The 447,910-nt window shown below is 34.8% G+C and overlaps 1 protein-coding gene across 1 annotated transcript; it reads right to left on the bottom strand.

The window, feature by feature from the left end:
* Window positions 1-9,120: 9,120 nt before the first annotated feature.
* Window positions 9,121-383,262, bottom strand: LOC150094688 (cell adhesion molecule Dscam1-like). The gene is made up of 27 exons (XM_090411632.1): window positions 383,145-383,262; window positions 336,423-336,743; window positions 301,200-301,369; window positions 282,370-282,505; window positions 253,823-254,116; window positions 237,716-237,985; window positions 232,147-232,554; window positions 184,560-184,718; window positions 180,566-180,853; window positions 177,797-177,916; window positions 163,497-163,670; window positions 139,884-140,031; window positions 138,075-138,223; window positions 119,435-119,566; window positions 115,622-115,792; window positions 114,228-114,298; window positions 113,510-113,750; window positions 107,808-107,906; window positions 105,985-106,170; window positions 104,962-105,255; window positions 104,595-104,765; window positions 97,617-97,855; window positions 97,014-97,107; window positions 91,898-91,970; window positions 48,870-48,929; window positions 17,109-17,233; window positions 9,121-10,607 (listed from the first exon to the last, which is right to left on the bottom strand). Exons 1-27 carry the CDS (start codon window positions 383,260-383,262, stop codon window positions 10,561-10,563), a joined length of 4,758 nt encoding a protein of 1,585 aa, XP_090267758.1. The 3' UTR covers window positions 9,121-10,560.
* Window positions 383,263-447,910: the final 64,648 nt, after the last annotated feature.

Genomic DNA, 447,910 nt, shown 5'->3' with positions numbered 1-447,910 from the left:
TACATATTCAACAGAGCTAGCATTCCTTAATTTTTGCCGTTGGGTTGTGCTGGATTTCCAGCCACATTGGAATTGAGGGAAATGAGCCTTCTGATTCATCTTTTAGATCAGCTCATTACTGTTTGTCATATACACACTACGTACGGTTTATAAGATCAAAGCTAAGTACCAAATGACATTCATCATAGTAGGAAACACTGACAAAGATATTATACGAGATTAAGCCTGAAATTAAGCATTGCCACCTATGACCCACCTGTGTCCGAAGCATGCGACATGCGCCTCACAATCCGTCATGTTCTGATGGGGTGCCAGCACACCACTCAAGAAAGGAAAGAAACTCTTAGTAATCTGGCTGAGCCATGTACACTTAGGCAGATCTTATCATACACAGAAAAATGCTTTTTTTCAAAGACGTCATTTATATGAACACATTACTGCATTGCCTATTTTTTAAACTTGCTTTATGCACATAGCATATGGTTTACTAATTTATCCCTTTATTACTAGGTATTATTATCTTGAGTACCACCTTTGTTTGGAAGCAATATGACTTTGCTGTCTATGAGCCAATAAACCCCGAATCAAGCTTTAAAAAAATATTTCTCTTAAAGAGTATATGAATATGGAGATTCCAAATTAGACTTTTGTTTTCTATATTTCAATGGATAATCGTTTATTCTCCTTTAATACGAGGGGATTTATACATTTTTCTATTTCTGATTTAGCGTCAAACAAGCACAACGTTTTTTGCACTGTTATCTGAGGAAGTCCCTCTTATACCATGTAAAGGCAAATGTAAAAGCTGCCACTGCTGCTGCTGAGTTCTGGAATAGCGTTCAGGTAAAGAATACGAGTACTTCATACACTCACGCTGGGTATGGCACAAATTGTATCGTCAGGGTCAAGCATTGGAAGGGATGCAACAAACTATCTTGTACTTCCGGTTTGTCATCGGTTAGGCAGATCGTTATGTGTGCTTTCTAGAGAACACATAACGCTAAGTTATATTAGAGTGAAAAATAGGTTTTTTTTTTGCTTTCCTGTTGTTTACATAGATAATTAAGAAAGATCTATACCTGTTTGCATTTTGTTAATTTTTAAAAGTGTAGTTTTATACGAATGGTGTAAAAATTTGTCCATTCTTCCTAAGCGACATGTTAAGCGATCTGAATGCGCATGAGAAACATAACCTCGAGTCAATAGATTAAAAATTGTTCATGCGATTGTTTTTTTTTTTTCATTTATGATAGCGTCCAGATAGCTAAACCGTGAAGCAAATGTGTTGTTTGTCTAGTACGTCTCATACGACCAATGGTTTATTTTGGGAGCGAAAAACCATCGAGTTTCCTGTACCAAAAACTCAATACTTCCGTGGGAGACCAGCCAACTTATCTTTACTTGAAAAACCCCTCACAAATATACCCGAGTCGGATCCGTATCTTGCTCCCGACTCACTCTCTGCTTCCACAACCCATCATTGATACAATGTGTATTCTGTCCATCTCTTATTAGTCCTGAAATAGGAATGTATTGACAAATATTTCAGAAACATCCTCCATTGTTGCCACAAACCATATATTATTATTATTATTTTATTTACTCATAAGTCGAAGCTCTCTCTCTTCTAATTCTACTCAGTCAGGTTGCTTGATTTCCTTGGGATATGCTTTCCATGATCAAAACATATATTTGAAGAGAACTCATTAAATTTTGATGACATATTTCAGCTATTTCAGTCAGATCAATAAAAATCTAAGGTTCAACAAAATAAAAAGAGTAAAAGTAATAGATGTACACGAACTGCTACTTTCTGAGACAGTGTTTGAGATGCATATATGGAGAACCTTTACAAAAGTATGTGTTTATTCTTGCAATGGTCTACCAAACAGCCAAACCAGCCGTAGAACACATGCTTTTTTAAACAAGATAGGTGTTCAGAGATTGGTTTGTTAATTTTTAAAAGACAAATCCGCATTTGTGAGAGAAAAAATTCAATCCTGTCGCCCGCCATCTGAGACCGTTTAATTGACCTTCGTTAATTTTAAAGCACGAACTGCCTTACACTGTGATTTCTCAACTATGTTAGCTAGAAAATGTTTACTCGCTTAACTAATGTTCACTTAATCGGAAACAAAGTAGCTTTACCTAATTAATTGCATCCAAACAGTTCATTAAAGAATTCTTCATTGAGTAGTTGAGTAGCTTTGTGTGTGTGTGTGTGAGTGTGTACTTGTCAATCTTTTGTACGTTCTAAAATAGGAAAGCTAAACTGTTGATAAATATTTCAGAATCCTTCTCCATTGCATCCATCTCCACAGGTAATGTTGCTTGACATTTGAACGGTTCTCAATGGCGTTGCCCCCCCCCCCCACCTCCATTCGTCGTGACATGTTTAGTGCTTCGAATTCTGACAGTGCATTTACACGTGTCCAATCTTTCTCCGTTTTGATGAAGTCATCAAATTATTCCTCTTAGATAATGACCATTTCGAAATCGAGAAATATTACGTAAAACATAAGCCATTTATATCCTTTGATGACTGTTCAAATATACCAGGATATTGTATTAAAGCAACTGCTTCAATGAATATTACATGGAAATTCCAACGCAATATATTTAACTATTATATTCAAATATAGAATTGTTCTGGAGAAACAGTTTGCAATTTCCTTTAGGGTAATGTGATGCAACATTGATGTGTAAAATATCCACAAGGTGCTTCATTCTAAGTGGGTAGTCGCTAAGAAATGTTTGCTTCATTTCTCTAAACAGTTGTTTGACGTTGGTGACATTCTTCTTTTAATTGAACTAATTATTGAGCATTTAAAGGTGTGTATTTATCATAAAATTATTCATTCTAATCTTTTCTAAGTCTGCGATTAATAATTCCATGAAAATGTAATATTTCTGTAACATGAAGGCCGTTATCTCGTGAGTAGTTGATGAGGAACACTGCACATGATAAATATAATTACTGGAATAACTGTGGTGGAAAGGATTTATTATAACTGTACAGAATAAGTGAGTGTTGGTACTTATGTGGTAGTATAGTAAATTGCACCAAAGTATCTTTTAATTCATTTAATTTATAATAATTTTCAGCACGTTATTTTGTTCAGCAAACTTTCTTTCCATATTTTGAACGCGAAACTGTTGCCAGAGAACAACCAACTCTGAACTAACCAACCAATGTAGATTATCTTCATTATATTCAGGTACGGCTCGTGCATAGGCACTGCGGAACTGCATCCCCCAATTTTTCTCTATTATATAAATATATTTATTAATTTATTTAGATTTGCTCGTAATATTTGAATTTTATCATCAACAATCCTATACAATTCTCTTATTTTCTATAAAAAAATAATAAAAATCCATCTTGTAGCACTTAGGAGGACGAAGGACACTAGCAGCACTGTGTTTACTATAGTGCCATATTGCTACTCGCGCAAGCATATGCACGTCTTAGTGAGATGCGAGCTATTAGCGTAATGCGGCACTGTCCGTCGCGCAGTTCCACTGTTGTTTATATGTAGTTTGCGCCAGTAGTAGAGTGTTCGTAGTACTTATCGTGTTTACTCCGTCTCTTTAAATATTTGGACATTACAATTAAAGACATAACATTTGTTGTAGTTTTTATTTTAGAACATTATTGGGGTCATGATAATGGATTTTATTTTTAAGTAATTTTAAATTATACCAAACTATATAATTTTATCGATAATAAACAATATTTTTTCATGAAATAAAACAAGAAGAAGAAGAATATATTTTATTTTTAAGTAATTTTGTATTATACCAAACTGTATAATACATTTATCGATAATAAACAATATTTTTTCATGTTTAATTTTTTTTACCATAATTTTGATATTTTATGTTAGTATGTTCCATACATTACGGTACGAATCACTAAATGTTGATTTGTACCCTAGTTTGAAAACTTGAATAAGCAAAGAATATGTGAATGTTAATATAGCATTATTATTAAAATTATAAAATTAGAAAAAAATATATTAAAACTCCGTAAATTTTAGAGTATATGTTTAAACACCATTTTCCTATTTTTATAAAGACAATTAATATTTAGAGAGACTGCAATTACTTTCCAGGTGATAATATTTGGAAGCTAATGCATGCTTTTAATCTAGGATCGTCCTGAGATATTTGTGTATTAGTATGAAATAATGCAAATAATAAATCAGCCTATTGTCACTGAAATGATTTGGCTAGATTAAAACAAATGTTATTCGTTGAAGACAATTTTTAAATTTAATATTTTTTCTACACATGAAGGGTTATAAAACCTATCATATGTGTGTGAGATAAGCACTAGATAATCGGGAATTCCTGTTGTACATGGAACTTTTTTTCAATCTTCTAGTAAATAGGTGGGTGGCTAGTGGCTCATAGTAGGCGATGACACTTCTACTACCTAAAAACCGTCACAAAATCAATACCCCTTGTGGGAAGCGCTATCTTCTCAACCAAGCAGGTTACAAACGTGTATCATTTATTTACCCGTAAACAAAAGTTTAGTTATAAAATTAGGCAATTCTGCAGTTAATTAAGATAAAGGATTAGCTAGTAAAACTTTCATTTTCTGCAGAGTGTATTAGATCGAATGGTAATAAAGATTTGGCAGTTAGGAAGCCAGTTCCCCCGTGATCTTTGATCTTTTTCTTGTTTGTTCCCAGGAAATCGTTCGTAGTCGCAGTTCACTAGTACATGTATAGCTACGGACATTTCGAGCACAATACACATCTCACCCAGCCATCAGCTCTCCAGCAATTGCATCTTTATAAACTATTATTAACCGAGGTTTTCCCACTGCACTGCAGGTGCGAGAGGCTTCAAGTGATCTCTCTAAATAGAAAGTAATATACGGATAAGGATTAACAACAAATCCGTTGTCATGTTCGGTACGCTGAGCAAGCGTACTCATTCGCCAGGAATTTTCTCAATTTGACTTGCGCGAGAGGAATTTGCTTTGAAAGTGATGCGTCTACAAAGATGTGTTTGACTTGGATACCAATATGCTGAGATAGAGCATCGTGCATGTACGTCACATTTCGCTGTAGCATTACGGGAATCACGGTGGTAGTCTATATTCATGGTGTTAGTCGCAATGAATATGCAAGTGTCACGTGTTTAATCCTCACGTCAAGAGCCTTGTTGCACCTAGATATTGAAGGAAAATCGGCTTTTCTGTCTTGTAGTTTTCAATTTAAATATAGCAATATTGTTGGTTGTAGCCATCTTCGTTACTCGAAACACGGTACAGTTTATCTGAGAATTATAAACACTTCAAAGTGAAAGAGTGTAACTTGTTGAAATTGTTTACAAGATTTTGGGATTTTAGTGCTTTCAAAAATAAAATAAAATACTCCTCAACAATTGATAAACCCAATTCGATTCATAAAACTATACAAACTATATCACATTCTTATACCTCATATAGTTTTCTAATGTGCAGTTGATGTAACAGCAGTGAAAGAATGATCCATTTGATGCTTTTGCTGGAAATAATTAAAGCTGTTTCTGGTCACCTTTTAACATGCTTTATTTTGAAAATAGTTGGAAAGATCGTTTTCCATGTTCCTTGCAACTTACTTCTACAACCCATACATATGTATAAAAATTGATAAAGAAAACACGGTACCAACTAACCATTTCAACGGCGAAAACTTAAGTTCTTAAAAGAACTGGGCGATGGACTGAGTCCTTGACTCTTTATCCCGTCATCTGAATGAAGAGAATCTGTGTGGATGGAGTGTTATTGAGCTAAAAAGCTCTAGTCATGGCTGGGTAACGGCAATTGCCGAGCCTCAGTTAAACCTTCATTGGCTACAGCATTGCCATTTGTTACCCTGGAAGTCCTAAAAAGGACTTTTAATTCATATGTCGATAACCTAGCTCCCCTCTTATCGGCGAAAAGTATCCATATTACAATAATGTAATTATAAACGTATAATAAAAATTAAAAGGGGTTTACTACATTTACAGAGTTTTAGAAAATATTTTAGTCTAATTTTAAAGAAAAATTTTTTTTCTTTAAGAAAAATATAGCTTAAATCTTATTTCAGAATTAAATAAAAGAACTCTATAAAAGTAATAGGAATAATGCATTTGTATTACAGTCATAAAAATGACGTTATCAAACTATCCTATTGTAATTTTACTGTTTAATATTCGTTGGTTCAGATGGAACCATGTACAGACGAAGGAAAACCCATATTTCGTGAGGTTTTTTTAATTACAATGTGTGTATATTGTAAAATATATGACTCAGTATATTTCTAAAAAAAATTCCTTGAAGTACTGACTGGCGGAAACAGAACTAGTTTTTAAAAGTTGAATTAAAAAGCCCATTAAGCTAAAATTATTGATGCTAACATAATATAAATGTTTATTTATATTATAATATTATTATATTATAATTATAATATAAATAAACATTTATTTATATTATAATCTGTTATATTATAATATAAATAAACACCTTCATTCAAATCTGTTATATTATATCAGTCAAATTAAATCAAAACGAACCTTTGCAACAATTTTTAATTTTATTAGTGTATATACTAGTATATATATATATATATATATATATATATATATATATATATATATATACTAAATATATACTGTATGTGTATATATATATATATATATATATATATATATATACTAAATATATACTGTATGTGTATATATATATATATATATATATATATATATATAGTATATATTTAGTCCTTATAAGGACTGGCTTAAAGGGGAGAAGCAAGAATGCTTTTCATCTTCCCCGTTATCTGTAGAGGTGACAGGGTAGGGATAATGTATTATTATTGAGCTATTAAAGCTCTGATCATGGCAGGAGGGTAACAGCAATAGTTAGAACTCAATTAGAATTTCATTAGCCACAGCATTACCATCCATTACTCTCCAAGGGTATTAATTGATCACCCGCATCTCACCATATTTCGTATATTTATACAATTTTAATAATTTATAATATATGAAATATTAAATGAAAAGGTGTCTCTGTTGTTTCTTAGTTAGAAAACTTACTGTAAAGAAAATTATATTATGTTTTAGATTGTTTTAGTTCATAAATAACTTTACATGAAATTATATATTTTTAATTGTTTTAGACATTATAATTATAATAAAAATCGTCATGGATGACCAGATGGAAAGCATTTTTTTTTACTAGATTATTGTCACAACTCCTCAACTCTTATAATTAATCCACTTTAACAGATGACTAGCTAAAAAGCAAACTAGTTTCTAAAAGAAGAAGAGTTAATTTAAAAGTTACATGTAATTTAGGAAAATTACCATGAATTATGTCTTTCTTTTTCGAGACAGCATCTTCCATGATGGGTGACCGTAACAAAAAATTCAAAATTAGTGAAGCATGTAACAACTGCTTATATGATAAAACATCGTCATGCACGGCAGGGTATTTATTAAGATACGGCTTACTACTTCCTTAATATTAAATTAAAGAGGAGATTGTTAACCCTACAATACACTACAGAATAGCAGACATTACTAGGGATTGCGTTTTGGTCTTTTTGTGTTAATTCCATGTATTGTTCTACGCTTTATTTATAAATTTACTGCACAATATATAGTTTAGATAGTTATTATTGGTAAAAACAGCTCAGTGAAGCTAATTAATATCGACTTGAATTATAGATCGTTTTATGATCCCATATCTTATATAACTTTACATACTTCGGTCTACTATGATCTTTGTAACTATCTAAACTATACTTACATGCTCAGAATATCATCTTTAATTTATTATCTTTAAGTGGTCATAAGTGCAACGTACGTTAATTCTTTAAGAAGTTATAAGAGAATTACTTGATCATCCAAGGCTACAATGACTATGCGCTGGGTTAATGATATCAACCTTGGTCTTTATAGCTTTGCTTAACTTAATAATATCCCTATAGTAACACGTTGCGAGTCAGAATTTCCAAAATCTATTTTCATATTCGACGCTGTTTATTAACATTATACGCATTTGAATAGCATTCTAAATAGATCTGCCGATCAATGAGGTTTTATGATCACAATATCGTTTAGGATATAGAAAGCAAGTAGAAACCCAGTTATCTTCTTCTCCCCCCCCCCTCCTTACAACTTCAAGACGTTGGAAGTTGTAAGCCTCTCTAACAACTTAGTAGGAGCAACTGTTGGTTTAATGCAAGGTAGTCGGCACACTAACAACATTGTAATACGGAGGAAGATCGGAACGAGAAAGAGTAGCTACACATCCCCATTCCACTTAAACCGTGGCTCTGTGTAACTTTACGACAATAAACGTCGGAATTCGCCAGATAAATACGACTACTCTTTCTCCTTATGCACAATTTGGATGGACAGGAACCTAGTTTAGGAACAACTTTATGACTACATGTTGGGTTTATGTGGAGCGTGGCTTATCTACCGTCTCTGTTGCCGCTCTTCCGTGATGCAGTTCTACACACTTGTTTTATGTTCCAGAAACAAAACGTTGAACCAACTTCCGGAAGCCTTGGATTACAACACGATAATTAAGAAACACTAGACTATCGTAAGAATGTTAGCATGATCCTATAATGGACACGACTATTGTGTCGTAAATTGGGTCTCTTTTAGGGCCTCACTCTACAAATTAATGGACATCATAGTCGTTAAAGGAATCTTAGTACTTTGGAAATGGAAATCAACGTTACTCGAATTTCAATAGGATAAATTAATAAGTTTAATTTATTAATACATAAATAAGACTGTTTAGTGTACTAATCTGATTAAATCGTTTAAGTAAAACCTCATCTCGGAATATCTTTATGATATTTTCTTTTCTTTTGCGTAAAACGCAGGAGGGGAGGGAGCGAGTTGTTTTAATCTTGTGGGGGGGGAGTTGTGTAATCTATAACATGTGTGTTTATATTCAATAAAACAACACCTATTGAGCCCATTTTTAATGACAAATTTCTGTAGTATTTTACAGCGAGAATGATTATCAAATTGTAAGGTAGTATGACGTAATTCTTTCCCAAAAAAATTATTGGGAAAAATTTACGTAAAATTCAAAAGACGTTTTACACAATGACTTCGGAGAAAAAATGGTGCCAGTGTGGATCTCTAAGCAGCTAAGACAATAATGCATCTTTATTGATTTATTCTTCGTTTAGCAGGTATCCAAGAACGATTTTTAAATGAATATTTTAATGTCGCTCAAAAAAAATCTTCCACAGATAAAATAGTCAATAAAGTGTAGGAAAGATCTTCGAGAGATCAGGTCGGACTGCGCATGCGCTTACCAAAAAACACTGCCGCGTTATAGTTGACGTTCACGTACGTTAATCTGCTCGTAGCCTATAAAAATAGATTTATTTTACATCTTTCAAAGTTTATTTTATTGCCAGAAATCCGTTATGGAAATAAAAGACGTAGAAAAGCGAATGTTGCTTCCAGTTTTGTGTTATTAAAAAACTAGCATGTTCTGGAGTTACCCTAGCGCGTGTTATATTCGATTGCTAAAGCCTCTGTAAATGGAGGAAATTAGAACAAATATTGGTCTCATGATAACAATTTAAATTCTGAAACGTAACTTTCAGTATTGCTTTTTAATATTTCTTTGTTTCTACTAATCCATAAAACAATACGTTCTTCCTAAGAGTAATTCATTTCAATAATTATTTTCCGAAACGTTAACAGTTAGTACATGAAATTAGGGAAATTGCTAATTGATTTTTGTTTGTAAAACTTCGCGTGTTCATTTCGTTGTTTAATTTAATAATATAGCTTTTGATAATAACTAAAACGATGTAGATTTCTTCTAACATGTGCGTGCTACAATTAGCATTTTTCATTACTGAGTTTAATAATATATTTCAACAACGATGAGACTTCTGTCGGTCTGCAACAATACCTGCACGTGTTCACAATAGCCATTGTTGTAGATTACATTTAAAGACAGACGAATGTTTGTTAATCTCCATACTTCAGAGTACAGAGAAATGAATCTAGATCCTCACTGGCACTTTACAGTTCCTCTGCTTATATAAGGAGTTAGGATGACAGAGAAGTAACACCATTATGAGCTCTCCTATTGTATACAAAGGAATACAAAGTTCACGAATTATCCCTTTTAATTTCCCCACAGTTCTTGAAGCTCGATGAAAATACATCACACGGACATCCAAAGAAACCTAGATGGAGATCTCATAGATTCGTTGGAAGAAGATTCGGAAGAAATGGACGAGGCATGCCGAACTTGAACCACTCCTTAGCGGAAAGGTTTGAAGCGGCCGTTCAAATGTGATTTCACTCCGCATTTCGAAGCTGAAAAAAAAAAAAAAAAAAAAAAAAAAAATTCTGGACCAACTGGCTAACTGACGGAGCTTGCCAATTATCTTCTGGATGTTTTCTGCGCATCACTTTTCTTTTCTTTTGTCGTCGACGACTTTAGCCGGCAGCAGCAGCACGGTTAACGAAGGGAGGGACGCCGTGTAGAAATGACCTTGATGAGAATGGACGCCACCCTCGTCAGCACACAATGACAGATCCTGGGTGACCAAAGCCTCCAGGAAGTGCTACAGGGAAAGAGAGAGAAAAGTCATTGTACCAGACACAATCGATCGATAAGCCACAAGGAAAACCTGGCAGGAGGCAAAGACATATTGATTTTACGTCTCACACACACCCACACACACATACACGTGCGCGTAAAAGAGAGAAAGTGAGAGAGAGAGAAGCTGATAGTGTTCTGACAGAGGTTGCGGTGTCAATCTGGATGACGGGCAGTGAATGGAGATGTTACCAGTCTGTGTGACCCTTCGGAAACATGTCGTCAGCACATGGTCGCTAGTTATGTACAATATCGGAACGTTTTCCTGTCTTTATGGGCATGCGCAGTTCTACTTTCGTTTCTTGTTCTCAGAACAAATCGCGGTCATAAAAAAAAAAAAAAAAATCTTTTGTTGTTCACGAAGCTTAGCGTAGAACTAGTCCCGTAAAAAAAGTCGATGTGAACACAACTGAATTTGAATTTTTAATGTTTATTTAACAACGATTCTGCATTTTATGATATATTTTGAAATCCCTATGTTTACTTGCAGGCAATTTTTATATCGTGCGGTAATCAATTGGATAGTTGAACGAAGAAAGGACAAATTTTGTTTTACTTCATATTTTACTACTTAATTACGCGTTGTTTGAGTATGATCAACTTGCGGCTGCAATCTCATTTTCTTCTCCTAAATTTGAAGGAGTTTGCATCGGTGTAATGAGGTAAAAAATGCGTTTCTTATTAAGAAGTTTACAGGACTTCAGTAATGAGAAATGCAAGTATGTTAATAATGTGTGCTCCTATATAAATTATAGACCGGCCAACAGTTCACTCAAAACTAAGTGTAAAAAAAACTATTCAGAGAGAGACAGAGAGAGAGAGAGAGAGGAGGGTCACGTAGAAAACACCATCTCATTTAAAAGAAACAAACTCTCACTCCGTACAAACACATTTCGAAAAACTAATACCAGCATTTGGCAAACATAAAAATGTAACGCAAAAAATAGCTTTGTTATGCTAGATGGCATTAAAATGACAGCTCGCTGATAAATTACTTAAAACCAATTTAATTAAAATATAAATTAGTACTAATATTTATTTGAATTTCATGAAAAAATAGTCCACTCGCATTGATTCTTGGTGGTAAAACTTCAGTTCAACTTTGTGTAATAAATTCCGTGTAATAACGAAGTTAATGCTGTTGTTTTCGTCGCCTTCTTCTTTCATTTCTTCTTCTCGCGTTCTTATTCTCCATTTCTATCTTCTTCTTTTCTTCTAGTTCTTATTTCCTTTTTTCTTATTTCTTCTATTATGACTTTTTATCATCTAATATTTTTCTTCTTCTTCCTCATCTTCTCCTCTTCCTCTTCCCATACTTTTTTTTTCCATCAATCATAATATCAAACAAATAATTATCATAATTATTTATGCTTTTCTGTCTTCGCATGCACTACCAAAGAAGTTTCTCCAAGGCACCTTTCAGTTTCTTCAAGTTAATCTAATGTTGGGAATAATTCATATGAAACTACTTTAATAGTAATAAATATATTCAAGTATTGCGTCCAGCCTATAGGTTATAGATTGAAATCGTATTGTGTAAGACGATGTCATGGAATAACGCATAACATTGTTACATATTAATACTATTGGGAAGTCATTTTATATGAATGTCTAGGATCATGTTCGCATTATTAATTATAAAGAGTACTGCTTTTCTGTTGTTTTGTTTATGTGAAATTGATTATATCGTTCCATTGTTGGCTGTTAATGTTTTTTTTTTTTTTTTTTGCATTGTTGGAATTTATACTGAAATTCATGCATTAATCTTGTTTGCAACTGGAAATCGATTTCACTGTTTAATTGTTGGCAATTAGTGCATGATTGATTCGTTCATTGTTTGACGTACAAGATTATCATTGTTGCAAGATTAACAATCTGAACTATACCAGAAATGGCAAAGCAACTACTATGTTGTCCAGTACTAACTTCTTTAATTGTTTCAAATTAATAACCTAAGCATGTTAAACACCCAAAGCCATGGAAATAACAACTATATTCCATCACCAACATACTGACATTTTGTAAGAGACAAATATTAGCTCGAGCTTCAACAACGAAAGGTCATTGAATGTGAGAAACAACTGCACGTCCTTTTGAAATTGACAACCGAACACTTCACTAGCGTAAGACACTGGCGAACGTACGGAATATTGCGATAATGCTAATAATGCTGTCGTACACTAATTACAGCAGAAGGCAATCATAGACTGATAGGAGGACAAAAGTTCTCACAGTATCTCTCTCTGTCCTATTATCGTTTATCTTTGAAGTTATAATTCTTTGTGCATACACATCACCCGCTTGCGTTCTCAGTCTAATTACACGATGTCAAGACTAACATGAAGCTTTATCCAGCTAACGGGCAGTGCATGTTCCTCAATCTGTAGATAATGGTGGTGTTATCTTAAATGATAAATGACAAGTCCAAGTTGGCATGTACGCTGTGATAAGGTGACGAATATCTGTCACTTTGGCTTTCTTGGGGTCTTTTAAAGAAAATGTCCGTGATCGGGCACGTGCTTATCAATGCTTTAATCGCTCATTAGTTGCAAAGTGGGGGGGATTGGGGTGGGGGAGAGAGGAATACGATTAATGTCCGTAGTTTATCGGGTCTCAATGTCTGCGGTGAATCACCGAAGAATCTTTCTGTGATTACGAACGCCACTGGTTGGGGGGGGGTAAATTTGTGTGGGGGGAGGGGGAGGGCTATCGTAGTAGTTACGGGAATCACGTACCGTAACCGATAAAAATTCTCGGTTGCAATTGGGGACAATGTTCAAGCCTATCATTGTGTTCCTATTTAGTCTTGATGACCATTTCTGCGCATGCGTGCCTTAATTTTTTTTTTTTTTTTTTTAGGTTATTTAAACGTGATACTGTGAAATTTCTTTCTTTCTCTCTTTGAACACACACACACACACACACACACACACACACACACACACACACACACACACACACACACACACACACGCACAGTGGGTGGCTCCTTGGCTGGAAATGAGTCGCCGTAGTGGAAACAGCACGTGATCTTCTGATCTTAAAGGACATTCCCCGTAAGCTAATGACATCAAATCACCTTTGGAGTTGCCGTTAGTAGCGGTTTCGATTTAACTATGCTCTGAAAAGACCCGTGTAATCGAAGAAAAGGTTGAGAGATGGTTTTCGGATTTATTTGCAAGGGAAGTACTTGGACATTGTTCAGATCTAGGCTTTGTGTGTGTGTGCGTGCGCAAGGAAAGCACTTACAGTAGACTTACAGACAATGCCTAGGACATTAAGAACATTCACGTTGGGTGGAAAGAAAGGCAGTACGGAAGTAAACTAGATTCTGAGCAAAGAATTATGTTCTTAATAAGATACATTCATACATGCCTTGTTAGCATCTAAGGAACATCTATCTTTAAGCATGTCTGGAAAAAGGGTTTGCACCATTAATTGCGTTCATAGTTATTAGTCTAGCTAATTAATTTTTTTCTCGTTATTGATTGAAAATATTTTTTAAAAAAATGTGATATTTTTCACTACAATTATTCCAATATCTACTTCGTGAATGAAAGAAAAAAAAAATAACGTTACCTTTACGATGAAACTACAAGACATCGTTTTTTTTTTCTTGTTTTTTTTTTCTTCAGGTATTAGTGAATATGGCAAAAAGATCGAAGAGCGAGTCTGATATTCGATTTTTCGATTACAATACCGGGCTATCTGTGTTGTGAGATTAAAAAAAAATAAAATAAAAATAAAAAAAAAACTGTGCATTAAAAGTTTTCAAAGGCATCCCAGCCGTAATATCGATTTAAGTTGGTGATATCGCTAACCAATACTCCTTAAAGGCAGATTTTAACTTGGATGTCCACCACCGTGCTCAGTACACTCCAAAAATCGGGAGGAAAAAAAAAAAAAAAAACTTACGTAGCTGACATTTTATGTGTTTACATGAAGGTAAATAATGGCCTTCGTTCCACTATTCACAGTTACGGACATTGAACTTCGCATAATTTTAAAACACTAAACCTCGCTCTGTGTGGTGATTGAATTACAAAGGTCATGCCATCCCGAATCTCAGGAACCATCCCGGACAGCGGAAAATAAAATGAATAAATTATCACATTCGAAGCCCAGAAATTCTAGGGCCAACGAAGAAGAGGTAATTATAAGTTTAGTTATAACAGAGAATAATTATATTAGTTGACTAATTAATTAGAAGTGTGTGTGTGTGTGTGTGTATATATATGGTGGATTTCATAATGGGGTTGTGGGTAAGTTAATTTTCCAGACCGGTGTGAAAGTAGACAGTATAATCGAATTTTGAAGTTTATCTTCGTATGCAATGAGAATGTAATGCGCTAGAAATGAAACTGTATATCTTCCCAGCAATCCATGCTGACAATAATGTCGTCATAATGGCTATTTTGTTACACCTGCGCATGCGTAGCATTAATGTTGATACTTCTTCGTGATTGAAGGTAGCCACACACATACATACACACACACACACACACACGTAATCTCCAAAAGCATTAAGACGGTACATTTGTAATTCATCTATGAATTACAAAGTCACTCTTCTCTGTGTCAAAGAAATACCTCCCAAGTAATACCTTAAGTCAGCATTAAGATAAAACGAAATGATCTTGTTAACTCCTGATTAAAATAGAAGGAAAATAAAATAAAAATAAATAAATATTATAATTAACATAATATTTTAAAAACAGTTTGCAAATAAAAAAAATATATATATATATATATCTGCAACTTATAAATATAGGTATATATTTTCTTATAAATAAATTTCTTAAAACCTTTAGATAAAATTCCTTTGTTTATAATTCATTTTTAAGACATGTCAGCTACAGTACAGTGAAATCATATCGTGATTTGAGATAGTTGTAGAGCTGCGCATGCAGCCTCTTTTCGCAACATTACTATCTTCGGGTATTATAGGCTTAAGAACAATCATTTCGTATTCGACTTAAATATCTGGAGTTATTATATGTATTAATTATATATATTTAATAATATATATTATTATTATATATTTAAATCGGAATTTTATTTCCAAAAAAAATAAAATTCTGATTTAAAGACAACAGAGTTAGTATTGTATCTGAGTAAGATTATTAGCATTTAGTGCATCTATAAATTTATTTTGAAAGTAATTAGCATAATTATATAAAACTCCTTTTCTCCATAGAAATTAGCATCTAGATTGATAGATTCCATTGCCCTCTGTAAAAAGATGGCGTTTTTTTTTTTCGAATTTCATTTATTTCACTTTGATTAAACCTAGCAGCAAATTTACTCAGTAAGTTTTAATTTAGATGAGAGTGTTGACACATTTTCCCAATCGCATCCGACTATTTCATTAACTGTTAAGAATATACTGATCCCGCCCCCCCCCTTTCCAACTAAAATCGGACGAACTATAAAAGTTTTATGCAATTTGTATTCACCTTCGGGATATAGAACTCAAAAGGATTCCGCAGCGAGCCATAGATCGATATTCATTCATTTAACTGGTTACCATAGCAACAGAAATTTACTTTGAATAAACACAGTCAAATCAAAGGCAGAATTGAATGTTATTTCTTGGGCTTCTTTTTCTTTTCTCTTGATAACCACCCGAAAATAAGATGATATCATGAGTGTTACAGGATTGTCTTTTGGCACGCGCGCAACACATGATGTTTTGTTTTTTAACATCTTTCTATAATAGAAGTAAAGATGCTTGTAAAGTCCCGAAAAGGGAAAAAAATCCTTATATATTACTTACCGCATTCAGATGTACTCGGCAAACTAAATGCATGCTCTCTTGGTTTCAAGAACTGCCTTTAGAAGCAAAAGTATAATCGGAGTAGAGCCTTATGGGAGGTCTAACCAATTATAGTAATGTGCATCTGATGTTGTCAAGAGGGAAAAGCGTATGGGATTCCAACAATGCCGAGGTCTGAACAAACAGCTAACTTGTGTTTGTACAGTTGTACATTTCTATAAGCAGCTTACCAAGTTTGCTTTTCGTCTGCCTTCCGGGGGGGGATGCAAGAAGGATATTTTAACAAGATACAAGTGTAATATCAGAAATGCCGTGTATTTTTGAAACTGATGTTTACATAACAGCATTCAAACGTTAAAATAATCACAGGTTACAGTGGGATGTGGAGAACAATGCGAGTGTGTCGAACAAATAACAAAGATGAGAATAAAAGGACAGAAGAGAGGGAGAAAGAGAGATACAATATAAAATGAGAAAAAGCAACTTACGGATGAAAGAAGAAGAAAAAAGAAAGAAAGAGAAAAACCATATAATAAGAAAGATGATGGAAAATAATTGAATAGTAAGAAAGGATAAGAGGAAAGAAAAAATGGCAATATTTTCAGCAAGAGATGGGATAAATTAAAAAAGAAAAAGAAAGAAAATAATAGAACTAGAAGAGAGAGCGAAAGTATTAAAAATTGATCTTACCACAAATATTTCTGCTCCGGTCCCTGTCACATTCTGTTTCCGAAAGTTCCTCCGGATCAAGGGATGGATCATAATTTGGCGAGTGACAGAGTTCTCCTGGATGCCTTTGTATGGCCTCTGGATCACTGCAAGGTATGAGAAATAGAGGCAGAGTATTAGAAAATAGGAAATTAATGACAATTCTGGTGTGTGTGCGTGCGTGTGTGTGTGTGTGTGCGCGTGCTCGCGCAGTTTATTAGTAAACAGTTTTAAAAATAAATCTCTCAAGGTTAAGCCCGATAATTACATTATCCTTACTGAAGCCATGTAAACTGTGGATGAAAAATTCAAATTTTAGCGATCACGTCTTGTCCGTAGGCAAATGGAAATCACTTGATAGGGGTGCATATAAAAGGCTTCATTTCGATAAACGACCGTGAGGGGTTTCCACACAAGATTGCTTTGTGTATTGCCAAAATAATCCATCAGAGTGATTTTGTTGCATATGATCTGAACGACTATACCTAAACGGGAAAATGGCATCAACCATAAATTCCTGGTCGGCATGTTTTCATTAGATCACCCAGACGGATTATGGAATCGATTATGTACGAGACTGCGATATCGATAAAGCACAAACTCCAGTCCTGAAGAATTTCATTAATTCCTTCACGAATTTCATGAAATTGGGTATAGATCTTAGTACACCGCTAGGTTATGCACCTCATGTCAGAAACGAGGATAACAAGGGGTGATTAATATTGCATGGTTGTGTTAAAAATATTTTTGAACCAATTCAAAGCCATTCGTAATACGGCGACGACAGTCCTCCGTGGGTTGTGCATATTGTTTCTTCATATTTGTCCAATTGTATCTGTAGTTAGTTGTAGTATTTATTCATTATATCCATTGTTTAATTGATTGTATTTATTCATGACATCCATTATTTAGTTCATTGAATTTATCCGTTACTTGTGTTTGCTTCGGTATATTTCTTCATTGTATCTATTGTCTGTTTCAGTCAGTTTATCCTCATGCCAATTATCTGCTTTAATTGGCATGAGGATAAACGTTGGATATATCAAGTATTGTATTTTATTTATTAGTTATTCATTATCAAGTGTATGCATCGTTTGCTTCAGTTTGCTTATCCATTATACCTATTGTCCGCTTTAATGTTTGGCCATCACGTCTAGCATTTGCTTCTTATATTTCATCTATAAGCTTGGCTTCATTATATTTATCTACTATCTATTGTTAAGTCAATATATTTATTCACAGCGTTTGTTACTTTCTTAAATATATTTATCCATTGTATTGATTGTTGGCTTCGCTTCATTGTGAGTTTCAGTATTCATCGCATCTATTGTTTGCTTTGATACATTTTTATCCATTTGCATAAATGTAAGAAAGCAACTTCATCTATTCCCTGTTGTTCCATTGTTGGCTTCATATATTTATCCATTGTTGTCGTTAACTGATTGTTAAATTTTTACCTGCCTGCCTGTTTATCAACAAATTCTTTTAGTAATAATTCACCTAGTCAGTCCAATATTTTTAAGTCAGTAAAATATAAAACTACTTTTATTGCTGAAAAATAATAAAAGTTTAACAAAATTTGAGAGTTCCTCTTACCGAAGCGGTTTACGCGGGAGTAAATCAACTTCCGATAAATCAACAGATACCGGAAAGTGGCTCACACTTCTCTCAACACTTTTATGAAGTCTGTTTTTCGTTTTCGTCCGCCACTTTCCAAAAAAAAAAAAAAAAAAAAAAAAAAAACAATCCGCCTTCGTGAACACACACACAACAATGCCATGCGTGGGAAAGGTAGCAGCGAGTTCGTGCTCTTAAAAAGCATCCGTAAGCGTCGTAGGGGTGGTTACAAATGGGTCCTGGGAGAGAAGTTTAGAGAGGAGTGGTGGAGAAAAAAAAATCGATAGTCTTCAAGGTAAGTTGGAGAAGATTGGTGTTTTTGTGAAGCTGTTGATGAGGTGCTTGTACACGTTCTCCTCTTCAGTTTTGTTTGTTTGTGTTCTTCCATGATCGCTTCCCTAAATTGCTGCAATAATTCATCAGAATATTGAAACATCGATACTGGTGGTAGGTGAAAAGGAGAGGTTACTGGAGATGAAAGGATATATTTCTCATTCTAAAGAACTGTTTTCGATTTCACGTCTCTTTCATGCATGCCTATTTCAACTCTTACCCAAGCAATCTTTTAAAATGTTTCGCTTTTAACTCCTCCTCTTCAAAGCCTATTTGACGTAAGCTGGCAAGTACCGGAAATGAAAACTTTTAGATGATGAAAGATTGGGGGGGGGGTGCGGCATACGGTGGATTATTATTATGACAATCTGGTCGTAATGTTACCACAGACGATCGAGTCTATTGATGGATCTTGGTTTACGAACGGATGGCGAAACGTGCTTTAATTAATTAATGGTCCTTTCTGGTGGGGGGGGGGCTAAAGGGTAGCCATTCACATGGAGGCAGTAAACAATGTAAGATCTGTACGATGACAAAACTAATAAGCAAAACTATTCTCGCTTGGTTAAACGTCTATGAATGATACCATGCAAGGATAAATGATAAAAATATGACAGGTGATTAATTCCTTATAAAGCTAAGATCCTTATAAGGTTGGGATTGAAAATATGAAAGTTAGACACCACCTTCAATAGTCATGTCGGAAACACAGGAAGCAGAAGAGCCAAGAACTACAGTAAGTAATGTTGCAACGAAGAAGATTCTCGCATCTAGAGTTCAAGGTACTGTGAAGTGGTTCAATGTTCAAGAATGGCTATGGCTTCATTAATAGGAGTGAATACAAAAGAAGATATCTTTGTTCATCAGACTGCTATAAAAAAGAATAAACAATTATACTTATTTGTTAGGCTAGATAACCTGAATTAATTGAGTACTTTGAAACTATTTAGGTTAGGTTAGGTTAGGTTAGGTTTCATCTTAATATACAGGAGCGGGTTCCACGAAAATTTATCGAAAAACAATTAATTGAAGGACAATTCATCGAATGAACAATTCATCGAACGACAATTCGTCGAAAATGCAATTCATCGAAAGAACAATTCACCGAAATTTTTAACTAAAATTTCATTCAATTGATCCAGCCAAAGCCGAATTGCTAATATCATTTCGAAACTCTTTTTCGAAAACGTTATGATAAAAGTGATCCATTTAGAACAACACCTGAACCGTGCAGACAGCAAGAAGCTGTCTGCACGGTTCAGTTTTTGTAATGGAATTAGTATAAGTTTCGGTACTTCTTGTACTCGCAACTTCTGCTAATTCCGCTAAGTCAGAGAGTTATTGTAACACGTAATCTGGAGATGGTATTTCTTTGTTGCCTCGAATATAGCTGAACTGAAAACGGTTCGACATTTTCTTGTAAAAGTTTCAAATAGCGAATCTGATTCAGATTCGCTATTTGAAACTTTTATTCATCTCATAATAATTGCTGTATTGAAGTCGCATATTACTACTAGTAACAATAATAATGAAGCCTGCGTAGGCTGGGCTTTTCCTCCCGAAAAAGGGAGGAAATTAATGAATTGTTCATTCAATTAACTGTTTTTCGATGAACTCTTCGGATACCACAGGAGCGATGAGGGTAGTTTCATACCAAGCTATGAATACCATCATCATCATCAAATTCCTGATATGTACCCTCAAGGGGGGGGGGTGTACAGGATAAGATAGTAATGAATGAAAACGTACATCATTACTAACTTCCTATCTACAACTTTCCTCTAAATCAATCTTTTACCCGTCAAGATTCCAACATTACCAGATCTTATCTTTCTATCTCCTAAGTTCCTTTTTACTGTATCAATCCACCTGGTCTACCTCTGGGTCTTTATCCTGACAAAGAACACCTGTTTTGCTAATCTTTCCTCTCCCATTTTGTTTAAGTGACCATACCACCTTAGATTAGCTCTGCTAATCTCAGATGGCATGTGCTAATGTGTTTACATTCCTGGATGTTATCTATTTGAATTCGAAGCAACAGTTCGTTAGTTGTAAATTGCAAATTCTATGCACTCTGCCATAGTGAAAAAATCTTGGAATAATAGATGCAACAACCTTATCTGTTGTTTTAGTGTATTTAGCAACGGTTGGTATATTGCTTTTGTATGATGTTTCCACGCCTATAATGTTATTTTTGCATTTTATTGTTGTTCTGTTGACTGCTGGTTCGAAATTCCACGACAGGTATACTTGTAAATATCTTGAGTTCTCTACCGTCAATTATACTGGCGATCTGAAGTTTGTTTCTAACTTTTAGTGCATCTATTGCATTAAATATATATTTTACAACCTTTAGTGGATGGGTTTAATATAAAAATCAGTTTCAGTGTATGTATTGTTGAAATTACTTAGATATTTAGGTATTTTTGAAGGGAAACTGCAGATATTAAAATAATATTAATAAAGAAACACGACTGAATATGTTTACAACCTCTTTGCAAACTAATGCAAAACAGATTATTGCTTTTGTTATATTATTCCAGAGAGAATATTTTCTGATCTTCTCGACGAGTGAAAGGTAGATAGATAAAAGAAAAAAAATAGAAATGAAAGAAATGAAAGAAAGAAAGAAAAAAGAAGCTAGTGAAATGGAAGTATTGTAGAAAGGAAAAGAAATAGATGGAATGAGAAATAAAAAGCCAAACGTGAAGAAACAAATAGAGAATACTGTACTCGCACTCAGAAAGAGAAATGCAAAAATAAAATTCATTCGTACATAGGAATGCATTATCAGGATAAGCAAGGAAGAGATTACAGAATGGTAGTGAAAGGAGATAGCATTTTGACAACGTCAATATCCACAGAAGCGAAAAAAAAAAAACGTTAAATTCCTTCCTCTAGATGCAGATAAATACATACACACCCACGCATACAAACACTATGAAAGAAAGAAAGAGAGAGAGAGAGAGAGAGAGAGAGATAAGCAGATAAAGAGATAATATTTCTTTCATGTCTGTAGATATGCAGTCATCACTCATTATTTTCACTCGGTTCCCTCTTTAAAAGGGGGCCGTAACACAAAACACAAACCTCAAATGTGATACGCGAGGTGGAGATGATGATAATGATGTGTGCACCCGAAGAGGTAGTGCAACTGCATGCCATTCGTGTCCCGCTTCCATTCATAGCGACAAGATCTTCGCACATTTGTCCGGAAATCGGCGCTAACATCCCCACCTATTCCCCCCGCCTCCCCCCATCCTTGTACGGCCTGTGTCGCCGTAAATGACAAAAATTGGAGAGTCTGACAGCCAAGATTTATGAAAGAAAGATTTATGATTTAATAGTGTCTGCATTGGACGTCCTCTCTTGCCGACGCTCACTGTAATCCCGACTGTGGCAATAGCAGAGTCGTGAAAAAGCTTCATTTGAAGGATAAGGGGTCACATCTTTGCCTTGGCTCCGGAGTAATAAATTCTTTCTTTTCCGCTTGGCAACAAGTGAGATAGCTGGAAAGAGGGAAAAAATGCTATCAATTTCAGATTTCTTCCATGATAGGAAAGTACGACTTTTTACTCTTTTTTTATTCGGTTATTTTTAGCGTGGCGATGAAGCTTCTATTCGGTGGACATCACACTGACAGGCGGTACAAGGTAAGAAGAAAGACAGCGATATTGAAAGACAGGTCAAAAGTGTTTGGTATCAGAAACCTGCTCTATCGCTAAAGCATTCCTTACGATGAGACTTGGGGTTGATAGAAATGAAGCGAAGTTTGGAACGCGAGATGCTGCAGAAGGGAAATATAAGGCTATTGAAAGATAAAAAGAAAGCTTTTTCTTTGCAGATGCTCAAATATTTGCATTTCTTTGAATTTATTTATTTCCCACTTGATGTGTATACTGCTTTTTTTGTTATCGCAGTGGAATATCTCGAGTTAGTTTTGGTGCTAAAAATTAAAATGCACCGACTTGAAAATAAATAAAAAAATTAGTCACTCGATATCTATCAAGAAATATAGTCTGATTTTGAAATTTCAAACAGCAAATGAAAGTTAAAAATATTTAACTTTCAATTATTATAATCACTCATTTAGCTTCAGAAATCGAGTGTAGATTTTCAACTAGTAGCTCTAAAATTCTTTCGTTTCTAGCCAAATCTACGATGCTAAATTGACTTCTTCCATCCTTATGTTAATACAATGACTTCGGCTGGGAATTGGTGTTTCATTGTACTCAAAAATGCTGTGTTCTGCATTTAACTTGATTTATGTTTTGTATCTTTATGTTTCTTCACTTGGACAAAAGTCTGTTTTCATAGATGAATCACACGTAATGTATTGGCAATGTCCATACTTCATTTTTTTTTTATAACAAAGTGAAAACGACTTAGTTCACGTGATGCAACAGAATGTGTAGAAGTGAGCATGCGCTGTAAAAAAAATCGTACATTAATATCGCAAAATTGTAATTGTTGAACTTTAAAGGCACAATTTAGTTTTAAGAACAGATTTTTGTACTAAAAAAAAGTTTGCGTATTTTGTGAAACAAAATTTTTGCGTTCTTTGAAACAAAACTTGACTTTTAAAAATAAAAACGTTCGTGTTTTTAAAACACAAAACTCCAATTGTGAACTAAAATAAATTCGTATTATGGAAAGAATATGAATCGTCAACTTAGGTTGGCAGTTCGGATACTTTCTATCAAGTTAATGTTACTGAACATTTCCCACACACTTTCTTTCACTTGATAAGATTATTTATCAACTTAGATAAAAACACGGCACCCTAAAAATCTAGTTTTCTCTCTACTCGCAGCAGTTGGTGATATATTAAATTTAAACTTCTTTTTATTTCTTTTTTTTTATTTCTTTACTAACCTAGATCATTACAAACGCAAGGTCTGGCGCCATAGATCGCATTCTTAGGCAGCAGCGCCGTTAATTACCAATGTAAATGAACGCGTTAGTGTAACCCGGTCTCAAATTACCCCCGCACGAGGCCCAGTATAGTGACTTGGACGCCCTACTTCTTTCGGTATCTGAATTAAAGCTATACCAATGCAATGGCCATTAGAATTAATTTGCATAAAGCAGAGACAAAGGCAATGACCTCCGCTTTTTTTTTTTTTGGCGGTACTTTTACGATTTATCGGTAAAACCCTAGACACGAGATCGTGATTAGCTTGCAAACCTAATCTGAGAGTGTATCACCTGCATTTAGTGACATTTGAAGCGAACGGTCGCGACATTGTGTCTTTGAGGTAAAAGATGAGGTGTATTTCTTTGCCGGGAACATCGTTTCGGAGACAGATACTTAACAATGGAAGAGTTTGTCGCTTTAATTGATTCATTCAAACGTCTTTGATAGGTGTAGTTACAGTAGTCGCATGCATTTTAGTGTATGCCTGGTAAAATCTTTGGCAATTACCCTCTCTGTAGTCTGTCAGAGCACAGCGAAACGAATTGCATATAAAAGGTTGAAGCTAAACTTTGTCAATTCATTTAAAAGGTTGCTAAAACATTAAACAAACTAAAATTTTGATATTCATTACATTTATTTTGTATTTTTGCATGGGAAAAACAATTTCAATTCGTTTATGAGGACACTTTAACTTTTTGAATAAATTTAAAAGGACACTTTAACTCTTCGAAAAAATTTAAGAGGATAGTTTTTTTTATTTCTGAATAAATTTATAAGGATATTTAACGCTGAATAAATTTAAAACGACAATGTATAAGGATATTCTTATGTATAAATAAATTTATAAGGACATTTTATCTCTGACCGTTGTACGAGGGTGGTCTGAAACATTTTTGGCGTAACAATGAAAAAACGAATTTATAATTTCAAAATTATTTTTTATTTTTCAACATAATCTCCCTTAAGACTAATACATTTATTCCAGCGATGCTCCAGTCCCTGTAGTGCGGGATATGACGGGATAATGGCGATACGCCATTATCCCGTCCCTGTAGTGGTTCTCAGTAAGATCTGCAAAATAGGAAGAGTTTGAGTTTTGGGAAGAGATCGAAGTCAGAGGGAGCCAAATCTGGGGAATAGGGTGGATGTTCCAACAATTCATAGTGCAGATCCTCCCTTAGTTTTCCCATTGCCAAAACATCTTTGTGGGCAGGTGTATCGTCCTGATGAAAGATGATTTTTTTCTTCTGCAAACCGGGTCTTTTCTCACGAATTGTTTCGTCTAGTCTGCTTAAAAGATCGGAATAATATTTCCCGGTTATTGTTTTACCCTTTTCAAGATGATTAATAAACAAAATGCCTTTAGCATCACAAAACACCGACCTTTCCTGCTGATGGAATCGACTTTGTCTTCTTTGGCGCTGAACAACCGGCTTCTGTCCACTGTTTTGACTGCTGTTGTAGAGTTCTAGAATTGCTATCATAACACTTGTAAGTATAAAAAACATAATTTAAATAGGATCATATGATAAATTATAACGTCTTCAGTATCGTGAAGGTTTTCCTTTGTTTTTCCTTTGCTTCTGTTAAAGTGAATTATTCAAATGATGTTGACATATAAATGGTCGTATGAAATGTTAACCATTCTAGCAATGGTATTCGATTCTGAAATTAGAATTTAAATAGTAAACATAACGGAAAAATTGTTTGGAAATGTCCCTAAGTAAGATATGAATGTCCACATTTCTTTTCCTAGTGTGGAATGCGAAAACTTCATTATATCGTGATTCGCACTTTCCCAGATATCGGACACTCACGGACAACAACACGTTTTGTTCTTGATCCAATCGATACCAAACCTTCCAGATCGATAACGGCAGCCTTCTTTCCTTGATTGCCTTTTGAATGGTCGATTACATATCCCTCTGTGCCGCTAAGAAGTCGGAAGTACCGATGTTTCGTCACTGCTGTTATGCATTTGGCAACATTTGTCACATATTGTGTTGCGTCGTGATGTACGAAATATTTCTGATGATTCCGAACGTTGTGGAAGGCATAATGCGAGTATTTTCTTAATATGGTAGACTTATGAAACTATTTTCTTTTTTGCAATATTTGTTATTACATTGGTCATTGCGCAAATCGTGATTCTTAGACTTGGAAAATACGTTTAGTATTTTTCATGTAAGTCCAATCCATGAAAATTATAAACTACAGTGGGTTGGAAAAGGGAAAGTTGCGGAATATTTATGATGTTTGTTTGCTATGAAGTTGCTGAATATTTTAAAGATTGTTGGAGATTCAATAAAATCTTCAATATGTCTGATAAAGAAATATTTGAAGTTAAGAAAATCATAATTTTTTCTCTTACATACAGGATTAACGACGAAAATCTCCGTCTAAGCCCACGTTCCTCTTACCGAATAATGCATCTAATCAAAAATTGAAAAATAAGTTGGCCTGAATGTGCAGGTGCATTGTAATGGTAGAGTTTCTGTTAGACAGATTCCTACACGTGTGCATATTTCATAAATAGCTAATGCTATATCATTCACGTTAAATTACGCGTTTCAATAGCTGATTCTTCATTTCTACCGGTGCAAGATCATCTCTTCGCTTCGGACAGTGAAGTCCGCTGAGTGTTTATAGCTCCCGTATCAATAGAAAAAATTTTCACTGCTTATTGCTTCGTAATTCTGGCAGACGATTTGTGTGTTTTTGGTTCCAATCGTCGCCAGTAATTACATAAAAGTTAATTTATATATGTTGGACCTAATTTTGAAATGAGGTTAGTCTGTAAGCACACGAAGTAATTTGTTCAGATATTTCATGGTGTGTTCCCTGCCTTACTCGATAATTCTTGTTTTAAATTAAAACCCAGAAAGGGTAATGGAGTTTATTAGAGAAAGAAAGTCAATCGGGTGACTTTGTTTTAAATTGAAACTCATAAAGATGTCTTATTTCAATGAGTTAAATGGTAATCGCATTTTACACGCAAATCCACTCTTTTCTCGAATTAAAAATAAACGAACTTAGAACACAATTCACAAAGTTTCACGACTACTGCATGATAGTTCCTTATATACGTGGCATCTTCTAAGTATTTTAAGACTCTTAGGAAGAGGAAGAAGAAAACTAATCGGGGATCTTTGGATTGTTCTGTTGTTATAGTCTATGCTTCCTTAGTACACACTTTGATACATAAAAGAAACTCGCATTCAGAGAACTTAGTTAACATAAATCTTCTTAGGTTAATAATCTCCCTAGCGCTTACGTACAACAATAAAGTCCTCAAAGATTTAAAAGTAAATGCACTCATTGATTATTCTGACTTTAATTTAACGATTAACAATTGGAAACTGTTTTTACGTCACAATGAATTGTTTCTTTCTTTTATAACAAATTACGTTTTTTAAAAAACAATACATTTTTTCTCAAAATTGCCGTGTTTTCATTGAATATCAATAACTCATTGTTTAAATAGAACAATCGCAGTATACTGAAACAAAGCACGCATTCCCTCCTGTATACTTAAGGAACACAACCTGGTCTGAAAATCCTTTTGGGTTTCCAAAGAGTATTATAAAGCTTCTATCTTGGCTATTTCTTTGGAGACTTTTATGACGAAAGAAATTTATTGCCCCCAGATACTTGAGACTTAATGGATTTTCAAAGGATTACCGAACGCTGCGATCTTTTTTTTTTTTTTTTTTTTTTTTTTTTTATATATATCGACGGCAGGAATCATGCGTACTCACTTCTGAAGGAAATAAATAAACGAAGTAGTCTGTAAATTAATCCAAGTAGCCGATTGCCCTCTTTTGTTTAGTAGATCGCAAACTTGAAAAAAACTAGAATATTGTGCTGAGGCTGATAAATGGATGAGGTAAATAGCTGCTCCCATGAAAAGTACGTAAAAGATAAACATCACAAGTGAGACAGAGAGAGATTCCCTAATGGATTTTTTTTTACATTTTACATACTCTTCAGAATAAAGTATTCCTATATAACGTTTGGTGTTTTTTTCTGTTCTACATGCTTTAAATACTTAGTAGGAATCTGCTTTGAATTCGCTGTATGAATTGTTTTTAAAAAAAATTGCGGTCTGCCAGTACGTATGTTATTTTATAACGAGTAATCTACGAGATATTTTGGTCGATAGATGGCGGTGATAGTAATTGGTTATTTTCCTTACGATTTGGAAAGCAATGTTTCCATATGGACAATTGCCATAAAATATGTTGGATGTAGTGGTTCAAGTCATTAGTATAATCAGTAGTAATTTTCTAAACCGGAGATCCAGAAGATGCAGATTTATGAGAGTGATTTAGCAAAGGGGTCCTTTAAATCAGGGATCGGCAATTTGCAACCGGCGGGTCGCATGCGGCCCAGAACGTGTATTTTTGGCCATACTTACATGGCATGTGACCCGTATGTTGAATTATTTAAATAATACATTTTATAATATGAATAATAAATTAAAAATCATTTTATACCTATATTCGGGATATCGTCGTGCAACTTGGCGCGTGTCATCATGAGCGGGGATAACAAAGGCGACTTCATCCGAGGACAACCGAGATTTGGGCGCACTTTTGAAGTCGCGTTCCCTGGTCCTTCTTTAAATATAATTCAATAACATCAACTAGTATTTTCAGAGGATATATATTTGTTAAAAATAATTTCAAAAATGGGTTCAAGAAAACGTAAAATTGCAGATGAAGGAAGAAGGTTTAATGTTGAATGGATAAATCATAAATACTTAAGTATTTTTTTTCACTCACTATTTTCTCTTAATTAAACGCTTGCGGCCCCGATTATTAAAAATATAAGTTGAATGCGGCCCGCGAGTCTGAAAGGGTTGCCGACTCCTGCTTTAAATTATTTTTTAAAAAAATCCAGTAATTCATCAAAAATGAATCAAAGTCAGTTTGTTGAAGAAAGAATCCATTATAAATGAAAAATCTATAAAATAATAAGTAACTAATAATAACAACCTATGAAGAAGGGTATACCATTATTATAATATCACTTTTGAACAGTAATCATTTCATATTTTAACTAAATAATGATTTATTCGGTTCCATCTTCAACTTCAAATGATATCGTTGATGATGACGCACATCGTACTCTCACAGAAAAGTACAGAACGAAAGAATTCTTAAGATGATTTTGAGTTAAGTAAACGTTGAATTTTTTTTTATTATATTTCAAGGAACAGTCTTAAAGTTTTGTCAGACGCACACTAAACACCCTTCTAAATAATGTTGTTTATCATTTGGAGGAATGATGGGATTAGAATAATTCAAAACTGGAAGCGTTTCGATGTTTTTAAATTACCGATATTGGTTAAGTCTATAAACGATGTCTCAACTGTCAAAGTAAATTGTTGACGAGAACGAGTTAGATTAGACTGCATGTCGTTGTTGTCAAAGGAGCCATTATAAATATCAGTGACAGTTACTGTTCGTATACGGAGGAAAGAAATTGATTCGCTGCTAATATATTGGAAATAGAGCATTTCGTTGGAATATATTATGAAACGAGTTTTCTGTTTTTAAACATAATAGAAATTAAAATAATTACTTTTTTACTTCTCAGAAATCTTTGGATAAACACTGAAATATTACAGTGAACTGCAAAATTTTCTCAAAATTTTCTTTGAAAATTTACCTAATTTTCGATGAATTTTAGTTAGACAAATGAGCCTTTCGTTAAATAGTAGTTAGACAAATGAACTTTTCGATGAATTGTAGTTAGACAAATGAACTTTTCGATGAATTATAGTTAGACAAATGAACTTTTCGACGAATTGTAGTTAGACGAATAAGCTTTTCGATGAATTGTAGTTAGACAAATGAACTTTTCGATGAATTGTAGTTAGATAAATGAACTTTTCGATGAATTTTAGTTAGACAAATGAGCCTTTCGTTAAATGGTAGTTAGACAAATGAACTTTTCGATGAATTGTAGTTAGACAAATGAACTTTTCGATGAATTATAGTTAGACAAATGAACTTTTCGACGAATTGTAGTTAGACAAATGAGCTTTTCGTTAAATAGTAGTTAGACAAATAAACTTTTCGATGAATGGTAGTTAGACAAATGGATTTTTCGATGAATTGTAGTTAGCGAAATGACCTTTTTGTTAAATGGTAGTTAGACAAATAAACTTTTCGATGAATGGTAGTTCGACAAATGAATTTTTCGATGAATTATAGTGCAATAAATTGTCTTTCGGCGAACTTTTCCTATTCGTTTTCTGGGAAACTATTGTCATATAGGAACATAGAACTATCTCTGATGCATTTGATGAATTTTTTGAAAACTAGTGACAGGTTCCTGAATTCAAAAATGGCTTGTGCGAAATGTGGTATCCCACCACACTTGAAAGAAGTTACGCATGCAGTGAAAACTTTCCAAGTGGTTCCTCAGATAAGATTTCAGGACCTCAGTCAGCAAGGTTATGTTTATTTCTTTTATTTTTTTAACTGTAGGCATCCATTGCTGCATTCTTGGTTTTCTTCAATAGAGTGAGATGCAGTAAAACCCTCGCACAATCCTCCTGTGTACAATAAGCATTATTTAACTCCTTGGAGAATTTGATCGCGTTTAGACTTCATGATAAAGTATGGACTTTTTTTTCCCGAAATCATTTAGGATACAGTTTTCTTTTTTTTTTTTTCCAGTCGGAGGCTAACATGTTGCAAGAGATGTGAAGTTGATTTAATTAGGAGCTTAATGATAAATTATTTTAGATATTCACACCTGGTAAAACAATGGGAAGTACGTTTCACATTATGAAATCCAATGCATCCTCTGCGCCGTCTAGTGGGTTTCTGTTGAATTACTCTTGTAATTTCGTATTATTTTTATAACTGCTTCAGAATCATTTGAAATATTTTAAAAAATTATGTGTCATGTTGAAGTTTAAACTGTTAATGGAATAATAATGGTTTCTTTTTATGAAGATTTTCATCCATAGAGCCGCAATCAGTTGATGATTGCCACATAACTGTTCAACGTTACGCTTCCACTACATACCAAGAAAAGGAAGGCAGTTCAAAGCATGTAAATGATCACTACAAATCACGTAGTTGAGATTTTCACCAAACTTATCTATGGGATCGAATCGATTTAAATGCGAGTTGCTTCCTCAAGAGAAATGAATCTGCACTAATTATAATCTTATTCAATTACGCGAATTGTATTCAAGGGCAGAATAGTAAAGACAATCCATCTAATGCAATTATTATAATTCAGCTGAGCAATGCAAGGAACATTGTGTTGCAATTTCCATTGTCAGACAACATCAATTGGATCAAATTTGTTTTGAACACATGTTTATTATCTTATGAATAAGAACTGTTCCAGGTGTCCTAAATAAAACAAATATCACCCAATATATGACACATAAATGTTATATAATTCGCATTCAATAGACAAACATACGAACCAAGTGCACCTCGTAAACAAATGCTTCCCCCAGGTGTACTACCATACAAATTGAAGTTTCTTCCCGAGAGACGTTGATGTCCTCCAGACTCATCAAGAGTAATTTGGAAGATAAATTATCTTCAAGAAGCTGGATGCACAGACGACCTTTGTTGTTCAAGTTCTGTGCAAACACTGCTATAATTGAAGGCAGAACGAACACTGTTTATTGGAATGAAGGAATGAGGAGAGCCTGCGTTAGCACACAAACGGAACAGCCCCGTGGATGTTAGGAAAAATTAAAAGATAAAAAAATGAAGAAGACAAGTCGCGTGCAATGAGTTTAATAATAGTCGTTGCTTAATAATTTTATAAGCAAACAGAATGCAAACGTAATAGATGTTCGAAGAGGAAAAAAAATCATTTTATTATAACTTTCTCCTAATCAAGCTATTTAAGTACTTGAAACGGCAATTGGCATCCTTTAGTATCTCCTTTAAAAACTTACATAAAAACTTCTCGCTTAATTAACGCAAATTGAATATTAGTTGGAGTGTAAGTGGGAAGAGCAATGTGTAAAGGAACACTCACGAGTGTTTTGGAGACGAGATAAAGTTCGCTCTTTGCGCCATTTAGATGCATTTTATATCCAGACACGTTTTTAATAACGCAAAAAAAATGAAAAACTAGTCAATTACCTTTCATTATGTGAATAATCATACAATAAATACTGTAATTTATAGTTTTGTAAGAACTAAGAAAAAATATTAATTTGTGATAAAGTGCAAATTGTAAGAAATGAAGTCAGCTGAATGCTAATTACATTTCTTTCTTCGGCTCGCTTAAAAATACATCGTGCATTTATTTCTTATAAATTCTAAAATGTTTGCTTTTCATTTGCTTTTAAAAATAATTAGTTAATGATTTTTATTCATCTCACCCATGTTTTTCTTCATCATTATCATCATCCTTTTCAATCCAAATGTTCATCATCAGCATCGTTACTAGCTGTTGTACATCATCATCCTCCTTCAGCTACTGTACATCATCATCATCATCGTCCTCATTCAACTATTGTACATCATCATCATCACTAGCAAATTATTGTCCATTATCATAAGTCGTTGTACCTCATCACCTCATTCAGCTACTGTACATCATTATCCTCATTCAGCTACTGTCTGTCACTATCATCATCATCATCCTCGTTCAACTATTATACATCATCATCGTCATCATTCAACTATTGTACATCATCATCATCATCATTCAACCATTGTACATCATCGTCATTCAACTATTGTACATCATCGTCATTCAACTATTGTACATCATCGTCATTCAACTATTATACATCATCATCCTTAGAATGTCTTTCTCTCTTCTTTGTTCTATATTTCGATATTATATTGCATTTATTTATTATTATACTGGCATGCACCTGAAATACACGAGTGTTTCAGAAGCATTCCAGTATAATAATAATCGGACTTTTGCTGGTTAAATTCAAAAGAAGGGGAAAAAAGCTTCTAGAAAACTTTACTTCTCGTAAGTAAAAACATAATTCTAAAGTTTCTCGATTTCTTAAAATTAAAGTTTTCTTAAAATAAGTTTTTTTAGAAAAACAACTTTTGTCGTAAGCTGTGCACTCCAATCAGTAAAATCGAAATATGTCAAATTAAATTGGCAAGTCAGCAATTAAACTGCGATTTCTCTCTCAGAAAAAAAAAACTTTCTCCATGGAAACACAGTTTCTCGCTTAATGTTACATCTTCTATTGCTTACATCGGCTCCAAAGATGTCGATAAATAAAACCAACTTTCTTAAAACTATCGCAATAACATGGAAAGAAACGCCATCAAAGTAATAGAAAAGAAAATACCTAATACTGGAAAAGGGAACGATGTTAAAAGGATAATAATCTTAATTATATTTTTAGAAAATGCTTAGATTACATTAAAAGCATTTTAATCGCACGCTGAAAAAGAATCTTTAGAAGTAGAAACTTCTTCTCAACAGCCAGTATATATAACCACGTAAATAAATGAATTATCAGGAACAGGATTAGAAGAAGTAACTACTTCTTCCGTTAGAGGGAACTACTTGTCTCTGTAACCTGAATGATTTAGCGTGGCTCTTGATAAAAATATGAAACTATCGAGTAGTAAAATGCACAGTTTTTGCTTATTAATGTTTTAACGGAAAGTATTAACGGATATTTAATAGGCATCACTTTGCCATATCACATTCGCTAGCAGCGATGCCCTTCGAAACACCTAGGTTCAACTCCCGTCAAAGATTCGAAAGTTAAAGAATCTGTATAATGGATTTTTCAACTAAACGTGAACCAGCTGGCGTCGTAAGGAGGGGATTTTCTTAACTCCCGAATATTCTGGTTCCTCATCCCGCAGAACAAAACACTCAACTGTATATGCACTTACTTTCTAAATATACTATGCTACTTCTTAACCTTAATTTCTAAGCCTCATAGTTTTATTAGCTAAGCCTCGTGGGCTGAGTAGCTTAAGCTGTAATTCCAACCAATCCCAATCCGTTGCAAATATATTCAGGTAAAATCACTCTCTTCGAGGTTGGGAAGAAAAAAAATCAAATGTGAATATGTGACGTGGGTTTTTACAATGGCATACTATAACCAAGAGCTTGTGTACTTTCTTAAAAATGATAATCTAGTATTACAATAATTGTCGATTAGTTCATCATCCATTTCTACAGCAATCATATAATTTCTCACAGTAATAGTAATAGTAGTTAACAGCTGATTAACCACTTCTCTATCGATCATATAGTTAATCATCTATTTCTATAGCGCTCATGAAGCAGTTCGTTATGTTAATTGATGATTCAATTCTACCAGACATCATCTAATTCGTCAACCATCTCGACTATAAAAACTAGTCTTGTTTTATGTTCAGTTTTTGATTCACATTAGAGATTTAACTATTTTCTTCTAGTGTGAAGTTAATCATTTATTTGCCCTGGTTACGATAACACAGCTGAATGAGGTGTCATTTGGAAAGGATCGCTGACGATACATAGGGATTTACAACAATTTTAAAAGCATTTCAAACAGTTGTATGTTATCCGTTAACTACTTCGATATTCTTATCCTTGTGTAGCTTATCCCACTTAAGTAGGGTCGCTGTTTTAGTGAGTCTCCTCCACATCCTCCTGTCTTGAGCTGTAACCTCATCGAAGTTCTTCATCCTCAAAAAAAAAAAAAAAAAACGTAACTACTTCTATGATGATGTTGCGTTTTTCTTCGATGTAATTGAGTGTTATTATTCAAACATCAGCGATTTCTGTCGTGTAAATAACGACAATCAGAGTACATTTTCTCTGTAAGGTTTGAAGAAAAATAGAGACAACACTGGTCAGTATTAATAAACCTTCTAAAGGCAGGCGTCTGACCAATAGAATTTTCTGAAACGTCATTTGAGCTGAACAACTATCACACCTCTACATTTCGATGATTTCTTGTATCTGCGGTTAAATAATGTACTGAGCGCGGCCATCTTTGTTTTTCGTAATTAAGGAATTTTTAATAATGCAATTTTGCACTGAAGGTTTTACCGTAACACAAAGGCATGTTTTAATGTTGAGCAATGAATAAGACGCAATAGAACAGTGCATAAGTTTAAATAACAAATATGCCAAATAACAGAAACGTTTAAACAACAAATAACTCAGATAAGCAACAAACAAGTTGAAATAAACAATAAGACAAATAAATAAAAAAATCAAAATAAAACAAAACAAATAAGCCAAATACATAACAAACAAATAAGTCAATTAAATAACAAACAAATAAGTTAAATAAATAAAACTAAATCAAATAAATAACAAACAAATAAGTCAGTTAAATAACAAAAAATAAGTGAAATAAAAACAAATAAGTTAAATAAATAAAACTAAATAAAATAAATAACAAACAAATAAGTCAAATAAATTACAAACAAATAAGTTAAATAAATAAAACTAAATCAAATAAATAACAAGCAAATAAGTCAACTAAATTACAAACAAATAAGTTAAATAAATAAAACTAAATCAAATAAATAACAAACAAATAAGTCAACTAAATTACAAACAAATAAGTTAAATAAATAAAACTAAATCAAATAAATAACAAACAAATAAGTTAAATAAATAAAACTAAATCAAATAAATAACAAACAAATAAGTCAGTTAAATAACAAAAAATAAGTGAAATAAAAACAAATAAGTTAAATAAATAAAACTAAATAAAATAAATTACAAACAAATAAGTTAAATAAATAAAACTAAATCAAATAAATAACAAGCAAATAAGTCAACTAAATTACAAACAAATAAGTTAAATAAATAAAACTAAATCAAATAAATAACAAGCAAATAAGTCAACTAAATTACAAACAAATAAGTTAAATAAATAAAAATAAATCAAATAAATAACAAGCAAGTCAAATAACAAACAAATAAGTGTAATAAAAAATAGCTGAAAAGCTAAAAAGTAACAAAGTCAAATATACCTCACAGATTAAGGTAGATTAAAAATATTAAAACTAATAATGACACAAAAGAATACATTTTCTCAATAAATATTAATTAGAAATGGCGAAATCCTACAGTTTTGCAAAAAAAAGTAGACAGACAGATAACCAGATACAAAGGGAATATCGAATAAAATGCTGGAAATGTCGAGTTAAGTAAACATTTAATTAATTCGAGCAAATATTTACCGGGACTTGCTTTATGTACTTAATAAAGTACATAACGCAACACCGTCGTATTTTTGAGATGAGTTTTACCGTGAGGTTTTTGACAGCGTAAGTCTTGACATAAACTTTCAAAACTTCATACGTTAGCGGACTCCATAAATAGCAGCGCGGTTAGGGTATTGAAATACTCGACACTTTAAGTTTTGACTACTCAATCTGTACGCAGGTACAAGTATCTGAATAGCCTGGAGTGGATTTCCACGTTGCAACTATGACGCTTTTTACATTATACTAAATTAGGAGTAACTGCGTTCACGGATGACAACTACAATTAAGTCTCATTTCTTAAACCAACGTCGCTCTCAATTTAAGTCACCTGCTCTGTTCGTGTATTAAATAAAAACGAATTAGTTGGACTAACCGAAAGTGTTGCCTTAAAGTAATTTAAAAGAGTCGTCTTTGCCTCGGAAAATAAAGCCTAGCACACAAAGCTGGCATGGAACCAAATTCGTTAGATCAAGCTGCGTGATGTGAAATGAGGCTGAAATCGTCTTGCAATTACCTCTAATTCCGGCTTCCACAGACCGTCTACGAATGTTTAATTAAATAACAAACAAATAAAGTAGATAACAGAACACTTCGGTAGGAAAAGTGTTTGGTCAGCCAGCAGCAAAGATACTAAAATGGTTTCGGCTAGAAATGAATTCCATCGTAATTTGTTAATCACTAAAAGAAAAAGATAAAAACATGGAAACGGTTTATGTAATCAAATATAAACTTAGTAGTTCGTTTCAATGTTTTTGAGAAATAAGTTTTTCCTTTTAAGAAATGGACTGTTCAGTGTTTAATGTTGAAGTAAATTAACGTTTAAAAACGCGAAGTTTGTTGTTAATTCTGCTTAAGGCGGGCATCTTTTATCGAATGCCTTCTTTCTCTTTGATGTCCTGTAGCGACCCTTTTCTTCTGCTTGTCCATTTTTATCTTAAACACTATGAAAATGAGAATATTGAAATTTCGTTTTAGAATAAATGAAATTGACAGATTCCTATCGTCACACACGACTTATAAGGTCATATAATATAAACAAATATAAGCTTGAGTTTAGTGTTCATCTGCACACTCTACAGCGCATGTGCAGAAGATACGAAAACATGGCATCAAAAGGCTACATTAGCTTTTGTGAATCTCGCTAAAGCCAGTGGGTCTGTAGTTTTTGATAAGGTTACCCGTTCTACATTGGAAGATAACAGAACAAATCTACATTGAAAGAGACATGAGAATTGCACCATGTCATAGTGCAAGGGTTATTGTGACATGGTTTAAAGAAAATTATGTAAGAAAACATGACTGTCCGCGCAAAGTTGCATCTATGCTTATGCTGGCCTGGTTGGCCGAGTGGTTAGCATATCCGCTCTCCAGCCAAAAGGCTGTGGGTTCGAATCCCGCCGTGGGCATGGGTGTTTGTGATTGTCTGTGAAAATACTAGCGGTGGTGGTGGGTGGTAGATGGCGTTGGTGTAGATGATGAGGTAGTTGCGGTTTGTTGTAGTTGGTTGGTGAATTGAGTAGTGGTGGAGGCAGAGAGTTGTAGAGTAAGTGTCCTCCCTCGATGAGTCATTGGACTCCCTGGAGGTGTGTCATGTAATAATAATAATAATGCTTAGTACAATAAGCAAGCAGAATAGTGCATCTAGCTTACAGACAGACCTGTGTCATGATGAAGAAAGAATGATTCAGATTACTGTTTAAAATATGCCTACTAGGATAACGAGTGCGATAGAACCAAATAACTGCATGTTTGTGTGCCTGAATAGCATAAAGTGAATAGACCAGGTGTCTATTCACTTTACGCTTACCAGGTGTCTCTGGTAAGCGTAAAGTGAATTATTTATAATTCACTTTACGCTTACCTGGTGTTGCTAATAAAGTGAATTTATTAGCAACACCAGGTGTCTCTCAAATACAGTGCTCTCCTTATACTTATTTCAAGGCAGTATATTTATCATTGTCTGGTAAGTGTCATTTTCTACTTTTGTGCAAACACAAAGAATAAGATCATTATGACAAGAGCTTGGAATGATTTCTTGAAAATATATTTAGAGAAAAGGTATTTATAACTCACTTCAGATGGAATCATTTCGGATTTTTTGTCAGTGTCTAAGGCAGTACACTGCGATGTATGCAAAGAAGATCGGTATATTCTGTAGATCGTTATACATATATTATAATGTTCATGCATCGAATCTGGCAATGCAGTCGTCATCTACTTACCCAAATGGATCAAGAAGAAATAAAGTTATTTTCTGCTGTACTCGACCGTTGCAGAAATTGATCTACGGGGCAATCTCTCCATTAATTCCTCATATATATCAAAAGAATGGCTTCATCCAGATGCTAAAAAAAAAACGTTGCTGTATCTATGCATATTTACACTTTCTCGTGCGGTGTAATAGCAATTCGGGAACTGCTTCATTGCTCGTCTATGAAATACGTGACCACGTTTGCTCAGATATCTACATGCTCACTGATGTAAGCTACAGGTTTCTATTACGAGACTAGACGAAAATTGTCGGAGAGTGACGTGAGTATATTACAGTGATACCCAGTGTGTGTGAGGAACAATGTATTTTCAGCTTAATTCAATCTAAGAAATACGAATTTAATTAATTATTAATATTTGTGAATCCCTTCCACCACGTATATCAATACATTATTATATACAAAATAATAATAACAACAACAACAACAATAATAATAATAATCCTAGATAATACGGAGTCCTTTTTCAAATGAGGATGAATTATTTCTTTCTGAAATTAAGATTATTTTTTATCATGCTGCACAAAGCCAAACGGGCCAGAACACGTGCACGTAACACACCACAAAATACGGTATCATCATACCTTTAGTTGCTTCTACCATAATTCAAAAAAAAAAAAAAAAAAGGCCAACAATAACAGCTTTGTCCAAACCGAAAGAAAGAATGAAGCCAGGTTAAATATCCACGTGACTATCTCATAATGCTCACTTCCCAGGATTTCTATTTTTTTTTTCTTTCCTCCAATCTTTGTCGGTTTCATCGAAGAAAAAAAAATGTATGAAATCTGGATCTGAAATATCATTCTTCGAGAGTATAAATTCATTTGACGAATCAAATGCTATTACAGGAAAATAAATACAAGAAACAAACGGACGTCATTGTCATACTATCTCGTTTTACGATTTTTAATGTTTATGTGATATTTAAAAGATGTGAAAGAAAAATATTTTCTTTCACTTAAGCAAATGTCATTTCTCAAGAAGTTTTGTTCTTTTGTTGGAGTAGCAGTTTAGACAGTTTAGTTGTCATATGCTTTATCACCTTATCAATTAGCGTAAGCAGTCATTTTTGTCTATCTGAGTTTGTTTACCATCTAAAACAGAAATAATTAAAACGACTTTAAAAGCAGAAAAATATGCTTAAAATATTTTTCTTCACGCGTTGCTCATCAAGTTTTGGACAACCTTTCAACTAATGAAAAATATTATCAAATTTAATCTGATGTTTACTTATTTTGATCGTCGATCCTATTTTGCCACCAGTTGTTTATTTTATTCTTTGTATAAACAGTTCGATTTTGAAATTTTTCACGTTACGGCTAAACATAACAACGAAATGCCTTTTGTTGTTATGGCAACTTTCAGGTAATTTGGTAAATAATTATTTGCTTGTTTTCATTTTTAAGATTTCAGTTAGTGATTCTCTATAATTTTTCCAACAACTTTTTTTCCTGTTAATTATGACTTTAGAAATCATATATTACTTGTGGCTATAAACATAATTATAATTATAATTAGGGCAAAATCAAAAAGGCGAATATTGTCTATTAATTACGGCTATAGAAAAAGGTCAACCGGCACATCATTATGACTATGGAAAAAGCCACCAGTTTTAATAATATAATAACTATGCCTTATAAGGACTGGCTTAAAAGGGGCGAAGCAAGAATGCTTTTCATCTTCCCCGTTATCTGTAGAGGACAGTGTTGGGATAAGGTGTTATTGAGCTATTAAAGCTCTGATCATGGCAGGAGGGTAACAGCAATAGCCTCAGTTAGAACTTCATTAGCTACAGCATTGCCATCCATTACCCTCCAAGGGTATTAATCTCACGGTCGATTATTTCTTTCAATCTCCTAATTACTGTACTTAATGTACTTAATAACTATGCAAAAGATCAAACAGTATATGTATGAGCTATATACTATCTGTAAATTGGTGTATTCACCTTTTGACGTATTATTTTAAAATTATAAAATATTATTGGTTATTTTAATGCTTTTCTTCCCTAATATTTTACTTCTACTTATGTTCATAAATCTGTTTCTGAATATGGCTTTCGATTTATCATTTATTTTATTTAGAAAACTTCTCTTGGCAATTTGCTATCCATTCCATGCGCCCAAAAGTTAATAAATGGAGAGAGAGAGAGAGAGAGAGGCCAACATAATCAACACAATGTGATCAGCCTCATCATTCATGTACTGCAGATATGGCCAGATGATCGATTTCGAACTTTACTATCGCAAAGTTTGATTTCGGAATCCGCAGCTTATATCTACGTGCCATTTGTGCGCAACCCATTAAATACCACGTATAGAACTCAATCTATAATTGTAATCTCGGTAATTAGACCGTTCCTTTCTCGGAATTTTTATCTATTTCTTTTCGTTCCTTCTTTTCATTAATTAAAACACAATTTTAATTAAATAAGTTTAAACACTTTAATTCAAATAAATAATAAATCAATCAATTAAATTCAAATAAAATAAAAAAATATTTCAAAAAAATAAAATAGAATTTAAAAAATAGAATAAAAATAAATAAATAAAATAAAATAAATAAGTAATAAATAAATAAATAAATAAAATAAGTAATAAATAAATAAATAAATAAAATAAGTAATAAATAAATAAATAAATAATAATAAAATAAATTTACAATTTTAATAAATAAATAAATAAATAATGATGAATTTTATAAATTATACATCTCATGCTGTATATTCTGAAACTTTTTATTAATAATAAAAATAAAATAAATTTTATTTTATTATTTTAAAAATAATAAAATATTACTTTTACAATATGGAACGGATACTATTGAAAAAAATGACAGAGAAGACGGTCTATTAGAACAATAGTTTTGGTAGCGTATTTGATTTAATGTAGTTTCATGAAGCCTTTCTTGAACTAGATGCATTTCGATATTACTTTGTCGACCTATTTTTGTAGTTTATGAAACTCTGTCTGACTGTGTGTGTGTGTGTGTGTTTAGCATCGTCACGATATAACTTATTGCCAATTCGCTGTAGTATTGATTTTTTTTTTTTTTTTTTTTTTTTTTTTGTTTCCATAGAAGAGCGTTCTTTCAACATGTACACTTATTCGCAGTATTATTGTATGCATTTTCAAAATATCCACGTATTATATCCGGTACGTTTTCGATCTACTCTTAGAACGATATACGTCACACTTTAGTTTCAGCAATGCACTTTAACAAAAGGGGGTTTTGTTTTAAAGTGTAAGAAAAGCATGCCAAAAATAGAAGCTATCTAACTGCACATTAAAATGGACAATTGCTGGATTATATATCCCATAAGGTTTAACAATAACAATGGAAAGAATGGCTTGCACAAACAGATGAGTAAAATATGCAGTTACTCTAAAATGACGTAACAATGGAAATTTATAGACGTAGATTACAACAAACGGCTACAGATCATGTTATGGGAAACAATAAAATATATAGAGACTTGTACCTTTCATAACAATTCATCTTAGACTACGCGCTCTGTTGCGCAAAGTATTGTCCCCAAAATAGTACACCAGTTGGGTCAGTCCTCTAAATGTGTGTGTTTCGGAATCATGCTACAGCCACGTGCTTTGTAGTAGGCAACTCGTCGTTACTAAGCAACGAACAGATACTATTACAAGTTGTTTGGCAGCAACGACAGCACGCGAATGCCACAACGACTCTTGTGTTTCCAATAAATCTGAACAGAATTGAACGGTAAAATACCAACGTCAAAGAACAAGAAGTCTTCTCTTATAGTAATCAAGAGACATACACGAATGATGATGGGAGTAAATATTGAAGTGAACGGTTTCATTTTTCCACATTATGAATTCTTATAAACCGGAGACCGTCGTGCTGAAAATCAGATGGGGAAAAAAAAGTAAACAAACAAAGAAATGTACTGTCGGTGTTCTCTTCAAAAGATGAAAGAAAAACTCATAAACTTTATTAATATTTGTGGTACAACTGTGGTCGTTTCCTTTTAAGGCTGTGAAACATGATCTATGTTAAAAGAGAAAAGCAATACACTCATAGATTGGTTCCGAAATACGGATGGTTGAAAAGTTCGGTTTGACTCTTTGCGTTATCCGATATATAGGGAAGCTGGGGATGGTTTAGGATTTCCTGGAGAAAGGGGATCCATAGATGAATATTTGCTAAGAAGTTGATTTATATTTGCGGAAGGGAGAACATAATTAGACCCGACATGTCATGCGACTGGATGGTCTATTGCCCACCTCCGGTAATTATGCTATACAGATGGTCATCTTCCTGTTAGATCGGTTACATCACCCTTATATGAAAAGCCCCTTACGATCCAGATCTTAACACTGGAAAATTATCGTCAATACCTACTGAAATACGGAGCGATGCTACATTTATTTTTGAGGTGTTGCATTTTTTAGAGAGGTGATCGTAAATGTATGAGCTTCCTTTGAATACATACGTAGATAAGGAATGCGACTTAGAAATCAGTCTTTTTTTGTACACAAGTAGATCTTTTACAGAACTATACTTCTAAAGAAGAGAACCAAGTACGTCATTCTGCTATTAGATGATTAAAAGGATTGCAAAGAGTATTTTTTTTTCGGAGTTGCGCATATGTAATAATCTAAATTAGCCTTGCAAGCTAATGAAAGAGTGACGCCAAAGGAGAGATAGAAGGTGCTTGGAATGACAAAATGTTACCAAACCAAGTAATTGCATTTTCCAAAGAACTTGATAAAACATCAGCCGATTTGATGAGGTTAATTTTCCAAAGTGCTGTTATCACCATTTGTTGGATGAAATGAAAACTGAAGTCTTTATAACTGTTTATACCATCAGTAGGAGGGGGGAGGTTAATCTTATTAAACAGTTCACCTTAATAGAGAACTTGATTGATTACCCACCTTGGCCTACACTGTTAACAGTCGAGATAAATGGATAGTCGTGAGGGACTGCCAACTAATACTGACAGTTTAACAATGGGAAGTAGCTAGGGGGTCATGTGATTTGAGCAGTGGTTATCTCGTTAGGCCACACGTGTCCTTATAGATGTACAAGGACTGGTCATTAGACTCCTCTAGCTTAAGTGGAAATATCGATTCATGAGACCAGTAGAATGTTGCTTATGAGTGAGTGAGTAAAGAGTGGAGAAGAAATGTGGATGATGATGTAGTGGAGGAATAAACTCTGAATCGGGTAGAGGGGACAGGGAAAATGAAGATATTTTAAAGAAAGCAAAAATGAAAAGAAAATTAATGAAAATACAGGGTGGCCATAAAATAACTTTCCCTCTTTGGAGGCATCTGTAGCTAAAACCAATAAACGGAATGAGACTAAATTTTATGTTGAGACTTTTGAAGGCATGGGGAGATGATTCCAGCGGGGGGGAAAATAGTACCAAAAGTCGCCGATAGGGGAAATTTTGGCGCTGGCAGAGCCGAAAACAAGCAGATAATTACCTTAAAGGCAGATAAAATGGAATAATAACATTTTGACGTAAGCGACAGCCGCGTCACTCATTCCAGCTGGATATGTGGCACGTTACAGTGATAATAAGAATAATGATAATTAAACTATAATAACGACTTACGAGAGACACAGAAATTAATGTAGTAATTGAACTCACAGGAAATAATGTTTTATTCACCAGAATCAGGGTCGCCTGGACCACATACACGATTTTCAGTGTGCTGACCCTTCTTGTGTACAACAAATTGCATTCGGTGTCAATGGAATTGGTGGCGCTGCTATCACGTACGCACAGTAAAATTTGCAGAATCCTTTTTATCTGCGTTTACTGCAAATATTTGACTCCTTGTGGCTCCGCCAGCGCCAAAATTTTCCCTATCGGCGACTTTTGGTACTAAATCTTTTTTTTCGCGGAATTCATCTCCCCATGCCTTCGAAAGTATAAAATGTGGTCTCATTCTGTGTATTAGTTTTAGCTACAGATACCTCCAAAGAGGGAAAGTTAATTTATGGCCATCCTGTACTTAAAGAACGAAAACTTAAATATTTTGGACATCTAACTAGACAAGAAGGCGTTCAGAAATTAATATTAGAAGGGAAAAACTGGATGGGAAAAGAGGGAGAAGTAGACCCAGGAGAATGTGGTTTGAAGACATTAAGGATTGGACTGGCTTGAATTACCATAAATGTTCCAGAGCCTCAAAAGAAAGAAAAAAGTTCCGTGACATGGTTGTCAACCTCCTTCTAGGGGGATGACACTTGAAGAAGAAGACTCTAGAATTCTTTAATTATTATTATTTTTTTCATTAACGTACGCATCTTAAGTAACTTCGTCTTTCTTGACCTACGAAGATCTACATAAAATATTAACGCTGTTTCATTGTTTTAAGAATCTTTCTCCGAGTAATATTATCCCCCATCCGAAGCCATTTCTCGTGCTCGTATCACTCCATCCAAAAATTTTACATTGTAGGAAAGTACGATGGAAACAGTAATGTCAAAGGACGAACGAAAACAGCCTTTTCGTTCGCAGATGAACGGAGATCCGCTTACCTTATTACGTTATCGTTCGTTTGGTGTAGTTTGATGCGATGTCGTAAAATCACTCCCGGTGAGTGTGTGTTGAAAGTGAGCCGTCCTAATTAATGTGACGCAGGGTTTGCAACAACTGACTGGGGTTCATTAGTGCACGGAGAGAATTTATTGTTTCACAGTATCTGCTTACGCTATCTACCATCTTAACTCATGCTAGCACCGAATGACTTGCTATAAGATTTAGGGGGAAGGTTCATTTGTCGGGACACAAACGTAATTTAAATCTGAGACGGTGTCAAGGAATATTTGCGCATTTCAAATAAAAGAAAAACACAAACGAAACGTCAGGCTATAAAGAAACCGGGATTATTTAGTAAAGGGTAAACAAAATGAACTGAAAGAAGATATTTTATTTCAGCCGACAATTGTCACCGAACAAAAAAAATAGATAAGAAGCGTCTCATGCGATGAAATAATGTCAAAGTGCACGCATAGAAAACTTCCATTCTTAACGACATCTTTACAAAATGAAAGAGTTCTCTGTAAAATAAATGGTAATTCACTGTGTTTAAGTTCCTATGTTTGGTATATTACTATATAAATTACGATGTTTAGATGAATTTAGACAAGAGGATTAAATCTGAAGCTCTACATCACTGGTGAACAAACGTTTTGTTACAGTGAGCGCCAAAGTTAAGTTTTCGATTGAAATTGATGTCCAACGAACTAGTTTCCATGATACTACGCATATGCGAAATATCCTACTCTGCACTAGTCTAGTGTCATTTCAAAACCTTGGAAGTGCCGCATAACATATATTTATTATTATTATTATTATTCACATAATTGATACACAATCAAAACAAGATATCATATAAACAAGAATTTGACTGGTAATACAGAACAATTCAGATTCTACCCAAGAATCTAAGAATAGTCCGTCAGGTAGCGTCGTAAAATATGGACTGTTCCAAGTAATGCGGCTTTTTTGTAGGGTCACTACAAATATGGGGTCACTTCGTTGATGTTTAATTGCTGTAAATAGTTGGACAACTTCTTTGAAGTTGCACCAAGTGCACCGATAACTATTGGGATGACTTTGGTGAGTTTAAGCCACAGCCAGCTAACCTCGATTGCAGATCTCGATATTTGGTATTTTTATCCCAGTTCTTTGTTGTTTAAAGTTGTTATCACTGAGTACTGCGATATCGATAATCCAAACCTGTCGATTTCGATAATTGTGATGTCAGGTCTATTGTGTTCCAAATGCCGATCAGTTTGTATTCTAAAGTCCCAGAGAATTTTTGCTGTTTCGTTTTCCAATACAGTCTCTATTTTATGCTGCCACCAGTTATCAGAAGTAGGAAAACCATATTTTTTTCATACATGCCAATGAACTATTTTGGCCACTTGATCATGGCGGTATTTATAGTCAGTTTGAGCTATTTTGATGCAGGCACTGATTAGATGTTCTACAGTCTCATATTTCTGATCGCATAATCTTCATTTGCTGTTATTATTGATGTTCAAAATCTTTGCTTTCATCGCATTAGTTTGTAATGCCAGTTCTTGAGCTGCTAGAATAAATCCTTCTGTTTCTTTTTTAATGTATCCATATTGTAATGTATTTTAATGTATTAGTATCTCTAAGAAATTGGCCATGCAAGGGTTTATTTTTCCAACGTACATATCGGTTATTTTGTTCCTTTTTTTTTTTTTTGTAATCGCATTTGCTTCCTATTGCATTCCAGTTATGGAACAATAAATGCTAAGTTTGAATCACCGCTAATGGAGACCCTTCAAAACCTCTTGCCATTTACTAATACTGAACTAGTGGAGAGATCGTTTTCTTCTTACACCTTCATAAACAATAAGTACCGCAACAAGCTTAATACAAGTTCGGATTTAAGACTGTATCTTGCATCTTTTGAGCCTGATTTCAAGAAACTAAGTGCATCAAAGCAAAGCAATGTCTCAGTCGGCTAGTGATCTGTATATCAATTATTACAGACTTTTCAGATAACACAAATAAATATTATTAATATTAATAAATCAAAACTTTGTTAAATAATTGATCAGCGTTATCAATATTTAACATGAAGTTATACTTATTTCTGTGTTACGAATACTGTAAAATTAAATCTGCGGTTTGTACTTTTAGTGTAGTAAATTTCCATTCCCAACTCATTACCTCATTTACACTATTTTACATTAAGATAGGCTTAATATATTTAAAACGTATTTAAAAACAGCTATTTTAAAATTAAAAACAAGGGGTATAATTTATAGAAATGGGTTTAGAAGAGGTACACAAGGAAAAAGGTTGGCAACCACTGTTCTAGAGCATACACATGAAGCCCCAGCAAGTCATCGAAATCCACCTACTACCTAAAGATATTCAGCGTATATTGTTAACAACATATCTCTTAACAATTGTGGTATTTAATGAATACGTTCTCAACAATACGCTAACGACAATTATGAGTTAATTGCAACGGTTTCATTTCTAACAATTAAAAGTTCGTTGCAACCGTTTCATTTCCAACAATTAAACGTTCATTACAATTCTTTGGTGTCCAACAATTTGAAGCACATTGTTGCTGTTTCATCAGTAAGAACTAATATTATTACTACGAAACTTTCTCTCCAATAACTTTTGCTAGCCTTTTATATCACACGAACTTTTCATGGGTTACTCAAATTTTTATTTCATATTTTAATTAACGAAATCCACAATCTTTAAAACAATAACTTTTCGCAGTATGAATACTCAACTAGGCCAAACCATGACGAATGCATCGGTAGTGAAATATTCAACTCATATTTAATTCATATGAACTGGTTTTAGAAAGCAGAGCTGAGATCTTAGCTAGAGGAAAATAAAAACGGAGCAGTTTACTGATAAAAACTAGCACTGACGTAGTTTAGCAAATAATTTGAAAACCTCTGCTGTTGAAATCAATACTATTTTAGATGAATAAGAACTTTTGTAGTACATTTACTCTTTCTTACATACAATCATTTATGTAGAACAGAAAAATAAATCAGACATTTAGATTTGCATAGAGTAAGAACACTTTCTGAAAGACGGCGCTTTTTCCTATCGTAATGTAGCATTATGGAGACAGGAATTTTACTCGCTCTTTCTTTCTCTGTTTCCCCTTAATTCATTAAACTGCTCGCATTTCCAATAACGTGAGACAATTCTAAGAAAGAAGTCATTATCGAAGCATTTAGGGGTTTTCTAAAATTTCCTACACCGGAACTGCCGTTGAGCAGGCGCTAGGGGCTCGACGTAATAAAGCAACCCTCTCTCATTATATTTTAACACGATATCGATTAAGCGTCTTGCCGTTGCTGGAGGGCATTATTACATGCCTTAATAAACATTTCACGTACCATGGACAGAATAACTTGTACTCTATTTTCACGCATCTCTTCACATGTCAATCATACCGAATTTGGAGTCGAGGGTTATATTTTTTCTCTTTTTTTTTTTTCCTTTACTGTCTTACACCAAGTGACACGTGGTTTAGGATGGTCGAGAATAACCAAGTCTTCTGAAGCAGAACGCGGGCTTTAGTAGAAAAATCTCATTCCGTCTTTTTGGTAGCGCACACACACACACATACACGCAGTGAATATTGCTGTTGGGAAACTACTAAGAAATGTTGCGTGGAAGGATGCAGGATAAGAGCTCGCGGGTGAACCGCAGTGAAGGGAGGGTAGGCAAGGCAAGTATGAACTCTGTGCTTTACTTCCACTGGATTCACTAGAGGTTTGTTTGCCATCTATTCCTTTGCTTCTTCTCTTAACAATCTACTTATGTGATAGGGTTGTAAAGGCTTATACAGCTAATATATTGCACTGAAAAAAAAAGTTATATATACGATACCTCAGGTTTCTCAGGAACTCTTCTTTAAAAGGCTCGGTGGTGTGGAAGGGGTTTTGATAACTAGAGAAAAAAATAGAAATAGTCTTTCAGATATTTTGATTTATTCATACAGTATATTTTAGTTGTTTCTTTATTTTATTAAAATTTTTCTGTGGAAGAATTCAATGATCATTTAAGTTACGAAAAGATAAGAAAATACAACCGCTCATTTTCTTTAACCAAAAGTTAGGATTAGCCTTAAAATATCACTGCATTCGAGATTATTGCCTCTTCTCTCTCTCATAAAGGTTATATTTTTAAATAAATGGATTTTATGTAAAGCTCTAACCAGATTTTTTTTTTCTCTTAAACTTCCATAATTAAACCCACACTAGTCTGTTTTGAAATCATAAAATAAATCACTAGAAAAAGTACTTTGATTGCTAAGAGTTGTTTAAAATCAAGGCAGAATGTGCCATTTATAATAATAAAAATTGTTTTAATGTATAAGTGCTTTTAATTCTTTATCTGGTAACAGCAGTAATTTAAATAAGAATAAGAATATATTTATATATTTGAATTATATATTTGTAAATACTCTATATATGTATATATGAATGACAATAAACGTATTCTATTCTATAAATAAAAATTTATTATTATATATATGAGTCTCAATGAGTCTCTGACTCTCTGGAGTCAGAGACTCATTGAGGGAGGCCATACCATACACACACCAGCTATCATACGTATTCTTGAATTCATTCACACTGCTTGCACTCGCAACATTAAATGTCAATCCATTCCGATTTCCAATCACGCACCATCCCCTGAGAGAAAAATCTAGCCCTCACACCCTTCTTGGCGGCCTTCATTCTCAGCTTCCAAGGATGCCCTCTCGTCCTTTCCCCACCCTCCATAAATTGAAAAATTCCATCAACTGAAATCCTGTATGACTTCAGTACGATATCAAAAGTTTGTAAGTCTCAATCATATCATCCCTCTTTCTCCTGTTTCCTAGGATCTGCAGTCTACAAATTCTCAATCTATCCTCTAATCAGTATTCCACAATCCTGACATCATTTTGAACACCTTTTCTTATCAATGCCTCTTAAAGAGGCAAAATAACATCCTTATCTTTACATGTGAACCTTCGTTTCAGAATCGCAATTATCTTTTGAGTTGTATTTGCAATCTTTGCCACATGGTCCTTGAACTTCAACTTCCTATCTATTAACACTCCAAGATCCCTAGCCTCATCAGTTTCTTCTAGCCTAATCCTACCAATATAATACGACATTGGATATCTAATCATGCCCGAAGTGAATGACTTTACATTTACTCGCATTTACTCATATGCTATCAACATCGCAAAATTACATATTTCGCTAACCCCACCCCCTTACTAATAATATGATTTAAATTTAATACCAACTCAGTTAAAAATTGTAAATTCGTAAGTTTTTGCGAAATAAAAATGCATAAACAAATGTGAGATGAATAAACTATCCACTCATTCGTCTGCACCTTACATAATCTTACAACTGTTCGTTAAATATTTTAGTTCACATTTTGCACCATCGCATCTCATTTATATTGTTGCTATAATTTATTTATTTATTTCTTATTTATTTATATGCTTGCCAATTACAAGTCATTGCTTACATAATTTTTTGAAATATTTTTTACTTACTTTCCGAGCAGATTGAAAAGAGAATGTGTGATGGTTCAGCGGTTGACTCATAGAGGGCGCCGTTATGCCGTTATTATTATTATTATATTTCGTCTGGGATTACTTACACTTTTTATTCGTAGAAGTAGATATAAGTATAAAAAGTGTTATATAGAAAGAAGCATATTTTAAACCATCAGGACACATCTTTGACCCTGCAATGGTGTCGCATTGTGCGAGTAGAGGACATTGATATGCCGTATCAAGTTGGTTATTTGATGGAGTTTGATTCTTCGAAACAGATCTTTCCCTGAGTGTCTGTGGTAATCCCTTCAAGTCTAAAGGATTATCGTTAAGTAAGTCCGTTAATGTTAAGCCAATTTTTTTAAGCCTTGCATTCATTCAGCTTTGCAGCATAAAATATGACACACAGAGAGAAACTACTGAGGAATTTGGCTGTCTATTGGATTTCCTTTTCCGCGTGTTTATGGTCAATCTTTAAGCCACTGATTCTTGGCTCAAAGAATTCTAGAATTTCTCTCGTACTCAAATTGATCGCTATCTTTTATTTTATTTTATCTATTTCTTTTGTAACCTTAAAAAATATACATTTACATGCATGAATTACTTTTTAATTTAATTCAATGGTTAATGTTGTACGTAACAAAACATTGAAATGCAGACCTAGATTTCAATGTTTTGTAACACACCGCCATGACATTTATATAGTGTGTTATATACATAGAATAATGATATATGAAATATAAGGATATTTATATATACATACATAGCCTTTAATACGTCTTCTGCTGACTATTATATTAAAAAACGCATTTTTGATTAGAATACTATAAACGCATGTCGATGGTCAAAACTGTATTTAGTTTCGTTTGTTTACAATAACTGACTTTTCATTGGCATCGGTAGAGGTCGCACTGGTCACACAACAGATGTTCTTGACGACCAAAATATAGAGAGATTTTTCTTATAGTTTTCCTCTATCCGGAAATAACACTTGTTATAAAGGTACCCCAGTTATTATTGACAAATGTTTGGGTCGATCGGCTTGTCATGCAGTATACCATGAACGCTTTGGGATAGAGCTCTACAAAAGCTAATCACGCTTCAAAAAACCCGAACTTTATTTTTGGTACGTTGAATGTGGTTTTTTTTTTTTTCCTTTTCTTGTTCGCGTAGTTGCTTGTGCGTGCGAGCATGTGTTAGCAGGTGAGGGAGAAATATTCATAAAACCGGCGTTGTTCATAACAATACTAAGTCAACAATATGAAAGTATTTTATTTTTAAAAAATGATATTATTATACATGTTTTCATTAGTTATAGCGAAATTACTAAATTAAAATGTCTGTTTAAGAATAAATATTCAAGTGTAGATTTTTTTTTAGAATATAATGTATTATTTATTGATCGCTAAAATATTTATACATACAATAAACATCTTGTGTGACATTGCACCTTATAATTTTACAGAGTTCAGCACTAAGTGCTGCAATTCCTACATTGGATTTCAATTAAAATTTTTAATAATACTTTTTTGCCTTTATATTATGTATTTACAACACATGTTCTTCTAATATTAACAATGAAGATTATACAGAATTTTTTGTATACTTTTTTTCAAAGTTTGAGAAAGAGTGATTATACAAACAAATTTCTGCATTTGTTTATAAGGATTACTTGTAGATGAGTGAGGCAAGTTAATCCCACCTACTTCGAAGCTTGGGTTAGCTTTTATGAAGAGAGTGGGATTTAGCCTTCACCATTTGTGTTGCTGCTACTGTTTATGTATAGGATGTAGGCATTGGATGCTAGTGATTTGTGATGTGTCAATTAGTGTTAATGGTTTCTTAACTTTGTTGGTATATTTTCCAGAGTTCGTTTTTTAATGTTCTGTAGTTATCTACGTGTTTTTAATTTCTTTGCGGGTTGTTGAGTTGCGTGGGTATCTGATGTGATCTCACCAAAAGAACCGTATGAGTTGTTGAAGGGTGTGGGGATGTAGAGAGTTGTTGTAGGTCGTGTTATACGATATGTGTCTCTGTTGTTTCGATAGGTGATGTTGAAGTAATTCCTTGTTAATGTCGTGTAGTGTTTCAGGTTTTTAATGCTCAGAATTCTGTGTATCGCCATGTGCTTGTCGGATATTGATTGCTGCGTGTAGGGTGTCCAGATCACTGTTGACACGATTTTCCTGTGTAGTGTTTCTAATTTTGTTAGATGGCTGTTTGATGTATTTGCATAGACTGTTATTCCGTATCCGAGTAAGGATTCGCAGATATCGTGATATAGGAGTTTTTTTATGTTGGGTGGAATAATCTCTTTAACTTGTAAGAGTTTTGCTGCGATGATCCGGAGTTTGGTGTGTAGGTATTCTATATATGATGTTGAGAATCTATATAGAGACCGAGGTATTTTGCGTGTATTACAGGTTTAATTTCGGAACATTTGGCAGTTATTTTTCTTCTTAATGCAGCGGTATATGTGACAATGTATTGATAGTGATGTGGGAGTATAATTCTTGGGTTGTGTATTATCAACATCTGTGTTTTGATACCGTTGATTAGAATTACGTTTTGGTGGAAGTATCTTGTGATTTCATTTAGGTCTTGTTGTGCTTTGCAGAGAGCTGTGTTAATGTCTGTGTGGATTGCTAGTAGTGCAGTGTCATCTGCGTATTGAAATATTTGTTATGAACATCGTTAATGTATATGTTGAACAGGGTAGGTGATAATATGGCACCTTGAGGTACACCGTGTTTTATTTGTATACTCCGACTGTGACATGTACCTATTTTTGTTACCTGTGTTCTGTTTGAGAGGTAGTTCTTGAACCATGTATGAAGTGTTCCTCTTATACCTATTGAGTATAGTTTGGTGAGTAGTATGTCATGTTCAAGTGTATCAAATGCTTTGGTTAGGTCCAGCAGTATAAGGACGGCGTACTTGTTTTTGTCGAGAGCATTGTTTATTGTGTCGGCGATGTCTTCTAATAAAGTAATGGTGCTTTTTGTTTTCTGAAAACCGTATTGGTTTTGTGAGATGATGTTGTACTTCTGTAAATAGTTCTGTAGGCTGGTGTGTACTATTTTTTCTAGAATTTTTGAGATGACTGGTAGTGTGGCTAATGGTCTGTAGTTCTGAGTATCGTTTTTTTTGCCGTGTTTGTATATTGGCGTAATCACTGCGGTTTTTATTTGTTGTGAAATAATGCCTGTGTCGAATATTATGTTCACGAGTTTCAAAAGTATTGGATTTATTTGTTCAATGTGTGTTATAAGGTCTGTGAGTCTTATTTTGTCTATTCCTGGAGTGGTCTTTGGTTTTAGTTGTAGGATTGTTTCTTTCAGTTCCTGTTTTGTTATGGGTGGAAAATACATCGTTTGTTGTTGACTATTAAAATTATTAAAACATTAAATAATTTTTGCGACTTATTGCAAAACATTCTGTAGGTGGCATGTAATAATAAAAATAATTATAATAATATCATTATCACTAAGTATCAGAAATACCTGGATACCTTTATTTTTCTCCCTCAGGCCTTACCATTCGTTCATCTTCGTCAACTAACACACAGATTCCCCTTTCTCTAAGTAGATTTTTTACACAAGGATGTTCTCCTGTCAGTTCCATATTCAAACGCATCTGATTTAAAGAACATGCGTTGTGATTCTTCACTAATTTAACAGACTATTAACTCGTGGAGTTCCACTTGCACAAAGTTGAGTTCCACACTATGCAAGCCGAACTCGAGTATTGTTTGGGGTTGTCTGGCATGAATACCTATTATTGATTAATGTGGTAGCCTATAATGATATCCAAATAGAAATCGTTTAACTAAACGACGCTCCATTTTGAGCAGACATTTGTGTAGTTTAAATTGTTTGTTTGTTCTACTAAGACAAATAAGACGTCATTCTGGTTGTTGTCATGGCAACAATAAGTTCTGTCTACGTACTCTTAGGTGCTGCAATAGTAAGTGTGTGGTTCCGATGTCAGCAGAGCAGACAAAGACTGCTGCTGGTGTTTATTATATACTAGCTGATGTTTCTTCAGAAATAATATATTAATTACTCTGCTTAAAAATAAACAAAAAACTTAGTTTAGACATTTTGATAATGCTTCTTGCGATAATAATCTACTGGAATAAGTTCGCTCGCATTCTTCCTCTAAATTACTTTGCTATTTCTATTGGTTTTCGACTCTACAAGTAGCAAATCTCAGCAGAATAGCAGGTAGCAACCCGTCTACAGCTCAAATGAATGAACTCACATACTTACGCATTTCATGATGATAGCATACAAACATACATTAAATATTGCCTAAGAATCTAACAATCAAGCTACATAATTCTATACTATTCAAATTATAAATTAAAAATAAATTTTCCATGCACACACAGATGCAACGCATTTAAGTTCTTAAAAGAACTGGTCGATGGACTGAGTCCTTGACTCTTTATCCCGTTATGTGAATGAAGAAAATCTGTATGGATGGGGTGTTATTGAGCTAAAAACTCAAGTCATGGCTGGGTAACGGCAATAGCCGAGCACCAGTTAAAACTTCATTGGCTTCAGCATACCATTTGTTACCCTCTGTTTAAGTAAAGGGGTAAAATCTCAAAAAATCAGACGATCTCTAGGCCACTCATTCTTGGGCGAAAGACCGTCCAAATCTCCGCGTTGGTTCCACTCAGTGAAACTCGACCACCGAGCAGAACCGCTCATTCCGAAGAAAATAATTCACCGACAAGAAACCCTCAGCGGGCCGTGCCGGAGAAAACTTTCCCCGGAGACTCAAATTGCTCCCTTAAGGCAAAAACCCTAAGAGAGCGAACTCTCGAAACTCAGCAGGATAACAGCAACAGCCGAACCTCAGTTAAACTTCATTGGTTCAGCATTGCCATTCGTTACCCTGGATTTTTAAGTAAAGGGTAAAATCTCAAAAAATCAGACGATCTCTAGGCCACTCATTCGTGGGCTACAGACCGTCTAAATCTCCGCGTTGGTTACACTCAGTGAAACTCGACCACTGAGCAGAACCGCTCATTCCGAAGAAAATAATTCACCGACAAGAACCCCTCAGCGGACCGTGCCAGAGAACACTTTCCCTGGAGACTCAAATTGCTCCCTTAGGGCAAAAACCCTAAGAGAACAAACTCTCGAAACTCAGCAGGATAACAGCAACAGCCGAACCTCAGTTAAACTTCATTGGTACACTGGAACACATTACCCTGATTAGTAAGTAAAGGGTAAAATCTCAAAAAAATCGGACGATCTCTAGGCCACTCCATAGTGGGAGAAAGACCGTCCATATCTCAGCGTTGGTTCCACTCATTAACGGGCTGCCCGACCTAGAGCACCCCGTCCTAGCAGAACCGCTCAGCATTGGTTCCACTCAGTGACGGCCGCCCCGTCCTAGCACCCCGACCACTGAGTAGGACCGCTCAAATTCCGAGGAAAATAATTCACCAACAAGAACCCCTCAGCAGGCCGTGCCGGAGAACACCTTCCCCGGAGACTCAAAGTGCTCCCTTAAGGCAAAAACCTTAAGAGAGCGAACTCAAAAACTCATCACCCAGGATAACAGCAACAGCCGAAACTCAGTTAACTTCCTTGGTTCAGCATTGCCATTCGTTACCCTGGTTAGTTAGTAAAGGGTAAAATCTCAAAAAATCCAACGATCTCTAGGCCACTCCATAGTGGGCGAAAGACCGTCCATATCTCAGCGTTGGTTCCACTCAGTAACGGGCTCCCCGACCTAGCACCCCGTCCTAGCAGAACCGCTCAGCGTTGGTTCCACTCAGTGACGGCTGCCCCGTCCTAGCACCCCGATCACTGAGCAGAACCGCTCAAATTCCGTGGAAAATAATTCACCGACAAGAACCCCTCAGCGGGCCGTGCCGGAGAACACCTTCCCCGGAGACTCAAAGTGCTCCCTTAAGGCAAAAACCTTAAGAGAGCGAACTCAAAAACTCATCACCCAGGATAACAGCAACAGCCGAACCTCAGTTAACTTCCTTGGTTCAGCATTGCCATTCGTTACCCTGGTTAATAAGTAAAGGGTAAAATCTCAAAAAATCGGACGATCTCTAGGCCACTCCATAGTGGGCGAAAGACCGTCCATATCTCAGCGTTGGATCCACTCAGTGACGGCCTCCCCGACCACTGAGCAGAACCGCTCAAATTCCGAGGAAAATAATTCACCGGCAAGAACCCCTCAGCGGGCCGTGTCGGAGAACACCTTCCTCGGAGACTCAAAGTGCTCCCTTAAGGCAAAAACCTTAAAAGAGCGAACTCAAAAACTCATCACCCAGGATAACAGCAACAGCCGAACCTCAGTTAACTTCCTTGGTTCAGCATTGCTATTTGTTACCCTGATTAGTAAGTAAAGGGTAAAATCTCAAAAAATCGGACGATCTCTAGGCCACTCCATAGTGGGCGAAAGACCGTCCATGTCTCAGCGTTGGTTCCACTTAGTGACGGCCGCCCCGTCCTAGCACACCGACGGGCTCCCCGTTTAAGCAGAACCGCTCAGCGTTGGTTCCACTCAATGTTGACCGCCCCATCCTAGCACCCCGACTACTGAGCAAAACCGCTCAAATTCCGAGGAAAATAATTCACCGACAAGAACCCCTCAGCGGGCGTGCCGGAGAACACCTTCCCCGGAGACTCAAGGTGCTCCCTTAAGGCAAAAACCCTAAGGGAGCGAACTCAAAAACTCACACCCAGGATAACAGCAACAGCCGAACCTCAGTTTACTTCCTCGGTTCAGCATTGCTAATTGTTACCCTGATTAGTAAGTAAAGGGTAAAATCTCAAAAAATCGGACGATCTCTAGGCCACTCCATAGTGGGCGAAAGACCGTCCATGTCTCAGCGTTGGTTCCACTTAGTGACGGCCGCCCCGTCCTAGCACCCCGTTTAAGCAAAACCGCTCAGCGTTGGTTCCACTCAGTGTCGGCCGCCCCATCCTAGCACCCCGATGGGCTCCCCGACTCCTGAGCAGAACCGCTCAAATTCCGAGGAAAATAATTCACCGACAAGAACCCCTCAGCGGGCGTGCCGGAGAACACCTTCCCCGGAGACTCAAGGTGCTCCCTTAAGGCAAAAACCCTAAGGGAGCGAACTCAAAAACTCACACCCAGGATAACAGCAACAACCGAACCTCAGTTTACTTCCTCGGTTCAGCATTGCTAATTGTTACCCTGATTAGTAAGTAAAGGGTAAAATCTCAAAAAATCGGACGATCTCTAGGCCACTCCATAGTGGGCGAAAGACCGTCCATGTCTCAGCGTTGGTTCCACTCATTGACGGCCGCCCCGTCCTAACACCCCGACGGGCTCCCCGTTTAAGCAGAACCGCTCAGCGTTGGTTCCACTCAGTGTCGGTCGCCCCATCCTAGCACCCCGATTGGCTCCCCGACTACTGAGCAGAACCTCTCAAATTCCGAGGAAAATAATTCACCGACAAGAACCCCTCAGCGGGCCGTGCCGGAGAACACCTTCCCCGGAGACTCAAGGTGCTCCCTTAAGGCAAAAACCCTAAGGGAACCAACTCAAAAACTCACACCCAGGATAACAGCAACAGCCGAACCTTAGTTTACTTCCTCCGTTCAGCATTGCTAATTGTTACCCTGGAAGTCCTAAAAAGGACTTTTTTTTTCTTCCATGCAACACAGTTAATATCCAAGACACGATACATATAATAGCATAATCTTATTAAGTAAAAGGTGTCAATTTTAAACTTTCAGTATGATTCATAACTGCAAAAAATAATTAATTGCTTTATTTAGGCTCTATATAATATATACTTTTCTTTTGTATTATTAATATAATACTTTTAATTTTTTTGCAAAAATTGGCTGAATTATATCCTTATTATCTTGCCAAAAGTGATCACAGCGCCACATTGTACCTACTAAATTTATATACATATATTTTTCTGTTACTATTTAATTAAATTGATAGAGAAAACATTTTCTTATCACGTTAGGCGATTTATATCTTTCTTTTTTTTCATTAACGTTTAAAACAGTTTATGTAAGCTACTTAAAGTTATTTATTATATTTGTTAGTTCTATATTAAATGATAACACTCTAATACTTGAATTTCGTACAATTTGTTTTCTTATTTTAATAGAATACAGCGCCTTCTAACAACTCGACAGAGAACTACACCTCATGAATTATAAACAATTAATAATGAACAACATAAAATACGAAAGAAAATTGAAATCTGCTCATAAGAAAAATGACTTCTTTCGATATTTCAACATTTTCCCCATAACATTATTAATTTTAAAACATCCCATACAACTTTAAACGCCAAACATTTCGTGCGCAATCCCGTTCTTTAGTCAGTTAGAAGGAAAATATTATGAATATCATCAAAGCGCACATAACAGTAAACATCTGCTTTACATTTTATCACTTATTTATGCTAGCATTCGTCCGACTAGTTCCCTGGCCTACATCATGGGATTTCAGATGATGTGACGAGCGCTAGATGGAACGCTATAAATGATGCACAATCATCTGTAAGGATTAAGCATACTTCCAGTATTGCCATGGGGAGATTTGTAAGCAGGCGCCCACGAGAGATATTTCCTTGTGGTGTAAAATCCTCATCATTCAATCAACGCTGGCGCTCGAGACACGCGATGAGCGAGAGAAATCAGGAGAGGGCACACATGCGCATTGTTAAGATGGCATATGCTGAAGGGGGGGGGGGGTACATCGCCTAATAGGGGCGAAGATCAGAAGAAATGGGAAGTGCTTATGTTTATATTTGGAACAAGAAAGGTGACGAAGGAAGTTGATCTGTCTTATTCCTATAGAAACGAAGAAATCTCTAAGGCACTTGATTACCTTACTAACATCGGGCTTATTGGAAATCAGCACTTGCGATCGGTAGGCTTGCTCCCGATACTTACAACTAAATTTAATGTAGTTTCTTTTACAATTTCTAAAATAAATGGAGACTTTTTAAGAATGTGAATTTCTTTTATAGTTTTCAGGATAACGATGAAACCAAAATGATCTCCAATTTTGCCAACATTACGTTTTGTGATTTTCTGTTCAAATTAATTTCTATTTCCGTTCAAGAATTCAAAAACAAAATAAGTTCTGTCTATTTTTTGGAACTTACATTCTTGAAATGTTTTATGCAAATATTGCAGAGTGGAATTTGAATTTGCCCATATTACAACTGATACCAATTGTACCATGGTATTGAAGTGGTGATACCAGTATAAAATAAAGTCTTTCCTCTGGCTAATCTGTTACTATTATTATTTGATTTGCATAAAGAAACCACTTTTCCAGTAATAGGAAAACAGCCTATCACTCCCTTACGAGATCGCCTAACTCGTCGTCAATGGCCAGTCCCACACTAAAGTTCCTCATATGCTACTGGAAGACAGAAGACGGATCTAATGTCTTGAGTCAGTAAGAAGGGAATATAGAAATATGAAAACCCGAACCTGAGAAGCCCTACAATTTCATGTAATTTTGGATCGCCATGCGCCAACTAACACTATACTACGCTATGTTATCTTCAGATAAAATAGTTTCTTAACAGGTTCTTAACATATTCGTAAAGTTGATACCAAACGTTGGAAAATAAAAACAGTATTTTACATACTGTTTTTATTTTCCAACGTTTGGTATCAACTATACGAATATGTGATTTTTATGCTACGTTCGAAACACAAGATCAGATAGTTCCTAAGAATAGTTCATTTATATTTCAATACCTTAAGTCCACGCGGTTAGCCTAGTGGCTATGCGCCTTGTAACCGTATGTCTGGGGAAGGAGTGTCCTTGGTTCGATCCTGTCTACGACGTGAGGAGCTTAAGTCCCCCCCCCCCCCCAGTTTATCTGGAGATTTTCATCTCGCAAGCAGGCAAACCGGCCCCTTGAATACAGAAGCTACAGTCATAGGATATAGTACGGCAACGAAGGCAACGGGATACCCCCGCTCATAGTCCCCGATCCGAGATCAAATCCCATCCAGACGAAAGGAATATCGAAATATTTACATAAAATCATTTCATCTTAAGGTTATTGGGGGGGGGGGACAATTACTGTCCTAACAACGTTCCCTCCTTTAAAATAAGGGAAATAATCCTCGTCCACAATGTCAGACAGAGCATGAAGTTTCAACTCAACCAAAAACGTTAATACTAAGACATGAAAAGAAGTAGAATAAGAAATCACGTGATATGGGGATAATATACTTCCAACTTTCCTGCTTTTTTACTGTTTCAAATATATTACAGTTACATTAATGAATATATATTAAAACATATTAAAATTAATATATATGAAAGATTAGCAGTTCATGATACCCTTATGGTGTCAGAAGACTGCATTTGGACCCGATTTTTTGATTTACTAAAAGTAGCTAAAATAATGAAAATAAACCAGTAAACAGTTATGGCTTCTAAAAGTATTGTTTATTAATATCATTCACATGATATGCACAAGGTATTATGACGATCGATACAGTGTATATTCTTATATGCTGCTTTGAATACCATTTCGTATTTCGCTGCAATTTCACTGATTATGTTCTGCCTGCTGGACTACACTCCCTCCATGGACGACAGCAAATTCTGTGACAATTTGTTAGTACGTATTGCACCGACTGTTATCCCATTGGAGCTTTGATTTGCACACATCTCCATCCTTTCGGTGTTGGCTACTTCTTCTATGTATCCCTGATATCATGGGATATTCATTGGCACTGAATTCAAATGATCTGTTCGTCTAGATTAGTGTCTAATACACATGGATAGAACACGAGATCTGATTTGTCTAACAAAGAGAGTCACCTCTCTTACCGCTTTGCATTTGACTTAATAATCTCGTTTTCATAGTGGTCAACCTACTACAAATTGTTATCCATCCTTGTGTGATTTTTTTCGCCTTTTTTATCGAGCGTGATGCAAAAAAAAAAAAGTCAAACAACATCTTACGCCTCTGCGTGTTCTGTTGACTAATTGTCCACATTCTGCGTGCAGTTGCTAGGTGACGAAATGAAACTCGCACGTTTGATCACGCACAGTTTCATTGTTGATAGCATCCTAAACACGGCAATCACTTAATCTCTGCAAGAATCTTCAGGAAAACTGTGGGGTCTCCCAACAACTTTTACAATTCTTCTCAAAGACGTACGCAGGACACGTGCGGTGTGGATGTGGCGCGGTGTGATGTTTTCCAAGATACAGATCAGATTAGCTTTGTAATACTGAGTCTGCTAGAAGCAGCTTTAGTGTTTCGCAGTCCCATGGTCTATAGATATTATCTAGAAGGGAAAAGCGAACGAAGCCGAAGATTTATGTGTTTTGGAATGAGACTCGAAAGAGTGCTTATCTCGCGTGGTAATTCAGTTGACGGGAATCGAGCACCAAGAAACGAATATTCCATGCTTTAAATTCTCCATACCTACCGAAAGAGGAGATAATACACTTGATAAGGAGAAAGCCGTCTGAAGAAATATTCCAGAGGGCTTAACTGCCACGTAAAAGCTGCTTTATATCAGTAGCATTGCACCTTCTTCGTCTGTGAGCCAACTTTCTTTGTGTTGCATATGATTTTGTCATTTGTTTGTCTTCTTCCTGTTTATCTTCCCATCAGTGCAATCCTTTTGGGCGATAAATATTTATAGAACATTCCGAGGATTCTTCTATCGAAGCAGAACACGACAATTTATCTTATAAGGATTGGATTTTAAAGAAATCTGAAGAACCACAACGAATATTACTTTGAATATCACGTCACTGTACCTAATATTAGAAAACGGGCAGAGTAGAACTATTCTTGTAGACTACAACTATTGTAACATTGTCATTGTTGTAATATTGGGAATTATGGGATAGTTGCGTGTTACATCAGTAATTTCTTCCGCTTAGAATTCAGGCACGGTGCTCTACACATTGTTAGATTCATACTTGTCTAAAACTGAACATTTTTTTACAATTGTTTCTTTTTTAGAAACAGTTCCATTTGCTGACGTGGTTGTGTTTTACCGCGGTCTAGTGATTGATGGTGGGGGGGATAGCAATGCTACTTTACTAGGGAATTACGATAGAACAAGGTAGGTTCCCATTGCCTTACTCTCCAACAGTATTGTTTGTCTGCAGATCTGTGTGTTCATGGGAGTGGCTAGCGTGATTTTTTACCAAAAAAAATCCAAGTTTATTGTAAAAGCAATTCTCTACTGCCGTACGAGACCGGCTAACACACCTATAATTTTAGTCCCGATAAAAGTTCTTCGTGTCATAGACGGGATGCGAACCCAGACCTTTCCAACAATAGGGCTCCGACGACACCAACTCAGCTACAAAGACTCAAGTTTACTAACATGAATTGCTAACCTGCCACTTCTTGGTGTTAAGAATTTTCTACATTTACTGCAATAAGGATATAACTTTACTGTTTTCTCTTGAATTTTGTATTAGATTCCTCTGTAGTTCACACACTGCTTTCTTTGCTTAGTTACTAGGACAACGGAAACACTTGACCTTTGGTTGGTAAAAACCTTGGTTCGAATTCTTTCTAAAATGGTCAACAATTATACGGACTTTTCAACTGAAGTCAGCCGGTTACATAAATTTGGCAGATTTTTTAATTCAGCAAAATAGACAGTCTGATTTCAGATCATACACAAATAACGGACATAATATATTAAACACAACCAGTCTTTAAACCAGCAATTATAGATATATCAAGTCATTCTTATTTAATTAAACTTCTGTATCGTTAAATTAAGAAATATTCTTAAATTTTAATCTTGTTAGAGTTTCTTACTAGCCAGATACTAAATGAACATATTCCATTGGAGCAGCCTGCAACATATCCAGGGGCCTGAACCAAATCCCTAATATTCGTTGCACACGAAAATATATCCGAGGTAAGAGTTTTGTCTTTCAGTATAGTCTAGACTTTTGTAAAAGTTAAAGCATACTTTAATGACAGGAGCACATTGTTTACCCAAGCATAGGACGTTCCATTGCAATTACTTCAGTCTACAAATCAAAAATCTGTCTTATTTTTTTTCTTCAATGGACGGTTTTGATAAAATTAAAAGCCCTGTTTAGTTCAATAATTGCATCGCCTACCAGTTTTGAGTTTAATGGAAACCAAAATTTTGTTAAAAGCCTGGATTGCATGCATTGTATTGAATACAAATATTTTAATTAAATATTGTTTAAAAAAACACATATTTTTAATACTTTGCTTGGCCTTTATAGACAATGTCTTGAGCATCCTTGATCGGAATCCAGCAGCAGAAAATCTGCTACAGAGTTAGATTCCATTAACATAACACTGGTGGTGTTTTTTATTTTTTTATTTTATACATAATGTCATAAAGAAAAAGTGATCATTTCATAAACAATTAAACCGATTATCCAATTTTGACCAATACTTCATCATTATACTGATTTCAGGTAACGTTTTGTAAACTGCTGAAATAAATCTAAATGAATTTTATTGTTTGTTGCCTTTGCAAACATTTTTATGTGAATCTGATGTAGACGTAAATTTGTTTTGGTACATCAAGAGTGAATTCCACATACTATTTATTTCTAGGATGACATTTCGTCTTTAAATGAGATGAAGACCTGAGCTTCAGTGACCTGAACTTGAAGACCTCAAGTTCAGAAGACCTCAGATATTCAAACTCAAGACCTGAGCTTCAGTGACTTAAGTCATTCAAGCTCAGGTCTTCAGTGACTTAATAAATCATTTAACCCAGGTAGAAATAATTAAATACGGATTTTTATCCAAAGATATTTTCGGCACATTTGCTTGGTGGGAATCCTAACTCTGACGCACATATATTATGGACGACATAAAATTGGAACAGTGTGGGCAGTCAGTAATACGATCTCCTTTTTTACTCGCCTCGCATCAGAAAGCATTTTTAGGATTACATATTTTTATGTCCATAAGATTAATTTTTTTCATGGCACACAAAATTTAATTTCAAAATATATTTTTTAATTTTTGTAAGTAGTTTGTGAGTCTATAAGTTTTTTGTATGTTATAAAATTTCAGGCTCGTAATTTTAATGTGTAATCGTCAAAAACAATAACCGAAAAGATTGACACGGTTCACAAATTTACAAGACATTTTATGCATTTATGTAACAGAGCGTCACACTAATTTTCAGTAGTGTGATTGTGTCGGTCGTGTTGAACAAAACACAGTCAACCTCACAGAGAGATTTGGCATACCACTAACACCTTATCACCTAAAATTAATGTTACGAAATCCAATGTGGATAAGTCATGGCTCATAATGGCCTGTAATTAGCGGACACAGAAAAACTCAATTGGAAATTGATGTGAAATCGAGTTCTATTGAACTGGCCAATGAGAAGGAAATCTGAATTGCGATATCATCTCCATTTTAGACATTTTTGTCACCAAAATAATGTTATAATATTTATGATCCTTAAATTTAAAATAAAAAGTCGCTGGTACCTAGAGGTTTCTTCAACATTTTGTTTGAGTACCTTATTATTGTAGTTATGGCAACAACCATTGTTGGAGAATGCCAATGTTTAGATCCCGTTGGAACAACAGGAATGAGTTCTGAGATTAAAAACAACAGGTGTATCTTCAAAAAGGTTGTTTAGAGTAAGACATCGCTTGATATCCCATTTCACTATATATTATCTCTCTCCTAAATCAATTCGGAATATCTTTCTATGTTCATCACTCTTTGCTTCACATATAAATGTGCTCGCGGAGGCTACTTAAAGATCGCTGGTTAATTAACAAGCAACTCCTTCTGGGAACATTCATATTTCTTATGGGTTTCATGGATGTTAAAGTATTTCTTTATATCTTCTAACAAATTACGCGGAAATCCCAATGCGAATATAATTTTTTTAAACTCATTTGGCGCTGTTCCCAGTGTCCCATCATTAAAATCATCGCCGAGATGATAAATGAGATAAGTTCTGTGCTTTTACTGTCCACGGACCATTCTAGTCATGCGGGATTAAGGTGTCCTTCCCATCTTAGACTATCCTTTTCTTTTGCAAATATTGCCTAGGTAATTATCGAGTGCTTATTTTTCTTCGCCTTTAATCCCAGGCCTTTTTGATATGGATGCGAAACCTCTTAGAGTGACGTCTAGCGGAGAAAAGATGACATTCCATTCTGTGGCTGTCTCCAACGAGGAAATGTACATTCTGCCCCGTAGCAGAGCGGGGATAGAAAAATCTCTCCTAACTGTCGATGCGGGTAATCCTAATCTTTAATTTATTGCAAGGACGTGCTTGAAGGGCAGAGCAAACAATAGAAAGATCAATATCTCCCCTAGAGGAATTCTGCAAGGGATTTCTGTCGTCTTTCGGCTCCTCCATAAAGACGGTGTACAATCGAGCAGAGAAACCAATGGGAAAGAGAAGGTGAAGAAGGATTTTCGTCTCTTGATGCGGCTATCTATCATGCAGCTGATCACGATTTGTAGATACAACCTTGAAAGCTAGATGAGCCCGCTCATTGAAAATATTCATGTCTTATAATATTTTTCCGTAATTTCTTTTTTCCTAAGCATCTTTCAAGAGTGCCTGTCTCTGAAAAATTTCTGCACGCTTAGTGATGGTTTATTTAAAACGTTCCATTCTACAAGTGTTAATTGAAACTTCCAATTAAGATTTCAATGTTAATGATTATCGTAATTATTTTACAAATAATTAATACATAGGTAATGAAATGGTAAAAAAAGCGTGTGTGTGCGCGCGCGCGCGTGTGTGTGTTATTAAAACGTTTTAAATGAATTGACCCAGTTAGAAAGATAATAATAAGCATATTACAACAATGAATCATGTTCAACTATTAGAACAGTGAGAAATATTAGAACAACAATTAAACCTATTAGAACAAAAAAAATTAAACCTATCACAACTGTCAATGCGAACTATTAATGCTAAGTATTAAGCAGTTCACTTATGCGAATTTTAATTACTTCTAAGTATTAAGCATAATACTTCGTAGTGAGATGAAAGGTTTTACAACGAAAGATAACATATTAGATATATATTATCTTTATATTCCATTGGGCAATCGCAAGCTATATTAATTTTGTATACAGCTAAGATACGTATACATTGTTTAGTACAAAATTAAATGAAAAATAAGTTATTTTAGTTGATCATATACAAGTGATCAGTTTAAATTTACGAAAATTATAACTTTAAATATATCATGTTCGTATTCTATAGAACAGTTTGTTTAATTATATATTTTACAAAGATATTATTTAATTTTTATTTCCGTTATTTCCTATTTATTTCATTCCAGTTCCTTTCTTCGTTACTTTTTTACTTCTGCTGTTTCATTCTGTTCTTGTTATTTGGTTTTTCACACTTTTTTTATTTATAAATGCTTCTAATTAAGCCTTTTTTAAAAGTCTTTCTGAAAGTCAGCCGAATTTTTTCCTGACTTTATTTTTATATTGTTTGTTTTCATTCTTTTTTTCTTTATCTCTCGGTTTTGTTTATATCTTCACTATTTCAATTATCTTTCTTTATTTTTAGTTGGCATTTTTATTTGTCTCTTTATTAATGTTGGGTATTTTTATTTTTCCGTTTTTGTATTTCATGTTTATAATTTTTTTTTCTTGCGTCCATTTTATTTATTTATTTTTTTTTTTTTTCAATCTTTACATTTGTTTACGTTTTGCATTTACTTTTATATTCACTGTTTTTAATTTCTCCCTTGTTTAATTTATTAAAAAAGAGAGAATAAATAAAATAGTCATTTGAAATCTAGAAGCTGAGTTTCAACTTATATTTTGATCATTAGTTGCTCAATACAATATATTGCTTGCATTACCCTCTCTCTCTCTCTCTCTCTCTCTCTCATGCCAAGAAGTGGTCTCAGAAATACCAGCTTACTCTGGATAAGAAGAAATGATGATTGATGAAACTCTCGGAGATAATTGGAACCATAACTAACACACCGCGGTTGCTCTGTGTGTGTGTGTGTGTGTGTGTGTGTGTGTGTGTGTGTGTGTGTGTGTGTGTGTGTGTGTGTGTGTGTGTGTGTGTGTGTGTGTGTGTGTGTGTGTGTGTGTGTGTGTGTGTGACGCATAGCTTTTCTTATTTGTTTCCTGTCTGGCCGAAGAGAACTTGAATTAATTACTGATTTAATACTTGTAACCAAGAGCGGATTATCGCGAGCATATTCGTATAATTAAGATAAGGAAATAAATCATAATAAACCATAAATGTAGAAGGCATGCAGAACACCAATAAAATGCGTCTTTATCATGGGAATAAAGACTTTAATAACTGGATGCATTGCTCGCATCTTTTTAAAAACATTTTTCAATCTCGTAGACGAAAAGGGAATGGTGTTTCTGTCTGTTCAGTCAGGGGTAAATGTACTGCGTGTCGAGATATTCCGACCCCAAAACAAAAAGGTCGACAGAGAGAGAGAGAGAGAGAGAGAGAGAGAGTCTTTTTTCTGAACTCGTGGCTCAAAAGGAAGCAATTAGATTCTTCTCTTCTTTCTTTCTTTTTTTTTTACTTTTAATTCTTCATTAACGAGCGAAGTTTCCTTTTTTAAGACTCACCCCCGGTTCGTTTCCACCCCTCCCCCTTTGAAATCTGTCTTGCAGTCCATCCAGTGACAGACGTGCGCTCTTTAATGAAGCTAACAACTTGGCCCATGCCGTTACGCAAAAAGACTCCAAGACAGCTTCATAGTTTCATTTAATGTATGTGGAAGACTGGTATGCAGTAAAAACCTGTCACGTAGAGAATTATGTAGAATAATTAGAGAACTGTGGGTTGTTATGGAGCAAATACCGCTGGTTGATTGAAAAAAAAACGAATTTAAAAAAGTACGATTTTATCACATGTTTACTCCCATTTACAGTGATATATAACACGCACTATCCACAATAAAACGTGTAATATGATTCTAATGAGATCACATGCAATTATTGCCATATTGAAATACATAAAGAAACAAGCCCTTGATCTCAGTGGCTTTTTAGCAATTGTATTCATTTAAATATATATTGCTCATTAATCTCTTTAATTTATTGATTATTAAAACAGATATGACGCATGTTTTCTTGAAATTTCTAAGTAAATAAATTATATAAGAAAAAAAAATTGAAATAACTTCGTCAATAACGAAATAGGCGATAGGTCTGAAGGTCTAATATTACAATAAAATACTTTAAGTGTTGGTTGTTAGTGTAAAATAAATTTGTGCTAAAATTGTCAACTAATGCAAGAAATAAAATTAAAATAATTTTATATTGATGTAAATCAACGTTATAAAACATCTCGTCTTCAATGCTGTATTGAAATCCATAGTAAAACATGCATTCTAATTTATTGAGATAACTTAATCAATTTTATATATAGTTGTGTTTTTCTTTGATTTCGATTAATTACATTTATTGAAACTTGACACAACAATCAATGTTTGAACAAGAAAAGGGAAAAATATTTTCACCAAAACTGGAGTTTCTCATACTGTTCCAGTATGAGAAACTTTTCGTTTCATATGGGTTCGAACCCCAGTTATAAGATACAAAAAAAAAAAACATTTTATTTTTTATTTATTTTTTTTTTATTTTTTGACCAACTGGGTTAACGTATCGTAATATTTTCCTTATCGACCGTATATATATTTTATCAGTCTCCGTGATGTAGCTTCATTTGATTCACTTTCGTTCTTTCTTTTCCAAATTAAAAAGAAAAATAGTACTCGAGATAAAGAGAGAGATCGAATATTGCTGGCAGCGTGTGCACCCTTTATCGTTTATATTTAGGTCTTTATTGCTAAATTTCTTGAAAGGTCATTTTACTGCCTCTATCGACTGCACTCCACTCCTCCTTTGTGTTCAGAAAGAGAATGAAAACTTAAAAAAAAATTCTAAATAAGTATTGGAGCCAAGTTGTAACTTCTTCAGAAAACAAGTCGTTTGCTTTCTATGTTCCCGCTGATAAGCATATTCTTTTTTTTTTTCCTTCTTTTCCTCTCTTTGACAACCTGACTGATTTAAAAAAAAAAAAAAGAAAAAGAAACTCTCTAAATGTCTCCATCAGAGATAAGGAAGCTAGTCGACACGTAAACTGCTATGAATCACAGACATGCTCTTCGTGTCTTATCGACACTATCGAGAGAACGTGCTGGGAAATTCACACACTAACAAAACCCAAACTTGGTACTTTTTCACGTGACGGCCAAGTAATCTACCCAATACTTCAGTTATAGATAAGACCCGGAACATGAATAAACATTTGATTATTGGATTAAAGAATGCCTAACGATCTCTATAAATTTCGAACGTGTGCGATCTGGTGAAGAGCATTGGTAGCTTTCCTTATCACTTTTGTATCAAATTGGGAGACAACTTCATTATTATTTCAAGTAGCATCACCGAAAGTTGAAATCTGACGTATTTGCGTACATCCAGCGAACAAAATATTATCTTTCTAAATTTCACTAATCACACGACTCTTGCTGATTCTATTTTGCACGGAAATCTGCAAAAATAAAGAGCAGTTTTAGTACCGCTATCTTTTCTGGTTGAATAATAGCTCTGCTCCTAATTTGAGAAACGAGCTTCTGTTCATGACGTCACGTCACGAGCTGCTATCAGTAAATTTCATCCAGAGCGCAAATTTAATTAAGCGATGGTCACGTGCAATAAACGAGGCAGAAATGAACTTAATATATTTCCTCGTGGACAGTATTGTTATCCTTAGCACGTGTATTATGTATATGTAAAACAGACGATTAAAACTATGATGAAAAATAATAACAGTTAAAGAATCAAGAAAGTTTAAATATTAAACTTAGGCACATTACTAATTTTATTTTATTTATTACTGTAAGTAAACTTAACTGAAAATAAGAAATGTAAATATTTTGTCATAAAATTTAAGCTATCTTTTGGATAATGAATAATAAAATATGAATTAAAAGGAAATAATATGGATTATATATAAATAATTAAAACTTATTTAAATAAGCAATGAAAATAAATTAGTTTTAGTTTGAAATACTTTAAGAACACATAAATTAGAAACATTAGAAACGAAGTTGCCGATTATATTTAATAGATGTGACTCTAATTTCTTTTTTTTTACTTTTTTTTGCTAACTGAGTGCTGGGATTTAAAGACATGTCAGACAATTAATTGAAACGGAATTATATTTCATAGTTACGTAAATGTGAAGTTTAAAACGTGAGAGATTTTTGCTGTAGAGCGCAGAACATCAACTTGACATCGCATATTTGTGGAATAAATATTTATTAATGGCTTCAAGATCAGCCCGGAAAGAAATGTAGTGACTCTGTCATGTTTCCGAAATAAAACAACCGGACGTCAAGAGATGGTAACGAAATGAAAAAGAAAGAAAAATAACTGCGGGAATCTTTTTTACGAATCAAACAATCTTCCCCCATTTACTTCCACGAAATATGTCAAGATCAGGAATATTTTTGCGACTGCTCTTCTCTTTCAACCGAATAAAACTTTAAGGCATCTTTTCATCGCAAATATGTCCGCGGCTTTCATTCTTCCATTAAATATTCATCGCATTTTCATTCCACGTGCACAAAAGCAGCACTTGAAGATTTTCGGAATGTTGATGGAAGGAGGTTGTTCTAAACTTGGGAGAACTGCGACAGATGCTGCAAGGATTGCATTGTAAAATCTTACGGCAGCGGTGTTAGTGCGATAAATTGCAGCCACGGACATTTCAAGGAGTGTGTTTGGAATGGGCTTGGGAGGGGGGAGAGAAGCGATCAAACATGGGTTCGTATAAAAGGGACTTAAGGAAGTAGTTTAGACAGATCATATTTTTCAGGTATTTCGCCATTTCCTTAGAAAATAGGAATATTTTTCTAAGCAAATTTTCTTGCTTTCCTTCCCAATTTACCGAAAATAAACGATAAATAATTTGATTTTAAATTGCTGGTTGAAATTAAGAGTGAGGCAACTAAGGTTCACAATAATATGTTTATCGCGCTTTTTCACTAGTCAGTTGATCTACTCTGCGATAGTAAAAGACCGACTTTTCAGGATCCCCTCAAACTCACACTTATTCGAAAAGTTTATAAAATTTCCTTATCCCACACATGAATATAACCCTGTTATCATAGGAATGGGAAATTCTTTTAAACCGAAAGGCAAATATTCCTTCGTCCTTATCCCACTACGATGGTGTTATGTAGTCGGCAGATTGCCAATACAGAATACTCATGACGAACAATGGCAGATTGCCAACCAGTTCTCAATGCTAATAAGGGTTAAGGCTGACGATCCAGCAATAATGTAATTAAGAAATATATTAAAGTAAAAATAAACCCCAAATCACTTTATCTTAAAATAGCAATAAGATAAAACACCTAAAAATTAGAGACAAAAAAAAAAAAGACTGCCGTGAGCCAGTTTTTTTTTAATATTTTTTTTTAAGATGTGCACACAGATGTTTTGAGTTGTACTACTTTGCTAGGACTATGTTTTAGTTAAATAAACGAGTCTTTTCTTCGTGTATATGCAAAATTGGCATCTTTGTTTTGGCAGGACATGAATTATGCATATTTGAATTTCTATAATATCGTTCTTATTTCTAAAATTTTAATTTATTATCAATCTTAATAATCCTGCATTTCTTTATTCCACTTTTAAGCAAAACGTCTACCGTTTTGTTTAAAATCTATACTTAGTCATCTTCATACTTGTGGGAAAATATATGACTTTTAAGAAAAAAACAGGTATTCCTAAGTGCTTTTGGCTGAATACTTTTAAAAAGAGTGTTAAAAAAATTAAAAGGCAAAGATGGGATAAGAAACATTCGGATATTTTTCCTCTTCAAGCAACAGCCTTTCTGCTTGAATCCTACTATGGGAATGGTTACTTCTGAGTTTGTAAAAACAATATGCTTACTGAAAGTCTAAATACGCATGGAAAAAAGTTCGTGTTCAGTTATCCAGTGCAGTTTCGGGATTATCTAATTTTGGTCCACCAGCTTTACTAGTACAAATGTACTAGTTTTGAACCTTTCTTGGGTTAATACCAATGTACTATAGGGTTAGAGAATTTCATGGGTTAATACTAATGTTCTAGACGTTTAGTACGTATCATGTGGTAATATTAATATACCATAGGTTGAGGACGTGTCATTGGACGATATTAATCCATCAAAGAATTAAATGCTTTACATTTTAATCGATCTCTAGGCCACAAATTTTGGTATTTGGGACCTGTTTAATGTTACACGAGTTCATGTTGGACAGTTTTTATGGTAATATGTTTTGCAAGACAAATATTCAGTTCTGCGCTGCAGTAGTCATGTGATTTTTTGAATCAATCCTTCTCATTATCTGAGGATCTCTTTCTATTTTTTTTATATATTTTCGCCCACTGTTTTTCTTCGATGATGTTGTCTTGCCATGATCTGCGTATGCTGACATAACCTTAGAAACTGTCGATCTCGATATACCGAATAACGTGGCAGTTTTTGTCACCGATACTCCAGCTCAATGCTCACCAACGATGTGTCTTCTTTCAAAGTCGGAAAAGTCTCTCATTTTCCTATTTCTAATACGAATTATCACTCGGTACAATCACTCGAGCACTTGCACGAAAATATTTAACAATATAAACGAAAAAGATTTTCTTCAAAATTCAGTTATTAAATATTATGTAATATCATATTTAAATTCACCGTCTCATGACCTCCGAAGAAATGCAATAAAGTTTAACAGTTCCTTCCGCTTTATCTTCGTAGTTTCCTACTGAAGCATAACTCAGACATGCACTTTTATGAATTACGCAGAATGGAGAACAAGCAACAGCGCTTTAATTTTCATTGGCATTCAAAATTTGTGAATAGGAGCCTCGTGTTTTCTTGAAATATTGCTACCCTTCTCTATTCGTTCCTCCTCGGGATAAATTAAACATCACTTTATATTCCATCGTCACTCTCATCCTCTTAATTACAATACTTTGCCTCCCAGAACCACAGTTTAAATTACGATAACTGAGCACGCTTCGGTTCTCTGAATAATAACAATAATATTTAAAAACACTTTTATTCCTTTACATTATCTTTTAAAGCAAAGCAATTTTAATAAAGAACCGTAATAATAATAGCAAAAATTCAGCTAATATTATTCGTTGCCATGATTTAATTACTGAGAAAAATGCGATAGCAATTTTGTAACACAACAAATAAAAAAAAAAAAAAAATTTCAACTGAAATCACGTGATACAAGCAGGCTTCATGATTAACAATGTGCTGTCAGTCACGAGTTGAACAATGGGAGTGCGCGTGATTAAATGCGTGCTGTCAACCAAAAGATTAACAACATTCTTTAAAGTTTTTTTTTTCAATGAGTGATAGTTTTGAAGCAAATTATTATGCGTTAGTTATTTATTATCTACTGTCAGTCATAAATCACAAAATACACAGACACACGAAATATTGAGGGTCGTGATATTAAAACCTAGAGTTCGAAAAAGTGCAGTAAATTGATCACATGATTTGTAATAACCATTCAGGCATCGCTATAGAAAATAGTTAAAAGTGAAGCGATGGAATCTTTTTCATTCAATTGCTGGGCTCTTCCGAGTCATTTTTAATAGTTTCAAAAGATCGTTGCTTTACGAGAAAAAGCAGATCGATAACCCATTATCAAACCGAAACATACCAAAGAACACAAAAATATATAAGCTTTGTCTAAACGTCTTGCGAACGGATGGATGATGAATATTAATGGAACCATGAAAAAAACTGTATGAAACACACAAATACTGTAATGTATGATCACAAATATTGCTGTAGAGTTTAAAAGCATTCATTTTTCGAGTATCTAGCCAGTCTTACAAGAGTAAAGGCAACACCTTTTACGATATATGATTACTGCTATAGTTCTCGCGTAGGATATGGTAGTCTGGGCAAATCACGGTTTATTTCAAAAATATTTATCGAAATAAGTAATAAATCTAAAAAAATAATAATAAAGAAACAACAAAAGTCTGATATTATCACAAAGTTGTAATAATATCCGGTAATGTAAGGAAACCATACTGTGATTTATGGCATTGCATTGTGGGAGAGTCTATTCAATTGGATTCCAAATATAATATATATATATAGCAATATTTTAAAAAAAGAAACATAAACAACTATGTAGAAAATCATTTAGTTTTATTTTATTCGTGTGGGGTGTTTCCCCATTCCTCGATCGCCCCTTAGGACTGGTTGAACCCTCCTAATGAGGGATTAAGTGTGTGTTTTTTGACTGCAGCAGCGTGTATTCATGGGACCGGTTTGCCTGTTCTGGGGAGGGACGAAAAACCCGATTTTCCGGGAGAATAAATCCCCTCTACCTCCGTATGAAACTGGCTAACTCACCTTTAATCGAAAGAAAGCAGATAAAGGTTCCTCACTTCACGGACGAGAATCGAATCCAGGTCATTCCGATCCTACCAAAGGGCTTCGTCTATACTGACTGAGCTACAGAGGCTCTAATCAATTTAGTAAACGAACAAAACAGATTTAGAAAAGGTCTCTCATGTATTTAATCAATGTTTAATTTACAACTCTGATTGGAAAACAAAGAAAATTCAACCTCATTATTCATATCCTAATATCCTATTCATAGATTACGAAAAGAAGCATTTCATTTAGTAAAGAGAAGCAAACTACTTGAAATATTAATTAAAATTGAATTAATTTTATTTGAATTAATTTTTTTATTAATTCATTTGCAAATTGAATTAATGAAAACAATTTGGAATGTATAAGAAAATAAAACTATAACGGCGAAAACCGAAAGAATGGATAAAAATCAAGGCATAAGGCAAGGACGTAACTTGTGTGCCATCCTTTTTAATTTACATATTAATGAGACATTAAAAGAATGGCAGTGGTTTATTTACACAATAACAATTAGAACCAAATGACCGAGTAAATAGATTATTAGGCGCAAATGATCAAATCTTAATTGCTAAAACAGGAGATGAACTACAGTTAGTCCTATGCAACTTTAACAAGATTGTTACCAAAAATAGAATGAAAATATCTTCTGAAAAAAATAAAAATAAATACAAAACGTTATGGCACTTAATGGAAGGGAACTGATAAAAAAAGAAGGATGGTTCCGACTGAATTACAATCCAATTGAACAAAATTACAATCGGGATTAATTGTGTTTATAAGGTAGATTTAGTATGAAGATATACAAGATTAAGAATATTCACTGTTTCTCCTAAAGCCTGTTTGATTATTGATACGCAGTTGTTTGATAGTTAAATTACTTTTTTAACGATGTACTCTATTAGAATTGTGATATCGTTGGTTGATGAAGTTCGCTATTTGCTGTGGTTACACAGATTTTTCCCTTCTCAGAAAAAAGGGTATTTCCCTGGGAAGCAGACAAGCTGGAAAACGGGTATACTACTCGCTTTGACTTTAGTTTCCTCAGCGTAATTCTAAACAAGCAACCAAATAAAGTTTTGATTTGATTCTGCATAAAGAACAGTCCACGTCTCACAACCGTAACGTGCGTGTACAACTGCGTAGATTGCAGAAGTACATTTTAACGTCTGCAGTTTTAGGTGTAAGTTGTTCTTGTGACTGCAACCATCATGGTACCAGTGTATAATAGACTATATCGTACAGAATAAATGTTACATTACTGCAAAAATCTCGAAGCATTCTTCTAGACATGAATCCGTTTGTACGCAGATCTTTTGATTTTCCATATGGGCGGAAACATTTGGTTTAAAATTTTCTCTACGAACTCGAGAAACCGTTAAAATGACTTTTCAACTGAAAGTGAGCCATCTGATCACGTATTAAGTTGTATTTTTCATTCAATAAAACAGGCAAACCGACCGGGAAACAGATTCAGTTAACATCAATAAACACACTGGTTCATAGCCTTGGTCGCCTTGACAGTATTTTTGATCAAACCGCTGCAGCTGCTAACATTATACGCAGCGTCCCTTTGTCTGTATACTGTATATGATCTCAGTGGTTTTTCAAATAAATTATTTTGTGGTAATTTCATATATTTTAAAAGGGCCTAGATTGGTTTGATAAGAATCCAAACACTTCAAGATAATTGTATTAAATCTTCGTTATTTCAGAACCGGAAGTGACTTATAATGATCAAAATGATTAATAGACATTCTTCGTATTCCAAATAATGGGGATAACATAGAATAAGTACTATCTATACCATCAAGAGAGAGATTATTAACGTAATTCAGTATAAAAGGAGTAACGATGAATATCAGAGGCTGAGTGATCACAGTTATTGTTAAGTTGCAGCAACCAACGACCATTAATACTGGGTAAATTTGGTTGCGTATCATTGACACTCATTTGCTTATGACGGAAGCATTTTAAGAGGATGTGTAGTCATTAAGAAAAATTTGAACCTGAAAAATAACCAAGAAGCATCGTATTTCGCTCAGGATCATCTAAGAAAAATTTGAACCTAAAAATAACCAAGATCATCGTATTTGAATAGCGAATGTGAAAAATCTAACTTATTAACACGTGACTATTGCACTTTAATCACTTCACTACCTCTTTATCAACGTAAAGGGGGGTAGGGCGTTTAGAAACGCAGTCGCTTCCATTGCTTGTACCTAGTTTACCATTTAGAAAAACCGACACGCACTCGCCACTGAGTGTTCTCAAAGTTAGATAACAGATTGCCACACTCGGTGAGATCCTGTGGTGCTAATTATCTTGGGCGCTTGATAGGAGTCTAATCTCCAAGTCGTCGTCCCCCCTCAATAGTTTATAGTGGGAATTAGTGAGTCTAAAAGCAATGAGAAGGAGATTAGCCTTTAGTGTGAAGAAACTTAGAGATTAAACTTCTATCAAGCTCTCAATCCATTACATCCATAAGCTGCCGTGTCAGTTATCGGGAACTGTTTTACAGTTTTCTCTAAATTACGAAACCACCTGATAGTATGAACAGGCAATTTATTTTTAATCGTAAACTTAACTAGAATAAGAAACAAAGTAACTAAAACGAAATCAGCGTAAAAAGGATAGTCTAGTTCCGGTAAAACACTTAATAATATCTGCATCTCTCTATCTTTTTTTTTTTTTAAGATTTATAAACGAGTTAAGGATATTCTTAAGCTTACCCCTGAAATATCTTATGCCTAAACTAGCATTATTAGCATAAGAGACTGAGTGTAACTTTATTAGATTTATTTTAAAAGTAAACTATAGTAAATTAATGCAGATAAGATACTGAGTTTACTTTAAAAGCAACCTGTACAAAAATGTGAACAATTTTAGATTATTAGCTTTTCTTCAATAAACTATGAATTATTGGATAAACATGCAAGGCGAGTTTTACTGGTTTATAAATGCATCGAGTTGAATTTATTATAATTTATCATATTCTGTTCAAAACACTAAAATGGAGTTTCCCATATTCGACGTACGTCAGTGGATAAGTAAAACTATTTGTACAATTCGATGTAAGTATAATTATAATTATTTGTACGATTGCGTAAGTTAGGGACTCGTTACATCTATTTGTACGATAGATTCGATTTATGTTAGCACACGTAGCTAAATATAAGTATTTGAACCCACCGAATCTAGAGAATCAGTTATCTAGGTTCCGAGGACCCAGTCAACGCATCTTAACTAACTGTGATTAAACCAAAGAGAAAAAATAGAGGAATATGGTCGATTAATTTATCATATTATACACACTAATTGAGAAGTTTATTAGCTACACACTTATGTAACAGTGAGAAGTGTCCCTCTCAAACTTGAGGCTTTAGGAAGACTCAAATCATTGGCATAGGCTCAACGAGGGCGTTTTCATAGCTCAGTCAGTATTAGCCAAAGATCTTTCCAACCAAAATGGTTGGAAAGACCTGGGTTCAAATCCTATCTAGGCAGTGAAAAACATTTATAATTTTTCAACTAAATGTTTGTTAGCCAGTCTCATGTTCAGGTTATAAAAGAAATGTATATAACCTAACAAACGTGTTTTTTTCTCTACAAAGGGTAGAGAAAAATACACGTTTGTTAGGTTATATAGGATTCTTAGGGCATTGTGAGTGTAAATGTACCAAAAAGTATATGTAGCATAAGGAAGAGAAATTTACACATACCTTTTTCTGGGTGTTGCGGCTTTTCCTCTCTTCTGCGATGTCGAAAAACTACTGAGTGTGTGTGTGGGGGGGAGTAGGAAATTTGGTAGAATTAAGTTAGAAAAACCCGGGTTTTTTTCATAATATGTATAAACATATATATTATATTATATAGGGTGGGGAAAAGGTGAAAGGGTTGATTTTTTAAAATAGGGAGGGGGAAGGGGAAAGGTGGTTGACGGGGTGCGGTCCGTTTCGACTATTCGTGGTCGTCATCTGAACACATTGGGAAAGTGGATGCTATGTCAGGTCGGGTAGGTGCTTCTGCTTTTGAAGTGTTTGTGTTGTCTCCTATTGGTCGGGGTTGTGACCTCAATTTTATGTTGTGAAGCTTCCAAACCTCGGAGATTATGCAGGGCCTGTGTACGTTGATAGAGTTCGCGTCACACTTTATAGCTATTGTTTCCGATATTCTGAGCATTGTTTCATTGTCTTGTCTGTCTATTATGATGGCCTTGTCTATCTGCGGGGTGTGTTTTTGTTCAAGGGCGTGAGCAGCTATTTCCGTTTTTCCTGTGCTTTGTATTCGATTTTTCTTTTTGATGTTACGTTTTTTAATGTTTAAATGTTCTGGAATAGGGACGTTACAGTCACGGAAGTGTTCTTGTAGTCTTGCCCATAGAGACCTGATGGTGGAACCTGTGTAGGTGATGTCACAGTCTTTTTGGCAGGGAAATTTATAGACTACATTGTGCTGTTCAAATATTTCTTTCTGTGTGTGAGGTTTGGTGGATTTTAGGAGGTTTGCCAGTTTTTGGTTTGTGGTGAATACTTGAATTTGAAGAAGTTTGCCGAGATTATAATTTTAAATAAAATTATAATAAAACTAATAAAACTAATAATCTCGGCAAACTTCTTCAAGTTCAACAACAACATGTACATACAAATCTTCGGACTCCCCATGGGCCAAAACATCAGTGGACAACTAGCAGAATTATTCCTGGCACATATAGAATCACTCCTACTCCACCCTTCACTTCCCCCCGGCATCACCTTTTATGGCAGATACGTAGACGATATTCTGTACATTGGTAATCCCACACACACATCACCACCTTAAAAACATCCCTAAACAGTTACAGCAACAGATTAAAATTCACCACAGAAACCGAACAGAACAAATCCATCAACTTCTTAAACTTGACATTAACCAGAACACACAACAAAATAGCCACGAAAATATACCACAAACCCTCACACATCGGAAACTACCTCCATTTTCACTCATACCATCCATATTCTGTTAAAAAATCTGTCATGTTATCACAATTCATAAATGCTTACAAATTTTCAACCAATCAAAATAGTCTAAACGCAGAAATAAAAAAAACTAACACAGATCTTCTTAAATCGCAACTATCCTACAGAACTGATTAACTACGCAAACAAGACGGCAAAAAACCGCCAAAACAACCCAAGTACCAAAACGAACTTCTCTACACAAAAAATTATCAAACTACCATACACCCAAAACACATACAAAGTCTATAAATACATCTTCAAACATACTGACTACAAACTGGTATTCACCACAAACCAAAAACTGGCAAACCTCCTAAAATCCACCAAACCTCACACACAGAAAGAAATATTTGAACAGCACAATGTAGTCTATAAATTTCCCTGCCAAAAAGATTGTGACATCACCTACACAGGTTCCGCCATCAGGTCTCTATGGGCAAGACTACAAGAACACTTCCGTGACTGTAACATCCCTATTCCAGAACATTTAAACACTAAAAAACGTAACATCAAAAAGAAAAATCGAATACAAAGCACAGGAAAAACGGAAATAGCTGTTCACGCCCTTGAACAAAAACACACCCCGCAGATAGACAACGCCATCATAGTAGACAGACAAGACAATGAAACAATGCTAAGAATATCGGAAACAATAGCCATAAAATGTGACGCGAACTCTATCAACGTACACAGGCCTTACATAATCTCCGAGGTTTGGAAGCTTCACAACATAAATTGAGGTCACAACCCCGACCAATAGGCGACAACACAAACACTTCAAAAGCAGAAGCACCTAACCGACCTGACATAGCATCCACTTTCCCAATGTGTTCAGATGACGACCACGAATAGTCGAAACGGACCGCACCCCGTCAACCACCTTTCCCCTTCCCCCTCCCTATTTTAAAAAATCAACCCTTTCACCTTTTCCCCACCCTATATAATATAATATATATGTTTATACATATTACGAAAAAAAACCGGGTTTTTCTAACTTAATTCTACCAAATTTCCTACTCCCCCCCCCCACACACACTCAGTAGTTTTTCGACATCGCAGAAGAGCCGCAACACCCAGAAAAAGGTATGTGTAAATTTCTATTCCTTATGCTACATATACCTTTTGGTACATTTACACTCACAATGCCCTAAGAATCCGTGAGTAAATAGCCAATGACATTTAAACAGGGGCACTCCTAAACTGAAGCAGGCAAAATAGCTGTAATTATAATAAATAATAATAACCCATTGATCTTATAACAACAGCTGCTTCCGACATAACTCTGAACACACACAAACCAAATCCGGTCATAAAAGAAAATTGTTCAACGGATGTGCCAGTCCATGTAGACTCAATCACAATCGCTGCTGTCTTAGTCTAGACTGCACTAAGTTATGTAAAATAGATATCGATTCTATTATTGAAAACTTTGGCTTAACTGGTATTAATCATTCTAGAACAGATATCAATGCTGATTTAGATGGGACATATCGTTATGAATAGTTGAAATAATACTAATTATAATAATGATTGTTATTAAAGATATTCGCTTGCAGATTTTTCGTTTGACTGTTCGATCTTTGTAACACTCTATCGGTCTTTAAACACTAAGCAGTTTTCTCAGAACACTGAGTCTTGTTATTGGGGATATTTTCTGGTTGTTGGACCATTCTCTCTCTCTCTCTCTCTCTACACTCCAGACCAGCTATATAAAAAATGTATAATAGATGAACCTCAGAAAATGAAAAAAAAAAAAATAATCGTCCCGGCTCTTTTTACATTATAATTTCATAAACGCTGTGCTCTAGTCAGAGTGAGTGACGGCAGTGCCATGCATCAGTGCCCTAGAAAGGCCACAATTTTTCGTGCTGCTTTTCGCTTAAACGTCTGACGTAACGGCCGTATGTATCAAAGAAAATTATCTTACTATGCACAAGTCACAGCCTGTACTGGTGTCTCATCCCTATTATTTTGTTGAACACAAGTGCAGTGCCGCTGATTATTTGCCTACCTAGATTATATATATATATAGCCTGAAAGTTCTATAAACGCAATTAATATAATAAAGAACGTTAACAGAAAGAACACTATAAGAGATCCATTCTATAGAGATGGATTTCATGAGGAAGTGGATCGGGATGTACTGATAGTATTCCAAGTATCTGGTTGATAAATGACCGATAGTTTTAGAAGAGGCTACGTTGAAGAAGAATCACTGCTCGATAATATTTATACAAACATAATATTTTTTTTTTCAAATTAATTTGGTCGCATAGCATAAATTATGTTGCTATAGAGAGAGATAGTTATTGTGAATATTCCACTAGGATAATGTCTGACTGAAGACCGGATAAACAACCATTTCCTCTTGAAACTGCAAGTTATTGTGCTAACACAACAACAGGAAATCATAAGTTATGAATTCTATGTAGGATACCATCTCGTGGCTTCTGGACAGTGCTGTTAGCTTCCAACCGTCTCTCAACAGCATAATCTCGTATTTAGTATTGATAAAATAACGTATAAATCAGCATTTGGAAAGATTTACGTTCGATTTTCTTTTATCTAAAAGTCACGTTTGTGCTAAGTATCGAAGTTCATTTTTAATGCACTTTGTTTAACTTAGTTCACTGTGTTTGTTCGCTATCGTCATCAGAAAAACTGTTTTTGCGTATACAATTAATTGTGCTTTCCCTCATTCCTTTTCATTTCGTATGCGCCCTCATCTGTGATGCATTTTATTATTCTTAATTGCAAATGCATAATATATAATTTATGTGTTAAATATTTCTTATAAACTACTGTGATCAAAGATTAAAGTATCCTAGAATAAAGGAAATAACTCTTCAGTTATTTAAGCCACCATTTCTTTTAAATTATAGCTTTAATACTTATAATAAATCTCTTGCGAAAAGCTCAGGGAAACATTATAAGGTTGCACCTATCTGGACGGCGACTACTGATGGAAGACCGGAAATAGAATAAATTTTTTCATTGACAGTTTTCTGGGTTTATGGAAACAAATAACTTCTTTAAGAAATGCTTCCATCCTTAACATATATCTTGAACCTAAAACGGATAGAAAAACGTAACAAAATCACAGCGGAATTCACTTCCTTTTCCTCTGCCCTTTTCTGTTGAACCATGGGAATGAACTATCCGACCCCTTTGGTGAGTTGTATCCCGCAGGGTTTTTAACATACATTTCCACTCCCCTTGCCATCTTACCGAGCTGCTCGGCTCTGGATGCATTTTTTGAATTGGTCGTAACCAAATATAGTTCTAAGTCCCTTGTTAGATTGGGCGTTTTTAAATCCTTCTACTTTTCTGAAGTTATTACAGGGACTTTTGAGTTTTTCTGTCGTTTTATCGAAAACCATCCAAAATATGTTCTTCAATAGTATGACGTTCTACTGGCAAAGGTCAGTTTTGCATAAATAAGGAAAGCTGTGTTTTAGTGGCGCCATCTAGTGTCTTTCCTGGGTCGACAAAAGAATTCAGCCAGTTTTAATGCATTTGTTATCCACTCAATTGGGTTTCTGATTTGCACTGTTATTTATTTATTTTGTTTTCTATTTTGTCCGAAACATGCTTATTTCATTAGCGTGTCCAGGCACTTAAACATCGGGAATCAAGCCAGCTAAGAAGTCCGTTCTGCACGAATGCCACTTTTATGATTTACTCATGAAACTAGACTTGTGAATCTACAGCTGATTCTATAAGTGATTCTTATTGTATTTTGAACCAAAATCTGGATTAATATCGGGTTGCTGATATCTCAACTTGGATATTTTCATTATATACAGTATTTACTCCGCACAGTAAGAAATTAAGAAAAAAATTAAGAAGGATTTGAACACTTTACGAGTTCAAACGTGAGCTCTTTCAACGAAGAGCTCTAAGCGCACACCTAGTTTGTTAAGGTTAAGAGACCGATAGGCTGTTAACCTTAACAAATTTAACCTTATGGGTTGCTGAAGTCGAAGTCATTCTTAAAAATTTACTTGTAATTATCTAAAATAAATAATTAATATTCTTCCAAATATCTAAACCTAAAGACAACGATTAATTAAATTACATAAATAGAATCTTTCAGCTGTTAATTAAAAAGTATCTTCCGAATGATAATCTATTTTGTTGCTCAAGTAATTGTTGTATTAAAAACATTGTTGTGTGAAACTAAAAAATAAAAAACGCTTGAAGTTTGAAGAAAGAATAATTATTTAAGCAGGATATGAAAGACTTTCAATTCTTCGCGAGATATGATAAAATTCTAACAATATTTACAGAAGAAAAGGAAAGTTAATCCTACCTTCGTAATCTATCGGGAGAAAATTAATTGTCTATTTTAATGATAATGAGGTGTAGGATGAAGTCAAGTTACTTGGTTGTAACAAGATATTACACCTAATATGTAAATAAAGGGGGGGGGATCAGTTGAGCTGAGATAAAGATGCACCTCAGGTATGTTTACTAGCGTGCGGAAGAACAAAGAGTGCTGAATCGAGGTTGCAGCCTGTAGAGATTAAATTCCAGGTGGTTGATCAACTGAAATGGTTTCTCAAACCGCCCAAAAATACCATAGAAATAAGGCGAGTTCTCATGTGAAATAAGTATATTTTACGCTATATTTGCTAAGTAAAGAACTATAAAATGTTGGTAGGTTGAACCGTTACACAACCACACTTAAATGCGAAGAAAAATATTCCACATTAAGTTTCACTTCATTGCATTCCAATGTAGTCGTAGAGTAAACCTTGATATAATATTAGATAAAAATGTAATTAACCTACCAATTAAAAATTTCACCATAGTTCGCCTTTCAGGTACTACTATATAATAATAATAATAATAAATTAAATAAACATGGCACCTGCAAAAAGTGCAATTTCTATGATTCATTCTTGTGTATGTTTAATGCATGAATTCTAATTTTCAAACATAACAAAAAACTTAATATAAAATCAATATAACATGACATTAAACTTGAAACAAAATTAACTTAACAGTATTAACTTAACGATAACAACAATAAAAATTAACAGCATTTTCCTAACAATAACAACAATAATAAATTAATAGTGGTATCTTAACAATAACAATAATTAAAAAAGTAACTACTTAACAGTAACAATAATTAAAAAAGTAACGATTTAACAGAATTGATTTAACAATAACAACAATAAAAATTTAACGGTATTATCCTAACAATAACAACAATAAAAAATTAGCAGTGATATCTTAACAATAACAACAATTTAAAAATAACTTAACAGCAACAACAATAAAAATTAACTTAACAGTATTCACTTAACAATAATAACAATAAAAAATTAACTTAAAGAACAATCGATGCTAGCACGTGAAAGAAACCGAAATTGATCAAACAACCATTGTTTGCACGTGACGTGATTTCACTGACATTTCAACTAGTAGATCACTGAATGCATAGCGTTTTATTTATCGTTTTGTCAATTGCTGTTTGAAGTAGACACAACAAATTAATCTGTATGATAGTTGAAAATCTAATAAAACTCACTATTCATATATCACTACAAATATTTTATTTATTTATCAATTGTAAACTAAGGCACATTGAATTCGCTTACACGCATATCGAATATAAAAGCGCAGTAATTCACTTCGATGAAATTCTTGTCGTAAGAAGATAAAAAGATTATTAATACGAACATAACAAAGAACACCTTTTTTAAACTCACTTCAGTTATGTTTTTTTTTTAATCCTCGTGACGTCAACGCGAAAGACGGTGATGTTTCGAACATCACAGATTTTTTGTAATTGCAAATGTAGCCTTAAAGTGTTGACACGCTTTTTTTAAAGAATTTTCAAAATTGTCAAACATACGGCGAAATTTAATTTTGAAAAATGTTTAACTTTGAAGTGATTTTACATTTCTTTGGTTAATAATGAATTACGTAACAACAGTCGAACACCTTTCATGTCGCCGCCAATTAAAACATTCCATTTTGTATTCCTTCTCCTACTGGAATGCCATCTTAGGATGATTGAAGGAAATGGATTAAAGAAAAGAAAGAAGAAAAAAAGTAGTTAATAATTAATGAAGCAAAACACTAGAAGAAGAGAAAAGAAATAATTCTTTTATTAAACGTAACAAATTAATAATCTCAGATATAATAATAAAAGAACATTCAACATGTTTGAAATCCAGAATTTCATTTCTGGTTCTCAAACTTTTTTACGTAATAACCCATGACATATCGTTTCGATGTTCATGGATTATGGGAGATACAGATCCCCTAAAGTTCACAGGCTGTCTCATTTAAGAGGGAGTTAATGTACAAGAAAGATAATTATAAACGACGGGGGAACAATTCGAAAAATAAAAAAAAAACATGTCAATGCTTTAATGCTACGTTTGCAATTTCAAAAATCTGTGATGTTCCAAAAACATCACCGTCTTTCATACTGCAGGCCAGTCGTGATGGCCGAGTTATTAGCGTATCCGATCTCCTGCCTGTGGATTCAAATCTCACCACGGACATGGATATTTGTTTTTAGGTGGGAGATGAATTTAATTACCGAGTGTGAAACCACCTCTTTGCTTATTGGAGGCCTGAAGTGGCTTGAAAAAGATCCATGTTCGATGTCTAGAGGAGGATTTCCTAACTACGTAAAAATGTATAAAAATTATAAAAAAAATAATAAATATAGGGGTGAACCAGGAGTCGAGAAACATTTAGGAGCGAACAGTTAAGGACTGTTGGCTCCTGTTAAATTCAACAATCAGGTAGGAAAAAGATAATACTAATATAAAATGTCCCCAGATAAATAATAGTTTTATATACAATTGCACTAAATCATAATGTAATATATTACCTTGTCCGCATAGCAGGTAATCATGCAAAGATTTCGTTCTTTGTTTGACACGATAAACTGTTGCTTTAGCACTAGACTGGATTCAGTATCAGTTATTTTGTTTTCTTTGTTGTTATATTATTTTAATGTGTCGAAAAGCATGTTTTTTAATTAATTTACGATAGCTGTTCTACGCTCCAGGATGAAGTTGCAGTTTAGAACTGATCAAACAATTGACCGTTTTTGATTTTCGAACAGTGTGGGTATCGCCACGATCCATTTATCGTATAACGTCCGAGACTTGCTTTTTTTTTGCTGTTCTCTGTTCGTTTGATTTTATTCATTTAGCCTTAGCTAATGTGTGTTTTGGATAAATGTTCTCTTGACTCCTTTTTAATAATGTTTCCAATAAAGATACATCCGGGGATGTTGCTGCTGTCAGTTTTGTATGCCCTTCTCAAGGTCTGTGACCTCTTAAGTAGCTCTCAGACAGCTCTTTCGATACGTTGTATTAGAGTAATGATTCAGGCGTTACTAAAAGAGAGTACAACATATCCAGCATCTGTTAGAAATCACTCCATCTGGTGTCCATTACAAGCATTATTATTGCTGTTGACACAGAGCCAAACATTCGGTATTGATGGCTCAACCATTTGCTCCGATGTTTAAAGCAGGTTTGATTTATAGTCGCCGTTAAGATACAATCTCTTTCTTATTTTAGGGATTTTTCCAGCTGTTACCTCTTCAGTCAGTGAACTTGAACACGAATTTGAAAACAGAGAGAGAGAGAGAGAGAGAGAGAGAGAAGCATCGTGAAATGAAAAGTTTGGAATCCAGAAGCGAACAATTAAACGCATACATTCAAAACTTAATGCGCTTGCACTTTTGTTGGTGAACGAACTCATCCGAGCTTCAATACGGATTATTTTAGAAGGCTAACTATTCAAAAAGTACTGCAAAACAAAGTTTAAGGAATAAATAGATTACTGAACTCTTAGGAAAGATTTATTTATCAACTGAGTTCTGATACGTCTTATCAAAACGTCTAGAACTTATTAAGACAAACTTTAGTTTTCTGTTTAATTTCCACTAGTCAATTGGAACTGTTTTTAGCTCTACATAATGTTTAGAAATCGGTAAACTGTCCGCCTCCCCCCCCCCCATCTATAGTCTTCACTGGTAGTTGAGTTCATGGCTGCCGACCATTTGAGAATATCAAGATTCAACAGTGCCGAGGACAAGTGCTGCCATCTCGTGTTTCTAATCCTAACTATTATTATTCGCTGAAATAGTGTGTTCTATCTTTGATTGATTTTTCTGACTTACGGCGTTAAAAACAAGAATTTTCGGGACAAGAGAAACGTGCAACACGACTGACAAAAAAAAAGCTTAGAAGAGTTCCTCTAGCCTGTACCTAATATCAATTCTATAGTGGGCTTTTTATGGCGGTTTACGCCAGAAAAAGCGTTATCCCTGGAATAAGCAGACCTGAAATGGTTTAAATAATTTCCGTATTGAGTCTAAAGAGTAAGGTATTAGAATTGTCTGTCCCTTGGCCCACCCAGGGTGGAATTTGCAAGGTTCATGGGTGGGAACATAAAAATAAATAATGTACTTTTCAAAAACATAGCAGCATACATTGTAAGGTATTTTATTATTATTGTTATTATTATTATTATTAAGAGTGACCTCCAGGGAGTCAGGGACTCATAGAGGGAGGCCACATACTACACACACACCAGCTATTATGCTTATTCTTGACTTCATTCACACTGCTTGCACTCACAACATCCAATGGAAATCCATTCCAATCACGCACCATCCTCTGAGAGAAAAATCTAGCCCTCACCCCTTTCTTGGCGCCCTTCATTCTCAGCTTCCAAGGATGCCTTCTCGTCCTTTCCCCACCCTCCATAAATTGAAACATTCCATCAATTGAAATCATGTTATGACCCTTTCAGCAGTTTGTAAGTCTCAATCGTATCTCCCCTCTATCTCCTGTTTGCTAGTGTCTGCAGCCTACAAATTCTCAATCTGTCTTCATCATCAGTATTCCACAATCCTGATATCATTTTTAACACCTCTCTTTGTACTCTCTCCAATATATCAGAATCACAACGGAGACCAGACCTGCGCATAATAGTCCAAGTGAGGTCTTATCAAGGCCTTGTAAAGAAGCAAAATAACATCCTTATCTTTACATGTGAACGTTCGTTTCAGCATAGAAATTATCTTTTGACTCGTATTCGCGATCTTTGCCACATTTTAATCCAATTCTGCATATTTTCTCCTTTGTAATCAGTGGAGGAGTTTAAAGAGTAGTCGATGATATTTGAGATCACCGATAGCCATCAAAGGAGAAATTCCATGAACTATGCTGCTTATGAAAAGAGGATTGCAAGTGAATAATTAATGAGTCCAAAGATGAAATAAGACAAAATGCAAATGAAGAACTGATAATTCTTTGAGAAATATGAATCGTGACAAATATTGGCCAGAACCTCACATGAACAATGTTCGAATCCATTAATGAAAAGTACCTGGGCACGAAGGGTACAGAGTAAGCGGAATCGGCATCCCTTGGCGCATCGACCAATTAATATTAGCTCCGAAACTCAAGCCGTACCTAATATGAAACTGGAAAAGATAAACAAGCAGTTCCTGACTTCGTTAAAACTTACGGGGGTTAACGGAATTTATTTGCCGTAAACAAGTCGGACATAACTGAGGCCAGATATCGATTAATATTCTACTAGGTTTCTTCCTTTACGTCCTATTAATCCTCTTATCCTAAGTTTCAGTGAAATTCTTGCTTTTAACAAGGCGTTAGATTGCTTTCCAACAGTGGATTTCCCAGCGGACAACACACACAAAAGAAGGGTAAGTGGAACTGAATGTGCTGTCGAAAGTGTTGACTTTAAACTCTTTTAGATATTTCAAAGGGCTGCGTCAACCATCAAAGTGTTTAATTTCAAAAGATTTTTACGCATCTTTAACACATTAAAACTCAGTCAATATCGAAGCCTTTATTATTATTTTTTTTCCTTTCTATTTGTTCTTCATCCGCCTCCTGTTCTTCATCTTTATCACGCTATAGGAATTTTCATCCGTATCAGCTTCGTTTTACAATCTTTTATAAGAAGTAGCGAACGCAGAAAACTTTTGGAAAAGCGATGTTGTTTCCATGGAGATTTTGAAGTGTCGTGAAATTTAATTATCGAAGATAGAGCACCTTTTCGATATTTTAACTACCCCATTGCACGTCGCCTGATGGCAAATAACAATAAAGATTGCCATTATCCATCTGCGTACAACAGCTTTGATATCTGCCATTAAATATTTATGCCCAAAATTGCCGACAACACTCCATGCAGAATCCGGCGTTTACGAGCACAGTTTGCGTCTAAGATAGGGGGTTCTTCTGTTTTTTTTTATTTAGATGACAACAATTTTCTGTTCGTGATAAGCAGTTTAAGTGAAGTGTAATGGAATAGAGAGAGAGAGAGAGAGAGTATGTGTGTGTGTGTGGGGGGGGGGAATTGGCAGTTGGAGTTCAGAGAATACAGTTTTTTGTATCCATGTGTGTGTGTGTGTGTGTGTGTGTGTGTGTGTGTATCTCAATACTCTTTATTATGATATTTGGTACGTCATTCTACCAAGATAAGTTTAGATGGGCTAATTGTTAGCCAATCCATCATTTAGAGACCAAACATGGAACTTGTGCAAGCCATATTAGGCTTCCATCCGGGGTTGTTTCATACCTGGACTTTCACATGCATCCATAGCTTGTGTGTTGGATCGAAGTTTTTAGAATTACAACCGAAGCGGGTAAGACTATACTGGCAATGTATTATGTTTTTTTTGTGTGTATTTTTCTAGCCAGTTGGTCTGTTTGAGGAATGATAAACCATAGCTTAGTAGTTGATGAAGAACACGTTATTTAGTCGGCCAACAATACCGTATTTTTTTTTTGTTGTTCAGTTGGAGGACCGAACTACGTTTATTCCACTTGAATGATGCTTCGCAGTATGGCGTGTGTCTACTATTTTTAATTTGACATTACGCATCAGACTGTACAGTTGGCCGAAAGAGGCCGTTGGTGGAGATATCCTAGTATAGAAACAATCCTCCATCCTCCCATCCTCATTGAACACACCCATCTTAATTGCTAATTCTTTCCAGGCATTGTCCTACATGGCGACAACGTAATTCGATGGACCTGGATTCTTCCAGTAAGATAACACACAAGCCTCGCACTTTGGAAGCATTCCGTGATTTCCTGGCCGACTTATTCTATTCATTTGAATCCCACCCATCCCCATCGAACCTTTATAGGATCATGTGGAACGAAACATCCGATTGTGTAATCCAGTGTTTCGCTCAGTCGCTAACCATCGAGGCGCTATTCTGTCTTCAGAATACTCTGTATACTTCCTCTTCAGTCAAGCGTATGGTTCTTTTTTAACTGACTTACAACAACGAAAATAAAAGTGCTTTTCAGTATCTTATAAAAGCCGACACCAATATCCCGAAAGCATTTTGTCCGAGTGAGTTGTTTTTCGGAATAAAACTGACTGCATTTCCTGCAAATAAATGTTTTCACATAATGCCGCAAGGCGTGACTGGCAAAAATTAGTTCTCTTCAACCGTTGCTAGGGGCAACGGAAAGAAATAATCCAAGGATAACAGAGGTAACATCAAGAGAAGAGAGTTTAGTAATTGAAGTTCTTGTCAATACGTGTTGTAATAGGCATAGTTGCCATCACAAAAGAAAGTAGTGTTGCTATACAATCTTCAATGTGGTTTTTTTTTTCTGTTTATTTGTAGAAACGCGTCTGCTCCACATTGAGAATGATTAAATGGTAGTCGAATGAATAAATGCAGCAAACACGCTACCAGAGAATCCAAGTTTGCATTTTTTTTTTCCTGTTAAATTCCATTGTAAGTGAGCACGCGCGTAGGCGTCCGAAGATGAGAAATTTTTATTGTTGCAACTGTTGCTAGACATTACTCTTAAAGGCATGCATAATATTTAAATCGACAAAATATGAGATCGTGTAAAAGATATTTGGCTTGCTTACCTTATATGTGAAAATCCTAGGGCGTGGTACTTTTCGGGAAGGGACACTGGCGTTATAGCACCCGTAATATCACCTAAAATCAAAAGGAAAAAAGAAAACAAAAAAATATAATAATAGGTTTAAAACCTAACATTGACAAAATCATGAAAATTTATCCAAATTAATATCTTGAAACCCCCCCCCCGCCCCTTGAGGTATGGAGTACTTTCTTTACTTTATATGATGACTTATCGTTTTCTTTTAAATAATGAATAAATAAAAAAATCTAACCTTTGACCTTTATTGCTCTACCTCCTTTCATGACACGTTCTCTACGGAATAACAAAGTTGAGTGGATTTCTCTACGGAAATCCACTCAACTTTGATACCCTGTTACTGACTCTATTCCTGAATAGATCGTTGATAATTATGAAGCCGAATTCACATTCGAACCTTATTAATTAGTCCCTAATAATGGCCTAACGACTACTAATCCATAGACAGTCACATGACTTGTTAATGGAGGCTAAATGTCATTAGATATTCTTTACAATTTCAGGCGGTCAGAGGTTTACTGTTAGCCTACAAACAAGGCAATCCATTAGGACTCTCGCTATATTACGTGTCTATAGATTTAAATTGTGAAACCCACTGAGTATTGCTACATCAGACCAGAGTGAGAGATTTATGATGTTCCTGTTCATTTCCAATGTACTTCGAACACAATACTAGTTGCCTACAGATATATCCTAAGCTCTGGTTTCATATAAGAAAACCTTACTCCAGAATATAAAGACCTACATTACTCTTCAATATTATTTTACTGTGATCTCATGAGTTGTTCGCCAACAGCTTATTTCAGCTTCTTTTTTTATTATTATTGAAAATAGAATTAAAGATCAATAACATCACAATAGTCTTTTGAAGAAGCATTCAAGTCCATGGTCACGTTCCACGATTGTCTAGAAATATCTTCCCAAATGGCACGAACGTATGATTCTCGTGTACGTGCTCGCAGAGCAAATCCAAAAATCTTCTTGTTGGGTCTACGAGACACGTCAACTAACACGCGAGAAATATTTTTAGTAGTTTTCTAAAAAGTGTATTCTTCCGGTGAGTTGTCTAGAGAATTTCACTGCCCGCTAGCCTCCGAATGAACTAAAATGTTTTCTTATTTAATTCACTTCTATTTGGATGAAAAGAAATCGCCTCTGATGTGTGTGCAGGTGACACAGTACTTGTGTTGCAAGCGACTTAGGCATAGTTTACAACGGATGTCGCCAGGTGGCGCTTCGCATCTCACGTAAAAAAAATCCAATTCATTTAATTAAATGTATTGCATGATAGACATGTGGAATCTCACAAAGAGACTGTTTGTTTTAGCTTGTTCGATAAATTACCAGATTATATTGATCTTTCTTTCTTCGTATTGTTGCACATTCGTTTAATTAATATTTCGGCTGTCTTTTGTTTTTTGGTTTATTCATTTGTGGAATGAATAACGTACGAGCCGGAATTAGCGAAAGATAATTTTAGATGTTCTACACGGCTGACATCAGATAAAACAGTCGGTTTTATCAATTTATTATTATCATTGACAAAACCCAAATTTTAAATATATTAATTGTAATAAAAAATATACCAAGTAATGCCATCTAAACTCTGAAATTATGCTTTTGATCTTAATCTTAATATGGATTTAAACTATTATTTTACACGATCTATATGCCGAGAAGTGTTTATTATTTGAAGAAACTGATTTCTGTTAGGTATCCAGTTGATTTCCCCTGTAAATGTAGTTTCACTGCAAATAAGGAAAAGGGAACTTTGAATGTAATTATAAAATCAATTTAAAAAAAAAATGTAAAATTCGTTATTTACTTATTTTATGTAATTCTAACGTGATATTATTACGTAGTATTATTATTCAAATTATGGATGGTTTTACTTTATTAGTTTATTTATTTTGCTTTTGAAATTTTAAATAGAGTTTGGCGAAAGAAAAAACATAGTTTAGCCTAATTTTTATGATTATTGCATTATAAACTGAAGAACCAACCTTTCCCTATTAAGAGATTGAATAAAATTCAGGAATATTTTTTCTCGGATTTATACGTATAAAAATAATGAAGTGTTGATCGATTTTTAATAAAGATTATGTAGTGATCTTGTAACCTCAACGGTTGTTGAAATATATTCATTTTTTATTTTATTTTATTTCGGATAAGTGATGAAAATGTTTGGATTGCTTCAGCTTTGTCTTACACATTTCAACCAAGACGTAGAAAAAATAAATTTATCTTCCTATAGGAAGAATTCTTTCACCTCCAGCTTTAGTTTAAAAAAGTCCTTGTAAATGCTCCTAGACTTATAAACATGTTTAACTGTTAAAATCATGAAATACGAACTAAATATCAACAAAGACCCCCCAATTGAATTTTGTATGAATAAATTATGGTTCGATGTACTGGAACAACATTCAAGTCATTGAATTTACACACACACACACGGTACTAGAGGATATGACTCTATCGATGTGGCACTATCATAGGCTACCACATTTGCAACAATTCAGTTGGGAAAATGCTTGAACTTCTGCAGCCACCCTGTTCAACTGTAAGTAATGCTATTGTGAAGTAAAAACGCTTAGGAGCAACAACAGCATATTCTCAACCTAATAGGCCACAAAAATTACAGAGTGATACAAAACTGAGGAGTGCTGAAGCTCGTGGTGCGAAAGAAATCCCTATCCTCGGTTGAAATACTCGCTACCGAGTCCTGAAAGGTCTCTGCAAGCAATGCCAGCTACATGACTGTTCGCCGGGAGCTGAAGAACATGGATTTCCATGGCTGTGCAGCCGCACACAAGTCTAACATTAGCAAGAGCAGTGCCCAGTGTCGAGTGGAGTGGCATGGCGTATGTGTTGACGTCATTGGAGTAGCGAAAAATGCATTTTTTCGTTACTCCTTCACACTTTCACCATTTGGGAGTCCAATTCTCGAAACCCAGATGGGTTTGGCGTATACTAAGAGAACGCTAGTTGCCAAAATGTGCTGTGCCAACTGTGAATTTTGGTGGACGAGGCATCATGATCTGTGGAATGTTCTTCATGGTTCAGGCTAGCCCTCGCCCCCAGTTCCACTGAAGATACATCTCAGCGTAACGTATAATGATATTCTAGACAAGTTTGTGCTTCAGAGTTACGACGACAGTTTGGTGACAGCCCTTTTCATATCTCAACACGAAATTACCCCTATCCACAAATTAACGTCTGTATAGGATTGGTTTGATGAGATGGGGGGGTTGAAGAACTTGACTGGCCTGCACAGAGTCCTGATCTCAATTCCATTGAACATCCATGAGACGAGTTATAATGCCGATTGCGAGGCAGGCTGAACTGTAAGACATCAGTGACCGACATACGAATGCTCTTCTGCAAGAATGATGGGCATCGACGTCCGGATAATTTGAATCATGTGTGTGTGTGTGTGTGTGTGTGTGTGTGTGTGTGTGAGAGAGAGAGAGAGAGAGAGAGAGAGAAAACTTAGAAGTACCACAGCAGCTTGAGAATCAGTGAATCAACGTGGTTGATTGGTTTAGTCGTGCACGCCATGTTTATTCCTTCTGTCCTTCTTAATATCGTACATTTTTATTCTTTACACATGCTATCATGAACTATTTAAAAATGCGAATCAGGAGCACCATCCTTTATTGATTCACAGGATACTGTGAGAAATTTAACAGTATCACAATTATATCACTTGGGGAATCAAAAAGCACTCTGAATGTAAAATAAAAAAAATACCTGGAGAAGATTAGCATTAAATAACTAATGTTCGTTCAGAGGTTCGTCAAGTGTCTACAGTTCCAAAAATTAAAAAAAAATACTCCTAAATATAAATTGCAATTAAGTAGCAATGGAATACGATAATTTAATTAAATATAAAGTTCGTTTCTAATACTTTTCATCTATTCTAATGTTTTTAGATGTTTGGGATTCCAAATTAAAATTTCGATCTCCTAATAAATGCTAATAACCTGTACACGAAACGAAATCATTAGCATCGGGTGACATGGGAACTCCTCAATGTGGGTTGGCTGACTAATAAATGTCTTATGTTTCCTGCCGCTATCAATTTTTAAAGATGTTGACTTATGAATAGCAATTAAATTCGCGAGTACGAAATTATCTGATGATTTTATTTGTCATACTTTTATATTAGGTTATTACGCAACAAACATGTTTTCGCATCGAATTAATTTCTTCTGCAACTGTGTTATTAATTATAGGCGATGTAACTGACAAGTGGATTAATCTCAAGCAAAAACAGAGACAGCAAATATCTGAAAGCAAATTCATTTGTGAATTTATATTTGCTAATTTCAGATGAAAAATGTAGTCTCAAGTGTAGCATTTGCATGTTGATTGGTTTAGTCGTGCACGCCATGCTTATTCTTTCTATCCTTAATATCGTACATTTTTATTCCTCACACATGCTTTCATGAACTGTTGAAAAATACGTTACAAGTGCTAATATTCATTCTTTGTTGACTGATGATGAATGTGACCTATACATAGGTCGAATGCGGTTCAACTGAAAAAAAAAAAAAAAAAAAGAAATCGCTGTTCTGAATCTACAAACTTTCTGTTGCTGTGTTTGACTGTATAGAAAGCCATAATTTGCGGAAGCATCCCAATCAAATGAAATTAGCATTAAATTCATTATTATTATACGGACATATTCATCTTTCTATTTTGATAATTTACAGGAACTAAATATTTCATTTAGTATATTACGAGGGTGGTCTGAAAAGTTCTCGGCCTCGACCATAGATGGCACCACTATCCGCAAGATTTTTTTTCATAATTGGTACACTGTCATAAGCATTCATGTGAAATTGCAAGTCATTCTATCAAGTAGTTTGTTCTATACAGCTGTTCTGAAGTAAAAGTGTATAATTTTACTGGCGTAATAGACTGAATGTGACTTTTTTTTTTTTTTGCCATAACCGATTGTGTGTAATATATATAGAATTTAACATTTGGAACAGGGTTTTTTATATTATTCTTCACCTTTATTCATTATAATAGAGAAATTCTATGCACTTATAAATAATAAATATCATGATACTCACAGCCGCTTTCCAGGTGGCGTAATTTCTCTTCTAATTCCCTGCTGGACCGACTCCATAATCTGGAATACTGGGGTGGAGGCACTTGTTGATGTCTCTAGAAGAAATTGCGGTTTAGAAGGCTTTGAAAATGTAAAAAAAATAATAATAATACTCATGGTGCATTTTAGAAATATTAAATACTTGTGTTCCTATACTTATGGTTTCACACGCACAAAAAAAAAAAAAAAAAAAAAAAAAATTCTCTCTTATATGTAAGTTCTTGTACGTAAGATGAGAATATCTCTTAGGAAGTGTAACATGCACAAAATTCACTCATCCTTGCTAATTCAAATAAGAGTTATATCGCCCTCCATACAACTCGCATGCCTTAGTGAATGCATGTATTTTCATATAAAACTCCACGCAACAATTATTTGACACCATTGTTAAAAATAAACACTCCTTTACAACAATATAATTGGCAATAGATCATGACATTGTTGCAATTGGAGTTCTAATAGTTTGCTTTGAGGTTTGTTACAAAATGATAATATTAGGTGTTTTTAAATATGTACTGTATATTCTGCACATACTGTGACTTTCCAACAATCTCTGGAACTTTACCTGTATTCTATGAGGCACATCATACGTGTGATCATGCATTCTGTTCCTTGTACATTGTAAGTTTTCTGGTGAGTCTGCCAGGCTTCTGGTTTCTGTTTGAGATTGCGGTATGTGTGTTGTGGCATAAGGCAGTGGATAGTACAGTGGCTCCCTCTGTGCATCAAAAACGGAATTACCTTTGGCTTTTCCGTAAGAACTCATGGAAATGTCATCGGCTCGACCTCCAGAGTTCCTAGAATCTGAAAAATAAATATCCAGTGAAATAATTAATGTAATAATATTTAACTTTTAAAAATTTAAGTTACTTTGAATAGAATTAGAATTATACGCAGTTGAAGTCGTTCTTTGTTAGGATTAACATTATTTATATATACAGGCAGTTGCTATTTTTTATCAAAATATTCATTACATTTCGTTAAGCTAGTTTAATAGAATAATGTAGAATTTATATCATAAATTGTTTTTTACTTGTCTTATGGTTTATTTAATTTTATGTGAGTAAAACTAGAACATATCAATCGATATTATTTTTCCATTTGCGAAGTAACTGCTGGATGAAATATGGATTTTTTTTCCATTAGCCATCTAAAATGTTTTCGGGTTTATTTTTTCTGTCGTATTTCTTAATCAAATATAATTTTAATCTAAAAAAAATCTTATCTTCTCTTTCGTGTTAAACTCAATCACCTAAGTCCAGATAGTTAGTCGTACTAGCTTATAATACAGCGGATTTTCCTATCTACATTGCGTGCTATGGCTGTAGATGTTAGTTCTTTTCTTGATTGTTTGCCTGTCTTGAAGGATGAAAAACTGGAGTTTCCATGGTGAAAAACCCTGCTACCAATATATGAAACCTGCGTCACTATGAGTCTAAATGCAAGAATCTGAATTTCAATTTTAGTCGTTTCCTTTAGTCGTGACTTTGTAGGCTTTGCCCACAAAGAATTCGTGGTGAGATTTTTACAGGGTAGTTCACCATTGCTTTCCCCAACTCCCCAATCTTTTATTCTGGATCGGGACCGGCATATGGCTGGGACGTATTCATGACTGTAATCCATGTATGTTCAAGGGGCCGGTTTGCCTGTTCAGGGAGCGAAAAAACCCTATGAAAAAATCCTCTCTCTCCTTACGAGACCAGCTAACTCACCTTTACTCCAAAAAGACCAGATAAAGGTTCCTCACGTCACTGAGGGGAATCGAACCCAGGTCTTTCCTACCAAAGGGCTTCGTGGAGTTACGGAGACTTTTGTTTGTAGAAGACTTTGTGAAATTCTCGTCCCAGTTATATAAGGAATGTAAAGAAAAGATGCAATAACTATGTATTTTTACAAGATAAAGAACACATACTACATTTTTTGGTATGGCCATTTCAACTATTGTGCAGTTTCTATTTATTTTGCCAACATATCATCAAACTCGATAAGTTTTCTTTTTTTATCCTCCTTGACTAAATACACTTAATAACACTAACGCATTCTTTCTTTCTTCCTCAAAATTCAGACAGTTGCTTTGGCTGAGTCGTTTTGCTGTGTGTTATATATGTAATAATGCTGTTTATTATACTTCCCAATTTTTTTTCACTCTTCTTATAATTCATGCATTAATATAAATTCGCTTAGGTACATTGATTATTATTTTTTTTTATTAACGAAGGCAAATTTTTGTGATTTTCTTCCAAAATTATTATGCAGAAATATTGCGAAATATTGTACTTATTAGCGTATAGTCTGTTACGTCATTCATGGGCTTACCGAATAAACATATTGCATTCAACAATCGATAGATGGCGCCACAGTATAGTATCGAACAACAGACTATATTTCTTTAGATCCTTGCAGAAATGAATGTATTCCGTTTTGCAATCTGATCAAACAAAATGGATTGACATTTTTATTTTTTAAAGGATATAATTTAAGTTAATAAACACATTATTTTATTTCATAACTATTTATTATTCTTGTTAATAGTTTTAGCTTAAAAAAGTAAGGAATCGATAAATATTTCTGATCATTTAGAAGCGTAGGTAAAATAAAACCGTTTTAACATTTTAACGCTAACCCCTGGAAAGATTGCTTCTCTGTAAAACAACAAAGCAATACAGAGGAGCTAAAGATGAAGTTCGCTGTAATCTAGCAAAGGCTGCTATCCTGTATAGCTACTGAGCTATACAGAGTAGCGATACTTTACTAGTGAATTAACAGAATGGTGTTAAATTTTCTTTTTAACATCGAAATAAATGTTTCAACACCGTCTACAATCTCAAAACCGTATCTAGAAAAATTGTCACAGAAATAATTCCCTTAAGACAGAAGCAATTTAAAATTTTATTAGCAAACACCACACCGCCTGAGGGGGGGGGTGGAAGAAGCCTTTCCACTAATCCCAACGCTAACGGAAGATGCAGACTCTTCACATGGCGCAATGCAGACTGGCGATGAATCCTCCCCTTACTCTACGAGGTCATTAACTTTTACGACATTTTCTCCTTTGACATCTCGTTTCGGTGACGCCTTAACTTTACGGCCGGTCGTCTTACACAACACAAACTGCTTCGGGAGGCCGTAAGCCGTAATGGCGTTCTCTTTAACAACAAACTCTGCCTACTTTAACTCGGCGACACGGACAGATTCCGAGCATGTGTTATCGTCAGGGCATCAGCTCGAGGTGAGCACGCACGCACACTTTTGCGCGAACTAGCGTGGGCGCTGTATGTGTGTGTCTGCTAATGTTGAGAACGTTAAATTTGCATTGCCGCGCGTTTGCTCCTAAACCACTTCGGCTGCGACCGAAATGGGCCGATCGCTTATGCGTTTGGTCGTGAACCGAAAACTCAAGTGATAAAAATATTGGAGTTTGCGAGTTGCTTTTGTAGAAAGCGACACCGCAAGGCATGTTTGAAGTGTTTATTGCTCATTTTGTTAATGACACGCGAATAGGAGGAGCGCGCTCCACTCTCGAAATGCCATTCACGTTAATGAAATGTATGCGAGCGCGTGCGTATTCAGTACGTGTCGCGAGAGGCAAATTTGCAACTTGCGTTACATATCACGACTACGTCGAGTACAATGCAAGAGAAAAAAAAAAAACTGCTGTTCCCATTCCTTTTAGCGCAGCTTCGTTTTATTGCAATCCAAACGATAATAGGGGTGCTACTGTATCGCCATCTGTCGTCAAAATGGAAGCAAAGAAAATAATATAACTTAGTGGATTTGTTTAACGATGTTTATAATATTGTAATCATTTTAATTAAAATAACACTAACGAATGCGTCCTTCCTCACGTGTTCTCTCACATCATTTATATTATAATTTAATGGATGATCAAAATCCCATCAAAAATTATATTATATTTCGTATCACATCATAAATGTATCAGCAACAGAAACGCATATCGTATCATCATTAAAATCACACACATTATCTCATATTTATTGATCAGCAGACAATAAATCTTAGTTATGTATCCTCCTATGTCCTGTTTGACATCTCAGATAAAATAATGTCAAATCATCCTATCTTTTTCGGAAAATCGAAATGTTTTGAAAAAAAAACTGATTTCAGAAATCATAAACCTCTACATTATTCACAATACCTTGTTTTCCCGAAAATGACACGATTCTTATATTAATGTTTGCTCCAAAAGACGCATTAGGGCTTATTTTCAGGGGATGTCTTATTTTTTCATGTACAACAATCTACATTTATTCAAACACAGTCGTGTCATCTTCTTCTGGAACATCGTCATAACTCTCCAAATCTTTGCGACTCCATTTCCTGCAGTACTAAATGCGTCCGTCTGGTTAACAATCTTAACTGGGGCTTTAAGAGCATCCTGAAAAATCATTACTGGTCTTATTTTTTGCGGAAATACGATATATTCTCTTAATAATGTATACTCTGCATATTAAACATCCCTTTTCTAACAAAATACAGTTAGTTGAAGAATTGTATAGCAGCCCTCTGTATACATACAAACGTTTCCAAAACGTCCTTATCCTTATATAAAGATAAAGACTGGTTTGAAGGAGCGAAGCAAGAATGTTTTCATCTTCCCCGTTATCTGTAGAGGACAGTGTAGGGATAAGGTGTTATTGAGCTATTAAAGCTCTGATCGTGGCAAGAGGGTAACAGCAATAGCCGAACCTCAGTTAGAACTTCTTTGGCTATAGCATTGCCATCCATTACCTTCCAAGAGATTATGTCACTCATAATCATCACCCTCCTTCCGTTTCCAAAACTAGTTCTTAAAAGAACTGGGCGATGGACTGAGTCCTTGACTCTTTATCCCGTCATCTGAATGAAGAGAATCTGTGTGGATAGGGTGTTATCGAGCTAAAAAGCTCTAGTCATGGCTGGGTAACGGCAATAGCAGAGCCTCAGTTAAAACTTCATGGGCTACAGCATTTGTTACTCTGGAAGTCCTAAAAAGGACTAATCTTACCGTTTCCAAAACTAGTTTTATGAAATTTTTTGATATAAATGGCTTATGTACAGCTGAATTTGGTATATTAAGATTTAGTTAACATAATATAAAGCAGAGAATGTTTAATTTTAGTAATAAAATAATTATATGAATTTAATTTAAAGTTAAATAAGTTAAATAGAAAAGTCTAGGAAATAAAAACTACTTAAATATTTGCAAAAAATAAGATATTTACATCTTTATATCATACAAAGAAATACTCTTGAATGATCTTTGGCGCCATCTATCGGACGAACATTGAACGAGTACACATTTATCTGTGCTTTGACTGAACGGTTATCACACAAGAGTAAATGAAATCATGGAAGCATGTCTAATGACAAATATTTAAACAACAATAAAAACATTTATGGTAAGGGAGGCCGGGATAAACGAGCATCAACAGATAGCAGGGGGGAGAGCTCCACCTATTTACTATTATTTATTAAAAATAAATAAATGAAAACACTGAATATTGTTTTCTGAATATATATAATCTCATTTATATAATCCCATTTACAAATATTATTTATAAATGAGATTTAAACAAACAATCATCTATAAGTTAATATCTTAAATTTAATTGATGCAAAACGTGTCACCATCTTTTGCTTGGTATGTTATCTTTAATTTTTTATCGCTTTTAAAGTAACATGCATCTTATGAATCTTCTGAATAGATTAAAGCTTAGACAAAAAAAAAGAATTTCAACAACAAAAGTTGCAATTTACTGGCAGGTTATATAAAAATAAAAAAATGAAAAACGATGGTCGATAAAATAGCCAACATGTAATTGCAACATACCATCATAGATGGCGCCACATGTTTCGCTCCAATCTATAGCAATCCAAATTTACTGCAGCAACAGCTGGTGTTTACGACCAGCTTCAGTATAGAGAAACAGAAACTTCTAGTGCGTGCGTGACAGCGCCCTTTATTTAGCCAATACCAGAGAAGTAGTTTTAACTGTTTTACGATATTCTGTCACAGCTGTTTCATTTCCTGTACACTCTAATGTATTGATTCTTTTCTTCTGCAGTATTCAAGGTGACATCTCAACTCGGTGGGGGCGATTTCATAGCGGAGAATCCATCGCGTGCTTCCAGTAAATACCGAAACAACGCACGCCGCTATGGAAACAACAACTAATTACGGCAAAAATCTACGAATGACGAAAGAAAGTGCGTAAGTAAAAGTTTTTCTATTTGTTCTCTCTTCTGTTTCTTTCGTTTTATCTTTCTTCATCTCGCTCTTTCTCCTTCTATCTATTGATAAATTGATTTTTTTGTCACTTTCTCTCTCATCTGTTATCGTTTTCTTTTTTTTTCTCTATTCTCTTTATCTTTCTATTCTTTCGTTTTCTCTCTTTCTATTCTATTATTTTTCTATCTATCTTTTTTTTTATTATTATAAATATTAGAAATGCGATAGTTTCCAGTGAGAATTTGCGATATTACTTTGCTATCTTATTTAAATTTAATCATGTCAAATGCTTTTCTTTGTCTCTCTTATACGATCTATCTATCGAAACGTCGGAGAATATTTATCTCCTTAATCTTTCTTGTTTATATTTTGCAGCTCCTGAAGCACCGGAGAAGACAATATTTCTGATGCTAAATGATTGATTTGTAGTATTTTACGATGCTGAAAATGTTTGTTCCAAATAATCTATCATTGGATCCCAAAGAGTCACGTGTTAATTTTTTTTTTAATTAACTCTTGAAAATTGAAATACAATATGAGCCAGCTTTTATCTGTTAAGTCCAGTTCCAAAGGTCAGAGCGACTACGATTGGACACGTGAGCAACTCTGCGGGATAGAAAATTCTCTAAGGTTGCCCCAACTGCACTTTTCATGCACGAAAAAAGAAACGAGATCCTCGTGATCTCGTTTCGTCATGATGCCTCAATTGAAATACTCCCTGAATATTTTCTGCTGCCAAAGAACTATTTTATCCATCATGGAAAAGCATCTCTGTAGAAAGGTGTTTTGTCTTTTGACATTTAAATGGCTGTTGTTATTTTTGAAATAGTGGATGGAAGAGGATCGCTGGTGACACAATAAAAGGTGTATTTAGTGATGTGTCTTTATGCACGTTACTCATTTATTGACTCTTCTGTACTATCCTAGAAGAGTTAGACAAATCTAGGTTTGTTTTGTTATATTTAAATCCCTATATTATTTAATGGATTTGGTTGAGGAAGCAAGTTGGATAAAGATATTGCTTAACACGTGTCAAAAGGTGCTAACTATTCAGGTAATGATTTCCACTAATTGAATCAGAAAGGGACTAACACTACCTTGCATTTCTAACAATACAATTTGTAACAATATCACTTCATATCTAACAATATCAGTGGCCTCGACAATGCTGGTCTTTGCGGCCTTTCCATTGACCGCAGATTGCGCCTAACACGTAGATAAATGAGAGGGATATTAGAGAGAATAGCGTCATGTGTTCCGATCTGATAAAAGTATATATAAGACAAATATTTCGTTACATCTGAAGAAACTTACATAAGTCAGAAGCTGCCTCCCCTCCTGTTTCTCTCCTCTTCCAAACCACCACAAATGCCGTAACACTAATGATTACTATCAGAACCACCACTGCACATATAATAGGTACTAAGATGGTTGGATCCTCGAAGAAAGATGATTGCCTACTCACGGACAGTGGAGGAACAGTCGCTGTAAAAATGAGAAAAAAAGGCTTATTATACATAAGTGATCACCTATAAAGGGTCAAAATATTCCAAGGATAAAAATAAAAATTAAAAACTTCTAATTTATATTCCGAGGGATTTGTAGCGGGGGGGGCACTAATGGAAACTAAGAGATAATAAGTGAAATGACACGTCTTCATACGGTTATAAATCCTACTTACCTCCAGACAGCGTCAACGTAGCGAATCTGTATTCTGCTTCTGTTGTGCCCGCATCACTATGAGCGGTGACTAAAAGATCGTGCCAAGTACCCGGGCTAAGATCAGCGATCATTACCGTCTCCTGTTCCAGCAGGATATGGTTGGACACTAAAACCCATTCGCGTTGAGCCTGGGGCTTGTACTGGACGACAAAATGAGATATCGGACAGCCGTCATCCTCCCATGCTCTGAGATGAAGGAGAGCGAATGATGTGTTGGTTCTCAGAAATATTGTCTTGTCTGGGGCTACAGGAGCTGCAAAATATAACAAGACACTAATCAGAAAGATTAAAGAAATAAATATATTCTCCGAAGTTTCGATAAATAGATGGTGTAAGAGAGAGAGAGAAATACTTGACATGATTTAATAATTGATAGAATAATTGCTAAATCACGTGACAGCTGCTGTCCGGTGAAGTATGCTGCTTCGTGTATATATATTGAAAACTTTCACTGATTTAGCAAAGCATCACGAGATCTAACTATTAGCCTAATATTCTCACGCTAAGCTCTTCCGAATGATACACTTAGCTTTACATTATCACGAACTTGCGTGTTCCTGTGATCAGAGCCAGTAGACTGTTTTCATCACTCTAAAAGCAGTTTTCTCTATCAGAGAACGTCCATTACTCTTTGTATTGTTTGCGTATGTCATCTCACTCCTATGAATGCAGCGCGTGGCATTCAGAAATTTAATTTGCTCATCAGTCATACTAATGCTAGCTCGTGTTGTATTGTTGCGTCACTATTCGTATTAATTTAGTCCTTTTTATAGTTTTTATTTGCATTTGTTGATGAAAAAACTTGACAATTTCCCAGATGCTTTGAGAGAAATGGGATAAATGTCGATTGTTTTCCTGTTATTTAGCAGGAAACCACGAGTGCTTTTCCTCCCAGAAATGTAAGTATTTTCTTTCATTCTATTAAATTAAACCGAAGTCATACAGTATTTAAAAGCATTGGAATAGTTAAGACCTCACTTACCTCTACCATCCGTAGTGACCTCTAGCACTTCACTTGGAGGTCCTCTTCCAACGCTATTGTATGCCACCAAGATCAAATGATAAGCTGTACCACATTGAAGGTTCTCTAGCGAATAGCTGACGCGATTTGGTGGTAGCTGAATTTCCCTCCATTGACTTGTACTATCTTTGGAGCTAAGCACGAATCCTGAAAGAGAAAGCATTGGCTTAAGACACAAACAGTCTTCCAAATGAAACATAATATTGGAAAAAAACTCTCCGTGTATTTGAAGATGTGCAATTAATGTATAATCAGTTTTATTTGGAAGTTATCGGGATGTTATGTTACGCTAATGAGTCACATAGAAAAGAATACGACAAAGTATCAAATCAGTAGAACATCGGGAAGAGAGATGAGCTTATTAGGATACAACTCAAATTTCGCTTGCATTTTTTGTGCTGTTATCTACGATAGAAGGTACGTTCTAAAAGAAATTAGATTTACTGCGATGATCTAATATTCATTGCAAATATAACAGCGCAGTTCGAATTAAACTTTTAAGCTGAATTTGAAGAAGCAAATATCTTAAAAATTGATGGCGGGTGCCCGCATCTTTACGTTTGTGGACTTTTAATTTAGAGACTTCTTCAGAAATTTTCTTCGTGAAGCTAGAACACTTTACACTGTTACTTTGAGGGTTTTTTTTTTCGAGAGAGAGATAGGGGAAGAAAGATAAAACACAAAGAAAATAAATTAACTGAAGAGAAAAGAAAACGGGAAGGAGGAAGTGAAATAAAGTACTCAAAGAGAAATTATAAATAAAGATTGAACAGAAAGAAGAAGAAGACGAAAGAGATAGAGAAAAGACAGAATAAATAATTAATGAAACTAAAACGAAGAGAGAGAGAGAAAAAAAAAACAAGCTGCCGGGAAGAAGAAATAGACAGAAAGTAAGCAGAGCCTAGAGAAAATAGAGCGAATGGAAAGAAAGTTAAAGTGGGGAAGAGAAAGATTGAAACAGAAATGAAAGGAAGCGAAATTAAACATAAACAGATTAAGTAAAATAAAGATAGAAAAATTAAATAAGAGACAGACAGATAGAGAAAGAAAGAACAGATAAAAGCGATAGAATTAAACAGAACTAAAAGAGAAAGAAGTAAAATGAAAACCAATTTAGAGAATATTTTCAACGTTCTCCACGTGTCACATCCAAGAGGACCATCGGTGCATTTTAAACTCCCTCTTACCCCGCAGGAAATTATTACCTGAACCCCATAGAGAGAATAACGATTTTTGAGAGAAGGATTGCGGGCGGCCTAAGGAAAGTATAGAGATGCATATCGTGTTTTCAATCTTCAGAGAAAGCTCTTCTTGGCTGCAGGAGAAAATAGTTAAAGTGGTGGAGTTCGGAGTGCCGTGCACAGCCCTTAAGTGGAAGCGCTGATTTCAAGTACAGAAACGGACTTTGTCGTCGCGGAGGGAATTGAGGCAAGGTATTCCGGCCTTAAATTTGAAGCTAAAGAACGAAGTGTCTTCGTGAAACAGTAGTAAACCGCCGTGCATTTGTGTAATAATAATAAAATAACACTGAAAATGTCTTCAAATTAGATAAATGTCATTCTTTATGTTAGACGAAGCTACAGTCCATCCTCCTACTCTTGATTTTAGAAGGGTTGTATTGATGCAATACTCGACTGAAAACTGTCTCATTGAAGACATAAATATTAATAAAAATGGAATCAAAGAACACCTTATGGATGTTTTAAGTTACTTTATAGTAACTCTATGTAATTTTTCATTGCATTGGAGAGACCATTCAGAACACATGCGATCATGCACTGCACCTGTAACAAGCTTCTCGTTGGATACGGAGATGTCCCATTTCACGTGGATCGAAGTTGCTGTTGTTGCCACAACCCGCAAGATCGGCGCTTGTGGTGGATCTGGAAAACATTTTTTAAAATGTTTTAATTTATATATATACTTAGTATGCTATAAATAAAGTGGTTTAAGACAATATTATAGTTTTTGTAAATAGTATAAATTTCTTATAAATATAAATTCAATATTTGATTATAAATTATAATTTCCAAAGAAAGTTTAGAATAAAATTTATTTTTATTACATAACAAAGTTTCTATGAAGAAAATTGAGTGTGAACACATTCTTAAACCGAATTTGTTAATTACAGTAATCTCTCCCTTTCTTTATCTCTCCACACATACACATAGTTGGGTCTGTTCGTAAGACTATACTTTTGAATTTTAATAATTTATTTCCAGTATTGAGACATATCAATGAGATTAATAAATTTCACACGAACCATGAATACAACTCATCAGTATCATAACATTAGAAAAAGAGTTATGGTATATGGTGGCGCCATCTAGTTGACTTTACAGATACTGTGTAATTGTCGGTCACTAAACTAGATTTCATTTTTATATTCTAATTAGAGAAACATATCATCATGTTACCGAGCAAGTTTTTATTTTAATATTTATTAAATACTTCATTTTAGAAGCCGATAACATTCTCTTTTGAATCGTGTCTGTTTTCTTTCTTTTCTCAATGTATTTGAATGCAATTATTTGTTATATTTTATACATTTTTTTTCAGAATACCGCAGTTTGCATATTAACTATAGGTTTTAATGACACTTAATTGTATTTTTTAGCCTTTTTGAAATATTTTTTTCAAACTTCAGTTTTACGTCCTTCTCTTCAAAAGATGTTAAATTGCAGCTTTTGGAATAATTCTTCGAGCTACATATCCATCTGCCGCAGTTACCGACACCGTGAAATTGGGTGGCTGCTTCAAATTTCAGATGACATCCGTAGCCTATTCTGGAAGTGGCTACATCGTGTCAAATCCAAAGTAAGTTCCAACTTATCACAAGTATACGTGCATGAAATTGTGTGTGTTGGGGGGGGGGGGGGGGGGCTTGGTAACAAACGAGTCATAATTCAGATTAAATACTCGAGGAGGAGAATACTTTTATGCTATAACGGGGGCCCATCCAGTGGAGAAAAATTAAATACTGAAAACATGCAAAGAACGAAAGAATCACTCCGAAGGTTCGGAATATTAATTTTTGAAATATTTTAATATTTTTAAAATATTAAAAATCTTGGTCATGTATTTAATTATATATAACCAAAATAAAACTATCATTATTTAAATTTTATAAACTTTACGAGAGATTTTATGAATGTAGGAGATTCTTTGCAACAATTGCAAAGAATCTCCTACATTCAATTTTAGTCTAGAAAGAACTACATGAATTAACAATTAGATTAAACAATTGTATTATAGCATCGTATTCTCTATTTAATAATAATAATAAAGGTGTTTTGGAATCAAAACAATGTTTCCCTAATATTATAGTGTATCTGGCATATATTTCGCCATCTAGTAGCCGTCTTTTGAAATATTCATTCATAGAAACAAAAAATTGCTCTTCTGTGATATTTTCGTAAAGCAGGATAAATGAGAGCAAACAAAGGAATTAAAATATGGAAAGCGAAATGAAGTGGCCCACTATCGGAAAACTGTATACAAGGGAATAAAGTAAAGAGATTAAATAATTAGAGAAGAGGTCGTAAAACGACTTGGATTGGATATGGTGAGTGGCTACTTTTATAAATTAAATAGCACATGTCCGTGAAGACTTGTTAATACAGAGAGCATAAAATGCTTCGGGTTAGAGCTCTCTAGATATGAGCTTGTTTTCCTATTATCTGTTCTTTTTATCCTATGCTTAGATAGAGAATATTGCTGTACACATTTTACATAAATCCTAGCATACAAATTTGCTAATAGAGATTCCTCAAAAATATGCGTATTGTATTTTTCTTGGCTAGACGAGCCTCAGTTAAAACTGCATTGGCTACAGCATTGCCATCCATTACCTTCAGAATAGTCCCTCCCTCAGTTCCATATTGTATATATTGTGTTCTTCTTCTTCCTTTCCAGGCTTATAGGCCAAGTGGCCTGTTCCGGACTCAATTCTATCTTTGTAAGGGTCTTCCTCTGCATCGAGTACCTTTTGGGTGGTAATTTAGAATTTGTTTAGGTATTCTGATCTATCCATTCTGAGTACGTGTTCTTTCCATTTTTCTCTATAGCAAATCACTGTTTCATTTAGGGAGTTTGTAATTCCAAGTTTTTTTCTGATTTCGCTGCTTTTCATTTTGTCCATTATTGTGACTCCTTAATTTCTACGCAGAAATTTCATTTCGGATGATTCAGTTCTTCTTTAATCCGATTTTTTTATTGTCCATATCTCACTGCCATAAAGTAAGGTTGGTTTAGCTACTGTATTGTAGATTCTTATTCGTGTGTGTTTTTGTACATAATTGGGTTTAAACGTTTTATTTATAATGCCTGTTACTTTTAAAAAGTTTAATATCTTTGGTTCTATATCAGCTTCATTTTCATATGACATTGTGCACCTGAATATTTGAATGTATTTACTTGCTCTATTATTTTGTTGTTTATTACTATTTTGCTTCTTATTGGATTAGCACCTTTGAAGGCCATGACTTTTGTTTTGTCTGTTGATATTTCCATACCATGTGTTTTTATCAGATTATTTAGACTCCGTAATGATCTTTTGTAGTTCATCTTCATTGTTTCCAAGGATTATTTGGTCATCAGCAAAAAGAAGAATAGCTAATCTGGTGTTACGGTTTATCTTGAATCCTCCTTCATTAGTTGTCTTCCATTCTTTTGATTTTATCTGTGTATATATTAAGAGAGGGAAACCTTGACGTACTCCTCTATTTATTGGTTTCCAGCTTGATGTTGAATTATTGTACTTCACAGATATTTTATTATTATCTTGATATATAAGTCTCTAAAACGTTGATTTGGAATTTCATTCTTCAAGGATTTCCCATAGCTTTTCTCTGATAATTTTATCAAATGCTTTGGTGTAATCTATAAAAGCTATGCGTTTTTCAATTAAATAATTTTGACGTAAATGCTGAGTCTATACAAGACCTGCCTTTTTTTAAATCCATTTTGTATTGCATATATTGTATTCCTATCGTCCTTATAAGGACTGGCTTAAAGGGGCGAAGCAAGAATGCTTTTCGTCCTCCCCGTTATCTGTAGACGACAGTGTAGGTATAAGGTGGTATTGAGCTATTAAAGCTCTCATCATGGTAGGAGGGTAACAGCAATAGCCTAGCCTCAGTTAGGACTTCATTTTCTACAGCATTGCCATCCATTACCCTTCAAGGGACTTTTTTTGATATTGTATTCTTCCTAGATTCTTATAGTCCTTATAAGGACTGGCTTAAAGGGGCGAAGCAAAAATGCTTTTCGTCTTCCCCGTTATCTGTAGAGGACAGTGTAGGGATAAGGTGTTATTGAGCTATTAAAGCTCTGATCATGGCAGGAAGGTAACAGTAATAGCCAAGCCTCAGTTAGAACTTCATTGGCTACAACATTGCCATCCATCACCGACTGTTTAAGTAAAGGTGAACTCACAAAAAATTTGACGATCTCTAGGCCACTCCATAGTGGGCGAAAGACCGTCCATATCTCAGCGTTGGTTCCACTCAGGGACGGGCTCCCCCACCACCGAGCAGAACCGCTCTAATTCCGAAAAAAGCATTCACCGACAAAGCCCCTCAGCGGGCCGTGCCGGAGAACACTTTCCCCGGAGACTCAAATTGCTCCCTTAGGGCAAAACCCTAAGAGAGCGAACTCATCACCCAGGATAACAGCAACAGCCGAACCTCAGTTAAACTTCATTGGTTCAGCATTGCCATCCGTTACCCTCCATGGGTATCTCATAAAATCAGTCACCGACTGTTTAAGTAAAGGTGATATCTCAAAAATATCGGACGATCTCTAGGCCACTCATTCGTGGGCGAAAGACCGTCCAAATTTCCGCGTTGGTTCTACTCAGTGAAACTCGACCACCGAGCAGAACCACTCATTCCGAAGAAAATAATTCACCGGCAAGTACCCCTCAGCGGGCCGTGCCGGAGATCACTTTCCCCGGTGACTCAATTGCTCCCTTAGGGCAAAACCTAAGAGAGCGAACTCATTAACCCAGGGTAACAGCAACAGCCGAACCTCAGTTAAACTTCATTGGTTCAGCATTGCCATCCGTTACCCTATATGGGCATCTCATATAAAATCAATTAACCTCATCAGATGCCTAGATTCTGACAATTGACATTTATGTCTTTAGGGGTGAAGCAAGATGCTTTTCATATTCCCCGCTATCTGTTGTGGTTACAGTGAGGGTAAAATTTATGAGCAGAATGCTCGCCCTGATTGGGCATGGAGATTATGCATCACTAAAGGAGGCCAATATAGCTTTTGGTCTTCTATATTTGAATATGTCCGTTGGATCGTATGCTGTAGCTTGTTGAACCAAATCGTTGGGATGTGTGGACGTCTTTAGGAAAAACTTGGTGGCTAAGGATTGTAGAAAATAGAAAATATAGGGAATATTTGTGTCTCTGTGGAGTAGATTGTTTCTAACATACCACAGGGCGTTCAGAATCATTCTCAGGCACTTGTTCTCGCTGTATTTTGATGATGTTAGCATTAGAGGTGTGGCTCCAGGCCGGAGAGGCATAGGTGATTATAGGACGAATTATCATCTGGTATAGCTGCAATTTGATTCTGTTGCTGAGCTTGCTATTTCTATTAATTAGCGGATAGATCTGCGCTATGGCTTTAGACGCCTTTGTGCACGCAGACTTGGTGTGTTGATTGAAAGATAGCTTTTTGTCGAGAATTACACCCAGGTAATTTGTTTTTGACTGCCAGGGAATTTTAGTATTGAATAGTAACAAATATCCTGCAGGAGACATTGGCCTTTTTGAGAAAAGAACGGCTGAGCTTTTCTGGGGGTTGATTTCCAATCTCCACTTAGAGAACCAACCCTCCAGCTTTAGAATGTTTTCTTGAAGCTTTCTGGTAATGAAAAGGGGTCTGAGAGATCTGGTTAGTATTGCCGTATCGTCCGCATGCATGGCCAAAATGGAAGTCATCGGATTGTGCGGGATGTCTGACATGTATATAGAGAACAGTAACGGAGCCAGTAGAGATCCCTGCGGCAGCCTAGATTATGTCTAGTTATAATTTTATAAAAAAAAAGTGTATATATTTTATAAAAAGGTGTATTTTATTATATATTTTTATATTTTAATATACAAATTTATATTTAAAATTTTAGTTGTTTTTTATTTTTTTAATAGATTAAAATATATTTTATATAAACTATATAAAAATTTATAATTTTGTCTTTGGAAATATCAAGTTCGATTTTTTTTTCTTACGAAAATCGGCATAAGCAGGAATTATTGTCAAAGTACTAAAATTGTTTTAACAAATTGGTAAGGCTTTATTTTTCCACAAGATTAATGTTATTTAATGAATATCGACAAATACTGTACAAAATAATTTTATTAGAAATTTTAATTTCTTTCTTTTCCTCACCTGTCATGTACGTTTGCACTACTACCTATACTGTACAAAATAATTTTATTAGAAATTTTAATTTCTTTCTTTTCCTCACCTGTCATATACGTTTGCACTACTACCTCTTCTGAAGGAGGTCCCGCTCCTTGATTGTTGAAAGCTTGAACAACGATGCTGTATTTGGTAGATCGTTTCAGGTTCGATAAAGTGTATTCAACATCATATTGTCCTGCCTTAGTATGCACTGTCTTATAGATATACGAACCAGAAGAGCCAAAATCCTTATAACCAACATAAAATCCATCTATAAGATTTTGACGTTCCAAGACTGAGGGCATCTGATAAAATACAAGAAAAGATGAAATAAACATAAGCTGATACATTTCAAATTTAACAAAGAAATTACTCTAAGATGTAATATTTAACCAGAGAATATCTTTTGAGAACGCATATAATAAATACAGTAATTCATCTAACAATATTATTCGTTATACGGCAACCACCACAGTGGCTCCCTCTGATGGAGGCATTTTAAACGAGCCCAAATACTGGGATTACAGTACACTTTTCCTTCTATTGATTTCATTTAAATCAAATTGACAATTGCGTAAATGTTCTTTTTTTGCTTTAAGATTACAAAAATACTTTAGTGAGATCCCTTTAAAGGTATTGCTTTTGTCGGATACTGTCTCATTACGGGACAGATCCAGGTTTAAGTCCAGTAAAAACAAATAAGCATAAATCCACATTGCATGTTTGAGTTCATGTATAAGTTCGTGTATTCATTGCCGACTGAATATTTATTTTCCACTCACCTGCCAAGATATATTTACAGATGATGAGTCTACAGGGCTCACTTTTACTTGTCTGGGAGCACTTCTTGGGGCTGAAATGATGGAAAAATTATCTATGAATGTTGGTATCACAAAAATTTTCGTATAAAAACATTAAAAATAATTGGACATAAAAAGTATCACTGTTCAATTGATGGAATTTATCGAAACCCATTAACGAAAAATTGTCTAAGAACTTAGCACCAACCGTTTATTTTAGACTTAAACACTTTTTCTTCGGTATGAGACACGTAAAGAATACATAAAGAACATAACTACGGAAGCCTCGCTATCTGATGTTTATTCTATTATTATCAATGTCGTCGCTTCTATAATTTTGACATGCTTTTGTACAAAATAACTTAGATTCGAGGAAATCGGATACATGCACAAGGGAACAAATTTGTGAGATGATTTTTTATTTCTTTTTAATACTTTATTTTTTGCATTCCTCTCAGATGACTTTGAAAATTAAACTTCGGTGCCTAAAATTTAAACGAAAGAATTTCAACTATAAACAGGGTTTTGAATACAATGAAACCGTATCTCACTAGCTAACGGAACGTACATCACTTTCGCCCTTTCAAACTATATTTCGTAAACTAATATCTTATGACAAACTGATTATCGTTTCTGTAGCCAGACTAAACACGATGCTTGCAGGTCGTATTTCCTATTTTTATGCAACCTGTACGTATATAGAGTTCATTATATTTCTAAAGACGTCATTAAAGTAACTTAATGAAGAATTCGATGCAGGAAAAGAAGAAAAAATTATTATTTTTAAATCGTTAAGCATCTCAACGTACTTCAAAGAGATTAAAAATGTATAAGCTCCAAAGAAAACTTAGACATTTCTTTAATGGATGTTTCGTCTCTATACTTTTTTATGCCTTTACTCTATACATGGATTCTGCAAGCAAATTTAAGTATGTCTTCGTTCTTCTAACTTTCTGTCATTATGGTAATTTTCTACATCTAGTGGGTTATAAATAAGAAATATGTTTGTTGTTAAACTGTCAGAGTTTTCTTCTGCTGTTTCTTATTCTGTGATGAAATTTAGTATTTCTGGTATTAATTATAAAGAAGAATAATGAAAGAGTACGATTAATAAAATCTCAGGTAGTTTAATAGGCTATTTCATATACTGAATGCATTTTTGTGTGCAGTTTCTTATCAGTGCTTGTGTTAAATCAATTCTTACATTTATTCAATATTCCCTGTAAATGTACTTTCCCTGCATTACAACTCATACATAGTATGTGTAATGCAGGGAAAGTACATTTACAGGGAATATTGAATAAATGCAATGTCTCTCTCTCTCTCTCTCGTACAATCATCAGCTTCATATTCAGCTCTGCACGCGCCTTTCTTACCTTCGGCATTTGTTGTAACAATCAAATCATTACTGGGATTACTCTGGCCAATCGCATTCTTGGCGATCACTTGGATATGATAAGTTGTCATCGCTTCTAATCCACTGATAGTGGTTGTTGTATCAGCGCTCGAGACCACTGCTTTTCCCATTCGCTCTTCTCCCCACTTCTCTGCAAAAGAAAGATGAATGTTACTCATCAATCACTAGTGTTTATTTAAAATTCTAATCGTCATTATCATCAATCAAATTATCGGGATAATCGAGATTATAATTGCAATTATCATATAAATCACAATTGCTGGAGACGTTATTATTCATACGGAGAACAATAATTATCATATAAATGATGAGATTCCGGGTATCTCTCTAGAATTTGATTTCTTAAGTGGAAGAATTTTTGTATCGGTTGCATGAATTACCTTCTTGCAAAAGATACTTGTAAAATCTTTAGAGTAGATCCTTTCATTTATGGTATAAATGAAGAATGCTTTTGGAGATAGGCAAAAATGATACGTGGAAACAATGCCAGTTATATAGAAGGAATGAAATATTATGTGGAAAAAAATACACTTATTAGGACGAGATCAATTAATTAGAAAAACCTTTCATTTGATCCTGAGTTAGTCTCATTCATTCAGAGATGGAAAACGTTTTTGCATTTTCCGGAAGTATATTTTACTTCCGGAAATTGCAAAACAGCAAAACCGTAAAACAAACAAATTGACTGAATAATAAGAATAGTTAGCAAATAGGATGTATTGGCCTGATGACATTCGTTGCTTTGATAGTATTCCGAACCACTCCACTTCCAAAATAACAAAAAAATAAACCCAACAAGAGAAAGATTCTACGGAAACAGCTGAAGAATATGAAGAAAGAACTACAGACACTAGCATTAAGCTGCACATAAAAAAAAATAAATACATTTGAAACATAAAATGCCAACAATAGTTAGACTTGGATAGAGAAAGAGACAGAGATAGGAGCAGTCCACCATACACGTCCGACATAGACCAAAGAATTTAATTTTAGAGAGCATCTGGTTTCTCAAAATGGAGGATTACATTTGTTATGAGAATAGAGAAACTCCTTTAGAAAAATATACAAAACAAGATAAACTGGGGCTTGCACTAGAAGTTGCTTATCGGAAGAACTCACATTTTTTTTCGCGTTTGATTTATTTTTATTTTAGCGGACAAAACGGTGAGTGAGGACACCAAAGCTGAAGTTGTTTTGATCTGGTTTCTTTCAATGATCAGGGGAGGAAACGAAGATACGGTGGTTGTAGCTAGTTAATATGATTCCGTCAGCGCTTCTGCTGTCCAGCTAGAGAGAGAGAGAGAGAGAGATGAGTTCTATAGTCTATATGACATGGGCTATTTCACCTTCATTTGGGAAGCCCTTATAAATATTCGTAAGACTAGGTCTGTATTTTCCGTTTTAGCTGAGGTACATACAGTATATTGTTAACACAAAGAATAAGAATAATATACGATAAAGGATGGTATAAATGAATTTCACTCTTCCGGTGGAATGCTTTAACCCAGTCGGTTTTATCATTCGTTTACACTGCGATTAAGTTTATCCAAGATGGACGTTTCTTCAATCCTGAATTTTTTAGACACTGAAAAAACTAACAGCAACCTCTATCACAACTAATAAGAAAACCAACGTAAGTTGATAATATTTTCAGTTTATTATTCCGCTTCCAAGTTTCATTTCAATGACTTGATGGATATAAGAAGTGGTTTTAAGCTGACAAATCGAACTTCCGGAGTTATAAATACCCACATAACACTCCAGTGCACACAACAGTATTCCAGTTATTAAACTTTATAATAATGCATGATGCATATTGGTTCCGTTCCGAACCTTGCGAAATGTCATCCATCATGTAACGTATTTTGATTACTTTTAAAGAGAACTAGTATATACCCAACATAGCTATTTATCTAGTCTTAGCCTGACGATAGGAGATTCCGATATTACCCCAGGACACATCCTGCAAAGAATGACAAATAACCTTCGGGGGAAAAAAAAAAGACCAAGAAAAAAAATTCACCACAATATTCGGCAAAACTTTGACATGTGCATTATACACAGCATTGGTTCGAATGAAATCTATACGGTTGCCAGGGCAACGGGAATGCACGAGTGATCTTAGGAAAACATAGTTTCCGAGGAATGGTGGCATCTTTTGGGGCGATAGTGACACGCCATAAAGTCCAAAGCAAATATCATTACTTTTTTCATATCGCTCGATAAAAAGATGTCATCACCCGAGGCTACGTTCATCATAATGATAGTGGCTTCGATAGTACTGCCATATGGTAAGTTCCCACGCGGAACAAGAACTTCCCTTCCTTATCCACCCTCTCTAGAAGTTCTCGGTAAATACGAGAAGCATGCTCCTAATAGATGCCAAAATTATTGTTGTTGATAGTGAGAGAGGTGTGTGTGTGTAGGAAAAAAATGGCATTATGTTTTTCTCTTCTAATAGCATCGATGGGATGTTCTATGGTTAAATGTGCGCTCTGTAATCTGCAGTAAATAGCATCCAAACTCGCTTAACTCGAGATTTTTTCTAAGACTACATCGAGGCTTTTATGTCGTAAACAATGACTCGAAAATTACTAAATAAGGTTAAGGGAATCAACACGATGTGTAAACTTTTTATGAAAGAGAGAGAGAGGTTAGCACAATAAACGACACAGAAAGACAAAGCGAGATGGATAATAGGATAATGAGCGAAATAGAGAAAAGAACCTGGAATGATAAAAGACATCAAAATAATAATGACAGACGATAGATCATAGAAAGGTAGAAGTAGATATGAAAGAAAGAGATAGATGGATAGACGGATAGAGGGATGCACATATGGATTATACATGCACACAGTAATTAAGGTAAATAAGAATAACGAGAAGATATCAACGTTTACTGCATATGATTGCGTTGACGCAACACCAACACACATTCGTATTATTAGAATAAAAAGGTAGAATAATAGTATAATATATAGAATGATATATAATATAGAATAATAATATATAGTATAGAATAAAATATAAAATAAAGTATATAAGAATAAAGAATAAAGTATATAAATATATAAATAAGTATATAAAGTATAGAATAATAATATAGAATAATAGTAGAATATATAGAATAATATATAGATTTATAATATAGAATAATAGTAGAATAAAAAAGCATAAATGATTTAAGAATGGAATTAAAAGTATAATTACGTTTACTTTATTGACATACAGGATTTTTTATAGAATGGAATATAGAGTTTCAGATAAGTGTAGGAAGAACTGAGACCTGTTTTTCTCGTGATGCTTTTGATCTACGAAGCAGAAGCAAATACAGCCGTTTCATAAGGAAATCGATGACACACCGTGTCAATGATTTCTCTAGAGGGACAATCGTCGGTTCGCTGCTGGTGTAACTCTTATGTCAACACCAAAGGATCCCAATAGTTTTCAATATACAGAGACAATAGATGGCTCTAATTTCTGTGTGGTTTTGTTAGTATTAGTGGTTAACGCCGATGATATAATATACCTAATCAAGGCTATGTGCCAAATTCGTACATGAAAAATACGTCATCCATTACTCTCCAATTTCGCATCCACCAGATGTTATTTATGCGAATAGACGTTTTAGAAAAATATTTGCATTTTAGCAGACTATATTTTAGTCAGAACTTTATACTGAATCATTATGGCTACGTTATTGCTTTGAGACCATCGCGGAGTAGATATCTCACGTGCAAGAAATAAAAAAAACATTGAATGCATCTTACCTTTGTCAGATCTATAGCTGATCACGTAGGACGTAATAGGGCTGTTTCCTGGGTACCCGGATGCCCATGTAAGACTGACTGAAGAACTGGTGATTTCGATTGGCCTTATATCTTGTGGTGGCTCAGGAGGTTCTAAATAACATAAGAATAAGAATTGGAAAATGAATCTTCGTAATGGTGTTATTTGTCAACTAGCTATTTAAATTCATTTATCTAACAGTTATTTTTCCCATTTACTTTCTATCCATAGCAGTAATAACGTCCAAAAAGTTCATTATATCACTGCATGTACGGAAACACATCGTCAAAGAATGTGTTATAAATCTTCCTTGATTAATTATGCCAATCTCTTGGATCATAGGGCAACGTAGAAGGCGAAACTTTTCCCAGTGAATCCTGGAGAAAATAAGGTAACGTTAAAGCAATGTTCGAAATATGTAATTATCTGGATTTTGCTTCTTTGATCCGTCAAAAACGGATATCTTGATTTCTGTTTCTAACAGATGCTATTTCTGTTAAGAGGAGGAAGTAATTACCTCCGTATTAACACCAAAATACAATTAACAGTTTACAATACTTCTATCTTCTCTGTTATCATGAACATATTATTGTGTATTGTTGAAATGTGGATATTTCTAACAATACCTGTCACAAACGTAACAAAATTACCGGAAGTGAATAAAATGAGAGAATACCCGGAAGCAAATAATTACGTCTGCTAATTCGATTGTTGTTCCGTTTGCCCAATATGGTTTTGGATTAAATAATAAAAAAAGACTATACGCAGCAGCTACTTATAAATTTCTCTTAACGAATTTGAATGTTGATTCTAATGAAACTTTCTTTCTGACAATAAAGGAGCCTAAAAGAAGATTTCATTAATTTTTTCCCATGCAGGTAAATTAAAGATTTAGCGGCTAAAACTCTCTGGTGAGAATTCCAAACCCCTGAGAGAGAATAATACTGTAATTAAGCAAGTTCACGTGTGAATTCCTGTCTCTCTCTAGCATTGTTCGAGTGAGTTGCAGTGATGAATGGCCGTGTAGAAGTCATTTATAATAAGCGTGAATAATTTATTTACTTCAACAGAATTTAAAAAGGAAGTTGGGGGGGGACGAGTTGGGTGATATAAGCAGTCCATCAATCTTAATGCAGCGTTTGCCTTAAGACTTTAGACAAAGGAATTATTAGGACAGAAGTTTAGATTAGAGTAGCAGTTAGATCGATGGAAAACATGCCTTGCTTGATACCATTCAGCTGCTATGAATCATTATGCTACTCAGTTAATCGAACTTGGTATTAACTAGATGGCCAAAGTTTCGGAAATTCTTACTGAAGTTCAGTTAATTCACGTTTCTGGCAGTGAACATCTATCTAGGCATTTATCTGATTGCTATTAACACGTATTAGATGCTACTGCTTCAACCTTTTTTGTGAAGAAAAGTTCTAACGATTCCTAATAACCTAAGCTTAAAGATGAGAGCAGAGTGCTTATTGTTGTCTGTTTATTCTGTAATTTATCTCCTTGAAATAAATGACTAACTAGCAATCTGGATAAAGGCAACTGTCCTTTTCATTTATAAAAATTTGGTCCCTGCGCAGTTCGCCATACGTGAAGCCTTTTTTGGCAACGGAATTAAAAGAGACAAGGTTTCTAAGTTGAAAAAGTTGACAGTCTTTTAAAAGTGGGATAATAGTAGTCAAAGTTTTCGTAATAATTGTTGATTATATTAATATAGTGATTTTAATATATACTACTAAAACAGCCTGAAAAAAAACAAAGAAAATCTTTATGTATTTGTCTATCTCTTTTTTCATTTATTAATACAATTAAGAAAAAATTTATCTGTTAATATAACTAAGAAAATCTCAGAATAAATACTAATATAATGTATTATTAATATTAATATCGATGTATCAGAATTAATGTATTATTATTATTATTATTATTATTATTATTATTATTATTATTATTATTATTATTATTATTATATTCAATAGGTATAAGAGGAACACTGCATACATGGTTCAAGAACTACCTCTCAAACAGAACACAAGTAACAAAAATAGGTACATGTCACAGTCGGAGTATACAAGTAAAACACGGTGTACCTCAAGGTACCATATGATCACCCACTCTATTCAACATATACATTAACGATGTTCATAACATATCCATAAGAAGTCAAATATTTCAATACGCAGATGACACCGCACTACTAGCAATCCACACAGACATTAACACAGCTCTGCAAAACACAACAAGACCTAAACGAAATCACAACATACTTCCACCAAAACGTTCTAATCAACGGCACCAAAACACAGATGTTGATAATACACAACCCAAGAATCATACGTCCCGTATCACTATCGATACATTGTCACACATACCGCTGCATTAACAACAAAAATACCTGCCAATGTTTCGAAATCAAACCTGTAACACACGCAAAATATCTCGGTCTCTATATAGATTCCCACCTTAAATGGACAAAACATATAGAATACCTACACACCAAACTCCGGATCATTGCAGCAAAACTCTTCCAAGTTAAAGACATTATTCCACCCCACATAAAAAAACGCGTATATCACGGTATCTGCGGATCCCTACTCAGATACGGAATAACAGTCTATGCAAATACATCAAACAGCCACCTAACAAAATTAGAAACACTACATAGGAAAATCGTGTCAACAGTGATCTGGACACCTTACACGCAACAACCAGTATCCGACAAGCACATGGCGATGCACATAATTCTGAGCATTAAAAACCTGAAACACTACATGACATTAACAAGGAATTACTTCAACATCATCTATCGAAACAACAGAGACACGTATAACACGACCTACAACAACTGTCTACATCCCCACACCCTTTAACAACTCATACGGTTCTTTTGTGAGATCACATCAGATACCCACGCAACTCAACAACCTACCAAGAAAGTTAAAACACGTACTACAGAACATTAAAAAACGAACTCTGGAAAATATACCAACAAAGTTAAGAAACCATTAATACTAATATACACATCACAAATCACCAGCATCCAATGCCTACATCCCATACATAAACAGTAGCAACAACACAAATAGTGAAGGCTAAATCCCACTCTCTTCATGAAAGCTAACCCAAGCTTCGAAGTAGGTGGGATTAACTTGCCTCACTCATCTACAAGTAATCCTTATAAACAAATGCAGAAATTTGTTTGTATAATCACTCTTTCTCAAACTTAAAAAAAAATAAAATAAATAAAAAATAAAAAATAAAAATAAAAAAGTATACAAAAAATCCTGTATAATCTTCATTGTTAATATTAGAAGAACATGTGTTGTAAATACATAATATAAAGGCAACAAAGTATTATTAAAATTTTTAATTGAAATCCAATGTAGGTATTGCTGAACTCTGTAAAATTATAAGATGCAATGTCCCACAAGATGGTTATTGTATGTATAAATATTTTAGCAATCAATTAAAAATATATTTATATTAAAAAAAATAGGTATATCATTAATATTATCATTGATATAGGTATATTATTATTATTATTATTATTATTATTATTATTATTATTGATATAGGTATTTTTGAACAATTTTGGGGATATAGATATGGATGCGATATATTTTTGGAAAACAATCTCGGCAATAATTAGTCCTTATAAGGACTGGCTTAAAGGGGCGAAGCAAGAATGCTTTTCATCTTCCCCGTTATCTGTAGAGGACAGTGTAGGAATTTTCATCTTCCCCGTTATCTGTAGAGGACAGTGTAGGAATAAGGTTTTATTCAGCTATTAAAGCTCTGATCATGGCAGAAGCGTAACAGCAATAGCCAAGCCTCAGTTAGAACTTCATTGGCTACAGCATTGCCATCCATTACCCTCCAAGGGTATTGGGTTGAGTGAATCAATCCTCTCGGCAATAATCTCACAGTCGATTGATTTTGATCGGCAATAATTCCTTATAGTCCTTATAAGGACTGGCTTAAAGGGGCGAAGCAAGAATGCTTTTCATCTTCCCCGTTATCTGTAGAGGACAGTGTATGGATAAGGTGTTATTGAGCTATTTTAAAGCTCTGATCATGGCAGGAGGGTAACAGCAATAGCCGAGCCTCAGTTAGAACTTCATTGGCTACAGCATTGCCATCCATTACCCTCCAAAGGTATTGGATTGAATGAATCAATCACCGCATCTCCTGATCCGATCGGCAATAATTACTTTCTTACAAATCATGTATAATAGCTGCATGTATTTAAATATTTGGTGTCTACTATATATTAATACAAATCAGTCATTTTTGCTAAAATAATAATAATATTCTTATATAAAGCTCTTTACTATTATTTACATTAATAAATATTATTAAAACATTGTTAGTTTTACTTAATTTAATTTGATAAAATTTATATTAAAGTAAGTGTTATTATTTAGAACAAATTTAAATATTATTCTTCATTAAATTAAGTGTTATTAACTTAATAAACTATTAAAGTAATGAAATATTATTAATAATATATATTATTAAAGGTAATTATATATTATTATTATAAATATTTTAAAATTGGAGTAAATGTTTTTATTAATACATATAAATATCATTCATATTATTCAACTTCGACAATTATTTCATTGATGCTACTATTCAGAATATTTAATTTTGAAAAATTTTAATTTGGTTGTATTCTATGAGATAATCATTATTTACTGTTAGTGATGTTTATTCGTTTGAAATACTTGGTATATTTTAATACCGTGTGTGTGCGTGTGTGTGCGCGCGCGCGTGCACACGCAGTGGAACAAGGAAATCAGAACGACAGCTGTTCAAGTGACAGAATTCTTATATACGCGTGTGATATATATGCTATTCGCAAACTTGAATATAGGACATCATTATCAAGACAGATAACTATGGAACTTTTACCATTCAACAAGGATGTGATTCAACAACAAAGAATATATAAAGATGATGGGTTAACTCTCAGAATTGCTTCTGAACCTGGAAGCAATAGCTTGACCCTAATGATCAAGTTCAATATATACTACAACTAAAGCATTCCAGGAATGTTTAAGGTCTAATTTGACGCATAAAATGCCAAGGCTATTCCATTTTGATTCGTCTATTAGCGTTTATGAGAGTAATTGTTCTATATACCTTGCAGTAAGTCATTTTTAGTAATATAAGAGTTTGCTAATGGAAATAGCGTTGCTCGTATCGGCATATTAAATGGCATAGGTGAGCGGTAAAATTTGTTAATCAAATAGCAGCGAAAATAAAGTACTGATTTAGAATGATTGATGGGACTTTCTCTTATAGAGCTTGATACCCTTGCTGTAATTTAAATAAGGCTAGAATGAACGTGTATGGAGGAATAAGTGTGGAAATTTAAACAAACGAATATTTTTAGCATCCTCGTATCAGATCATAACTCGTTTTAATCCCTGTGTAATAAACAGCCTGGAAAGATAGGGAAGAGTTCCAATCGTAAAAAGTTAGATTTTATGAATATTGTTTCAAATTATATTCTTTTTTACATTAGAAAATAGTTTTTTGAAAACGCGATACTTGCCAATGGTCGACTCTGCCATGTCCACTAGGTGGCAGTGTGGGTAGTGTGTCAGTCGATTGCTGGTAGAGTAATATCTATGATTATATACATTTTTAAACTATAAACTGGTTTGGGGCGCTGAAACTCGGGTTAACGTCTATGTTTCGAATGTAAGCAGCTGGTGTTAAGTATAACCACAACTGGCTAAACACATCTAATTGTGTTTTTTATTTTCCATAGTAAAATTTTTAATTTCTTTTTGTTTTCATAGAAAAAAAACGGACGTTTTTCCGTTCCCCAAAACAAATTCAATGCAAATAAGTAAGCCTATTACTATCTTTTGTTTCTCTTATGAGCTGAAAGTGATTTTTTTTATTCCTTAGATATTCCGATTTTTTAAAGTTGAGATAGAACGAACAACTCATTTCACCATCTTCTTGTTAATCCTTTTTGAATGTATAATAGCCATTCTTGTTAGCGGAAGTCTTACTAACATTTTACCCAAACCGGAAGTTGCGTACATAGCAACCAAATGACAAATGAGCATCATCGTACACAAAGAAATATAATGTTGAAAAACTCTGAAGTTGTATTGGAAATAATTCTAAAGAGTTTTCCGTTTTTCTGTTCCATATCGCAAAATAACGACCACCTCTCATATTTTAAAGTGCAATTATACGGTCCCTCTACTTTAGCCGGCCTTACTGATGAAGGTTATTTGTCAGATTTATGGCCTACTTAGAATAAATTGTACACAAACGGCCAGCCTTTATATAGCGACTGGATGTTCTCATATGCAAAACCAGCACTGCGTGCAATATACGCACGTGCATTTTTGAGGATAAGAAAGCGCAATTTCTAACGATCTCTTTAGTTGTCTGGCAAGAAACGGTCTTTTACGTTTCCAAGCTTCACTTACAATCGGTGCGCTCCACTACTGTATTGAACATAATGACCTAATACATCAAGTTTTGTTCTTGAAATCGTTTTCAATGAGCAATTTCTGCATGTGGCAGATGAAAGCCATTGCAGTTAAATGGGAGGGAGGAGAAAAAAAAAATCCAAGAACGGCTTTCGTTCTCTATACTTCCTACTTAATCCATAACGTATTTTTGCCATAACAAATATCACTCGCAGCCACAAAATTTCCTTCGAGATTTGAATGCAAATGAAATATGCTATCGTTTCAATTATGTCTGGAATCGCAACGATGTGTTTTCAGAGCCAGAGTGGATAAAGGGTTCTGATGTAGAAGGGGAAAAAAATGCATTTCTCCCAAGGAAGAATGAACGTACGTGGCTATTGGTAAGGTGGTTTGAATTAAGTGTTATTTGGGAAACAGAAACGTGAAATGAACGATAGAAGAAAACGGGTAGCTAAAGAATAGCGAAGAAAAAAAAAAGAAAGAGAGGAATACCGAAATGGTATCTCAACTAATGCCACATAAAAGGAAAACGGAAGAGACCACGCTTTTCGTGTACAACCTCAGTCGTTCATAGCTTTAGGGGTTTTGATGGTTGTACCTCATTCCTTTTTAAACATTATTACTCTCTCTCTCTCTCTCTCTCTCTCTCTCTCTCTTTCGTTTCCTTCTGCGATATAACACTCACAAACTAGTAGCGAATGTGATAGCTTTCATGTTGTATCAGCCTTTGAACAAAAGTCAATGAAAAGTTTGGAGGGGGTTTATAAAGACATGAATACAGTGATTGCTTGCTTCTAAGCATGTTTCATAACAGTGGTTATTGAAGATAGTGCTTTGAACTGGGCAAACAAAGATGAGTGCACAAAAGACGGTAGTCTTTTATACGTGTGTGGTTTAGTATCTGTACTTGCTTACATGACGAATGCTTGAAAATGCTCTTTTTTTTCCCAACTTACTGTGCTGTGGTGGTATTCATGTAACAGTCAACCCTCTGTGTAAAGTGTACAAGAAATAAAACATTTCCTAAACACCTGAAGGAAGGGAATAAAAAAATCTAAACTTTTTGCAAGGAGAAAGTAGGTTATGAAAACATCACAGAAAAATGTAGGAAAAAAAACCCTGAAATTCTAACATGTTTGTTGCAAAAATGCTGAGAATTTGTAGGAATATTTATGTGTTATTTCTAGATATTCTGCTATCAACGGCGATATTTTTTAAAGACAGTTTGCAACTGTGAAAGTTTCTTTTATCGGATATTGAACATTGAATGATACGAAAAAAAAATCATTCTATTGAATGGAATATAATTTCAAGTTACTGTCGAAGCAAATATTTGTTTTCTTGTTCATTCCTCTCTCAAAGAATTTTTATTTTAGTTTTATTTTTTTTATTTTTTGTTTGTCATGTCTTTTCGCTGTAGATCGTATCCATATACATGGGACAATGTACAAACTTATTTTAAAGAAACCTGAATTGCATACATCTCAATTACGAAGGAATTTTCCACAGTTTGTGATAACACCAGTCAGTTATTATGGACAATTCTTTGTTCAAGAAGAATGGTACAAATTGATTTTCAAGAAGACAATACGTTCACGTGCACTTCTTGGACAGGCTTGTATAACATTTTTCGTTCTCTAAAGATGATGTTCGTTCATAGTCATGATTCAGGTTTAGCTTATGTATGTATTCCGTATAAACCGAAATGATGCCGCTGATGCAACTATTTATGCCGTGTAATACTGCTAACCTGAGTGTTGATAGATTCTCTGAATTCCAAGTGAGTGTTTCAACATTCAAACATTCATCAGATATCGTTTTGGTGTTATCTAAGTTTTCTTAGATGAGGTGGCACTCATATTCCCGTTGATTGCTTACTTACTTAATCAACTGTAAGCAATCAACGTTGCTTGCAGTTGATTTTGAGAGATGTCATCGTTTATAAATGTAGAAACCGATAGGCCATTCTCACAGTGTCTTTTGATAACATCTGTTGGAAGTCTGTTAGTTCTCTACATGTCATTGACAGAGTGTAAAGGTGCAAATAATTCCGGTGTATATCTGTTTGGGTTTTTATATATGCCGGGTTTGTCAAGAACTGTACATTTCTCATTATCCTCACACTGACACGAGTCTGAAAAGCCTACATCAGACTGGTGCCGTGGATAGGCAAGAGTTAAGGGAGAATGGAACCTATTGATGTTTTTCTTGAAAAGCTGGAAGTTGTATGGTTTGGGAACATTTCGTTAGAAAGAATAATCCACATACTTAATGGCAGAGTGAATGGAAGTGGAAAGCAGGTTCGTTGGATTTATCGATGGCCTGTAAAGGGATGTTGGTCTTCCTTCTATCCTCTATCGATAACCTCATATTCTATCCATAGCGTTGCTGATGACAGCACTCTACATTTTACTTCTTGATTTCACAAAACTTGTAGTGTACAGTCATTTGAAGCTTCCGGATCTTACACATACTCAATGACTTAAACAGGTATCTTTTCGTTTTTTTTTTTCATTAGGTTGAAGATGATCTCGTGAATGCTACCAAGCACACATTTGTGTCTAATTTTTCGCAAGGAAGACCTCACCTTAATTCCGCTAAGTTTTGATAATAACCAAACGTGATCACATATCCTTTCGTAGGCTGACATACATCCCCATCCCCTTTACTAGCAAAAACACATTTCAGTTCAATGGCATCCGACAAAAACAGCAGTGCCTTGCAGAAAAGTACTTTTCTGCGAGGCACTCAAACCTTCTCTAAAATTGTTTGATTCTGTTGTAAATAAGGGAAGTTCGATTAACTGACAGTCCTTTACAGATCCAGTTTCACCCCTCCTTTATGAAACCAATTTCTGTCTTATGCTTGTTCTGCAGGTCCTTTCGTGAACAATAATTTGCTTAAATGGCCTCTGTGATTGCACTAATTTCTTCCAGTCTGTAAGGATGAGAGCAGATACTAGTCAACACGTTTATCCAGTCCAATTTCAAACTCCTCTTTCAATCCATCTATCTCTATACTTTGGAACATTCTACATCATGCCGTCTTCCCTAAAGACACCCTTCAGCTGTCAACCGATTCCTACTACTTATCTTCTTTCTTGTGCATGCAGCACGGTATGATGTCATATAGATCATGCGACCTTTCGTGTAAAGGTCAGACATTAAAAAAAAGCGGCTTCTCGTGTTTAACAGCAGGCTCAATGGAAAGCGGAGAATGATGGATAAGTTCGGTGAAGTAACATCCGTGGAAACATCTGTAGAAAAGACACAAAATAGAAATGGACCATTTGTCTGTTTCTTCTTGAAATATATCGATATATATATATATATATATATACATGCTTATTCGTATATTCTATTCTATTTCAGTGCGTGAGTCAATACTTCAACATTTTCAGGTGCTTTATAGTTTTACTGAAATGATTAGATTGAGTATGCTATGTCTACTGTCATGGTTGGCGATATACTCGAGTAATTCTCCAGACAACAGCCGATATCAAGAATGATGCGAAATATTGTTTCCCGAATAGATTCCTTATTGTGAACATGGTGGGAACTTGCTCTTTCTGATTGGGACTACTTTGGATGTGTTCAATAAGAACTGTTACAGTAGAGTGAAATTATGAACACACTCCTAAATAAATCGAAGCATCTCTCTGTCTTTCTTTCTTTCTTTCTTTCTTTTGAATCTTTGGCTTTATTCTCATATATCAATAGACCAAAGAACGAATAAACGCCGATGTGAAAATTCCAACTAAGGATTGGTATTCGAAATAAATATATTAATAGACCAATAAGTGCGATCGATTTTTTCCTGATAGTCATAATACATCCAAGTTATACGTCACTATCACTTTGTTGACGTTGCTGTTTTGAAAAGCAAAATCGTCTGTTTAATCCTTATACAAGAGATTAAGTAAACTATAGTACGTGGGTGAGAGTGAGAAGGAACTTGTTTCCATTCAGTGTGAAAAGATGGTGAGAAATGAGTCAATAATCGACCTAATTATGTCTAAGTAAGAGAATAACAAATCGTTTATATAAGTCTTTGGTTATATAAGTCAGTTTTCTTATCCATTCCTGTCTAAAAATAGTGGAAAAATTGTAACAGCTCTAAGTTTTTGGTACACTTTCATAACCATCCTTTACTCCAAGATTAAAAAAAAAAAAAAGTATGGTTAAATTCATAATTAGTTACAGTACAGTACTCTTCCCCCCCCCCCGGAATCTCAGTTAGCGAACGTGCATTTTATTTTTGTATTTGGATCATTCTCTTTCTACCACAAACAGCTTTTAAAGATAAGCTTGCAAAGCGAGATATTTTATGCGAACAATACAAGCTACTTATGCTAGTAGTTAGCCTAAGAGGCAATCTCACAAACTCCGAAAATTCAGATTTTTACCGTCCGTAATATTAAATCACTGATCAAAAAGCAATCAACCACCATTCAGTACCATCCTTGGTGTGGATTTCATGCAACGGAAGTATAACCTTCCTAATCCTAGAGTGAATTCTTTTTTCTTCTTTTCATGATAAATTAACTCAGGAGAGTTTAGGAAGTACAGAATATCTATTTTTGGTCAGCAAAAAAAGTTAACTGAACCATAGAGCCTAACTGGGAAACCTAACTCTTGGTATACTGAATGCTATAAAACTTATCCTTGGTTGGCGATGATTTTAATCGCTCCTAAGGGATATTAACCCCCCCCTCCCCAAATGAACGTAATCTCGCATTCTGTGGTGGTGTCATATGATAGATATTTATTCATGTGTATTATGCGCACTATAAATGCACACTCAGTGGACAAATATTAAAGATAGGGGAATAGGAAGTTGACACTGCACAAAATGAAATATACCCAAACCGAACGCAGACGGTAAATAGGCAGACATTGGGCTTCCCAACAGTATATCGCAATCGACGAATTTGGTAAATGTGGTGATCTTAGCGACTTTGATCGTGGACGTATTATCGGCGCAAGATAGATGGTTCTTTCTATCTCCCAAGTGGTAAGAACCTTAGAGTTCTCGAAGGCAGCCATATCAAGAATCTACCACGTGTATAGTATCAAAGAAAGTACCAACGCCCAACGAGCAAGTGGTGGCTGACCGCAGGCCAATCATGACAGGGTCCACATAGACTGTTCAGGCTCATACAGATCATTTTCAGGGCAACGACGGCACAAACCAAATCCAGTTTCAATGTCGGAGGTCTAAGCAGAGTCAGCGAACGAACGATACGGCGTTACACTGCATTCCTTAAGCTACGGTAGCTAAAGCCATAATCGTGTACCACTGTTGACAGCTCGTCATCGGGCATTGCGCTTCGCCTGGTGTCTTGACCATCAAAACTGGACCTCTGTACTGTGAACTAGAGTCGTGTGGTCTGATGAATTCCATTTTCAGTTGTACTGAGCTGATGGGAGGGTGCGGGTGTGGCATTGACAGCATGAGGCCCTGGCCCAGTCGTGTGAGGTCGGCATTGTGATGGTTTGGGGAGCCGTATCCTGTGACACATTGGGTCCCTTAGTGTCTGGAGAGGTCCTTAAAAGTTTAGAGCTACTAGAATGTTTTGGCTGGCAACCTACTCACTCTCATGGCCTTCGCGCATTCTGTAGCCGATGGTCTGTTTCAGCAGGACAATGCGCCTCCCCACTAGGCCACAACCACCCAGGCATGGCTCGAGGAACATTCATCTGAGTTTGGAACCATCCAGTTTCCCCCTAGGTCACCGATTTAAATTCGATCACCTCTCTCTCTCTATGGGATGTCGTAGAGCGGGACATCAGATCCATGTATCGGGGAGTGACGTCTAAGCCGTCGTGGGCAATACTGCAACAGGCATGGCTGAAATTGCCTCCTGAATCTAGTGGAGTCTGTGCCTCGAAGAGCACAGGCTGTTATTTAGAGGAGGACCAACACGCTCTAAAGTACGTATCTCTAATGTGTTTTGTACATTGAATGTGAATCTTTATTACAATTGTTTTTATAAATGTGTTGTTTGATTTTGTTTTTAATTATTGACAATGATTTCAAATTGATATAACTATAAAAATGCAGTGTTATTATAAAAATGCTTATGTAAATTTTCGCGATCATTTTCCTCTCCTTAATTCTGTTTTATTCTCATGCAGTTGGAAAAAATGTTTAAGCCAAGTTATACAAAAAAGGTTATTATATATAAATAGGTAGTATCATATTATACATTAAGTTAAACGATAGAAAGAAAATATAAAAACAATTTTGTGCATTTAATATGCATTGTTTTTACGGTTTACATCAGTGTTTCTCAAAGTGTGGTACGCGTACCCCCGGGGGGGGATACGCGAGAGGTCTTCAGGGGATACGTGGAAATTTTCGGCTATACATCATTAACGTGTGGAATCATTATATCATATGCAATTAGAGACAACTGGGATAAAAGCAGCACTAACTAATGAATCACATCTTACCTCCAACAACAACTGCTGTATAGACTCAAGCAAAACCATATGTTGCTGGTGGAACATATGGTTTTGCTTGACATCATCCAGTCGTGAACGTGTTAAAACTAAGAAATATATAGTGAATGTGTTTTCAGATATTATGGAATTCGATTGAAGAGAATCAGCATTTCAACTCAACTGTTGAAATGCTAATTTGTCTTTGGTTCGCGCGATCTTTTGTTAATACCGCACCAATCATATGCAGTTCTTCTCTGCTCTACGTATCTCAAGTCTTGTAAATTACTGGTAATTTTTGCTTGAAATAATGGGAAAGAAGATGACGCTATTTGGGTAGATCACTTTGACTATGCACACAAACAAACTGTTCTCGATGCCAAAAGTAGCGATAGCCAGTAGGAGCTTCTTGGTAAGTCACACCATTTGCAGTATTTTTTCTGAAACCTTTAGTTTCCGAAATTCCCTCATATATCCCGCACCACGATTTTTTAGTTTTAATTTTGGGAAACAAAAGTGCATATTATATTCGAGTAAATAATGTAATTTTTGTAGCTTTCAAATTCTTACGTATGGATCATTGATTAAAGATTGGATTCATAAAACCACCCAAAGAGAGCAATATAGTAAATACAAGTAGCTGTAAGCAACAAGGAAACGTTCATGTTGCATCTGAATCAAATGAAATTGATAAGGGTGTGTCGTCTGACATCTCTAGAGAACCAACTAGGAAGAAGATGAAAAATCTTCGTAAGTATGATATGAATTAATTGAAATGTGGATTTTCATGGACTGGAAAATAAAGAGGAACCTATTCCAAATTTTGTTCTATTTAAAATAAATCATATTTTTTGTTTACATGAACATATAAATTGAAATAAAATAGACATTTACAATGAAATATATTTATTTATTATTTGATAAGGGATACTTGGTAGTAATGAAAATTTAAGAAGGGATACGCGAATATCTGAAGTTTGAGAAACACTGGTTTACATGAACAAAAAAAGTAATATTTTCTCTCCTACAATTATCCGTCATATAATAATTTTAAATATTTGTGACGTCTTATAAGTCATATCCTCTGCAGGTTAAAATTGACAGTATCAAATCCATCCAGTGCAAAATTACAGCTGAGTTTCAGAAGGCTCCCTATTGGCTCATCCTTTATTCTTTATTTACATGGTAGGTATCCCTTAAAATCCCGTGATTACCATTTTAGCTTTATATGTAGAAGGTTTAGCTACACTAAAAGATCTCTTCGTCCTTGCCCGGTTGCCAAACGACTGCAAGATAGCATCACCACTTTGGAAAAATGGTTTTCCGAATGGAGACTTCAAGTGAACGCACAAAAAAAAGTTCAACAATACTCTTCACCAGTATTATTATTATTATTATTATTATTATTATTATTATTATTATTATGTGACACCTCCAGGGAATCCAAAGACTTACAGAAGGCAAGCATCCCCCAAAGATGTTCAATACTAAAATCCCATAGCAAACGGAAACAAAACAATCAGATACAATTACTTATCACGTCAAACCTATCTGTACGAAAGTATCCAAAGCGATCGCTCAATTGTACCCTTTGATTAACCGACTTAGCAAACTCAGTGCAAGAAATAAACTATTACTCTACCAGATGGTAATAAGACCTGTAATTACTTATGCCTCATCGGCTTAGAGCCACACATTCAACATCCAAAGATTTCAAAGAGTGCATCACAAGTGCTTACGTATGATACTAGATGCTCCATAGCTCATCAGAAATGAATTAATACATCTTACCAACACCTCATATATTCCTTCCATTCTTCATTCGATAGCAGTAAAGTATGCTGTCAAATTCTGTCAATGCACTTAAATCAACATCAAACAAGCTACAAATTACAACAAAAGAGATCACTACAAGACCCAAAGTCATTCTCCTATCCACTGATTTCACTTCATCTTACAGACCCCAAAGAGCAAGCTTAAAGTTCACAAACTACCCATAATCAAACAACAACCCCACAGACAAAGGGGAATATGAAAAGCATACGTATCACTTGTCGTACAGTAGCGATAAAATCATATCCACATTTCCTTCTTCCTTATTACAATACTGTGAGCCTTTAACTAGCTAGCCATAATAACAATAAATTCCAATAATTCCATACAACGAATATCAATAAAATGCTTGCATGGTATGATGCTATTTCAAACTTCTGACGTTATTAAATTAAAAATATTCCAGAACTTCTGTTATTAAATTTAAAAATATTTCAAACTTTTGCTATATTAAATTCCCTAAAATGTCAAAGTTTTCTCGGGAGTCATCAGATGGCGCCACCACAAATGCAAAAACAAACAAGAAGAAGAAAGACCATATAAATACCATTTGTTTCACAAGCTTCGAAATGTAGCCTACAACGTTTTACAAAATTGGTGATAATACGGTTAATAAAAGTATCATTTTGATTACTATTTTTCTATCATAATTTGGAAACACATCAAAATCCGTAGAGTGAGAATGGTATCTTCTTGGCAGAAATGGTCCAGAATTTCGAAAGCAAATCATTTCAATGCATCTTTTTATACTGCTTTGAATACCAACATGCCTTCTCATAGCCAATTTGCTAATACACACAAATAAATGCATTCAGAATTTCAATCGGAAAGTATTAATGAAATTGCAGTAGCTAATAACCTCACGAACAGTAATCCACTGTGTTTAAGATCTCATTTAAGTCATTAAATTTGCGAAAAATCTATTTGGATACTCAACACAATCCTTCCTGAAAACATGCTCGGAAAACTACATCGCACTTAGTAGCGTTGAGATAATGACGCTATTCATCCAAATCCGGAAGAAAAATGTCTTTACAGAACAGTAACAAAATTCACCCAAAAGAATAATAATCATGTACGTTAAAATGCATTCTACGTGTATGATAGATAATCGTCAATTTTGCTTTCGACTATATTTATTATTCCAAAGAAACTTTGCTCTAAATACTGTAATTAAAAGAACGCATATTAAGCCTGTTCCCCTTGCAACAATCTGAAGTTTGCAGTGATTACACGTGTCTTCCTCTTTAGTATGCCGCTATGAATAATTCTGTAAGCGTGTTGCTATGTTACCGTCTGGTACCACGTGCAGCACATATTAAATAAAATGAACAGAAAGGGCATTGTTACAGTTATACTGGAGTTCCGTGGGAACCTATTAGACAGGATAAATAATGACAGATGTCACTAATTTCTAATTTAATAAGAATAATTATCATTAAGACCGTTTTTTTATTACTTTAATTAAGAATGTTGATGCTAATTTCGTACAAAGCCTAGTCCGCTAACTCCTTTTAAGTTTAGTAGTCTTTTAATTAACCAGAGACCACATGAATATGAATTAGTCCATTAACTATTAATGAAAAATCTGATATTAATTTTACATGTTTTGCTGCAGGTTGTTTCCACTACTTTAATGTTATTCTTAGAAGAAGGAAAGGTGCGCATAAGCTCGGAAACTATTTCTTTGTTGTTTATTCGGTAAATACGAACCCTTCCAAACAATGAATTCTCTTTCATATGCGTTCTCCTATGTAAACTCCTCTCTTTCATTGACCGTCCATTCGCCTGTGCACTTTATAATACTCTCGCTCTCAGACTATTTTGTTTTCCGCATGGAAGCGACTATTGGATTTGTTTGCATCGAACAATGAGCCGAAAATTTAAGTACGTCCGCTGGTTTTCGTCGAGAGGGGTATGCAAACAGTGCGCTCAATACAAAGAAAAGTATTGAAGATCGATAATATTTGGAAACGTGTCATTCTGTAATGTGCCCTTTGGAACGTTTTCAAGCATTGGCAACGGTATTGAAAGAGGAATCGATGGAAATTATACTGCTAATTATGTTTAACAGTATTTCGCCGTTCTTTCCACTACATCGGACTTACTGTTGCTTTGCTGGGAGAACGAAATGATAGAAGGAAGAAAGAAACAAAATCGAACTTTAAATATACATCACCACACACACACACACACACACACACACGCGCGAGTGCGTGCGCTGTGAAGGAGAATTGACAGAAGTTGAACAAATTCCATTTCATCTTCATACACATCTAATGATGACGGTGGTAACTCATCTTCCTTTGGAATATGACTGTAAATCATTGAAGATGAAAATGGTGATTCATCCTCCCAATTGAAGATGAATCAATGAAGTTAAGGTGATGATCGACGTCGTTAACGAAGACGAATCATTGAATATGCTTCCTAGGAGTTTAGGTGGTGAAACCCACTAACTTGTTTACCTCGATGGCTGCTGATTCGAATCGTACAAGAGGAATGGAAATTATTTATAAGCCGTTTTATGGATGTGCTTACATAGTTCCTTTAACTTATAATTTTTTAATATAACGATTATATAATGAGTAACTGAAGAACTAGATGAATAAATGAAGATGACACGAGTCAATGAAGATAACGCGATGAAAAATATATATTTAGTTAAAATGAAATAAGTCAAAGAAGATGAATTGATGGAAGCATGGATTTAGTGAAAATGAGACAAATTAATGAAATCATGGTACGGTGAAATGGGATTAACTGTTGAAAGGAGGGATATGAATATTAAAGAAGATATGATGAAGTATTATTTCTAAAAATGAATTGTAAAAACGAATTATTTGTCTGTACGTATCCGCACAGTAATCAAACATATATGTCTTTACTACACCATTAAGAAATGCAACTAAATTAAGAGAAAAAAGGTTCTTTCCAGTATGACAATTCATACATCGTAAAAGTTATCCAATTTTAGCTAATGAGATAGTATTATATCATCCTCGGGTTATTCCTTTATCAGCAACACTCTGAAAATTATATTGTTTGCTTCAAACACCACTCCGAATCGAAATCGCTGTCCATCGTTAATTTCAAAAATTCCGAAAATTTCATTCGTTTCAAAGACAACTTGAGGGAAAAGTGCTTTTAATCTATGGTTAGATAGCTTCTTGTTATCAAAGTGGAAGGCATCGCATCAATAAAAACCACGCGATTTTACATATCCGAAATTAATGGCTCAGAAAAACCGTTTTTACAAAACATTTTAAAGATGCTCGTATAGTTTTTTAGCTCGATGATTTCCTATAGGGAACTGAAAATTGATGGCATTTCTTGCAGACCTTAGCGACATACATTCTTTACATCATTAGTGTTATCGATTGAGAATTTGCATTGGATTTTACTGCCAAAACCTTTCTGAGGTTGTCTGGTTTGGATAAGAGAGAGAGAGACGGAGACAACAGGCGAGTGATATATTGGCTTTTATCGTTCTTTGTTCTCGAAAGCATTAAGGAATATTAATGTCTTCAAACGCATATTAATTGCTTTGAACTGGGAATGAGATTTGCAATAGATGTTAGATGTAATTTGTCATTAAATTGCCACAAAATGCTTTGGTAGAAGTTTCGATTCCTTTTTTTTGACCGAAGCTATTCGTCAAGAAACAAAAAACACACACATCTAAAGAAATATCTTTAAAAACTAACAGAAAAGAAATAAGCTCAACATTGTATGGTGTATTACACTCACGCTTAATATAATTAAGAATAAAAATGCTAATATTTCGTAGAAATAATCCGAATGTAAATGCATTTAAAAGATGCTAGCAGATGAAACAAGGAAATGCGTTTATTTGGAATCCAAGCGCATTTTCTTACCTTGCACCACCACCCTCACCGATGTCTTATCTTCTCCGAACGGATTTGACGCTATACAAGTGAAAGTATCAGAATCACCTCTCTGGACGGATTTGACCGTAACTTCAGATACTCGGATTCCTCTAGAGTCACTTTCTCGTATAACATACCTGCCAAAAAAATGCGATTTAAATAATTAGTCTGTTCCATTTTCTCAGTAAATCGACAGTTTTGATGAGTATTAATCTTTTATAACACACTTGCAGGATTTTAAGAGACAACGTTTTGTGTTCCACAATATTCGATAACTTGAATGTCATTCATGAAATAAATAGTATCATAAAATACTATACTCCATTAAATATTACAGTATTTGATCTTGATAAATAATCCTTATTAATATCCCGTATAGTATTGCTGGAGATATCTATTCAACGAAGAAAACATTTAAGTTATTAGTAAATTATGCATTTGGCACCGTTTGAACAATTCATCCCCACTCGTGTTATATCAAAGGAGTAGCTTACCTACTATAGTGATCTTCCCAAAATTTGTACATATATAAATAACACGATTTTAGTGACAGAAATTAATATGTTGCCCTGCTTTTGTCCATAATAACTGCTTTAATGCATACCTCATGGAAAGATTTTTCTACTCATTTTCCATCCTATCCTATCCTATCCTAGTTTACGCTCTCGTGTAGACCCACACTTCTTACCGTGTAGGCATCCGGAACCGAAAATCCTACGGAATAGGTTGGTTACTCCTTGTTCCAGGAGAGTCTTATGACTGTAATCCATGTGTGTTCACTGGGCTAGTTTGCCTGTTCTGGAGGACGAAAAACCCGAGGTTCCGGGTGAAAAATAAACCTTTACATCCGTATCAGACCGGCTCACGCACCTTTCGTCGAAAGCGACCAGATAACGGTTCCTCCTGTCAGTTACTGGAATCGAACCCATGTCTTTCCGACCAAGGGGCTTCGTCTATACCGACTGAGCTACGGAGGCTCTCATTTTCCGTAAATCGTTTTATTCCCAGGCTCTCAAGTATTGGCAAAGCTTTTTCGTCTTGGAAGTCATTATGGCCGTTACAGTATGATCATTGCAATGTAGTACAGTATATGAACATTTCGTAGGAGAATAAGTATGCAACAGCATTCATGATTCCATGGTCTGTGTCAATGGATATAATCCATACCAACAGATGTAGCCTTGTTTTCTTACATTATTCTGTTTAAACTTCATCATTGGGACAAAATTAGTTAAAAAGGCGTTCTCCAGGCTTTTTCCACCCCCAAAAACGTCCAACAGGCACTAATTGATGACAAGTTGCTGCTTAGTATCGATTTCCAGTTCTCCACAGTTCGGGTTCAATATGTGCCTTGGCCCATGCTAATGGAAAGAATATTCATTATTGTTAACAAAGGCTTAACTGTTGATATGTGGTGGACGCAAATATGTGATTGCTTATGGTTGCATCATCCAGATTCTCTAGTATCTGACAGCGAGATAATATGAATGACCATTCCAAAGGAGCATTGGATTCTGTAATTTTGGTCAATGTCATCTGTAGACTTTAATTTCTACATTGAAAAACTCCAGACTCGGGAATGATTGATTGATGCCCAATAGCCAAATAGACAGATTCTTTTCAAATGGCATCCAACAATCATTTCCCTCAGAAACGCTGTTAATTCTTTGCATGCATTCATTGTTTGATATACACGATGGAAAGAAGAACAAAAATAAAATAAAATATTTTTAATAATTTATCATCATTTTAATAATGCGTATGAGTTATCCCCTACACTCGAACTGGTTTCCTTACCTGTTCACGGGATAAAGATTAAGTGGGAATCCGTCTTTACTCCAGTTTATTTTCAGCGGGGGATCTCCAGTTGCTGAACAAGAAAAAGCCACTTCTTCGGATAGTTGAACGTGAACTGTTTGTATTACCGTTTGAATCTGCGGTGCGGCTGAAAGAATTTAAAACAAATGCATTTAGAAATGGCAAGGGCAAGCACTATGCCTTCAAACTGTTTCCATTATGATAACCATAGAAAAGCTTTTATGTTCGATTATGTCAAACTAAAGAGAGAAAAAGAGAGAGAGAGAGAGAGAGAGAGAGAGAGAGAGAGAGAGAGAGAGAGAGAGAGAGAGAGAGAGAGAGAGAGTGGAAGAGAACGTTTCTTAAATAAAAGATATCGATTTAAATATTTATACTTCGTAAATTGTGAATGTTAAACAAACAGCAAACTTCGATTCCTATTATAAAAAATTCATATTCGTGAATGTTTTACTTTTACTAGCACTCTAAGGCTCATCACACTTCGTTATGTATCCATAAGTATCCGAAGCTTTTCAAGTTACTTCTCCTTAAGAAGTATCATCACTAAGAAAAGAAAAGTCATCAAAAAATGCGAAATAAATAAATATTGCAGCTCCCATCTAAACGTAATACACTTAAGATGTTACGAACTTTCTGTTAGTTGAATGAATAATTGAACATTCTTTAAAAACAATCTTCCTTATTAGCTTGTGAAATTGCAGTTTGATTCGGCATTAATACGATAATGGACATAAAAATACGCATAGCGAGTAATGTAGAAATAAAATGGAATTATTCAATACTCTTGAGTTATTCTATTTCTTCTCCTTTTTATTTATTTTTATTAAAAGTCGAAAGTAATTTATAGTGTAAAACATGGTTTTACACGTTCGATATTTCAAATATAAAAGTCAATATTCACCGTTGGTTTGGATTTGTTCGTTATCAATGAGAAATAATTGTTGGGAATCGCGTGTCTCGTGCTGCCTTGTGTTTTGCTCGTCGTCCGGTAGCATCCTCTAGCAAGAGGGAGGGTTGCAGCAGATGAGCAGCTCTTCTCCATTTCTCTCTGTCTGTCGCTTCCATCATTCTTAAACCAGTCCATTCCACGATGTCATTAAACCATTCTCTAGTTGGTCTTCCACGTCTTCTCTTCCCCTCAACTTTCCCTTGTAATATAGTTCTTGTCAGGTGTCCCGAAGAACCTCTCAGAAGATGTCCTGCAAATCTAGTCTTTCTTTGCATAATATTCTTTAACAGTGTTCTTTCCATCCCAGCTCGTCTTAAAACTTCTTGATTTGATATTCTTTCTGTATAGCTAATCTTTTCCATCTTTCTATAACGCCACATTTCCAGTGCATTAATTCTTTCCCTATCTCTCTTTCTTAGTATCCATGACTCACTTCCATAACTTGCAATACTCCAAACTGTTGCTTTAACTATTCCAACTCTAACGCCTATTTTAGTGTTCTTGTTTATTAAAATTCTTTTCATTTCCATAAATGCCGATTTAGCTTTGCCTATTCTATTTCTAATGTCCAGCTCTGAAGTTCCTTTCTCTGAGATCCAACTACCTAAATATTGAAATCTTTCCATTTCTTCTAAAATCTTTCCCCCACATCTTATTTTTACATTATCTCCTATTTTTCTACCCATTATCATTATCTTGGTCTTTTTTGTGTTAATTCTTAGTCCATACTCTTTACAAGAGTTTTCAATTCTTTGAATAATTTGTTGTAACCCATTTTCACTTTCTGCCATCACTACTACATCATCCGCATATCTTAAGTTATTAATGATTGTGTGACTCCTTTCTCTCCACCATTTACACACACTGACGCTATTTGTGACCAATATAATCTATTTAAAATTTCCAAATCACCAGAGTCAATATCAGTATTTTCTAGAATGTCAAAAAGCCTTTCATGTTTCACTTTACCAAATGCCTTTTCAAAATCTAGAAATCCCAAATTCAATTTTCCACCATGGTTTAGTGTTTTCTCCCCAATAATTCTTAGACAAGTTACAGCCTCTCTAGTTCCTCTGTTGGTTCTGAATCCAAACTGTTCCTCGTTCATTTCTTTTCCTATTTTATTCCTAATTCTCTCTAAAATTATTTGCACCAGGATTTTTGCTGTGTGAGTTATAAGACTTATCGTTCTAAAATTGTTACAGTCTAAAACTCCCATCTTTTTTGGAATGGGGATAAAAATTGATCTTCTAAACTCCTCTGGTAATTCTTGTCCTTCATAAATTCCGTTAATAATTTGCCATAACACTTCCATACCTTTTTTACCTATATTCTTTATAAGTTCTATGTGTATACCATCAATTCCAGGGGATTTTCCTTCTTTCATCTTTTGAATTGCTAGATTCAATTCCTCCCTCATGATGCACAGTCTCTGCCCACTATGTTCTTTCCTTTGATTTTCTCCTCTTTCCCTGTCTTCGTAAAGTTTACTTACATATTCTTCTCATCTCTGTAATATCTTCTCTTTTTCTATCAGAATTTCACCTCTTTCATTCTTGATTGCTCCAGTCCTTAGCATCTTTCTCCTTCCTGTCATCATATTAATGTTTTTATAAACACCTTTATGTCCTTTCTTTCTGCCTTTGCTGTTGTATATTTACTTATTTCATAAAATAAAAGCCGATATCAGATGGGTGTAAATTGGGAAAAAAACGATACCAGGCAGTTAATGGTGGGAAAAATTTCGAAAATATCTAATACTGGAAGAAAGAAATAATGCAAAATGCTCAGGCCGTTTGTTAGGCAAAATGTATTGAGAATATTGGGAAAGAAAGGGTAGATTAGGAAAAACGAAATATATGGAATGTGATAGACGTCACTGAGAAATATGTGCAAAACATTAAATGCATATTTTTTTTCCATTCATTTATATTTACTGACTACTTGAAGATTTAAGAACGAAAACACCCAAATATTAAAAATCCTACCATCTTTTCCTGCAATGCTAATTTAGTTGTGCAAGGAGTCTAAACTGGAGTTCTCTTTGCGTACATGAATATAACAGAAGCGCTTTCAACAATCATCAAATGATTCTGTTTATGGTAGTTTCGTTACTGAAGATCATAATTTAGGTCGAAATTAATTTGGCAAACTGCTCAATTACCAAATCTTCCAATTGATAAAATTGAATACCGACTAATTTATGTGTGCACACCTTAATAAGATACCACGAGAAAGGCTCAAATGAGTTGATTTACATGCTTGCCGAAACCCATTTGTTTGTACTGATCTAAGTACTGCAAATGTTTACCAATGACAACGTTGAGTGTAGTTTAATTTTTATGACAATGCCGCTATTTACATCGCAGCGATATCTGAAGTCAGGATGGCCTAATGAATATTAAAATGAGATGACTCTTTTCTACATCAGGGATAAGATGGATTCATGAAGACGAAACTGTCTACCAACATCAAGAACTTCATGACTTTATTTTTTGACAACTTATAGCTTTGTTATTGTATTAAAATATCCGATTAATCTTTTCTTTATTAAAATTATATTTTATAGCATTATCAGCATGATGAGGCCTTGAACTGACTGAGTAAATCCACCTGGCGATAAATACCGAGTTAACAAGTGAATTTAAGTTAATAATGTGAATAAATAGCTTAAAGGGATTATTCATGTTGAAATACATTTAATGGCTTGTACTGATTGGTGCGCATGTTCGCATGGTTTAAGTGAAAATGTGTATCCTTTAAAGAATAAACATTATATCCTATTCAATGTCACTTTTATTTTAGGCCTTCCTATTACTGAAAAAGTAAATGCTTTCCAAGTAGACAATCTTAGTGAAAAAAGGCTATTTTCCTTATTTTCTGTGCTTTGAAAAATAAATGTTTTCATTATACGGGAATGATTGCACTTGGACCTCGGAGAAAAAGAGAAGTCCTTTGAGACTAAAGTGCAATTATTTCTTCCTGTCTTACTTTCATATTTTTACACCAGGTTTCGCCATGTTTACGATTAGCAAACGAAGAACGTGTCGTTACTGTAACGTTGTGTTTCTTTTGTTCTGTGACAATGTGATTTTAATTTAAAACTTGAATTTCCAAGTGTTCTGAGATGATTTTATTTATCTTTGTGTGATGTTCCGAAAATGAGAACCCCTGTGAAATCTTTCAGACTGTTTCTAGCAGAGGAGAAAGAGGACGATGTATTCAAGGTGTGTTTTTCTCAGTTACATGGTATTTTCTTGCTTAAATTAATGTTACGCTATTTAATCTCCGCCAAAGAAACAGGGAGAGTTAATAACGTTGACAAATAAAGGAGATAAAAAAATTATAGTGAATGACACCCACGTCAATTGTTTAAAATTATATTAAAAATAGGGACTTCTAAATATAGCATGTAATGTGGAGGGGTTCGAGTTAGCTGTGACAATATTCAGAGAAACGTTTAAAATACATTCATAAATCGCATACTAAGAATTTCTGGGATAATTTGCATAAAATAATAAGAATAGTAGTGGAACATTAATTTTAAATTATTTTTTAAAAGCAAAATTAAAATACTTAAAAAAAGATTATCTTTTTCTTGAAATAGAATTGACACCATAAATATTTCAACATTATAATAATTTAAAATATACCGAGTTACATAAACAGAGAGATACTAATTGTTGTGTTTCCTTATATACAAATATGAGAATGTATTATGCGTTAACAGCGAATCAACACCTGACTTGTGACAATGCACAGAACAATGCGTGGTAATAATATATTCTTTCCTATTTGTTTCGTATTATTATAGAATGCATGTGGATATTTTTAGATTGTTTCAAATTATTATGCAATTGCCATAGAAGCAGGTGACATTTATTGCGTAAAGGAAAAGGTAAGTCGAGAAACTAACATTCAAAAGCTACTGAATTATCAGGTAAGGTTTTACAGAAATTATGTGTGTTGATATAGTTTGTATTGGTTTCAGACAATGGCTGAGCTTATTTGACATTGTGTTCATAGTATTTTGAAATAACCATGAAATGATACTCTCTACAGCTAGCATATGTTTAATCTCATACTCTTTTACAACCTATATATCATAGGTTGTAAAGGAAGGGTAATAGCTCTTACAGAAGCAAGAGCTATTACCCTTCCCTCGAAATCACAAATTTGGCTCATTGACTGCGTGGTTTTGACCTTGTCCCCTTATCCCGAGCAGGTGGTGTGTTTCCTCGCTTTATAGTGAATCAGCCAGCGAACGCAATATCGACTGAAAAAAATAAACACAGACTAATATTATAGTGTGGTATTATCGAACTAGGCGAAATTTTTGTCTTGAAAATTTTCACTATGGCTGCGAAAATTTTAATTTATTAGTCACATCATGAAACTCTTTGGCACAGTTATGCATTAAATTACTAGAAATAATATCAAAAATATGTTGATATACGCAAGGACCAGCGAAGGAACTATATCCTTATTGTTCTGTGCTTCTGTTATAATATTCCTGAAAATTTCATCTATCCTCAGGCGAGTTCTCACACACATCGGGGGTTTATGCGGTATCACTTCAGTTATAGTAAATGTTGCGCTATAGAAATGATAATTTCAGCCTGCCAGATCCAAATGTATGCAGCTGAGACTTAAAATTAAAAAATCCTGATACTAGAAATTGTGATACCGTCTTCTGTAATTTGTATATTGATGTGCGTAGTGTGTGTGTGTGTGTTAAGGGATCAACTATACCGGCTGTGCGGTAGAATATTTCGCTCCTAAATTTCATAATCTCTTGAACCAGAAGTCAGCACATCCAAACACGACCCTCTGAAGAGACATGAAACGGTCAGTGTATTATCGAAGTATTGACCGGATATTCTGAGCCTAACTGTTTCGCGATGTATTGAAACCAACAATCTGGATTTCACAGGCTGACATTATCAGTTCTAGAATGTATTATGCGTTAACAGCGAACCAACACCTGACTTGTGACAATGCACAGAACAATGCGTGGTAATATATTCTTTCCTATTTGTTTCGTATTATTATAGAATGCATGTGGATATTATTTCTAGTATATTTAATGCAAAACTTAACAAAGCTATTGATGAGGGGTGGCTAGTCAGTTAAGATTTTCGCAGATTCTTCGAATTACAAGAAATAGTTTAGAATCATTTTCTGTCGATTAGCCAAAAGTTAAAATGTGAATGCATTCAGAAAAAAATGTTTGACCTTTCCAATCAATGGTAGTAATATTTAGTTATTGGGTGGGAAGGAAACCTATAACCATTCTTTATCTTAAGAAATGCTTTCGTAACTAGAATGGTGGCCCTTTGGACAAAATTACAACCGAATTCCATGAGAAAAATCTCACCAGAGTTGAACACATTAAAGTACTGAACATTCTATTTTTGTGAGTACAGCATACATTGAATTAGCTTTGTATTAGGACTCCCCCCCCCCCCCCAATTTACATATTCGATGATAATGAAATACTACGTTGTCTAAACGTCACGTGTGCTACTGTAAATGGCAGACCTACCTTTTGTACCTAATTAATAAACGTTTGCCAGTAATGGGGAAACGTGGCGACTAAGCCAATTTGACGGGAAGATGGGTGAGGGCAGGTGCCAGTATTTCGCAAACAGCCGCACTTGTTGGTTTCTTCCGTACTACTGTATCAAGGGTGTACCAGAACTGGATTAACCATGAACAGACATCTGACAGAAGAGCTCACGTTAGTCAGCAACTTGTGATTGATCCTAGAGGTGAGCGTCGGGTGTCACGACTGTATCTCAGCAACCACGGATAACAGTCACATAGCTCACCCACCAGTAGGACAGTTCAACCCATTTCCACATGCACCATACCTTGCTTCTCCTGAGGTTCCACAGCCGGACATCCAACAACGCTTCGCATCGGTCAAGGAACGGTGGCAATGGATCCACAATAGATGGAGGAAGGTCGGCTGGAGTAATGAATTCCATTCCCTGCTGATGGCCGGGTTCGTATTTGGTAAACGGCATTAAGCACTATCCCCTGGTTGCACGATCGGGGTTCAACAGGCCAGTGGAGGTGGTGTTATGGTCTGGGGAGCTTTTTCCTGGCACATCCTAGGTCTGTTGGTTGTTATCCCACAAGCACTAAATGGTGGACGCTAAAGGGACTTGTTAGCCGACCATCTATCGAGGTCTTGTCATTGGAGGTCTAACCCAATGACAAGGTGCATTATCTTTCAACAGGACAATGCACCTTGTCATTGGGCTCATACAACTTCTGAGTGATTGAAGAAACACAACGAATTCACATTGTCTTGAACCCCCAAACTCCCCTGACTATAACCCAATTGAACATGTGTGGGACATGCTAAAACGGGATGTGAGAACTGCTTATCCTCGTCCACGGAATGAGCTTGGGCTGACGAAGTTACTACAGCGGACATGGATCGAGTTGCGCATAAAGGATATTCGGTATGGAATCTGTTCCTAGGAGTCTGCGAGCTGTGGTTGCACAGATAGGTGGACCAACGCGTTATTAGGCTGGTGTTCATAATGCGAAGCTGTGTATTCACCGTTATTACAAGCTATCTTTCTCTACTCGGCATGAATAAATACTTCTCAGTAACTTTGCCTGTAAAGTTACGGATATTCTGGCACTTGATCAACCTGATTAGATGATTCAAGTTCTGAAGAATGAATTGATATTTGAATAATTATTAATTACGCCAATGACCTGCCATATTAATCAATACTACTCAGATTGATCGAGTTATACATCTTGGCTTAATCTAACTTTCGGCATTCGTTTATTTAGCGTTATCTTCTTCTTTTAGAAAATATTAGCCTTTGATTAATAAAATCAAGTCGGGTTATGAAGGTGTTTATTTCTGTAGACTGTATAGGTGTAAATCGGTAATATTTGTTGGTTTTAGAAAACTACAGAAACCTTGTTATCGGAAAAGTACATTAAAATATGAAGTATCCGGCTGCTTAGTCAGTTAAAATTTAATCACCGTTACGAATACTGCCAAATAGAGCGAATAAATCACTTATTGCTGAGAAATCAAAAGTCATCCGTATTGATTTTGGAACAAGTCCCATATATGACATGATTTAGCAGCATTTTTGAAATACTTGAGCACTAAATTGTCACAAAAGAAAAGCTTATTTTTAGCTTGATTTCTTCAATAAACAAGATGATAGATGCCACTCTTTCTCTGGAAAATAAACATTAAGAAACCATAAGAGCTAACGTGAGACACGAGAAAAGAAATCCCTTCAGGATATAAAATAATCTCTGGAAAATTCTTCACTTTTCGTGTCTTCAAATTTCGGATAAGCATCACACTCGGGACATGCCCTTGAGGGGGAAGTGAGCATCTGGCGTCAGAACTACGAATGAGCGATAGGGTTTTAGGAGAAGACAGTCAGACCTACGGTAAGATTCGGAACACGACGATATGTCCAGCCGTCACCTTAGAGACGTCAGATTGGATTAGAGAATACGCGTGCAGCGCGACTCGGTTAATTAGTTCGTTAGGCGTTCACATACCGCCCCAGGGAGAAGGAAGCAAATTGCCAACGACCGCAAACACTTAGAACTTTACCTACTGTTAATAGAGCGTAACTGAGTTTGGGGACGGTGATAATTGTTGAATTGCACAAACACTGCAACGTTCGTGAGGCTTCTTCCGTTCCAACTCAGTGTTGTTGTGATCGTAATACTATTAACATAACAATGGGAAAGGTTTAAACATTTCCAGTGAAAGAGAATTGAACGTTAGGCTTAATTTACTTTAGTAAGTTTTAGGATGTGGGTTGTTCATATCAGTGTTGAGACTATTTTCAGCATCTACAATCTCTGTGGGACACTCGTTGAAAACAGTCATTATTATGTTTTGAAAGTCGGTAGTCTTCAAATATGGTCAGTGACGTTTCGACAGTGGCTGGAGAACCTTCTTCATATACAGTTTCATCAGAATGTTAAAGCTATAAACGTGAATAATTTTAGATTATATTTTGTTTATTTATTTTTTTATAACCATGCCTTTTCTGAGTTCGACGTCGACATTATATGGAGGTTAGTTAGGATAAATCCAAAACTAATGGGGTATATATTTCAGGGAAGAATTAATTGACTCGCGATAATCTGGGCGTGGTTATATGAATTTGGAGATATGATAGTATATTATACCAAAATTATTTACCACACAGTGATCAAAATACAGTAAATATGGTAGCAGTATGGTATGCACATGATAAAATATCTTATACCATGTTTTAATTTCAAAATGGTGATGGAATTGAATCTCTAGAGATTACCCTTGATGATGAAATAAGTTACTTCTCACACAGAAATTGGTGTTACCATGGAAACATTACGTCACAATGTGACACTCATTGAACAAATAATTACATGAGCAAACTGTTTGATTATGTGAGAAATTACTAACACTATGGAAGTAGTAACTGTGTAGGATATTTCGCAATTTCCGAAATATCCTACCAGCAAAGAGGATAACAGCTTGAATCAGTCATAATTGAGATGATCTAAATTGGGCGGATATTTTTTCTATATTGTATTGAGGAAAGAGTGTGTCAAGATGCCTTCAAGACGTCACAGATGTACAAGTGAAAACAACGCGGCAGGTAGATGTATTTAGAAGATAACATTTTTTTTCCCACTACCATTTCAATCATTGGTTGGAAATTGAAGATTAAAAAACTGGAACTTCATTGAGTATTGAATAATCCCTTTGTGTAGAATAAATAGCTACAGAATTCCCCATATTTCAGTAAATCCTTGGGCTTCTTACAAATTTTGTGGTGTGTTAGAAGTGAAGAGGTTTTAGTTCAAGTAATTTTATATTTTAAGAAAATTATTCGAATTCCATCGTCAGTCCATTCATGAGTTATGAAGGCAACCTTCATCTAAATGGAGTAATAATAAGCAAATTTCCAGGTTTTGTGTATTGGAAAATTCTCAGTAACTCGATGAAAAATCCTCTGCGTCTTCAACAACTAATTAGTAGTTCGTACTTTTAGATGAATGGGACGCTAATGAAGAGTACTGTGTACCGTAGTTGCAGATTTCAAATATTAAAAGTTAAAAAAAAAGAAGCAAGATGTGATTTTATATTTAATTTTATAATATTAGCCTAACATTCCATCAAAATGAATGGAATATTAGAGCGATGTGAAATTTCAGCTTTTGTAAGGGCTTCGACAATTTCAGTACTTTCAGCATGTTTGAATTTTGTTTTCAATTTGTCACTCAAAAAAAATTTCATTGAATTCAAAAAGAATTAGTTTTTTTTTCCTCCTTGATTTCTTAAAGGACGTTAATATATTTGCGTGATATTTGAACATTATAATGGTGTCTTTTTCTATTATTATTTTATTTTTCTAAAATCGATGTTTCCTTCGTGTCATATTGACACTATTTGAAAGTGTAAATGCATTTAATCTCTAGGGACAATTTTTTTATAATAATTTCATGGAACGGAACGCTGACAACGATAACATCTGTTATCGTTGTCAGCTCTAAAAACTCTGTATAGCATTTTAAATCAAGTTAACGAAAAGTTACGAGATGTCTGAAGTATTGCTTCATTAGTAATGAATATTTTGCAAGTAAATTTGACTTTAGTTAACAAATGGAGAACTTAAAATGAATACCTTTCTTCTCATTCATTAAAGTACAAAGCTGAAAGGCTTCAGTTTGGCATACGATATTATGAATAGAATCAATTTATCTAGTGCATACCAAAGCAACTGCGATGACAAAGATTATATTCTATGTGCTCTTAGGTAACTTTTGAATCTTAAATTTCTTTCTGTATTTATCTATAAAACGTTTATGGATTCGTATTTATCTACCAATCCATAATGCTTTCCGTAATAACGTATTGAATTCTTATTATGTTATGTTCTTTCCACTGTTCTTTCGCAGCAATTCATATTAAGTTAGAAAACTATAATTTAAAAGTAATGGTGTCTTAAATAATCGAATAGCTATTTCTTTTATTATTCGATACTTTAATCTTTGATCAGAATAATTTATAAAACATGTTAGTACATAAATTTTATATTATGCATAACAGAGAACAATTCATTTTCAATGTTTATATTATATAGCTGTATATATCAATACTCTAATTACTATGGAATGTTTGATAAAGGAAAAGTCGAATTTGCTTTATTTTCAGACATTTCTCCCGAGTATATAAGTATGAGGGGGGGCGTATAAATACGTATTTTCATCCAATAAAAGTTTGAAGGTCAATCTATAATTTAATTAATACTATTGTTCCTTAGAAACAAAACTGTGAACACCGATTATACATTAGAATTTGTCAGTGAATCTGCCATAGCTTAATTCGTGGATATTCACCCGGTAAACAACCTTGCGCTCTATAACCCTCTCCAAAGTGTCTCTAAAACACAGGGGAACATCCCTTGCTTGGCATACATATCTAATGTGAATTCAACCTTTGGACCTTCAAAAGTAAATCCGGATGAAACACTCATGTAAGCCCAGGGTAACATCCCATAGGGATGCATGCGCTCTCTCACACACATACGTTTAACCTAGGAGAGATTCTTCGCTCTATTAATGAGGACTAATCGATCTTAGTGCAGTGTGTGTATGTGCGCGCGCGCGCGCTCGAAGGACTCAGCTGCTAACCAGCTTGAATACTAATCATCTATGAAATCATACCTCGAACCGTTGTGCAAAATTCGCTAATTTATCTCCTGAATCTTAATTATAGAGTATACATGGTCGGATGAGAGGAGGATTTCAGATGCACGTGCCTTCGATGCAGCGTGTCGAAATTAGCGATAGCCGGATGGCACTAATTAATAATGGAAAGCGGTCGTTACACGGGCCAGAGGTTAGCAAGAGACTGGAGTTTAATCTGTAAGGACTTGAATTGTCTGCAAATTTTCTCTCTCTCATCCTCTCTCTCTCTCTCTCTGTTCTTCATCACCTGTCTTTTGTTTAAATTATTTTACACATCGAGCGATTAGGAAATAGTTGAGTGGGCGGTTTAGTCTTTGTTCGGCTCCCAGTTTTGTGCTTAACCCTTTATCTACTTTAATTTGCGAGACAACCTTTTATCTGGAGCTTATTTCCTACCGCATATGACAAATCTAATATTGACTTCATTATCAAACGATCGTTCAGTAAAGATAGAAGTCTTTGTAATTTGAAAGTGTATAAAGAGGAGGTGGGTAGAAACTTGTCTTCGTACACTACCCTTTCAAAATAATAGGAATTGTATGGATTTCATCTCGTAAAGGGCACAACTGGTTCTCATCCTAATAACAGTTGAGTGACTTAACGGTGTCTGCATTAACTAAAGTCCTGCTTTAACCGACGTAAGTCAATATTAGACTATGAGGATTTCAACTAATCTAATGTATACTTATTAACCAACTGGAGCTATCAGGCTTTGAACAGCAGTCTCTAATTGATATCAGAGATTCTCTGTAGGCTATAAACGAAGCCTTAACTAGGTTTGTTTTTGAAGTAAATTAGAATTAGTCAATTGTTAACCATGAATTCCTAATGTTGAATGGCATGTGACAATATGATAATTTTTATTTTGAATTTTGTGATAATTAACACTAGTTAACTTGTATACTGTTTAGCGGACCAGCATATTCACTTATATATACTAGTATTCACAAATAACAATAATATTTTAAATGGTTGATTAATAATTATTTTGCGTAGATCGCAGAATTAAACTACTCTTTTTACTATAATTTCACTTTTTAAAATTTAAAAAAAATCTATGGCAGTCTAGTACTGTGAATCGACTAATAGATAGGGGGAATATTTTTGTAAGATTTGAATAGCAAGAGATTGTTATTGCTTTTGGAAGACAAGTGAAGTTGAACATAACCAAAAGCTACATGGAGAAAAGAGGAAGTATTGGTTCGATTATCTTGAAGCTAAACAGTGAGGGAATGGTTTGCGTCAACAAATCTTGAGAAAAGTGGCGAACTGTTAAAGAAATATTAGCTCAGTTGAACGATTGGCGGAAGTATCAGTAAAAGAGGAACACGTGAGTCAGACGGATCATTAATTTGATTGCTCACTGTTGAGTAGATTTTCTTAAAAATTCTAGACCTTTCTCTACGCAGTTATAATATAAGGAAATTTTAAGGGAGATGAGGTTGGGATCTGTAGAAGATAACCAATTATTCTTAAAAAATTGCAGCTCGACGTAGGAATAGAAAATACATTTTTTCCATTATCCAATGAAATTTATTTGTACAAAGCCATTAAAATAAATTTAAATTTTTAAAAATCTTTAATTTTGTATAATGATTTAAAGACTTCTCCAAGGGGTTTTCATAACTTGCAAGTTCTTTGTTAAAAAGGTAATAAACACCCCGTAGTGAATATAAAATGTATGGAAAGCCATCATTATTTCTTCACAAGTAGTTCTCATGAGAGCTATACAGCTTACTCTCGAAACATCAGTAAATAATCCCACTGATTTCTTGCTTTTCTATTTTAGGAGATAAACTTCCAAACACTTTTAAAACTAGCGAATAAAGTTTGAATTGTTAACTATTAACCAAACTAATATTGCACTCTAAAGACATTTACGATCGTTTATTTATTTATAGGTCAATATTAGCGTATACCCGAATTGCACACGATAATGGTTAGAAACATTTCTACTCCACAAACATAAAGTTGTTCCATTATTACAACTCGGAAAATATTTGCGCGTGTTTATTAGTTGTAATCGCGACCAGAAACACAATACACAGAAGTTATGTTTAAGTTTAGGAACATTCTGATAATTAAATTTTATTGTGCAGTCTCATAAAATATGGTTGGAATTTAAGCGCATTATTAAAAACGAAGCAACATTTGCACATCCCTAGTGGGTACTTACACACACTGCAAATATCCTGAGGAAACCAACGTAATTGTTTCCTGAGGCATACGTGAAGCTATGAAGGTGAATGGGAGGAAAGTAGTTCTGCAAAGAATTTGCTGCATTACATGTGTTAGTGGTAAAGTTTACAATCACAGTACCAGCCATCTAGAGGCTACGCTTAATAATTTCCATCGTTAACCATGTCAGAATCTTCTGGAACTGTTAAGTATATCATGTGATTCAATAAACAATGAACGGATGTTTTTTTTTTTAATAATAAGTGCTTTCTTTCTAGTGAGGTTTCTTCGTGTATGATGGGATTTAACCGCAAACGGAAATCTATAATAAATAATAGAGAACAAAAAATTATCTAAAAGAATTTTGAGAACTTATTTTCATTTCAAAGCGTATGAATGAACAAAGTCACTTTATTCAACAGCAAATATTTTCTAATATAATCATTTTATATATAGAACCGAATACTGTTCTGATTTCTTTTGGGCTGGCTGCTCTCATTAGGTTAATTTCTTGTGTTATGATCCATCGAGTCGTTTCCAACTCCTGGTGACTCCATGAACATACTCTCTCCATTACGATCTGTCCCTGACCATGACCTTCAGAACCTCCAAGCGCACTCCAGTTGCTTCTTTAACTCCATCCACCCATCTTATTCTTGGTCTTCCTCTTCTTCCTTCCATCAACTTTAGCAAGCATCTTCTCCAGACTGTCATTTGCTCGCATAATATGTCCGAAGTATGACAATTTTTGCTTGATGATCATAGCTTCAAGGGAGCAATCTGGCTTATTCTGTCTATCACTGATTTATTGGTTTGCTTTGCAGTCCATGGTATTCTTAGTAAGCGTCTCCAAATCCATAATTCAAATACATCTATCTTCCTTCTTTCACTCTTTCTCAGGATCCAACTTTCACATCCATACAGCACCACAGGGAATACCATTGCTTTCACGATTCTGAGTTTTGTTGTGAGGCTAATATCTTTAAAGATCTTGCTTAAATTTGTCATCTTTATCATGCTAGGAACACAAAATTGTTTCCATTTGCTTCCATTTTCTCCCCATCTACTTCAAAATCATTGAGTTCACATGTGGCCATAACTTTTGTCTTTTTGAGGTAAAGTTTAAGACCATATTTAGCACTTTCTTCTTTAACTTTCATAATACGTTTCTTCAAATCTGCTAGCAAGGTGGTATCATCTACATACCTCAAATTATTAATATTTTTTTCCACCAATTTTAATTCCAACTGAAGACTCCTCCAGCCCTGCCATTCTTAAAACGTATTCGCTGTACAAGATAAACAGGTATGGAGATAAAATACATCCTTTTCGCACCCCTTTAGCTATTGTGAAATACTCAGTTTCTCCAAGATCTGTTCGGACAGTAGCTTCTTGTTCATAATAAAGATTCCTCAGAAGGATAAAGAAATGCTCTGGGACTCCCATTGTTCTTAACACATTCCACAGTTTCACATGATCTGCAGAGTTAAAAGCCTTTCTATAGTTAAGGAAACAAAGATAGACATTCTTTTGATATTCCTGTGCTCTTTCTATTATCCATCTCACATTGGCAATTTGATCTCTTGTTCCTCTGCATTTTCGAAATCTGCCTGTTCTGGCAGGATTTCGAAAATGGCATCTGGCATTTCTCTCTTCATGAATGGTTCCAGTCTTTTCTGAATGATCTTAAGTAAGATTTTACTCTCATAAGAAATCAGTGCTATAGTTCTGTAATTTTCGCACTCTCTTGCATCGCCTTTCTTCAATAAAGGTATGTAAAAACTGATTTTTTCCATTCCCTAGGCCATTTAGTTGTGATCCAAATTTGCTGACATAGAGTTGTTAAAATTTTAACTGCATCTTCTCCCAGGACTTTGAGCAGCTCAATTGGTATTCCATCTCCTCCTGGTGCTTTCTTACTGGATAGCTGTTGCAATGTCCGCCTCACTCCACTCTCCAGTGGTACTGGCTCCTGTGTATAATTCTGCTCTTCAAATTTCTCAGTAATTTTGGAGTCCTTTCTGTAAAGGGATTCTGTATACTCTTTCCATCTTTCTTTGATGTCTGCAGCTTCTGTAAGATATCCTTTGTGTTTACTTTTCAATATCGTCACCTTGGCACTAAACCTTCCTGTTAGTTCTCTGATCTTTTTGAAAAGGTCTCTTGTTTTTTCTTTCTTATTTTGGTCTTCTATTTGTTGGCATTCCTGGGTAAAGTATTTTTCTTGTCTCTTCTGGCTTGCCGTTGAAACTCAGCATTCAAATGCCGTACTTCCTGCAAATTTCCTGTGGCCTTCATTTCCCTCCTTTCCTGAGCAGTTTTGATGGCATCTTCTGAATTATATCGTTGATCTCTTCCCATATTTCATCTGGTTCTCTTTCACACAAATTGCGTGTGTTGAATCTGTTCTGTATGCTAATATTGTATTCAGCTGGCATGTTTCCAAGATCATATCTGATAGATATTTGTGATGTTTTCAGTTTCCGTAGTTTCACTTGTATCGTAGCCACTAATAACTCATGGTCTGTTACACAGTCTGCGTCTGGAAAAGTCTTGAGACTGAATTGCACTTCTCCATCTTCTTTGTCCAAGTATATAGTCAATTTGATTTCTGTGTTGTCCATCAGGTGATACCCATGTGTACAATCTTCTTTTGTGCTGTTTAAATCAGGTGTTAGCAACAAACAAAGAATTCTCTGCACAAAATTCAACTAGTCTCTTCCCTGCAGTGTTTCGAATACCTAAACCAAAACGACCTGTTATTCCTTGTTCCTCAGTCTCTCCCACTTTTGCATTCCAATCTCCGATAAGTAGCCATGAATCGCGCTTTGGTGCTGCATCTATCACTTCTTATAACTTGCCATAAAATTCTTAAATGTCTTCTTCTGATGCCTCTATAATAGGTGCATAAACCTGAATGATGGTCATATTCATTTGATGTCCACTCACTCTGAGAGAAATGATTCTATCACTCACTGGATTATAACCCAATACATAGCTAGCCATCTTTTCCCTGAGTAAGAAAGATACTCCGTTTTTTCGACTTGTCTCATGTCCTGAGTAATACAACATATAATCCCCTGACTGAAAATGGCCCATTTCTATCCATCTAAGTTCACTTATTCCCAATATATCCAGCTTCTTGCGCTCCATTTCCATCTTTATTATTTCCAGCTTACATTGGTTCATACTTCTAACATTCCAAGTACCAATCCTGTGTTTTTTTGTGAAACTTCTTCACAAACGTCTTCTTAACTTCTTGTACTCCACGTACAATTTACATATTGCTTTGCATTTTAATACACGAAAAGGAATTATTGCTAATAGGTATCTAACGTTTAATAAGATATTTGCAGGATCAGAATTTACAAATCAAAGGAAAAGTCCCCAGGAATAAAGATTTTGCATATTAAAATAGCAAAATCTATTTTAATATGCTGTCTTGAATTCGCAATACTTCCAAACTAAATGAGAGTGTATAAGTTTGTCTGTGTCCATAGATAGGTTTTTTTTTCATAGTGTGATATTTCTTGTTATATAGAACAGAAAGAAAGTTGGTGAGAAGAGAATCTAAGAAAATATTTCACTATTTTGTGTTGTACAATAACCCTGAATTCTGTATGCATATTAGTGCTTTAAGATAATTACCATAAAATTCTATTGTGATAATTTAAATGATGAAAAATCCTGTTTGTGTATTAAGATAAAATAAGACGTATAGATGAATAATAATAATAAAATACTTAAGTGTCAATTTATTCCATGCTAAATGTTTGGTAATCTGGATTTCCCGATCTTGTGATCAAACATGTGATCCAAACTCTTCTTAAAACCACTTTCTGGCATCGAAATAGTGGTCTCACACCGCGTAATGAAAATCATCTTTAAACTAAAAAATAAAGCTTTTTATTGGTTAACTGACCGAATTGTAGCATACGAAGCAATAAAATGTATCGTGTAACATCCAAAAATGTAGTACCGAATAAATAAAAACATTATTCTCCAAAAAAAAAAGAGATTCACTCTAGCTGGGCTCCCCTTGCTAATCCGCGATGCCATAAATTTCACAAACAGTGGAAGCATTTAAACTCACTACAAACATGTTGGATAAATAAGTGTCACCTAGCTTCGCGAAGTAGTTATATTTTAAAAAAATAATAATAGAATGTCAAGTGATTGATAATGCTATTGATCACTTGTAAGTTAAATCGAGATTTTGTCAGTTATGTCATTTTCGATTTTTCTGTCAGCAGTAGCGATGGATAATAAATTTGAATCGCTTCTTCAAATATGAAATCCGGGACATTTATAGGTTTGGGATATTTTGACCGTATCCAAAACAGAGCTGAATTAATTAATGCTTTTGGTGAAGAAGGAAAATGCGTAGAATTTAAATCGTTGGCGTTTATATTAGTGAAAAATCCTATCTGAGGTCAGCGCCAGCCAGAATGGGTATAGACTAGGTATATGGTTTTTATAAGCAACAAATTGTTTAAAATGATTTTATAATATTCTTATAATTCTCAAAAATATTCAGAGTTATAGATTGTTCTAAATGTGTATTCTCCATTGAAAATGTATCTATACTTGTTGAAATAAGTGTTGGGATAGTAGTTATATTATGTACAATGATGGACAGGGGAGATGCTGTTCTGTTTACTTCAACAGAATATATTTAATTCATGATACACCGGAAATTATGAAATAAATAAATAAATGCCACTTCAATGAACAGTCGCATTACCACAAGGCAAGTTAAAGGATTTGTGATAAATATGCAATTATAGTTTACATTATGCGATGAATTTTTTCAGTTGAAAGTTACACATTTATTATCAAATTAAGTGTTCGTATTCCAGAAAATTGTTCAACCTTGTATGGAATGAGTGCATAATTTTGAAAATATCTGAAGCGTGAATACGCTTTATTTCATAATACTATGAGCAAGGCTAAGGTTAAAAGCAAAGGTCATTGAACATTTTTGAAATGTAATTTTTCTGATCAGTAAACTATGCGCGTTTAGTTGTATTTTATTCCTCCTTTATCCATAAAGGAAAAAAAATAAGAAAATTTATGATAATTGTCATGCATTTTCCCAATATCCACATTGCTGTATTTTGTAATCATAAATACCCACTTAATTATGTTGTTATTCAGGAATCAATTTCTTTTAACTATCTTTAATTACAGAAAAATGGGGGAAAAAATGGAAATTTTAAAAGGTCAAAATAGAATTTTGAAAAAAAAAATGTTACGGCTACGTTTTTATCTGGAAAAACCTTCTTTTTGCTAAGAAAAATCCCTTGATTATTGGTGATATCGCAACATTCTAGAAGCATCTTTACTCGGTGACAAAACACATAGCCGAGCTCCTTTCTCCATAAAACTGACATTTACAGTTAATTCCTAAGAGAACTGAATCCAGTTCGCAAAGGCTTTGAAGACTTATTTGTATTTCAACCAATTTCAATTTATATAAAAAAAAGGATACACAAGAAAAGAGTCTAATGAAAATTTGAAAAAAAGACCGGAAGATATAAGACAACTCTTTTATTAACGGGATAAAGATTTTGCTATTTTAATATACTGTCTTAAACTCGCAGTAGTTTCAAACTAAATGAGAGAGTATAGGAAACTTTGTCTGTTTGCATAGATAGTTTCTATCATGGTTGGATATTTGCTGTTATATAGAACAGAAATAAAGCAAACGTGATAGTCCAATGCATTCCAAATAGACATTTCAAGAAAATATAAACATATATATAGTCTACCTTTTGAAAAATTGATGAAAAATATTTATCTTAATGTACAAGTAGCCAAAAGAAAAAAAAAATCTTTGGAGATGGAGACCATGAAATAAGAATAAAGTTGGGTATAGGAATAAATCGAAAAGGAAGAATAGATAAAGTTGGCATTGAGAAAAAAAAATTGATAGGAAGAAGTGTAAGATACATGAGTTTGTTTGAAGCAAGAATATATCAGAATAGGATAAGAAATGGAGATGTTGCGCCGATGCTGTAATAATTCAGCAGCAACGTGGGTTTCTTTCAAGTAAAACGTTGACAGAATAAATATAAACCGAAAAAAAAAAGATTGTGTAGAGTTTTATTATAAATGATAGCTATTATATCTACTCTATAATATAAAACGATAAGGCTTTTTTTTGTAACGTTTTTGTGTCACGTTATTTGAAACGTTTCGAAACACTCAGGGGCCAGCCTGAGTGTCGAGTCTTCAAAATTCGAATCGTCAGAATTCATGGAGAACCAGCCTGCCAGTCCAAAACTCGGAGGGTTGGGCTCGGGGGGGGGGGGAGGAACCCCCATTCGAGCCATCAGAATTCAAGGAGAACTGGCCTTCCAGTCCGCAACTCGGGGGTAGGGCACTGCAGGCGCCAGGGGGTGGAACCCTTCTTTCGAGTCATCAGAATTCAAGGAGAACCGGCCTACTAGTCCGGAACTCGGGGAGGGGGGGCGCTGTAGGCGTCAGGGGGGAGGATCCCCCTAGTGTATATATAAAATGATTGGCTGCTGAGAGGGGGGTATAATTAAGTCAACAAATTCAAGACGAATGATGCTCAGTACTAATAAAAATACTTCATTGAAGAGATCCACATGAAGATCGTGTCTTTTGGTCAAGATAAGTAACTCTCAAGTCTCGTGGCATATAATTAGGCGACTCAGCACTAAGAGGATTCAGTTTACGGTAGCCCAGTGGAAAGAGAATGGGGACTGAGCGGGATCGTGTAGGTCGGTGAATATTTTAATAGCGCATTTAGAAAAACAAAATACTTTTCATTAAATAACAAGAGTTACTTTTAAATTCTATTCCATTAGTAGAATGCATTTCCAACTACAGGAAGTGTATTCAAATAAAATACATTATTTACAGCCATTAAAATTTAAATAATCGATTCTATCGGCGTTAATTAATAATCAATTCCAGCTTAGCATTATCCGTATAGAAAACTTTGGGTAGCTCTAATTTTAGACGGTGAAATAGGAAATTAGCAGAGATTGGAAGGCAGATATCTATTCTTCAGAAATGCAGCAGACTTAACCAAACGTATCCCCCCCCCCAACATCACTGTCATCAGTTCAATTAAATGACAGGCAACATGGCTAATACATAAACTTAATGGTGCAATTAATTATAGGCTGCGCTAGTATCGAACGTTCATTGATGACAGCTGAACACGGCCAAGCATTATGGATTGATCAGTTGACATTATCTCGTTGCATAAATGGAAACAAAGGAGAAAAAAATGCTTAATGCGTAAGTTAAATGTTTATTTTAATATATAATATAATTACAATCATTCATATTTCCTTAAATAAAATAATTTAGTTAATATTAATTTAAATATTAAAACACCAAATAATTATTTGTATAATTTAGTATTATCTTTAACAGAGGTAAAGTGTAAAAATATTTCGCGCCTAAATTAGGAATGGTATATTTTTATATCAATTCTTTGTTGTGAAATATTTTTTTAACTCTTCGATGAGAAATATCTTCTCTGTAAACGTAAATACAGGTAACCCTCGTATAACGCGGTCTAAAATTGTAGTAACCCTTGTTGAACGCGGTACTTATACAACACGGTTCCGATAAAAACACAAATTGTAGTAACCCTTTATCTTTTCATGTTTTTCACCGCGCAATATAAAAATGAAATGTTATCTTCGTTAAATTTGTGTCTGCCTATCCTGCATGTAATTATAAGTAGCGAATTTATATTAGGGGAAATACCCTTTAGCAAGCATGTACCTCAATTGTTTACCGTATAAAACGTTTATTGTTGAAAATTGTCCTCGTTTCTGCCAGGAAAGTGCATTAAAAATCATAAGTGTGTTCATCTCAAGCTGAGCACTTTATTTTCTGGTGAGTTACATACAATATGCAATTCTTGCTTTTTTGTGTAAAAAAATATTTTTATAGTAATGGCCACAAACTGCAACGAAATGGAGAAAAAAAAATTAATTTCTCTCGAAGAAAAATATTCAAAATCTCGGATCGGTTGAAAAATGGAGAAAAACCAGGAGTTTTTGCAGGGACTTTGAATTTAAATGAATCAACAATTCGAATAATCAAACAAAATGAAAATAAAATCTGGGAAAGTGTTTATTGCTGGGTCAACGATAAGCGCAAAGCACGTTGCTCGTGTACACGATATTCTAATTGAGAAATCTCCAATGATTTCGATAGAAGATTGCACCTCAAAAGAAAATTCCTATGGATGGAAATCTTATTAAACAAAAAACTCGTTATAAACATTTATAGTGCAGATCAGGTGTTCATTGCGGATGAATCCGGGTTATATTGGGGGGAAAATGCAAAAAAGCACCTACATTTCGAAAAATGAAAGATCAGCTCCTGGATTCAAAGTTTCCAAAGATAGAATTACACTACTGTTTTGTAGTAATGCATCAGGTGATTACATGACAAAACCAGTGTTTATTAACCAATCCTCAAATCCTCGTGCTATGAAAGATTAAAATATGCACTATTTTATTTTGCCTAAAACATTTATACATTATGTGCAATGAAGTTTAAGTACAATTTGTAATTTTTATACTATGTATTTGTTTCATAGTTTATATGTTTTCTTAACTTACATAAATTACCTGAATTAAATAAAAAATATTTTTGTTGCATATGTCATTGATTTTTATATAATTAAAAAAAAAAACGATTTCTGAACATAACGCTACTTTTTCTATGTGATCTGAAACTCGCATAACGCGATTTATATAACGCGGCATTTCTGCGGAACCTAACATCCGCGTTATACGAGGGTTATCTGTATATGATTAGGCATGAGATATTTTTGTTATGTCTTCGTTGTTGAAAGTCGTATAATAATCAGGTGCTAATTACGCATAAAATATACTTTTACGTTATCAAACATGTACATATGTGAGGAACATTGCAGAAGTAATATATCTATTGCCATTCTCCACGAAACACAGATACCTTAGTGAAAAGAAAAACAAGACCATAGGTCGAAGGTTATTCTTTATTATTATTATACACTATTTCTAAATGTAATATATGTTTCTTTCAATATATATTCTCTGCTCATATACCCGGTTTTTCAAGCAGCTACACTAAAACTGTTGAGGTTGTTTAAAAGACTGTTTTCTCACTTTTGTTTTGACCTGTTTGTCATTTTTAAAATGGATACCAGGAGATGTGTCTTCAGTTTAGAAAATAACCGAACGTAAAAGGATATTTCACTTCAAATCAACGGCAATCGGATCTTTGATATTTCGGAGAAACCTACTTTGGTCTCCAATTACTATTTGTTGAAAAAAGCATTTTCCTTCCCTATGATAACGTTTAAGTTTGTACTTAGAAATCGGGAACAAACTTTGTCTTGTCTAAACAAATTTCGCAAGTCAGGTGATGGGCGCCAGCTTCCACTTTATGGTTGTCTAATTCTGTGACAATATTGTCAACTCATGCTAATAATCTCTGATGTATTCGGCTATGAAAAAACAAAACATGACCACATTCTCTTCAAGACCACTCTAAGCGATGTAGATGCGTATGTTGTGTGATGCATCCTATGAACATCTATCTGTATATATATATGTATATACAAACATATTACGTTTTATATATCGTAGGTGGTTATTACAATATTGATATATTGCATTATAACAGAATAACCTAGTACGTATTATGCAGTATGCATAACACTATACATTACTTACAGTGCACTGTCAGTTTGATTGGTTGTCGTAAGGGTTCTCCGACATCGTTACTAGTTTCACACATATAGTTCCCGGCATCCGCCTTTTGTGCTGTGGTAATGGCTAGAGAACCATTCTCAAGTACGTGGATGTGGGAGCTACTCAGGATACTTTGATACTGTTGAGGAGGATTTTCTGAAAAAGAAATAGAAAACAGTTACAAATAAGTATCTGTAGTCGGAAGCTTAGTTCTTAAGATAAATCATAACGACATGGTTTTGCGAATATTTTCCCCAAAGCATTTAGGAAGACTCATTGTGTTTATCTAATAGAGAGATGTATTTAAGGTACAGCTTTAGCCTCTGAAGTGTTCTTTTCGTATATTGCAACATTTGGGGAAAAAATCATTCCTGGTCTTCGAATGTAAATAAAAAACAAAAATCTGGAATAATGCATAAGAACTACAACGAATAAGAATTTTTCGTTTATCCGTGCCAAGCAACGCAATATGCACTTCCATTATGTCACCAGTCACCCCCTGGTCTAACAGCTTTCTCGGTTAAGTCGTAAATCCGCCCATTACCACTTTTATAGCTTACAATGTTGCCAGCATCGTTGGATCCTTTTAAGATGTATACCAAACCACAACGGGAGTTAAGAGACTAGGGAGATAAAAAAAAAAGTGGAGGCGATGTTCCATTTTCTCGCTAAAATATCCTGTTTTTGAAATATTGGAACGCATGTATATGACCCTATCATGTGTGTGGCCCTCCATGTTACAACCGAAGACAAGGACAAAACTAGCGCCGATAGTTGGGATATCTTGAGAGATTTGAATAACAAATGGGACCACGTTGCTAGAAACGATGTCTCGAGTGACCCAGTTTCTTGGTAAATGTCAAGTCATAAACGTATCAAAAAAAATAGAAAGAAACTAAGAACCATTATTCGTATTTTGAAACATCCACCATTCATTAAAGTCTCTATTGGTGCATTGTTTTTGCATTCTTAAAATTGTCTCAGCGTCGTAAATGGCTAATTTCATAGTAAAATGCATTCCCAATTCTTTATGTATCTTTATAATAGCATGTCTAGTGTTTTGGTTACGAAGCATGAAATGGAAAATTTTTGACGACACCGCCGCATCTAGAATATTGCAATATCGATCAATGTATTTTATACTCGGGAAAATAATATTTGACTGTTCTGGTAAAGAGAATGAGCTTGAAAGAAAATGATTCTAAATCTCTCAATATACTTAATGAGATTGTTAACATTTCGAAGCATGTACGAAATCCTCAGAGATAATGCAAAATTTGAAATTCAGGTAAATGAATGACATTGTAATGTTCTCTGTACGTGAAATGATATAAATATCAACTTTTACAACCTCGTATGAAATATCACAGTATGATGTGCTATCACTTTCGTTTTCGTTCAAATCCAGAAACGAGAAAAGAATAAAACATTGTCTATAGCTTACTATGTCTGGGTAAATAATGCACTAAAGAACTATTGGACTGTCAGGAAGATACAAGGATGAGAAATTTACCGGCTAGACACAAACACCCATAGTTACAGTGCCGAGTAAGATAGTGGACTCTAAATGCCCACCTGTGCTTACTAGGTGTGTAGAAACAGCTCCTAAGAGTATCATTTAGGAAAAGTGATGGCTACGTCAACATCATTCGCTTGTACGACAACTGGGAAGTTGGGTATTCCTACGTGTGTGATTTCTTTAGAATCGATCATAGATTCGGGACCATTACGGTAAGACATTCGCAACAACAAAATATCCTATGGGGTATAATTTAGTAAACACACCGAAAGTTTCAATTATAAGGAAGTTCGTAGGATGTGGGATTTTACATCTGTTTACTTTTGGAGAAAACTTTCTGTGGAGAATGGCGAACATTGTATTGTTCCATCAGCGAAATCTTTAGCAAAATATGTCCTAGAATATGATTTCTTTTGGTTTAAATCTCTCGTATAATACTGAAGTAAGATTCTTAATATATTTACGGGTTTTGGGTCCTTTATAGCACACCGGCTAGAAGCGATAATAGAAGTTGAATGTCTATAATGGAAGGGGGGGGGGGTTGGATGATTATATTTCGTACTGTCTAGGGACAGGGTGCTAAATATTCATTATGTAATCTAGGTGGTTATGCTAAGAGCGACTGGGTTTAGAATACGTTTCCTCCTAATAACGCTGCAAATCATTGATGTCATTCTAGTAGCCTTCACTATCTCTCTTTCTCATTCTAATGGGGAGAATTTAATAGCAGGAGTCCAAATACTGCAGTTAAGATACGAGATAACTTGATAAGTAAAGAATGATCTACTGTAATTCATCACATATGAAACTCTGGGGAAGTAATATTACTAAATATTGATGATGCGGTTAAGAGAAAATTCATAATATTATCTGCTCCGACGCATTATTGAATTGCATTTAAACAAACCGTATCAGGCAGGTGGGGAGACAGAAAGATTTACCGCTAATGTATATCATATAATTAGGGTATATGCATTCTATTGTTCGCTTATCTGTAAAAATTAACGTGACAGATGCTAAAACTTTCAACTGTGCAGTACAGTAATGTTGAAATTTACTTAGATTCTATAATTTTTTAAGCATTTTTTGCAATCAGATATAAAAATAATATATTTAAAAATATAGTGTAGTATTTTTGTTTATATTTAAGATATATTTGTAATAATTTATTTTTTGAGTTTAATTAATGTACACACCATTTTGCTTTTTCTATCGGAAATGATTATTTTTGCTATAATGGGAAGCCTATGCATCGTAGAGTAACGGTCGATTCCTTCATCCCTTATAATCCTTATAAGGGATGAAGGAATCAACCGTGAGATGCGGTAATTACTACCACCTTTGGAGGGTAATGGATGGCAATTCTGTAGCCAATGGGATGAAGGAATCGACCGTGAGATGCGGTGATTACTACTACCCTTGGAGGGTAATGGATGGCAATTCTGTAGCCAATGAAGTTCTAACTGAGGCTCAGCTATTGCTGTTACCCTCCTGCCATGATCAAAGCTTTAATAGCTCAATAACACCTTATCCCTACACTGTCCTCTACAGATAACAGGGAAGATGAAAAGCATTCTTGCTTCGCACCTTTAAGCCAGTCCTTATAAGGATTATAAGGCCCATGCATCGTATGTTACTGCATACCAAGCGCTTGGATGGTACCGTGCATATGCGGATAGATATTAATAATTTGTGTTTGAAAGTGTTTACAAAAGAAAACCTCTTTGGAAAGATTATCATCACTTTCAGTCTGCAGATGCAGAATTGTTGAAAACTATAATTGTGATTTATCTTTTAAAAATAAAAATCGCCTAATAAAGAAACTGTAGCCAAATTCCATTTATAACATATAAAGATTTTATTTTATTACCAAAGATTGTTTCTTACATTTTAGAGTAATTTGTAATTCACAAAAAGAATTTGAGTTACCGAACAGGGCATACGTATTACTATCGGTCGTTTTGATGAAGCTATTTATTCACGTATAATTTATGTGTTAATAACTTGAACAAACGATGTATTTATTATGAAGATGCTGTCAATTCAGTAAAGTATTTTGACTTCTTCGAATTTCAGAACAAATAATTCTTTTTATCAAAGCTGACTTATTTTTACTCTTTAGCGCAATCTGCCTTTAATAGGATTGCAAGTAAAACATTTTAAAACAATTTACAAGGAAAAAACCATGGTAGTAAGTTTAAAACTTTCTTTCAAGTCATCACCATTTCCTCAGCGTATTTTCAAAAAAAAAAAAAAAAAAAGAACTTCGTGCTAAGGAAAACAAAGTATACATCGATGCGATGGTGTGGCAGAGATAACGAGACATGAATTCTAATCTAGTGATGTGCAGTCAGCAACAGAAACTTAGATGCATTCACTGCACAAAAATCTATCCCGAACTTCCCATATAAAAACCAGTATTCTCTGAAACTGCTTTTACCAAACAAGACTACCCATGTTCATCGCTGATATAAGAAACCATAAAAATTGTGAATAAAAATCAACACTCAACAAATGCCTCACCTTGCCTTAGCAGCAAAGATCTGATTTCATCTACAACGTTCGTAGCTACAACCAAGACTGGAGAAGCCACACAAACTACATCCATTTCTATTTTCCTGGAAACTACTGTCATCATATTTCACGTGTCACTAGCTCCGCATGCTACATGGGTGCGTTTTCCCGCGTAGCTCTGGCAATGTATTGTTGGGACACCAGTGAGGCAGGCCGAGGAGAGTGGAGCAGAAAATGGAAACGTACGTGACCGGAAACATTATGTTGAAGATATATTTATGGACACGGGTTTATTGTGTCTGCCCGATATAGCCAGATATATTTTTAAGCCGACGGGCAGCACTGTAGAAGACACACACACACACAGCTTGGGGTGGAGTTTCTTTTTTGTATTTTCGTTTTTTTATTAACTTCAAATAAATAAAGCGGGTGGAGCAATAAAAGCAGATAATGAATAACAACGATCGACTTATGTACCACCCCCTTTTCCTCCCTTCTATTCTCCCCTCTTTTGCTCACATATTTGCATGTCATTACAAGGGTCTACGGAGAATCGTTTGCGAGATGTAATGCTCTTGAGGAACTTTGCAGCGTCGGTTATTATCTTGGAAACAGGAGATGTTTATGGCAAACGGAATCACGCAGGTTGAATACAGAAAGTTGATCCCATTCATTGAATGCCAAATTAGGTCATTTGATTTGGAGTTGGTGGATGTACTGAAACAGGATAGGGAGAGGGTTATTTCCTTGAGTAGAAGCATAGATTTACATGCACTATTGTCAACACGCCAAGAATTCTCTAATGCGTGCGTGTAAGTTGTAACATACTGACTAGTTATAACTGAATAGGAAATACGAACTATTATCAACATACAATAAACTATATAATCGTAAATGTAAGAAGATTTCTAAAAATGATAAACTACTTGACATATTTGAGATTCTACTTTAGGTATATTACATTATCTGAAAACACCACTTATTATCTTGAATGATGGAAGTAGATTTTAAAAAATGTTTTCAACTCAGGTAGGGATATCAGGTTTCAGATGCTGTTTGTATGGAAATTCTGTATGTATCATATCACAGTTTAAAAAGTGAAATAAATATATTTATTTATATTTATACCTTTTTAAAATATCTTCATATCATATTTAAAATATCTTCATATCATATATATATATATATATATATATATATATATATATGGAAATTCTGTATGTATCATATCACAGTTTAAAAAGTGAAATAAATATATTTATTTATATTTATACCTTTTTAAAATATCTTCATATCATATATATATATATATATATATATATATATATATATATTTATACCTTTTTAAAATATCTTCATATCATATATATCATATATATATATATATATATATATATAACTTTTTAAAATATATTCATATATATATATATCTATACCTTTTTAAAATATATTCATATATATATATATATATCTATACCTTTTTAAAATATATTCATATATATATATATATCTATACCTTTTTAAAATATATTCATATATATATATATATCTATACCTTTTTAAAATATATTCATATATATATATATATCTATACCTTTTTAAAATATATTCATATATATATATATCTATACCTTTTTAAAATATATTCATATATATATATATATATATATATATATATATATATATATACCTTTTTTAAAATATATTCATAAATATATATATATATACCTTTTTTAAAATATATTCATAAATATATATATATATATATATATATATATATATATATATATATATATATATATATATATATATATATATATATCTCCATACCTTTTTAAAATACATTCATAATTTGATAGACAAATTTTAAGTATTCTTCGAGCTCAACTTGTTGATGCTGTCTATCGGCAAAAATGCAAAGCTATGACATACTGAACACTAGAAATTAATATTTATCAATACACCCGTCGGTCCGGACTGTTACTAAAAATCTGTTGGATTTTAATATCAATATGAGCCAAAAATAGACGTCTTTCCCAGTAGTCATATTCTTTCCCTCTCAGCTAACAATAGATTTGAACAAAACGTATCTGACTTTGCTTCTACTTTTTTGTATTTAAAGTAATCGAGATAGCCTATATAGAAAGCATCTAACGATAAAATATAACGAACATCGTACCTTTATGATCTCGATTATATTTTTTCTACATCCCCAACATAGTGAATTCAGTTCGTTGAACAAAAATATTTATGGCATTGATAGACTAACTGATCATAAGTTTATTTAGTGACCAAGAAAATAATTCTGAAGTACGTCGGAATTCTTTTCTTGTCTCAAAACAACTTTGTGGATGCAAAAAAATTTACATACATAATATACGATCCCCCATTACTATTATTTATCATTAGTTGTGTCAGGTAAATCAACCAACAAATCTATATATTAGTGACTGTTCAGGAAACGGAAATTCCATTCGCCGCTATGATATACGAACTGTTTTTTCTTATACTTTGACAAAGCATAAGGTCCTAAAGGGGTAAGGGAATAATTTATAATTATTCACAACGTGAAACAACATCTCGCTAAATTGAAAAAAAAAAAATCGAGTATCATAAGATGTTTGGCATTGCGACAGTTTATATTGTAAAAGTTAAATAAGCAGCTATTCTTAGTTAATTGGTGGCATGTCTCCCATCACTTTAAAACCTTAATAGTTCGAGTCCAACTTAAGAATACAAATACAGAAACTTTTGTACAAACGTAGGCAACAAAAGAAACAGTTCCTAGCACTTATAAAGCATTTATTAGGAGCACACCAAAAGAAGGAAATTAAAAAAGGAAGTTAAAGCTCGTAATGTTAACTGTGATTAAAATAAGCACGCTTAGAATTACATTTTGAGTTACCATTTTCACATTGAAACATTCTAAATCCATTTTCATATATTTCAAATTTCAAATATACATGCGTGCTTATAGTCCTTATAAGGACTGGCTTAAAGGGGCGAAGCAAGAATGCTTTTCTTATTCCCCGTTATCTGTAGATCTGTAGAGGACAGTGTAGGGATATGGTGTTATTGAGCTATTAAAGCTCTGATCATGGCAGGAGGGTAACAGCAATAGCCGAGCCTCAGTTGGAACTTCATTAGCTACAGCATTGCCATCCATTACCATCCAAAGGTATTGGATTTTGGATTCTCTGTCTCCTCTTACATGCGTGCTTATAGTCCTTATAAGGACTGGCTTAAAGGGGCGAAGCAAGAATGCTTTTCATCTTCCCCGTTATCTGTAGAGGACAGTGTAGGGATAAGGTGTTATTGAGCAATTAAATTAAAGCTCTGATCATGGCAGGAGGGTAACAGCAATAGCCGAGCCTCAGTTAGAGCTTCACTGGCTACAGCATTGCCATCCATTACCCTCCAAGGGTATTGGATTGAATGAATCAGTCACCGCATCTCACGGTCGATTGATTCATCAATCAATCGCCTACCTTTATGCTCATTATGCACTCTCCATATAAATAAATCTATATAATTTAATAAATGGTGTCAATCTGTTATAGTAAATTTTTATGTTTATTTTTTAATTTTAACCCTAAATCATTGAATTTTCTAAAGAATTTTATATCTAGCAATATTTTATATCTGAAATTACTATAAAATAATTTTACAAACATAAGGATAACATTTCATTCTATGTCTGCCATTGCTATCACAGCAGGTTTCTAATAAACCGTTGCAAATGACTTTCCTTTCTTTACTGTATCTTTCCGAAGAAATCACTGTTGCAACACGTGCAACGCTATTAAAGCAGTGTTATTTTACTCTTAATGCCTTAGCTGGGGATTGCAGCAATTTCCTAAGGCATTTGCGTGGAGAGGTTCGTAATGTTGTCGGATACAATTAGACTCCAGTAAATCTTCTCAAAGAATGCTAACTATTACTGCCTCCGTGAGGATGACTGTTTTTATTTCTGCCTCTGATGTTCCGTTTTCGCTAAGAATGTCTATTATTACACGAATAATACAATAAGAAAGAATGCACCAAAATTTAAATAACTTAATTTACATGAAGGTATACCGCAGGGGGAATGTTCACTAGCATGTTGAAATTTTTGAAGCTAAATCATTTGCGTGTGGAAAAAATGAAGTAAAATTCCCTTTGTTTATGTTTAAATATTGATTATCTCTTACACTGTGAAACATAGTTGAGTTGTTTACACGATGTAACAGGTATGAGATCAAACCTTGGGAAATTTCAGAAGAAAGTACTTAGTGCATTACTGATATTTATCCTAAAACTCAGATTTAACATTAAAAAAAGGTGACTCTGAAATAATGATATTTTATAAGCAACCGTTTTATAGGCGTATGAATACGAAAAGGTGCTATGTCAGTATCCCCCCCCCCTCCTCCAACGAATTCTACACTATATCATGGTAGCATACGCAGATACGTAATAGTTCGACTGGTTATTTCGTGTTTAATTATAGAGTTTGTGAATAATTATATTTATTTCACTGTTCATTTCGTGGAGAAAATTCAGAGGCCAGTGACCAAGATGGCGATTTTTTTATGGAATGTTCTCTGTCAGAATAGCTTGAGAGTGGGCTGATTACAGAAGTTGGTTGATAGGAGAAAAAGAGGGTGTATGACAGAAACATTTAAGTTGCTTAAAGGGTTTTATAGGATTTATGGAGGGGAAATGTTTCAGCACTTGGCTAGTGGGGTCTGAAGAATAGGTCATCGCTGGAAGTTGAATAAAGGTGTGGTTAGTAGAAGTGTGAGAACTAGATGTTTTGCCTTGAAGAGTTGCGAATGAGTGGAATGGATTGCTAGAGTCATTTTGGAGTGCTTTGTTTGTTAATATGTTCAAGGAGAGGTATGATAGATTGTGTGGATAGTTGGCCAACAATTCATAATGCAGATCCCTTAATTCAGGTGCATTGTTCTGATGAAAGATGATTTTGTATTCTGGTATTTTTTCGTCTAGTCTGGTTAAAACATCTGAATAATATTCTCCGGTTATTATTTTACCCTTTTAAAGATAATTAATAAACAAAATGCCTTTACATCCTAAGACACCGATGCCATGACCTTTCCTGCTGATGAAATCGACTTTTTTTCTTCTTCAGCACTGAACAACCGGTTTCTGTCCACTGTTTTGACATCTCATCAATGGTAATAAAGCGACACACAAAATCAATTTTATTCTTGTTAAAACGCTTCAAGAACTGTTCAGAGATTTTGTGCAAGTACATTTTTGATCTACTGTGAGCAAGTGTGGCACCCATCTTACACAAAGTTTTTTTATTTGCAATTATTCATGCAAAATATATCCTACACGTTCTTTTGAAATGCCTATAGTCTCAGCAACTTCACGAACTATTGACTCGCCGGTCATCCAATACCATATCGTGCACTTGATCAATGATTTCTGGTGATGTTACACTTTTTGAACTCCTTCACGTGGATCATCTTCATGGCTTGTACGGCCACGTTTAAACTCGGCAGCCCATTTCTTAATTAGTAAAAACGAAGGAGAAGGATGCCCATAAACTTTTATGAACTTCGAATGAATTTCATTTGGAGTTAAACCCCCCTTCTTTTACAAAGAATTTTATAACTGATGATACTCAATTTTATCCATTTCACTGGATACAGACAACATGTTTGCTTCAAACAGCTGTATAAAATAAACTACTTGATAAAAAAACTTTCTATCAAGATGTATACAGATGTACCAACTCTTAGAAAAAAAAAAATGTTGTCGATAGTGTTGCTATCTATGGTCGAGGCCGAGAACCTTTCAGACCACCCTCGTAAATAACTGATTTTATTTTGTAATTTATTTTTACAATTGCTTCGATTCTTAATTTATGTTTTGTTTTCAAATTTTCTATCTGCTACTCTGGAATGAACTCTTCGTCGCTTCATTTATCAAGTCCAAAACAACAACAAATACAAAATAGTTTGTTACTCTTAAAATTACCTGATTTTTTTCCTATTAAAACTGCGTTAATTACAGATATAACCTCAGAGTATTTCTTCCTATTTTCAGATTTTTTGCAAAAAATTAAAAAAATAGCGGATATTACCGTGCAGACGTGTTATCTCTGCCGATAAAAATGAAAAGAGAAGGGGGGAATGTAAGAAAAAAATGTGTAATGTGCTATTATTACCAAACATTCATTCAGAATTTTTTTTTTTATCCATGTCGTTACTAAAGGTGCTGTTCAGCTAAAGAAATTCCTGTATTGGCTCTCGTGTCTTTTGAGAAAAGTATCGAGCACTTAAAAACCATCACTTTTTTGAGGGGTCGGGGGAAACAGAAACTCCGAAATGAAAAATATCATGTTGTCTCATCAGATCCTGTTTAAATACAATGCCTAGTTTTTGTTTGTTTGAATAATCCATTAATATGAACTCCAAAAAAAAACTAAGAAGAAAAGATTTTTGCATCTTATTGAAAATTAGACATTCGGTCATTAGAAAGAGGGTCTTGATATTATATAATAAAGTTCAAAAACGAAAACCAATTTGCACTGATCCTGTTCTTTGAATTTAAAGAAATCTTTAAAAACCGGAATACCTTTACATTTCTTGTAAGAATCAAATACATCAGTTGAGCATAATTTATAACTGAACTCAGCTAATATCTTGATTCAGAGTACAGAGGTTTTCCCCATCTTCCAAACCATTCTACTTTTAAACACAAATTCATAGAATAACAAAAACATACGTTTGAAGAATGACAGTTTATTTAAAAAGAAATAAAAAAATAAAGCTCACTGCCGTAGGCTACTCGGGCATAAACCTAGTCCTTATAGTCCTTATATATAAGGACTGGCTTAAAGGGGCGAAGCAAGAATGCTTTTCATCTTCCCCGTTATCTGTAGAGGACGGTGTAGGGATAAGGTGTTATGAGCTATTAAATTAAATTAAAGCTCTGATCATGGCAGGAGGGTAACAGCAATAGCCGAGCCTCAGTTAGAACTTCATTGGTTACAGCATTGCCATGCATTATCCTCCAAGGGTAATGGATTGAATGAATCAATCCATAACCAGCCACTCACCACATAAACCTAGAATTATAAGATAGTTCTTTTAGATTTAAGTTATGTATTTTCATAATTGGTGTAAGAAATTCATTGTTTAAATTAAATAGTCTATGAAGGCGTTAAATGCATATATGATTATTTATATAGAATTTTTAATTATTATAATAATTATCAAAGAAATTTTTTTTTCTAACATTCTAAAATGAATTCATTGTTCTAAGGAACGTTAAGCAGTGTACACAACATATTCTACAACTAAGCGATCAATAAACTGGTCAAGAAAAAAAGATCATGTTAGCAGTTAGTTTCAAATTATAATTATACCAATTTCATCTACGCATTTCGTATATTTAATCAGAAATTTTCTTCGCTAAATTTTGTTTATGCATTAAAAGAAAGAAAATAAAACTGACTGCTTAAGCTGTGTTAATTTTGATAATACAGTGCATCTCTTTTGTGTTTGTATTCAAAATTCAAATATCTGATTAGTTTAATTAAAAATACACTTTTATTTCCATAATATATTAATGTATTTTTAGTATTAAATTCAAATATTGTATATTGTACATATATTTGCGAAAATTCGCATAAAAACATTAACAGTGCTTCTGTTAAATACTAAAAGGTATCGTCAGCGTAAGATTCTCATTATTTTTCTGTCATGAATGCTAAGCAATCTTTTTTTTTTTTTTACTTCTGCATCTTACTCCTAAAGTCTGCTTTATTCGTTCCTATATTTGAAGATTTAAGTCCTACGGTCACCTCAACAACAATATATTATTTGTCTAATTTCGGTTAAACGTTAAGTTAACGTATTTCAAACCATCAGAGTCTATACAGCTTATGTAATTTCATAAATCGGTGGCACAATACCAAACTTCTGCAATGAAATAATTAGAAATCTAAAATTTTATTTAAGAAAAATGCTGTAGTCTTACTTCATTGCACAGTCTTAAGTCGTAATTATTGCATTTCTATTCCAAAATTTCGAGAAATAGTTATCCTTGAACATAGTAAATAGTTTTTCTCCTTTGCTGTTAAAATCCTAATTGGTACGTAACTTTTGTCTTAAGAGAATTTCATTATAGCGTGCGTTTCACCTCTTCAAATTATAATTCAGATTTTGTTCCACCCGAATACTAATGATTTATTAGACATTGCTTATATATAATATAAACAATGAAGTTTCACAGGTGTCTTTACGTAGCAATTATTAAAACTAATTTCCTTTAAACGTTGAATCTGTTAAACTGTTTGGAATACTAATTACAAAGCTTGCGCCATTTTGCATAATCACACCACAAAAAACTCTGCAATACAACCTAATCTAATATGTAGCGAGTCAAAACATAACGGATTTATTAAAATGGCGTCATGTTTTTTTTTTGCTAGATGGATGACGCAAAAATGCTTTTCATATACTCCGTTATCTGTAAAGAAAATATATGGATAGGGTAATATAGTACTATAAGCTCTGATCATGGCAGGAGCAATGGCCGAGACTCAGTTAAAACTTCATTGGCTGCAGCATTGCCATTGCCTGGATACTCATTTTAGTCGCCTCGTACGATATGCATGGGCTACATTGGGGCTATTATTATCCCGTCCACAACACGGAGTTTATTTATTTATTTATGATTTTTTTTTGGCTAGATGAGCAAAGCAAGAATGCTTTTCGTATTCCCCGTTATCTGTAAAGGACAATGTAAGGATATAGTGTTATTGAGCTCTGATCATGGCAGGAGGGTAACAGCAATAACTGAGTCTCAGAACTTCATTGGCTACAGCATTGTCATTTATTACCCTCCCTGGGTACCCATTTTAGTCGCCTCATACGACATGCATGGGCTACAGTGCAGCTATCTGTATAGGACAATGTAAGGATAGGTGGCGCTACATGAGTAACAGCAATAGCCGAGTCTCATTTAGAACTTCATTGACCACAGCATTGCCATCCATTACCTTCCCTGGATACCCATTTTAGTCGCCTCGTACGATGCATCAGCTACATTGGGGCTATTCTTATCCCGTCCACCACAGGAATGCCTATTTAATTCTTCTTAAAGTCCTTATAAGGACTGTCTTAAAAGGACAAAGCAAGAATGCTTTCATACTCCTCGTTATCTGTAGAGGACAGTGTAGGGATAAGGTGTTATTGAGCTATTAAAGCTTTGATCATAGCAGGAGGGTAACAGCAATAGTCGAACCTCAGTTAAAACTTCATTAGCTACAGCATTGCCATCCATTACCTTCTAAGGGTATTGTATTGGATTGAATGAATCAATCACCTCTATTTAATTCTTATCCTTATAGTCCTTATAAGGACTGGCTTAAAGGGGCGAAGCAAGAATGCTTTTCATCTTCCCCGTTATCTGTAGAGGACAGTGTACGGATAAGGTGTTATTGAGCTATTAAAGCTCTGATCATGGCAGGAGGGTAACAGCAATAGCCGAGCCTCAGTTAGAACTTTATTGGTACAGCATTGCCATCCAAGGGTATTGGATTGAATGAATCAATCCTCTATTTAATTCTTATAGTCCTTATAAGGACTGGCTTAAAGGGGCGAAGCAATATTGCTTTTCATATTCCCCGTTGTCTGTAGAGGACAGTGTAATGATAAGGTGTTATTGAGCTATATAAATATAAAGCTCTGATCATGGCAGGAGGGTAACAGCAATAGCCGAGCCTCAGTTAGAACTTCATTGGCTACAGCATTGCAATCCATTACCCTCCAAGGGTACCAATTTTAGTCGCCTCGTACGACATGCATTAGCTACATTGGTGCTATTCTTATCCCGGCAACCACACGGGGAGTATTTAATTCTGATTATATTGACATTTATTTTAGTAAAGCTATTTTTAACTAAAAAAGGTGTATAAATCATTTTAAATTAAAAATAACATATTAAGGCATTTTCGATCATTTATTTAAAAAAAAATCAATATTCTTTAATAAAAGTTTATTATATAAGAAAAGTTTCTTTACTAATAATTAATTCTTATATAACTTTGCTGTAATATTCCTCGAAAACTAAGTTCACATTATTTCAAAAAATCAATTATGAAATATTCCACCATCATTTTATTGAACATTTTTAACGCCATTCTTATATAGATATTCATATAGAATTCAAACATTTTGCAATTCTCCTTCACATAGAAATAAAATAAACTACAAGAATAATAAATTACCTTTGGAATATTTCCACCTGATGACAGGTCTCGGCTCTCCTTCAGCTTGGCAGTCAAAGGTTACTGGCATTCCAGACAGAGCTGCTTGATCGGTTGGTTTTATTAACCATCGCGGTGGAGCTGTGGACAGAAACGAGACTGATGATTAATGAAGATGGGTCGGATAGGTTGATAGTAGCGATCTACATGCGTAAGAATTAGGAGCAAATAATCGCTATCTTATTAGTAATGAAACTTCGGTTATAATCGTGTGGGAAAGACAAGGAAGTCACTCCTCGATATCACTTTACCTAATTAATCCATTTGTTGATTTCAATAAAGCATTATTTTTAACAATGCTTTATCTTTAGTTGTTTCTTATATTTTGAGGAAGAGGATGGAAATTTTCATTTCGTTTTTACTTAAAGCTATAAAACATTGATTTATTCTTAAAATGTACATTAGCTATTTAATTATAATTGGTTTAAAATTTAATTTTGTGCTTAAATTATTGAATGTAACAATTTCAGACGACGTTTTGACAATTTAATGGAGACGATGCATATTGGAAATATAAGTACTGCGCAGTCGCGAGAGTCTGACATTTAACCTTCAAGTGAAAATGATTTAGCTAATTTCAATTTTTTTTTTTATTCTTCAAAACAGGCAAAGCTGCTAAATCGCATAAATGACAGATTTTCAAATGCACATAGTATACAGGCCTCATAGTCTTAGTTGTATATGCTATTATTCCAACTAATATCATTTGAAGATCTGAACTGGTTTAGAAAAGCACTTTGGTCACTAGAGAAGGGTTCCTCCAGCGTTAAGATTGCATTGCGTTTCGTAGGCAAAATAGTGTTAGAAAATCTTACTGGAGACATAAGTTGCACTCATGAATACCCTTTAGTTAGAAACATCTAGGTTCGAATCCTGTTTAGAATGCAAATAACATTTGTGAGGACTACTCACCAGTCTCATAATGAGTTAAACGAGAAGGAAGAATACACCAAGATAATAGACAAGAAATATTATCTTTCAATGTGCTTCGGTAGTCATTTGAAACAACTCAGTTGGTGACTGCTCTAGAGTAAGGTTGTTCAAGAGCGCTACTAGTTTGTGTTCCACCCGCACCTTTTGATGACATACTTAGTTGGCTATCCTTAGTCCAGGATATAAAATTACTATAAAAGTGATGTTAATAAAACAAAACATTTACTTCTAAAATATGGTATATCTCTCCGAGTTTGAAAATTACTATTTCTTATTTTTTTCAGAAATAATATTTAGTGTGTAAGTGTTTTCTATTCTATATTTTCTCTATTTCTTGTAATGCGTGATTAAATATTATTTTACTTTTTTTTTTCAACGTGTAGTTGCCATGGCGACGCTCAACGTTGATCAAGACGTTTATTGTATCGGGGTATTTTGAGTTCAGAGGAAAAAATAAAAAGCAGTCTATAATTTAAAAAAAAAAAAAAGTTCAACCCCATATTCTAGGGAAGTACAGTAGATTCCCTAGACAGAGGTCGATAAATTGCAGGTGTTCAGTAAAATGCTCCAGATAAATGATGCAGTGTTTTAGTGATATGTTATAACCTTTTCTCGAGGAGTAGATGCATATTATTACAAGAACACAGACTACTTGAGATGTTAATTTATTTAAAATCAGGATGTTGTCTGATAATTTTGAATTGCACAAATGTACGGAATTTTTTCTTGTATATCTGCAATGATGCATCTCTATTTCCGAGTTATGTATGTGCATTTCATTTGAATTGAAATCGATTTATTATGTTGCCTTAAAACATTGACTTGTGCCTTATTGTTGGTGTTTTCTTCCTTTCAATTTAGGACAAAATAAAATCGTACATCAAAGGAGAAAAAATTATACTGAATTCAAATAATTGCACTTATAAAAATAGTGAGCATATTGAAATCCTATACTTTATAAATTAAAGATACCAAGAAATTATATACTTGGTTTAATCCTTTATCCAAGTGTAAGTAAACAAAGTTTGCGCCTGAAATATTTTCAGGACTGGGGCAACTCGTGACAAAACTACTGTCCTATACTTGGACTACAGAAGTGAATCCCGGTTTCACTCCAAGTATTTTAAAACATCCAGATCTAAAATTCATATATTTCTATATTATAATAATATAGAAAAACTCCTACCTCCGTATGAGATTGGCTAACTCATCTTTAGTCGAAAGAGACCAGATAAAGGTTCGTCTTGTCACTGATGGGAATCGAACCCAGGTCTTTCCGACCAAAGGGCTTCTTCTATATTGACTAGGCTACGAAGGCTCATCTAATTTCTTGGTATCTTTAATTTATAGTATAACCAAGTGAAAAACTTTCAACTACTATCCTCTACTTTAATTTGGACTGCAGAAGTGAATCCTGATTTCACTCCAAGTAATTTTTTAAAACATCCAGATCTAAAATTCATATACTTCTATGTTATAAGAATATAATATGCCAATAACACTGCGTTAAAAATGTAAGCGATAGCATACAAAACCAAATAGTTCGTATAATAAAATATGTAGCATTAGATCATTGAAAAAGTTAAAAATCAGAATAAAAATAATTCATAAACGCATGGAGGAGTTAATAAATATATGCGAGCAGTTAACAAATAAAATAAAGGCAGGTTAACAAGTAATTTAATCAAATAGTTAAAGCAATGAAAAAAAATACAAACAACGCAAAATAACTTCCGAATAGGTCAGTTGCCCCTTTCTTAAATCCAAGTGCGTGCACACAGCTGAATATGGCGTTACCTTTGACTGTCATCTTGGCGGTGAAGTTCACAGAGGCCGCACCGTTAGCAGCCACACATGTATAGTTGCCCATATGGTGTCGCTCGACGTTGTTAATAATCAAGGATGACACAAAGTCGGTAATGGAAACGATCTGGATATCTGGCGACATCTCATGAATGGGACGATCGTCTTTGAACCAACTAATTTTGACGGGAGGATCGCCTGCAATAACCGAGCAAACAGCGGAACTTCTCATTCCTTCTTCGAGATTCTCGGCGAACATAAAAGGACTTATCACAGGAGCGGCTGTTTAGAAAGAAAGAAAGAAAAAAAGATAGATTGAAATAAATTATATGAATCTATAGAACTCGAAATTGTATGCTTTTACAAGGATAACGAAGCAATACTGTAGTAATCAAAACATCTCCAAGTTAGATTTCGAACGAGGTCTGATTGTTAGTCGCGTTTATTTTCGTTTGTGGTTTAAAGAAATGAGATTCTGTTAAGAAAGCGATGCCTTTGCGATATATCTAAGTACATTCTTGAGAGCAGTAACAGTTTTGTTTTTTTTTGTTTTTTAATTCTAAATCTTTCTTATGCGTTCGCACGTAAAACTTCTGAAGATTTTCTCTCGCTGGTTGCTTGATATTACACTCACAAAAACGACGAACTAATATTGACTCTTGAAGAAAGAAGAACTCAAGTGGGAAGGAGATGTGCACAAAATTATTAAAAGCAATGACTGGCGAATGGAACTGAAAGAAAAACGTATAAAAAGGAAAAAAAAAAAAGAATGTTAGAGAAAAATCTGCGGATGTCAGATGCTATAGTAAGGAAATAAATGTCCTAGGAGGAAGACATATTAGGCGAGGCAGGAAATTAAGAACCTAATAGATCTGTCGCCTCTAGAAGGACAGAACGTAATCCGTTACCGCAATTCACAGTTGTCTCTGCCATTTTCTTTTGTGAAGAGAAGATAAAAGTGGTAAAGATACTTAGTGGGATCAAGAAATATAAGTGCCTGGGGTATTGGAGAGACTACAAATGCGATCGATAAGCGAAAAAAAAAAAAGAGTATTTCTAATGATTTGCGGTGGATAGTCAGGTGATAGAGCTTAGGGTCGTAGTGGTGGAAGAAAGTCCAGTGAAATATAACTTTTGTATTTCTTAATCCGCCAAGTTTATTTTGTTCTTCTTGATTTATAATCCTGTCTCTCTCTATTCGATAAATTTTCAATTTTTGCCGATTAAAATAATTGTTACCCTTCTATCATTTCTAACATGTGTGTTTCTAGTTGCAAATCAACAAAACAAGTTAAAAATAAATCTCTTCTAGACTCAATAAACGAAATCAACCAATCTCCGATAAAACGCGTTAGTGAATTATTATGCCATTTAGTTGGAATCGCCATTTTAAACAAATGGGCACAGTACTTAAATCTTAATCTACAGATTCCATTCTTTGAACAGGGGGAGGGTTAATATTGCTGTTCAGTTCGTATCCATGCGTTAAGATGAATCACGTACGTGGTAATGAAGAAACGGGGCGATTAACCCCTTTCTATCAAAGTTATAGATTTAGTTGACTACTGAGTTCTGTAGTGTACATGAATCATACGCTTATCAGCATAGTTAGATGGATGGCATTATAAATATTAATTAAAGCAACTCTTTTACTACTCCTGGGCTAAACTAATGGCAACCATCTCGTATCTACGAAGATCGCCCAAGCGCTAACGATACATGCCCATAAAACTCTGTGAGATATGGTGGGTTACAGAAGACACGCGATACGTATGCTATTAATTTTCCGTCAAGAGTCATCAGAGACCTATAAACTGTTCGGGTTGCAATGGAATACTGACTAGAGGTGTGTGTAATTTAGGAAGGCAAAATGATCGTAGCAGCAGGCGAGATGAAAAGAGAATTTGTGAATCACACACGATTTGTAACAAATAGAGGCGAAAGATTGCGATAGTCAAGGTGTTGTTGTAATGTGTGTACAAGCGGCGCACCATTTGGGACACATATCAAGATGGGAGGGTAGAGACAAAGCGATAGCGAAGGTGATTGGGATAAGATAGATTCAAACATCTGCTACCGACAACAACACGGAACTCGCCAGTTAACAATATCTGAATAGGCATGGGGGGGAGGATTATTGGAGTATTTTTGATTGTTTTTCATTCCAACTTTGACATCCTAATATTTCCGTAATATACAGTGCTTTAATTACAGTTAATTGCAGTAACTGATAATGTTAGAATAGTAATTACACTTTTGTCAGGTGTCTATTTTTTTCCTCTCTTCTCCGTAGCTCAGTCAGTAGACGATGCTCGGAGGTATTGGAATGACCAGGGTTTGAATTGTGTTTGAGGCAAGGACTGTTTATAAAGACCTTCTTTTGAAATTATAAACTGCTCCCATTTTTGCTGGTCCCATTTATAACCAACACGAGAATAACTTACTCTAGCATTATAGACTTTCGTGTGTGGAGTTCCCATAAAAAAATAATTAAACTTATCAATCCCAGCTTATCGTAATCAGCAAATATACCTTTATTAAAAATAAATACTATACTTTATTAATTCATTAGCGCTTAAAGTTTTCACAGTCTCTAAAGTACGTGGATGTTATTCTTAGATGTTTGCGCGACTAGTAGTTATCCATAACACTGTTGCAATAAACAATCTTTTTATTACTGTTTAAAGGTCTAGACTCTTTAGAAAAACTTCTACCATATTAATACTTGATTATGTCAAAAACCTGCCAGTAGAATATTGTCAGAAATGCTTATTAAGTTTTGTACTTGACGTTAAAACGATAGGACTTTAGTTAGTTACTCTGCTTTAGAAAATGAACACCACTTGAAGCGGATATGACGTCATCCTTAAACTATTAAAGTTTGAGAAGGATGATATGTAATATTAAAGAGAAAAGGAAGAAATAGAAAACATTAAAATGTCTGGAGCAAGCTTCCGCAAACAATTGTTCAAACTAGTAGTCCTTGCGCTAAACCCGAGTTGATGTGTACAATAAAGACAACCGAACTCGAAAGACAAATTTAATCTAAGATTATACTGCATGTGTGAGAGAAAGATTGTGTTATAAACTTCTTATGAGATAAGCAGCTCTTTTGAAGATGCATAGCAGATTATCCCATGGTTCTTACACGATTATAGAACACTATAATAATATTTGAGCACTTATAATATCGTGATAGCTGATGAGCATCCAGTATAAAGATTAATTGCTTTTAATAATGCTCTTATCATCGCTACAATTGTTTAATGCAGCGTTGGAATATTATTAATTATATTATTATAGGACTCATCGAGGGAGGGCACCTGCTCCACAACTCTGCCTCCGCCGTTCAATCCACCAACTGACCGCAACTACACCCACGCCATCTACCGCCGACCACCACCACTAGTATTTCCAAAGACAATCACAAACATCCATGCTCACAGCGGGATTCGAACCGGCAGCCTTTTGGCTAGAGAGCGGATACGCTACCCGCTCGGCCAGCAGGCTGGCAATATTAATAAAATTAATATTGCCAGCCTGCGATCCTAAAAAAAGATCCTAAAATATGATAATCACGATTATTATCATCAAGGATCGCAATCGTATGGATTAGAATGTTTTTCATCACCAAGGATCAAGAATATGTGATCAAAATCATTTATTATCTTCACTAAGGATTATAATTAACATCACGTTGATCTCAGAACACAATCATTAAAATGTTTTCATGTAAATATTCATTGCACTGTATGTTATTATTATTAACTACTATAAGTTTAATATACAATAATTAATTAACAATTAACTGGCATATACAATATGCTAGCTGTTATTGTTTATTAGTGTTAGCCATGTTTTTTATTACGTACTCAAATGCTGCTTTTATTAGTGATATCCGTAGCTCAAAGATGAAGAAGAGGGACTACGTCTTCCTAATACTAATGTGCGCGCACAAAAACTCCGATGATAAGACAATGATACTTACTGACAACGTGGAGCGTCAATGGCCTCTCTGCCCGCTCTCCTCGGCTGTTTATAGCAGTACATCTGTACATTCCTTCGTCATCTTTTCTGGCACTATGAATTTTCACTCCGCCACGTGGTTCGGCAGTTTGCCTGTCTCCGTACGGCAATCTTTTCCCTTCTATAACGATAAGAAACAAAAGAAAGAGCATTAAATGAAGTTTCTATTTAAAGAAAACCTGCGCCGAAGTCAAATGGAAACGCCTTAACCTATAAAAGGTGGTTGTAACGGATGTATGAAATGTCTGATCTGGGGATTATCGATGTTACTCGCTTATGGGAGATGTTTAAGGACTGTAGATGGGCAGCTTGCCAGAGTGGTTACACAGTGTCCGATCATGACCCCGCCTAAATGTGCTTTAGCTGTTCGTTCGGTGCCTGATGGCTTTTCCTGTAAATGATTTTAACTGATAGTCGCAGTGTTCAATAACACTCGTTAATAGTAAATTACGTTTCTCTGTGGAGTCATGCTATTAGGTTATCCTTCCTTTTAAAATAAGTTATTCGTGATATCATTAACAACAATGGCTTTGGTCTCTATGAAATTGCAAACGTCACAAATAAATACATATTTTTAAGATTTTCTAATATATTAATATTGCGTTAGTATTAAATTAAAAACCAATTGACAATTACTTTAGAAAATTTTAAAAATCTTTTAATTCTAGAGTTAGTTGTTTACACACCTAAATTTTTAATATATGTGATAATAATATAAGCCAATAAAGAAGTATTGGTATGGTATTCGAGATGGGATCGGAATCCAATATCCTTGGACGGTAATGGATGGCAATGCTGTAGCTAATGAAGTTCTAACTGAGGCTCGGCTATTGCTGTTACTCTCCTGCCATGATCAGAGCTTTAATTGCTTAATAACACCTTATCCATACACTGTCCTCTACAGATAACGGGGAAGATGAAAAGCATTTTTGCTTCGCCCCTTTAAGCCAGTCCTGATAAGGATGGTATGGTATTCAGGATTTGATATGAATTAACCAATCGACCGTGAGATGCGGTGATTGATTCATTCAATCCAATACCCCTTGGAGGGTAATGGATGGCAATGCTGTAGCCAATGAAGTTCTAACTGAGGCTCGGCTATTACTGTTACCCTCCTGCCATGATCAGCGCTGTAATTGCACAATAATACCTTATCCCTACACTGTCCTCTAGAGATAACGGGGTAAATATGAAAAGCATTCTTGCTTCGCCCCTTTAAGCCAGTCCTTATAAGGACTATGGTATGGTATTCACACTTCAAGATCAAACATTTCAAAATTACAGAGAATCCAGAACAAATGCCTTAGGATGATCCTGGTTCATCAGAAATTCACCGAGAAATTGGCACTCCATACATCTCCTCTCTTCTTCGTGATCTTGCAGAAAAATTCTTCGTGAAGTCAAGTTCACATTCAAACCCACTAATCGTACAAGCTGTCAATTACAATGAGACTGAATACTACAAACACAAAAGACCGAAGGCTATTCTTCTCTCAACCGATCATAGCTAACACAACTGCCTAAGAGGGCGAGCCATGATCAGAGCTTTAATAGCTCATTAACACTTTATCCCCTACATTGTCCTCTACAGATAACGGGGAAGATGAAAAGCATTCCTGCTTTTCCCCTTTAAGCCAGTCCTTATAAGGACTGAACTCGATAGCATGATACTTATCATCATGCGATGAACACCTCGTGTGAAGATTTGAAGAGTGCTTATAAACTGTGATTATATTTTTGTGGATGCGATCAAATTTTCATGAAAGAGAATATAGAATTTTCTCTTTTCACATAATTATATTGATGCAAAACAATTGAAATGGATTTGGATTTTTTTCTTAATTTTGTTTGGCTTTGGAGCGGGGAATGTTTTAAATATTTCAGCATTTTTGGTTGTATTTTTTATTTTGTGTGTCTGTGTTTTTTTGTTGTTTTTATCATTGAAACAAATGCTATGGCATTTTGTTCGTTTCGGGTAAAGTGGATACTAAAATGAATGAGCACTCATACACTAATATAATCACTTACGTCATGTGTGACAACTGCTCTTAAGAACAAATTAGACGATATGTTTGTCCAAAAGCTGTAGTTTATATAAATTTAAAACCATGTTCCATTTATTAACTGAAGTTATCTTGTTGTTGTTGTTTAATATTAAACTTAAGCTTTTATATATGTATAATGTTGGTTTTTAATTATCCAAAAGTTTACACTGTATTAACTTATGTAATTATTGTAGACACAATCATAGAGGAACATGCTTGTACAAGTTTCTCTGCTTTAAGATCCTCTCAAGAAAGCAAAAATTGAATGTGTGTATGGAGACTCCATTATAAAAAAAACAATAATAATAATCGTATGGTAGTCAGTGACAACTTTTATTAAAATTTAACTTATGATTACAGCGAATTGGAGGATACAAAAATTGCCCAAAATTTTAAATTAGGAAAAAGTCAACTTTATATGAAGATTGCTTATAATGTTAACATTTTCTATATTCGATATAAATTTTCTATATATATTTATTCGATATAAATTTTCTATATCTATATATTCGATATCAATATATATATATATATATCCGATATAAATTTTCTATACATTCGATATTACCCTTATCCTTATAAGGACTGACTTAAAGGGGCGAAGCAAGAATGCTTTTCATCTTCCCCGCTATCTGTAGAGGACAGTGTAGGGATAAGGTGTTATTGAGCTATTAAAGCTCTGATCATGGCAGGAGGGTAACAGCAATAGCTAAACCTCAGTTAGAACTTCATTGACTACAGCATTGCCATCCATCACCCTCCAAGGGTATTGGATTGAGTAAATCAATCCGCATACCCTTTCGATATTACACGTTTAATTATATCCTATTATTTTCTCAACATACGGATTTAAAAATTCTTTCACTATCAATTTTAAGTATTAAAAAATAAAAGACAATAATTGGTTAGAATCTAAATGAAATAATATATTAGATTATAGATGCAAACATATTTTATTTGAAAATAAATTTTTGTAGGTAAATAAGACATCTTTACTATGTCGTGAAATTATTTTAATTAACTGGCGTTAGTTTAATAAAGTCAAGGTATTATTACATTACATTGAAAACTGTGTTTGATTATAAACATTAAACAGTTTATTGCGATAGACTAAAAGGTATTTGCAAAGCCACTAGATTAAAGAAGTGAAGATATTAAGATATTGAAGTGGTGTTTTATCTGTAGGAACGTATGCAATTAATGTGAAGTATTTCGTATTGTATCTTCTCTCTACTTTCCACTTGGCAAAGTAAAATCCACTGAAAAATTATTGATTGTAATTTAAATTAAAAAAGTAAAAAAAAAATTTTTTTTGATTTAAGTACATACCTATGTCGAATCGAATAATATCAATGTCATCATGGGCACTTCGATTTCAATTCATATCGATCATTTTAAAAAGTATAAACATATAAATTTTATTTATTTGTATCTAAAAAAATAATACCTGTATGTTAATATATATAAATGTTTTGGAATTTTTTAAATTTCTGATTCATATAAAAAATGCAAAACATATATTACACCAATTTTTTACGTGCATATGCTTTTTCCTTTAGTTCAACTGTTTGTTTTTCATTCATGCTTACCAGGATGTTTGAATTTATATTCTATATTTTTGATTCATTCATATAAAATGGCCATTGTGAATGTAAATATAAAAAACAAGCGACAAGAATATTACAAAATGCCTTTGAGAATAATTTGGTAACCCTGTTCCTTTCGTGTGTATGTTACGTGAGAAAGAGACATCTTATTTCTTGTTGAAGACCGTGAAAAATTGGGATGCCTGCGCACTGATTTTTTGTCCTCACTCGATAAAAACCAGTTTTCTTACATATTTATTAGATTAAGGAACTTCCATTAGTGTTTCAGATTACATATAATTGCCTTAATCAGCAAAAGTTTCCCATGTTTCTTATTTGAAATCTGATATTTTAATATCCGTTATTTACAAGAAAAGAAAAAAGAACTTCACTTTCTGAAACTTTAATGTCTTCAGAATGCGTTCGATATTTTTAATGCTGGATTTCAAGGGACTTCGAGACCCTCAACAACAACAACATACCGCACCTCCTCGGGTGAACATCAAGCAGGCGGTCGTTATTTTAATGGGGAACTACGTGCCTTCGCATAGCGACGTCAGAACGAAGAGGACGGTTCCGTGTGTGTGTGTGTGTTTGTGCATACCGGCTTCTTTTACGGCACAAGAAATGCGGAAGACGGCGAACAGGATAGGAGGCTGCAGTTCTCGGTCACGAAAGTTCGCTTTGTAGGCGGGAGGGATTTATAGGGGGTTAGCTGCGGGATGAACGACAAGGACTTGCAAGTATTACTCAATCACGTTCTGTGTTCAGGACAACACGCAGGGCTAGTCCGATTACGGCTGCTACTCGGCACGCGTTCGTGCGTTGACCCGACATTATTACGGAGCGCGTGGAAGATGCGATGTCACTAAGTCTGTCTTTTGTATACTGTATTTACTTCTTTAAAAGACTTGAAGAGTTTTCGAGATTACTTTTAATTCAATCTATTTTCGAGAGTAATTTTTGCAGCGACTTTGGCAGCAATTGAGATACTTTGAATCTTGATGACAAAGATTTTTTTTTTTTTAGACTACGTTGCTTATTTAAGTAAGTTTTTTTTTATATATATATATAAACCCTTTCTCAGTCTTTCATTTGAGGGAGTTAATTCTCTGCCTATTTTATCTTCACTGACTGGTTTAAAACCCGAATGTTAAGTTCATAGATAGTGCCGTCAATTTGCGGCAGATTTCTTAAATGTGACACTGTGTGGTTGGATTGTGGCGAGTACTTAATTACAATTCACTTTCCGTTCTTGGATTCTCGCCAGTTGAAGCTTAGAAATCACGTGGGTATTTCTTTGTCCTATTAGGAAATAAATATTTGTAATTTAAAATAAATCGCCTAAAACGAGGAAGTTTAGCAGTTACAGGCAAATACTGAAGATATTACTAGATGATATTACTAGACACATTTCGAAGAATAGAAGCAACTAAAATACAGCCGAGTTCCATTTCCTTTAGAACATATTTGGATAAACTTATCATTAAAAATTAATATAATTTAAAATTCAATGAATTTATATTTTAATCACTTTGCATCATTTTTCCTGTCTATCCAGCTAATAAATTCTAACAAATCTACAAATGATAAAGAAATGTTTAAAAAATTACCTTCGAACAAAAACATTTGCATCTATGCTTTCACCGAAATTTACATGCCATCAAAAATGAGTTCGTCTGCTAAATGTTATCTTTTTTCTCAAGACACTGTTATGTGGGTTTGATCGCGATACTGCGGCGCAAATATAGAAATTTTCGCATGCTCTGACGATGCATTCTTCACCATGTTTTCATTCACGTGATTCATGAAGTTTAGTAAAGTTTAGTAATACTAAAGAGCAACAACATATTGTTGCTCATTTTTTTCCAAAATTATAATAATCCAATCGACAAATCACAGATTGTGAATGCCTACTTTCTAGTGTGCAAAACCGAACTCTTTCGTTTTCATGGCTCTTCAATACTTAGTTCTCGAAAGAGATTATACGATGGTCTAAGGAAGCTCTTACAATAGCGTTATCCTTCCATCAGAATGTCCTCTTGATTGTAGATAAAAGGAAAAAACCCAACTAGGTACTAAGTGACACAAAAGTAATGTTTCTATTTTTATTTCTCCGACTGTATATTATTGTGCATATTCAGAAGAAATTGCGAACAGACGAAGATGAATGAAAAAAAAAATTGACGAACTAGAATAAGATGGAAAAATAAACAAAAAAAGGAAAATACTTAATTATTTACAATTTTGATGTTTATATTTCGAGGGTAGTTAAATTAAAAGTGGAGATAAAAATTTTGTTTGTCTGTTTTAAAGTTAAGAAAGAAAGATAGACAGAGAGAGGGAGGCAAGCGGAAATGAACACAAGAAAAAAAATTCTCTTGGTTTAATTTAGATAATAACAAGGGAGAGATGATACAAAGATAGATGAAAAACACAGTGAGAGAAAATTAACCACTACACACAGCAGAAACACATTTACAGTGAGGGAGTTCAACTGTTAAGTCAGACTGTGGGATAATAAATTTGCCACAGCCGGCGTTTCTTGCTGAGCTAATATGTGGACGATTTCCTAGCACGTATTAGCGTTGCTGGCGTTAATGTGTTGGCTACAGACGTCCACAGCACACCCAACTGTGGTTATCCACATACATTTTGAATGGTAGCTTTCCGTCATGTGTGTGTGCGCGCCCTTTTTTATTTGTCTAATTATTTAGTTCCTTTCATATGCAGCAAACACTTGAGACTTAATTTTAGCTTTTCATGTTTATTCACGAAATCCATTGTGGGAGTTGCTTTGGAGTGCGTGCAAGAAGTCATGAAACCCTTCGCGTGCATTTCGGAAGTAATTCATTATAGTTTTGCTGGATGCTTCCAACTGCTACTGCAAAAGCAAAATTTTATTTGTTTTGAGTGTTAAAATGAAGGTCTAGTTTTCGGCTTACTTAATGTTTCTTCTGATTCAGAAGCATACAAGAATAGTGATTGCATCTTTATACATAGATGGTCCCAAATCACCATGTCATGTTTTGTTTGTTACGAGCAACTTGATCACCCTGTATAATCTGGATGGATCTGTCTTTATGCTAGATGTCTCTTTATCCGAAAACATCTGCAACAATAAAACTTTCGCTTTGTATAATGTTCAACATGTAGAAATGCAAACGTTATATGTTAAGCGCACATTAATAAATATATATATTTTATTTAGAGTACTTGAAATTAAAATAAGTCAGGAAGATGTGTAATGATATATGCAGGAATGGAAATATATTGACCCACTAATTGTGAATTAGTACTTCTGGTGTCGCAAGTGTCCATTGGTAAATACATATAGATAGACCAAAATTAAAATTTTGATCTAAAATCTTCATCTAAAATTTGCATTTTAAATAAAGATAATTACGCATAATTATGATATTATATATATATGATATTTTATATATATATATAAGTCTTTAATTTTTAAGTAATTTAAATAACGAATACCGAAATATTTAAATTCCTTATTTAAATATTTTGATTTAAAATAAATAGTGGTGTATAAAGAATATGTATGATTTTCTTTGTCAAAAAAGAATTTTAAAAAATGTGAATTAAAATATATGTAAATTTAATATTTGTACAAAATGTAGTTTAATTTTATAGCAATAATCAAGATGCTTCATAGTCCCCATATATATGACATTATACATATACATATGACATTATTTTATCCATACCAGGAACTAATTGTGGCAAATGTGGAAAACAAAATAATAAAAGTTAATACGGCAAGTGAATGTAACATTTGGTTGAAGAAAAGTATTGAACTTACGAAACGGTTCATTACTGTAATTAGTTTCGATAAGGTTGTTCACAGAATAGTTTTTAAATTTTGAGTTTCATTCGATATCTTAATTGCTACCCACGGGAATTTGGTTTCATAAACACCAGTGGTAGCGAATGAGAGATCGTGTCACATGGAAGATTTAGTATCTAAAAAGAAATTCTGTTGAAAAGTTCGAGTTTGGTAGAGTAGACCTGTCTGATCAGATTTAACTAATTACGAGGCTGTATATCACTAACATGAGAACGGTAAAATCTGTGGTGTGGGAAATGGTTCTGAACTAATTCTAAAGAGATATTTACATAAAGGAATTTTTTTCATTTTTATGTGAATGCATCTATTCTTCAAAGATGTTTGCATATTTCTGAGATATTTTTCGTACCTATATTTAGCTAGAAAATAATAGTTAAATGTAGATGAAGAAGATGGATAAAGACCGAGTTTAAGAAACTAAAGTTATCTGTTCCTTAGGGAAAGAAAATTCCATAGCAATCTTCTACAAGGAAATATGTACCGCATTTGGGTTTAGAAAATATTCTCATTAGGCTGAAGAATATCTTTAAAATATTCCTACACTTTTTTTTAATAGCTAAGTAGCACTGATTATAGAAACTTATCAGGTGAGTAATGTGAACGCATTCAAGCACGCGCACACAAAATACTCTATTTTAGTCAAATGAAAGATCTGATGAAACAAATAACATGATATCAAATAAAATACTAAAAATACTGTTCTAAGCGCCGTGACATGCAGAGACTGACATTATACTTTCAGCATAAGTATAGTGAAAACAGTACTAGTAAGCAAAAGATTTGTTTAAAAGATGTCTTCTTTCCACATAGTGTTATACATTACGTGGAAAGAAGACAAAGGTCATCCCCATGGGCAAGGTGCATCGTTCCATATAACAAGTGAAGCGTTTGTAGGGGTATAAATTAGAGGCATAGGATGTTCCCAAATCAGTGCAACTGCGTCCAGGTGAAATAGCAGCTAGAAATGAACTCACGGAGTTTGAAAGCGGCGTTGTGATAGGAGGTCATGTTGCAGACCTATCTGTTCGGCAAATTGTTGACAAAGTGGGCCATTCCCAGGTCAACAGTGAGCTGCAAGTGCTACTTGCAGTGGATGATTCACCGAACTTGACCTTAGGGTGCTACGAAGGATAATATGTAAAATCCGCAATTCATCGGCCGACGTTGAATGCTACGTCGTCTTCAGTGGTGCAAACAGCATGGAAAAGATGTGTTATGGAGAGGCTAATCACGTGCACCCTCTACCCAATGCCCGGTGAACATCTCTTACCAAAGTACGGTGCTGCTTTCCTGGTTTGTCCTCGGACCTCTGTTTGTGGTGCCACGAACATTGAACTCCAAGAGATATCTGAACCTTCTGGACAATGCAATGCTTCCTATTTTGTGGCATTTCTACGAACCGACCACTGTCTATCAGCAAGACAATGCACCGTGTCATAAGGCAGTTGCTGTAACCATGGTTTGTGGACATGAACGTTATGAAAGCAGTGTGTATTTATATACTTTGATAATCGTTAGCAGATTTTTCCCCGAAATCTGCATCTTTAGTATGCAGATTTTAATATGATTTCCTATCTGAAGTTGAATGGCAAGTGTTAAAATAAGACGTTAGTACTGTATAGAAAATAAATTTCGTTCGAACCTTTTTTTATTGAATGAAAGATTTCACTTCCTAGATTAAAATCTCTTCTGAGAGACTGTATTTTGCTAACAAAAAAAAAAAACACCATACTATCCCTAAATGGATATTTGCAATAAAAACAATTTGTTTAATAAGGTAAATTTGTTGACAACTCGCGACTTTCCATCCACCCAGAAGAATCAGCATTCCATTGCAATCTCAGCATTTTAATTTTTAATAATGAATAGTCTATTCATTTGATGACATAAAAGAAACTATTGAATTGTTTTTCAATTTAATTAACTTAATGGCCTTTATTCTTTTTTATTATTATTATTGAGGCATTGAAGTAACTGCCGCGGACTAATCACAACTTCCAACTCACCTATAGAACGGTGACCGGACTTGTTTTCTAAGAACGCCAGAATAGACTTAAGACTTTCTTTAAGCCTTATTTGTCCAAAGAAGGCAATTTATAGTGAACACAGTGACCAATGTGACCTGTCTGCACTTTGGTCGTTTCTTTACGAACTATACTTGCCCAAGTCACAAGTTTGGTGGAACAAAGGAGTTCACGAAAAAAAAAAAAAGAAAGAAAGAAAGAAAAAAATCGACAGCGGGCTTGAGACTGAATGGAAACTCACTAACTCCCGTCGCACGTGGCAATGGCTATTATCCTGCAGTGTACGTCGCACTATTTTTTTTTTCTATCCTTTCTTCGTTCTCTCTCTCTCTCTTCTCGTCTGTGCCTTTAACGCTTTAAAAATCGCCCTGAACCAAGAAAGTCCCTGCTGGTAGTTATAAAGAAAGCGAATTCACACCTTTTTGTTATTTTTCTTTAGCGAGAGAATCTTTTCTCTGAGTTTTCTTGCTTCCTCTACTCCCCCCCCTATACTTCTAAAGAAGTTGATTCATTTCCGGTCTCATTCTAGTTGTTCTGATTCAAGTTTAAAGAGTCGATGTTGGAGAAACAAATCAGGCAAAAATATCTGGAATTCCTGTCGTTTCACTTACACGTTCTAACAAAGACTACTCTGCTTTAAGTCGGCGAAAGATTTATTGGGTCATATAAAAGGCTAGAATGACGACATTTTCGATTTATTTGGAAAGAGATAGAGAGCGAGAGATGTGGGATCGCAAATCGCAGAGAATGCATCCTGACTTTTGGTTACTGCACGTAACAGTAAGTTGAGAGTATGTGATTAAGATGTGCCCTTTAGAGAAACATGTTCAAAGGAATGTATACAGAAATAAAAAAAAAAAAAAGCGAACGTGTTTATTCTCTCATTTCACCGGCCGTGACAACTAGATTGCCACCTACAATTGTTAAACGCCATCCAAGTGTGAAATAGGTGAGAGTAAAGCGATATATCAGTGCAAGCATCTTAAACATTTTGGTATTCATTGCTAGTACAGCATGAGTTTTGTTGATGCAATAATGGTTAAGCACGTTCGTGCCAACAATTGTTTCTGTTGCCTTTGTTGATACACGGTGATTACTCTCGAACGTAGACGTTAAATGAATAGAGTAAAAATGAGGAGTCAGGAAAATTGCACAGCATCATATTAGTAGATAAATTAGGGATGTATGCATGATACTGGTGATGCCACTTGTGGTTTCTTCAGCTCTTTGAGTCGCAGCTTGATTTTTTTTTCTCTCTCATCAGAGCAAACTTTGAAAATATGAGAAACGGAGATCAGTATGTCTAATATATATTTATAAATTATATATACATGTAAGTGGGATTATTTTAAAAGAAATTTTAGAAGCAACGAACTTCATATAGGAATAATATATAAATATACTATGTATGCTTTTAACATGAACTTTCCAATACACGACTGATCCCAAAAACTATAGCACAAGAATGCCGTGTTTTAGACGATTACAACTGCTTCAAAATATAAAAGGCAATAAATAAAAATACGCGTTCTCATTTAATAGGATTAATGATTGGTCGATTTCTTCAGTATTGGAAGAATTGTTAAAAATATAAAATAATTACTTCTAAAAATTAGATTTTCACTATAAATAAAAACGAAAGTTATATATGTCAAGTATAGTGCTCAAAATAATTTTTATTTTCAAATATGATTTATAAAAAATGATTTTTAGAAATACACCTTATTATTTTATGAATCATATTAGACTTAGGCAATACGCTAGTTGTTCATTATCTATCTGTTTAGGACTTCCAGGGTAACAAATGGCCAATGAAGCCAATGACTGTAGCCAATGAAGTTTTAACTGAGGTTTGGCTATTGCCGTTACCCAGCCATGACTAGAGCTTTTTAGCTCAATAACACTCCATCCACACAGATTTACTTCATTCAGATGACCGGATAAAGAGTCAAGGATTTAGTCCATCGCCCAGTTCTTATAAGAACTCATTATCTATTTCATAGTAATAGTGATCATGGCGCCTTTTCACCTCTTTTATTTATATATTTTCTTTTGTTCTTATTCTAGAGCTCATCCGTCGTAAATAATCATTATATTTAATGTGAGAGAGAGGGAAAAAAATGTTTTCGGTAACTCACATCTGGGATTATCAAGTTCTTTTTAATTATATATTACTATAAATTAATAATTTTCATCAGTTTTTTTCCATAGTAGAAATTGCTTAGCTTATCTTTTATAATCATTATATTTAATGTGAGAGAGAGGGAAAAAAATGTTTTCGGTAACTCACCTCTGGGATTATCAAGTTCTTTTTAATTATATATTACTATAAATTAATAATTTTCATCAGTTTTTTTCCATAGTAGAAATTGCTTAGCTTATCTTTTATAATCATTATATTTAATGTGAGAGAGAGGGAAAAAAATGTTTTCGGTAACTCACCTCTGGGATTATCAAGTTCTTTTTAATTATATATTACTATAAATTAATAATTTTCATTAGTTTTTTCCATAGTAGAAATTGCTTAGCTTATCTTTTATGCTGTAACATATCATTAACATTGTTATTTACAGATATGTTATAAAACTATTACTCGAAAAATAAAAAAAAAAGCATTTTACTTGTGCCTGGCAGGTACGGGTTTTCTATTAAAAAGTAACACACAAAAGGAAAATCTAACTAACTTTACATAACGATATTTTAAGACCGAAATATTAGAAAACCTTGTGTAGGCTTCCTGTAATGGACAACCATAGTGAGAGCTGTTTGCATAAGCAAGCCTTACTGGTTTTATCCCATTTAATGTAACCAAATATTTCTCAATACTTTGCGCCTAATCATCGTTGGCCGAGTCCATTAATTCTGTCCATTTTATGAATAGTGTAAGAGTCAGTGAGTTGTTCCATCATAATGGAATGTTTATGAGTTGATACTAAAGTCTGAAGCTCAGCAAAACTTCTTTTTGTGGTATTTTTCTCGAAGTTAAGAAGTTTTATAAACTATCCTCTAGCTACGTGGATGCAGGCAGGTAAGCTATTAACGACCTGGCTATTTATAGTAGTTGCATGTCTTCAGCATAAAGACTTCAAGATACGCAGCTGTTACCAACCTAATGAATTATGGGAGGAGAAATAGCCAATCGATTTCGTAATTAATCACCGCAACTTTCGCTCGAATATCATCAATTTGGCTAAATCTTGAACAATCGGTGGCAGCGATCAAAAAAATGAAATTTCTTTGTCCCAAAAGACAGCCAGCAAACAGCGAGTACAACAGTTAGTTTGACACTTCGCCATTTCTTTTTTGTTTTTTTATTCTTTTTACACCGGCATCGTTTTTTTTATACTTGATAAACGAAGATGAAGTTACCGTTAACGCATTGAAGTTTCATAGAAAGACCTTTTAAATAGCAGATGCGATGTTTTAAAGTTAATCATCCCTCACGCCCTTTAGGATGAACATCGGGGCGTCATTTGTTAGTGCAGTCGTGATTTTCAATGCATCGAGGGCATGTCAATAGTTCACACTCTCTCTCATCTTTCTTCTCATTGAAATTGATATACATTAGCCAATATTGCAACACGAATACGGTCGTTTAGTCTAATTTTCCCTAACTATCCTGGTTCATATGATATCCTATTCAAATTTAAGATCCAATGGCTTATTATTATTAAATTGTAGCTATAAACAGGCATTCTTATAAGTAGTAATGCCGACTTATTGCAGGAGAATGGATGCAGTTTTGAAGAGTCGTCTTTGAAATATCCTTTTCTCTCTGAAATTAGCACAATAAACACAGAAGCTCCAACACTACCACCAGAGGGAGACTCCTACCATCACTTTTCATTTTAGTTTGATTCTGCTGGAATTTTTAGGTGACTCTTAACAATGAAAAGTCCCGATTGCAGTAGGTCGAATATTCTGCTCCTAATGATTTTTTGTAATAATAGCAACCGGTTACTGAACATAACATTTGCTTAAGAGTTTATTACTAGGGATTTTTAAATGATTCTACCCTAAATCTGATCAAAACTAAATCATCCCCTGAAAAGGTGAGATTTTTTTTTTAGTTTTAGCATAACGCAAAGATTGTAAAACAGAGTACTTAATATTAGTTTAGAAGTTAAATGGTAAGTGACAGCGTGAGTTTGAGAAAATTTAATTATTTTTAATTTAATTTGAATTAAGACGTGTCGTTCTGTTATAATCGATTCTGCTTTTCCACTGCGATTGTCGATCGAAAGAAATCGAGAAGGAAATAGATGGCCTCATTTCTACTCACATAAAAGTCATTTATGCTTAAAATAGCAAATCAATCGGACTGTTGAACGAGAATAATTGCCGAATGGCAGAACTATTTTTGTGATAACTAAATCTCGCATCGTTGACGAATTGTTTATCAGCTGTATGTTCATAGTTGATTTAACGATGGAAATCGATGCACTCCCAGAATTATTATCAGATAATATTTACTTCGAAATTTAGAACAATTTAGAACATGTGATTGCCAACCAGCTGAGAGACCGCATTATCCAGGTCAAAATTAAACAGTAGTTTGAGCTTCTCCTTTTTATAAAATATTCTTTTTTTTTTTTCAATTCATTCAAACTGGCATTGTCGAGAACGAATTACGTTTGATGATATTTGTGTTGATAAAAGATTAAGGTAAGGTAACGATGTGGAACGGTAAACTTAACCTAAAATTTTGTTTTGTATGTCATGAAAAGAGCTCTGATACAGTATCATAATAGATTGTGTTTTGATTGTGAATGCCATATTTTCTCAGATCCAGTTTGAAACGTGTCATAAATTATATGAAATGTCAGTAATAAATGGTACTAAATATAAAATTTCCTTAAGCATTCATCGTTATTAGGGATTTTTCTTTCTGAATAAGATTTTTTTTTCATTAAGCCGCTCTAGTTTGTCAGTTGCACACACACACACAAAAAAAAAATAGTAAGCGCATATCTGGTTAGGTTCCGTGATATAAACCAAAAGATGCTTTAAACGACTGATTTCGATATAGGACTGTCAGGCAAATTATCGTGGGGGGGGGGAAGAGGGAGTAGATCTAATGGTAAACATTTTAAAGGACACACAAATAAATCCAGTATTTCATCTTGAATATGTTGCTTTTTCGTGCAATAAATCAAAACATTGTCATGCTTAGAAATACCTAAATATATATCATAATTCACATTTACAGTACTTGAATAATGCAGCTAAATTATTTTCACTTGAACATTTTGTGTCGATTGCTAAACAGCACATGATAATAACGACTGTCTTTACTTAATACAGCATTTCTTAAAGCATAAGAAAACATACTGAAAATACGATCTATGCTGAAAATTACAAAAACTTCTTTGAAGATACGCGTGGCTGATATCCTTTTGTAGCCTGAATTTTAAATAAAAATCTGAAGCACTTAAACTGATTAAAGGATGATACTGCTACTAATCTTATTAATTAAAACAAGTTTGTTATTTTTGTACCATTCTTCAAGAAAACAGAAACTGATTACTAAAAATGCAGATCAGATTAACAAGATTAACTATTCTCCTTACAGCTGCTTATACATGTTTGATAGTGACTTGTTTTTTGACGAGTTTAAATCACCCACAGCTTCTGTTTCATAATTGAATTCGTTTAAATCAGCTACTGATAATGAAAGTTTAATTCTCCTCTAGATTTTCCGCCGTCAGTCGAATAATAGTGAGTCAGCACACTTGGGCTCCACTTACTCTGACATCCGTTCTCTATCGTGAATATTTCTTGACAGAATTGTTCGTCCCGCTTACCATTAACAACCGAGTTTGTTCTATAAAAAACGCAAATGATAGCTGCCAAAATGAAATTCCAATGACGTTTTTCAGTCCATAGCATTGTTGGGATTGAGAAGCTCTTTAGTATGCGACTCACCACTTTGACGTTTGCAAGTCATTTTATTGGTTCTTTCTCGTCTACGTCATATAAACTCATTTTCTCACGTATTCGTTAATTTGAGAGTCCAAAAATATCCTTTCATTGATATTAGCTTTGTTAAATGTCGAAAATATTTTCAATTTCAGAAATTCGCACTCTACTCCGTAGCCTTAACTAATTTTAACATTTAACCGAGTTTTTTAATACCTAGCGGCTGTAACAAGTGGTTACCTTTTGGATGGTATTTAGAGCAGCAAATAAAATGATAGTTACTATCCTAAAATATATTTTTAACACTTTCAGAATCAAGATATATTTTCCTTTTTTATATACATTTATCGCTCGTGAGATTAATAACGTGATTCTAAATGTGTATCAATACCATACGAAGTTTTTTTTTTTATCATCAAGCGACATTGAATTACTTTATTATATTTTACATCCGTAACATTTTTCTAATCTCCACTTTATCGACGACTCTGGTTTTCTTGATATTTGCAGAAAAGATTGTCAGCATCTTAAACAAGTAACATAACAAAATGCCAAGATCATCTTTTCCTTGATTTCTTATCTTATAATGAAAATCAAATGTTTCGTTATTTTCACCTCTGTATTTCAGGTTTAACATTTATCTCTTCCTTCACGCAAAAAATTCTTTCATGCGAAAGAACGCACTCAGAGGTCCGACATTTACAAACTAGCAGCAGTTAAAACAACTAAAACAATTAAAATTATAAGGCAGTAAGATTTACTAAGTGAAATCAATCGAATAGCTGACAAACGGAAGTCCTAAATATAAAGATTCAAGGAGTGATCTTGCGAACATTACAAAGCAGAACGTGATAGAGGAGGTGGGGGGGGGATATCTATTTTGTGAAATCTAAAATCGTGTATCATTAAAAAACTACGTTTAGATATGGAGAAAAAAAACTATTTTTGTCATGAGCGTTAATATGCATATCATACCCCGTCATCCATCTTTCCGATCACCTATCCATATTAAATTGAACCGGATTTGTTAATCCTTAAGACGAAATTGGTTTGAATTTGAAGTATTGGTTACGGTAGGTTTTGAATACTCTGTCATGTAATCATGATATTTATTTCTGCAATAAACTAAACTAATACAGAGCGAAAGGTAGTAGTGTATATAATAATTTTATTAGTTATATAATCAATATTTAATTTACTACCATTTATCAGTGTTTTCTGCTATCCGCCGAGGGGTGACGACCTACAGTTTAAGAATCGTTGGTATAGACTATTTCGAATTGTCCAAAATGACAATGAGATTCGCTATTAATTTTAACTAGCTACAACAGTGCAAAAATTAGCGCAGTAACTAGATCACTTCTTCCTTAACACTTTAAGTTAGTCTCTAAATCACGTCTTACGCCTCATATTCAGCACTAGAAATCTTTATTTAGTTAGCATTGATACCTGGCCTTTTACATCTTGCTTCGCTGTGTTCAATCAATGATATGCAGGATTTGTGTGTGTTGGGGGGGGGGGATATCAAAGTGATTTTTGCAGTAAATCGATATTTCTAGTGTGGTTGGGATGCAAGTTTCCCAACAACTAAGACTATTGAAGCCAGTGTGTTATGTCTGTTAAGTGCGTGTGTTCTTTTGTCCGGTTTGGCTGTTTGTATTGGTATAAAAAAAAATCTTCCGTCTCCAGAAGCAACCAACAGGTAACTCACCTTCAATGGTCATTCAAACGTTTTCTTGCATTCCTAACAGAATTCGAACCCCTGGGTCTTTCTAACCGAAAGGGCAAATGTCGGCTGTACTTTCGACCAAGCTACGAAAGCGGTTGCCTAGAACGAATTGCAGTTTTTATACTTGATAGATTTTATCAAGATTGGATTTTAGAATGTTTGTGTTACGTCGGTAGACTTTTACGAGTAAAACAAATCGGAACAAAAATGAATCGTATAAAAATCAATGTTCTCCTGCCGTTGTATGATACAATGGAAAAAGTCAGGATGATTAAAAAAAAGAAGAAAGCAAGCAGCGATATCAACTAATGAAATGTTGAAGATCAATAACTGTTGCAAGATTAAAAACAACAAACAATTAAAGACGTTTCTGTTAAATGAGAAAAACTTAGAGAAACATCCTAACAGACTGAGCTGCAATACCTCTAATGATTCTGAAACCTGATCGCATCAAAGTGAGGTTGATACGGATCAAGCAATAGTTGGTTGATGAGTTGGAAGAAAAGTTGTAATTACAAATAATGCGAAGCATACGAGTGTGTAATTCAACTCCGGTGATATTGGAGTGAAAGCAGTTATTAGTAGTGACTAGTTTGAAATACATGCGATCAAGTTCGCAATTCTGAGCTTCATATGATACACGTCTTTAAAATGGATTTTTTTCTTTGATTTATCATCTTCAAAAGAATAAGCAGACTGTTACAAAAATATAAACTTCAATCATCCAAATGGCCATTCTAATTTCAGTGCTTAAGATCATATTGCTATAATTTAGATCATTCCGCTAACTCTTCAAAGCGAAGAATGTTTTAGCATTCTAAGCTTTGAAGTCCTCGCTTCGCCGACTTATTTTTTTTTTCAGAATCTATGCTCTGAAAGAGACTTAGACTTTTAATCTAAGTCTCTAATGTTCGCAATTCTCCAGCAGTTCTTTTTATTTTAATATAATATGCGAACGGCTGCATTCGGTTATTTTTATATCGTATATGAAAGGTCAGAATTAATATGCACAGTTGATGATTTAACTTTGTACCGAGTTAAAGGCGAAAGGTGGCTTGCTCTTCGTTAATAAAGTCAATTAATGATTAAATGATCAAATGTGTTATTTATTTTAAAAAAGTAAGACTTCACCATTGGAGAATATTAGTAAAGAGTTAAGTTATATCGTTTTAATATTTTAAGAAGCGGATAAGCCGTAATTTCTCTAAGATGAAGTCTCCGTTGCCTTTCAACTGGTGCAACTGATCTTAAGGGAGTATACTGCATACGATAAGATGGAACTCATGCTCTTCAAATTGTTTCCCATTTATAGCCGCAGTTGTCATTCTTGAGCTTCCGTAGCTCAGTCAGTATAGACGAAGCCCTTTGGTTGGAAAGACCTGGATTCGATTCCCGTCAGTGACGTGAGGAACCTTTATCTGGTCTCTTTGGACGAAAGGTGAGTTAGCCGGTCTCGTACAGAGGTAGGGTTTTTTCACCCGGAAACTCGGGTTTTTCGTCCCCCAGAACAGGCAAACCGATCCCGTGAACACACATGGATTACAGTCATGAATACGTCCCAGCTAGATGCCGGTCCCTAGCCCGCATAAAATTGGGGGGTTTGGGAAAGCAATAGTGAACTACCCTGTAAAAATCTCACCAGGAATACTTTCTGGGCAATGTGCAAAGTCACCTACGGCCGGAAACGACTGAAAGGGAAAATCAGATCAGTCGTCATTCTAGAACACTGTCAAGTGTCGCAGTTTATGCACAATTTCGTGTTAGATATACTTAAGTAGATGACTAATAAGATGCATACTGTGGCATATTGTCCTCCAGATGCTTTAGAGCTATTCCTTTTATTAGGATTTTTCTTTTCCGGCTAGCGGTGAGTTAATCGGAGACCTAGGTCACACGTTTTTCACAACACCAAACGGGCAGATGGGCACACGTAGTTAATCTACATAATAGAGTTTCATTTGCTTTGTCTAGATTAAAACAGCACAAATCATCATTATCCACAAAAACTTCCCCTTTTTAGGAAGAAACTCGGTTAGGAAGGATTTTCTCTTCACAGAAACTGACACACCCTCCACAAAACCGTTAAGTATTTGATGATATTCGTGCTTCGCTCGTTAAAATAAACAACCGAAATCATCAAATAGAGAATAAGCGTCGTCCATTTACAAGCACATTTGTCGAACTTAATGAAGTAGTTGTTTTCTTCATTTATCTCCTCTATCTCTTTTTATAAAAGCCCCTTTAGCGATCGTCATGTGATAATGGTATCTATGTAATGCCATAAGACCACCACTGTTACGATACATGCTGAATCGTAAATCTCATATAAACGTATCACGCTTGTTCGTATTCTTAGCTAAGACATACGAAGATTACCAGTGGCTTTGGAAAATTTCTGAGGTCAGATAATGACAATTTGTGGAACAAAAGAAATGCAATATGATTATCTAGATTTTTGAGATGCTGCTGATGGGTTCATAGACAGGTAATTAATCACTAGCTGGTTTGTTATTTTTCTTCTAGAAAGCAGAAATGGCTTATTCTACAAGAGTGATGAGTGAGGTGTTCTGCATCCGAAAGAAAGTTTGTTGCACTCAGGATTTTGTAAAATTCGGGAGAGAAAAAAATAGTCTCTTTGCCAATAATATAATTTTAGCATGCTCACCACTGATAGATTTACTCTTTTGGTATTAGTTGTAGAGATATATTAAAGAATATAATCATAATGGAAGCATTCGCGTATATACTCTAACCTGAAGATTAACATTCGTTTTTTTTGAAGGATACTCTCCTTCAGTTTTCCTCCTTCAAAAGAAACATACCGACTCAGTGAACACACATCTACAGACATGAAAAAACTATTAGATAAGGAAGGCAAAGAGAAACTTGTTATTTAATAATTCCCTAGAAAAGTAAAATTGCCATCCTACCAACATTTGGGTGAGGAAGCATCGCCCAATAATATACTGGCTTCATAAATTTAATTACTTCAGTCCTAATTGTAACCGAACCCAAAGATGCTAGTAATAATGGAAAACGCAGTTAATCTTTAACTTATAGACACGTTAATGGTCATTACACTGATAATTTCAGCAGAATACATGATTACATAATGCGTAACACATATTTCTGGCACTACTTGTGATTCTTAAATTCAAGTCAATCGCGCCAGTTTATCCCATTTATTAGAACTAATATTCAGTGACAATTATGGTCTGAATCTTTTTCTGATTAATACCAATCAACCACATCATTGTAAAAGCACTTCTGATTCAGTAATGAACATATTCAATCATTTTCGGAGCATTAATGCAAATTAATGCTCAGATAATTGTGTTGAGGACAAAATATTTTTTGACCTCAACACGACTCAGTAATCTTCATTGAAAAAGGACTATTCGAAGGCAATAACAAGAGTGGAATTTTACCATAATATTAGCTACCAGATATTGTAGTAAATGCTGATATTCAGCCACTAATTTCTGCTGTTTTCCTTTCGAGAGTATTTAATCTTAGTATATAGGCTGCACAATTCATGAGAAATTTGCATACAGAATTCTTTTGCGATCTTATTAGATGAATAACACTACCTACAGTACGCACATCCGTCTAAAATACGAATAGGAGACTGTACAGAATGTTGGGAAAAAATTTCACAAAAATGCCATGACAGCATATTTATTTTGAAACTATATTACAGTTATAACGCCGCCTTTATTACAATATGCCATCTCCCTTTTTTCTTTAAGAATAAATGATTCCTTCTACCACCTTTTGAGCATATGTCTTTAAGAAAATACAAGATAACTAAAGCTCTTCATTAGATGTTTTATGGACGCACGTACTCACTATTTCTGTATAGAACGATTACCATTACTTGAACATGTAAAGCACGGTAAATAAAAGTTTTTAAATAAAGAAAAGTTTCAATCTAATTACTAATCTGCTAACGTTGATGCTGTCTTCACTTCGTTGAACCCAAGCTGAACAAATCTCATCCATATTGATTACAGGGATGAAAGTAAACGGTTGCAGAGTCGAAATATCTTAGCCTTGAGACCAGAGAAATAGCTGTCGCTGAGGGATGAGTATGATATCGAAACCCCCAAGAGGATAACTTTAATACCAGATAAGAAGGAAAGCTTCGAGGAAGGAGACAAACCCATAAACTAACGAATCCCTAAAGATTCTTGGGCTGAGTAAAAGATTAGCGAAAGCCATTTGGAACTGGAGTCACATTCTGTTTATTTCGCATTTTCTTCTTAGAGAGTTCGTATAGTTCGTATATTGTAGTACAGAGGGCGTGATGGATGGCAATATATTATTATTAATTATATATTTTAAATAAAAACAAGTGAGAATACTTTATAAATAAACACCATTTAAAGACAGTAAACATGGTGCCATAATGATCCAAGTTGTTTTGTTATTCAACTAAGCACTGCATATTTGGGGCTGTTTTGCTTTTGCTTGTTCTATCTTTTCCGCTTTGAGATCAATAAGTGAAGCTATCTATGCTATTATATCGCCATTAGTGAAGTTGCTCTTAGTGGTTTTTCTTGTTTCTAATGTTATACTACTTAATTGGCCTGTCATGTATAACGAGTTGTCATTTTGCTCTTATTAAACCAAAATATCTCTGACGTGCATTGAACAAATATTTTCCCGGTAATTTAGTTTCTTAATGACGTAACTGATACCGAACTTTATACTTAAAACATATAAAATAATTAAGCAAGCCCCTTAAACAGTTTTTTTCACTATAGATTATTTCCACATAATATTTCTACATTGTTTGTTCATTCCAGGTTAAATCCAACACAACATTTGCAGTATGGGACAGCAGCTTTTGTGCAGAGGATAGAATATTACATTATATTTTCCTCCTGCCGATATTGATCAGTGCATTATCATCAAACAATATCTTATATCCTTTGGGTGGTTTTCAACTTATTCATTAATCAGCCAGAACGATTGTGTTAATAGTAGCATATCCGATCTAACAAAAATTGACGTGATGATCAGGAAACTCCCCCCCCTCTTCATCAGAATGTCTTTTTAATAATTTTATTTAAAATTTCAAAATAAATGAAATATGGCGATAAATCAAGTAGAGGTAATTTATAAAATATATTTTTCGGTTTTCAATTTAATATTTTTTTTTTCAAATATCACATGGTTCCCTTGAGATCCTAATAAGCCCTATGTATCTTATTAAGATAAAATACAAGTGACACCAAAATGAGTTCGAAAATTTAGACATTTGTACTCCTAAATGAAGAGTAAAACCAACAAGTTACTAACGAAATACACATTTTGTCCAGTACAAGTTTTAGCTTCATAGATGCGCAAGTGGCCTTCTTACAAATACATCCCATGCAGCCTCTGAAATCAACCTCCGTTCTTGTCTGGCACCCCACACAGCAACGTATCATAAATGTCAGTTTCAGATTGAATTACGTGACGTGGTCAGTTTTCTGTAGTGCTCTTGAAACCTATTCTGCCGAACCATTTCGGATCTTGTTTCGTTAACACCTACAGCACGTTCTCTTCCTGTGAGGCCATTTTCCTATGAATGTCAGTACTCAACACAGTTAATGCAAGTGCTTTTCTCAACAGACCTGCTGTTTCCTACGCGTGAATAGAAATTTGTGGCGCAATTCCAACACTGTTATAAAGATTGATCAAAATTGTTTAATCCGAATGCATTTTGCATTAATACAAATTAATATTAATTTACATTCAATTAAATAAAATTTAAATGATAAAAATATAACATATAACAGGTAAAACATATATTAAAGAGTTAAACAATGCACATTTCTGGCATATCACTTTCAAAAGTAAAGTATCTAAAAAAAAACAGGTGTTTCAGAGAAATTCGGTTTTTATCTCTAGAAAATTATATTCAGAAAATATTTTAATTATTTTAGTTATACTAATAATTTTAAATTATAAATTTTATAAAAAAATATAGGCGATGACACCGCTAGATTTTGCAAAGGCGTCTAACATGGAATTCTGTTACACAAATTGAAAAATGGGGATGAATATGAAACTGGTGATATGGATACAAAGGTGGATGATGGTCAAATACTCAAAAGTACATGGAGGAGCAGAAGCAAGAAGAAATCAGGTGACTAGCGGTGTGCCCTGTGCTTGGACCATTACTGTTTAATTTGCAATGAACACAAAATATTATTCAGTAGTTTGCTGATGATGCAAAATTGTCACGGATTCATTGGCTAGTGTAATAATTAATGCTGATATGGGCAAACGATAATATGCACCAGTTAAATATGGAAAAGTGTAGGTAAGCATTTGTGGTCAAAAAGATTACAGGCCGTGCACCACGCAGATGGAAGTGTACTCCAGGAGATCGATGCAACTAGAGAAATGATTGCAGAGAGAAAGTTGAAGTTCGGATAGCATATTGATAGATAAAGTGGCCAACGTAGTTAATAGAATGACCTAGTTATTGATGAACATGCTAACAAACACGCGTTCATTTATCTTTATAAGGCTTGGATTGCTGTGCCCAGGTGTGATCATACCTGACCTTCTTGGAGCGAGGAAAAGAGGGGATATGATAGAATGTTTATGTTACTAAAACAGTTTTATAGGACTGATGCCGAAGAATTATTACAGTGCTTGCCTAGCGGTATTCATGTGTTGGTCATTTAATGAGTTGAAAGAAGTGCCATAGTTATAATGTAGACAGTTCTTCCCCAATGATCCTTTGGACCCCATGGAGTTATCCGTGCGGTAATGATTGTAATAATGTTTTCTGTCTATGTTTTCAATTACTCAGATATCATCCTGATTTTTCTATTCTGGTAAGTAAAAAAATACAAAAAAGTATAGGATCGGTGGCTGAAGTTCTATATTTATTAATAACTTATTTCGTATTTAAAAATAATATTTCGAAATTAGTCATATAAAAAATTATAACGATACCAAAGCAATTTTAATTTTCGGAAAATCATTTTTCATTCGCACAAAAATAAAAATTACATTTTCTTGTTAATCATACTTCTTCATAATACGTCTCTAAATATTTAAGATTTAAATATTTTCTAAATTTGTGTGTATTCGTTTGGTTAAGCAGAAATGTTCGTACCGCGAAGAGTGTTTGGATGGGAAGCGGTTTTCAGCTTGGATGTTCTCGAATCATTCTGAGTGACAGGTAAAATGATGTTGTGGGCAGAGTATGGCTAACAGCAAGGCTGAAGATAAATTTATAATAGTTTTTAAATATAGTAGGGGATCATACGCCTGACATTTCTATAGATTATTTATCGAATGAGCTGTAATTGTTTACTCTTATAACAGAATTTATAAATAAAAGAAAATAATCTCTTGGTAATGCAATTTTGTAAGTTTTCTCTGCCAAACTCGTGTCTTCAAGAATGTATGCGACTGATTAAAAATCGGTCGCATATTCTATGGTTAGTTTTTAATGTGAATTCTAACTCCGAAAAGATATAGACTTATAGAACAGTAAGATGTGTGGTTGCCGGTTTTCTAATTTTATTTTTATTTATTTTTTTTTATTAATTTTTATTCTTCCTTTAAATTGTCAAGAAACGATGTTCTAAGAACCAATCATGTAACTGTAGACCGACTGGTGATTAAAAAAAAATAATAATAAACTGTTGAAGTTCGCTTATATTCCAAAACAGTTGTCCGTGAATTCTGTCTATCACAATGCTGCAGAATACAAAATTCCAAATCAATTTTTTTTTAATTTCAAGAACTTTGTTCAAGGATAAACATGGAAGGATTAAGCAGGTGTTTACGAAGATGTCTGTTCCTAGCTAACATCATAAATAAGTGCAATATATAAGAAACAAACAAAACAACATAAAAACATCCTGTAAGCTTCACTTCTAAATACAGTCAAGCTTGATTAATATCCAAATTTTTTTCTTCTCGTTTCCCTGCATGCGATAGTCGAAGATCAAAGAAAAGGCGAACACTGAATATTCGAAATTTATGACGGTCACGAAAAAGCATTTCACAGCAATGTTTTGTATATGCGTAAATTGCTATTACAATACTTATATAAAATCAAACTGAAACCTATTGAACATATATACCTCTCTTTTTTAAACAAATATATTTTTTGTGATTGATACTCAGTTATTCTTCGTAAATTCACGTTGAGTGGACCTGTGATAATATTGCTGCTGTTGAATTAATCTTATCATTATAAGGACTGGCTTAAAGGGGCGAAGCTAGAATGCTTTTCATCTTCCCCGTTATCTGTAGAGGACAGTGTAGGGATAAGGTGTTATTGAGCTATTAAAGCTCTGATCATGGCAAGAGGGTAACAACAATAGCCGAGCCTCAGTTAGAACTTCATTGGCTACAGCATTGCCATCCATTACCCTCCAAGGATATTAATCACCGCATCTCACTGTCCTGAATTAATTTCAACTTTATTGAGTTAAAGAGTGAAGCAAATGCTTTTCATATTCCCCGCTGTCTTATGAGGTAAACTGTGAGAGGGAAAATATTAATGAGCCTGTTGCTCTCCCTGAGTGGGCCTGAGGATTAATCATTGAGGTTGCAGTTTAAAATAGCTTTTGGCCTTTTCTACTTGATGTAATCTGTTGCGTCGTAATTTGCAGCCAGTTGAATTAGATTATTAGGATGCACAGATGCTATCGAAAAGAGCTTAGTTGCTATAGTCTGCATGAAGGTATAAATATAGGGGATTTCTGTGTCCCGGTGAATTTGCACAGCGCGTATGAACCATGGTGCATTCAGGATTATTCTGAGACATTTATTCTGCACACGTTGTAGTTTGAGGATATTAGTATTAGCAGTATGACTCCAAGCCAGAGAAGCGTAGATGAGTATGGGACAAATCATCAATTCATATATAAGTAGCTTGATTCTGGTGCTCAATTTGCTGTTTCTGTTTATTAGAGGATAGAGCTGTGCAATGATTTTTGATATCTTTAAACATTGAAACTTGATATGGGAGCTGAAAGTCAATTTTCTGTCCAATATGCCAAGATATTTGATCTCAGACTGCCAAGGGATTTCTGTGTTAAACAGGAGAACGTATCCAGTAGGAAGCATTGATCTTCTGACGAACAGTACGGCTACGCTTTTTTGCGGATTTATTTTGAGTCACCGTTTAGTGAAATATTGTTCAATTATCAGTAGATTTTCTTGCAGTCTTTTGATTGCTAGGTGCGGTTTTAAAGATCTGGCTAATATCGCTGTATCATCTGAATATAAATGGAGAAAAGAGTTGGTGCCAGTAGTGATCCTTGTGGGACACCAGACAAGATGCGTTTCTGTATGGAGAGTATGCCCTTTAACTTAACTTCCTTCGCCTATAATAGAGGTATGATCTGATCAGATGAACCACTTCCAAAGGTATTCCAGATGTTATCATTTTATATAGCAAGCCGTAGTGCCAGACTTTGTCGAAGGCACTAGCTATGTCAAGGAAAACAGCCCCAGTGCATTGACGCCAGTTAAATCCCGTGGTAACATATTCTACCAATCTGCATACTTGTTGTGTAGTACTGTGAAATTGTCGAATCCAAATTGCTCCACAGGAAGAATGCTTAATGTGTGCACTAGTTCTTGGAGTCTAGTGAGAATGACCTTCTCGGCAATTTTGCCTAGGTTGAGATGAGGCTAATTGGTCCATAGTTTTGAGGTTATCGCTGGTCTTCTCCTGGTTTATGGATTGGGATTACATCTGCTAGTTTCCAGTGGGTACGATGGAGTTTATAATGTTTGTCAGATGCACAACAGCTGTGTAGGGTAGTTTTTTCACCCTGTTTGTGATTCCATCAGGTCCGGGAGCCTTTTTGTTTCTGAGCTTCTTGATTATGTCGTATAATTCTACAGGTGATGTGGGTGCAATTTGACTAGAGCATGTGACAAAAGGTTTGAGCGAAGATCTGAAATGTCGATGAACCTTGTATGTGCGACTGAAGTCGAAATTGTCATATGAGGATTTGCATTGCTTTTCAGGAGATGTTACTATTGCCTCGGCTTTGCGTCGGTATGGATAAGGCCAGTATCTGCTTGGAGAGGAGGAAGAGGTTTGTTTTTATTCTTGATGTTCTTGATAAGATTCCATATGGGATGACAGGAGAGATGGAATCCAATTTTCCTTCCAGAATTTCATTCCTGTGCGCAGTGAGGCCATCTCTAACTGCAGAGTTGAATCTGTTCAAGATTCTTTTATCTTGAGGTGATCGCGTGTTGTGATATCTTTTTCTTGCTCTGTTCGTTTCTCTGATTAAGTTCATAATGTCTTCTGGCAAGTGGTTAGATCTGGGAGTATTTCTGGAAATAGTTACTGCTGCAACGGTAGTGTTGATTTGTTTAGTTAGATCCTTTAGAGCTGTTTCAGTTTCCTCTGTGAATTTAATCAATGGTACAGGACCAATATATTTTGAGAATACTTTGGATAGCTTATCCCAAGGTATATATGAGTGGTGGTGGGGGGGGGACAGGTTATCCTGGTTTCGCGGCTTTAATAGAATGGAATTGTGGTCAGATGAAAGATCACTTAGAGTCACTACGCTGTACTGGAGTCTTACATTCTGTAGAATACTTATGTCTAGTACATCAACCCGCCCGTATATGTTGTGATGGGTAGGCGCTCTGGGGCCTGCCACAACCACATTGTTGGATCCAGAGTAGTTAGCGAGGATGTGGCCATTTTTATTTGTGGAACGGTTATTCCAGATAGGATGCTTGGCGTTTAAGTCTCCAGCCATGATGACAGGCTCTCTGTTGATCAGTACAGCGTTCAGATCTGAAAACAGTAATGTTTTTTGTGGAGGATTATTTGCTGCAAAATCTTTAGTTTGCCCACCGTGCACGTGGGAATTTCTATCCCTGTAATCTCAAGATTAATGGTGGATGGAATATTTATAGATTGATGATTGATGTAATTTTTAATGTAAATAGCAGTGCCGCCTCCTCTGCAGGATAATTTGTCAGTTCTGTACACTGGTATCCATTTATTTTGGGATTTCTGATGATTGGACATGGGTTTAATTTATCAAGAGTATATCCTGCTGATGCCTTTGAGCGAACTCCCGGAGCCCCAAGATTCTACCTCTTAATCCGTTCGCATTCCAAGCTATGATCTGTAAAGAATCTGGTTTTATCTTATTTCTGTTAATGAGTGAGTGCTGAGATAAGGACTTGTGTCTCCTTTAGAAATCTATTTGTAGAGCATGGTGAGGGGTTGGATCTGCTAAAATCCAACAGCATATTTGCCAAGGAAGAGGTAATGATAGCTGTCAGATTTGGATGTGATGTTGGCTGTTCCAGGGATGTCATTTTTTTTAGGCGAGTTACATCCGCATATGTCCTAGACTGTTGTTTCTGAGTTGTTCTTTTAGGGGCCTCTGACATCAGCAGATGGACTTCTGACCCTTTATGTTGATCTCTAGGAGGCTGTGAAGTAGTCTCTGACGTAGGCGTGCTAAGAGAGGAAGAGTATGTTCCTTCTTCTGGTTTTCTATTTCTTGGATTGTACGCGCATCCTCTTTAGTTGGGACATTTAGCCGGGGTGGATTTTGGCTTAGAGCATGTATTTGTTGGGTGGCTGACCCCACATTTTAAACATTTAAATTCAGCCTTGCACATTTTCTGGGCTGACCAAACTTCTGACATCTGTGGCATTGCCCTGTTGAAGCCCTTTTCCTTAATGGTTCTATAGTGATTTTCAGTCCAGAGATGGACGTCAGATCATGTATGTGCTTGTAGGTTTCCTGATCTCTACTAATACCAGTGGCATTGGAGTCCTGTCATTCTGCCGACCTTTCCGAGTGGTAAATCTTGCTGGTGTAGATCTGCAGTGATTTCGTCTGGGGAATAATCTTCAGATACACCTCTAATCACTACCTTGAGGTTTTTTTTCTGATCCTAGTGAAAACGTGTGGTACTGAATACTTCTGGTATTAAATTCAGAGGTTAACGTCGATAATCCATAACTGTCCTGGGTTGGATTTTAATATCGTCTGTGACATTTTTCGCTTGGCTGTATGAGATCTGTAAGTTGCACATCGTAGTCCTTAGCGACATGCATTTATTCGGTTCACGCAGAATAATCGGGAGTATCTTTTCCCTTGAGGAGGTAGGAGAGTCCAGGACAAAACCATCTTCCATATAATCCGCATTGAGTTGTTCAGATGCTGCACTTTTGCGAGCGCGAACCTCCTGATAATCGGTGTGGTCAGTAAGGGGATTATCCTCAGCAGTTGTTATTATTTCGCTAGCGTTGGCTTGAAGAAGTTCTAAGAGTTGAGAGTCATCTGTATCAACTTATTTTATTTCATGAGCTACAACTTTTCCTGGCCATTTTGTGTGAAGCAGATTGTCAACGTGTTTAAATATTGCCAGAAGCTGTTTAAAATTAAGTTCTTCGTACGGTGCATCCATGGTTAGACCCCAGCCTTGTTCTGTGGAGCAGGACATGACTTTCTCTTTCCACAATAATAAGTAGACAGTTTCTAATGAAGTAAGTGAAGCAATGAAGCAATGGCGATACTAATGGCAGTAGGCCTTGGGTATCGCCCTTGGTTTGAAATTTGTTGGCTTACCTACTTAGCTGATTCTTTCGACCTGTTTGAAAAATAAACCGATTGATTATAGTAGTAAAACTATTTACTACTAGTAAATTTACTAGTCAAAATTCCTTGAATCACATTTTATATCAACTATCAAAATCCCACGTCAGATATCATCATCGCTCTCTATCAAATTCGGAAGTGAACTGTTTATTTATATTCCAGAACAAAATTCCAGAACAAAATGCCTGAGTTAATACTTTGTGGTTCTTGTAATTATGTATGTAAATTATAATAATCTGTAAGTGGTGTGGGAGGTTAATTTCGAAGATCAGGTTTCAGTAGCTCATAATTACGCGTGAGACCCGTACATAGTAATATTCAAATTGTATTTCTCAGTTAAGAAGATACTAATAATCTGCTGGATGAATGCTGTTTTCTTATTGTAATTAATCTGAGAAATGTTGTGTTGCTTCAGGTGTCTTTAGTTGTAAACATTTCTGTAATTACTTGCAATCATAAAGGTGTCTTTTTTATTCTTTTTCCCTTTTTAACTATTATTCATTATTGTGAATAGAATCTTATTGTTGTAGTAACGTTTGGAATGTTTAAATCTGGGTCAGGCATTGTGAAACTAAAAGATTAAAAAGAGAGAAAGAGATGGTGAGAAAAAAGAAACTAAATAAATCTGCAATATATAAATTATGGCTTTTTCTTTCATTTTGAATCATCATTAACGATCGGTATGTTTTTATAAATTAAGAATTAAAGTACTACGTGCATAAATTACCACTGTTAACGTCATTAACATGTGGTAATTTATATAAGATATATAAATGTCTTATAAAAATCAGCTATGATCGATGTTAGTGAAACAACTCTTAATATCGGAACGTTCATATAAAAAATGATCGTTCCGATATTTATCTGCTCACTTAGAAATGCATTTACCTTCTCGCATTTGGAATAATAAATTATTTACCCGTTTTTGATTCATGGAAAACGCCGAAAATAAATCAACCAAATATTCTTTCCTATTTACATTTAATATCCTCGAAATTGATAAAATACTTACGTAAATGTATCAATCGTGATTAAGTATTTCTGCTGTTATCCAAATTAAATTAATATTTTATTATTTTATATTGTGTTTGTTTTATTTAGGTATAAACATGAGAGATAAAACTCTAGATTTTATTATTATAATTTGTTTATTTAAGATAAATTTCAAACACCATTAAATATTTTAAATAGCTTTTGTATTAGTTTTCCGCGAGGATCGATGTTTTGTTGTTTGTTTAGATTAGATGACGTTTTTGAAATTGCTGCGCACGAGCTTACTTATCAAGATGGTATTTTGTGGTTTTTCTCTTTCTTTCATCCAGAGCAGGTTGTTGACCGGTCGTAAAATAAGCGTTACTTTGTTTGAAAGAAAATAAAAATGAAAAACTGAAAAGAAAACAAAGTCAATCCTCAATGTAACGTATGATGAACCTTATCAAAATCACTTCGGTGTAAATAAGCAGTAGAGCAAATCAATGTGTTTTGCTAGTACGGTTGAACGAAGCCAAGAAAAACTACAATATACCAAAGAGGGGAAAAAGTGATGAGCGAATTGCATCCAAACATGCTTTTTTACTACTCCATTTATCGAACGATGTAAGGATGGAGAAAAAAAAAAGGGGGGGGGTAATGATAAAAAATGATAATAGTGTAGAAAAAGGCACATCATATATTTAACACGCGTTCTTGAGCATACATTGCCATTATCGGGAGAGAATGCACAGGGGCAATTAGAGATAGCAGGAAAAAAGTGGTCAAACAATAATGACGCTATACACCATTGCCACCTCAATTGCTGAAATGGCAGATTATTATAAATGTCATTATCACTTTTTAACAGCTTATGAATTCGCTGAAGGAAAAAACAAACTAGCTGAGATGTTTTATTACCAACGTTTACTACAATTTCCGATTTGCAAAGTGATACATATTTTTCTAATAGCAGACTTTTGAGGGATTTCTGCTTTTAGCTTTTCAGGCTAATTTAACATTAATCGATGCTATTAAAATTCTCACTTTCAAGGGCCATTAGTAATAGCAAAGAGATCGTTTCTTTTTTCTGTCTCTCTTTAAAAAAACAACTAGAAATTACAACGAAGTCAGGTTAATGTGTGAAGATAGTGATGAGCTAAGATCATCGGAACAAAGTGCAAGTCATGTCACCACCAATGAACAAATGGTTGTTGCTATAACACCCTCTAAATTCCTCTTCTTAAACATCGCTGAGAAATACATCTGGCTCGTAAAGAAACGCCAACTTCTGCTTACCATTGGTAGTTATTATGAGGTATGATTTAATGGCCACCTTCTCTGGAAAAGCAGGTTTTGTTTATTCCCATTCCTTAGAAGCCTTTGGTAGCTAACATTAAACACTCCTTTATCCTGCCATGACAAGCAGTGTGTGCTCTACGAAGATTAAACTTATATAATTTCTTTGTATTCATTTTCTAGTTCTCAGCTTACGACAATAAAACCCCTGACCACACTGAGGAACGCAACTAATTTGTTTAAGACTAGAAAAGAACGTGGGGAATTCAGGTTCTATCCAAGACCTCATATATCTGACTGCTGTGTGTGACGACAATGTCCTCCAACTCTCCATAAATCCCTGTACAGTCGGGTACATTTATTTTTGTTAGATTCTTGACTGGACTAACGTATGTTGCCACAGGCTTACCCTGATAAAACTAGTGAAGCCGACAATTGGCAATGCGCCAAACTACAGAGGAGCACCACAAGACACTTATCACTGGCTGCAAGTCGCCAAGGTCTAAACGGTTCTATGACGACATTCTGCCTCCTCTCACTGATGGATCGCTCCGAGGGTTTCTTTAACAAATTCGGCGGTAGATATATGAATGTCTGCGGAGCGAGGAAAGGAATCTGGTTCACGATTCTTAATGTCTTGGCATCCTTTAACGAATGAAGAAAAACCCCTCTCTTTTTTTATGTGAATACTCAGCCTGGCTTAAAAACGTATCGCACAAATAGTTTCAAGTTTTTTCTTTCGCATGATAAATGTATAGATTGTGTCGACTAAGCTCGTAAATTATTTTCCATTATCAAACATTGATCAGCACTTTGCTCCATTTGGGTAATTCACATAAAACTGTTTAAAATAAAGATTACATTTTAAAATAACCATTATCTACTTTAATGGTCATGGAGGCTTTAACTAATACAAAAAGGGGGAAAATATGAAATTATCTTAAGTGTGAAACTGTAGTATTTAAAATGAAGTAATAGATATTAACAAGTAGAATTTGGTGTTTGAGCGTAACGTTCAGCTAAATATTAAGATTTTAGTATTTCAAGATCTTTAGTTCACTGTGAAAATTGGTTACAATGTTACGCGGAGATAGAAAAGCATCTACTGTTTCTGCAGCTGAATCTAAGCTGAAGTAGAGCCTCATTAGCTTATTATCAATGATGTCTTTGGAAAAGACTTCAGTTTGAATCCTATCCAGGACGTGAAGATCTCTATAATGGTTTTTCAATTAAAAGTGGGTTAACAGATGTCATGCAGAGGTAGAATGCCCCCTCCCTTGTGGAAACTTGGGTTTTTCATTTGGCAAAACGACTACAAGGACACATGCAGTTTGTAGACATTATGCTGGCTTCGTAGCTTTTGTTGGTTCGATCGTAAATCTAATAAACGATCTCACACACTGAAATATCAGAGTCCCTACAAACAAAAAATAATTTCTGTCAGCAGAGACAAACTTATTCCGATAGGTCACTTATTTATATATAAATCTATAGTTCGTATGAGGGCTGAAATCCTGTCTAGGGTGTGAAGAACCATTATCAGGGCTTTTCAAACGAATGTGAATTTTCCAGTCTCATATGGAGGTTGCAGAGTTTTTCCTCCCGCATACAGGCAAGGCATCTAGGAGAACACACGCAATTTACATTTCAAATATATTTATAGGCACAGAACTAACCACCTTATTCAGCAATCATTATTACGAAATTCAAGTAGACCTTGGACGGTTATGGACACTCAAGAACAGAAGAAGAATTCTTCGTGTGAGAGAAACAGACTTAATTTAGTTAAATCTCACTCCCTCTTCACACACATACACACATTTAAAGTAACAATTACGTATCTTGAAGCTACTGCCATTAGAAATGATGCAGTAAAGTTGCAATTTTTGTTTTATAACGGAAGCAGGCCCACATTTACTTCTCGGGCTATTCAACATCCAGAGAACGTTATGCGCACTGTCGTATCTTTCATTCTCTAGGGAATTTTCCGCTTCGGTCCAGAAAACACTTTTAAATAGAATTATAAAATAAAACTCTATCTCTACTCGGGCCTCAGAGAGATTCTCTTGTGTGGATAGCCAGTTCCCCAGTTTACAACTGGAGATAAAAATTTCACTTATCCCCATCAGTCTTGTGTTAATTAGTTTTTAGTTTTCCTTTCTCTATCATTTGGAGCGGAATTTCCAGAGATTTGCAAGTTTATGAGTATCATAATTTTGGGCAAAATGACTTTATTATTTAATTACGTCTCTTCCCATGCGATAACTTAGCGTAGTCATTCCATTTAATGAAGTCGTATTGAAAGTTCTGCTTTCATAACTGGATGCTTTATGAAGGTGTCTAGCAGAAATGGACGTTAACAAATTCGTTTCAAAGAGAATTATTGCGTTTTTCAGTTGCAAGTGGCAATAAAGCTTTTTTCGTCGGTCGGAAGTATGCCATATTAAAGGCTCTATGAGATAAATTAAATATATCATTCCCTTAGCGTACATAAAATTTAATGCACAATTATAGTATTTAACCTGATTACATTTCAATAGATATTCTAATGTTTCAATTGATTATCCTTTCACGCTATATATAGATGCTACTTCGTTTTCACTTGAACCAAAGTTAAACTTAGTTTGCGAATTACGCATACAATTTCATGCTTAACTATCCTTATAAGGACTGGCTTAAAGGGGCGAAGCAAGAATGCTTTTCATCTTCCCCGTTATCTGTAGAGGACAGTGTAGGGATAAGATGTTATTGAGCTATTAAAGCTCTAATCATGGCAAGAAGGTAACAGCAATAACTGAGCCTCAGTTAGAACTTCATTGGCTACAGCATTGCCATCTATTATCCTCCAAGGGTATTAATCACCGATGTTTAAGCAAAGGCGACCTCTAAAAATTCGGACGATCCCTAGACCACTCAATGGTGGCCGAAAGACCGTCCATATCTCTGCGTTGGTTCCACTCAGTGATGGGTCCCCCCCCCCACCACCACCACCGAGAAAACTCGCTCATATTCCGAAGAAAAGCATCTACCTTCACCGACAAAGCCCCTCAACGGACCGTGCCGGTAAACACTTTCCCCGGAGACTCAAATTGCTCCCTTAAGGCAAAAACCTTAAGAGAGCGAACTAAAACTCTCGAATAAGAGAGAAAATCATGTCATGCGCACCAGGCGTTAACAGCAACAGTCGAACCTCAGTTAAATTTCATTGGTACAGCATTGCATCCATTACCCTCCAAGGGTAAGGGTATTAATCACCGCATCTCACGGTCGATTCTCATTGTCTACCCATGCTTGACTAGTCCTTATATAAGGACTAAGGGCCTTAAAGGGGCGAAGCAAGAATGCTTTTCATCTTCCCCGTTATCTATAGAGGACAGTGTAGCTATAAGGTGTTACTGAGCTATTAAAGCTCTGATCATGGCAGGAGGGTAACAGCAATAGCCGAGCCTCAGTTAGAACTTCATTGGCTACAGCATTGCCATCCATTACCCTCCAATGGTAAAAACCTCCAGTAATGACCCCATGCTTGACTAGCATAATGGTGTCTTCCGTTAATATTATTTACTTTTAATAATTAATAATTATTTTAATTTACAATACATTAATATCTGATAATTTTTATTAGTTAATCTAATCTATTACCAATTATTAAAAGTTCGATTTATAATAAGGCATTTTCCGGTATAATTAAGAGAATTAATAATCCGTAGTTAAAAGAGGCTGATCATTCACGAAATTGAATATATTTTTATAGGATAGAATATATCGTATAAAATTATATCTAAATCTTTATTTTTATCTTCCTTTGATCTTTTTTTTCTTGCTGGAGAATCCTGTCCATAGTGTTGCTTGAGGTACGCTCCATGTGCCATTCTATTTTCATCTGATGAAATAGTGCAGTACAGAAACAACCAAAACGTCAAAAATCTCTATTAGCCTTACAATAATAAGCCAAAAGGCTATTTTACCGGCGAAATAAGTTAAGTTAAAGGGAGATACTAAATCCCGTTTTATTTTCAAGCGAGCCCAAGTGTAAGTTAATCACTTGGGTAGTACAACACCAGAGCAACTCCATTCAAAGGTGGAGCAAGCTCCGTCACTAACCTTAATATTCTCTCATAACGTAAAACCCAGCTCCTAAGAGATGCATAAATACTGTTTTACATTATGAGAAGAGGTCACTACCCAGACCGGTTTCGACTTATTTCGCCGATAGTTTTTTTCGGCATGAAACTCTTTGGATGTCGATGGATTTCGATCCGAGTTTCGTACCCGGCTATAAAATAAAACGGGATTTACCATCTCCCTTTACCTCTATTAGCATTATTTTAGATTCTAGAAATAACATTCTCTTATGAGAAATGGTCAATAATCCTAGTTGAACTTCAGTGTATCTAAAATATAGTCTTGTTTTTCTCAAAATGGTGTGCTTTTTCTTCCCTTCCTATTATAACACCCATTTTAGAAAAGAACAAATCTCCAGGTGGATTAATACTAATCCACGGGAAGAAACTAATGGGTTAATCCCTTAATCCTCCAACTACTTCAGCTTCGGTGGTATTTATGTCCTGGAAAAACTGCTTACGTTGTAATCCCAGAACTACCAGAAGACAAAATATCTTGCTACTGTATTCTGGGCAGCTTTTCTACAGAACTTCCTTAGATATCAACGAAATCCCTAGACTCATTTTTACGCATTTTAATCAGTCCTTTTTCTCAAACTTTGTATGAAAAAAAGAAACTGGTCTTCTCATATCAGAGTTCAAAAAGAGACTTTGAGACACCAAGCATTCAATTAATATTTTATCTTTCAGTTTTTAGGAAATAGGCATTCTATTTTTAGCATTTTCGCTTATTGTAATGCCATACGATATAGTTAGTGACCGATACGATATAGTTATATCAATAGTATATTTATTAAGAAAACAAAGCAAGGTTATAAAGTTAGCGCACTGTGAACAGCTGCTCAAGGAGGGGCTTTTTAAAGCAAATTGTTGATCAGAAACATTCATGTTGAAGTATGCAACATGCACCTAAGAATTTTAGAAACACAATACATACTTAAACATTCATATCCATTTTATTCATCATTCATATCAGAAAGAGGAGCATATTTAAAGAAAATAATACATGCATTATTAAGAATATCATAAGTTATCAACATACGTTGAAAGAACAGTGTTCGCGAGGATATTCTTGATGTATACGAGTAGTTTGCATATATAAGATTTCCCTATTGAAATCATTTTAATGCAAAATTCTACCCACCCAATTCTTGGCATGTCATTTCTCTGCTACATCCCTCTAAGAGTGAGTATTTTGTCTTTACGGGGCTGATTTGTCTCATTTGCTGATCGAAAAACCCGAGTTTCCCAAAAGAAAACACTTTTTGTTTTAGAAAATTAAACTTTTTTTGTAAATGGGGAATGTAATACAATCTTTCTGCACTATACCAGAATTATGACATACTTGTAGTATATTATTAGCATAAAATATTCAGTGATTAATGCGAAAAAAATTGGTACATATGGCCTTCGAATTAACTATGAGAAATCGCATGGAATTATTCATTTGGAAATAGAAAATTTGGTTCTTAAGCCATTTCAAGTTTCTCAAAATATCACGTTGACTTAATACAAACCTCCACACCAACACATCCGCTTGTATTGTAAGTGGAACCTAACAAAGTTTTGTTCCCCTGACGCAGAAAAATTCGCGCATATTAGAAGCATTCTGCTGTAAATTCCGCACCAAAATATTTTAAAATGATAAGAAATTCTTCGAAAATCTTGTAAGTATACCAAAATGATCAAATCTGAAAAGTTTTTAAACGAATACTTGTATCCCTGTTGCTAGGCAACGCGAAACCTCTTGTAATAATCTTCCGTTGCATAGCGACTTACACAGAGTTGCTAGGACAGGCACGAAGCGCGTGCCACACCTTTTCCATTTGTACGTTGAATTATTAACAAGATTTTTATCTGAATTCAGAAGAACTCTTCTGTCCATTACACTCTTTTCTTACATGTCTGTGATATCAACTGATCTCTCCATAATGAAATTACAGTGTTTTTACTGCGGACAGGTGTTTTCACTTGAAGTAAGAAAGCACAGACATGTGAAGTGTTTAAAATAGTTGGATCTTAAGGATTTCTCTACGATCTTTTTCTTAGCATTTAAGTGGTCTTTGATAACTTTAGAATCTCTTTCTTGAATATGAATAATGGCGTGAGAGAATAAAATTAAGATAATTTCTTTAGGAGTCAATTTGTCTTTGCTGTCCGTTTTGGTGCTGTTAAAGAAGCTGAGTTTGTCATAGAACGTTGACCAGCGGCTTCTAGGTAAACGTGGGGAAGTACGCAGAGCGCGTGCTGAAACAAAACACCGCAATAGTAGTCGACAAACTTAATTTATTTGGCGAAATAAATTATTTATTTTAGTCTATTGAAATGCTTAAAATGCATGAAAGATAATTGTTTGGGAAGGAACCAAATCAGGTTTTACGATGTTTGCGTGACTTCTTTAAGTCAACTGGCAAAATTATTCGACGTTTCCCTTGAGTCAATTAACTTTCTTTAAATTAATGTAGTTTCATGTACGAGAGTTTTTAAATAATTCATTATGTTCGCATTTCTGTTAAGATGCTTTAGATCTGGGATTTAAAAAGAACGTGTTTCCAATTGATCTAACGCGTCTAAACGGGAGTTATTTCTGTGATGTATGATGGTCCATCTCAGTGTAATTCTCGAAAGTAACTTATAACATTTTTCTATGAATTTCCTAAAAAAATCGACAGAAAGAATGCTTTATTTTTCTTTCTTTCTCGATTGAGGTCGAAACTCTTAAAGCGATGCGTTTCTTCATAGCATCCCTCTTCATTACCACAACAATATTGAACATGTTCCGTTTTTTGGCTTATTTATCCAAAAAGACGTAATACTGATCCGATTGATAAACAGTGAAATAACTAACGATTTTGATATAATTTTAATCTACACAGAAGAGAATTATGTTATCATTCCCCGAACTTTTTTCAAATAAAAAAAAACCTCATCGGTTATAGTTAAAATAGTACATAATCTTTCATCAAACCAACCAACCATACATGTATTAGTTCAAAAGAACATCATGAATGGCCGCTGGAACGCGAATCACGCCAAAGTGCATAAATTGACACTTACTAACATTAAACTTTCAGCCATTTTTATTTTCCCAGATTTCCGGCCTATTCAAATCAGTTTGAAAGTGCTGAATATCCGCAGAACCCTGATTGCTTGTCAATCTTCCTAACATGCAAACAATTGCACATCCGATGTTAGACTCAGCCTGATGTCATTAATATATAGATTTAATAATAATGGCCTGAACCCTGAAGTACACCACTGGTCACCTTAAACCTGGCATATTCACACCCACTGTATACCACTGTTTGATATGTCTGTCAACCATCCCCTGATCCAAGTCAAGGGTTTATATTCCAATCCCATATTCTCCAGTTTATATAAGAGCATTTCCTGTGGTATTCTATCAAATGCCTTAGAAAAATGCAACATTATCATAATGGATACATCTCCCTTTATCCAACTCGGCCGTAATATTGTTATAAAATATGAGCAAATTACTAAAACATGACCTTCCTTTAGTAAACCCATGCTGCTCCTTGCAAAGCATTGTTTGTTAAATAATAGCATTTAGCTCATCTTTTAAGATTTTCTTTCCTAATAAGTGCAATAAGATCTTGCGGCGAAAAATATGAGAATTCTGCGATTAGAATGGCCTCGATTTTCAAAGGTGCACAAAATATAGCAGTAATAACGAAGAATTTTAAAGAACACTGAAAGATATATTGTAAGGGAAAAATACTCTACTAACAGTAAATTCTAAAAGAAAGTTAACTTCGATACATGTGATAAAAAATACTTTTCAGTTTAAAAAGAAACTTATCGTAATCCCTAAATATTGAGCTATAATACAGAAGTAGGCTTGAATTTCGATTTAAGTTTCATTCCACGTACTAGTCTCTTTATTCTTCTTCACCGGCTTGACTCTACAGGACAAGCACATACTGAAATACTTAAGAGTAATGAAGAAAGATGAACGCCTTGCGATCTTGGATACTGACAGATTAATTTTGTCTCTAGCGAAATGTAATGAACACGGGTATCGAAAACTAAAGACTGTCATTGTACACTAAGTCCACATCTGAAATGCGGCACCATTTTTGCAGCCTCATGATTCACGCTGCGTTAGAAGAAGCTTAAGAATTTTGTTATCTTCCCACATATTTAAAGAAACAATATATAAATAAACATAAACAAGTCTATTTATATTTATAAAGGGATAAAAATAGCGTATATGAATATAACGAGAAACTCGCTATCAAAATACATAAACTAGCATTAAATAAAGGTACCTAACATAAAAAGATTATTTTCTCAAAATGGTGTATTATTAATTTAACCAACTATCTGAAAGTTTTCCAAAAATATGTAATTTATTATTGATTTTTTGTTATAATTTTAATAATTCTTTTTTTTATAAAGCTGTTTTCATTTTCATGATGGATAACAATTAACTTTGCTCCAACTTCGGTGATACAAAGCGAAGAGAAGCAACACGCGCTCTTCTCACGAGAGTATCGATGTGATCGAAGTTTACATTCAGGCTCCAATAATTTCGAGTGACGCATTAATTAAGATGCCTTGATGCTTTTCTGGCCTTTGTGTAGATGAACAAATAGATATATAATGAAAGAATCTCAATTCCCGTGCTGTATAATCTAAAGGGAACGAAATAAGTGCTTTTAAATCACCCCAGCGAGAAGCAAACTGGCGCTGGTTCAAAGACTATTTTCTCCGAATATTAAGGTCAAGGTAGATGCAGTCGTATAAATTAGCTATTCTCCGTAATTTAAGGAAAAGATGGGGGGAATCGTGAAGAGGGGGGGGGGGAATACAGAAAAGTAATTTACTAAAGTGCTTCGATGTCATTAACAGAGAACTCCTTTCCATTCTCGAGATTTGTAAAAGGAGAAATAGACCGGGCGATTTCAATGCGCACCAAGGAATAATTTTTCCTTATTTCTAACATAACTCAGAAAAAGAGTAGAAATAGGAAGGGGTTTTGATCAAATTGAAAACGAATCGCTGATAACATAAGTGGGTTCTTTCAGTACTCGTATTACCTTATATTTAAACGAAGTCATTACGCGGATGGCGAGCTATTTGAAGGTTGGCCGCAATAAGAGCCAATAGAATTTGGCGAATACATTTTCATTATTTAAATATTGTTCGTTTGTTATCTGGCACACAGGAATGAATCTTTTCATTTGGGGGGGGGGGGGGATATTGCATAATTGGACGAAGATGTTATTCAGGTAAACGTTTTCAGTGCAACTACTCTCTCTCTCTCTGTCCCCCCCCTCTTTCTCCGTGTTTGAGGAGAATATTCCTCCTAAGAGGCTTTACTATAATTTTGTTATAACCGAACAATTGCTCATCTAATATGTTAACAAATGTTGTGAATTTACCAACAACAACAAGACCGCTAAGGTTTCGAAACTTTTTTTTTTTCTGTGAAGGAATTTTACTTTTCTTAGAATTTCTAAAACAATTGTTTACAAACTATTGTTGTTTTTATATCGAGTTCAAATACTGTTCATGTAGAAAATACATCGAATGGAGAAAAAAATGGTATTTTTCGTGTTCTATTATACGAACTTTTTCCGATATTTTTTCCAGTTTATTTTCATTCATTTCTAATTAGAAAAAACTCAAAGTGAATTAAACGGTAGGAAATAGGAAAGTTTTCAAAGATTCACTGTATTTTTATTATTTTAAGCAAACAAAGTAGACAGAAAACTCAGTTTGGATTACACCGTCGGCCTTGTAGGATTATTAAATTACCGTTCATTCCTCATTGCAGTGGGATATCATTACATATTCAAATTATTTTAACTATACACACTTTCATTATTCCCTATTGCAGTGTAACCGCATTACATTTCATTCCTCAACATAACAGAACCTCATTGGAGTTCATTCCTCATTATAGTGAAGCTTCATTATATTCATTCCTCATTATAGTAAGATCCATTATATTTGACTCTTCGTTACATTTTATTCCTCATTACAGTGAGACTCATTGCAGTCCATTCCTCATTATAATGAACTTCATTGCGGTCAATTCCTAATTACAATGAGACTCATTGCAGTCCATTCCTCCTTGCAATCAGACTATTGTAGTCTATTCCTCATTACAATAATCCGCGTTGCAGTTCATTCCTCATAAAAATGAGACTATCGCAGTCCATTCCTCATTATAATGAACTTCATTGCGGTCAATTCCTAATTACAGTGAGACTCATTGCAGTTCATTCCTCGTAACACTGAACCTCACTGTAGTTCATTCCTCATTACAATGAGACCAGTTGCATTTCATTCCTCATTAAAATGAGACTTTTTCGCATTTTATTCCTCATTATAACAGCTTTGTAATCTGTTTCATTTTTGATTACGGTGACAACTTTGTAAGGCATCCTGATTACAGCGACAATTTTCAGACCAGCTTGTATCTTTCTGATAGCACCTAATCATTTTTCAATGTCTTAATTACACTAACAATGATTATTTTTAACTATGCACAGAGTAACTTGATGGTCCAGTATCAATCATGGCTGTCAGCCAACAACATCTTGGTGTTGATATTGTGATAGGAAATACTGTTTCCGAAGAAGTGTGGCATTAACGGAAGCGTTCTCTCAGAGCGTAATGGAATCAGTGTCTTGTTTACAAAACGTGTACATTGTCCGTCTTCCATTAGGAGTATGATGGCAGTTTAATTGCATTATAATGATTCTGGGAATGACCAGGGGAATGCTACGGCACACACATAATGGGGAGAGAAGGAAAGTGAAACGAAAAGGGGAATCGATAAAAGAATTCGCTTTTAGGCTAAAGCGAGGGCGGAAGAACAAAGAGGAAAGCAAAATGCCAGAAGAGTTTTCAGTGATAAACAAAATCTACACGAATGGTTATTCAAATAAACCTTCATCCAGAGAATTGTGGAAATGAAATCCAATATTGGAAACAAAATGGATGCTGAGGGAGAAGCCTTTTGTGTTTGCTTTCCTACTGAATGTTCAACAGTTGTGGCGGTTAGTGCTAATTAAATACTAGGGTTTTCGATAAATTGCATTAAGATCGGGGTGGGAAGCTGTCGAAATGTGGAAAATAGTCTGCAAACAGATCATTAATTATTATTTTTGTCTTTTTTTGTAAAGGCATTGTAAATTAATAATAATAATAAATGGACCGTATTGGATTAACCCCGCTTAGACAAAATTTAACTAATATTAGTAAGTGTTCAATTTTGTTTTTAATTTATCACTGATTAAGGTCGAACCTTTGGAATTTTTATCAAATTACCAACCATAAGAAAGGGTATAAGCGAGTTTGCACTCTAAACCAATATATTTTGACATTAACGAAAATAAGAATGTTACTTTAAAAATCGTGTGGAAATTCTCAGATAATCTTAAAGATCGGTTAGGGATGATTATCATATGTCCTAAATATAGATGAACTCTACTTAAATTGAGCTGTATAGGCCAGTGATGGAAGGGATCTTCCCATAACCACGCTCATATTAGTGTGACAGTGCTGGTGTTTTCTGGTTACAAAAACGACTGCAATCGAAATCAGTTGCATCGTGAGGTTTTTAGAGTTTAGGCAAAGCAGGTTCGGTCATTTCATCCTTCGGAGTTAGTCCAGCTACGGTACATTAGAGGTCACTGCTGTGATTCCTCGCTCACTAGATGATTAAAGGTTTATAAAAAATTGGATAAGATAAATTAACTATTAAATTTATAAAAATATAATAAATTATCTTTTAAAATTGAATTATCTTAATAAAATATTTTTTAAAAATTCATTTCATAAAATAAATTGCTACTATATTAGTTTATACTGTATTAATTATAATTTTATTAATAATAATAATACTTACCACTAATATTATTGAATAATATTTGTATATTAGGGGGAATCCAATACCCTTGGAGGGTAATGGATGGCAATTCTGTAGCCAGTGAAGTTCTAACTGAGGCTCGGCTATTGCTTGTTACTCTCCTGCCATGATCAGAGCTTTAATTGCTCAATACCACCTTATCCCTACACTGTCCTCTACAGATAACGGGGAAGATGAAAAGCATTCTTGCTTCGCCCCTTTAAGCCAGTCCTTATAAGGACTATAAGGATGGAATGCAATCCTTTTTAGGACTTCCAGGGTAACAAATGGCAATGCTGTAGCCAATGAAGTTTTAACTGAGGCTTGGCTATTGCCGTTACCCAGCCATGACTAGAGCTTTTTAGATCAATAACACTCCATCCACACAGATTTTCTTCATTCAAATGACGGGATAAAGAGTCAAGGACTCAGTCCATCGCCCAGTTCTTATAAAAAATATGTATGCATGTGGAAGGAGAATCCAGGTATTGAAATTGAATAGATGATTCATTCAATCCAATACCCTTGGAGGGTAATGGATGGCAATGCTGTAGCCAATGAAGTTCTAACTGAGGCTCGGCTATTGCTGTTACCCTCCTGCCATGATCAGAGCTTTAATTGCTCAATAACACTTTATCCCTACACTGTCCTTTACAGATAACGGGGAATATGAAAAGCATTCTTGCTTCGCCCCTTTAAGCCAGTCCTTATAAGGACTATAAGGACAACGTGAAGGATGAAAGATGTATGCATGTATATTTGTATATGTGTGTGTATATATATATATATATATATATATATATATATACGCTCGTTTTCCTAATGATTTTTATTAGGAATATTTTCATATTCCCCGTTACCTGTAGAGGACAGTGCAAGGATAAGGTGTTATTAAGCTATATATAAATAAAGTTCTGATCGTGGCAAGAGAGTAACAGCAATAGCCGAACCTCAGTTAGAACTTCATTGGCTATGGCATTGCCATCCATTACCCTCCATGGGTATTAATCACCGCATCTCACGGTCGATTCCTCCAACCGCCTCTGTAAAAGTAATTGACAATTGACATTTATGTCTTTAGGGGTGAAGCAAGATGCTTAATGTAAAAGTAATTCTTAAGTTCTTAAAAGAACTGGGAGATGGACTGAGTCCTTGACTCTTTATCCCTTCATCTGAATGAAGAAAATCTGTGTGGATGGGGTGTTATTGAGCTAAAAGCTCTAGTCATGGCTGGGTAACGGCAATAGCCGAGCCTCAGTTAAAACTTCATTGGCTACAGCATTGCCATTTGTTACTCTGGAAGTTCTGAAAAGGACTAATGGTCGAAAGACCTCCTCTCTCCGTAAAAGTAATTCCTTACAAGGATTGGCTTAAAGAGGCTTTTCATCTATCTTCCCCGTTATCTGTAGAGGACAGTGTAGGGATAAGGTGTTATTGAGCTATTAAAGCTCTGATCATGGCAAGAGGGTAACAGCAATAGCCGAGCCTCAGTTAGAACTTCATTGACTACATCATTGCCGTCCATTATCCTCCAAGGGTATTCGTAAAAGTAATTAGAAAGCGAAATTTACTATAAAAATAAATAAATGCATAAAATTTATGGTGTATTTATTAAATACTTTATCATTTAAAGAATGTTAAGAAGTATATTTATAATTTGTTAATTTTATAATCGGATTTAAAAATACACATTTTTTCTTATTAATATAACGTTTATGAAGAGGTAGTAATGGGGAAGATTATTAATTAATTATTTGTTTGAAAATTACGATTTTTTCAACAAATTTAATACTTTATTAAAATACTAATAAAGTATTTATCATAGAGGGAAAGAATTCTTATCAGAGCGGTGTTTATTTTGTTAGAATGGTAATAGGAATAACTGATTATAATGAAATATTGCTAACTTCACTTAGAATCCGAACTACGTTCAGGGCTACTAAATTACATAAGCAGTCATCTTGAAATGTATTTTTTTATTTGAGTTTTTCCCCATCATATTAAGAATTTCCACGCCTAAAAGTTTGCACTTGTCTTGATATTTAATGCTAGAAAGTATAATTGATGCAATTGCAGGGGATACCCATCTGGAGAGAATGGAGAATCTTGCATAAAACAAAAAAAAAATAAAAATAAAAAATCAAATGTAATAATTATCAGGAATAGTGATTTTCTGATAATGTATTTAGATTAATTAATGATATAATACAAAAATAACAAACAGATGTCAATTTTTTTTCAAGGAGCGGATGACGCCTGACATTGCGACTGCAATTGAAAATAGCAGTTACAAAATTGGAACTCAACAACCCATCCCTAAGGCAAAGAGCATCATAGCCAACAAGTTGACTACGGTAATACTAACAGCGGTAATTGTTGACCGGATACACAATGCACAGACAAGATCGGAGTCTGCCGAATTCCCATTTCCGCTGTGTTTACAGATTCATTAGGTTTTCATACGTTGCTCAATCTGAAACTGCTTTGATGAATGTTCTCTAAATGATTAAAGGCTTTCATATTCAAAGGGATGGCTACTAGCAGGTTCTAACTAAATTGCATCAAATCACTCCGTGTATTACTTCGGTAGGAAGATGTTGCAGGTAAAATCTGATTACGGCTATTGTCAACGACAAAGTCTGTAAACTAAATATCTCACCTGTTTATTGGATAGCACCCTTATTACACTTAATTGGAGTATCTCATTTAGATTTTGTGACTTCAATTAGTGAACAAATTCTCTCACGATAAGCAAGTAATTAAGTTATGAAATTAATCAGACGTTGGCGGTCTATCTAATAACTCTTGTAAGCACTCCGGTGGACGTAGAAAGATGTGCTACACAAGCACTGCTTACTGTATGTAGGAAGTGCACATTTAGGGATAAGCTTTCAGCTAGATTGATGAAAATCAATAAATAATAAAAATCGGATTATAAGAGGAAAGATAATCGCTTAGAATGATTACTCCATGTTTTTGAGAGGAGAGGGGGGGGGGATGTCCGGTAAGTGAGGAATGTCTACAAAATTGCAATTCATAGTGAATAATAAAAATATGATTATGAAATGAACGTAATAGCTTGGAATGGATGAGTTAATTTTGATCTAAACGGGGGAGGAAGGTTTATCGAGAGTGAGTAATATAAATAGAAATAAAGTTCATTATCAATAAACTCTTGGAATGGTATCTGTAGCAAGTTTCTTTTTCGAATCTCAAGCGAACATACCAGACTGAAAGAAAGGATTTTGGATTCGGTCTAGTGATCTTCCAGGTGCTAGAACAAGATACGATACATCTAGTATATATTACCCTTATCACCTTCCAGTTCATATTGCTTTGTCTTCTCACCATTTGATAGATTCTTGAAAAGTTTCGACATGTTTGCCTTAAAAATCTATCTCAGTCTGCTAGGTCGATCTACAGGGAGTATCTATTCTTACGTTCACGCATCGGCAACACACACACACACAAACTCATCTCTACTTACCCTTATCGATCAAAATTCGGTCGATGGGGTATCCCGAAACTGGGCATCTGATAATAATAGTCCTTCCTGCCATCACAGTGATGTTCTTTATCGGACGGATAAACGGAGCCCCGAAGACGTCGATCCGGGCGAAGTGACTGACAATTCCAACGTCGTTCCTAGCCTGGCACCCGTACAGGCCCCCGTCAGGAACGGTGAGATCGGAAATATTGACGTAACTGACGACAGAGCCGTCCTCGTGGACGTAATCTCCATACTTGACTCGACGACTTTCCGGCAATGGCAAGCCATCAAGTGTCCACAAGATTTGTGGGAGCGGTGATCCAGTAGCCGCACATCGTAGTGACATTACTTGGCCAGGCATGTGAATCTGCTCGGGAAAGATGCGAATGAAGGCGGGAAGTTCTTCTGTGAAAAGAAAGAGAAGGGGAAAAAAAAACATTAAAGTAGAGTTAAGGATTTTGGAAGGTGGAAGAGAACTTAAGTAAATAAGTAATACATAGGTTGGTTGTCAAGGAAACCAATGTTTCTTTTAATGCGAAAACAAGTAATTACTACGACAATTTTATTCAATTATTGGCAAAGATAATATCGAAAATAATCAACTGGTTTATCTTATACATAAGCCCCCCCCCCCCCCCGCGCAACTTCTAACTTACCTACTTTTGAGAATAGAATAAGTTTTGTCTGTGCATTAATCTTATACACATTGTATTCGATTTGTGTGTAATAAAAGTAAATGTGACATCACAGACGTATTTCGTGTAAAATTTATGCAAGCATACTTGAGAAAAAGCTAAGAAAAATCTGTGATAGGGAAACTCGAAGAAAATGAAGAACAAGATGAGTTCAAGCTAAATAAAGGTTGTCAAGGTCATATTTCACTTCGAGATAAGTAGTAGAAAAATCTTGGAAACATAAAAGGATTTGTACTTGAGGTTTGCAAATCAGGACAAGTCATATGACAGTGTTAAAAACATAAGTATACGCAATGAATCGTGCCCATATTTAATTTTTAAGTCAACCGTTAAAATTTTATGAGGCACAGGAAGATGACTTGATGTCAAATCAGGAGTGAGACAAGCGTTCACACTATCCTCACTGTTATTCTCTACAGTGACGATAGTGTGAACTTTTATTTCCACTTTCTTTCACATTATGAAAGAAAGCGGAATTAAACCTGATATCAAACTTTTGGTAAGAGAATCATCAGTAAAAAGTAAAGACTATGATAATAGCAACATCGTAAATTTCAGCTGAATGGGAAAACTATAGAAAAAGTAAGACATTTTAGTTATTTAGGGATAATTTATAGTCAATATGATAAACTGCATACGAAAGTAAATAACATAATAAGCAAAGCAGATATAGTATGGGAGTCAAAGGAATAAATGTACTGGGAATAAAACAGAAATTAGTCAAACATTTAACTAGATATATATAAAAGTTTCAAACCATTTTACCCTATGGATCGGGGATATGGATTAAAATTGAAACAAGTGAACAAAGACTGGACAAATACGGACCACAGATATGAGAGGATAGGTTAGCAAATCCAGGAATTGGATACCAGGAAAAAAAAAACAGAAGACCAAAATATAGATGGTTTTGTGCAGAAGAGATGTGCCTTAAAAGACCGAAATATATGATCTAACGATACAGAGGTCCTGACGTATATTAGACTAATAATTAGGAGAGAAACTGTTGATAGAAAGTTAGTACTACGTATAAACTTTAGATTATAACTAGTGCAGTATTATCCCTTACTCCATTTGAGAGGATTCATATCAATTGAGGACGATAACATAATATTTAATTCAATCTAAACTTCTGCTTCTAAACAATAGTTCCTTAATAAATTGAAAAGTATTTATAATATAAATGGAACAATTATATTTTTATATTCAAATTGGAATACAAATTCTGTAATAATTTCTATAATTTTAGGGAAAAAAAATTTGTATGAGCAACTTTCTGAATGTTTTTGTACCGATTATAAAGAAATTCATCTACAGTTTGTAGGATTCAGTATAAAGTCGAAGTTAAGCCGCTTACTTGAAGAAATATATGATGCTTTGAAGAAAATGTGAGGGAAAAATTGTATCGATACCAAAGTAGCTGTTTTCGTATATCACAAAAGCGCCCCCTCTATCTTTTACGAAAAGAAGTGAAGAATGAAATATTGTATATGAAAGTTTTGAGACAAATATGGACTACTTCAGGGAAATATTCCATTCTGACGTATTTTTTCATATCAATGGAATATATTAGGGTCAGGCCAAGTTGGGTGAAGCTGTCATTATTCTGTTGAAGAAACATTCGTAACTCTTTCAAAAAAGAAATTAGTTTTCTTATCCACATGCCTGTCGATAACTTTGTTGTGAAGTTTAACTGATTCAGTCAAGATTTAAATAAAGTTTCTTGGCTGAGTCAGTTACAAAGTATATCTTTGCAAACTTTGGACTTTTCTATGAAAATACACATCAATTATAAACTATCTTTATACAGTTTTCTATCAAAAATACACACATGTATAAGGGGAAACCGGAAGCACTTCAACATCCATTTATATTTCGTTCATAATCTTCATGCGTGAGCCTAACTTAAATTTAGGTTACCAGTTTGCATAGCTATTGTAACTATCACCTAACTACACTATTTAGAAGAGCATTTGTCTAGTCATACTATTCTTTAATGATAAACAGCGTGAAAGAGTTCTATATTTAAACATAATCATCGTTATTATGTTTATTCAATATTTCTACATGATTTATTCATTACATCTGAGGTTCAAAATAATGCCATTCCATTTTTTATGATATTAATTAAACGCGATCCATCGTTGCTACTCACGCTTTGAGTTTTCATACCTTTTTTTCTCCTGTTATAAAATCCTTCAAGCTACAATCTCATTCCGCTATAATTGTGGAGGGTGGTTGATAATGGTGTTCAACGCTATTTGACTATGCAAGTGGACTGCTGTCTAGCCTGGGTAATTTAAATGCATATTTTGGGGATTTAATTAAGGAAAATGCTATGAAAACAAAGATTAAGAAAACTATGCAAATTAATGTATTAGAAGGTAGTGTGAATAACATATGGCGAGTTTTCTTAATGCTACACTGAGCTTCTATTTAGTAGTCTCTTGTATGCTAATAGACACGCAACTACTTAATTTCTGAGGAATGTTATAATTTTCTACATATTTACCAATGTTGCTAGTGGAATTTTATCGAATGGGAAGAAAAATGCATTTTGGTGTTACTCATGACGCTAATGAGGGTTTAGTTTATCATCAGTGAATGTAAGAAGAGGGTAAAAAGAAACAAAATGAACTGATCTTTTTTTTTTGAGGACTTTAAACGCATTAAATGAATTAAATTTAACGTACTTTGTTAAGGTGACTTCCACAAATATATTCAAGCAGAATAAAAGTGACTGTTTTTATAATGATATTCCAGAATGCAATATTTTAAGTAATATTTACAAATCAGAGATTTTTGAAACGCCTTGCTCATGTGTGGTTTTCTATTATTGTTTTCAATACTGACGACAATTTCATACTTAGTTTTGAGGCAGGTTCATTTGTTGCAATATCATCGAATGATTCGCATTCGTAGCGTAGTCGGTAGTAACGGTGCTGTATGGTTTGAATTAGTTGGTTGTTTGGATTTACGGCTGATGCAACCCAGTCGTTTACGTCAGTTTATTATACCTGGTTAGCGCGTGTTCTTTTGGAGACGATTAGTCTGTTTTTTTTTGTTTTTTTGGGGGAATGAAAACACCCGAGTTCTTGGGAAGTGTAAACCCTGCACCTCTGCAGACCAGCTAACTCAAGTTTATTTCAAAATTTTACTGAATTCGAACTCAGGTCTTAATAGGAAAGCTTGTAAAGTCTGTAGCAACAGTGCTGCGCATATTTGCGAGAGAGTAAGAAGAAATAAGCAATCTGTTAACGATTTTCATGAATATCTGAAGGTTGACTTCGGGGGAGCACTGTTTCAAAGAAAAGAAATAGATGGAATGAGAGAGAGAGTAGAAAGAGAGTTCGGTAAGCTTGAAAGTATAGAACCATAAAAGGGTGGGTTTTTCTTGTAATTGAGGCCCAGGTAATTTTATGCACTGCCTGTGTCTCTGACTTTTGCTTACACAGAAATTTCTGTCTGCAAAGGGAAAATAATTAGCAGAGAAGTTTCGTATGTTTACTCATCTTCATCCCTACATACAATACCTTATCTGCGTGCATCAGTTTTCTTTTTAGTTTTTTATTTACCAGTCTTAATGAATACCTATTAAAAGTTCATACGGCGACTTGCCTCATTACAGATGAGCACGTTTTTGAGACATATTCGTGTTCTTTATAAATTATTAAAAAGAATATAAGTTGCAAAATTACTGTGGCTTTTTGTTCATTAAATACAAGCTTCTGCACCATGTAAAGTTTGCTTGTAAAGAAAAGTAGAATGTTACTTTGCATGCATTTCTACTTGCACATAAATTAATGTATCAACATTCCTTTAATAAGCATACGTTTTGTAGCTTCTCGACACTTTTTTAATATAACATGGAATTTTTGATAAACTTGAGTTATTTCAATTCTACTAACCAGTAATCACTCTAGACTTTCTTCTGCAGCCAGAAATCTATGAGTTTTCCGCTAATATTACACATAAACTGACACACATAAATTGGGGCAATCTAAACAACCAACCAATCAAGCAGTATCTTTGTCATTCAGTAAGTGATTTTATCCATCTAGTGGCAAAAGCTAGAACTATTACCTGTATTATGTAGAATCATTGCAGTGAAATTCCTTTTTTCGAATCTTAATGTACTTCTATGATTAGATGTGTGAATAAATTTTAAACTCTTTTCCTTATTTTTATTAATTTATTTTAATAAATTTAAATATTCCATCATTCTGTCAGAATTGCCAGAAAATCACTTTCGCACTAATTTTTTTGAGAAATATACCAATACTATCATAGAATCTGAAATACCTACTTCTGAATAATTCTATTGAAAGCTTTAAACTTAAAAAAAAAAACATTTTTCACGTTGCCAGCGTGAAAAAAGTTTATAAAACTTTAAACAGTCAGTCAAGCAAAGTATTTTTAGATTCTATCTTTTGAATGGCATCAACAGCTGTCACCAATCACTATTGTTATCAGCAATGACCAGGCCACGCCTCTCTGTCAAATTTTCTTGACCTTTCTCCTCTTTCTGTGGTTGCCTGTTTGTCGCTGTAGTTGACTGAGGTGATGGAGAGAGTAAGTCATCGATCAATCACGAATCGTGACAACATAGCCTCGCCAACAATACGATCAACCACCCGTTCTTTTCACACAATGGATTAAATTGCGTATGCAGTAAAGTCTATGCTGGCAAAATTCGTACTGAGAGTATTCCAAATAATAATTGGCGTGTAAGTATAATTATTCATAACTTTATTTCTAAGTTATGAATCCATAGAATACTATGAAAACAAATACTGCGTATATCGTTGGAATACTTTTCCTATCAAAACACTTAAAATATATCCAAAGAAAATTACCGGAGAACATGATACCTTGCAGGTTTAACTGCACATTGGCTTGTACAGACTCCTTATCGTTGTACACGTAGCACTGATAAATTCCACTGTCCTCTCGCTGAAAAGACGTGATATGTAGATGAGTTGAGCTTGGTCGTTTGATTCTAGCACTTCCTACGATATGGCGTTGGTCCTTCAGCCAAACGACCGAATTCACCGGACTCCCAGCAATGCTACAGTTCAATATCACCTCTTCTCCTGATCGTACTGTGCGGCGGGAAGAGGTAATTTCCGCTTTCAGAGGTGCTGTCAAAGAAAGAAAAGGATGTTTTTAGAGCGTATAGTATCGATTGCAGCAGAGTTTAAAATAGTTACGTTTTTCTAGATTTGGAAAAAAACAAGACGTTTAAGCTAATGTTTATAAGAATATATATTAAAATAACTATGGTAACGCTTACATACTTATTACTTACATAGTCGGTGATTAATTCATTCCCTTGGAGGGTAATGGATGGCAATGCTGTACCAAAGAAGTTTAACTGAGGTTCGGCTGTTACCCCCCAGGGACACAGAGATTCGAGAGTTTTTGAGTTCGCTCTCTTAAGGTTTTTGCCTTAAGGGAGCAATTTGAGTCTCCGGAGAAAGTGTTCTCCGGCACGGCCCGCTGAGGGGCTTTGTCGGTGAATTATTTTCCTCGGAATTTGAGCGGTTCTGCTCAGTGGTCGGGGAGCCCGTCACTGAGTGGAACCAACGCTGAGATTAGGACGGTCTTTCGCCCACTATGGAGTGGCCTAGAGATCGTCCGATTTTTTGAGATTTCACCTTTACTTACATAGTCGGTGATTGATTCATTCAATCCAATACCCTTGGAGGGTAATGGATGGCAATGCTGTAGCCAATGAAGTTCTAACTGATGCTCGGCTATTGCTGTTACTCTCCTGCCATTATCAGAGCTTTAATAGCTCAATAACACCTTATCCCTACACTGTCCTCTACAGATAACGGGGAATATGAAAAGCATTCTTGCTTCGCCCCTTTAAGCCAGTCCTTATAAGGATAAAATTTCAATTTTTCAATTTAATCTCCCGTGTGGTGGCTGGGATAAGAATAGCCCCAATGTAGCTCATGCATATGGTACGAGGCGACTAAGATGGGTACCCAGGGAGGGTAATGGATGTCAATGCTCTAACCAATGAAGTTCTAAATGAGGCTCGGCTATTGATGTTATCCTCCTGCCATGATCAGAGCTTTATTTATTTATATTTATATAGCTCAAGAACACCCTATCCTTACACTGTCCTCTACAGATAACGGGGAATATGAAAAGCATTCTTGCTTCACCCTTTTAAGGACTAGAATAGAATTTCACATACCTCGTGTGGTGGCCGGGATAAGAATAGCTCCACCGCAAATCCATGCGTGTCGTAAGAGGCGACTAAATGGACGCAGAGTTTCGCTCTCTCAGGTTTCTTCCGGAATTTTGTTCCCGGTGAGGGGGATGTGGGGGGGCTTAGACTTCGGGAGGTTTGCCTGGGAGTGCATACGTATTGAGTCTCCATGGAGGGTGTTCTCCGGCACGGCCCGGTGAAGGGCTTTGTCGGTTGATGCTTTTCTCTGGAATATGAGTGGTTCTGCTCGGTGGTGGGGGTGACCCGTCACTGAGTGGAGCCAACGCTGAGTTGGATGATCTCTTGGCCACTATAATGTGGTATAGGGATCGTTCTAATTTTTAGAGAGGGCTTTACTGACATATCAGCTCATGCATGTCGTACGAGTCGATTAAAGTGCGTATCCAGGGAGGGTAATGGATGGCAATGCTGTAGCCAATGAAGTACTAACTGAGGCTCGGCTCTTGCTGTTATCCTCCTGCTATAATCAGAACTTTATATAGCTCAATACCACCCTATCCTTAGGGTGGTATTATTATAACATCCTCTACAGATAACGCGGAATATGAAAAGCATTCTTGCTTCTAGCCAGTCCTTATAAGGACTATAGAATTTCACTTCCAAAGATTGACTAGAAGAATCGGTGGTATACCCCAGTGGGGGGAGGAGACTGATGACAATTTTTAAATTATATTCCCCCCACTCCCCCCCCCCAAAAAAAAAATTAAATCGAAGCTCTGGAAAATGTTCTGCAGTAACATCCCTTACATTGTTGCAGTAACCATACCTAGACCATGTTCACGTATAATTCTTTTTTTTGTCAGAAAAAAATGGCCAGAAATATATTAACTACGAAAAAGCACACGAAATACATTAAATAAGATCTTTTGAGTGATTAAATAATGTCCGTAAGCTTTCAGGATCCTAGTTATTTAGGTTACGTTTGTTATCAACTATTGCCGTTTGCCTCATCAGAGGGAGAAAAAACAACAGATTTATCATCTAACTCCCTCAAGATCTAAAAACAAAAGTTGTATTATGTCACCTGACCGTTAAATCTAATTTTTACATCAATAGCAAATATAAATAAGTCAGTAAGCTAATGTAAAAGCTTTCGAGGTAGTGCTGGGGTTGCCACTCCAAAACCTCTTGAGTGATCTACAAGATCACTCTAAATCTCACTGAGTGACTCAATAGGATCACTACAAAACTCATCAAACTCTAATCAGTGGCTCCTCAGTGATAGGTAAAAATCAGCACATTTTCGTATTAACATTACAAAAGCACGCCAAATTGCTAATACCAACGTAAACTATATAAGGATAAGGACTGGCTTAAAGGGGAGAAGCAAGAATGCTTTTCATCTTCCCCGTTATCTGTAGAGGATAACGAGGAAGATGAAAAGTATAGGGATAAGGCGTTATTGAGCTATTAAAGCTCTGATCGTGACAAGAGGGTAACAGCAATAGCCGAGCCCCAGTTAGAGCTTCATTGGCTACAGCATTGCCATCCATTACCCTACAAGGGTATTAATCACCGCATCTCACGGTCGATCCGTTCCCCAACGTAAACTTATAGTCCTTATAAGGACTGGCTTTAAGGGACGAAGCAAGAATGCTTTTCATCTTCCCCGTTATCTGTAAAGGACAGTGTAGGGATAAGGTGTTATTGAGCTATTAAAGCTCTGATCATGGCAGGAGGTTAACAGCAATAGCCGAGCCTCAGTTAGAACTCCATTGGCTACAGCATTGCCATATACAGTATGTTATATATGTTAAGGTAAAACCGTCTCTAAAAATTCGGACGATCCTTAGGCCACTCAATCGTGGGCGAAAGACCGCCCATCTCAGCGTTGGCCTTCCACCCACACGCCACCACCGAGCAGAAGCATTCACCGACATATTCCGAAGAAAAGCGTTCATTCACCGACAAAGCTCCTCAGCGGGCCGTATCGGAGAACACTTTCCCCGGAGACTCAAATTGCTCCCTTAAAGCAAAAACCTTAAGAGAGCGTGCTGTAGCCAGTGAAGTTCTAACTATATAACTAACGCTCGGATATTGGCTACAGCATTGCCATCCATTACCCTCCCAAGCCAAAATTTCACTCCATCTCCAGCGATCCCCAACGTTAACTTTTAAAGCTCTGATCATGGCTGGAGGGTAACAGCAATAGCCGAGCCTCAGTTAGAACTTCATTAGCTACAGCATTGCCATCCATTACCCACCAAGGGTATTGGATGAATCTTCCCTCACACTCACTCCTCCCAACATAAATTGGTACAAATGCGTTTTTCTTATTGTAGTGAGATATGAAAAATAAAAAGGTGTTTTGGTTTATTTATAAGAAAGTATTCTTTATAACATTAAAATTTCAAATGAACTATAACATAGTATGTAGTTTTAGATATGTATAATTTTTTGTTAACGATAAGGATTATTTTCAAAAATACACATTTCTGAAACTGAAAGAATTGTTATTAGTTCTCGAGAATGAGAACTCTCCATCGCCTTGAAAGATATACGTCATGAATAACCCTTTCTGATCAACTTATTGTGTGGCTCTGATTAAACAATTGAGAGATTTAAGAATTGCATTAATACGCTTAAACTCCGTTTATCGAAATCACTGTTGAAGCAATATTCAGAAATAAAAGCAAGAATTTCCATGTGAAATCAGTAATTCTTGCTTAGTTATTAATAAGCATTTAATATTCATTAGAATATAAATTAATTTAATATTAATGTTTTCTTCGTGTTTTGAAATTCTGCATTAGTATTCTCAATGTGGCGCGCAATTCCTGTGATATGAACCAGCGTGAAGGATTTAATGTGTTGAGGGGTGATAACAATCTTAATCAATTAACATTCGTTTTCTACCACAAAAATAAGTGCACCGCGTGCTGCTATGGCAACCGGGTGCACCTCATAATCAACTTCGTTACCAGCTGGATTTCCTTTGTAGATTACGACACAATTTATTTTTGGATGATATATTTTAAGCATTTCATTCACATCGAGACTCCTTTGGAATAATCATAACATTCAATCTAACACGTTGTAATCGGTAATGACGCAATCAAATATGATTTCATTTTGCATATATAACTTATACTAGTAAAAAAACAATGTCTGTGATGAGTTCAAATCTCATCACTGGCCATTCAGAATACGAAAGAAGTGCTGAAGTCCGGCAGATAACTAGTCGGTGTCAGGAGGGAGAGAAAGCATACTAAGATAGCAAAAAAAAAAAAAAAAAAAAGGAAAAGAAAAAGAGGCCTCGTTATTACCAATTTTAGCCGTTGACCCACCAATGTTTCAAAACGTTTTCTTTTCATTTTTCACACTTGAAAAAAGTTTTACTCTATTTTTGTGTGTATTAGTTTTCAAATACACTAAATAAACACAATACATATAAATCTATTCAATCTATTCTATATACAGTAGGATCCCCATATCCGCGGTCAACCCCTGCCGGAAGATATTAACTTACGAAACTTTCATAGTCTCTACAAACATTCGGCTTTGAAATAATGTTGGATCTAATTTCCACTTTGCTTATGTAATTTTGCATCGCCGAAATGAAGCCGTATGGCTCTTTCTTTTAGTAATAGACAGTTCGGCTGATCGCAGAGATTGTCCAACACCAGGGCAACTCGTTGCAAAGGTGGAGAAAGCCACACACAACTGAGGTTGCTAAGATTCCATTCACATAACTTTATTATAGTATGTTGTTATAATTGTTCTGTTTTATTATTAGTTATTGTTGTTAATCTCTTACTGTGCGTAATTTATAAATTAAACTTTGTCATAGGTATTTATGTATAGGAAACAACATAGGGTTCACTACTATCCGCGGATGACGATGGAACCAAACCCCGCGGTTACGGGGGGGGGGGCTACTGTATATATTAGTTTTCAAATACACTAAATACTAAATAAACACAAAATATGTAAACATACCGATTCAATCTATCTATCTATCTATCTATATATATATATATATATATATATCTTTCTATACCAAGAAAGAAAAATTTTTCTATCTTTCTATACCAAGAAAGAAAAATTTTTCTTTCTTTCTATACCAAGAAAGAAAAATTTTTTCTTTCTTGGTATAGAGTCATTTGAATTCATTTTATTTATATACATTTTCTACCGAGTAAAATCATGAACAATAATATTTGTAACTTCCTTATATTATAGTCCTTATAAGGACTGTCTTAAAGGGGCGAAGCGAGAATGCTTTTCATCTTCCCCGTTATCTGTAAAGGACAGTGTAAGGATTAGGTGTTATTGAGCTATTAAAGCTCTGATCATGGCAAGAGGGTAACAGCAATAGCCGATTCTCAGTTAGAACTTCACTGGCTACAGCATTGCCATCCATTACCCTCCAAGGATATTCATATCAGTAACTTTTCTCTCATAAATTAATTATAATAATATGATATAAAATAATTAAAGGTGCATTTAAAATGTTTAGACTTTTTTAAATATTTTTAAAGATTAAAAATATTGTTAATATAGTTATGAATAAAAATATAAATTACCTTATTTCTAATAAAAATAAATGATAGTTATTTTGTAAAAGTAGTGTAATGCGTCATTTCCTTTGGAAACAAAGTATTATAATTTTTTTTATAAATAGGTAGAGAGAGAGAGAGAGTAATGCCATTGGAAGAATATCACATTCCAATGGAAGAAACATTTTGAAAATGTAAAGGGATTAATAATTCTTGCTATGTTTGTCACTGTTGTGAAATATTCTGTTATTTTGATAATCAGTGGATAAGTAAACAAAAATAACCTTCTGTTAGAGAGAATTTGACTGTTTATTGTGAACATAAACGATTAAGTTCGTTTTCGTCTACAAACTGTGCATAAAACTTGCTTTCTTGTTATTATTAACGTCGGAAATGTAATTTGAGAAAGTGGAAAGAGAAATATAAGTCAGTTAGGGGATTTATGTTTTCTTTAATGAGGTTTGAAAAAGACGAAATTTTGTATGCGTTTCAACTAACTTAATTTCTAGTTTTTAAAATAAATGGAATTTGCAGTATTATTTGTGTATAGGTAACATTCTTAAATTATACAACACTTGCAATGGATGTAAAGGGTTAAATAACTGAAAAGATTTCCATTAAAAATTGGATTTTTTATAAAAAACACGTTTAAGTTTTTTCAGATCAACTCAATATTTTAATATTTTGTGTCACAGTCGGTTGTAAAAAATGGAAGATGAGTATAATTTTTATGTATAGCTAGTGCTGGTAGTGGTCAAGTTTCTCTTCCATTAATTTGGGTTTGAATTCCTCCAAGCAGGCAAATCTATTGCAAAACACGCGCAAATTCGATATAATATACTCAACTGAATCTGAGCAACCAGCAGTATCATATTTTAAAAATCCGAACAAAATCATGAAAGAATTCTTTATTCAAGGATTTAAAATTTTGCTAATACGGTTATAAAAGTTTCTGATTATTATTATTATTATTAGTGGTAGTAGTATAAATACGTTTATCGGATCATTTTAAAGATGAAAAGGCGTTTTTAGATATACTTTTCATTTGTGAATAAAATGTGTAAAAAGAAAGTTCTTAAACTTAATACTTTGTGAAAGAAAAATTCCGTCAATTCAAACTCCACCTAAAAAACAATAAAAATAATAAAATAAAACATTTCAGCGTGATTAGTTACAAATTAATTACAAATAGCAGTGTCTTTCCAGGACTTGCTCGTGCACTGTCTTTTGCAAATCTAAGATGTGTGCTTTAAATTCTATTAGGAGTAAGGGGTTCTATCATAGCGGAGAATAATTTTTGTGACTTCTAATTTGTATTTTCTGACAATAAAGAAACGGCGAGTGCGTGTATATTCATCCTATTTAGTTTCGAAATAAAATCTTTTATAATTTCATTTTTGTACATACTTGACTGTTTAGATAAACATACTAAAAAATTAGGACTTCTTTTACAGTAAAAAAGCAAAACAGAACCGAACAGAAAAAAGGATTTCAGTGAATCAAACATTTTATAGCATGAAGATCATTTTTGAACAGTAATAATGAAAAAAAAAAAAAAAAACGAACGCAATTTCTATTCTATTCATGTTTTCCAAACTTAGTTTTATATTCTTTATTCGGTATCAACCGTCTGTTGCAAATCCTTTTCTTCTCAAATAGGTGAATGAATTTTTTTTATCTTCTCTCCCGATCTCGTCTACGCCATCCTTTTTCTCTATGCAAATAGGGAATCCTGTTCGGAGAGTGATTGCTACGGTGGCTTTCAGAATTCACGACTAACACCTGAGTGCAGTTTTATTTTTAGAAAAGGAAAAAAAAAAAAGTTAAGGAATTCGGCATAGAATTCCGAGAGTGTAGCCTAGTTTCTTTGGACAAAACCTTTTAAAACACAAGAAGCTACCCAATTTTGTCACAAAAGTTATGCAGTTTACAGAGTGGCCGTTACCATAGAGATGATGTCACGTTCGCTGTCACCCATGGAGATAGATGGTGATATAAGAGACCATCCGAGGAGCGGAAAGAAATAGAAAGCAACGAGAATCTCTTGTTATTTGTCTAGACCGTGTGTTCCGAAAGGAGAAATACGATGTCATCAGTGGTCTGCCTCAACCTTTGCAGGGCTACTCTGCTGGAATTGTTAGCGGATGGAACTCCTGTTCGTTTGTTTAATGCCGATAGAATTGCGTATTATCTACACTTTACTGGGCATGGAACAAACACTGGAAGATAAGGAAACAGGAGACGCAGACATTTGTTTTATTTTAAGTGAAAAAAATAAAAACTTTGTAACGAACAAACCAGTTAAGATACCAGGATTTTAAAAGCTTATCTAGGATAAGTCGGATTTTGGAGATCTCTCGACGCAAAAGAAGGTCTCCATAGGAAAAATATATAGATAATTTAAAATTTACGAAAAAGCATCGATTCAAGGTTTTTAGGGATCGTCTTGCATTTGTCGATGCATTGCAGTTGCTCCTGCGCTATGCAGTGAATCCATCTTTACAGGGGAATAAATCGAAGCATATTTTTCAGAAAGAAAAGTATGTTAATACTGTGTTTTTGAGGAAGACAATTTGTAGAAATGTCTGAAAGAGTGAAGGGTTAGGCCTTTCGTCTTAAAACTACCTTCCTTCATAAAGCACAATTGATTTTCATAATAAAGGTTCACGATCCTATTGTTGGTTTCGTTTTTCATCCAACCTTATATTTGCTAGTTGTTGGTTGACCCCACATTCAAACATAAAGAATTTTTTTTATTATACTGCGCCGCTCAATCTTTGAAATCACACAATTATTGTGAAAGAATCGAGCATCAAATACCACAACAGCAACGTGGATTTACTACAGGCCGAAATTTTCTTACTTATACATAGGGTTTCCCACAAGATTCATATTTTAATGAGTGGTGCAATGAAACTGAAATTAGGCAAGCACAAGAATCAAGTTAAACAAGATATTTAATTCTCTCACAAAATTATTCTTACATAAGAAACAAGAACTCTATTAAGATAAATACAATTAGAAAATAATTTATGCATTCCATAAAGTATTTAGATTCTACTCAGCTCAGTGCATCATTTACTGCTAGAACTTAAATATAAGGCTTTCACAATTCTCATCCATTAGGATTTTTCAACTTAGTTTCACTTTAAACAACAACAATATTCAGCAAAACACTTAAAAACTAATTATTGTTTATTTTTTACGGTATATATTAGAACACAGAAACTAAGTAAATAATTAATTTATTAACTTATTGCTGATATTTCGCTGGTGTAATAACCAGCATCTTCAGAGCACAAAAACACAGTTTGTTACAATACACGAGACTATGACAGTCATGTTCTCATAGTCTCGCGTATTGTAACAAACTGTGTTTTTGTGCTCTGAAAATGCTGGTTATAACACCAGCGAAATATCAGCAATAAGTTAATAAATTAATTATTTACTTAGTTTCTGTGTTTTAATATATACCGTAAAAAAATAAACAACATGTTCGACGAACACATAAGTCTGTCCACACACTTAAAAACTAATTCTTTTTAGTCTCATAGAATAATCATAAACTTCAATTTTATCAAACACTTAGCTGGCATCATCAATATCTATCAGAGGATTAAAATAGTTCTTAAAAGGCTGGGTCTTGAATTTATATATACGTTGTGAGATAATACATTCAAACAAGAACTAATTCTTCGATGAAGTTTCTCACATTAGTTTCACAAGGAAACGTTTTATAATATCACTCATTCAGGCTTGACTAGCTGACTCCTGCAACACGAAATTTGACCAAGTTCTCCAGAGGACACAAGCAACACTATCACACATTAGTTATATTATTATTATTATTATTCCGGGAAACTCCAAGGAGTCGACAGACTCATCGAGGGAGGCCCTAACATCATGTCAAGAACAACTATTCGACATTCGCACGGTATCTATCATACCTTGCCTTGAACTCATTCACGGTCGTAGCACCCACAACAGACTCTGGAAGCTTATTCCACTCATTTACCACTCTCCAAGTAAAGAACCTAGCTCTAACACCCTTGTCAACCACGCTCTTGCCCAGCTTCCATGCATGGCCCCTAGTCCTCCCACCACCAGTCATATTTTCAAAAATATCTTCTGGATCAATCTTATAAAAACCGTTCAGTAATTTGAATGTCTCAATCATATCACCCCTCCTTCGCCTATCGTCCAATTTCTGCAACCCACAAATCTTCAACCTATTCTCATAAGGTTCATTCCACAGACCTGCTATCATCTTGGTCACTCGTCTCTGGACCCTCTCCACTTCTTCCCATCACGAAGAAACCCTGGTGCCCATAGCTGGGCACAGAAGTCCAGATGGGGTCTTATCAAGGCTCGATACAGAGGAACAACAACTTGTTCGTCTCTGCATGTTAAAGTATTTTTCAGAAGCCAAGTGATTTGGTGAGCTGTTTTAGTTACTTTTGCAATGTGTCCCCTAAACTTCAACTCCCTATCCACCAACACTCCCAAATCCCTGGCCTCATCAATCTCCTGGAGTATGGTTCCACTAATGCAATATACTGCTGCTAATCTTTTCACTCCACAGTGCATAACCTTACACTTTGCCACATTAAATTGACATCCATTTTTCCTAGCCCAGTCCTCCAAACTATCCAAATCATCCTGTAAAATTTTGACATCCTGTGCACTCACAATTGCTCTACCCAACTTTGCATCATCAGCAAACAAGTGAACACTTCCTCTCAGATCCTTTCCAATATCATTGATGAACAAATTGAAAAGCAGTGGTCCAAGAACAGAGCCCTGTGGCACTCCACTAGTCACAAGACGTCTTTTAGACTCCACTCCTGAATAAACCACTCTTTGATATCTCTCCTTCAACCACCCTCCTATCCATTTCACCAACCCTATATCTATACCCATCTGCTCCAGTTTACTGATTAGGGTTCCATGTGGTATCCTATCAAAGGCCTTGGCAAGGTCCAGTAGTATCATTGTAAACCCATTACCCCTATCCAGTTCAGCCGTCACTGTGTTATAAAACGTGAGCAAGTTACTGAGGCATGATCTACCCTTCACAAAACCATGTTGTCCCCCATACAATATCCCATTTTCATCTATCCAATCCTGTATTCTTTTCTTGACTAATTTCTGTAAGACCTTGACAATGATTCCTGATATGCTAATCGGTCGGTAATTTACAACAGCAGGCTTGGAACCACCTTTATGCAGTGGAACTATTTTCCCCTCTTTCCACCCGCTCGGGACTAACCCAGACCCGAGACTCAAATTAAACAAAATTGTCAAGGGTACTGACAATTCTTTAGCTGCTTCTCGTAGAACACGAGCTGGTATACCATCCAATCCCACAGATGTATTGACATTGAGGTTATGCAATAGACTACTCACCTGCACTTCATTAACCACAATTCCCGTATAATCTACTGGTTTATTCGTTTCTGCAATGTCACCACGTGGATGATATACTCTTGCAAAGTGCTCACTCAGTAACTCAACTATCTCAACTGATTCAGTTACCTCCCTACCATCGGCATTCTTTAAAATCAATCTGCCATGTACATTTTTCCTTTTACTTGCTACATATCTAAAAAAACTGTTTAGGATTCTCTTTAGCCTGCATGGCCAATGTTCTTTCGTAATCCTTTTTTGCTTTTCTTACCACACTCGTCACCCTTCTGGCCTGCGCTTTATACCGTTCATGTGCCTGCCGGTCACCCTTCTCCTTAAATTCCCTCCATAGTTGTTTCTTTTTTTGCAGCTCAAGCTTAATGGTGTTATTCATCCATTTAACCCCTACTTGATTTATTATTCGGACTCTAGGTATACAGTCAGCCATTGCTTCATGCAAGCACTTCTTAACTACCTCCCATGCACTATCAACTTCTAGTCCTTGCAGTTGTACATGCCATGGCACTGAACCAATCAAACTCCTAAGCTTGTCATACTTTCCAGCCCGATAATTCCACATGTACCCTGTCTTAATTGAAAATTCTACACCTTTAGCCACCTCCCAAGTTAAGACCCTATGATCACTCTCACCGATTGGTGGCAATGTGGTCATATTTGTTACAGCCAATTCCTCAGATGTAATTACTAGGTCAAGCACTCTCTGACCCCTAGTATTTTCCATTACATGCTGTCGCAGATAGTTATCCCTTAATAACCGCATCAAATCCAGTTCCTTCCTTCCGTGTGTCCTCTCCTCACTCCAATCAATGAGACCATAGTTGAAATCTCCCATAATAATCACCCTCCTTCCACCCATTTCTTCTATTTGCTTGTGCATACTGTCACCACCATCTTTTCCATCACCTGGTCTATAGCAGCACCCAATTGTATATTTAGTTCTGCTAGCCACAATCTCACACCAAATGGCCTCAAATGTGCTCTTTTCTCTATCCTGCAATTCAACTCTATTCTTCTTGGCTGGAGCTCATCAGCTATCAACAACAATACTCCTCCCCCCATTTTATTCTCTCTGTCATTCCTGAACACACTATACCCATCACATTCAATCCCACTAATTATATCATCTACAGTCAGCCATGTTTCACTAATACCTATAACCTGTGGTCTGGAAGTGCCAACCATGGCCAAAAACTCTTCCTTCTTGTTCCTAATACTCCTAGTATTAGTGTACATGAATTTAAGACCCCCATTAGCCCCAACCCTACCTTGCTGCCTTATATTAACTATCCCACTCAGATTTGTTGTCCTTATTTGCTCTGGCATATTATATTCATTCTTACATTCAACTGCCTCCATAAGGACTGTATATCTACTCCTCCCCCTTAACAAATCTAGTTTCCCTGAATTTGCACATCCACTACATTCAGCAACACTTTCTCAAGTCTTCTTACACCGTAACCATTCAAATGCAAGCCATCCATCTTATATAGATCCTTTCTCCCATCAAACTCACTCCACACATCCACAAATTCCACACCACTCGTCATACATAACCCACGCATAAAGTCATTCGCAATTATGGCCCTCCTTTTAAACATTTCACTGTCATACCGTGGCAAAAGACCAATCATTCTAACTCTCTCACTCTTTTCTTTTGCTACCTCAAACAATTCATTCAGGTCTTCTATCATTTCCATTTTATCTCCTTTCAAATCATTCGTACCTGCCACAACAATCATTTCTTTCACCCTTTCCTTTTGCTCTCTAATAGACGCAGTTACGTCCTTTATGGTCGCACCAGGTTGGTACGATTTTGTCAAATCCTCTACTAACACACCTCGTACTAACGAGTCTCCATACAGCACTCTATCCTTCATTTTGTTCATGTTCACATTCATACGTCTATTTTTCCTGTCATACCTTTTATTATTGGTTGGTTCATTCAGTCTACTTTTGTTCATGCACTCTAGCTGCTGTTTTGCTCTTTTTATCGCACTATTCAACAACGCGATCTCACTCAATGCATCTATCTCATCTTTTTTATTCTCTGAGAAACCATTTATACTATCATTCACACTTTCTACATTCACACTCTCACAATTTTCATGTACAACCTTGCCGTTTCTTGTCATATCTCTATTTCCTTCATTCTGAAGGTTGACAAAAATATCACACTCACGATCCGAAATACACTTCAATTCCTCATTCTCTCTACATTTTCTACACACATTCAATCCTTTATTATCATCTAACCACACTCCGACCGCACTCCGCAAAGCGTACATTTCACAGCTAGTACACTGACTCATTTCTTTTATACTACCGTTCTTTGATAAGGATGGCGAACCTTCATTACTGGCCGCCATTTTCCTTCGCACAGGTGCCATACGTGTCATTTGCAACGTGTTTTGTCAAATTATACGTTATAACACACCAAAAACAGACGCACTAAAATACGCAAGGCAAACAAAACAAAACTACACAATATTAAGTAATTTGTATCGATAACTGAAAATGATACTTATCTTATCTGGAGCTTGCACGAACACTACACATTACGAATTCATCTAGCGGCGACTTCCCGACATAGATTATATTATAAAACACTTTAGTACACTAACCACGCTAATAAAGCTCCAATAATATACCAAAATTACACACTTAAGTCCATTACATTGAATCCAAAACATCAATAAATCAACAAAAATCACAAATCTCTCAGGAGCTCTCCGATAGCACGTCCGTTCACCAGCTAGCCTCGACACCCGATCTAGATTATAGAATAGATATTCTTACCGGTATGGTCATATAGCTTGCACGTTATGGAAAACTCTTACAGCACTTCTAGGCACTCGATAATCTTCCACTATAGGCAACATAAAACTTATGGTATTCCTGATTTCAATAACTTATTTCTGAAGAGTGGAAAATGTATTTTCTTGCTCGTAATAATTTATCTTATGATAAATCGCAATCATATTATTATCCTTTCACTCGGGTAAATTTCCTTACAAGGCGACAGGAAACTATAAATAAATATGAGTTCGAAGTAAGATTCATTAAAATAGGAACAAGTTTCCAAATCTTCGTTACGTCATACGATCCCAGGTTAGATCACATCTCACGACCTTCCTATACTCTCTCCATTTTCTTTCTGGTTCCTTCTTCCTCTATCCCGTAAATCCTCTGTCGTTTTCCCGCCCAAACTTGTTTTTCTTCGCTATTTCAGTTTACAACGAAATTCCCACATGATTGTCGTACAGTTCCCAACGCTAAGGCACGCGCTATCTCAAAATAAGTTAGTTTTCTGACAGCAGCCAATCAAATCACATTAGCAGAGTCCCTTAGAAATACTTTCACTCTCAGTAACAACAAATAAAATGCGTATATTACAGTTCGGTTAGGATACATTTACAAGTTAATATAAAGAATTTATATAAGATAAATAACTAAAAACAATTAAAATTATTATTTCAATGAACAAAAAATAGTAAGTGTTTAATTTACTTAGGAGCAAACTTAGCTCAGGAAATGCAATTCATGTTAAATCATGAATGAAGTATTAATAATCATAAAATTCTTCATTCGCAATTTAACACTATGTATATGAACCCATGGTTGGAAGTTTTACCTCTTATATAACTTCTCAACTACATCTTTAGGCTACAAAATGAGCTGAATAATAACACATATGTGATTCTCTAAGAGAGCCATCTCTTTTAGCTAGTCTGTTCGTCTTATATGCTGAGAAATGTCATCCTCTCCCCTACTAAACAATGGGCTACATTTAGTCTTAAATGTTTTTCTACCAAAGCTGTAAACCAGAAATCTTCCGTTGAATGATTTCTGGTTTACATAATGAAAGCTAATTATTTTCTTTCCTTTTCACTTTTTTATTTGTAAAAAAACTCGCTTACTACTGCTTAATTCTTTTCTCTATTAACTTAAATTTCTTACATTCGTATAAACTTACTTGAAAAATTATAAGAGAATATTTGAAATTTGTCTTAAAATTTGATTTGGTTTGACGACATTCTCTGATAAATAGTTTTAAATGGGAAAATATTTAGATGGTATCTAATATTTGAATATCTTTTACACTTTAGAATTGAAAATTTTGTATTTATTATAACATTAGTAGCTTAATTTAGGGATGTCGAATAATTACAAAAAAAAAAGATAGGGAAAAAAAAGTTAATTATATCAGTAGCCAAGCTAAGTTAACTTAAAAAAAACGTTCTCTTTGTAAATCTGGCAGATCACTCGGAAATAACCTTTGCTATTAGAATAATTAAGGCATAGTATAGTATAGTAGCAGAAGTATAGTATACGTCTATATATTTATAGAATTTTTTGTGATTCGCAGTGAGTGAAAAAATTTGGGGATATTAAAGTTAAGTTTACATTTAAGCTAAAGAACTACGAAGAGTCTTAAAACCACGTTGCAAATTGCTTGGAAATGGAAGAGAATAGAATGTTTTAAGAATCCAACTATAATTAATTTTGCAGTAAGTGAAATCTCCATCAAGATATAGTAAATGGAAGAAAGAACGTCATGAAATGGCATTATCCTTTTGAAGATCGTGCACTAAAACATGTACTGATGATTGTGCGCAAGCAGAACCCACTGTTGCCATGGTAATGTGCGTCTTATTTGTCTGTTTGAGAAAAACAATCGAATAATTTTGAATGATCTAAAACTATGACTTTATTCCGTAGGAAGTATTCCTTTGCGTGCGTGCAAGCGAAAGAGAGAGAGAGAGAGAGAGAGATGAAACAATTATTCTGCATGACCAATCAATACTTACATCTTACAATCAAGTCCAAGTCTATTCTTTCTTCTCCTAGGCTGTTGTTAGCAACACAGTAATATTTTCCTGCATCTGAAATGTGCACTTTTTGGATGACGAGAGTTCCGTCCATGACTTTCGAATTTCTTTGAAGATCCACTGGAAGAGGCTGACCATCCATATTCCTGTACCATGTATACGTGGGTGGTGGATTGGAATGGGCTACGCATGGTAATCTTGCAATTTTCCCTTCTTTAACTTCCCAAGTAATTCCTTCTTGGATAACTTTCGGAGGAGTTCTTCCTGTTGGATCTAGAAACAATAGAAACCCTGCCTGTGAAATCAGTCAAATCTTTATTATATAAAAAGTCGAATTATGAAGGAATAAATTCGATAAACGACACATACACACAAAACAAATATTGGACCAACAGCAGACGTAAAAAATAAATTCCCAAAATGACGTCATTAATAATAACGAAATCTAAATTCCAGTTGGTCATTGTGACGTCACTGCACGCAATATATATGTTTGTGCAGTAAGGTAAATCTTGACGTGTTCAGTTATTAAAACGTTCTTTTATTAATAACAGGAAAACAAAAAAAAATAATTTCTAACAATGCGCGCGCAGTTGAGTGTCAACGACCAATCATCTTCCAGCATTTTTTTTTTTTTTTTTTTGGAGTGTGTGCTGAAAAATAGAAATAATGCATTCAGCACAGAAACTAGTTAATAATGTAGGATGTCGTGTAATTATGGCAATATAAATTACTTGGAAATGCATAGAGTACTCACCTAGAGGAAATGATACTTGAATTAATTCGAAAATATTTCCACATGTAACTCTTCCGAGAATCATTAATTTGCTACCTGATCACGTACTTCCGATTGTGAGTTATTGACTTAATATCGCGTGAACAAGTAATGAAAAGAAATGCGGCATAAGAATAAATTCGAAATTGTTAGTTACAGTCGAATTAGGAGTTTATGTTGGGTTCATTATGTCCGTCCGTATGCGTATTTGTTCTCGAAATCAACAATAATATTTACTCAAGTCATAATAAATCATAAGGTTTGGTTGCCGTATACCATTAAAACTAAAATAGGCATTCTAGGTTCATCATCTAGAATAGGTATTACAAGGATTCCAAGATACGATGAATTGTGCTCTTTAGTAGTTGGAAGCATTTTTATTTAAAAATACTTTAGTAATGTTCTCAGAATTGGCAGTGGAAATCACAGCTCGATTTAAATATCTATTTTTATAGAAAACTAGATCTATGTGCGTTAAAGTACCCCTTCAGGCTACCATCATAGAGAAAGGACACGTCTTTAAATATTGCCATATGCGAACCAACCGATCCAACTGTAATTAATTTTGCAGTTAGCAAAATCTCCAAGATAGATTATATGATAGAAAGCATGTCATAAATTGGAGTTATGTTTTGAAGATCGTACGCATTTAAAAACACGCACTGATGATTGTGCGCAAGCAGAACCTACTGTTGCCATGATAATGTGAGTCTTATTCGTCTGTTTGATAAATCAATCGAAATAATTGTAATATGGTTCACGAACAACTGGAAGATAATCAATTAGGCGACAAGACAACTACGTGTATCCCCCCCCTTCCAATACAACTTCTGTCATCTACTTACTTTCGACGCTTGACGATAACAAATTGAGCTGCTGAATCAAAAACAAAGTAATTATGAAAAAGGCTGTTGAAGCTGTGTGTGTGTGTGTGTGTGTGTGTGTGTGTGTGTGTGTGTGCGCGCGCGGAAAGTTTTTTTATCTTGGGTATAATATATGTTAAAGATGCCAAGCTATTTTAAACCTGGTTTTACTCCATTTCCCAACTAAGCAAACAGACAAATAAGTCAAGTTTGCGCCTGCACGTAGTGTAAGTCTAGGCAATTCGTGGTAAAGGTTAACTTTGCATTAAAGTTAATATTTACCCTTAATGCAAAGTCCATCTCCTTGAGGAGATGTATGATGCTATGCATTAAAGGCAAGCGGCCACTACCCAGACCGGCTTCGACCTTTATTAAAGTCTCATCAGTGGGAGCCAGGCTTAGAAATACCAAGGTTAAGTAATACAGAGCTTATAAGTATACTTGTTTTTACCAAAACAAGTTACCATAAGGTGCTTTTGACCTTATTAAATAAAAATCTCAGGATGAGAGATAGATGTAGAAAGTACGAGTTACCACGAGTTGCCTAGACTTGCACTACGTGCAGGCACAAACTTGACTTATTTGTCTGTTTGCTTACTTGGGAAATGGAGTAAAACCAGGTTTAAAATGGCTTAACATCTTTAACATATATATACACCCACCCACCCACACACACACACACACACACACACACATACATACATACACAGGGTGTTTCAAAATTCCACGTACAAACTTTGAGGGGAGATAGAGAACATCAAAATCAGCCATATTCACATAGGAAAGCAAGACCGGAAACGCCACCCGAAAGTGATTGATAGGTGGCGCAGTTCGCCAGCGCTCCAGGTGAGCAATTGGGGCTTCATCATTCAAGCTTTCGACGTCGTACGAAGAACATGCGTCGTTTTACGAACGCTGAGATGGCAAACATGCACCTCGTTTACCACATTATGTATCCAACTACTATTGAGCTGTTCAGTTACGCCTAATAAAGTTTTTCACACTACTTACTGCCTTGTGTTATTTCTGTATGTTTGTGTCCCTGTTAGTACCTTCCGATGGCGTTTCCAGTCATGCTTTCCTATGTGAATATAGTTGATTTTGATGGTTTCTACCTCCTCTCAAAGTTCGTACGTGGAACTTTGAACCACCCTATATATATATATATATATATATATATATATAGAGAGAGAGAGAGAGCATATTATTGAAATTATAATTCACGCTGAGGTTCAGAGGAATGTTCCTTCTAGAAAACTTCATCCCATAGCACTGGTGGTTTTGCGATGATTCTAAACAACAGTTATAACCAACGAATATACTGCGTAATACAGAAACTAACCTATAAAATAATGCCTTTTCCTCTTTGTTTCGAAATTGTTCATATTAAAAATGTAGAAAAATCCGAGTGTCTATCCTTGTTCATTTCATCACGAAATATATTATGAACAAATTTCTATCTGTTTCTCCTTAATTCGATTTGATTTTTATCTCGGTAATATGTGGTTGACTAAAACATTAAAATCCGAATATTAAATATGGATTCTAAGTTACAAAGACGTTGAAATAAACCACGACAATGACTAACAGCTACGGAGGTTACTGTTCTATGCAAAGAAATAAAACATGTTACCGCTATGAATAATGTTTTCAGGCCACATTTCAGACAAAATATTTTTGGATTATTTAATTCATAAGAAATATTCAATAACTAGAGTTCAATAAAATCCCGTTATGTCTAAATGTTTGCATTTTTAAGGTTGATGGTTGAAACAATGCAAGTAGACATTGGGAGTAGGCGTCTTTTCAATCATAACGGATTGGTCTTAAGTTCTGGGAATTGTTTTGGATGCAATCAGATCTTACAGAGATAAGAAATATGACTTGGAGTTCTCGAAAACTACGTCCAGTCTTCGAGATTCAACAAAACAATAAAATATTCGTGATATTTTCTTCCTCTACATGTTTGGAAGGGAGCCAAGATTTTATTTTACTCGTAAAAATGGCAAAGCTGGAGACCTCCATGCGAATTGGTGATCTTCGGAAGCTATAGAATGGAGCGAGTTACCATGGGAACGTCTTCATACACAATACAACACGGAAGTTTTACTATCTGAATTGACATAAAAGAAACACCTGTGGTTCGAATTAGAAACGATTTTTCGTAAAGCTACCAATGTTCAGTATTTTTTTTTTATTATTTTGGTAAGGAAGAGTTCGTTTTTAGAGCAAGAATATTTCAACTTATTCATCATATAGTGAATCTATAAATGGAATCGAACGTCCACATCACACAAAAGTTTTTTCCATTTGCAGATTCACTGTGTGAATTTTAATGCTAAGATTGTGTTGAAATTGATTAAAACAATCATCCAGCCAAAAATTACAATTTGGTCGGCTAATCTTTCGGATAAGCATTCTTACTCATATTATCCCCAATCCTTATTTACTCTCATATTTGGAAGCTGAATACTTTAAAAATATAAAACTAAAGCGTATTTAGTGCGTGGAGGCTCTAAAGATTACATAATCCGTACATTCTACTCTAGAGACGATGCATGATGCCTTTTCTAGAAGATTCCAGTCTCTACTAAGTAAGAAAGTTGATGATATCGCACCTAACAATTAAAATCATAAACCACCAAAAAAGACTTAGAATCATCCTTGCCATAGCGGTATCTGAATCCACAGTTTGTAGTCTGAAAAGTGAGTCTATCCACCGGCCATCTAATCCTGGACTATTTAAATATAGATAGACTCGGCTAGTATTAAATATTAGTGTCAATGCCTTAGGATAGATAATTTCCTTTATTTTACCCCGCTTATCTCAAAGATATTTTTGTTATAAAGATGTGATTTTTCTTCTGACGTTTTCTTTAAATTATGTTCTAGACATTTCAGATTCACTTAAACATTAATGTAAGCTTTCCATGGTTTGTGTGTGTACATTTTTGAACAAATAGCTATTCCTCCCCCCCCCATGTTAATTACTTTTAACTACGGTAAACATGCCCACCGCTGCAAAAAATATTACGCTAACTAAACAAAAAATATATTTATCAGACATTTCACATTGACGTCAGCATTATTGCATCTCCACGCACACACAACAGGCCAGACGGTCAGAAAACTCGCAATTCATAGACATAATAGCTTTACTTGCTTCAGTCACAATTCTAGTTAGCGTCAATGCATTTGTTTTAAACAGGGCGATTTGTATAAGTAAGAAGTGCTCATTTCTCTGGCGATAACTAACCCAAAACCAGCTGACGATTAAGTAGAGGACCGAACTCGCGAATGATATTGCTGGATATTAATGTCTAAGATAATATTTTGGAGAACAATCATTTCCAATGAAAGTTGTTGGATCAAGATGACTACTGAGACTTTATTCCTAAGGATAGAGGAAGAGAGAGTTTGTAAAGTGAGTATTTGGCGCAAGATTATGGATACCAAACGATTGTGTATATGACAGCGTTTTAGTTGAATTCTAATACAGCAATAATGTTACCATTGTCTAATTTGTTTATATTAGTTGAACATTTTACTGGCAGGATTTCCCCTATACAATTATATAAAAGAACTGCATGCCTAACAGATAGTATTGTATTTCAGATAGTTTATTGCTTTCTTATAACCCGCCACCAGCTCTAAAGAAAGTATCTGAAGAGAATGAAGTAAGTATTTAAATTAAGACGAAAACACACAACTAAAGAATATTATGGTTGGGTAAAACGTACTATATTAATAATAAACCAATGTCAGCTTTTTCAAGTTATATTAAATTGGTTTGAATGAATTTATTAATTTTTCTGTCTCTTGCCAGGTTGATTTCATTGACAGTTTTCTTATGGACAATTCCCCTTAATTCAAGAAAATTTCCATTAATTGGATTGAATTTATTCAAATCACCCGCATCTCTTTACTTTCCTTTCACTTCTGCATGTTCTAGTTAGAATTTTGGGAGGACAGTTGAAGTTAATGTAAAAATAACACGCATTTAATTTTGCGGTAAAAGTATTAATTTTAAAGCTGGAACCCAATAATTGAAAAAATTACCAAACTGTTATTCTTCAGTTCATACTATTCTAGGCTTCTGTACGGTGCTCTTTATTCATTTAAATTGGCACAAATTTCTAAAATAGTTTTCTTGAATTTCTATATGAAACAATATCATTTAAACTTTAAATATCTTCACCATTATAAATTAAACTAGCTAAATGAGTTAGTTTTGTTAGTTTTTTTCCTATTTATAATACATTTCTGAATTAAATAAAATATCAAGCTCCTTCGCAATATGATACAATAATGTTGCTTCTTATACTTAATAAAAAAAAAGCCTCAGAATTTTTTCAACCTGAAAATTGCACGTACACTGATAGTAAGCAATACGAAACAGATTATTGGGAAGTGTTGCTCAATTTCATGATATTCCAATTACGTTACTTCATTTGAAACATCACTATATATTAGCGTCACTAAATTTGATTACCTCTTGTATAGACACCATCTGCTGAAAGAAATTGTTCGCTAGGCTTTTCCATTTTTTTAAAAAAAAACTGATTTTGATCTTATTAAACTTACTAATAATATTTCTGTCAACTTTTGCTTCTCACTGGTTATTATCCACTTTCCATAAAAATCAACAAGCTCCAAACGTTTTGTACTGATGGGAATGTTCGCTTTTCTAAGGCTGAGAAATCGACTATAAACTGAATTGCTTCTCTTATAAAACAACATGAGAACTAATGCGCGCGCACACACACGCACTCCTGTAAAAAGATACGGCATCCTTTAGCTATACTAAAATTGATGCCAGTACGATATTTGAAAAACTAAATTCTATAAAAAAATCAACAGTTCTTTCAAAAGATATTACGTATACCACATGATAAGTACATGTAAACAATATTGCAGAAAGAATAATAGATATGCCTTTGGGTATTGAATCTATGCATTTTTCTGTAATTAAGCACTCCCAAATCGCTTCATATCTGTTTGATTTTGTAATCAAGGTACGAATTAGGTGAGCCCCTAAGATACTAACAGGGACTCGATCTCCTTTTAAAGGATGATTAAGTCATTTCGATTTAATGCAAACCCATGAGCGTGTCTCCTCATAACTTCAAGACAGCTAATTAACATTGGATAATAAGTATGCATCATCTATTGGCATGGAACAAAGCAAAAGAAACCAGGCCGTGAGAATTTGAAATTAGTTCAGTAGAACGATAAGTTTACTCTTCCCACTTGATGGATTTGTTTACATATGGAAGACGATGCCATGTCTGATGTATGAATATTGTTGTTCCACGTAAGTTTGGTACGTGGAACAACACTTTTGGGGTGGGATTGCTGCTTTTCATTGTATCGATTAAGTCTACTTGTCATAATGCATGGAATTTAAACCGCTAGGTCATACATTGATGTCTTGAATAACTGTGTATATGTTTTACGTTACGATGGTTTTATACCATTTACGCTTAAGTATTCCAACACGATATGTTCCATACCATGCAATAACTGATCTGAACATGATTTGAAGATAACAATAGTGGAACATAACGGTGGCCAGCACACAAGCATTTCCTAAATCCACAAGACCTCCGTGGATTGAAGTAAAAATAAAAAAACAATACACAGCAAAAACAATCCTTATTAACGAGGATACACACACAAATATAGAGTGTGCTGAAAAGTTATAATAATCACCATGAAGGAATTAAGTTAGAACCATGTTCTAGGTGTTTATAAAAACTTTTAAGCACACCCCCCCCCCCTCCTTGTATATCGTCAAAACACATGATCCATCCTTCCACTCATCAGTGCACATCTCTAGTATACGCATGCCCTGATAATAGCTCGCGGTTGTCTTGTCATTATCTATGTAGTTATAGCCTTCAGCTGTTTAGTGGCAGCTATATACGTCGCCTTCTAGGAAAGTGACCATGAGCAAGGTGGTCTCTCCTTGCCGTGCTATATCCTATGACTGCACCCTGTGTGTTCACGGGGCCGATTTACCTATTTGGGGAATGAAAAATCCCAGATAAACTGGGGTTAAAAACTCCTCACGTCGTCGATGGGAATCGAACCCAGGACACTCCTTCCCCAGACATATGGTTGCGAGGCGCATAGCCACTAGGCTAACCGCGCGGACTGTCTTGTCATATTCACGCCATATTGTGTGTCATAATTCCACAATCATGAAATGTAAGAGGCTTCAACTTTGAGACCACGAGACATCATAGTTAAGAACGCTAAGAAGGACTAAAGAAACGCTAAACTAAAAATTTCTGGATAAATTGGAGCATCGTGGCAGAGTGAATTTTCATAGAAAAAAACGTAGTTTGCTGGAAACGCCTAATAAATGATGAGACCCCTTCCAGTGTTACTGAAGAATATTTTCATAGGCATTGATTCATGTATTGGGTACCTGGAATAAATTTGTGGTGCAATACAACCATCTCAAAAGTAAAAAATATAATTTATTCAATACTATTCGAACTTAGCTCCTTTCTTGGCTTGAAATGACAACAGTATCTTTCTGTTGTCATTTCAATAGGTGTAGAACTGCGGGATGACAACATCCCGCAGTTCTACAGCACCTATTGGAACATCCCATAGGTATTCAGTAGGAACTATATTAACTCACATTTCTGGTTATTAAACACCTAACACTGATCTGATATTATCATTCCAATATCAGGTCATTGCTGGGTTAACGTCTTATGTGTTCTGCTACTTAGTTCTTTATAACGTAGGTGACATGATGCATTATTATTCTAGAAGCCAATTATAGGAACTGGTTCGGCATAGCAGAGTGCACATGATCTGCTGTGAACTGCAGGTTTCCCTCAGTAGTCTCAAGTTGACCTACCCACAACATGCTTCATAATTATGGCAAACAAACTTTACCTCGCGATAGAATGCCACTGTTACTCGCATGGAAGGTGGAAAAGTCATGGTTTATGTTTGCGCTATTTAGATACAGTCCATCTGTTGTAACCTATTATCCTATGAGTATGCTTCTGAAGCAGCACATAACCGCATTCGACGATAATCTTCGACGGAGGGGGGGGGGGATACCATGTGAGCCGACTATACTAAAACTCGGTACATGCAAGATTGATACAAAATAAGGATTTGAAATGTGTGCACTTAAAAACGAAGTATGATATCAGGAAATTTAAACTATATATTCGCTAGATAATTAAGATATTAAATATGCATAAAGAAATTCTCACGTTTTTGTTTTTAAAACAACATACGTAGCAAATAAAATGTAAATCTCTTAATTTACTCGACATGCGAAGAAAAAAAAAGCATTACAGACACAACTGTGTCTACTCTAGACAGGCATGGCAGGTAAGACTAGTCTCATGCTGCGTTACAAACAACTCGTTTCCTCCAAGGCGGTGTAATCAGTTTCGTACAGTTATAACAGCATGCGTGGCTGTTTTAATCTTACCGATCGAAAATCTAATTAAGGAAATAATTCTCTTCTAACGCTAGCATAATTTTCCAGCTCAAATTGTCCCTTTTAATCACAAATATTGTGACGGTTTCGTCTGGAACTTTACATTTTCTTTCTGGTCCGTTGAAGCTAATAGGAACTTTTATTTAGACAGTTTCATCGAAGAATAAATATCTTTGAATACTAGGATAAATGGATGGGCCTCATCCAATTACTTTCTTGTTTTTTTTTCCTTTAAAGTCTCGGTAGGTTTTTTGTGGATTTCCACGTAGAATATCATTATGAAGACATAATTTGAAATTTCTTTCATCATTCCGATGTCTGTAAACTTGTGAGGATTCTGTATGAAAATAACTACTCATAAGGTTATTATTTTTCATAAAAATAATTTCATATTTTACTAAATGTTAGATTATACACAAGTAAGGTTATCTTAATTGAAAGTAATACTTTAGCGATAGTGTATACTTCAAGGAAATTTGCAACGATTTTTTTTTTCGTTATTGCAAAGTACTGTATTTATTCATGATGGCTCTTAAGAAAAATTAATTTGCTATATTTAGTGGAATTGAAATATAAATTCAGTTCATCGTTATCATTAATCAAAATTGGTTAGAAGGGCGTCTTTGCGTGTACATATCGCATCAATCGATATTTATTCATAAACCTTATTCCTTATAGTCCTTATAAGGACTGGCTTAAAGGGGCGAAGCAAGAATGCTTTTCATCTTCCCCGTTATCTGTAGAGGACAGTGTAGGGATAAGGTGTTATTGAGCTATTAAAGCTCTGATCATGACAGGAGGGTAACAGCAATAGCCGAGCCTCAGTTAGAACTTCATTGGCTACAGCATTGCCATCCATTACCCTCCAAGGGTATTGGATTGAATGAATCAATCACCGTAATGTGTAAGTAAAGGTGATATCTCAAAAATATCGGACGATCTCTAGGCCACTCATTCGTGGGCGAAAGACCGTCCAAATCTCAGCGTTGGTTCTACTCAGTGAACCTCGAGTACCGAGCAGAACCGCTCATTCCGAAGAAAATAATTCATAATTCACCGGCACGTACCCCTCAGCGGGCCGTGCCGGAGAACACTTTCCCCGGTAACTCAAAGTGCTCCCTTAGGTCAAAACCTAAGAGAGCGAACTCATTAACCCAGGATAACAGCAACAGCCGAACCTCAGTTAAACTTCATTGGTTCAGCATTGCCATCCGTTACCCTATATATGGGCATCTCATATAAAATCAATCGCCGACTATGTAAGTAAAGGTGATATCTCAAAAATATCGGACGATCTCTAGGCCACTCATTCGTGGGCGAAAGACCGTCCAAATCTCAGCGTTGGTTCTACTCAGTGAAACTCGATTACCGAGCAGAACCGCTCAAATTCCGAGGAAAATAATTCACCGACAAAGCCCCTCAGCGGGCCGTGCCGGAGAACAACTTCCCCGGAGACTCAAAGTGCTCCCTTAAGGCAAAAACCCTAAGAGAGCGAACTCAAAAACTCGTCGCCCAAGGGGATAAGAGCAACAGCCGAACCTCAGTTAAACTTCATTGGTACAGCTTTGCGTTGCTATCCATCACCCCCAAGGGCATTAATGAACCTAATCGACCGCATCTCACGGTCGATTGATTCCTACCCTTCTATTCATAAACCGATTACAATAACAATCTTATTAGTCTCTTTATTCTAAAATAAAAAAGGTGTAGTTATATTTTTTAAATAAACTTGACATTTTAAAAACTTTAGGAAATTTTACGAAGTTTTGTTAAATAAAATATTATATTCTATAATAAATTATTCTTATTATTACATTTGCCTTTTATAATGAGATAAAACAAGAGTCGAAACTTATGTTGAACGGATCTTTCCCAGTGACAAGTTGCAGATTAAAAGACGAATTTGCGTAAAACCCAAAATATCCAATGTGGGGTTTTGACATTTAGATTTAAAGACAGATGAACATTTATAACAAGATGATGTACATATGATTTAGTACATCAGAGGTATTTCTTTCATTATGCAGAATTAAGTAGCGTTTTAAAATATTTTAACCTGTCTTAACTTTCGTGTTGAAGATATACGATGATCATGTTTTTGGCATGCTTCTAATGAGATAAGGTAGAGGGAAAATAACATTAAGACTGTCCATTCCATTTAGTATTACAAAAAATAAAAACAGAAAAGCAAACATCGTGACGAACATGAATCTACATTTGTACAATAAATTGTCAAGAATGGAAACTTTTATCAGTTACCAAGAACATATGCAATAGATGTATCCATGGAAACCAATGTTTCTAAAGCGCACAAAGATACGCATCCTGTTATATTCGAAATTGACCTTTTATATTATTGCACTATGAATTTCTACTGGAAATTGAGAACACTATTTTTCCTCAAAATTCTTAATGAAATTCGTGGTAAAGAGAATAGAGCATTAATAGTTAGTGTTGAAGCTGCCCGGAAACAAAATATATTGAAATCCGTTAACTGCGATAGAAAGAGCGATCTGTTTGTTAATTAGAGAGAGACAGTAACTGAGCCTTGATGACTGCGTGTTAGGAAGAATGCTTTTTTCCCTTTTCACAGTGAGATAAATCTATCTTCCTTTAAATATTAAAGACAACTAAAGTCTATCACAGTTAACTGATATGGTGTTCCCGCCTATAATCGTCCTCCATAAATTACTCCTCGTCTAGCGGATATACCAAGGGAGTGATATGGATTCATCCATCTCATTAAGTTGCTAACATAAAGACAAAGGGGCTGTTGTAAGCGGAAAGGCGCAAAAATATCCCACGCTCGCTCTACAAATGTCTTCTTCATCCCCCAAAGGCTTTGACCGTGCGCGTTTGGCAATGAACGTCCGTATTATAAAAGGGAAAGGAAATTAGCATTAGTTTAAGTAAAGTGTAATTAATTACACTGGGTTCGTGTTGTTGGAGCCGATTTGTAGGAGATCGTTCTAAAAGGTAAAAATAGTCGGTTCGTGTTCCTGAAAATACTACGAACAATCTCTGTTAATGTTGGAGGGAGGATGGAGATGCACGCAGATTTATTGGTAACATTTCTTAATGGTGCGTATAAAAAAAATTTTCTACGTTAGACCGAAAGGAAGAGAAAGAAAATAATTGGAGAATAAAATACCGAAAAATATTATAGAAGTTTGAAGAGTAAGAAAAATATATCAAAATTAAAAAAAGAGAATGATCACAGGAGAGGAGGAAATAGACGAGTATAAAGAAAGAAAATGAGAATAAAATTATTATTAGCAGTAGCAGTTACAAAAAATATCACTAGAAGAGGAAGAAGTGATAGAAAACTGTCGTCAGAGAAATCAGTGTTAGGAAAATGTCGCTAGAAGAAGTGATAGAAAAATGACACTAGAAGAATCAATGATGATAGAAAAATATTGCTAGAAGAATCGGTGTTAGGAAAATGTCGCTAGAAGAATCGGTGTTAGGAAAATGTCGCTAGAAGAATCAGTGTTAGAAAAAATATCACTAGAAGAAGAAATGATAGAAAAATGACACTAGAAGAAGAAATGATAGAAAAATGACACTAGAAGAATCAATGATGATAGAAAAATGTCGCTAGAAGAATCAGTGTTAGAAAAAATATCACTAGAAGAAGAAATGATAGAATATTGACACTAGAAGAATCAATGATGATAGAAAAAATGTCACTAGAAGAATTAGTGTTAGAAAAATATCGCTAGAAGAATCGGTGTTAGGAAAATGTCGCTAGAAGAAGAATTGATAGGAAAATGTCACTAGAAGGATTAGTGTTAGAAAAATATCGCTAGAATAATCGGTGTTAGGAAAATGTCGCTAGAAGAATCAGTGTTAGAAAAAATATCGCTAGAAGAATCAGTGTTAGAAAAAATATCACTAGAAGAAGAAATGATAGAAAAATGTCACTAGAAGAATTAGTGTTAGAAAAATATCACCAGAAGTGATAGAAAAATATCAGCAGAAGATGTTATAGAAAAATAAAAGAAAGAAGAGGTAGAACATCAGAAAAAGAAGAAAGTAGCAGAAAATTATAATATAAGAACTGGAGAAGGAATAAAAAGGTTAGAAAATAAGAAAGCAAATTAAAAGTGGAAAACAAACAGTCAAAAAAGAGAAATATATTAAAAGAGGAGAAGAAAAATGACAAGAAAGAAACAAAAAACGACAGATGCTTGAACTTAGCGAAATGCAAATTAAAAAGAAAGATTTCAATAGAAAAAAATAATCTGACTAATTACTGAATATAAACCTATCTTAAAATGAACTGACGAAGTAATTCAGAAAACGACAATGAAGAAATATAAGGATAAAAGAAAGTTAATAACTTTGTGTCGTCATGACAACCGCACTAAAGAGAGACTGTTTTCGTTGATATCCGCTTGTCTATTTTCTTAACGACGGAACTCTTCGGTACATACGAGGTTCGCTGTCTGCAACAACTAGTGGTTTTTACATAATTAACTTAATTAAGTTATGCTTGACGAACGTGTGAAATTTTTATTGTATCAGCATTAATCATGCATGAGTCTAAGATGAAGAATTGCCTGCTGATAGAGCAGACAAAGAGATCATAATGACTTCGAGTTGGTGAAGCGAGAGAAGCATTTCTTTAGGGAAATGTAGGGAAAAAAACGTGTATGAGGAAACATGCTTTAGGAGACAATTTAGGCTTCATCAGGTTGATATTGATGTATGGATGACTTTCTTTTGGTAATATTTTGGAGGTTACTTTACATAATTACGGTGATCCAAGTGAATAAATGTTTTCGACATTCCATAAGTTAAAAATACTTCATTTCAGACATTAATCAATCACATAGCGTCTAAACTATTGATTATTAAAATAGTTAGATAATTAAAAAGTGATACGAAACTCAACGTAAGCTTAACATGTTCTAACCTGCAATTATTTCTCATCCTAGTTCAATGCTAGAACAGGAAATTTCATCTCCTCTTTCCTTCGCGATAGATGCTTGTTGCCATTATGAGCATCTGGCAACTATTTGTGTACATCTTAACCGAAGTTAATTGCAACTAGGAATGAGTGTGCAGCTGTTGAAATCGTTACGTTTGTACCTTAAGGGAAGTCTACTGCTCTTTTCGTAATATCTCAAGCTGTGCTTGCTCCGTTGGACATCTGAAGGCTCATAATCTTCACCTTGCAACGTATGTGGATGACTCCGAATGATGATATTAATATCTTCGGAAAACTTGCTAGAAATAACGAAGGAAAACGCTACACCTTTCATTTAAACATTAGGTTACACTGTTTCGTTAATTCATAACATTACGAAAATCATGATCTGCATTCTAAAATAATGCGCAAAAATTGTTTTATCGGTATTTCTTTTATCAAACTTTATAAGCGCATGCGCCAGTTATTGCGTAATACAATGTGAAATGGGCGCATTGTTACGTAATAGTTTAATCATATACATTTCATTATCTACATTGTTGTGTAGATTCCTAAATATACCATTATAGAAAAATATAAAACAATGGTGCATTAGGTTAAATTTTTTCAATGCAGTTTCACTTAAAACCCAATTTAGAGAATAACTTAAGAATCTATTTGGAAACGCACTAGCAAATTAATCCCCACAGAGAAGCTACATGTCTCATTAATAAGTTTTTATAAAAGTAAGACTTTAATTACTTAGTTGGTTGCGAACTGAATTGTGCGGGAGAACTTAATTGTTACAACTTAGGAAAAGACAATTGAAATTGCATAAAACTGTTACTTGAAGGGCTCGAGTTAGATATTAAAGCGTTTAATCTCCTAAACATTAAATGAATTATTTATTGAAAAGAAAAATTAATTCATAATTTCGATCAAACTTTGATTAATAATAAGTAAAGATGTACATCATCTAAGATTATACGTATTATATGTGCATTTTATTCTTCAAAAAACCAAAAAGTGCTTCCCAAAGTGCTGCCATTCTTAAAATAAAGTTCAAATTCTCTTAGGCACTGTCTGTCACTTTTGGGTGTAGACTTTCTGAGCCATCTGAAACAGACATTATCAGAGCTGAGTGATGGTGATTGCGTTGGATGGTCCGTTTGATGCTATCGGATACCGTGATTTTGAAGCCTATCGATTAAACTCCCCACACGATGCATGATGGGGGTATTATCGGAAAGAAAGACACCATCATATTGAGGATAGAAATCTCCATCACGCAGTCTGCGCCATGGCCAATCGAAAAACTACACATTCGCATTTTCTTTGAACTTTGCCCACTGCGACTTTAAACAATCCAAAATGTCACCGAACTCATCTTGAACAGTAGGAAGTCTTACAAAAACTTTGCCTATAGTATCTGAAAAAAAAAAAAAAACTTTTTTCACCAGCCATTTCTTATTTTATATTTTAGATCTTAGACGAACTAATTATACTTTAATGTTTCCCATGGCTCTGTCTTAACGGTGTAAAGTTCCTGCCTATTTATAAATTATTCTTAAAATCCCAATTATTGAGCACTTAGGTGGCGCTGTGATCTATGGCTGTACAAATCGAAGAACTTAGCTAAGTGATGGGCATTCAAACACCCGTTCACTTACCAAGATCTTAACTTTAAATTATATCCTTAAAATCCTGTGTATCAAGGGAATATGTACGTTACAAGAGATGAACGTCTTAAGTTTAAACTACTTGAGGATACATTTCCTCTATTTAGCAAGTAAGGGTTGGTTAAGTCATTTAGTAGTGAACCTGTCAGCTCATAGTAACAATCATTAGTTCCTATAATTCATTTATTATTCCAATGTATGCTGCATATTTTCTCGATACATTATACTCGAATCAAGACAATGCATCATACCACAAGTTTACATATTTAGCAAAATGAGAGAGAGGACCAAACCACAATCGTACTTGAATTAATGCCATCCTCATTATGGTGTCATCGCATAGAATAAGCAAGACACTAATCAAAGGAGCACCTTCTATTTAAATGGAAATTATTAAAACGTCACTCCTTTATTCTCCGGACCATCTCATTAAATACGGTAAACTGTTTGGGGGTAAACGGCAGGATTAAATTACAACCTCGATAGAATCTCTCTCTCTCTCTCTCTCTCTGTTGTTATTTCTAACAAACGCAATACCAGACGGAGCGCACACACATTCCAAAACACAACCAACACCTTGTTCTTCCCAGGAGCTATTGTAAACGCAAACCGCCTGTCGAAGTATACCTTTGTAATTATCTTCCATAATACCTAATCTCGAGAGGGAAGACTGAATACGTGTGAGCTGCATCACAAACCATTGGCGTTTCCTGGCGTTCATTGCACGTAACTGGAACTGTAGCAGGTCACGCGATAAACAATCACCTCTCTCTTTCTCTTCCGCCCCCCCCCCTCCCACCAACACTGTGTTCACTAACCCTGCCGTTGCCAAGCAGACACGAGATGTATTTTGAATGACAATTTACGCTAGTTAAGGCGTGAGTGTTAAATAATAGAAAGATCATTATTTTTTTTTTTCCATTCTGCCAAGGGAGCGTTCACAATAACTTTCTGCAAGTTTCTCAATGTCATTTGAGCGTGCACTCTCCGTAAATGCTAGAAAAGGGAACCGTTAATTTAACATCCTTTTTCGCTTCCAACCAAACTTTCGTGTATCCTATTTTAATTTAGAATAATTCTTCATTTTGTTTACTGTACATCATTCTTTATATGGTAAGCTGGATTGGCATTCGATTTATTCCTGGTTATTCAATTAAACCGAATTCACAACCTCTTAACTCCCGTTTTAAACTTACAAATACTTGATAAGTGTGTTACAACAATGACTTGTTTTTTCGGCTGGCTTCCTTTTCGTCAGTGATTTAAAAGCGAAGACGGCAAAACATTCACGAATAAATGTATTTGGATAGCCACTTGTAACTATTATTTAAACGTAATTTTGCGTTGTTAATATTTCCTAGATATATTTCTTAACTTTCATGTATTTCGATAGACACACGTAGTCCAGGATATAAGCACTTTGCGCAAAAAAACATTCACACTCTTTAGGTATTCATATTAACTATAGTGCATACTCGTAGTTCACTAAAATCGTTTCACGATTCTAAGAAAAATTTCTTGAACCATTAATAAACAACTCTATCAAAGTAAAAGTTTGAGATAACTAAAAGATTTATGTGTTGTTGACCCAACTTGTTGTTGTTGTTGACGGTGGTGTTGATGTGTAGAAATAAGAGATTTAACAACGGTGTCATTATTCATTATCAAAACCAGCATTTCATTAATCCCGATAGGGGGCGTTCCTGAATTCTTTGTGGATTCCTGGAAGATGAAACGGATTGTCTTGCAACTGAACAGAGTATCAAAAAAACAGAGAAAAATGTAAGGAAGAACAATAAATAGAACGTAGCTTAAAGAAGTGTGGTTTACCTGTTCTGGATAAATTAATCTTTAGAAAAATGTAGCGAAAAAAATGCATAGAGAGAAAATTAAAGCTCGGAAGAAAGCATAAAAAAATTTTAAAGAAAGAAACAATCTCAAAGGAACCGCCCAAGATGCATTTCCACCTGTAACCTTCTCAATAGTTCTCTGAAGACTTTTTTTTCATATCCTAGGGAACGCTAGAAAGACGTTCAACCGAAATTTTTTTCGCACCAATTTTTACTTTCTCCTCCTACCTCGAACATCGCCTCCGGTACCGGTTCACTAGTTAATGGAGAAAGTTGTCGATTTCTTCATCATTCATTACAATTACGATGAGAAGTTCGACACTTTCTGGACTGTGGGCTGTTAGGAAGATTGATGTGTGAATGAGGGCCCGTGGCGAAATATGTAATTAACAGGGATCCTTCCGTATACTCTTACGGGGGGCTGATGTGTGTGCGCCTCTTTGCATAAAAACGGTTATTTGCAGTAGAAAAATGAGGAATGCTATGAAATACAGGCATAATTAATGAAGCTAGAGAAGAAATTACCGGAGAGAGAGAGAGAGAGAGAGAGAGTGAAGGAACAAGAGCCCGAATCACAGATTAGCCTTGTAGCGTTTCAATTTTTTTTTTTTGTTGTTGTTAGGGTAAACGATCCAAGAAAGATGCACTAGGGAAAAAAAAGGGGCATTTATAATCCCAAGATAAGTCTTAAAAAAGAATGTTTTCACATGGGAGCTGTTTATGAAATTATATTTCAACGAAGCGGTATTATATTAGCGACAACGAAGCCCAAGATGAAGTGTTAATCCGGAAGAGACAAGCAGAGCCGCATTTTTCATTATCATAAGGAGAAAAATTATTTAAAAAAAAAAAAAGTTCTCGTGTTTAACAAACGCAACGGCGCTTTCTTTACCGGAATTATAATCTTCAATTTTTGTAGTTACGTGTGCTTAGCTTATCGAATAGTTAAAGAAAGAATTGGGGGAAGTGCGCTTTCTGAAGGTTGGTTTGTTCGTTTTTTATTAAAAGGAAAAAAAAATAATTCCTGATATTAAAATAAATATTAGATAATCAGCTTAATGAGAACGTTGGAGAGAAAAAAGTTCATTACTGATATTACCGCCCTCTAGCGGGCTCTTAGATCCTGGTGTAGTTTTAAAAGGTTTCTATTTGATTAATTTACATAAATAGTATGCTAATTTAATATAAGGATAAATTATTGATTACTAACAGTAGAGTGAAAAAAGCTAAATGTTTTGCTATTTGATTCAAAAGAGCAACAAACAAACAAAAAAATAAATAAAGACTTTCCAATTCCAATCTTCTATCGAAGTACTTCTGATATCTCCCAGTCATCTTATTTTGCTTGTAATCCCTTCTTCGTAGTGTGCAATTGAGAAAGTGATACGTTCTTTATAGTAGGATAAACATCTTTTGTCCCCGTCTAGGATGGTAGAAATATTTCTAAGAACTTTCAATCGAACTTGAGTACCCTAGTCTTACAAGGAAGTAGCATGGTCGTGCGAAACAGATAAAGACACTGGAAAACACATGCGGTGAACAGACACCGTGGCAATCGCATCATAGCTATCCTTAAATGGTGTCAGTGTTATCAGGAGGTCTGTGTACCCACGCCAACTTTGTCACGAATTCAGATCCACCAGTCATCGTATCACAAGTCAAAAAGGATAACATATTTGAGTGTCGATCTTAAATAATAAAGTGTATTTAATTTAATTTTGTTCGCGGAAAGTTAGTGCGTGATCAAAATTTGGAATTTTTTGTCAAATTTTATATGAACAAATGACCATATTAAAAATAAATAAATAAATAAATGAATCAACAATTATTGTACCAATTAATTCCGATTTTCTGAATGTTGATAAAATTCGTAGATTAAAGCCGAAGTGTTATACTTATTATGTGAGACGCATTTAAGAACAACTCAAGGTTCAATTAGTTCAGGTGATACTGAATGAAGTCACTATGCGAGTACTTATTTCGAAATGTATTAAATGTTTTGAATAAATTGCATAATTCTTAATCATTATGGAGACCAATTACATAAACAGACATCACCCAGAGAGAGAATTTGCCTTTGGATCTTGTAAATTATTTCAATTTGAGGATTTTATTTACCTTTTCATTTTATTATTTTGATATTTCATTAAAAAATGAATGTAAAATTATTTTTCTTATAAATTTTGTAATACAATTAAGAAAAATTAATATATCTGTTTAATTTTTGAGTTTATTTAAAATACACCTCTTTATTTTTAGTAGTTCATACTTTATGTAGAAATAAGGTATGTTTGGTATATGTAATTTCATTTTTATAATGTTGTTTGATGTTTGATGTCGCTTTTGTTTTTATTGTTATGATTTCAGACTATTACAGGGAGGGAAGCACTTCATGAATGTGACGATGGACATCTGAATGATATATTTAGAAATTTGAACTGTATTTTTTTGTGTGTTTTTATTAGTATTACATTTAAATTAATTTGGAGATTTCGGCTTGTTACATGATGCACTTCATCTACACGGATATAGCCATCATTTATATAGCTAAATGGTTAGAATTGTAAAATAGGTTAATTCGTAAAACTCAGGATTTACGAAAACGGTGCTTGGCACAGTGTTTCGAAATTATTCCACTCTGTTAGAAGGTTATATTTTCCTTCTCTGGATAGCGTTATATTACTAACAACAGTCTTGATGTAATCATAAACAACTCCCGCCCCTGAATAAAACGTAAATCTGTAATTAAAGTAATACCACTCGGTTCTACTTGTATATTGTGTGTGGGAAAATTGGCTACTCTAAGGAAGAACAAAGCATATCCTGCCGGCACGGCCCTTCTCAAAGATAGGAGCTCATTTATTAGAAACTATGAATGGCCTGTAATTCATGTTTGTGGAATCAATAATGATTATGCGACTTTAATGGAAATAACGGACATCGAGGGAACTTCATTACCAAGGTCTCACAGAATATAAATTACTAATTCACAAATTAGAGTCGCTATTTTTAGGGTCACGTCTTTTAATACCGTAAATGGGCAAGTGCAGCTATGTGTATCGCCGTTAATCCAAGAAGAATTTATAATAAAGGACGCAAATACGGTACACATTTCTCAAAGTCCATTAGCAAATTATGATGAACAACAAATAAAGCTCGGGCATCGTGTAACAGCTCGTGCATTGTTGAAGTTCCCCCAAGAGGAATGGAAAGTCGCTTAGGGAGATTCTGCACTTTATTTACTAAATATCAGACTTCGGATTAATGGAATAACTTTTATTGTTCGTATTCTTTGATGCACTTTTGTGTGTCTTGAGTCTGTCTCTTATTTTTAAGAGAAGTGAGAGATTGCATCAGCATGCAGTTGAGAATAGTAAAGACGAGATAATAGTTACATAAGTATCAAATAATAAAATACGAGATAATAGTTACATAAGTGTCAAAGATGATTTCTGGATTTTGCAGGCATTTTTATTTGACTTTTGTGATTTTAAAATAAAAATGTTTATAATATCCGGTTAGCAGAATTAAATATTAATCTAACGGGATCGCTTTACTTGCGTATCCATATTTGTACGAAAAAAAAATTTATTTTAGCAACTTAGTGAAGATTTTGAAGATCTAGTTAAGAGATTCGTTCGCTATTTATACAAAAAAAGGTAGCGATCTAAAAAATTATAAAATACCTTTTTATTGGTTAATTTTAGAAATTGAGCAAGTCCATAATTCTACTTAAATATCTGCTATGTGTTCGGCATTTAAACACAAACTATGCCTATTTATGCTTACAATATCGCAACACATACTCAAGGCATAAAACATTTAATGTCAGTGACTTCAACCTTATTGAATACTGTCAATAATTTCTTTAACTTGAAGCATATAACATTTAAAGTGAGTTTTCCCCACGTAAAATATAATATGCTTCAAGATAAAGAGACTAACATTATACGGGAACTCCACGTCGCTGATATTTAGTTTACTTATATCCCGATATGTTTTTTTCTTTCTTTCCAGTGGTCAAAAAATTGGTCAAAGCATGTCAGTTGTATTCTGGTATTCAAATGCTGGTTTCAATTTAATGTCATATTTATAAGGGTCTTTTAAAAGGGGGACCTTAGTAGATGTTATAATGAGGCGGAGGTTTTCTTCAGAAAACTAAAGAAAAACTCGACCTCATCAGGAAAGGAAACTAAATTCCCATTGATAGACACGTAAATGATATACCAGTACATTGTCTTGTGATGTTGGTTGCCTCTTCGTTCAACTCAAAATAACGCATAGCAGCTGTTTATATACGAGAACTATTTTAACCATAATTATCATAAACAGTTGAAAATGCCTACCATCAGTTAATTGTGGACGGCTACTGTTTTGCATTTAGATAACTTTCTTTTATCCAAATTGCTGAATAAAAGTAAAATAGTTTTTACACTTTACAGGTCTCCTCTGATTCAATACAGTGCACTCCATCAGAGAAATGTAGAAAGTCACGGCTGCTACTGAATACGCTAAGCCTCTAAATTTGATAGAAAAAAAAAGTGTGTCGTCTTTCAACTATCAATATACTAGTGGTGCTCCTAATGGGTTTATTGTTACCAAAACGAACATTATCAACAAACAAAAAAAAACTCCGCCCCCATTACTCCTACACACAATTATCGTTAGAAACATGAGATCTACAGATGTAAGTAATTTTCTTTCCATTTTTTTCCCTCTCTAAAATACCGCAGATCGAACACAAAAAATATCATTTTCTGATCGTACGATATAGTTGGCTTGGATAGCATGAGTAGTTAAGCCGCAATGATGGACAACGATCATCATTAGGTCCGGACTGGCACACACATATAATCGTTGCACTGATTTCTGGCAATTGCAAAATAATAACCCAAAGTGCCACATACACGCCAAATGGCGTTACAAACATATAAAAACTATAGTTATGAGCGTAGTCTAAATGGAAGACAGCTTTCCTCTTTAAGGATATTAAACTAGCGTTAGTTGACTGAACCACAAGGTTTCTAGAGGTGTTGTCTAGAAGAAAGAAAGAAAGAACAAGAAATAACAACATTAACTTATTATTATATAATAAGCTAATGTTGTTATTACTGCCAAGGTCTGAAAAAAGTAAAATTCCGTACATTGTTAGAGAAATGCAATTAAGGACACGTCTATTTATAAGGCGTCACCTTTCAGGGTTTTTTTTTTTTTTTGTGACTTATGCAATGTTATGAATCAATACTGTAGTAATACCGTGGACAGGCTAAGGATTTATTTTTTATTTTTAGTATTTTATTTTTACGTAATCCAGAAGCCCTCCTGTAGAGGCCAATACGGAACTTTTTCTAGGTCACTTTAGGTCTCCAATAATGAGGGTGGCGGTTTCACACCTGTCAAAGAAAGCCATCCACTACCTAAATAACTATCCCAAACATTCAAACGTTCAATGGGATTCGAACTAGTAGCGTTTTAGTTAGATTAGTCAACCGTGACGGCAGTTACACTGTCAGTTTCCGTAATATGTAGGTGCATACGAGTTACATTATCACGTCTCCTTGGACAGTGACATATGCCACTATTCCCTTCCGGTGAAATAATGTCATTCATATGCCGTTGTCATACTATGATGAATAGCGAGAACAGGCCGATGCATGGATATGGCTCCGAGCCGGTCCATGTATATGTGACTTTAGCGCCTGCTCTCTCTCTCTCAACAAGGATTGTGCTTTTAAAGTGATTTCTTAGAGTTCGTTTTATTTAGCTGCGTTGCTATATCATTGGCCGTGGTGTATTTGTTATTGTATCAAGGGCATACTCTTGCATTTGTACAACATCCTGGGGTTTCACATTTTGGCGAGGTGACACTAAAGTCCAGAAAATAATCCTTCACTTTCCAGATAAAGACAGCAAGTGAACTATACTTCGCATGTATTGTGAGATACGTGGACCCTATCTAGATACCTCGTCTATGTTGCAGCACGTGTGCACGGTATTTAAAATGATAGTTAAAGGAGTACGCATACATCAATGCCATTTGCTATCACAGTGATGTGAAGGAAGACTAGAAAACTTGCGGATGATAGTTGTTTACCTTTAAGAAATATCTCCCCTTTATTTATTCAAAGTGGAAATAATAAAATAGCCACACTTGTCATTGGCCATGAGAACAATAACTCAGTAAAGTACAAACACCAGTTTTAAACCGAATGAGATAAAGGCTGTGAATGAGACACGCTTCCGATGGAAGTTTGTTTTCCATATATCTCCTCTACATTAAGCACTGTTAATAAATTTCGTCATGATGATGATGATGATGAATTCCATTACAAAAACGTTACAGGTTCTGAAGAATAAGATAATATAGATAAGAAATGTTCTGAGTAGCACAAAATAAATTAATCATGTATTTGGATTAAATATTTCGTATAAAATGAAAAAAAAACTACTAAATATTATATTTTTAATTTATTTTTTCGAAAACTTATTAATTTTATAAAAAGTTTTAAATTTTACCATTTTTATTTTTTAATGCTATTGAATAAAAAAAGTCAATTATTAGGAATGTTATGACTGCATTGAATAGTCGATTCATATTTTCCAGACTTTCTAGAGATTCTTTTTTTTTTTTAAATTATTTTTCCAATTAGTCTATTTTTGATAATGTTAAACATTGAATTTCAAATATCTGCCGTTAAACATCACTGGCCTTTGAAAATATTTTTAAAGTTCGATCAATGAATGCGTTTTCTCTACACAGCCGGGTAGCGTAGTAATAAAAATTTAACTGAAAAATATACCGTTGCAAGCGTTATGAAAGTTTGCTCGAACCACAAAGTTATGAGGGTAATAATTCGTTCTTCTGGTAACGCGTGAAAGCGGCAATGACCATTTATTACCAGCACTTTTCCCCTTGTTTAAAAGCCTGATTGCAACTTACTTCGAAATGAACAAAGCTACGTAATAATTGAGAGAGCGCGTGTGGCTCGCAACCACGTGTCACATCGAGATGGTGTATTAATGGCATTCTTACGTGTTCAACAATGGAAGCTGTTGAAAATTCTATGACAAATGAGTTTTAAAATAGAAGCTGTCGTCTACAATCCCTGGAGCAGTAGTTTTAATGACCACTGATAGATATGAAGAAGAGAAGGGATTAATTTGTGGTTTCGCATCATCATGAGAGAAGTTTGACGCAGATAATCTCGAAACTTATTTTTGGTACGATGTGTGTTAAAAATTGTGAATACGTACAAGAGCTAATTATGAATATTTGGATTATTGAGCGGTCATGAGTCAAACAACTTCTTTTATTCTGTTGCATTTTATTGTGTTTTCGATGAGATGCACCATCCACTGTCTGGTTTGTGTTTGATTTCACTCCAGTTTTTCAAGGTTTTCCAACATCGGGCGGTTTGTTACATTAATTAATTTCTTTCACTTCAGTTTTCTTATGTTACAGAATTGATTTTAAATAATGCATCGTGCTTAAAGAAGTGAATTATGTGAGTTTATCTCGGGAAGTTTTAATAAAGAATTCTGACTTCATCAAAAAGGCATCCTATCATCATTTTAAAAATTCTTTTATTAATTTCAATGGAAAGTCGTGAAACAGAAATTTGGACGTTCTTTTAATTTCGTTGTCGGAATAAACGGAATGCATTTTTGAAATACTATTGCGTTCGTTTCATTTTCTTTAAAATTAATGTAAAAATATTGCGCAATTTGTAATAACGCAATAACAATTCCGTTATGATTTTCACCAAGCAAGCATACATACAAACTAGAAATGTATTTTGCTCATTTCTTCTATTTTAAGTGTAGAAGTACGTGTTAAATTCCTTTTGTTTGTATTTCCATACGAATATGTCAACACTACTGGGTTGGAAAGATCTCTATGAAATGGAGCATTTAAGAATGAGCATAAAATTTGCTAAATTATTTCAATTTTTGTTTAATTCGCAGCATTTTATTTGCAAACAAATTGGGGGTGGGGTGAATGGTTCAAATTAGGAATACATGAAATAAAATTTACATTTACATAAGCCTTAAAGGCTATAGAAGGGACGTTTCAATTAGATTAAGCTAATAATAAAAATTATAACTATTAAATATAGTCGTAACCAGCAAAGTTGATATTAATAATCATTTTTGGTAATATTTTGGAAAGATTTAAAAAGATGAAAAAATAATCATCTACTTTGTTGATTGATAAATACAAGATTTTAAAAGGAAACGCAGAACACAGCTATTTTTTTCTTGAGATGAGATAACCAATTACTCTCGATTAGCAATTGAAAAAAAAAATTATTAAAAATTATCATTATTAAATAGAATTTATACAAAGAATCAAATATCTGTTTCACTAGTACAAAACAATATTTTCTGAATTCTATCTCTAAGATGTTCTCAATCAGTTCATCATCAATCCTGGATGCTACCCGGCATTTAAAGAAATTCATTTAACGTGAGAATCCTGAATGAAGTTATAACTCAGTGGTTTATTTCTTTTTCAAATTAATTAGATATCCCAAATACCTGTTCTTTAAAAAATTATATTAGTATTAATCACAAAGAATAACGTTTGAACGCCTTAAGCCAAGGTTTCCCAAACTTTGTTTTTTTCATGGCCCGCTTATTTTAATACTTATCTTGGTGACCCACTAAAATTTTTATGGTCAATAGGTAAAATAAAACAGATTTGAATGTTCATAGAATTTTCATTTATTATTATTATTATAAAGAAGCATTTACTCTTACAAAAATATAAAGAAATTAAACTAAAGCCAAGTAATTTATTAATGAGAAGTGCGGTGCTGTTGTTTGTTAACTAGAGACTTCAGGTTTGGAGGAAAAGATAACTTTATTCTTAAATCAAAGTTCGACTTCCAATCGGTTTCTATATTTATTTTTTAGAAAAAACAGTATTGAAAAGCCTATTTCACACTTATTGGTTGTGACAAAAGGCATTCGAAATGTTATCGCTTTTTCTGCTAAAATTGGATATTCCTGACGGCAAGACAGCCAAAAATACATCAGTGGTATTGTTGAAGATGTCTTTGAGTGCCCGTATCACACGACAGTTCAATTATAGATCCAATATCTGAATCCGGCAATTCTGTCTCAGATTCTGCATTCACTGTAAAAGGATTCCTTATCCATGCTTTGTTGCTGTTGATTGGGGAAAATATTTCTTCAGACTTTCCTGCAGTCCTGGCATATGTTCCTTGATAGCAGCTGAAATCTCATCCGCCATGGAACTCATACTATTTTTGTAACCTTGTTAGCTTTGTAAAAAATTTGTAATTCCCTGCTTCCACACGACGGGACCACAAATTGAGTTTTTTTTTTGTTGTTGCAGCTTCCACCTTCTCTTGCACTTTAAATACAGTTACATTACTACCTTGTAATGTCAGATTTAAATTATTCAAAAAATCAAAAATGTCACAAAGGTAGGCAACTTTGATTAACCGATTGACATCATGAAAACTGTCTTTGAATTCAAATATTACATCCCTAGCCTTTGGGGGATGTTGGTCTAAGAACATTAAAACTTCATTTCAATAAGTCTTCTTAAAACATTCCCTCTTGACAGCCATCGCACTTCGCTGTAAAAGAAGATGTTCACTCCCCATTTCTTTGCACAACGTAGAGAATATTCTTGAATTCAATGGATTTCGAGATTTTATAAAGTTTATAAATTGTATACGTTCTTGCATAGTTGCATTTAAAAGCAATGCCATTCTTTTGACTGCCAATGCATTTAGCTTTCGTGACCCACCATTTGGGAAACGCTGCCTTAAGTATTTGTTAACATTATGAAAATTTGTACTGCTAATAGCATTTCATTGAATTATTACGACATATTTGAATACTTGAAGCGAACGACGTTCTTATGCTATTTGTAATGTATCCTTTAGCGGATCATCAGCTGATAGCTTTAGTAAATAACTCCAGAAACATCATTTCCAGTGAGATGACCATTCTTCGAAATGGCTTGAAGAAATAAACAAAGCTCATAAGTGAAATCTGTTAGTTTAATGTCAGAATTGTTATAGTTTACTTAAGTTGTTTGTTTAAAAATGATTCATTAACGTAACTTCTGTTCATAAAATAAACATTTAAAATATTTTCGATATTATTTTTATTTCTCAACAATAAATAATCTAAATTCTCCTGTTTATAGTAAATCGCTCATAAAAGCAATTAAATCTGCTGGTAACTACTATTGTCGTAGGTTTCTAACACGACAAAAGTACGTCTAGTTGTGTTTAATATGTTTGGCAACGTCATTGAACAGCTGATGCATTCGAATTAATGTGGCAGGCATTTCAATCAAAAATAACTGCATCAGACGTTAATTTCCAACTTAACAATGGACACGCCATACTACGTGTAATGAGCTGCGAGCACTCGTCTTGTAACAAGGTTTCAAACACATCTGATAGAGAGCGGCTACTGTCAAATTGAAACTGAACATGTTTTTAGTTGTAACGTTAAAATTACATCAACTCTGCTAAATCCCGTAATATATCGGTTAATGCTTGTACAACACCACGTCCAAACACGTGTTAACGAATTTAATAATCTCCTTTCCACCTGTTCCAGAAACTTTCTAGTTTCAAATCAAATATAGTTTCCACTTCTTGATTGCAACATGTGAAATTAGAAATAAAAAAAAAAGACTTTTTCTTTTTCAACAAAAGAAAGGACTAATAAAAGTGACCTGTGGTACGTATAGCCATGTCTAGATGTCAGATATCAAAGCCAGCTGACATTGTTCCTGCTGCTACTCCTTGTCAAACGTCTTACCTGAACAATTACACATCTGCCTTTGACAGGTACGAGGTATGCAATGACTAAAAAAAATATTATCAAACTACATCAAAAGGTAGGTACAGGTGAATACCCACTAGTACAATCATTACTATTCATTGCCAGTCATCCTATTTAAATAAAGCAATTCTTACCTGATACTTTCAGTCTTCCCCATCCAGAACTGACCACTTTTTCTCCAGTCAAAGTATTCTCCACTTGACAACGATAGCGTCTGTCACCATCTGATCTTTCAACATAAGATATATGAAGACTTCCGGAACTAAAAGCCTGATATTTATTCCCACTGTAGCCTGTAATTATTTTATTTCTAGTTAATTTTCGTTAATTTATATCAACTTCCGCTTAAATTGCAAGTATCAAGAAACCTTAGTTTAATTGAAAAATAATTAAATATAATATATATTTTAAATTTTATTCTTAATTTGTAATTATTATTTTCTATTCAACTTTTTTTGTATTTTAAAAATTAAAAAGTAAAATTTATTTTCTCTAATACACCTTTTAAAATCTAAAATAAATTACACTTATGAAATGGTAAATATTAAAAATTTCGAATTGAATCAATCGACCGTGAGATGCGGTGATTGATTCATTCAATCCAATACTCTTGGAGGGTAATGGATGGCAATGTTGTAGCCAATGAAGTTCTAACTGAGGCTCGGCTATTGTTGTTACCCTCCTGCCATGATCAGAGCTTTAATAGCTCAATAACACCTTATCCCTACACTGTCCTCTACAGATAACGGGGAATATGAAAAGCATTCTTGCTTCGCCCCTTTAAGCCAGTCCTTATAAGGACTATAATTTCGAATGCTAAAAATTGCATAAAAATGGTTAGATTCCAAATTGTCATCTGCGAGGTCACATGCTGAACGAAAAGCAGAATCAGATTACTTGATTTCATCGAATTTAATTTTTTTCTTTTACTATGATTTTATAATGCATTTTAATTTTTATATGCAAATTATTATCTTAAGCAGAAACTAATAAACTGTAATTCCCGTTTAAAATTTTAAATTCTGCTTCAAGTTATTCGTTTAGTTTTCACTTTTAAATTTTACTTTTCATTAATATAATTATATAAATTTCACTAACTGTAAACTTTTGTTAGCGCATAATGATAAAGTTTATTGCAATTTTAGCTCTACTTTTCAAATTTAAATATATTATCCAAACGCATGATGTATGTACTGACCTACATATTGTTAAATATAACTATACTTATCTCTCTCTTTTTCTTCCTCCTTGGATAAAGTATATTAAATAGGCTCGTTTCTAGCAGGGCGGCAACGATCTTTCTTCAGAGCTTTCTACCAAATTTGGACCAAGACCAAGTTCACAGTTGTGAATAATTGAAGATATTTTGAAACACTCGGATGCTAGTTAAGACTTCGTTTCTCAAGTAGAGTGTTTGGATGACATGTCGTATATCTGTCTTGACCTTTCTATTACAGCTTTCACCTATACAGCCGTAAAGCAAATCGTGTATACTTGAAACTTAAATTGAAATTTTCCTCACTGCTTCACAAGACTATTTGATGCAACAACCTCTCCAGAGAATTTAAAATTCTGCTTTGGAAGAAGAAGATAAATATACGCATTAATTTTTAGAAACTCGAGTGTAATAATAATAAGTGGAGTTAAAATAATAGCTAACGGAAAGATTACTTTTTGTTTGTAATCGATAGCATTTAAGAAGCTTTCTCAGCTTAACAAATAGTCTCATTTGGAATCAAATTCTTATCTCTCAATTGCTTCAGTTTGAGAGTCCGTACGACCATTCTTATTTCAGTTAAGTTGCATTACTTGGAAGACAACGTAATGATCTCATTAAGCCAAGAGTTGTTGATTTTGATTACACTAATTATACCTTCTACCGAAAGTTTTATTATTTATGATCATAATTCACGTGAAGTCATTTTTAAAAGATAATTAAGAAATATTAAATAGCATTTGTTTAACTCAATCATTTGGATATTTTTAGGGGGAAAATTATCAGTTTAGAGAATGACATTTACAAAATGATCTCCTCGCAATAGACAAGTCTATTGTTATTAATTGTTAGACAACTGCATCCATGAGTATTACTGAGGTGAGTATCCATTATATTACGGAGAATAGGGGGTAGAAACCAGAGTCAGTCAAGACGATCCCCAACCCCCCAATACAGGCTTCTTTTGAGATGTAGAAATTTAATTACCGAGACGAACGTGTGTGTTTTCCACACGTCTGTCAATGCTATTAATATGTTGGTTATTTTTCCTTTTCCACATATTTTATTCATCAAGAAGATATGTATTCTGTGGTTGGATCGACATGGATTAAACTGAAGACATAAAACTTGATCTAATGAAACAAATTGGGATTTGCAACTGGTTTGATATGTTTATCCATAACTGATGAGCCTCCACATAGGAGTAAAAAATATTCGATTGTTTCGAAGCAGTGACATGCTCTGCACAGTGAGTTCTGAAAGATATACTGTGATTCAATTCAATAAGAGATAGCCGTTCATGACCCTCCATGTCAGTTCTCGGCGTGTTGGTAATCCTTGACTAAGATTCTTAAAGGCTGTTCCAATATTTGTTGTTATATCCGGATAAATAAATAAATACCAGTAGATCTCTGATTTTTATATAAACATGCCAGTATCTTGCAGTTGCCTGATAACGCTGGACAGAATACTATAGTGAGGTGGTATAACTTCCGCTGTTGGACATTTATGACTCCAAATAAACATAAAAAATTTAAAAAAAAAATTATTAAGACATTCTTAAGGAAGGTACCAGAGGAAAGCTAAACGCAAGCTAAAAAAATATATATATATATATACCAGAAAGACTTATGCATTAAGCCCATCACTCAGATGGTCCTTATCCTTATAAGGACTGGCTAAGGACCATCTGAGTGATGGGCATAAGTCTTTCTGATCGCTCAGATGGGATTAATGCATAAGTTATATATAATTTTAATATATAAATAGTGAAAAGGTGTATTATTTTATTTTTAAAAATTCTGTATTAGAAAAGTTTAAAATTTTGTTTTCTTTCTAATTACAAAATAAATTATACTTTACATAAAATTATATTCTGTTTTAATCCTTTATTTAAATATACACAAAGTCTTGGCATCTTTCATTGTCCACTTTGAATAACCGGTATAGTAATATCCGAAACGAAGCCTGTTTTGATTTATTGAATACTGAGGTAATTGATACGAAGTCCAAGTAGCCTAGTTGTGAAGATGTTTCACTCAGTATTAGATCGAGATAAATATCGGAACTACATCTGAGTGTCAATGCAGGCATGGACTTCAAATATTAATTTTTAATGTTGGAGTTTTCCTTTAAACTTTCACATAATTTGCTATTCTTTCGTTTTTAATTAATTTTATATTTTAAATCTATTTATTATTTTTGAAATTGAATAATTACATCCTGTTTAACTCAAAGGCTTGATTATAAACCACCACTTTTTCAAAACCAAAGTCTCAATTTATTAGAAAATTCCATTTTCTTAAGGAAAAAAAAATGGAAAGCAAAGAAACAAAGAGATGGATTTGTGTGCACTTTTGTACCTGTAATGAAATGAAAGAATAAGAAAAGACTTTACTTTCAATATCTTCTAATAAAGAATCATAAAGCACACAGAACTCGAAAGTCATCATAAAAATCAATACTGGTTTACAGTTAAGACAAAGAAACTTAAAAGAAAATTACAAAGTTAATTCGGAAGATGGCAAACAAAGAAAACCTATTATGAAAATTCAAATGGGAAGCAGCATTAATTTCTTAAAACAGGGACGAACTAATCAAAAGCACGCCATGTCTGAATTATTTTATATAACAGATAGAAAATTTGTCTAGTTTAATTTACTGCATCGAATGAGAGAGAGTATTACAGAACGAACGGGAAAAAAAGAAACTTGAGATAAACTTACTCACTTTTTTTATGTTAGCAGATGAAAAATGGACGTCGAGTATAGCTTTGCTTATACTGTTGCAATATTCTCCACTATTAAAGTAAAAACTGCCGCTCTCACAACCCTCATCCCTCCCAGTAAAGGATGGTGATGAATGATGGCGTAATATGGCAACAGATTCCAGGTGGGAATTGTTTAGATTAGTCTTGCAAAAAAGACAAAAACATTAATTAATATAGTTGTATACACAAAACAAATTGTGCACCATTTTAGAGATCCAATTTTGTTTGGGAAATGCGAAATACACTGACTAGTAAATACTGGTTTGTGCAGAAGTCTTTATTATTTTTCTAGATAAAAAGGAAGCATTTCTATTTAATCAGTGGCTTTCCTACTGTGTACAGATCAGAGACAGGAACTGCTCTTATGTATCTTTCAAAAAACGTATCGATTGTATTATAATCATATTCCGTAATTGATTTGTTTAATAGTTCAACACAGCTTATATAAAATTAGTCGTACACGAATTTACGCTGAAAAAATTTTATATTTTTACAATAGCCAAAAATATGTTTCCTATTTGTACACAGAAAAAAAAATTGAAGATATAAAATCAGCTATAGTAGATCTTTAAGCAAGGGTTCAATGGAAATAAAGGAAGACTGCATGGATAACTTGTAGTCAAATAATGGGTTGTGCAAAAAAGCCGTTTAAAACTAAAAAAATATATAAACAATGATGCTGTACATACAGTTTCATTTGGTATGATCTGACTTATTTTTCTATTCTAAAGTAAGCCGTTTAAATTTAAATATTTATCTTTGATAGATTCATATGCATTGTCCAGTCCTTGGTTATCTGCGATGTGAAGAGTCACTGTTTTATTAAAATCGGATGAGGAAATTATTAATCACCATAATACCATTCTTGTATTGCCCAACAGACATTGAACACACAGACGTTTTTGTAATATGTACTCTATAATAATTTAATGTTGCTCAATTTTGCCATAAAAATGATACAGTTGAAGAGATTGAGTTACTTACAATCGTTTTGTTTTTCAATAAAGATGGTCTATTATAATTATTATTATTAACAATCATTCATGGAAGTAACTGACTCATCTCCCATACTGGTTACGTGGTAGAGTCCCCACACCCAATCAGCAATACATCTCCCATATTGTTCCTTCAAAACTTCACTCACACTCCCAGCAACACATTCAGCTTACCTATTACTTCCATGGAAAATAAATCCACTCACATCCTTTATTACAGGCTTTATTACAGGGTATAATACAACCAATTTATATCTACTTGCCAGTGTCATACTTATCACAGCAGCAGTACGCTGCTTAACGTACGCCCTGAATATCGAGATTATGTCGACTATCATTCCGATATTCTATATCCCATCTTCTACTACAGCACAATTCCTTCAAAAGTGTACATAGCGCGCGCTTCACGCTTACGCTCCAAAGTGCAACATCGTTTGCATATATTGACACGAAAATTGCACCTTTCATATGCCAAGCTAAAAGTCTAAATCATACCGAAGGCACTTGATATCAGCACCTTTTATAAACTGTTCATTATTAGCAAAGAACTGGATATATGCTGTAATTTCACATGAAATATCACTAACAAATAAAGTGAAAGTCTTGGATAAATTCAGAGCTATGTGGCATGCCAGGGGGGGGGTGTATGTTCCTTGCCGGCATCGTTCTGACAAGCAATCTCCTATCCATCTGGTTAATCTCCTCTCATCCACATCTCCTCCATCCTATATTCTAATATGTCGCAAGCTGTGAAATGTCTTCAACAGGTTGAAAAATATTACTGTACATAAGTCATACTCCGTATCCCATACATTCGCGAATTTTTGAAATGCGAACGGTTTACTAAAAGTAGACCTACTCCTTGCTAATCAATGCTTGACCATCTTAGAAAATCGTTTTACTAACAACCAAATTCTGTGCAATATTCCTCGGTATTTTCCAAAACCGAGGAATATTGCACAGAATTTGGAATAGTACTGGAAGCAAACTGTTACTAGTTTGCTTCCAGTGCTGTTCGACTCTTGAGGGTTAGGACTGTTTCAAACAACCTGATCAAGATCACAGTCATCAATTTTGCGCATTTCCTAAAAAACATGGTAATATGTTGTTCAACTACAAAGTCTTATTAAGATCTGACTTACTTATCGTGTCAGGGTTTTCCAAAACTCGAATTTTTCATCACACAAAACAAGCAAACCGGCCAAATGAACAAAAATAACAGACATAATACAATAGCCTTAATTATTTCGGAAATTTCAAAACACTTATCCTTAAATACTTTTTTAGTGTTTCACTTTTTTTTTGAGCATCGCACATTATCATACATTCAAAGATGAAATACGCTGAGAATGTGCTCGTGTAATAACTGCACTACATTCTCCTCCATGGTTACTTTGTCTGCCAGTGAACTTCTAATTATTCTTCCTCCCGTTCGCCGCATAAAAGAACTCTCTTGAATTTCCTATCTCTCCTATTAAGCTTTATCTAGTTTTTTTTAACTTCTGCTGTATCTTCTTCAAAGAAACCATTTCTCGCACTATTTGTCTAATTTTGATCTTACTTCATTTCGCTTTTGTCTTATTTATACAGATTTTGGGGTGTGGTGTATTTTAACAAATTTTCATACACCTTTAAGCTCTTTTTTTCATAACGTATCACCCATTGTTTGGTGAAATATCCTATATATATATATATAGATAATACAGCCTTTGAACTTATTTAGCGACGAAAATTTCATCGCTTACCTAAACACTGACAAAATGAACGTAAGGTTTTAGCAAGAATTACAAATACATACACAATAGTTTCTACACCCTCTGTCCAAAAAGACACCGAATTTTTTCAAAATAGAAAAAACTAGTGGTGCTACCTGTTGTATCTTTTTGTTGTCGAAAGCGGAAACCTTCATTAATGTTGTGTCAACTGTTTATGACATTTGTTTCATTACAAGCCGAGTTACAGTGCCCAGAGTGACAGTGTGTTTCGACGAACGGTCGGTCGTCACGATATTCCTACCGACAGCGACGAATTCTCGCTATCAATCGCTTCGAATCGTCGAGATAAAAACTCATCATTGACCGTTTGTCCAAGCGGAACGAATTCTTTGTGGATAATGCCCTTGGAATCGTAGAAACAAATCAGCATTGTCTTTATTTTTGACTTCAAGCGACTTATTCTCGGATGCCCCTCTTCTGGTGGTCTTCAATCAGCACTATGTTTCAGACTCATACTCAAAACACCACGTTTAGTCACCAGTAACGATTGTTTATAAAAAGTTTGAGTCCTTACGAGCGGTTTTAATGATGTCCTTACAGTGTTCAATTCAATACATTTTTTGATCGTCGGTCAACTTTTTGGGAACAAATTCCAAATTCAGTTTACGAAGGCCCAAACTCTCGATCAAAATGTTGTGCGCAGTTGATTTTGGAATCCCCAATTCATCTTCAATCAATCTCACGGACAATTTCGGGTTTTCTTTGATGAAATCAAGCACTTTTTGGATTTTAATTTCGCTCAGTCCAGTTTGTGGACGGCCAGGCTTTTCGTCGTCCTCAAGCGTCTCACGACCACTTTGAAATCGCTTAAACCACTCGTAAACTTGAGTACGGGATAAGTATTCATCACTGTATGCTTTTTGAAGCATTTGATGCGTTTCGGTAAAACGTTTACCAAGTTTAACACAAAAGTCAATCTGTTTGAAACTCAGTTTACGACTGTTCGCCAAAACACAGTCTCTCTTGGCACTATATAACTCGGCTTCTAATGAAACAAATGTCATAAACAGTTGACACAACATTAATGAAGATTGCCGCTTTCGACAATAAAAAGATACAACAGGTGGCGCCACTAATTTCTTCGATTTTCGAAACGTTCGGTTTCTTTTTTGGATAGAGGGGGTATATTGAACAGAGTGGAACTTTTATTGTCAATTTTTAGAAGAAATTAGAGTTATAATGTTTGTGACTAATTTATGTTATTCAAAGAACTATATCAAGTTGTGTTTTTTATTTATTTATTTTTTAAATCCAACGAACGAGAAAGGGTCAAAAGATATATTGAAGTTTATTATTAAATACATTTCACTTTTTTTGGCATACATACGTTTCATAATTTTGTTTTAATTAATTTTTACCTTACAAAGGATTTGATTATAAACAAACTGAAAGGATCCAGTCAGTTTTGCAGGAAATCATAACCTCCAACTTTGAATAAATTTCATCTTGAGAATGGAATTGTTATTATTTGAATTATTCTGACTATAAAACTGATATGTCGAAACAAAAGTTGAAATCACGTGAATCTTTTTCCACATCTTAAATCCGAAATTTTATAAATCTAATCAGGCTAACCTAGAATCATTGAAATATATAATTTCAACGCTTGAAATAGATAAATCTCAGAAACTTGAAATGCAAAATTCAGCTGGAGTAGATGATATTCGAACCAGAAATGCTCAATATGGATGTATAATAGTTTTATAGTGGCTGCATTGCATAATTCAAAAGGGTCAGAACGTTGAATTGTGTATTAGTGGAATAGATCTCGAATAGTATACTCATCCATAAACAGAGAAATAAAACTGTAAAAATTACGTTCAATATTCTAGATAAGATATATGCCAGAATACTTGAGAAAAGGCTAAGAAAAATTATGGAAGGGAAACTTGATTGGATAATAAGACATAGAAATTTACTTTAGCATTAATAAATAACTGTTACTTTATTATTAATATTTGTTACTCGATTAAATATAATAAACTCTAAAGCTGAATCTCGATTATCTATTTATTACTAAATGTTTGTTACTGGAGTTTAAAATTTGATTGACATTCATTTAAAAATAATTACAAATAGAGTTATTTCAGTAAGAGAAAATATATCCGTCTAGTAAATAAATAAAGCAATCAAGATAAGAGGTTGTTTTCTTTATCTTTACCCGATTTAAATTATATAAAAGTAATGCGGCAAAGCAGGATATACATGGGCAAGCTAAAATTTCTTTCCATGCGGTAGACTATTTTCTTTTAGCTATATTTCGGAAGACATATTTCCTGCTTACCTGGATTAAATCTGCAATATTTATTTATGTTATATAAACTATAAACAGGGAATGCATTATTAATAGCAATACCGAAACTTCTGCAAAATGTTCATTTTGTAATTCAAAATAAGATTAAAGCAGGAAAAAAGAAAGCTTAGATTCTAATGTTTACTTAAAATTTAATATAGCAGTCGCATTCAAGGGCAGATCAAATTTGTAAAAGATATCTACGTATGTAGGAATATCGAGGAAGAAATCCAGTTACCCACCTCAGGGATGTAGCTCATCCAACCAAAGAAAAGTATATTCCTCTGAAAGGAAAGAGAGAGAAAGACCAAACGCTGGCTTTCTCGTTCCACTTTCTAAACCAGACTTAGGACTGAGGAAATTGAACTTTTTTTTTTGCTGGCAGAGAATTCGTATAGGAAACTTTTGAGCTCACTTTATTTTTTTTTCTTTTGCTTTCCCCCCCCCTTCCAATTCCTCTCACGTTTATGTAAACATCTGATGGTGTAGTAAGGTTTGAAGATGAAGAATTTCCGGCAAGTATTAGAAGTTTGTTCAAACGCCGTTTGCCCGCTGTCAAACAATAGTTTAGCTTAAATCAATTTTAGGGTTATGGATCGTTAAAAAAGCCCTCAGGGAAGAAGCAGGGAAATAAATTTACGTTCAAGAAAAAAAAAAAACAGTTTTGGGGAGATGTAGGCAGGATTCTACTTTCAATTTAACTTGGTTATCCTTGAAGGTGGGGGGGGGGGGGTGGGGGGGGGGGGGGGTGGGGGGGGGGGGGGGTGGGGGGGGGGGGGGGTGGGGGGGGGGGGGGGTGGGGGGGGGGGGGGGTGGGGGGGGGGGGGGGTGGGGGGGGGGGGGGGTGGGGGGGGGGGGGGGTGGGGGGGGGGGGGGGTGGGGGGGGGGGGGGGTGGGGGGGGGGGGGGGTGGGGGGGGGGGGGGGTGGGGGGGGGGGGGGGTGGGGGGGGGGGGGGGTGGGGGGGGGGGGGGGTGGGGGGGGGGGGGGGTGGGGGGGGGGGGGGGTGGGGGGGGGGGGGGGTGGGGGGGGGGGGGGGTGGGGGGGGGGGGGGGTGGGGGGGGGGGGGGGTGGGGGGGGGGGGGGGTGGGGGGGGGGGGGGGTGGGGGGGGGGGGGGGTGGGGGGGGGGGGGGGTGGGGGGGGGGGGGGGTGGGGGGGGGGGGGGGTGGGGGGGGGGGGGGGTGGGGGGGGGGGGGGGTGGGGGGGGGGGGGGGTGGGGGGTAACGAATAGAAACTTTATATGAAACTTAATATTTATTATAATATTATATTTATAATATTATATTTATTATGATATTATAACCAAAAATAAAAATATTACATACGAATAAATATAAAAAAAACAGTTAAAACATAAATTTATATAAATAATATGTAAGTTAAAAAATACTTTATAAAATAAAAGAAGCTTAGTATTGAAAAAATTCTTAATAATTTTAATATTTAAAAATATTTTCTATTACATTAAAGATAAATTAAAATATTATATAAAATCTTAAAATATCATTTATATTAGAGAAAAGTATGCCTATAAACGATATACTGTCTCGAAATATTTGTAGTGCATACATCACACTGATTCTGTTAAGATCACTGGTAGTTGTATTTTATTATTAAATTAGAAAAGCAATTGCTACAAGATACTTAGTTCATTATTTATAATATTATAAATCCATTAATTTATTATTTCATTGTTTATATTTATTATATTTCGTGTTTATTTTTTTATAACTCTGAGGCCATTAACGATATTAAGTAGTCCTACAAATCGACGCTTCAATTTGTTTATTGTAAATTGATTTTATTTAGTTCTTTGCTTACTTATAATGTCTTCTTATTAGTAATGTTATTAGTTCTTAGCCCCCATTTGACTACTCAGAAAAGTACAATATACGACGGTTTTAGCGAAAGGTGGAAACAAAAAAGGAAATATTGTAAAACATTGCTAAAAAAATCTTTAATTTCACCTTTTTTTTTTATTTAAAATTTAGTAAATGAAAGCGAATAGACTATTTCTAAATTCATAATTATAAATTAAACTAGAATACAAAAATAACTGCTCAGGCTAGTGGTAACTATCATTCTCATTCTCTCCTGCTAATATAAATGCTGATCCCTGATTACTTCAGAGAAGGTAATCCCGTTTTATGTTGATACTTTGACACACACGGTGTCCGAAAAAAAACTCTGATTTTCAATGAAATTTATATAAAGAATTTTGAAGCATAAATGTATGTAACATATATTATCAAAGTACAATGTCACAAGTTTGATTACCTGTTAGTATATAACTCATGTATGCGCCATATACAGCCCTATAGACATCAAAACAGAATTCTACCTCAGATCACACTCGGGTAAGCATATCCATGGGAATTGCTTCTATCTTGGAAACAGTAAATATTTTAAAAGGACACTCAACAAGTAGGCCTGCACCAAGTGTGGAACACTGGGAACGAATTCGACCGTCTTTCCAGGGTAGTCCGAAACGTTCGGTTCGTAGTGTGAGTCGTCAGTTAAACATTCCTAAGAACACAGTGCATGAAGTTGTCCACACAGATTGAAATTTCTTGCTTATAAACTGCAGCTTGTTCATCACATCCAGCCAACTGATAGGTCACAAAGAGTTCGGTTTGTGACCACCATGTTAGACCTTAGACCTCATTACTGAACATGACAACTATGTCCTGAGCGTTTTATTTCCTGACGAGGCAACGTTTCATGTGCATGGAATTGTGAATTGCCATACTTGTCAGGTGTATGTGTGTGTGTGGGGGGGGGGGTCAGAAAAGTTTAGTTCGTCCCTAACAGTCCGAAATCAATGTCTGGTGCATCATGCATGATCGCATTATTTTTTCCATGAGGAGACGAGTACGAGTGTTGTATACCTGGATCTGCTAGAGAACTTTGTTCCCCAGAATGAGACACTTCGCTTTCAGATTGATAATGTGAAGTGCCTCATTTTCCAACAGGGTGCCCCCCCCCGCCACATTATACAGCGATTATGCGGACTGTGTTCAACAGCACAGATTCCTAGGAAAATTGGATAGGCGGCAGAGGAGGTCCAAATGCTTGGCCACCGAGCATTCCCGATTAACTCCAATGGATTTCGTCTTTTGGGGCCACGTAAAAGACATTGTGTATCAAGTAAAAATCCAGTCTCTTGTCCACCTGCGCCATAGAATAACAAAAACCATAGAAGTAATTCCTATGGATATGCTTACCCGAGTGTGGTCTGAGGTAGAATTCCATTTTTATGTCTGTAGGGCTGTAAATGGTGCACACATTGAGTTCCACTAACAGGTAATCAAACTGGTGACATTGTACTTTGATAATATATGCTACATTCATTCCTACTTCAAAATGTCATAAAATAAATTTTTTTGAAAACCCCGGAGTTCTTTCTTCGGACACCCTATGTGTGTGTGTGTGTGTGTGTGTGTGTGTGTGTGTGTGTATATATATATATATATATATATATATATAACTAGTGAAATGTTGCATACATTAATTATATTATAAATTATATTATACCTTTCATTTTGCTTACAATATATGTTTTAATGCATTTTAAAATTGTTGTTGAAAAAATGTAGTCGTGTTAAGTGAAAAATATTAATTACTTATGTTCGTATTTTAAAAGAATAAATTATTTATTAAAATAACTAATAAAATCTTATTATATACTTAAGTTTTACATGCACTATTTCATTGATTAAGTTTACTGAAGTTACATTACACAGCAGTGTAATTTCAGTAAACTTAAAGTTTAATTAATTAAAATTTAAACACAATTTTATTTTATTAAATTTTAAAAATAATTAAATAATAATATATTTATATATAAAAGAACTTATCATGCGCTCGCTATATTTAAAGAATAATTATGCAGACGATAAATATTATTACATTGTAAATAAATATTATATAAGTAATTTATAAGTTACTTATCCCAAATAAGCAGAATATTAAAGCGGTCTGCTTTGTTATTCTTTGAGGGTTTTTTCCAGTCTCGACTACTTGAATTACTTCGTTCAATCTTAAAGGTAAACACAGAAGATAAATATTTTTTTTTCTTAAAAGCCAATTCCTTCAAAGCCATCTCCTCGTCGGGTGGACAAAAAAGTAATAGAACCAAGTGAGAACACCTTCCTGGCTGTGTGAGATAGCCCCTTCATCTCCAGCCCATGTAAATATCCATTAGGTCCCGTGTTTGTCTCCGTGGATCGCAATCAATCAATCACTTTGAATAGAAAAGAAAGAAAAAAAAAAAACTCACAACGTTCGTATTTATTTAACGATTTCCAAACTTAGGCTTTTTTTTTTTCAACCCCTACCGTAACTCAGTTGGGCTTTTCCAGATAGCGTCCGTCATTGTGATTTATGAGAGTTCAGATACTTTTACAGACTTCAGTTTCTTCTTGAAGAGCCCATCCTTTTTTTTTTTTTTTTTTGTTCGCGTCTTAAACACCTTGTTTATCTATAAACTGTTGATCAAGAAGCTTAAACAATGGCTCAGTGACGCGTCCGGCTTTTTTTTACGTCATTGGTAATATTAATTGTTTGCTTTTCTCGACGTTTTATAAACAATCTATAATGAGGTGTAAACAGTCTTCTCACAAAAGCCCTGTAATGTGAATAGACCCGATATGATACGCAATTTACGAAGACTTGGTAAATCTTATTATAATAATATCACCAAGAAATTAATAAAATATATTTTCTTTAAGAAAAAGCTAACATGATTATAAATGGTTTATTTTTGTGGTATCTTCGGATATTGGCTACTACGATAGTACTCTATACTTTTATATTAAATCCTGACTTATTTGTTTTGCCTTTGAGTAGTCAAATCGATGAGTTGGCATAGGAAGCGTTATAGTAAAAGGGTAGGGATGTGCTGCTCTGAGAACTCGCGCCTTTAACGAACCCACTTAATTATTCAGAGCACGCAGGGTATTATGTTATGCAGTGCTCATTTCTCATTACGTTGCGTGATGAGTAGAATCGCGGAGTGATTATGTCTTTCTTTTCTTTTTTCTCTTTACCCTTCTATCTGTGCATCCGCCCATAGGAGCCATATTATTATGCACTTCAAGCTTATCGTAATTACAGCTATCAGTTTGTGGGAGAATGTTTGTTTTCTTACTTTCAAAAAGGGTGAGGAATCTAAATTTGCCGAGAAAAGTGGAAGGTTGTTAAAGTTGTTGAAAAAAAAAAAGAAAGAAAAAGAAGTAAGTACTTATCAAAGCGTGTAAGAAGAAAGCAGAGAGAGTGAAAAAAATAATATTAAAGAACTTCCGCTCTAGTAATGGTGATGAAAAAATTATAAAGAGCTGAATTGTTGAAGTTGTATACATCATTTTTAAAAGGGATGATTTGAAAAAGGATTAAGGAAACAAAAACTCTCTTTAAGTAAGTTTTCTCAAAATATAATAAGACAGGAGGTCTTGCTTCATTAAGTTGTCTTTTCATAGGCGAAAGTATTTGCGTTCTTTTGACATTACTCTTTATCCACACTGAAAGGTTTAAATAATATATCCACTAACGAGTCTAGTACGTATACAAATATTTCCAGTTAAAATGAATTAAATAACGAATATTTGGCATAAATATTACCATCAACAATTTCAAGTTCTCTCATTTAAAGGGTAAAGCTTAGCAGGTAGACATCTACAATTCTGTTTTGAGGGATAATAATAATTTGTGAGTTCAACAAATCTTCATCATCGGCCTGTAGAGTAAGATAGGCTGAGAGTCAGCAGATAGTAGGAGAGGAAATAAAGATAGAGTGCATAGTGGTAGAATAGGTAAAAAAGGCCTCAGTTGACCTGTTTTATCTGTTTGCCCCCCCCCCCCCCCCAGGGGAGATTCTAAAACGGTCGTTGATTTTTCACGTTAGAAAAAAGAAAAAATCCTGAAAAAGGAAACATGTAACAAAAACATGAAGTACAGAGAAAACAAAACTATAGATAGGTCTGGAAACCGAAATAGAAAGGTGGGGGAAGGGTCTGACCTGAGTGATGCAGTTCTCAAGGAGCTGTAAGCCTTCGCCGCTCAGGTTCTCAGGCCCTCGCCCACCTGTGGGAACTAGAGAACAGTATAGCTATGGATGAGAAACCATGGAATGGTTATTGTGACTGTCGTTCGTTATAGACAGTCATTATTCTTTTAGCTACCTCGCTTCCCTTGGTCATGTCTAATTTGGAGAGAGCTATGAAAAACGCCGATGCCGCCTCCTTGTCTATGTCCAGGGGTGATTTTGCTACCTGTACTTGCTCAGGGGTGATTTTGCTACCTGTACTTGCTCAGGGGTGATTTTGCTGATGTCTTCAACAAATAGATCAGCCCATTTTGCACTAACTACGTTGGGACCATATTTCCCTGTGAGGAGGAGCTCAGGTTCCCCTAGTCTCACCATTGCATTTTAAAATTTTTCTGCCACCCCAGGGATACCTTTAACTAGATGCTTTAGAGTCTCCCCCCTGCTTTTGCATGAGGAGTCTCTAATTCTTCTGTTTCTGTTGGTTTTATTTTTTTCATCTCCTTTTCCTCTGGACTGAGTGGTCTTTTGAAGGGGGCGCTGTTTGCCTCCATGCTTTCAGGTTCATTTTCTTTCTCTTCTTCTGCAGTGATTTCATCATGTGTGGCAGCTTGTTTTTTGGCTGTTTCTTCTTCATGGATTTCTCGCTTCTTCTCTTTCTTGGGTTTGGATGCTATGGTTTCTGTGGCGGCTGCCTTCTCTTCTACAACCGTTATTTTGCCGTATGCCTCGTTTAGAGTTGGAAAATCCTGGTTTCCCGACTCTTGTTCTGTAGTATCTGTTGGCTTTATCGTGCCTCCCATCCTTTCTGCATGGGTTCTGGATGGGCAGGTGTCCACTTTGTGGTTCAGGGTACCACATTTGAGGCAAGCTGCCTTGCATTTATCTGTTGTATGGGCTGTTTTCAAAAAATTTTTGCATTTTATTCGAGGGCAGTCTGCCCCAAGATGTCTGAAGGCACCACATCTAAAACATTGTTTTTTCACGCCAGGGTAGTTGACCATTACCCTAGCAGATCCAATGAGAACGATGTTGGGCCCTTTTGTTTTCATCTCAAGGGAGATGTTAACTTCTCCTGATTTCCACTCTGGGTTTTCAGCGTCGTTAAGGATCTGGATTTCTTTTACATTACCCCATTTCGAGAACACCTTCCGAATGATGTCTTCATTATCCGCGTATTCTAGGGGGAATCTCGATATTCTGAGCATTTTAAGGATGCTCCCTACCATCAAGGGAGAAATTGTTTTACCTCCACATTCAAATCCGCCAAGTATCTTATTCCTGGAAGCGATGTTCTTGGTGACTACTTGGTATCTTCCGCCGCCATAAGGAGTGAACCCGAATATATTTTCGGCTCCTACATGATCCATAAGAGCTCTTGCTATTGCCCTGACTGGCTTGACGCATCCACCTCAAGGCCGAGGGTTCGGACCAACAGATGACATCGTTGGAGTATCCGAGGGGGGAGGGGCTAACTATTCCCACCACCGAGTGTTTAAAATTTCCCCAGTCCGGGGTTGAGGATGATCTGTAAATTTTCGGTTAAATATCGTGAGCCTCGATGGGACTCGTACCGATATTAACGGTTAAGAACAGATACTACGAAATGCTATTTTAGCCTGATACGCATAGATACTACACTTTGATATTATTAGCCTGTTAAGCTAGCTGATACGCACAGATACTACACTTTGATATTATTAGCCTGTTAAGCTGATACGCACAGATACTACATTTTGATTTTAACCGAACAGCGATCCAGAACAACCTGATCGTCGCGAGGGATACAGCAATAAGAACAGAATATACCAAACTATTGTGATAAATAGTTAGAACATACCAAACTTATTGTAATAAGTTTATTGCTAACTAATTATGGTGTTAATAATTTGACTGCTAATATTTCCATTACATTAATTATAATGGATATTTTAGTAAAATAGTCTGCAAGAGTATAATAATTATATTAATAAATGTTAGCTATTATCAAAAAACATTTCTAAATTTTTCTGAAGACTAGTTAAATATCGAGAATAAATGGACTAATAATTTGATTTGCTAATACGATATAAAAATGCATAAAGAATAAAAAATAATTACTAGTTGTTATTCCGTAAGCATCCTTATTCTTTATATGCTATATATTTTGAGAAGATTTTAGAGTGATGCATTAAGAGCAAAGGAATATTCACATAGAAAAAAACAAACAGTAATAAATATTTGATTTGTTGACATCAAAAGATTCGTATAGGAAGGAGCTTGGGGCTAGATAATAGAGAGAGTAAAATTTACCATCGATACACGTTGCATTCCGATTCTATAATCAAGAATGAAAAGAAAATTCTAGTTTACTTGTAGTTCACTGTTGTTTATTAAGCATACATCCATTTTCTTACCTGCGAAATTGTTATGCATTTTCATTTAAAACTAAAAACAACGATAGCAGAAGTATAATAACAGCCATCTTGTATATTACTTTTCAAGAATCCTTAAAACGACAAGACTGGATAAGAGCGTCACTGCGCATGACCGAACATCGGATAATATGATTCTAGAGAGAATATATTTTTGAAAAACAGGCGGCTAACAAAACAGGGCAACGCTTATTCTGTTTACGTTTGTACTAATGCAGTCTACACTGTTTAATGAAATAAAAATACGAAAAATGTAGGTTAGTTTTTAAATTATATAAATGAAGTGGATATTAGATCCAGCATACTATGAAAGTTTCGTAAGGTAAGTTGAATATAGACGAATATACAATATATATTCGCCATAATAGGCGAATATATAGACGCTGCACAAGCGTCTATATATTCACCTATGTCTTCTATATGGTCCATACTGAGGCAACTCGTGAATGTCGAGGAATGTATTCGCGCTAGCTCTCTGGTAAACTTACGAAACTTGGATAGTTTCTACATTCGGCTTTGAAATAATGCTGGATTTAATATCTACTTGATTTCTATAATTTTACATCACCTAACTGGAGCCTTTATGCTCTTTATTTTAGTAATTCCTTTTAAATTATATCCTAGTGTTTAAATTATAACTTCTTTCCATTTAGGAAACCTGCTGTTTGCACAAAAGAAGTTTGAAAATCGAGTTACCTTTAGTATAAGTTATCTTGGTATTGCACCACTCAAAAACACAATCTTCGATGGATACAAAAATTTTTCCATTTTATAAATACTTGTGGTTAGGACTCACTTAATTGAGACGAATCATTGGGATCGATTGTTTTAATTAGTGCTATACCAAAGTAATCCATAACAAAAGTAATTTAGGTTTCCTATCGCATTAATTTCAAAACCTCTTTAGACGTTTCTTAGTCCTGACATGGTTGTCTACTTTATGAGTGATGGTTTTTTTTATCACCTTCAGTTTTTTGGGAGAAATCAAGGTCTTATTTGAATAAACTTCCTCTGGTTGCTAACTCGTGCAGTTACGCATTGCGTCTGTACGTAGCTCAAATTGTCAGTTCCAAGTAAACGTCAAAATGTACAGTTTTATTTGATTGCAATAAAATACATTTTTTTAGTTCCTTGGTAATATATTTCTAAACTCAAATCAATCTTTTTTTTTCTTTGACTAAAACGACTCTTAAATGCTGAAGTGTTTTGTTTTTTTTAAATAAACTAATTCATCATTACATGAATGATGGCTTCTTTTAAGCACGTTACATATTACCTAAAGGCGAATCTATCAAATAAGCATCACACACGCTCTATTAACCTAGCAACCACAGCTGATGTTTCAGAAACAACAACAACAATACTACAACAGCGCCTCCTATATGGGTTTCTTTACGCAGCAAACAAACATCACATTTCGAATAAGTAGATCCTAAACTACGAAGAATAAACAAGTTACCTTCTTACCATGGTTTTCGTCGGCTAGAATAGTCAATCCATCGTCGGTGAGCCAAGCTGATACTTGGATGTAATCCTTCATAACCATGGGAACATGACACCTGATAACAGCTGTATTGCCACTTGCCACGATCCCATCGAAGACACCCACTTCATATGACTCACGGACAACTAGAAAATAAAAAAAAGTCACCGTGAAATTTGATAGGCAAGCAAGGATAGGGATTTTTTTTTTATTAACAGTCAATGTGCGTACTGTAGATAGTCTTTAAGAGGATTCGGGAATAATCCGTATCTTTTTCCCTAGCAAAGGAAGTTTTTATCTTGTCTCTTTGCCTTACTTTCGGTACACACACACACACACACACACGGAGTTTACGTAAACTTATAGCGAAGGAAAATGATTCATGAGAAGACCTCGTTCAAATATCATACTTTGGCATGATGCCTGCCGCGAACCGATTTTTTTTCCCCGATGTCGAGTGTATGGGACCGTGCGTCGTCTTATTTGTTATTCTTATCAGCAATCCTCGGCCTTGCCAGCGTTCTATTTCTAAAATATTGGAATAGCAGGAATGCTATTGCAATCCCGAAAGCGCGCGCACGGGGGAGTTATGAAAAGAGTCACACAGATATTTACTGAGGAGGGCCTGGTGAAAGGAAAATAGCATCTCCATGGAAATGAAAAGATCCGATTCTCCGGCGAATCGGAGGAGGAAGAAGCCCACGTGCTCAACCCATCTCCGTGTGTGTGTGTGAGGAGAGAGAGAGCACTACGAAGCGTTTTGTAAACCTGCTACCCCCTGCAAGTCCCACCGAATGAGAGGACAGAATAAGGTGACTGCATGACTTCGAGCGGTGTCCGCTGCAAGTCTATTGAGAGAGCGGCAGAGGCAGCTCTGCGTTACGTAGATAGGAGAAGGGAAAAAAATTGCATTGCCAAATAAACTCATATTAAATTTTTTTTTCTTTCTTCTTAAACCTCTGACGACAGAAGATTCTGTTGCACGCAAGAAATGACATTTGAGATTTGGACTACAGCAATCGATTTTTTGGAGACCCAGCGCTGTGTTTTGCAGGTGTTCTCTTTTTTGGGTCAGAAAGGTCTATAATACAATCTAATTTAATTTCTTCTAACGTGCATCTCGTCAGCAAAAAACTAGGAAAACAGCAGAGACTTTGTAATGCGTTTGGGATATTCCTACCCCCCCTCACTCCCCCTTCAGAATGTGTTGAAAAGAAAATAGAAGATAGCAAACTTCAAGCTCTCTTTGTATTCATTTCTATTACCTAGATGCTCCTCGGCTGGGAGTGGAAGATATGCGATTGGAGCAACAACCTAAACACAGCCGCACACAGAGAGAGAGTCATCGTGCAAGGTAGAGAACACATCTCTGTGGAAAGCAAGGATTTTTATTGGAGTAAGCACCCCCTGGCATCTTTCGTGAGATGAGAACATTAAGAATTGATTTGCTTACTCGAATTTCTAGGGACAGTCAGACGAGAGATTGAAGCAGAGGCTGTTTTTTTAAGAGGAGAAAAAAAATCCTCCAAAAAAGTCAACAGAAAAGCAGGCAACGAAGAAGACGACATTGTTATAAAATAAATAACAGCTCGATGAGGTCTTTAGAAGAAAAAAAAAAGGTCTTGGAAAGAATGCAATACTATTCCATTATGTTTGGTATATTACTTAATCAACGATTTAACAAGCTGCATTACTTTGAAACTTATTTGTTTGCAACTGTTTAGACTACTCAATCAAAATAATCCGAATAATGAGTGGTAAATAGATGCAGAACCATTTGTTTTATTTCTGGGTAAAAATGAAATTTTTTTTTCATATTTACAGCTGCGATTGATAATATTCACGTTGCAAGTTTCAGCATTGACCTTCCGTGTTTTTTATTGTTTAAGTATTTTAATCCAGTTTTAATTACCGGACATTTTGATAAATATTTTTGATCTGCTGATTTCTGTATTGGCGTTTTATATAGTTATAATATATCTGGTTTAGTATATTGTATGGCCATGACCACCCGTATCTTTAATATGGGTTAAATGAATGGTTACTAGAAACGAACTCTCGCTTACCAATGATAATATTATTTTGAGTTTTGATCATCAAAAAAATTACTGTTAAAATGAAAATAGTGGCACAAAACTGTTCTTTATCTTTACTATTGAGAAAGTTAAAATTACAATCACTGGAAAATCTCTGCAAATTATTAATTTATACTCTAAGAAAAGGTTTGATATTAATTAAAGTATTTGAAAAAAGTATTTACTATTAGGCATGTTATAAATAAAATGTAAAAGTCGCATTAATTTCTTAGACACCAAATTATATTATCTATCTTTTGAAACTATATAATTGTATTCGGAAAGTTTGATGAACTTGGTCTGGATCAGAAAAAGGACGGAACTGAAAGGTTCCTGACTGAAAAAGTCCTTTTTAGGACTTCCAGGGTAACAAATGGCAATGCTGTAGCCAATGAAGTTTTAACTGAGGCTCGGCTATTGCTGTTACCCAGCCATGACTCAATAACCCTCCATCCACACAGATTTTCTTCACTCAGATGACGGGATAAAGAGTCAAGGACTCAGTCCATCGCCCAGTTCTTTTAAGAACTTCGATGAACTTTACCGACAGGCGTGACTGGGGCTTCCAATTGAAGACTTTTCACAACCCAAAGTCCTTTTAAGGACTTCCAGGATAACAAATGGCAATGCTGTAGCCAATGAAGTTTTAACTGAGGCTCGGCTATTGCCGTTACCCAGTCATGACTAGAGCTTTTGGCTCCATAACACCCCATCCACACAGATCTGCTTCATTCAGATGACGGGATAAAGAGTCAAGGACTCAGTCCATCGCCCAGTTCTTTTAAGAACTTTCAGCTGTTTATAAATAAGTAGGTTAGATTGAAATAAATAAAATAACAGTTCACATACATTTTTGGAAACATGTATGTGAAAAATAGTTCTAATATATTTTTGGAAAGTTGGAGATAAATATATATACTGTATATGTAGGTGAATGCAATGTTTATATAATGTAATGAGATTATAAGAATTGAATATAGGCAACTTTATACAAGTTTTCAAAATCAGTTAAAAAGAATGTATATAAGTTTTTAAAAAAATGAATCTGTGGTCGAAAATATGCACTAACTTGAAATTGGGAAGAAATGTCGCAACCGTAATGCGGAAAATGAAATTTAATATAAATTGTCGTTGCATTTTGAAAAATGCAGAAGTAATCAATTATATATGTTTTGTCCATCACTTATTCCTTACACAAGCTATTGCCGGAGTCTGTCTGAACATATTTGAATCTAATTTAATGTATTGAATTCTTGAAAAATACCAGTTGAGGTTTTTCATGAGAACAAATGCAAATACTTCCAGATTTTGTTTTGTAATTTATTCCAACAGCACTTTAGCTAAACGGAAGTTGCTAAACTTTGTATTTGGAATACTATTAATCCGTACACTTAAGGCTCACGATCCAAATTGCTCTTAGATTTCATAACCATAACTTTAGGATAATAAGATAAGCCTTACACTGAAGTGTATATTTTTGTGTGTTCCCCGGGCCAGTCTATCTGGTTGCAGGATGAAAAACCAAAATTTCTGGGAGGAAAATAGCACTTTCATATGAGACCAGCAAACTCATCTTCAAATGAAAAACCCAGATAAAGGTTCTTCACGTTTTAGATGGGATTTGAACTCCCATGTCTTTTCAAACAAAAGGCATCGTCGAAAGGGAGAGAGAGCCTCGTTTTTGTATTTGGAATGTTTCCAAAAATTGTCAATTCATTCCCTTTTACGACCATTTTCATAGGTGTTTAACGAAATCTAAGATAATCTGTAAAATGAACCGTATATAAATTCAATTTATTAACAAAACAATATAATATGTCAGCTTCAAGGAGGAAAAATCCATAGCATTCAAAGGGAAAATACCCATCCGAAGTAAACTTTTTATCTACACCACATAACTGAACTTGTTAATCGTTTTAAATTCCTTAGGATACAAAATATGCAAATTTAAACATAGTTCTATGAATTAAAGTTAAGTTTATGACTAAACAAACACACGTACTAACCACAGTGATAAGTTTTAATATGTAAATATTTCATCCTAAGTATCTTAGGACATCGTCAGTACAGTTAATTCAAACAATACTAGGAATAACATACAGTTAGGGCGCATGATTACAATGGAATCCCAATATGCGTGCAGTAGCGTGTTATTGAATTAAATTAAAATATAACTTAATTGAGGGAGAAAAAAATTACATTAATATAAGATAACATATATAAAAAATATTTTACACAATTTTGTATGACAATTTCCCATACTTTAGGAATAGCAAGAACGTCATTACGGTTTAGATTTGGTCTGTGAAGTAGGGATTCAGCACTTTCTTTGTATAAACGTTCATGTTTATATAAAGATCTATGTGGAAGTTTGGTGTTTTCCCAATGGATCCTATGGTTTGGGTTTTCAACTCCGTGCTGTGCGAGGCCAGATTTCTACGGTTCGATGAGACGAATATGGTCTTGATGTTCAGAAATGCGTTTATGAACAGATCTACCTGTCTGTCCATAGTAAGACAATTTACAGGAGCATGGACCCTCATACACGCCAGGTAGCATCAGAGGTGAGAGGTTGTCTTTAGGAGAAGGTAACAAGTTATAGATCTGGTTGATTGGTTTGTAGATAGTAGCATGTTTGTATTTCTTCATAATTTTTGAAAGACGTTCGGAGGTGCTTTTGACATAAGGTGTGGGAATCCTATGGGTTTGTTCTTGTCTAGGGTGATGTGTGGGGAAGTGACTGATGATTTTTTGAGTTGTTTAAAGATTGTATCCATTTAGTATGGCTGTATTTTTGATTATTTCCAATTCTTGGTTTAGAGATTCTTCAGAGGAGCTGGAATCTGTGTACTCAGTTAACTAGTGATGCCAAATTTCTGAGATGGATGATGAGCGGAAGAATTGTGAATGTGGCGACCTGAAAATGTCGGCTTGCGAGAGACAAAAGTGGAGATGGGACCATCTTCTTTTCTTTGGATGTGTAAATCCAGAAAGGTGGAGATTCTTTTTATAGCGTAAATTTGATGCGATGATAACGAATGTTTATTTTATCCAGAAGCATGTGTTGTTCTTGTTCGGAATGACCCCAGGTAGCAAAGTCGTTATCGACATATGGTAACGAAATTTTTGGTTTGGGTTTAAACGTGAAACCTTTTTTTCATGGTATTCAGGAAACAGCTTGGCTAAGTTTGGTGATAAGGGAGACCCCATTGTAATTTTTGTTTTCTTTCCAAGTGAAGTAACCGAGCGTAATAACAAATTTGAATAATTCAACAATATCAGATGGAAATTTTTGAGTTAACAAATCTACCGTTTCATTATGGGGAATATTAGTGAAGAGAGAGGCAATTTCGAAGCTAATTAGCATATCAGTTTTGGACAGACAGGTAGATCTGTTCATAAACGCATTTCGGAATTTGAAACATCAAGACCCTATCCGTCTCATCAAACCGCAGAAATCTGGCCTCGCTCAACACGCTGTTGAAAACCCAAACCATAGGATCCATTGGAAAAATACCAAACTTCTACATAGATCTTTATATAAACATTAACGTTTTTATAAAGAAAGTACCGAATCCCTACTTCATAGTCTAAACCAATGGCTATATCGACCCCCAGGGGTCAATATAACATTGTTAGGGGTCGATTGGGGGTCGATAGAAAAATATAAGACATCAATCTACTGGTAATATTTAATTCGGTTAACTTGGATTACCACCATCCTGAATGACAACGCAATTAAGAGTGAATCGTGGGAACAGTGACATGAATAGGACTTGTAAGATGGAGAAAGGTCATGAAAATAGTTACGGAGGCCAATCAAGTAGGCCAAAATAACGTATTTACCAATAAACGGATGTCGGGGGTTCCCGCCCGGCAACGAAGCACACCCTTCACATTGACAACGTTAGTAAATTCCATACTAAGTTAATAAAAGTCTTATTTTCATATATGTAAGGAAGATTATATTACTGCTATTTTGTTATCTAAATTAAATTTTATATTTTACATATTATTTATCTCTCCTATCGAATATGTAATGTTAAGAAGGACGTCAAAAACAAAAACATATCCCTTTGACGTTAAGCCAATATAATAATATTTACTATATTATACATACAATAAACACTGTAACTATAAAATAAACAATCTAAAAACTCACATAAGCGTCTTTTTTGCTTGTCCTATTATAATTACGTAATAGTAAAATAGAGGGAGTCGATAAAAAGTCAAGAAACTCTTGAAGGGGTCGACGGTCAAAGAAGTTTGGCGACCCCTGGTCTAAACCGTGAAGTAGGGCTTCTAAACCGTAATGACGTTCTTGCTATTCCTAAAGTATAGGAAATTGTCATACAAAATTTTTATCTTATTTTAATGTAATCTTTTTTTCCCTCCAGATATATTTTCATTTAATTCTATAACACGCTTCTGAACGCATATTGGGATTCCATTGTAATCATACGCGCCCCCTAACTATGTTATTCCTAGTATTGTTTGAATGAACTGTACTGATCATTTCCTAAGGTACTTAGGATGAAATATTTACTTATTAAAACTTATTACTGTGGTTATCACGTGTGTTTGTTTAGTCATGAATTCTCCACAGGTTTCATTGTATAATAAAGTGTATAATAAACAATGCATTAATGTCAACAATAATTATCAAAAAAAGCAGACGAATAACTCAAAATGTTTTATTAAAACCAACATTGTTGTATTGAACTGAAGCATGGAGAATGAGATAAAGACATGAAACACAAAACTGTAGCACATATGCAAAACAGTAAATTATATAAAAATTAATATATTGAGTGAATTGGACCAATGATAGAAATGTAAAAATATGCAGAAATAAATTGAAACTTCATCTAGAATTTTCAATTTATTTCTGCATATTTCTGCAACCTGATAGAAATGTAAAAATATACAGAAATAAATTGAAAATTCATCTAGAAAGAATGCGTACGAAAGCATATTTTGGAACAGAATTAATTACAGACAAAAAAGGAATAAGAAAGAGAGATGAATCCATGAGATGCTGGATAGAAACCAAAACAGGCCCCAAGCCTAAATTCATTAACGAAAAGAAGAGAAAGATGAATAAGAAAAGCGATTCAAAGAACGATTTAATAGCAAAATTGGGAAAACAAAATTGTCTACAGAACACAACCTAAAACGTCTCCGGGTTCAGTTATTATGATAATAAAATCTATCAGCATACTAGAGTGCTAGTGCGAAAACTTGTGATTATCTAAGATCATTTTCTTATTTGTTGAATTGTAATCTTATATTGTAACTAGCAAAAAAGCTGCGATTTTTCTAAAGCGTATAATTTTATTATTATTGGCTTAATTGCGCGATTAGTTCATGCTATCTTTTGCTTGAAGTATTAGTTGTTGAACGGAACCGGAAGTAGGAAACGGAATATCCCATTATGTTTTCAAGGTATAGAAGGTAAAGAGAGAGAGAGAGAGAGGATAGTAAATGATCTATTTTCTATTAAACCAAAATGCCCATTCGTACATTAATATTACTTTTATGTAGTCCATCCTTTTCACAATCTTGGGAAGGCTCACAAACCTTCACTACCAATATTCATTCATTTTGTCAACTGAGCTCGGTCTAATACTCTAGCCATGCTTATCTTCTAGCGGTATACTTCACTGTAATTCTCCTTGCTTCTATCAGAATACAATGCTTTGGCCTTGTTTTGCTACTGTCTTACGAGAAAACTACTTCGCTCTGTGATCCTGGGGGTATAAAACTTCTTTGGAAGAAGATGCTCTAATCTTCTTATTCTTGTGATGGTCAGGTTCCTTACGACTGCCACGTAGTTCCATGCTAAAAGGTAAGCTAGCAGCGTACTCTGGGAACGAAGGAGGGGGGGGGAAGAAAAGAAGCAACAGAAATAAGAAGATTAAGCAAGATAGAAGAATTCTATTTTCGAGCCTAAGACAGCAAAGTAAAGCACTCGCAGATTACAACTTCATTTTCTACCCAGAATGCATTTTCATTTAATTCATGGACTTAACTGTGTTCAATATTAATGGATTTAGCTTTCTTGGTTTGTTAGTTCGACGAAAAGAAGCTCTGTTTATAAATAACCCCAAAACCTATACTTTTAACCACACAAAAACAGATATTGTTTGTGCGGAGCTTTAGAGAAGAAAGAAAGAAAGACAGAAGGGTGTAGATAATTGTTTGTACTTCTGGTAACAGTATACATTTATCATTTGTCTTTATAATAACACTTCAATGCAGTTTTTATCATCATATTATATCAGTTATGTTGATTAGTGCTTAGTTAATCTAAATAGTCATTATTAAAACAAACAAGGAACTATTTTGTAAGCGCAGTTTAAATAGATCAAATACGCCTCCGAAAATTACGGTTCTATTCCATAGAAGACCTTCAGGGATTTCACCTAAGGCTTCTGTTGCGTTAATGTTTAGCAAATCCAGTTTGCAGCTAAAGGCTTTTCGTATATTTAAGCAACTGAGGAGGAAGGTTTAACCTAATGTTGTATGTTGATTTTCCATTGTAGATTTTGGCAAGATAAAGTCAGTGAACTGAGGAAAATCAGATATACCTTTCTAGCAGTATCAAATCTCTCTTTGTCTCTGGTCGCGTGGAAATAGGTACCACGCGAGGTATTTTGGAAGCCGCTTCATCACTTGAAGGTAGAATAATGGCTTTAACAACCGGCTCTATTATTAAGCGGTTTCAGGAGATGCCCATCGTGCCACAGGAGACACGTTGGCGAGTTTTCTATTATCATGACATTGCATCCTGGAAAATATATCGCAGCAGAGCATTTCCTCACCTAAGACGGTTTGGGTGATTCTCTTATTAATAATATTTAGAAACTCAGGTACTTTCGAAAGTATATGGTATTCTTGAATCCTTCAGTCGTATTACTGACGTGGGAAGATGGTGGATAAATCATCTCTTCCGGAGTAATATAATCGGTCTTGATTTGATAACTAATTTAACACCCACATCTCTTCATCTGTTGATTTATCACTGTTTATCATATAGACTTAAAGAGGGGAATGATGGTGGGACATATTTCTTTGATATATGTCTTAGACACTTTTTTCTCTTTGCAACGTTCCAAACACAATCTATAATTAATTTGGTCGTTACCATAATACTACGAACTTGAAAGAATGCTCTTTGTCTTAATCTTAGGTATTAGGCACTAAAATCTCAGGATATGAACATATCCTGAGATTTTAGTCCTCTTAAACCTGACCTGAACTTAAATAACTGGTCTCAGATGGAACGGAAATTTTCTTTACACAATAACAGAAGCGTTGGTTAATACAGGCAGTTAATATTCACATTTTATTGCCTTAGTGGACTAGATGTTAGCTCACACACGTTATTCTCGCCGACTGCATTGTGATATTGCATTTTGAAATTTCATTAGCTATATTACCGAAAGAAATATTATAATAGAACCGCTAACAGTGCTAAGAAAACGAACATTAAATATCCTTCTAATTGTTTGTTCGGTTCCTCTTTATATAATACAGAAACCACACTGAGAATATGAACCAAAATATACTTCTGACATGTATATTGATTTTATTTATCATTCTAATTCTGGATATTTTAAGGGAATTGCTAATTTCCCTTCTATTGCGAGCTTTATACAAACGTCAATTATCTAGTGCCATCTGAGGTTGACAATGAGCAAGCATTTCTATAATTTACTCTTTTTTTAACTAATTGCTATTTATTCTTACAAAAATATTCTAAAGAAACAATAACTTCAAACTATATACAGCTGGTAACGTAACTTTAAGGTAAAAATGATTTTTCTATTGTCTAAGCGAGAGTCATGGCAAAGTGCAAAATCTTAATGTCTGCACATCAATTGTTCCTTAAAGAAAATTCCATTGGGTTCTCTTCTCCTCTGCTAGAGATACTAGGCTCCCGTTTCGTCTTCAAGAATATGCTCTCAGGTTTACAGATAGCAATCAATGGAAAATTGTCAAAAGATCTCCCACGTTAGTAATTTGAATATCAACGGGAGATCCATTTTTCCTCTTTTGGATTAAAAATAAGAATTATAAATGCCTCATTGATTTTAAATTGCGTCCATCTCCATAAATCTCTGGGATATTGATCATGACAGATGGCTTCAAACGCGGTTTTTTAAAAACAAAATTAGAATATTTGGTTTCTTATAAAAATAAAATGAAATTTATAAAAGATTTGGACGAGATTAGGATGCAATAGGGAGAGTTTATTTTAGAGATGACTGATGTCAAACGTGATGTTTAATAAAAATAATTTATTACGCTTATAAAATGAAAAGCGTTAACTACAAGGCATGGCAAATTCTTGTTAGTAGTCTATTTGTTATTTCCTTCGTTATAAATAACAATTTCATCATACTTTTATTAAAATAATTTTTAAATGACATTTTTTTCTATTCTTTCAGCTGTTTAAATGACCAATTTTAATTCTTGCGTTATTTTTCTTTTGCTTTATTGTCATGTTATTTTAACGGCAGTTTTAAAAAAAAAATTATAAATTCCAGATATGGATATTGGTCGGCGAAAAATAAAATAAATGTTTTTGGATCAGTTGTTTAATAATTTGATTTATTTATTATCTATTAAATTTATTAAACTAAAATGCATAGTCCTTATAAGGACTAGCTTAAAGGGGCGAAGCAAGAATGGTTTTCCTATTCTCCGTCGTCTGTTGAGGACAGTGTAAGGATAAGGTGTTATTGAGTTATAAAGCTCTGACCATGGCAAGAGGGTAACAGCAATAGCCGAGCCTTATATTTCAGTAAAGCTGTCTCTAAAAATTCGGACGATCCCTAGACCACCCCATAGTGGCTGAAAGACCGTCCAGCTCAGTGTTGGCTCCACTCAGTGACGAACCGCTCATATTCCAGGGAAAAGCATCCACCGACACAGCCCCTCACCGGACCATGTCGGAGAACACCCTCCCCAGAGACTCAAAATACTCTCTCAAGGCAAACTCCCCGAAATCAAGCCCCCCCCCCCTCACCGGGAGCAAAACTTCGGAAGAAACCTAAGAGGGCGAAACTCATAACAGCAATAGCCGAGCCTTATATCAAAGTAAAGCCGTCTCTAAAAATTCGGACGATCCCTAGATCACTCCATAGTGGACGAAAGACCGTCCAGCTCAGCGTTGGCTCCACTCAGTGACGGGCTCCCCAACCACCAAGCAGAACCGCTTATTCAAGGGAAAAGCATCCACCGACACAGTCCCTCACCATGCCGGAGAACACCTTCCCCGGAGACTCAAAATGCTCTCTCAGGGCAACCCCCCCCCCTCAGCGGGAGCAAAACTTCGGAAGAAACCTAAGAGAGCAAATAGCCGAGCCTCAGTTAGAACTTTATTGGCTACAGCATAAAATGCATCATAAGTTCAATTTTCAACTTTATTAGCTTAAAGGGTGAAGCAGATGCTTTTCATATTCCCCACTGTCTGATGAGGAAAACTGTGAGAGGGAAAATATTAATGAGCCTGTTGCTCGACCTGAGGATTAATCATTGAGGTTGCAGTTTAAAATAGCTTTTGGCCTTTTCTACTTGGTGTAATCTGTTGCGTCGTAATTTGTAGTTGAATTAGATTATTAGGATGCACAGATGCTATTGGAAAGAACTTAGTTGCTAGAGTCTGCATGAAGGTATAAATATAGGGGATTTCTGTGTCCCGGTGAAGTTGCACAGTGCGTATGAACCATGGTGCATTCAAGATTATTCTGAGACATTTATTCTGCACACGTTGTAGTTTGAGGATATTAGTATTAGCAGTATGACTCCAAGCCGGAGAAGCTTAGATGAGTATGGGACGAATCATCAATTTATGTATCTGGTGCTCAATTTGCTGTTTCTGTTTATTATAGGATAGAGCTGTGCAATGTTTGATGTCTTTAAACATTGAGACTTGATTGAGATTGAGACATGGGAGCTGAAAGTCAATTTTCTGTCCAACAATATGCCAAAATATTTGATCTCAGACTGCCAAGGGATTTCCGTGTTAAACAGGAGAACGTATCCAGTAGGAAGCATTGATCTTCTGGCGAACAGCACAGCTACGCTTTTCTGAGAATTTATTTTGAGTCGCCATTTGGTGAAATGTTGTTCAATTATCTATAGATTTCCCTGCAGTTTTTTGATTGCTAGGTGCGGTTTTAAAGATCTGGCTAATATCGCTGTATCATCAGCATATAAAGCTTTGATAGATGACAGTGGGGTGTGCGGAATATCACACATATAAATGGAGAAAAGAGTTGGTGCCAGTAGTGATCCTTGTGGGACACCAGCCAAGATGCGTTTTTGTATGGAGAGTGTGCCATTTAACTCTACTTGCATGCGCCTATTATGGGGGTAATGATCTGATCAGGTGAACCACTTCCAATGGTATTCTAGATGTTATCATTTTATATAGCAAGCCGTAGTGCCAGACTTTGTCGAATGCACTGGCTATGTCAAGGAAAACAGCAGCAGTGCATTGACGCCAGTTAAATCCCGTGGTAACATATTCTACCAATCTGTATACTTGTTGTGTAGTACTGTGAAATTGTCGAATCCAAATTGCTCCACAGGAAGAATGCTTAATTTGTGCACTAGTTCTTGGAGTCTAGTGAGAATGACCTTCTCGGCAATTTTGCCTAGGTTGAGATGAGGCTAATTGGTCCATAGTTTTGAGGTGATCGCAGATCATTTCCAGGTTTATGGATTGGGGTTATATCTGCTAGTTTCCAGTGGGAAGCAAAATATTTGTAGGTGTACGATGGAGTTTATAATGTTGGTCAGATGCACAACAGCTGTGTGGGGTAATAGTTTTATCACCCTGTTTGTGATTCCATCAGGTCCAGGAGCTTTTTTGTTTTTAAGCTTCTTGATTATGTCGTATAATTCTACAGGTGATGTAGGTGCAATTTGACTAGAGCATGTGACAGAAGGTTTGAGCGAAGATCTGAAATGTCGATGAACCTTGTATGCGTTATTGAAGTCGAGATGATCATATGAGGGTTTGCATTGCTTTACTAGAGGTTACTATTGCCTCGGCTTTGTCTGCGTCGGTATAGATAAGGCCAGTATCTGTTTGGAGAAGAGGTTTGTTTTTATTCTTGATGTTTTTGATAAGATTCCATACAGGGTGATTGGCAGAAGAGATAGAATTCAATTTTCCTTCCCAAATGTGTGTGCTGTGAGGGCATCTCTAACTGCAGAGTTGAATCTGTTCAAGATTCTTTTATCTTGAGGTGTTCGCGTGTTGTGATATCTTTTTCTTGCTCTGTTCTTTTTTTTCTAATTAAGTTCATAATGTCTTCTGGCAAGTGGTTAGATCAGGGAGTATTTCTGGAAATAGTTACTGCTGCAACGGCAGTGTTGATTTGTTTAGTTAGATCCTTTATGGCTGTTTCAATTTCCTCTGTGAATTTAATCAACGGTACAGGACCAATATATTTTGGGAATATTTTGGATAGCTTATCGCAAGGTATATATGAGTGGGGGGGAGACATGTTCTCCTGGTTTCCCAGCTTTAATAGAATGGGATTGTGGTCAGATGAAAGATCATTTAGAGTCACTACACTGTACTGGAGTCTTACATTCTGTAGGATTGCTATGTCTAGTACATCAGCCCGACCGTATGTGTTGTGATGGTTAGGCGCTGTGGGGCTTGCCACCACAACCACATTGTTGGATCCAGAGTAGTTAGCGAGGATGTGACCATTTTTATTTGTGGAACGGCTATTCCAGATAGGATGCTTGGCGTTTTAGTCGCCAGCCATGATAACAGGCTCTCTGTTGATCAATACAGCGTTCAGATCTGAAAACAGTAATGTTTTTTGCGGAGGACTATTTGCTGCTAAAATCTTTAGTTTGCCTACCGTGCACGTGGGAATTTCTATGCCTGTAATCTCAAGATTAATGGTGGATGGAATATTTATAGAGTGATGATTGATGTAATTTTTAATGTAAATAGCAGTGCCACCTCCTCTGCAGGATAATCTGTCAGTTCTGTACATCTGGTATCCATTTATTTTGGGATTATCTGATGGTTGGAGATGGGTTTCATTTATCAAGAGTATATCTGGCTGACGCCTTTGGGCGAACTCCCGGAGCTCCAAAATTCTACCTCTTAATCCGGTCGCATTCCATGCTATGATCTGTAAAGAATCTGGTTTTATCTTATTTCTGTTCATGAGTGAGTGCTGAGATAAGGACTTGTGAGTCCTTTAGAAATCTATTTGTAGGGCATGGTGAGGGTTTGGATCTGCTAAAAATTCAACAGGATATTTGCCAAGGAAGAGGTAATGATAGCTTTCAGATTTTGATGTGATGTTGGCTGTTCCAGGGATGTCTGTTTATGGCGAGTTACATCCGCATATGTCCTAGACTGTTGTTTCTAAGTTGTTCTTTTAGGGGCCTCTGACTTTAGTAGATGAGCAGATGGGCTTCTGACCCTTTATGTTGATCTTTAGGAGGTTGAATTGTGAAGTAGTCTCTGACGTAGGTGTGCTAAGAGAGGAAGAGTATGCTCTTTCTTCTGGTTTCCTATTTCTTGGATTGTGCGCGCATCCTCTGTAGTTGGCAGAGTGAGGACCGCCACAGTTGGGACATTTAGCCGGGTTAGAGTTTGTCTTAGAGCATGTATTTGATGGGTGGCTGACCCCACATTTTAAGCATTTAAATTCAGCCTTGCACATTTTCTGGGCGGCGTGACCAAACGTCTGACATCTGTGGCATTGCCCTGTTGAAGCCCTTTTCCTTAATGGTTCTATAGTGATTTTCAGTCCAGAGATGGACGTCGGATCATGTATGTGTTTGTAGGTTTGACTGATCTCTACTAATACCAGTGGCATTGGAGTCTTGTCTCTCCTGGTCATTCTGCTGACCTTTACGGGTGGTAAATCTTGCTGGTGTAGATCTGCAGTGATTTCTTCTGTGGAAACATCTTCAGATACACCTCTAATCACTACCTTGAAGTTTTCTTCTGATCCTAGTGAAAACGTATGGTACTGAATATCTCTGCTATTCAATTCAGAAGTTAACGTCGATAATCCATAACTGTCCTGGGTTGGATTTTAATACCGTCTGTGACATTCTTCGCTTGGCTGTATGAGATCTGTAATTTGCACATCGTAGTCCTTAGCGACATCTATTTATTCTTTTCACGCAGAATAATCGGGAGTATCTTTTCCCTTGAGGTGGTAGGACAGTCCGCGACAGGGCCATCTTCTTCAATTTCATCCGCATTGGGTGGTTCAGAGGCTGCAGTTTTGTGTTTTTTTGCGAGCGCGAACCTCCTGATAATCTGTTTGGTCAGTAAGGGGATTATCCTCAGCAGTTGTTGCTATTTCGCTAGCGTTGTATTGAAAACGTTCTAAGAGTTGAGAGTGATCTGTATCAACTTATTTTATTTCATGAGCTACAACTTTTCCTGGCCATTTTGTGTGAAGCAGATTGTCAACGTGTTTAAATATTGCCAGAAGCTGTTTAAAATTAAGTTCTTCGTACGGTGCATCCATGGTTAGACCCCAGCCTTGTTCTGTGGAGCAGGACATGACTTTCTCTTTCCACAATAATAAGTAGACAGTTTCTAATGAAGTAAGTGAAGCAATGAAGCAATGGCGATACTAATGGCAGTAGGCCTTGGGTATCGCCCTTGGTTTGAAATTTGTTGGCTTACCTACTTAGCTGATTCTTTCGACCTGTTTGAAAAATAAACCGATTGATTATAGTAGTAAAACTATTTACTACTAGTAAATTTACTCCTCAAAATTCCTTGAATCACATTTTATATCAACTATCAAAATTACGTACGTTAGACGTCATCGCTTTAACACTGAAACATATCATGCATGCATCATAAGCCCTTATAAGGACTGGCTTAAAGGGGCGAAGCAAATATGCTTTTCATCTACCCCGTTATCTGTAGAGAAAAGTGTAGGGATAAGGTGTTATTGAGCTATTAAAGCTCTGATCATGGCAAAAGGGTAACAGCAATAGCCGAGCCTCAGAACTTCATTGCCATCCATTACGTTCCCTGGGAAAGTAATTTTAGTCGCCTCGTACGACATGCATGAGCTACATTGGTGATACGTAAGTAAAGCCAATCTCTAAAAAAAATTAGGACGATCCCTAGACCACTCAATAGTGGCCGAAAGACCGTCCAACTCAGCGTTGGCTCCACTCAGTGATGGCCTTCAACCCACCACCACCATCGAGCAGAACTGCTTAAATTCCGAAGAAAAGCATTCACCAACAAAGCCCCTCACCGGGCCGTGCCAGAAAGCACCTTTTCTGGAGACTCAAATTGCTCCCTTAAAGCAAAAACCTTAAGAGAGCGAACTCAAACTCTCGAATCTCAGCGTCCAATTAGTCGCCATTTACGACATGCTTGGATTTGCATTGGTGCTATTCTTATCCCGGCCACCACACGGGGATACTGCATCATAAGTTCCTTCCTATTTATTATTTATTGTTCGACTGTTGCGATAATAAAAGATGGATGTAAAAAATTCCAAAATTTTCAGTTAATCAATAAACATTTTTGTTAATTTTCATATATTTAATGAATCTAATTTATCGTAAACGTTTTCATAAGAAGATAAATGAATATCCCTTCTACATGTTTAATACTAAATCAGATAATATACTTTGCAACGATAATATAATGTAATAAATTTAGTTTAATACTTTATCCAAGAGTGATGAAAGATTGAATGTCTTTTTAGTATCAATTAAAAAATTTTATTGCTCCTGAAAATATCTTTAGGACTGGGGTAAGGAAGTAGAACACCGAGTAATTCGTTGCAAAGGTGGAGCAAGCTAACAACTGCCCTATTTCAGTATCTCCCATAATGCAAATCCCATTATGGGTAGTGGCCCTTCCCTTAATGCATAATATTATACATATCCGCAAGATGTGTTTTGCATTATGGGAGAGATACTGAGATAGGAGTGATGTTAGCTTGCTCCAACTTTGCAAAGATTTGCCCGGTGTTGTACTACCTTACCCCAGTCCTGAAGGTACTTTCAGGCGCAAACTTTGAGTGCTCACACTTGGATAAAGGATTAAACTAAATTCATTATAGTCTAACCAAGTGAAAAATAAACTTTCGATTTTAATTAACCAATTAAAACTTTTAATCTCGAATTGAAACACAACATATTCAAAAGGAGTGACAACCTTAAATAAATAAATACATGGAAGGCAATTTAGATTTTGACCACAAACATAGCATTAAAACAGTGCGAGGAAATTTCAGTTTTCTTTGAAAATGTTGAATTAGCCAGTCTTGTAAGGATCTGGAAGTATTTTCCTACCAAAAAAAAAATCGAGTTTTTCATTGGACAAACCAGCCAAAGAATGCATGATATATTATTATTATTATTATTACATAACACCTCCAGGGAGTCCAAAGACTCATCATGGGAGGGCACCTACTCTACAACTCTCCATCTCCACCACTCCACCAACCGCAACTACCTCATCATATACACCAATGCCATCTACTGCCGACCACCATCACTAGTATTTTCACAGACAATCACAAACATCCATGCCCACAGCGGGATTGGAACCCTCAGCCTTTTGGCTGGAGAGAGGCAAATACACACACACGGGTCTCTTTTTATGCGGATTTGAAGTTATTCGCTGCACCCCCTCAGATACGAGACCTTTCGACACTTCTGCGCTTGTCAACAGAAGGAGAATCCATTCCGATAATAGCGTAATCCAGCATTTCTCAAACTTTTCCTACGACGGAAAAACTTCACAAATCCTGAAATGTTCATGGAACACCTTGGTTATTTTGTAATGTATTCATTAATAATTAATTTCATTTAGCTGATTTTTTATTATTAATTAATAATTGATCATTAATTAATAATTAATTGAATTTGGCCAAATGGAGAAAAAAAGCACCAAAAAAAAGCAATTTCTTTGGAAATGAAAATTGCAATTTTAGATCGCTTAGCAAAAGGAGAGGGATCTACGGTGATTGGTAAACATTTTAATGTATGCGAATCTACTATAAGAGCAATTAAAAAGAATGAAGTCGCAATAAGAAAATCTGTCATTTCTAGCAGAAAACTAAGAGCCAAATTATCATCGTACTCAAGAGATGCTTTATTAGAAAACACGGAACGAGCACTCGTAATTTGGATTGAAGAATTAACTCAAAGAAGAATTCCTATAAGTAGTTATTTAATTAAACAAAAAACTCTTCGGTTATATGAACAGATTAACCAATTAGAGCCGTTTACTTCCGCTTCCCAGGCTGATAAAGAATTTTGGACTAGCAAAGGATGGTAAACCGGGTTTTTAAAAAGGAATGCACTTCATAACGTGAAGATTACAGGCGAAGTTGCAGCAGCAGATGAAGAAGCAGCCAAAAATGTTCAAGAGAAGTTAGTTAAAATTATTGAAGACGGTGGATATTGTCTCGATCAAGTGTTTAATGCTGACGAAACAGGATTGTTTTGGAAGAAAATGCCTAGTCGAACTTGCATCGCTAAGTCTGAGAAAGTGGGTTTAAAGCAAGCAAAGATCGAGGAATGTAGTTACTTTGTAGCAATGCATGAGGAGATGCATTGCTACAAATGAATGTTGAAACCCCTCCTAGTAAATCGATCTCTAAGACCACGTGCTCTATAAGGCAAAGATCTAAAACAGCTACCGGTGCATTGGCTGGCTAATACAAAGGCCTGGGTAACAACTGCTGTATTTACCGAATAGTTCAATAATTGATTTGTACCAGAAGTGGAAACATACATGAAGCAAAAAGCTCTCGATTTTAAAGTTTTATTAATTGTTGACAATGCACCAAGTCATCCGCATTTAGAACATCCAAATTGCCTTTTTGTAGTGTTTTTCCCAACCAATACTACAAGCATTATTCAGCCATTAGATCAAGGCATAATTGCTACTTTCAAAACCAAAATATTACGTTAAGCACACTTTTCAATTTATATTCAAGAAACTAGAAAATGAGTCATTAAGAGTAACTGACTTTTGGAAAAAAAAAAGTTTCTATTTTGGACTGCTTAAATGATGTTGCATCTGCTATCGATGAAATAAGACCACAAACTTTAAATGCTTGCTGGAAAGCAGGCTTGGCCTGGATGTGTTGCAAACAGTGCAACCATGCAAACATTTACATTATCAGCTGAAATCATTACATTGGCACATGAAATTGGTGGAGAAGGTTTTGCGACATTTAGCCAGAACGATGGACGAAATGCTTGTGGACAATGCCTTAAGTGACGATGATATTATTGGATATCGATTAGCTTTAGATATCGTCAAAGATCCAGAAAACGTTAGTGAAGCGGAAGAAAAACCTGTCCCCCTCACTGCAAATATAATTCGAGAAGGTCTTGAGCTGTGCAATAAATTGGAAAATCATTTTATTGTTAATGACACAAATTCTGAACGAGCCTTTAAATTCCAACGTGAGCTGAAGAACTGTATGTCTGGATATCGCGAGCTGTATAAAAAATTAGTGAAATCCTCATCGCAAAGTTTAATCACTGATTACATTGTCAGAAGAAAAACATCAGCACAGAACGAGGGGGAAGCTAATTCTATTTGTGAAGGACCATTGCCTTAACATACAGATCTGATGCGCTGACTATCTCTTCTGGTGATGAAAGTGATTTCGTACCAGTTCATAAACGTTGCCGAATATTGTCTAATAGCGGCGATAATTCTAATAAAAAAAATGTTGAAAGAAAAAAAAACGTTATTTTCAATAAAATTAAATGAATAAAGCTTTAAAACAAACTTAGGCATTCTTATTTTCCTGAATTTTCATAAACTTTTTTATGCGATTTTAGGTTCATTACTGCGGTTTTAGAAAATTATGGAACATATCCCTAATTTTTCAACGTAAGTGAGGTCTTTTTTGTGCGATTTTTTTAAATGCGGTTTTCTGTAGAACGTATCTATCGCATAAAAAAAGAACTGTATATGGCGCTATTATCCAATCATTAGATATGTCCGAAAATTTTTGAAAATTTTCAGATACCCCCCCCCCGCACACACACCTCCTCAAGCGTATAGCTCTCACCGAGTCCTCTGGCCATTGAACATCACATGTATAATCTTTCAGAGGGCTGCACGTAATCATGGCTGAGTACTAATTTTTATTAACGACTGGGCTTTGGAATGATTAGGAAGGATTGAAAAATTCCAGATGTATTCCATTTAGTGAATAATAAGTATGATTTTTAAAAAAATAAATAAAACAAAATAAATAAAACAAAATAAATAAAATAAAAATGTTCGTACGAACCCAATACATTACTTACAATGCCCTTTTTTGAAAATCCTACTATTTCGATAATCGTGCACGAGTTTCTACATTTCTTATCTTACTCTGACTACGCCAGACTCATATTCCTCCAGTTCTGTGCTTAAGTAAATTTTCAAACACTGACTGACTAGGGAAATGCCATAGTTCGGTTTTATTTTTCACAGAATGCTGGTTACGATATTATGTTCTAAATTATGGTGAATTAGTACGATGCAAGATTATTGTTTTTTTTTTAACTTTATTTACTTGCTTTGCGAGACTAAACGGTGCCTGCTGGGTACTATTTTTCGCAGGGGGTAGATTATTCAAGAGTAAATCCGTTTTATCGGTTAATCTTTGAAATGTAGATTATTAAGCGAAAAAAAAATAAGATAAAATAGATGTCTGGCTTTTATTATCTCGAAGCATTTAAATCGGAATAAAGTAAAATCCACATTTTTTTTTTTTTTTGTTTACTGTGGATTGACAGCCCTTAAGAACCGAAGTATTACTTAAAACAATCCCAACTTAGCAACACTAGCAGCGGCTGAAAAGAATACCAGATATACGTAAGACCCGAAAGAAATATTGACTTGGTACTGGCAAGAAGAAAATAAAAAGTTCCACTGTGTAGCAGGTGCATTTAGTAAGAACCACCCGAAGATACTGATAATAAAGCAGTTAGTAATTTTCCTCGGGATTAAAGAAATACCTACAGCAAGAAAGTACAACGAGAATCAGGAAACGCAGCATCTATGAAAGGAAGAAAGTACGAAGAATTATGAGAGAAGATTAACTTTCTTTCTTCTCTCTAAGATTCGAAGTGTAAGGTGTCGAAATCTGAAAACAAAAGCGAACAACAAAAGTAAGAATGTCAGCGCTAGTGAGAGACTTTTTTATATATGAAATAGCTATCCTTGACGGTTGCTATAGTAACCGTTTTTTATTTTCAGGTCCGTATTTTTGTTCTAAAATTTTCTCATTAAAATGTTACCATAAAAGAAGTTGGTCGTTTACATGCTTTTGAGAACAAAAAATGTCTAAAAGATTAGTTTCAGATTTGTCTTTACATTAAAAAAACAATCCAAATTACGTATAACAATTATCTTTGGTTGGATTAATATGGAGAAGCTTCAGATTTTTTTTTCTTTTTATTCTTTTATCACTCCCGCCCACAAAACGTTGTAACCCATAGTACATGAATACCGTGGAGAAGCAAAGGATGTTTTAATTATATTTATTTTTAGAATTTTTTACACAATTCGGAAACACTATTCTAGAATAAACATAGAACGTTTTTTTAAAAAATCACTGCAGGCTTCTAAATAAGCAGGGAGGTTGCAATAAATTACATCATCTGCCTAAAGACAATCATAAACACCTATTCCCGTCGAGGATTTGACCCCGCAGCCTGTTGATCGGAGAGCGAGTATGTTAAACAATTACCCGACTCAGCTGCCTAACGAATCATTTATTCTTTGGATTATTGCAGGATTCTTTGAGATTCTTAATTTAGTACGAAATTCGAACTGGAGATTTAGGAAAACTAACTTGTATTGAAATGGAAACTCCCGAGTGAAAATGACATAGGTTCGAATCCGATTTCGGTATTTAGGAAATTTATAAGTTTTTTTGTTTTTTTTTAATTGGAAATGATGTGTGTTAGCCATCACATACGGAGGACACATAGTTTTTTCCTCCCTAAAAGTTGGAAACCGAATACCTAAAGCACCCATAGTTAAGAGATCATTAGTAGCATTGTAGCTTTAATTGATTCTGTTATAATTCCAACCAACCCAAATTTAAAAAAAAAAAAAAGTCAGTTATAATTTACATTTAAAATAAATGATTCAAAATAACTACTCACGTATTAAAATGCAAATATTTTCAGTCATTATTATTCTCACAATCATTATTTCGTTGGTGATCTATGATATCATTCAACGTAATGTATTGAGAAACAGTTGGATATATTTTTCACTGAATCAGTGATATGTTATAGCATGAGAATTTCATGTCATACGTTATTCGAATTGAGTTTCGTGTCTGAAAACCTACATTGTTTTCAGTATTTCGTATTGCGTGCAAGCACATTGTTTAAAGCGTGACACGCAGAGTTATCTCGATTTCCTCCATTGTTGACTTCATAACAGAAATCTCTATGGGCCAAGACCGTTTTCACTTTCACTAAAATAGCTAAAAAGGAAACAAAAGAGCCGTTTCTTTCTTTTATGTATTAAGTATTTAGTCTTTTCATTTTACTGAAATAACTAGCGCGATGCATTGGCTCTTAAATATTTTTCTACATGCAGCATTTACGTAGTTAATCTGAAGCAAATCCTATTATAATAGTAAAAGTCTTCTATGAGATTAGAATTAATTACCGAACGCGTTAGTACTCTAGAATTAATTATTTACTTAGGCAAAGAGAAAATAAAATTGGTGACAGGCGACAAAGAGGATGAACAAGATTACAGAGGATTAAGTGTTCCTTCTAAGAAAGATAAGTATACATGGCGAAATGTCGCGTGTAAGAGGGGAAAGTGAATAAGAGTAGGAGTTCTCAGCTAATTGTGTTATGAATTAGACAAAAGCTAGAATTGACGTGAAAGCTTTTCTAGCTGCCAAGGGAATTCGTAAATCAATTTCTCAGCGCTAATATTTATAAATGTTCTCTCTTTTGTTTTTAATTTTAATCTTCTTGAATGTAATCTTAGACAAATTATTTCTTTCTTTTTTTTTTTTAAGTTGATTAAATGTGTGTGTTTCTTTTGACTCATCAGCACGTATTTCTGTCGTCACGATATTTATTGGTAAACAAACATGTAAACAGTTATTGTGAACTTCTATTCGTTTCAGTAAACCCATCATTATTTACAAAGAATTGCATGCAACAATGTTTACTAGAGTTGTATACAAGCTTTTCACCAAAAGAGAATTAAAAAAAAAAAAGAGAATCAACGGGAAAAAAAAGAAAAAAACGATTGCGTTGTGCAACAATATTCTCAATAGACTTATTTATGGCTTATTTTGAGGAAACGCTTTGTTAAACAATAAATAAAAAAATAGCATCTTATCACGCAACGGTTTATAAAAAAAAACAACTGAAGAAAAATCCATATGGTATTTCCAACTAGTACTGTAAATTGCAAAATGCTGGTTGATCTGCAGGTATGAAAAATAAGAGATTCGTTGCCATGGCAACCGCTGTATTAGCTATTCATTGAACACATCAAATTTACAAAAACAAATGAATAGTTGAAACAGCAATTTTTAACGGTGAGTTAGCATTTTGCCCATAAAATATTTATAGCCATTGATGGTTAGTTTTCCCTTGGGTTTTGATAAAAAGCTATTAACATTTCAAAAAAATAATATGGCTGTAAAATTGATCGTTTTTCACATTAAATAGGGAAACATATTATTTAAAGATGTCTGATTTCTCTAATATTGCCCCAATCCCCTACGTAATCACCTTTTTTATCTTCTATTTATATTTATTATACGTGCTAACATATCCGGCGTAAAATGAGAAATGCCGATACATGTCGACACTGCAGTAAGGAAAAGAAAACAGACACGCACATCTTTTTTCTGCATGGAACTAAAGAATGTTCAGAACGGTGTTAGTTTACAGTTCCACACAGTTAATTAATTTCTTGGTCCTGTTAACGATTTTCTATGAAAACTGATGCCTGATATCAATTCTGCATCAGTGTTGATAGAAAAACATCTTTATGTATAAAATCTTCAAAAAATGTTTATTAAGATCGAGAAAAGTAAAATAATTGATCCTAGGAAAAATAATATTAGGAAATATTTGAGATAATTAAGACGATATATGAAACCTAGCATCCTTAATTACAACAATCTCGTCCCTCCAATTTCGATATGGCATCCCCCCCCCTTTTTTTTTTAATTATATCATCCTATTTGCTTAAATCTCTCGGCTTTGTGGTTTGTCATTATTATTCATCTGTGGTAGCTTCTTTCATTTAGCGTTGATTTCTTCCATTATTAATGTTTAATTGTTGTGATAGTGACGTCACGATACAAGGATGCTATTACAAATCTCTTTTTAGGATTGTTTATAATCATTTTCTTGCTTGTGTTAAAATCTTATCAAATGTCTGTTTCTACATTTGTCTTTTGATTAGCCATAGTTGTTCGTTGTTTATAAAGTCAAAGTCACCCTCAGGTATATTATTCATTCAATCGATTTGCAAAATGTAATAAGCACTAATAAGAATCATTTTTATCATTTCTTTTGCTGTTTTTTTAAGCGAAAGTTGGTATTTGAAAACCTTTATAAAAAGTTTTATTGAACTATTGCAGAAACGATATTATCTATTGCATTGTTAATGTGGTTCAATTTTTTAGTTCTTATTAGATGAGTTATCCCGTTTTTTTTAAATTTTATTTATTATTATTATTTTTAAACAATAAAGTTCGTTTAATAACTTCCCAACTCTTTTGCGGAGATGATAATTCTCACGGAAACAGCAATTGACTCTTCTTGCTCTGAAAGGTTTTAAACCTGTATTTTAAGTAAGTCAGTTTATAAAAGCCCTTTTCCACAATGCTCATTCGTAGTAATGTACGCAGTACATTCATTTTTTGTTGCTAAACGATTCGTTCGTTTAAGCCTGCTGTAAAAAAAAAAAATCCCCATTTATAATTCCATTTTTATTGGGAAAACAATTTGAGATGAGCCCACTCTTTTTTTGTTTCTTTTTCTGCGATAATTTGACCATTTTTATTCTACAAGACAATTTGAAAAGATGATAATTTAGTACGCCTCAGTGCATTAATTTCAAAGCATTCCTAGTTTCAAGAATAATCGACAAAAATGATTTTTTTGCGTTATACTTTCATTTTATTGGCAAAACATTTTGAAATGTTAATTCCACTTTATTAAATTTAATGAAAATTGGCATTTAAAATCACTATTAAAATCTGTCAAGTCCGTGAAGCCATTTTAATCGCAAAAGAACAAATTATTGACGTATAGACAAAAATAGCTGTAGGTTTAATTGTTGTAACCATGACGTCACAATACAAGACTGCTATATGAAATTTACCTTTTTTAGAATTGTTTACAATGTTTTACTTGTATCCAAAAGTTGTCGTTTGGTAGCCACAGTTACTCATTATTTAAAATGAAGTCCCAAGCAGTCGTATTTTATTCTTCACATCAAATTACTTCGTTTACTTTGTGCACATGTCGAATGTATAAAGAATTATTTTTGCTGCCATACGAAAGTCTAAACTGATACTTAAGATAAATTACTTTAATTCTTCAATAAATAAACGATATTTTGAATTTAACACCTTTGAATAGTGCTTTCTCTGATGTTTGAATCTACTTTTTCCAATTCTCCAGATAGATTCGATGTGGTTTTAGGATTCGAAGCTAATGTTTGGTTCTTCCTATCACGTAACTTAACCTCAGAGCATTCACTGTCTAATTTAAATAGATGTGATTCTTCAGTTATCCCTATAGATTCACAGTTCATTCACTTCATCGATTCTCCTCGGTTGGTGTACACGTTGCACGGACTTTGAGACGGATTTTCAAACGCACAATGATTTAATGAAAACCGAGAATTTCGTGAATTCTAACTGGAACATTCCCTTCTTACTGCGAATGTCTGTTAAGAATAGAAAGAAAGGGGGGGGGGGGTTGCAAAATCAAATAGGCTCATTTTTATTCATCATTTCAACTCTGGTCTTGCTCTGATATTCAGGTCATCGTTTTGGCAGCGCTTAAGAAGTCGTTTGTTACGGAACCTGAGAAAACTGGTTCTGTTTATTTCGGAATAAAATGCGCATAAAAATTAAGTTCTCGTCAAGTAGTGCCGTCCTAATTGACCAATGAGCGCACACGTTTTACAGTTCTCGTATTTGATTTATTTGACTGAAGTTATGCAGTGTAGGTTATAATAAATGGTGTGTTGAGTACATACAACAGATGATGGTATTGCAATTAACATAACGAATGTGTTGTTTGCTTTTATGATATATTAGCAGAGAAAACAAAGAACTCGCATACAAACATCCTTTATAATTTGCATGTAACGACAAAGTAATAAAAATTCAGTATTTGGTGTTCAACGCTTGCAATTTTTATACGTACATAATTCCAGTTCACAGAGTTATAAAAACATCGATCTGCTTTTCTTATATATTTCTTTGTTATTCCGTTTTTCTCACTCTAAGATACTTAATTAAGTGCATGTATGAGACTTAACATCTCCTTACCAACGACACTTGTGTTTTTTTATGTCTTCCTTTTTGATATGCTAATGTCATTATTTAGCCTATGTGCAAAGATAGTTTTTTTCCCTTTCGATACCACTTTTTTTGTTATTCGTTGAGCTTCACAGTTTTAGATTAGTTTTTTTAGACTTTTTACATTTTAACGGACGGAAGCAATGGTCCTTAGATATTAAAAAAAAAATAGATGACTATGAAAATTTAGTGACATAAAGAGGAAAATAATTAGGTTATTCACTTCTAGTGGTAGTGTTGGAATGGGGTGTTCATCTAGATACTGGAATGGGTTTGTCGGTGTGGTTAAAATGAGTGGAAGGTTCTACGCAGTATCCTAACGTGTGCATTTAAATGTTGAATTCCATCTTCAAAAAATAAGCATCATTTCATAGTTTGTATTTTGGTATTCGTCATATAAACACTTCTTTTAGGAACCACACCACTTTATGCTTACGTCTTACAAGTTTCCCGTATATGCCTTCAAAATCTCATTTGTAGGATATGCGATACCCTATTACTATCAGATTGAGTAGAGAGCAGTATCTGTTCGTGTGATAGCGAAATGTCAAAGTTCACGATGCGATCTCTCAAGATAGTGACGTCATTTTAATTGCAACGAAACGTCTGACTTGTAATCCAGAGTTGGCTGACACTTCAGAGACAGAAATGAAGTGTACTTGCTCTCATGGAAATTAACTACGGGGTTGCTATCATTTAAGAATCATAAAAGCAGTATAGTTTACGTTTTAATGCTATGGCTATCGTAATTGAGGTAATTCCAAAAAGAAGTATCTCCTTGTCACCTGGTGAACAAGTTTTGAAGACACAATTATATTTGCATTAGTTGTAAGGTATGTGTTATGAATAAAGCAATTGCATATAGGCTTTAAATCGAAGCAGGACTTGGAAACTACAACTTTAGTTTCCAAGTACAAATTCTATTCTACAACTTTAAGTTGTAAAATACAACTGGAATCATAATAGAAGATTAATATGGAGGTCTTAAAATAACTTCACGTAAAGTTACAGGATGAGTTAATATATAACTTTGCATATAGTTACATGATAAGTTCGTGCATAACTTCACATAAAGTTACATACTAATTAAGTTAATGCACAACTTTAGATAATTACATAAGTTAATGCATACATTCTCATAAAATTATGATAATTAAGTTACTGTGTAACTTCCCATAAAGTTAAGTGATTATTAAGTTAATGCATAACTTCATAAAAAAAGTACATAATTAAGTTAATGTAAACGTATTTAATTTTATACGTGTTAAGTTACTTCACAAGAATGTATAAGGTCTTCATATTGACCTATAAATGCATACATTAGTGAAGTAACTTAAACTTATAAGTCCTTGAAAGAAGTTGACTTTATACGTAACCTCATAGGAGTGCATTAGGTAATGTAAAGTTACTTAATGTATGACGTTATCCATTTTTAAATATAAAGTAATTCTTATGATGTTATTTTAAACGATAGTCATACATGCATTGATTTGACTTTATATCCAAGAAATAGGCGGTATTGAAATCATTTTTAAGTACAGAATGTAACGATGTTGTTTAAGTAGATTCTGAAAAATGAGATCATTTCCATTTCGTAATTTTTGATTCGCAATTCCCCTACCGAGCTAATAGAATAGGTAAAAGAGGTCAAGAATGAAATGCGCAAGTTGAAAGGCAAACTACTCTTAAAGGATAACATTATTATGAAAACAAGTACAGACAAAAGTAATCAGCTGTAATGGACTTAGTGGAAGTTTAAACCCTGATAGCGAGGTTAATTTTCATCTTCCCTGAACTCATTTCTTAAGCACAAGAACAACAGCATCCACTCTCCTGTAATTACATCCCGGTTGATATAAAATAGAAAATCTCCACAGTCACTGGTAGAAGATGGAGAAGATATGGGTCAAAATAATATAATTAAATTTAGCTACAACTAGCCAGTGATGATATTCAAATGAAGAACCGGTGATGCGCATAGTCTCTAAACTAAAATTGATGTCTGGGTTTAGTACAATAATACTGATAATATAGTGATCACTAAGATGACCAAACGCTTACAAAAATGTGTTTTTAATATATATATATATATATATATATATATATATATATATATATATATATATGACGGATGTAGGATCTGTTTTTCAAGAAAAACTACAGTACAATTTCACGTAAAATCTCATTCTTTATATTGTAATTACCATCGAGCTATACATCCGTAATGTTATATTTAAGCCTTTTGTTTTGTTTCTCACTGAATTTTGGAATCTGTTTTGTTTTTAGGTATTCACTTTTTATATACAAATTTACAGCATCAGCGACATTAAATGTGTCCTGAATTCGCTTCAGAATACAGGGCAGATGCTGATGGTTGATATCGTCAACTGACCTCTATCATGATGGTCAAATTATGCTAACATAGAGTTGAATTGCATCATATGAAAGACTTTTTCTAAAGTGACAACTAATATTTTAGTTTCTTCTTGTATGCAAGCTATTTCTTATTCAGCATACAATTCCTGTATGAGTAGGTAAAGTTAGTCACGTGTGTATATCTTAAAATAATAGTCTGATGTGCGTTTACTTGAATACTCCAGCATACTGAAGAATTCAACAAATTAAATGGAATATTCCACTACACACACTACACAGCCTAATTTGATTATTTGTCTTGGATTTTTATGAACCAGAACTCTTTGCTGTTGTCACATTCTAGCATTGTATGAAGAGCGTTGTTCATATGCACTGGGAAAAAAACTATCGCTTCAGATGATTTATTCATTTGTTAGTGAAGAAGCTGTGTGACCTTAAAATAACCTTCATTTCTCTCTGAATAAATAGTATGACCTTCATTTCTCTCTGAATAAATAGTATGACTTTCATTTCTCAGTGAATAAATCGTATGACCTTCGTTTCTCAGTGAATAAATCGTGTGACTTTCAAATGACCTTCCTTTCTCAGTGAATGAATTTTGTGATTTCAAATATCATCTCATTTTCAGTGAAAAAGCTTCTAAATATGACATTTTCAAGGTCATTCTTTTTCACATGGAGGCTACGACAGTTCTCAATTTCTTTCGACACTTCTTTTATGCGAATTTCGCTCACAAAATGCTGTAAACTTGTACTACATTAATACTATAGGTAGTCTAAGGATTAGATAATCTGGAAACTTTGTTCTGGACAGAAAAAACATGGAAACTTTATTTTACTGCTTCAGGACTACAATGAGTAGGATGACTTCCTGATACCGGAACATGAGATTCATCTACTACTTAATGATATGCATAACCTTCCATGTCTGTAATGAGATTCGGACGGCAACCTGTCAGTTGGAGAATGTAGATGCTATCCTCTCATCTAATAAGGGCAGCATTTAGATTTACATTTCAAGTGGGCTTTCGAACAATACTGAATTAGAATAAGATATTATTTGCACCGACACAATTGAGTTGCAGTATAGTATTCGTGAAGAGGTATCCCTGTAGCATACGTTATTCTGTTAAAGAGGAGGAACTTGGAAGCAACAGTTTTATTGACTTTTTCATGAATTACACACATTGGTGACTAGAAAACGCATTTTGTAAAGATACCCAAAATAAAAATTCTGTAGGGGGAAGAGCACTTGGAGTTTAAAAAAAAACCCTCTTCTTTGGTGCCGACATGTGATCAATATTTTGGACGATTTTTTATAGTATCTCAGAAAATTAATAATTATGTCATGCAAATAAAAAAAAATATTAAAAGTGTTGGTTTTCTTATATACAACCTTCAATACGTAAATAGCGAACCTGCATGAAGTACCTCAAACACATTTAATTCTCCCAAAGGAAATGTAAAGGATTCGTTTAGATCTACTTTTTGGAATAATGGATGCCTGAGAGCCTTCGTAACTCAGTCGATTTCGATGATACCTTTGGTTGGAAAGACCTAGATTCGAACCCCGTTTAGGATGCGTATGTTCGTGTGTGTGATTAAAGCCTCCTAAGCTTTAGAGGGCTAGAACAGGTCCATTTCACGTGCAGATCATATAATAACGCGATTGTTTGTCATTTGGTAGACATAAACAGATAACGTATGGCTGTTTGCAACATTATGACATTGACTTAGGATAAGGTCGCAAGTAGCAACAGTATCACATATGCACGTACAGAAATCTTTGGTAGATAATAAACTCTCATCTATTACAAAGTGCACCCACTCAACACGTAAACTTATACTACCACTAGATACATTTAAAGATTCCGTAATTTTAATTACTCATTTTACAGATGTATTTTTTTTAAAGTGGTTGTTTATTTCAAACATAACTTATGAAACAGTTGTAGTACTAAATAAGAACTTAGTATTTGAATTAATTACATTTATGATCTCAAATCTACTGCATGTTAATGCTTAATCATCCTAAACAAAGTTCTATTTGATGTTCAAATATTAATTATCAATTTCTCTTGATAGTAATAACCTAAAATACACATTCCTAAGAAAATTAAAAGTTTAAAACAACTGCAATACCACTGTATTACTAGTTATGATTTTCATTTATTATTCTGAAAAAAAATCGAGATATCATTATTAGTTAGATTGAATTCCACAACTTAAAAGAGTTTGTATTGACAAGGTAGAATATAATTATTTTATCCATATAATATTTAATAATTATGTATTAAAATGAATTACATTTCGGATGAATTTTGCTCTTTAATTATGTAAGGATATGAGGAACTGCTTTTTTTTTCGTATGAACTTTACACTACTGAAGTCACTGATGAAAATTAAATTTACATTTATTCTAAGTGCGAAGAGCCAAGGAACACTGAAGTTTACCACAATCTTGACGCAGTTGGTTTCTTTGATATCATTCTGTGCGATCTATTTAAAAAAAATTCTAGAACTTTCATGCATTATAATTTGCATATCCTAAAATTTATATATTATTAATGTATTTATTAAATAATAATAAATGTTGTCATTTATTTTGGTATTTATAATGAAAAATAAATTAATTTTTATAATGTTTTAAGATATACCTTTAAATATTCTACATGATTTTGTTATAATTGAAATTTAACCATTATTGTACTGTTTTCCCAATAAATTGATTGGTTCAATTAGCTATAAATTATGAAGCAACGGATTACTTCAAATATAAAATAAAAGACCAAAAGCCATCTTATAAAAGACCGAAAACCATCTTAAACTTGTTTAATGTCTGATGTTTAATCTTCGAGCCCGCTCAGCGCCAGCAATTGGCTCATATAAAAGACTCAAAGCCATCTTATAAAAGACCAAAAGCCATCTTAAACTCCAATTCTGATGTTTAATCTTCAAGCCCGCTCAGCGCGAGCAATTGGCTCATAAATTTTTCCGCTGTTTCCCTATCAGATCGCGGGGAGTATGAAAAGCAATTTGCTTCACTCTTTTTAGCAGAAATGTTAATCGTTGTACTGTGGTTTAAAATTTGTGGTAAGGTAAGTTGTCCACTGTTTATTTTCACAGAAGGCCAGGTGGTCCTTTGCATACCGATAAAGTTACAGAAGTTGGGATGGGGTGGGTTATGACTGGCATTATAGGCCAGACGTTTCTTTTTGCACTAGTGGAGAAACCCTTGAAGTAATTTTCAGTCTCAGAGAACTGCATATAAAAATTATATATATATATACACATACGATGTTTATTTATTTTTTCAATCACTATCTCACGCGCAATCCCGTTTAATAAATCCTGGTTTTGGTAATGTCTCCAATAACATCGGATTTTTCATGTTGAACAATTACATGACATCTGAGTTCAGTAACGTTGAAGTTCTTTACAGCCCCATAAAATGAGGTAAACAAAGTTTCAGAATCAGTTTTAGGCTAGATATGATTTATAAAGAGCACCTTTTGAAGATATAGAAGTGTTGATTAGAGCAATACGTATGTGGTCGATTTCAACTGCCAGCGGCTGTGGAAGAATGGAGTCAAATTCCAGTGGACTACTGTCAATGCACTTGCGGAAATGTTTTTTTTTTTTTTTAAAGAGCGTTACTACCTCAATTCAGATCAATCCGAAAACCTATCGTAGAGTTCAAACATGGAGCTACATCTTATGACCTACTTATATGGGAATGAAAGCACTATGTACTGATCTAACACGGCCTACCTATCATACTAATATTTAGCAACTTTGTTATAAATAAAGGTGTGGCTGGAATTTAAGAAATTTCTTTATGAATAGAGTTTTTTTATTTGATTTCTCTTTAAACACTTTTTTCTTTTTTTCTTTCAAGTCTTTTAGTTTTGAATTCGAAAATATCTACTGAGGAATAAATATTTCAGAGAGCTTTACTTAATTTCCAATTCCAGTTTCCACAAGTGACATTTTTTCATCGCATCGATATCTGTCAAAATGCAATGTCTGATCAACGAGAGTTTATTGCAATTGCCAAGAGCGAGTGATATATTTGAAAATGGATTCTTAAGTCACCCGATCTTATAAGAAAATGGAGAAATTTTTCTTTCTTGTGAAACGCGTAATAGAAGTAAGAATAAACCTTTGCCATTTTATTATCTGAAGGAAGCTATCAGCTTTCACCAAAAAGGTTTTCTCGTTATATTAACCGAAATTCTAGACGGGAAAACAACGTTCATTTTTATTTATTTTTATTTTTTCTTTGTAGAAATGCCTTCCTCATTGATGAGTATAAAATGGTTTCTTAGTTGAGCATTAGCAGTTCTTAGAGCTCACCGGGGAAAAAAAATTATGTTTTTTGTCCTCAAATATCTCAAACCAACTTGTAAGATGATATTTGTGATAAGTAATATCTCCTTTATATACCCTTTCTGTGCTTTTGTTTCATTAAATCAACATGACATTTAATGAAAACGTTAATGAAAAACTGACGAAAATATTTAATCAGATTTACATTCTCTTAGTTTATTTAAAATTAAAAAACAAACAAACTAGAAATGTTAATCTTAAAAAGAGACTGATCAACATTCGCAATATATGTAAGCACACACATATACAGACTTTCTTAAACTTCTTATTATTGTGAATCTTTCTAAGCATTTTAGACAGTTATGTGTATCTTCAACTATCGGAATAACTATATCATTGCCAATTAAAATTATTTTTACTATCAATTTTAATTGGAGGGAGGAAAGGACTAATTAGTTCAACTATATATTGTTATTACCTTCAACTTAAAACTTTCAGTATTAGTAACAAGCAGAATAAATCTTTTTTTCTCTCTCTCCCTCCATATATATATATATACGCGCGCGCACATCTTAAATGAAAGAAAAGTAAAGGATTAGGTGACCATGAGAAAGAGACCGCGTGCTGATCTCCTGTCCATAGCATGGCTATAGTACTGATAGACTAGCAGACGCATTTACGCTAAGCTCAACTTTACTTAAAGGAAATGAGACTCCATGCCCACACGCTGACTAATCTCCATTCTCCCTGTTGATAACTATTAGACTAGAGAAAATTAGACTAGCTTTGTTATTTCTATCAGGCTGGTTTGATTTCAGTCCTAGGGAAAGGTTCCAGTATTTTTATAATACTTTCTTAAGGCTTCGTTCCATCTTTGTCTCGATGTATCTTCCTGATTCCTATTTTACAATTGTAGGCAGGGGTCGAATTTTTTTTTGTTGCGGGAGGGGGGTAGTTCATTATCTATTCCAGTTCTGAGACTCTTTGCGCTCGATCTTTATTTTGCCTAACTTTACCTTTTTTATCTTGGTATATTTTTATTTCTCTAGAGAATAATAATTAGTCGCAATTATTATTTCATGCCATGTAGACAATCTTGGAGGTTTTTAATAGTTTTTAAATTGATCAGCAACTTACGTAGTTTCTTAACTTTCATCATGAGTTGCCTTGGTATTTTCCTACTTAAAGGTATCTCTGAAGTCCATTATATATTGACTATTTTCTCAGTACTTTTGCTTATAGTTTCATATAGACGAATATAAAGACTCTTCGAAAAACCTTTTTTTTTTTTATTTTTTAAGCGATACTAAAACCAAGACAACGAAGTATTATAGGATTCAAGATGTTTTCAAAACACATTTCAAATTGCAAAGTTGTTTGCCTGATTGGTATTCAGTATTGAGGTTTATATTATCGTTTGTAGAAATAAGGTTTCAATGCCAATTTAACACCTTTTGAGTTTATTTTGTTTTCAGTTTTTTCGTTCTTGAAATGTGGAAAAAGAAGAAATGGAGAATAATAAGATGGACTTCTTTCCGATGTGTTGGGGTGGTGAAGTTGCTAACAGTATACCAGTATCATAGGCGAACTGACCAAATTTATGATGAAGATTACACGAAAAGTATTAAAACTCACGGAACATAATAAAATTACAAAATAAATAAATACATTAAAATACAAATCATAATTATAGAACTTCATAATTAATATCGACACAAGCATTAATGTTCTTTCACGATATTTTAAGAGAAAAATTTTCCAAAAAAACTTCTGAGAAAAATTGATTATATACGAAAAATATTGACTTTTCCACGTACTCACCTGCTCTCACATGCACATCTCTACTCCCCAGGGTGCCAGCTGTGTTAGATGCAATACATCTGTACACCGCACTATGAACATCCTTTCTATACTCTTGGGCTCCGAAAGGTGGGAAATCGAGCGCCCCATCCCATCGTACATGCCTAAGTCCGGGGATATTGGTTACGGAGGTGCCATCCTCTTTTCTCCATGTCACCGAAGGATTAGGATTGCCGCTAGCCGAACAAGGAATAACGGCGCCGTAATTGTTCAAGAAGATTACTTGTCCCTGCGGCTCTGTCACGAATGCTGGTCCGCGTATATCCCTGGCTCCTGAAGTAGCTGCAAAAGACGGAAAAGGGGGGGAGGGAGTGATAATTAATAGCTGTTTAAACCCCCATCTTTGCGCCTGCTAGGGCTATATTTCATATTGATACATGGTAGGATTAAATCTCGCTTTTACCTAGTTTCGGAACGAAACGCCGGCATTTGCTTATAAAAAGAGGCCTACGGGCTTTTCGTGTCCATCATTTTGATCTCGTTTTACTTGGATAGCTTTAGTTTGGGAGGAACCACTTAACTTCTTTCACGGCGAAATATATAAGAAATAATATATTTAAGAAACAACTATAAAATATGACATTCAACTGAATAACAGTTCATCTATGTTTTGAGCCCACGTCTGATTTATGATTTTTGTAAATAGATAAATTCGTCCAAAAATATTCCGATTTTCCTGACTCTGGGTATAGATAATTATGAAATTCATATACATTTGACTATTTAGATAAGAGTTTCTTGCGACAAAAACATTTCTCCATACATAATGAGAATATCAAATATATTTCATATATTATAGCCAATAAAGTAAAAACTGAGAATGTACATTTAATATTCTCATTATATATTGCTAAAATATTACATTAAAGCCATGATAGCTCTATATTTTAGTATTTTATTTAACTCACCTTCCAAAGGCTCACTTAAAAATAACATAACCTTTTTAAGTGGAGACCATAGCCCCAATGTTGCTCATGCATGTCGTACGAGGCGACTGAAATGGGTATCCAGGGAAGGTAATGGATAGCAATGCTGTAGCCAATGAAGTTCTACCTGAGGCTCGGCTATTGCTGTTACCCTCCTGCCATGATCAGAGCTTTATATAGCTCAATTACACTGTCCTCTACAGATAACGGGAAATATGAAAAACATTTTTGCTTCTTCGCCCATCTAGCCACTCCTTTTAAGGACAATCGTTATAATCACGATAGGAGGGAATTGGTTGACATCAGGTAACGGATGGCAATGCTGTAGCCAATGAAGTTTTAACTGAGGATCGGCATTGCCGTTACTCTGGGACGTTGAGTTTCGCTCTTTTATGCATCTTCCGAAATTTTGCTCCCGGTGAGGGGGGGGGGTGCTTATTGGCGAGTTTGCCTTGAGAGAGCATCTTAAGTCTCCGGGAGAGTGTTCTCCGGCATGGCCCGGTGAGGGGCTGTGTCGGTGTATGCTTTTCCCTGGAATATGAGCGGTTCTGCACGGTGGTGGGGAGCCAACGCTGAGTTGGACGGTCTTTCGGCCACTATGGAGTGGTCTAGGGATCGCCTTAATTTTTAGATGGCTTTACTTACTAAGTAGCCAATGAAATTTTTACTGAGGCTCCGCCATTGCCGTTACCCAATCATGACTAGAACGTTTAGCTCAATAACACCCCATCCACACATTTTCTTCGATCAGATGAACGGATAAAGAGTCGAGGACTAGGTCCATCCCCCCCCCCCCCCCAAATGTTCTAAACAGATCTCTGATTATTATTATTATTATTATTATTATTTTATGATGCTCATTCACGAAACGTTTATTTGTAAACCTAAAGTACAATTCTGTGGAAAGTTTAGATTTTTTCTCCATTTTAATATATTTTTTTGCAGTTTTACTTATACTTATTTTTTTACGTAAGTGCAGAAACCCTACTCTAGTGACCAACCATGGAACCTTTTTCAAGCCAGTTCAGAACTCCAATAAATGAAGTGGTATTCTCATACCCGGTGATAAAATCCATCTCCTTTCCTCGATACTAGATGAATATACGGACCATTGGAGAGAGTTCGTGTCTTTGCTTACCAAAGCCTTTCTGCCTCTATATATTAATATTTCTCTCTACTTGAAATAAAATAAAAAAAATGGAGTGGATAATGTCGTATGTTTTACCACTTTGAATGTATGATCAATTATTTATAGCTACATTCAGGTAGGATGTCAAATGATTCAATGTTAATAAAACAAAAGCAGTCCTGGGCGCGATAATTAGAAATATATGTAAATAGTTGCCAAGCATCGTATTTGTCATGCGAACCTTGACGAGATATAATAGAGTAGCGCTAATGTAGCAGACACTCTTCATGCATGCATTCCTATAAGCCGTACTTGATGAGTAAATTCTACCAGACACCATTATGATCAAGTAATTATTATCGATCTATACTCTTAACTGGTCATCTACGTAGTCAAGAGAGGTAGAAAATTCAGTGGAGTGAAAAGAATATTGTGGTGTGTCGGCCAGACTCATTCTTCTCTGAAATCATTTGCATACCAAACACGTAAAAGTCATGAGGCTTCGTAGTGAATGTTCGTAGATGCACCTATTGCACGCAACTATTTCTATAATATATTCAGGATATTCTGTACCCTTGTGTGTGTGCGCCTGTTGTGATATCACAGTGCCATCAAACACAAGTTACGCCTCCTGCGATGCACATTCTCTAGTTACATGTCGTATTGGCGGTGTGCGCCTTACAGAATGTATGCTATTATATCCCGGCTTTGCAATTGCCCCACTTTCTAGATTAATGGTCGTATTCGCCAGTTTCTTTTTTACTGTGAATATTTGGTGCGCTTTCTTTTTAGTTCACAAACAGTAACTGTAGAGTCTGGTGGGTTCCTATTGTGGATATTTAAATATGTTCTTTGTTTGGTTCGGCTTTTGTGAAAACGGTGAATCATTGCATTATTAGTACAGCATATAAAAACACATTGCAGTCTATAGTTTTAATGTGATTCGTTCAACAATGGATTTCATAACAATGCTTCTGGCAACAATTAAAACATCTCATTTTTCAATATAGCTGTGCTTCCATTGTTGACAGTTATTATTAAGTCGACTTTTTATGTTCGATAAAAAGGCATTTTCATTCAAAATAATAAGCTAATTTTTACTCTTAAAACTTTGTGCATAAAAACACAAACTTCAAAGCCAAACATATATTGTTGGCATAAATTCTATGGTAATGTACGTGTCGGTCCAATTTCTCTAACAAGTAAGGAAGTATAAATTCCAGTAATGGTGTTAGCAGAGAGAGGATATTTCCTGTTAACAGCTGCAGTAGTTTTCTAACTAGGCACATCGGTGATGAGGAAAAGGGGGGGTTTGCGACTGAAATATATACAAACTTCTAATAAAACGACGCCAAACAAAATGAAAACCTGCAAGGCTCGCGACAAATACCGTAAGATCCGCTCATTATCGGTAAGGTTTCGTCGCCTTTACTGAGCCGAAAGCCAGTTTAATGACGTTGTAAAAAATAGATAATAGTAAAAAATGGAGACTTCATTGTACGTCATCTTGCAAAAATAAAATTATCAGAAAGCGATCCCTTCAGGATGTAGTGGACCTCTTCCGGCTGATAGCGAACATATTTTTCTTTTCTTTTTTTTATTTTCTCTTATGAATAGCAAGAGATGAAAGGATTTTAATTGAAATAATTCTTGTCCAATAGACGGATGGATTCAATTCGTTTAGGTGAGACAATAACTGTGAAATCACTATACTAAAAACTATTATATTTTTCAGTTACTGGGAAAAACGTAAATATGGTATCACCATATTTGAGAGTGATGATGCCATATTTACTTTCAAATAATGTTTTTTGGAGTAGCAAAAAATCCCAAAGCCATACGAATAATTTATCGAGATTCTTAGAATCCTTGTATGGATAAATGTGATATCTATTGAATGCTATTTGACATTGAATGAATAAAGTTTCTATTCTTTAACTAAGATGATCGTTCGAATTCTACTGCAGATGCTTGGTTAAAAAGCATCTGTATAATACAAATAATGGATAAAAAACATACTCACTTTTCTTAAGTGAGTATGTTTTTTATCCATTATTTGTATTATCAAATTATTTGCATCTTTCGTCAGTAGAGAGAGTCCATCTAGAATAGAAGCTCCGTGAATTTCAAGAATGAGCAAATATTTAAGCAACAAAATGTACACGAAACATTGCTAAAAGTGACTTAAAACAGCAAGGAATTGATTGTAGATATCATAAAAAAGGTGCGTTGTTGTCCAGTAACATTCGTTATTGTAATAACTGAATTTTGAGCTGTTTCTGGCGATAATTTTGTTTAACCAAATTTTGCTTTTGCATGTAGCTGAAATGAAACTAAAATCGATGTGGTTCGATAAACTCGAACTCAGATTCTAAATACCAAAGTTTATTTAACCTCCCCCTGCGCAGCGCGAAATTATTAATATTAGTTTGAATCATTTTTGGCAATAAAATTAGGCCGAATAAAAACAGAATTAAATATTTTCTTATGTATATCTTAAACTCCAACATTTTATTAAATTCCATCAAGTCATAGTGAAGCTATTTGAATGTAAGTAATTTCGAGACGTTTTGCTCATTGTTGTTCCTGCAAAAGGTCTATTGATACAAAAAAAAAAACTGACATGACTCAACAAGCTTTGGTAATATCCAAATAAAAAATTTGAATATATATATATATATATATATATATATATTTGACTATATATAAGACAAAAACATCTTTGTACTTATTAGTGTATAAATTAAAAAGTTAGTGATAAAATAAATAAAAGAAAAAATATAAAGAAAAGTAAAATATAAATAAATATGAATTAAATATCATTATTAGTAAATATGCTGAATTATATCCTTATTTTTAGTTATAGTTAAATAATTCTTTAGTTATTAAAATTACCTTATTTTATCTTAAATATAGCTAAATAAATAAATTGCTTCTAAAACATATTTTTCAGCGGGTGGGATTATGGAGGACGATGTGAGTCCTTTTTTAGGACTTCCAGGGTAACAAATGGCAATGCTGTAGCCAATGAAGTTTTAACTGAGGCTCGACTATTGCCGTTACCCAGCCATGACTAGAGCTTTTTAGCTCAATAACACTCCATCCACACAGATTTACTTCATTCAGATGACGGGATAAAGAGTCAAGGATTCAGTCCATCGCCCAGTTCTTATAAGAACTATAAGATATTTTTCAGCTAGATGAATCGACCGTGAGATGCGGTGATTAATACCCTTGGAGGGTAATGCTGTAGCCAATGAAGTTCTGACTGAGGCTCGGCTATTGCTGTTACCCTCTTGCCATGATCAGAGCTTTAATAGCTCAATAACACCTTATCCGTACACTGTCCTCTACAGATAATGGGGAAGATGAAAAGCATTCTTGCTTCGCGCCCTTTAAGCCAGTCCTTATAAGGACTATTTTTCAGCGTTGTTCGCATGTGTTCAACGATAGTGTTAAATTATACTATTTTTGCATTACATTCTACATTATATGTACTCTGATTTGTCTAAAAACGACAGACTCATAATCCCTTTCTTCATCTTACCTGGTGTATAAAATAGTCTTCAGTTAAAGCATAAATTATAATTACATTTGTTTTCCGTAAACTTGAACAAATTATAAATTGCCGACCTATTCTCATATTCATCCCCGATATAATCCATTCGCTCACTTGGTAAGTGTTTTCAGAATATTCTCAATTCCCTTGACAGTGAATTGGCTAAGAAAAGTTGAACCGTAATCGTCTATTGGTCCCGACTAGAGACTTACATAAAATCACCATGGCGTTATATATTACAAGTGAAAAGCTTTTTCAGTTAAAACCAACTATTCAATTGTCTTACCACTATGATTGGTGAACGTAACTTCCTTATCAACCAAAATGCAGAAATCCTTACATTCTTTCCAAAGTTTGTCCATTCAGATTATATCCATCTAATACCACATTCTTATCAAATCGCATACTTGCATTTGTTCACATTAAATTTTAATCCTTACTTCCGTATTTACTCTCTGAATGTGCAAGACAGTTAAGACAAATGTGTCACTGGTGACATCCACGAAGATATTTATTGGTGTACCACGTCTGTTAATAGGCCAAGTAAAGTCTGTGGAGTAAACATTTTGAAAGAGGTGACATATGCTCTAGCGTTAAAGTTGCAGTTCGTAATTAAATGGGTTATATATATATATATATATATACTGCTTGGAAATAAGTCAACTGACACCCCCATGGGCAAGGTGCATCGTGCTGTGTAACGAGTCAATTGTTTGTAGGTAGTACAAACTGGAGGAATATGATGCTACCAATAGTTCTCCCTTTTGCACTGTGGACTGACGGAGTTAGAGGCGTTGTGATAGAAGGCCATGTTGCAGGCTAATCTGTTCTGCAAATTGGGTCATCTCAGTTCGACAATCAGTTATTCCATCGCAGCAAAAGGTAGTCCTACATCTTAAGGTGACACCATGGCGGTTTGTTCCTCACACTATGGTGTCCATTGACTTCTTTCCAAGCAGTGTATATAAATAGCAGAGGAGGAGAATATGAACTTCATCTGTTTTTTGTAACTATTTATAATGATCCAAAATAAAAATTCAGCTTTGGATGAGCACCATTAAAAATACATGTGGTAAGTTCTGTGGGTCCGCGCGGTTAGCCGAGTAGCTATGTGCTCCGCAACCCTATGCCTGGGAAAGGAATGTCCTGGGTTCGATTCCCGTCCCTGACGTGAGGAGCTTAGGACCTTTCTCATCTATAGCCACGTTAGCAAGTCTTGGGCTGTAGAGGTTTTCGCCCCAGTTTATCTGGGGGTTTTCCTCCCGAAAGCAAGCAAATCGGCCTTGAGAACATAACGCTTCTACAGACATGGGATACACCAGGAGGCATACTGCCAACCACCTTATCCTCGTATAACGGTTGAAGTTAAAAGGAACAGAAACCCTCGACACCGTAAAGGTAAAAGAGGGCAAAATTAAGAAAGAAAAATGAGAAAAATATATATATTTATTTATTTATTTATTTACACGCAATTTTGGTTTTCCTTAATTTCACAGTCAAGTGAAGAAAAAAAACGTTTAATAAATATCTTTTAACAATTCAAATAATTTCATTTGTATAAAAGTTAAAATGGTACATAAAGTAGGAATTTACTTTAGCTTCATGAAATAAATCACACCTTTATCTAATCTCCTTAAGACTAGTGGCCAGAATTTTTACTTGATTAGCCAAAAAACTTTAGATCTATATAAAAGCTATACATATAGTTAAAAGTTAGAATTGGGATTTTAAGCTCTTAAGAGGATACCATCTATACGTCTCACCACGTTAAACTAAGTATGCCAAAAAATGATTCTCTGAAAGCAGGTAAAGAATATATGAAGCCCTGTTATTATGAACAGCTTATTGCATTATTTTAAACATTAGTTTTCATATTCCTATTGCAAAGTTAATATAAATAATATTCATTTATCAAATAACAGTATTCTTTAATGGGAACATTGTGTATCAGAGAGTAATGTGTATTTTACGACATAAGAAGACAATAATTCTTCTCAATGCAGCTAACAAGTGGATAATATAAGGAGATGAAGGTCATATAAAACCGCCATGCTTGGATTCGATCTGAGGAATCCGAAAGTACTTCCCACCTATTGGTACCAATACAGATTTTCTCAATATTCTCTTGCTATGAGAGCAACACAGACAATGCACTCATCACGAAAAGAAATTGCGAAATAAACAAAAACATCCCCCCCCCCCACACACACACCAAAATCCATAAACAAACAAAATTCGTTATATAAAATAAACATTTCCACATAGACTTTCACCATACATCCAGAGTCTTGATACTGCCATCATTGACGTGTAGCGCCATTTATATACATCCAAATCCTCTATAAACCTCAACTGGCATCAGTTAAGGGGATGTAGAGGGAGCGGTCCGCCCAGGGCGGCACTCTGAACTTTTTTGAACTTTTGCAGTTAATTCTAAAATACGTTCTCGAGAACTCAGTTCCAAATATTGTAATACGACTGCGAGTTTTTCTCACAATTGCTTTAAGTGTTGCTAGTTGTGAGAGGAGTTTTTCTAAATAAAATTGATTAAGAATTACCTACATTACTATGAAATAGACTTCGCCAATGTCACCGACGATTTTGCTAATAGAAAAGCAAGGTGATCACATATGTCACACTCCATCTTTTCATTCAACTTACACTACACCCCATAACATATGTAAATGATCATGAACGAGCCCAAAGCAGACTTTGTAAGGCCACATGGTCCTGCTCATATAGCTGCTGAGTCTCATAATCTTTCGCTACAGCTGTTTGTTCAAAACTTAATCATATTTCCACGTTTCTCATCCTGATGGAACGGTGATAATATCTCCATTTTTCTCAGATCACGTAAGAACTCGAGCACCCATTGGTCAACATCCACACAAAGTTCAATTCAAGAAAAAAAAAAGCTTTTTTCTTGAAGGTGGCTGTCAAAATACTGCTGTTCTTGTCTGTCCGAATAAAATCGCCCCTTAAAACAATCAACTACGGTGATGTAATTAGTTTATACCCCATTGTACACTCATGTTTATGTATACCCCTTAGTGTGTTTCAAGACCTTCTATTTCACCCCTACGCTCAACCCCCCCCCCCCCCCCAAAGAAAGTGCAGAATTTCCACCTCTGGTAATAGTCATCGAGCAACTCTATTGGTGCGAATTTCCCTTTTTTGATTTTATGAGATGCCTTTATTGGTCTAAAATTGCTCTTCTAGCTTTAGTGTATATTTTTAATAACCTTTAATACAATAAAAATATTTATAATAATTCATTACCAAAGTTTTGCATTAAATATATATTTCGGTATGTCTCCTGATAGTAATTTTGTTTTCTTTCGATATTAGTTGCACTAAGAAAAACTTAAGACACGAAAATGAAATATGATCGATAAACAAATCAAATAAGAGAAAAACAAAGAATAAATAGATGCAGGACCTATTTAACAGATTGCACTTCTACGAGAGATAGGGAATTTGGACGCTGAGATGGATGGATGCCAATATTTGCAGACAAAATTCCTCTTATGCATGTTCTCTTTCATAAAGAGAGAGAGAGATAGGTAGAAAGAATGTAGCTAATAAGGTTTCCTCCTTATATCTCTGGTCTAATTAATAATGTATATCAAGCAAAAACTTCACTTTAACCCCATTTGTCAATAATAATCAGATGATATTAATCTCGTCCATTCTCTGTCTTTTCTTGCCCGTTAGCTAACGTCAAAGTGACTTAGTGGGTTTTCTACTAATGCATGTACATAATAGCACAGTTATTCATCTTACTGTATTGTGTCCAATGATATTTTTTGTCTGATTTCTTTCAGAAAACGATTCTTCATTCAGTACTTTCAAACGCATATTTCTGTACGATTAAACAGTAACGTTAATTAGTAGTTCGTTCTTTATTCATCCATACTAGGTTAAAAATAATCTGCTGCACATTTCTTTAAAATATATACAGTGGTATATAAATATCTTATTCTTTAGCAAATCCATCAACATGTTAATAAATGTTTTTTTTTTTTTTTTACTGTTTGGGAGACGGACTGAGTCCTTGACTCTTTATCCCTTCATCTGATTGAAGAAAATCTGTGTGGATGGGTGTTATTGAGCTGAAAGCTCTAGGCATGGATGGGCCATTGTTAAAACCTCATTGATTATTGAATAAGTAAAGCCATCTATGAAAATTAGGACGATCCCTAGACCACTCCATAGTGGCCGAAAGACCGTCCAACTCAGCATTGGCTCCCCCACCACCGAGCAGAACCGCTCATATTCCAGGGAAAAGCATCCACCGATCCACCATCCACTGGACACTCAAAATGCTCTCTCACGGCAGCCCCTCCACCGAAATCTTAGCCCCCCCCCTCAACGGGAACAAAATTTCGGAAGAAACACCTAAGAGAGCGAAACTCAACGTTCCAGGGTTACGGCAATGCCTCAGTTTAAATTTCATTGGTACCCTTGATCTCACGTACCGGATCGCTAATAAATGGTCCCTATAAGGACTGGCTTAAAGGGGATAAGCAAGAATTCTTTTCATCTTCCCCGTTATCTGTAGTGGACAGTGTAGGGATAAGGTGTTATTGAGCTATTAAAGCTCTGATCATGGCAGGAGGGTAACAGCAATAGCCGAGCCTCAGTTAGAACTTCATTGGCTACAGCATTGTCATCCATTACCGACTGTTTAAGTAAAGGTAAACTCAAAAAAATTCGGACGATCTCTAGGCCATTCCATAGTGGGCGAAAGACCGTCCATATCTCAGCGTTGGTTCCACTCAGTGACGGGCACCCCCACCACCGAGCAGAACTGCTCTTATTTCGAAGAAAAGCATTCACCGACAAAGCCCCTCACCGGGCCGTGCCGGAAAACACTTTCCCCGGAGACTCAAATTGCTCCCTTAGGGCAAAAACCTTAAGAGAGCGAACTCAAACTCTCGAAACTCTGCGCTCAAGGGGGTAACAGCAGCAGCCGAACCTCAGTTAAACTTCATTGGTACAGCATTGCCATCCATTACCCTCCAAGGGTATTATTAATCACCGCATCTCATGGTCAATCCAACACTCTAATAAATATAAATGGTTCTTATATATGGACTGGCTTAAAGAGGCGAAGCAAGAATGCTTTTCATCTTCCCCGTTATCTGTAGTGGACAGTGTAGGGATAAGGTGTTATTGAGCTATTAAAGTTCTGATCATGGCAGGAGGGTAACAGCAATAGCCGAGCCTCAGTTAGAACTTCTTTAGCTACAGCATTGCCATCCATTACCCACCAAGGGTATTAATCACCGTATGTGTAAGTAAAGGTGATAATCTCAAAAATATCGGACGATCTCTAGGCCACTCATTTGTGGGCGAAAGACCGTCCAAATCTCAGCGTTGGTTCTACTCAGTGAAACTCGAGTACCGAGCAGAACCGCTCACATTCCGAGGAAAATAATTCACCGGCAAGTACCCCTCAGCGGGCCGTGCCGGAGAACACTTTCCCCGGAGACTCAAAGTGCTCCCTTAGGGCAAAACCTAAGAGAGCGAACTCATTAACCCAGGATAACAGCAACAGCCGAACCTCAGTTAAACTTCATTGGTTCAGCATTGCCATCCGTTACCCTATATGGGCATCTCATATAAAATCAATCACCGCATCTCACGGTCGATATGATACCCTGACCTTGGTGAAGGTTTGATAATGTATGGAATTGTATATTCAAGATATAGTCAAAAAAAAAGGTATTGTTAATATCTGAACGATATCTTTATTAATTTTGAATATTTTTCATTTAGAGAAACTTAAAGAACTTATAAATAAATGATACTAAAGTTTATTATTCATATTTGAATTATAAACAAAGATTCAGTCATCACTGTATCAAAGAAATTGTTAAGGTAAATGGATCATATAGATCACATTAATAATATTTAACAATCATAACAATCTAATACGGATTACTGCTATGTCATCTAATAGTAAGCTAACGTTCGGCAGGGTTGCTATCCTACTAAGTGACGTATTTAATAAACATAGAATGATGTTAAGGAGTCAAGTATGAATGAGTTCACGCTAGTATAACATCGCTTCTCCTACCACAAACGCATTGCGATAGATTCTAGTAAAACACAGCTGTTGCTACAATCTAATTTATGTACTTTAAGATGTCTTTCAACTTAATAAAATAATTTTAGTAACGGAAAGATATGCATGATTCTATCTACACAAAAAAAAAAAAAAAAAAAAAAAAAAAAAAATTAGCATAGGAATTTTCGGACATGAAGGATCCGCTGGATCCGAATATTTTAAGATTCCCACCCCTGCCAGAAAGAAATTTCCCCATCCAAGTGTACATTTATTAAATGTCATCCAATCACCCCCCCCCCTCCATGGGTCTCTGCTATGTAAACCACTTTGTAGTTGTTTTTTTTTACTTCGCTGCGAATTCTTCTAAGTAGCGGAGGCAGTTGAGAAACGCGCTCCATTATTTGAAAAGAATATCGCTCTTCACATTGAAAGAAAGGTGTGACTTCTTGCGTGATAAGTTATTATTGTACCAACTAAAATATATCTTCAGTCCATTTTGGATTTCTTATTCTTATAAAATAATACAGAAGTATCTTATAAACATCAACTCACATAAATCATTGTGCAAGGGCAATAAATTATTATTTTTTTAAATCTCGGGAAGGAAAAGTTGCAAATTAGATGTGTGGATGCTACACTACATTTTGCTGGACTCCGTGTCCTATACTTATGGATAACTCAGTGATCCGAAAGTATAGCAGGCATTTGGTTCATGATTTCAGCTTATACTCACATTTAGCATTCCACGAGTCGCTAAAATGTATTTCGTATATTTTTATTGTATTTGTTTACAAGTTATTTAATGCATGGAGAGGCAAAGCTGAGAGAGATACGCTATGTTAATTTAAGCGACACTCCACCAGGCGGCGCTATTGTTCTTGTGACTATGACGTCACAAATTCTCTGAAATCCTTTGCACCGAATGGATCGTGATTTAATCGTCTGTCAAACCTCCATGTAGTTTGTAAACTTATACATTAGATTTTTTTTTATATATATTTGTTCGTTATATGCCTGTGTGTTTAAAAGAAAGGCGGTCGGCTGTATGCAGCGTGAGCTATTGATTTTATTCTAAATCCGGTAGCATTGGCTTAACGCAATTAATATCGGTATGCAGGCAAGTATCCCAGATTCGTTCTTGATAAATGAATGTGTGACAGCTAATGGAAAAAACTTTTAAATATGAGATACCAAAATCGCACGTTTAAAATAACTTTAAATGGTGCACTTAGAAACTACAGCTTTTAAACTTAACCGTATTTCTGCGAAAAAAAAAACATGATACAGCGAACTCTGCAAAAATGTGACATTCAAACGATCAAATATTAATAAAAATTACGTCATTAACAAACTTTTTTTTCTCACAATCGTTAGATGGCGCTTCTGACGCTGCATATTAGATTGGCGATAGAAGGCGAAGGTACAAATTATCATTATTCAAACAAAATAGCAGAGTTAAATTGCGTCGTGTTTTTTTTTTTTAAGTGTGTAAATTTAAAAGAAATAGTCACATTTATTTTGATACAAAGCGAACGAGCAAAAGCCTAATGTGACAATGGAAAAAGAATGCTTAAACTTAGTTACAGCGTGATACTTTCGTTCAAATGTTGTATTTTTTTTTTTTTTTCATTGTTCGATTTCGTGTACATACAACTCGTGAAATCTTAAAAAAAAGCTTCTCTCGCAAATGTGCTTGTCTCCATTTTATAGACTAGACTAATGGAGGTTTTATTTTTAGAATTTTCCCAATATTTTGAAGGACTAACGTTTCTTCTTTTTTTTCTTTTTTTTAATCAAAGAACTGATTTCAGACTATTGTGATAAAATGCAGTAAGATACACATTTTTTAAGAAAGAAAATAGAAACGGGTACATATAATGCATCAGTTCATTTACGATGTATACAATGTTGCAAAATTCATTTGAGCACCTCTTTCGATTTTCACCGGAGTAGAAATATGTGTGAGAACAAAGAGTGCACGAATGAGGCAAAACATTAGAACTTAGATACCTAGTAGAGTGATGGGCCATCCTTTGGCTGTAATAATCGCTTGCATCAGTTTTGGCATTGATTCCACTACACAACAGAAGGTGTCATTGAGATATTTTGGTACAATATTTTCCCACAAGAATACAGAATAATGTCCCGGATATTAAACACCCATGGAAACACTGACGTCGATCAGAGGATTCTGCGTTCACATGATCCCACAAATGTTCGATGAGATTCAAATCAGTAGAATTAGAAAACTAGGAAAGCACAGGGAATGCTTGAAAGTACTCTTCGAACGATGCTTGCACAATATGAATGTGACGCCGGACGTTGTCTTGTTGGAAGGGTCCAGGCTACATTGTCAACATGTAAGACGATATCTGGTCCGAAACAATCCCTAGATAAGAATTAGCGGTCAAGGTGTGTTCACTGAGGAGGGGATGGGGAGGTGAGAGGACCTAGTAGTGTCCAGAAAGAGACTGGGTGGATTTTATTGTTTTGACTCATGAGTGTCGTTTTGACTACAAATTGTGCTCAGCTATGATAAGATTTCATAAAGGAATTTGTTAAACGTGAACAAATGGCTGTATTTTCGCAATGTAGTGTAGTGTATACATGCAAAAATATTTCTGCTTGGAAATAACATGAAAGCACTTCACAGGGTGTCCGAGCGGTTAGCCTAGTGGCTTTGCGCTTCGCAACCATATACCTGGAGAAGGAGTGTCCTAGGTTCGATTCCATCGACGACGTGAGGAGCTTAAGGATCTTCTTCAGCCATAGCCAAGTTAGCCGGTCTTGGGCGTAGACAGCAGGGTTTTTCCGCTAGTTTATCTGAGGTTTTTCATCCCGCAAGCAAACTTGCCCCGTGAACACACAGACCGATACGGTCAGGAATACTTAGGGGTATAGGGCTCACCATCTTATCCTCGTATTTCGGTTGGAAGGTTGTGGGCCTTAAAGGTCTTTTAAAGCCATTGGGATAGGACTTCACAGGGTGTAAATTCCTAAGGATGGTGTTGATGACCAAAACAGAAGTTAAATAATTGGATTCGATTATTAATCGCAACCGCATTTTGAAGATTTCTCTCCCTAATTAGCAGTTCCTACTGATCTAAGGATAACTATTATGTTAATATCTCTTCTGAAAATCGCCGTTTAAAATACTAATTATCAAAGTAACCAACAAGTTAGGGCATTTCTGATCACATAAAGTTTTACTTAAATGAGTATTTAAAGTTATTTGGTTAGTTGCTTTCTGACTTCAGTCGCACTTTTATTCAACAATTTTGTACTTTCATAAACAGACTTGAAATCATTTCCATGAATATTAAGTACGACGTTATTCCCATTACAAACATTAATATTTTAATGAATATAAAGCAAGACATTCTGGATTTTTTCGAACTTGCATTTATATCTATGATATTAAATTACACATCTCTTTCTCTACAGTAAGTTAAATTTAATTCGACTTATTTAATTATATTTAAACAGAAATAACCAAAACAAACATGTCCGATATCACAAATGCTTTGATGATCTTCTCTGCTTATATGAAGAGAATTTCTTGATGGATTTGTTTCACAAAAACCTTTCTTTGTTATTATTGTATGAAGAGATCACAGCAAAGGGAAAATAGAAAATATTCCTCATTTATCAGCTGTCTTTGGATATATATATATATATATATATATTTTTTTTTTTTAAATATATTTTCCCATCCCCTATGCCATCAGCTTACCTGGAATTCTTCCCTTCAAGCTCTGATTTTATTCTTTAATACGGGAAGAGGGCTATTTTTAAGATTTTCCCCCTTTGATCTTTTATTTCTTTGAAATGTGAAGACGTTTTTTAATCCCTCAAGGCCTTCTTGCATGTAGTTTTGTCCTTCATATAGTTGTTGGATTGCTAGAACTTCTAAGAGTTTTCACAGACTCTGAGCCACCTTAGAGCATTAGTTGCTTTGGCATTATCCAAACAAATATATAAATAACTTCCCAGCCTGGTAGCGAGATATTCGCTCTCACAGCTAAAAATGCATTAATCATCATAATTACTTTATCGGTAATAAAATATGATGAATTTTATAGTCTGTATATTCGTTTCCAGGAATCACTCGCAAGATACTGAATAATTCATTATCCTATTCGTGTGTCAGTACCTTGAAAATGCGAGATGTATGATGGGAGGAATGCCATCGACGTGTAGTTAACTAGAATTTTTTTTTCATGTAAATCCTGATCAGAAAATGTTATAAGCGTCTAGTACTTTAGTACTGTGAGTAATCTAATTTTTTTTTATTGTTTTTATTCATTTTTTATATCTTTTTGGTATTTTATTAAATTTTACGTTATCCAGAAACTCTGATCTAGAAATCGAACATGGAACTTTTTCAAGCCACCTCAGACCTCCAATAAGCAGGACGATTGGATCACACCGGACAATGAAACTCATCTCCACCCAAAGTAATGACGTTACATTCGTCTTTAGTTTAATTTCTCTTTGATTTTTAGGAACATAAAGCCAGCAAAGGTTGGTCGATTGGTAGAGCCTCTGCTACTAATGGCTCACGCACAAAGTTAAGCAAGTTTGAACGCGGTTAGTAGTTGGATGAGGATCAATCGTTCGATGCTGTTGGCACACTCTCTCTCGATGAGTCTTTGGACTCCCTGGAGGTGTCGCATAATAATAATAATGATAATAAAAGCCACAATTAACAAATGCAATAAACTACACGACTGAATACATAAAACTTAGTAAGGTAATTAGAAGGATTTAAGAACTCTTCAGGGATTACTAAATTCTATTTTTCGTGGATTAATAGAATTGTTTTGATTACGTGCACTTAATTCTGTAACTAACTTTTCCCGCTAATTCACATGTTTTGTTTTTATTTTTCTGTATTTAAATACAGCTTCAATTATATGTCTAATATAAAAATCAAACAACCATTTTAGCGTTAATTTTAAAATTACGACTTTATTTTTTTTTTCTCTCCATCTACGATACAACATTCGAGAAGAAGCAACTATTGTCTCTGAACGAACGGAAATAACCGCGTTCTGTAACAACCTTTTACTTGTATTCGATCCTTAACGTAGCAGCTATCTCGAAGATATAAGCATCCACCAAAGGAGAACACACATTTGATTTGATTAATCTTATTTATTCTTTATCATGCTTTTGCTCATTATGTTTCCGAGCGGTTCGGAGATTTTCTTCCATAATTGCCACTGTAAATAATAAATGAACGTTCGCCTTCCCTCCATCGAATAATTCTTACCGCTTCCGAAGCTCGGGATTCGTGTCCGCCACCTGTATTTATATTTTGAATTAGAAAATTTCGGGCTGATGTGAATAATTCATTACTCTTATCCAAAAAGTACAGAGAGAGAGAGAGAGAGAGAGAGAGAGAGAGAGAGAGAAGGCAAGCGACACTAATTTCATTATCTACATACGAACTACTTAGAAAGGGGGGGGGGGTTGGAACCAAATACGCTTAAGTCTACCACACATTCTCAAACAGATAGGATTTACAACATTTTTTATGTGAGGGAAAAAACCCAATGAAATTAGTAATTTAACCTGATATTAACTTGTGGGTTTTTGGAGTCAGAAGAGTTTAATCTGTACTAATTTATCAAACCCAAAGCAATCATTAAAAATATTAAGGAATCGCTACAAATGCAATTTGTCCTCAATAATACCATGATTAACTACACTTGGATTAAATATGCGTTTATTTTTTTTATTTTATTTTAATTCTAATATAAGTAAACGTTGAAAATAATTACTCGCTTTATACTCTTCGAAAGTCATTACATCGAAGCTAATTCACTTAGCTCTTGGGGACAATTATTCGCTGCGTTCGTCCGAATTGTATACATGGGTAGTGTACAGAGTAAGCAAATGATTCTTGAACTATTTACACACTGATTATTATTATTCTCCCTTTACTTTGAACTCTTTGCAATCAGATGCAGTTAATGGTATGGAGAATATTCATTTAGATTCTCCAGATTTCAATTTTCACAAATGGCTGTAATTATTTTACACCATTTTAGCACGTGGAAAATCGTAAAGATTTCTCATTATGTTGAAATCCAGCAGATAATTTAGGTACGGATATTCGTAATGAATGTTTACGTGTTTTGTAATATGGTTTTACTAGTTGGATGTTTAATAATTCGTTGTTGCAAGGCGAGTTGTTAATGTTTAATCTGTTGTTTTAACTTTATAAAGACGTTTTAAGATTGGTGATCAGTGTAAGGTAATGACACAATTGTTTCATTAAAATAAGCACTTTTTAGAAACCATTGCAGCAGTTTGTCGATTTGTACTCGAAAATTGAGAACGTTCTGTAAATAATAATAATAGCATTCCATTGAGTATCAAGAATGCTAGTTAATGGGATGATATTGTAGATCCCATCAACATAGTTTTGTAAATAACGCCAACGATTCCGTACCTCCTAGCGAAAATATTTAAATTGAAACAGACTTCACAAGAGCACAAAGTGCAGTAAGTGAGCAGTTTATAAGTTTACCCTAGCTCAGCTGATACCTCAGAGGACATGAATTCAATGAAAGCTTTCCATTGTCTTGTTGATGAATTCAGACAAGCTAGTGAAGGATGGTTAAGCTGCTCTCCTGATTTAACAAACCATCCCCAAATTGTGTCTTGATCTCATCACGAACCATGGGCTCACTGCCCATTGGTGTCCGATGCTTCCCTCACTATCTTCTTCTTTCACTTTTCTTTGTCCAGTGCATAGTGTTGTAGTTTCTATACACCCATTCCACATCAGTCCTTTCTGTCGTCTATCCATTCTCTGTATGGTCCACCTCTTCTGTTTACACCGTCCGTAATACCAAACATCAAAGTCTTTATCTTCTGGTCCTCACTTTCTACAGATGTGTCCAAATAATTGCAGCTTCTGTTGTATAATCTTTTGCATTAGATTCTCCTTTGGTTGTATCTTCCGATAGAACTCTTCATTTGTGACTTTCTGTACCCATCCTATTCTTAGAATCTTCATGTAACAAGTTCTTTCAAATGCCAAAATTCTTTTTCTTGATTCCTTATTTATTATCCACGTTTCAGATCCGTACAGTACACCGCTGAAGATGCATGTTTTCCAGTACTCTTAGTTTTGTTTGCAGGCTGATCACTTCACTTTTCCAGTTCTTCCCTTTGCAATTCTGACCTTTATTTATTTTTTACACTCCAAATCATATGTCCTTTTACTTCCCAAATATGTGAACTGTTCTACATTATCTATATCAATTCCATCCACTTGTATGCCATTAAAGGTTCAGATGTTGCACCGGTATCTTATGCCTGACATTAGGGATAATGTATAGCGACATCCTGAATTGGTTAACAACCTAAACTAGGATTCATCGGACTAAACCGATTATTTTTCACTCCTGCAGTGTCCGCTGGAACCGCAACTGTTCTTGATCTTTAGATAAGAAGGGAATTCTCGAAAGTCAGGTGCTAAGCTATCAGCGGGGTGTGTGAAGTACTGTGTATTTAAATATGCTTCTTCACATACCGTCATTTTGGTGCATGGCTTTGATCGATTGCAGCAGGTCAGTTAGACTTAATGATTCTTATAATCCGTTTCAACGTCTAATACCGACAAGACCTCGACGCCCACGAGACTTCCTTTAGTTGGATGTTTTCAGTTTGTTCGATCCTCAAATTGTGGTTGCTATTGTGCTGAACACTTTATACGATGACAGTTTCTTTGATACGCGGTTCGATTATTGAACCCAGTGGAGGCTCGTGGCTTGAAATCGCGGGGGTGCTGCAACTTTCGAAATATACATACACACACACTGTAAGTACAGTGTATACGTGTTTGGATAAAATATCAAAATTACGATAAAAATTAAAAAAAAAAAAAAATTTAACATGAAAAAATAATGTTAATTATCGATAAAATTATACAGTTTAGTATAATTTAAAATTACTTAAAAATGAAATCCATTCCTTTAATAATAATTAAAGGAATGGATTTACAATTTTTGGACATTACATTTAAATCCTTTAATTGTAATGTCCAAATATTTAAAGAGACGGAGTAAACACGATAAGCACTACGAACACTCTACTACCGGCGAAAACTGCATGTAAACAACAGTGGAACTGCGCGACGGACAGTGCCGCATTACGCTAACAGCTCGCATCTCACTATGACGTGCATTATGACGCTGATAGCTCGCATCTCACTATGACGTGCATATGCTTGCGCGCGTAGCAATACGACACTGTGGTAAACACAGTGCTGCTTCGCCCTCCTAAGTGCTACAAGATGGATTTTTATTATTTTTTATACAAAATAAGAGAATTGTATGGGATTGTTGATGATAAAATTAAATATTACAAGCAAATATAAATAAATTAATAAATATATTTATATATTGAGAAAAATTGGGGGTAGTGCAGTTCCGCAGTGCCTATGCACGAGCCGCTCTTGATTGAACCTCTCTTAAAGTTGCTTAGTTATTGTTCTATTGGCTCCCAATGACACTGAGCATGCGCACGCATTATCCATCTGTATCTGATAACTGCTTACCATCTTTATATAACTTGGAACAGACAAGTAATAGCATGCTGACAAAATGACCGATGTCTTGGAGGATGAGAGTGTACTCAATAAACTTTGAGATCACATGAACTTCAAAGTAGATTTTGATTGCTATTATAATGATTGCGCACTGCAAACAGTTTTAGAACTGCCATAAAAGTAGAAATAAATTTGCAATACTTGCCTTTCTATTATTATAAATGAATCCAAATACCATTAGTTTAACGTCACATTAGAATTGTTTAATTAACGACTTTCGTATACAACTGATAAAAAGAAATATTTCTTCATTTCAAACTTTGAGTTCGAAATTCAGCTCTCATTCCGACCAACCGCATTCACGAAGTAGGTTTGCAAACTTAAGGCTATAAATCATTTACAGTCCGTGAATCGATTTTCTTTATTCCAACAGGTATGTAGAAACACCGACAGAGCTTCACTCACTGTCTGTTACAGCACATTGTCCTTCGCTCGTTTTCTTGAGTATTTTTATGTTCGTCCTTGTTTTTCTCACACTCGTAGGTCGCCTTTTATGTCCTTTCGTATACGAAACATCAGAAAGTGGACTAAATCTATCACCATAGAAGAATGCATCAGCCATTCGTATTTGTATTGAACGTTAACCTTATAAAAACAAAGCAGTTTTGTTTACTTGGGTACGGACGGTTCAAAAAATCTGTTTTAGGAAAACAAAACATAATAACATCGGTCGTACAAGTTTTAAAAAGAGTTTCTGTTCGTTTTTTTTTTTTTTTCTTTTTCGGAGATTCAAAATTGTTCTTCTCACGGCATCTACTGGGGGAAACATTAATCACAGGTTGACACGATTGCCAAAACTGAACTCTAAGAGAAGTGGAGAAAAAAACAACATAACCAACATGTATTGCCTTATAAGACTCGAGCACGTGCTTTGCGTGAGTTTGATCATGCTACCGTAACTTGAAACGTTCAATAGTTAAAGTAAGAAACGAATTAACTAAACATTTCCCATTAAATATGGAATTTTACGTTGGCGAAAACACTTTTTCTGCTACTGAATTTTTATTTTTAATGTAATATGGAGAAGAAAAAAAAAATATCTGCAGACAGAATGATTTTTACACGAAAAAAAAAAAATGGTAACTAAGATACATTTTTCGTTTCTTAAGTTTTCTAAGAAAACTTGCATACCAAAGTTTAAAAATTAAACGTTTGAGACATCGATGTTTTCCAGTCAACTTTGCCGAATCAATTTTCCTTTGCAAGGATCCCTCTTTTGATAGCCAGAATCTAGTTACCGAGAATGACGTAAGCATCTAGCTCTTCCAAAAATCTGCAGAAACGAAGAATTAAACAGACCGAAACATTCAAAATATCCGTAAGCATCGGAGTTTGTTTTCGGCTGTCAGTTAGTAACTGCTTTGCTGAAATCCAAGATGAAAAATGGAAAAAAAATGAAACAAAAACAAAAAAAAAAAACTGCATTACAAAACTCAAGCATTAGTGGTGCACGGGAATTCATGTTTCAAACCTTTGCAAAGATCTTATTTAGATCGAAGAAACACATTAGTAAGAAATTCAAATTTTGGTACGTATATTATTGATGTTACGGCAAATGTCACGTCTTGTTAGGAGCAATAATTAGAATCTATTCAGAATTTCCGACGAACTGTGGTGTAATCAGTTTTTATTTGTTCAAATATTGTTGAAGTTGAAATTGCTCAGGAATTGTAACCGAACTAAAGCAGGTTTGATGTATTTTCTTATGTTGTACATGATTAAATGATTTTTTTTCATTATTATTTATTTTTATTTTTTTTATTTTTTTCAGACTGACTTGGATGTAAAATTATTTGATAATATGTCTTCACGTAGTTCAGATCATTAGTTGTCATTTAAATATAATATCGCTGTAGCAAATAACACATCGAGGAATTTTTTAAGAGAAAGTAAGATCGCAAAGGCATTTTATGTGCAGAAAAAAATAGCTTGCATACCAAAGTTTAAAAATTAAAAGTGTTAAAATTCTCATGTTTGCGTTCCAGAATACGTTTTCGGATTAAATAAAAATAAATTTAAAAAATTGAAATATATTTAAAAAAATAACAAATAAATAAAGAAAGAAAATCATGCATCCACTCATCCTGCTAATATCCTATAGGATTACAAACTTTTGTAGGTGGAGGTTACATAAAATATTTTAAAAATACATTTTCTAAATTACTTAAATATAAAGAGCTAATAAGCTTCATTTATGTGCAAACACGTTTTGCTTAAGTTGGAAATTATTTATCATTCAGACCGTATTTCTCTCAAATATCACACATATAATTTACATAAACAATACCAATATTTTATACTAAACATTGATTTGTACCCAATAGAATAGTTATCTTAAATAATTATCTTAAATAATTGAACTAATGTGAATATATTAAAATGAAATCAGAATAATAGCAGTACGTTTATACAGACGAATGCTTATGAACAATTTTTAATCCTATTGTTGTAATTCTCACTCTTATGATAATTACTTGTAAAAGCATTAGACCGTAGTATGAGGCTTTATCTATCTGCCATGGAAGAGAGAATATAATCCCCCATACACGCACGACTCTGCTGTGCTTATGAAAGGAACACGAAGATAGAGAACTGCAATTTAGTAATCACACAACTGTTACCTCATATCGCTATCATTAGAGAGCTTTAGAGGAGTTAAGGTCAAACAACTTCTCGTCAAACTCTGATTCCTTCAATATGTAAGAACATCTTTCGACAACTTAATCCAAACTTATAAATTTTTCTCTTGAAAATATAGGTCGACACATTCAAGCTTATAATTATATGTGCAATTAGTATGGTAATAGGGAAGATTTCATTGAGGGGTATACGTTTAAATTGTACTTATGCTTATGTAATGTTAATAATTGCATTATTACGAGTAATTGTTGTGTTCTCAACAATCATTTCATTTTTGTATTTTTGCACGTGATCGACTAGAGTTCTTTGCATCATTCTTTTGGCAACGTCATTTTACCATTTTTGGATAAGAAAATTAAATTTTATTTTTCACGATAATATTTTCCTATGTATATTTTTCAAGAAATTTTAAATCTTAAATTAAACAAAATTGACATCTGAATTTCATTTAAAGGGAACTGTATCCATTTTAATGGATTTGATTAAAATAGACTCTCGGTCGAAATCCATCTAGTATGTCAGGAACTTTACAAGGAATAGAAATTTTCAGCGATTGTGGTTTACTTAGTCTTATACACAGGATGAAAATAGATCACCTGCTGTTTGCAAATATGATACAACTCATAGTTAATATTAGGTGGTTTGCATAAAATTAAAACAGCCAAAGGCCATTTTAATTGAGTAATCACTAAAATGGTGGTTTATTTTAAGTGTAAATTTTTAAAAATAAAAATATGAATATCTTATTTGATACAATTTGGTTTTATACTTAAGCAAAAACAGTGCCGTAACTGGGTAGGTGCAACGGGTACACAGGTACGGGGCCCAGGACGAAAGGTCCCTGAAATGGGGTATTAAAAATAATCAGTATTAAATTTTCCTTTTCATATTTTAAATTTTGGCGACGTGGGGGGCGATTCCGTAACGATTTTGGTTAAAGCTAAATATCAACCGATCTATTTATATCGTTTTTTTTTTTTTTTTTTTCAAAAACTGGGAGAGAGCCAAAAATAAATCGTGTACAGGACCCATGAAAAGCTTGTTACGGCACTGTGCAAAAGACTTAAAGATGCTGAAACACTCAGTCGATAGAGTGCCACATTAGTTACATTTAAGCAGCATTGAATCGATAAGATCACTTTGATCGATAGAATGGTTTGGTTTTTGTTCATACTTTAAGCATATCGCACCCGTGAAAGGCTATTAGCCTATAGTACAGTAGTATTAGTAACATAATTAAACTAAAAGTTAGATAATAATCTCCAGTCTAGAGATTAAACATGAAATAATTTCGATCCCCTTCAGTAAGCAATAAGGTGGTCACTCATCCCGAGAAGAAACTGAACCCCCACCCAAAAGGACATTCACAAATATTCATTCCCTCGGTGGGATTGGAACACACAACCTGTTGGTTGTAGACCGGATATGCTAACCCCTGGCCAACGGACTTGCAAAGACGGAATATAGTTATATTATGGGTTAACATATAGATTTCCCCCAGTTTTTCGCATGAATACTTTTCCCCTCTCTTCATTGAAGAAACCTTAATCCCGATGTGAGGATAAAATAAATTTAAATATGATCCTAAATCCATTGTATTGACAGTGAACAAATTATATTAATAATGCGCCCTTGTTTTGATGTCATTTCATGAATTTTGTACTTCTTTCCCTCCACACATCGCAGCATTTTCTGAGGAATGCAGAAGATAACTGTCATGAAGCCGAAAGATGTTTTGGAGACAACATCCAAAGGTTTAGTGAGGAAGAGAAGATTAGTATGAAAGGAATCAAAGATCATGAAGATGACACAAACATTAAATTAAGAATGATTATGTGGAGTAATTGCTTTGAAAATTATTAAACAAACGATATAAACAATAGTTATTTAACAAACGATAAATAAGATTCAAGAAGAATGCAATCAATACATATCGATACCTTAGGTAAAAAAAAAAGATATTAAAAACTGAAATGTTAGAAGGCAGCATGATGACATTCGACAAGAAGCTCAAAATTGACGGGATAAAAGTTTCGCAAATTCGACATTGCATAATTCAGAGGGTTGATCATAAACTGGATACTACAATTATGAGATTTCTGAATTGCTTTACATTAAAAACGATTTGAAAAAAGTACTGTACATAAAATATTTAAGAATGTACACGTAGAACTAACGTAAGATGGCATGGCCATTTAAAAGTTAATCAGTGGGTGACAGAAAAATGAGACAAACGGGGAAAAAATCTAAGCAGACTGCAGTCATATTATATACCAATTTGAAAGAGCTGTAGATAGAAAATTAGTAATGGAATATCATGAAATCTCTTGCATTCCATGGGGGTAAACTCCAAAAAAACGAAGCTGGTCTTATGCAATACCGAAACATATTATTTAGTATGAAATACTAAATAATATACATTATTATGTATTATACATTATGGTGTTGTGTATCGTGAGTTTATAATATGGACCAATTAGTTAAAAACATTTCATTCATATATAGCTAAATTATTACTTTCTCTCTATAAACCTCTTATAAACTACATTAAGATATTTTTCCATCACAGCACATGTGTGAAAATCTTTATTGCTACTCATCTTGGAGTAGGCTCACATATATAACATATATAACATATACATAACAGCCCGTGTGAGAGTAAGTATTGAGCCCGCACACATGCGCTGTTCAAAGTTGATACGTCAACTAATTTCAGTTGTTCTTTTTTTATTATTTATTATTTTTATTATTTATTATTTTAAAGAAACCATAGCTAAAGGTACTCGAATATATTGCTTAAAAAATTTGGTGTCGCGTAAAAGATTAGATTTATATATACTTTTCTGTTTAAAATTGCTTACTAATAATTTCTGTTAATTTTTTTATTATTTGTTTTCTCATGTTCTATTGATAAACTAACGAAATTAACTTCGCAATAATAAAAACAAAGATATTTAAATATATAGTTCAAATTAAAATCCGTTGAACCAATCCGGAGAGAAGTACTAAATGATGTGTTTCTGGGCCGCCATTTTGCTTCAAGATGGCGGACGAAATAACCAAGTAGCCTAAGACATCCAAGACGACTTTAAACATATCATATAGTAGACATTTCTGAGTGATGCGCGAACAAACAGACATCATTCCAACCTTTATTTATTCGGATTATTATACGTGACTGAAGTTAAACAAAGGTAATCTGATTTTACTAAAATTATTCTGAGTTAAATCAAAATCCAGATGACTTTCACAATTTTGAATAAAGATTTCAAATGCCAAATTCCATAAACCTCTTAGCCAGAGGGGGAAATATACGTAAACAAAGTGCACCCTAATAAATTCAATTATATCGAAAACGAAGTCCTTACGCATTTGCCAAGATAAATGAATTTCCTGTATAAAGAATTAGCTTATGTCTTTATCCGAGAAATGTTTATTGAATGTGGCAAGTCACACCGTCAGAGGGCCCTGTTTGAAGAATTTGTTGGCAATTAAATGCTGAAATTTTAAGCACTTTGCGATGTGTCCGGCTGTATTCATTATTTGCGAACTTCGTATGCAGAGATATTGTTCGGTATTCAGAAGATTTAATTCACTTACATTAGGGCACAAATAAAACGTTTTCTAAAAAAGATTATTAAATTAAATATTTAAAAAAAATATCGTTGATTAAAATTTTATAAATTCTCTATTGTGTTTTTTTATAAGAATACAATAACACCTTAATTTTTTTTGAATGTTACTTATTAATTAAATGAATACTAAGTTTATGGTTTCTTGTTGTGATTCGGTTGTATTTCGAATACATTCGTTACATAATTACTAAGATAAGACAGAAAGAGTCATTTCGTTTTTTTTTTAATTTGAAATTACTCTAATTCTCATCATATATTTTTATGAATATCAACTGACGTATTAATGAGATAAGAATTCGAAACAAATTGCATAATTCAATACCAAATTAAGTTACCATATTTGATATATTCGAACATTTCCAAATTTGCGTTTATTAAATGATATATAATCGATTTAAGTGAAGCCACCCCACCCACCCACTCAACCAAAATTCCCAACATGTGATGAAGAAACTAAAATAGATATTCAAACTCTAGAATTAGTTAAAATCCCTCAATCAATCTTACATTGTGCTTATGCCGGCTTTTTCGTTCTGACTACCTCTTGTAATTTCTTTGCGAAGAAATATTGATTATGCCTGATGAATACTTCCGCATAATAATGAAACCACTTTTCTGGGTTCGGTAGTGCAGAAATTTTCCGAAGTAATCGCATAGAAAAGTTGTAAGGAAACTTCTGTAGTAGGTGATACTAGTGGCACAATATCTCGACGAAAAAGAACTGGAATTAATCAACTGGGATGTGACGTCAGTTTTTGAACGGTGTAGATAGCTATAAAGGAATGCAAGGTAACCGAAGATTTTTTCTATGACAAAAATTGTCTTCATAATATGGCTTCTCTGATGCTACTGAATATTTCACTGTCCTAAATTAAATCTACACCATATTAATATTTGATTTTATATATCAGATAATTCAAATATGCTCATGAATCCACGGAAGTATTGCGTTGTTCATAAAAACCAGTATTAATTATAGGTGGCGTGACTGCATCAACTATATGAGTCTTTATTTATGGTAAAGTTTTGTACACATAGTGGATTAAGAAATTTGTTCCCCCCCCAAACACACACACACACACACAGAATCAAAAATGTCTGTTTTCAGTAATATATTAGGTTTTGAAAATCAAGAAAACTTTTTTTTTCCAAATTTTGCGTGTGCAAATCTTTCTTGATTCATTTGGCATTCATTAAAATTTCTCAGTTCAGTAAGACACTATCCTTCTCCTGGTTGGAAGACTACACTTAACTCAGATATTCAACTTCCCCTTCTCTAAAATATCAGAATAAACAACTGAACAAAATGTTGGTTGAGTATCCTTCTATTTTTCAATGTAAATATGTTAAGCTTGTTACATACTGGCCTGCAGCTGCCAATATCAGCTTCAGTTTTAATATCCCAAAGCGTGAAATACTTTTCCCTTCATTTTTGAAGACTTCTTACCAGAAACAGTAATAAGTCGCGGAAGATATTTCATAAATAAAGCTGTGAGGAACCATGAGATGGTGTGCATTTGTAAGAACACCTGGATATTGACAGTCTTGTGAAAAGATATGTTGTCGTACATCAGAAAACTGGAGGATTGTTTACGAGTCCATTTCCGACTAAATTTGAAAGCGCTGAATTAATGGTGAAATCGTCAAGAAATTCCTGTTGGGAAAAGATCTGTCCTTGTCAAAGAACGCCACCAGCATCTCTTCGACGCTTAACCGCTTGCTTCACCTTTTTCGTTTCTTTTTTTTTCTCTTTTTTTCCCACGCCAAAATATCTTGTATACCAATGTAATGACTAACGCTTCCAACCATATTTCAATCCATTTCTCAATAGAAAAGATGAAAAGATCAGAAACATGCCTACATTTGTAAACAGCTGGCTTGGGATTAGAATGCGTTTCCAAATATCGTAAAAGGTTGTCGCTTCGATTTTTGCTGTCATTAAAAAATGGCCATATATTCTTGATGAGAATTAAATGCGGTCGATTGCATAGGAGGGGGGGGAGGAGGTTAGTTACTTAGAGATGTTTGGACCCCTATTTGCCTCTTCAGTAAAGGATATTTGGTGAACAAGCGCAAAAATTATTTGTTGTAAATAGGCTATAATCAATTTTTAATTCGTCTATGTTTTTATATGACTCCCATCCAGGAAAATTGTAACCCTGTGTGTTCATTTATTCGGGATACACAACTAGAGACAAAGAGTTATCTAAAATCAAATAAAGAATTAAAAAGCGAGAATTTTTTTCTGAAACATTACCCGAAACATTAACCTTAATGTAGCATTTACTAGAACAGCTAAGAGGAATTCTATCAGGGATCCCCCCCCCCTCTACTTCTTACTGTAAAAGAGTCGATGATTAAAATCTTATTACGTTATCATATCAAAAGGCATTTTCTTTTCAGCTTAAAACGAAATAGAAAAATTATGGTTTAATTACCGCACACCACACAAAAATAAAACAACTCCCAGAATATTACAGATTACTAAAGGTATATTCAAGTTTCTTATTTTATGGTTTGAAAATGCATCCTCAGATATCTAAAGGAATTAAGAAATCTTTCATTTTAGCAGTAATCTTAGTTTAAAACACACTGGGGAGAAGGCAGTTTTTTTCTTCTACACTTGCAGCTGGGATAATTACCAACTGTTTATACTCCATATTTAAGTTGCATCCTGCTTTTCTCTCATTTCTGAATAACGACATCTCTCTTTCCTTCTCTCATCGTCCTTGACCAGCCTGCTAACAGTTCTGTCAGTTGACATGTATGGTTTTGCTTTTGCTTCTGCTGCTCATTGCCATCTCGAGGTTTTGCTCCGTTGAATAGATGTACAGAATTTTACATGTTGGTTATCTTCTCAACAGATTTGATACAAGTCCTAGTATCCAAATCCTATATTGTGTGTAGATTGTTGTTCCAATTTATAGGACTAGAAGCTACAAACAAAATATTTTACATCAAGAAGATAGCAACCTATAGAATTTTGAAACAAGAAGTTAGAAATATATAGAAAACGGTTCTAGCCTATGGAAACTGGAACTTTTATGTTGATTTTCTCACTCTTACTGGTAACAATTTCCTACATCTTTCTATTATTTCCTATTGGAGTGTTTTCTGCCATATTCGGCACCATTTGATGAGAATAAACAAAATTGTATAGTGTGCAGTCAATATACACATTTTGAATTTCGTCATATGTTAGACTTGATAAAATATTTATAATCTAATTCTAGACAGCGCATTTACAAATTTTCATACATGGCAGCTGAAGAGAACCAGGAAGTGTGATAATTTTCAGTGAGCGCTTGATGTCATATTGCTATATCCTTTAGTCTGTATTCTTTGCAATCTTAACGGTATATCAACACAGTAGCTAATTTCAAAATATCATTTCTTTATTCTAACAATGTATACGTGATTGTGTGTACATGAGCGTATAGATGAATGTAAAGATAACTAATTTGTAAAAATTTGAACATTTCTTCAAATATACAGGCCATTCCAGATTAGATGCGTTCATGGATTGTTCTTTGAAGGATATGGATGGAAGTAACCTCTGTTTGTAAGAGGTATTCAGTCAGTTTGTCTATTCATCTTCAGCACGGTATTACCCATGGCCCAATTGATAAATAAACAGTTCGATTTAGGAAAGAGAAAATGTTTTTTCTATTGCCTAAATCCTCGAACTGAAAATTATTAGATTAGATTCCAATGATTTGCAATTTTTGTTTTAAAAAGAAATTCATCATCAAGTGTTCTACCTTTTGAACAGCAATTTCACTGAGAACGATTTGTTAGACTTAAGTCCTTAAAAGGACTGGCTTAAAGGGACGAAGCAAGAATGCTTTTCATCTTCCCCGTTATCTGTAGAGGACTGTGTAGGGATAAGGTGTTATTGAGCTATTAAAGCTCTGATCATGGCAACAGGGTAACAGCAATAGCCGAGCCTCAGTTAGGACTTCATTGGCTACAGCATTGCCATCGATTACCCTCCAAGGGTATTAATCACCGCATCTCATTTGTTAGACGATATAACAGATCTATATATACCAACTTGTTATAGTGTCCACTGTCTGATAAGGAAACTCTTTATCTAAAATTCAAAAAGGTGTACTTATATAAAATTCAATTTTTTCATGTAATTTTTCTCTGTATATTTTAAATCATAATTTCTAGGATATCCTTTAATATTTTATAAGAAACTAGAGAAAACTTATTTGAATAAGATAAATAATGCCTTATAAATAAGATGGAACGGACTTCTTTGATTCGTTTGCAGGTTGACTACATAGTATGTATTTTCATATATGCATGCCACTCCTATGGGTAATAGGAATAGCATGGCATAAAAAATATTTTAAGTCTGTCAGGAAAAAAAGAACTAATTACAATAATATTTATGAAATTCGGTCGGATTGTGAATTGTTGTCTAGACTCGAATAGATTCTTTGTCTGTTTGCAATATTTGAATGAGATAAGATGGTTAAAACATTCAAGAACTAAACTACTATTATCTCTTTATATAATAAAACAGGCGTGACATTGTTTCCATGGTAACTGTAGTTCGGCGTCTGCTAGGTGGAAGAGTAGTCTGCTTCCTCTATTTGCAACACATTACTTTCGATCAGTGGCCAAGTACGTAGTCAAGGATGAACTAGGCGATGTTTTGCACGATAATTACAGAATCTTGAATATTCAAATTCCCCGAGGTAGTGACGAAAGCAATGAAGCGTTCTTGGACATGGAACAGTTATGTCCTAAAGATGCTTAATTTTGTACGTACTACATACATTGAGTAATAATGCAGGTTTTTATAGCTTAAATTAATAATGCTTCAAGAAGTTTTGCGCATAAACTAACAGCAGAAAGATGGCTACAAACTATTTCTCATTAACCGTGAAAACTTAAAATTGTCTGTCTTCAGCAATCCTTCAATTTCAACGTTTTTTTACCTCCTTAATTACAATACTTTCCCGAATCTTGTTTGTTCTCCCTTTTCAATAAAAATTAATTGGTTTTTTTATGCTCCAGTTTTCGCAGCTTTGAAATAACTCAACAGTTATTACCAAGAGGTGTTTGAGCCAAATTAAAAACGAGATTCCATCTCTGACTAGGTCAGGTTGCTTTATGCCTTCCAGAACAACTATCTGGAGAAAAAGACAATCGAGTTCCTCACCTGAATACATTAGCAGATGTAATGAGCCTTTACAGATGATGATGGGGGATCAGTACCTAGTTCCGGAATATCTACATAAAACAGATATTCTTGGAAAGAGTAGATTTTAATATCTCTTCCACGTTGACACTAGATTGCACTCAGAACCCAAATTATTATAAGACTATCAGTAGATCAAAGTGACATGTATATACTTGAAAGATGGCAGATAGAGAAGATACAAAGATACTATGACAACTCTTTTTACGCGCTGTTTTGTTCATTGATTTTATAGCAAAAGGAAGCTAACTCTCAGTGAGTAACTGAACTATGTTAAGGTAGCATTCACCATGATTAACTTACGTTTGTCTCAGAGATAAAAGAGGAAGCTATCTCTTACGAAATTTTCAGACTGACATGCTATACAATTCTGAAGCTCTCTGTTTGCTTAAGTAGGTGAATTAATCATTCGAATCTCCATTCCTTCGTTCTAATAGGAATACATTTTGGACTTTTAAGTCGAAAATGTATTCTTACATTCAAAATGTAAGCCTTTACATTACAGTTGAGCTCATAAATTTATTTATACATTGCTTTTCTTAAATTATTAATCCTTCTATCTGTGTCTGGGGTCTGTCAGAGGTTTTTCTTTCGTGTTGTAATATAATTTTAGGAGTACTCTATTTTATCTAATTTTCTTTACGTTTTGTAAAATGCAAAAGGTATCAGTTGAGCTTCAGAATTGTTTAAAAACACTTAACGTTTTCTCTAGCTGCCAAGAAAGTATGGATTCTGAAGTGAAATTTGTTTTGGAATGAAAAACATGATGCTAAAATCCCATTTTATCTAGAAAAATAGCAGTTACTGTTATTAAGCAACACGACGAAACAAATGTTTTTGGAATTTCAATATTTTTAACGTTTTAAACTTATAATTACAAAAATACTATTAGTCGACATATAAGCTATTGTCTTTTCTCATTTGAGTCTCCTTTTTGTGTTGAGTTTGGAGAAAAGAAAAAAGTATCCTCGACTTTCTCAAAACAGGCGAATGTAATATGAAGAGTCATCAAATGAATGGAGTGATACTTGGATAATCTTCGGTGTAGATTGATGCCGAATATGGAGGAATTTCTTCCTTTATTTCTTTCATTTATCTCTTATGTCCGAACTATTGTGTGCGATGCTTTTCGACTGACCATGATGAAGCTCGCACATCCTTGCTGTATTCGTTAAAAATACAAAGTTTCGTTCATGATGCGAACTTCTGGAATCAACAGTGGGCTACACTCTTGGAATTACACTAAACGTAAGCAATGAACTTATTCTGGAACCAAACATCTCTCTGAACCGTCAGTGTTTATTCATTAAAACTGATCCGTTGATTTTGCGTGTTCAAATTATCAAAGGAAAAAACCCAGTTTTAATTTTCGAGTAATAATTCGTTTAATAAGATTATAGTCAAGAGGGCTAGTAAAGTTCATCGGCTAACATCGGCCCGATAACCACATCCGGACAAAATTATCTGCTTCGGTTAAATATTGCCAGACTGGCTGAAGAAGAAGATGATGCACCCTTTTCCTGTGGTATCGAATTGGACCAACAATCTATCGACGAGTGCTTGTGGCACGATCGACAACTTGATGCGGTGTCTAGGGGAAACGATTGAGACCAGTCGTGCGGAACGAGGCTGTCTTCACGAGAGTGACGCCTTCAACCTTGAACTTTTTTTTTCTTTTTGATGTAGTCAGATACTCTTCTTCACAGCATCCTGATCTATTGGTCTTAGATGTAAACTGCTTTATCAAAATTAGAATTAAGTAAATATTCTCAAAAGAAAGATTTTGAGCCAATGACGTTAATAAATGATAAAAATTGTAGTATGTGTATATATATATATATATATACAGGTTGTCCCAAAATTCACGCAAGATTTAAATTTAGTGCCATTTGTGCGGTAAAGTGTTGCCAACCAGAAAAAAAAGACAGCGTGACAGTTGACAGTTCAGGGTTATTAAAAATGGAGCGCTACACGAAAGAACAACGCATTTTCATGGATTATGAAACAACAACAACAAGTGGATGCTTATTTTTCGAACAAAATCATCTTCAGCGATGAGGCTCATTTTTCATCTTGATGCTTCGTTAATCGACAAAATTGTCGCATTCGGGGTTCAGAAAATCCAAGAGTGATTGTTGAGAAACAAATGCATCGACAACGTGTCACTGTTTGGTGCGGATTTTGGGCTGGAGGCATCATCGGTTCCATTCTTCTTCGAAAATGCGGCTGGTAAGGCAATAACAGTTAATGGTGCTCGCTATCGCGACATGATAATCCAGGTTTTTGTGCCTAAATTGCAAGATATGGATGTGGGCGACATGTGGTTTCAACAAGACGGTGCCACATGCCATACAGCCCAAGAAACAATTCAATTACTGCATGAGTCATTTCCTGGTCGTGTCATTTCCCGTTTTGGTGATCAGAATTGGCCGCCCAGATCATGTGACTTAACGCCGTTGGACTTTTTTCTTTGGAGTTTTTTTGAAGTCTAAGATTTGTCTTCACGACCAACAAGCCCACGACCACCCACGCCTTGAAGGAGGAAATTGAGCGCTGTATCAACGAAATTCAGCCACATTTATGCAAAACGGTCATGGAAAATTTCGACAAAAGAGTGCGTATATGCCAGCAAAGCCGTGGAGGCCATTTACCCGATATGCTATTCCATGCATAACCCTATATACTGTATACTTTATGAATCAATAAGAAATTACAATTTTTAATTAAAAACCTGTGTTTTCTATCAAAATTACTTCTTGCGTGAATTTTGGGACACCCTGTGTGTGTGTGTGTGTGTGTGTGTATTTTTTTTTTTTTTTTTCCGCAAGATCAAGTCCTCGAACAGGTGTACAAAACATACAAATATTTATTACGAGACAATCTTAAAAACTTGGTTTTTAGAAATAAAATAGCGTTTTTTTTTGTATCATATTGTATTCGGTTTCAATTACCAGATCAATTTAATAATAGAAAATATTGCTTGAGAGTTCCCAGCAATATACAGCTAAATAATTTCATCTTCAAGAGTACAGAAAATTTCGCTCAACGGTATTTGGAGAACGTTCCACAGAGGAAATACAAAATTTAAACAAGTCACGTTCAAATCACGTAACTGGGAAAATTTCATTGTTGAAGACACGCGCAGTGTAGGAAATTAAATCAACAACAAAATGAAATGAACGAAATATTAGCATATTAATGTTGTTATTTGTAAATTGCCTTCATCTGAATATTTTTGAGAAACTATTTACACAAAAAATCGTCTATTTAAATAATTAGAAACACATTAAACGATTTGGCAGTGCATACATACGCTTAAATAACTGCAGAATGTTTTATAAAAGTAGATTTACCATAGCAACCAGACAGAATTAGCAACTTGATGTGAATTCTATGACTTCAAATGATCAAACAGCTCCTACAGTCATCATAAAGTTTTACGACTTGACTGCATCACGGATAAAAAAAAATACAAAGAAAAAAAAACCCGAATATTTAATATGTAACAAATTCTCTGAACTGTAACACTTAATGTTAATTCTTCAACATTCCTAACATCGATGACGATAAAAAAAAAGTGGTAAAAAATCGTATTTTAGTTAAAAATGGTAATCACTATGAAGTACAAGCGGAACTTGGTATTCGGAGCTAAGCTATTGAAAGCCGACTTGGTGATTAGGGACGCCTCACGAGCGATAGGACACAGATGTCTAGAAATGTTATTAACAAACGGTTTAGGAAATGTCGGTTTCCGTACTGCATGTCACGCGGGCTGCACGTTAATGAAGTAAGAATCGATTCCTTTCCCCCCCCTCACCCCACCCTACCCTACCCTACCCTCGACTCTTGTGGAACTTGTAACCGGACGAATATTAGCATTCCGTCTTTGCATCGGAATTTCGCACAGAAACCACTTAGAGTAATCTCGAACTCAAAATCCTTTTCATTGCGGGGAGTATCATAATTGCAAATGGGTGTGTGGTTCTTTGTAAGTCGAGTAAAATGTTTGAAGGACAAAGAAATGAATTTTTGGTATACACATTCATTTCCCTGTAAGTTGAAATGTGCATTGTGGAATTGATGTGTTCGTGACGGCTTCGTTTAAATCATAACCGTGGAGAGAGATTTTTGTCGGTCATGAGGAGTCAGTTCCCAAATGGCATGCGCGGTGACAGTCAAGAAATAAAGATAAACGAAAATACTAATTTAAAATAATGGTTTGTTTCGCTTAAACTGTAATTTATGTTTTTACAAAAATCAGCTACTGTCGAGAGAAGGATCGTTTGAAAAAAATATATTTACGAGTCCTACTCATAAGAGCCCTCCCCCCCTCCTCCTTCTCTGTGGAGCCTTCTTAGGTTAGTCGAATGAACGATACCCTTTGAATGAAAAGAGCTGGGTTTGAATCCTGTATAGTTAATTGTTGTTGTTTTTTATTTACTATCGAAGTATAAATACGTATATTCTTCTGACCGGTTTGCCTGTTTTGTGGGATAAAAACCCATTTCCGGGAGGAACAAAAAATGATGCCACCGCCGCATGAGTCTGGCTAACTCCACCTTCAGATGAGTCCAGAAAAAGATTCTTCTCTTGGAATTCAAATGCGGGCGGGCCCTATATAGAACGGGGAGAACCTTCATAAAGGGTTTTTTAGTCTTCATAATGATGATTCACAACCAAATAACTCAAGATGCTTAATCCTGTATCATGCGGAGGCAATAGAGCTTTCTTTCTCATGGAAATGTGGGTGTTTTGTCTCACAAAACAGGCCAGAAGAATATGCCGTTAACAGATTTCCAGACGTAGTTGCCTCATAGCGCTAATTGCTTTTGATGTGATTCAAAACAACGTGACGTAACGTGATCCAAGCTCCCAGTAGGTGTATTTAGCGCAGTTGAATGCATATAGAAACTATTATGAAATCACACCAATTTTAAACCAGTTATGCAGCTAATTTTAAGATCTGATACTCGTTTGCATTCTTATTTTATAAACCTTTAGTAGGAAAGTCAAGCAAAGCTAACTCGCTCTGCAAATAAGTGGATGCAAGAAGAGTATTTATTAAAAAAATATTTTTAATAATTTAAAACGTTGTGCAAGAAGAATTATTTTGCATTGTTTAGGATTAGGTTCACAACCTTTCATCGGTGGAAATGACAATAAAGCTATTTTCAATTTTAACAAGAACACTCTTTCAATGTTCGCGTTTTTTTTTTTTTTTTTACATTCTGTGGAAAACTTATGAAAGTCGTTAAATTGACAATAATGCTGATTAATATGCTTATTTATCACATATTCCTTCAGTTTTATATCATGCATTTTTTTCATTATATGATGTAAATTAACTGTTTTCACTCAGCAGATTCGCTTTTTTATTTTATACTTAACAAGACATTAATTCTTGTTTTTAATCCTCGACCGAAGCATAAGCAAATAAAGATTGCACATGAAGTATCTTCACGACTAGTCTACTTGTATATATAGAGAGAGACTGCTGACTTTGAATTGCCTCGGTATCCCATGTTCAAAAACATTATTTAAAAGATTCACAATAATAAAATTTTTTGTTAAATATAATATTCTTTACAGCATATTAAAAAATACTTTTTTCTATAATCCAAAGTATTTTATTAATATTTTATACGCCATTTATTTATTTGTATAATTAGTATATAGAAATTATATGAGCTCAATTAACCTATGAGAGACATGAAGGTATTTAATCCAATATCCTTGGAGGGTAATGGATGGCAATGCTGTAGCTAATGAAGTTCTAACTGAAGCTCGGCTATTGCTGTTATTCTCCTGCCATGATCAGAGCTTTAATTGCTTAATAACACCTTATCCATACACTGTCCTCTACAGATAACGGGGAAGATGAAAAGCATTCTTGCTTCGCCCCTTTAAGCCAGTCCTTATAAGGACAAAAATTTAACTTATGAGAGGTGAGGCATTCTGAAATTGAAAAAAGTCCTTTTTAGGACTTCTAGGGTAACAAATGGCAAAGCTGTAGCCAATGAAGTTTTAACTATTGTCGTTACCCAGCCATGACTAGAGCTTTTTAGCTCAACAACACTCCATCCACACAGATTTTCTTCATTCAGATGACGGGATAAAGAGTCAAGGACTCAGTCCATCGCCCAGTTCTTTTAAGAATTTAACCTATGAGAGATCCTAAAGACGTCAACACATCCCAACGGCTTGGTTCAGCAAGCTGCAGCATACGAGGCAACGGACATATTCAATATAGAAGACCAAAAGCTATATTAGCCTCCTATAGCGATGCATAATCTCCATGCCCATTCAGAGCGAGCAGACTGCTCATAAATTTTACCCTCACTGTAACCACAACAGATAGCGGGCATTATGAAAAGCATTTTGCTTCACCCCTAAAGACATAAATGTCAATACCCTATGAGGGAATGTTGATCGACCGTGAGATGTGGTGATTAATACCCTTGGAGGGTAATGGATGGCAATGCTGTATCCAATGAAATTCTGACTGAGGCTCGGCTATTGGTGTTACCCACCTGCCATAATCAGAGCTTTAATAACTCAATAACATCTTATCCCTACACTGTCCTCTACAGATAACGGGGAAGATGAAAAGCATTCTTGCTATGAGTCCCAGCCATGACTAGAGCATTTAGCAAATTGCAATATTAGCACCCTTTAGAAAATAACATCCCATCCACACAGATTTCCTCCAATCAGATGAAGGGATAAAGAGTCAAGGACTCAGTCCATCTCCCAAACAAACAAAACAAAATCTGTGAGTTGTATTTTCTGGGTCTATTTTTCAACTGTCCGGGGTTGAAGGACATGAGGCTTGATTCAGTGAGATTTAGAGCGATCTTGTAGATTACTGTACCCCAATTAAAGTTCGAAATCGGTCTAGATAGTAATGCTTATTGTAATGATTTTGCATTACGGGATTCTGAGGCCTCTGGTCTGAAGTCAGCAGCTTCTGTATACAAGTAGACGAGACGTGGAGATACTTCACGCAGAAACGTTGCTTACGCTTGGGTAAAGAAGTAAAGCAAGAATGTAATTTCTTGTCAAGTGTAATATGCTGTATAACCAAGCGGAAACACCTTCTTTGCTTGTTCTCTTCTTCTTTGGCGAAGTAATTGATTTTCATAATTTTTTTATTATTATTAGTGGCATAAGAATATTAATCACCAGTGTGATAGCAGCAATTTATTGTAATGTACAGTACATTTTCGACATTTTTTTACGCACAACATTCGATATAAGAATTTCTCAAGGATTTTATCAGTTTATTATTTTAATAATATTACAAATTTGCTTGGAAGCATCAAACACCCACAAACGCTATTGATTTGTATCATTAAAATGAGTCTGTTATTAATTCTGTGATTTAAAATGCTATCATTTACAGGATCTGAAATTACGAAGTTATTACTGAAAGCAAATGATCGCTAAATCTGTTTCGCCTAATTGACCCTCATCAGGTGAATGAAGAAGAAAGAAAATAAAATTCAGTATTGTCTTAAGGGATGTGATTGTGTTTTGAACTTGACCTATATCATGTCAATGTACTCCACTTTCATTAGGGGATTTACTTTGTGCTCGTTGCTTGATGAGTTGGCGTTTTCCTTCCTTATTTGAATATTCTCGGTGGTTTACGAAGTCTCCGCCAAGTTTCACTAATGGAACAAACTTTGATGCACCGTTCTTTTGTTCCTCGCACTCTGCACCTCTGATGAAATCTGAGCTGTGCTCATACACGCAACACCTCATTTCTCAGAGGAACGCAACGTAATTCTGTGGATAAAGGAATACGAATGAGGACGGAAACTAGTAAATGAAACGAATTCTATTACCATACATTTTACAATGCGCCCATTCGTCACCAATCTTTTTTTTTATATGAAAATTGCACTCACTGTTGAATATAAGAAGAAAAGTGGAAATTTGTGAACCAAAAAATAAATAAATAAATAAATAAAACCCAACCAAGTTCTGTTGAAAAGTGAAATCATTCTATAAAAGTTTTGAACAAGTAGTAAAAGAAAATACAATGAAAATCTAGTCAATTACTGTGCCTATTTGGTTTACTTTATGAATGGAGTTTGATTAACTTTCTCTCTTTGAGCAGATTTGTTTGATATCCGCAAAGAAACAAACCTTAAGATTACCGGGATTATAAGCTTCATAATATCATATCCAAGACGCTAAAAATATTTTGTGTGATCCAAGTTTTCGGATAGACCCGTGTACGGCTGTTGGTATCCCTCATGAATCGAATATCTTATATCTACCAGAGAGAGACACACGCATGTGAAACACAGTAGCTTATTGTTGTAGGTTATATATATTCTGGGTAACAACGTCGATATGTGTTCCTGGAAACAATATCTCTTGTTTACCATGTGGATATTGGAAACCCGATAGCTTCTCTTACAGTGGTTGAAAAATTTCCCAAATGAAAGGATAAACAAGCAAAGAAAATGCCTTCATCAAAGAGTTATGAATCTACCTCATCAGATTATCGATTCAAAATAAGTCAAGTAATTCTATTTATTGTAATTAAAAATTAAAGTTTATTCATTCTCTTATAATACACATTTTATTATGATAGCAAATGTGTTTTATTAATACACCTTTTACTATTTATTATAATTATCATACATTAAGTTTTATAACATTTAATCTAAAAACAGGAATCGACCGTGAGATGCGGTGATTAATACCCTTGGAGGGTAATGGATGGCAATGCTGTAGCCAATGAAGTTCTAACTGAGGCTTGGCTATTGCTGTTATCCTCCTGCCATGATCAGAGCTTTAATAGCTCAATAACCTTATCCCTACAGTGTCCTCTACAGATAACGGGGAAGATGAAAAGCATTCTTGCTTCGCCCCTTTAAGCCCGTCCTTATAAGGAATCTAAAAACACTTCGTAATTTTTTTCTCCGGTCTTTTGTATTTTCCCGTTTTACTTGCTAATACTTTAAAAAATGCTTTTGTTTTAGAAATGTTTTATGGCTGATACGTTTATTAATTTACAAAGTAATGTTGTACAAATAGAACAGACAGTTTTAAACAGAGGCAAGCGAATGTAATTAACATGTAAAATGTAAGTTTTTATTTTATTCTCTTATAATATTTATTTCATTATAATAGCAATGTATTTTATTAACACACCTTTTACTATCTATTATAATTATCATACATTTAATTTAACATATAAAAATATTTCGTAATTTCTTTCCACTATTCTTTGTATTTTCCAGTTTTACTTGCTAATTCTTAGTGTTTTTAGAAATATTTTATAGCTAATATGTTAATTTACAAAGTAATGTTTTACAAATAAAACAGACGAAATTTTAAAAAAAGGCAAGCAAAGTTCGACCATTAAAAATAAAATTAAATTGTTTATTTAGCATTCGTGAAATTCTCTTATTTCGTTGTCATAGTAATTTATTCAAGTATTGGGCATGCGTGAATAAAAAAAAAATAGAAAGAGTTCCGAATTTTCACAGCAACACTTCAGTTTTCAGAACGATATGAATAAGCACTACTGAGCATGCGTTCTCGTGAAATATTTTAAAAAAATTGTCATTTCACAAAATATTTTAGATAGTCTACTTTTAGTATTATTTTGTGTCCAATAATGAATTGTGAAACGGCAACCACCAGGAAAAAACTGTCATACTTCACCCCACATTATTTATTTCTTTTTAACTGTATGTGAATAATATTTGAATAACTAAGATTCATGTGCGTGTGTGTATATAACATTTTTTGTATGCAGAGCCGAGAGGAAAAATTCTTGAAGCGCCATTTCACTGTTTCCATCATATTTTCGAACTACCAATAAATATTCAACTACAAAATGAAATTGATGTGCATTTTCGGTTTGTTTTTGCGAATCAGAGATCTGATTTCGTAACGTTTGCTTCACATTTTTTTATCTTCAACTCCAATAACTATATTCATATATTCTGATGAAATTTTAGATATAAATCCTTCATAGGAATTACATCTAAATACACAACATCAGAACGAGAAGATAGGATATGCATCAGTCAAAATATATGAGAAATTTTTTATGAACTCTGGCTATGAAAAGGTACATCGTATGCCAGTACTGCGATTAGCTAAGGATTAAATAAGGGTCAAACTCTTCTCTAGAGACCAAATACAGAACTTTTTGAAGCCACTCCAATAAGCGAGGCAGTAGTCTCACACCGAGTAATGAAATTCATCTCCCATCTAAAGAGAATCACAAACATCCTGCTCATGGCGGGATTCGAACCGGTAGCCTGTTGGTAGCAGAGCTGTTACACTAGCCCTCTCGGCTAGTGTAATCAGGTAACATCTGGAGTATAATGTGGGATTGAATATGGACTAGACAAACACATCGCTACCTTTAGTCGGAAATGGATCTTTAAACTTAAAGATCCATTTCCGACTCTATTTCTTCACCAGCTCGTTCTACCGAGAATTAAATCTGCATTTTCTCTGTCGTTAATTTTCCCCTATGATATGGGCGGCAAACTAGCACTCCTAAGCAATGGAAACCTCAGTTTAACTTTCAAAGCGGAAATTTTCTGAGCATGTTGTCGACGTCTAGGCGTCGAACCGGATTACCGAGAGCCTCCAGAGCTTAGTCAGTATCGACGATGCCCATCATTTGTATCACATGAAGGAGACCTTCACAAGGGTTTTTCCCCCATTTGAAGAAGAGTTAGCCGTTGACAGGGTTTATCATCCTAGACAACAGACTGTCGGAAAAAATGCATGCAGTTAACAGACATAAATATATGGGTTTCATAATTTTAATTACTTCGTACATAATTCAAAACGACCCAACCCGATCCTGACTAATGGTAGGTATACCACCTCCGTATCATTCTGAGCAGAAACAAACAACCTAAAACACCCGAGTTCGATCCTATCCTATTTTACGCTGGCGCGTAGACTTACACATTTTATCGTGTAGGTGTTCGGAACCCAAATCCTACGAAGTAGGTTGGTTAGTCCTCATTCCTGGAGGTGTCCCATGTCTGTGTTCACGTGGCCGGTTTGCCCATTCTGAGGTACGAAAATCCCGAGTTTCCGGGTGAAAAAAAAAACCTACCTCGTATTAGACCTGCTAACTCACCTTTAATCGAAAGAGACCAGGTAAAGCTTCCTCACGTTATCGACGAGAATCGAACCCAGGTCTTTCTGACCAAAGGGCTTCGTCTATACCGACTGAGCTACGGAGGCTCTCCGAGTTCGATACCGGCCCCTTTATGACAGGAACATTTATAAGCACTTTCAGAAGTCCGTTAGTCAGTCTAACAAAGGGGGGGGAATATGATTTTTCATCCCACAAAACAGGCAGACAGGTTATACACTAATTGACGGACAGCATCTGACCTCACACTCTTAATTGCTTTGAGTATAGCCTTAATCTGTACTCAACGAACTAGTGATGATATTGGAAGAGGTCAATTATTTTCTGAGTATGTGCAATCATATTAGGGATTCAACCCCATTGAGAGTATTCTGAAAATTAAGGGGGGGGGGCAACATGCTTCTGCTATTCTAATTGCATGTTGGGTCTATTTTCTTAGCCTCAACGATCATTAAACTATGGAATGCAATATAAATCAGATCATTAAGCATGCACAGAAATTGGGAAGTAAGTACCAAAAAGTGCCTCAACTTCACTGCTGTAATTTATCAACACTAAAATCAATACATTTTCTGAATCACATTCTAACCAATGAAGCTTATCCTTAATAGGTCCATAGGGTATCAATCATCCAAAAAAGAGACTCGATCATTACGAAGTTAATCTTCGTCTCGTAGCAGATGCAGCGACCTTAACGACTATTGATCACAGGAACTGATTTTATAAGCGATTCATCTCTTATTCATCTACAGCAAATTTCTGGACCAATCTCGAATCTCTAGGAAAAGCCTGATTTTCAGAATTTCGCAAAATTCAAATGTTCAGAATGAAATAGTTCCCCAGTGAAGTATTCAAAGTATTTATGCTTTATTGGGAGCAATTTTATCTCTCTATCCGTTACTTTGCTTTAATTTTTCCAAGTCATATTTAAATTTCATTGTTTATATTTGTTCAAATTTTATCGGGTTATGTAGAGTTTCAAATACTCAATAGTCTGGTTGTCTGCCTATTATTTGCCGTCAGTTTAAGAGCGCCTAGTGATATACTAATTATTATAATTCACTCGAGTTCCATTTGGCTAAACCATACTCCGATCGTTAACTTTTAGTGAAGTCCATTAACTCTGTCCTGCAACACAGTTCCCCTGAGGGTAAACTGCATTGCAACCGATGATGTTTATGAAGTCCTTCAACAGATATATTGAATCGCATCGATTTACAATGTTCAGCTTTATTAAGCGTGTGTCTAAGTTGACTCGAGGAAGGAATGAAAAACCGAAGGTGGAATTCTAGTAGACGAGGATTGATATAGTTAAGAAATCCGATATATCCGTTAAACAGAAAAGGGGAAAAATAGGAAAAACTCCCGTAGACGTCTAGTGTTTATACTATAAAATCGATGTTACCATCTGGCTTTAAAATACATACCATCCAAACAAGAATCATTTTACGATTTTTTTTATATAACATTTGGGATATTTCTGATTTGAGTACGTGTGCAATATTGATTATTTATTTCTTGTCAGTAGAAACAACAGACACACAGACGTGCTGACAAATCACATGCGCTTGCTTGATTGGACACATAGTAGAATGCAAATACTTTCTTTGGAATACGGAAGTAACAAAGAAAATGATGAGATACTTGACGATAACAATTGGGAAAGAATTTCAAATTTCGAGCGATGAATCTTCCTCAAACAACACATATATTTATTTAATAAAGAAAAATATAATTAAAAAGTTAGTTTATTTTCTAACTAAAGATTGGACGTCCTAATACTGTGGTATTTCATTGTTATCATAAGTAAAAGTTTCCGGTCGAAATACTACATCCTGCTCTGTTGTGAGTTTTCTTTTTTGCTTACGGACTAACTGCATATTTAGCAATCGAATGTGAAATTTTTGGTTTATTACGTACAAATCAAATGCATATTAGTTCTTTGCTACACAGTAAATGGAATTTTTTGTTATTAATTTGCACGATATTTGTACGTTATAAACCACAAAAATGCTCTGTAACGTAAATATTATATTACGCATGCACACTGATTTGTTAGCTGGATATATCAACACCATAGAAAAAACTAAATGGTGTCAGCTTTTAATATTTAAAAAATTCTAGGTATTTGGAAGATAAACTTTATAAAATAAACGAATTATATTTTAATAATGAAGTTTATATATTTTTTTATTTAATTAATGAGTTTATACAAATGTTATTAATGGATCGACTGACTTTATGTAACTTATAACTGGCTGTTGGAATAATGTGGTAATCTGTGCAATTATGATAAAAATGCAAAACACACAAACACATGCGATATTGTATGATCCATTTATTGAAGTGATATCACTAAATTAACTGTCTGTATTTTTTTATCTATACTATTCACTGTTTTAACTCCGTTTTATATTTCTCCACGATTTATTAACCTAAATATTACATTTAAGTATTAAAATTAAAAAGTTAAAATTAAAGTTCAAACTATTAAAATGTTATTTTAAAGATCTTTTATCATTTATATATTATTTTACCAATTTAAATATTTCATATTTTAGAATTTTTAATGTCTAATAAAAAAATATATAATTACTTAATATTGCCAGTTTTAAAACTGTGAACTTTGGCTAATCACTTTGAATATAATAGAATATTAAACTTCTTGCCCATCTCCTATTTCATTATGAACAGATAGAATTACGTCACACAGTAATGGAGTTTTAATTAGAAAGGAAACAGTAATATTTCCCCCCTGTTCTATTTATCGTTTATTATTATTATGCTTTATTTCCTAGTTATGGTGAATACTATCTTAAAAATAAATTGCCTTTGCTACAGTGAATATCAGTTGGATGCCTTCTGAAACACATGTTTCGATTAATCATCAGCCATTCTTCTTTCGGCATTTAATTTGGACATTTAAAAAATTATTATGGATCTTCATATCTCAAGGCACTTCCGAAAGTTTTTCCATACGAATGTAATCATTTTTCCATCGTTTGCAAGATAAATGGTTAGTAATTATTGATGCAAACCGCTCTAGAACTTTATTAATAATTTCTCTAAACACGTGATTATTAATTCATACTCGCATTTTTCCCAATTTGGTCAAAGCTTATTTATTTATTAAGCTAACGCAAAATTAACGTTAAATGCAGTGCTAGAAAATGCTAACGATTTAAATAGCATCTGAAGCAAATAGCGCACGTGAATAGATGTTCATTTCAACTGAATACAATTATATGCGCTATTAATTCATCGTTTGGGCTCTTTAACTGAGATCACAATGATTCGATTGCATTGTTGTTGTGTAATACATTCTATCGTCTGCTGTGAAGTTTTGCAATAACAATAGCTTTCGTTGCCAATAAAGAACCGTGGTCGATTTCAATTGTTTGAATTCGCTTGCATTTCATTTTTAACATGTATTAATGAAGTTATGCAAGCGAATTCAAACAATTGAATTTAATTATTATTTTGTGTTTGTTTAGAACCGCATTGATAACTTAGTACCCCGAAATATCCATAATCAACTTATTCATTTATATATTTATGAGGCATTAACATTTTTTTTCCTGCTTATCCGGAAGAAAATTAGACTTCATAAAAAAGTTACTTACTCGGTAGCGTATATAGAAAAATTTTATCGTGTTTAAAGGATTTATGTCAATTCAATTATGGAAAAAAATACTACGCTAAAGACAAATATTAAACTTCTTTTTACATACCTGCAAGACAAAGCGTAATCCACACATGAGCACATGTAAGATAGCCAACAACCCGAACTAAAACCATCTCCGACAGTGGAGTTACGAAGACCACGACACTATCGGTAGCAATGTCCATCCCAATCACTTTTCCTCGTGTATGTTGTGTAGGAGTGCGCGCGCGCGCCTTTTCTCTCTGGACGGTAGTAGCAGCAGCAGCAGTAGCGCGCGCCGGAAACAGAGCTAAGAGTACGATCAGTGTGGTGCGTGCGAGAGCGAAGGAGGGGAAGAACTGACTCCAGCGCGCGAAGATACGTTTTGCTTCGCCAGCTCCGTGCTCCTTGCTTTCATAGCGTAGCAGTTGTAGTAATCGTAGTAAGGCTGGTAACGATTGCGTTCAGATGGATGCTTTGGACGCGCATGCGCGGGAGCGAAAGGCGCCAAGTTCTCCCTCCCTCTCTCTTACTTAGGTCTTGTTAGAAGATAGTTGCCGGAGGATAATGTTAACGATGAGAAACTTCGGACGAGTCGAACGTAGCGACTCATCCAATGTCATAGGATAACTACTGCACCTTTCTATATAACAGTTCATTAGGGATGATAATGATGTTCGGAAGGGGGGGGAGCGGAGGGGTGCATTCCCGTTTCTAATGGTAAAAGTTCGCGGCACAAGATGACGGAATGTTTGATTGATTCCGGCGTTCATCTTCCAAAATCCTTGATAACTTAGCCGAAAATTTGTGTGCATCTCATTTCGTTTTCCCATTTCGTACCTTCTGCGGATGTAACTCAATAAAACTACGGCCTCGTAGCCGCACACCGCGTTATATCGTTAAGTGGGAAATTCGTTACCACTGAAAATAACTACGGCGTTCACGACCGTAGCGGTCCTGACGAGACAAAGGGTAGAAAATAAATTGTCTGTTTGTGAATAGTTTTTGAAATATATAGTGGCTATAAAACTTTTTTTTTTGTAATTCCTTTTCCCCTTCTTTCTGTTCTCCTAGATTTATTCGTTTCATGAAAAATGTGCTTAGTATCCTGGAAAATATGCTTCATTCAATGGTGACTTTGTTGCGCGGTTTATAGATGGCGCTAAAGTAAGTGAACTTGTTTGATCAGTTACATCGACCTCATTATAGAGAAGACGTTACAATGATATACAGACTTTCCAAGCTGGGTGTGCATAATTTAAAAGCTGTGTTGACTAGAAAATTTTCTACTGCAATGGAAAGGTACAAAGATTGATATGTTCAAATGCAGATGGAGACAAACTGAAGACACGAAAGAAAAATCTTTGTGATTAAGTATGTTATTTGATCGTCTGCGGTAGATATAATGAGAAAGACCTTTTAACTATATCGTATGTAAACATTTATATACAGCTTTGGATGTTTCTGTAGTGGGTTCGAGTCTACCCAAGTGTTCGTTAAAAATTGGAACCAAATGATGCCTATTGTATTGATAAATACGAAAATAAATTTAAAAAAGAAAACGAAAGAACAGAATTAAACGAAAGAAAGAAACTATAGCGAAGATGATAAAATTATATATGTTGGAAATAAACGAAGATAAAAAAAATGAAGAGATGATTACTTTTTTTAATAAACAAAGTAAAGGATAATTGCAGGCTCTATACGAAAAAATCAAATAATAGTGAAAGAAATATAGGAATATGAAGTCTGATTATGTTCTTAGTTTTATTCGGGAACTCCTAGAGTGCCAGAGAGTCCGTTGGTTTGATTATAAGAAAATGAATGAGTCTATTTATTTTTATGAATAACTGAGATAGACGGAATGCTTGATTAAATGTCAACAATGAAACTTGAACTGAATGATAACAATAGGCTGACTTTTATCCAAAACGTATTGTTGCAAAATACAAAAAAAAAGTTTTGCCTCGTATTTACGTTCTTAGACATAATCAACACACGCATGAGCGTGTTAGTATTGTAGCAGCTTCTTTTTCGAAGCAACATAAAGGCCGGATCTTAGTTTCCGTCTAGCAATGTAAAGCCGTGCAGTACAAAGCAAGCACACTCGTAACTTTATATAACAGAGCACGGGAATATTAAACTCAAAAATTTATACCAACCTATGTGCCCGTATGGAGCCAAAATGTATGTTGTTCCGTAATAACAATTCGGAGCTATGTAAATAAGGAGAAAATGATGCTATAATAAGAACGCTTTTTGAGACCGACACGTTTAAAGTAATATTTATATCGGATAATGCGAGTCTTTGTATTGACATTGTTAGTTGGCGTGAGGTCATCGTATGCAAATGAAAATAAAATGTGTCCAATCCTAAAAATAAAATAAAAACGAATAGATTTAAAAAACGACACGCAATTTTTAATGGTGGATGCTCTCCTTTTAGTTAGCGCATGTACCATTAAAAAAGCCGGCGCCTGTGTCCATTGACAATAACCTTCCTTCGAGCTGTACTTTCTTATTCGCCGGCTTTTCTCCAGATCGTTTCGCAGACGAGCTCGCGCTTCTTCTCGCATACAATTCTCTACCGCTCAAGTGTTTGGCAATCAAGACTCGAGATTAACTATTTTAATCTTTTAAGTAGGACGAAACGCATAGTGGATTTGGCAAAGGATGTTACACAGTGAGAAGTACGCAATTGGCACGTTTTGTTTGCTGTGTGGTAAATCGTGTTAGACCCAGGTTGAGTTGCTAAAAATATAAATAAAAACAAACCTTGCTATAAATGTCCTCTTATCCTTATCATAACATATCGACATATAAATAAATAATATCAATGAAATAGATTCTTTATAATTCAGGATTACTACTTTTTCTTATTGTTTATTTAATAAATATTTCACTTGAAGAAGCGAAGTTAGTATTTCTTTTATTAATTTCAAACATTAAGAAATTTAGAATAAGACGTCCTACCTTTTCTTATGACTTTTGGACAGCTTTAATACTAACCGAGAAAATCTAAAACTATTTAGATAACCTTACTACTAGCTTATTAAAGTATGTTACTCTTTAAGTAGAGATACAGCAGTTACATTACCTTTAACTAGATAAATAAAGACACTATGTTTAAGTAGAGTATATTTTATATTGTACTTAAACAAAAGTCAGAGGAGTAGGGAAGATTACTGATATATATATTTTACATTACCATGAAGATAGGTGCCTCCGTAGCTTATTCGGTATTAGACGAAGCTTGGTCTCTTTCCACTAAAAGTGAGTTAGCCAGTCTCATACGGACGTAGAGTTTTTTCACCCGGAAACCCCCAAAAAGACAAATCATTTCAGTGAACACACACCGGGAGGCATAGGGCTAATCTCCTTATCCTCGAGTTGCGGTTGCGAAGTCCAAGAATACCTAGAAAGGTCGTGGGCGCTTAAGTACCTGTTAGGACCACTGATAAGATTAAGATAGGTGATAAATTTTAGAAACACATCAATGCCAGAAACATACGCAAATAAACAAATCTCCTCACCTAAAAGTAATCTAATATTCCGATTATTTTTTCCATGTTTTCATGTATAATAATACAGTTAATATAAATCTTGGTTTTGTAAGGCCCTTCTTCTGTCAATCATTAAGAGATACGATCTTACTTCACAGCTGAAATTATTCCAAATAGTGATGTAGTAATAGAGGTTTTTTTTTTTCGTAATTACGTCAAGCGATATAATATATGATATCTCGTGCAAGTAATTTTCTTGAGAAGATGACACGTGCGTGAAAGATTTACCACCATTAATGCATTGTTTTATATCAATCTAATGTAACTGTTACAGCTGTTCTTGGTCACGTAAGTTTCATAAAAAGATCATTCATAATAATTATCTTGTGTTAGATAGTTCGATGTGCGATAACTCACCTTTTATAATAATTTATTAATATATATATATATAACCGAAGATAACATTACTTTTTCCCATTTTCAACAATCACCCATCGAGATGTAAAAGGGATTGTAAAAGGGGTTTCAAGTGTGAAGATTAATACAGATATTTGTTTTCCGAAAGAATTATCAATATCATTTATTTTATAGTCAAGTAAGTAAATATTCTTTATCTTTAGAACTTTATTCCCCTTTCGTAAGTTTTATTAGTCTTCAAATGCTCCAAACTCATCACTAAAACTACGTATTCGTAAAGATAAACTCCTTTATCGTGTATTTCTTTCTTTAGTGTTTTTTTTTCAACAAACGAGGCATTGCGAACAACGATAAAACCAGTCCGTTTTCAATAAATCCAAATCTTATTCTGTAAAGGTCAAAAGTAGAAAACTTGCTTAGTACTTAGTTGCAACTTTTGCTTTAACCTAAATAAAATTTGTCCTGCTGTCGAGAGTTTTACTCTGGCAGCATTCAGATGATTCTATTACAACGCTGTTGGAGATAAATCTGAAACACGTCTGTCTTTTTTTTTTGTATTTACCCGTTCAAGTTAATTTTTTAGTGTAACATTGACATTGGTCTAAACTACTGTGCTATTAAAAAGTAAATTTTTTTAACCACGTACCGTTCTGATATTTTTACCAACAGTTACTTGTGTGTTAGCTCATTCCTGGAGTCTTAGTTTCGAAAGAAATGCAAAAACAGCCAAATTCTAGAGTATCAAGAAACTTTTGGTCTGATTAACGATCTCCAATATGGGTCGCTATCGTTCTTGCGACTATTCTTACTTCGTCCATCTTTGGACCAATGCCATAGAAGTTCGAAAAAGCTGATAAGTTGCCCTTGACATTTCAAAAACTAATTTTCCTAAGATTGGCATGCTTGAGCTTTTTAATTAGCCCTTATCTTGTATTTCCTCTTTTTTTTTTTTTTTCAAATGAATGTTACTGCGTTTGTCTCAAAGTGATTTTCAAATATGAGAACTAATTACGGACGTTGGAATATACTTTTTCGTTTGCATATTAGTGATCTTTTATTGGTATAAAATTGTCTGCACAGTTCTGTCGATTCAGAGAAAATTAAACCCTAATTGAGCAGTCTTAAAATTCTGTTTGTAATTTTTCAATTTTTTAATACGCATAAAATGCCTAATATATACCCATCAAGGCACATTAATCAGAATATGCTGATTTTATTACACAAATTTACATAACTAAATCGAAAACTGTTCGATCTTTTAATTTCTATAATTCTCATTTAACAGTCGTTCAAATCAATTACTCCAAGTCTCCAAAATATTTTTATAGTTTCTTCACTTTTATCATCTTTGATTTCCTTTACAGCACTCTTTTCTTCACTTCTAAGCTTTTACAACAGTCTCCAGGACATTTTCCACCTTACTGATATTCATCTTCTATATTCCTCTAGAAGTCTTTCCACGGCTTTTCTTTAGTCACTTTACCAAATGTTTGCTTTCTTCTATTTTCTTACAGTATCTGCTGACTAAATTACTAAGAACTTTCTATATGCTCTCGTCTTTTTCAGAACTGTCTCTATCTTCCTCAGTTTATAGTATTCTGATTTTTCTATCCAAGACGCAACATCAGCACATCACTCTCCATCTGAATGGATCCATGTTTTTCTCTTTTGCAACCAAGTCTCAAAAGTATTATTTGAATGAGTCTAATAATACCTCTGTTTTTTATTGACAAAAACTTCTAAAAATATAAAATTTTGATGTTATATCGTTAACCCAGTGCTTCAAAGGCTTACGAACAATTAACCGATCACCACACATACGATTTTTTCACAGTTTCAAATTTTCCGAACTCATCATCCCCTCACTCTCATTAGCTTTTGTTCTTTAAGGCAATTCTTCATACATTAAAACCAGATATTAACATATATTTCATCAAATATTACTCATCTTCACTCATCAAATATTACATGTTGAGTTTAAACATATTTTAAGATTAAAATTAATATAAAATTCTTTCAAATAATGATGGAGTTTAATGCAATAAACTGCTACTAATAAATTTGTTGAGGAGTTTTGGACCATTCTGAGGATGGTTATCAACTTCTAGGTTTCGGTATTAGAGTTGTACGCCCGGTCCGTGTGTTAATTTCGGAATGAATATTTTATACCATCATAGCTTAACACATGATTGAGAGATGAATAAATAATACGGTAACCATGTGTTTATTCTATAATCCTTTTGAAACATAAGAATACATTTTATTCATCATATTAGCACCTTATTTCTCTTGATAGCGCTTATAATGAGATCGTAAAGTCATAGTAAAATTTTCGTTTTTTCTTCCTCCTTGTGGGAATATTTTCCAGCAGTTTTATTCCCGACATGTTCAGCTCATGCTTACATTTCTCCAATACTGTTCGTCTAACCATAATATAATATTAATAAATTATTAACTCTACAATCTCGCTAAGAGTATAATGGCCTTAAATTGGTCTACGATAATGTGCAAAGCCAACTCCAAGAGAGAGAGAGAGAGAGAGAGAGAGAGAGAGAGAGAGAGAATATCCTTTTCACTTATTAATATGCAATTGGGTGCAAAAGATCAGTAAAATTGTGTTTCAGAAAATTATTGGATATTAACTAAGTGTAAGTTTTATGATGTTTATTTATTTATGAGCTTTAATATACTTCGATGGCTTCCTCAACCCATCTCAAGAATCTGTGGTTATGATTACTCAAATTTAAATGAAAATAAATAAATAAATAAATAAAGAGATACGTCTGATATTGTCGTAAATAAAACTAAACCTGAGACCTTCCTGCATAACCAACATAAACGCTTTGTTTCAGTTTCTCCGATGTTAAATGATTTTTATTCAACAAATGCAATTTTCCATTTGTGTTTATCTCGAGAATTAATGTATTTATTACTTACAGCACTCCACATTTGTGATGGGTGTTTTTGTATAACACCGGTGATGTACAGTGAAGCTCTCTTGAAAGGGGTAAAGTAAGCTAGGTAATGCGAAGTAGCATTGTTTGCAATTACTCATACTAAATGTCAACAAAGAACAGAAACGACGCTAATTTTGTTGTTTCATTAAAAGCGGAAAAAACAATCATTAATTACATTTATATTTCTTACGTAAGAAGAAAAGATAAGTTTAAGTATAATTTCAAAGAAAGGGAAATAATCTCTACCAACTTGAATAAGGGTTTTGTTGTTTACATGAAAACACACAGCAAACGAGACAATAATTCTTGTCTTTTATTTTTAAGCAGATTTTTCAAACGATCAACCTAACTGTTCAGGAACCATTTTACTTCCAGTTAAGGATGTAAAAGGCGTATTTAGGCATTGCTTTGGAATTAATATATTATTGTTTTGAAAATCATCGCTCTGTCGAGTCGGCTACGTACGCAGTGAGGATGCTGTTGAACTAAAGGGGCCGAGAAACGCGACAATTTTATTGCACTCTTGTATGTGATACGATAACATCGGCCTCATTGCGTTGGTATGTTCACTGGTGTTCGTGTCTTACTTTCTTTTCTGCAGACTCATTTGAAGAGGGGGCATCGCTTTATTAAATGAACTGTGTTTACCCAGAGATTTGCGGACAAGCTTCTATAATAATGATTCAGAGAGAGCGGCCGCTTCAGTGAGCGAATTTCTCTTTAGAATTGTTTTCTTAAGGAGAAGATAAGACACACAGACGACAGATTGTGTCATCCGTCAGGAAAGTCGATGACTTTTGTTTTAACAATAAGCGTTGTAGGTGACTGAAATATTGTTGCAAATCCTCCTGGCATCGACAAGTTAAGCGGATGTGCTTCTCGTAATAAGATCCCGGCGATGTTTGTGTCAAATATAATTGTAATAAATACGAAATAAAGAATGAGGTGCGATAAAATTTCATTAAGATGCTTCACTAGGTATTAGTTTTCTTCTTTCCGCTTCTAATTTTCTTGAATTAGTAAACAACCTGTTTATTCTCCTGCATTATTTAAGAACCAGGAATTTTTTTCACAGAAATGAAGTCATCAGATGATTTCAGATAGAAGCTGAATTTTTTGTACAAAAAATTGGTCCAATTATATAAGTTGTAGTTTAAACTACTAATAAAAATAATATTTAATATAAAATATTTGATAAGATTTCGCTGATCATTATGGCTTCGTATTTGTACGTTATTTCTTACTGCACAGTGAGTTAGATGTGCACATTAAGGAAATTGCTAGCTGACATACCTAATCCAAATAAATAGTATTTCATGTAATAAAAATGCGTTGCAAAGGATTTAAGTTGTGACAATACCCGTTTATGAAACATGTCAAGGGATAGTTGCGGTCAGTTGGTGGATTGAGTGGTGGAGACAGAGTTGTTGTAGGGCATGTGCCCTCCTTCGATGAATCATGGGACTCCCTGGAGGTGTCAATAATAATAATAATAATAATAATAATAATAATCGTGTTATCTTTTCTTCAGCAAAAAAACGTGGCATGCATACATATTAATGCATAAAAACTTATCAATATATGGAGTATTTTGCCCATGCTTAGTTGTTTCTCCTGGGATTTCAATAGTCTACATCTTTACATTATTTCAGATGCTCCTGACCATTGAAGGCGACTTAATCAGACAAGCTATCAGTAAAATTCTCACGATCAACTAATTTAAATCAACTTTGCAATAAACTAGTCACCTAACGCACACTTATGAACCAAAATATTAAACAAAATAACCGATCTTGGCATTGAGTACGCTAGACTGCTACAGGCGTCATGGGATATTCAGCACCAACTGGACACCACAACATCCTCGACGTCAGCGACCGAGCGCAGCATTCACACCAACCGACGAATGCTACGTTGCATGTGATCCTACAAATGTTTAATAAGATTCAAATCAGGAGAATCAGGTAACTAGGGGAGCACAAGGAATGCTTGGATATGCTATTCGATCCACACTTGAACAATTCGAGTCTTGTGACAAGAGGGGGATGTTGTCTTGCTGGAAAAGTCCAGATCCATTGGAACACTTTGTTACCATTTATAAAGCAATAGCTGGTCCGAAACAATCTCCCAAATAATAAATTAGCGATCAAAGTGTGTTAAGTAGAGATGAAAGGATCCGGTAATGTCCACGATAACAATCCCTATTCCAGAATACTGCCACCACCACTGGTCTGTCCAGCCAACCATGCAATCTGGTTGGTCTTAATGTTTTGGGTGTTGAGTGTATAAGGTTGGAATTGCATCAATTCTGTGAATGTTGAGGAAACTTTTAGTTGTTTGTAAATCTCGAGAATCAATTCTTAATCACCCTGGTTAATTGTAAAAACTATTAATGGTATATTATTCTAAAAGAGATTTTTTCTAATTTGCAAAATTGATGATTACTGTCCATCAAGGAGCGTATCATCAATATGATAAAAAAGTGCATATTTTTAATTTAAAAGACCACAACGGTAAAGTTTGCTCCTCCTCTTAATTCGTTTCAACTGTTAAAGAATAAAAATCCTTTTCATAAGGAGTAATGGCTTTATTTGGAGTATATCCCCCAAAAGGAAAACACAAGTAGAAGGTCATATTGTTTGCAAAACGTAACTCTTCAGTCTCATTCAAAAATGTTATCAAAATTCTTTACACTAAATGGAACTATATACAGTCGGATTTATTCGTTAAACGAATAGATTGTATGGCCAATCGACACATGTATCAAAGTGCTAAAACGATTTTATCATAGAAATTCGTATGTTTTGCTGAAGCAATATGCTCAACTGTTAGCATTTCGATATTGTGTTTAAAATGTTATCTATAAAGCTTATTCAGATACAAATCTGTGCATTTTTACAAAGTATTTCCTAGCACGGAGGTTTTCAAGATTATAGAATATCATAAGAAGCTGCTTGATTCTAAAATTCAGGATTTCTTTGAAAAGCCGACTGAAGAATTCTTCAATATGAATTGTCGAATTCGTGTTTTAAAATCCCGCATCGAAGAGAAAGTGTGGATAAAAATATATCAAACTAACTTTAGGAATATAACAAAGAAATGCGCTGCCAAGTTGGTTGGGTTTAAGAGGAGGAAAAAAAGTTACAAAAACGAAAGAAATATGTTATACATTTATATATTCTCGAAGATGGTATCTTACGGAGGAAAGACTGTGTGTACGCGCGCTAAGGATTGGGGGGAAGAGAAGTACAGAGAGAGAGAGAGAGAGAGAGAGAGAGAAAAGAGTTGGCCAAAGAACGAAAAATGGACTGGGAAAGCAGTGCGATAAAGAAATCATTGTGGTTAGTTGGAAATATCGGTATCTCTCGTCAAAGATTAGGGATGAAGAACTTCATCGAAAATACAGTCTTTTCTTCCCCTCTCCCCCAAACCCTCGCTTGAATGCGCTGCGAGTTCTATTACATTTTTATGAAGAGGAGAAGGAAAAAGATTCGTTGCTATGGTTACAATCACTCGAAGTTAAAATATCAAAAACTGAAGTGGCAATGATCTTGTGTTGTCAGTGTGGCTCTTTTTTCGATAGCTGACTGCCAGAGATGATATGGGAATATAAAAGTAAATTATTACAAATGATTCATATTTTTTTCCTCAAATGTTATACCGGAATCAAAAAATGTGTAATAAATAGAAATAAATAGGTTCGGTGATAAAGAGATCTAAGTTATTTTATCGTTTTTTTCCGGTGAAGAAATAAAATTGCTTTTTTTTTCTTTCTATGATTAACTAGTTTTTCTTGGTTATTTCATAAAATATTGAGATAAAATGAATGAGATTTTGGTATTTTCAACTTAAGAAAAGCTTCAACTCACATTCGATAGTGAATAAGAGAAATACGCTTTGATCTAAGTAATTTGAAAAACTAAGAAGGATCTTCCTTATTGTTTTCTTAGCTTTAGTTAGAATTTTACTTTTCATGGTTTGGTCTTCCTATTGAAGTACTGATTGTATTTATTCACTTCTTGTATGATTAAAATTTTTTTTTTCATGTTATGTATTCAATACATTTTAATTAATTTCTCGCTATTCTTTACCGACTCAGTTATTTTTCACTTTATTCGAGCAAATTAACTACATTATTTTTTATGTAACTACCACTCACCAAAGATTGTAGACCTATAGTACTTTAGAACTATGGTCGGGACTAATGATTTCTTCTGAGTTTGTGATAATTTTATATTTTTATTCGTTTTTATATAGCATATATAAAATTATATGAATAAATTTTGAACATAACATTGTCCTCCTTGAAACATTTAATAAATAGAGATATATTAATACACCAAAAAATTAAATTTATCTTAGTTGTATTAGTTTCACTATATAAAATAAAAGATTCTGGGGTTATTTCGTTGATTGCCTCTTTCTCTCCTATTATATTATTTCTCTCCTATGTTGTTATATTATACCCTTGGAGGGTAATGGATGGCAATGCTGTAGCCAATGAAGTTCTAACTGAGGCTCGGCTATTGCTGTTACCCTCCTGCTATGATCAGAGCTTTAATAGCTCAATAACACCTTATCCCTACACTGTCCTGTACAGATAACGGGGAAGATGAAAAGCATTCTTTCTTTGTCCCTTTAAGCCAGTCCTTAAAAGGATAAAAGTTTCTGGAATTTTATCCCGTGTGGTGGCTAGTTAAAAATAGCCGCACAGTAACCCATGCATATCGTAAGAGGCGACTAAAACGGGACGAGTTTCGCTCTCTTAGGTTTCTTCCGGGATTTTTCTCCCAGTGAGGGGGGGGGCTTAGATTTTTGGGGATTTTACCTGAGAGAGCATTTTAAGTCTCTCTGGAGGATGATCTCCAGCGTGGCCTGTGAGGGACCTTGTCGGTGGATGCCTTTCCCTGGAATAGGAGCGGTTCTGCTCGGTGGTGGGGGGGAAAGAACGTTGAGTTGGACGGTCTTTCGGCCAATTGTAGGGAGTGGTCCGGGGATCGTCTAAATTTTTAGAAAGGGCTTTATTTACATACCAGCCCTACTGTAGCCCATGCATGTCGTACGAGGCGACTAAAATGGGTAATGGATGGCAATGCTGTTGCCAATGAAGTTTTAACTGAGGTTCGGGTATTGCTGTTACCCTCCTGCCACGATCAGAGCTCATAGCTCAATAACACCCTATCCTTACATTGTCCTCTACAGATAACGGGGAATATGAAAAGCTTAGTTGGTTTGCCCATCTAGCCAAAAAAAAAAAAAAAAAAGAGGTGTCTGACATTTGTTTTTAAATTAAATGTATCTTCCTTTATCTATTTTGTAAAAGATTAATTTAAAGATAAAAACCATTGTGTGTAATGTATCCGTTTGTCAACTGTGACTTCAGGGACACATAAACAGATAAGTTTTGCATATTTAACTGTTGATATACAATAATTTTATACTGATAACAGTTGAAACTTTGAATGATGATATTCCTTATGAACTATAATGCCTGCGTCATTCTAAAGACTATCAAATAATGATACATCTGTAAAAATCTGAAGATTATTTCAAAACCTATAATACGTTTTACACTCTGTTCCGATTTTGACTTAGAGACTCTTCTCTATAAAAGTTCATATGTAAGACTATTACAATTAAACGATTCAACAATTTTTAATTCAGATCCTAAGTACCAAATGTAATGATATTTCAGATATTTCACCCATCAATAGATTTTTCTTAGTATTTTTGGGAAATGTCATATTTTATCAATAAGAATATGCCAACTGCAATCATAATTGAAATATCTTCTTTCGTGTATTCCAAGTGGAGTTCTGTTATCTGTGAATTTTAGTGTATTTCATTTTCTTCGATGACATTTTTTCATAATATTTTAGGCAGTCAATCATTAGTGTCCATTGAAGAAAATATATAATTCCGAACAAATATATTTTGGCCTAATATACTTTCTCCACTACTAAAGAGATACGAACCAGCAGTAACAAACGACACTCAGAATAAAAGGAATGCTGTTAATAGTATGTAAGTGGGGTTGAATGGAAAATGTGGAGATTGCACTGAGAAGTTTTTGTTTCTCAGTGCAATGGTTTCGAGACATATAGGATTACCTATATGTCTCGAAACCATTCAGAATTTATTATCATAATAAAACGCATCGAGACATAACATTGTAGACCTTGCGTTAGGAGTTGTTTCAGTGTTGTACTATTTAAAAGACATGGTGTTCTGGAAAAAAATCTATTTTGCTCTTTTAGAAAGCCAATAAATCTCAGACTGGCTATGTTGAGAGGGCAGGTGTGACGGACAGGCGTTGAAGGAAAAGATTTGAAGTGACAATATCACCAGATTGACAACTGTCGTTCGCATCTGAGAGTAGAGTGAGCTCAGGTAGTTGGTGTGGCAACCGATAGAAGAGCTGATAGGTAGCAAATTCTCTGCCAGAGCACTGAAATATCTCTGCAAACAAATGAGACGACAAAGAGCAACCTGGGATGTTATGAAATTGGAAGCAGATGATATGAAATGTCTTCGTACCAGAGAGAGAGAGAAAGAGAGACTGAGGCTGTTGTTAATATGAAACTGTCTTCTAAAGAGATTCTAGTTCTTCAACCCTTTTCAGGACGGAGGAGCTGGGATTTCTTTCCGTTACTGTCTTAGAGAATTTTAATTTTGCTAAAAGAATATTACGAAGCCGTTTTACCTGTGATGTAGTTTTATAAAATATTATGTTTGCTTTTTATGATTATTTAAGGCCAGTCTATAGCATCATATGCAAGATGATTAATATACTTGCTGACTGCAAAACATCTTACTGTATCCCACTAAAGATTTTCTTGATCAAAAATACAGTTTGTATTCTAGAAGTCCTCCACGTCACTAATCAACAAAATGCACTCTCCCATTATTTCAGACTTTCATCACTACCGCATCTCTAAAGAAGAGAAACGATACAAAGAAAAAGATGAAAGAAGAATAACTAAGAGTTTCGTCTCTTCATGAGCTCGTGCAGTTGTTCAATTTCCTGTATTTTTTAATATTTTACTCGATTCTTTTGATGTCTTCATATATACAAGAGTATGATATTTCTCTCCGGGTTTGGCTTTTATCAGAAATGATGTTGTTTTAGAGTCTTCTTTAACATTGATGTCTCTTGTTTGCGTAGTCATGGCAACCAATCTTCTTGGCTATGAGTTTCTTTTTTTAAGGTCTAAAAACACATTTACTGTATTTTAGTAATCTGTACATCCATCAGGCTGAGAGTATATGTACCATGCGAGTCGTTTTCAAAATTTTATGCCCATTTTCTTAGTTTTTGCTTAGTAGTACATGAAAAACAAGTTCTTAAATTTCATTCTTGTTTTTTTATTATCAGATAATTTGTATGTTGTTTTCAATTGTTTGTTCGTTAGATAATTATATAAATTTCTAAAGATTGTCTATTGTTGTTATCCAACAATACTTAGTTAACAACAATAGTTGTTGGCTAAGTAAATGATATGTAGTGGGATATAGTCTTGTTATGCTAATTTTATATTTTCATAAAATTATTCCTCTATCCTATAAAACAGGGATTCTTACCTGCTATAAAAGATCTTAAAATATTGACTGGTGACAACAGATGGATCTATTTTAATAAACACTATTTATTTGCATTGAATGTTTAAAAAGATTTCCCCAAGTCTAACTCTTTCATATGTTATGGATATCAGTACAATGCAATAAGGTACTGAAGGTGAGTTACGAAAGTGGCAATCCAGGCTGATTGCCTATAACGCATTCAATTAACAGACATAATAGTGTATACACTGGACTCTTAGGCTTAGTTACTTAAACGGTATTTCACAACAACCTTTAGAAAATTTACTAACAATTTCTTAATAAAACGAAAGATCATTTAAATGCGCTCTCAACAGAACAACGTGACGCTTTCTCTGTTAATGGTCACTCCACAAATTAGTTCTGTGTTTTCCTTTCGAACAACTTTCAGATAAGAATGCCAGACCTTGGTAATTACAATTCTTTATTTAGCTTGACTCGATTTTCCAATATATCAATCACAGATGTCATAAAGCTAGCATTTCTCAGTGAGTCTCCAAAAAGATCAAACAAAGAAAGTTCTCTCTTTAAGTTAATTATTATCAACAACTGAACTAACAGTCTATCTTGTAGTCAGTTTTGTTTGACGGGTAAGATGTTTATCATTTCAAATCGCTTAGCCAAGTTCTGCAACAACAGGTCCGATTCTAAATGCCAAATTTCATCAGTCGAAGGGGAGATGTTATATGTATACGGAGAACACAGATCTTCGTAATGTACTTTGGCTCAAGTAAATGACGTATTGAATTAATAACCGCATTTATACTGCTGTAGTTAATGTATTCTTTTTAAAGGCTACAACCGTCTATCCAGTAACGAAATATATTTCTTCCATTAAACTGCCCATTTTCAACTTCCTTTTTCATTATGTTTTATTCTAAATATTAAAATTGCATAAAAAGTTATTGCAATAAATAAACTGTTGTTCAAAATATGAGAAAAAATATTAAAATCACAATAGAAGTGAAATATAAGGATTTTAACTTCCAACAGGATATTTTATTTTACATAAATAATCCTTATTTCCAATTACATTTCCCGAAACAAGTGAAAGATGAGATAGCTATGGTGCTTATGAAAACTTCCGTACTGTTTATAAGAAATAAATCACAGTTCATAAGAAAAAAAACTCGGTAAACATAAAGGAAACAAATATTTTCGAGGTTGTCTGGGGTCGAGAATACTAGTATTTGAAAATAAAATATTCTTATGGCAACAATGTCGTTGGTCGATAGAAGGAAGAAGAACAAGCCTCCAGGAAAGTAGGAATAGTCAATTTGTAAAGGAAAATCGTCACATCTAATGGTTGCCTGAACACGAACTTTTCTCATAGCGATGCAGATTCCCATCCAGCCGTTTACTTTTCTTTTATGGGAGTCCAATTTTCTTTTCTCCTGGTACAATAGCTAAACTACGAGTGCACTATATTTGTAGGAAATGTAAATGTGTTTTCACAGTCTTTGTTATTTCTGTTTGTATTATTGCTTTTAAACTTACGGTAATATTATATGAACGGCAGTCTATTTATATGAGTTATTATTACGTGGAGATGGTGGAGATGGTATTACAGAGAGTTTATTTTTTCATTCAAACTTAGCTTCGCTTTTTAAGTGAATTACCTAAAAAAAATATGTAGTTATCATTCAATACGTATTTAACTCGTATTGCATAACAAAATTATTCAAAATTCTACTTTTGTACAAGTAGTTAAGAAACATTTATTTTAAAGGTCATTCGGTTGGAATGATCTGGAGCGTGAATCACCTTTTTTTCATCCCCCCCCCCAAAAAAGCAAATCCGTCAAGTCCTGTTTCAAGTTCTAACATAAAGTTCCTAAATTAATGAAATTTGAAAAACATTCTGTTAACAGGACTGTTGTATTTGCACACTTTTGAGATGGTGTCTACTGTAGCTGTGTTGAAAGAGACGCATCTTTTGCATACAATTGCCACGACTTATGAATTATTAGATTATCTAATTGTATTGTATAGATTTTAGTATTCATCCTTCCATGCACTACAATCATAAATCCGAGTCCATACTAGAAAATTGGAATGATTCCCCACGCATCCACAGTTAATAATTCTAGTTATTTAGGTAGTATCAAACTACTAACCTGAATTTATGTCGACTGTTTGAACTTTTGGTTATTCGCTTCTATACCGGACCACGACGTGTGTTCGAATCCCGCCCGAGACACGAAGAATCTTTATCCTGGGTTTTCATTTGAAGATGAGTCAGCCTTCGTATGAATTCGGCATGGATTTTTCCCTCCCAGACACTCGGGCGTTTTGTCCCGCAAATCAGGCAAACCGGCCAGTCGAATATAAAATAATCAGGACATACACGAGACTACTGGAATAATATCCCATCCAATTCCATCAGATGGTTTCGAAAGCGTGCATGGTACAGAGTGGGTCTACGCGTAAGCTTAGAAACAAGGATACTGGCCTGCTGATATTTCCTTACTACTCATGTGTACTATATAGTCGTTTGGTATCTGTTTCGTCATCTTGTGGATATCATTGTCGAAGTGTCATTCTTAGAGTAGCAAACAAATTAATCCGAACAAGTTGGATTTTCCTCAAGTTTCTAGTTTTGTTTTCGGTGTTTGAGTGGTGTGTGTTTTAACTGTCTTTATGATGTTTATTAATAGCGGTCTGCATTTTAGTAGTGTAAACGAGTTGACATTCGTAGTGTTTTATTTATTTTGTGTAGCTATAAAATGGATGCCTCTCCAAGAAAATGTTCAAAAATATATAATCTTTATCGGCACACATTCATGACTCAGAGACAATTTGCCAATGGGTGTGGTGTTGGTGTTAATGGTGCTGTTAATGGGATTTTAAAAGAGGGTTTAGGGAGATAGGTAATTTCTCCTGACAGAAAATGAAAATGTGGAAGAAAAAGTAAAACTCTACTTAGTCAAGATCGTTTGCTAGTCAGGAGAAGCAAAATGAATCGAAGATTGTCTGCTGTAGACTTGACAGCTAGTGGGATTCATGTTTCTGACATGACAGTCCATTGAAGATTGTTGGAAGCAGGGAGGACTAACCGCAGACCAAAAACGAAACAACTGTTGAAGAAGGCTATGCAGAAAAAGAGGCTCCAGTGGGCAAAAGTGTACAAAGATTGGAATATTGAGAAGTGGAAGGTCACATTCTCAGATGAGAACCATTTTTTTGTAGCGAATACCCTTATGTTCGCAACTCAGAAGCTAAAAAGATGTTCTGGAGTTGTTTTACACATGACAGTCCAAGATCACTTGTTGCCTGTTGATGGTATGATGAAAGGTGACTAATACATAAAAAAGAAGAAAAGAGTGGTCCCACAGATCCAGAAAGACGAAATAAATCTTCTAACAGGATCTCGATCTATGCCACACTTGAAGAAAAGTGAAAAAGTTCCTAAAAAATCACAACATCCAATTGCTTCAGTGGACATGTAACTCTCCTGATATTAACCCAATAGGAAATTTTGGGACATTGGAAAAGAGACTTGGAAATTAAATTATGATATAAAGGATAACTTAATGTACAGTAATTCTTTATAAAAGTATGCTTTTGAGATGCAGAAATGAGATAAATGTTTTCTACGTTGGCAGAGTCCATGCCTAAGAGAATTAGTGAACTTACTAGAAACAGAGGAACACATAATTTGTTAGGTCAAGTTGGATTTTAATTTTTATAATAAAGGTTAGCGAAATATTTTTCTAATATTTTTTTTTCAAAAGCTAATTTAGTCGGTCTTATCTAGGTAATTCAGATGTTTTAGTTCCATACAGACCGTGCGACTGGAAAACACGAACATAATTAAGAGATAGACTGTACTTCCCTAAGCAGTGTCGTAGGTACGAATTGAATTTAGATAGTAAGAGTTTCATGTTGCAATTCGAATTGGCATATATGATATTTCGAACCGGACTTCATTCCTTACTTATAGATTTTTTTAATATTAGAATAAATGATTTTATTAATAAGTACAGTACTTATCACTATATATTATTGATGTTATGTCCAACTGTTACATCATCGTATCATGCAGTGAAAGTATTTTTAAAGGGGTACACGAACACGTTTTAAGGATGCTTCTTAAAATCCATCATCATAACTATATATTGAGGTTTAATATTAAATTATAGACAGTTACTTTTACGACCTTCTATTAGCAAACTTATTAATCAAACAGAATCAGTACCGACAATGCTGAAGTAACTAAGCATGTATTTGAGAATAATTTAAAGAGGAACTTAAATTTAGCCGACAACATACAAATGTTATTCACGTCAACACGCACATTTCTAACAAACTCTTTAAGTTTAATTAAAACCACCAGACTGTATAGATAAATGTTGATTAATAATGTACGTGTATTTTATTAATAAGTACTTATGACTACATATTATTGATCCAATGTCCAACTGTTACATCGTTGTGTCATGCAGTGAAGGTATTTTTAAAGGGGTACCCCGAACATGTTTTAATTACACTGTATACACATAATCTAATCTTACACGCTTATTTACAGACTATCAATTAGCTTCGCAAACAACCCCCTGCAGCTAGATGATGCGATCGGTCCCACACTAGGTCCCTCCTGTGGGCAATCAATAATATCTTGTACGAGAATCTAGTTTTCAAAAGAATGGCGACGTATGTGTTGAACATCGAATTGCAGTGCAGGAAGTGTATAAATTTATATTCTTTAAATATGCAACAACACAAAGATATCAATCTTATCCATACATAAGGATAGTTGTCCTTATACTCAGATAATGGTTTTAAATCAGATTTGTAATCTAGAGGAATACGAAAATTAAAACACAAGTTGAATCCAATATCTCACCAAGTAATTCCTTGTAACAAGAGCGGATCTTACTAATATCTGTTTCTTATTAGTCGGATTTCGGATGGGGATTAGTTCATCTTCAATAAATCACATTACTTGGACTTAATTCTAGCCCCATGCATTTAAGATGAGCCACTGCATTCTACAATCAGTCGATTACCTGTGCTGTGTGGATGCTTCATTCAATGAAGGCTGCTTTTATGTCCGAATGACCCTCTTGGGTGTACATGGTTCTTGAATCTGGTAATAAACTGTATCCAAAGGATGTTTACCTGATAAAACTTTTCCCTTAGACTTTCTCTCGTTTCTTGATTTTGCGTTTAAAAGATCTACAATTTACTGATGTTATCAGGAAGCACTTTGTAATCAAATTAATTCCGAGATTTTTGCATTAATAAATCATCGTCTAAAGAGTATAGCTGAGGATTATATCGGGGCATTAAAAGTTGAATACACTACAAGCTTTTGGAGGATTGAAATATTTATTTCACAGATTGCTGAATTTCCTTCATTACCAAATAATGCACGAAGAGGTTGAAAGTATTCGTTTTGTAGTACGAGACCAACATAAAGGATGCATTATTTTTGTATCTCAAATATTTCTGATGATCGTAATGTCACTACAGAAGTCTTCATAAATAATATATGGTAAGGGATGGTAGATGGCATATCTGCAGAAGCGCCCTCTTTATTAATAATTTATTATGATAATTGAACTGCAGGATCGAGAAATATCGAATGTGATGCACCTGAAAGTTTTTGGATACTTGGAAAATCGCGTGACTTATGCATGAGGAACAGTCTACCGATTTAATTGGTGTGCCGTAATGCAGCAGTGCAATAATGCATATGTAATAGCATGACATGGCAACTACTACGACAACAATCCCCGTGTCAAAAAGAATGCAAAAATGTGCTGTTGTTAACAGTGACGTCACAAAAAAGCTGGTATTAGGCTTAGTGTGAATATTAATAATTTCTTCTCGGAAGTAGTATAAACTGAGACAAACTCAGGATTTAATATATTTCTGAACGCTAAATAATTCCATATGCGTGTAAAGTTTGCTACAGGGTCCAGTCACACATGAATACTGTATATCGTCACTACATGAACCTTCATACACGCGAACATAACAAAGTAATGAACATATTTACATAGCTATCTCGTTTCGACTGTAAACATCACAAAATGGTTTTTAATTAAAGTCTGTTTAATAATTCATTGTTGTAAAGTTATAAAATATTTAAAATTATTTTAGCAAAACTTGCTTGCAACGTATTATAGTTTATTTCAGTTAATGACGTTTTTTTTTTTTTTTTTTCCCAAAAGTTGATTTTTCTGAAAAACGAAATTTGTCACACAATACTGGAAGTACCAAGGAGGAGATAAATATTACGTTAGAAGAATTTACATTAATTTAAGTTATTAATGCTTTTAATTGGGCATACAAAAGCATTGATTTGATTCAAAGAAACTGATATAGACGTTGAATTACAGTTGTAGATTAGTAGAAATAAGAAAGGAGGCTAACGCATAATAATACACCTAAAATGGCAAATCATTTTAGGTGTATTATTATGTGTTAGCCTAGTTTAGGCTTAAGATTACGCCTAAACTATTAGTCAGTTAACTAAATTCTCAACTATCATAGTATCCATAGAAAGCATATTACTTAGTTTGGAATTTTCCCGCATTGTAATTCAACTATTGCACACCAAACTAATATCAAATTAAATTAACCCTTTTTTTTTTTCATTGTATTCTTCTACTTTTAATTTCTAGTGAAGTTGCACAGAAGGACAGGTGTTTGCAACTTTGTTCTTGACATAAACACTCATTTAGATTTGTATGAAACACATAAAAACCAGGCTTACAGTATATAACCTAATCGAGAAAAAAAAACCTATTATTACGATCCAAACTGAAAAGTCGAGGCATTTCGTTGTGACAGTACTTACCAGAGATGAGTCCTATAGAAAATGAGATCGAACACGCCCTTTTAGCACAGTTCTGTTCTAAAAAATACTCTCTATCATCGTAGGTAAGGATTTGAAGCGCGTGCTATTAATCAACCCTCCGAAATATCATTGAAGATAGAGAGCTACAATTTGCTAGAAAATTGCACCCTTCTAAAGGTCCTTTTCACCCTTGAACAGTGGATGTTAATCATAGCAGGAAGATAAAGGTTATTTCAAGGACTTTACGAACATACACAGAAGGATTTTTAACTGAAACATACAATTTTAATTTGATAAGCTAACAAAATTATTTTTTCTCCTTTTACTCAAGTCAGAGTTTGGATTAAAACTCAGAACCACTTTGCCATCTTGTCAAGCAGTGAGATATAAGTAACAAGACCTAATTATAACGCTTCTTAAGCAGTGGTGTCAGCAGAATAGAAAGCAAGTCCTTGTTGCTAGCGAACGTCTCAAGAAAGATTAAACTTTTCTCAAAAAGAAAACAGTGAAAACACAGAGAAACAAAATTCGGCATTACGACTACGTTGAAGGACTTACTTTGTCGTTCTATAATTTTCGTTCAAGGAAAACCCTTCCGCTACACGACTTTTAATTCCTTTTAATTGCATCTTCCGACACGAGTCTTCACTTGATGGCTGAGCTAGTTCACATGCACACACACACACACACACGCTTCATTCTTTACTTGGCGAATTAATTTTATTTCAAACCAAAGCAACAGTTTAAGTTTCTCATTAAATTCTCATGCAACGGTGGTCTCTTTTAAGTATACCTTGTATCCTCGTCACCAGGTGAACGTGTATTTTACACAAGTGGATTTAAACCATGATAGCAGCTCCGTAAAGAAAGATTTCGTCAAAGGCTAATCGTTGTGCAGAGCATGCACGTGAATAGCACAGAGTTATGCAGACATTTAAGGAGCCTCAACCGTGCCATAAATTCCCTTAGTTGCAAAGTCGTATGGATGTATTTAAATAAAATACACAATTTTATGAATTTAATGTTGAGTTTCATATATAACATTGTGTAGACGAAGCCTTTTGGTCGGAAAAACCTGGGTTCGATTTTCGTCCAAGACGTGAAGAACCTCTATCTGGTCCCTTTTGACTAAAGGTGAGTTAGCCAGTCTCATACGGGGATTTGTTTTCGCCCGGAAACTCAAAACTTAGACTACATAAAGTCATACCAGTACTGAAACTGTAATAATTTCGTACTGATTATTTTAATTACATCCGTGATGTGTTATATTTATTCGTTTATTTTATTTTCAACTCAAATCGTAAAATATTTCTTACTATCATTATTTTTTGGCTCTCCCAATCCTTTAGGTTAAATATAAATAGCCACATTGTTCTGTTGTACGGCATGAATGATACAGTCAACATTATACACATTATGTTATAAATAAATTTTGTTTCTGCACCAAGCTGTGCGTTATGGATATCGTAGCAAAGTTCATAAATCAAGTGGGTTATATGAGGCCGTATCTCGTAGAGCGATTGCTGTAATAAAAGCACCCAGCATTACTCCAAAATGATGCACGGCCTACGGTATTGTTGGTATATGGATGGTATTTTCTAAAAAAGGAATATTGGTTCAGAATTATATAACAGAAACAGGTATATATCGCGTGCATTTCCACTGTATATTTTACAGTTCTCATTGTTTTAAAAAAATGGCTTTGATATATCGATTGTTATCTTTAGTTCGAAGGTATTTGTATTGTTGAAGAAATACTGTTGATTCGTGTATGTTTCACTTGTGATATTATAATATTGAATCATTGTTAGACTGTATTGGTGTGCTTACGTTTCTTTTCGATTGTTTAGTGTTTGTTAGAATATCTGTCGTTAGTCGCCTGCTTTGATTTTCTTATATTCGCGACTGTTTTAATTGGTTGCATATAAAACTAGTCAAATAAACGTTAAATTGAATTGTAACTGGGCATCGCTTTAGAGATAGTAAACGTGCTCTTTTTTTTGAAAGGGGATTTATACGAAATGTAAGCTTTGATAATTGAAATCCGTACTGACAAAAGCAGTCACGGATGACGAATTTAGTCGCGTTAGGAATAAGGGTGGAACATGACAGCCTTAAAAAAAAAAGAAACAAAAAATTTCAAATTTAATTTTCTGTGCAAAAAGGATTTCCATTGTGATATCCGAAAGAGATTTATCGGTAACAGGAAAAAGAATCTCATTTTACTCTGGAGGAAAGTCACCGTATTCAAGCAAGGTAAATTCGGGAGTCTAATTAAATGATACAATGTCAAATACTCGCTGATCTTTTCAGATGAAAATATCTTTTTTTTTTTTTTTTGGTTGTTGAAGTCAAAACGTAGGGGTAGCGAAGGCAAAAAAAAAAAAAAAACCTCCTAGAGGATTTATTGCGGAATTATGGTCGAATGCTAAACGCTGTTTAGGCGCACAACATCGTAATCACCCTTCCAACAGAAACGTTCTCTCATTCCTTCGCTCTAGCGTAAGCCGGGCCTAGACCCCCGCCGGACTTAACCAATCGATAATGTTTTTTTCTGTAATGACAAAACGATTACTTCAACATCGCTCACCAAGGCCCGTCCGTGAGCCCGTTATCGCAGCAACAGCACGCTCGCTAGGTCTGGGCCCTTAATGGTTTTTTCCCCTTCTTCCTCCTCCTCCTCCTCCTATTTCTCCCCATCTCGGGCTTCATTCCCCGCACGTGAATTTCGACAGCACTCTTTTTCCTGGCAGCGCTTAGAGATCAGTAGTTAGTTACAGAAAGAGGCAAACAGTACTCAGTCATAATTCCCCCTTAATAGCACGCCACTCTACAAGAGATGATCGCTTCTGTCCACTTAGCTTTTCTCTTTCACCCCCCCCATCCTCGGCTCCCTTACTCCCCCACCCCCCGCGAGGCAAACGTCAAGATGTACGAGAATCTCCCGTGAGCTTCACGGCAATGGCTCGGCCTCTCGAAGGAGAGCCAATAGTGGTAATTTATACTCTCGTTCTCCGTAGATTTTTCCGTGCTGATAACGGATGTTCCAACTACAAGCCTGGAAGATACACGTGAAAAGACAAATAAGACACTATTTTCCTTAGGTACTTTTTAATAGCTTCATTTCTATCGATCTCCGATAGCTGACGGAGGATGTATTAGCATTTATATTTGAAGCAAAAGAGAGATAGATAGAAAATGTTATTTTTACTTGCTTGTTTTCTCGCTTACTTTGTTCAAGTTTGCCAGAAAAGTTTTAGATTTATAATATCTCGCTGATATTCTCTTCTGGGAAAGTGTCAACACCGCGAAGAATATTTATAAGTCCGTAATGGCAAAGCGAAAGAGTTTGTTGATAAGAGTTTTATCTCGAGATGACTCGGCTCGTTTGATTGAAGTGAAAGTTAAATGGACTGTTTGCTACTTCTCAATGACGTTCATTTTCTTTTGTTATCAGAAAATGGTATCCATTTTGTGCGTTATCGATAGGTTATTTGTTCATTAAACAACCTTTATTTTCTTAGTTTTATTGTAATAGCCAATTAGAACAATACTAGTCGAAATGCGCAAAATAATGTGAAGAAATCGACACGTTATTTATGGAATGAATTGTTATGTTATTGTGTGTGTGTGTAACAATAGAAGTATATAACAATTAAATCCAACAGTAAATTGCTATTTTAACAATAACAATTAAGACTGGTTAGAAAAATCCGGACGAACTAAGATTCTTCTGACTTCATATTCTATACACTTCTGAAAAGCTTATTTGGAATGTCTTGCAGAAGATGTGTTATGTTCAGCCGTATATCATCCACGTCTTCAATTCGTTCTCCAGGACAATTTCTAGTGTTTTTGAAAGTGAGAATAGTTTAGAATAATTCTTTCATTATCGTTTTATTCGATTGCTTATAAGGCGATCTATCCACTGATCGTTACATCGTTTATTTCTTTTAATATTTATAATCTAATAATCCATGAAACTGACCAGTACGTGCTGAGTATGTATTGGTCAATTAAAAACAGATTGTAGTCATAGTTACGTATACGTTGTTGATTTTTGCGTGTTTATGTATTCTTGTTTGCCAACAATACTTAAGTGAAAAGAATGCATGAAGCACAACAATAAACGTGTGATGTACTGCATTCCTCAGCAATAGAAATTTAACAATGCTTGCCCACTACGTCACAATTTTTGGAAAATATTAATTTATTATGGGATAATAATCACTGCATTGGTTATAGATAAAAACAATCAATAAAATTAGAACAGGGTCAGCGGTTCACATATGCAATGGTTATTATTTAGGCTTATCTCTACTACTTTCTTGTCTAATATTAGTTCAGATAAGAAGGAAGAGCAAAAAATAAATGGTTTTATTTCGGTTGACAGGAACTCAGAGACCGAAACTGATTATTATACTGAAAAATAGCCGCTACTTCATAAGAACATAATAATTATATTACTACGTTACTGAGGTCGATTTGTCTTCATATAAGCACACTATTAATACAGAAGCGGCTTGTTTGTAATGGTAACTTAATTCCTAGAGGGATGTGAAATAATTTTCAGTAAGAAGTATGGCCTAATCTCGTCGGTCAGTGTTTCATGCCGTGATCTATTAAAAGCAGTGTAAAATTGAAAATATTTCAGCGAAAAATAGATCTTATATATGACAGAGCATGGGCGGATAAAAAATTACTCTGAACATCTGCCACCCGATGTAAACATTGAATGTTGGCAAAAATAATTAACTCGTCACTTTTAAACTTCTTTTCTTCCTAAAATTGACACTAATTAAACCAAAAGAAAAAGATAAATAGAACAGGGAGGAAACATTCTGGGTTGATACTTCGGTAGGTGTCTGCTTTAAATAGTGTCAGATTGGACAGGATCGGTGATTTAAAAAAGAGAACGATGTTAAGGAAATGAAGGCTTTAACACACGTTTCTAGAATGCTTTGAGTTAGAGATTAAGGCAACATAAAACTATTTACTTGATTATTAACCTCAAAAGTGTATGAAACAAAACAAATACGTTAGAATTCCCGAATAATGCAGTTTCCTTTTATTTACATGTAAGCTTAAGATCTTGTTTTAAGATCTTATGGATTACACTTTTCTTAAGATCTAAGATCTCAAGAAAAGGGCATTTCGAAAATGAGAAGAAACTTGTGACGTCAAATATTTTTTTACCTGTCAGAATTAAGTGATTGCGGTTAGTTTGGATTTATAGCCGAAAAAAAGGCTACGAGCCCACTCTATTATGTGTGTGTGTTATTTGCATGTTAAATACATCATTCGTTATCCCTATTGTTGAGTCTGCGCGGTTAGCCTAGTGGTTACGCGCTTCGCAACCATATGCTTGGGGAAGGAGTGTCCTAGGCTCGATTCCCGTCAGCGACGAGAGGAGATTAAGGACCCTTCTCAGCCATAGCCTAGTTAGCAGGTCTTGGGCGTGGACAGCAGGGTTTTCCCCCCAGTTTATCTGGGTTTCATCCCCCAAACAGGCAAACCGGCCCCGTGAACACACACACACGGATACAGTCAGGAATATCTAAGACGATCCCTCCAGCCATAGGTCTGAATTGTCAGCTATGCCGGTCCCAAGCCCGGATGAAAATAGGGGGGATTGAGGTGGTGCCGTACCTCTCCTTAATAGGCGCTCACGGCAGTTGAATCACCATACGAAATAAATAAAAACTGTTGTTGAAACAGAATCAGCTATTTTTGCTTTATTTAGACAGAGTATTGATTCTTATCAATCCTTTTGAGTATTTTTGACAACTTACACTGTCTGATGACAACTAAAACGGACAATTTCGGATAAATTTTATATAAGAAGAACCCAGATATATCAAACTGCATTCCTTCTAGTCAACCAGAACTGAGTTGTTAGACGAGTATGAACAGGCAGTCGGATAAACTGCAAACTAATGCAACTTTGTTGGGAGACGCCTAATATACTATCAGTGTTAACGATAGCATATTATGGGTTTAGGTGAACCCCTATAGGCGTATGTCACATTCCTAATTTGATGCTTTCATTTTGACCAGAAAAATCACCAATGTTCATACAAATTGGATGTCAGAAATTCTGTCTACTTCTCTTCCAGAAAAAGTTAATTGTAAAGTTTGTACATTTTCCCTTGCTTCTATACCGTCAACATAAAGCTAGGCTTTTACTAAAATTAACTAGAGTTAGGTTGTAACATCGAACCAAATCCAATGGTAGCACTTAGTTGTTTGATAACTATTTTAACTTTTTGAAAAGGTAGCAGGTTTTGGATAATTTTTTTTTTTTTTTTTGCTTTCACTAATGTTTGTTTCTAGGTTTAAAATTATAAGTTTTGATTTTTTAGTACTGAGAGTAAGCTTGTTAGAGTGGAGCCGGGTTGTTGATGTGTATTCACCAGACTTTACATTTCATTTATAAAATTTACAGTGAACATTAGTGCAATATATTTTGCTTTATAATTGTAAGCAACAAAAATCGTTTATGTAGATCATAAACTCTCGGGAACACTGCTTTTTAGATCAAGGAAACTGCTATAGCTTTTTCTTATGCTTACGGTTTGTTATTTAGGTGTTTAGTAGCTTTGAAACTAGTCAAAAGCATTGCGTCTAATTGCCATAGCCTTAAAGTTTTTATTATTACTAAACTATCATGGGATATAGTGTGAAAGCTTTCTGTAGATCCAGCAAGATTGCTAAAATTAGTTGTTGTTGATACTGAGATGAATAAATTAAGTTTTTGAAGATCAGAAATGTGTGTTCGGTGCTCTCATCTTCTTTCTAAATAACAAATAGTTTTGGTGAAGTTGTTTTTAATACCAATCTGTTTACTAATTTTTCTAAAATCTTAGAGAAAACGGGGAGATGATAGATGAATCATTTTCAAAATCTTTTTTTATACCTTTGTTTTTTATAAATGGTATTTAAACTGTGAATTATCACAGTTTAAATTCTGTTGGAAACATTAAAAATCAGTCATAAATTAAAAATAGAAATCAATGGATCTAATAATATATTGGCACCATTGTACCATATGGACATTTGTACCATCGTGAACCAGAATCGGAGAATCTGGAGGATTTCAGATAATTTAATGCATCCGGCTGCATTCCACAAAGGATAAATATTGTATGTGTGTGTGCACACGAGGCTAGTTTGCCTATTTGAGAGATAAAAAACTAGAAGAAAAAAAAAACCTTGTCATACAAATCTTTGTATGAGACTGACTTATTCATCTTTATTTGAAAATCCTTGATAAAAGTTCGCATCCTAGACGCTATTCAAACCAGGATCTCTATCACTAAAGGACTTTAATCTATAAACGATTGAACTACGGAGGCACCATTTTAAAAAATAAACATCTCAAAAGACCTTCCAATCTAACAGTCGTTTGTTAGATACATTTCTCTCGATCATTTTCCAATTAAGATCTTCGAAAACATATTTTATTGTAAATATTACTTTGTACAGTCTGAGAAATTCACAGATTTTACAAGTACACGCCAAAAAGAACACACACACACACACACACTAACACACAACTTTCAAATACGCTTAAACATTTGCAAGTAAGCAATATCGTGCACTTTACAGTATATCGAAAATTCTACCCTTTTCCCATTGGAATTATTTGGAGGAAAAAAAAAGCTACATTTCTATACCACTCACTCAACTTTTGTGTATAATTGGAGGCATGACCTTTAAAAACAACCGAACAGTTGCTAGCCGGAAGATATTTGAAATAAATGCAAGTTTCCGAAGAATCGTATTGTGCTCATTTAGCTAGAGGCGCTTTAATATCCCTGCACCATAACTAGTTTTCTGAAAACGAAAGCTAGTTTCTTTATCCACCAAGTCAAAATCAGTCTCGGATTTTCAGAAAACTAGTAGAAACGGATAGGCCTACATTTGAAAATAATCGATGATTTAAAATTGTTCTGTGTGGTTTTTTGGAATATTGGGAACTGCCGGAGTTCATCAGTCTCGGTAAAAGGTTCCACAACTTGAAAAACTGAAGGTAAAAAAAAAAGATGCTCGGTTTACAAACACGTACACGAAACCTTATGACGTCATTAAATACATTGTTCGCATAAAAGTGATCGTTTAGCGATATACACATGCAGTGTGGCAGCATTGGAATTCAAATTTAATTCCTTTGGCATTCTGACTTTCTGCACTTGAGCAGTCAGTTTCTTTTTCTAACCATCATCGCATTCGATGATACACAGATCATAACCATTAGACTTATGTCGGATATTAGGCTGCACCCTACAGATGTGGGAACTCGCGCATCTGGGAAAGTCGTCTCGGATAGTTATACCTCTCCAAGTTAAATCCTAATGCTTTAAATTGATAGGTACGATAAGCATTTAAATCTTCAGTAGATTTACGCTACGAGCATATGCCTCATTTTCCACAAGTGTATAACAGGAATGACAAACTTCATGTCATTATCAGCCACATACGAAAATCTCAAATACTTGGGAGCCCCCATCACTTTTTTTTTTTTTTTTTTTTTGGGGGGGGGGGGGAGTAATCGCAAGCTGTAATTTATCCATATGTGAAATATTATTTTTTAAATTAAATAGTGAATTATTGAATTTGAATTATTAACAAAAATAAAATAATAAAATAATATTAACAAAAGATAGGAAAAATCAGTTAAAATTGGAATGGGGTAGTAGATAAACCGTAAAATTACTTGATTTAGCGATTTTACACCTTCAAGGAGAACAAAATGGAGCGGTAGGTAAAGTAACTTAACTAACAACGACCCAAGTGGAAATGGCAAACTGCACATATCGCATGACAGATTGCGGCGCAAGCCCTGTAAAACATTATAGACGGAGTCATCAAGTGTACTGCAATTTCATGTAATTACGGATTTTTTTTATATTAAAAAGAATATATAACCTTACTAACTATACTAACTTTATGATAACTCCATTGAAGCTACCAAGAAATTTGCCATATCTACAATTATTCACTAGGCATGCAGAACATGGATGATTTACATATTTAAATTAAAAAGATGTATTAATTTGTTATTAAAGTACTCTAGAAAAATTATTACATAGAAAACTTTTTCGATTAATTTATAGACTAAATTATATGAAACAAGAAATTATATTTCATTTTAGCTTTTAAGCAAATTTTGCTTGTGTGTATAAAAGGTTATATGTTAAGATCTTCACGATTTAGTATTCTGTAATGCAAAACTAACGGAATACATTTGAATAATGATAGTTACTATAAGATCAGACAGGCGTTATTGAGTTCATGAACATTGTGTACTACAACTGGATGTCCAGTATTTTAATTAGAGATCCTCTTCCTGAATCTTCAAGAAGAACAATATTAACAGTGCTTGCTGTGAAGTTAGGTTTGTTTCACTTGCTTCCACTTTCACTTGCCCGTATAATACTGGTTTTAAAGAAAGACTACAAAAGTGAGCCTCCGTAGCTCGTTTGGTGTCTACGAGCACTTTGGTTGGAAAAAACCCGGGTTCGAATCTCGTCTACGAAGCCAGGAACCTTTATCAGTTGTTTTCATCAAATGATGAGTTTTATAGGGAGGGGGTATGGAAGATTCCCCTTCCAGAAACTCGGTTCCTGGCAACGCACGAATCCACAGTGTATAAAATCCCCTAAGGGCAAATCAAATATTTGCCCTTAGGGGATGCAGCAGAGGAATGGGAAGCCGGCTGCATTAATTACCTAAAACCAATTATTAAGGAATTCAACTCATCGTGGTCAGACGGGAATTGGGTGAATAAAAAGGTATTTGTTAAATTAAGGGGATAATAAAACCCTCATTATTTTAAAGCTGGATACGAAACTCGGAGATCGAGTTTCGTATCCCTGGACTCATTCACTAGGCAATATCCCTGGACTTATTACGCCTGGACTCACCGATAGTTCTTCGGCATGAAGCTCTTAGATTTCGATCTCCGAGTTTCGTATCCGGCTTTAAAATAATGAGGGTTTTATTAACCCCTTAACTTAATTTACGTCGCCGGAAAAACAGCCTCTTAGCTCTTTATCGAAGGTATTTGTTAGTTACAGAAATGATTTCATTTGAAGTGACATCATTATTCAAAACATAAAGCGACTTATAAAGCGATCTTTTATTTTCTTACAATATTTCTCTGAAAATAGTGAAGCATTTCGTTTATAAATTCTAGATATTTCATTTGGAAAAGTAAGATTTATACAGATGAAGGGTTGGTTCTGTTTTCTCTGCAATAGCAGACTACTTAATAATAAAACATTTGAAGATCAAGTCTTCAAATACTGTGTTCAATAGATGGCGTTTTTGTGCAGTATGGTCGCTCTCAGAAACAAACGTACTACCTTCTTAATAAAATGAACTGCGTATAGCCAAATTATTTACTACTAAAATAGACAATTGTTTTCCTTTTCTAGATTCATTAATAACGCATACCTCTGAAGGAACCATTCAGTTGTCAGTCCACCGAAAAACCTACATTTATAAGTCACTCCATCTGTTCCAAAGATATTCCAGTTTGACAGATGAATTAAACTACATAAGATAAAACTAAGTTGGCATTCAATGAATCATGGATAAATATCATTCGTCAACTAAACTTCTGTAAAATGTCAAAACGTTTCCGTACCGTCTCTTAAAAGGAAATTGAAAGCAACAGCACACATGTTCTTCAAGAATTCGATCTGCATGTTACGTTCAAACCAGCTCGAATACTGTTTTCCTTTTTATTTACTCCCGAGGAGAAACTTCTATTCAAACTTAGTGTTTATTAAATGTTTTATGTTGGCCAAACTAGCCGTAAGTTCCAGTACTTAGAATAAATCATGCCTTCAGATTCTCTGTCACTGCCATCATTACCAGAGAATTCTATGACTAATAAACGAAGCTAATTCATAAAAATCAGTTCAGATTTGATTGTGTTTTCTTGAAATCTTGTGAAAGGTTAATTCATTTTCCAAATCTTAATAACTCACGCTATAATGCCCATAACGAATTTTTGGAAAGTTGTCTTTATGACGTCATTAGATTGATGTTTATAAATGTACGTTAATTTTTCCGAACGCCAATAGTTTTTTCCCTTTAATATAGATGGAAAACATTTGAGACAATAAATCCCTGACACATTCTAAATCTGTATCAAGTACGATCCAAAATAGCAAACTAACCTCTCACCCTACATACTATGCTAAAGAAAATTTCAAAAGATGCATTAATTCATTTATTAATACTGTAAATGATAAATACCTTGACATTATTATTTTTAATACAATAAATTCAATTACATTAGGAGACGTTGAAAATCAGTATATGACGTCACTTCTGTCTCAAGTAAATAAAATAAAATAAAAATAAATAATAACAGTTATACAATATATACGGCATTTATCTGATTTTTGAAAACATAGAGATGTATTCATGTTGCGGATTTTGAAATATTTGGTGAAATAAAAAAAAGTCCTTAGAGTGGTCGATCTCTCTTCTCTGTCGTCAGATTTCTATTGGTAGATATAAACGTGCATTCATAACCAAATTGTTTGGTATTTGCGACTTAACACTTCTCTGCCACAAACGCATCTGGCTTCCACGAATGTGCATATGAAATGTATGTTGTGTCAATATAAAATGTAATAACATATATAATAATTCAACAATATATATATATATATAAACTTTTGATATGCTACGAGCTATAAATATTTCTATAGATATTTGGTTGTACAATACAATATTAAATTATTTGAAACAGCTTTGTTTTATACACCTTATTCATTAAACTATATATTTTGTTTAAATTATTTCTAAATGGGAAATAAATTCAAGTGAGTAGTTTTGGATTTTAATAATAGTTGTTATGAGTGAAATATTTGCTACCGATGCTGGTAGATCGATTTGATCCACGGGATATTTACATTGGGCTCTAGAACCCATTTCTCAAACTTTACTCTAATAGAGTTGTTGCCTTCTATCAGACATGATAAAATCTTTCAATGAAAGCATATTCGAAGAAGTTTACAGAGAATTCCTAATATTAGGAAAACTATTGAGCGACAACTGGCCAGGGAAAAGTAAAGCTGTTAGATACATTCCCCCCTACAGCAGTCACACAAGATAGGATGGATGATTTTAATGAAGGAAGTATGTTGACTGAACCAGAATTAAGTCACTCCACGAATACAGAGGATGCTGCATCTCTGGATAATACTCCGCAGTTTTTGGAAACCAACACAGAATTCCAAACAGTCCAAAAGAAAAGGAAAATCTCCTCTACTGCAGATACACCCAAAACAGCGACGATAGAACCAGATAATGTAATTAAAGAAAGAGTATCCCTAGTCGTCCTAAGAGCCAAGGAGCACTGGACACGTTCGTTGCATCCGCACTGAAATCTTCAGATATCACCTTAATTAAAGCCACAAACACAGAAGAAGGGATTCGCATACAACCTAAAACATCATCAGACTACAGTTTATCTATCAATTTAAGGGATTTGGCCCACTTAAAGTCAGCCGAATGCGGAGAGCTGATAAAACACCCTATCCTCTAATTCTGGTGGAAATAAGTAAAGACCAAAAACATATATAGAATCTCCAAACCATCTGTGATCTAGTCATAAAAGTTGAGGCATTGAAACATAAATCAACTACAACCCAGTGCCATAGATGCCAGAAGATTGGGCATGCACAACGATGCTGCACGGCTAAATTTCGTTGCGTGAAATGTGGTGGCAAACATGCATCAAATGAATGCCATAAACCCCGTACACTTCCAACAAAGTGTCCAAACTGTGGAGGACCACACCCTGCAAACTATAGGGGCTGTATAGCATTTCTCCAAAACCAAAAGATACAAATCAAAACCAGTAAACCTCTTCAAGAACAAGCGTCCTCCCATCAAACCATAGTCTCCACAACGGATGGAAGATCGTATGCTGAAGTTACAAGATCAACCTTCCAAAATGACCCAAAACCACAGCAGTCACAGCAAACCAACAAACCTATCCTACTGAACATAACAAGCCACTTAGGTGAAATGCTTGCTGAACTCCAACAAACCAACCCAACTCAAGAAGCCAAAGATATCATCTTAAGGCATACACAATCACTCTTTATGGAAATTCTTAATGGATAAGTCTAAAAGAAAACCGAAATCGTTACAAATTGTTTCATGGAACGCAAATGGTTTATCTATCAAATTACAGGAGCTGCAGGAGTTTGCAGCAGAAACCCAAGCAGACATCATCCTCATAAATGAATCACATCTTCGTCCAAGTGACAAATCAGAATCAACAGTTATAGCACTTACCGTACAGACAGATCCTTTGCTAGAGGTGGAGGCACTGCCATCTTTGTGAAAAGAAACATAAAACATAATTCAAAAGCAGAACCCCAAACAGTACACATGGAAACTACAGGAATACAAATGCATATGGAAAACACAAACAGTATTACGATACATGCAGCCTACAACCCCCAAATGAAAAACTCCTTGAATCTGACTTAGATATGATACTAAATACAGGCAGAGCAGTGATTATAGCCGGATATTTTAATGCCAAACATTCAGTCTGGAACAGCAGAAACTTAAATATTAACGGAAGAATACTCAACTCTTACACCACTTCAAGAAATATAACCGTAATAGGACCCACTGAACCCACACATTACGGAGCTACCGGACGTCCTGATGTACTAGATATAGCTATATTAAAAAACATAGCGCACAGCTATCAGATACAAGCAATCAACGACTTAAGTTCTGATCATAACTCCATCATATTACAACTAGGCACCATACAAGATTTAACAGAGAACACCACCACATTTATAAATTGGAAACAACTTCCCTCAGCCTTCCAGGAAAACCTTGGTCCAATACCGCATATAACATCTGCCGAAGGTGTAGAAAAAGCAGTGAAGACTCTTGAAAAACAACTGTTACCTGTGTTATAGCTGACAGCTATAACACAGGTAACAAATATAACCAAATGTACACCATCAAATAAACTTCCACAGGATATAAAACGTCTTATCCAAGAGAAAAACAGATTAAGAAGACAATATCAGAGAACAATTGACCCAGCGGATAAACAAGCAGTCAATAAAGCAACAAACCAGGTTCGATATACTCGAAAGGACCACCGTAACCAACTCTGGAATAACAAAATTCTCCAATTAAACACAGAGGATCAATCAATATGGAAAATGATGAAATCACTCCGTTCAAAACGTTTTACATTTCCTCCAATCCAAGGTGAATCTAATGTTGTTTACAACGACGAGGAAAAAGCTGAAGCATTTGCTGACAGTTTAGAAAAACAATGCAGCCCCAATTATATCAATACAGATATAAATTTCATAAGTAAAATTCACACCCAAGTGCGTAAAATAAAAGTGCGTGTGTCACCAACAGAAGTATATGAGATTTTAAGAAAACTAAATAACAAAACGGCTCCGGTTCCAGATGGAATAACAAACAAGGTACTCAAGTTACTTCCTCGCAAAGGGGTTATGCATCTAGTAGCCATCATTAATGCCATCCTCCGGCTAAATTATTTCCCACAGCGATGGAAAATTGCCGACGTTTTCCTAATTCCCAAACCTAAAAAAAAAATACACAGTTTCCTGAAAATTACAGACCAATCAGCCTTCTTTCATGCATAGCTAAGATAGCCGAACGTGCTATTCTCACATGGGTTCAAGAGGCAACAGATATCAACCATATAATTCAAGATGAGCAATTCGGCTTTATCAAATATCACTCCACAACGCTACAAATTTACAGAGTTATCGAACATATAACCCAAGGGTATGAATGGCACCAACACTCTGGCCCAGTTTTTCTAGACATCACTCATGCATTTGATAAAGTGTGGCATCATGGACTAATTATTAAACTACACGAAGTTGGTATTCCATTGCCACTAGTGCTACTTATCAAATCATATCTAAATAACAGAAAATTTAAAATAAAACTCAACGGTATCAGATCCACAGAGAGGAGAATCACGGCCGGAGTACCTCGAGGCTCTCTACTATCTCCCCTGCTCTTCTCCATATACATGGCAGATCTCCCCAAGCTGTCTCCAGCTATCACCGCTCTGTATGCCGACAACACAATCATTATAGCCAGATCCCTCCGTCCACACCTGGCCACAATCAAGCTGCAGAGAGCAGTCAATGAATTGGAGGATTGGTACACCAAGTGGCGTATCGCAATCAACCCAAGAAAAAGCTCTGCAGTACTTTTCACCAGACGTAAAGCAGAACCGAATACAAGCATACAAATGTTTGGTAAAATCATCCCTTGGCGCAATTCTACCAAATATCTGGGAATTAATCTTGATAGACGTCTAAACTTGAAGTCACATATGGACAGTGTTGCCACTAAGGCAAGTCAGTCTATAGCACAGCTATATCCACTTTTGAACAGGAACAGCTTCCTAAGCATAAGCCACAAAATCCTCCTTTTCAAATCGGTAATCAGACCGCAACTAACTTACGCCTCTCCAACCTGGGGTCACACGACTAAAAGCAACATCAACAGACTTCAGATAATACACACAATAAATGCCTAAGAATGGTATTTAATGCCCCATAGTTCATCAGAAACATCCAGTTACATCAAGAAGCCAATCTTCCAGATATTAAGACCTACATGACAAACATTGCAGAGAAATTCTTCACAATCACGGATAATCACCCAAATCAGTTAGTTCGACAGGCAGCGGACTACAAGCCCTCAGATCGTTTCAAACATAAAAAACCGAAATCCTCCATCGCAAGAGAAAGCTGATACAGCCTCAATGCTCACAATGAGCGGGTAAATTACCCACAATAATCTCATCACCCACAATCTAAAATCCAGATGAAGGGATAAAGAGTCAAGGACTCAGTCCATCAACCAATTAAGTTCAAAGTTCAAATAAATTCAGGTATAGCTGTGCTATGGCTCTATATGTCCTGCTGTAGAGGTGAATGTGCCTGTTGAATCTAAGTCTTTTGTTCAGTCTACCTCCCAGATACGTGGTTTCTGTTCGCCATGGAATCTTTTCCCCATAGACGTGGATGTCCTCATTGATGAGTATTTTTCTTCTGGTGAAAAGCATAGCTGAGCTTTTCTGTGGATTGACCTGAATCCTCCAATCTGAGAATCACTTTGCAAGAGAGGAGATGCTATCCTGTAGTCTTTAGCTTGGGGCTAGAGATCTGGACAATATTGCCGTATCACCAGCGTATAAGGCAGTGATAGTTGTTCTTGGGTTTTGTGGGATATCATCTACGTAGATTGAGAAAAGTAGGGGGGAGGGCCAGAAGAGAGCCTTGGTGTACCTGCCAAAATTTTTCTTCTGGATGATATAATTCCATTGATTTTTATTTGCATGTATCTGCCTGAGAGATAGGATTTGATCAGTCTTATGATGTTTATGGGTATGTTGGCTTTTATAAGCTTGTATGGTAGGCCCTGGTGCCATACTTTGTTGAATGCCTTTGCTAGATCCAAGAATACGGCTGCAGTGTGCTGGTTCCCATTAAAGCCGACTGTGATGTGTTCTACCAGGCGGTGTATTTGTTGAGTGGTACTGTGCTCCTTTCGGAAACCAAATTGCTCATTAGGGATGATTTTAAGTTTATCTGTCGCATCTTGTAGTCTGGAGAGGATAACTCTCTGCGATTTTGCCAAGGCTGGATAGCAGACTGATGGGTCTGTAACTTTGGGAAAGTTGTGGGTTATTTCCAGGCTTTTTTACGGGTGTTATATCAGCAATTTTTCAGGTTATTGGAAAATGTAGTCTGATTATTGCATTTGTTATGTTGACTATATGGATTACGGCATTTCTGGGAAGAATGTTTATGATTTTATTGGTGATTCCATCTGGTCCTGGGGCTTTTTTTAATTTAAGTGCTTGATGATGTTATATATTTCTGTTGGGGGTGGTAGGAGTGATGTGGTCTGGGCAGTTCTCTATTTGCCTTAAAGTATGTCTGACCCGCATATGAATATTATATATATGACTAATATTCAGGTTTTCATACGAAGGTCTGCACTGATCCTCCAGCCTGTCAGTCAGTGTCACAGCTTTATCTCTATCCAAGTGTGTTATTCCATGGGGGGTAAGGGTTGATTTTTTCTACGGAGGATCTTCAAAAATTTCCATAGAGTATGGTCAGCTGGGTTTAGGGATGTTAACTTCTTTTCCCATTCCTGGTTTCTATGATTTTGTAGTGCATCTCTTACTTTTCTGTTTAGGTTGTTTAGGATAGTTTTGTCTTGTGGGGCCCTAGTGTCATGGTACCTCTTCCTGGCTTTATTTTTTAACTTGATTAAGTTTGTAATCTCCTCTGGGGTTCATTCTGCTGGTTGAATGGATGTGTGTAGTTCTGGTGACTGAAGTAATTGCTTTCTTGATTTGGTCTGTTAAGCTTTTTACTGCAGTGTCTATCTCTTCTTTTTTATGTATGATAGGCACTGGGCCGATGTGCTCCGGTAGTATTTGGGATAGTTTGTCCCATGCTAAGAATGAGTGTGTGTGTGGGGGGGGGGAATTGATCTAGTGTACCTAGTTTGAGTACTAGGGGATTATGATCTGATGACAATTCATTTACTGTTTCCATTATATCAAATATCAGCTGTTTCCAGCTGATATTTGATATTTAAAAAATATCAAATATCAGCTTTACTGATATTTGATATTTTTTAAAATGTCTAGCACGTGTGATCTGCCAATTGGGCTGTGATGGGTAGGCTCGACAAGTCCCACAACTGTGGCTGAGTTGGCTGCTGTGTAGTTGTGTAGAGTGTGGCCACTTGTATTAACTGTGGAGCTGTACCAGGCAGTGTACTTCGCATTCAGATCTCTTGCCATAAGAATGGGGTCTGTAGATCCTAGGATGGAATCCAGATCTGATATTAATAGGTGTTTGCTTGGTGGGTTGTAAGCTGCATATATCTTGATACTTCCTGCATTTTTGGTGTGTACTTCTACTCCTGTAATCTCCAGGTTGGTGGTTGGTGAGTTGGGTGATCAACCGCAGAAGTAAACTTCACGCACAAAATAAACTACTAATATACAAGATGGTATTACGCCCTGTAATCACGTATGCCTCCCCAGCACACACCTCACAGTCTAATATCCTAAAACTCCAGAGGATACAAAATAAATGCCTACGGATGATTTTGGATGCACCGTGGTACGTCAATAACACACAGATCCATCGGGAGACCAAAACCCCATACATAGCCCCCCTACTACATGACCTAGCAGAGACGTTTTTCACCAGAGCAATCACTCAACCTAACCCACTGATCAGTCAAGCTTCAGAATACGATGAGACAGTCTACAACAAGCACAAAAGACCAAAAACAATCCTGCTCCCAGCTGATATCAACTAACTACACTGCCCACAAAGGGAGAGCATAAAGCTCAAAACTACTCCATTCATCTGTACACCAAACCAGACAAAGGGGAATATAAAAGATATTTGCTTCGCCCATCCAGTCAGTAACGTTGAAAAAAAGTAAATTCAGTTTATCAACTGAATACTAACTTTTTTTAACATTTTAGTAAAAAGTTAGTAAAAAGAACAGACTACACTGTGCAGTCTGTTCATCAAACGATATACAGTACTCAATAAAGCGACGTCTACTTTTTTATATTTCATAGACAAACATAATCACCTCAGTTATTGCAGCTAGTATTTTTTATTCTGAAAATGTTATAATAATAGTAACGCTCAATAATAATTATAGACAAATTAATAAATTTTAATACACTATAATAATATAAATACAACATTACTATTTGTTGTGCTACTAACGCGTAGCAGTCATCTATATAAATACACCATAAAGAAAAATACAAACTGACCAAACAAAAAAAAAACGCACACAAAGAAAGAAAACAAATGAATGTGGATCTCACAAAACGACAAAGCAAAGGATTCTATCCCTTCTTGTAAACAAGCAGCTCCGATCGTATTATTTAGTGGTATTTTAAATGAATTCGGTAACACAAAGGTATAATCAATCACTGTACTTTGGTTCAAGAATGTCTTCTGGGACTTACAGTACATCGCAAATCTAAATTGCTTTAGATTTGTTATTCCTTAGGGGCACGACTGGAAATAAAAGATTCAGTATTACAGTTGCGGAAACAGTATACTACCTGAAAATAACTACTTTTATGCATTGAAAAGATAAGCTGAAAACGAAAAGTCCAGCAGCCAAAAAAAAAAGCTCATTAATATTAGATTGATCTTTATTATATCCTTCATTTATTTTTAATTTCCATCTAACTTTAATTAAGATAAAGTACAATCTAGAAAATCATTATTGTATTTTTTCCTCGGTATACAAGATCGATGATTAATCTTGTGCTTTTTTTAAATATATTATGTGATTCTAATTTCAATTACTGAGAAGATTGAGTAAGATTTCCGTGTGCTTAAAGTTTAGAATAGCAAATTTTACCTTCGGCTACCTCGTTACGAATATTTCTAATTCACTTCAATTACATCTTAAGTAACTCACTTAAGTTATATCTTAATTAATGTCTTGGTTTATGGATTTTTTTTAATCAATGAAATCATTTGCATACTTTTTTAATCGCACGCTTTAGTGTGAAAATCTGTAGGCTAAAAGAAAGATCAAAGAAAAAAAACTTTCAAAGATTTAAAAATTTCACCTGAAGTTCACCCCCCCCCCTCTCTCTCTCTCTGACTAGATTTGGAAATGCAAATACGATATTTAAAATACTGCCTGTTTCTTACTTCAACATTCCAATGCAAAGGTTTTGAATTACTGGCACACATGTAATCACTAAGCTACAAACCTATTTCCTCTTGTTACCATGGAAACACAGAAGACTCGTCGTAGTCAAGTATCAAACAAATAATAAAACTGAATTTAATTACGGACAACAGAAACTTTTTGAATTCATTTTCAGCCTGCTTCTGAACGGAAATAAGTTAAAAAAAATATGCTGGCCTGGTGGGTAGCGTATCCGCTCTCCAGCCAAAAAGGCTGTTGGCATGGATATTTGTGCTTGTGAAAATAGTGGTGGTGGTGGGCGGTAGATGGCGTTGGTGTAGTTGCTGTTCGTTGGAGGATTTGAGTGGTGGTGACAGAGTTGTAGAGTAAGTGCTCTCTCTCGATGAGTCTTTGGACTCCTTGGAGGAGTCACATAATAATAATAATATTCTTTAGATCAATTTTAAGAATTTTTTTCCTTTCAGAAAAGAGAGTCAATCCTATCATTTAGAAAAGTCTACCATATAATGCCCACATTATACGCATAAAGTAATACTAGTTAAGATTAGGAACACAAGATGGTGGCATTGAAAAATAAAGGCTGCAAGTTGAAACGGTCAGGGATTTCTATCTGTCTTCGATCGAAGATGAAATCTGATATGCTTATAATGAACAAATATCACCACTCTGTTGATGTTCTGTTCATTCTTTGTTGTACATTGTATCTTTTTTGTGTTAAATTTCTTTACTTAACAAACAGATTTTAATATATTTGTAAATCAATTTATAAACTAAAACCAGGAATATATTTTTAAATATGCTAATTTAAGTGTCCCAACTGCATCTAAACTATCAAAAAAAAAAAATATCCCCTAAAATTCCCACAATAATTCCTTCATTAGTAAAATTCAAAAAAAAAATATTCAAAATATCGAAAAAAAAACCTGCAAAAATTATAAAACCTTTCAAGAAAGTATCTTCCAGTTAGTAACGAATTCGACATTTTAATTTCTTAATGCAGTATATAAATTCAGTTGACAATCCGGTAATGATGCGACCTATAATGGATCTACTATCAAAGGAGCCTAATATTGCCTTTCAGAACATTTAATAGACTTTTCCACTTCGGAATTATTAAATCAAACCAAAAGAAACATTGAAAGCAAAAGAAATCCAGCTAGAGTGGATGCCTCAAGATATAAGTCAAAATTAAGATATTTCAACTATGTTTTCGAAACAGTTAAAAGGAATTACCTGTTCAGATTAATTCGCGGTCTCCTCAGAAAAAAAAGGTCGTTATATATCCATAAATCATGTCTACTTGAATTCGAATGAAAAATATAGTAAAATACTACATTTCAGAACGATCCAGAGTGAAAGAAATCAGCTCTGCCTAGTGTTGAATATGAGACAAGAATAATCCACACTTAAATTATAGTAATTCATCATATACACTATTAAGAGGTGTACTAGATACTATGACAGTATAATAAAGAGAAATCTAAATTATTACTACCTTTTTAGTTAAAACAATATTAGATTAATAAAATTAATATATTATTAATAATATTATTATTGATTGTGCACTTAAAATTCAGATAATATTAATTTCTCTTTCGGCTCTGGACTAGCCATCGCATCATCTAAATTATGCATTAGAGTAAAAATAAATATTCTGACACGCCCATAAAACGTTGGGATGACGAAAACAAGATAATGACTATGTGCAGTTTGTTTGCACAAACACTTATCCAGATAAGTATTTCTTGATATATTTCAGTTGTTTGTCTTCATGATACTCTTAAAAAGCAAAATGTTCCCACGCATGAGTACACTTACCTGCTGTTTCTTATGCCCACGTCCACTCTGTTACCATAGCAACAGAGTAGACGTGTCCACAATGGTCGGGAGTATACTATAAATTATATGGCACTAGATGCATTAGCAAGCATTGTCCTAATTAAAGCCGTCGTCTCCAAATATCTTTCGGATATTTGGCTTGCATCGAGGCATGCTGCCTACAGGGAAGAAAATGTAACCATTTCCCATCGCGATTCACTTGTAATGCCAAGCACGAAGCGTGCAACAGGGAGATAAGTCAACACAGGTCGCAGAGAACAAGTTGCTGAAATTGCTTTGTAAACAGACGGGATGTGGTTGGAGTGGTCACAAGATGCTATCCTGGCTGTATTATTGATCTTAATGCTCTTAAGAAACCGTTAGCTAACTTGCAGAAATGCATTATGTGAAGTCACAAATCGTCCATTGTGAATTGATTATGATAACTTGTATTGTCTTTCCCTCAATAGGTAGGATCATATGAGCTAAGTAAACCTTGCACTCAGCTCTGAAGAACAATAATGATCCGCATTCTTTTAATTGCCTATAATTTAAAAATAAATACCATTTAGGCACGTATCTCATACACTCGTAAGAGCCCACGGGGTTAGAACTAGAGCAGTGTCTTATGTTTGTAAAAAAAATAATTATCTTTATTTTTCTTTAGTTTGTCTTGAGAAAAAACTTTATTTCTACAGATTAATTGTTTAAAAACATACTTTTCAATTATTTGGAAAATGTTTATTTATTTATGCAGTAAAGGTTTCTTTCTTTAAATTGAAAAAAAAAAAAAGATTAATGTACGATTGCCAGTCGCAGTTTACTGGCTGCTTCCCTTTAGGTCAGTAGTTCACATTTAAGGACGGCGAAAATCAATCTTCGAGATTTATGAGATTTTTTATACAACAATAATCTTCAATCCAGTGCCGTACAACAAAATAAATCGAAACTACACTAGCTGTTAATAGAAATGATTAGAGAAATGTAAAGAAGGTAATTTGAAACAATAAATCTCATGCATCAATATTTTAAGTTTAATTCTATGTTTATTCTAAGATAGGAATAAAAAATTAAAGGGAAACGAATGCTCGGCAATCCTCATTATCGAAGAAAGGCAGCCTATGAGGTTTCATCAAATCATTGCATTAAGAGAAAACAACAACATTGATGTTTGAGTCAGGAAATTCATTACTAAAGTATCCTATAACCTAGATAACCGATTTACATTTTCATCTTGCATTTATTTAGCTGAATATAATTTAATCGTTTATTTCTGATTTATATTTAAGTATCAAAGGAATTTTTTTACATTAAGCACCATTATCTATGAAAAGCTCTTTTCACTAGTCATTTGAAAAAAATAAACAAACAAACACAAAAGAAACCTCTCAAAGTACTTAACATTTTTAAATAAAAATTAAAATATAGTGAACTAAGCCGTTTGAACAAGCAGAAAATACACTTTAATATTCTTATTCAAAATTTTAAAGAAAACGCTCATCCGAGATTTTATATTCTATCCCTCGTCTACATTACTGATCGCGAATACCAAAACACGCGCTATGATAGTCACCTACTTAAGGCGGACTATCCAAAGAACTTAGACAGAGCAAGGAACATGGAGACTGACCTTAATCCAACTGATCGGAAAACAGAATCCTGAACGATGATAAATGTGCTAATTATTCAGCTACTCACCAGAATCTTGACGCCAGCGGATGTTTTGATGCCGAAGAGACAAAAGGGTCAGCTAGAGAAGTTTGCTAAAAGGGAGCAGGGGAGGATAGACGAGGATATACACACGAGATTTCATTCCTAATGGTTCTGGCTTCGCTCCAATTTCCACATAGACATGCAATAATATATATAAACGACACGGAATTACATTACGTTAAAACCCGGATGACGAAAAAAAAATATTTTGCAGTAGGCCTAAAGGAATGACATTAAATCCATGGATTTAGAACGTAATGCATCTCTTGAAAGAAATAAAGCAAATGATGAACGATGGGAAACTTTTGCTTCGCTGAATTATTAAAGAAGTAAGAACTTACGGACACGTAGCCTTGATGTCCGATAAAAATACCATCCCCGACTTACATCCGGGAAATTTCATCGACACTAATAGATCCAGTGTGGGGATTCACGTCCCGGTTTAACTTCGACCCGAAGAGGAGGAGGAGAGTGTATCCCACGTGGATGGAGCTGCCCATGTAATCATTTTCGGCAATTCTACGATATTTTATTACGGCAAAAGAGAAATTTCTTTGGAGCGTGTCGTAAGTCCGGGATAGGTGGTGGTGGTTGCCGTCTACTTGAGGCTAATCTAGGAGCGGACTATTTTTTTTTCCTTTTCTTTTTCTTAGTCGTGAACAACTACTGTGTGATCGAAAAGATCAGTGTACATACCAGGGGCAGGAGAGGGGGGAGTGAAGATCCACTGTGTTTGAGTTAACCTTATCTATCTCGTAGAATAAAAAAAAGGAGCTACTTCACCGCAGCAAGTAGGGCGTAAAAACCTTGGTTGTTTACGTTTAAACCGCATACTTTAACTTAAAGGACCAAGCAAGATGCATTAAAATGATTAATCTTATGGAGGAACTTGCATCCCGTAACTTAGCTAAGATGGTAATCTTTCTAAAATTTTTTTAATAGTCGATCCTTTAAGCAACGGGATAGTACATGGTTAATGTTAAAAAAAAGGGATTTGTTTTGGGTTAAAGAATGCCTATAACAATTTGAAGAATTTGATTTTAATGTTGGAATTTATGAGGGCGAAAATTATCAATTTGTTCCATAAAACCGGAAATGACGTTTTAATGTTGGAATTTATTATTGTTATGTGACATTTCCAGGGAGTCCAAAGACTCATCGAGGGAGAGTGTGCCAACAGCATCGAACGATTGATCCTCATCCAACTACTAACCGCGTTCAAACTTGCTTAACTTTTTGCGTGAGCCATTAGTAGCAGGGGCTCTACCAATCGACCAATATTTATGAAGGCGAAATCCTTGTTAATTTGTTTCATAAAACCGGAAATGACGTTTTAAATGCATGATATGAATAAACCATTGCATATGAGTATTATAACATTCAAACACTTTTTTTATAGGAAGGAATTTTTTCAGTGTAGTGAAACCTAAAAAGTGACATCATTTCACTTGAATCAATTTGAGATGAAAAGTTAGATTGAATTTGTATTTTAGATGTTATTAAAGATCTTTCTCTACCGAAGTTTGGACGGACGTATGTGTGTTTATTGTTCTGCCATGTGCAAATCAAATCGATATCAGAACTGTAACTGATCATATCCTACGTTAACTTTTCCGCCACGCTATCCCCAAAATAGCCCAGCTTTCTAGCTAGCGATAAACCAATAGAGAACGTCAACCTCTGCTGTTTCTCTATGGACTTTACAATATTCAGTGTCGCGGAGTAAAAGTCTCCGACTTTGAGAAACGACAGTTAAATGAAGCAACTAATACGACACTGGCGCCTCCTGTAGAGCGAATGGTTGACTAATCAGGCGTAAGCCGCACGAACAACCCTCGGTAATCATAGAGGAGCTCTTGTGCGCTTAGCTTTGAGAGGAAGTATTACAGATGTCGAAGAGAAGGGGGGGGGGATCTTACGAAGAATGAATAGCAAACGACAGATACACGCAAAGGCAGTAACGAGAGAGGAGTAGAAGGGGGGGGGGTTACTTCCGGTTGCGTGCAGCGAGAAATCAGACCAAATACGACAAGACAATAATTATTAGTCCAATAAAGAAAAAGAAAAATTATATTTGTCAAAAATGTTTTAGGTTCGCAGTGAATTCTGGGTAAGTTATGCGATGCTGTTCTGCATGATGAACAGCGGAGTGATCCGATGGTTTTAATTACGCCCAACAGGCCTTTGAAGTACGACCCTGTTTCATATGCAAAAGAGAGTAACTTTGTCAATAATGGGACAAGCGTGTGGGTACAGTAATTGCGCGTGTTCGCTCGCTGATTCTTGTCGATTAGAAAATACCATCACCGTAATATTGCTTTTGCTCGGAACCGTTGAGAGGAAAATTAAAGAATGGCTAAAATCTCCACTCAGATGCATCAAGAGAGAGCGGAATAACAACAACAAAAAAAAAAGCGAACCCCGCTGTGTCGACCGCCGCCCAAATAGAAATCATAGTTGACCGAACACAATACACATGGCCGTTAATTTAACAATGTTAGCGATCGTTTACTTTTATTAAAGTTGTTTGTGGGTTTGGGAAGTAGGGGGGGGTCGATTATCGTAAAATGCTATAATCTTGAATAGAGGGATCGATTTATCAAGAGGAAAGAAAGAATAAAAAAATAACGATTGTTTTCATTAAAGGGAATGTGTACTGACACTAATTTCCATTTTGAAGTAAGGCGTAATATTAATTTTGTAGAAAGTGGGTCTAAAGGAAAAGGTTTAATGAAGCATTGGCACGATGTGGACACAAATGGTGAATTATGGGTGATGAAGGCAACTGGAAATACGATGCCAAATAATGAAAGGAAAGAAGTTTAACGAATATGTTTCCGTTTGAAAAAGGGTATTACTGAGCCATTTTTTCTGTTTTAGCTTATTGTAAAATATTACGTTTTTATGCTGAGGCACATGAGTAATGTCACTGTAGATTTAGAAAAAGTAAGCGAACATAGGTTGTTATACAAAATTAATATTTATAAATAATTTTTCTTTAGCTTAATAATATAAGCTAAAGAAATATAAGCTCCATTCAATGATGGCCTTCCATCATTGAGTAGAGCCAACGCTGAGATGGACGGTCTTTTGGCCACTATTGAGTGGTCTAGGGATCGTCTTCATTTTTAGAGATTGGCTTTAATTACGTATCACCAATGAAGTTTAACTGAGGCTCGGCTGTTGCTGTTACCTCCTGGGACGCAGAGATTCGAGAGTTTGAGTTCGCTCTCTTAAGGTTTAAGGAAGCCTTAAGGGAGCAATTTGACTCTCCGGGGGAAGTGTTCTCCGGCATGGCCGGGTGAGGGGCTTTGTAGGTGAATGCTTTCGGAATATGAGCGGTTTTGCTCGGTGGTGGTGGGTGGAAGGCCATTACTGAGTGGAGCCAACGCTGAGATGGACGGTCTTTCGTCCACGATTGAGTGGCCTAGGGATCGTCCGAAGACGGCTTTACCTTAACATATAGCCAATGAAGTTCTAATTGAGGCTCGGCTATTGCTGTTACCCTCCAGCCATGATCAGAGCTTTAATAGCTCAATAACACCTTATCCCTACACTGTCCTCTACAGATAACGGGGAAGATGAAAAGCATTCTTTCTTCGCCCCTTTAAGCCAGTCCTTATAAGGACCAAGCGTTAGAAGGAAGGAGAGAATCGACCGTGAGATGCGGTGATTGATTTTCAATCCAATACCCTTGGAGGGTAATGGATGACAATGCTGTAGCCAATGAAGTTCTAACTGAGGCTCGGCTATTGCTGTTACCCTCCTGCCATGATCAGAGCTTTAATAGCTCAATAACACCTTATCCCTACACTGTCCTCTACAGATAACGGGGAAGATGAAAAGCATTCTTGCTTCGCCCCTTTAAGCCAGTCCTTATGAGGACTAAGCGTGAGAATTATTTCTGGTTCCAGTTTATTTTCTTAAGATGAAAATTAAAACTATTTCTCATTTCAACTAATTTATTTTCTTTACAGCATACAGTTATCTTGACCAGGAGATAATAAATTATAATTGAGCTACGTGAGGACTCCTTTTGCTGTTTTACATTTCTTTCTACATTTTCTAAAACCAAATAAACAACACTCACTAATGTTGTACGCTGTGTACACAGGGAAAGGGTGGATTAGATGAGTGCATAGTCGAACGGCGTATTGATTCCATAGGCCTATATTCATGTGGCCTCTGTTAACTAACACTACATAGCAGGCGTTACTGAAGCATCGCTCTGCAAATTACGTAGCGGTGATTTGTGAAGTTGAAGTTATTACTTGCTTCGATTCCCGCATTTGCATGAAAGTGACAAGGCGAGTGTAAGCGAAGCTAAATGCTAATGATCTGATCCATCCTGTTAATGGTTTCCGAGAGATGATAACAGAAGGTCCACGACTATATTGATAAGTTCAGAAGAGTCGTTCATCTGAATAAACTATCTTTAAATATCTGAAGGAATTAATATCTTCACCATTAGTATTTTACTAATCATTAAAAATCGGCCGTTAAATATCGCTAAGAAGTAGTTCTACCAAATTTAGTTGCAGACAATAAGAGACGTTGATTTTAAAAAGTAATTTTTGCTAGTTTAACCTTCCATATATTTTTTGCTTGGCTTATCGATATTAACCCCCATCTCCGTTCCTTTAACCCCCTCTCTGAATAATATTATTCCATCAAAACGAATCGTATCTTTTTATTTTTGTGTGTGTGTGTGTGTGTGCGTGTGCGTGCGTGTAAACAATTCTTCTAGAAATATATAAAAATTGTTTCTTTTAGAAGGAAATATTTTTGTGATAGTTGATCGGATTTTGGAGGTGGGGATGATTATGTATGGCTTTTATTAAAAGCTAAAGCTTGAAACCGTAAATCTGTAGCCTATGTATATGAAGTGGGTTCATACACATCGTCTGATAGAGACGTGATAGATTTGGCGAGTAAAATCATTCACTGGTGGTTTCAAATCGATAGGTTCAACTGTCATTAATCTGACTTTATGTCCCCTTTTGGACAAGTGAATAATTGAGATAGAGCTGTGTAATATATCTGATGTCACCAATCACTGCCCAGAGTCCGGTCTGACTAATTAAAATCAAAACTGTGTACTGTGGTTTATCTCAAGTGTATTTTTGCAGAAAACTACGATAGATTTCAAATATCTTCATTTTGTAATTGTACTCGAATTACATTTGAGTATAGCAGTTGTGAAGAAAAAGAGAGATTATGTAAGTTGGAAAGATGTCCACTGCTGAATTTAACGTTTTGCTCTGATCTAAATAGCGAATCGAATTACTTCTCATTTTGATGAACTGCTCAATGGGTACAATATGCGATCGAAATCAACATATTGGGTTTGATCAGAATGTGGACAGGTCTCTTTTGAAACTTCCAGTTTATTTTCCATGGCGATAAACGTCTAGGCTTGACTAGATATTAATTTTCAAGAGACAGTTTTGCACAAAAAAAAGAAAAAAATCCACACGAAACAAAACTTCCCCATCAGGCTGTATCAAGATCTGCTGAAGTAATGCTATATCAATAAGATACACACTTACAGACATCCAAACTTGATTTATTATTCATAACCGAATCTAAATTGGTACTCTCTACGATTACAGCTCATCTAAACTTTTCACAGTACATCCTGTTTTCCATAAGAAGGGCGTAACATGTGATTTTGTAGTATGATATCCCATGGCAAAGCTTATCAGAACTAGAAAATCTCCTTTACATGATCGCTTTAGTTACAGATTTCACTTTGCTGTCTTCCGTTCTCGTAATTCTGATGACTATAAAACTTCAGGATACTAAATTTAAAATTAAAATCATGATTATAAAATGAAATTTAAATTATTATTATTTATCTCTGCAAGTTGATCACGTGCATTTTAAGTGTCCCAAAAGTGAGATAATCTTCCTTTCACCGTCCATAATTCCGAATTACTTCTCTTTTGTAATTAAGATACTAAACTGGAAGAGAAGTTCAAGTGTCAGTACCTAATAAACTGTTCCCTAACTATGAGAATAGCAGACCATTGCTGGAGCTTTTCTTAGCAGACCATCTTCATTTTCCCAACACATGCTGGAGCTTTTCTTAACTCTCTCTCTTTCTCTCTTTCTCCAAACACACCCTTGTTAATAATTCTCTTGACAACCATAATCATAACCCCTCCCTATGTTTGTTTTTCTACAGTTTGTCTTCTCCCGCCCCATCTCAACTGTCACCATTCTAATGTCATACCCATGACATTAGAATGGCGACATTGATGATGATCATTGATTATCCAAGGACGTGGTCCGGTCAATTAACCGAAATTATTCTCTAATCAAACTAACCTCGACTAACTGAGCATGCATTCATTGGTTCAAGTTACAAAGTTCAACTTTTCACTCAGTGTATACTTCTATCCGTGTGAATACAAGTACATCAGCAAATCCAAGAAGACTTCAGTAGGATCAAATGCAGTAAGCTTCTCTCCTACTTAAATATCAGTAGAACCTTCAGGTCAGTCGTAAAAACTGTTGGGCAGAACTTCTTCTTTCCCTCGTACTGATGGTGCAAAGTCTAAAATAAGACAAGCCTTTTTTTCGTTTGTATTTTCCGCCAATTGTTGTTTACACTACCAACGCAAATCTTCCTCCTGCTACGGACCACCCGCAATATTCCTCCTGTGACTTTTCGCCAGAATGATAACAGAAAAATCCTGGGTAGTCTTGATATAAGAAGTCTCTGGTGCAGATGCATTTTTCTGGTATTGTACGAACACCATGAGCTCTAGAATTAACTATCCTTTCTATATTACGTTTTTAGAGATTTTATAAATCCGCCCGACCCTAGGATAGTGAGAGTTTGAGTAGCTTCAAAAGAGAGTTATTCGCCTAATAGATGACCCACCCACCTCTCAGTGACTCCCTACAATACTCTCTTTTTCTGAATTATGTATTTTAGAGTTATATCCAAATGCTCTGCTTCATCAAAATAACTACCATCATTTCTCCATTTTTTTATAATCATGTATGAACATAGGAAGTTTTCTGTCAACATCTATTTCCTGTTCGGCTCCAAACTCATCGCACTAAACTATATATATGCACTGTTTGGAAAGAAGTCAATGAACACTGATGTGAGGAACAAACAGCCATTGCTCCCACCTGAATAAGATGTAGGCTCTCCTTTCGCTGCGATGACTGCAGCACTCATACTTTCCACGAACGTACGATAGCGATCGATGAGAATTTTCGACCATTCTTCCTTTAGGCATGTAATGAGATCCTGGGCTGTCATGAGGCGGATGTCCCCCACCCGACGCTCCAGTTCATTGGACATTCTTCACACCCGTCAGTCTGCTCTGTAAAGAATGTAGCGGGATTCGACGTGCCATTACACAACTTTCCAAGTTTCCGCGTTCCCTCTGTACACTCTCTTTGCACCATTGAAGACGATGTTGTTTCGGGGGCTTGCATATTTCGGACCTTCCATGGAAACCCATGTTGTGAGTTTCGGTTCCTAATGTTTTTGTGGAGATTCGTGTTCCAGTCGATGCCTGGAACTCCGCATTCGACCAAAGGCGGTTTCTACATATTATTTTTTCATAGCACATTACGGTCATGTTCGGTGAGTGTGGTGGATCGTTCACTGCGGGTAGCACGTGCAGTTGGCTCATTCCATCTCAGTATGGTATCACTGATACCATACTGAGATGACTTACGATTGCTTATTTTTTCAACAATTTGCCGAACAGATAGGCCTACAACATGGCATCCTATCACAACGCATCTCATGCCGCTGCTTAAAATCCAGACTCCCTTAGGTCCCTTCTCGCAGCCATTTCACGCGCACACAGTCGCACCACTGATTTGGGAGCATCATATTCCTCAAATTTATACCGGTTACAAACACGTGACTCGTTATCTGGTACACTTTGCTCATGGGAGTATCCGTTGATTTCTTTCCAAGCAGTGTATATAAAGTGAACAATAGTCTACTCGTTTAATTTTTTTCTGCCAATCAAGCTTTTCTAGTTTTGTACAAGGGATCACTCGATATAAATATCTAACGTGCTTCTGATGTAAAATATTAATGTGATTGGCAGTGAAGGGATTTTTTTTATCAGTGTAATATTTAAACGTTGAAGTTCCTTTGGTATTAAGTTTCATTAAGAGGTAATAATTCAAACGACCACTTCATCTAAAATATCCTGTTAACATTGAACCTTGGTTTGGTAAAGATTGGCTGTGATGTAGCAGATCATCTGCCTCTAACCTAATCTCAATCATGCTTTTGAAGGCATCACTTCTCTCCATATAAAGAGTCTGCCGAAAATGAACAAGAGCAAGTATTTATCCGATATTATATCAACATTCAACGAATACCTTTCGTCTTACAATGCTCCTAATTATAGTATTAAAAGTGACCAAGGACATGGCTCGATAAATCTTCTGGACGAGTTCTTGAATAGGTGAGGCAAGTTTTTCTTCAAGTGTGGGCAAACAGAAGATGATTAAAACGGGAGATCCTGAATACACATTAATTTTTTTTAAAAAAATATTCTTATTTGTGTTTCAGATGAGCCACACATTACTCATTCACCTAATAACTGTAATTTTAAGAGAATAAATTTCTCAAAATAAAAAACAAAATCTATATTGAACTTGGAATCAGTAGTGTTTGAAAGCCTGGACGTAGTTAACTTTGATTCTCACCCAAAAAATTTCAAACAAGCTTTTTTTGTTTCTTGAAAAATATTTCTGCATTTTCCTTTTAGGTTTCAAATCTAATTTTTTTAAGTTAACGAAACACGTAAGTTATTTAGAGTTTATAAAAAAAAAATACGAATTTTTAATTCTCGTTCAGTACACATAAATACACATTAACGTAACTAATAAAGAAAACCAAAATTGAGATCCGCTTGAATTGTCAAAATGCCCTCACTTGCTCTTCCTGTAATTCTCTTAACATCAACGTTTGAAACCAGAATAAACATCGAATGTGTTTCATGACTGTAGATGTCTTGTTCCTTTCACCGAATTTAAAACTGCGATCTGCTGAAGAAGTTCTATAAAGTAGTATATGCCCGTTATGACACTGCTATGTGTTTTTAGAAAATATACGAGAAAGCAGAGCTGTGACTCGTCAACACAAAACATACACCGAGAGTGATGATGACTACACATCACAATATTCTATGCAATGTGCGCGAAAAATCTATAAACAAGATAAACAAGCTTGCCGACAGGAGAAAACAATCAGAAATAAATAACTGTGTATTTTGAATTCAACGCTATAGATTGGTTTTTATCAATTTTCCATCCCTATCTAGTAACGTTAGTCAATAGGACTGAACCCGCCAGATATTTAAGCATCCCCCCCCACCCTTCCATTGTAGGCATATCCCAGGATTGCCGTGTTCAACTATTTTTGAACAAAATTCGGGATTGCTTCTTATTGTATCAATGTTATTGAGTATTGTAGTCCGATCACACTAGAATAATGAAAGAAAATAATAAGGGTTGTGTTTCCTTTGAAGATATCTGTTCTGATCGCGTTGTTCGACCCACTATGGAATACAGTGTTACTCCTGTGTTGTTTAATGTAATGTGTCGATACTGTACAATGTGCAGTATCGACACATAGTGAAAACTGGAAGGGTGGAGGAAAGAGTCAAGGCCACAAAACCTCCACAGATAGCGTGGTTAAATCGATGTCGACCAGTTATTTTCAGACGTTTGACTTCATTTAAGTCCGCACGGTTAGCCTAGTGGCTGTCCGCTTCGCAACCCTATACCTGTGGAAGGAGTGTCCTAGGTTCGATTCCCGTCGGAGAAGTGAAGAGCTGAAGGATCTTCCTCACCCATAGCCAAGTTAGCCGGTCATGGACAGTAGGGTTCCCCCCCCCCCCCCCCAGTTTATCCTGGGATTGTTCCTCCCGCAAAGCAGGAGGAACCTTGCCCGTGAACACACGCTTCGACAGACATGGGATACCATCCGGAATAAGGAGCAACCAACCTACTCCGCGGGATTATTGGTTACGGAAACTTACGCGGTAAAATGTGTAGGCCTGCGCGAAAGCGTAACATACGATGACTTCATTTAAACTGAAAGTAATATTCCTAAAAACATCTCACTCATGAATAGTGTGATAATAAAATCAACAGCAATAATCCTACTAATTATTTACTAATTTACCAGCATTCTTTTAAATAAAAAGTTATGTTGGTAAAAAAATTAAAAAAAAAAAAACATTTTCAATTCCTGATATGATAGATTATTTAAATATATTACCGTAGTTCTGTAAAACTGAAAATATGAGTTAGTCTATCTCGCAAAATGTAATATTTTCATTGTTTTTTTATTTTTAAATTTTAATGATAAGTATATTTAGTATATTTAGCATATACGTTTGTATATTTAGATTGCTTCAGTTATTTATTTCTGTATTTATTTCTTTAAAAAAAATTAAACATTTTAAAATTATTTAATTTCGCTTGTAAAGTAGTAAAATATGCTATTAAGGCGCATATTTAAAGATAAATATAGGAGGAGAAAGCAATACACCTTAATGAATCTATGATAATTTTTACTTTAAGTGCATCGATGACATTCTCGACTGATATTTCTTTTTTTCGTTGTATTCTGAATGCTTATGCATAAGAAATGGATAACCGAGAACGTTTGAAGCGAATAAAAAAAAAGGAATAAAAGATTTTGGCTTTCTGCCAGACCTTTTGTACACCCAAAAGGCACGAAGGGAAATATTTAGACCTAAAACTTCGATTTGTAAAGGGACAAACACTGGAAAAGTCGACTCGACGCACGAACATATATTTAACGAAAAACACGTTCCTGTCATGTGGCTCGCAGCAATTCGACGATTTTCTATAAAACAAGTCGTATCCTTTACATCTAAATGCTGTTACTAGCCTTAGATAGGCTTCAGTCAGCAGATGTTCGAGTGCGAGTGACAGCTTAGACATCCAGTTGTCTGGATGTAAAAATTCCACTCGAAAACCAGATCTCTCGCATTATTGGCTGGTAACGCAGAAGAAAATGGAGAGGAGGATTGTAGGTCATAACGAATCAAAAATAAGTAGTTTGATAAGTACAGAGCACCATAAAAACTTCTTTTTTTGCTTTAGAAGTGAAGAAATGAAATCTTGAATTATGAGGACATTTTCATCACGTCTGTTTAAAGAAATAGTTCTCCGAATATTTCTAGATGATGGAATTCTTGAACTTTTTTTTATACGTAGAAGGAATAGTTCATAACAAATGCAGTTTCAGCTTCATAGCCTTAATTGTTTCGGCTATAATTGCAAAATCTAAATAAAAAATAAGGACAGTATTATATAATTACAATATAATTTATGAAAACTATCATTTGAAAGATATAAAGCAATAAAAATAATCTTTGATAATACACACCATTATAAAGAATTTATAGAATAAATTTATTTTGTAAATAGCATTGGATGACAGGCAGCAATTTCAGTGCTCTTCATGACACTAACAACTTAACCTCCACATCTCTCTTTTGTTTTTCTTAGGATTATCTTTAAGGATTGCTTGTCCAGATAGAAAATAGAAACCCCTAAATTTCCTTTAAATGTTTTCTCTACAACCTCTTCCTGCGGTATTAAAATGTAAGCTTAGATGTTGTACAAATATTCCGAACAGTGTCCATGATTTTCTTGCTTCGGTGATTCTCCATTGGAAAAATTTGGAAATGTTTCCATAAAAATTCTACGTGCAACCATTATTTATGCACGCGTAACGTACTGCTTTGTCACGTCCCAGGAGGAGCGCAGGCACGTGCGTGCTTCATTTTTCACGTGACTTGAAATGCCACAGAAAAATCGTGCGGTTAAAAATGATTTTGGTGGAACATTTTTCTTAAAGCCACCGGTTTTTATCCAATTTTTTCCCCTTCGAACAGAAATCCTCTGATGTGGAATAAAATCATTTGACTGGCCTTACGTTAGTTTTTTTTAATTGTGGAGTTTTTGTGTTCATCTGGGATGAAGTATAGAATAATATGTAACTCATTAGTTCTTTACTTTTGCTATGCATTAGCCAGACTTGATATACTAACATACACATATCAACGTTTCAGATCTCGGTTTTACCTCCTTCCACCTTTCACGTTTAATAAGACGAGTTGAAATTCAATCTATTTACATGGATTGTGATTTTCCTTCTTAAGTTCTATCTGGAGATTGGGTCACTCGTCTAAAAATGATTTAATCAGCCACAAATGGATTCATGACGTGGAAAGAGGATTATTGAAGCTTTTAAACAAGTGAATGTGTAAAACAATAGAATTTTTTAAAAATGTATTGACTTCTACAACTGATTTAAATTGATTGATTATTCGACGGAAATTTAGGTAAAGATATTAACTTCATTTAAAAGAGGCCAATTTGTGACCATTTCATCTATTGAACCTCCCATAATTCAAAAACAGTAAGTCGCTTTGCATCTAATAGGGTTTCTCATATGATCATAGAAAATAGTACATGTAAACGCTATAGTATCCAAAATTAAACAGGAAGTCATCGTTAGTATAAGAATTAAATAAAAATATATTATAAAAACTGGCGGCTCGTGGTTTGAAATCGTGGGGGTGTTGCAACTTTCGAAATATACACACACACTGTAAGTACAGTGTATACGTGTTTGGATAAAATATCAAAAGTATGATAACAATTAAAAAAAAATTAAATATGAAAAAATATTGTTTATTATCGATAAAATTATACAGTTTAGTATAATTCAAAATTACTTGAAAATAAAATCCATTATCATAACCCCAATAATGTTCTAAAATAAAAACTATAACAAATGTTATGTCTAATTCTAATGTCTAAATATTTAAAGAGACGGAGTAAACACGATAAGCACTACGAACACTCTACTAATGGCGCAAACTGCATATAAACAACAGTGGAACTGCGCGACGAACAGTGCCGCATTACGCTAATAGCTCGCATCTCACTATGACATGCATATGCTTGCACACGTAGCAATATGACACTGTGGCAAACACGGTGCTGCTAGCGTCCTTCGCCCTCCTAAGTGCTACAAGACGGATTTTTATTATTTTTTATACAAAATAAGAGAATTGTATAGGATTGTTGATGATAAAATTAAATATTACAAGCAAATATAAGTAAATTAATAAATATATTTATATATCCGGAAAAATTGGGGGTGCTGCAGTTCCTTAGTGCCTATGCACGAGTCGCCCCTGATTATAAATATATTATCAACAGACATTACACTTATCATAATTAACAATAGTATTCCAGTTGTGGTTCACTGCATGCATATTGTTGAAATCTTGTTCAAGTATTGCTGGATTTTGTTTTAAACATTAATGGACTTAATTCTTCTTCTTTCATATAAAATTTGAACCGCTGGCATTTGTTGAAGTGCATGTTGTGTTACCTTCTCCTCCACACACAAAAGAAGTTGCAATAATAGAGTAAGGAAGGAAATTATATTTATTAAAATGTATCTTGTACACCGGATTCTCTACACTTTTGTTTTCGAAACCGCACGTTCAATTCACAGTTCAATTGTTCCTGAAAATCACTATAGAGGTCACTACGTACGCTCACTAGTCGGACGTTTTCCATCGGGAGGTGGGGGGTCGAAATCTCATTTCTTCCTCCACAGCGCGTATGTACTGATCCGTAAGTACGGCGTCGTATACTGTTTTTATTTAAATATTCTCACAGCAGCAGCAGCACATGAAAAGGAGGGTCCATGATTTAAAGATGAAGAAGAGAAGAGAGAAGATTGAGACATCCATAGTAGTGTGTAGATGGAGTAATATGGCTCTTGAGCTGCTTTGTGATGAATGCAATTAGGCATTTGGTCTTTTCCTGCGCGAAAATGTTCAGTTCAGCACACATGGGTGGATGACCTAAACAGTTGCTCCCCAAACGACCTTCTGTGATGAATATCTGCAAGAGAAAAGAATGTGAATTTTCTGGTTTTGAACAATAATTCGCTGTCAGTTATTAAGACAGCGATTTTTAATACCGGAAATACATTATATTAAGAATGCCCGTTTTTTTTTCTTTAAAATTCATTAAAAAATAATATGAACTCTTGAAGGGAGATACTACTGAGATTTGTTTTTTCTGTTTATTTTAGAAACCAGTTTTTATTCTGATCAGAATTATCCCAATAAGTGTTTTTTTTTCTCTAAAAAATACTTGTCATATTTTTTAATCGAAGTTGTAAATATTTGTCAAAATTTCTTCTTTCATCAGCTTGATCCCTAGAAAATAAAAGCAGTTTCTTGGGGGGGAATAGTCTAATGAGAAAAATGTACTTAACTTCAAAAAGCGACACGTAGAATTTTGTAATGAAATGTTATTTTTATTCTAAAATCTCTCTTGTAGTAGTATTTTTCACTTAAATTCAAGAACCTAGTGTTCGCAAGATCATATATTATGCAACTGTTTGTTCACTGTTTACCCTAGTAAGTGGAATCCCCCCCCCCCTTCTTCCATTATCTGATCAAATTAATGATTTTCAATGACATATTCTCATTTTCTCTCAAAAGTTAATTGCTCACATTTATTCCATCACTAATTTCTTAATAATTAGTTTTAAAACGACAGACATCTCTTTAATGTATGAACTGCTCGCTGTATGTACAACTTTTCCCTGTGGTTCCGCATACAATTTAGATTTCAACTCTGCAAACTTTCAACTGAAAGTTCAGTGGCCAGATGAACAACTTAGCTTTGCCGAAGACTTTGGTTTGAATCTCATCCTACCATACTATGGATATTTGTAAAACTCTGCAACGTCTCGGAATTATAATCCCATCCCAATGGCTTTAACAGGCCTTTAAGACCCACAACCTTCCAAGCATGCTTGGATTTTGTAACCCAAGTACGAGAATAGGATGATTATCCCTATGCCTCTAGTATTCCTGGTTGTATCCCTGTGTATTCACGGGGCCGGTTTGCCTGCTTGCGGGATGAAAAACCCCAGATAAACTGGGGTAAAAACCCTGCTGTCCGCGCCCAAGACCAGCTAACTTGGCGATGGCTGAGGAAGATCCTTCAGCTCCTCACGTCTCCGACGAGAATCGAACCTAGGACACTCCTTCCCCAGGCATATGGTTGCGAAGCGCAAAGCCACTAGGCTAAACGCGCTGACCTCGGAATTATAATGCACCACCAAAAATACAGTAGATACACATACTGGCCACTGAATTAGAAACTTGAATTTTATGTAGAGGCATGCGACTTCCAATACTGATCGTTTTCAATTCCCGGCGCATATTTCGGTAAGATATGGGCCGGGAACAGCCTTCATTAAATGGGTCAGTTGCTGCACACAGGAAGTTCTGTTTGTCTGTACAAGTCTTCTCACACGACGGCGATCTCGTTTTTGTCTCAGGACCACAGTTACGTCTCTTAAACAATCAATTTGGGTTATTTTTCTACTGAATAAACACCCTGGATATTTTACCTTTTCAGAAACCACTCAGCTCTGCTGTTTTCAAACTCGTGACTCCAATCGGACGGGCACCCATAATAAGCTCTTTATCGAACTCCAAAATATCCTTTTTTGTTTGTTTTTTTCCGCTTTGATCAACACTGTTGACGATTACTGACTATTCCTAAATAGTTGCGTAGAACACATACTGACGCACGTGAGCAAATATTTTCCGCATACCCTGCGTAAGTGACGTTTACGTGTCTTTTTCGTCGTCAGTGTGTTAACACCACTCGAGATACCAGTGTATTATTGAAATTTGATCTTTCGGAAGAGGGATTAATATATAAAAATATAACATCTTCGATCCTTCCACTAATCAATTAAATCTTCAGAAATAAAATACTATTCCTGCAGAGAAATACAAACTATTTGTGTATGTTTTCATTTCTCTATCAACATTTGACACCCATCTTGCCAAACCCAGGGAATAGGGTCAGAAGCATCAAACAATTCAAATAAATCTGCGTGATCTCATTTAATGTGAAACAAAATCAATTCCACCCTCTACGGTTGTAAATGTTTCATAATTAAGCATACAGACAAATCCCCTATCAGATAATCTTTATACAGCCAAAATACTTTGTTTCCTTGTGTGATTCTCCTACGTATTTCATTATCATGTTTTTCCCTTAAAACGAACTAATTTAATACCTTAGAACAATGAAAGTCACAGAACAACAATGCCGTGTTTTTTTAATTATTTTTGTCTGTTGTTTTCATTCGTTACATATATTGTTAGCCTTTATTGTTTTGAAATACAGTACTGTATTTTGAAACAATCTCTCTTTGCATTGTTTTTCTAAAAGCAAATGTTTTCATTGTTTACGCATATGCTGATTTACATTTTGTGAACTATTTTTAAAGTAAACCCTTTAGAACAATATATCTGCATTATTTTTATATGCGTTGTAACTTGAAGAGTTTTCCCCTCTCTTGTATTCTTTCTGTGAGAGTTCGATCCTACATAGTCTACACAAATCAGTGTACTTTATTGGGAAAGTCGTAGTAATAACATTACAGGAATCTCTAGTGTATTGATCAATTGTATTCAGAAGGATAGAAAAATCCCTGAGAACCTCACTGCTAACATTCTCTTACAAAACAGATATTGAATAACAAAAAAAAAAAAAATCATTGAAACAAGGATAGAAACACCGTGATTTACACGTAACCAAATATTTGCGAAACTCAATCTTTCAATTCAAAAATCACACGCTGGTTTAATTAATTGAAATTCTAGAACATTCCCATCTGGACATACTCTTCACAACACCATTACGAAACTCGGGGGTGAAATTGTTCTGATATTTATTGATTTTTGACTTTCGTAATTTGTCGGTTTAAATCATATATCTCAAGGAACGTTTAATTTCTGCTTTGAACTCTGTAATATGCACAAAACCCGACCTAGCAAAAGAAATACGGGGGGAAGGTATATAAATAAGTATGCTGCATAGAAGCATTCTAAATTTACGATACGCAAGTTCTAATAATAGAAGATAATCATTCTGAGAATGATAAGTGATTTTGTTTATCAGATACGCTATAGATTTCTCCTAACATTTACATTTTGCAGATGTCTTTGCTATTGTTTCTTTCCTTATTCATCCTCTATAGATAGAACTCATTAAGATTGAAAATTGCTTTTAGGAGTGGCGTTTTCCTACACGCATGCAATTCACCGCCCCATTACTACGAATACACGTTGCCATTATATTTTATTTATGCGAGTTGGTTGTCCTTTCTAATAATAATGGATATTGATGCTCCAAGAAAAGCTTTGGTTGCATTCAGATAGCGTTAGATTACTTCTAATAATGATTACCAAAACAATTTTTGTAAGCTATAACATTACAAGAAATAATAGAGACGGTAATCAAATTATTTCATCTAAGAATGATTTGTTTTTTTTTTTACGATTTCTGTTTTCCCTTAGAATTTTTTATTTATTTTTTATTTTTAATTCTAAAGATTTCTAATTAATGTTTTGGTGTCTCGAGGAATGTGAAAAATAAATAGTTGCGTTACAATAATGAAATTGTATTATTTACATTCGAATAAAGGCTATTTTGTTTATTTTCTTTCATCTTATAATTTGATTGAAATGATTTCTGGGTAATATTTTGCACGCAACTCCTAAAAACTGCAAATGTTATTAAATTATTTGCAAGGATGTTGACTAGTATTATTGTCTTAGGCCTAAGATATCTTTAACTCCTTCCTCAAGTACATTCCTAAAAGAGAAGTAATTTTCACAGGACCCGTCACATGTTTTAATGGTAACCTTGGAGACAAACTTTACACGTGACTTTTATATTGGAATTGTATTGAGATTCAGACAGGCGATTGATGGTCGGACAAGATCTTTTACATAGGGAAGGACTGTTCTAGAAATTCGAACTATAACGATAATTGTCATCTTGCAACAACTTCTTGAATATACTAGTCTTCTAAGACGATGACATTAAATGAGCACCTATGAGTGTCGTTATTGTGTCTTTAAACTTCATATTTTATTTCGAATTATATTTGCATCTTTAAGAGTCCTGTCAGAATGCCAGGACTTTTAACAGAATAACTTTTTAATGATAATTGTAAAATTTCAAATACAATTAATAATATAAAACTGTAAAAAAAAATTACTTAAATATGTTAATTCACAAATGTTCTTAAAGTTCTTAAAAGAACTGGGCGATGGACTGAGTCCTTGACTCTTTATCCCGTCATCTGAATGAAGAGAATCTGTGTGGATGGAGTGTTATCGAGCTAAAAGCTCCAGTCATGGCTGGGTAACGGGCAATAGCCGAGCCTCAGTTAAAACTTCATTGGCTACAGCATTGCCATTCGTTACCCCGGAAGTCCTAAAAAGGACTTTTATTTTCCCTCACAAATGTTTGATATCAATATTCTTATATTTCCAAATATTGTTTTAATTTTTTGGTGTATAAAAATAATTTATTTTTTTAAATTTAAAATAGTTTTATTTTAATTATTTTTACATTTTAATTTTTTATTTATATAAGTGAATTATTTTTATAATAATTTTAATACAAATTATTAAAAATAACTTTAATGACTTAACACTGGCATTTTTTTATTGCCATTGCTTCTGAAAATTGGAACAACAGTGTAATATAATGTGGCAATAATTGCTGTAAGCACATTTCTCTAAATAGGATGACGCTTATTATAGTTTTTCATATCCTCTCACAAACATTCATTGTGAAAAAAAGGCAAAGTTCAGGAATGTGTCAAACCATTTTATTCGTGCATTACCTGAATTAACTGCATTACCTGTCTTATTATACTGACACACCATCAATTTGTAGTTTTGTTCTATTTCATCACTTTTCTGTTAAATCCTCATATTGTAATGTATTGTTTGCTCCCAGAAATACTATATAAGGATATGTAAGATGTTATATATTCAAAGGCATTCTTCGTCATCACATTAGCCTCACGACATTACTGACTGTATTCTACTAAGTATATATTGGGTATTTCTCTTAGATTTGTGCACTCGTCGTTAAATCCCTCACTAATCTAAAATATCCATCACCAAGCATGTCACTGCAAATTCGTAAACATTTATAAAAAAAAAAAGATTGTTTTCGGTCCAATGACCATAGTAAACCAGCAGCCATTATTTATTTCACTGGGTACTCATAAGTAGTGAATTATTTTGTCGTTTTGACAGAGCAACAGAATTGCCTCTCATAAACAACAAAACATTGATAATGAACCATTATCCTTAATGTTCTCTTTTCATACAGCTCATTTAAGGGTTCGTTTCGTTGCTCTGAAATATCTGTTTCCAAATAGAAATGTCCTATAATGGGTTTACAGTTCTTGTAGCTCCAAGTACCCTCATATGTAACTATGCCTGTCACACATTATCAGTTGCTCTCCTACAAGAACCTGCATCCGATATAGAAGCTTTTAAACAATAATAGATAAACAAATGCCATCACTCACAACATCCCAATCACTGATATTTTTTTCCAGTGCTCCCAATAATTCTTAACAGTCAATAGTCTAAGATATTCCTGTTCTCTCGGGATATATTCATTTGTTGTAATAGCTATGAGGTTAGTACTTACGTTTGAACCCCTAGGTAGTTAGTACACATCATTTAGGCTGCTTCCACATACCATCGGAACATTTACAAACGCGTGCATATAGAAGAGGCAAATTTCATCTACAGTATATACTTTCTTGGGTATCTATTTTGGAGTATCCATCTTGCGTGTGGAATTCACGCCTCCATAGTGAAGTTTGGAGATTAACACGACAATTGCCTTTAGGTTAAAAGAGCCTGGCCTCGAATTCCGTCTATTGAAACGAGAAACCAGTGGATTTCTCATTCCCAAACATGTAAAACTAATAAACAAAAAATCTCATCATTTGGTTATGATGTCTCCCTCATTTCATTTTTTTTTCTTTCACTATATACCCAATATTTACAAGATTAGTTCAGTAACAGTTAATAATACCTAAATCGATTACTTTACCTTATATTTAAGAAAGTGATCTCCGTAAAGATATCTTTTTTTTTTTTTTTTTTTTTTGACTCGGCAAACGATGACCCAAGAAAGTTAAAAAAAAAATATTAATATAAAAAGTGTCTTATTATGACAAATCTACACTGGCTGAAACGTCTCCTAAATTTGACTTTCATGAAGATTCTGACATATCACAATTCAAATACTCTCAAGCACGAAATCATTTTTAT

Source organism: Typopeltis vanoorti, chromosome 21 (assembly GCF_054136105.1).
Source record: "Typopeltis vanoorti isolate ZY-2024b chromosome 21, IOZ_Tvanoo_1.0, whole genome shotgun sequence".
In the NCBI taxonomy this organism is placed as follows: Eukaryota; Metazoa; Arthropoda; class Arachnida; order Uropygi; family Thelyphonidae; genus Typopeltis; species Typopeltis vanoorti.
The sequence above is the reverse complement of the archived record's forward strand: the minus strand, read 5'-3'. Positions and strand labels throughout refer to the sequence as shown.

Excerpts from the sequence above, each read along its gene's own strand:
- LOC150094688 (XM_090411632.1), bottom strand. The coding sequence starts at position 383,262 with ATGGACATTGCTACCGATAGTGTCGTGGTCTTCGTAACTCCACTGTCG. Across the intron at positions 282,506-301,199 it reads ACGAAAACCATGGTAAGAAG|GCTTTTAGTTCCGGAAGTCT; the intron begins GTAACTTGTTTA and ends AATAAATATCAG. Across the intron at positions 254,117-282,369 it reads GGGAAGACTGAAAGTATCAG|ATCCAACAGGAAGAACTCCT; the intron begins GTAAGAATTGCT and ends TATTGTTTCTAG.